The 576,716-nt window shown below is 42.8% G+C and overlaps 23 protein-coding genes, 2 long non-coding RNA genes and 2 other non-coding genes across 37 annotated transcripts; 21 read left to right on the top strand and 6 right to left on the bottom strand.

The window, feature by feature from the left end:
- Positions 1-826: 826 nt before the first annotated feature.
- On the bottom strand, positions 827-9,173 carry smpdl3a (sphingomyelin phosphodiesterase acid like 3A). Its single transcript, XM_015947771.3, has 8 exons — positions 8,979-9,173; positions 8,185-8,398; positions 5,959-6,103; positions 5,780-5,876; positions 5,013-5,176; positions 4,765-4,945; positions 3,261-3,385; positions 827-2,170 (listed from the first exon to the last, which is right to left on the bottom strand). Exons 1-8 carry the CDS (start codon positions 9,067-9,069, stop codon positions 1,865-1,867), a joined length of 1,323 nt encoding a protein of 440 aa, XP_015803257.3. The 5' UTR covers positions 9,070-9,173; the 3' UTR covers positions 827-1,864.
- A 1,903-nt stretch (positions 9,174-11,076) lies between these two features.
- LOC107377864 (fatty acid-binding protein, brain) lies at positions 11,077-12,555 on the bottom strand. The gene is made up of 4 exons (XM_015947772.3): positions 12,393-12,555; positions 12,058-12,230; positions 11,690-11,791; positions 11,077-11,326 (listed from the first exon to the last, which is right to left on the bottom strand). The coding sequence occupies exons 1-4, from the start codon at positions 12,463-12,465 to the stop codon at positions 11,276-11,278; spliced, it is 399 nt and encodes a 132-aa protein (XP_015803258.1). The 5' UTR covers positions 12,466-12,555; the 3' UTR covers positions 11,077-11,275.
- Positions 12,556-23,255: 10,700 nt separating this feature from the next.
- On the top strand, positions 23,256-31,227 carry LOC107377865 (cysteine-rich protein 2). Its single transcript, XM_054748172.2, has 8 exons — positions 23,256-23,460; positions 27,600-27,694; positions 27,883-27,940; positions 28,157-28,285; positions 28,504-28,572; positions 28,692-28,786; positions 30,294-30,351; positions 30,719-31,227. The coding sequence occupies exons 1-8, from the start codon at positions 23,418-23,420 to the stop codon at positions 30,781-30,783; spliced, it is 612 nt and encodes a 203-aa protein (XP_054604147.1). The 5' UTR covers positions 23,256-23,417; the 3' UTR covers positions 30,784-31,227.
- Positions 31,228-31,370: 143 nt separating this feature from the next.
- pnrc1 (proline-rich nuclear receptor coactivator 1) lies at positions 31,371-38,869 on the top strand. The gene is made up of 2 exons (XM_015947776.3): positions 31,371-32,961; positions 36,204-38,869. The coding sequence occupies exons 1-2, from the start codon at positions 32,674-32,676 to the stop codon at positions 36,663-36,665; spliced, it is 750 nt and encodes a 249-aa protein (XP_015803262.3). The 5' UTR covers positions 31,371-32,673; the 3' UTR covers positions 36,666-38,869.
- Positions 38,870-45,665: 6,796 nt separating this feature from the next.
- On the top strand, positions 45,666-46,391 carry LOC107377867 (uncharacterized). Its single transcript, XR_001571988.3, has 3 exons — positions 45,666-45,828; positions 46,000-46,059; positions 46,134-46,391. It is a non-coding gene; the product is annotated as an uncharacterized lncRNA (long non-coding RNA).
- Positions 46,392-51,393: 5,002 nt separating this feature from the next.
- LOC107377972 (uncharacterized) lies at positions 51,394-55,711 on the top strand. Of its 2 annotated transcripts, XM_070544379.1 has the most exons (9): positions 51,394-51,507; positions 51,654-51,977; positions 52,065-52,334; positions 52,429-52,521; positions 52,633-52,719; positions 54,843-54,871; positions 55,067-55,120; positions 55,292-55,351; positions 55,426-55,711. In XM_070544379.1, exons 1-9 carry the CDS (start codon positions 51,447-51,449, stop codon positions 55,516-55,518), a joined length of 1,071 nt encoding a protein of 356 aa, XP_070400480.1. In that variant the 5' UTR covers positions 51,394-51,446; the 3' UTR covers positions 55,519-55,711. The 2 variants fall into 2 exon arrangements, with proteins under 2 accessions (XP_070400480.1, XP_070400483.1); XM_070544382.1 differs by lacking the exon at positions 52,633-52,719.
- A 3,628-nt stretch (positions 55,712-59,339) lies between these two features.
- On the top strand, positions 59,340-60,475 carry LOC139062732 (uncharacterized). Its single transcript, XR_011516294.1, has 3 exons — positions 59,340-59,603; positions 59,721-59,975; positions 60,059-60,475. It is a non-coding gene; the product is annotated as an uncharacterized lncRNA (long non-coding RNA).
- A 4,847-nt stretch (positions 60,476-65,322) lies between these two features.
- LOC107393497 (tubulin beta-1 chain) lies at positions 65,323-69,752 on the top strand. Its single transcript, XM_070544388.1, has 4 exons — positions 65,323-65,630; positions 68,311-68,419; positions 68,492-68,602; positions 68,677-69,752. The coding sequence occupies exons 1-4, from the start codon at positions 65,574-65,576 to the stop codon at positions 69,735-69,737; spliced, it is 1,338 nt and encodes a 445-aa protein (XP_070400489.1). The 5' UTR covers positions 65,323-65,573; the 3' UTR covers positions 69,738-69,752.
- A 20,725-nt stretch (positions 69,753-90,477) lies between these two features.
- LOC107377869 (uncharacterized) lies at positions 90,478-93,512 on the top strand. Its single transcript, XM_070548729.1, has 7 exons — positions 90,478-90,584; positions 90,731-91,054; positions 91,142-91,411; positions 91,529-91,597; positions 91,697-91,783; positions 91,867-91,895; positions 92,410-93,512. The coding sequence occupies exons 1-7, from the start codon at positions 90,524-90,526 to the stop codon at positions 92,470-92,472; spliced, it is 903 nt and encodes a 300-aa protein (XP_070404830.1). The 5' UTR covers positions 90,478-90,523; the 3' UTR covers positions 92,473-93,512.
- A 3,636-nt stretch (positions 93,513-97,148) lies between these two features.
- Positions 97,149-101,574, top strand: LOC129165306 (tubulin beta-1 chain-like). Its single transcript, XM_054748173.2, has 4 exons — positions 97,149-97,456; positions 100,133-100,241; positions 100,314-100,424; positions 100,499-101,574. The coding sequence occupies exons 1-4, from the start codon at positions 97,400-97,402 to the stop codon at positions 101,557-101,559; spliced, it is 1,338 nt and encodes a 445-aa protein (XP_054604148.2). The 5' UTR covers positions 97,149-97,399; the 3' UTR covers positions 101,560-101,574.
- Positions 101,575-149,395: 47,821 nt separating this feature from the next.
- Positions 149,396-151,511, top strand: LOC139061908 (uncharacterized). Its single transcript, XM_070541851.1, has 8 exons — positions 149,396-149,409; positions 149,464-149,568; positions 149,686-149,872; positions 149,943-150,390; positions 150,508-150,576; positions 150,676-150,762; positions 150,845-150,873; positions 151,388-151,511. The coding sequence occupies exons 1-8, from the start codon at positions 149,396-149,398 to the stop codon at positions 151,448-151,450; spliced, it is 1,002 nt and encodes a 333-aa protein (XP_070397952.1). The 3' UTR covers positions 151,451-151,511.
- Positions 151,512-156,862: 5,351 nt separating this feature from the next.
- On the top strand, positions 156,863-160,563 carry LOC107377868 (uncharacterized). 2 transcript variants are annotated; one of them, XM_015947777.3, is made up of 9 exons: positions 156,863-157,344; positions 157,504-157,827; positions 157,915-158,184; positions 158,304-158,357; positions 158,987-159,073; positions 159,164-159,198; positions 159,493-159,543; positions 159,724-159,795; positions 159,875-160,563. In XM_015947777.3, exons 1-9 carry the CDS (start codon positions 157,239-157,241, stop codon positions 159,968-159,970), a joined length of 1,095 nt encoding a protein of 364 aa, XP_015803263.3. In that variant the 5' UTR covers positions 156,863-157,238; the 3' UTR covers positions 159,971-160,563. The 2 variants fall into 2 exon arrangements, with proteins under 2 accessions (XP_015803263.3, XP_070404896.1); XM_070548795.1 differs by lacking the exon at positions 157,504-157,827.
- Positions 160,564-161,241: 678 nt separating this feature from the next.
- Positions 161,242-173,078, top strand: btbd9 (BTB (POZ) domain containing 9). Its single transcript, XM_015947780.3, has 11 exons — positions 161,242-161,382; positions 161,704-161,912; positions 167,025-167,388; positions 167,465-167,732; positions 167,848-168,067; positions 169,334-169,453; positions 169,783-169,892; positions 170,094-170,283; positions 170,461-170,568; positions 172,556-172,634; positions 172,709-173,078. Exons 2-11 carry the CDS (start codon positions 161,719-161,721, stop codon positions 172,898-172,900), a joined length of 1,845 nt encoding a protein of 614 aa, XP_015803266.1. The 5' UTR covers positions 161,242-161,382; positions 161,704-161,718; the 3' UTR covers positions 172,901-173,078.
- A 2,362-nt stretch (positions 173,079-175,440) lies between these two features.
- Positions 175,441-183,651, top strand: zfand3 (zinc finger, AN1-type domain 3). The gene is made up of 6 exons (XM_015947782.3): positions 175,441-175,673; positions 179,869-179,909; positions 181,824-182,006; positions 183,017-183,082; positions 183,167-183,337; positions 183,423-183,651. The coding sequence occupies exons 1-6, from the start codon at positions 175,606-175,608 to the stop codon at positions 183,575-183,577; spliced, it is 684 nt and encodes a 227-aa protein (XP_015803268.1). The 5' UTR covers positions 175,441-175,605; the 3' UTR covers positions 183,578-183,651.
- Positions 183,652-191,425: 7,774 nt separating this feature from the next.
- galnt14 (UDP-N-acetyl-alpha-D-galactosamine:polypeptide N-acetylgalactosaminyltransferase 14 (GalNAc-T14)) lies at positions 191,426-389,715 on the top strand. The gene is made up of 15 exons (XM_015947783.3): positions 191,426-192,021; positions 239,626-239,795; positions 309,044-309,142; positions 336,147-336,214; positions 341,965-342,030; positions 349,651-349,772; positions 352,727-352,814; positions 356,198-356,282; positions 362,134-362,237; positions 366,376-366,502; positions 371,447-371,539; positions 372,086-372,169; positions 374,699-374,843; positions 377,528-377,647; positions 386,545-389,715. Exons 1-15 carry the CDS (start codon positions 191,866-191,868, stop codon positions 386,701-386,703), a joined length of 1,686 nt encoding a protein of 561 aa, XP_015803269.1. The 5' UTR covers positions 191,426-191,865; the 3' UTR covers positions 386,704-389,715.
- A 352-nt stretch (positions 389,716-390,067) lies between these two features.
- On the top strand, positions 390,068-397,690 carry angel2 (angel homolog 2 (Drosophila)). 5 transcript variants are annotated; one of them, XM_015947786.3, is made up of 9 exons: positions 390,068-390,265; positions 392,241-393,031; positions 393,310-393,527; positions 395,288-395,357; positions 395,464-395,894; positions 395,974-396,109; positions 396,194-396,263; positions 396,602-396,732; positions 396,891-397,690. In XM_015947786.3, exons 2-9 carry the CDS (start codon positions 392,248-392,250, stop codon positions 397,037-397,039), a joined length of 1,989 nt encoding a protein of 662 aa, XP_015803272.3. In that variant the 5' UTR covers positions 390,068-390,265; positions 392,241-392,247; the 3' UTR covers positions 397,040-397,690. The 5 variants fall into 5 exon arrangements, with proteins under 5 accessions (XP_015803272.3, XP_054604157.2, XP_015803270.3 ...); XM_054748182.2 differs by lacking the exon at positions 390,068-390,265 and adding an exon at positions 390,600-390,747; XM_015947784.3 differs by lacking the exon at positions 390,068-390,265 and adding an exon at positions 390,781-391,268.
- Positions 393,750-393,822, bottom strand: trnat-ugu (transfer RNA threonine (anticodon UGU)). Its single transcript has one exon. It is a non-coding gene; the product is annotated as a tRNA-Thr (tRNA).
- An 8,752-nt stretch (positions 397,691-406,442) lies between the features above and the next one.
- vash2 (vasohibin 2) lies at positions 406,443-426,636 on the bottom strand. Of its 3 annotated transcripts, none has more exons than XM_054748185.2 (9): positions 426,475-426,636; positions 425,090-425,531; positions 417,716-417,804; positions 417,579-417,635; positions 416,952-417,026; positions 411,530-411,767; positions 411,318-411,461; positions 409,077-409,195; positions 406,443-406,721 (listed from the first exon to the last, which is right to left on the bottom strand). In XM_054748185.2, the coding sequence occupies exons 2-9, from the start codon at positions 425,402-425,404 to the stop codon at positions 406,652-406,654; spliced, it is 1,107 nt and encodes a 368-aa protein (XP_054604160.1). In that variant the 5' UTR covers positions 425,405-425,531; positions 426,475-426,636; the 3' UTR covers positions 406,443-406,651. The 3 variants fall into 3 exon arrangements, with proteins under 3 accessions (XP_054604160.1, XP_015803274.1, XP_054604161.1); XM_015947788.3 differs by lacking the exon at positions 426,475-426,636 and adding an exon at positions 425,948-426,177; XM_054748186.2 differs by lacking the exons at positions 425,090-425,531; positions 426,475-426,636 and adding an exon at positions 418,688-418,839.
- On the top strand, positions 415,348-415,420 carry trnat-ugu (transfer RNA threonine (anticodon UGU)). Its single transcript has one exon. It is a non-coding gene; the product is annotated as a tRNA-Thr (tRNA).
- Positions 426,637-428,538: 1,902 nt separating the features above from the next.
- LOC107377877 (cytochrome P450 2K1) lies at positions 428,539-435,748 on the top strand. Its single transcript, XM_015947790.3, has 9 exons — positions 428,539-428,908; positions 430,571-430,733; positions 430,799-430,948; positions 431,450-431,610; positions 431,688-431,864; positions 432,352-432,493; positions 432,583-432,767; positions 434,142-434,283; positions 435,321-435,748. Exons 1-9 carry the CDS (start codon positions 428,705-428,707, stop codon positions 435,506-435,508), a joined length of 1,512 nt encoding a protein of 503 aa, XP_015803276.3. The 5' UTR covers positions 428,539-428,704; the 3' UTR covers positions 435,509-435,748.
- Positions 435,749-450,073: 14,325 nt separating this feature from the next.
- LOC107377476 (cytochrome P450 2K1) lies at positions 450,074-461,062 on the top strand. Its single transcript, XM_070544439.1, has 9 exons — positions 450,074-450,538; positions 452,307-452,469; positions 452,550-452,699; positions 453,744-453,904; positions 453,983-454,162; positions 454,343-454,484; positions 454,802-454,986; positions 460,527-460,668; positions 460,746-461,062. Exons 1-9 carry the CDS (start codon positions 450,335-450,337, stop codon positions 460,931-460,933), a joined length of 1,515 nt encoding a protein of 504 aa, XP_070400540.1. The 5' UTR covers positions 450,074-450,334; the 3' UTR covers positions 460,934-461,062.
- Positions 461,063-470,070: 9,008 nt separating this feature from the next.
- On the top strand, positions 470,071-476,209 carry LOC139062751 (cytochrome P450 2K1-like). The gene is made up of 9 exons (XM_070544435.1): positions 470,071-470,277; positions 470,466-470,628; positions 470,709-470,858; positions 470,933-471,093; positions 471,170-471,352; positions 474,699-474,840; positions 475,366-475,550; positions 475,689-475,830; positions 475,897-476,209. Exons 1-9 carry the CDS (start codon positions 470,071-470,073, stop codon positions 476,082-476,084), a joined length of 1,521 nt encoding a protein of 506 aa, XP_070400536.1. The 3' UTR covers positions 476,085-476,209.
- A 24,979-nt stretch (positions 476,210-501,188) lies between these two features.
- Positions 501,189-514,652, bottom strand: flvcr1 (FLVCR choline and heme transporter 1). Of its 2 annotated transcripts, XM_070544446.1 has the most exons (11): positions 513,425-514,644; positions 513,273-513,345; positions 511,602-511,673; positions 509,257-509,397; positions 506,967-507,034; positions 506,275-506,384; positions 505,471-505,581; positions 504,877-504,982; positions 504,595-504,706; positions 504,448-504,515; positions 501,189-503,408 (listed from the first exon to the last, which is right to left on the bottom strand). In XM_070544446.1, exons 1-11 carry the CDS (start codon positions 514,103-514,105, stop codon positions 503,310-503,312), a joined length of 1,641 nt encoding a protein of 546 aa, XP_070400547.1. In that variant the 5' UTR covers positions 514,106-514,644; the 3' UTR covers positions 501,189-503,309. The 2 variants fall into 2 exon arrangements, 1 of the variants encoding a protein (XP_070400547.1); XR_011516303.1 differs by lacking the exons at positions 501,189-503,408; positions 504,448-504,515 and having other exon boundaries at positions 506,190-506,384; positions 513,425-514,652.
- Positions 514,653-515,245: 593 nt separating this feature from the next.
- Positions 515,246-518,304, top strand: spata45 (spermatogenesis associated 45). Its single transcript, XM_070544457.1, has 2 exons — positions 515,246-515,582; positions 516,019-518,304. Exons 1-2 carry the CDS (start codon positions 515,342-515,344, stop codon positions 516,036-516,038), a joined length of 261 nt encoding a protein of 86 aa, XP_070400558.1. The 5' UTR covers positions 515,246-515,341; the 3' UTR covers positions 516,039-518,304.
- Positions 518,305-524,843: 6,539 nt separating this feature from the next.
- Positions 524,844-531,890, top strand: nsl1 (NSL1 component of MIS12 kinetochore complex). Of its 2 annotated transcripts, none has more exons than XM_070544452.1 (6): positions 524,844-526,449; positions 528,591-528,663; positions 528,766-528,899; positions 529,200-529,251; positions 531,390-531,457; positions 531,532-531,890. In XM_070544452.1, the coding sequence occupies exons 1-6, from the start codon at positions 526,261-526,263 to the stop codon at positions 531,784-531,786; spliced, it is 771 nt and encodes a 256-aa protein (XP_070400553.1). In that variant the 5' UTR covers positions 524,844-526,260; the 3' UTR covers positions 531,787-531,890. The 2 variants fall into 2 exon arrangements, with proteins under 2 accessions (XP_070400553.1, XP_070400554.1); XM_070544453.1 differs by having other exon boundaries at positions 528,769-528,899.
- Positions 531,891-532,099: 209 nt separating this feature from the next.
- Positions 532,100-538,104, top strand: batf3 (basic leucine zipper transcription factor, ATF-like 3). Its single transcript, XM_070544455.1, has 4 exons — positions 532,100-532,362; positions 532,443-532,547; positions 533,976-534,020; positions 534,119-538,104. The coding sequence occupies exons 1-4, from the start codon at positions 532,306-532,308 to the stop codon at positions 534,419-534,421; spliced, it is 510 nt and encodes a 169-aa protein (XP_070400556.1). The 5' UTR covers positions 532,100-532,305; the 3' UTR covers positions 534,422-538,104.
- Positions 538,105-542,756: 4,652 nt separating this feature from the next.
- On the bottom strand, positions 542,757-545,045 carry atf3 (activating transcription factor 3). Its single transcript, XM_070548796.1, has 4 exons — positions 544,942-545,045; positions 544,014-544,260; positions 543,818-543,925; positions 542,757-543,733 (listed from the first exon to the last, which is right to left on the bottom strand). Exons 2-4 carry the CDS (start codon positions 544,257-544,259, stop codon positions 543,434-543,436), a joined length of 654 nt encoding a protein of 217 aa, XP_070404897.1. The 5' UTR covers position 544,260; positions 544,942-545,045; the 3' UTR covers positions 542,757-543,433.
- Positions 545,046-576,716: the final 31,671 nt, after the last annotated feature.

Below are 576,716 nucleotides of genomic sequence, written 5' to 3' on the forward strand. Positions count from 1 at the left end.
GCACCTCCCTATCTGTGTGAACTCCTCCATTACTACCACCCTCCTCGTGCTCTTAGGTCTGAAGATCAGCTCCTCCTAACTGTCCCTACGGCACGTTTGAAAACCCACGACTTCTCCCTGGCCTTCAACTCCCAAACCAAAAAGCATGAACTCATCCTTAGTTTTCCACCTTGTTTGTTCGATTTTAAATTTGTTTTTATATTCTGGTTTTACTTGTTCTGTTGGTTTTAGTTTGTTCTTGTAACTCTTTTATCTTTTTTACTTCATATGATATACACGACTATCTTAGCTTGTGTTTTTTATTATTTGTTTTTATGTGCAGCGCTTTGGTCGCTTGTAATGCCGTGTTAAAAGTGCTCTGCAAATAAGGCGGTATGGTAATCTGAGACAAAAGCAGGGAAGATGCATATAAATCAGCACCGCTGTTGAAGATTATGGGTTAGGTCAGAATAATCGGTGGTCAGAGTTTGTGCTTTATTACTTTATTACCTACAAAAATAAAAACAGAGGAAAGCTTAAAGAGAAGTCCACAGGGATGGGGGGGGGGTCAAAACAGAAGAGAGACGAGGGTGAATTCTTCAGTCGCTGGCTGGGAAACGAGAGGATTTTCTACAAAGTTTAAACAAAAGAATGAGTGTGTGTGTGTGTGTGTGTGTGTGTGTGTGTGTGTGTGTGAGTGTGTGTGTGTGTGGCTATTTCTCTGCTTGTCCTGCAGAAGTCATCTAGTCTGCAGAGAAGATTCATTTTATAAAGGAACAAGAATAAAATCACAATGTTTAAATTAAATTCCTTATTCAGTAAACAAACATGAAGACAAATAAAAACATTTTCATTCTGATGTTTTCATAAAGTTTTCCATTTTTAATCAGCAGCAGGTTTTTAACGACACATTTCATGTGTTCATTCGACCTTTTTAATGACCACAAACTCAACGAGTTTAATATGATAGAACACACATCTCACTCACACTCACAGTGGTTGTTTGTTGGTCCTGTCCTTGTGTGACCTGAAGCACCTTTAGTTGGAACTCGCTCTAATCTGTGAATCCTGCAGGGCTTAAATCTGATTTAGATTATTTTCATTAACTTTGAAACAATCCTGAACATTTTCATGATCACATCACTGCGTTTAACTGTAAAAACCTTTAAAACAAAGAAATGCCGCAGAATCACCAGAAGCTTCGATACCCAAAAACTCACAGAGCTTTTCTTATTTGATGCTCTAAGAATGAAAACACGGTCAAAGTAAAGTGCATCGATTGCTGCAGGAAGAAACAAACGTGCGGCGTGGATATTTTATTCATGTCCTGACAATTAATCCAACCCCTTTAACAGTAAAAAGTTACATGACAGTTTCCTGCTTTTCCTCCATTTTTCTTCCAGCCATTTTCATGTTTTTAGTCTGGATTTTGCTTTTAATGAAGCTAAATCTGAGCCTCAGAGATTATCTGCTCACTTTGTTTGGTTAGGACTCTGAACTATTACAGAACACGACTCTGAGCTTTAATTTAATGTCAAAAAGGGAATTTTATTCATAATAATAAATAACAGTAATAATGTTTCACTTAGTAATAAAACTTCTTCAGATTTCTAAGAATTTTTTTGTTTAATTAATTACTTTTTTCCCCCCAGTTTAGATCCCTCAGATATCCGGATTTCAGCTCAGATTAATAAGGACCTGCTTTCCTGAGCTGGGAGGCTGAGCTGTGTTTGGTTCATCACTGATCGATCCATATGTGGTTCTTAAATTTTTTTTAAATCAGTTAGAAATAAAACATTCTCATATTTTATCACCTAAAACCATCAAATACAACATAATGTCCCTTTAGTGTGATTCTCTTAGAATTAAAGACAAATAAAGACCTCTACGGGTTTCTACCCGCCACACATCTGGAGTAGGACCGTTGGTCCAGGTGGAGAACCGCACACACCTGCCTGGTCTTACAGTCCCCATCACAGGTGATGCTGCGGTCGTAGCTCACCATGAAGTGGGTGAAGTATTCCTCAAAGCTCTTGGCCTGAGGCAGCATGAAGCTCAGGCCCAGCTGGAGGAGACTTGATGGCTTCAGGTCGGTCAGTCCAAAAGCTTCAGTCATGATGTATTCAAGCTTCCAGTCGGACCTTTGTTTCTCGTTGGCTTCCGTCAGGTTCAAGTAGTACTGCCAGATGTCCTTCAGAGGGCGAGGACAGAAAAGAGAAAAAGCTTTAGTCTCAGTTTAAAAGCCACAAGCGGGTTTTTGTGAGCGGACTGGCGTCGTGATTAATCATCTAAACACTTCTGTTCTTCAGAAGTCAGAGACGTTTAGGAGCAGATGTTTGATTTTATTTGAAAATGCCTGATCTGTGATGTTTTCTTTAGTTTTTAATGCAAAAAACACAAAGAAACTATAACGATCCCTTGGTTTGCTACTCAAGTCCCAGTCTGTGAAATCTCCAGGTTTCAGCGTGGAACTGCAGAAATGTGCTTTTGCACTTTGAGCTGTTGCTGCTAGATCAGAGCTGGAGTGTTCTGGTTTGGTGGAAACTGGTTATAATCATCAGAATACGTAACACCAAAACGCTGCAGAGCTAAACACGATCATGAGAACTCAGCCTTGGGTCCAGCTGAAAGCTGATTTCCTCTGGCGCTTTGCTAATGGATGCTAATAGATGCTAACAGATGTAGCCGTGGGCGATATGGTAAAAAAACATCACGACTGTTTTTGAGGTGAAATCACAACAACTGGTGTTGAACAGCAAAGCAACACTTTCTCTGATAAAACAGCTGTAACTCATACCTAGCTCCCTGATGCTAACATCAAGGACAGCAGTAGCTCAACAGGTTGAGCGAGTAGTCCAGTAATCGGAAGGTTGCAGGTTCGATCCCGGCTCCAGACAGAGAATTCTGCTGTTGTGTCCTTGGGCAAGACACTTAACCCACCTTGCCTGCTGGTGGTGGTCGGAGGGACCGGTGGCGCCTGTGCTCGGCAGCCTCGCCTCTGTCAGTGCACCCCAGGGCAGCTGTGGCTACATCGTAGCTCATCACCATCAGTGTGTGAATGGATGAATGATACACTGTAGTGTAAAGTGCTTTGGAGTCCTTACTCTGAGAGGTGCTATACAAGTGCGGGTCATTTATCATTTATCATTTACTAATGCTAATGTTTAGCTACAGCTGGTAACTATACTAATATTGTTTCTCTCCTAATAAATCAGCTGCATTCTGACTCAGATGAAAGCCTAAAACCTAAAAACGGATCCGAGTTCATCGTGACTCCTCACCGAGACGCTGTAGTCGTTGCTGTTGTACAGGTACGCCCGGAATCCCGGATTGTTGGAATATTCCTCCCGGACGTCTCTGATTGGTGTGACAGCCGGAGACACGAAGAGGGAATTCACAGGTTTACCTGCAACAAACAGGATGGAGAACGGGTCTAGACTGGGGCTGCACAATATATCGCAAATATATCGTTATCGCGATATCAGCATGCAAAATATGCATATCGCAAAGAAAAGATAAATATCGTAATGAATGTTCAGGTCAAATGTTAGCTACACATAATGCGTTCTGTCAATCAAACGGAAGTATGATTTTTTTTAACAAATCAAATGGAGCTCTTCACCCATTTGGCCAATCGGGTGGGTTCTCATAGGTTAGAGTCCCGCCCCCGAGGCGGACAGCACTTAATTTAGATGGTTAGCAAACACCTCAGTTAGCTTTGTTCTGCTCTTTCTGCTAATTCTGCGTTCCCTGGGATCCACTGATTGCCTTTTCTTGTTCTTTTTCTTTTTCCCTTTCCTCACATCTTTTGTTTTTCTCATTTTTATGAATTTTTTTTGTAATTTTTTTATTTTTGATTATTTTTGTTCCTGAGTAAATTTTTTATTTATCGCAAGTAACATCGTCATCGCATTATTAATCACTGTTATCGCATATCGCAGGTTGTCCTAATATCGTGCAGCTCTAGTCTAGACTAAACCAAACAGAGCTGCTGTTAGGACAGGTGTGGTGGGCGTGGCTTGGATACGTTCTTTCAGACAGGTGAGGCAGGATTAATGTTTGAATCTGTCTGAACATTTTTGGTTTTATAACTGGAGGCAAAAGCTGATCATTGTTTTAATAACCTTCAAGTTTAGCATAATTAACCAACGGTTGTGTGAATGTAACCAGCTGGTTAGGATGTAACCATGGTTCACATCAGGGTATCTGCAGGTTTAAGGGAGCCAAATTTAAGACTTTTTAAGACCTTTTTAAGGCCACTTTGACCAAATTTAAGCTATTTTAAAATTAAATTTAAGCCATAATTTCTAGCTATTGCCTGGAACCGGTGCTAACCACGTCACGAACGTGGGAATAGCCATCCAGTTACCATTAAACTTCCCCATGGCGCAAGCTCTCACTAGCTTAACCAGCTAATGCGCTCATCTAAAAATAGCCCCCTTTCACAACCAACTGAATGTGTATGTTCCGCTTATGCCAGTATCATACACAAAAAATCCTGAACACTAAGTAGAAATTCACGAACTTTGTATTGAAATGAAAGAATCTTGTTTAGTGGGCCTTTGGTAATTTAAGACCTTTGGAAACTGTATTTAAGGATTATTTGTCATTTTTAAGGATTTTTAAGGCCTTAAATTTTGAAAAGCAAATTTAAGACTTTTTAAGACTTTTTAAGGACCCGCAGATACCCTGTCACATAGAACATGCATGGATTTGCTGTTATATGCGAGTTTGTCACACAAGTTCCAGCAAAACCAAATCAGCAACTAAAGAAGACGAGTTTACCGTGCTGGTCCAGCAGCACCATGATGCTGTCTCTGTGGGTGTGGCCATAAAATTGTCCCGCTACAACGCGACTGAACTTCCTGAAGATGGAGACCAGCCTCTCGTTGTGGGCTTTCCTCATAGCGGTGGTGTTTCCGAAAAAAGGCAGGAATCCCACCGGAACGTGAGCGATGACGTACACCTGGATAAACGCGGAGGTTAGAGGGACCGGACGACCGTCATGAAGCAGATCGGATGTGTTTCTTTACTTTTTCCAGATTCAGAGCAGCTTTCTCCAGAGTCTTCTCCAGCCACTGGAACTGTCCGGCCGGGTCGGTCATGTTGAGCGTGACTTCATCAGGACCGTAGTAAAGGATGGTGTTGAGACTCACCAGGCGTAAACCGGGTTTAACCAGCTGGGAGTAAAAGCCACCTGTGGAGAAAAACACGTAAATGACCCGACGGGCTTCAGACCCAAATCTGAGCGTGTTCCTGTTAAAGCAGAGTGTTTCACTAGCGCGCTGCTGTTATTTCACAAAGGAGAGGAGCTCTTTCACTAACATAACTCAGCTATTCAATAAATCTACAAAAAACGCGGACGTTAGAATAAAATTACACACAACCATTTGGTTTTATTACCTTAATATTATCACTATTTTATTTGTCATCTACATTATGAAAAAAGTTGCGTTTTTTTGGTAATGAAATAAAGTTAAAGATGAATTTCAGCCCTTTAATTCTGTTTATTTGACATTTCTCTTCTTTCTGTCACTTAAACTGTTCTAATAAAACTTTTGTGTGAGAATTTAATTTTGTTCAAACATCTAGTCGAGTTTTTTTTAAAGAAGAAATCTGAATTTTTGGTTCAATTAAGATAAAATAATTTTATATTTAGATAAATAAAATAATAAATGGGAAACCAGGTCCTGGTCCCAACAAAACTCCTATTTTAATAATATTGAAGGGATTAAAAAATGTTTACCAGGTGAAGGGGGCTGAGAAAAGCTATGTAGAGCTATTGTGAACACATTAGTACCTTGTGACAGGGTGAGCAGAGCGTCTGCGTCCAGCCAGGGTTTCCAGAGAGCTGCAGCAGCTTTGTAGATCTCATTAGTGGCTGCAGGCATCTGGTCCTAAAATACGTTGGATTTAGAAACTCAAGATTCATAAAATCTCACATGAAAGTGAATAAAAAGCAGAAACCTCTGGAGTCACCTGTGGCCAGTAGTCGTGGTTCCCCAGAGCCGGGTAGACCGTCAGGTTGGGGAAGTGCTGTCTGATGGTCTGCGTCATGTTACCGATCACCTGGATCACCAGGTCTGTGGACAGCTCCTCAGGAGGGACATGAGGTGGACTGTCCCTGTGCGACAAAACATTAAGTCCAGAAATAATGATGCAAGTTCAACAAACTACAAATAAACATGTTTTCTGACAAACCGCAGAGGCAATCCTGAAGAGTTACTTTTGGATTTTAATCATCTATAAGGAAGTGAGGAAGTGAAGCTTTGTAAACAGAGTTCTGATAAACCAGGGGTGTCACACTCAAATCCACACTGGGCCCAAATGAAACTCTGGGACGGAGTTGAGGGCCAAACTTAATATTTTTTGAAAAAGTGACGGCAAATTTGCACATTTTCTTTATCAACATATATGCAATTTTGAACCTTTTAATTTGGAAACACTTATTTCTGCATTAACACTGAATGTAGAATAACCAAATTACACACGAGCAAGTCCGATTTAAATGAAACGCATCAGTGGTATTCATTACTTGTGGTATATTCAGCATTTTTTAAATCTATTCAGGATTTATGTTTTCTTGTTTATTAATTTTTCTTATTTTTTATTCTCCTTTTTTCTCCTGTAATAAGTGTCATCGCTGCTGTGACATCTAGCTTTCCCCACTGAGGAACAATAAAGGGATTTTCTATTCTATTCATCTATCTGCAGCCTTTCCACTTCCTGTTTACTGTAGGTTAAATCTTTTCTCACGGGCCAACAACAAAATAAAAATATCATTTTATCTTAGATGAAAATGCAACATCTCACCTGTTAACTTTCATGTTTTGGAGCAGAAAAAGAGCATAAAACCAACATATTTAAAGCTCAGTTTTCTCCACTGGTTTACTGTGATGCTCACCTGTTCCAGCCAGATACCTGCATCATGGGGTTGATCTGAGCTGAGGAGGAGACTCCTGTTGTTTTGTTCATCTTCATCATAATAATGACAACATTAGATGACAACAGGTGCTCACATAGGTTTGTGCTGATGAACATGTCTGAGCAGCTTGACCACGTTGTTGTGTGTCGGGGAGGAAAAACAACGACTACAGCAGCCACAGAGTCATGCTGGTTTGAGCGCGTCGCTGCTCTCTGGAGTTATATCAGCTCTGTCTGGAAGTTAGTTGTACAACTTTCTCTTTCAGTCGTGAAAACATTACTGAGCGGTTAAAATCTCCATTTCTGGGCTTCAACGTCGGCAAATAGCTGAGTGAACTCGGCGCTGAGTGAGAGGAGTGTTTAGTTTGTCCGAGACAGCGGAGCTGCAGACACCAGCAGCAGACGCTGGAAAAAACACAAAAGAGGGGGCGCTTCGGCTCCACGCTAACGCCACAAAACATCATGGGAGTTGTAGTCTTTGCGGTAAAATCAGCCAGCGGGTCAGTTTTAATATAATTTTGATATTTATCTTGCGGGCCACACAAAAATGCTCCCTTGTGTCTGACATGTGTGTGATAAAATAACAGCAAACATCTTCTGAAGGAAGAAAACAGTCTAAATGAAAATAGAAAAAACAGTCAGATGGGAGCTTTCATGATTTAAGATGACAGCAGGAAAGAATCCAAATGATTCATTAGGAGGTTAAAGGTTAACAGGAAATGTTTTAAATATTCTAAAAAAAATAAATATGAGCTGAGTTTGGTTGCTTTAGATTTAAAAAAATATCCAATTTCTTAACCTAACAGAAAGTTTTCATTCATAAAATCATCCATAAGTCAAGTTCTTTGGTTTATAAAAGTCCATATTAACTCTCATTTTGTTATTTTATGATCTACTTTTGACGAATAAGGTTCTGGAGAGGCCCAGACAGGAACCCAAATATTCTGTAAATGTTTCTTTTGCGGTTTGAGTTCCTAGAAGTCAGATTAAAAACCAGAAAGTGAGATTTCTGCTTGGTCATGAACGCAGAGTTTCCTGAATTCCAGAAACCTCGTGACCTGCTTTCAAATGCCATCAGGGAGATTTTCTAGAAGCCCTATCTATGCTAAATAAACAACAACAACAACAATAAACAACAAAAATCACCTGTTTTAAATGACCTAACCAGTCTCTAACAAACACATCAAGTAAACACGGCACAGACACACTGGTGGAGTTAGAACTAGTTACTTCTGATGCCGATGAACATGACAGCAGGTGCTGCAATGAGTGAGTACTGACCCGGTCCATATGATGAAGTCCTGCTGCTGTGTGAGCGGCGCCATGCTACTGAAGGCTGATTGGATGAGGCTGTAGGGAGAGTCACACAGGAAGTCCCCAAACACACCGGCGTGGGTGGCGGGGGCCCCTTTAGAGGAGAAGCAGACCTTGGTGGGGTCCTGGTTCAGGTGGTAGGAGGGGTCCAGGTGGAGGTCAGTGATGTGCCAAAACCTACCTGGAAAAATAGAGATTTTATTCATCATAATGTAAAACTTGCATATCCACGGGTCTTTAAATACACCATAAATACGTGTTTTTCATTTACAAAAACGGTTTCATTAAACAGCTTAAATTGGGTTATTTGCAGATAAACTTTTGGGCTGATTATGAGTTTATTCATGATAATAACAGCCAATTAGATTTGTTCTAAAGGAAAAAAAAGTGTAAGACTTATTTTTAGTTATAAATATGAAAGCTGATATTCTATAAACTATCAGAATCACAAGTACTAAACAGCTGGATGTTCTCCAGCCGAACTTCATTAAAAAAAACTAACAATATTTAGATTTCAGTCATCAGCCTAAAATAAAACGGCGCTACAACAGTTTTAAACATTTTCCATAAATCAGTAAGATCTTTCTCACAATTCGGCTTAAGTTTGATGACCCAGCAAGGCCAAAGTTATAAAGATATCCATTATTTCTTCGAGAACTAGTGGTTCGTGCTGTAACTCAAAGCCTTTAGATCCAACAAACTCATTCACTAAGAACATTGAAGTGAGTGCTTTTAGACGAGAAGAGAACATTTGGGTTTACCTGTTCCGGACAGGTAGCTACTTCCGGTCGGAGCCGCTGCGATCAGAACCGAGCTGCACAGCAGTAGCAAGAAGCCATGAGTTAGCTCCATTAGGAGGTTCAAGTTGGGAACTAATGTGACCCGCAGCCTTTATCATGTTAAGTAGAACATCCCTTCCCTTAAGTAAACAGGAAGTATGTCTGTAAACACGGCGTCACGTGACCAGCTCTGTCTGTCAGCTAACCACTGCGTTTAGGAGCGGGGGGGGGGGGGGGGGGGGGCTTAAAAAGACTGTTTCAAGGTGCTTTTAAGCAGCACTTTTATTTAAACTACTTTTTAAAATGAATTTGAAATTAATATAAAAAAAATCAGATTACTATAATATTCATTTAAAATGTTTGAATTTGATGAACTTTCAAGGCTTTGAAAGTGGTTGAATGTCTTCAGTGGCGGATTTAACAATTTGGGTGGGTGGGGGTGGGGGGGCAAGGCGAACACAGACATGGGCCCCCTTACACCAAATTTTCGACACTCTTTTCTTTAGCTGGATTTGCGAAACTCTCCCCTCCTCTGACACCAGTTATTTTCCCCTTTTATTGGTCCTCCTCTTTTTTCCTGTATTTCTCTCCCCTTGAGTGATTTCTTCTTCCTGTCAGTTTTAGCCTTTCTTTTTTTTTCTTCTATTTTGCATTTGGTCTGTTTTCCTCCCTTTGAACATTTTCCATTGTCTTTCCTTTTCTGCTTCCTTTTGATGTTTACATTGAAAAACGACGTCACTTTTGAAAGTGAAGATTAAAGTTTTTTTGAAGTAAGCAGCTTCTTTTTCTTATTGGAGCCACTAGGGTAACTCCATTTCACGCTTAATGCTTTGACTACCACTTAGAGTGCGGCCTTGTTCGAGTTGAGCAGCGCCCCGCCTGGAAAACAGATGAGAGCAGACAGACGCAGCAGGGGGAGTGGTTGAAAGACGGCGTTTAAGTCAACAGATTTTTGTACATGCGTAGCTCGCGGGTGACGATGGATGAAGAAGATATCGCGTTAGCGTTCATACTTGTTTAATTTTTTATTTTAATTCTGGTGCCTGTTAGCAGCTGAAACACACCCTCACGTGCTTGTGGATATCATATATTGTATATGAAAACATGACTGTAATAATAAGTAAAGGTTATCAGCTGTAGGTTTAGTGTGCTCGTAGGAAACGTGACAAAAGAACACAAAACACATTCCTCTTTATGGCCTTCATAGTTGTCATCATCAACGTTACATGATTTACAGAATACATGTGACCAACTAACATTTCATGTTCTACCACCGGATGTTCGGATCAAAATGTGAACCAATCAGATCTTAGATCAGGTGAGAGCCAGGCTTTTCCCGTCATGCCCTAGGTTTTGCAGCCGGTGGAGAGCAACTGCAGCGCCTTGCTCCAAAATCTGCGACCACCTTGATCTCACGAGGTTATCGTTGCCTACGCAGGCTTGACGTCAGAGCAAGTCGGCGTCAAGTCGGACACAAATATAACCGGCAAGCACTGTGCGCCGATCACCGGTGATCTAATCTGTGCAGCAGTGGCTCATCTCGAACACGGCCTTTGTTATAAACGCTCCCGCCTCTCTTCTTCTTCTGCTTTTTCTTCTTCTTTGTGGTCTTATGGCACTTGGCAAACAACAATTTGGTGCATTACTGCCACCAACTGGATTGGAGTGGAATTACTACCAATCACTTCCTGTTTGTGCATCAGCATCTAAAAAGGAATACTCCATTGTGGCATTAACAGAGGGGTGCCAGCAGTCAGGGCTATGCCTAATGGTAAAACCGCCACTGATGTCTTCTAACATGCTTGAAACAGGTTAAGGCACATTGATTATTTTCATTACACAAGGAAGAGAAATAACTGCATTGAGGCTAAAAGTAACCACGCAGAAATCTTTTACAGTTCTTGAAAACGTTTTCTTTGCCAAAGTTTAGGAACCGTGTCTTTAGTGTACCGCCACACTAAAAAGCTAAATCTACAAATGCCATCTAAAATTCATTCATCATTTATAGTCTGACTCAGACTTAATGCTTTATTATGCAACATCCTGAACATGTGTTTATTTTAGGGCAACAGAGACAAACTAGTTCCATTATTTTATTTCATGTTTTTCACAGGTTTGCAAAGGATGACAGAAATGTATTCATATAAAAAACATCTTAAAAACATGTGCAGCTTGCAGGCCTTGTACATGTGGAAGAGGATGAAGTGCAAAGAGAAGCAAACGGTCCACAAGAATTGGAAACCAACACGGATCGGCCGGTTGGGCTGCTGTCGGAGACCTCATGCCTTCTCATAGGTACGCACTGCATGGATGTCTTCAAAGGTCAGATTCTGCAGGAAACAAAAACCGTTACCATGGTGATACTGTCAGAATAAAGTAAAGCTGAATTAAAGTTCTCTATAACAGATTCATGAGTATTTTTCATTCAAGAGATTTAAACTCAGATGAATGGCTTTATATAGTGTGTTGTTTTGTTATTTCTTTGTCTTTAATTAAGAAAAGAGTTCACTAATATTATTTTTTTACTCTGTTTTGCAGATGATAGCCCTAAAATTTTTATTCCCTCATCGTCATTGTGTTTTTCTTTACTCTTGATTTCACCGGGAAGATCCAGGGAAGTAAAACGGGGTTTTGAACAATGAAACAGTTTAAGTTAAACATAACAAATTCAAAGGTGCACATGTTGATCTCACCATGATCAGCTTGCCATCCTTGATCTCTCTGACAAACTTCGTCTCTTTGCCGTCCCACTTCTGGACATGGACCAGCTTGTCCTCCTCCAGGGTCACCGTGGACTGAAAAGAACAATAAAGAAGATTTTTGGCAAGTTCCTGATCTTTTTCCAGAGGCATCACAATCTCAACTCTTAAATAGAAAACAAATCCAGAATTTTAGACAATTTTCACCCAAAAAATGTGACTATAGAAAAGTTCCTAGTAAAATGCTTGATGAAGCCTCTAACATCTACAACCACTCAGTAGTTATTAAAACTCTGATGTTTGTAAATCCTGTTTCCATGAATTCCCCAAAACAAATGAGTCTTTTATGTCGCAGGTCCTACTTTGCAGTTCCTGTCATCAGCAGTGGCCTCGTCAAACTCCTCTCCCAGTTTAAAAGCGATCTCCGTGTTTTTGAAGGTGCTCTGGGTGCGGATCACCACCTTGTCCCCCTCCTGGCTGATGATCACGGTCGGTTTGGTCACGTTCCCAACCTGCCTGGTGGCAAATCCCACACCTGAGAGAGAACCCAGAGAAAAAAGGTTCAAAGATCCACTCGTGGCTCTTTTCTAAACATTTATGTCCTTTTGCATCAAAACAAAGATCTAGAAGTTTCATGATCATGTTTTCTGCATTGATTTTTTTGAGTGAATGATCAGACTAAGTGAAGAAGACTCACCAAGTGCTTTCATGTACTCATCAAAGTTCTCGCTGTCAACCAGCTTCCAGGTGGCACAGAAGGCATCGACCATGGTGAAGGTTTGCAGAAGGACCACGTTATCTCCAAAGCTCACTGAGCAAGCTGCAGCTCCAGCAGGTTGACTCCCTGCACTTATTCTGCTCCTCACTATTATGCACACAGGCAGGCGGTACTCTGCAATCTGATTGGCTCAGGAGATTTTTACTAAGCTGTGATTGGCTGTTAAACTGGGTCAAATTCTTTAACAGGAGACTAAATTGAATTGTCCCATTTGTTTGTTAAATGATGTAATTATGGTGTTTTAATGAGTGATGGATGGGCGTGGTGAGAAGATGTCTGTCTCCAGAAAAAGACTTGAGTGTAGCTACTTTACAGATTATTATGTTCAGAAAACAGATTATTGTTCTTTTAGTGCACAGGAGTGCAAATATGTGGACGTGTGTGTACTTTGGGCTAAACTACATCTAGGTTTTAGTTATTTTCTAAATCAGGATTATTTAATTTCTTTGTGGTCATTTGGAGACGAACCTTCATGTGAGTGGAATGTGTCCTGATGGGAATATCACTCAAGCAGAATCAGTCTGTTGGACAGCCTTTTGTCCTCCACAACATTAACACACACACACACACACACACACACACACACACACACACACACACACACACACACACACACACACACACACATGCGTGCGTGCACACGCACGCACACACACACACACACACACACACACACACACACACACACACACACACACACACAAAACCTGAGTGTCTTTATGCCCTACACACTCATTAATTACTACGAGTAAATGTATCTGAATAAAAACTGCATTTGTGCACAAAGTTTGAGACAATTATTATTTTCTAATTTGATCAAATTAATTTTTTTTATGTTTGAAGGAGCCAAATGTTGATGTTTTATAAAGAGTTAAATTCACTGACATCCTCATTTATTCTGTTTATTTAGATTTCCTTTATGTAGAAAAATCTTCATGATGAGTATCTGTGTTTTTTATATAATAAACAAATATTAAAGTGCTTGATTTTATATTTTTCTCTCAGGAATGTTTTAAAATGACCTGCAAAAATATGATAAGTTAGTAAAATATGTTATTTAAGCACTTTCTTAGCTATGCATCTTCACAAATTTGCACATTTATGCATTTTTTAGAAAAAAGTAAACATATTTAGTTAATGCAGTTAAATGCATGCCGTAATTCTAGTTTTGATTTATCTAACTCTTTAATTCAGCGTCACTCCTGCTTTTGTTTACCTTTTTTTCTTAGTTTTCTTCTTCTTTTGGCTGTTTTCCATGGTCAAATATTTTATTTGTCTTCATCTACAGATTTAGTTGACATTCTCTCTTTCTCATGATCTGAGTAGAAAATAAAAATGTTTTCTCTCCAAATACAAAATTCAAACTAAAGAACAAACTGTGATTATTCCCATCATTCTGCATGTTTCTAGCAGAATACATCAAGTCTTACATTGAAACACCCAGTTTTACTCTCATCTCTTGTCTCTGATGTCACTGGCTCGACTGTAAAGATTTCTTTAGAAAACAGAAAAGCTGATAAATAAATCTGGGTCTTTGTGCATCTTGAGTCCAACAACATAAACAGTAAAAAATGAGATTTTAGGACAAACAGAACTGGGTTTTGGAGAAAGATGAAGAGGTGTGGCTGAAGCATGCAGAAGGCTCTTTGGCGCCACCTTCTGGTTACAAGCAGAATAAACCAATAAAGGGTTTATCTGTTTTATTTTATTTGTTCTTTATTTAACCAGGAAGGTCCCAGTTGTAGGTAAGCCAACATTCTCTATGAATGTTTGCCTGCATCTTAAAATTTAAAGCTTGTTTGTTGTTTTCTGATGTAGACAAATCATCAGATTCCATCTAAACAGGAATATTTATCATGTTTACAGACATGGTGCGGATTTATGACTCATAACACATGTCTCACCTTATTTATTATGTGTGACGTTCACATCTCATTTTACTCACTTGTTCATAGTTTCATTTTCTTTGGTTTTGTTTTCTTATTTTAATATATTTGTTTCTGTTTTAGTTGATCTTAATAGATTTAAGCTGATAATGGTTGTTGTTTCATTAGATTATTATATCAGACGTGTGGTTTAATGGTGGTTTTATAAAACTAACATTTTTCTAAAAACAGAATGAACTTTTATTGGGTTTTAGTTTGAGCTTTGGGTTTGATGTCATGGAAACAAAGCGTCTAACCGCAGCATCTTCTGGTGTTTATTATTGAAACTTATGGTGGACACAGACTCTGCAAAAGCATAAAACAGATTAAAGAAAATGTCTCTGACATATCAAAATGGATGAAATCCCACCATCTCCAACTCAACCTCTCTAAAACTGAACTGCTTGTCATCCCAGCAAAACCATCCATACAGCACAATATCTCAATCCAAAATGACTTCCTATCTCTGGCTCCTTCAAAGGCAGTTCGAAATCTGGGTGTTGTGATTGATGAACACCTGACCTTTAAAGATCATGTTGCCTCTGTTACTCGTTCATGCTGCTTTGCGCTGCATAACATATGAAAGATCAGACCATACCTAACACAACATGCCACCCAGCTCCTGGTGCAATCTACTGTCATCTCCCGCCTCGATTACTGCAATGCCCTTCTAACTGGTCTTCCAGCCTGTACTGTGAGACCTCTTCAAATGGTCCAGAAAGCAGCGGCGCATCTGGTATTCAATCAGCCAAAAAGAGCACATCACCCCTCTGTTCATTGAGCTCCACTGGCTACCGCTAGCAGCACGCATCAAATTCAAATTGCTAACACTAGCATACAAAGTCCGAGATGGTACGGCTCCCATCTACCTGAATCCTCTTGCAAAGGCTTACGTCTCGGCCCGGCCGCTCCGGTCATCACAGGATCGTCGGCTAGCAGTGCCTACACCACGCTCAGGACAATCCAGACTCTTCTCATGCATCGTTCCACAAATGTGGAATGAACTTCCAAGCTCTACCAGAACAGGAGCTTCCTTTTCAATTTTCAAGAAACTCCTGAAGACCCTGCTCTTCAGAGAGCATCTTCTAAACTAGCACCCTCCCTGCACCCGTCCCCCCTCTCTACTGTCCACTCCTTGTTCCCTCCTCTCCATGTTGTTGTTGTTATTGTTGTTAGCCTCAAGGGCAACATCACTTGTAAGTCACTTTGGACAAAAGTGTCTGCTAAATACATAAACATAAACATGAACAGCTGTTAAACAATTACTGGTTGGGAGGAGAAAGAGGTGAGATATGAACTCAAGAGCTAAATATCCAGAAGTTTACGGTACCTTTGTGTGGTAATTTGTTGTTTGTGGAGGAATTAGAATTTTGTTTGTTTGATTCAGCTGGTTCTGCTGTTGTTGCTTTAGTCATCATGAATTTAATCATCAGTTTACTCATCGTTGGTTTAGTTGTCTGTTTAGTCTTCGTTTTGGTCAACGTTGGTTTAGCCGTCAGTTTAGTTGCTGGTTTACCTGAGAAAACAAAACAGGAAGAAAAAAACTTTATCCAACAAAATCTACAATTCAAATCTTGCTCTAACAGGAAAGTTTGAGATAACAACATATTTTAGAAATACTCACTGTTAGTAATAGTTAAACGGTAAAATCAGGTTTATGTCTTCGTCCTGATGAGTCAAACTGTATGCAGGTGTACTGACCAGCATCCTGACCTTTGACCTCCTTTATAACCAGAGAACATCTCTCTGGAACACTCAGTCTGTCTGTCTTTGTGAACCTGCTGATGCTCAAACAATGTTTCTGCTCTGTTGTTAAGGATGAACATCCAGGTTGGTCCATCACAGTTTCTCTGCTCATCAATCAGATTTCCACAAGATAAAGTGACGTCATCACCAGCTCTCACAGAGGTGAATGAAACCCGTCCAGCTGCTGCTGTTGAAGGAGAGTCACACATTTAGTTTGTGATTTTAAAATGTCCATAAGTCACAAGTTTGTGTCTAACATGAGGATGATTTTAGAAACAAGAGTTCTGTTTATATTCTAGAGTCACAAAGTTGATGTAGCAAAGACATAACTGTCTTAGTAAACAAATAAATATTCAGTAATGATGCAGCATCGCATTGATGTTTACCAACCTGTAAAGTGAATCATCAACAGGAAGACTGAAGACATCCAAGCCTGTCTGACAGCAGACATCGTTCTCTTCTGTCTCTGTTGGCGTCTGCTTCACTAATGTCTCCGTCTCCAGCGTGGTTTCCGCTTTCGAGATGAAAATATCCAGAGCTTCGTGTGGTTGGTGAGGTGTTATGTTTAGATAATGACTTCACTCTCAGGCTTTACCCACGTTCGTTTTATTCTCTCACATCAAGTAAAGAAATCAAACATTTCTACCAGTTAACGTTGGCTAAATGATTTTATGCCTCAGAGTTCATGGTTTAGTCGTGTTTGTGTTTTATTGCCCGCTGTCTAAAGGTACAGAGTGAGTGATTTTTCATCAGTTATATCTCATGTAGTACTGAAGGTTTTTCAGTGAAACCCAGAAAGTTTCACAGGATATAAAACAAGAGCCAGAAGATCAAGAACAAAACATCTAATTATAGAAACAGATTAATAAAGACAACGTAGTTTTCAGCCTGCTGTGAGAGGACAAAAGGACGTTAGACTTTTTCTATTTATGATTGATGTCATGAGAAACAAGGCGGAAAAAGATCAGTGGGCTTGGAAGATGTTAGTTTCTGTTAACAGCTAAATGAGGATGACCAGCGGCTCTGGTTCGTGTTTTCTGGTGTCATTTCTACATCTAAAGGTGTCAAACCTGAAGATTTTAGTGACCTTGTGGTTGACATCCAAGAAGTGCAGAATGCTTCATAGACATATAAATCAGATTATTGTAATGAACAGAAGGGGTGACAGGGCTGGCCTGGTTGAATCCAACCCTCGCTCACAGATCTGACTTCCACCAACACGGACCAGACTCCTCATCTCTTGGTACGGGGACTGAAGGACATGGAGCCTTTGTCCCTGAAAGACTCGAGGAGCCGGTCATCCTGTCAGTGTTCACCTCAGGTCATGGAAACGCTGACACTTCACCCAGGACCCCATGATGCTTCTACGATGGTTCGGTGTGCTCTGGATATCATAGACACCATTTTTATTTATTTCTAACTGGTTGAGACATTCCGGTTTTGAGGGAGGAGGATGTTGTGATGCTTTTGTGATTAGAGAGGTGTTAGTTTTTGTTACCAGATAAACTTTTATATGAATAGAAACAGCAGTGGGGGTCTGGTGGTTCTATTTCTTTTCTAATTTGATCTTTAGTGATTAAAAAATAAAAAGTTTGACAGAAACAAAAATTACATTAATGAAAGGGAAAACATTAAATATATATATTTTTTAAAAAGGCTAAATATTTTATCTGAAACATTAAATTAATCTTAATTTTTCATCCCTCCTTTTCTTTACCTGCAGCAGAAAAATCAGCTGCTACCAGCTAAAAGCTGTTGTTTGGTTTTTATTTTATTTTCTCTAATCTGACCTAAATGAAACAAAGCCACGTACATATGTAACCTTTACTGGAGACTTGCCAGGTTGCTGCCCTTTTTAGTACCTGTGGAGGTGGAGTCACTGGTTGCTCCAGAGTTTTCCACCTCGCTGCCTGCAGCCTTTTTCAGGTCTCTTCTTGTTGGAGTATGACAAAAAGTCTCAGAATATCCAGCATCCCTTCAATGACATACATTGTTGGATTGTGTTGTTTTTGTGTTGTGTGGCTGACCTCATGCTGCCTCCTCTTCCCCGGAGCCATTTCTCAGTTGTAACTGAAAACAATCTGAACCTCGTAGGCTGAGCTGAGTTAGGAGGTAAAAGAGAACCAAACGTGTTCTCTCACAAACAGTGGAACGCTGTCCGTGGTGCTGAACTCTGAAAAGTGGAGCGCTGTCCGTGGTGCTGAACTCTTTAATCTAATAGGAGCTTCAAAAGTCTGATTTGTATTCTGTATCAGTTTTCCTGGAGGAGACAGAAGGCTGGTCGTCTGTAAGGAGTCAAACTGCTAGCCTCAGACCTTTTAATCACTTCACTAAAACAGAAAATATGCAACTTGTGTCTGAATTTGTAAATTACTCCAGTTGATGGTGTGTTTATGTTACTTTAATCGCCATGTTGTGGTTCTGCCTGTAATTCTAGATCAGTGAAACCTCGGAAAGATAACCCGCCAAACAAAATCCCATCAGGGATGTTTGTGATGTTTTATCATGCAGATGTATCTATTTCAGCAGGTACTTTACTATTAAGGATTACCTAGCATCCGTCCTTTTACTCTTCTCTTTTAGCTTTTTATGATTTGTGTATTTTATTAGTTTTTGATTCTGAGGTTTTTATGTTCTATCTTTTATCGCAATCTCAAATTTTATGCTGTATGGTCTTATTTTGATACGCAAAGCCCTTTGGTCACCTTCCAAGGTTGCTGAAAGCCCTACACAAATAAACTTGATTGATTGATTGATTGATTGATTGATTGATTGATTGATTGATTGGTTGATAATAATAATAATAGTAATAATAATAATAATAATAATAATAATAATAATAATAATAATAATAATAATAACAATACATCAAACTTATATAGAGCTTGTTTAGGACACAAAGACGCTTTCATGCACTCTCACATTCACACACTGCTCGTGATGGTAAGCTACTTTGTAGCCACAGCCGCCCATTTGGCGCCGTCGGCCCCTTTGACCACCACCAACACAGCAAGTTGGGTGAAGTGTCTTGCCCAAGGACAACAGCAGAATACCCCTGGCGGGAGTTGGAATTGAGCCCATGACCCTCCGATCATGAGGCAACCCGCTCTATCTCCTGAGATACTACTGCCCCATGATTGATTGATTGATTGATTGATTGATTGATTGAGCAGCACAGGAAAGGTTAGAGAACTGGGGGGGGGGGGGGGGGGGAGAAAACAGGAAGTTGTGCGTTTGTACTAAAGTGATGTGAAGATTGACTAAAGAATAACGAAACATGACTTGATGTTTTTTTTTATACAGAAAATGTTTACACAAAATAAAATATTTGACCCAGATTCCTTAACTTCTCAGTTTAATGAGCACTGCCTCTCCATTCTGGACAGTATCTGTCCTGTCAGAACCAGATCAGTTCCTGCAGTGAACCCTACTCCCTGGTTTAATGACAGCCTTGGCAGCCTAAAGCACCAATGCAGAAAAATTGAGTGCTTGTGGAAGAAAACCCATCTCCACGTCCATCTGCTGCACCTAAAGGATCTTCTGACATCCTTTAACTCTGCAGTCAGAGACGCCAGGGTTTCCTATTTTTCCAACCTGGTGTCCCAGAGCAAAGGGAACCCCAAGGTGCTCTTTAACACCATCAGCAGCATTGTCTCTCCTGCCTCTCCTACAGCCTCTATCCACTCTGTTACAGACTGTGAGAACTTTCTGTCTTTCTTTGTGGACAAAGTCAATAAAGTTAGATCTAGCATCTCTCCTTCAGCCTTATCGCTGCCTCTCCCGACTCCAACAGGCCCATCATCCTAGATAGCTTTGCTCCTGTTTCTTTGCCTGAGTTAACCAAACTAGTTAACTCTATGAAGATCTCTGCATGCCCCCTCGACATCTTACCTTCATCTTTGTTTAAAAGTGCTTTTCAGTCCATCGGTCCCAGCGTGCTCTCTATAATTAATGCTTCTCTGGTTTCTGGTCAGGTCCCTGCTTACTTTAAGAACGCTGTAATCCACCCGCTTCTTAAAAACCGAGTCTTGACGCCTCTCTCCATAGCAGCTTCAGACCTATCTCTAAACTTCCGTTCATCTCCAAGATCTTGGAAAAGGCTGTGGCTAAACAACTCACAGCTGCTCTTGATGAACATAACATCTATGATAGCTTCCAGTCAGGTTTTCGTAGAGCTCATTCTACTGAAACAGCTCTTCTTAGGGTCTCTAATGACCTTCTGACTCACAGTGATGCAGGGGACTGTTCTGTTCTGGTCCTTCTGGACCTGACTGCAGCCTTTGACACTGTTGACCATCACCTGCTACTGGAGAGGCTGAGAGACTGGGTAGGCCTATCAGGAACTGCTCTGGAGTGGTTCTCCTCTCATCTTTCTGAGCGTTCCTTTTCTGTGGCCGTCTCCAAGTTTAGGTCCTCCACCACCTCCCTTACCCATGGTGTCCCACAAGGTTATGTGCTGGGGCCTCTGCTCTTACTCCTCTATCTGCTTCCTCTTCAGCACATCCTGAGCTCCTTCAAAGGAATCTCCTACCATCTTTATGCAGATGACATCCAACTGTACATCTCCTTTAAGCCCCATGAGATGTCTAAGCTGCAGCTGTTACACACCTGCTTAGACTCTATCAAAACTTGGATGGCTGGGAGCTTTCTACAGCTGAATGAAGATAAGACTGAGATCCTCATCTGTGCCCCAGACAAGCTGGTTCCCAAAGTCAGAGACTCTCTTGGTCAGCTTGCTTCTCACACCAAATCTTCTGTCAGGAATCTTGGCGTGACCTTTGACCCAGCTCTCACCCTGGATTCTCATGTCAGCTCTCTTGTTCGCTCTTCCTTCTTCCATCTCAGGAACATTGCTAAGCTGAGTCCCATTCTGTCCCGCTCTGAACTTGAGACAGTTCTCCTCACCTTCATCTCCTCACGCTTAGACTACTGTAACTCTCTTTTCACGTGTCTGAGCAAAATCTCCTTGAACCGTCTGCAGGTGGTTCAGAATGCCTGTGCTCGGCTTCTGACCAAGTCCTCCAAACACACCCACATCACCCCGCTTCTCCTCCAGTTTCTCTGGCTGCCAGTCAACTTCAGGGTTCATTTCAAGATCCTGGTTCTTGTCTATAGGGCCTTACCTGGACAAGCACCATCTTACATTGGCGATCTTCTTAGTCCCTACACCCCCTTTGATGGAAAACAGACGGTGAAACTCTAGGACTAGAAAATCCTGACAGATCTATGTCACATTGTCACTTAAGATTCATGGACTCACCCATCTTAACTCACAACGGGGAAGGCTGTTGTTGGTTTAGCGTCCAGGAAACAACAGAGAACGTCTCAGCTAGTAGACGCTAACAGTTAGCATTAGCAACTCCACCACACAGCAGAAATCCTCCAGACTTGTGTTGTTTGTGGAGATAAAACATCAACGTTGCAGAGCAAACAGAGTCAGCGGTAGAGTTGTATTGCTGTTAGCCAATCAGAGGAGAGATGTCCAGCTATCAGGAAATAAGACTCTAAAACCTGTCGGCTGAAGCTCAGGGCAACTCTTAGGTCTGAGAAATGGTGCAGCTGTATGTCTTTTCCCCCTGAAAACAACTTATAAGGCATTCATTCCTACTAGAGACCACTGTAAATGCAATGATTAACCAATTAATCATTTCCTTTAATTAAATAATTAAGCCAGATTGTACCGACAAACACGATCTGGGCTTATTTTTAGAACGCTGCACCCCGGGTCCACAAACTATCAGGAGTTCACTGTTTGTGTGAAACAGAATCAACACCTGTTGGTTCCTGATGAGGTGCATTCTGGTCATTTCTGTGCTTACAGGCCGTCAGCTCCCTGGTATCTCAGACGCAGGAACATGGCCCGTTTTATTCCCGGCTGCTGCGCTGCATCACTTAACATTCCCCATGAGGAGCTGAGCTGTCCATTCCAGGCGGGGTGGGGTGGGGGGGGGCACAAGTGGCTGCAGGGTGACATGGCTCCTGTAGAACAGTTCCGGTTTCATCTGATTTACCAGACACACCTGGAGTATTAATGTTTGAGTTAATTAACTAGGGGAGGAATTAGGTTACGTATACGAACGAGGTTACATTTAGTTTGAATGTGATCATCAGTAGCTCAGGAGGTAGAGCGGGTTGTTGGTTCAATCCCAGCTCCAGCCAGAGAATTCTGCTGTTGTGTCCTTGGGCAAGACCCTTCATCCACCTCACCTGCGGGTGGTGGTCGGAGGGACCGATGGCACCTGTGCTCAGCAGCCTCGCCTCTGTCAGTGCGCCCCGGGGCAGCTGTGGCTACATCGTAGCTCATCATCATGTGAATGTGTGTGCATGGATGAATGACAGATTGCGTTATAAAGTGCCTTGGGGGGTTCTAGGACTCTAGAAGGTGAAATATCAAAAACAGGCCATTCACCATAAAAACTAAAATGACTCATTTCAGGTCTTTTTTCATTCTGAGAGTCTGTGAACACATGAACTTGTTTTTATTCCTGTTTACTTTCAGTTTGACAAAGTTGTATTTAAAAAGTATTTTACCCCATCATGTATTAGAACTTTAAATAAAAATGCATTATAATACTTTATTGTATAATATACTCTCGTATACCCCTAACCTTCAGATAATTTAATGCATACGGTTTCAGCTTATTAAATAATGCTCGCCTTTTATGATTTTTATTAGTGATGAAATAAATGCCTGATGGTGTAGCTGCCATGTTGTGTCTTATTTCACTTAATGAGACCATTTATACTATTTAATATGAGGAAAACATAGTTTTTCTTACTTTATATATACTTTACTTAATATATTTATAAATATTAAAGATCGTTTACAAAAACAGCTAAAAAATTTATTAATCTTTTTATTTATTTCAGGTGACATGAGTCAACATAACGTTTACAGAGTAAGATGGAAAATTAATTATCTGCTTTTTCAAATATACACTTCATAACACACACACACACACATACACATACACACACACACACACACACACACACACACACACACACACACACTGCTATCACACGGAATTTTTAAAAACACATTTCATTCATTCATCTGTGGACTGCTTAGATCCAATCTCCCCTCTTCCTGGATCAGCTGAACATGGGTGTGACGTCAGTGGGGCGGGGTTATGTAGGTGCAGCAGAGCGGAGAGCAGAGAGGTGGATGAGTCTCCTCACCGCTCCTGGATCAGCAGCATCCTGAGACAGAGGCGTGTCTGACCCGCAGACAGACAGACAGACAGACAGGCCGGAGAGACAGACACCGATCATGGCGTCCAAATGTCCCAAATGCGACAAGACAGTTTATTTCGGTGAGTGTTTGTCCCGCAGCCGCTGCAGAGGCCGCTGCTAGCCCGGCGTCGTGATCGTTTCCGGAGGCTTCTGCTGGCTCGCGTGTGTGTGTGTGTGTGTGTGTGTGTGTGTGTGTGTGTGTGTGTGTGTGTGTGTGTGTGTGTGTGTGTGTGTGTGTGTGTGTGTGTGTGTGTGTGTGTGTGTGTGTGTGTGTGGTGGTGGTGGGGGGGCGGTGGCTGACCAGACCAGTCTTTATTCATTGGGAGTGAAAACTAGAGCTTTATGTAGCAATAAAATAAAAAAAATACTCTAGGATTTAAAAATCCTGCTAATCACTTTTTTCAAAAAAATTTTTAAATTTATTTTGCTTTTTAAAGAAGAATTAAAATTAAAGTAGAGCAGAAGATGGGCTAGAGGGATCTTTCTAGTCTGCTCTGGTCTGTTAACCATTAACCTTAATTCGTTTTTAATTAAGATTTAATTTTATTTATTGCATTTTTTCACTCTTGAGAGGTTTCAATGGGTTGTACTTTAATAAAAATATTAACTGTCTAATATAAAGAATATTATTAATTAGGTACTAATGGATTCTTTTTAAGTTTAACTTTTGACCAAGCATCCATATTTTTTATTTTAGTTGTTTTTGGGTATTTTTGTTTTTGAAGCTGAGTTGAATGCATGATTCATTATAAAATGGTAACTAAAATCTGCTTTAACAAGGACAAAGATGTCATTGGTCCCTAAAGTGGTCCATCTTACCTGCTGTAGAACAGCTGATCCTTATAAGAAAAGCTGCTTTATTCATGTTAAATTTAATATTTTAATATTATTTATTCAGAATTAATGTAAGGAGAAGAAACAAGCTGGAAATATTTCAAACATTTCTGCATCAAATAACCACTAAACTCTGTGTACATCTTCATGAAATATGAGATGTGGTGCTTTTATCTCATTTAAGGATTAAAGGTGGCAGAAACACTTTGAGACTGATCCTTCACAGTACAGCTGTCTGCGTTTACAAATGTTTTCAAAGTTGTAAGATCTTAATTGTTCATCTTTTTTACATAAATGTTTTCTAAAGAATCTGACGTGTTTTAAGACGACATTTAACAACAGGATCAATGCTTTTGTCATGTTAAAAATAACCGATCGGTCCGACTTAGTTACACTCAGCTGTCATTTTAGCGATATTGAAATCATTAAAATGCTTGTTTTGCTCTAATTACTCACAATTCATGATAGATTCTTGTTAGAATGAACTTTCTGTGATTTAAAGTTTATTTTTCCATTTTAACTGCATCAGATTTGACTCACATGAAAACAGATCAGCTGTGGCGAGACTGTTTTCCTCCCAGACTGATCAGAGCCAGCTCAGACTCCATGGTTACTTCTGCAGCTCAGATCAGTCATATGTGATTTCACCGTCTCTGGATTAGATTACACAGAGCCGTTAACGAGCCTGTTTGCTGCTGGACATCAGAGATAAAATCCCTTATTCTGCATTAGATTAAGATAAAGTGCTACTTTTGAAGCAGAATGGAGGTTTTTCTTTTTCACAATTTTGCTCCGAGTTTATCCACTTATCTTAATTTTACTTTAGAGCCACGCGGACCTGATGGTTAATAAATAATTGATTGTTTTATGGATTTACTGTCTTCCTCCTTCGTTTCCCAGGAGAACAGCAGCTAAACCAAACCCTGCAGCCTGAAACCATCACTCTGCTTTTATTTACTGATTTAGCAGCGAATCTGATGCTTTTGCTGCTTCGTGCACCTGCTGAGAAAATCCCTCTGAGCTCTAACCCTAACCCATCATCTCAGTGTTTGGATTTAGTTGCTTTTCATGAGTAAAAGTTACTTATTTGAGCTTTTTCTTTTAACATAAACTAAAACAACTGACTGGTTGCCACAGCTTGGTGCCTCGCTCCCCCTCAGTGTGACAGCGGCTGTCACGGATCAGGCTGATGGGCCGAACGGCCTCTTGAGTCCAAACAGGAAGTGTCATGTCGTATCAGGCTCAGTTTATCTGCTGGGATATTTTAGGAGGAGAAACAAACAGATAAAAGATTGTTGGTGAACTTCTCGCTCCCTCTGTCCATCCATCTGTGTGTCAGACCAAAGTCTCTGCTACCGTGGTGACAGAGCCCGGCTGGGCCCAACAAAGAGGCTTTTATGTGTTAGTTTGCTTTAAGGGGGGTTAAGGAAAAGGCCAGGTTGTGTAATGTTACAGGAACACGCTGAGGCCTTTTGTAGAGAAAATAGTGAAAAAAAAACTCCAATGAGAAGATGAAAGGTGTTCCGATTTGAAGTTTCCATCACTCTGATTCCAGCCAGGAGCAAAAAACTAAAGTTCTGGACTTTTTAAACATTTTACCCGTCTCTCTCTAAAAGCTGAGACCTGCAAACCAAAGTGAGTTTAGCACACAGAGAACTAGTTCACCTGTCCAACCCATTCATCTCTTCGCCCCACTTCTGGGGACTGGTAACATGGGGTCAATGACGGTTGCCTGGCAACTGGTTCTGACCAGAAAATGGGCCGGTCCTCTACAACAGAAAAATGTCTGTCGGAGGTTTCGAATAAAGTTGGTGAGAAATTACCGTTTGAATCCGAAACGGGTCAAACTTTAACCCTTTAATATGTTTTAGTCCTTTTATTTTATTAAATCGAGCTCTGAGGTCATGCAGAAAAAAAAAACATATGGAGTGTTATTGTTCATTATTAACATCCCAATGTTTTTAATAGTGGTTTAAGTTATTATCATTTTTTACATTAACTTCACCCTCTTTGCCCAAAAAACGGAAAAAAGTTCATAATTCACTCTTTCATATTGCTGTGAAATTTAAGGGTTAAATAATTCTGAAGGTTTTCATCTTAAGTGACAGAAAAAGGAGCCGGAAGTTGTTGTTCCAGGACCAGGTTTGAGATAAGTCAGCTAAGAGCCGTCACTAACGCTGTGTCTCAGTAAAGCTGATGGATGGAAGAGCCGACTGAAGCTTCATGAAGTAGATTGAATGTTATAAAATAGAAGCGTGGGAGTCACGGCCTGACCTTTAAAACGCTGTGGAAAGAATTTGCTTTTGGCTGATACGAACCCTTAAGTAGCCGTTAAGTGTTTTCTATCACGTGTGCTGCAGCCGACACTGGGACACGGCTGCACTTTTATTAATCACAACAGATTCCTATTCATGCTGGTTTACATTTTAAATCACTGCTGCAAAGATTTCTTTGATTAAATGTGTTCATAAGAATAAGTCGTTTCTAATTGAAAGAAAAAGGAGGAGGAGTCAGGCACTACTTACCTGGAAGCAGAAAGGATGAACAGGTGTGTAAAAAAGGATCTGGATCTGTTCTCCTAATTATTAAAAACTCAGAATAAAACTCTTCTTTTTCATATGAACCAGAACCTGCTGCTAGCTGGGTTAGATGTACAAATGCAATTTCCTTTAGAAAAATACTTCATCTTTATCTGTTTACCCCACATCTCTGCATAGTTACAGTTTTCTTCTGTTTTAACTCTAAAAAAGACAACCTTGGATTTGATTTCATGTTTATATAATAATAATAATAATAATAATTATAATAATAATAATAATAATAATAAATGACAAATGGCCAGCACTTGTATAGCGCCTCTCAGAGTAAGGACTCCAAAGCGCTTTACACTACAGTGTATCATTAATCCATTCACACACACATTCACACACTGATGGTGATGAGCTACGATGTAGCCACAGCTGCCCTGGGGTGCACTGACAGAGGCGAGGCTGCTGAGCACTGGTGCCACCGGTCCCTCCGACCACCACCAGCAGGCAATGTGGGGTAAATGTCTTGCCCAAGGACACAACAGCAGAATTCTCTGTCTGGAGCCGGGATCGAACCCGCAACCTTCCGATTACTGGACAATCCGCTCAACCTGTTTAGTTACTGCTGCTACTGCTAATAATAATACAATTCAATTCAAAGATACATTATTAATCCCAGGGGGAAATTAGAGTTAATGACTATAATAATAATAATAATAATAATATTGATGATGATGATGATACTAATTATAATGATGATAATAATAACAATAATAATAGTAATAATTATTATTATAATGATGATGATAATAACAATAATAATAATAATAATAATGTGTCATTTTCTTTCCCCGCAGCGGAGAAGGTGTCCTCTTTAGGGAAAGACTGGCACAAGTTCTGTCTGAAATGTGAACGCTGCAGCAAGACGCTGAACCCGGGTGGTCACGCCGAGGTAAGATCAACAGAAACAGGACGAGCTTTTAAGTTTGTTAACAGCTTTGTTATTTTACAAATCTGAGCAGGGTTTTTTATTTTATTGAGCCAGAAACGGATGAGAAGACGACCGCATGAATCTAAAAGTCCAAGATTAAAGAAACCTTGTGTTTGTGATAAATCTGTTCCTCTTGCTTCATCCTGCAGCACGATGGGAAGCCGTACTGCCACAAGCCCTGCTACGCCACCATGTTTGGACCTAAAGGTTCTGCTTCACCTCGTCTTCCATAAATCACACACCTGGTATAAAGAAAGCATCAGTTTCAGGTGTGTGTGTGTGTGTGTGTGTGTGTGTGTGTGTGTGTGTGTGTGTGTGTGTGTGTGTGTGTGTGTGTGTGTGTGTGTGTGTGTGTGTGTGTGTGTGTGTGTGTGTGTGTGTGTGTGTGTGTGTGTGTGTGTGTGTGTGTGTGTGTGTTCGTAGGTGTGAACATCGGCGGAGCTGGTTCCTACATGTACGACTCTCCTGTCAATGAAGCTCCTGCTGCGGTTTCCATGGAAACCCTTGCCAAGCCAGAGGAGGAGAGAAGAGCCCCACGGGGACCAGTGAAGGGTGAGAAAGATGTGGAGCAGAAATAGAAAAACTGTCGTGTTGGAATTCAAACATGCAGGAAAAATCTCTGGTTTGGTTTAGGTTCACTTGAAGCTCAGATCCTTTAACTTCCTCCTTTTAAATGTGCTTTTAGACTAGTCAGTTCCATAACTGACCAAACAAAAGCTGCATTATTTAATCCCAAAGTTAAAAAATGTAAATATTTGCTGTAATTCCAGCTGCCAGCTTCTCGTCCTTCTCTGGAGGACCCAACATCTGCCCCAGGTGCAACAAGACAGTCTACTTTGGTGAGCTCACTGCCTCACATCCCTTCATGTCCGTGTCTGAGTGTGTCTCGGTGACTCAGTCGTCTGGTTGCCGTGGTGACCGTCTCCATGGCGGCCTCTCTGTGTGCGTTTCTGTGCAGCTGAGAAGGTGTCGTCTCTGGGGAAGAACTGGCACCGGCCCTGCCTCCGCTGTGAGCGCTGCAGCAAGACTCTGGCTCCAGGCAGCCATGCAGAGGTGAGAACATCTGCCTGGTGACAAGCAGCTGTGGTGGAATTCATCAGAGGAAGGTTACACACACACACACACACACACACACACACACACACACACACACACACACACACACACACACACACACACACACACACACACACACACACACACACACAAACGACATTATGACATCATATGGTACCAGCTAACGTTCTAGGGTACCTCTTAGCCAATAGCCATGGCAGATTTAAATTCAAATGCAGTGCAGAGTTTTTACCTGACAACGGCACAACACTGACAGTTTTAGGCAGAAAATTTAAATTTTAACTAAAATGCACTAAAGTGCAAAACTATTGACTACACGTGTCTGCAGCACGATTAGACACACATTTATATAGTTTATCAGGAAAAATGAGTTGATTTAGGGGTGCCTTGCTTTTTTAAATAAAAACATACTTTAATCTGTGTTCTTTATTTTATTATTATTTGCTTTTTACAAAAACTGTGAACCTAAAACATCTGAAAGCTTTGGGGTCTCATTTATCAAACATTGCGTAGAATCCTTACTAAAACCCTACTTACGCTCAGCAAAAAAAATGTACTTACGCCTAGTAGGTTTGTGATCTATCAAACATGGAGTACGCACAGCTGAACGCAATCTCCACTTCATCAATCAGAAACTATCTAGAAAGGTTCTCAGCTGCTTTTTAGTCACACCCCGCCCTCACCACGCCCACTTTCTGCCATAAATGGTCAATGCAAAGTGCCTTGTGGATCTCATGCATATACATAAGCCGGCCTGTTGCAGCCTTTCAATCACGACCGCAGATCAGGGAAGTACTATTTCACAAGCAGAAGTTGAGGTACCTGTGGGTGAGGTGGAGAAATGAAAGGAAGTGCTTTTAAAAAACAAATAAGAGAAAATCCACGGAGTGGCACAGCGTTGCTGAAGCCGTCAATGCTGAGTTCTTCAGAGAGATCTGTGGTGGATATTAAAAAAAATGGTCCGATTGGGATTCGATCCCCAGACTCCTGGATGAAAGTCGCGCACGCTAACCAGTCAGCCAAACAGAGATCTCCCCTGTACAAGTAACCAGGGCGCATGATCAATCAGGTCACAGTGACAGGACACACACTGTCACTGACGCATGACATTCTGTCTCAGTCTGTCCCCCTGCTGATATTCTGCACTCCATATTCTGCGCTTCAGGCTGTGTGTGCGCGCATGTGTGTGTGCGTGTGGGGGGTCTTGTTCTGTGTGAAAACGAAGCAGTACAAGTGATAATGCTGCAGGAGTTCATAATTTTATCCTTCTCAGCAGCAGCACTGCAGGTGCTCTCTGTGTCCAAAATGTCCATAAGCCAGGTCCTTAGTCAACTTAAAGTTGCACACATTTTTCTGCTAAGTTTTCTTTCATAAATCCCAAAGTTTGCATGGAAAGTTGCTTACGCAGTTTTCCGACCCGTTTTGTGCGTAAGCAAGCTTGATAAATGAGGCCCCTGATCTCTCGTTTTTGTTCCTGGTGCAGCACGATGGACAGCCTTACTGCCACAAGCCCTGCTACGCTGTGCTGTTTGGGCCCAAAGGTGAGAAACGTAAAAACCTCACACCTACATGACTTTATTCTAGCTGAACCTAATGACATTTCTTGCTTTAGCACGTGAGCAACTAGTGTGTTTCTGCAGCAATTCATTTAGTAAAATGAAAAATAAAGAATTTTCTGAATATTATTCAAAATTGTGTGTGAAATGATAAATGACCCGCACTTGTATAGCGCCTCTCAGAGTCAGGACTCCAAAGCGCTTTACACTACAGTGTGTCATTCATCCTTTCACACACTGATGTCAACAAAAAGCATGTTTAGAAAAAAATCAAAGGTATAAAACCCATAAACAGTTTCCGTGCAGGAATCTGAATGTTTGTGTCGTTTAACTTTTTTCTTGATCGTCTCAGGTGTGAACACCGGGGGGGTCGGCAGCTACATCTACGACGACCCTGACGCCGAGGCGGAGTCTTAAAGCCGAGCAGCTCCAGGACTCGGCGTCGTTCTTCTGCCTTCAGTAGTTGTTGTGATGAAATAATCGGTACTAGACTCACGGGAAGGAACGGCTACACATTTATGTTGTATTTGTACGTTTATATTATCTATTTTTTGTACTGAAACAAGCCTTTAATAAGTCCTCCAGATTTACCTTTAGGTTTATCAGTTCTACAGCCAAATATCTATCAGTATTATTTATTGGAGGAGATCAAAGCTCGTGTGTTTTCATCTTCATCAGTAGGTTTTTAGACAGACGTGCACTTACAAACATGTACTGTATGACAATGAAATGTAACGACTCACCTTTTATTGTCGGTGTTTTTCAACCTGTTTCTCCAGGTTTTATTAGGAAAGTTACTGCAGTAAAGACACGTAGATTTAACTCGATGACATGTTTTATACAATAAATCTGTGGGAAGCAGGTCTGTGTTTGTTTACTAACATGAAAGCAGAAACATCTGAGCTGTATTTTAGTTTATGGTATGAAGACTCACGGTGGCAGCAGCATTACTCTGATTTACCGGCATGGAGTACTCTAAAGCGTCCCTTTCCTTACCTGGGAGACCCCAACAGGAGCTGATGTCCCACCGCTGCCAGGAACGTGGAGGTCCTCAAACCCTTCCACCATGATAAGGTGGAAGTTCTGCAGAAAGGATTTTTATTTTTATTTTAGGTTTGTTTGGAGGGTGGGCGGGGTATTGCTTTCTGTTTCTCATTAGTTTTTTTGTATTTTAGGCTTTTTGATTTGATCAAATTTTTGTTTTATTAGCAACTCTTTGTTCTAATTGCTTCTGGTTCTCAAAAGCCTTTCACCTCAGTTTCAGCTTCACTTTAGTGCTTCAACAGCTTCAGCTATCATTTTCCCACTTCCTATGGAACACTGTAGTCATGGTAACCAAGTGGGCCCAAAGTCAACATGTGGAAAACATGTACATTTAGTTTTTGTGTTGAAATTTTTTCAGAAGTTACTGAAATTTAGACTTGATTTTCTTCTTAAACATCGACCACTTCAGCCAGATTCCTTTTAGGGTTTTTCCAGATGTGACAGATGTGTTACTGCCACGTGTATGTGAGGACTCTGACCCAGTCTCCCTGCCAGGAAGCAGAGTATTCAACGTTGTAGCTCTTCCTTTATTCCCTCCTGAGTTCTCTGCAGTCGCTGATGTTTGATCTCTAATCATGCATCCATCCTTGTTCTCCTGCTGATGCCAGGCTGGGTCCTGAGGGTGGTCCCAGGTCCTGGAGGACAAGCTTAGAGGAGCATCCTCCTCACCCAAACGTTTCTTTGAAACCAGAGAAGATTTTGCGTCTCTTTCTTCTGGCTCTGTAAATCTGTTTGCTAAAGCCCACAACAATCTATTTTTCTTTTTATCTAACTGATATAAACCTACAACTTCCTCTTCTAGGTCCGACTAGTTTATGTTAGCTTCTTCTGAAGCTGAAGAAACTTCATCTTTATCTTCACCCAGCTCCTTGTTGACACTTGACCTGCAATGATCATACCAAGGAACTCAGTTGTAGAAAGGAATACAAACTCTTATTTTGAAGCTCAAGTCGGAAGTGACGTTAGTTCACGCTAACTAGTTAGCGGGATTCTTCTGCCTTCCTAGCGCAAACAAGCACCGACTTGCAGTTCGGAAGAAGTTGTCCAGCGAGCTCTACTTGATTAGGAACCCGAGCACTTTCTGGCGGGTTTCTTCCGAGACGAAGATAAAAACATTTGTTTAGTTAATTTCCGTTTCCTGCGATTGGAAAGGTCTAAAAGAAGCTAGCTAAGTAGCTACCTGTTAGCTTGAGACGTTGTTACTGAAACAACAGTTTTGCGGTGTAATTTACAGCCTGTGTATGTTTTCACCACCGAGAAGAGATGTTGAGCGGAACTATCATGAACGGTAACGAAGCCAATAATAATAACAGTCATGGTAACGTGGAGAACAACAGTCTGGGCAGCAAAGCGAAGCAGGCGCTGCTGAAGAAAGGTGGGAGGAAGCCGCTGCTGCATCACCAGAAAGCCCCGAGATGCCCGAACGTCCGCCTGTCTGACCTCAACAACAAGCTGACGGGCTCGGCGGTCCACAGAACCGCGGCTCCGTCCGGAACCGGTAATCAGACGGTCCTGAGCCTCCATCATGTCAAACACGGAACCAAGAAGGAGGCAAGTCTTAATGAAGGCGAGAGTTAATGTAGTTAGTCTCAGCGATGATCAGAGTAGCTCAGACAAACTTTTATTATTCTGTTAAAATCGTCAAACTATGAACGTTCCGCGTGTTTAAACCCTGAAACCTCATATTGTTGGTCGTTTCTAACGTATTTAACTTTGTGGACTTTTACTAAAGTGATTAAAAGCTCAATAATTGTATTTTTATTTAAATCAAATTCGTGTCGAAACTGTAAACTGTGGAAAGCAGTGACGCAGTTACAGCTTCCTGGTTTCAGATCAGAGCTGAAGACTAAAGTTAGAAGCTTCATTTTAGATTAAGTTTATTAATCAGTACTATTATTATCATGTTTTGAAATCTCTTTCATACAAAATTGTTTGTTTGTGAAGCGCCTCGTTTTTTATCTTCAGAGGCTCTTTTATAAAATATCGTTTTCTTTCTTTTTTACTTGTCTAAATAAAGTAAATCACAAATAATGAAAAGTATAAAATGTTCTTTAAAAGCATTTTAGTTCTTATAAACAAAAACAGTTGATTCACTAGAAGTAAAACAAATATATCTGCAGGTTTTATGATCATGACTCAGAAGATCTGAACAGGAATACCAAACTAAAAGGCCAGCTCTTTATGATCAGGCTTGTTTATTTCGATCCAATATTTATAGGTTATCAGTATCAGTATTGTCCTTAATGCTTAAAATAGTGATGCACCGATGTGAAATCTTTGGGCCGATACCGATATCACTTTTATGGCCGATGACTAGGGCTGAACGATCTATCGTTTTTGGACTGAAATTGCGATTTCAAACAGCACGATCATGTGACCATCAAAGCTGCAGTTTTGACTGATCCAGGATCAGTTGTGTAACTTTTTTTGTACATCTGGGGTCCCCCCCCCCCCCCCCCTGTGTTATGGTGACAGCAAAAGCCAGCGCCGGGGGAGGGGGATGGATTGTACCGTCCAGAGCTGAGCCCAACTCCACCGCTGTCAAGCTGCTTGTTCAGGTTGATTTCCCTGTTTTATGTTCCCACACACAGCGCTGCTAGAGCCGATAATAATGGCACCGTAGGTGAGCCCGGGACAGAGAGCGAGCGTAGTTGAGGAAGAGAGACTGCTCCCACATCAGCAGGTTCAGGTTATTTTCTAAAGCGTGGTTTACGCTTCATCTGCGAGAGTGAGGAGTCACACACTTTAGTTAACTTGAAAGCTCAGCTTCTCTTTTAAAAACGGTTTGAATGTTTCTGACGGCACACGTTAGTTCAAACCATCGACATATAAATATTGGACAATGGGTTTCCATAGACTCCAATAACACATTTTTGAAGATAAATGGGAGGTGGCCACCACCGCCATTTTGACCGTGTCACAGGTTCCGTCAAGCCCAGACAATTCCACAAAAGGGAAGAGAGGTGGGGCTGAGGGTGGGGCTTTAAGGCTGGGATCAACTGACGACACCCGGTCGAACTAGCTACAAGCTAACCCAAAGCTAACACGGAGGTGGGAGCTAAGCTAACGGAGGTAGCAACCTAGCTACAACCGGAGTTAACTGTGCACAACACCAGAGCTTCTGAGTCAGAGATACGCCGGGCTGACCGCTGGGTAAAACCGGGTGGAACACAGAGGTCTCCCGAAAGCTGCTGAAAGCCGGCAGCCGCACAGCAGACAAGCGCAACTGCGATCTGAGATGCGCAGAGCTGCCGCTGGGGAGAACCGGGTGGAAAGGTTTCCATCCCAGAGCTCCACAAGCTGACAGCCCGTGCAGCAGACAGAAGCCGCGATCAGACAGAGAGGCGCCGAGCTGCGGGGAGGGGAGAACCGGATGGAAAACAGAGGTCTCCCGAGAACTCCACAAGCCGATAGTCGGAACACAGAACCACCAACATGTTATATTTCAACCCATTTTCTAAAGTGCAGCATTATGTTAAATGCACTGGGTTTTACCCTATTACATTTAAATTTCATGGTTAAACAGTACATGTTTAAATCTAAGCTCAGCTCGGCAGTGACCTAAAATACATAAATATAATGAGTGAGAAAAAAATTCACCCCCCTCAGAGTTGTCATGAGTGTAAACTAGATAATTTAAACAAAAAACATGTTTTGGTACCAGGCTGTAAACATGTTTATTTCTGCTGTGAAATTGGTATTTTTAACATGGGAGTCAATGAGGATTTGCTCGCTTCTGACACCAGCCCCTAGTGGATGAGGGTGGAACTGCAATTTTTGTGACTTCCGCGTTGTCCTCAATTTTTCACCCGCATTGTGGGGGCTTGTTGGAATGCGTGCGTCTCTAACGGAGCTGACGTTTTAGTCGGGAAAAACTATCAGCCGGCTTCAGCCTGCCACCGTAATGCAGGAAAACTGCACATTTAGTTATTTAATACATTTAGAAGCTGTTTCTACCTACAGATTTCCTTCATGCATTTTTGGAGTAGAACATGTGTTTATAAAGCTCCTCTCTAGATAAACATCACAAGTTGTTTCACAAACGCATTAAAAAACGATAATAATGGGAGAAAATATGAATAGCTTTAACTGTTTTTATTGTATGATTAAATAGTAGATATTAATGTGAATGATGTGTTGCACTAGATTATAATCTAGAGCATCTTTAATCTGCAGGATGGCTTGGCAGGCTGGTGTTGGACCTTTGTTTGCAGAAAATCGTGAATTGAACCGAAATCTTCATTTCTGCTAGAAAAACTGCAATTCAGTCTTTTCCTGAAATCGTTCAGCCCTACCGATAACCGATGTTTACCGATACCGATCTGCTGACATTAATGCTAAATCTACAGATTGTGTGTAGAATGAAAACGATTAAAGCTCTATTTAAGTTGTACACACACCACACACATTTACACTTCTGAGATGAGTACCATGTCTGTCACATGACTAAACAAATCCACATTGCCTTCCCCCTCGGGAAGCAAGATAGAAAAACCACTGGTTTTTCATATCGGCCCAGTTTTCTTTATCAGACCGACGCGTTAAAAGATGACTAACGTCGGCCGATATCGATGCGTCCGTAGTTTAAAATGAGAAACACGCTGCTGTGTTTTGCAAACTTTGTAACGTTTATTTTTTACTCTTTTTCATTTAACATCTTTAAATGAATCTTTTTCCTGCGAGACTTAGATCTTTATTCTTCAGGGTCTGGTCTGTTAAACGCTAATTAGCATTTAGCTTTGTGAACCCAAACCAAGGCTGGTGCAGCTGGATAAACATCTGTCTTTGTTTAGGGTCTGAAAGCCAAAGGCGGGAGGTCGGAGCGAGGAGCCGTCCTGCCTGCCCGCCACCTCCCAAGACACGATCAGATCCCCCACAACGAGAACGTCCGAAGCCACAAACCCAAACCGAGCCAAACCCCGACGAAGTGTCCCGCTGCTACGAGGAACGACAATCACACTCCAAAGAAACCGTCGTCTTCCCGCCTACCTCCGCCCCGGGAGCAGAAGAAACCCCTCCATGCTTCAAACAATGTGAAGATCCTAAACAGCCCCCCCGCTGAACCCGAAACCGAACCCGAGTATTGTAAAGATGGAGAGAAGGTCTATGCTGGGGCCAAGTTCAGCGAGCCCCCCTCGCCCAGCGTGCTACCCAGACCCCCCCGGCACTGGGTGGGAGAGGACGAGCCTCAGCAGAGCAGCAACAGGGAGCTGATGACCATTCACCTCAAGTCTCTGCTGAAGGTCCAGGAATGACCCGCCGTCTGCGGCGGACCTGCGTGACCTGGTTCACGTTCAAACAAGACCAGGATGTAACGCTGCCATAAAATGTTGGGAGGTGTTTTCACTGTAATGCAGTTTTCCACGGAACGACCTGCTGCCTGCATTAGTGAACATTAGTGACCACCACGTGTTGCTGTGTGTGTCGGGATTGACTCGGATCCGTTTGCTTTGCTGAATAAGAGGAAAAGTCCGATTTCTTTGCCAGCGGCAGCCGTGGCTCCATGTTTACATGATGCAGAGTGACAACAGCCATGTTTGACTTTTTACCGAGTTTCCATTAATGTACTTAATATATTTGTGTATATTGTTATTTTAACTGAGATTCTAGTTTTGTTACTCGGACTTTTGTATGAAACAGAAAACCCTTCCCCTGCAGACTCGAGCACTTTGTCGTCCAGCTCCAGATTCCACGAATCTAAGAGACTTTCCTCGTGGATTTGCACTAAAAACTCCAAAGAGGAGATTCCCGCGTTTGACATTCCAAATCTGGACCAGCCAACTTCCACATCCTGACTGGTCGTGGCCGGGACGCATCGACGCTCCACAGCCAAGATGGAAGCTTTTCCTAACGCGGGTCCAAATAACAGGAAGTGGAATCGGGAGCAGACGAGGCCGCTAACGCCTCCGGGATCTGGGATAGCGTCTCCTGAAGCTGCTGCAGAGAAACCGATGGCCGGTTCTGTTCTGATATAGGGTTCGTCTACACGAGGCTGGGTTCATCCTGTGTTTCCACCCAGCAGATTATTTATTCTTCAGTCACACAATCAGAAGTTATTTACTAAATTTGCCCGTTAATAAACGTTTTACCTTCGACTAAAAGGATGTTTTAATGCAGAAGCATGAAAGACTGATGACGTTTAGATCTCTGCAGCTCGGTAGGTCTCGTTTTTCTTTACATTCAGCTTCACGTAGATCCATCCGGAACGGGGACTCCATTTCACAGGAAGGTTCATTTCACTTCCTGTTTCTCCCACGCTCATTAATGTGACTGTTGTTTTTAAACGCATCGCCCTGTCACCTAGTGATGCACCGAGAGTTTTCTGCCTCCTGACGACGGGTGCAGGACGCTGCCGGGTCTGGGCTTTGTCTCCTGTCGCTTCAGTCAAGAGGAAAATTGTATTAATGTTGCACGTTTTACATTTTATTGCAGTGTTTCACAATCCTTCACTCCAATTATGAAAAATGCTTCATGTCGACATGTGGAAAATAAATAAAAGTTTAAATTAAGAAAAAAGATTGGTTCCACCGATGAACTGGTGCTTGTCCTCTTTGGTGAGTCGACCTCCAGGTGAAATATTTCATGTTAGATGGTCTTGTCAGGCCTCAGGAGCTCCCGTCCTTCTGTTTGAGCTGCTTCCTTCCTCTTAACACACTGATACAGTCACCGAATCACCCTGTTAACCAGCTATTAATCAAACCAGGTGTGTCGATGCAGGAAAACATGGAGTTAGAGGCCCTCTAGAGCCAGAACCATGCTCAAACACACGATTCAGAGGTTAATCACCCTGGTTCTCCAGAGACACCATCCTGCATATTTTAGAGGTTTCTGGCTCTGACACCTGAACTTGACCTCTGGGCTTCTACCTGCTCAGGTGATTCAACCATGTGCAGGAAAACAACTAAAACAAGCTTGCAGGTGGCCCTTCAGGACCAGTGTTGGACTTCACTCGCTAAGAGATCACAAGTCGAGCACAGGTTCGATTTTATGGTTCTCTTTAATCTGGGCTGTTTTATGACATTTTGCACTTTCAGCATTAAAACAGAAAATTATCAGGAAAAAAACTATTTTAGTCTGAAAGATTTGGTTTCATTAAAGTAAATCTGGTGATAATTATAGTTTTCATTTCTTTTTAGTTTAATTTACAGAAACTGTTGATCGTGTTTTGTCGCCATCTAGTGGTCAGGATGTTGAGCAACACCAGCTGGACTCAGCTGCAGGTGTTTAGTCTAAACAGGTTAAAGGCTAAAGTTTTTTTGAGCTTTATTTTGGTAAATGACTTCCTGCATCTGAACAAATGTCTTTATGGTCGTGGAATTGACGCCCTCTGGTGGCCACATACTGGAACTACACTCAAACTATTTGGAAGAGAACTTTTTAGCTCAACGCAAACTGGGAAAGGATGCTAATCTTTGTTTTTTGTCCTATTGGGAATAATTTGATGAGAAGAGAACAGGAAACTGTTGTGAAACAGTTTAGAAAGGGTTGCAGGAGCAGATCCTGTACCAACACCGGATGGATATAACCGAGCCTCCAGGTGATCACTCGTCGTCAGCCATGTTGTTGGTGTGACACTCAGAGCTGTCAGCAACAGGTTCTACCATTAACTCCCATGGCTCAAAATCAGCATTTGTCCGATAAACTGTGACTCTCTGCGGATAACAAACTCGACAGTGAGTCGGAGGAACCGTCCAGAAGCCGAGGAAGGTCATTTCTGTTGGAAGTTCGGAAGTTGGGGGCGGCAAGATGGCGCTCTGAGCAGCATGTCCGTCTAGGAGCTCTTACTGTTTCCTTCGAAGTTGCAAAGTAAATGGTCTTTTTACTCTCATTCAGTTGGCTAAAACCTTGTCGCTCATGGATTGAAGTCGTCTTATGCATTTATGAGTTTAAAGGATCACGCTTACTGTGTCGAAATGTCGAGTGAAAAGTCTGTGAGTGGGAGCAAACGTGCTGCGCCACCGACTACTCCTAACAAGCCTCAGTTACAGACTAGGAAGAAAAATAGGGCAGAGGAGGAAAAAAAGCAGAAGATGGGGACTCTACACTGACGAAGATTCTGAATGCGGTAACCAATCTGTCTGACAGATTTGATATGCAAGAAAACAAAATGGAAAGTTTAGTCGCCAAGTTGGAGGAACAGCATAGGATGTTAACGGAGCTAAAGAAAGAAGTCTCCGAGAATCAGAATAAAACAAAGTTGCTGGAAAGTCAACTGGTTAAACTACAAGAGGAGTTGCTTGCAACAAAAGAAAAGTGTAAGGAACAAGAGAGATACAAGAGGAGGTGGAATCTGCGACTTAAGGGAATGAGTGAAAAAGACATAAAAGACACCGTAACTGCTATTCTGACCAAAATCGCCCCGGGAGTCCCGTGGAGCTTCCAGGATATGGTGCATCGTATCGGGGGGAAAAGATGCTCTCCATACAAGGCAAGTAATTATCCAGTTCGTGAAGAGAGAGTGCAGAGACCTCATCTGGAAGCTTTCCAAGAACTGTGAAGTTTGCAAGAAAAATGATTTAAGATTTGCAGAAGATCTGATTCAGGAAGATGGGGAAGCGAGGAGGCTGCTGTGGCCGAAGGTGAAGGAGAGCATACTTCAGAGGACCGTTTGCATTTATTGAAAACACCCAGATTTTCCCCTGAAGAAGGAGGTGGTGGCTTTCTGAATGAGTTGCAAAGACGTTTAGAGGGACAGTTCTTCTATTATTCACTAAGCTAGTCTTTGGTGAAGCCTTACATTCCTGTTATATCTCATTTAGATGGGTTTTTTGTGTGTGTTTAGGTCGTTTTTTGAATTCAAGGTTATCATTTATTTCATTAAACGCAAGAGGACTGAAGGACATTACCAAAAGAAAGGCATTATTTCTATTTTGAAAGGAACAAAAAGCACAAGTTATATTTCTTCAAGAGACTCATTCATGTGAAGACGACAAGCGTTCTGGAAGATGCAATGGGGGGGGGGGGGGGGGGGGGGGGACGACACTGTTCTTTTTAGTCATGGATCCAGCAGATCTGTAGGTTGGCGATCTGTTTTAACAGCTGTCCGGGTAAGCTTACGGAATATAAAGCAGACCCAAAGGGACATTTGATACAGTTGTGATCAGAAGTTTACATACACTTGTAAAAAATATAATATAATGGCTCTACTGAGTGTCCCGTTATTTCTAAAACTCTGATTTTTCTCTGATAGAGTGATTGGAACAGATACTTCTTTGTCACAAAAAACATTCATGAAGTTCGGTTCTTTAAAGTCTTTATTATGGGTTAACAGAGAAAAGTGATCACATTTGCTGGGTCACAAATATACATACAGCAACATGAACTAGCAATTTTGGTGACTTAGAAACGTGTCCGTGAACTGAGCTTCATAGCATGGCCTCTTAACTTCTTGTGAGTGATTATGAGTGACTACAGCTGGTGACTTCTCTTAGGCCAGGTAAATAGGGCTCATTGGATACAAATGCCCACAAACGCTACAATGGGAAAGTCAAAGGAGCTCAGCATGGATCTGAAAAAGTGAATTATTGACTTGAACAAGTCAGGAAAGTCACTTGGGGCCATTTCAAAGCAGCTGCAGGTCCCAAGAGCAACAGTGCAAACAATTGTTTGTAAGTATAAGGTGCATGGCACTGTTTCATCACTGCCAAGATCAGGAAGAAAACGCAAGCTATCACCTGCTGCTGAGAGAAAATTGGTCAGGAGGGTAAAGAGTGAACCAAGAATCACCAAAAAGCAGATCTGCCAAGAATTAGAAGCTGCTGGAACACAGGTGTCATTGTCCACAGTCAAACGTGTTTTGCATCTCCATGGACTGAGAGGCTGCCGTGCAAGAAGGAAGCCCTTGCTCCAAAAGCAGCACCTTAAGGCTCGACCGAAGTTTGCTGCTGATCACATGGACAAAGATAAGACCTTCTGGAGGAAAGTTCTGTGGTCAGACGAAACAAAAATCGAGCTTTTTGGCCACAATGCCCAGCAATATGTTTGGAGGAGAAAAGGTGAGGCCTTTAACCCCAAGAACACCATGCCTACAGTCAAGCATGGTGGTGGGAATATTATGCTGTGGGGCTGTTTTGCTGCCAATGGAACTGGTGCTTTACAGAGAGTAAATGGGATAATGAAGAAGGAGGATTACCTTCACATTCTTCAACATAACCTAAAATCATCAGCACGAAGGTTGGGTCTTGGGCGCAGTTGGGTGTTCCAACAGGACAATGACCCCAAACACACATCAAAAGTGGTAAAGGAATGGCTAAATCAGGCTAGAATAAGGGTTTTAGAATGGCCTTCCCAAAGTCCTGACTTAAACCCCATTGAAAACATGTGGACAGTGCTGAAGAAACAAGTCCATGTCAGAAAGCCATCAAATTTAACTGAACTTCACCAATTCTGTCAAAAGGAGTGGTTCAACCAGAAGCTTGCCAGAAGCTTGTGGATGGCTACCAAAAGCGCCTAATTGAAGTGAAAATGGCTAAGGCACATGTAACCAAATATTAGCACTGCTGTATGTATATTTGTGACCAAGCAAATGTGATCACTTTTCTCTGTTAACCCATAATAAAGACATTAAAGAACCAAACTTCATGAATGTTTTTTGTGACAAAGAAGTATCTGTTCCAATCACTCTATCAGAGAAAAATCAGAGTTTTAGAAATAACGGGACACTCAGTAGAGCCATTATATTATATTTTTTACAAGTGTATGTAAACTTCTGACCACAACTGTAATTGCGATTTTGAATTTTGATGGTGTTTTTTTCATTGTTTGTAATGTATATGGATTTAATTCGGTCACAGAAAACAAAATATTCTTAAATGAAATTACAAAAATCATTGGAGATTCTAAACTTAAATACCCAACAGATAATACACTGGTTGGGGGGGGCTATAACTGCGTACCCGATGAATGGATAGATAGATATCCCACTAAATTCTCTACACATTTTTATAATCAAACATTGGGTAGTTTTTGTGCAAACAACTCTTGTCAGATGCTTGGAGACATATTTACCCGTATATTAGACAATTTTCATGGATACGTACAAATGGTAATAAGTCAAGAATTGATTTATGGCTAGTATCTCAAAATATTTTAGGTCTTATCTCTCGCTGAAATATCGGCAGCCCCTGTTATGGTTCATTGTGTTGTTTCTATAAAATTAATTCCTAAGACAGTAAATATAGGTAGAAACGGGTACTGGAAGTTTAATGCGTTATTTTTGAATGATGAGGAATACTGTAAAATGATTAAGAAACTCCTATTGTCTGTCACAGAAAATCCTCATCTTGATTCTGCGGGGAAGAAATGGGAATACTTCGAATACGAAGTCAGAAAATATTCTGTTAATTATGGTAAAGAAAGAGGAAAAAATTAAGAAAGAGAAAGACAACTATTGAGGGACTTGAATAAACTTTGCGGAGTTTGTACACTTTCAGATACGAATAGAGAAGAGTTTTTAAAATTACAATCAAAATTAGACGAGCTTTATTTAAAAAAGGCTCAAGGAGCCTTCATTCATTCAAGGGCAAAATGGATAGAAGGAGAGAGAAATGTTCATACTTCAGTAAATTAGAGAAAAATAGACGGACAAAAGTGACAGATTCATTAAATATTAATGGTAAGTTAATTAAAGATCAAAGAGAAATTTCAGTTAGTATTTATAAATTTTACCATCAATATTCTTCTCACTTTAAAGAATTAGAATCTGAAAAATTCTAACTGCATTGAAAGGTTTATTCTCCAAATTAATTTAGAATTTAAAGAAGAATGTGATAGGGATTTGAATATTTCTGAACTTGACAAGGTGATTCATAAAGTAGCACTGGGTAAGTCTCCTGGCCAGGACGGTCTAACCACAAACTTTTATCAATTCTTCTGGACGGATATTAGAGAGCTTCTATTTGAAGTTTTACAAGAATGTATTTGGAATAATTCACTCTTAACTACGATGAAACAAGGAATAATAATATTGATACCTAAACCCAACAAAGACAACTCTATTATTGTTAATTAAGACCTATTACATTACTGAATGTGGACTGTAAGTTATTCACTCACGCATTGGCCAATAGGCTAAAATATGGCATAAATGATTTCATTAGTGAAACTCAATCAGGGTTTCTCCCAAATAGGATTATTCATAACAATATTTGTCTGATTCTTGATTTATTAGATTATGAAAATTTAGTAGAAGAGGATGGTGCTATACTGTTCTTAGATTCTTTTAAAGCCTTTGATAGTCTTGAACATCAATTTATTATAAAGTCACTTCAGCACTTTGGTAAAATATTCATTGATATTATTACATTCCTATACAAAGATTTATCGAGTGCAGTTCTTCTTTATTCAGGTACAACAACCAGGTTTCCAGTTAATAGAGGAATTAGACAAGGAGATCCTATTAGTCCACTTCTTTTTATTATAGCAACAGAAATGCTGACTTTGCTAATTCAAAATGATCAATCAATTAAACCGTTAACATTGGCAGGACACTCGCTTAAAATAATTTAACTAGCAGATGATACTGCATTGTTGTTGAATAGTACCAAGGAAGTTCCTAATGCCATGAAAACGCTGTCTCACAAGCCTCAGGGTTAAGGTTGAACACGAACAAATGTGAAATATTAACAATTCATGATACTGAGGATTCTTAAGAATGAAATTAAGTATTTGGGTATGAAGATAAATAAAAACTTTAAGGAGAGAGTTGATAACAATATCCAACCGATAATTGATAAAAAAAAATCAAAAGATTCTAAACAGTTGGCTCCAAAGAAATATATCAATTTTTGGTAGAATACTCTTAACAAAAATGGAGAGTATTTCTAGATTAATCTATCCTGCTTTTTAAGTAGCTATCCCTGACCAATATGTTAAGAAAATAAAACATAATATGACTTTATTTGAAATAATAAACATTTGATTAGGAAAAATGATCTAGTAAAACCTATTGAAGAAGGAGGTCTGAATGTCATTGACTTTGAAGTAATGAATGGGGTCATTAAATTACAATGGCTTAAAAATGTTCTAATTAAGAAATTCAATCTGGTTCAGAATTCCTTCATTTCTGTATGAGAAGATTGGAGGTATAGACTTTCTGTTAAAATGTGATTTTGATCCTCTTAAATTACCTATCAAACTTTCTAATATTAAACAAGTCTTAACTTACTGGAAAATGATCTACTCGCATAACTTTAGCCCACATTCCTCCTCTATATGGAATAACAGATTTGTTCTGTATAAACGGAAATCGATGTATTATAAAAGTTGGGTGGACAAAGGGGTATGAGCCATAATGCAGCTGATGGACAGTAATGGTAAGTTTCTGGAGCATAATGAGTTCAAATTGAAGTATAATCTAGACTGTTCGGTAACAGAATACTCTAGAGTTATAAAGGCTATTTCTCCAGCGTTTGGTCAGATGATCAGTCAAAGTATTCAACATGGAGCAAGTACACCTAAGCTTCCTAAATTATCTATAGGTGATTTGTGTTTTACAGATCCTAAATGTAATAACTCTTACCTAAGAGCAGTCTTGTCAGACAAGTTGTTCCCTATTCCTGTCAGAAGGAAAATTCTTTCTCCGATTCTCTCAAAAATAAAGATACCAAAGTCATAAGAACAGATTTTCTTTCTTATCCTCTTCTCCCCAAAATGAAGGAAGTCCACCTTAAAACGAGTAATAATAGATATCCATGTAAAGAATTCTTAAATAACAGATTTAATATACAAGATAATTTATGTGTCTTATGTAATAATGATATTGAAATTCAGAAACACCTTTTCTATGTTTGCAACTCGGTAAATACCTTTTGGTCAGATTTCTACAATTTGCTATTATCCAAAAAGAGTTACAATATCCCCTTATTCACATATAATATTATTCAGTTTGGTTGTATAGAAAAAAAATAAACAGATTCAATTCGTTGTTAACAATTTGATAATTTTTGGAAAATTCTTTATTCACAAATGCCGTTTTATGAAAGTGAAACCAAGCCTGGCTTTTTTCAAAAATGATTTTATTCATTTTTGCAAATCCCTTAAAAAGGTAAATAATATACAGGCTGTTGAACTTTCAGTTTTATTGAAGATCTTTTGAACTAAAGTCCTCGTGTATTTTTGTGTTCATTTTCTCATTTTAGGGAAGCAAATGCAGCAAAACTCTAACTACGTGAGTTTGGAAATTTTCCCTTAAATTCTGTTTCAGGCCATTGTGTGCTGCTACAGCTGAGAAAAAATGAGGCCCACATGATTTTTTCTTTGCTTTTGAAGCAAACTTTTGATCACAAATGAAAACAATTTGACCACGTTATGAAAAATCTTCTGCTTTAACCGAATAAATCCTAATCTGACTGATTGTGTCTCCAGAACATGACCTCTGACCCTGCAGCTCCGCCTCCTGCAGAAACCAGACAAAAAAAGGTAAAAATGCAACATCCTTTCTTCACACGAAGCCCGCTTTAGAGTTCTGTAGAAGACGAGTCAGGTGTTGCATCAGACTAAAGAAGGAAGCCTGAGCTGAAAAACGGGAAGTCAGAGCTGAAACACCCTGAGACGTAAAACCAGCTGGTTGCAGAATCTGTTTGTGTTCAGGGTGAAGCTGAGGAGGGGCTTTCCTACGCCTCCATCAGCTACACCCAGAAACCCACCAGGGTGAGCTAATCCACTGGTTAGAAATGACCTGACGGTTTCTGTGGAGGTCACGCATGATCTTCTGTTTGCTGCAGGTTAAAGGTGAATATGATGGATCCACCGTGACCTACAGCACGCTGAAAGCTGCACCTGCTGATCCCCACAGCCTCTACACCTCCATCGAGTGACCAACGACACCAGAGAGAGGGTCACGGCTCATGCATGCACTGTAAAAAACACGCATGATGGCTGTTCATGCACACTTTCATAAACTAACTTTAATAAGAGAGTGGAAAAGTTTTAATTTAGCACAAATTGTAGGAAAGTGTTTATTTGTGTACTGTAACCACGCTTCCGGGTAATAAAACTCGTTATTGCAAAGCCTGATGTGTCATTTTTTACTCTGAGGTCCAACTTGTGAGGATCGTGCACCAGCACGAGGCTCACACGTGTTGGTCTTTACACAAGTCTCCTGTTTTCTCTTGTGCTGTGGCTCTAGAGCTGCCAGGTGTGTTCCAGGTGTGCAGCTGACACCTGAGTCACAGCTGGTGGGGATGAGCTACACTGTTAGACTTTGCTGGCATTTGCTAGTATATTACTGTAAAATCAACAGTAAAATACCTCTAAAAGTGTTTGCAGTGTAGTACTGTAATTTCCATGCACTGTTAGACTGTGCTGTCATTCCTATAGTATATTACTGTAAAATCAAAAGGAAAATACAGCTAAAATCTTAGCAGTGTAGTACTGTATTTGGCATGTAATGGTGAGTAAATTCAACAACATCACATATTTTTCATGGTATGTCACTGTTTTAAAGAAAACAGGTAAAGTACAGCAAATATAAAAATTTGGTATACCTCTGACATTTTTCTGTCTCTGGTTTTTCAGTGGACATTTTAAAACACCTTGCTCAAATCTTCGTTCAGAGTGCATTACCAAAACAATTCTTTGTGAGATCACCAATGAAAAAACACTATGCCCCATAGTAAAGAGAAAATGCTCCAAGAATAAATGTTTTAATTGAGCTATTATAAAAGCATACAGTATGTAAACACTCACTAAAATCTCTTTAAAAATATTTTAATTATAATATAAAACAAAAGATTGGATACTTTAACCAAGCCTACATTGTAAATAAAAAAATCATCTCAGATTGATAAAATCATATTTAAGCTAATCTATTAGTCCTACTGCCTAAATGACAGTAATTGACATCTGCCTGGTGGGCGATTTAAACTGATAAATGTTTACAGAATTTTATCAAAAAACTGACATGATACCAGTTTACGACTTTATAATTGTAAGAAATTTAATGTAAAATATTCCATAAAATATTGATCATTTCAAAATTCCATCAGTTGTTTGTTTTTTTTGCATGTTTTCATAGCAATATTATAGGATAATTACAGCCACCAAAATTATGCTGTTGTCTATCTATTGTGTTCACTATAGATGTAACAAAAAATTCAGACAGCTATAGATGGAATCTTAAGGAAATGGGCCAAGGAAGAACTCATCAAAGGTATTTTCCACCCCTAGGTATGTTTTATGTTGTTGGGTTTCCCAGAATTAGATAAGTGAAAAATAATTCATCACTTTCACCTGATACAACCTGGATATTTGCTTTCAAAACAACAACATTGGAAACACAATATATGATCGTTGTCTTGCACTTTTAGGAAAAGAAGAAATAAAAACATTTTCCAAACGCGTATCTCGAATGCGACCCATTACAGGGGAGTTGGTCAGTCTGGTAAGTATTTTACTGCATGTTTTGGCTTTTAAACTAGCTATAGCTGTGATCTTCATGCAAATTCTGCAAAACGGTCCCTGTCCATAAATGTGTAAACACCTTATTGAAGTTACCTGAATGTTTTAAAAACTGACAAACAAGGTGATTAATTTTCAGCTGCTACCCATGCAAAGTAATGTGATGCTTAAAACCAAATTTGTTAAGATCTACAAACAATGCATAATCTATTTTTCAATTGTCAGCATGTGATTGTATTTTGGACTGACAGCCAAAGCTAGATTTTACTTAAAATATCTGATGTTTTCTTTTTGTAAATATTCTATGTAAATACTTTATTTATTCATGTAATTGGAAAAACAGTTCTCTGTTTATCCTTTTCTTGAATAACTTTTCCTTATATTTTTAGTCACTCAAGCACATCTCAGATATGAACAAGAAAACTGCTTGTGCCAAAATGTTTCTGCTACTTATTGTTTTGCTCTTGATCATTTTTTCTTTTTCTTTTTTTTCTTTTCAAAGGTAAAAGGATTTGCTTCACATTTTCTGTAATGGAGACTGCTATCAAAGTCAGTTTGTTTCCTTGACTTCTCTTGTGTATGACATTTGTTTTCAATAAAGTTAGGAGCAAAAAAAAAACAAATGCTAATTTGGCAGTAAGTGTTTGCAGGTGAAGGCTGCTGCCAGTGCATGCTGTGATATGCAGAACAGGTTGAAGAGGTTTAACTCCGATATTGAGGTCAAATAATTTTCCTTTTTGTGGCCAGTGTGAAAGCTATACTACTTTCCGTTTTTTGAGGGGATGTTACATTTTAGGCATATTTGAGCCTTTTATGACTATTTAGCCTACTGTTAAGGTACTGTTTAGTTTTCTATGCATTTTTGTTGTATTGCTTAAAATATCCCTGGAAAAGAAACTATTGAAGATATAGGGTACTTAAAATGTTTCTCTGTAAATATTATAGATTCCGTGCACACACATTTATATTGTTCAGTTCACATGTTAGAAGCCATAAACACAATGCAAATTATATGTTTTCTTGTGGAATTGAGAATTGTAAAGCCACTTTTAAAACATTCACTGCCTTTCGTTCCCATATGCACAGAAATCATAGATGAGGGGAGAACACTGAGGAGGAGAGCTGGAAGTTCACTGGAAATCTTAGCTGACAAGTTCCTGGATGTGGGTATGTTGGACAAAATATTAAAACTCTTTGTGTCCATCTGAGGATCCATATTAAAGATGGAAAAAAAGTTTTATGCCAGGGCAAATATTTCCACCTACAATTCAAATCATTGGAGAAGTGAATGATTATAGGCATCATCTTTACAACTCTGCCACTCAGGATGCTGTGACAAAAGCAGATGTCTCTAATCATAACATGCTAGATGTGTCAGCAGTTGTCCACAAAGGTACCAAATATGTCAAAGGTCATGTTGTTGTAGTAGATCACACTAATGAGAGCACTGACTTTGGGAAGATAGTTTTGATACTTGTTAATGATTCTAAATTGTACTTTGTGCTAGAATTGCATCAGTCAGTACGCCTTATTGACCTTGGACTTTATTGCCTGCACTGCCCTAGAGACAGAGGTTTGTGTGTAAATGCTGACAGTCTGATGGATTATTACCCAATACCCCTTTATAACATGGCAGATCTTTTTGTTGTTTCCCTGCACCATTCAGTTTCTTCACGATTTTTTCCCCTTATATTTCAGTGATGGAAATTGAGGATGAAATCACATGCATCCTGCCGGAATTGGAGAGACAGAAAGTACTGTCCTTTGCAGACCACCTGAAAGATGTCATTGGTGTCCAACAAAAAAGTGACCTTCTGTTAGTAGAGGCAGATGATCGCAAACATTTTCTTACACCAATTCAAATACGTAAACTACTACTTGCATTTAAGAAAGGTTTGTAGACATTTTGTATACATCTGACTATTTATCAGCTGTAGGTCACACAGGTCACTGATTCATTTCTTTTTTACATTATGACCATCAGTTGCCAATTTCTTCTCACTATACCATTCTGGATGTTTAACTAAAAAGCATTTTATTGAAGAGACTTTTACCGGCTATTGGTATGTTTTTCTGTTTTAATGGAAGCAATCAAATAAAAAAAGATAATCCAGTGCATTTTGTTTACATCTTGATCTTAAATATATCCAACTATTACACAAACAAGTGTGTGTGTGTGTGTGTGTGTGTGTGTGTGTGTGTGTGTGTGTGTGTGTGCGCGCGCACGCACGCACAAGTATAAACCTTTTATTTTGGGAGCCTTTACTGTATTACAGTATGTTACCGTTTACTCGTATCTTAGTAAAATATGACATGAAAAAGGTAAATTACTGCCCACAAAAACACAGTAACCTCTGACAGCGTTGACTATTTTCAGTAGCAAAAGTGTATGTTTACGGTAAATCACTGGAAAAGGTATTGCAGCATACCTTGAAATGAGCTTACGGTAACATACCATAAACATACAGCACAACACATATTTATTAATCACGGTATAATGTTGCGTTATTGATGTAATTTTCTTGTGAAATATATTACGGTATTTTACTGGCAACACTGCATGCCGGTGAGATACTGGCAACAGCGTTGCCAGTATCTCACCGGCATGCAGTCAGAGGGTTTTTTACAGCAATAAAATATACGGTATAATTCTGGGATCAACACTAAGTGGTAAGTTACCGTTAACCATGCATCACGGTATCATGCTGGCAACAGTGTTGCCAGTTTATTACCGTAAAGTGGATAGGTAAAGTCTAACAGTGTACGATGTAGCCAGAGCTGCCCTGGGGCGCACTGACAGAGTCGAGGCTGCTGAGCACTGGCGCCACTGGTCCCTCCGACCACCACCAGCAGGCGAGGTGGTTTAAGTCTCTTGCCCAAGGACACAACAGCAGCGACAGAATGAGCGGGGCTCGAACCTGCAACCTTCCGATTGCGAGGCGAGCACCTAACTCCTGTGCCACCGTCGCCCCACAGTTACTAAAGAATAAAATGGTTTTCATTCTACTCTAAAATCAGGGAATCAGTTAGCTCAGGACAAAGCGGATCACTTCACATGCTGAGCTGCTCAGAACCGGGTCAGTTCTATTAAAACAGCTCAGAACGGTTCGTGTGGTTATTAAAGGTTTACATCAGATTTCTGTTAGATCATCATTAGAGATGATGTAACAGAAAGTTCCCACAGGAAGTGGGAACATAAAATATGACCAGTTTATGCATGAACTATGGTTTCCTTATGGTGGTGGTGCTTGCTCTACATAACCTCTCTAAGTACCTGTAGGTACCTCATGAGTACCCAACTGTACTACATACTACTACTATACTACCTTTGATGTTTAATCATTTCTTTTTGGTGTGCTGAATAAAACAAACTCAGGAAGACAGAATTTCTGAGAAAATTATAAACAATTGTCTTCATTAACTTCGTCATTTCACACCTTCTGGGTTTAAAAGGAACCAAAGATAGAAACGTAATCATGCCTCAATGTTTGTTTCACATGCACGCCAGCGACGAGAAGCATGAGTCATGATGAAGGAACCGTACAAGTTACAGGATGTAGATTCAGCTGCTGGGTGAAATCTGACGCGTTTCAGAGTTAAACAGGAAGTGAAGAGAGACGACGGAGCAGAGAGGAGCCATGGAGGAACCTGGATGGATTCAGATGTTTCTGCTCCTCACGATGCTGCTGCAGCTTCCAGGTGAGGAGTTCAGATGTTAGAGGTGATTAGTGTTCATGGAGATGGTGGCTGTTGTTTCACTGGCAGCAAACATGATGTTGGGTTAGGAAATAAACATTTTTTATCAATTTTCTGAAGGAAGGTCCAAATGTCTCTGATTCTCTCAGGAGTCGTTAGTGGAGATCTTTTCTACACCATCAGAGCTGGAGATGACATCGCTTTGTCTTGTGAAAATGTGATTAAAGATCACAGAAACTGTAACACCACCACCTGGGGCTACGGTAAACGAGGAAGAACAACACAAGAGCTGGTTGCTCTCGGCCAGGTTAAATACAGCAGATCAGACCCACTGAGTCTAGCAGGAAACTGTTCTCTGGTTCTGAGGAACATCTCAGCTGAGGATGCTGGTTCATACTTCTGCAGTCAGTATGAAAGAGAAGGAGGACATCAATTACATCCTGATGCTCCTGTTTACCTCTCTGTTGTTACCCGTGAGTGTTCACACACATTTATCACAACAAAATGATCACAAATATAAATATAATCATGTTTACTTTTCTCTCTCCATCCGTCCTCAGTGAGAGAACAAACAGAGCAGAACAAGGTGACGTTCACCTGCTCTGTGTCGCCGTACGATGAATGCAGACATAAAGTGAAGTGGTTGTTTACGGGTAACGATGTGGAGAAAGATCATCCTGGTATAAAGACATCATCTCCATCTTACTGCTCTGCTGCTGTGACCTTTCACACCTCCACCTACGTTTACTCATCAAGGTTTAAGTTATTCAAATGTGAAGTAGAGACAGAAAACAAACAGCAGTTTTTTACCTTCAGCTCTGGTCCAACAGGTGAGAAACCACAACAACCTGGTTTCAGAGATCTAGAAGTCAAATGTTTCACTGATGGTAAAAAAAACAACTTATGATTTATTTTTCTCCTCAGGCAACAATCCTCCAACAAAAACATCAATGGTTACATCAGGACGGAAAACCAACACGACGGACTCTGCAGGTGGAAGCGGAGCTGCAGACCGAGGTAGAAAATCATTTTAGTGTTTTACTCTCAGAATTTTATGCACAGAAAGTTTATTATTTATTTAATTACACGCAGCCTATATTCACATCCATGATGTTGATATCTTGGCAGATTTATTGTGGTTGTACATCTTTGTGGCTCTGGTCCTGCTGGCGCTGATAATTACTGCTGTAGCGTTGTTCGTCAAGAGAAGAAAAGGTGAGGGACTAAACTTGTTCATCCTCCACGTCTCCCAGAGAGGAAGTGAAGTCTGAGACTTTGGAGCTCAAGTCACTGAGAGGGTCAGGAAACTTCTGGGCTGCTCTGCAATATTGCGTGGACATCAGGGGCAGTCCCACTGGATTGGCAGACCGGGTTGGTGGTCCCCCTGTATAAAAAGAGGGACCCCCAGGGTGTTTTCTAACTGGAGGGGGATCACACTCCTGCACCTGCCTGGTAAGGTCTATTCAGGGGTTCTGGAGAGGAGGGTCTGTCGGATTGTCAACCGTGGATTCAGTAGAAGCAATGTGGTTCCCGTCAGCAGCTGGAATGAGAATCAACTCCTCTAAATCTGAGACCATGGTCTTGAGTCGGAAAAGGGTACAATGCCTTCCCCGGGTCAGGGATGAGGCTCTGCCTCAAGTGGAGGAGTTAAAGTATCTCTGGGTCTTGTTCACGAGTGAGGGAAAAATGGATTGGTGTTGTGCAGAGGTGGAAAGAGTACTAAAAATTCCTACTTAAGTACGAGTACCAATACTTTGATAATTCTTTACTCAAGTACAAGTAAAAGTACTTGCCTAAATTTTTACTCAAGTAAAAGTAAAAAGTATCGTAAACAAAATGTACTCAAAGTAAAAGTTACTTTGTTACATTTTTCTCAGCGTAAGGATGGCTACATCTAACTAGTGCTAAATCACAATGCCAGTTCACAATTCGCTCGTGTGTGCGTGCACACACACACACACACACGCACGCATGCACACACACACTGCAGCATGTTAGAGTCATTTGAATGACTAATTTAACTACACTGAACTGCTTTTGTAATAATTTAATCTCTTATTCTGGAGTAAAATAAAGAAACAAGCTAAATCATCACATATCTGTGGCATCAAGGAGCATCTTCTGAGTTCAAACACAGGGATGGAGCACAATGTTTACACCTGAACAGTATCAGGATGTTTTATCTCACAGAGGCCTGCAGGTCTTATGATTTATGAGCAAAGTGCTGAGAATCCACTTGTTATGAGCGCTAAACGTTATTTAGTCGCTGCCGTGTGGAGCGGTAGGGAAACACAATTCAAACACGGAACCGAGTCCGGCTACCGAACCGAGCAGAATTCTGATGATGTCACACCGGTGCGTGAAGGTGCTGGTTCCAACCCACAGGAGAGGAGGTAAACAGCGAGTTGAGGGACTGAACTGATGTCTTTGAGCAAAAGTGTACACCCACACCCCCACGGTTTAGACGCGGAGCTCATGCAGGTGTCTCTTTCCGTTCCGACACTGCTACACGTAATATTTGTAATTTATTAAGCCTACAATTTATTTTTACTCCGTAACGGATATGATTTAAAATGTAGCGAATTACAATTCTTTTTTAAAAACTTACTCAAGTAAAAGTATAAGTACAGCTTTTAAAAACGACTTAAAAGTATAAATATACAAAAAAGCTACTCAATTACAGTAACGTGAGTAAATGTAATTTGTTACTTTCCACCTCTGGTGCTGCATCTGCAGTGATGTGGGCGTTGTACCGGTCTGCCGTGGTGGAGAGAGAGCTGAGTCAGAAGGCGAAGCTCTCGATTTACCGGTCGATCTACGTTCCTACCCTCACCTATGGTCATGAGCTTTGGGTAGTGACCGAAAGAACGAGATCACGGATACAAGCTTAGAGATAGGGTGAGAAGCTCGGTCATCCGGGAGGGGCTCGGAGTAGATCTGCTGCTCCTCCACATCAAGAGAAGCCAGTGGAGGTGGCTCGGCCATCTGGTCAGGAAGCCTCCTGGACGCCTCCCTGGTGAGGTTTTCTGGGCACGTCCAACCAGGAGGAGACCTAAAGGAAGACCCAGGACACTCTGGAGGGACTATGTGTCTCACCTGGCCAGGGAACGCCTTGGGATTCCCCCGTAGGAGCTGGTCCAAGTGGCTGGGGAGAGGGAAGTCTGGACCTCTCTGCTTAGGCTGCTTCCCCTGCGACTCAACCCCGGATAAGTGGAGGAAAATGGATGGATAGATGGATTAAACTTTAATTATAATTCACAGTATAATAAATCTGTGCTTTCCTTCTGCAGAAGCTTCTGTCACCAACGTGTATTTTTGTGTTCATTTTCTCATTTTAGGGACGCAAATGCAGCAAAATTCCAACTACGTGAGTTTGGACATTTTCCCTTAAATTCGGTTTCAGACCATTGTGTGCTGCTAAAGCGGAGAAAAAATGAGGCCCAGATAATTTTTTCTTGGCTTTTGAAGCAAACTTGATCGCAAATGAAAATAATTTGACCACGTTCTGAAAAATCTTCTGCTTTAACTGAATAAATCCTAATCTGACTGAATGTGTCTCCAGAACATGACCTCTGACCCTGCAGCTCCGCCTCCTGCAGAAACCAGACAAAAAAAGGTAAAAATGCAACATCTTTTCTTCACACGAAGCCCACTTTAGAATTCTGTAGAAGACGAGTCAGGTGTTGCATCAGACTAAAGAAGGAAGCCTGAGCTGAAAAACGGGAAGTCAGAGCTGAAACACCCTGAGACGTAAAACCAGCTGGTTGCAGAATCTGTTTGTGTTCAGGGTGAAGCTGAGGAGGGGCTTTCCTACGCCTCCATCAGCTACACCCAGAAACCCACCAGGGTGAGCTAATCCACTGGTTAGAAATGACCTGACGGTTTCTGTGGAGGTCACGCATGATCTTCTGTTTGCTGCAGGTTAAAGGTGAATATGATGGATCCACCGTGACCTACAGCACGCTGAAAGCTGCACCTGCTGATCCCCACAGCCTCTACACCTCCATCGAGTGACCAACGACACCAGAGAGAGGGTCACGGCTTATGCATGCACTGTAAAAAACACGCATGATGGCTGTTCATGCACACTTTCATAAACTAACTTTAATAAGAGAGTGGAAAAGTTTTAATTTAGCACAAATTGTAGGAAAGTGTTTATTTGTGTACTGTAACCACGCTTCTGGGTAATAAAACTCGTTATTGCAAAGCCTGATGTGTCATTTTTTACTCTGAGGTCCAACTTGTGAGGATCGTGCATCAGCACGAGGCTCACACGTGTTGGTCTTTACACAAGTCTCCTGTTTTCTCTTGTGCTGTGGCTCTAGAGCTGCCAGGTGTGTTCCAGGTGTGCAGCTGACACCTGAGTCACAGCTCATGGACAGCTGGGCTGGGCTGGAAATGAAACGGCAACATTTCTAACTAAAAAAAAAAAAGCTTTGTTGTCGGGAAAGAGTTTATTCCACCAACACAAGTAAAAAGACAAACATCTGAGTGTTTATTCCTCGGTGAATGAAAGTAAAGCTTCTGACCCAAACAGGACATCAGGACCACTAACTACACGGCAGCACTGTTCATGCAGCACGTTTCACACACACACAGGTGATTCAGTGAGCTTTCCAACAGCGCGGGCGTGAAAATCAGTGTGACAGCACAATTAAAACACATTAGTTTCAGATTTAAGAATCAAAAAGGCGAAGCTGAAGGGTGAGCAGTTACAGAGCAGAAGGTGCAGCATGAGAAATATCCATTCAAAGGCTGATGAATACATGAATGTTTTCAGTGTTGATGTAAAAGTTTCTAGAGTAGAGGCACATCTGAGGTCATGAGGAAATGGCCTGTATTTGATACAGCGCCTTCTAGAGTCCTGGAACCCCCCAAGGCGCTTTACAACACAATCAGTCATTCATCCATTCACACACACAGTCACACACTGGTGGGGATGAGCTACGATGTAGCCACAGCTGCCCTGGGGCGCACTGACAGAGGCGAGGCTGCCGAGCACTGGCACCACCGGTCCCTCCGACCACCACCAGCAGGCGAGGTGGGTTAAGTGTCTTGCCCAAGGACACAACAGCAGCGACTGAGCGGGGCTCGAACCTGCAACCTTCCGATTACGGGGCGAGCACTTAACTCCTGTGCCACCGTCACCCAAGGAAGCTGATTCCATCTGTAAGTAGCATAGTAGCTAAAAGCAGCTTCACCCTGTTAGTTTCTGACCCGGTGTCGGTACAGGATCTGCTCGGGTGCAAAATCGGCTCGGGGTCCGTCGACTGCCGATGACGTCTAAGTTGTTGATTGGCTGAACATGAACCTTACGGAATTATGTAATCACGTTACGTTGTTATCACGTTACGTTGGTCCAGGCAAATTTTTCTGTTGGAAAGATGGACAACTTTTCCAAAGAATTCCATCATTACCTCTTTGAAAATACACTTTTAGCATAGAGCTGCATGTATATTAGGGCTGAACGATAAACTGCTTGTGCAATTAAATTGCGATGTGACTAAAGGAAATTTTCTAATCGCAAAGGCTGCAATTTGGCAGCGAGTGGTGAGCGCAATGCTAATATACATGGAAAAACCTATAGGAATGCTAATGCTAATATCACAGATTACATTCTTACAAATTATGAATTAGCAATGTTTCAAATGATTACATTTGGAGTCAAATAGAAAGTAAAACTACCATCAATCAAATAAATACAGACAGGTATTTTAGTAAAGCCAGAAAACGTTTAACTCCAGAGTTTTGGCTAGCAGCTATGAGCGTAACTGAACTACGCATGGACAAGACGTCAAAAACTCTAAACACAAACTACTTCTATAAACGGGACACACTTCTTTCCTGCAAATACAATTTCACAGGTGTTGTAATACCTATGATTCTTCAAGGGATGTGCTCAAAGAGGAGTTCAACATTATGAATACAATATAGTGTTTTATTTTACAAATACCATTATAAACACAAACTTACGTCTTAAGAAACATTATTTTAATAACGAAACTGCTAAATTCTTTCCAACAGTATAGATGTGTAGTGTATTTTGGCCGAGTGGGTTTGCCGTACTTTGACGTCATCGGCAGTCGAAGGACCCCGAGCCGATCTTGCACCCAAGCAGATCTTGTACCGACACCGGTTCTACCAGCCGACCACTTCCTAAGGACCTCAGAGCCCTGCTGGGTGTAGATACCTGAAGGAGACCCGATGTGTATTCTGGCCCCATGCCACTGAGTGATTTATAAACTAGGAGAAGTAGTTTGAAATGGATTCTGTAGTTTACTGGTAACCAGTGTGAGGATCTAAAAACAGGAGTGATGTGTTCGGTCCTCTGGGTTCTTGCTGAGACTCTAGCAGCAGCGTTCTGGAGGAGCTGCGGTTGCTTCACAGATCTTTTGGGAGCATTACTGCTGACCCGCCTGTACAGATAAAAGTAAAACATGAAACTGGCTTTTCAATAATATCAGTTTTATTAACCAGAAGCGATCACGCTGTAGATGTGTGACATAATGTAATTAACAGTTACTAAAGAATAAAATGGTTTTCATTCTACTCTAAAATCAGGGAATCGGTTAGCTCAGGACAAAGCGGATCACTTTACATGCTGAGCTGCTCAGAACCGGGTCAGTTCTATTAAAACAGCTCAGAACGGTTCATGTGGTTATTAAAGGTTTACATCAGATTTCTGTTAAATCATCATTAGAGATGATGTAACACAAAGTTCCCACAGGAAGTGGGAACATAAAATATGACCAGTTTATGCATGAACTATGGTTTCCTTATGGTGGTGGTGCTTGCTCTACATAACCTCTCTAAGTACCTGTAGGTACCTCATGAGTACCCAACTGTACTACATACTACTACTATACTACCTTTGATGTTTAATCATTTCTTTTTGGTGTGTTGAATAAAACAAACTCAGGAAGACAGAATTTCTGAGAAAATTATAAATAATTGTCTTTATTAACGTCGTCATTTCACACCTTCTGGGTTTAAAAGGAACCAAAGATAGAATCGTAATCATGCCTCAATGTTTCCGTTTCACATGAACGCCAGCGACGAGAAGCATGAGTCATGATGAAGGAACCGTACAAGTTATAGGATGTAGATTCAGCTGCTGGAGACAATCTGACGCGTTTCAGAGTTAAACAGGAAGTGGAGAGAGACGACGGAGCAGAGGAGCCATGGAGGAACCTGGATGGATTCAGATGTTTCTGCTCCTCACGATGCTGCTGCAGCTTCCAGGTGAGGAGTTCAGATGTTAGAGATGATTAGTGTTCATGGAGATGGTGGCTGTTCTTTCACTGGCAGCAAACATGATGTTGGGTTAGGAAATAAACATTTTTTATCAATTTTCTGAAGGAAGGTCCAAATGTCTCTGATTCTCTCAGGAGTCGTTAGTGGAGATCTTTTCTACACCACCAGAGCTGGAGATGACGTCACTTTGTCTTGTGAAAATGTGATTAAAGATCACAGAAACTGTGACACCACCACCTGGGGCTACGGTAAACCAGGAAGAACAACACAAGAGCTGGTTACTCTTGGCCAGGTTACATACAGCAGATCAGACCCACTGAGTCTAGCAGGAAACTGTTCTCTGGTTCTGAGGAACATCTCAGCTGAGGATGCTGGTTCATACTTCTGCAGTCAGTATGATGCTGGTTTATACTTCTGCAGTCAGTATGAAAGAGAAGGAGGTGGTGCATCACGTCGTGATGCTCCTGTTTACCGCTCTGTTGTTACCCGTGAGTGTTCACACACACGTTTCACAACAAAACGATCACAAATATAAATTTAATCATGTTTACTTTTCTCTCTCCATCCGTCCTCAGTGAGAGAACAAACAGAGCAGAACAAGGTGACGTTCACCTGCTCTGTGTCGCCGTACGATGAATGCAGACATGAAGTGAAGTGGTTGTTTAGGGGTAACGATGTGGAGAAAGATCATCCTGATGTAAATACATCATCTCCATCTTCCTGCTCTGCTGCTGTGACCTTTCCGACCTCCAACTACGTTTACTCATCAAGGTTTAAGTTATTCAAATGTGAAGTAGAGACAGAAAACAAACAGCAGCTTTTTACCTTCAGCTCTGGTCCAACAGGTGAGAAACCACAACAACCTGGTTTCAGAGATCTAGAAGTCAAATGTTTCACTGATGATAAAAAACAACTTATGATTTATTTTTGTCCTCCAACAACAACATCAATGGTTACATCAGGAGGGAAAACCGACACGACGGAGTCTGCAGGTGGATCTCCACCAACACCTGGACCCAGCTGCACAGCAGGTGAACCCACGACACGGTCCAGGATGCTGCAGGAGGACGCTGATCCGTTTGACACGTTTTCTGACGGTTTCTCCTGTTTAACATCACAAATCTGATCAGTCTGGCTCAGGTTCCTGATTGGTTCTGTGGGTTTAGCCGCGCTGACAGCAGGTGTCGTCGTCACCAGCAGACGGACCAGAGCTAAAGGTGAGATGTTCTCGTCTAAACATGAACGTCTACTGAGAGGAGAGGAATTACATCAGCACTCAAGGTTTCTTTTTGTTTTTTAGGGAGGAAAACGCAGACGCACTCAGGCATGGTGAGTCTAGATTTATCATCAAAGTGTTAAAAAAAATATGATCATAAAAGTCAAAACTCTGCTGCTTTCTTTACCGTCAGACCTTTAGATCCTGCTGAGAAATAATAAAGTTTACCTGTTTTGGTCAAATCTAGAAAATAGCATTCTCTCCTGGAGCATGTGAGCTTTTTCCTCCTCCATGATCTCTTGAACTATGATTATCAATGACTCTCAGCATCCGTTTTACTCAAAATCTGTAGAATTTTTCATGTTTTAGACTTTTTGTGTTTGATGGTTGGTCAGCCATGGCAGCCATCTTGAATTTTGACTCCAAAGGTGATTTAATTGTAAACATAATTAATGTTTTTGTATAATTTCATCATAATCCATCTAGTGGTTGAAAAGACAACAGGCAGATTTTATATCATACAAAAATAGACATGGGAAAAAACATTATAGTGTCCTCAGACTGGGATCCAGCTGTTGGTGACGTGTCTGATTGAACTCATCAGTGTGATTGTGTTGTGATGTTCAGGTGTGTGATGATGGGGCCGATGGTGCAGCTGACTATGAAAACATCAGAACATCCAGCGTTTGACCCTCCTGCCTCCAGCTGACTCCACACATCGGTCATCAGATTTTAGCTCAACTTCATTTATTCCATCTTTGAGCTAATCTGCAGAATTTAGCTGGAATATTCATCTTTATCATTGACGTCATTGGCCATCACTTTTAGCTCTGGTTTGTTTTTGTCTGCATTTCATTTTCCAAAGTTGATATCAAGCCACCCTCAAACAACACGATCACGAGAATAAAATGCGGTCAAGCAGCAGCAGTGATAATGATGGTGGTGTTAGCCTTTCAGTCCTCATTGCTTACATTTTATTTTGAAAGTCACATCTTTGTGGGTTTCCTCTCAGTCCTCATGAACCTGGACTGAGTGCCCGTGTCACACAGGGGGTGGACGCTACTACAGACCAACTCAGATCTAAATCCGGGATCCTAATCCATAAACTGGATTTTCCTAAACCAGGAGGAACACGTCAGACTAGTGAGGAGCCTCACAGCGGGGTTGGGGATTCTACAGACACGCCACCTCAGGAGGGACATGGGGTCAATGCGGGTCATGTATCGTTTATCAAAAATCAAGCCCACACAGCTAGGGTCGCAGGCTGCTGCTGGGATTTGAACCTGCAACCAGTTGCAGGTCGTGTTTGACAGGGGTTACAGCAATGAATAGGAAAACCATAATTATAGTAAATACTTGTCTTTAAATATTATTTATTAAATATTATTGTATTTAAATATGGTACAGATTTACATTTGTCCTCAGGTGAACTGTACATCTTATTTACAAGTCGTGACTCGGTCTGGAGGATGGAGAACAGAAGCAGGACGTGTTGGTGGGGGTCAGGAAGCAGATCGCCTACAGCAGTACCAGGTGACTGGAGCAACAGCTTAGTATTAAGGCAGCCCTGTCACTCATGACTTTAAAAATGACACAACTGGTGTCACTGGGAGCTCTGGTTCACCAGTCCTCACTGGTTGTTAACTGAATTGGGATGGCTTCATCACTACTCCTAAACTACTCAGCCTCTGTGCTCCATACCTGGCCCAGTCAGCTGGGGTTGCAGACTCTGCCAGTATCACCCCAACCCCCCCCCCCCCCCCCCCCCCACAAGGCACGTCGTAAAGCTAGCACAGCTAAAGCTAACACACATCCCTACACAGACACGGGGAGAGAGGGCCGAGTGCAAAAACCTGCTGCTTCCTGAAGCGTTCGCCCGTCTCTGGAAGTCTACAGCAGACGGGCCAAGAGCATAACTTTAACATCTCGTACTCGAAGAACATTCGCATGGAACAACTTTACAAAAATATATCTGGTCACATGACCATCCTCTGTCATGCTGAGCTCTTATTTTTCGATCTGCTCCTTAGCTTTGTGTATTTCAGCCTGACACACACACACACACACACACACACACACACACAGATATAATCTAAAAGATGATCTCTATATTTCAACATTAGAACCTCCATGACATCCTGGATTAGTGCAAACAACGAGTTGAGCTAAGGAGTTACTCCAGCATCAGGAAGATTTATTCTGGTAAATTGTCGGTTAAATATTTTCCAGAGTTATCAATAAATACACACAGCAGGAAAACTGTAGATTCCTGAACTATAGTGGGACACATGATGGAGCTAAGACCAGCTGAGAACTCGTCAGCTTAGAGCTCCCAGTGGAGCACAGAAATGAAATATTTAAGAAAAGTAAACAAACTGTACCGATTTTGGTTCTGAAGATGAACAGAATCCTCCTCTATGTCCAAATCGGGTCGCAGGTCTTCTGAGTCAAACGGTCTAAAACATGTCTGCACCTCTGGTAGTGATATCCAGCTGGCGGGGTCGGAGTTCGGTTGAACTTCTCCGGTAATCCAATATCCGTCCTCGTCGCCGTTTCCCAGAGAAAAAACAAATCTGACCGACTAGTAGAGGCTTCAGAAGCTACATCTGATTGATGACACATTGTTTTCTGCTATAACGCTAACGCAGAAACACCGGAGTCAGGCGTTGTTTACTGCAGCTGTTTCAGCAGAGCTCCATGTGAAACGTCACCAGCTGCCCAGGGCTTAGACCGGAAGTTAGTTTCTGTTTTTCCCTCGCCAGTAAAAAAACATCAGATTTTCTTACAATTCCAGACGTCAAAATCTAAAAAATCTTTTTCATCTGAGATTTTAATACACATTTGCACATGCTGTTCAAACAAATTTTGCCTCTGGCCGATATCTTTAAATGAGTGAGTGAACCCACTACCAAGGATGAACTCTGCTAACTTTAAAAATCAGCTGCTCTAAATAAGCATGAAGGTCAGAGAGGAGCTCTAGGATGGACACAAATAAAGGAACTGTAAGGAACTGTAATGTAGAGGTAAAGTAGGGCAGGGCCAACGTTAGCAGCTGTCATACGGTCCATCTGAAATGTTTGACTTTCATTTAGCTTGTTATGTGACAGGTTAGAGCACAGTCTCATGTTAGAGTTTTGTCATGAAAACATTGAGATACCTTACATACTGATGGCATCTAAAAATTAACTTTTTTGTTTCAAAATAAAGAATCATTTTAATCACAGTTGAAACGTACAATCCTAGAAAAACCTTGTCCAATCAATGTGCACGTCCTGTTCTCACTGATTGGATAGAAATCCTTCCATCAAACTGTGTGTGTGTCCGTGTGTGTGCATGCACCCAGGAGCGTGTTGTGAACTGGTGCTGAGGTTTTGCACAGATGTAACCATCTTTACGCTGACAAAAATGTAACTAAGTAACTTTTACTTTGAGTACATTTTATTTATGATTCTTTTTACTTTTACTTGTGTAAAAATTTAGGCAAGTACTTTTACCTGTACTTGAGTAAAAAATTATCAAAGTACTGGCACTCGTACTTAAGTAGGAAATTTTAGTACTCTTTCCACCTCTGCTGGTACATAATAATGCCAACGCAATATTCAGTATGTGTTCAATATTTGTGCAATACCGGATTTACATGATATGTCTGTGTCCCTTACAGCATGCTGCATAGTTCTGGAACCCAAGGTTTTCATTTTTATTTGTAGTTTTTAGTGGTCGAAGGTTACAATAATAGCTTACTGCCTATTTGTTATTATTTCTCTTCAAATTATTCTGGTGAGTGCTGGTGCTGCTGTAACAGGTGAATTTCCCCACTGTGGGATCAATAAAGTCTCTTCTATTCTATTCTATTCTATTCTATTCTAACAATCGCTTTCTGCTATGATTAATAATGTTTCGTTCTTCAGTGCATGTAACAATTCTGGGGTGGTTTTTCATTAAAAAAATTCATAAACAAGTTGAATCATGAGTCAAGTAGTTTTCATACCTCCGGATTTTAGCTAAAGTTAAGCTCAGCTTTCAGCCGATGAGTCCAACAAGTTCCAGCTGAGAGCTGTTTTTATGTTTTGGTAACATTAACCAGCACAAATCATCACTTTGGAAAAGTCACACCAGGTAATCTAGAAATCTGATGGAGGACATGCAAGTGAAACTGGAAAAATGTAAATATTTTGTAAAAGTCCATCTATTTCAGTAATTCAACTTAGACTGAGAGACCAAAAGCGAGCGACCCCAATTATTTTGCCATGACATGTCGAGATGTGCAGCAAAACATGAAGTTACGCGTCACGCTGACGTCACTCAGAAGACTCAGAAGATTAAAAAGAAAGTAAGTAAATAAATAAATAAAATGAATAAATAATGAATTCAATCAAAATAGCCCCCACCCACCCACTATCTCTCTCCCATGCTTATTTCTCAGTGTGGTCTCAGGGAGCTGCTACAGAACTCCATCAGTCAGTCTATCACGGGGACACGGGGACAGTCTAAGATCTTCTAGTCGTGGGCTGGTGTTGAAACTCCCACACCCGTTTTTCACACAACAGGAGATGTTTTAGAGCACTGGTCCCAGGTGGATGAATAGAATAGAACATTAATGTCAGTGGGGAAATTCATTTGCTAGAACAGCACAAACACTTACAGAAAAGAAAAAGGAAAATGAATAAGATTAGAGGTCAACACACAAAGGCAGTAAGCTATTATAGTAACCTTCAACCACTAAAAACAGTGAATAAAAAAAACTGGGTTTCCAGAACTATGCAGCAGGGACACAAACATACTACTACATATTAATAAAACCATCTCTATAATTTTTTAACAGCAGCTGATTCATGTATAATGGTTTTAACTAGATTTTGGCTGTATGACTTTATGTTTTATCTATTTTATTTTTGCTTTTATGTCCTTAATTTAATCTATGGTGCCTTAAGATTTATTGTGAAGCACTGTCAGTTTTTTAAATCCTGTACAAAGAAATTGTAACACACGTGTCTCGTTCCATACTGCACGTGCTTGCGTCTGACTGGGCGCCATTAATGAGCAGTGAAAATGCAGACAGCGCCTCACTGACCAGTGCGAGCCAGGGATAGGAAATGTCAGAGCTGGTTTTTACAACAGCGTGATGAAGATGTTAGTTGCATGAGTGTAATTTTAATTAGATCAAAACTGGTTTTATTACAGTTGTTTTGTTTTCTTTGAGAACAATTAGAATAATGTCAATATTTTAGGTGTAGTACCACCAAACAGGCACAAGAGGTCCAACAGACGGTTTACATTTACTTGTAACACCGGTTAAGACAACTGAATTCATCTGCCTGATTTCATGTTCCTAATATTTTCTAATTAAAGTTGATCTGTTTGGTCAGTCTTGTTTTCTCTACTTCCTGGATTCAGCGCCAGAGACGATTTTCCACTCCTTTTACGTAACGTAGAAGCAAGCCCTTGTTGCCACGGTGCATGGTGACCTGCCGCATGCTAAATAAGTTAACGACCAAGAGGCGGGGCCACAAGATATATAAAAGGCGGTTGAGCCGCCGGAACGCGAACAACGAGAAAGCCGAAACCAGACCTTGACGTCTCGAAACGAACATCTATCAAAATGAGGGAGATTGTGCATCTTCAGGCCGGCCAGTGCGGAAACCAGATTGGTGCCAAGGTAAGTATCTCAAGTATACCTGCTTATATATGTATTTGTTAAAATTCTTACAGAGAAACATCGAGTTTTCCTTCTACAAGGCACAGCTGTGTGCTCAGTCGGTGCGCCCAACCACACCCCTGGAAAATCATGGTGTCCTACTTAATGGAAAAACTAATTTCTTTAACTTAAACCAAATCAAAATCCTATTTATGTCAGGCATCGTGAGAGATTAATCTTATTTTACACAAATAACATATTTTAAATCGAGTTTATTGTGTAAACCAGGTTTTAGTCCTTCAGATAACTACTTGTCAGAACTTTTTTTTTATCCATAATCTAAAACGTTAGTCCCAGGTGGATTAACGGTTATATTAGTCACTAACACCATTGTTCTTCGGTGAATTTCGCTGATTAACGGGCGGGAAAAATGGGAAGTAGCGTCTTATAACGTAAGAAAAAATCAAAGCAGCACATCGTCTTGTACAGCATCGTAGTAAATGCTCTATCGATGGGCTTTTATTGGTTTTTATTTTAATATCTCGTTTCTAGGTGATGAGGCCGGCGGAGGCCTGCTGGTAGGCAAGGGCGTCAGTTTGTTTTCAGAATCACTGGGGACAATAACCATACACTTGAGTGGGGTTTAAAAATTGCTGGGGATAATAAAGTAGGCTATCACAGGGGTCGGCAATCCACGGCTCTGGAGCCGCATGCGGCTCTTCCATCCATCTGATGCGGCTCTCTGTGCTTGTAAAATAATGAATGGATATTTAAATAAAATGCTTTATATTTTACTGCATTAATTTTACACCTGTATGCCAATTCTAAATGTAAAGATTGTCTGCGTAAACCTGAACAGGTCCAACCCGGTCTTACTGTGAGACCGGGTTGACGGGTCTCGCTTGTGCGGAATCATAGGCGCTTTATGAGCTGAAGACAATGTGAGATTCTGGGATTCTCCTCAGCTCCTGGATGTCGCCACATTGGAGACAGGAACAAGCACTATTCAGCCAAAGTTTCATAATCGGGGAACATTTTCTAAGTGACAAGTCTCTCTGAGAGACAGAGTTTGGAAAACACTCGCTTCAGTGGGAGGAATCTTCCCACATGCGCTCTGGTTCTCTGCGTGGCTCTGGGGTTAATCAAGTTTAATTGTTTCTCTTTGCAACAATCTTCAGAGGAAGGCAAAACAGTTAAATGGCAGGTTACAGACATTTCCATTTGACTGTTTATTTTGACAGATGAACTCAAGGATGTTGCTTGGTTTGAAAGAATTACCCAGACGCACACTGATGCGCATGGATGAGCTGACATTTTAATCGTTAACGCAAATCGCGGAGGTAAAATATTCCCATCAGAACATCAGAGCTTTATACTGGACTCTGTGTTCAGCGCGGCTTGGAGCGCCCACGGTGGACAGTGAGCTGAAGATCTGGGGTTCGCAGCGCAGTGCAGAACCACGGCGCATGCGATAAGATTTCCTCCCACTGAAACAGTCTGGAAACCCGGTCTCTCTGAGGGATTTGTCACTTGGAAAAATGTTCTTTTTATGAAATTATGAAACTTTGGCTGAACAGCGCTTGTTCCCGTCTCTAATATGGAGACGCATGACGCGTAGAGACATTTGATCACGCACAAAGTTTATGTGGAGCAGAAGCGGTCGGGCCACGGCAGGTGATATGTTCCTAGCCTACATGAAGTGAAACTGTTTAATTGTAACATTAATATGTTACTGGACACGCTGGTCTGGTTGGTTAGACCAGTGTTTGAAGTGGAAAACACACACACACACACACACACACACACACACACACACACACACACACACACACACAGAGAGAGAGAGAGAGAGACCAATTAAAATAATGCTGATAGCATGGACTAGAAGACAGGTGATGGTTTACGTATTTAAATGATGATCAGGCTGCTGTAAAATGTAATCTCCATCTACATCCAGACACAATTATACTCTATTCTTTCTCTATTTGCTCTGCTCTTGTCTGGGCTGATCAGCTGATGGTGCGCGCGGCGCGCCTAACTAGCGGCTGATCCACATTTTACGCATTTGGAGAGGTGGGCTGGATGCTTTGCTTTTACTGGAACATGGTCCACTTAACGCACGGGTGTAGACTACATATTAATGACAAATGAATGAAAATTAAATTGTGAGTTTTTACTTCATATGTTATAAATAAAAAAGACGGGGGAACACATTTATGACGTCTTTTTAAACGAAAATTTCTAGCGCGACCTGCCTGCTTCACTTAAGTCACTGCTTATTAAGGCCCATCCAAAATTACTGTGGGAAATGGGTAATAATGGCTCTTTGACGGGAACAGGTTGCCGACCCCTGGTATAAGATCTGAGCTGGTAAAACAAAAATCCTCATCAGCAGGCGTTTTTGAAAGTGGGGGGGACACAGCTGCCAATCACAAATTTTGCCGGGGACATGTCTCCGGCGTCCCCGGTTAAAATGACACCTATGCTGGTAGGTTTAAGCGGCGCCCGGCTTTTGCCTACAGAGGGTGGTTAGTGACGAAGCAGCAGACGGTTCAAATTCATCAGCTCTTAGCCAATAGAGCGCGAGGCCGCGCGCACCGGGCTCTCCCAGCGGGAGACTACCCAGTTAAAAAAAAACGGTCAATTCTCTCTGTTTGGGTGCATTTATTTGTATTAAAACGTTTATTATTTCCCCCTTTATTTCTGGGAGGTGATCAGTGACGAACATGGCATTGACCCAACTGGAACATACCACGGAGACCGCGACCTGCAGCTTGACAGGATTAATGTCTACTACCATGAAGCTTCAGGTTTGTGAAAATGAAAAGTTTAACATCAAGTGTGTGTGTATGAGTGTATTGACGTTTCTGTCTGCAGTGGAGGTGGCAAATATGTTCCTCGTGCTGTTCTTGTTGATCTGGAGCCAGGGACCATGGACTCCGTCAGGTCCGGACCTTTCGGACAAGTCTTCAGGCCTGACAACTTTGTTTTTGGTGGGTAATTGACTTTTGGTATATTTTAATCACAAAGACTGTGCGGGAATTGAATCTGCTTTTTGGGTTTTCAGGTCAGAGTGGTGCTGGTAACAACTGGGCTAAAGGCCACTACACTGAAGGTGCAGAGCTGGTTGACTCTGTTCTGGATGTGGTCAGGAAAGAGGCTGAAAGCTGCGACTGCCTGCAGGGTTTCCAGCTCACCCATTCCCTCGGTGGTGGTACAGGCTCCGGTATGGGAACCCTGCTGATCAGTAAGATCCGTGAAGAATACCCAGATCGCATCATGAACACATTCAGCGTGGTGCCTTCTCCCAAAGTCTCTGGCACAGTAGTTGAGCCCTACAATGCCACACTGTCAGTTCATCAGCTTGTAGAAAACACCGATGAGACCTACTGCATTGACAATGAAGCCCTCTACGACATCTGCTTCCGCACACTTAAGCTCACAACTCCCACCTACGGTGACCTAAACCACCTGGTCTCTGCAACCATGAGTGGTGTGACCACCTGCCTGCGGTTTCCCGGACAGCTCAACGCTGACCTGCGGAAGCTGGCCGTCAACATGGTGCCATTTCCCCGTCTGCATTTCTTCATGCCTGGCTTTGCTCCCCTCACAAGCAGAGGCAGTCAGCAGTACCGGTCCCTCACTGTGCCAGAGCTCACCCAGCAGATGTTTGATGCCAAGAACGTGATGGCGGCTTGTGACCCACGCCATGGGCGCTACCTGACGGTGGCTGCCATCTTCCGTGGCCGCATGTCCATGAAGGAGGTAGATGAGAAGATGCTGAACATGAAGAACAAGAACAGCAGCTATTTTGTTGACTGGATCCCAAACAACGTCAAGAACGGCGTCTGCGACATCCCTCCCAGAGGTCTAAAGATGGCCGCCACATTCATCAGCAACTTCACCGCCATTCAAGAGCTGTTCAAGCGCATCTCCGAGCAGTTCACTGCCATGTTCAGGCGCAAGGCTTTCCTCCATTGGTACACAGGAGAAGGTATGGATGAGATGGAGTTCACAGAGGCTGAGAGCAACATGAATGATCTGGTGTCCGAGTACCAGCAGTACCAGGATTCTACTGCTGAAGAGGAGGGAGAGTTTGAAGAGGAGGGTGAGGAGGACCTGGCCTAAATTTGCTGTTTTGAAGTTTAAATGTTTGTGTTGTACAATTCTGTTTTTCCCAGTTCTGATGTACGTGTTCCAGTTATTTACTTTTCTATGGCGATGCCTCGGTAACGAAGCATACTGCTCAAATGTTCATCGCTGTTTATCTTTAAAGCAATGTCATGTTCTGAGGGCGGAATAAAGTTCTTAAGGTGCTTTGTTTGATCTTTAATGCTCACGTGCATTTACACCAGGGAAATATTTGGTTTTATGCTACACTGTAGATGGTCAACCTCTAAGCTACAGCTAAATCTGGTTTATCAGGAACACATTAAAGTCAGCCAAGTCTCTAAAAGCAGGACAGCTAATAAAACATTTCAGGTTCTTGACTATTTGAGTGACAAATTAAGCTTTTTAAATGAGCAGACTGATCAATGCCTGTTTTCTAGGGGAATTCAGCCCTGCATAAAACCCCAGAGGAGCGTTCTGGTAGATGAAGTATTCCTGGTGCCTACAGGGTCAAGTCTGAACTGGCACGTGACCGCTGAGGGCTGTAGGGGAGCTTCACAGCACTTGAGAGGGAAATTATTTTAGTGTATCTCAGAATCTTCCAGAGGGTGGGCCATTTAAATGACCCTATCCAAATGCATCCTCTGCCTACAAACACAGACTTGTCTTCTAAAGCAACTTTCCAGTTTAAGTTTCATCTGGATCTCCTGTTATACAACAGTTTATAAATGTAGTTTAATTGGAATTTTTTTTTGCTTTTTCAGACTCAAATCAAACCACTTAGTGGGTTTCACAAAAAAAAAAATCTGTGGTTTAAACCAGTCAAACCTACAGCGATGTGCATGTTTCACCACATGGGGCCACTAAAGCGTCTGGATCTGATCTCTGGTAGAATTGAGACCATAGAGCAGGATGCTGTCGTGAGATGGATGAATAACTTAAATCCCAGATTTCTGCTGCTCTAGAGATTTAAATGAAACATCCTTTGAGGAGCACATGTCTGGATTTGTCCTCTGGGCTGGAGCATTCCTGTTCAGGTGGGTCTGGCCAAAACTGACTAACACAGGGGTTAGGAGCTTTCCTGTAATTGGTGGGTTGCTGGTTTGAACCCAGGCTCAGCCAGAACAGAAAAGGGTTCTGCAGGATTTAAACAGATTGTTTTTGGACCAGAAATACAAATTAATTTCCTGTTGAAGTAAACACCTTTGATAAATTGACTTTGGTGTTAGCCTTGAGCCCAGGGCTGCCTACTTCTATCTGTGTGATTAAAATCTGGAGTGTTTAGACCAGAAACAACCCTGAAAACCGGGTTCATGTCTGTAAAGGTCCTCGAACCCCAGGGTCTGACTTAAGCCTCGCTGATCTTGAACGCGTTCAGAACACAGGTGTGTTTATGTCTGTCTACAGTGACCGTTTCTAGGTTCATTAGTTAGATTTTTATTTCATGCATTCTGAATCATGTCTAGCAGACTGTCATTTCCAGTTGGTCCACTAGTTGGTGCTCAGCATGCAGAACAACAGCAGGCTGGGGCCTCCAGAGAAGAAGCTTCTTTACCCTCTAGGTCCACTCAGTCCTTGTTGGTGTTGAGCGGGTCATGGTCCAGGGTTTGAAGTGCTGGTGTTTCCAGAAAGATGATGTTGTCTATGCCCTTGGGCCAGGGCCGCTGAAACCAGGACCTGTTGATGCACAATTAGGTTACGTGTATTTATTCACCTATTTTCTGTCCCTGAATCAAACACCTGGATGTACTCGTGTGTCAGGTCAGAGGAAGGTGATGACCTCACACCCAGTGTGTGTGTGTGTGTGTGTGTGTGTGTGTGTGTGTGTGTGTGTGTGTGTGTGTGTGTGTGTGTGTGTGTGTGTGTGTGTCCCTGACACAGCAGCGAAAGAGGTGATATTTCTAGACTGGACTATTAAGTAGATATTTAGTGTAGGAGCTAAAAGCAGTGTTTTGTGTACGTGCATGTTGACATGTTGCTTATCAATACCAGCCGTTTATCAGGCAGCCCAGCTGCTGAGTACATGCTCCAAAACATGTTGATCTCAACTACTTTTGACCATATTAGGAGGTGGAAATAGCACCCCATCATTTCTCAGAGGTGGGGGTTGAAGAGTATATGATGCTGCGTGGTGTAGGAGAACGTGGGCTTTGCGGAAGGATCTCCAGCCGAGGTGCTAGATCGAAGCTGGACGCTGTCCCCTATGAAGTGTTGGTGATGTATGGATGAGTTGTGTAAATAAATGCCCCGCGCTGAGTTTGGACAAAACCTGTCTCTCTCTTGTTTTTGATAAGGAAAAAGAACCACATTTGGTGACCACGAAGGGGGAGAAGAGGCGTGCTCTTCGGATCGTTTCGCAGTCCACGGAATTTAAACTTCTGGGCCCTTTAGGTAAGAACAGTTTTTGTTCAATTTTGGAGTTATTCCGTGGATTGAGAACTGGTCTGAGAGAAAAAACATGCCCTTCTCATAAATTAGAAGTTATAATAAAAAGAAGAGGCATTTGTCCAGAACAGCGGTGATAAATATTCACACATGTGTGAAGTCAGCTGAGTCATTTTGATGACGGACAAAGTTTAAGTGACAAATTAAAAGCTGGGACAGCGAGAATTGGAATAGAATTTGACAGCTGATAAAAAGTCCAGGGAGGACAAGTGAAAAAGGTCGACAAATGAGATCCAGTAGGGTGCCTCGGTGAAGCCGGGCTAAGACTGGGATCTGAGAAAAAGCGCTGAAGTTGTGACAGATAAGCTTGCCAGTAATTCGGTTGAATCCTCGGGGATTGGTAAATTTCATGAGTTTTTGGCAAAGGCATGTTTGACGTCATATTTTGCAGCAAAGTGGCTGTAAACAATTCTGGAGCTCAAGTTCTGCGTGTGCTGGAGAAATTGTTTGTGTGTGTGTGTGTGAGAGAAGTTTTGTGTGTGGGACAGGCGTGTGAGATAAGCGTGTGTGTGTGTGTGTGGAGGAGATAAGCGTGTGTGCGAGTTGAGAAGTGGGTGTGTGAGATGAACGAGGTGTGTCAGGCGCCAGAGAATTAGAGGGGGGAAAAAGAAAAACAAAGGAGTAATACAAATCAATATTATTCACTGCAGTGCTAAATTTTGATGTTTAATGTTATACAAATTTCAAAGTCTGTGATCTTGGTCTGATTAGTCTTTAAACAGAAAACCAGAAGTTAAAATAATTAGTTTTAGAGTGACATATATATAAATAAAAATATATGCTGAAGTGCACAAGCATGATAACTATTTTTACCAGCTGGGTAATGTGAAATATGAGAAATATAGATTATGATTAATAAATAAATAATAATGTTTATGCATGTTGAGTGTGTGGCATAAAATGTTGCTTTGGTGTCAAATTGCTTTGAAGTGTGTTTTTCTTATCTCTATGCAAGTGTGTAAGCTTTGCTGTGTGTGGTTGTTTTACTCGTGAAAGTTCAAATACTCTGATCTTGTTTAAACTGTTGCTTGGATAAATTAGAGAGAAACTGATTCTTCTTCTGCTGATTCGGTCTCTATTGTGGTTGACTTTTTCCTGTGTTGTAATGTTATAAAGCTGTATGAGAGTTGCTAAAATCTGAAGGCCGAATGCTCTTGGGTGTCGTCAGCGTGTTCGTTTCTCCGTAGACACCCTGAGCTGTCAGACCCAAGTTTAGACTGAACAGAGGGGCCAGTCCAGAAGTGCAAAGCTCCACCTACAAGCTGTCCTCTCCATACACACGCACAGACACAGAAGTACAGAGGCGATCCCGCCTCTGACTCCACCTCTGTGTGTGGATAGGTTGGTGAGCCAGAGGGCGCAGAGAAACCCCACCCTGTGGGCTGAGTTTTGCTCACACACAAGCTTGAGATTCAGCATAAGGCTATTTTTAGCCTGCCACTGCAGCACAGCTGCTAAGGACAAATAAATGCATATTCAATCCAGATTTAAACGGTTCACCTATAAAAACCTTCAGGCATTAAGTTTTTCTTTCAACAATAACTAAAGCTTTTTTGAACTAACTTTACTTTAGTGTTACATCAGAAGAGATTTGATTTTAAGGCATTTACAATAAGAAGATAAATTGTTCAACATTTGTGTAAACAGAGCAACAACAGATTACTCAAGACCACAGCATCATATGTCACCAGTATCTATTTCAACTTTCAATTCTTGTTTTATTTTCAGGAGATTATAAATAATTAGTTTACTAATCAGAGGAATAATAAGTGTCACTGAAAATTCAAAATGTCGGTCACGCCAGCAGGAATTTTGGGAGCAAAGAATCCTGCTTTAGCAAAAGAGATAAAGCACATGTCAGAGAAGTGGTCAAAACGGACGAGAAAACTATGCAATCCGTGGCCATCTGAAGGCACTTTCGACGTAGTAGCGTGCGATAATTTGGAATTGAGAATTCAGGATCATAAAGCAGATGGGTCCAAGAAAAGACAGCAGAAAAGAGAAAAGGAAATTCAGATCCTGGATTTATTCAGGAATGAAGGAAAGATTTACAGACAGAACTTTAAACAGGCCATCCTTAAAATGAAAGACAAATTGGACAAACCCCAGAAGGAAGTGAAGGCCCCAGCAGAAGAGGGCCTGTATCCCCTTTTGGGAACCGTTACAATTACGGGAGATTTTGATTTGCGCGACACATTCGACAAAGGTCCTAAGGGTTTAGATGTTGACAATGCAATTTTAAAATTAACAACATCACAGCAATCAGATGAAGCACCTGGCAAAGAAAAGCATGCAAAAGGAAGTGAGGAAAGAGAATTCGAACAAACAACTCCACCTCGAGGAACGCATCCAAAATATTGCAGTACAGAACGTCGAGCGGTAAGTGAAGAAGGACGAAGGGAGATTGATTGTTTTGCAGAACATAAGGATTTTTTGAAAGGGCAACCGAAGGCTAACTCATACTGGATTGACCTTGAGAACAAGGATGAGGATGTACATGATGAGCTAAACGATGTTGACCAAATTATACAGGACATATCTGAAGGCCTGCGGAAATCCTTAAATCACATCACAGGCACACATTCAGATGAGGTTAGTGAGAACACCACTAGCACAAACAAGGAGAAAAATTTCAAGCCTTTTTACAAACCAGGCATTCACTCACCAGAGCGTGGTGACCCAAATACAGGTCTGACTCAGGAGAAGGAAAAACCAGGTCCTAGCAGTGACAACCGTGATCTGAGACCCAGACATGACTTAAAACCACCTATTCGATACACTAATAATGGTCAGTACCCAATTTTAATTAAGGGCACAAGAGCTAATTATATTCCCTGGCAGAGCCTCGACCTCACTGGTTTGGTTTCGCGGCTGCCCCACATTCAAGATGGCGCTGGAAGGTGGATTGGGGCCTTCGAACAGGAGACAACTGGGCTAATGCTTGCCCTTGGAGATCTCAAAGCTATTTTGGCTCGAGTTGTTGGGACATCAGCTATGGGAACATTGCTCGCATCCAATGGAGTCCAATGGATGCTGGACCCAATGGCTGACGGCACGGAGTTTAACACATACAGAAATGCACTCTGGAACATACTAAGAGCAGCATATCCCAACAAGATTGATCCCAAAGCTCTGAAAGGTGAGCCACTTTCAGAGACTGAGAGTCCTGCGTCATTCGTTGACAGGCAGCTCAGACGGTGGAAGCTGGAGACGGAGGAGGGTCCTGAGGGGACGCCAATAATGACTTCTCTGTTCCGAACATCCCTGATTTCTGCTCTCCCGACTCCTGTGCGAGACAAACTGGAGGATGTTGTGGGACTGGACTCAATGCCACATGTGCAGTTCAGAGACCATGTAGTCCACGCAGTGGACCGCTATCGGAAAGACAATAACAAAATGATTGAGCAAGAAAAGTGCGCTCAAAGAAAACTCACGCAGTTGCACATAAATGATCTCCAGCACAAGGCGAAGACCCAGGCGGCAGTGGAGAAAAGTGACAGCAAGAGTGACAGTCAAACCCAAGCATTGCAGACAGCTGTGGCCCCGCCTCAAACTCCATCTCAACCGGTTATCAATGTCTACCCAAACCAGTATGGTAGACAGCAGCCTGGACCACAGAGACGATTTCCAAATCGTTTCCCCAATCGCTACCCAACCCGACAAGGCTGGGTGCAGCAGAACCGACCCCCACTTCCAGGTTCATGTTGGGGGTGTGGCCAGATGGGTCACCTGTATCGAGACTGTCCGAATCCAATTCCAAACCCTGAATGGTCTGGGCGTGGTCGTGGAACACGACCAAACCGGGGAAGAGGAGGTCCAGTTAATCCATGGGCAGCACAACAAGGATTCTAAGGATGCCCGGAGGGCCCTGGGGGGGAGGAGCAACTACCAATTTTAATAGCTAACGCCAATAAAGAACCAGTGATCAATGTTAAAATAGAAGGCAAATCGGTCCCAATGTTAGTTGATACTGGGGCAACCTACTCATGCATAAAATCAAATTATGCAACTCATCTCCCCATGTCTGAGAAAAGCGTAAAGACAACAGGGTTCTCGGGAACAAAACAAATAAACCCCTTAACAGCTGCAGTAAGACTAGCAGTTGATGACAGTGAAATCGTAATCCCAATTCTGATTTCAGACCAAACTCCAGTTAATCTACTAGGAAGAGATGCATTGTGTAAACTAAAAACAAAAATCTGGTGCACACCAGAAGGAATTTATGTAGATAGCTCTGGAATAAACTTTCAAATGACTGCTCAGACAGAATACGCTAAGGTCTATTGGCTTGGTGACATTAACAAGCCAGTCTCAGAGATGTTTCAACAATGGAAAAAAGTTATTGAAGCTCAAATTCCAGAAGCTACTGTACCGTTCAGTGACTATCACTGCACAATGACTTATGATCCATCATGCAGTAGAATCTTTGAAGAAAAATGGGACAAAGAAACAAAAGACTTGCACGTTAGGCTAGTGTCACAATACATCGTGACAGGACAGCAAGGTGCAGCTGTGAATGTGGAAGAAAACCCATTTATTGAAAAATGGCACACTGTGCCAGAATCAGCACCACACATTACCTTAATGGTAAACAAAGGCTTTGAGTCAAGAGATCTTGGACCAATGATGTTAACAGCAACTAAAACAGAGTGGCAGAAAACAGACAACCCGCTAATCTATACTACAAAAAATGCAGAAATGATTAAAATTCTCTGCGGCACCACCATGAAGTCAAAACCACAGGTTGTAACAGTCGCAAACAAAAAACACATGCAAGGTGTAGCAGAATCAGAAACAGTTCAAAACAAGTTGAAAGCCGACATGCTAAAACAGGTTCCAGACCAGCTATGGTCTAAACATGACACGGATGTTGGACTGGTAACATCGGCAACTCCAGTTCAAGTGGAACTGAAGCCAAATGCAAGACTGCCTTATCGACCCCAATACCCACTAAAGCCAGAAGCAGAAGAGGGTATAAATGCAACTATTGAAGGTCTAATTCAAGCAGGAGTACTAAAAGAAACCTATAGCACATGTAACACTCCAATTCTGCCAGTGCTAAAAGCAGACAAGCTCAAGTACAGACTGGTACATGATTTAAGAGCTGTAAATGAAGTGATCACTGACTTTGACGCAGACGTGCCAAATCCAAGCACATTACTGAGTAACATCGATGGGGAAGCTAAATACTTCACGGTAATTGATCTGTGTTCAGCATTTTTTAGCATCCCATTGGCCAAAGAATCACAATATCTTTTTGCTTTCACGTTTCGTGGGAGACAGCTCACGTACAGAAGGCTACCACAAGGGCTAAAACACAGTCCACACATCTTTAACCAAATTTTGAAACAGAGCCTCGAAGGCATCGAGGTGAACAGCACTGTGATTCAGTATGTTGATGACCTACTGATTTGCGCATGAACAATCGATGATTGTCATCGTGACTCCATTAAAGTCCTCCAGAAGTTAGGTCGGGGAGGACACAAAGCCTCTCTGACAAAGCTTCAGTACTGCCAACCACAGGTAGAGTACCTAGGGAGAGTAATCTCCCATGGGACTGTCGCCATCTCACCAGAACACGTGGAAGGTGTGAGCAAAGCTCCACAACCACAAACTGTTGGACAAATGATGACATTTCTGGGAATGACTGGTTTCATCTCCGAGTGGATTGAAAACTATGCTGAAAAAACCGCGCCACTTAGGGTACTGATTAAAGATGCTGGAAGTGAGTCTTTAAAATCGACTCTAAAATGGACAAATGAAGCTAAGATAGCTTTTGAAACCATCAAACAAGACATGCAAACTGCGCCAAGTTTAGCAACACCTGACTACACAAAACCATTTTTGCTGTACGTCGCAAACAGACATGACATGTATGCCTCTGCAGTGTTAATGCAGGACACATGCAGTGGACGTCGGAAACAACCTATTGCGTACTACAGTGCAAAACTTGACAATGTGGCACAGGGATGGCCCCCTTGTTATCAAGGATTGGCTGCTTTGCATTATGCTTATGAGAAAGCCTCAGTGATAACAATGGGATATCCTGTCACCATCTACACACATCACAAAATATCTGAACTAATCAACCGAGGGAAGTTTGTGTTAAACCAAGCAAGATGCCTGCAGTATATGCCACTACTGACATATCCTGACGTTGCCATAAAGAAGTGTACCACAACAAACCCTGCTAACAGTGTTCCCTTTGAGTTTGAAGGAGAACCACATTGCTGCATAGCCGAGGTATCTAGATACACTAAGCTAAGGCCTGATTTGGAATCTACCCCTTTCGACCAATCTGATGTCACCTATTTTGGTGATGGTTCATGTTTTAGAGACTGTTAGGAAACCATGCAGCGTTTGCTGTTGTGGAAAAAGTAGATGACAGATTTGAAACAGTAAAAGCTGAAAAGTGTAACCAACCCTGTTCTGCATAGCTAGTGGAACTCAAAGCCCTGACCGAAGCTTGCAAGTTGGCAAGTGGCCAGGTAGCAACTATCTACACTGACTCTGCCTTCGCACATGGTGTTTGCCACCTGTTTGGAAGTGTGTGGAGACAAAGAGGTTTTAAGAAGACGGACGGTACACCCATCCTTCATGGAAAGCAGATCAACGAGCTGATCTCAGCAATGATGCTTCCATCAAAACTGGCCATTGTAAAGTGCCCTGCGCACCGCAAGGGTAACTGTGATGTCATCAGAGGCAACAATGCAGCAGATGAGGCGGCAAAATCTGCCTCCAGGTGTGAAGAAGCCATTTTGACACCTGTAATATCATTAGAGCCTGTAATAACACCAGAAGACATCATTCTGATTCAGGAAAAGGCAGAGAAAAGCGAGCAGCAGTGTTGGAGAAGAAGAGGTGCAACAATGGACTCAAGCGGCTTGTGGAGGTCTCATGAGGGCTTGATCGTTGCACCTGTCTCCTTGCTGACGATGCTAATCTCGGAAAGCCACGGTCCTGATCATTGTGGTCGTGCAGAGGTGCTGAAAAGACTTACCAAACAAGGTTACTGTTCACCATACCTAAAAGCCATGGTTGAGGAAGTAATAGATCAGTGTGACATTTGTGCTGAGAACAATGTAAAAAAGGGCATCACAGTCCCAGCGGGACACATTCCAGTGCCCAAAGGTCCTTTCAAACATTTGGTCATTGACTATGTTGACATGATTAAGTCTGTGCATGGGAAACGGTACATGCTGGTGATCATTGACAGATTCAGTCGGTGGATCGAAGCCGTTCCCTCTAAAGATCTAGGTTCAGAAACAGTGGTAAAGATTCTAGTCAGAGAACTGATTCCTCGCTTTGGTATCCCGTCGGAAATAAGCTCGGACAATGGTCCTGCTTTTGTTGAAAAAGTCCTTAAAGGTGTGTTGCAACAACTAAGGATAAAGCAACGATTAGGATCAGTTTATCACCCCCAGAGCCCTCCTCCTTGAACCGTCACCTTATCGTGGTGGAGGAGTTTGAGTGCCCTAATGATCCTAGGAGCTATGTTGTCTGGGGCACTTAGTGCCCCTGGTAGGGTCTCCCATGACAAATTGGTCTTAGGTGAAGGGTGAGACAAAGAACGGTTCGAAGGATCTTTCATGGCGGTTAAAATGAAGAGTCGGAGTACCCGGCCCGGAGGGTTACCGGGGTCCCACCCTGGAGCCAGGCCTGGGGTTGGGGCCCGTGAGCGAGCGCCTGGTGGCCGGGCTTTCGCCCATGGGGCCCGGCCGGGCCCAGCCCGAACCGGATACATGGGCTCGTCCAACTGTGGACCCACCACCCGCAGGAGGAACATGAAGGGTCCGGTGCAATGCGAATCGGGTGGCAGACCAAGGCGGGAGCCTTGGCGGTCCAATCCCCGGACAAGAAAACTAGTTTTTGGGACATGGAACGTCACCTCGCTGGCGGGGAAGGAGCCGGAGCTTGTGGCAGAGGTTGAGCGGTACCGGCTAGATATAGTCGGACTCACCTCGACACATTGCATTGGCTCTGGAACCCGAGACCTGGAGAGGGGTTGGACACTCTACTTTGCTGGAGTTGCTCCGGGTGAGAGGCGGAGGGCTGGGGTTGGCTTTTTGTTAGCTCCGAGACTCTCTGCCTGTGTGTTGGGGTTTACCCCGGGGGACAAGAGGGTAGCTTCCTTGCGCCTTCGGGTCGGGGAACGGGTCCTGACTGTTGTTTGTGCTTATGGGCCAAATATCAGTTCAGAGTACCCACCCTTTTTGGTTTGGTTTGAGTTTGAGTTTGGTCCGCATAGCCGGTAGTAAGTCGGACCTGTTCCCAGTGAGGGTTGGACTCCGCCAGGGCTGCCCTTTGTCACCGGTTCTGTTCATCACTTTTATGGACAGAATTTCTAGACGCAGCCGTGGTGTGGAGTGTGTCGAGTTTGGTGGCAGGAGAATCTCGTCTCTGCTTTTTGCGGATGATGTGGTCCTCCTAGCTTCATCCAGCTCTGACCTTCAGCTCTTGCTGGGTAGGTTCGCGGCCGAATGTGAAGCGGCTGGGATGAGGATCAGCACCTCCAAATCTGAGACCATGGTTCTCGACCGGAAAAGGGTGGCTTGCCACCTCCGGGTCGGGGGAGAGGTCCTACCTCAAGTGGAGGAGTTTAAGTATCTCGGGGTCTTGTTCACGAGTGAGGGTAGGAGGGATCGGGAGATCGACAGGCGGATTGGTTCGGCGTCTGCAGTGATGCGGACGCTGAGCCGATCTGTCGTGGGGAAGAGGGAGCTGAGCCAGAAAGCCAGGCTCTCGATTTACCGGTCGATCTACGTCCCAATCCTCACCTATGGTCATGAGCTTTGGGTAATGACCGAAAGAACGAGATCGCGGATACAAGCGGCCGAAATGAGTTTCCTCCGTAGGGTGGCCGGGCTCAACCTTAGAGATAGGGTGAGGAGCTCGGACATTCGGGAGGGACTCGGAGTAGAACTGCTGCTCCTCCGGATCGAAAGGAGCCAGTTGAGGTGGTTTGGGCATCTGGTCAGGATGCCTCCTGGACGCCTCCCCGGGGAGGTGTTTCGGGCATGTCCTGCCGGCACAAGGCCCCCGGGTCGACCCAGGACACGTTGGAGAGGTTACATCTCCAATCTGGTCCGGGAACGCCTTGGGGTCCTGCCGAAGGAGCTGGTGGACAAGGCCGGGGAGAGGACGGCCTGGAGCTCCCTAGTTGGGATGCTGCCCCCGCGACCCGGACCCGGATAAGCGGAGGAAGACGAGACGAGACGAGACCCCCAGAGCCAAGGGATGGTCGAGCGAGCGAATCTGACGTTGAAGTCTAAAATCTGCAAAATCTGTGCTTGTACTAACCTTAACTGGGTTGATGCATTGCCGCTTGCCTTAATGAGCTATCGCATGCAAACTAACAGAAGCACGCATCTTTCACCTCATGAGGTCCTAACAGGCAGGCCAATGCCAGCTCCTCAGCTTAGAGGACCCCACAAGGGGCCTTCGCTGGAACAGCTAGAGCTTGAATTCAAAAGCTATATCAAGCAACTAACCAGCATCCATAAAGCCATCTATTTGCAGGAAAAGAGAAAGGAGCTCGTCTCTAGCGCAGGCGCAGACGGGCCGGTAGTTCCTGGAGACCAGGTGTACATCAAAGTTTTCAGGAGGAAGTGGCACGAACCGCGACAAGAGGGTCCCTACAAAGTGGTTCGAGCAACGCCAACAGCAGTCCAGGTCGAAGGAGGATCGACGTGGCATCATCTGACGCACTGCACGAAAGTCAAAGACAAAACTCAGGGCAGTATCGTGTCTGACGTAACAAACCGGCATGATGGCCGGAGGAAGGAAGGGCGTGCTAAGCCTGATGACAGTTCTGTTTTGGATAACACTAGGGGGTCTGATGATGGTGCTGGAGGAGGTGAAGATGGAGACGATGGCCGAGGAGCAACTCGTCGACCCATCACAAGAGCATACGCCAGACGACTTGGTCAACGACGAGGCAGCACACCGTGATCAAGTTAAGTACAATTCAGCAGGGCGGATGCAACATAGGTCGGCATCCCTGCCTGCATTCGACGTAGCAATTGTTAAAACTGGTGTAACAACCACAGTTCCAAGTAATGTTTTGACTACTGGCGCTACTGCTACTGTGATCCCTGATGTTTTGACTACCACAGCCCCTGTCGGAGAGGTGAGGGCCGACTGGAGCTCTTCCTCTCTTTTACAGCTAGTGACTCCACTGATTTCAAGATCTAAAACAACGCCAATTAGCAAGCTGAGAAGCGTAACCGCTAAGCCACCTGTCAGTACTACAACTCCCACAGGAGGTGTGGCTGTGAAATCTGGCTTTCCCACGGCAACCTCTGGTGGTAACCATGTTCGTAATCTCACTCAGAAAGGACAAAATGAACAAGAAGTGACCAATCGCAAAGCTGTACCTAAGCCACTATTTGGGCCAATTAGACCTAGGTCCGGCGGTAACACAGGGCCTATCTCCCCTAGAGCGAGCAGACAATTGGCTATAGAGGATAGGCTTTGGGATGCCGCCATGCAAAATAGTTGGCATAAATGGGCTTTGTATACGACAAGAGAAATGACTCCTAATGACTGCATAGTGTGCGCTCAAGCACCCGGAATGTTACCTGAGGTTGTTCCGGAAAAGTATACTTCTAGTGAATGTGCCATTACACAACGACGCACATGTAAGACTAGAAAGGAAATAGAGATAAATAAAAAGATTCCACCTCTTCTTAAGATGCCATTGTGTGGATTCCAATGCAGATTGCTCCATGGTACACGAGATAAGTACAAATATGTTGAAAAATAAGCAGAATATAACATCTTAGAGGAATGTGCTATATTTGCGATCCAAACAGACCAAAATGGTCCTCCAACGGACTACAAAATTGATTATAGTGCTGATTATGAATGTTTTGCAAGTGGAGGTTTCGCTGACGATGGAGGAGTGGACGTAGGTAATACATCTGTCAATTGTAACGTCACTTGGGTATTGTCCTGGTTCCCGCATGCAAATGTGACACCGCTTCTCATTGACACCCCTGTTTGGTATGAAAACCCTGTAACTCTTAGTCAGGATTGTGATGACATATCGATGACGATTCCCACTCTGGATCTCATAGGTGAGCAAGACATTCCAGTGGCCGACAGCTACTGGATGTGTGGTGGTGTTGTTCTAATGAATGTTTTGCCAAGTTTTTGGGTTGGGTTGTGTACGCTAGTACGTATGAAAGTTCCAGTGACTATCTTGCATGAAGGTGTGAGTGAATTACTTCAGTTGGAGGCTACCAATAGACGTAGGACAAAGAGGTATGATGTGTTTGATCATAAAGTGCATTTAAACGCCATAGGACTGCCAACAGGAATTCCCATAGAGTTTCAAGCCAGAGATGAGGTAGTAGCAGGTTTAGAGTCAATTCTTCCTTGGATAACAATAAATAAGAATGTGAAATGGATCAACTATGTTTATTTTAATCAGCAAAGAATCTTAAATTACACAGTAAATAACCTTGGCCTCTTGGGTGAACAACTTCATGCCACCGTCAAAATGACTTTGCAGCACGACCAGGCTTTGGACTGGTTGCTGGCCGAGAAAGGTGGACTCTGTAAGTTTCTGAACTCCAGTGGGCAAGAATGTTGCACCTACATTCCAAGTAATACGGCCCCTGATGGTGCATTTACTGAAGGAATGAGGAAATTGAAAGATTTAAAGATAGAGCTGAGGGAGAATGCAGGCAGGGAAAGCTGGTCCTTAGACTCCTTAGCCCTCAAATTGGGTCAGTGGGGAGCTATTTTGGTAAAAGCAGGAATTAGTGCAGTAGTAGTACTAATTCTGATTTCTCTATTGGCATGTTGCATCCTACCTGTTGTGAGGAGACTGTGGGAGCGAACTCTGGCTGCCCAAATGAACCTTGCTGCGTCGTCTCAATATGTGCAAATGGAAATGGCCGCAATGGACTCAGCACGACACCCAATGTGCCTGGAGAACGGGACGGCTGATGGGACAACGGTGGAGTAATCTTTGCGTCTCATCAGAGATGTTGCTGTTGTGGTTACATGCACTCGACTAAGGAATCGGCCTCAAAGTCCTCTTCCAGCGACAAGACCCCTGCAGCAGTCATCAATAAAACTGCACCTGACTTTTGTGTTTTCTTCACTCCATTTCTTTTTTTTCAGCTCTGCAACTGGGACTCTGACTCCGTTCTCTATTTCAGTTGAGCAGTTGTGTTGTTAAATTAAGTATATTCATTACACCTCCTGTTGTGTTTAACTTTTATAGGTTTAGTCACAGCGACATCATCTAGTCGTTCATTCGTATCCACGTCAATCATTTATTTCACATGAGTTTGTATTTTTGATTGCATATTCACGTACAGTTACTGGTTGCAATATTGCTAAGGGTAATTAATGCTCGATCATGCTTATGATTTTTGTTCTCTGTTGGAAGGTTTCATCAGTTTGTTTTCTCTTACGTGTGTTCTTTTGTTAATTCACTGTTACCTAATGTCTGCCATATACTTAGGCTAGGCTTGCATGCTCACTCTGTGCTTTATGTGATCGTCCTGTTTGGGGCCAGGAGGTCAAGGGGGAATTTTTCCTGTTAAGAACAGCGGACAGGTTTTCGCCCCCTTACAGTTTGCGCATGCATTTTGATGTGTTACTGTGATGGTTAAAGACGTCACATTTCATATTGTGTTTTGAAGCTGATACTTACTTTGTGTACTCATCCAAGTGTTGGTTTGCAGTTACTTTGTCGTTACATATATACCTATATAGTTTGGTTGAAGTTTGTGGTGTATTTGTCATTTTGCCATTCAACACCCATTTACTGGTTTATGTTAACATTCACTTATGTGTTATGTTATATGTTATGTAGCCAGCTTATTAATGGGGGTGAACACCCCCATGGGGGGGATCTGTAGGAGCTAAAAGCAGTGTTTTGTGTACGTGCATGTTGACATGTTGCTTATCAATACCAGCCGTTTATCAGGCAGCCCAGCTGCTGAGTACATGCTCCAAAACATGTTGATCTCAACTACTTTTGACCATATTAGGAGGTGGAAATAGCACCCCATCATTTCTCAGAGGTGGGGGTTGAAGAGTATATGATGCTGCGTGGTGTAGGAGAACGTGGGCTTTGCGGAAGGATCTCCAGCCGAGGTGCTAGATCGAAGCTGGACGCTGTCCCCTATGAAGTGTTGGTGATGTATGGATGAGTTGTGTAAATAAATGCCCCGCGCTGAGTTTGGACAAAACCTGTCTCTCTCTTGTTTTTGATAAGGAAAAAGAACCACATTTAGATGCTCCTGCTAGGCTCTCCATTTCAGTTTCTCGTAAATGTTCTTCCCAGTGTTGTGTCCTTTCTGTTGCTAAGATCAGGTTACAACGAGATAGTCGCAGAAGCAGCCAGTCACATGATTGTGTCTACATTTAGAGGGACCATTTTATGGAAAATGGATGGAGGTTCGTTTCTGGAGACCCACATGACAGCACTAAAAGATGTAAATCGTAAGATTTGAATAATATGTCCCCTTTAATGCGGAACTGTTAGAGGCCTCAACAGAGTGTAGGAGAGCAGTTAGGCCCCTCCTCCTCATGCTGGTCACCAGCTTGCCCCGCCTCCAAGATGATATCAGAGGGGGTTTGAGGTCCAAAACTTATCTAAAATTTTCTTTTCTATGGTTTTCCCATCCATCGTACTTTTTAATCAGAAGTTTTTGATTATATAAAAATGTCTGAGACTGTTTTACCCATAAAAAGGATCAATCTCTCATTGCTCAGGATGATCTATTAGGTGAGTCAAATGTGTGAAGCAGCTGTCAGGACCTCATATATAATAGCTGTCAGAATGCTGTGCTTCTTATCTGTCATAGTTTATCATCTATGGCCAGAACCAGAACCCTGGCTGGATCTGATCAGAACTTCTTCGTTAGGGAGCATTTCCACTTGCTTTATAATATTAGCATTTGCAATTTTGTTATTAAGTAAGGAATGACAAGAAATAAGAATTAGCAATAACACAACTATCAATAAATAAATGTCAAAGAGTAACTAAAACAAAAATCTTATGTAACCATTAAAGGTTAAACTGTGTTGTGTGTCCATCTTCTTGTTTTCATAGTGGCTGAGCGGAGAGCTGACCAGGAACAACGGTGGTGGCAAATCCCAGTTGGGTCTGTGATGGAGTGATGCTCGCCTGGAGTGATTGCCATCTCATCCACAGTAAGCACACTCTCTCTTTCCATCTCTGTCAGATTTTTAACCTTCAAACTGAGCATGTCAGAAACCTCTCCTAACACACCTGGTTCCAGTTAATGGGCTGCATTTGTCTTTGCAGGGTTCTAAGAAGAAGAAGAAGAAAATATCATTTCTATAGCGCCCCTCAAGATAAAAATCACGAGGCGCTTCACAAAAACAAAAAAATGTAAAAATATAAAAAACATCAGACAGAGGGATACTCATGTCCTGAAGAAACCTGTAGACTGTTGAACCCACTGAAAAACGGAGTTGTACGACCTTTTTGGTTGTCTGTTTACTCCATTTAATGCCTTTTGCGTTTTTCATGCCTTTTTGACTTTCTATTTCCTCCCTTAGGTTTTCCAGCTGGGTTCCCTGGTTGCATAGCCTGTTCCTTTATCCTCCTGGCCCTGACGCCGGCTCCTCATGGCTTCCTGGGATGTCCCTCTCTCCTGATACCATCTCATGTCCCCTCTCACTTTCCCTCATCTCATTTGCCTCACTGCTGCTGCTGCTTTCCTCTTTCTCTGAAATTATAATGGCGCTGTTAGAATAAAGAGTAATTTTTAAATCAAATAAATACCAATGTCTAATATTTCAAAAGATTTGTACCACCCTTTACTTGAGTACAATATGTGTGGTCACTGGTCAGTGGATCAACATGCAGTGGTTCTGCTGTACTTCTCACTGCGGGGTCCTTCCTCCTCCTTGGTTCAGGGCGATGAACAAACACAGCATCAGCCCTGAGTCTCACCTTGCCTTGCCTAGTCTTAGTAAACTGTCCCTCCTCAAAATGTGCCTGTAGAGTGGTGTATTAGTTTATTTCCTGCCACATTTAACAGTTTAATTGCAGCCTTGTGCAGTTGAGAGCAGAACATGTAGAGCCTTGATAGAAAACATTGGAGAGTGCACATTAAACTCACTGCACACAGCTTTTTGTTATTGTGATCTCTGGTCCTGGTGAGGTTTCTCCTGCTGACTTGAGCCAACCATTTTCTTCTTCTCTCTGCATCTTTGGGTAAGCTGTAATTCTGATTCCTCCCTCAGACCGATTGCTATATGCAACGCAGCCAACCATGTAAGATAACCAACCTATAAAGGTATTCAAATATAGAAATATTGAACTAAACCAAAAATAAAGAGATGTAAAATTATAAAATTGTATCCAACCCTAAAATTAGTCTTTTCAAATTTTAACCCACTGACAAGTTTTATTTTAATATTCAAAATAAAGTTATTCAAAAGAGTTTCATTAGGTCTTGAGTACATTACTCATAATTAATGATTCAGCTTATTTGTGCATTGTCATGTTCCTGGGAAGGTGTTTAACCCACGACGATGAAGAATCACAGGACAAAGGCAGAAAGTTCAAACAAGGATTTATTTAACCTTACTAAAAGTGTCCTGGAGATGTCCAAAGTAGTCGGCAAGAGTCCAGAAGCCAGCAGGGAGGGCAGATGGTGTGACGGGGTGTGTCCAGGAGAGGGAGCCAGATGATGGCGGCAGAGGACAAGTGGAACAGGAGGAGAGGCGAACCGTGAGAGTTGTAATCCAGGCGGGTTATGGTGACTTCCAGGTAGGTACATCCGTCAGTGGTTCAGCGTTTCCAAGTATCCTGAAGATGAAACAAACTTGAGTCCAAACACCAGAATCCAAGCAAAAAAAAAATCCAAATATATCCAACAACTGCGACAGCACAAATGTCTGAGCAGAGACCAAGCATAACCTAATACTTGAGTGGCAAGATACTACAGTGAGTAGTTAATCATCCAGCGATGTGAAGTGGTTCCCTCTCCTCTTAAATAGAGCTCTGCTGCGGTTGATTTGAGGATCTGCCGCTGATCGGTAATGCTTCGCAGCTGGTGAGTGCCCTCTCCTGGAATGAAGATCTCACAAAGATGTTGTAGAGAAGAAGGAGTACTCACCCCGTCACACAACTTGCATATGTAATGACTAAACATAATGTTCGTAAAATGCTTTATTAAAAATGCTATTATACATGTTGTACAAGTTTGGTGTTCATTTTTCACAATTACCACTACTGTGTTGACCGTACAGTTTAATAGAAATTTTTCTGTTTAATTAGTTGCTATTAGTCAGGCTATAGAAGCCAGATAAACTGGGTTATAGATGCATGTACTGTCTTCACATAAAAATATAAAGTAATGACTGTAAAATGTATTCTACTGAACATAATAGATCAACATTCAAAGCATTTTCTTCAAGGTAAGCTGGAGCAGAATTCTGGCTTTCATTGAACCACTTTAAATTGGATATTACGACTCGAGTTTAGGGCTTCTTGTAGGACTAAAAGGGCAAGCCACCCCCAAACCAGCTTTTTTTTTTTTTTTGCTGATAAACAACATGAACGAGTGTCTAATCATGCTGCAGACATGTGTAGTCAATGATTTGGAACTTCAGTGCATTTTAGTTAAATTTTAAATATTCTGCCTAAAACTGTCAGTGTTGTGCTGTTGTCAGGTAAAAACTCTGCACTGTATTTGAATTTAAATCTGCCACCGCTATTGGCTAAGAGGTATGCTGTGATGTAAACTGGTACATTATGATGTCACAATGCCATTGTAAGCCTGTGTGTGTGTGTATTTGTTAGTAGCTCTGCCCTCTCGGTCTGTCAGGCAACAGCATTTGTTGCATTTTTCAAACATGAAATAGGAGTGAAGTAAGTCTCTTGTAGGAGGTGACTTGCTCTTTAGAGTTATTAAATATGCTTATATTAATGCAGTGGGTTGCATTACTACATCAGATTTATTGCTATAATATATTATAGTAATGTATGTGGTCTAAATGTATTCTACAATGTGTTGGGACTGTCGTATTCCTGTAATGTAGAACAGTCACGGGTGTCACACACACACACGTACAAACACTCAAACGTAGAGGAAATGAGCTGAGAAAAGGCAGAGAGGAAATGGAGGACACCAAGTGGTTAAAAGAAAAACTACAGCTGAGCCGAGGCGCGCCTCGACTGGGGCGCGTCTGATCTGAACTGAGGAGCGGCGAGCAGCGGCCGAATTTCGTGAGCGATTCGCTTCTCGGTGCTTCGCGAAGCTTCCGCGGCCGGTGTGTCCCGGGCGTCACCCTGTTAGTTTCTGACCCGGTTCTACCAGCCGACCACTTCCTAAGGACCTCAGAGCCCTGCTGGGCGTAGATACCTGAAGGAGACCCGATGTGTATTCTAGCCCCATGCCACTGAGTGATTTATAAACTAGGAGAAGTGGTTTGAAATGGATTCTGTAGTTTACTGGTAACCAGTGTGCGGATCTAAAAACAGGAGTGATGTGTTCGGTCCTCTGGGTTCTTGCTGAGACTCTAGCAGCAGCGTTCTGGAGGAGCTGCGGTTGCTTCACAGATCTTTTGGGAGCATTACTGCTGACCCGCCTGTACAGATAAAAGTAAAACATGAAACTGGCTTTTGAATAATATCAGTTTTATTAACCAGAAGCGATCATGCTGTAGATGTGTGACATAATGTAATTAACAGTTACTAAAGAATAAAATGGTTTTCATTCTACTCTAAAATCAGGGAATCGGTTAGCTCAGGACAAAGCGGATCACTTCACATGCTGAGCTGCTCAGAACCGGGTCAGTTCTATTAAAACAGCTCAGAACGGTTCATGTGGTTATTAAAGGTTTACATCAGATTTCTGTGAAATCATCATTAGAGATGATGTAACACAAAGTTCCCACAGGAAGTGGGAACATAAAATATGACCAGTTTATGCATGAACTATGGTTTCCTTATGGTGGTGGTGCTTGCTCTACATAACCTCTCTAAGTACCTGTAGGTACCTCATGAGTACCCAACTGTACTACATACTACTACTATACTACCTTTGATGTTTAATCATTTCTTTTTGGTGTGTTGAATAAAACAAACTCAGGAAGACAGAATTCCTGAGAAAATTATAAATAATTGTCTTTATTAACGTCGTCATTTCACATCTTCTGGGTTTAAAAGGAACCAAAGATAGAATCGTAATCATGCCTCAATGTTTCCGTTTCACATGAACGCCAGCGACGAGAAGCATGAGTCATGATGAAGGAACCGTACAAGTTACAGGATGTAGATTCAGCTGCTGGAGACAATCTGACGCGTTTCAGAGTTAAACAGGAAGTGAAGCGAGACGACGGAGCAGAGAGGAGCCATGGAGGAACCTGGATGGATTCAGATGTTTCTGCTCGTCACGATGCTGCTGCAGCTTCCAGGTGAGGAGTTCAGATGTTAGAGATGATTAGTGTTCATGGAGATGGTGGCTGTTCTTTCACTGGCAGCAAACATGATGTTGGGTTAGGAAATAAACATTTTTTATCAATTTTCTGAAGGAAGGTCCAAATGTCTCTGATTCTCTCAGGAGTCGTTAGTGGAGATCTTTTCTACACCATCAGAGCTGGAGATGACGTCACTTTGTCTTGTGAAAATGTGATTGAAGGTCACAGAAACTGTGACACCACCTTCTGGGGCTACGGTAAACGAGGAAGAACAACACAAGAGCTGGTTACTCTCGGCCAGGTTAAATACAGCAGATCAGACCCACTGAGTCTAGCAGGAAACTGTTCTCTGGTTCTGAGGAACATCTCAGCTGAGGATGCTGGTATATACTTCTGCAGTCAGTATGAAAGAGAAGGAGGACATCAATTACATCCTGATGCTCCTGTTTACCTCTCCGTTGTTACCCGTGAGTGTGCACACACATTTATCACAACAAAATGATCACAAATATAAATATAATCATGTTTACTTTTCTCTCTCTATCCGTCCTCAGTGAGAGAACAAACAGAGCAGAACAAGGTGACGTTCATCTGCTCTGTGTCGCCGTACGATAAATGCAGACATAAAGTGAAGTGGTTGCTTAAGGGTAACGATGTGGAGAAAGATCATCCTGATATAAATACATCATCTCCATCTTCCTGCTCTGCTGCTGTGACCTTTCACACCTCCACCTACGTTTACTCATCAAGGTTTAAGTTATTCATATGTGAAGTAGAGACAGAAAACAAACAGCAGCTTTTTACCTTCAGCTCTGGTCCAACAGGTGAGAAACCACAACAACCTGGTTTCAGAGATCTAGAAGTCAAATGTTTCACTGATGGTAAAAAACAACTTATGATTTATTTTTGTCCTCCAACAACAACATCAATGGTTACATCAGGAGGGAAAACCGACACGACGGACTCTGCAGGTGGATCTCCACCAACACCTGGACCCAGCTGCACAGCAGGTGAACCCACGACACGGTCCAGGATGCTGCAGGAGGACGCTGATCCGTTTGACACGTTTTCTGACGGTTTCTCCTGTTTAACATCACAAATCTGATCAGTCTGGCTCAGGTTCCTGATTGGTTCTGTGGGTTTAGCCGCGCTGACAGCAGGTGTCGTCGTCACCAGCAGACGGACCAGAGCTAAAGGTGAGATGTTCTCGTCTAAACATGAATGTCTGCTGAGAGGAGAGGAATTACATCAGCACTCAAGGTTTCTTTTTGTTTTTTAGGGAGGAAAACGCAGACGCACTCAGGCATGGTGAGTCTAGATTTATCATCAAAGTGTTAAAAAAAATATGATCATAAAAGTCAAAACTCTGCTGCTTTCTTTACCGTCAGACCTTTAGATCCTGCTGAGAAATAATAAAGTTTACCTGTTTTGGTCAAATCTAGAAAATAGCATTCTCTCCTGGAGCATGTGAGCTTTTTCCTCCTCCATGATCTCTTGAACTATGATTATCAATGACTCTCAGCATCCGTTTTACTCAAAATCTGTAGAATTTTTCATGTTTTAGACTTTTTGTGTTTGATGGTTGGTCAGCCATGGCAGCCATCTTGAATTTTGACTCCAAAGGTGATTTAATTGTAAACATAATTAATGTTTTTGTATAATTTCATCATAATCCATCTAGTGGTTGAAAAGACAACAGGCAGATTTTATATCATACAAAAATAGACATGGGAAAAAACATTATAGTGTCCTCAGACTGGGATCCAGCTGTTGGTGACGTGTCTGATTGAACTCATCAGTGTGATTGTGTTGTGCTGTTCAGGTGTGTGATGATGGGGCCGATGGTGCAGCTGACTATGAAAACATCAGAACATCCAGCGTTTGACCCTCCTGCCTCCAGCTGACTCCACACATCGGTCATCAGATTTTAGCTCAACTTCATTTATTCCATCTTTGAGCTAATCTGCAGAATTTAGCTGGAATATTCATCTTTATCATTGACGTCATCGGCCATCACTTTTAGCTCTGGTTTGTTTTTGTCTGCATTTCATTTTCCAAAGTTGATATCAAGCCACCCTCAAACAACACGATCACGAGAATAAAATGCGGTCAAGCAGCAGAAGTGATAATGAAGGTGGTGTTAGCCTTTCAGTCCTCATATTGCTTACATTTTATTTTGAAAGTCACATCTTTGTGGGTTTCCTCTCAGTCCTCATGAACCTGGACTGAGTGCTTGTGTCACACAGGGGGTGGACGCTACTACAGACCAACTCAGATCTAAATCCGGGATCCTAATCCATAAACTGGATTTTCCTAAACCAGGAGGAACACGTCAGACTAGTGAGGAGCCTCACAGCGGGGTTGGGGATTCTACAGACACGCCACCTCAGGAGGGACATGGGGTCAATGCGGGTCATGTATCGTTTATCAAAAATCAAGCCCACACAGCTAGGGTCGCAGGCTGCAGCTGGGATTTGAACCTGCAACCAGTTGCAGGTCGTGTTTGACAGGTGTTACAGCAATGAATAGGAAAACCATAATTATAGTAAATACTTGTCTTTAAATATTATTTATTAAATATTATTGTATTTAAATATGGTACAGATTTACATTTGTCCTCAGGTGAACTGTACATCTTATTTACAAGTCGTGACTCGGTCTGGAGGATGGAGAACAGAAGCAGGACGTCAGGAAGCAGATCGCCTACAGCAGTACCAGGTGACTGGAGCAACAGCTTAGTATTAAGGCAGCCCTGTCACTCATGACTTTAAAAATGACACAACTGATGTCACTGGGAGCTCTGGTTCACCAGTCCTTACTGGTTGTTAACTGAATTGGGATGGCTTCATCACTACTCCTAAACTACTCAGCCTCTGTGCTCCATACCTGGCCCAAACAGCTGGGGTTGCAGACTCTGCCAGTATCACCCCAACCCAACCCCCCCCCCCCCCCCCCCCCCCCATACAAGGCACGTCCTAAAGCTAGCACAGCTAAAGCTAACACACATCCCTACACAGACACGGGGAGAGAGGGCCGAGTGCAAAAACCTGTTGCTTCCTGAAGCGTTCGCCCGTCTCTAGAAGTCTACAGCAGACGGGCCAAGAACATAACTAACATCTCGTACTCGAAGAACATTCGCATGGAACATCTTTACAAAAATATATCTGGTCACATGACCATCCTCTGTCATGCTGAGCTCTTATTTTTCGATCTGCTCCTTAGCTTTGTGTATTTCAGGCTGACACACACACACACACACACACACACACACACACACACACACACAGATATATAATCTAAAAGATGATCTCTATATTTCAACATTAGAACCTCCATGACATCCTGGATTAGTGCAGACAACGAGTTGAGCTATGGAGTTACTCCAGCATCAGGAAGATTTATTCTGGTAAATTGTCGGTTAAATATTTTCCAGAGTTATCAATAAATACACACAGCAGGAAAACTGTAGATTCCTGAACTATAGTGGGACACATGATGGAGCTAAGACCAGCTGAGAACTCGTCAGCTTAGAGCTCCCAGTGGAGCACAGAAATGAAATATTTAAGAAAAGTAAACAAACTGTACCGATTTTGGTTCTGAAGATGAACAGAATCCTCCTCTATGTCCAAATTGGGTCGCAGGTCTTCTGAGTCAAACGGTCTAAAACATGTCTGCACCTCTGGTAGTGATATCCAGCTGGCGGGGTCGGAGTTCGGTTGAACTTCTCCGGTAATCCAATATCCGTCCTCGTCGCCGTATCCCAGAGAAAAAACAAATCTGACCGACTAGTAGAGGCTTCAGAAGCTACATCTGATTGATGACACATTGTTTTCTGCTATAACGCTAACGCAGAAACAGTGGAGTCAGGCGTTGTTTACTGCAGCTGTTTCAGCAGAGCTCCTTGTGAAACGTCACCAGCTGCCCAGGGCTTAGACCGGAAGTTAGTTTCTGTTTTTCCCTCGCCAGTAAAAAAAAAAACATCAGATTTTCTTACAATTCCAGACGTCAAAATCCAAAAAACCTTTTTCATCTGAGATTTTAATACACATTTGCACATGCTGTTCAAACAAATTTTGCCTCTGGCCGATATCTTTAAATGAGTGAGTGAACCCACTACCAAGGATGAACTCTGCTAACTTTAAAAATCAGCTGCTCTAAATAAGCATGAAGGTCAGAGAGGAGCTCTAGGATGGACACAAATAAAGGAACTGTAAGGAACTGTAATGTAGAGGTAAAGTAGGGCAGGGCCAACGTTAGCAGCTGTCATACGGTCCATCTGAAATGTTTGACTTTCATTTAGCTTGTTATGTGACAGGTTAGAGCACAGTCTCATGTTAGAGTTTTGTCATGAAAACATTGAGATACCTTACACACTGATGGCATCTAAAAATTAACTTTTTTGTTTCAAAATAAAGAATCATTTTAATCACAGTTGAAACGTACAATCCTAGAAAAACCTTGTCCAATCAATGTGCATGTCCTGTTCTCACTGATTGGATAGAAATCCTTCCATCAAACTGTGTGTGTGTCCGTGTGTGTGCATGCACCCAGGAGCGTGTTGTGAACTGGTGCTGAGGTTTTGCACAGATGTAACCATCTTTACGCTGACAAAAATGTAACTAAGTAACTTTTACTTTGAGTACATTTTATTTATGATTCTTTTTACTTTTACTTGTGTAAAAATTTAGGCAAGTACTTTTACCTGTACTTGAGTAAAAAATTATCAAAGTACTGGCACTCGTACTTAAGTAGGAAATTTTAGTACTCTTTCCACCTCTGCTGGTACATAATAATGCCAACGCAATATTCAGTATGTGTTCAATATTTGTGCAATACCGGATTTACATGATATGTCCTTGTCCCTTACAGCATGCTGCATAGTTCTGGAACCCAAGGTTTTCATTTTTATTTGTAGTTTTTAGTGGTCGAAGGTTACAATAATAGCTTACTGCCTATTTGTTATTATTTCTCTTCAAATTATTCTGGTGAGTGCTGGTGCTGCTGTAACAGGTGAATTTCCCCACTGTGGGATCAATAAAGTCTCTTCTATTCTATTCTATTCTATTCTATTCTATTCTAACAATCGCTTTCTGCTATGATTAATAATGTTTCGTTCTTCAGTGCATGTAACAATTCTGGGGTGGTTTTTCATTAAAAAAATTCATAAACAAGTTGAATCATGAGTCAAGTAGTTTTCATACCTCCGGATTTTAGCTAAAGTTAAGCTCAGCTTTCAGCCGATGAGTCCAACAAGTTCCAGCTGAGAGCTGTTTTTATGTTTTGGTAACATTAACCAGCACAAATCATCACTTTGGAAAAGTCACACCAGGTAATCTAGAAATCTGATGGAGGACATGCAAGTGAAACTGGAAAAATGTAAATATTTTGTAAAAGTCCATCTATTTCAGTAATTCAACTTAGACTGAGAGACCAAAAGCGAGCGACCCCAATTATTTTGCCATGACATGTCGAGATGTGCAGCAAAACATGAAGTTACGCGTCACGCTGACGTCACTCAGAAGACTCAGAAGATTAAAAAGAAAGTAAGTAAATAAATAAATAAAATGAATAAATAATGAATTCAATCAAAATAGCCCCCACCCACCCACTATCTCTCTCCCATGCTTATTTCTCAGTGTGGTCTCAGGGAGCTGCTACAGAACTCCATCAGTCAGTCTATCACGGGGACACGGGGACAGTCTAAGATCTTCTAGTCGTGGGCTGGTGTTGAAACTCCCACACCCGTTTTTCACACAACAGGAGATGTTTTAGAGCACTGGTCCCAGGTGGATGAATAGAATAGAACATTAATGTCAGTGGGGAAATTCATTTGCTAGAACAGCACAAACACTTACAGAAAAGAAAAAGGAAAATGAATAAGATTAGAGGTCAACACACAAAGGCAGTAAGCTATTATAGTAACCTTCAACCACTAAAAACAGTGAATAAAAAAAACTGGGTTTCCAGAACTATGCAGCAGGGACACAAACATACTACTACATATTAATAAAACCATCTCTATAATTTTTTAACAGCAGCTGATTCATGTATAATGGTTTTAACTAGATTTTGGCTGTATGACTTTATGTTTTATCTATTTTATTTTTGCTTTTATGTCCTTAATTTAATCTATGGTGCCTTAAGATTTATTGTGAAGCACTGTCAGTTTTTTAAATCCTGTACAAAGAAATTGTAACACACGTGTCTCGTTCCATACTGCACGTGCTTGCGTCTGACTGGGCGCCATTAATGAGCAGTGAAAATGCAGACAGCGCCTCACTGACCAGTGCGAGCCAGGGATAGGAAATGTCAGAGCTGGTTTTTACAACAGCGTGATGAAGATGTTAGTTGCATGAGTGTAATTTTAATTAGATCAAAACTGGTTTTATTACAGTTGTTTTGTTTTCTTTGAGAACAATTAGAATAATGTCAATATTTTAGGTGTAGTACCACCAAACAGGCACAAGAGGTCCAACAGACGGTTTACATTTACTTGTAACACCGGTTAAGACAACTGAATTCATCTGCCTGATTTCATGTTCCTAATATTTTCTAATTAAAGTTGATCTGTTTGGTCAGTCTTGTTTTCTCTACTTCCTGGATTCAGCGCCAGAGACGATTTTCCACTCCTTTTACGTAACGTAGAAGCAAGCCCTTGTTGCCACGGTGCATGGTGACCTGCCGCATGCTAAATAAGTTAACGACCAAGAGGCGGGGCCACAAGATATATAAAAGGCGGTTGAGCCGCCGGAACGCGAACAACGAGAAAGCCGAAACCAGACCTTGACGTCTCGAAACGAACATCTATCAAAATGAGGGAGATTGTGCATCTTCAGGCCGGCCAGTGCGGAAACCAGATTGGTGCCAAGGTAAGTATCTCAAGTATACCTGCTTATATATGTATTTGTTAAAATTCTTACGGAGAAACATCGAGTTTTCCTTCTACAAGGCACAGCTGTGTGCTCAGTCGGTGCGCCCAACCACACCCCTGGAAAATCATGGTGTCCTACTTAATGGAAAAACTAATTTCTTTAACTTAAACCAAATCAAAATCCTATTTATGTCAGGCATCGTGAGAGATTAATCTTATTTTACACAAATAACATATTTTAAATCGAGTTTATTGTGTAAACCAGGTTTTAGTCCTTCAGATAACTACTTGTCAGAACTTTTTTTTTATCCATAATCTAAAACGTTAGTCCCAGGTGGATTAACGGTTATATTAGTCACTAACACCATTGTTCTTCGGTGAATTTCGCTGATTAACGGGCGGGAAAAATGGGAAGTAGCGTCTTATAACGTAAGAAAAAATCAAAGCAGCACATCGTCTTGTACAGCATCGTAGTAAATGCTCTATCGATGGGCTTTTATTGGTTTTTATTTTAATATCTCGTTTCTAGGTGATGAGGCCGGCGGAGGCCTGCTGGTAGGCAAGGGCGTCAGTTTGTTTTCAGAATTACTGGGGACAATAACCATACACTTGAGTGGGGTTTAAAAATTGCTGGGGATAATAAAGTAGGCTATCACAGGGGTCGGCAATCCACGGCTCTGGAGCCGCATGCGGCTCTTCCATCCATCTGATGCGGCTCTCTGTGCTTGTAAAATAATGAATGGATATTTAAATAAAATGCTTTATATTTTACTGCATTAATTTTACACCTGTATGCCAATTCTAAATGTAAAGATTGTCTGCGTAAACCTGAACAGGTCCAACCCGGTCTTACTGTGAGACCGGGTTGACGGGTCTCGCTTGTGCGGAATCATAGGCGCTTTATGAGCTGAAGACAATGTGAGATTCTGGGATTCTCCTCAGCTCCTGGATGTCGCCACATTGGAGACAGGAACAAGCACTATTCAGCCAAAGTTTCATAATCGGGGAACATTTTCTAAGTGACAAGTCTCTCTGAGAGACAGAGTTTGGAAAACACTCGCTTCAGTGGGAGGAATCTTCCCACATGCGCTCTGGTTCTCTGCGTGGCTCTGGGGTTAATCAAGTTTAATTGTTTCTCTTTGCAACAATCTTCAGAGGAAGGCAAAACAGTTAAATGGCAGGTTACAGACATTTCCATTTGACTGTTTATTTTGACAGATGAACTCAAGGATGTTGCTTGGTTTGAAAGAATTACCCAGACGCACACTGATGCGCATGGATGAGCTGACATTTTAATCGTTAACGCAAATCGCGGAGGTAAAATATTCCCATCAGAACATCAGAGCTTTATACTGGACTCTGTGTTCAGCGCGGCTTGGAGCGCCCACGGTGGACAGTGAGCTGAAGATCTGGGGTTCGCAGCGCAGTGCAGAACCACGGCGCATGCGATAAGATTTCCTCCCACTGAAACAGTCTGGAAACCCGGTCTCTCTGAGGGATTTGTCACTTGGAAAAATGTTCTTTTTATGAAATTATGAAACTTTGGCTGAACAGCGCTTGTTCCCGTCTCTAATATGGAGACGCATGACGCGTAGAGACATTTGATCACGCACAAAGTTTATGTGGAGCAGAAGCGGTCGGGCCACGGCAGGTGATATGTTCCTAGCCTACATGAAGTGAAACTGTTTAATTGTAACATTAATATGTTACTGGACACGCTGGTCTGGTTGGTTAGACCAGTGTTTGAAGTGGAAAACACACACACACACACACACACACACACACACACACACACACACACACACACACAGAGAGAGAGAGAGAGACCAATTAAAATAATGCTGATAGCATGGACTAGAAGACAGGTGATGGTTTACGTATTTAAATGATGATCAGGCTGCTGTAAAATGTAATCTCCATCTACATCCAGACACAATTATACTCTATTCTTTCTCTATTTGCTCTGCTCTTGTCTGGGCTGATCAGCTGATGGTGCGCGCGGCGCGCCTAACTAGCGGCTGATCCACATTTTACGCATTTGGAGAGGTGGGCTGGATGCTTTGCTTTTACTGGAACATGGTCCACTTAACGCACGGGTGTAGACTACATATTAATGACAAATGAATGAAAATTAAATTGTGAGTTTTTACTTCATATGTTATAAATAAAAAAGACGGGGGAACACATTTATGACGTCTTTTTAAACGAAAATTTCTAGCGCGACCTGCCTGCTTCACTTAAGTCACTGCTTATTAAGGCCCATCCAAAATTACTGTGGGAAATGGGTAATAATGGCTCTTTGACGGGAACAGGTTGCCGACCCCTGGTATAAGATCTGAGCTGGTAAAACAAAAATCCTCATCAGCAGGCGTTTTTGAAAGTGGGGGGGACACAGCTGCCAATCACAAATTTTGCCGGGGACATGTCTCCGGCGTCCCCGGTTAAAATGACACCTATGCTGGTAGGTTTAAGCGGCGCCCGGCTTTTGCCTACAGAGGGTGGTTAGTGACGAAGCAGCAGACGGTTCAAATTCATCAGCTCTTAGCCAATAGAGCGCGAGGCCGCGCGCACCGGGCTCTCCCAGCGGGAGACTACCCAGTTAAAAAAAAACGGTCAATTCTCTCTGTTTGGGTGCATTTATTTGTATTAAAACGTTTATTATTTCCCCCTTTATTTCTGGGAGGTGATCAGTGACGAACATGGCATTGACCCAACTGGAACATACCACGGAGACCGCGACCTGCAGCTTGACAGGATTAATGTCTACTACCATGAAGCTTCAGGTTTGTGAAAATGAAAAGTTTAACATCAAGTGTGTGTGTATGAGTGTATTGACGTTTCTGTCTGCAGTGGAGGTGGCAAATATGTTCCTCGTGCTGTTCTTGTTGATCTGGAGCCAGGGACCATGGACTCCGTCAGGTCCGGACCTTTCGGACAAGTCTTCAGGCCTGACAACTTTGTTTTTGGTGGGTAATTGACTTTTGGTATATTTTAATCACAAAGACTGTGCGGGAATTGAATCTGCTTTTTGGGTTTTCAGGTCAGAGTGGTGCTGGTAACAACTGGGCTAAAGGCCACTACACTGAAGGTGCAGAGCTGGTTGACTCTGTTCTGGATGTGGTCAGGAAAGAGGCTGAAAGCTGCGACTGCCTGCAGGGTTTCCAGCTCACCCATTCCCTCGGTGGTGGTACAGGCTCCGGTATGGGAACCCTGCTGATCAGTAAGATCCGTGAAGAATACCCAGATCGCATCATGAACACATTCAGCGTGGTGCCTTCTCCCAAAGTCTCTGGCACAGTAGTTGAGCCCTACAATGCCACACTGTCAGTTCATCAGCTTGTAGAAAACACCGATGAGACCTACTGCATTGACAATGAAGCCCTCTACGACATCTGCTTCCGCACACTTAAGCTCACAACTCCCACCTACGGTGACCTAAACCACCTGGTCTCTGCAACCATGAGTGGTGTGACCACCTGCCTGCGGTTTCCCGGACAGCTCAACGCTGACCTGCGGAAGCTGGCCGTCAACATGGTGCCATTTCCCCGTCTGCATTTCTTCATGCCTGGCTTTGCTCCCCTCACAAGCAGAGGCAGTCAGCAGTACCGGTCCCTCACTGTGCCAGAGCTCACCCAGCAGATGTTTGATGCCAAGAACGTGATGGCGGCTTGTGACCCACGCCATGGGCGCTACCTGACGGTGGCTGCCATCTTCCGTGGCCGCATGTCCATGAAGGAGGTAGATGAGAAGATGCTGAACATGAAGAACAAGAACAGCAGCTATTTTGTTGACTGGATCCCAAACAACGTCAAGAACGGCGTCTGCGACATCCCTCCCAGAGGTCTAAAGATGGCCGCCACATTCATCAGCAACTTCACCGCCATTCAAGAGCTGTTCAAGCGCATCTCCGAGCAGTTCACTGCCATGTTCAGGCGCAAGGCTTTCCTCCATTGGTACACAGGAGAAGGTATGGATGAGATGGAGTTCACAGAGGCTGAGAGCAACATGAATGATCTGGTGTCCGAGTACCAGCAGTACCAGGATTCTACTGCTGAAGAGGAGGGAGAGTTTGAAGAGGAGGGTGAGGAGGACCTGGCCTAAATTTGCTGTTTTGAAGTTTAAATGTTTGTGTTGTACAATTCTGTTTTTCCCAGTTCTGATGTACGTGTTCCAGTTATTTACTTTTCTATGGCGATGCCTCGGTAACGAAGCATACTGCTCAAATGTTCATCGCTGTTTATCTTTAAAGCAATGTCATGTTCTGAGGGCGGAATAAAGTTCTTAAGGTGCTTTGTTTGATCTTTAATGCTCACGTGCATTTACACCAGGGAAATATTTGGTTTTATGCTACACTGTAGATGGTCAACCTCTCAGCTACAGCTAAATCTGGTTTATCAGGAACACATTAAAGTCAGCCAAGTCTCTAAAAGCAGGACAGCTAATAAAACATTTCAGGTTCTTGACTATTTGAGTGACAAATTAAGCTTTTTAAATGAGCAGACTGATCAATGCCTGTTTTCTAGGGGAATTCAGCCCTGCATAAAACCCCAGAGGAGCGTTCTGGTAGATGAAGTATTCCTGGTGCCTACAGGGTCAAGTCTGAACTGGCACGTGACCGCTGAGGGCTGTAGGGGAGCTTCACAGCACTTGAGAGGGAAATTATTTTAGTGTATCTCAGAATCTTCCAGAGGGTGGGCCATTTAAATGACCCTATCCAAATGCATCCTCTGCCTACAAACACAGACTTGTCTTCTAAAGCAACTTTCCAGTTTAAGTTTCATCTGGATCTCCTGTTATACAACAGTTTATAAATGTAGTTTAATTGGAATTTTTTTTTGCTTTTTCAGACTCAAATCAAACCACTTAGTGGGTTTCACAAAAAAAAAAATCTGTGGTTTAAACCAGTCAAACCTACAGCGATGTGCATGTTTCACCACATGGGGCCACTAAAGCGTCTGGATCTGATCTCTGGTAGAATTGAGACCATAGAGCAGGATGCTGTCGTGAGATGGATGAATAACTTAAATCCCAGATTTCTGCTGCTCTAGAGATTTAAATGAAACATCCTTTGAGGAGCACATGTCTGGATTTGTCCTCTGGGCTGGAGCATTCCTGTTCAGGTGGGTCTGGCCAAAACTGACTAACACAGGGGTTAGGAGCTTTCCTGTAATTGGTGGGTTGCTGGTTTGAACCCAGGCTCAGCCAGAACAGAAAAGGGTTCTGCAGGATTTAAACAGATTGTTTTTGGACCAGAAATACAAATTAATTTCCTGTTGAAGTAAACACCTTTGATAAATTGACTTTGGTGTTAGCCTTGAGCCCAGGGCTGCCTACTTCTATCTGTGTGATTAAAATCTGGAGTGTTTAGACCAGAAACAACCCTGAAAACCGGGTTCATGTCTGTAAAGGTCCTCGAACCCCAGGGTCTGACTTAAGCCTCGCTGATCTTGAACGCGTTCAGAACACAGGTGTGTTTATGTCTGTCTACAGTGACCGTTTCTAGGTTCATTAGTTAGATTTTTATTTCATGCATTCTGAATCATGTCTAGCAGACTGTCATTTCCAGTTGGTCCACTAGTTGGTGCTCAGCATGCAGAACAACAGCAGGCTGGGGCCTCCAGAGAAGAAGCTTCTTTACCCTCTAGGTCCACTCAGTCCTTGTTGGTGTTGAGCGGGTCATGGTCCAGGGTTTGAAGTGCTGGTGTTTCCAGAAAGATGATGTTGTCTATGCCCTTGGGCCAGGGCCGCTGAAACCAGGACCTGTTGATGCACAATTAGGTTACGTGTATTTATTCACCTATTTTCTGTCCCTGAATCAAACACCTGGATGTACTCGTGTGTCAGGTCAGAGGAAGGTGATGACCTCACACCCAGTGTGTGTGTGTGTGTGTGTGTGTGTGTGTGTGTGTGTGTGTGTGTATCCCTGACACAGCAGGGAAAGAGGTGATATTTCTAGACTGGACTATTAAGTAGATATTTAGTGTAGGAGCTAAAAGCAGTGTTTTGTGTACGTGCATGTTGACATGTTGCTTATCAATACCAGCCGTTTATCAGGCAGCCCAGCTGCTGAGTACATGCTCCAAAACATGTTGATCTCAACTACTTTTGACCATATTAGGAGGTGGAAATAGCACCCCATCATTTCACAGAAACATGCCCTTCTCATAAATTAGAAGTTATAATAAAAAGAAGAGGCATTTGTCCAGAACAGCGGTGATAAATATTCACACATGTGTGAAGTCAGCTGAGTCATTTTGATGACGGACAAAGTTTAAGTGACAAATTAAAAGCTGGGACAGCGAGAATTGGAATAGAATTTGACAGCTGATAAAAAGTCCAGGGAGGACAAGTGAAAAAGGTCGACAAATGAGATCCAGTAGGGTGCCTCGGTGAAGCCGGGCTAAGACTGGGATCTGAGAAAAAGCGCTGAAGTTGTGACAGATAAGCTTGCCAGTAATTCGGTTGAATCCTCGGGGATTGGTAAATTTCATGAGTTTTTGGCAAAGGCATGTTTGACGTCATATTTTGCAGCAAAGTGGCTGTAAACAATTCTGGAGCTCAAGTTCTGCGTGTGCTGGAGAAATTGTTTGTGTGTGTGTGTGTTTGTGAGAGAAGTTTTGTGTGTGGGACAGGCGTGTGAGATAAGCGTGTGTGTGTGTGTGGAGGAGATAAGCGTGTGTGCGAGTTGAGAAGTGGGTGTGTGAGATGAACGAGGTGTGTCAGGCGCCAGAGAATTAGAGGGGGGAAAAAGAAAAACAAAGGAGTAAAACAAATCAATATTATTCACTGCAGTGCTAAATTTTGATGTTTAATGTTATACAAATTTCAAAGTCTGTGATCTTGGTCTGATTAGTCTTTAAACAGAAAACCAGAAGTTAAAATAATTAGTTTTAGAGTGACATATATATAAATAAAAATATATGCTGAAGTGCACAAGCATGATAACTATTTTTACCAGCTGGGTAATGTGAAATATGAGAAATATAGATTATGATTAATAAATAAATAATAATGTTTATGCGTGTTGAGTGTGTGGCATAAAATGTTGCTTTGGTGTCAAATTGCTTTGAAGTGTGTTTTTCTTATCTCTATGCAAGTGTGTAAGCTTTGCTGTGTGTGGTTGTTTTACTCGTGAAAGTTCAAATACTCTGATCTTGTTTAAACTGTTGCTTGGATAAATTAGAGAGAAACTGATTCTTCTTCTGCTGATTCGGTCTCTATTGTGCTTGACTTTTTCCTGTGTTGTAATGTTATAAAGCTGTATGAGAGTTGCTAAAATCTGAAGGCCGAATGCTCTTGGGTGTCGTCAGCGTGTTCGTTTCTCCGTAGACACCCTGAGCTGTCAGACCCAAGTTTAGACTGAACAGAGGGGCCAGTCCAGAAGTGCAAAGCTCCACCTACAAGCTGTCCTCTCCATACACACGCACAGACACAGAAGTACAGAGGCGATCCCGCCTCTGACTCCACCTCTGTGTGTGGATAGGTTGGTGAGCCAGAGGGCGCAGAGAAACCCCACCCTGTGGGCTGAGTTTTGCTCACACACAAGCTTGAGATTCAGCATAAGGCTATTTTTAGCCTGCCACTGCAGCACAGCTGCTAAGGACAAATAAATGCATATTCAATCCAGATTTAAACGGTTCACCTATAAAAACCTTCAGGCATTAAGTTTTTCTTTCAACAATAACTAAAGCTTTTTTGAACTAACTTTACTTTAGTGTTACATCAGAAGAGATTTGATTTTAAGGCATTTACAATAAGAAGATAAATTGTTCAACATTTGTGTAAACAGAGCAACAACAGATTACTCAAGACCACAGCATCATATGTCACCAGTATCTATTTCAACTTTCAATTCTTGTTTTATTTTCAGGAGATTATAAATAATTAGTTTACTAATCAGAGGAATAATAAGTGTCACTGAAAATTCAAAATGTCGGTCACGCCAGCAGGAATTTTGGGAGCAAAGAATCCTGCTTTAGCAAAAGAGATAAAGCACATGTCAGAGAAGTGGTCAAAACGGACGAGAAAACTATGCAATCCGTGGCCATCTGAAGGCACTTTCGACGTAGTAGCGTGCGATAATTTGGAATTGAGAATTCAGGATCATAAAGCAGATGGGTCCAAGAAAAGACAGCAGAAAAGAGTAAAGGAAATTCAGATCCTGGATTTATTCAGGAATGAAGGAAAGATTTACAGACAGAACTTTAAACAGGCCATCCTTAAAATGAAATACAAATTGGACAAACCCCAGAAGGAAGTGAAGGCCCCAGCAGAAGAGGGCCTGTATCCCCTTTTGGGAACCGTTACAATTACGGGAGATTTTGATTTGCGCGACACATTCGACAAAGGTCCTAAGGGTTTAGATGTTGACAATGCAATTTTAAAATTAACAACATCACAGCAATCAGATGAAGCACCTGGCAAAGAAAAGCATGCAAAAGGAAGTGAGGAAAGAGAATTCGAACAAACAACTCCACCTCGAGGAACGCATCCAAAATATTGCAGTACAGAACGTCGAGCGGTAAGTGAAGAAGGACGAAGGGAGATTGATTGTTTTGCAGAACATAAGGATTTTTTGAAAGGGCAACCGAAGGCTAACTCATACTGGATTGACCTTGAGAACAAGGATGAGGATGTACATGATGAGCTAAACGATGTTGACCAAATTATACAGGACATATCTGAAGGCCTGCGGAAATCCTTAAATCACATCACAGGCACACATTCAGATGAGGTTAGTGAGAACACCACTAGCACAAACAAGGAGAAAAATTTCAAGCCTTTTTACAAACCAGGCATTCACTCACCAGAGCGTGGTGACCCAAATACAGGTCTGACTCAGGAGAAGGAAAAACCAGGTCCTAGCAGTGACAACCGTGATCTGAGACCCAGACATGACTTAAAACCACCTATTCGATACACTAATAATGGTCAGTACCCAATTTTAATTAAGGGCACAAGAGCTAATTATATTCCCTGGCAGAGCCTCGACCTCACTGGTTTGGTTTCGCGGCTGCCCCACATTCAAGATGGCGCTGGAAGGTGGATTGGGGCCTTCGAACAGGAGACAACTGGGCTAATGCTTGCCCTTGGAGATCTCAAAGCTATTTTGGCTCGAGTTGTTGGGACATCAGCTATGGGAACATTGCTCGCATCCAATGGAGTCCAATGGATGCTGGACCCAATGGCTGACGGCACGGAGTTTATGTAGCGTTATGGATTTATGCTCTTTTATGAAAGAGAAACCATGCTACGTATTAATTCGGAATATTAATTTTAATAAATCAATAACCAAATTTTATATTGTTCAGAAGACTCAAAGGTTGTTTTCATCCATAAACTGCCGATAATATCTGAGTGTCTGTGTTTCAGTTCAATGAGGAAACAAGTTTGAAGGATTAAAAGTTTTAATTCTTCAAATTAAACTAATGATTTTGAAAATTGACAAACAGGAAATAACAATCACATTGGCAACTTTGTGGGACAATCTTTTAACAGTTTATATGCTGTTCTTGCTCAAATAGACCTTCTGGTGAATTTATGAAGATTGAGAATGTTGTGACATGAATGCGTGTGTGAGTCTGATTTTGCTTCAAGAAGAAACAGGTGTCCGAGTGAAGTGATGGTTTGGATAAACTTAGGTCTTATCAGAGAACTGCATCAAACGCTAAAACCGTGCTCTGTCTCACCGAACTCTTGTGGACCCTCTTTCGGATCCGGGCCGTGGAGGATGTTGTGGTTCATCCAGATGACACCGGCGGCTGACAGGAGACATAGGTGTCGAACGGAACCGGTCCAGAGTTGCCCTCGGTACACGTGGATGGTAGAGCGTTTTATCGATGCGCTTTCTTAAGTTAATTCACTCAGAAATCAAAAGACTCGGTAATGAGTCTTCGTTAGAAGTCGCGATTCAGCTATTCTGCCTGGCTTGGCAGAAACAGCGTGAAAGGGGGGAAGAACGAGCCAACAGGCTCTGCCCCCCCTTTGGTTTTCAGGTCTGTTCTCTCTCGTTGTCCAACACGAACTGCATCAAAAGACTGAAAACTTACCAAAAACCTTTCTCTTCTCAAAGCAAACGTGCGTCATCAAATGTGTCTGGAGTTTACTGTGAGCAGGTGTGTGTGGATGTGTGTGAATGTTTGTGCTTGAGTGTGTGTGAAGGTCAGTAACAAACATTCTCAACATTATTTAAGAATGGATTCATTAAACCATTATAATTACCCCAAAGCTAAATAGTAATTCATTTGATTAATCACATTTATAATGAGCAAAATGATAATGGTTACTTTAACATTAAAATCAAGAAAAAGAAGTTTAAACTTTATGTTTTGACTTGGTCTGGGTACAACTCATGTAAACACATCTTCTGGTAGACTGCAGGTGGCAGATGTTATGGTTTCCTCCCAGACTCGCTGGCGTTCAGGTCTTAATCTGTGGGTGAAAGTTCTCAGCGACCCAGCTTTGACACAGCTGAGTCCAACACCACCATTGTGACAGAAAACCCATATTTCCTCACGTTACATTCCCCCCTTTTGTGACGACATGGAGGTCAAGCAGAGGCCACCTGACGTCACAACCACAATAACGTGATGTACTCGTAAAGGTAGACATCCCAGATGAAGGCAGGAACGATGAAGCGTCACCACAGGTCTCGTGTAGAAGGGAGACTATCCTGATCAGATGATTAAGGCCAAAACTGTTGCAATCATTGTAAAGTAATCCACTTAGGAATCTTGAAAGCAGAGCTATTTCAATAGCAGTTAATTTTCATCAGCAATAATGCAAAGGTATGCAAAGGATAAGCAGCTCGTGTGCCACACGGAGCTGGGCAGGTGATGTATTCCCCAGGCGTAGTCCAGGCGAAGTCCAGCGCAGACCTCGACCCATCTCGAACCACGACCGAAGCCCCATGCGACAGGAAACCAGTTGAAGGATGGTGAAGACGACCCCTCTGATGGGATGTAGTCCATACGAGCTCGGAGAAGGAGACAAAGTGAGACAGCCCACACGATAGATAGCATTTGATGCAAAACAAAGAAATCAATCAAAACCTATCTATGGGTGCCTCTGGGAAAATGTGGGTGCCTTTTGTGAATTATCTAAAGAAGAAATGTACTGCACCCTGTTCTACGTGTCATGTAAAAACGTGATGCAGGGAAAACACAAATAAAAGAAAGTAAATCCTAACTGATATGTGAAACTCAGCAGGCTGCATTAATTAAAGGCATATATAAGAGAGAGAATTATAAGACACCTTTCGTCAAACTTTTTGACAGGTCTATTGTTCTTTGACCTTTTTGACCTTTCAGTCCTATTGTTCATTTGACCCTTGACCTTGCCCCCCTTTCCTATCATTAATCAAATGGACAGGTGTATTGTTCAATCTTTGCCCCCCCTTCCGTATCATTAATCAAATGGACATGTGTATTGTTGATCGTCCAGATGGCCTAGACCCCCCACGCCGCATCATCAATGGCGTATTGTTGAACGTGTCCAGATGTCCATGATCCCCACGTCATAGGCTAATGTGTGTAATGGCGTGTGAAGTTTCTTTTTGTGATAGCCCATCGGTTCCCACAGCCCCCTCCCTTCTGAGTGTAATCCTATTGTGTATAACTCTTTAAAAGCTCAGATCTGTCCGAATGGTGAAAAGCCGAGCTCTAAGAAAAAATGATGAACCACGAGGAGCTGAATGAAGCACCAAGCCGCGCTGAAGAAGTGTCTACTACATCCGACGCTTCAACTTCAACTCAAAAAGTGAAAGAAGAGAGCGTGGATACGCCGCTGTCAAAAACCATGCTTTGTGAAAAATCCATCGCTATACATCAGATGCCGGCTGGAATTGGTGCCCCCCGCAAATCTACATTTTACATATGCAGAGTGCAGGTTCCTCCTTTCGGCGGTAAAGAGATCTTGGAGCAAATATGGCAGTTGGAACCTTACGGCTATACCGGTAGTTTTGGGTACCGGTTCAGCTACGACACTAAGGAACTGTGTTTAATCCAAGATGTGGCTGAGGGCGAACCTCTTAAATCCTATTTATCAAACTCACCAGCGGTTCTCTCCTACAACGATTGGGCTGTGCTCAGGCTGGCTGTTCCACGCAAGGTGCACAGAGATGATCCTGAGAGACCTCGTCCGCCTGTCAATCGCAGTGGGCCGCAAGCTCTTCCAACGTTGGATGAAATCCAGAACGCTGTGACAGCATTCAGCGCTTCATGGGAGGGGGAAGAGGATGCTGATGGAGAGTGGATGTTCAAGGCCTCGGTCCGTGTGAGAGGATTTGAGCTCTTTTTTGTGCTGGAGAATGTGCATTCTGTATGCGGAATTTACCGCCTTCTACAGGTTGTACCTTTCGAAGCCTGATGTGAAAAAATAAATGAAGTGGAGGATCGTATTACTTCATTTTTTCGTACCAGCCGCTGTTGGAACGACATTCTGACAGTGCGAAAAAAGCTGGAGTTCTAAGACCTGCCTTAGGAGGAGGAGGAGGAGGTTGCATCATCATACCACGCCCCCCACCCAGCACTAGTTATAAAGAGCTTACAGTTAGAAACCATTTCATCCAGACGATCTAGGCATCAGCATGACGGGGTTCTACAATCAGACGACCCTTAAAGACCTTTGGAGCCCACCACCGAGCTGGGTACTAACGGATTCATCACCACCGAGATACAACACCAGTCCGAGGTCCAGATCGCTACCATCACCACCACCGCCGAGATACAACGGCAGTCCGAGGCCCGCATCGGCACCATCGTGTTTTCCAGAGGATAACCTACCACGACTCCCCACCATCATGGAGGTTCCGGAGAACGTACCATTCAGGCCCTGGGTCGATGGGGCTGATCCACCTTTGGTGACATCAAACCCTGAGCCGCCGCCAGGTCATGAGGAGGATGAGGATGTGCAACCCCTCGACATCCAGAGCACCGATGAGGAGCCTCACCGTCTGCCTGACTGGGTGTTTTCAGAAGACAAAGTAGACCGTGTGAAAATGGGTCTTCTTCACTTGGTCAACATGGCGATCAAAGCTCACTTACCAACCATCTGCCACGGATGCAAGATCGATCACCCCAGTCAACGGCAACACGAATGTCTTTACGTAGCTGAAAATGAATTATTTTACGATTTTCACTTTACGGACATTATTCGCAGGGTTTTAACACCTAAACTGATTCCGGCTCTTCAAAGTTTTCTCAGTCTGCACGGCTTCCAGCCTCTGGACACTGAGATTCTGTTCACCATGGCTGTGACGCACTCAGAAAGCACAAGTTTGTTTAAAAATAAAATAGCACAGCCCCACCAAAAATATTTTTCACCAGCCGCCACTGCTCCATACCATTGCAGGGACACACACAGACAACCAATCACAAACCCACTCACACCAATGTAAGGCATAGTCCACCTTTTGGAGCTTCTGGTCATGCGCTGAAATGAATAATCAATCTGATTCTTGTTCACACAGCGCGTCTCAACGTGCTTTGACGGGCGTTTGGGTGAGTGTAGAGTTCAATTACGCTTTGGATTCAGGTTACAGTCTGGTGAAAATGATTGAAGTCTGGGATTTTGAGAAAAGCAGTAAAGATGTGTTCGCAGGTTACATTAACACGTTTTTGAAGCAGAAACAACAAGCGTCTGGTTTTCCTGAAGGATTGATTGACGATGACTCGAAAAGAAAATACATTCAGGACTACCAACTTCGTCAGGGAATACTATTAGATGCGTCTAAGATTCAGCACAATCCTGCTAAGCGTGCCATTTCAAAATTATGTCTCAATTCACTCTGGGGAAAGTTTTGTCAAAGAGATGATCTTGTACAAACCACATTTGTTCAAAAACCTGATGAATTTTTTGACATTCTGTTTTCAGGGAGATACAATGTTAAATTCTTCAGTTTTCTCACTTCAGGAGCCGTTCTGGTGCAACACAGTTTGGCAGAAAAATGCCTAACGACTCCTGGCAGAAGCAACAACATTTTTATCGCTGCATTCACCACAACTTATGCCAGATTGAAATTATTAAATGCGTTGAACAAACTGGGAAATCGCGTCATTTATTACGATACAGAATCTATAATTTATTCTGTCAAAGAGAATGAGTGTGTTTTACCAACAGGACCGCTGCTGGGGGATTTAACCGATGAACTGCACGGCGATTCCATCACGGAATTTGTTTCATCCGGTCCAAAAACGTATGCTTACAAAACCCGGGACCGCCAGCAGGTGGTGCTAAAGGCTAAGGGTATCACACAGTCATTCATTTCATCTGATCACATCAATTTTGACAGCTTAGCGCTGCTGGTTGAGGGGTACGTGTCTGGAGAAAGGGGAAGATTTTTGCAAACTCGGCAGGAGATCGTCAAGAGAGATAAAAAAGGTCTCACTCTCTCAAACGTTTCATTTGTGAAAAGGTTTCGTGTGATTTTTGATAAGCGGAGGTTATTTGCTGACGGCAGTACAGAACCATTTGGGTATTAAAAATGGAAACTGATTTTGACGCTAGACTAAAATTTCCATTCAGTGCACAAATTGCTGGTCCGTCAGGCTGTGGAAAAACCTTTTTTGTAAAAAGTATTTTGGAAAATTGTATGCAATGTTTAACTGAAATGCCAAAAAACATCGTGTGGTTTTTTACATCTTATCAACCTATGTATGATGATCTTTGTAATAAAAGTATTCGATTCTGAAAATATATGTAACTCTCATATAAGCTCTTTTATTATTCATTCTTACATGCTACTCTTTTTATTATGGGATCATGTTATACTGTTAAAGGCCTCTCTGTGTTTCTCTCCTGCACAAGCTCTTAGAACAGCTGCAGGAACTCCAAAAGGGAGATGTTTCTGCTCATCTTCTAATTACAAGTTCTTGTGACATGTTAGATCCTGCCTAACAAGGCAATATATATATATATTTACTTTAAATGCTCATTTTATTATTCTATGCTATGGAAACTCGCTCAGATACTCAAGGCCTCCACACAAAGATTAATAGCTGTGTATCTTCTCCTGCACAAGAGAAGGGAGTGTGCACATTCCATCTACACTCAGCGCCTCTCCGCACCGTGAATGTATCTTCTCCTGTCATAAATGTATCACGATGTTCCTGGTACTTTCAAGGATGAATGTTCTAGACTGTCCGCTAACAAGGCTGTTATTTTCACCTGTCATAATCATTGACGTATGTACATGGCAAACTGCGTATGTAACATTCCTGTAATCTTCAATAAAAATCAGCCGTTTCAGCAGAACGGCGAGAGTCTGTCCGAAGCATCTGGCAAGAGCAGGTCGCGGGACTTGCTGCAGAGACTCTCCCCCTCATGAGCGGCGAAACAGTGAATGGACTTCTGATCATTTGTCTCCTCGTTCTGTCAACTTAAAAGGTGTTTAACTCCATCTACTCCGTACCCGTGCTTGGTCTAACGAAGAGAGACCAACAAATTTGGCGTCACGAACAGGATTTTTTCTTTTTGAAGGAAAAGGAGTTTTTGGAGGACGATTCGACCCACTGACCCAGCGAACAGATCTTGGCACAGAACACCGCGGTGGAAAACAAGGTGAGCAGAGCCTATTATCTAAAATCTGCTCATTGGATTTATCCAAAGCCTTTGTGTCCAGAATCATAGTAGCTGTGGTCCTAAAATAATAGTTGGAGAAGAAAGTGGAGACAAGTGCAGAAAGAATAAGAGATTTTTTGTAATGGTTTAATGGTGAAATGAAATGAGGATTTTTCTAATGGTTTAATGAGTAAATGAGAAAAGGAAATAGTACAGATGAAGGGATGGTGACCCAGGGCTAATAGAGTAGCCCTAAAGTTCCATTTCCAGGTCGTGGCTGACCACACTATTTGCTGACGAGCGGATAGAATATATAACGAGGTTATATAAAGCTTGGCTGGATCCATAGGTGTGGGAACCCTAAAAGTCCACAGGTCGAGGACCTGGTTTTTGTGTTAAGGGAAGGGGAGGCTAAAGAGAGCTCCCTGGATTTAAAGGTCAAGGACCTGGTTTTTATGTTAAGGGAAGGGGAGGCTAAAGAGAGCTCCCTGGATTTTTAAGGTCAAGGACCTTTTGCATGAGATGAGAAAAATGTTCTGAGGTAATTGTTTTTGCATAAGATGATAAATGTTTTGACTGCTTCTGTGTGAAGAGAGCAGTGCTTTTGGCTATTTCTGCATGCTTTTGGCTGTTTTTGCATAAAATGAGCAATGTTTAAATATGACAAGCAGCCCAGTTGAAGCCACGAGAAATAAGGTTTTATTGAGAAAGTCAGCGGAAGAGGCGATGAAGAAAAAAGGGGTAGATGTTAACAGTAGAGGTAACTGGAGAAAGATTTGGGAAGTGAAGGCTGCAGAATCGAGAGAAAAAAGGCACAGCTGTAGACAAGCTTCCTGTGTGTGTAAGCTGAGTTCAGCCTGTGTGTGTGAGGCGCAGCAAGAGGCTGCTTACGGCTCTGGATTGAAAGTGCAGCACTAGGAGAGTGCAGAATGCAGAGCAGAGTTTTGGGAGCTCCGTGTGTGTGTGTGTGTACAGCGCTGGGTGTGTGTGTGAAGGCCTGATGCGGTACCAGAAAATAAATAAATAAGATAATACAGGTGCTGGCCAGTAAATTAGAATATCATCAAAAGGTTGAAAATATTTCAGTAATTCCATTCAAAACGTGAAACTTGTACATTATATTCATGCAATGCACACAGACCAATGTATTTCCGATGTTTATTACGTTTAATTTTGATATTTATAGGTGACAACCAATGAAAACATCAAATCTGGTATCTCAGAAAATTAGAATATTCTAAAGGCCAATGAAAAAATGTTTGTTTCTCTAATGTTGGCCAACTGAAAAGAATGAACATGAAAAGAATGTGCATGTATAGCACTCAATACTTAGTCGGGGCTCCTTTTGCCTCAATAACTGCAGTAATGCGGCGTGGCATGGACTCGATCAGTCTGTGGCACTGCTCAGGTGTTATGAGAGCCCAGGTTGCTCTGATAGTCGTCTTCAGCTCCTCTGCATTGTTGGGTCTAGCGTATTGCATCCTCCGCTTCACAATACCCCATAGATTTTCTATGGGGTTAAGGTCAGGCGAGTTTGCTGGCCAATCAAGGACAGGGATACCATGGTCCTTGAACCAGGTGCTGGTGGTTTTGGCACTGTGTGCAGGTGCCAAGTCCTGTTGAAAGGTGAAGTCTGCATCCCCATAAAGTTGGTCAGCAGCAGGAAGCATGAAGTGCTCTAAAACTTCCTGGTAGACGGCTGCATTGACCCTGGACCTCAGGAAACAGAGTGGGCCAACACCGGCAGATGACATGGCACCCCAAACCATCACTGACGGTGGAAACTTTACACTGGACCTTATGCAACGTGGATTCTGTGCTTCTCCGCTCTTCCTCCAGACTCTGGGTCCTTGATTTCCAAAGGAAATGCAGAACTTGCTTTCATCAGAAAACATAACTTTGGACCACTCAGCATCAGTCCAGTCCTTTTTGTCCTTGGCCCAGGCGAGACGCTTCTTGCGCTGTTTCTTGTTCAAGAGTGGCTTGACACACGGAATGCAACACCTGAATCCCATGTCTTTCATGAGTCTCCTCGTGGTGGTTCTTGAAGCGCTGACTCCAGCTGCAGTCCACTCTTTGTGGATCTCCCCCACATTTTTGAATGGGTTTGTCGTCACAATTCTCTGCAGGGTGCGGTTATCCCTAGAGCTTGTACACTTTTTTCTACCACATTTTTTCCGTCCCTTCGCCTGTCTGTTAATGTGCTTGGACACAGAGCTCTGCGAACAGCCAGCTTCTTTAGCAATCACCTTTTGTGTCTTGCCCTCCTTGTGCAAGGTGTCAATGATTGTCTTTTGGACAGCTGTTAAGTCAGAAGTCTTCCCCATGATTGTGGGGCCTTCAAAACAAGACTGAGGGACCTTTTAAAGGCCTTTGCAGGTGTTTTGAGTAAATCAGCTGATTAGAGTGGCAGCAGGTGTCTTCTATATTCAGCCTTTTCAGAATATTCTAATTTTTTGGGATACCAAATTTGGAGTTTTCATTAGTTGTCACTTATGAATATCAAATTTAAATGTAATGAACATTGGAAATACATTGGTCTGTGTGCATTGCATGAATATAATGTACAAGTTTCACGTTTTGAATGGAATTACTGAAATATTTTCAACCTTTTGATGATATTCTAATTTACTGGCCAGCACCTGTAAGAGCTTTAAAAAGTTGCAACTCGTATATGTAAATTACACTGCAGTGCTAAAATTAATGTTTGGAGCTACGCAAAATTCAAATTCTGCAACCCTGTTCTGATCAGTCTTTGAACAGAACACCATAAGTTAATAAATAAAAGGTTTTTAAAGTAACATATGCATATGTATGTGTGTATGTATGTATATGTGTATACATATATACATATGTAGTGTAGAAGCGTGATAATCATTTGTGTGTGGGGCAGCATGTGAGTGACCCCGATCTGGGGGTTAAGTGACCTGGAGATGAAAAAAGGGAAAAAACCACCAAGAAACGCAAGTAAGGATGTAAATGACAGCTTTATTTTAGAAATATAGTCATATAGCTGCTAAACAGTAAAATCAAAACAGATCTGCAGAAAATAAATATATAAACTATTCCTCAGAGCGCTCTCAAAAAAAATTGCAATTGGATTTGCTCTAATGTTACATAAGGCCTGCTTAAAAGCATAGTAAGCATTAAATTCTGAAAATAACCAGTGCAGTGTTAAATAAATTCTGTGCTTAAAATATTATATATATAGAGAGAGAGAATAAATAAGTGACGAACTGACTTACCTTAAAAAAATAATAATAATAAAAAGAGACTGTGACAAACAAAGAATGTCTCTGTGCCTTGTGAATGAGTGAATGTGTGTCTTCTTGCATGAGCTGCTTTCGCTGGATCTTCTGAATGATTCAGTTTTTAATAGAGGGAGCAGCTGCTTGAGAAACAGGGTGCGTTCCATGTTTTTACTAGACGGTTATTTAGTTCGAGAGACTGTGGAAACAATAGAAAAAGAATTTATCGTTAGTGTGAGGACAAGAAAATCCTTTAAAATACAAAAGTTGTATGGTTGTGGTTATAAAGGAAGTATTTTGTCTGGTTATGGGCCGTGGAGTCAGCTGGACTCCCTCGCTCTCACAGTTTTTCTGTGTAACATGCAGTTTTAAGCCATTTGTGACTTTAGAAAGGATATTTTTCGGTGTTTTGGACGTACCTTAAGGCTTCTGGTTAGGGTACTCAGGAGATCCTTCCTCTCGGGCAGATCTAGTGAGAATGACTGGAGTTTCAGCCTGGGGACCTGACTCCACCCACTTTTACACACAGGAGTTCCGCAGTCTAAAAATAGCACAGGGTGCTGCTAAAAGCAGCTCTGAACCTCTCAGGATCATCTTTATGAAAACCATAAAATTAACAAATAATCAGTAAGGAAATAAAATATTTGTTAAATCTTGCTATAAAACAAAATCCAATAATTGTCTTGCCTCAACTTTAAGAACCATTAACGTTAATGGCTGGATTTTGGGACGCTGAATAATGAAAAAACAGATAAACTAAGTATTATTTCCTGTAACCTGGCTAGAAACTGTACTAGGCTGTTTTGAGTTAAAAACTGGTAGTTATTTTCCCAAAATAAAATAGATAAATAAAAAATGAAAGGAGGGATCTTGCATTTGGGATAGATTGTGCCTAAAGTTTAAAACCTGTGTAGAACCGATTTGACGATTCAGAAAAATTGTGCATAGGAAGTAGTCTAGATTTACCTTTGAGTCAATAAAGTCGACTAAATATTAGAAACCATCGTTGATTTTGATTTGTAAAAGAGAAAGTTCTGTCATTTTAACTCAATCAACATATTTAAGGAAAACGTTTACTGTGCATTGTGGCAGGCATGAACTTTACTGGGTGGGCCTGTCACAACCAGCTGCAAAGAATGTTTGGCTCTGACTTCTATACAAAGAGAACCTGGAAGCCCTCACCAAAAGCTGTGACTCATAACATAAAGACGGGGAGCACTACAAGATGGACAAAGAGGCAGAAACTTATTTGCCCTGCTGCTGATGAAACAAAGTACAAAAGGGGGAGCATGTGTGCTAACATGTGAACTTCAATCAATGACGGTGGTCATCCTGGACTTACAAAGAGAGGCTCAAAAGAGACTGTTTCCTATGGTTACACCCAGTAAAAGAGTGCTTGCTGCAGTCAGGTAATGAACAAGGCTTTTTGGCAACAACCAGTTGAATTGATGAAATGTCAGAACTGTGGAAAATTTACTAAACTACTGTAGAACATAGTTAACTGAGAAAGTTAGCCTAAAAAAAGATACTAATAATATCAATAAATAAATAAATAATAGGATTAGTAACCTGGATTTCAGCCCAACTCACCATTGGACGTCAATATAATCTTTATTGTCTTAGGATTCTCAGCTGCAGCGGACATGCAGTAAAGCCTTATTTTCTTTTCAAAAAGTCATTCATCGGCGTCATCACTTATCTTCATTAGTTAAGGAAACGGTGTCTATTTATAAGTCTAGGAGAACGCTTTAGGCTTCAACAGTTTTCTCCTTCGAGCAAACATGCGCAAATTTCCGGACAGTTTATAGTAACGTTCCATCCCATTCCATTCATTGCATAAAAATAAACATTAAATGAATAATTTGGCATTCAGCTGACTAAATAATTCATGGAACATCTCATCCGAGACAATAGTGAGGTAGAAAATAGTGTTACAAAAATATTGAATAATGGTACCCCTCATTCGATAAAAATTATGTTCACATTTTTATCTTGTGAAATCTTTAACATAATATTTTAATTGGCCTTTTTGACGACAATTGGCTAAAAAGTCTTTAAGATTATCATCACAGGATGGCATGATAAATAAGTAAATAACATAAATAAATAAATAGACAAAAATAAGAGAGAAAAAGCAAAATTAATTAAATGAAACGTAATAGTGATAAAAAGTTAAATTGATCTAAAATCTGTCATTCAGTGCCACTGGAAAAAGGAAGAGGATAGGGGAGTATTTCTTAGCACAAATCATGTTATTGATTTAGCAATGCAGCTTAATTTCAGATGCTTTAAGGATGATACTAACTTGTGTTATAGATGGAGGAGTAGCACAGAAACACTTCTAGATGAGGAGATAAGGAAAAAAAACTGCTGATTACCAATACTATGCACAAACAAACCTGTAACTGCAGTTTCGTTATTTATGAATTAACCTTAAGTAGTGAATTAATTCTTAGGATTTCTTGTGCGAGTAGTGTTCCTAAAAAAGAAAGAAAGAAAGAAAGAAAGAAGGTAAGAAAGACAGGTAGTTTAGGTAAGGGACAACCTGAAACTATTTGGTTGAATTGATAGTAAAGTGATTGTCCTAATTTCTAATTGGAGAGATCACATCGCAACGTGAGTTTAGAACAGCAGTTATGGGAAGTTTTGTTGGATTAATTTGATTACACGCTTTAGGTCTTATTTTTTCTTTCCACTGATTTAGCGTTAGGTTAAGTATTTCACACTTTCGCTTCAGTCTGACATTTGCTTGGTGTGTGAGGGCACAGAGACGTGTATGGACCGTGTGTTTGACTGTGTTTGTCTTGTTTGTTTGTTTATTTATCTATATGGGCGTGGCTGAGCCTTGAGAAACATCAACAAAGCCATTGGGCTATTCTGAGTAAATTGACCAATTCAAATTCAGGATCCTGAAACAATTTGGCTATAACCTCTAATTGATGAAGGACATCTTAAGAATTCATTATACAAGGCTTCCTCTCCAGTGTTGCCGGAACTGTTATAAAACCCATGCATGGTTGTATGTTTTAGTTTGATCATTTATACTCATTGAATTATTGTTGTTTGCTTTGTGTTTTAATTTCTTTGTAATTTTTCTCTGTGACACAGGTGGAGATGCTGGTGGCGAAGTGGATCCCACTCATTTCTTTCTCCCACACACATTCTTACTCTCTCCCTCTCTCTCTGTGTATGTGCATGTGTATGTGTTTGTGTGTCTGTGTGTCCATGTCGTGATGTCACTGTACCTTTAATTGCGCTTGCTGTTCGTAACTGTATGTGTCTGATGTTGAAGGTATCAGAGGCTAGGGTCAGTAAGAGCTAGGACATTTTTGTGCATAACCTCTAATCCCTAGGCGATCGGTCCGGGGAACTTCTGGTCCGGCCGGAGTGTGAATCTTCCTACCAACTATCTGCCGAGATCAAGGACTGCACAAGCCGAGAAAGCCTTCATTGGACCAAAACTACACACACGAAGAGGCTTCGTCTTCGGTGCCAGGCGTCTGGGTCCTGCTAAAAGTCACCAAAAGGAAGTGGACGGAACCAAGGTGGACCGGGCCATACAGGATCACGGAGAGGACGTCACACGCTGTCCGGCTGGACGGGAGGAGCCTAACCTGGAAGAGAAGCAGCTGACATCTGCCTAACCAGAGAAAGGATCCAAAAAACCAGGAAGAGAAGTAGCTGACTACAGTAGCATGCCAAGCTGCCACCACATCCTGCAGGACGAGAATCTTGACATCATCACCCCCTGCAGCTGCCTGGAGCCAGTGAAAGGACCTCAACAGGGGGAAGAAGTAACCACCCTATGAACATTCTACAAGGGTTCTATTTAACACCCTCATTTATTTTACAAGGGTTATATTTTATACCCACTACTCATTTTATATTATTATTCATTTACCTGTTTAGTATTAGATATATGTTTACACTCATTGCATTCCCAAACTCAATTCTGAATGCACATATTGATCACCACTGCCATCTCTCCTCCACCTGCTGACCCAATTATCCAGATGCCCTTGTTACTAGCCAATCCTAACATCTATTTGGGAGGGGAACCCTCTGATGAAAGTGATGACTCTCATGATGAAGAAGATGTTGTTAGAGTGTGAGAATATTGAGTGATTTCTGTAACAATCCCTTAAACTGTTTATTTCTATGAGTTTTTTGTTTTTATTGTTTTTGTTTCTTTTGATCATTGATGTCCTAGGCATGCACACTCTATGCCAACAGGTGTTCGCCCCAAAATTGAGATATGACAAATGGGGGGACATGGGGGAATTTTCCCTATAAACATATGATAATTAGGGTTTTTCGCCCTCATATGGAGTTGCATGCGATCCATACATGTTGTAACATGTCCAGTTGAAAGTATGATCATGTTTTTTGTATTAGTTTACTGCTAGAAAGATGAGTAAATGTAATCTGATTGGTTGTTTGTATTGGTATTTTAAAAAAAACTTTGCTTATTGGATTCTTTTTGATGGAATTTGGTGTTATTGTTTTGATTTCTTATATCTTTATTGAACTCTTAAAAGAGTTCAAAAGGGGGATTGAAAATATATGTAACTCTCATATAAGCTCTTTTATTATTCATTCTTACATGCTACTCTTTTTATTATGGGATCATGTTATACTGTTAAAGGCCTCTCTGTGTTTCTCTCCTGCACAAGCTCTTAGAACAGCTGCAGGAACTCCAAAAGGGAGATGTTTCTGCTCATCTTCTAATTACAAGTTCTTGTGACATGTTAGATCCTGCCTAACAAGGCAATATATATATATATTTACTTTAAATGCTCATTTTATTATTCTATGCTATGGAAACTCGCTCAGATACTCAAGGCCTCCACACAAAGATTAATAGCTGTGTATCTTCTCCTGCACAAGAGAAGGGAGTGTGCACATTCCATCTACACTCAGCGCCTCTCCGCACCGTGAATGTATCTTCTCCTGTCATAAATGTATCACGATGTTCCTGGTACTTTCAAGGATGAATGTTCTAGACTGTCCGCTAACAAGGCTGTTATTTTCACCTGTCATAATCATTGACGTATGTACATGGCAAACTGCGTATGTAACATTCCTGTAATCTTCAATAAAAATCAGCCGTTTCAGCAGAACGGCGAGAGTCTGTCCGAAGCATCTGGCAAGAGCAGGTCGCGGGACTTGCTGCAGAGACTCTCCCCCTCATGAGCGGCGAAACAGTGAATGGACTTCTGATCATTTGTCTCCTCGTTCTGTCAACTTAAAAGGTGTTTAACTCCATCTACTCCGTACCCGTGCTTGGTCTAACGAAGAGAGACCAACAATTCGTTCAAGGTCTCCCGCTTTCATTCGAGGATGATGATTTATTTCCATCGGGTCATAATCACTTGGTGATCTTGGATGACATGATGTCTCAAACGTCCAGCCATCCTGGAGTGCTAAAATTATTTACGCAGCTGAGACATCACAGAAATATGAGCGTCATTTTAATCACTCAAAATGTTTTTCATCAAGGAAAACATAGTCGTTCCATCAGCTTAAACACCAATTATTTGATTTTGTTTAAAAACCCTCGAGACAAATTGCAAATCAATGTTTTAGCAAATCAAATATATCCTACCCAAAAAAGATATTTCATGGAGAGTTTTCAAGACGCTACGTCAGAACCGTACGGTTATTTAATTGTGGATTTAAAAGCGGAAACGCCAGAATCTTTCCGTCTCCGTACGGGTTTACTTCCGGATCAACTCACCGCGGTGTATTTGTCTAAAACAGAGCCATGTCAGCCCGGATAAAACGCAACGCCAAGATTCTACGTGCTTTGTCACGTATGAAGCCTAGCCAACGTCGGGAGTTTTTAAAAGGGTGCTCCGAGGACGTTCTGAAGGCTTTGTGCGAGATAGCTTTAAACGTGATCAAAGGAAATATACGTCTGTCGACGCGTCAATTTCGAAAGTTGTCTAAAAGCAGAAAGGTGCTCATACAGTTGACTCATAACAAAACTAGCCTTTTAAAAAAAAGAAGCTTTTAGTCGGTCAGAAAGGCGGATTTCTACCCATACTCTTAGCAGCCGCTGCGCCTCTGATCGGCGAACTGATAGGTGGGTTAATAAGGAAATAAACGATGGCTTCTCAAAAAATGTTTATGGTGACCCCCCAACAATTACGTCAGCTTGTTAAACCTACAATACGGGACGTGGCTGAAGAGAATCTTGACTCTGAAATGAAATTAATTATGCAGGAGACGGGATTAACGCCGTATGAGAAAATTAAAAAATACAATGCGCTGCTACAGCGTTATCTGAAGTTGATGAAAAGCGGACTACACGAAAGTGCAACTCCCACTGAACCGCCCACTGTGACGGCTGAGCCTACGTCAGCTGTAGAAACAGCGGCTGACACGCTCATTAATGAAACGCTACAGAATCTTCCTGTGCGCGGAAGAAAAAACGCCGAGTACCTGCTGAAAATGACACGATTAAACTGGACTCCGACGGGGGAATTTAAATATAAAGGCGATGTGCAGAAAGGATCGCACATCCTTGACTTGATTAAAAGCATCAGCAACCCGTTAAAAAAACATCCGCAATCAGAACCGACGGGTTGGACTCCTTTCCTAAAAACTCTAGTAGAAAAAAATGTACCCTTATCTATCGTGTCCAATCCGCTAGCGAAACGTCAGATTACGCAACTCAGGAACGGAGGGATTGTGCTTCCGGATTCTGAAGACAGTGTTTTGAAGAAGAAAAAGAAAAAACCGAGGAGAAATATCATTTTATCACCAAGCTGTAGCGATGTCCCCACTTTGAAGAAATGGATCAGCTTTACACCTTAACTCTCTTGTTTGTTCAATAAAACTTTATTCAAAACAAATTTCACAGTCCGTGACATTCTTTAAACATTTCAAGAGTACAATTCACCTGTGTGAAGTATACATCATGACGTTTGATGCAATTTGAAAATTTTTTTAACAAAATGATAAACCATAGCATCATTTTTATCTACATTTTTATGATATTTAGACAGAATTTGTTTCAGAGAAAGTCCACAAGCCTTATGACACAGGAAAAAAACACAATGCTGGCCACAACGGTCGGATGCAAAACTCTGTAGCTGACGATCCTGATATTGTATTCTTGAACAACGTTCTGTTAGAAAATTCAGGATGTTTTCAGGGTAATATTTAAATTCAGGCGATAGACCGTAAGAGTCAAAAAATGTCCCGAGGCCATTTTGTTCCACAGCTAGCGCCAACCAGTGTTCACCGGGTAAATGGACAGGATGAGTGTTTACCACAAAGTAGGCCGGTAGTCGAATGTTTTTTGGGACGGTAGACAGCTGATCAGACGCGTACACGCCACCAAAATAATCTCCCAGCAGGTTCGATAATATGCCGTCCAATTCGTGATTATCCATTAATAATAATCCACCAATACCTCTCTCTTTGAGTTTATCTCCAGAATGGAGTCGTAACACGCATACACAATGAGTGTAGCCGTGGCTCTCAGAGGTTCTCCAAAGCGCATCTCCATCCTCAGGTTGCCGGTGGAAACGGTTGAAAGCGCCTCCGAGTCATCCGCTGTGTTCAGATTAAAGGCAAAGAGTGTATACCCCTGTTGATATTCCAACCTATTAATCGATAGAGGCAAATCTTTCAATTGTCTTGAAGTGGCTGTAAACAGATTATAAAATTCTCTGACCGATGTTCCCTGGTAAAAAGTAGGTTGGAAGGCTTTCGATGGAATCTGTTTTCCGTCTCTGGACAACGCCAGATATTCCACATTCATGTGGCGAAAATTAAAAGGCGAAAGATCTCGACGTCCTGTGTAAGCTTCGTGATCCACTAATCCTAAGACGATATATTTAGGAATGGCGCCGAGAAAGAGGTTCTCCAGATTACATATCCTCGAATTTTGTGGAATGGAATAAGTTTTGACGGTCACGCGTGAGAGCGGGTACATGGCGTTTGCTTTTAGTAAAGCAGACTCGTGACCCAAACGTACGGCGGGTGAAATATTAACTTTCTTCACAAAAAGCGATGCACCTAGCAGTTTCAGCTTGTAGGTGGAATCACGCGCCCCCATCAGGCAAAAAGCATCACACGCGCGTGTCAGTTTAATTCTGAGATCGACGGAATTTAAAAGAAGTCTTTCACAGAAAAATATATCAGAATGCAGGGGTCCTATCAGATCCACTTCTCTGGAGTTTTCTGTAAAAGTCGCTCGTTGATTAAGGCCTAAATTGCGTCCGTTAATTACAACGGTGGAATCGTGCGCGCCAGCGGTGTCTTTGAAGAACAATCCCGCACTGAATTGAGAATTCAAACTCGCTTCAGAAAAGTTCAGCAGGGTTTCGATGATCGCTCTGTAGGGGTGCGTGGCGCTGGACTGTGAAATCAGACGATCGCCGAGAACCACGTCACATTGTGAGAAAATCGTGTTTAACGGGTAATTAATCAGACCGGTGGCAGCACCATCATCTAGCGGGCTGCCGTCATCGTTTGTAATTTTCACCCGCAAAAATAGAAGAGTGTCGTTTAAATCCAAATATTTTTCTCCATCTCCGGGGACAAAAAATTCTACAGGCCCGCCGTCCGTCAGGGCCGCTATGGGTAAAATTTCGCTGTAGATCTTATCTTCGATAGACAACTGCGTCATGGGTACGGTGAAGAGATCCAGTTCACTCAGCGTACATTCTGACGATTTGCTGTGGAGCAGTGACATGATTAAAAAATATCAGAGCCTGTCTGACGAGACTTCTTCCTCTTTTGCTTGCGTTTTGTAACTGGAGCTTTGATGCGTCGGTCGCTTCGTGATGTAGATGTCTTTAAACGCCTGCCGGGGGGTCTTTTGCGAACACGCCTCGACAGAACCATGAGGCCTGACCCCTCTTGGGCATTAGGGTCATTGATTTTACCGACGGCTCTCGTCAACACATCTGACACGATTCCTGTAGCGGCCTTTTTGAGATGCGGTTTAGCCAGAGCAAATCCTTTTTTAACAAAAGGTGATATGAATCGAAACAGTCTTGAAAATATCGATCCAAAGCCACGTCCGTACATATAAGGAACACCGCTAAAACCTGGTAAACCATGACCGGCCTGAGTGACGTAATAATTGATAAAACGGTTGGGATCGTTTCTCTGCAGGTGATAAATCATGTCTGCAAGATGTACGAGCGTAACTGACTCTCTCACCCTGTTTCACGAGCGTTATATTATTGTATTTCTCTGATGTGCGGGCCTGAAATGAAGCCTCACCGTTGTTTTTCCGTATAAGAAGTGAATCGGCTCATTCTGATCAGATTTTATTTCGATATGAATGCTTTCTATATGATTCGTAGAAACGCTGATGTAATCCACAGGATTAAACACATGAGTGACCGTGTGACCGAAGGTCCCTTCAACTTTCACCGTACGTAATAAAGGCGCAAAGACGTCCCCGACCAACTGCTCGGTCACGACATCCGTGTAGCAGTAAAACTGATATAGACCGCCTGTTAAATCGGGTGGGTGAGGCGCCGATTTGATCGGTTCATCGAGGCCTGAAGTACCTTCAGGCGTCAACCACTCACCCGCGTTGAAACCTAACAGATAGGCCAGAGGCGCTAAAAATCTAAATTCTATTTCATCACCGATCTGATATTTGAGAATGGGGTCGGGGAATCTGTGAATGAGATAGAAATCAGGATCAATCTTTCTCATAGCAGTCTCACATTCCATTCTAAGTGTTTGGATAGCTTTATAATATCCGGGAGTAATCGGAGCTCTGTTGATTTTCTTAGGTTCTTTCACTCGTCGCCATTCAACAAACGCACGATCGTTCGGTAAATTAAACCACGAGTGTACGTAATTGATTTCAGACAGTCCCACTTGCCACCTGCCATTGAGATTGATGTGACGGGCTAGATCGGTTCTGTAACTGGCAATCGTGTTATTTTTAAACACCTCGTTACTGGCGTTAGAGGGCAATGTGATATAAAAACCCTCCTCTTGTCTCAGATCCATTTTTTTATTGTATCTGTTTTTTAAACGTCGTGCAGGTCTGAGGCTTTAATCCAACTGGAAAATTTTTGAGGCCATCCAAGCCATTTAACAAACACTTGCTTCTGGCCTCTGTAAGTTCTGCGCTTTAAAATTTTTTCAACGTGGAAGGATCGTTCGGTCGATAAGTTTACTTTCTGCAATTCGGGTTCATAAAATGACCCTTCAATTTTTTCCCCATCAAAATCTTTGAGTTTATAAACCGGCGGTGCTCGATGAAGACACTGGTCTACTGTGAACAGCTCGTGCGTGAAACTCTGCTCATATTTTTTATCAAAAACACCTCTGAGTTTGGAAATTCTCACAACGTCACCCCTGTTAAACTTCATTTTCTTTGCAGGCTTCGGTGCGGTGGTCCCGTAAAGGTTGCGAAACACTTGCCATTGATTTTCCGTGTTAACTTCAAAGGGGGCCATTTTGATAGAAGTGTGGTAGCTATGATTATAACCTTTCACCAAATCTTGAATTACATCTATGTAGCGATGGGTGTTTTTGGCTGTGAAATATCTCCACATTCTACCTTTTAGAGTCCTGTTAAATCTCTCCACAACGCTGGCCTTTACGCTGCTGGCTGTGGCAAAATGCACAATTTCGTGTTTCTTCATGAGGGCTTCAAATTTCTTATTAAAAAATTCTTTACCGGAATCCGTTTGCAATTTTTTAGGGACACCGCTGTCTTTCAAAACTGAAGCAAAAGCTTCTGTAACATCTTTCCCCGATTTGTTTTTCAGGGCTCGTACATAGGCTTTCTTTGAAAATACATCTATGACGGTTAATAGGTAATTAAAGCCGTCGTTTGATTTTGACAAGGCCTGCATGTCGCATAAGTCAGCTTGAAACTGTTTTAGCGGCCCTGAGACAAAAACCTTATTTCTCGGAAAATGAACTCTTGCAGGTTTGTGAAGTGTATAGGCGTCTTGTTCTGAGAGAAAATCGCGAGCCTTATCCGATGAAACTTTCTCCCCAATATCTTGTTGTAAACCGGTTCTAAACCTTTCCACACCACCGTAACTACCCTGATGTTCTGGTGTAAAATAAACCTTTTTCATTACCTCCTCCATCTCTGATGAATGGTTGGCAAAAATGATGCACATTTGTTTTCATTAGTTCTTTTTATTTCATAAATTGTACACACAATCTAATCATACTGTAAAAAACAGCAGTCATCAAATATAATCACACAGTCTAATCATACTGTAAAAAACAGCCGTCAAATATAATGAATAAAATCACACAGTCTACAAATATAATCTAAACACTAGTCAGAACTAAAATCTAATCATACTGTCGTCAAATATAATAATAAAGTTGTAGAAGAGACCCTCCGCAGCTCGCTCACTCCATCACCACCCCGGACAGCGCGTCCAGGTCAGCTTTGGACAGGCGATCGTACACCGGAAAAATGTCTTTGTGAATGGGCATCACAGCCCTGAATCCGTGCAGCTGCGTCACAGCCATGGTGAACAGAATCTCAGTGTCCAGAGGCTGGAAGCCGTGCAGACTGAGAAAACTTTGAAGAGCCGGAATCAGTTTAGGTGTTAAAACCCTGCGAATAATGTCCGTAAAGTGAAAATCGTAAAATAATTCATTTTCAGCTACGTAAAGACATTCGTGTTGCCGTTGACTGGGGTGATCGATCTTGCATCCGTGGCAGATGGTTGGTAAGTGAGCTTTGATCGCCATGTTGACCAAGTGAAGAAGACCCATTTTCACACGGTCTACTTTGTCTTCTGAAAACACCCAGTCAGGCAGACGGTGAGGCTCCTCATCGGTGCTCTGGATGTCGAGGGGTTGCACATCCTCATCCTCCTCATGACCTGGCGGCGGCTCAGGGTTTGATGTCACCAAAGGTGGATCAGCCCCATCGACCCAGGGCCTGAATGGTACGTTCTCCGGAACCTCCATGATGGTGGGGAGTCGTGGTAGGTTATCCTCTGGAAAACACGATGGTGCCGATGCGGGCCTCGGACTGCCGTTGTATCTCGGCGGTGGTGGTGATGGTAGCGATCTGGACCTCGGACTGGTGTTGTATCTCGGTGGTGATGAATCCGTTAGTACCCAGCTCGGTGGTGGGCTCCAAAGGTCTTTAAGGGTCGTCTGATTGTAGAACCCCGTCATGCTGATGCCTAGATCGTCTGGATGAAATGGTTTCTAACTGTAAGCTCTTTATAACTAGTGCTGGGTGGGGGGCGTGGTATGATGATGCAACCTCCTCCTCCTCCTCCTAAGGCAGGTCTTAGAACTCCAGCTTTTTTCGCACTGTCAGAATGTCGTTCCAACAGCGGCTGGTACGAAAAAATGAAGTAATACGATCCTCCACTTCATTTATTTTTTCACATCAGGCTTCGAAAGGTACAACCTGTAGAAGGCGGTAAATTCCGCATACAGAATGCACATTCTCCAGCACAAAAAAGAGCTCAAATCCTCTCACACGGACCGAGGCCTTGAACATCCACTCTCCATCAGCATCCTCTTCCCCCTCCCATGAAGCGCTGAATGCTGTCACAGCGTTCTGGATTTCATCCAACGTTGGAAGAGCTTGCGGCCCACTGCGATTGACAGGCGGACGAGGTCTCTCAGGATCATCTCTGTGCACCTTGCGTGGAACAGCCAGCCTGAGCACAGCCCAATCGTTGTAGGAGAGAACCGCTGGTGAGTTTGATAAATAGGATTTAAGAGGTTCGCCCTCAGCCACATCTTGGATTAAACACAGTTCCTTAGTGTCGTAGCTGAACCGGTACCCAAAACTACCGGTATAGCCGTAAGGTTCCAACTGCCATATTTGCTCCAAGATCTCTTTACCGCCGAAAGGAGGAACCTGCACTCTGCATATGTAAAATGTAGATTTGCGGGGGGGCACCAATTCCAGCCGGCATCTGATGTATAGCGATGGATTTTTCACAAAGCATGGTTTTTGACAGCGGCGTATCCACGCTCTCTTCTTTCACTTTTTGAGTTGAAGTTGAAGCGTCGGATGTAGTAGACACTTCTTCAGCGCGGCTTGGTGCTTCATTCAGCTCCTCGTGGTTCATCATTTTTTCTTAGAGCTCGGCTTTTCACCATTCGGACAGATCTGAGCTTTTAAAGAGTTATACACAATAGGATTACACTCAGAAGGGAGGGGGGCTGTGGGAACCGATGGGCTATCACAAAAAGAAACTTCACACGCCATTACACACATTAGCCTATGACGTGGGGATCATGGACATCTGGACACGTTCAACAATACGCCATTGATGATGCGGCGTGGGGGGTCTAGGCCATCTGGACGATCAACAATACACATGTCCATTTGATTAATGATACGGAAGGGGGGGCAAAGATTGAACAATACACCTGTCCATTTGATTAATGATAGGAAAGGGGGGCAAGGTCAAGGGTCAAATGAACAATAGGACTGAAAGGTCAAAAAGGTCAAAGAACAATAGACCTGTCAAAAAGTTTGACGAAAGGTGTCTTATAATTCTCTCTTATATATAAAGGAACTAATCATGAAAATGAAGGGCAAATTGGCTTGTGGCCCTTTAAGGGAAATAGTAACAAAATAAAATTAACTTTGTAATCAAATATAATCATGCTACACAAAGCACTAATAAAAAGATAGAGATGTAAATCAGTTCTAAAAATGTAAATCAGTAGGTTAGTAATCCCTAAAGATGTGAGTTAGTAACAGGACCCTGGCTGGAGGCAGGTAACCTGAAAAAAAATACCCAAAGGATATCACATTTGTTAAAAATTCATCCCACAAACGAGAGAATTTGTAACGGTCCACCAGTCAGTGGAAAAGAATCCGGTCAGAATAGTCGGTCAGAATAGAGTTTTGAATCTGGTATTGCGGACCCACAGAGACACGAGTTTGGACGTATCTGTGGGAGCAGGCTCATAAGCGATTTGGTTATCAAACTGTTTGTATCTGGTGTTACGAACCCACAGGGAAACTTGTTTGAATTTACCTGAGGGTCCCGTTTGGAACTGGAGCGAAGCTGATGGTTTAGCTGTTAAATCAGAACCTGATTTTACCTGCTCAAAGTTGGGTTGCAGCTTAACGGAGGCGACTTTGTTGTGATCAGAAATAGTAGTGAACTGGAAATGCGAAAATGATGCTCGCAAAGCAGGAGGAGGCTCCCCACCCCCCTTTTGTTTCTCAAACTTATGCCGTGTCTGTGAGACAGGAGAAGCATAACAAAGAACAGTTCTTAAGCTCTTAAAAGCCCTAATACCAAGAAGATGCACATTGTCACCTGAATCGTGCTGAAAGAGTAGGTGTTCAGATGTCCAAAGACCTGGAGGTGTTGGACTTGGAGGTTCTGAAAAGGAGTGATCCAAGGATGGTTGTGTCACGGGTGTCAAAGCAAACCTAGCTATGTTTAGAATCAGATACAGACATGACACTAGCTGTAGGAACATGGTCTGTCCTGAAAACTGAAGCCAAGAATACTTTATTCCCAAGAATGATGGAGGTTCCCACACAGAATCAGAAAAACCCGGTTTAACCAGAGTATTTACAGACTGACTAGAACTCCGCCCCGTAGAAGGTGCAGCACCTAACTCCGGGTCGGAGGTCAATGTTGTCAGCTGAATTGGTGGAAGGTCAGTGTCGATTTCTGCAATGACCCGCCCGCTCGGAGGAGGCGTTCCCCCGAACCGGCTGAAGTCCGCAACGGAAAACTCAGAGCCACTCAGCACCCCCCCTTTGTCAGGAGGGGCCCCGAGCAGAGCATCACTGCACGCACCTACACCTCCCGGGCCGGGTTGCCTTCCCGAGCCCGTGAGAGAGGTGTGCGCAGCAACCACCGAGCCACCTTCAATATCGCCACTGACCACAGGACTGCTGGAAACCGCAGGGTTTTCTGCGTCGTCGTGGTCACCTGTAAGAGAAATCACAGGAAAGAGAGCACAGAGGCCCGAGACTAAGTCACACCCCCTGTGAAAGGAGAAAAGAATTGGCCACCGTATTAGCAGAGGTCACAAACTGAAAAGTGACAAGGTCACTCACATAAAGGTCAAGATGTCCGGGCACAAACCCCCTAAATGGCATGGTAGCTCCGTCCGGAGACCACAAGTGTTTCACGGTGGCTGATGTTTCCATCACGCCCCGATAAAGAAGCTGGTTTGTGCATGAAGCGGACTGACGAGTAAAACAGACCTCTGACTGAAGCGGTGGATCACAGCCTGAAGATTTCACACCCATGCTGGAGGGATGTTCAGCCTTTAACATGGATGACAGAGGAGAAGCATTAGGAACCAAAGGATTAAGCACAACCTGTTTGTCAGAGAGGTTAACCATAGGCTCAAGAGATTTATTCAGCTTAAAAGCAGCAGAGAAAGTGTTGTTTATTTCAAACCTTGATGTTGATGGTGGGTTTTTGACCCCCTGGAAGAAATAAAAGTAAAGAAAAAGCGTTATGACTGTAAACAGCATGCTGCTCGAATTCACGACATGAAGTGCAGACCAGAACCACCTCCGACCCAGTGCAGCTGGCACCGAACCGCAGCCACTAGTCCCCACTGTTCCCGACCGGCGGCACCCGCCTAAAACGGGCCCGTTCGGGCGGGCGGAGGGACCAGCGATGCCCGGCCGGTGAATTTCCTGCGTCTTGGCATGTTCTGGAAGCAGAACGTCAGAGAACCTTACACCAGGTGTAACAGTGCAAGAAAGATTTTGTCGTGTCTCGTCCATCTCCCATTAAGTTCAGAGCAACTCGCGTTTTTACCTTCTGAGCCGACGTAAAACTCCGGGCAGATTCCTTAATATGTCTCACACAAACAAGGACTGTCCGTAGCCTACTTAACTTTATGACACAGGGTAAAACAAGGAATTGTTGATAGAGAAATGAATACACACAACTTCACAAGATGGAAGAAAAAGGCATGGAACCGAGCAACGGAGGCTGTGAAAGCCGACCCGATCACCGGTCCAAAATAAAAATAATAAAAAAAATAATAAACCCTACGCTGCCGAGATGCTATCAGACGGACAAACGTAGCAAAATGTAGATTCTACACACCGTAGCGATTTACAAGAACCACCGCCAATGCGGGTTTTGTGAGGACACAGACTGACTGTGTCAGAAATGGTATGACAATCTAACGGGACGCGTTCCCTTTTTGTCTAACTGTGGTGCTAGCTTAGCCCTCCGGCCAGGTCTAGCGTTCTTTGTCTGTAGCAACCAGACTTAAATTTTCCCGATTAACAAGTAGGCATCTCGCCCCGCTTGTAATACGGACTTCAAAAAACGTACGCAATCTGAATGCAGTAACGCGTGACGGCCATAACCCGGCTTACGACGTTTACCGTGCAATCAAGCAACAGTAGGTGCCTACGGGCATTCCGTTCAGATTGTTTCTATAAGTCGCCCATGCAATGGAGATATTTTCCACAATAGCTCGCCCACAGTGTCAACACACTGAGACGAAAGGTGTCCGAGAATTTAGTCTCGGTTCTGAGGTTCGGAGAATTTAGTGAGCGGAACAATTTCCGGTTAAGTTCAAAATAAGACATCAAAGTGAAACACAGAGAAAAGCGTTGTTTGTAGCTTTTAGATGTAAGAAATCAGACATATCGCAGATATAGAAGACTGGATACGCTCGCCATTAAATGTAGCGTTATGGATTTATGCTCTTTTATGAAAGAGAAACCATGCTACGTATTAATTCGGAATATTAATTTTAATAAATCAATAACCAAATTTTATATTGTTCAGAAGACTCAAAGGTTGTTTTCATCCATAAACTGCCGATAATATCTGAGTGTCTGTGTTTCAGTTCAATGAGGAAACAAGTTTGAAGGATTAAAAGTTTTAATTCTTCAAATTAAACTAATGATTTTGAAAATTGACAAACAGGAAATAACAATCACATTGGCAACTTTGTGGGACAATCTTTTAACAGTTTATATGCTGTTCTTGCTCAAAAAGACCTTCTGGTGAATTTATGAAGATTGAGAATGTTGTGACATGAATGCGTGTGTGAGTCTGATTTTGCTTCAAGAAGAAACAGGTGTCTGAGTGAAGTGATGGTTTGGATAAACTTAGGTCTTATCAGAGAACTGCATCAAACGCTAAAACCGTGCTCTGTCTCACCGAACTCTTGTGGACCCTCTTTCGGATCCGGGCCGTGGAGGATGTTGTGGTTCATCCAGATGACACCGGCGGCTGACAGGAGACATAGGTGTCGAACGGAACCGGTCCAGAGTTGCCCTCGGTACACGTGGATGGTAGAGCGTTTTATCGATGCGCTTTCTTAAGTTAATTCACTCAGAAATCAAAAGACTCGGTAATGAGTCTTCGTTAGAAGTCGCGATTCAGCTATTCTGCCTGGCTTGGCAGAAACAGCGTGAAAGGGGGGAAGAACGAGCCAACAGGCTCTGCCCCCCCTTTGGTTTTCAGGTCTGTTCTCTCTCGTTGTCCAACACGAACTGCATCAAAAGACTGAAAACTTACCAAAAACCTTTCTCTTCTCAAAGCAAACGTGCGTCATCAAATGTGTCTGGAGTTTACTGTGAGCAGGTGTGTGTGGATGTATGTGAATGTTTGTGCTTGAGTGTGTGTGAAGGTCAGTAACAAACATTCTCAACATTATTTAAGAATGGATTCATTAAACCATTATAATTACCCCAAAGCTAAATAGTCATTCATTTGATTAATCACATTTATAATGAGCAAAATGATAATGGTTACTTTAACATTAAAATCAAGAAAAAGAAGTTTAAACTTTATGTTTTGACTTGGTCTGGGTACAACTCATGTAAACACATCTTCTGGTAGACTGCAGGTGGCAGATGTTATGGTTTCCTCCCAGACTCGCTGGCGTTCAGGTCTTAATCTGTGGGTGAAAGTTCTCAGCGACCCAGCTTTGACACAGCTGAGTCCAACACCACCACTGTGACAGAAAACCCATATTTCCTCACGTTACATTTAACACATACAGAAATGCACTCTGGAACATACTAAGAGCAGCATATCCCAACAAGATTGATCCCAAAGCTCTGAAAGGTGAGCCACTTTCAGAGACTGAGAGTCCTGCGTCATTCGTTGACAGGCAGCTCAGACGGTGGAAGCTGGAGACGGAGGAGGGTCCTGAGGGGACGCCAATAATGACTTCTCTGTTCCGAACATCCCTGATTTCTGCTCTCCCGACTCCTGTGCGAGACAAACTGGAGGATGTTGTGGGACTGGACTCAATGCCACATGTGCAGTTCAGAGACCATGTAGTCCACGCAGTGGACCGCTATCGGAAAGACAATAACAAAATGATTGAGCAAGAAAAGTGCGCTCAAAGAAAACTCACGCAGTTGCACATAAATGATCTCCAGCACAAGGCGAAGACCCAGGCGGCAGTGGAGAAAAGTGACAGCAAGAGTGACAGTCAAACCCAAGCATTGCAGACAGCTGTGGCCCCGCCTCAAACTCCATCTCAACCGGTTATCAATGTCTACCCAAACCAGTATGGTAGACAGCAGCCTGGACCACAGAGACGATTTCCAAATTGTTTCCCCAATCGCTACCCAACCCGACAAGGCTGGGTGCAGCAGAACCGACCCCCACTTCCAGGTTCATGTTGGGGGTGTGGCCAGATGGGTCACCTGTATCGAGACTGTCCGAATCCAATTCCAAACCCTGAATGGTCTGGGCGTGGTCGTGGAACACGACCAAACCGGGGAAGAGGAGGTCCAGTTAATCCATGGGCAGCACAACAAGGATTCTAAGGATGCCCGGAGGGCCCTGGGGGGGAGGAGCAACTACCAATTTTAATAGCTAACGCCAATAAAGAACCAGTGATCAATGTTAAAATAGAAGGCAAATCGGTCCCAATGTTAGTTGATACTGGGGCAACCTACTCATGCATAAAATCAAATTATGCAACTCATCTCCCCATGTCTGAGAAAAGCGTAAAGACAACAGGGTTCTCGGGAACAAAACAAATAAACCCCTTAACAGCTGCAGTAAGACTAGCAGTTGATGACAGTGAAATCGTAATCCCAATTCTGATTTCAGACCAAACTCCAGTTAATCTACTAGGAAGAGATGCATTGTGTAAACTAAAAACAAAAATCTGGTGCACACCAGAAGGAATTTATGTAGATAGCTCTGGAATAAACTTTCAAATGACTGCTCAGACAGAATACGCTAAGGTCTATTGGCTTGGTGACATTAACAAGCCAGTCTCAGAGATGTTTCAACAATGGAAAAAAGTTATTGAAGCTCAAATTCCAGAAGCTACTGTACCGTTCAGTGACTATCACTGCACAATGACTTATGATCCATCATGCAGTAGAATCTTTGAAGAAAAATGGGACAAAGAAACAAAAGACTTGCACGTTAGGCTAGTGTCACAATACATCGTGACAGGACAGCAAGGTGCAGCTGTGAATGTGGAAGAAAACCCATTTATTGAAAAATGGCACACTGTGCCAGAATCAGCACCACACATTACCTTAATGGTAAACAAAGGCTTTGAGTCAAGAGATCTTGGACCAATGATGTTAACAGCAACTAAAACAGAGTGGCAGAAAACAGACAACCCGCTAATCTATACTACAAAAAATGCAGAAATGATTAAAATTCTCTGCGGCACCACCATGATGTCAAAACCACAGGTTGTAACAGTCGCAAACAAAAAACACATGCAAGGTGTAGCAGAATCAGAAACAGTTCAAAACAAGTTGAAAGCCGACATGCTAAAACAGGTTCCAGACCAGCTATGGTCTAAACATGACACGGATGTTGGACTGGTAACATCGGCAACTCCAGTTCAAGTGGAACTGAAGCCAAATGCAAGACTGCCTTATCGACCCCAATACCCACTAAAGCCAGAAGCAGAAGAGGGTATAAATGCAACTATTGAAGGTCTAATTCAAGCAGGAGTACTAAAAGAAACCTATAGCACATGTAACACTCCAATTCTGCCAGTGCTAAAAGCAGACAAGCTCAAGTACAGACTGGTACATGATTTAAGAGCTGTAAATGAAGTGATCACTGACTTTGATGCAGACGTGCCAAATCCAAGCACATTACTGAGTAACATCGATGGGGAAGCTAAATACTTCACGGTAATTGATCTGTGTTCAGCATTTTTTAGCATCCCATTGGCCAAAGAATCACAATATCTTTTTGCTTTCACGTTTCGTGGGAGACAGCTCACGTACAGAAGGCTACCACAAGGGCTAAAACACAGTCCACACATCTTTAACCAAATTTTGAAACAGAGCCTCGAAGGCATCGAGGTGAACAGCACTGTGATTCAGTATGTTGATGACCTACTGATTTGCGCACGAACAATCGATGATTGTCATCGTGACTCCATTAAAGTCCTCCAGAAGTTAGGTCGGGGAGGACACAAAGCCTCTCTGACAAAGCTTCAGTACTGCCAACCACAGGTAGAGTACCTAGGGAGAGTAATCTCCCATGGGACTGTCGCCATCTCACCAGAACACGTGGAAGGTGTGAGCAAAGCTCCACAACCACAAACTGTTGGACAAATGATGACATTTCTGGGAATGACTGGTTTCAACTCCGAGTGGATTGAAAACTATGCTGAAAAAACCGCGCCACTTAGGGTACTGATTAAAGATGCTGGAAGTGAGTCTTTAAAATCGACTCTAAAATGGACAAATGAAGCTAAGATAGCTTTTGAAACCATCAAACAAGACATGCAAACTGCGCCAAGTTTAGCAACACCTGACTACACAAAACCATTTTTGCTGTACGTCGCAAACAGACATGACATGTATGCCTCTGCAGTGTTAATGCAGGACACATGCAGTGGACGTCGGAAACAACCTATTGCGTACTACAGTGCAAAACTTGACAATGTGGCACAGGGATGGCCCCCTTGTTATCAAGGATTGGCTGCTTTGCATTATGCTTATGAGAAAGCCTCAGTGATAACAATGGGATATCCTGTCACCATCTACACACATCACAAAATATCTGAACTAATCAACCGAGGGAAGTTTGTGTTAAACCAAGCAAGATGCCTGCAGTATATGCCACTACTGACATATCCTGACGTTGCCATAAAGAAGTGTACCACAACAAACCCTGCTAACAGTGTTCCCTTTGAGTTTGAAGGAGAACCACATTGCTGCATAGCCGAGGTATCTAGATACACTAAGCTAAGGCCTGATTTGGAATCTACCCCTTTCGACCAATCTGATGTCACCTATTTTGGTGATGGTTCATGTTTTAGAGACTGTTAGGAAACCATGCAGCGTTTGCTGTTGTGGAAAAAGTAGATGACAGATTTGAAACAGTAAAAGCTGAAAAGTGTAACCAACCCTGTTCTGCATAGCTAGTGGAACTCAAAGCCCTGACCGAAGCTTGCAAGTTGGCAAGTGGCCAGGTAGCAACTATCTACACTGACTCTGCCTTCGCACATGGTGTTTGCCACCTGTTTGGAAGTGTGTGGAGACAAAGAGGTTTTAAGAAGACGGACGGTACACCCATCCTTCATGGAAAGCAGATCAACGAGCTGATCTCAGCAATGATGCTTCCATCAAAACTGGCCATTGTAAAGTGCCCTGCGCATCGCAAGGGTAACTGTGATGTCATCAGAGGCAACAATGCAGCAGATGAGGCGGCAAAATCTGCCTCCAGGTGTGAAGAAGCCATTTTGACACCTGTAATATCATTAGAGCCTGTAATAACACCAGAAGACATCATTCTGATTCAGGAAAAGGCAGAGAAAAGCGAGCAGCAGTGTTGGAGAAGAAGAGGTGCAACAATGGACTCAAGCGGCTTGTGGAGGTCTCATGAGGGCTTGATCGTTGCACCTGTCTCCTTGCTGACGATGCTAATCTCGGAAAGCCACGGTCCTGATCATTGTGGTCGTGCAGAGGTGCTGAAAAGACTTACCAAACAAGGTTACTGTTCACCATACCTAAAAGCCATGGTTGAGGAAGTAATAGATCAGTGTGACATTTGTGCTGAGAACAATGTAAAAAAGGGCATCACAGTCCCAGCGGGACACATTCCAGTGCCCAAAGGTCCTTTCAAACATTTGGTCATTGACTATGTTGACATGATTAAGTCTGTGCATGGGAAACGGTACATGCTGGTGATCATTGACAGATTCAGTCGGTGGATCGAAGCCGTTCCCTCTAAAGATCTAGGTTCAGAAACAGTGGTAAAGATTCTAGTCAGAGAACTGATTCCTCGCTTTGGTATCCCGTCGGAAATAAGCTCGGACAATGGTCCTGCTTTTGTTGAAAAAGTCCTTAAAGGTGTGTTGCAACAACTAAGGATAAAGCAACGATTAGGATCAGTTTATCACCCCCAGAGCCCTCCTCCTTGAACCGTCACCTTATCGTGGTGGAGGAGTTTGAGTGCCCTAATGATCCTAGGAGCTATGTTGTCTGGGGCACTTAGTGCCCCTGGTAGGGTCTCCCATGACAAATTGGTCTTAGGTGAAGGGTGAGACAAAGAACGGTTCGAAGGATCTTTCATGGCGGTTAAAATGAAGAGTCGGAGTACCCGGCCCGGAGGGTTACCGGGGTCCCACCCTGGAGCCAGGCCTGGGGTTGGGGCCCGTGAGCGAGCGCCTGGTGGCCGGGCTTTCGCCCATGGGGCCCGGCCGGGCCCAGCCCGAACCGGATACATGGGCTCGTCCAACTGTGGACCCACCACCCGCAGGAGGAACATGAAGGGTCCGGTGCAATGCGAATCGGGTGGCAGACCAAGGCGGGAGCCTTGGCGGTCCAATCTCCGGACAAGAAAACTAGTTTTTGGGACATGGAACGTCACCTCGCTGGCGGGGAAGGAGCCGGAGCTTGTGGCAGAGGTTGAGCGGTACCGGCTAGATATAGTCGGACTCACCTCGACACATTGCATTGGCTCTGGAACCCGAGACCTGGAGAGGGGTTGGACACTCTACTTTGCTGGAGTTGCTCCGGGTGAGAGGCGGAGGGCTGGGGTTGGCTTTTTGTTAGCTCCGAGACTCTCTGCCTGTGTGTTGGGGTTTACCCCGGGGGACAAGAGGGTAGCTTCCTTGCGCCTTCGGGTCGGGGAACGGGTCCTGACTGTTGTTTGTGCTTATGGGCCAAATATCAGTTCAGAGTACCCACCCTTTTTGGTTTGGTTTGAGTTTGAGTTTGGTCCGCATAGCCGGTAGTAAGTCGGACCTGTTCCCAGTGAGGGTTGGACTCCGCCAGGGCTGCCCTTTGTCACCGGTTCTGTTCATCACTTTTATGGACAGAATTTCTAGACGCAGCCGTGGTGTGGAGTGTGTCGAGTTTGGTGGCAGGAGAATCTCGTCTCTGCTTTTTGCGGATGATGTGGTCCTCCTAGCTTCATCCAGCTCTGACCTTCAGCTCTTGCTGGGTAGGTTCGCGGCCGAATGTGAAGCGGCTGGGATGAGGATCAGCACCTCCAAATCTGAGACCATGGTTCTCGACCGGAAAAGGGTGGCTTGCCACCTCCGGGTCGGGGGAGAGGTCCTACCTCAAGTGGAGGAGTTTAAGTATCTCGGGGTCTTGTTCACGAGTGAGGGTAGGAGGGATCGGGAGATCGACAGGCGGATTGGTTCGGCGTCTGCAGTGATGCGGACGCTGAGCCGATCTGTCGTGGGGAAGAGGGAGCTGAGCCAGAAAGCCAGGCTCTCGATTTACCGGTCGATCTACGTCCCAATCCTCACCTATGGTCATGAGCTTTGGGTAATGACCGAAAGAACGAGATCGCGGATACAAGCGACCGAAATGAGTTTCCTCCGTAGGGTGGCCGGGCTCAACCTTAGAGATAGGGTGAGGAGCTCGGACATTCGGGAGGGACTCGGAGTAGAACCGCTGCTCCTCCGGATCGAAAGGAGCCAGTTGAGGTGGTTTGGGCATCTGGTCAGGATGCCTCCTGGACGCCTCCCCGGGGAGGTGTTTCGGGCATGTCCTGCCGGCAGAAGGCCCCCGGGTCGACCCAGGACACGTTGGAGAGGTTACATCTCCAATCTGGTCCGGGAACGCCTTGGGGTCCTGCCGAAGGAGCTGGTGGACAAGGCCGGGGAGAGGACGGCCTGGAGCTCCCTAGTTGGGATGCTGCCCCCGCGACCCGGACCCGGATAAGCGGAGGAAGACGAGACGAGACGAGACGAGACCCCCAGAGCCAAGGGATGGTCGAGCGAGCGAATCTGACGTTGAAGTCTAAAATCTGCAAAATCTGTGCTTGTACTAACCTTAACTGGGTTGATGCATTGCCGCTTGCCTTAATGAGCTATCGCATGCAAACTAACAGAAGCACGCATCTTTCACCTCATGAGGTCCTAACAGGCAGGCCAATGCCAGCTCCTCAGCTTAGAGGAGCCCACAAGGGGCCTTCGCTGGAACAGCTAGAGCTTGAATTCAAAAGCTATATCAAGCAACTAACCAGCATCCATAAAGCCATCTATTTGCAGGAAAAGAGAAAGGAGCTCGTCTCTAGCGCAGGCGCAGACGGGCCGGTAGTTCCTGGAGACCAGGTGTACATCAAAGTTTTCAGGAGGAAGTGGCACGAACCGCGACGAGAGGGTCCCTACAAAGTGGTTCGAGCAACGCCAACAGCAGTCCAGGTCGAAGGAGGATCGACGTGGCATCATCTGACGCACTGCACGAAAGTCAAAGACAAAACTCAGGGCAGTATCGTGTCTGACGTAACAAACCGGCATGATGGCCGGAGGAAGGAAGGGCGTGCTAAGCCTGATGACAGTTCTGTTTTGGATAACACTAGGGGGTCTGATGATGGTGCTGGAGGAGGTGAAGATGGAGACGATGGCCGAGGAGCAACTCGTCGACCCATCACAAGAGCATACGCCAGACGACTTGGTCAACGACGAGGCAGCACACCGTGATCAAGTTAAGTACAATTCAGCAGGGCGGATGCAACATAGGTCGGCATCCCTGCCTGCATTCGACGTAGCAATTGTTAAAACTGGTGTAACAACCACAGTTCCAAGTAATGTTTTGACTACTGGCGCTACTGCTACTGTGATCCCTGATGTTTTGACTACCACAGCCCCTGTCGGAGAGGTGAGGGCCGACTGGAGCTCTTCCTCTCTTACAGCTAGTGACTCCACTGATTTCAAGATCTAAAACAACGCCAATTAGCAAGCTGAGAAGCGTAACCGCTAAGCCACCTGTCAGTACTACAACTCCCACAGGAGGTGTGGCTGTGAAATCTGGCTTTCCCACGGCAACCTCTGGTGGTAACCATGTTCGTAATCTCACTCAGAAAGGACAAAATGAACAAGAAGTGACCAATCGCAAAGCTGTACCTAAGCCACTATTTGGGCCAATTAGACCTAGGTCCGGCGGTAACACAGGGCCTATCTCCCCTAGAGCGAGCAGACAATTGGCTATAGAGGATAGGCTTTGGGATGCCGCCATGCAAAATAGTTGGCATAAATGGGCTTTGTATACAACAAGAGAAATGACTCCTAATGACTGCATAGTGTGCGCTCAAGCACCCGGAATGTTACCTGAGGTTGTTCCGGAAAAGTATACTTCTAGTGAATGTGCCATTACACAACGACGCACATGTAAGACTAGAAAGGAAATAGAGATAAATAAAAAGATTCCACCTCTTCTTAAGATGCCATTGTGTGGATTCCAATGCAGATTGCTCCATGGTACACGAGATAAGTACAAATATGTTGAAAAATAAGCAGAATATAACATCTTAGAGGAATGTGCTATATTTGCGATCCAAACAGACCAAAATGGTCCTCCAACGGACTACAAAATTGATTAGAGTGCTGATTATGAATGTTTTGCAAGTGGAGGTTTCGCTGACGATGGAGGAGTGGACGTAGGTAATACATCTGTCAATTGTAACGTCACTTGGGTATTGTCCTGGTTCCCGCATGCAAATGTGACACCGCTTCTCATTGACACCCCTGTTTGGTATGAAAACCCTGTAACTCTTAGTCAGGATTGTGATGACATATCGATGACGATTCCCACTCTGGATCTCATAGGTGAGCAAGACATTCCAGTGGCCGACAGCTACTGGATGTGTGGTGGTGTTGTTCTAATGAATGTTTTGCCAAGTTTTTGGGTTGGGTTGTGTACGCTAGTACGTATGAAAGTTCCAGTGACTATCTTGCATGAAGGTGTGAGTGAATTACTTCAGTTGGAGGCTACCAATAGACGTAGGACAAAGAGGTATGATGTGTTTGATCATAAAGTGCATTTAAACGCCATAGGACTGCCAACAGGAATTCCCATAGAGTTTCAAGCCAGAGATGAGGTAGTAGCAGGTTTAGAGTCAATTCTTCCTTGGATAACAATAAATAAGAATGTGAAATGGATCAACTATGTTTATTTTAATCAGCAAATAATCTTAAATTACACAGTAAATAACCTTGGCCTCTTGGGTGAACAACTTCATGCCACCGTCAAAATGACTTTGCAGCACGACCAGGCTTTGGACTGGTTGCTGGCCGAGAAAGGTGGACTCTGTAAGTTTCTGAACTCCAGTGGGCAAGAATGTTGCACCTACATTCCAAGTAATACGGCCCCTGATGGTGCATTTACTGAAGGAATGAGGAAATTGAAAGATTTAAAGATAGAGCTGAGGGAGAATGCAGGCAGGGAAAGCTGGTCCTTAGACTCGTTAGCCCTCAAATTGGGTCAGTGGGGAGCTATTTTGGTAAAAGCAGGAATTAGTGCAGTAGTAGTACTAATTCTGATTTCTCTATTGGCATGTTGCATCCTACCTGTTGTGAGGAGACTGTGGGAGCGAACTCTGGCTGCCCAAATGAACCTTGCTGCGTCGTCTCAATATGTGCAAATGGAAATGGCCGCAATGGACTCAGCACGACACCCAATGTGCCTGGAGAACGGGACGGCTGATGGGACAACGGTGGAGTAATCTTTGCGTCTCATCAGAGATGTTGCTGTTGTGGTTACATGCACTCGACTAAGGAATCGGCCTCAAAGTCCTCTTCCAGCGACAAGACCCCTGCAGCAGTCATCAATAAAACTGCACCTGACTTTTGTGTTTTCTTCACTCCATTTCTTTTTTTTCAGCTCTGCAACTGGGACTCTGACTCCGTTCTCTATTTCAGTTGAGCAGTTGTGTTGTTACATTAAGTATATTCATTACACCTCCTGTTGTGTTTAACTTTTATAGGTTTAGTCACAGCGACATCATCTAGTCGTTCATTCGTATCCACGTCAATCATTTATTTCACATGAGTTTGTATTTTTGATTGCATATTCACGTACAGTTACTGGTTGCAATATTGCTAAGGGTAATTAATGCTCGATCATGCTTATGATTTTTGTTCTCTGTTGGAAGGTTTCATCAGTTTGTTTTCTCTTACGTGTGTTCTTTTGTTAATTCACTGTTACCTAATGTCTGCCATATACTTAGGCTAGGCTTGCATGCTCACTCTGTGCTTTATGTGATCGTCCTGTTTGGGGCCAGGAGGTCAAGGGGGAATTTTTCCTGTTAAGAACAGCGGACAGGTTTTCGCCCCCTTACAGTTTGCGCATGCATTTTGATGTGTTACTGTGATGGTTAAAGACGTCACATTTCATATTGTGTTTTGAAGCTGATACTTACTTTGTGTACTCATCCAAGTGTTGGTTTGCAGTTACTTTGTCGTTACATATATACCTATATAGTTTGGTTGAAGTTTGTGGTGTATTTGTCATTTTGCCATTCAACACCCATTTACTGGTTTATGTTAACATTCACTTATGTGTTATGTTATATGTTATGTAGCCAGCTTATTAATGGGGGTGAACACCCCCATGGGGGGGGATCTGTAGGAGCTAAAAGCAGTGTTTTGTGTACGTGCATGTTGACATGTTGCTTATCAATACCAGCCGTTTATCAGGCAGCCCAGCTGCTGAGTACATGCTCCAAAACATGTTGATCTCAACTACTTTTGACCATATTAGGAGGTGGAAATAGCACCCCATCATTTCTCAGAGGTGGGGGTTGAAGAGTATATGATGCTGCGTGGTGTAGGAGAACGTGGGCTTTGCGGAAGGATCTCCAGCCGAGGTGCTAGATCGAAGCTGGACGCTGTCCCCTATGAAGTGTTGGTGATGTATGGATGAGTTGTGTAAATAAATGCCCCGCGCTGAGTTTGGACAAAACCTGTCTCTCTCTTGTTTTTGATAAGGAAAAAGAACCACATTTAGATGCTCCTGCTAGGCTCTCCATTTCAGTTTCTCGTAAATGTTCTTCCCAGTGTTGTGTCCTTTCTGTTGCTAAGATCAGGTTACAACGAGATAGTCGCAGAAGCAGCCAGTCACATGATTGTGTCTACATTTAGAGGGACCATTTTATGGAAAACGGACGGAGGTTCGTTTCTGGAGACCCACATGACAGCACTAAAAGATGTAAATCGTAAGATTTGAATAATATGTCCCCTTTAATGCGGAACTGTTAGAGGCCTCAACAGAGTGTAGGAGAGCAGTTAGGCCCCTCCTCCTCATGCTGGTCACCAGCTTGCCCCGCCTCCAAGATGATATCAGAGGGGGTTTGAGGTCCAAAACTTATCTAAAATTTTCTTTTCTATGGTTTTCCCATCCATCGTACTTTTTAATCAGAAGTTTTTGATTATATAAAAATGTCTGAGACTGTTTTACCCATAAAAAGGATCAATCTCTCATTGCTCAGGATGATCTATTAGGTGAGTCAAATGTGTGAAGCAGCTGTCAGGACCTCATATATAATAGCTGTCAGAATGCTGTGCTTCTTATCTGTCATAGTTTATCATCTATGGCCAGAACCAGAACCCTGGCTGGATCTGATCAGAACTTCTTCGTTAGGGAGCATTTCCACTTGCTTTATAATATTAGCATTTGCAATTTTGTTATTAAGTAAGGAATGACAAGAAATAAGAATTAGCAATAACACAACTATCAATAAATAAATGTCAAAGAGTAACTAAAACAAAAATCTTATGTAACCATTAAAGGTTAAACTGTGTTGTGTGTCCATCTTCTTGTTTTCATAGTGGCTGAGCGGAGAGCTGACCAGGAACAACGGTGGTGGCAAATCCCAGTTGGGTCTGTGATGGAGTGATGCTCGCCTGGAGTGATTGCCATCTCATCCACAGTAAGCACACTCTCTCTTTCCATCTCTGTCAGATTTTTAACCTTCAAACTGAGCATGTCAGAAACCTCTCCTAACACACCTGGTTCCAGTTAATGGGCTGCATTTGTCTTTGCAGGGTTCTAAGAAGAAGAAGAAGAAAATATCATTTCTATAGCGCCCCTCAAGATAAAAATCACGAGGCGCTTCACAAAAACAAAAAAATGTAAAAATATAAAAAACATCAGACAGAGGGATACTCATGTCCTGAAGAAACCTGTAGACTGTTGAACCCACTGAAAAACGGAGTTGTACGACCTTTTTGGTTGTCTGTTTACTCCATTTAATGCCTTTTGCGTTTTTCATGCCTTTTTGACTTTCTATTTCCTCCCTTAAGTTTTCCAGCTGGGTTCCCTGGTTGCATAGCCTGTTCCTTTATCCTCCTGGCCCTGACGCCGGCTCCTCATGGCTTCCTGGGATGTCCCTCTCTCCTGATACCATCTCATGTCCCCTCTCACTTTCCCTCATCTCATTTGCCTCACTGCTGCTGCTGCTTTCCTCTTTCTCTGAAATTATAATGGCGCTGTTAGAATAAAGAGTAATTTTTAAATCAAATAAATACCAATGTCTAATATTTCAAAAGATTTGTACCACCCTTTACTTGAGTACAATATGTGTGGTCACTGGTCAGTGGATCAACATGCAGTGGTTCTGCTGTACTTCTCACTGCGGGGTCCTTCCTCCTCCTTGGTTCAGGGCGATGAACAAACACAGCATCAGCCCTGAGTCTCACCTTGCCTTGCCTAGTCTTAGTAAACTGTCCCTCCTCAAAATGTGCCTGTAGAGTGGTGTATTAGTTTATTTCCTGCCACATTTAACAGTTTAATTGCAGCCTTGTGCAGTTGAGAGCAGAACATGTAGAGCCTTGATAGAAAACATTGGAGAGTGCACATTAAACTCACTGCACACAGCTTTTTGTTATTGTGATCTCTGGTCCTGGTGAGGTTGCTCCTGCTGACTTGAGCCAACCATTTTCTTCTTCTCTCTGCATCTTTGGGTAAGCTGTAATTCTGATTCCTCCCTCAGACCGATTGCTATATGCAGCGCAGCCAACCATGTAAGATAACCAACCTATAAAGGTATTCAAATATAGAAATATTGAACTAAACCAAAAATAAAGAGATGTAAAATTATAAAATTGTATCCAACCCTAAAATTAGTCTTTTCAAATTTTAACCCACTGACAAGTTTTATTTTAATATTCAAAATAAAGTTATTCAAAAGAGTTTCATTAGGTCTTGAGTACATTACTCATAATTAATGATTCAGCTTATTTGTGCATTGTCATGTTCCTGGGAAGGTGTTTAACCCACGACGATGAAGAATCACAGGACAAAGGCAGAAAGTTCAAACAAGGATTTATTTAACCTAACTAAAAGTGTCCTGGAGATGTCCAAAGTAGTCGGCAAGAGTCCAGAAGCCAGCAGGGAGGGCAGATGGTGTGACGGGGTGTGTCCAGGAGAGGGAGCCAGATGATGGCGGCAGAGGACAAGTGGAACAGGAGGAGAGGCGAACCGTGAGAGTTGTAATCCAGGCGGGTTATGGTGACTTCCAGGTAGGTACATCCGTCAGTGGTTCAGCGTTTCCAAGTATCCTGAAGATGAAACAAACTTGAGTCCAAACACCAGAATCCAAGCAAAAAAAAAAATCCAAATATATCCAACAACTGCGACAGCACAAATGTCTGAGCAGAGACCAAGCATAACCTAATACTTGAGTGGCAAGATACTACAGTGAGTAGTTAATCATCCAGCGATGTGAAGTGGTTCCCTCTCCTCTTAAATAGAGCTCTGCTGCGGTTGATTTGAGGATCTGCCGCTGATCGGTAATGCTTCGCAGCTGGTGAGTGCCCTCTCCTGGAATGAAGATCTCACAAAGATGTTGTAGAGAAGAAGGAGTACTCACCCCGTCACACAACTTGCATATGTAATGACTAAACATAATGTTCGTAAAATGCTTTATTAAAAATGCTATTATACATGTTGTACAAGTTTGGTGTTCATTTTTCACAATTACCACTACTGTGTTGACCGTACAGTTTAATAGAAATTTTTCTGTTTAATTAGTTGCTATTAGTCAGGCTATAGAAGCCAGATAAACTGGGTTATAGATGCATGTACTGTCTTCACATAAAAATATAAAGTAATGACTGTAAAATGTATTCTACTGAACATAATAGATCAACATTCAAAGCATTTTCTTCAAGGTAAGCTGGAGCAGAATTCTGGCTTTCATTGAACCACTTTAAATTGGATATTACGACTCGAGTTTAGGGCTTCTTGTAGGACTAAAAGGGCAAGCCACCCCCAAACCAGCTTTTTTTTTTTTTTTGCTGATAAACAACATGAACGAGTGTCTAATCATGCTGCAGACATGTGTAGTCAATGATTTGGAACTTCAGTGCATTTTAGTTAAATTTTAAATATTCTGCCTAAAACTGTCAGTGTTGTGCTGTTGTCAGGTAAAAACTCTGCACTGTATTTGAATTTAAATCTGCCACCGCTATTGGCTAAGAGGTATGCTGTGATGTAAACTGGTACATTATGATGTCACAATGCCATTGTAAGCCTGTGTGTGTGTGTATTTGTTAGTAGCTCTGCCCTCTCGGTCTGTCAGGCAACAGCATTTGTTGCATTTTTCAAACATGAAATAGGAGTGAAGTAAGTCTCTTGTAGGAGGTGACTTGCTCTTTAGAGTTATTAAATATGCTTATATTAATGCAGTGGGTTGCATTACTACATCAGATTTATTGCTATAATATATTATAGTAATGTATGTGGTCTAAATGTATTCTACAATGTGTTGGGACTGTCGTATTCCTGTAATGTAGAACAGTCACGGGTGTCACACACACACACGTACAAACACTCAAACGTAGAGGAAATGAGCTGAGAAAAGGCAGAGAGGAAATGGAGGACACCAAGTGGTTAAGAGAAAAACTACAGCTGAGCCGAGGCGCGCCTCGACTGGGGCGCGTCTGATCTGAACTGAGGAGCGGCGAGCAGCGGCCGAATTTCGTGAGCGATTCGCTTCTCGGCGCTTCGCGAAGCTTCCGCGGCCGGTGTGTCCCGGGCGTCACCCTGTTAGTTTCTGACCCGGTTCTACCAGCCGACCACTTCCTAAGGACCTCAGAGCCCTGCTGGGCGTAGATACCTGAAGGAGACCCGATGTGTATTCTGGCCCCATGCCACTGAGTGATTTATAAACTAAGAGAAGTAGTTTGAAATGGATTCTGTAGTTTACTGGTAACCAGTGTGCGGATCTAAAAACAGGAGTGATGTGTTCGGTCCTCTGGGTTCTTGCTGAGACTAGCAGCAGTGTTCTGGATGAGCTGTGGTTGCTTCACAGATCTTTTGGGAGCATTACTGCTGACCCGCCTGTACAGATAAAAGTAAAACATGAAACTGGCTTTTCAATAGTATCAGTTTTATTAACCAGAAGCGATCATGCTGTAGATGTGTGACATAATGTAATTAACAGTTACTAAAGAATAAAATGGTTTTCATTCTACTCTAAAATCAGGGAATCGGTTAGCTCAGGACAAAGCGGATCACTTCACATGCTGAGCTGCTCAGAACCGGGTAAGTTCTATTAAAACAGCTCAGAACGGTTCGTGTGGTTATTAAAGGTTTACATCAGATTTCTGTTAGATCATCATTAGAGATGATGTAACACAAAGTTCCCACAGGAAGTGGGAACATAAAATATGACCAGTTTATGCATGAACTATGGTTTCCTTATGGTGGTGGTGCTTGCTCTACATAACCTCTCTAAGTACCTGTAGGTACCTCATGAGTACCCAACTGTACTACATACTACTACTATACTACCTTTGATGTTTAATCATTTCTTTTTGGTGTGTTGAATAAAACAAACTCGGGAAGACAGAATTTCTGAGAAAATTATAAATATTTTTCTTTATTAACGTCGTCATTTCACATCTTCTGGGTTTAAAAGGAACCAAAGATAGAATCGTAACCATGTCTCAATGTTTCCGTTTCACATGAACGCCAGCGACGAGAAGCATGAGTCATGATGAAGGAACCGTACAAGTTATAGGATGTAGATTCAGCTGCTGGAGAAAATCTGTCGCGTTTCAGAGTTAAACATGAAGTGAAGAGAGACGACGGAGCAGAGAGGAGCCATGGAGGAACCTGGATGGATTCAGATGTTTCTGCTCCTCACGATGCTGCTGCAGCTTCCAGGTGAGGAGTTCAGATGTTAGAGATGATTAGTGTTCATGGAGATGGTGGCTGTTGTTTCACTGGCAGCAAACATGATGTTGGGTTAGGAAATAAACATTTTTTATCAATTTTCTGAAGGAAGGTCCAAATGTCTCTGATTCTCTTAGGAGTCGTTAGTGGAGATCTTTTCTACACCATCAGAGCTGGAGATGACGTCGCTTTGTCTTGTGAAAATGTGATTAAAGTTCACAGAAACTGTAACACCACCTTCTGGAGCTACATTAAACTAGGAGGAGAAGCACAAGAGCTGGTTGGTCATGGCCAGGTTAAATACAACAGATCAAACGCACTTAGTCTAGCAGGAAACTGTTCTCTGGTTCTGAGGAACATCTCAGCTGAGGATGCTGGTTTATACTTTTGCCTACTGTATGAAAGAGGATATCGATTACATCCTGACGCTCCTGTTTACATCTTTGTTGTTACCCGTGAGTGTTCACACACATTTATCACAACAAAACGATCACAAATATAAATATAATCATGTTTACTTTTTCTCTCTCCATCCGTCCTCAGTGAGAGAACAAACAGAGCAGAACAAGGTGACGTTCATCTGCTCTGTGTCGCCGTACGATAAATGCAGACATGAAGTGAAGTGGTTGTTTAAGGGTAACGATGTGGAGAAAGATCATCCTGATGTAAAGACATCATCTCCATCTTCCTGCTCTGCTGCTGTGACCTTTCACACATCCACCTACGTTTACTCATCAAGGTTTAAGTTATTCAAATGTGAAGTAGAGACAGAAAACAAACAGCAGCTTTTTACCTTCAGCTCTGGTCCAACAGGTGAGAAACCACAACAACCTGGTTTCAGAGATCTAGAAGTCAAATGTTTCACTGATGGTAAAAAACAACTTATGATTTATTTTTGTCCTCCAACAACAACATCAATGGTTACATCAGGAGGGAAAACCGACACGACGGACTCTGCAGGTGGATCTCCACCAACACCTGGACCCAGCTGCACAGCAGGTGAACCCACGACACGGTCCAGGATGCAGCAGGAGGACGCTGATCCGTTTGACACGTTTTCTGACGGTTTCTCCTGTTTAACATCACAAATCTGATCAGTCTGGCTCAGGTTCCTGATTGGTTCTGTGGGTTTAGCCGCGCTGACAGCAGGTGTCGTCGTCACCAGCAGACGGACCAGAGCTAAAGGTGAGATGTTCTCGTCTAAACATGAACGTCTACTGAGAGGAGAGGAATTACATCAGCACTCAAGGTTTCTTTTTGTTTTTAGGGAGGAAAACGCAGACGCACTCAGGCATGGTGAGGCTAGATTTATCGTCAAAGTGTTAAAAAAAATCTTATCATAAAAGTCAAAACTCGGCTGCTTTCTTTACCGTCAGACCTTTAGATCCTGCTGAGAAATAATAAAGTTTACCTGTTTTGGTCAAATCTAGAAAATAGCATTCTCTCCTGGAGCATGTGAGCTTTTTCCTCCTCTATGATCTCTTGAACTATGATTATCAATGACTCTCAGCATCTGTTTTACTCAAAATCTGTAGAATTTTTCATGTTTTAGACTTTTTGTGTTTGATGGTTGGTCAGCCATGGCAGCCATCTTGAATTTTGACTCCAAAGGTGATTTAATTGTAAATATAATTAATGTTTTTGTATAATTTCATCATAATCCATCTAGTGGTTGAAAAGACAACAGGCAGATTTTATATCATACAAAAGTAGACATGGGAAAAAACATTATAGTGTCCTCAGACTGGGATCCAGCTGTTGGTGACGTGTCTGATTGAACTCATCAGTGTGATTGTGTTGTGATGTTCAGGTGTGTGATGATGGGGCCGATGGTGCAGCTGACTATGAAAACATCAGAACATCCAGCGTTTGACCCTCCTGCCTCCAGCTGACTCCACACATCGGTCATCAGATTTTAGCTCAGCTTCATTTATTCCATCTTTGAGCTAATCTGCAGAATTTAGCTGGAATATTCGTTCATTTGGGCTTCAGACAGTGGCAGAATTTTTATGTTTTCTTTGTTTAAACCATTAAAGAGTCGCTGATGGGGGAAAATTTCAGATGTAAAGAAACGAAGCTGTTTACAGGCACTGCCATGTTGCTGGTTTTCGGGGATAATGAATCCGAGCCTTTAGGAAATTGGGATAAATTTCCAACAAACTCACTTGAACACTTTTCAAGCATCAATTTACATCCAAACATATTGGGGCAAAATATTTCAACACGCAGCAGCTACTGTATGAATGCCTAGGTTTCAGAGGCAGGAAAGTGCCTCATTGGTTTACACAAAGGGGCAGGACTTCTTTACAAAAGGGGTGGGACTTAAATATTGTTCTGGAATCAGCCATTGGGGGTGTTTGTTTTATGACACAATTATTTTCCTGTTTCTCCTTGTAACTTATGGTGATGATGTTTAGACATGTTGATCATTTTATATTTATTGCGCCGATTTTGAACCTAAAGACAAAGAAAGGAACAGGAACAAGGGCTGCATTCCACTTCTACAGAGGAACATACTAGCTGTTAGGGGACTAGCATGACTTCTAAATGGAATGGAATGATCTGTGTGTTTTTGTGTATCATTGGGTGGCTTCACATGATCTCGCTCGCCTCTCGTATGCGGGGGTTTTCAAGGATTGGTGCTGGGTTGTTCTCCCTTAATTTGCTACCTCTGGGTTCCATTTTTATGAAACATGGATGTTCTTTTCATCTATATGCAGACAACGCCCAGGTTTATATTCCCATTAAACCTGACCTACCTGCAGAGGTCACCACTGGCCACTAGGGTGTGCTGCGATCAAGCCTCGAGGGAAAAAGGTGTACAGTGATCCCTCGCTACGTCGCGGTTCGTTTATCGCGGATTCACGACTTCGCAGATTTTTTCTTTGGAGCCTTATTCAAGGGAAATTCGCCGATTCGCGTTATTTTTCACCGATTTGCGGTATTTTTCTATGCGAAATATCAAGAAATTCCTGGGTTTTTTTTTTCATCAATTGCATCATAAAATGTATATTTAAGGGTGGTTTGTTAACAGTACTATGTAAAGGGAGGGTTTTAAAAGTCTGAATAGTGTACGTACCTCTTAAATAAATACTGTAAATATGGTGTGCCTACTTCGCGGATTTCCACCTATCGCGGCCAGGTCTGGAACGCATCTACCGCGATAAACGAGGGATCACTGTATTCAGGTATGTGTCTGAAGTCACATACAGGTGGATATCCCCTGCAGGGATGTGCCTGAAGTCACGTACATGTGACTATCCCTCACTGTACATACTGCTGCTTCTCATTTGGATTGCTGCTGCTCAACCATCACACTGCTGTCTATCCATGCTTCTGTTTGACTTGTATCTGTAAGTCTTCACCTGCTTGTTAAGCTAATGTAATGGTCACATTGTCAGTATGCATGCTAAGCCGCGCTGCATTTATTTACCTATTTTATCGCACTGCTTAGCTTTGGTCTTCAGCCCATGCTGCTGCTTCACGCTGCCGTTAGCTTCTGCTCACTCAGCTTTGTATGTCGTCGCAGGGCTCCTTCATCCTTGTCAATGAAGCCATTTGACATTGAGGAGTGTATTTCTTCCCTACCCAATTCATTAGATCCTCTTCTAAACTGCCTCGATGAGGTTAAAACCTGGATGTCTGCAAATTTTTTACGCTTTAATAATGACAAGACTGAGGTCATGCTTTTAGTACCAGTGTGTCCAGTGGGCCGTGTTCAGCTGGCCATGGTCCACTGGCCCTATTTTTGGAGCCTACAGCGACCAATCTGGGAGTCCGGCTTGACAGTGATTTGCTTCTGGAAAAGCAAATCAGTGCCATAACCAAAGCTAGTTTTTATCAGTTAAGGAGGATAGCCAAGGTTAAGCATCTGCTCTCAATCCATGACTTTGAGACGGTGATTCACGCATTTATTACATCACGCCTTGACTATTACAACTCACTGTACCTTGGTCTCCCTCAGTCTCACCTCTCCCGTCTTCAAATGGTGCAAAATGCAGCAGCACGTCTATTGACGGGTTCAAGAAAGAGGGAGCACATCACCCCAATTTTAGCTTCGCTGCACTGGCTGCCTGTTGGTTTTAGGGTCCAGTACAAGGTTCTTTGATTGGCGTTTAAAGCTGTACATGGCCTTGCTCCGCAGTATCTGTGTGAACTTTTAGTTGCTCACCCCCCGTCTCGGTCAATGAGGTCAGTTGACCAGTTTCTCCTGAAGGTACTGAGAACGAAGAGAATGTCAGGGGTGATAGAGCTTTCTCAGTAGCAGCTCCAAGGTTGTGGAATACACTCCCAATCCAGATTAGGACGGTTTCTTCACTGTCAGGTTTTAAATCACTTTTAAAGACTCATCTGTTCTAAGCTGCTTTTCATTCAGTTTGAGAATGCATCTGTTTTAGAAGCTTTTATGTCAGTTTGATTTGTTTGGGTTTTTTTTTTTTGCTCATGTTTTTACTTTTTGATTAACTTTTATCTTATTTTTAGCATTATAGGAAACTTCTGTTTGTTTTGGCTTGTCAGCACTTTGGTCAGCTTTTGTGCTGTTGTAAAGTGCTACATAAATAAAGTTGACTTGACTAAATGGAATGTAGACTTTTAAAGTGAAAAATCGACTATGGAACAGGTGTACTTGTTTTTAAATCCTGCTGTGGGTTTATCGAACCAAGTACACCTCACCTGTTTCTTTTTCTTTGTGAGAGACGCAACCAGTGAAGGATTCAAATCCCGGACAAGCCCCCAAAAATGTTGTGGTCAATGCATCAAAACAGACTCCAAGGACACACAACGGTTGAGTTTTTTGGTTTTTAAAGCCTTTGTTCTCTTTGTTGTAAAAATTTGTGTATTAGTAGTTTCTCTGCTCCAACACACTTGATTCATCAGTCCAATCACCTGTGCAGCAGTTTATCGGCTCTGCAGAAGCCTGCGGATTGAAAACAGGTGTGATGAAACAGAGTTAAGACTAAAACTTGCTAGATACCTGCTCTCTGGGCCCGGAATTGAATACCCCTGATTTATAATCTGCAAATAAAGCAACTTTATCTTCAGTTTTATTGTGATTACTGTGACCATCAGGTTAAAACCTCCAGAGTTGTGCTGCTGCTGTCGTCACAATCTCACTAAAATAATTCCACTTTTATAAAATATTCCTCAGAGGTAAGTAATCAACCAGCAGCTTTTTGGAAAATATGTTGGAAGTCTGACTGTTTATTAGTTATTTTCTTATTAGCCCTTTCTAAAACAGAAGACAGACACATTACTTCCCACTTTTATCTGAACCGACACCTGTTGTACATTTAACTTGTTAAAGAAAATAAATATCATCACAAACACCCAACTGTCTCTTTGGGTCTCTAAACAACGTTTATCCTAAAGCACCAATGCACTGATATTAAAGTCAGCTTAGTGAAATATTTCTGTTTTGTTGGAATTTTCACTGAAAATAATTTAGTTAACAAGTTTTAATCTCAATATGATCAAAAGTGGAAGGATTTTTATGAATTATTATGATGTTAAATAACACCTGACCAACAACTGATGGTTAAATAATAATAAGTCCAGTTTAACAAAAGACTTCTGACTGGTATGACTGGTATTTTTAACCCCCTCCAGTGGTGGATCTAGAATTTTCTGACAATGGGGCCATCAAGGGGCCACAATATTTAGGGGGTCCCAGTTTTAGTGTACCATCCTCACACGCATCCCTGATTTTGGTAAGGCAGATACATTTCAGCACCCACACCATGTTGAAACACCTTAATGTAATTTTATTACATCTTTAGGTCACACAGACCAAATACAAACACAGCTTCTGAGATATTTTAGCGTTGTATTAATTTTTATGGCTACAAATGGGATCGGATTAAAGTTGATGGGTGAATAAACACCCAGTTTGTTCTTTAGCTCAATAGGGCCACTCATGTTTGAATTTGGGATTGCATCCACCTATAATCTGATCATCTCCAAAGGACAGATGAGTGACGGGACAGGTGCACTTCACCCCGGGTTTCCACGGGAGCCGTCAGCAGCACGTTACTGCAGCAGCACGTCTTGCTCGCGTAAGCTGCTGCTTGGCCCTTCCCACGAGACGCGAAGCAGCAGGGGAGCAGCTGTCACCGACCGAGCACGAAGTCACACGAGTGACTTCGTCAGTAAACACAATAACAAGCAGGAGAAAATTACAACATGGTTTGTGTTTTATGTTCTGTCCGTTTTATAATCGCCAATACGGACCTGAAAAACAAAGGAGACCGCTAGCTAGGTGATAACTTCTCACGGGGACGCACAGTTAGTAACCTTTTTTAAAAGTAAAGCAACCGGAAGGCAGCACATTCTTTATTCTGAAAATCTCTGTAGCTTCTCTCCATTTCCGCGTCCGATTTCCTGTCTTTCCTTCCCCAAAAATGTCGAACTTGACCCGTTTCAGAGGCGTCGCGCGTAGAAAATAGAACCGGCGCGTAAAGGCCGCGACATGCTGCTCCTGAGACGCGGCCGACTCGCGCTGCTGACGGCTGCCGACGGCTCCAGTGGAAAAGGTTCTGTTGACCACAGCGGTTCCTATCGGCAGCTATGACGTGCTGCTGCAGTAACGTGCTGCTGACGGCTCCCGTGGAAAGCCGGGGTCAGGAACCAATCAGATTTCAGCAGGGGCCATTGCATACCAGCAGCTGCAATGAGGAGCTCCATCGTATAGAAGCTCAGAGTCAGCTCAGGTGGTTCAACCCTCTGGTTTGGATGCCTACTGGTCTCCTTCCTCTGGAGGACATTCAGACACTGGACTGAGACACATACCCCCTGGAAATATGATGTATCCGCTCTGACCTGAGAACACCTGGAGATCTCCCGGGATGAGTTGGAGAGGGTCGATGGGGAGAGGAAGGTCTTGTCTGGACCCTCAGGACTCAACCATGGAGGGATGGAAACAATGTGTCCAAATGTGATAAATATATATGTATGTTTTTACAACAATGACATGATCAGGTTCTAACATAGAGCTCTAATTGTGTTTTACGTGGGTGACAGCTCTATGTTACCATACGCAGACCATTCATACAGAATTTATGCATCAGCATCTGGAAATAATCTGTTTTGTCAGAAGCTCTTTTAGCTTGTTTTCATATTTGCTTCTATATTTCTTTACTATTTATTTTTTAATCTTTGCTCTTTCTGTTCTTTTCTTGTAGTTTATCAAACACCTTTCCTCTAAGTGAACACCAGGGGGCGCAGGAGGACACTGATGCTCTTTTTACCTAAACAGCAGCTGTTCGGTCTTCTTCTGTGGTGGTTTCTTACCATGCACAATCCCATTATTTACTTTTGTAGTAAATTTTAAAGAAACATTCTTTAATACATTTGTTAGATTTTCTGCAAATGAAGTTTTAGAGTGTAGATGCTGAGTGACAGCAGTGGGAGATTAAAGTCACATAATCCAGCATTAAAAGTAGCCCCATAGAGGCTGACTGAGCTGTTTCAGTAACAGAAACACTAAAGTCTGCATCAGTTCTAGCTTTTGACACATCTGGGTGTGAAATGGTCTCCAGCTCAACGTGACTCAAAAGCAGAAGAAGTGCTCAACAGTTCCTTAGAGAAAAGAAAGACTTTGACAAGACTGATGCAAATCAGGAAGTGGTTTGCCCACTAATTACAGGAAGTAGAAACGCCAGTAAATGCTCAAGTTTAGAAGGATGGGAAGTAAAGGGGCGATGAAGGGAAGAGGAGCGACGGGCGACTCGAAGTGGATCCGGATGTTCTTACTGGTCATGATGTCTACAGGTAAGGTTTAAAACTCGCTGTTTGTTGTTGGTGAACCTAAATCAGAATCTGAGCTGAGAAAATTCCTGACAGCCAGAGCATCAGGTGCTTCTGTAGGGTTAGGGTTTAATAACGTTTTAAATCTCTATAAACACCTCTGGTTCTCCATCATTCTCTCAGGAGTCATTTGTGGAGATCTTCTCTACACCATCAGAGCTGGAGATGATGTCACTTTGTCTTGTGAAAATGTGATTAACGGTCACAGAAACTGTAACACCACCACCTGGAACTACAATAAACCAGGAGGAGCAGCACAAGAGCTGGTTGGTCATGGCCAGGTTAAATGCAACAGATCAGACTCACTGAGTCTAGCAGGAAACTGTTCTCTGGTTCTGAGGAACATCTCAGCTGAAGATGCTGGTTTATACACCTGCAGACAGTATGAAAGAGAAGGAGATAGTACATCACGTAGTGATGCTCCTGTTTACCTCTCCGTTGTTACCCGTGAGTGTTCACACACATTTATCACAACAAAACGATCACAAATATAAATATAATCATGTTTACTTTTCTCTCTCCATCCGTCCTCAGTGAGAGAACAAACAGAGCAGAACAAGGTGACGTTCACCTGCTCTGTGTCGCCGTACGATGAATGCAGACGTAAAGTGAAGTGGTTGTTTAAGGTTAACGATGTGGAGAAAGATCATCCTGATATAAAGACATCATCTCCATCTTCCTGCTCTGCTGCTGTGACCTTTCAGACCTCCACCTACGTTTACTCATCAAGGTTTAAGTTATTCAAATGTGAAGTAGAGACAGAAAACAAACAGCAGCTTTTTACCTTCAGCTCTGGTCCAACAGGTGAGAAACCACAACAACCTGGTTTCAGAGATCTAGAAGTCAAATGTTTCATTGATGGTAAAAAAAACAACTTATGATTTATTTTTCTCCAACAACAACAACATCAATGGTTACATCAGGAGGGAAAACCAACACGACCGACTCTGCAGGTGGAAGCGGAGCTGCAGACCGAGGTAGAAAATAATTTTTGAGTTTTACTGTCAGGATTTCATGAACAGAAAGTTTATTATTTATTTAATTACACACAGCCTATATTCACATCCATGATGTTGAGATCTTGGCAGATTTATTGTGGTTGTACATCTTTGTGGCTCTGGTCCTGCTGGCGCTGATAATTACTGCTGTAGCGTAGCACAGAAACATGACAATGTGCTGCTTAGAAGCACTCTAAATAAAACACAAAGATTAAAACTTGAAGATAAGAAGAGGTTTCATCTCAGATGAAACAACATCCTCTCCACCTAAGGTGAGAAATCAGCGTTATTTTTGATGTATATTTCGGTTTCTGTTCTTGAACCAAATTCAGGAGGAAATCCAGAAAATTCAAACTCCGGTACAAAGAGAACAAAACAATCTTGTGACAGTTTTATTCTTTTGTCTTATCTGGAGCTTTTATTCATGCTTTACACTCGAGTTTAACGCTTGAAACATTTGTTTGAAACTTTTTATTATCAAATAAAAGTTAAAATTGCATGTTCTAAGCATATTATATATAACTACGTTGCTTTTTAATCATTAAAACTATTATTACCTCCTAGAAGAACCCTACAGACTCTAAAGTTGGTTGATTTTATTTTTCCAGGGTGGACCTGGGTGTACGTCGGGGTGGGCGTGGCCACCGTGGCCTTAATCATAGGCCTCGCACTCGTCATACTCAAGAGAAATCAAGGTGAGAAATAAAACTATTTACCTGTGAAAAATAATGTAAAACTTCAGTTTTAACCTGCTGTTTTTAACAATCTGATCAATTTTAATTCAGTTTTACAGCAGAAAGGCCCAAAACATTCCAGTGGGGTGAGTTCAGCATTCAGCTCATAAGATAAAAGTGTTGAACTGTTATAAATAAGCATTTACATGAACTAATCCTCTCACCCTAACCCTCACACATGAGTTACAGGAAGCTCGGCTTCCTGACTCTCAGATGCAGTTTTAAGGTGGAATTGTTCTGTTTGATTTAAAAATTTCCCTCCAATTTTAACTGATGCAGCAAACTTTATAACTTATTATTATGAAAGCTGCATAAATATTTTCTTTTGAACCGTTTCCCGACGAAGCTGAAAGAATTTAGCAGAACTGCATCCTTTTCAGGGCACGACCTCCGACCCTGACGTGGCTCCGTGTGCCTCAGAACAAGAACAGGTAGTCTAAACTCACCTGAAGCATCATTAACATTAACACGAAGGCGGTCAGAGAAGAAAGTTTAAGTTTCAGCAAACACAGCCGAGAGAAACAGGAAGGTCCAAAATAAGACTGCTTGAGAAACTAACACTTAGCAGAAGTGTCGTCAGCGGTTAACTGAGCGGGTCGTGTGTTGGGCAGGTTGAAGCTGAAGGTGAAGCTGCCTACGCCTCCATCAGCTACACCAAGAAACCCAACAGGAGCAGCAGGGAGGTGAGCTCTCTCAGAAATTCATGGTTGTTTTGGGAGGTCACAGGAGGTCATCTTTCCTCTCATTTTTGTTTTTTTGCAGATTAATGTTGACGTTGATGTCACTTACAGCGTGGTGAAAGCTCCGCCCACTGATCCCAACAGCCTCTATGCTTCAGTCGTAGAAAAACCTAAATAATAAATAATAAAACTCTGCTGGTCTGATAGCAAAGCCTCATCAGTTAATGGAAGATGTTTTTCATGGTTTTTGTTTATTTTAAAGCTTTGTTTTCTTTTAGCGTCATCTTTAAAGTAACTCATCAGTATTTAACCCGGACTGTATTATGTAACAGTTTGATATTTAATTAGACTTTTTACTTTAAGCGATGGGCGTGACAGGAACATGTTCAGATGTCATGAAGGATGTGATTCAGCAGAGCAGCTGTGAGATGTAAAAATCCAACTCATGAAGAAACTTGTTGTCACGGAGACGCAGGATGAGTGACAGCTCTAAAGATGCTTTTTACAGTCATGCATGTTTTCTTTTCACCTCTTCTTACACACATACACATGTATTTATGCATGTAATGTTTTAGACTTATTTTGTATTTTTAACAGATTCAGATGCAATATTTTGACATTTTCTTTTATTTTTTTTTTGTTTTGTTTAAATGCTCATTTTCTTGTAAAAGTCTTAATGCTTCAGATGGTTCAGTTATTGATATGATGACACCTGCTGGTAAAATGGCATCCATAATAAAGACACATCAGTTTGTTTCACATAAATCTTAATTATTTTCTGTCAGATTTTTTACTTTGCATATTTATCTAACTAATTATGTACAATATAATATATATTTAATAAACACAGTTGTATAGTATTTGTTTTTTATGTTTCCTTTTTAAGTTCCTTCTGATAAATTTGCTACATTTTCATTTTTTTATCAAACATCTTTGCACACGGATATTTTTAAGAGTAGCGGAAAGACAATATAAGCCTTTGTGAATTATTTTAATGACAAATTTGATCATGTTGGTCAGAAATCAAGGAAACTTTTTTTTCAGTGGTTTCCAAAGTAGGGGTCAGGACCCACTGAGGGATACTAAATGCTAGACTGTTGGTGTCATTGAATGATCAACTAAAATAAAACTAAAGAGTCAGCAAAAAACTGTTAATTTTCATAATAACAGTCAATAATATATGATAATAAAAATGATAACCAAGTTTAGCAACCATTTGACATGAGATATTCAGCTAAAATACAGTGTAGCAAAATATGTAATATATGTAAAGGTTCTGTGAAGCTAAACATTATTTCAATTTAATTTAATTTAATTTAATTTAATTTAATTTAATTTAATTTAATTTAATTTAATTTAATTAACAATGACCTTCCGATCCAGACAGTGGCGCTGTTGCTGCTATGTAGCAACATTTTACTAATCGGAAGTTGTTTGCTGACGTTTCCGCGTCACTCCGTTTCCAAGCTGCTGTTATGGTGGAAGGGTCGGGAATTTGGTGCATTTCTTTCTCCATATTGGAAAACTTAGCCCCAGCTGTATTTTTGTACTAACTTTGATCAAAAGACAGGAGTGAATGGTATCTGTTCGGTAAGTAGGAGACGCAGAATGACGTTAGACAGAGATGCTAAAGGGTAATTAGCTGTTTGCTAAATGTCGGCGACGACACCGGCATCGGCTAGCTTCCAAACAACTTCTCTATTATTATTTTTTATGTTTAAATACTTCAAATGCAGCGGTGAGCATGTGTACTTTAGTCTGTTGTTTTAACCTAACCGCTATGTTTTTGGCGCTGCGGTTAGCATCTAGCATGAGCTAACTGTGAGAGCGACGCCTTCGCGGGTTGTTTCTCTTTGACTTGTTTACTGTTTGTGACGCCGGTTTGAGGTTGCTGTGCTTTTTATGTGACAGCTGTAACTCTGTTGGATGTCGACCATGAGCAACAGTCATCCCCTGCGGCCGCTGGCCTCCATTTCGGAGATCGATCACATCCACCTGCTGTCAGAGCAGCTGGGAGCGCTGGTGCTGGGAGAGGAGTACAGCGATGTCACCTTCATCGTGGAGGGGAAGCGGTTCCCGGCTCACCGGGTCATCCTTGCTGCTCGCTGCCACTACTTCAGGTGAGTCTACGTGTTTGCATTCCTGGATTAGTCATCACACGTGGTTTTGGTCACTCTTCCGGCTGCTGAGGTTAAAGCTCAAAGCAAAACAAACACAACAGTTTACCACTTAAAATTAGTTCAGGCTGTTGTGAATTTATGAACTGAGTTAAATAGAGAATTTCTTTTTCTCAGATTGGCAGCATGTTAAGCTAAGAAAGTAAAGATCTGATGTTTGAGTTTCACCAACCATGTTGAATCTGATTATCTTTTCTGTTCTACTCATCCTTTTTTCAAACTTTATGTAAAAGTTAACTAATAAATATTAGGGTTTGATTTGTTTTCAAATGTTAAGCAAAAAAATTGTTTCACAGATAAACTGTATTCATCCTGATTTGTTTTCAGGTTTTATAATATAAACATTTACCTGATGCAATGCAATTCAAGTTTATTTATACAGCACAGCATCAAATCACGACAGGAGTCGTCTCAAGGACTTTCACACAGTAAACATCCCAATACAGGTCAGTTCATTAATCCAGTCAGTAAAAAGTTTCCTGTAAGGAAACCAGCAAATTGCATCGAGTCACTGACTAGTGTCAAGAGTCTTTACAGCAATCCTCATCCTAAGCACGCATGTGGCTACAGTGGAGAGGAAAACTTCCTTTTAACAGGAAGAAACCTCCAGAGGATCCTGGCTCAGTATAAGCTAGGGTTGTAGCGAAGCTTCAATGACGTCGACGGCTCGATTCTAAAAATTCGTCGACATCAGATTCGGTAGTCGACGCACCGCGCCCACTTGTTGCATCCACAGGAGTTTGTAAATAGAGGAGAAATCTGCCTGTTTTCCCTCTAGTTCGCCCTCTTCTCCGCCTTCACTAACATCTCCACCAAATACCGAAGACCCGGCAAAATGTCCGTCCGCTACTAGATTCCTTTCCTGTTTTGTCCGCCTTCGTCTCTCGGCAACGGACACCAACTTCCGGGGTCAGATGCGCTGCATCGTCTCTACCGCAGATGTGGAAAATCACTGGTAGAGTTTCTCCCTTCATTAAGGAGCTTCTTTCAGACATCAGGAGAGCTGTTTTGGTGGTAGCAGTCTCTCCTCCGTGCTGGTCTGTTTGCTGCTGGGTATTTTTGGTTTATTTAAACTTGGTAACTTGAACTTAACGTTGGTAAAGCTACTGTTAGCATTTTCGCTAACAGCTTCTTGCGTTGGGATAAGCTGTTACGTTTTGGTTTAGAGTTCATCTTTTTTGTGGTGCAGATCTCCCTTTTATTACATTTAGAGTGTTGTGGGTTTTCGGTTTAGTTTAAAACATCACCTTGAGTTTGGTTTAACCGCCCAGTTTAGAGTTTGGACCTTTGGAGATGCTTATTTTTTTTCCAGAACCCTGTAATCTTTGCCCAGTGGGACATCCCTACTTATTTGTACTTTTGTTTTAATTCCCCACAGGCAGAATTAGTTTTATTATTCCCAACCTGTGGATGGAAAGATTTATGTTTTGTAGTTGTAAATAAACCTGATCATCATTTTAACTTTTAAATCCTGCGTTATTGTCCCTTCCTTTTTGCACACGAGCCAAACTCCCCAGGAAGAGTCGTAACACCACTCGCCTCACGCACATAAGTGACCAAAACAAAGCAGCATGGAGACACTCCGTCTCCAACCACCTCTCAGGCAGCAGCCTGCACTCCCAAGTTCTACACGTCACCAGAACATAACCAACCACAACACAATAAAAGCAGTGTTGTACAAAATGGAAGGCCTGTAGTGTTTATTTTCTTACAGTAACAATTTATCAATTTTTTGAGGAATTTATTAGAGATTTTTTTGTTTTTATTAACTGTGCAATAGAAAAATAATCATTTGAATAATTGTCTAAATAGTTGTTAGAATAGTCGATTATTCGATAAAATAATCGTCAGAATAATGGTTTACCCCCAGCCCTAGTATAAGCAGCTGTCCACCACGACTCACTGAGGGTTGAGAAGACAGAACATACACACACACACACACACTGAGGATTGAGAAGACAGAGCAGAAACACACACCTGATGTGAGCTGTTTTATGTCACATCATCAGAAAGCATACATGGTCCAAATTAGATAACATTACCTCATAAATTAGAGCCAGCATTAGTTCAGGAGGTTGAGTGGGTTGTCCAGTAATTGGAAGGTTGCAGGTTCAATCTCAGAGAATGCCACTGTTGTGTCCTTGGGCAAGACACTTACAGTTGTGGTCAGAAGTTTACATACACTTGTAAAAAATATAATATAATGGCTCTACTGAGTGTCCCGTTATTTCTAAAACTCTGATTTTTCTCTGATAGAGTGATTGGAACAGATACTTCTTTGTCACAAAAAACATTCATGAAGTTTGGTTCTTTAATGTCTTTATTATGGGTTAACAGAGAAAAGTGATCACATTTGCTGGGTCACAAGTATACATACAGCAACATGATCTAGCAATTTTGGTGACTTAGAAACGTGTCAGTGAACTGAGCTTCATAGCATGGCCTCTTAACTTCTTGTGAGTGATTATGAGTGACTACAGCTGGTGACTTCTCTTAGGCCAGGTAAATAGGGCTCATTGGATACAAACGCCCACAAACGCTACAATGGGAAAGTCAAAGGAGCTCAGCATGGATCTGAAAAAGCGAATTATTGACTTGAACAAGTCAGGAAAGTCACTTGGGGCCATTTCAAAGCAGCTGCAGGTCCCAAGAGTAGGGCTGTAGCGAAGCCTCGACGAAGTCGACAGCTCGATTCTAAAAATTTGTCGACGTCAGATCCGGAAGTCGACGCACCGCGCCCACTTGTTGCATCCCCAGGAGTTTGTAAATAGAGGAGGAATCTGCCCGTTTTTCCTCTAGTTCGCCCTCTTCTCCGCCTTCACTAAAATCTCCGCCAAATACCGAAGACGCGGAACAATGTCCGTCCACTACTAGATTATTTTCCTGTTTTGCCCCTTCGTCTCCCGGCAACGGACAACAACTTCCGGGGTCAGATGCGCTGCTTCGTGTCTATCGCAGATGTAGAAAATCACCGGGAGCGCTTCTCCCTTCATTAAGGAGCTTCTTTCAGACATGAGGAGAGCTGTTTTGGTGGTAGCAGTCTCTCCTCCGTGCTGGTCTGTTTGCTGCTGGGTGTTTTTGGTTTATTTAAACTTGGTAACTTGAACTTAACGTTGGTAAAGCTACTGTTAGCATCTTCGCTAACAGCTTCTTGCGTTTGGATAAGCTGTTACGTTTTGGTTTAGAGTTCATCTTTTTTGTGGTGTAGATCTCCCTTTTATTACATTTAGAGTGTTGTGGGTTTTCGGTTTAGTGTAAAATATCACCTGAGTTTGGTTTAACCCGTAAGACCACTCGCCTCACGCACATAAGTGACCAAAACAAAGCAGCATGGAGACACTCAATCTTCTACCACCTCTCAGGCAGCAGCCTGCACTCCCAAGTTCTACACATCACCAGAACATAACCAACCGCAACACAATAAAAGCAGTGTTATACAAAATGGAAGGCCTGTAGTGTTTATTCTCTTACAGTAAGAATTTATCTATTTTTTTGAGGAATTTATTTGAGATTTTCTGGTTTTTGTTAATTGTGCAATAGAAAAATAATCATTAGATTAATTGTATAAATAGTCATTAGAATAGTCGACTATTCGATAAAATAATCGTCAGAATAATCGTTTTAAAAATAATCGTTTACCCCCAGCCCTACCCAAGAGCAACAGTGCAAACAATTGTTTGTAAGTATAAGGTGCATGGCACTTTTTCATCACTGCCAAGATCAGGAAGAAAACGCAAGCTATCACCTGCTGCTGAGAGAAAATTGGTCAGGAGGGTAAAGAGTGAACCAAGAATCACCAAAAAGCAGATCTGCCAAGAATTAGAAGCTGCTGGAACACAGGTGTCATTGTCCACAGTCAAACGTGTTTTGCATCTCCATGGACTGAGAGGCTGCCGTGCAAGAAGGAAGCCCTTGCTCCAAAAGCGGCACCTTAAGGCTCGACTGAAGTTTGCTGCTGATCACAAGGACAAAGATAAGACCTTCTGGAGGAAAGTTCTGTGGTCAGACGAAACAAAAATCGAGCTTTTTGGCCACAATGCCCAGCAATATGTTTGGAGGAGAAAAGGTGAGGCCTTTAACCCCAAGAACACCATGCCTACAGTCAAGCATGGTGGTGGGAATATTATGCTGTGGGGCTGTTTTGCTGCCAATGGAACTGGTACTTTACAGAGAGTAAATGGGATAATGAAGAAGGAGGATTACCTTCACATTCTTCAACATAACCTAAAATCATCAGCACGAAGGTTGGGTCTTGGGCGCAGTTGGGTGTTCCAACAGGACAAAGACCCCAAACACACATCAAAAGTGGTAAAGGAATGGCTAAATCAGGCTAGAATAAGGGTTTTAGAATGGCCTTCCCAAAGTCCTGACTTAAACCCCATTGAAAACATGTGGACAGTGCTGAAGAAACAAGTCCATGTCAGAAAGCCATCACATTTAACTGAACTTCACCAATTCTGTCAAGAGGAGTGGTCAAAGATTCAACCAGAAGCTTGCCAGAAGCTTGTGGATGGCTACCAAAAGCGCCTACTTGAAGTGAAAATGGCTAAGGGGCATGTAACCAAATATTAGCACTGCTGTATGTATATTTGTGACCCAGCAAATGTGATCACTTTTCTCTGTTAACCCATAATAAAGACATTAAAGAACCAAACTTCATGAATGTTTTTTGTGACAAAAAAGTATCTGTTCCAATCACTCTATCAGAGAAAAATCAGTTTTAGAAATAACGGGACACTCAGTAGAGCCATTATATTATATTTTTTACAAGTGTATGTAAACTTCTGACCACAACTGTAAGCCGTCTTGCCTGCTGGTGGTGGTCGGAGGGGTCGGTGGTACCTGTGTTCAGCAGGCCTCACCTCTGTCAGTGCGCCCCAGGGCCGCTGTGGCTACATCGTAGCTCATGCCCACCAGCGTGTGAATGGGTAAATGACTGATTGTGTTGTAAAGCGCCTTGGGGGGTTGTAGAACCCTAAGAAGGCGCTATACACATACAGGCTGTTTACCATTTAAATCAAATGTACAATCTCCTCACTTGTCTGGCTCCTCCAGGGCCCTGCTGTATGGTGGGATGAAGGAGTCCCAACCCCAAGCAGAGGTGTGTTTGGAGGAAACTCGGGCTGAAGCCTTCTCCATGCTGCTAAACTACCTGTACACGGGCCGGGCCAGCCTTAGTTCTGCACGAGAAGAGGTGCTGCTGGATTTTCTGGGCTTGGCTCACCGCTACGGCCTCCAACCTCTAGAGGACTCCACCTGTGAGTTCCTCCGCACCGTCCTGCACGTCAGCAACGTCTGCCTGGTTTTTGACGTGGCCAGTCTTTACTCTCTGAGCACGCTCAGTGAAGCTTGCTGCGCCTACATGGACAAAAATGCTCCAGAGGTGTTGAATTCAGACGGTTTTCTCACCCTGTCAAAGGTAGGAGGACAGCATTGAACCGTTTTAGTTTTCTTCTTTAGGCTACCGTAGGTTAGTCAAACCATTTGTGTTTCAGACGGCTCTGCTAACGGTGGTGATGCGGAACTCGTTTGCTGCCAGTGAGAAGGAGATCTTCCAGGCTTTGTGTCGTTGGTGCCAGCAGCACGAGGACGGGGCCGAAACCCAGGAAGTGATGTCAGCCGTCCGCCTGCCACTTATGACTTTGACGGAGATGCTGAACGTGGTGCGACCGTCAGGACTCGTGAGTCCCGACGACCTTCTGGATGCCATCAAGATCCGCTCAGAAAGCCGCAACATGGACCTGAACTACCGCGGAATGCTCAGTGAGTGAAAGGATTCACATTAAGCACGTGATGTTTTCATGTTTAGGGTTTCTGGTGTACAATGTTCTTTTTAAATGTATTTATTCTGGTGGTCGTCTTTTTTTATGCCTTTCAGTCCCAGAAGAGAACATCGCCACCATGAAATATGGAGCTCAGGTGGTTAAAGGAGAGCTGAAGTCGGCACTGCTGGATGGAGACACCCAGAACTACGACCTGGACCACGGCTTCTCCAGACATCCCATCGAAGAGGACGGTCGGTCCGGAATCCAGGTGAAACTGGGCCAGTCGTCCATCATCAACCACATCCGCCTGCTGCTGTGGGACAGAGACAGCCGGTAAGTTTGTGTCCAGTCATGAAACCGCAGCTGACGCATGACTGACTGCTGTTTATAAAACTCAGGAGCTGATTTCTCAGACTAATATTTTTAAATGCAGACTAGGGTTGTCACGGTAACCGGTGTAACGGTAAACCCCGGTAAAAAAGTTGACAATAATAATAACTGTCTTGTTTTTAAAAATAAATTATCTCGGATTACCGTGGCACCGGTGTAGGCGCGGTGACCCTTACCAGCCACCGTATCATCTGCTGAAGTTGCCGGCAGCACATGCGCACTTTGTTGTTTACAACCAAAACTTTCTTGAAGCTAAAGCTGAAATAATGGCCAAAGGAGGAGACGGCAGCACTCAGGACATTTATCATCCCTCAAAGAAGACAAAGTGGGAAGTACGGGCATCTTTTGGATATCTGAAGAATGCCGAGGGACAGCTGATAGAAGACGGCTATCCTGTTTGCAGCACGTGCAGAAAAAGTGTCTGTGAAAGGCAGCAACGCTTCAAATCTCATGACACATCTGCGTGACCATCACCCACAACTCTACAGTCAACGCAAGGCAAGCTAACGTTAGCATTTTAGCTAAAATGCGTGATCCGAGGATTTGGGTTGAGGGAGAATGCAACGAGTCGCTATATAAAGCAGCCGCAGCGTCGCTACCTGCATATAAACCGTGTCGCGGACACCCCCATGTTGAAATGACGCTATGCATTACGGGGCTCCCAGGGGCAGATAAGAGTTGGTCTCTCTCCGAGAATAATTATGAATTTAACAAAGATTACTGCCTGATGACATTTTCCCACATCTGCAAAGCTCACTGGAACACAAACCGAGGACAATATTTTCCTGATATAGGGTTTATTACTCAAGTAAGGGTAAAAAAATATCTGATTAGAAGGCTACTTGAGTACTGAGTGTCATCTGGTCTAATATTTTTTTAAATGATGACATCAAACAGACAAAAAATAAGAAGTTATGGGCAAATATTGGTATTTTAAAGACTAAAGGGGGAAAATGTAAACAAATAAACAACATAATTACAAAATAACACATTTTAGGCAAAATTTAGACACAAACTGAGGACAATATTTCCTGACATACAGGGTTTATTTATTTGTCTGAAAATGTAACACGTTTAAAAAAATGCCGCGATAATACCGAAAACTGTGATAATTTTGGTCACAATTACCGTGAGGTTAAATTTCACACCGTGACAACCCTAATACAGATTGAATGTGACCGTGGTAAACCTGAGGTCTGTGTGTTTTAGGTCTTACTCCTACTACATCGAGGTGTCCATGGACGAGCTGGACTGGGTGCGCGTTATTGACCACTCCAAGTTTCTCTGCCGCTCGTGGCAGAATCTTTACTTCACACCGCGAGTTTGCAGGTAAAAAGCCCTCTTCGGTTATCCTTCAGGTGGGTTTTGGAGGAATCTGTTGAAACAAACAACCCATTATTTAGATTTTCTATTTGTTTCTCTGCAGTCAAACAATTTAGTGTATTTTAAAGCTGCTGCTTGTCATCTTTGATCACCAGAGTTTATAAACGGCACTGGTGTTAATCAGAAACCTTGTTTACACCTTAGATCACCGTAAACATCTAAACGATTCTAATGTCTCGTAGTTTTCTGACTTTCACTGCCTTCCGGGCTTCACCACCATCAGATTAATTAAATTTTCCTGGTTTCTGAGGCTCGTTTGTGTCTTTGTTTCTCAGGTATGTTCGTATTGTTGGAACTCACAACACAGTCAACAAGGTCTTTCACCTCGTGGCTTTTGAATGCATGTTCACCAACCGTCCGTTCACCCTGGAGGACGGACTCGTGGGTACGTATTTAAAAAGTGCACCGTCTGTCTAGCTTCAGCCCTTTTGAAACTTGTTTCTGTGTAAAATGTGAATAATTTCTATTTAATTTCCTCTCCAGTGAAATCCACACAACCCTGCTAGGAATTATTAACCGCATCGATGTGAGAAACTCTTCTGATTTAACACTAACCTGAAAACAAAAACACTTCTTCCATCACCAGTACCCAGCGAGAATGTGGCCACTGTTGCCTCCTGTGCCAGCGTCATTGAGGGTGTGAGTAGAAGCAGAAATTCCTTGCTCAACGGCGACACGCGTAACTACGACTGGGACTGCGGGTACACGTGTCACCAGCTGGGCTCGGGAGCCATCGTCGTCCAGCTCGCTCAGCCCTACTCCATCGGGTCTTTGAGGTAAGTTCTGAGGCTGGGAAGCCGCGTCCTCCACCACAACCGTAAAAACATCCCTTCTGTTACGTTTTTGTTAAACGTGTTTTCAGTCTGAGGACTTGCACAAATGTTCTTCAGGGTTGTCTGTTCTGAAAACTCCAGTTTTATTACCATGATGAAGGTTTTATGCTCCTCATTCAGGCTGCTGCTGTGGGACTGCGACCAACGCTCCTACAGTTACTACATCGAAGTTTCCACCAACCAGCAGCAGTGGACGAGGGTGGTGGATCGCAGCAGGGTGGCATGTCGGTGAGAAGCGCCACGCTTTAGATCTCCCCTATTGTTACTGATTTAGCTGCATCATGCTAAGAAAAACTCATTTCTGCCGCTTGTATCCGCGATCTCGTTCTTTCGGTCATTACCCAAAGCTAGGTGAGGGTAGGAACGTAGATCCACCGGTAAATCGAGAGCTTCGCCTTCTGACTCAGCTCTCTCTTCACCACGACAGACCGGTACAACGCCCACATCACTGCAGATGCAGCACCAATCCACCTGTTGATCTCATGGTTTTCCCTCACTCGTGAACAAGACCCCAAGTTACATAAACTCCTCCACTTGGGGCAGGACCTCACCCCTGACCCAGAGAAGGCATTCTACCCTTTTCCGAATCAAGACCATGGTCTCATCTTCATCTTTCCCTCACTCAGCAAGAACAAGATCACGGATACTAGCGATCGAAGTGAGGTTTCTGCACTTGAGTTGAGGTGGTTTAAGCATTTGGTCAGGATGCATCCTGGATGCCTTTTTTGGGCACGTCCAACCAGGAGGAGACCTAAAGGAAGACCCAAGACATGAGATGTCTCTCCACTGGTCAGGGGTAGGGGTTGTATGAACTAGTCGACTGGTCGACTTCACTGCTCTGTAGAGACTTTTTATGCCTTTCATAAGCTAGTCGCTGTCACGTGATAATGACCGACCAGATGGAGTCCTCGGAAAAGACAGCAGGTGACGAGCCCCTGCGTGTTGGGAGGTGACGCGCTGTGCCAGAGCGTTGGTATCTGACGCCCGCCGTAAAACGGGCATTTGACCGAATCGTGACCTTTACCCTCTTGCAATTGAACCTTCCCCTCACCCCCATCCTAACCTTAACCAGCTTGCGCATGCAAAGCTCTGATTGTTGACGCGCTCCAGACATCTGCTTCCTGAGCACGGCCACGGTAACATTATCACATCAGGTGTCGCCACCTCAAAAACAAATTTTAACACGCGATCGTTCATGTAGGTTCATTTCCTTTTATGTTTTCTGTCTTTTATTTGTGCCTGATGCGTTTCGCTGCTGTGGAGCGGAGCGCATCACCTGTTTTGTCCTCCGGTGACGCACCTCACTGATGTGGCCGGCGAGCACTCTGCTGTTTTTGCGGTCGGTAGATCTTTTAGAACTGCAGTTCAAAGGTGACTCATGAGGTGAATATATATGAACCCAGGTAGCAGCTTGTCTTTAGGATGGAGAGGAGATGCAGGAAGATAATAAACAGACAGGACAGAAAAATAGTCAAATAAAAACAAGTTAGTTGTTGTACCTGGTGGTTGCAACAAACAACAAACTCTTTACACCACACATTGCATCGTCTTCCTGTTTGCTGCAGTTAGCAAACCAGGAAGTGATGTTGCTAGTCTGGATGCACCCCAGTAAAAGCTGCTAGGGAGATGGCCTCATTCTCCTGAAAAGGGGAATTTGCTGTTTGTCTCGAAATAGTTGCAGAGACATTGTCGGCAACGCCGAGCTTTGCAGTTCAGTTTTCAGCAGTAAAAATAGGAAACAAGGCTTTTGGGAGGGGTTTTCTAATAAACAGGGTTCCTGCGGGGTCTTAAAAGCGTTGAATTAGAAAATAATACCTTAAAAAGACTTGAATTTAACTGGATGAAACCTGCAGATCCCTGATAAAACAAAGATGAGTTACTAACAAACTGAGGCTTAACTTACTCGCGAGGTGCATTTAACATCAAATTCAAGACTCAGACATTTTCTTTTTATTTAAGCAAACCTTAAAACTAGAGTTCTGCTTCTCTATTTTGGTGTTTTAAAAGGACAGAATCACTAATATTTACACAAATAATTCCCCACACGAGTCAGCCGTTTAGAAGACTTACTGCAAGTGTTTAACTCACCAGGTCAGTGTGGAAGTGTGTTTTCCTGCTATGTTGTCTCCAGCAGCAGTAGAGCCGCTTTCCTTCCTCCTGAGACTCAAACCTGGTGACAGAATCTTCCCTCATGTTGTTTTTACTTCTTTTGCAGATCGTGGCAGACGCTGAAGTTTGAAAATCAGCCAGCTTCGTTCGTTCGTGTCGTTGGAACTCATAACACCGCTAATGAGGTACGTTAGCATTAGCATGTGTAGCGTATCTGTCGTAAAGTGTGTTGAGTTCAACTGCATCTACCCGTCTGCAGGTGTTCCACTGCGTTCACTTCGAGTGTCCAGCCCAGGTGGACACGGAGGTCACAGAGGGCAGTCCCGGGGTAGACTCGTCTGATTCAGGCGCCGCCAGCCAGCAGCAGCGACCGCAGCGACCTTCACGCACACACAGCCTGCAGCCCAGCCAGCCCTCCTCTTCATCCTTCTCCTCCCAGTCCCAACATTAGGAGCTCTCTGAGACCTCACTGCCCTTTTGCACAGCTTTCATCACCCAGACCACACTGCTCCAACGCTGCTACGGCTGTGGCCTCGTCTTTGTCGGTGGTCCTTCTGTCACTCGTGCAACAGTAGAAACTGGTTTTTCTGTAGCAGCAGCATTTCTAGCTCCTGTCTTCCCTGTTTTATGAAGGTACTTTTTAGCCATGAGACTCTCCAGAGGCGAGTCTCACACTGACTTAAAGATTCACAGAGGAGCAGGTGGATGGGGCGGAGCTTACGCATATGATGCATTCATAGTAATAATTTTAAAGAAACATTTGTTTAATCCTCGTCGAGCTATTTTTTTAAGATTCGACTCACTTTTCATACCATCAGATTAACAGAGTAGTATTTTTTCTAAATTTTCAAAGTTGATTCTTTAATGGTTCATCAAACCTGTGAAGCTGATAAATCTTGATGTTTTTTGGATGAAAGTAGAATTGAATCCAATTGTGCAGCTGCTTGTAAAGTAACAGCTACGGGGGGTTGAATTTCAGGCTCTCCTACTCAAAAACCAAATGTTTTCTGGTATTTGGTGTGACCTTTTGATACTTAATACCTCAAGAAAACAAAAAAACATCAGGTTTACCTGTCAGATGAATATTTGAAGCTAAATAATTAGGAATAAGAGTGATGTTGTCAAAAGTAAGGGTTCAGAGGCTCGGACCAAATGTTTCTGCACTAGAGCTGCTGGTTGTGTACCAGAGCAAGGTGTGCAGCTACCACTGGCACTTTCCTTTAGTTTACACACCGATAAAGGCTGCAGCGTGTGTTTTCTGACTGAAGTACAGTATTTTAATGCTGAATTAGGCTTGTTTATGCTAATTTAAACTCCTGGAAACTAGCTACTGATGTTTTTGCTTCAGGAATAAGCTCTCAGCACTGGTTTTATTTGTTTGGATGTTGCACTTTTCTGGTTATTAGAATTGTGTTGCAGGCTGGTGAACTAACCTGGGTGAGCAGCTTTTAAGCATCGAATCAGAAGTTTAGAAGATGAAGTTGGTCTTCCTTAAAGCTAAACAACACTAGGGCTCTGTTGTAAAGACGTGTCCTCTGTAAGTTCATGTACATCCATAGTTTGGTTTAATATATTTGTAGTTTATGTTTATTGACGTTTTTTGTTCTTCACACTGCCGGTCCATGATGAGTTTTATGTTTCAGGACTGGCTCTAGTTGGTTTTATTTTTGTGAGGGGTCACACTCGTCCACTCGCTGCTGTTTTAAGGAAGAGGTCGTTCATCTAAGCTGCACAGTGACCTCTGTGTTTTGTTAAGGCTTGTTACAGAACAATACTGATTTATCACTTATCACATGTTCATTCTGCTCAAGGCACTGCTGCCCTCTTGGCTCAACAGGAAGTGTTTGTGCTACACAATGAGAATTTGTGCTATTAAACTTTTAAATATGTCTTATTTTGAAACTCAAATAAATATGTCTTGTTTGTGGTTCTGAGACTGTCAGCTTGTCCCATTTGACGTTTTAGAGGATTTTTCCAGCAACTGGTGCAAAGTCTCAGCAAGTTTGCATATTTGTCATTTGCACGACAGAAATTTGTTCCCATAAAGAGAAAAACCATGTAATACCGATATGGTAAGAGAAGTGATTCATTTTTATTATTTAAAAAGGGTATTTAACTTTTCTTACATATTGTAACTTTTACAGTGGTTAAATCTGCTTTTAAACTAGCTGGGATGAGCAGCAAATTAACTATAAATATTGAATAAAAAACATTTAAACCTGCTTATTTTTCTGCTGGAAATCAAAAGGTGTGAGCAATAGTGTTCTACTGTGGATTAAACACTTTTATTCCGTTTTATTTTGATGTTTACAGTTCTGTTTAACTAGTCTATCAGTGCTTTGACGTTAAAGTAGGATTCTATTCATGTTGATTGTATTTTCTTTAAAGTTTTTTTCTTATTTTCAATCTAATCAGACAAGGAAAAGGGATTAACCAGAAGCAGTGATCAAAGGCAGGCCAACCTTAAAGCATGTATGCATTAAACAATCACATTAACTCGTTTATTTCCTCTTTTAAGTTTAGTGGGGTTTTCTACTGAAACTTGGTACTTTTATGGTTGTTTTGTTAAATTATTTAGCCTTTCTGTCGTTGGCTGATATTGACATTTCTGGTTTGACGGACGCGTTTCCGGTCCAACGTCCTCCGTACCAGCGACGTGTGAATAGGGGTGGTCCTGATCTGTAACGGAGGGGAAGGCCTTCATCTATTTATTTTTTTCTTTTATCGCACCCTCCCACGTTTTTAACGTCGCCATAGTTGTGTGTTATCCGTTTCACCGGAAGGCTGGGGTCGTCTTAAGCCATTTTGGGGCCGAGTGGAGCAGCCGGACGCCCCCCGCTTTTCGGTGTTCGGTCGGAACTTCCGAATGTCCAGCTGATCGCTTTGAGCTCTGTTCAGTTATTCCTGTTCCTGTTCAAACTCAGCCGTTTTGTTCCGCCTCACGGGACGGGCTTCGTCGCCGAAACGGCTCGGCTTCGCCTCCGTTCCTCTTCGGCTAGTGGACTTTAACGGAAGCGGACGTTTTTGTTTTGTTGACTCGGTTTTTGGACCGTGTTCCTCGCAGAAGGAGCAGGCCCCGGACTCATCCCCAGCCTCGCGTTTCCATATTAGGCTTCTGCTTTTTTTTTCTTCTTTTTTTTTTTTGTTTGGGAAGTCATGGGAGACACAAGTGAACGAAGCAAAGCCTCGACTCTACCTCCCCGGTGTCCCTGTGGATTTTGGGGGTAAGTGTTTAACCCGATCTCAACTCGATTTAAACCCGCTATCTTTAACCGAAACGTAAATCCGGATGAAATCTTCTCAACGGGTTCAAACCTATTGTTGTTGTTCTGTCGTGCAGGCCGAGGGTGGGGGGTTGGGAAGTTCGCTAATAAACGAACCTCCTCGTTGTATAAATCACTAAATTTCATCAAATATATAGTTTATAAACCCCGAAACGTCCTCTGAACGCGGAGGGTTGGTTGTAACCGGCCTCAGCCGTGTTTTAGAGCGGTTTGTAGACCCAGGAGATGTTGTACCCGAGACAGAGAATGATTTATTACCAGCAGGTTCCTTTTAAACGTGCCGTGTTTGTGACACCCTATCGAAAAAAGCACGTATTTGTTACTAAAACGCGTTTTTCCACCAGAGCCGTTCAGTTCGATCTGCGTTTAAACTTAATCCTGAATTATTTTATCTCCTTTTTACATTCGGGCTTGTCAAGAGTGGTGGATGTGTGCTGCATACCGGATGTGATTCACTCTTCTGTTACCCCATAGGAACAATGACTAAACCTAACCAGTAATCTATAGAACACACACACACACCACACGTGACTGTTTCCAACAGTCGTGTACATTATAAACAAACACGATAAAGCTTATCTGTGTTTTATCACCAGCGGAGAGACTTTTAGTCCTGATCTGGGTTTGATTTCAGGGTGACACAACCAGGAAGAGAACACCCTGTTGTTTCCAGGTATTACCGTTATTGTCATATGACCTGTTTGATAATCAGCCAGCCTTCGTTTTAGTTTTGCCCCATCTGGTTTTATCATGTGGTGTCCAGTGCACAAACCCGAACCCACCTGTCAGTGTCAGCTGACCCAAATGGCGAACTTGTGTGCTAATGACTCTGAGAGTCTAAACCTAAACTCAGCTGCTGGCCTTCCTGTCTCTCACACAGCCTTCAGAACGAGTCAGTGAAATTCAAAACCCCCTTCAGGATTGTTCCTTTTTAAAGGATTGTCTGCCTTAAATAAATGGATCGTGACTTCTCCCTTTAGCAGACGTTAATGGTACGCCACCGAACCCATAAAACCATGAGGAGCACAACATTTGGCCAAAACAGATAAATAATGGATATCTGTTTTTGCCCGGACCGTTTTAGACGTGACACACTGAGCCTGATCACTTAAGTCACCCCCAAATCAACTAGTTACTAGTTACAGGATTTAAAGTGTTCTTCAGAAACAACTAGTTTTAAATCCACTGCTTGAAATCCAACTATAGAGCTAAAATCATGGTCACGATTTTACTGTGGAGTCACGTTTGTGCTACATCTTCCACTCCTCCATAATACTCCACATCATATTTTAAATATTAAGAAATTTCAGCTGACAAATACTACAATTAATGTATGCATTTGACAGATTTCCTATTTCTGCACAGCTCTAGCTTGTCGATACAGATGTTTGTTGACTATGAAAAGATTTGATTAATGCAAATTTTGATTCTGGAAGAGCTTTTTATAGTGAAAATGTCACGTTTTTTGTTTTGCAGATGATATGTGAGAATCAGATTCTTGAGCTTCAGATTAGCCGATTATTAATCCTGTTTCCAACAGATTATTTTAATGCATCTCCTTATGAGTGTTAATAACCACACAGTTCTACATGAACAAGCTAACATGTGAAGCTGACAACAGTTAATTTGGTTTATGAAGTAATTTCTAGGAAATCGTTGGGAAATTTAAGAGCCTGTGGCTATTTTATGGTTACTGCAAACATAGAAGGGAGTCTGTAGACGCACCATTGGGCAGTGGAGTGCGTTATGGTATCACAGAGTAAACGCAGAGCGGTCAACTATACCTGTTTTTTGTGCAGCCTACGTTTGCATTACCATATATCTGATTTTGCGAAAAAGCCAAATAAAATGTGTTTTGTTTTTTTAGTTGAGTGAGCACCTTCCTCAGTAGAAATAAATGCACTGGGGCAAATGGAGACCCATCCAAGATGGTGGCCCGCTGCTACGCCAGCTCCAATAGAGCTTGTGATTGCACGTTATTATGCATAGCTTTCTGGGACGTGCGCAGACATGTTGGCAGCCTTGCAAGTGTAAACAAACTGTGAAAACAAACACGTCGCAGAGAAGAAGCAGATTTGGGTGAAAGAAAATGTTAAACAACGCGTTAAAATCCCACAAAGCATGTGGGATATACAGGGATCTGTTAAATAAAGACGTCTGGGACCGGTATGTGGACAAAACCAGCATTATAAACTGTTTGTATCCAAATGAAAGACCCAAGACTAGAGCACAGACAACAGCTGTAGCCCATGTGTGTGTGTGTGTGTGTGCGTGTGCGTGTGCGTGTCGTGGTTGAGGGAAAGAAACGATGTATAAAAACGTGCACCACCTTTAACTTGCCAGATTGAAAACACTCCAGAAGGAGAGGTTTGGTCGCCTCACAGCTGCGATCCAAGCGAGCCGACGAGACTTTGTTGTAGATTCTTGCCTCCAAGCAGGAAAACGATGAAAAGTTGGCTCTTTTTCCGTCTTTATTTCTCTGGCGATCACGTGTGTCACCCCACAGCACGGCGACGAGTACCATAGCTGTGTAATCTCACAGATCAGAGTAATTTTAGATGAATTTAAGCCGCAAGACCGAGACTGAGCATGCTGTTGTCAGTAGTAACAAGTAAGGACTGGCAATTGTGTTGAAGTCACAGACATCATGTAGACGCCTATGAACTGGCGTTGCCTGTAGGGCTCGTAATGGAGATGTCGTCACCGACACGGCGGACCTGCTGTTGGCTCTGAGCACAGGCCATTCTAACTTTTTTCTGTCAGGTGGTAATAATTCATAAGTTTTGCACAAGTGGCTCCATGCTAAAACCCTGATGTTACACGCCTGCATGTGTGAGCTTCATCTTTTTACTTTGCGTGTTTTACGGGAAATAAAACCGCCTCAGCGTAAACTCTTCATTACGTGCGTGTTATTACTGTTTACTGGAATATTAAAAAATTCAAGTGTAGATTTTGGAGGATGGAACAAGTCATAATTTTGTATTAAAATAATCTTCTAATAAAACAGCTTAAAGAGCAAGTCACCCCCTACCAGAGTATTACTCAACTCCCACTTCCTGTTTGAAAAATGCAGCAAATGCTGTTGCCTTGCAGATGGAGAGGGAGGAGCCGCTAACATACACACACACACAGGCTCACAATGACATTGTGACATCATATGGTACCAGCTAACATTCTAGGGTACCTCTTAGCCAATAGCGATGACAGATTTAAAATTCAAATGCAGTGCAGAGTTTTACCTGACAACGGCACAACACTGACAGTTTTAGGCAGAAAATTAAAATTTTAATTAAGATGCACTAAAGTGCAAAACTAATGACTACACGTGTCTGCAGCACGATTAGACACACATTTATATAGCTTATCAGAAAAAATAAGTTGATTTGGGGTGACTTGCTCTTTAAAGCAATTATATGTGGTTCCTTTCCTGACTAGTTACAATCAACCCACAAGGTGTTTTATAGCTTTTGTGTGTGTGTCTGTGTGTGTGTGTGTGTGTGTGTTTTTAAGATCAGTCACCCCTAAAGGGTTAACTCCTGACTCCGGTAATAAAACAGTCGAAACCTTTTCTGAAAGTTTAAAAGCAAAAGAACAAAAAGGTCTTTTCAGGCTGGCTCTGCTGCTTTAGTCACAGCGTTCCTGTCGGAACAAAGATCAGAAAACCCCACAAAGTTCCAGTTTGGGGACTACGGGGGGGGAGAGACAGGTCCAGAGAAACACCTGAAGCCGACGTTAAAATCTTCAGTTTCCTCTGCTGTCAGGAATAAAAACCGGTTTTATTTCCTAAAACAACCTGATAGAAGTGAGCTTTACACCTTAAACCAGACACAACATTGGCTGATGAAGCTGCAGCTGATAATAACTAACATTAATAATAGTTTTGGGTGTCCTAAACCCAAACCTAATCTCTGTAACGGAGAATAATAGCAGCAGCGTTTAAAGTTTAGATAAGACGTCAGGATGTGATGTAAGCGTTATCTGAGGGTCGTGGTTTTATAGATGTTTTATAACCGTTCTGTCCCGACACGTTTATTAGATAATAGCCATTTATTTACTGCATCGTGTTTTCTAACCTTGTATTTGGACGTTTAGATGAACTGAATGGCTGATTAACTCGAGTTTCTCCTGTTTTCAGGTCAAGTAAAACCATGAATCTTTGCTCCAAATGTTTTGCTGGTGAGTCGATTTTCTTCCTTTATGATTTAGAAAATGAAACGCTTGTTTTATTTCATGTCCATGTTCTTACACAGCATAAAGGTTAGAAAACAGCAACCCGGTGATGGATTAGTCACGTTTGAGTCTATATTATGATCTTCTGCGGGTGTTCAGTGAGGATAAGGGGGTGTTACTGGTGAAGTTTTCCTCGGACCAGTCAGGCTGGTTTCTGCTCAAGTGAAAACTCCAGCTGATGGTTTTGACCGCGTTTCTATTTTCAGACGTTTGCAGCGTTTTTGTCTGCAGTGACTCACCTGCTCAGCTTGTTGCTCGACTCCAGCCAGGTTTTACGACCGAAGCTGTTGTGGTCACGTGCACCAACGCTGTCAGAGTTCACGTGTTTCACAGTTAACACGTTCACACCCGCAGGTCTGAGATCACCTCCGTTAAGTACGGATCAACAAAAACAAAAGCGACTCTTAGTTCTGACCCAAAACCGCTGAAAGTTCTGGTGGGTGGGCTGAAGATGTGCTGCAGCTCTGTCTGCGTCCACGGCAACAGCTGAGCTCTGCAGACGGAGCGGACCCCGAGGCCCGGCTCTGGAGTCCGTCATCAGAGACAACAGCGATGCTCAGAATAGACGCGGTACTCCCGGGTCTGGATGCTGAGCAGAAGTAGATTATTCCAGACCAGGACATGTTGTTATAAAACATCTTCATGAATAACCATGTTATAAACGTCTACCTGGTTTGTTACAGCTCAGGTGAAAGAAGTTAGAGGGGTTCCCAAAGGCGGTGCCGGGACCCCGCTGTGGTCATAAAACACTGAGTGTAGGGTCTTCAGATGATCTGTAGAGAAACGAGGATAAGAGTTCCTGATGTTTTTATTCTGCTACACTTTTATTTAACTTTTTAAAAACTGCATCATTAACCACAGTAATGTTTTGGGTCAGAGGTTAAAGGTCAGGAGCCACTGATGTCATTAATCCTGAGTTGTGGTTTTATTGTGGAGTTTTTGGAAATCTGCAGAAGTCTTTCTAAATCACCTTTATCACAACTCCACCTTTTAGACGTCGAAGTGGTCGGATTAAACGGCAGCCCTGTTCAGGGTGACTCAGCCTTTCATGGACCAAACGGCAAACCTCATGACTCCCGCTGGAGCTGCAGTCAGAGGTGTTAACTCCACTGCATCCAGACTAATAATGAATCATGCACGTGACTCTACCCGCCAATTAGAGGCTCCTCTGTAGGTAGGCGTGAACTTTAGCCAGCCAGTCGGTGGGTAGTGGGTGTGTCGGGTCGGCTTTGCATCAAGCTGACTGCCGTGAGCAGGTCCAAAGAAAAGTTCGGCTGAGCCCAGAAAACACACAGATTACCCAGATGTGAACGCGATAACCTGCCATGGCCGACCCAGATGTGAACGCGATAACCTGCCATGGCCGACCCAGATGTGAACGCGATAACCTGCCATGGCCGACCCAGATGTGAACGCGATAACCTGCCATGGCCGACCCAGATGTGAACGCTCCATTAGATGCCTGACAGATGCAGTATGTTCAGTAAACTGTTTTGTTTTTTTAAATGAAAGGTATTTAATCAGCCGTAGGTCAGAGTTCAGAATAAAGAACGACTTGTTAGTAAATCAGACGTTAATGACCCCGGACAGAGTCATCTAAAACGGATGGTTTTGGTTTGTTTACTCCCTAAAGCAGCTCATCATAATAACAATAATAATAATAATAATAAGTAAAGAGCAGACTCTTGGACCGCTCCTCTTGTCCATAATCAGTAACAACTGAAAAGGAACAAATGGGCTGATTTTATTTTTTGTTTCTTAGGGAAAATGTTTTACTTTCTTAGTATTTTTTTACTTTATAAACATAAAACGAAAAAACTTTTCTGTCCTCGTCTCGTCTCTTCCTGTCCCTGTCCTCAGACGTCCAGAAGAAGCCGCCAGAGGAGGACTGTCCCTCCAAGCCAATCCAAAGCAGCGGTAGCCAATCGCCCGTCTTCAGTAGCGAGTCGAGCAGTAGCTCGTCGCTATCGTTGTCGCTGCCCTCCAGCTCCGAGCCGCCGTCGGCCCAGGACCCCTCGCCCATGTTCGCCACCAGGAGAGAAGGTGCGTTGTTGCTGGACAGGAGCGACTGTCGCTGGGGTCGGTTAGCGCTCACATTTCAGTGTTTCTGTCTGCAGCAACGGGCTTCTGTTCTTTGTCTTGTATCCAAGCACAGAGGTGAAAAACATGGCTGACCCTTAAAGCTTTGACTGGAAACAAGATGGTGGCACTGAGACTATGAGGCTGTCACTCAGATTAATGTAAACAACACAGCAGAGCTCAGCTAGTTCACACAGTAACCATTACCACCAGAATCAGGGACAGGGACCGTTAGCAGCTGGTTAGGAGGTAACTGATGCAGCAGCCTGTCAGGGTTTGAGTGACGGCTGCAGTTTTAACAGTCGAGTCGCCACCAGACTCCAGACCTGCCAAGGTAACGACTTCCTTTCATAACATTACTGATGTTTGACTTGCTGCATGATCCGAACACGTTGTGGTTTCTGTGGTTTTGGGCCCTTTTGAAGTTTTTTTTTTTTTTAAGATGATGTCCTGAACAGCCTCTGTGTAGAGAAATGGTTATGGTTGTTCAGCACTGATGAGCTAACAGCTAGGCTAAGCTTGTTTAATGAACCTTTATGTTACACCGCTTCACTAAAGGTATTTTCTGTTGTCTCTGTGGTTTAAGCTCACTAGAGCCCCCTAGTGGAGAATGTAGCTCATACACATCAGTCCCAGAAAAGACCAGGCTGACTAGCTGATCACTGATACATAGGATGCAATTCTCCTGTCTAAAATGATAAACACAAAAAACTGTAAAATTTCAACATTAATTTAACTGTGTGTCTTTTTTTCTGGCTCATAAAACAAAATTTTACAGGATTTGCTGTGAAATTTAGAAAATTAGAACCATGTAAAGTTGGCAGCAGTTTTCTAGCTGTTTGCTTTTGATGCAGGCAGCAATCTAAAACACGATTACACAGAAACACGGCTGCCTCCCCACAGGCAGGGTTTCTGTCCTAGAAAGCGGTTGTTTCACCGCATGCATCACTCATTCTGTAATTCTCCATCTGCAGGCGTGACGTCCACAGAAACGGCCCAAGGCACACTCTGCACACCCACAAAGCGTCCACGTGAGTCAGGTACGGCCTCGCCACCCTGCCAGCAGCATCTCGCTGGGATCCGGCCCACTTTCAGTGGTAACCCTGCTGCTTTCTGCTTTCCAGCCTCGGGCTCGGAGAGCGAGGCCACGCCGGAGAAACGACCGCGAGCCGACGAGAAGGAGGGCAGCAGCGACGAGGCCCGTGGGACGCCCAAGCAGAAGAATCGCCGGCGCTGCTTTCGCTGCCAAACCAAACTAGAGCTGGTGCAGCAGGAGCTGGGCTCGTGTCGCTGCGGTGAGTGCTGCAGTAGATCAGTCTGCAGAAATTTTCCTTTAATTAGTCCCAAATGTTCACTCTTCCCTCGATGTTTGACCTCCAGGCTACGTCTTCTGCATGCTGCACCGTCTACCTGAGCAGCACGACTGCCTGTTCGACCATCTGGGCCGCGGACGCGAGGAGGCCGTCCTCAAGATGGTGAAGCTGGACCGCAAGGTGGGCCGCTCGTGCCAACGCATCGGGGAGGAGTGCTCCTGATCAGCCACACGGCGACCCGCCATCCTGGAAGAAATGAGGCACTTAAAGAGGAGGAGGAAGTGGAAAAATGGGTGGGGGGGTGATGGGTGGGAGGAAGAGGGAGGGAGGGGTGGGTGGGTGGAGTCAAACAAGGATTAAGGGAGGGGGGGAGGGGGGTTCTGGTTGTCAAATCCTGCATCTGACCCAATGATTCCGGATCTGAGCTCGTCGCCACTCTGAAGTCCTGGTTTCTTTCCCGGAGCATCTGTTGGGACTCTGCCACTAGGGGGCGCAATGGCTGTCCCCTGGGGTTGCAGTCAGTATCGCATGTACACACACACAGCCTTAACCCGGCCCCCTTCAGAGGAAGAGTCGGATCCGGTCACAGCGCCCATCACGATCCGTGTCTTTGTCCGTCACAGGAGGAATCCGGACTTTTTTCCCTACACCTTTTGCTTATTCTTCCTTTCTCCATCATCTGGCGGTCGTGGGGCGGAGTCCAGCTCCACCCCTCAGCTGCTGCTCAGGAACTCCATCAGGAGAGGGTTTGGAGGATCAAACCCGTAACCCCGCCCTCCTCTTCCTCTCGGTTAGTTTTTGTTCCGCTGACGTCTACTCCCACCGCAGCGTTCCTGGTCTGGAACACGGATGCAGTCGTGGTTCTTTTGGTTTCCTTGTGACCCTGATGATCAGCTCCGCTGTTCTGTTGGACCACGACGCCGTGGACGACGATCCAGCCGATCCCCACCAACCGGTGACTCCACGACAAAAACACTACTGAGCCCCTCAGACCCATCCTCTCTCGCAGATCCTCTCCCACGTTCGTTTACCGGGAGCGTCCGTGGTTCCTCACGCTTTGTTCCTGTGTTACAGCAAGTGGCCTTCACTAAAACGTTCAGCTTGGATCCTGAAGACACAAATTCAACAAACGGCTGATTGAAATCTGTGGTGTTGGTTAGGAGTTTAAAACGAAGCCAAAAGCTGGTAAATGTGGAACCGTTTTCATTTTTGTGACTTTAGCGAGGTAAGAATTCATAGTTTTATTATATTTGGGCGAACGTTCCGACCTTTCCCTGCCTCTACAGTCTGTTCCTGTTTGAACATCCCAGATCCGGATCACCTCCCCCCTCCCTGTAGCGGTCCTGACCTCTGACCTCCATTGGCCTACGCAGTCTGACTGCTCGGACTCTGTGCATATTGTTCAGTTTCTTGCATCTAGGGTTTTTTTTTTTTGTGACACAGCTAAAGTCTTCTTCCTGATTGGTTTGGATGCTCAGCGGCGGCGTGACGCTGCGACCCGTTCAGAACGGGTCTGGGGTTCAGCTCTACGTTGTTGTTTTCCCGTCTGGAGAAAAAGAGTAACTCCATAAAGCACCACTTTACTATGCTAATCCTCATGCACACGTTCCGGTTCCTCCTCCTGGAGACGCAGCAGAGTGGAGGAGTGCTGTGGTTTCTTCTTCTGTTGTTTTTTCTGAGTGCTAATGAGAAACAAACTGAATACCTTTCTGTCCCTTTTTGAAGGAAACTTTATTTAACCTTATATCAGTTTGAGTTACTTACACCCTAGCGTAGCGTGACATATTTAGTTCAGTGTATAAAGCAAGAACATAATTCTGTCTTTTTTCCCTTCTTTTAATTTTATCGTGTTCCATTTTCTGCCGAGGAAATTAAACTGGATTAGAGGATGTTGGACGTGTGTCTGTCTCAGTTTATTTCTGTAACGTTTGGGTTTAGGTGTTTAATGTTAAATATTAGTAACGACAACAGATAATCCCAGATTAGAGGTTATTTTATAAGATTATTGACTTTAAAACAAGTTCTTTACTGTAAAGAATCAGAGTAATGCCTGTGAAATATATTCTGAGGTGAACAAAGACATTAAGATTAGTTCATGTGCATCGTATACATTTCTGTCAGTTATATTCATTCATTCATTTATTTACAAAGCTGATAAAGTTTTAATATCTTAGATTTTCTGTCTGAATTGTTTTGTGACGCTGAAACACGTGTGTGGATAATCCAGACCAGGAACACGTTTTTGGATCTGGGTCGTCGGCCGCCAAAAACAGATTAATGTTGACATAATTTTTACCTTCTTCTAAATTTTAATTAATCTTTCTAAATGTAATCAAATATCTAGAGTTGATTTTAAACATTAATAATATAATCTGTGTTTGGGGTTGATGGTGAACTTCCGAGTCACCATTAAACTGTTTACAGCGCCACCCAGTGGCTGTGGTGAAGTCAATGTCAAGTTTACTTCTAAAGCACATGCAATACAAAGATTGCCCAAAGTGTACATCAGCAAACAAACAAAAACCGCAACAACACAACAAAAAGAGGAAAATACATAAAAATCTATTAAAAGCGAGAGTAAAAAAGTGTGTTTAAAATTTAGAGATTTTAAAACTACAAACAGAAGGATCATCAGTGGTAAGCTATTCCAGTGTTGGGGCGGCTGTAGAAAACGCTCTATCCCCTCTAGACTTCAGCCTTGATAGCAGAACTCGCAGGAGACGTTTAGATGAGGATCTCAAGGGAGTGTGAACAATAAGCTCAGCCAAATAAGAAGGCACCAAACCATTTAAGGCTTTAAAATATAACATTTAAAATGTTATCCTGTATACTTGGAGCCAGAGGAGGACCAGAGTAATATGCTCTCTGCGTTTCCTCCCTGACAGACAAGCAGATGCCTTCTGTGCAACCTGTAGGTGAAGACTTGGCAAGACCATAATAGAGAGTTGCAGTAATCTAATATAGACATAATGGGCAAATGAATAATTCTCAAAGTCTTTCTTTGGCAAGTATACACTTTAACCTTGCTAAGCAATTTCAAATGAAAAACACATTTTGAATAACTACTAATTTGTTTCTCAAATTTAAAACAGCTGTCAAGGATAAAACCCAAATTTCTTGAGTCAAAGAAATAATCTAGATGGATTCAGGCATTTAATCTGGCCATTTGTTTTTGAGATCTTCTAGACGGTAAATGGTCTGTATTTGTATAGCGCCTTTTTAGGGTTCTATATCCCCCCAAGGCGCTTCACAACATAGTCACTCACGCCTTCACACACTACTGGTTGACTAATCCTGGAGTAATCAGTAACTGAATTCATGGTTGGAACAGTTAGCATTGCTTTGGGAACTTACTGGTCTGACCAGAGTATGACCCTTTTAGACATAGAATTTTTATTCTGTCAATTTATGTATTTGAATTTTTACAACTTAAAATACATCAGCAAAAATGTCATTAGAGTTTGACAACTGCTTTGGCTTGGGTCACCAGGAGGTCACCTCATTTGTTGTAATTTTACAGAGAAATAGTTTTACTGTGTATTTTAAATTTTAAAAAGTTCCATACTAGAGCTGCACGATCTTAGGAAAACCTGCAATATTCGATAAAGTGGTTAGTACTGTGATGACGATATTACTTGCGATAAATAAAAACTTAATTCAGGAACAAAAATAATGAAAAACAAAAAAATTTAAAAATGAGAAAAGCTAAAGATGTGAGGAAAGGGAAAAAGAAAATGAACAAGAAAAGGCAATCAGTGGATCCCGGGAAAAGCAGAATCAGCAAAAAGAGCAGAACTAAGCTAGCTCAGGTGTTTGCTAACCATCTAAATGTGCCGTCCGCCTCGGGGGCGTGACTCCAACCTATGAGAACCCACCCAATTGGCCAAATGGGTGAAGAGCTCTATTTGATTTGTTAAAAAACATCATGCTTCTGTTTGATTGAGAGAATGCATCATGTGTAGCAAACATTTGAGCTGACCATTTATTGTGATATGCATATTGTGCATGCTGTAGCATAAGCAAATCGATGATTTTTATTTGTTATGACCAGGAATATGTAATATTCTATATAAATATAAAATATTAACCTGCTAGGTCTTTATTGTAATTATTCAAAATATTCTAGGATTTAATTCAGAAGATCTAGGTTCTTTGCCTTTTCAGTGATCAACCACACTCGTTACTTCAAGAAAGAGTCAGGTTTATAAAAGAAAATTTATTTTACAAACAATTTAAAACATGACTAATTAGTTTCGGTAAAAAGAATTTGGTTTGCTCTAAGCTATAAAGTTGTTATCATCAGAAGAACATCAGACGCAATCTGTCATGTCTACTTCACCCGTTTTGGAGAGACCGTCTTGGTGGATCCGAAAGTCGCAGGGGTCGGTTAACCTTCATATACTTATAAGGTAAGAAATGAACTCTTGGAATTTAATTCTAGGAGAAACAAACAGCGTGTGCTGTTTTTGAAGGAATGGAGTGGGAAAGTGTGTTCACATCATCGACATAAGGTTCACATGGGCGACCACACCCACGGCCTTTTCCTGCTTGGATTATTGGATTTTCTTTTGGAACAAAAATGACACACTTTGGTCATAAAGAGTGTGTTTGTTTGGATGTTTACATCATGGAGATTGGCGATAGAGAAGATCAGGTGACTGGATCATTGGAAGTTGAAGGAACTGGAAAAGGACACAGAAGGCCCGCGGACCATGAGCAAATGCAAAACTTAGTTGGGATGAGAAGATACGGTGAGTCGGAATATTAAAAGATGATGAGTTGATCCCAAACAATGCTTCTAGGGACGCTTTTGGTGTAAATTCTCCCAAAGCACTGGAAGCTTTCAGACTTACCGTGATGGTGGTGGGCCTAGCTGGGCTAACGTGTCATGGATGGGTTGTTAGTGGTCCCCTCCGTCAAGGTGGTGAAGAGGACAGGTAAGTGGTATCCAAGTAAACAATCTCTAGAAGAAAGGCTGGTTGTTCATCATCAAGAATTTGTTGAGCAACAGGTAGAAATCTCTGGAAGATGGAGATTGCTTGCCCAGCTTGGGCCGACACTACTCCACTCCAATAAGGTTAGATCTAGCATCTCTCCTTCAGCCTTATCGCTGCCTATCCCGACTCCAACAGGCCCATTATCCTAGATAGCTTTGCTCCTGTTTCTTTGCCTGAGTTAACCAAACTAGTTAACTCTATGAAGACCTCTGCATGCCCCCTCCACATCTTACCCTCATCTTTGTTTAAAAGTGCTTTTCAGTCCATCGGCCCAGCGTGCTCTCTATAATTAATGCTTCTCTGGTCTCTGGTCAGGTCCCTGCTTACTTTAAGAATGCTGTAATCCACCCGCTTCTTAAAAAACCGAGTCTTGACCCCTCTCTCCATAGCAGCTTCAGACCCATCTCTAAACTTCCGTTCATCTCCAAGATCTTGGAAAAGGTTGTGGCTAAACAACTCACAGCTGCTCTTGATGAACATAACATCTATGATAGCTTCCAGTCAGGGTTTCGTAGAGCTCATTCTACTGAAACAGCTCTTCTTAGGGTCTCTAATGACCTTCTGACTCACAGGGATGCAGGGTTCTGGTTCTGGTCCTGTTGGACCTGACGGCAGCCTTTGACACTGTTGACCATCACCTGCTACTGGAGAGGCTGAGAGACTAGGTAGGCCTATCAGGAACTGCTCTGGAGTGGTTCTCCTCTTATCTTTCTGAGCGCTCCTTTTCTGTGGCCGTCTCCAAGTTTAGGTCCTCCACCACCTCCTTTACCCATGGTGTCCCACAAGGTTCTGTGCTGGGGCCTCTGCTCTTCCTCCTCTATCTGCTTCCTCTTGAGCACATCCTGAGCTCCTTCAAAGGAATCTCCTACCATCTTTATGCAGATGACATCCAACTGTACATCTCCTTTAAGCCCCATGAGATGTCTAAGCTGCAGCTGTTACACACCTGCTTAGACTCTATCAAAGCCTGGATGGACTCCTTTAAAAAGCAGCTGAAGACTCACTTGTTCAAGCTGGCTTTTGTATGACCTTCTTCACCACTCTATTCTGCTCTCCCCACCTATTCCAACTTCCTCAGGATCCACTGATTTCCCTCTTTCCTGTTCACGCTCTCTCTTTCTTAACATTTTTTTAAATCACAATTGCCTATTTTTGCTCATTTTAAATATATTTTTAAAAATTTTCTAAATGTTTTTTTATTTTTACATTTTTTGCTTTTGTGAAGCGCCTCGTGATTTTTATCTTGAGAGGTGCTATAGAAATGATACTTTCTTCTTCTTCTTCCATAGTAGGTGATCTGCAGAACGTTAGCTACATGGTAACCTGAAGCTAACAGAGTTTTTCCAGGCGTTTTTAGCAAGAAAAATGCGGTAGAGCGATGACGTAGGAGTTGTTTTACCGTGTTAGCATGTAGCTAATGTCCCGCTGATCTCTGCCCGTGGAGAATGAGCTGATCTAGAAGGCCAGGGCTCCCGGTCGCAGCGGTCTGGCCCTGCTTGTAATTTAACAGCCCCAGTCCATATTAGATCTCACATTTGGTATAGAGATGAGTCCACGGGCGGCAACACCCCCACTGCTCTCCCAATGGGGAGGGCCGACGATTCGTAAAAATGCCACGGCCAAATTTTGGTCCCAGTCCACCCCTGGATGGAGCTAACGTCAAAGTCAACGGTGCATAAAGGTGGCCATTGTGACCTGAAATGACCTTTTCGTCAACCTGAAGTAAACAATACCCAACAACAAGCAGAAGGCAAATGTGCATTGTCTGTTGTTAGTGACGTTTAGCACGCAAACGAGTTGAAAAACAAAGTCATGAATGTTGGGCCCAAAACCATCAGCAGCACCTGTAGGCTGATCGTGACCGCATGTTGGAGACGGTATCGACAAACTAAAACCCACATCTGTCTCTGGACTACTTCATCGTGGAGTCTGTGCTTGTTTGTGCTTCAACGATTGCTGAACCTAATCTGACAGATTATGTTTTCTTTAAGCTGAATGATCTCAGATTAATTTAACAGAACCATCTGACAGTTTGGTTTTTACCAACAATGGGAACAAAATAACCTATTTGGAGTTATTTATGATAATAAAATAGATGCAAACATGTTGTTTCCACTTTAGTTTCTTTTATTTTCATCATAAACCAAAAATATTCCCACAAACTCTTCTTTTATCAGCTTTAGTTGGATTAAAATGATCTCGTGTCCAAAACGTTTTAGAGGTTATTTTTGTTGCTTATAGTAGCAGTGCCCGTGCTGTTACCGGCTGTTACTCGTGATGAACACTAGATGGCGAAGCAAGACAACAAGTTTAATTATTTGCTACGTGTTTTCTTCACAATCTCAGACACAGATGTGCTCTCAGTGGGATCATTTATCAAAACAAAATGTGGAAAAGCTGCTTTTCTTTTTGTTTCTGCTGTAAAATGAAAACCTTTTTTTCTCCGTTGATCTCTTTTGTCTCAGATGTTTTCCCACCTCGTCTGTTGTTGGAGAATCGTTTCTCTAGATTTTGGTTCTCATTCTTATTCTGGCCCTGTGAGAATAAGATCCCACCTGTCCGATACACCTGCGGTGGCTCAGGTAAGCATCTTGATCCTGAAGGTAAAAGGAATTCTGAATGTTGGGAAAACCTGCTGATGTTCTTCCGTTAGAAAACAAACGAGCTGTCATAAAAGAACAACTAAATAAAAGATGAACACAGTCATCTGAACAGCAGAGACAGTGAAATCTTAATAAGTTGTTTTAAATATCAAACTCATTCCTGCAGGAAAACAGTTTATTCCCAGTTTTACTGGATATGGATGTAGGAATGACTTCCCTGATCCTGATCTGGATCACGACTGAAGGCATTTTCCTCTCTGAGGTGGACAGGTTTATCCTCACAGGTGAGGAGGAGCGTCATCATCATCCTCATCATCAGGAGTAGAGCCACTGCTCCTCCTCATCAAAAAGATTCAGCTGAGGTTTTCCGAGAACAGGCAGGGAATGTCATCCTCCAGCCCACTTCCAGAACCTTCTGGCTCGGGAATGCTTTAGGATTTGTCAGCTAGATAAAAGAGGAAGTGGGAATTATTTGACTTGTGTGATTTTTCAAAGGTGGTTCCATTTTTATATTCAGCAGAGGTTTCTCCAGTTAAAGTTGTGGTTTTATTTATGTTCAAATCCTGCAAGCGTGGGACCCTAAACTTAGACCACGTGCACCGGAAGTGACTCTCTCTCCTCCTGACCTGTCCCGGTCCGGACCCAGAACCCAGCAGGTGGAGCTGCACCATCCAAGAGTGTCCTGGACTACCTCAGCCAGCGACAACACTCTGCGCACGTGCGCTGCGCCGTCAGGCGTGTCTGAGGCGCGCGAGATCACCAAGTTCTGAGGCAGCGCGCGCTTGGAGGAACCTGGCAGCTCGCGCACCTTCTTTTATTTGGGTTTTTGTTTCCGGTAAAAAGGACAAATGGGTTTCTGACAGCAGCAGCAGCCGGGCTGCGGGCGCCGCCGGCTCCTCCGGACCGGAAAATGAAGCGTCTCTGTCGGAAGCTGGCGGTGGCCGTGGCGGTGCTGGTGTGGCTGGGAGCGCTGGTTTACCTGCTGGTGCTGAGTCGGAGGAAGTTACCGGAGCTCGGTACCGGAGCGGGAGGAGCAGCGGGAGGCGGAGAGGCTCTGTACAACCAGGTGGAGTAGAGATAAACGCTAAAGTTCGCTCATTAAGGCAAAATTAGGACTGCAAATGTTTCTTTTTGACTGTTTTCTCACATTATCTCCTTATATTTGAACTTCAGCTGTTTGCGTTTGGTCCAGAATCTAAATACTAATAAAAACAACAGTAAAATCACATTTAATGAACGTTTCTCCTGATTAAAATGTAAGAAATGAGCATAAAATGAACTTAGAACAGAACAATTTGATCCTTTTATCTTGTTTTGACAAAACAGTTAATCTGTAAATTAATTTGGACATTCAGCTTAAACAGTCTCATAAGGATTAAATGTTGAGACACATCCTTATAAAACTTGTTTCCTGTTTATTAAGAATATTTTTACCCTCTAATAGGTTACTTTATCTTCTTTAATTTGAGTTTCCTATCAAACCCAGAGCCTGATGATCAGGTGATCTTTTCATGCTAAACAATCACATCCCCTCCTGTTCTGGTTATATAAACTATTGATCCTACCTCTCCTCACCTGCAGCTGTGTAGGTGTTCTGGATGTGTCTGGATGTCAGGAGCTTCCTCAGATGCTGAGGAGTTGACTTCTGCTTAGGAGGAATGCTTCTTCTATCGTGAGACAGAAATAATCAGTTTGAGGAATTCTGGGAAGCTTTTATTTGGTTTATTCAAGACCGATGAAAGTTTCCTCTGTTAATTTAAAGTATGAAAATATATTTTCTGATTCCTCGTAGAACAAAACCCAGAAAATGTCCATTTCTTTGGCTTAGCTCCTTCAGAAACAGCTGTTTTTGTCCAGAAGCGGAGCAGAAAGCTGCATGTCGTCGTCGTCTTCCTCCGCTTATCCGGGTCCAGGTCACAGGGGCAGCATCCCAACTAGGGAGCTCCAGACCGTCCTCTCCCCGGCCACCTCCACCAGCTCCTCCCGCAGGACCCCAAGGCGTTCCCGGACCAGATTGGAGATGTAACCTCTCCAACGTGTCCTGGGTCGACCCGGGGGCCTCCTGCCGGAAGATCATGCCTGAAACACCTCCCCAGGGAGTTGTCCAGGAGGCAGTTTGCCAGAACCTCTTTGGAGCCGATCGATAGTCTTTCTCCATGGCCTCACCAAACTCCTCCCACGCCCGAGATTTTGCCTCGGCAACTGCCACTGCTGCACCCCACTTGGCTATCTGGTGCGTGTCTGCTGCCTCCAGAGACCCACAGACCAGCCACGCCCTGTAGGCCTCCTTCTTCAGCCTGATGGCTCCCCGAACCTCTGGTGTCCACCAGTGGGTACGGGGGTTGCCACCATGACTGGCACCAGCCACCTTGCGACCACAGCTAGCAACAGCCGCCTCAACAATCGCAGAGTGGAACAAGGCCCACTCGGAGTAAATGTCCCCCACTGCTCTCGGGACGTGGTCAAAGCTCTGCCGGAGTTGGGAGTTGAAGACCGTCTTGACAGGTTCTTCTGCCAGACGTTCCCAGCAGACCCTCACTATGCATTTGGGTCTGCCAGGTCTACGCGGCATCGTCCCCTGCCATCTGATCCAACTCACCACCAGGTGGTGATCAGTTGACAGCTCCGCTCCTCTCTTCACTCGGGTGTCCAAAACATACGGCTGCAGGTCAGATGATACGACTACAAAGTCTATCATCGACCTGTGACCTAGGCTGCCCTGGTACCAAGTGTACCGATGGGCGTCCTTATGTTCGAACATGGTGTTCGTTGTGGCCAAACTGCGGCTTGCACAGAAGTCCAATAACTGCACGTATCATTCTTAAACATGGGTTTAATATTCTGCGCATGTTGACCTCTGACCTCCTCAGGTCTAAGACCTGGCTGTGAGTTTTCTGACTGAGCTGTGAAAGCACACCGGGTACTAAGTGGAAGCCTTCAGACAGGCTGTGTTATATTTCCGTGGATTCCTGTGATATAACATGTTATCAGGCGGTTTTGGAGGGAGGTTATGAAACGAGACGCAGGAAGTCAGTTTTTATGTTTTATGGACCAAAGGGTCGAGTTTCACTCCGGCCCTCTGCAGGACGTGGCTGGTTGTGAGTTTTGCATCACGATGTTGGACTTCAATGTAAACTCAGTATTCAAATTTATTGAGATGAAAGTTTTCACCATTTTTTTTTTTGCACCGATTTGTAGTTTGTCATTTGATTTATTTTTTCTCTGCATCTACCCAACAGAATTTAGAGTAATCAGATTTCCTTCAGATTAATTTTTATTATAACTTTTTACTTCTGGTCAGAGAAGTCAAACCCATTTTACATGTGGTTGGTTGTACTTTCATGTGTGACCAAGACCAGGTCACACCCGCGGAGGAGGAGAGGAAGCCGGCTGCATTCATGGATTAAATCTCTTACAATCATAATCTGCTCTTTTTAAGAAAGCATCCATGAGTGCGGAGTCACGCACTTTAGTTGACTTGAAAGTAGGGATGCACCAATACCGATTCCACTATCGGTAAAAGTTAACCGATACCAGGAACCGACTGATACCATGAATGGCTTCACTGCAACTTGTCATTTCTGTTCACCTAATAATTGAGTTTTGTGATGATCTCTATTCATATATTTTACTTTTTATCTACCTCACAGTCTTTTCCTGTTGAAAGCAGAGAAGAAAATAAAATCTGTGTTCTAAATCATTGCATTTTTTGTGTGTGGTAGAAGTATCGGCAATCGTTATCGGTGAGTACTCAGATCCAAGTATCTGTATGCATCCTTACTGGAAAGTTCAACTTCTCTTAAAAATGGTTAGAAAAGTGCAGCCAGCCTGCCTTGGTGCTGCAGGGGAAACTGCATTAATACACATGAAAGCTGTTTCTACCTTCAGATGTCCTCTTTGCATTTCCGGAGTAGAACAAGAACATGTTTTTTTTAAAGCACCTCTCTAGATAAAAAACACAAGCACATAAAAATAGATAATAATGGGAGAAAACATTAACAGCTTTAACTGTTTTTATTGTATTAGTAGATAGTAAATATTAATGTGAATGATTTGTTGTGCTAGGTTACAGGATAGCTTGGCAGGCTAGTGTTGGACCTTTGTTTGAAGAAAATCGTGAATTGAACTGAAATCGCAATTCAATCTTTTCCTAAAATCGTTCAGCCCTAATATATGTGCCAAAAATTATGCTTCTCACTTACAAATCCTTGAACCATCAAGCTCCTCCATATCTGTGTGAACTTGTCCATTACTACAACCCGCCGCGTGCTCTCAGGTCTGAAGATAAGCTCCTCCTAGCTGTTCCCAATGCACGTTTAAAAAGCCGTGGAGAGAGGGCTTTCTCTGTCTGTGCACCGAAGCTGTGGAACGCATTACCACTGCTAGTGAGGCAAGCACCAACAGCTAGCATTTTTAAATCACGCCTGAAAACTCACTACTTCAACCTAGCTTATACAACATAATTATGAACCTCACTGACATCTGCATTGTTTAAAAACTGACTCCACAATTATCGACTTCCGTATTATTGAGGTTCTTTGTAAAATGTTTTTTCCTATTTTTACTTCACCCTGTGTCTTAATGATTTTTAGCTGTTATTTTTGGGAATTTTCTTGTATTTCCTTTTTATCTTTTATCTGTGTTCGACATGTTTATATAACGCCTGTTTAATTAACCAACATTTTTAGTGTACAGCGCCTTGTTTGGTTGTAATGCCTTGTGAATGCGCTTTATAAATAAAATTGGATTGGATTGGATTGGATATCGATATTTTCTTACATCCCTAGCTGCTGTTGTGTCCTTGGGCAAGACACTGAACCCACCCTGCCTGCTGGTGGTGGTCCGGGGCACCGGTGGTGCCTGCATTCGGCCACCTTGCCTCTGTCAGCGCGCCCCAGGGCAGCTGTGGCTGCATCACCACCAGCGTGTGAATGACTGACTGTGTTGTGAAGCGCCTTGGGGGGTTGTTGAACCCTAAGAAGGCGCTAAATAAATACACGCCATTTACCATTTACTTGTTAATATTCATGATATGCAAAAGTATGGCCCCTGATTTGCTGATTTCTTTTTTATTTTATATTTTTGCATTGTTGGACCCTGGTCTGCTTTCTAGAGTGTTATGTGGACTAGTTACCATGCCACCGTATCAAGCTCATTTTTTTATTCTTTAGGATTTTTCATTTTTATCTGGTATATTCTTTTATCAATCTTATTTATTGAGAGTTTTATCTGTTGTAACATTCGGTCGTATTTTTGCCCGTGTCCAGCACTTTGAACCATTGTGACCCGTGGTGGTAAAGCGCTTTATGAACAAAAAGAAACAGAGTGTTTACCCTAGAAATGTTTCCATCCGTGGCGGGGAAGGGGGTTAATCCATGGACCGTTTTGCTACCATGCTACTCCCGTGACAGCTGGGGGGTGGGGGGCGTCACAGCCATGACGCAGCGCCACACCTGAGCCCACGTAGAGGAGATGCTGGCAATGTAACTCTTCTGCTGCCTTCGTTTGTTCTCCCTCCTTGCGTAAAAATGCAATGGTGATGATTTATCTTAGTGTTGCTAACGGTTAGCTTCTGTTAGCCAAGGCGTGCTCTGCTCTCCCCTTCCTGTGGGCGGTCCCAAGCTGAGGTGGGTGGGGCTATGAATAATAGTTTTCTGAATAATGACGTGATTGGAGTTGAATAAAATTTTGGTGCTACACATAGTGTTTCTTAGTGAACCAGACCTGTAAAAATGGCAGATTTACACAGTTTAGTGAGAGATTGCACTTGACTGAAAATAAACTTTCGTAATTTGAGAATCTTGGTGTTGATTTAATTTAGTGTGAACAGGATGTGGTTTCAGATGTCAGATATCTAATGTTCTCCCTGAAAGTCGACCTGAATCTCAGTTTGTCGTCTTCAGTATGAAACCTGGAATGTATTGAAACTAGTTTGGAGGTGAGAAACAGATGAAACCACTACAGACCTAATCCTGAACCTGTATAGACTTGTTCTGCTAGCTCTGCACTAATGAGGGAACCTTTGTTCTGCAGGATGGTTTGTTCGTAGAACGTCTCTGTGTGTGTGACCTAAAGTCTTATTTCAAGTCACGATACTCCTGCCCATGGCTTTACACTACGTGTAAAGCCATGGGCTTTAAGGCGTCAGGTAAAGGTAGGCTTGTACGATCGTTAGCGCGCTCACAGGCTGCGTCTGTTGCAGCAATAGGAGAATACACGAGGCTGCTTCTGATGTGGAGGCTCATTATTCAGACAAGTTCAAACCACTGCAGCGAGGAAGACCTTCTCACACACAAAAGATGTTTGAGCAGAACAAAAACCAGAAAAATCAAACATTTTCTGTTTGAATCCGTCATTCAGACCAAACCTTTGTGTGGAAAATTTTCTTTGGTTAATCACAGGGACGTATTATGTAAATCTCACTTTTGGCGTCCTCTTGTGCTGCCATGCGAGTCCCTACTGCCTCTAAACTCTCCATATGTGAGTAAATACCCATCCACCAGTGTTTGGCTATAGGAGTTATGGAGACACAGACATGAATTCATAGATGCGTCATTGGGCACCGGAGAGCGTAAAAGCATCATCGCCATATTGGATGGGTTCCTCACTTTCCAAACCCAACTGGAGTCAACGCAGAGTGAGCCACTTTGCCCGTTTTTTGTGCTGCCTGCGGTTGCAACAACCAGTGTACTATTGAAGACAGATCAGGTGGGATTACTATAGTCTTTTCTAGCCGACCTGTTGGATTTTAGTCTGGTAAACATTTTCTTCAGTAGAAAAAAAGCACTGGGGGTGAATGGGAACCCAACCAAGATGGTGGCCCGCTTCTATGTTAGCTCCAATTTAGAGTGCCAGTCTATGTATATGATGTCTGTGGAAGAAGCAAGCCCCTCCTGTATATCAGAGCTCTTCACCTCATACCAGCCAATCAGGGGAAAGGAGGTGTGGCCAGCAACAGCTTGTTTTCTTAAAGTGATAGAGCCCTAAAGCCGCTCATTCTGGAAGGTGCTGAAACTGTCAGGAATAAAACTGCTTCATGTGAGAGGCATTTAGTGCAAATTACTTCATAAACCTGTTTTGTATCAACAATAGGACTATTATTATTATTATTATTATTATTATTATTATTTACACTGAGATATCCATTCAGTCTGGACTCCATGTGTTGGAGACTGTTGAACATTTGATCTGCACTGTTTGAAAATGGGAGTTATCATTTAGGTTCCTAAACTTTGCCATCATGTGTAATGAGAGCAAACAACACATTTAAATAATTGCTTTGCACTTATTTTGCAATGATATGGACAAAACTTCTATCCCAATAGCGATAAAAATCACAATATAAAGCAAATAACAATTTTTGTCAATCTTTAGTGTTCTCAGGGAGTTTTAAGTTATATTTTAAGATATCAGAAGTTTATTTCTGAGCAAGGCGCACAACTAACCAGATCAGGTGTTTCCTCTGTGGAGCCCTCTGCCTCGGGACTGGTGGTCGGTGGCAGCGGCTGGGGCGCTCCTTGGGTAGTACCCAGGTATTGGTGGGGTTGCTACCCTCCCTCCCAGGGCGCCCTGGATTGGTGTCTTGGCTGCTGCCGTGGATCTGCTGCTGTCGAGGCAGATGGCTCCCTTGATGGCATGTCTTTCATTACCTGTCCAATCTGAGCTCAGCCTAGTGTTTACTGTGGTCTTTTAATGTGTTATGTGTGTGTGTGTGTGTGTGTGTGTGTGCCTGGGAATGGTTTGTGGATTGGGGGGTAAAACTGTCATAATTGTTTTAAGTGTGGGAAAGGGAGGGACTGTGGGTTATATGGGTCATTTTAATCTGTTAAGCACTTTGTGCTGCTTGTGTTTCATGAAAAGTGCTTTATAAATAAAGTTTGATTGATTGATTAACCAACAACCTGCTGGTTGGTTCTGGATATGCAACTGAAGGCCACAAATGGCCCATGGGCCACAATTTGGATATCCCACATGTACCATTTTAGGCTCATGGGTGTACTGGTGCTCATCTCCAGGGCTCAGTGAGCCACGACGACCTGTGGCCAAAGTTCAGTTCAGCTTTATTTCATCCTGCTGAACGGTATAAAAAATCCTAATTACGAAATGGTTTCCATCATAGTCGGCCCTGGACCTAGTTTAGTGTTTTTCATGTATGCAGCTTGCAGAAACTCGTGCGTCCTTGTTTTGTTTACAAATGAATGTTTCTGCAGATCAGTCTCAAAGTTCTTCGTGTTTTTATCGTCTCTGTTCAGTTTCACCAACCTGCTGCAGCGAATCCAGCAATCAGAGCAGCTCGGGTCACGCTTGTGCTGAAAGAGGCTGCACAGTCTGACCTGCAGGCTTCACCCTGATTGTTTCTGGGTTGTGGAGACTTTCACTCCTCAGGCTTGAGGTTTAGGGGTCTAAGAACTTTGACCAGAGACAAATCAAAACCAAGACATCGTCCAGAGCTCAAATTCAGATTTGAGAAAATCCCTTTTTGGGTTTTCGGAACAGAAACGATAGAGACTGGCTGAATTCATTCTCATTTTTGTGCATCAGGTGTTTACATAGCCCCTTACCCAGATCATTGACCTAATGAAATGGTAATGACATTATTAATTTGCATGTAAATGCAGCCCTTGTTAGTGCTGGATTCACAGGTGGAAACCTGCAGATGAGTGTAAACACGAGGCAGGTCAGAAGCCTCCTGTGGTTAAACAAGCAGCAGGTTGATTCTTTAAACGATGCATTCAACAAGGCTGCTGATTGTTGGTTTTAAATATCTGGGATTATTTAAAATTCACCACATCAGGGGAATGTGTGCTGGGTTTTTACCCGCCATTTCTTCTTTTGCAGGGAGAGGCGCTCCTGCAGAGTTTGCACAGATACACTGGCTCCCGCCTGCACGATCACATCCTCGTCTGCATGTGCTCACAAAGAAAAAAACAGCATTTCCCACACAAAGGGAGGATGTCACACACACTCTTTGAGCTGGTGTTTGGAGAGCTTTTTAAGCTGCTTGGCTGGAGTGTGGCTTGTGTCCTCCAGGGGGTTGGCGTGGGGCCTGTATGGAGTTCCATCTTTAGAAGTCCCAACACGAGAGGGAAAAATCTGGTGAAATACTGTAGGGCTCTGTCTCTGCACACATTTATGGAGAAGACCTTTGTTTTTATGATGGCATCGCTACTTCTAAAACATCCATGCTTGTTGGCTTTGGTGCTTCTTTATGTGACAGGACAGATTACAGGCGCCCCTCAGTGACGCGAGGGGTTGTGATTGGTCCACACAGCAGCTGACGGGCAGAGCGCTCTTCCATCACCTGCTGTACAAAAACAAATGTAGGCGCTAGTTAACTGTTTTGTTTCTCTTTGGGTTTGTGCAGCTAAGTGGGGTAAAACATGTAGTTTAACAATGTCAGATTTGTTAAATTATGTCCAGGAAATGGCCCCTATATTAGGATAAAGCTCCTCAGTTTGTTTTGGTCCTGTTTGGAGCTGACGGTGTTGTGTTGAGGTTTGTTCTCCTGTTCAAGTGTCTCATGTCTCTGCTCTGCCTTGTGCTGTGGTAGCTACTAACGTCAAAGTACAACTACTCCCAGTATTGTGTATAACTGTAATTCAGTCATCCTTGATATTTCACCTTATTGTAAACCAATATTTAAAGGAACAGTCCGAAAGAATTATACAGTCAAATAATCACAAAACAGTCTCATTTATGTTGGAAGGAAGTTCACATGGAAACAGATTTTACTGTCAGCCCACTGGAGGGTTGTGAGGTTTTCTCCTTTCAAAAAGGCCAAAGAGGGACGTAGTCTTTGTTTATAGTCTGCCGAGTCAGCGCTGGCATTTGTGATTCGACACCAACCGGCCAAAAGCAGCGTTTAGTGAAGTTCCTGAGCCAGTAAACAGGAGCGACCTAGAAGTTACTTATTGTACCCCCTAGACATCTTTTTGTTTTACTGTATTGGGCAAAGAAGGCTAGAGGCTAGGGCTGGGCGATATATTGAAAATTCATTGTTATCAAAATTTGTGACTCTTATTCGGATAATTTTTCCCATGCCAATAAATATGATAATAAAAAAATGAAAAGATGTGTGTAGCTTGGCAACGTTCATGTCCCTTTAAGAAGCTGTACCACCTTGAGTCACATACGAATGTGACTCAACGTAATACACGAGACAGCCCCATCTAGTGGACAACTGTTGTGTCTTCGCATACCTGTAGTTATCGTCCATTTATCGTTATCAAGGTGAACTCCTCAATATATTGTGATATTGATTTTAGGCCATATCGTCCAGCCCTACTAAAGGCTAACTTTGAGCTAACAATGCTAAAGGTGAATTAGCAGCAAATAGAAAATACTAGCATACGCCTCACACTTCAAATGCAATATTACAGTGAAATGTTTTTATTTACTTATGAACTTACTGTGTATGACTCATCTTCACTCATCATCTAGAATCTCCTGGTGCTGATCCGTAACCAGCAACCGCCTCGAAACTCACGGAGCGGGAGGAAGAGAGTCTCTCCGAGAGAGCCCGGTTGTTATGAAACATGGGCTGCAGTACCCAAATCTGACCACAGGGTGTCATTCTTACATCATGCACCTTTAACTCCACTTGACAAGATGTAGCGTGCTTTCAGACTCCGCTTTACAAATAAATCAAATTACAAAGAAACTATTTTCAGATGAAAATCCCACTGAATTGGTTACCGATGACATTTGTATTTGCTCATCTTCCGCTGCTTACCTGTGTTCGGGTCACTGGGCTAGCAGTCCCAGCAGTGCGACCTCCTGTTGTTGACTGGTCAGACATAACCTCCCACCTGACTGGTACCAGTAGAACACACCCAGACGATCTGGCTGGGCTTAACCAAGCTACTCCTGGACCTCAAAGGTAGTTTCGACATTTTCATTAATACAAGCATTTCCAGTTTGACCTGGCACGCTTCTCTGCCTAAATCTTCTCCCTCCTCTCTAAAACAGAAACGGTAAAAACTTTAATCTGTTGAATTTCATTAAGATTCTCTCTGCAAACAGAATGTTTTCCGTCTCTGACTCGTGTCTTCGTTTCTCTCGTTGGTTTCACAAGAAAAAACAAGATTGATGCTCTAGTCGCCGCGCTCGCCTTGTGTGTCACGACGCCCAGTCGCTTCACAAAAGGACAAGACGCATCCACAATACCACACACTGCACTAAACAGCACAATTACACACACACACACACACTGTTGAAATTATTCATTTCCCCATACGAAATGCGGTTATTGTTCCTTTCTCCATCCCTCTCCCTATCAGGATGTATTCACATGGAAAAGAGGAGAGGGAAATGAGTTTTCAGAGCAGCTATAAGCAGTTCCCAGGGAGGGAATAATAGTAATAATGTTTTCTATGAGGCTCAGAGTGCAGCGGGACCCACAGGTTAGCTAAGCAGACTGGCCTCTGGCATCGAGGGCCTCATTTGTGTCAGGCTGTTATCACAGAGGGAAACAAACCCTGCTGTTGTTCAGCAGCGATAAATCACAAAGTCACCCGACAGTTTGGCTTTTTACACAATCCCAGAGTGTAGAAACCCTTTTGTTTTTGGAGTTTGAGTTTTAAATCTACGGTTTTGTTCTACGTCCCTTCATTTTGCGTATGAGCAGACTGGCTCAGTCCAGTCTTTGCACCGGGGAGATTTCTCTCCTCACATTGTCGTTTAGTTGAGGTTGTAAAGGGACTGTATGGTGGTAAAAGCTCTGTTAGCCTGGATAGGATCTTGTTTGTAACGCACGTCACCCACCTGCATCCGGCACAAAGGGTGGTGGTCCATAAACCTCATTTACATCAAGTTCTACCTCATTTCAGTAAAAATAACCAGAAATCATGAATGGACCATAGCTACTTTATGAAGATTACGTCCGTGCCCGTAAGCCAGAATTGTTTGTTTGCATAAAAAATGCTTCAAAATTTGATTTTATCTTCTACTAGAGCCATGCGTTGGGACGGGGATCCAGCGGTAATCTCACAGGAATCAGTTACCAAAAAAGTAAATGAAATCTTTGACAGGATGGAGTCTGAGGTCGGTGGTAAGACTGTAGAGCAGTGGTTCTCCATCCTGGTCCCCGAGGGCCATTATCCAGCATGTTTTACTGTTTCCTGCTTCGGCACACCGATGAGCTGCTGAGCAGGTGAATCAAGTGTGTTGGGGTAGGGAAACAACTAAAACATGCTGGAGACCGGGCCTCGGGGAATGGAGTTGGGATCACTGCTGTAGACAACGGAAGGATGGAGAATGTGATACGGAAAAGCTTGTTCTTCTGAAATAAAACATTATGTAGCAATCAATACAAATTATAATTATGACCAATAAGATGTGATGATTCCATATAAATATGGAATATCAACCTGATTGATCTTTGAATGTTTATTCAGAAGAGTTTAGGATTCTTTGCTTGTTCAGGGACCATAAACACACTTCGTATTCATTCAGGCAGAGTCAAGTATATAGTTAGAAGGAATTTTATTCTTTTCTAAACTAATGATAATACATGACAAGCTATGAATAATGAGATGTGATAGAGCGTATATGCGGTGATGGAATGTGTGTTGTAGGTGGTGTGGTGTAAAGTAGATGTGTATCAGAACCTTTGTATCTGAAAGAGATTGTGAATTCTGGGTGTAAAAGAATTTGTTGTCTGCTATAAACTAGAGAGTTGTTTATTAATTAAACAACATCAGACGAAATCTGTTGTGTCTACAATCCCTGACCGGAGACCCCCGGTCACATCCGGAATGTCAGGAAGTCGGGTGGACCTCAAGGCACCGAAGTTCGTAGAATAACCGCAGTGCGACCAGTCCGGTCTAGAGATGTCTCCAGGTCACAACAGGCAGGTTCGTTGCGTCTAACACGGATGTTCTCTTAAGGAGTCGTGCGGCTGTGTCAGCTGGCAGTGTGCCAACAGGTCTGACTATGTGTCAAAGAGAGAGAGGTGTCTCAAGGAGGCTGGTTCCGAATTGGTCACTTCGGAGTTCCGCTCAAAACTGAATAACTCGGGAAGTCACTCTAGTTTTAATAATCTAGAGTTAATGATTTCTGCGAGTCAGAATTTGACATGTTTGTAGGCTTTTAGCAAACATCCCTCAGAAAACCACACCTTCCAGATACAAGATGTTCTTGTTCTGTGGATAAAGAGTCTTTAACTTCATGTGAGATGGCTTTAACCTTGATTAGCATCTAATGAACATTGTGTTTGAGTGTAGGTAATGATTAACTCGTTAAATCAAACAGTACTGATCATAAGATATAAATGGATCATTGTAATAATAATATTCATTTCAACTTCACTAAAAAGGCACAGATTATTCAAACATTTCATGTAACATCTGGTTCATTCAACCATATGATTATTTAACTTATGAGTTGTAAAAGTTTACTTTTCATTCAGTGTGGGATCCAGCAGTCTGAGATGAGAGGACAGCCTTGTTTGGAGACCTAGTTTGACAATCTCGTCTTCATGGACTGTCAACAAGCACTGCAGAATCTTCTGGGTGTTAGAAGCTAGAATAGGAAGTCCACCTAGATAGTGGAATTAGTTCTGTAGATGACCGGTCACTACGTAGTTCAATATATAGGTCAAAACTGACCCTTTTCTGGACGTTACAATTCTGTGCATCCTTTTCCTACATGAGGTTTATTGTTTCCTTGTTTTTAATCTGTAGCTTCTGCGTTAAAGCTTGGAGGTCATGTGATTATAGGATATACAGGGTTTTTCAAAAATGGCATCCTAGACTGCTAAAAGCTCTTAAACCTGGATCTCTGCCATGTACAAATGAGGGTTTTATTCAAACGTCAACTTTACTCAAATTGTTAATACGTTAGCAGATGTATCTTGTTCATGTGTGGAAAGTGTGCTTCCTGTAAACTCTTCTTCTCCTATCGTTCCCTCTGTAGCTACCTGGTGTTCAGGAAGTGGATTTCAGTGTAGACATTAGCTCTGCCATGCTGATGGCACCACTCATTCTTTTCACCGTCGATTTGCAACCAGTTTATTTAAATATAGAATAATCTGATAAAAATGACTCAATGGCTTTCCTGACTTAACTTATGAATGTAAAAGCATTGGGCTGCTGTTTGCTCCTGTTGGATCAGGCACAATGTGCAGTGGAAGTAGCACCACCACTTCCTGCAGGACCTTTCCTAAACAGTAGGTGTCACCAAATAGAAGATGGGGTGGTGCCGGTTACATGGACCTGGTTTGAGTTTAAGAAGATCGTAAGCTAGTAGCTCATTAATACCCTAACTCATTCGCTGCCAGCGTTTCTCACCGTTTTTGCTGTTTTTAAGAGTCCCAGAACGTTGCGCGCTAGGATGATGTCGACGCCAAAGCGACCAAAACAAAGCGGAGACTCACCTCTTACATCTGGAAGAATCCGTACGTTTTGAGCGTTATCCATTCTTTCATAATCCGTTGTTGAATTGTGATCAGCAGACGCTTTTCCGGTTCACGCCTCACCTTTTTTTACAGCAGCGGCCCAAAACGATCTCCTAACACACGGATGTTCTGCTTCCTGATCACTTGACGTACGTGGATGGAGATCGGCTTTAGAGCTGAGATGTTTGTTCTCACGGTGCGGGGGCCCGTTCCGATGCCCACACAGTAAAAACATGCAAATGGCGGCTTTAGTCGTCAATGGCAGTGAATGAGTTAAATATGACAAACCTCTAAACTTATCTTACTGTTGTTGACACAAAAAAAACGCGGCAAAGTGTAATTTTCCAGGCCGAAGCAACACTTAACCTTTCTAAAGCGAATGAAAATCACTGAGAACGGACTCCTTTGTTTCGATACAGGGACTGCAGTACTCTAATGTGACCACAAGGATGCCATTTCTACTTAATGCACCTTTAAAGATGATTTTTAAAGCCACTTTGCTTTTGGTCACACAGTAAACTTTCTTTTTACCACCCAATCCTGCCACAAAGTAATTTAGCAGATTAGTCGTTCTTTTATAGTTTTGGAAATGATTTTGACCATCAGAAATGGAGTTTTTGCTCCCCAAACATTTTCGTCTTCTGTGCTTAGCAATACTTTGGCTTTTAAACAACAGTAGAACAAAGAAAAGGATGAAAGGACTGAATGCATCAGATCAGGAGCAAATAAAACAATTTCATAAATTTCTGGTCTTTTTGCAGCTTTTACGTCTGCCGAATGCATGAAAACAAAACCATCTGAGGATGGAGTGATCAAAGACTCCTAGGCTTTGTGCTGACAGAGGAAAGTTCCCGTCGACTAAATGACAGGAGGTGTGTTTTTACAAGTGATTTCTTGTTTTGCCCCTGTAGGTTTCAGCTAAATGAACAGTCACTCCTATTATTCAGAGACAGTTAATTTGCAATCACTGTATCGCTGCCGCATGAGCGGACGCGTTTCTCATGGAGGCACGAGAAAAGGCATTTTGCATTTTTAGCTTCCTTGCTTCTTCTTCCTTTATAAATGATTCAGTCGATTCAGAAAAAAAGGAAGAATCTGCATAAATGGGATTTTTCAAAGTTGGGGAGGCGGCACAATCAAACATCTTTGAGTGCAGAATTATCCGAGTCCACAGCGAGCGAGCGAGAGTGTTTGTGTGATGCTTCCAGATAAACGCAGACAGGAGAGAATTGGAGTCGCTGATATTCTACATCGGGCTTCATAACGCACCACAATTACATCTATTACGCTCATCTTTCTTGTGTTTTACTGCGTTTGGTTATCAGACTCTAGCTGCTTTTTAAAAACATCACCTGATCATCAGACAAAAAACGCTTTTCTTTGTTTTATGACGACAAAAAGCATCAAAAGCCCAACAATGGATGAACTTCTGTTTGTTTCTGCAGGAATCAGCTAGACGTCGACCCTTGCTGGTCCTCCTATTGCCGATGGCCGATATGTACGCCCTTTTCCACCTTATCTCCATGCCAAAACGTCACTAAAACATCAGTGGATGCACCAAATTTCTGAAGCTGAATCAGTTTTTGAACACCAAATTTAACAAACTGCTAAATCTTAATTTTGTTCAAGTCGGACATCTAAATAAAATCATTAAAACAAATCAACAAACTGACCAAGGATTAAAAATGTAAAACTGGTATATAAAAAAAAGTTGTTGAAATAAATTTTGGAGTATTTATTATGCAGAAACATAAACATACATTAAAATTCACTTCCACAACAGCACCGGGCTGCCCGAGAATGTGCCTGACTTTATCAGCTCATAAAGATTCATTTAAAAAACAGTAAAAATCAGCCCGATATATCAGTCTACCCCTAGAATTAACTCACTTAATACAACAAAACAAGTAATAACAAATCTAAACACGGCAAGGATGTTTGATGGTTAAAAAGCCTTTTTCTTTGTTTTGGACGTTCGGGGGTTAAAGGCAAAGCCTCTTTCAGATCGGTTAGTTTTGTCTCTGAAGGACAAATCTCATCTTGTAGCTCTATTTCTGCCTTTATTTGTCGTCTCCCTCCACTTGAATTGCTTTCCTTCAGGTGCACACTCCTTACTATCAGCAGAGCTTTGTGCAGTTTGCAGCGAAAACCTCTTTATGGATTTCTTTTTGACGCTTTTTTCCATTTTCACACTTTAGTATTTTGTATTTTTGTGGATGAAAGTATCATTTTGCAACATGCTGATGATATAAAAACTCTGCAGAAGCACTTGTACACATAGCGATTATTAACCTGCGACATCATCAGCAGCACAGCTCGAGTCTGACTCACTGCAAGGATCTCTCTAACAAGTAGTATTTAACGCCAGCCACCAGTAGATTAACAGAAAATCACAAAGTAGATTTTTATTATTTTCATCCCGTACTGGATCCTTTTATTTATTTATTTCCTCCTGTCATTTTCTGTTTTAAATAAATTGGGGTTTGGTGGGTTGTATAGATTCTTATTCAAATGGCTGCCTTGCTCGATAAGTTGCAGGAAACTGAGACCGTTTGAAACAGAACCATAACTTATAAAGTTATGCAATCAATATTCAGTTTTGCAAACATTTATTTTGCAAATGATGCTCACTTCCACCTCTTGGGAAGGCTTCAGAAGCAAAGATGTCAGATTGAGAGCAACACACACTGGCGATGTATGATGATTAGATGCCTGCCTCCACTTATCTACAGTCAGGATCCTAGCATACAGCTTCAGTTACATTTTTATTCCCAAGCATTAATACTCTTATAAAAAACTGTCTTGTGCGATGATTTCCTGTTTGGACCATCGACATACATACGTTTGGACCTAAAGGCTCCCATAGACTCTCTTCTCTGCTTTTATAGCTGGGCTGTTTTTTATGTTAGCTGCATTTAATTGATGGATGAAGTGTTACTTGCATGTTTAAACAACGTGAAGGTTGTTAGATATTTGTTTGACTTTACATCTCAAATATACCTCATGTTTTATGATCATTTATAGTAATTCTAGAGTTATAAAATCAATATTGGCTTCCTAATTTGTACTTTGTAGTCCTATTCTTTTAGCTGTTGGCATAAAGCAGGTGTGGTAGGGCTGGGCAACATATCAAATATTTATCAGTATCCACATTTCTGGCTCTAACCCACAGTTGTCCTATGGGAATATATTCAATAATAAAAAATAAAAAAGTATTTAGGTTGGCGACCCTCATGTCCCTTTAAGAAACTGTACCACCTTAAGTCACATGACAGCTTACCACCTTAAGACCCATATACATGTGACAGCCGCATCTTGTGGACAATGTTGTTTCTCTGGCTTAAATGTAGTTTTCGTCCATTTATCATATATATATATGTATATAAATAAAACATACACATGAATGTTTGGAAAACTTTGGTACAATAAAGAATAACTAAGTCATAATTTAGAGTATGGTTTACATTATGCTTTTATTTTGACGAGCCACACTGACGTTCAGGAGAAGAGGAGAAATAATTACAGTCTGTTTCTCAACTCGGATGAAGAATCGTGATTTGAAATTTGGCAAAAACAATCCCGATGATGTTTTCGTTCCATAATCAGGCAGCCGTAGTTAGAACTATACTGGAAGCAGTCCACTAAGACTCGATGGTAATGTTTAATTCATACCAACCTAAAAGGAAATTAGGTGCAAAACAACTGTAAATATAAAGCAAAACCACAGTAAACACATAAAAAATAAACAAAAGTAGGTTTTTATTATTTAGAACAAAAATCGGTGTTCAGTGACACGTTTACTGGTTAAAAAGTGAAAACTATTAAGTAGGAAATTAACATTTTATCATATTAAAATTGGTCTAGTTGAGCTATGTAAACTAATGATTAAATTATAACTTTATTTTGAATGTTTACCAAGATTTAATCAATAAATGAAAAATAAATATTAAGGTGTAGAGATGATTTAAACCTTAAAATCTTATACGCCTTACTGAACAAGTTTAGAGTTACGTGACATTTAAAACAGGTCGATATGTGGAAAATGGCCTGATTTCCTGCTAGAAACTTGAATTTTATCACTTTTGTAAATGTCAGAATGGTCTGAGAGGAGAAAGTGTGTGTGTGTGTGTGTGTGTGTGTGTGTGTGTGTGTGTGTGTGTGTGTGTGTGTGTGTGTGTGTGTGTGTGTGTGTGTGTGTGTGTGTGTGTGAAGTAAAAGGCAAGGGTGTGTGAACAGGGCTGTAATTGTCTGCTGACATTTGTGTGTGCTGGTGCGAAAATTGTAATTCTCACCTTGATGGATGTAGGATTGAGCCATCCATCTAGTTTATGGGGAGCGGAGAGGAAAATGAGGATAAAGAGTTGGGAAGAACGATAACCGAGAGAGGAGAGTCTTTAGAGGAAAAGGGGTTTTTGTTATGGTGAAGGAACAAAAATGAAGAAGAAGTGACTCTGAAAGGACGCTGTAATAGATGAGAGGGGTTTTTCTGGTGAAAGGTGGAGACAGTAAGTAGAAGATGTAGAAACTGGAGAAGGAAATGTGCTCACAGACATGAAGCTGGTCGAACAACGGCGAGCTGACGGGGAGGAAATGAAGTGGTTGGAAGCAGACGGAGTACAAGCTGTTTTCGCTGTCGCCGGTCATTTGTGCTCCGTGTGTTGTTTCTCCTTCCTCTGCCACTCTCAGCCTGAGTCTCCTGTTCACCATCAGCTGGTAGCAGAACCTCCAGAACCTCTGCAGCATCTGCAGGTCACACAGTATTAAAAGGTAAAAACAAAATGTCAAAAATGAAAGCATCTTCTAACTTTTATCCATGATATGCATCAACAGGATTAAAAGCCCCGCCCTTCACAGCTGTAGCTCAGGTCAACTTCATAGTCGTAGTTTAGGTTTGAATGTTGCTGAGGATGCTGATGCACGTTTTTCATTAAAGTTTTTACCGATATGAGTCTTAGAAAACTCTCGATGTACCGGTCGATCTACGTTTCTGCCCTCACCTATGGTCACGAGCTTTGGGTAGTGACCGAAAGAACGAGATTGCGGATCCAGACGGCCAAAATTAGTTTTCTCCACTGGGTGGCTGGGCTCTCCCTGGGAGGGGCTCAGAGTAGATCCGCTGCTCCTCCACATCAAGAGGAGCCAGTTGAGGTGGCTCGGGCATCTGGTCAGGATGCCTTCTGGACGCCTCCCTGGTGAGGTTTTCCGGGCAAGTCCAACCGGGAGGAGACTTAGAGGAAGACCCATGGCACGCTGAAGGGACGATGTCTCTCACTTGGTCAGGGAATGCCTTGGGATTCCCCTGGAGGAGCCGGGAAGAGGGAACTCTGGGCCTCCCTGCTGCTGCTGCCCTGTGACCTGACCTTGGATAAGCAGAGGAGACTGGATGGATGAAGGAGAGGTTTTCTCCCAACACAAACTAACAATGATGGACGTTTCTGAGGTCTTTAGAGTCAAAGACTCGAGGTTCTGACTCAGAAGTTGAGTTCAATCATCATCTGATGCCCATTCTGTTTATTGAAGGGAAAAAATATAAAACTACCAACATTGAATGTGATTTTTAATACTTAAATGTGGGTTTTAGTTGCTGAAGTAGTTAAGGTTCTAGTTGTTCTTTTGAGTGACTGTCACGTCGAGCTTGTGTGGAGCAGTAGGGACCATCAGGCTGGGGCCAACATGGTAGCCCCTCGCCACTCTGGGACTATAAAAGTGAAGGACAGCAGTGTGTGGGTGTGTCAGCAGCTGCTCTAAAACATTTCTATTCAGTTTATGAACAGGACACGTGCCAGAGAGGCAGTCAGAACGATAATCATAATAGATCACGGATGCTGCTTCTGCGGGGTGTTTGTGTCACTGAGCTGACCACCTGGGAGGGCGTGGCCCAAACGGTTCTCCGAGCGCTGCTGTTTGATGCTTGGTGTATAAATGATGGTTTACTGGGCCTATTTTAACTCTGGTTATTTATGCTTCGTTTGGGTTGTTTATTGTTTTCACTCTTAACTCATTCGTTGCCAGCGTTTCTCGCCGTTTTTACAGTTTTTTTAAGAGTCACAGAACATTGCGCGCTAGGATGATGTCGACGCCAAAACAACCGAAACAAAGCAGAGACTCACCTCTTACATCAGGAAAAATCAGCGCGTTTCGAGCTTTATCTGTTCTTTCATAATCCGTTGTTGAATTGTGATCGCCAGAAGCTTTTCCGGTTCGCGCCTCACTTTGTTTTTTACAGCAGCGGCCCAAAACGATCTCCTAACACATGGATTTTCTGCTTCCTGATCACGTGACGTGTGACGTATGCAGATGGGCTAAGATCGGCTTCAGAGCTGAGATGTTTGTTCTCTCGGCGCGGGGGCTCGTCCGACGCCCACACAGTAAAAATATGCAAATAACGACTTTAGTTGTCAATGGCAGTGAACGATTAAAGATTTTGAGGCTAAAATTGTCTTAAAGCCAAAATAAACAACAAGTTTCCCCCAAACCAAAAAGGATCCTGATCCTGGTCCAGATCATCCTTGGAAGGACGCATCCTCTGAATTTGGAGCTGAGGAGAGAGGTCTGCTGCAGCATCCTAAATATTTTACACCATGCCCAAGTAGCAGAAAACCATCTAAACAAATGGACGTTTTCTCGGTGCACGATTGTTTAATCTAGATCCTGATTGTTGGCTGACTTTCCCAAATAAAAACATCTGCAATCATAGGATACGGATGACTTCCATTGGAATGTTGGAGTTTTCTCACCTCTCACAACTCTGTTCAGAAATAAACGGCAGCTTCTGGGGTCAACAGGATTCAAGATGGCTGCCACAGCTAACCAAAACAAAAACAAAAATGGCCACAGCTCAACTTTTCACCACCGCTGGATTAAAACCCGTGAGATCAACGCGGCTCATGTGCAAAGTGCTGATTAATGAGAGCTGCAGCTCCTCTCTGAAAGGAGTTGAGGGTGAAATGTGCCTGCAGCAGCAGACAGGAAGCGCTGCTGATTGTGGATCCAAAAATATTCACATGGCATGAACAACAACCTTCAGAGCGGCTGTAGAAGTTTCCCAGTTAAACCTCACGGTGACGTCAGCCATCAGACCTGGGTGTGATAATACTCCATAACCCTCTAATGAGACGGAGTTGTGATTTGTCTCTCACTCCAGCGCTAAACCTGTTGTCTGACAACATGAGGTGTTTTTCACGAGCTGAAGTTTTTCTGCTGAAGCGGTTTTTATGAGCGTGAAAAGTAAAGCGAGCATCTGCACACGGTAACGTTTAAATCACTTCCCATCTGGCTCCTCATCCATATGCATGCAGACAGAAAATCAGCCCTGCTTGTTTTTATCAGTCCTGAACTCGACTGAAAACCTCGCCGTGCTGCAGGGAGAAAAGTGTTTTAAATTCAAGGCAAATTTTCCATGTAAACACCTCCAAACACACTCTGGCTGTTTATCTGGCCCGCTCTCTGCCGCGGCGGTGGTGGATGCTTTTATCCCTCCTCTTTACTGGACCATGAATATGCAATGTGATCCTCTGCTGATCCCTGTGGGGACACGCTGCTTCATCTCCTCTCTGCTGCCTACACCGGGAGGTCAGAGGTCAGAGGTTAGCTACACAACCTGAAGCTTTTACAGATCCACTTCCTCACTCTGCTGGGCTCAGACTGTTGGTTGGACAGGTCTGTGTGATTTAAATTGTTAAAAACTTTTTGCATAAAGACGGAGGTTCTGGTGTCTTCCAGGTATTTATCACACGTCCGTACTAAATGAGAGGAAAAGTGTTTGAGTGAAAAATGATGTGACATCTGAAGTGTGATATTGTTGCACCATAGTTTGTTTTAGTGGTCATGATTAGGACGGTTAGCTTGGGTCGTAGTTTTGGTCTGATGTTTTTAACTCATTCGCTGCCAGCCGTTTCCTGATCGGTAAAGCTCTTCACTGCCAGCGTTTCTCACTATTTTTACTGTTTTTTTAAGAGTCAGAGAACGTTGTGCGCTAGGATGATGTTGATGCCAAAACAACCCAAACAAAGTGGAGACGCACCTCTTACATCAGGAAGAATCCGCGTGTTTCGAGCGTTATCCGTTCTTTCATAATCCGTTGTTGAATTGTGATCGGCAGAAGCTTTTCTAGTTCGCACCTCACTTTTTTTTATAGCAACGGCCCAAAACGATCTCCTAACACATGGATTTTCTGCTTCCTGATCACGTGACGTATGCGGATAAAGATCGGCTTCAGAGCTGAGATGTTTGTTCTCACGGTGCGGGGGCTCGTTCCGATGCCCACACAGTAAAAACATGCAAATGACGACTTTAGTTGTCATTGACAGTGAATGAGTTAATGATTAATTAAGAAAAAGGAACTAAAAAGGTCTGTTGTAGCCAGAGAAAACAGTCTAATGCAGTTTTTTGTGTATTCTTTCTGTGTGTTTCTGCTGATTTCATTTTTAGGTTATTTCTAACACACTGTCGGGTAAAGGAGGCTAGAGGCTAATGTTGAGCTAATATGTCTAATGGTGAATGCTAACAAAAGACTGCTCTAAAAATATCTCAGGCTATGTTTCCAATAACCAAAAATTCAGTATTACAGTGAATTGTATTTATTTACTTATTAACTTATTGTATATGAGTCGTGTTCACTCGTCATCTAGAATCTTCTTACGCTGATCCGTAGCTAGCAACAGCCATGAAACTGTCAGAACGGGAGTGAGAAAGTGACCAGTGTGTTTGGAAAATCGACTGCAGTACCCAAAATGACCACTGGATGCCATTCTTACTTCATTCTTACATAATGCACCTTTAAAGATGGAAAATTTTATAGATTTTCTTTTCCGACTTGAAACAGGTCTTGTGGGTTCTTTGTGCTGAAAATGCAGAAGAACAGTTTAAACAAACCTGCTGATTTTTTCATCACTGTAATAAAAAAACTATAATTTTCTCCTTTTACCTTGTCTTCATGAGCAGTGCGAAGTCACATGGTTGAGACGGAAGCTTTAAATCTTAAGATTTTTGGCTCAAGGACTTGTTGTAATTAAGTGATATGAGTCAGTCAGTGAGTCATTTCAGCCCTAGTGATGCATTTCTGTGTGTTTTAGTGAGCAGTAGTGAGAGTCGGTGCCAGCATGTGTGTGATGGGGTTGTAGCTTAGCTTGCATGCTCATGGACAGGATGGAAAATGTAGCATCATGAGTAAATCTTCAGATCTTTGATGCAGACGTGTTCATGCTCAAAACCACCGAGGACCTGACCCAAGGAACCCACTGCAGTTAATTAGCACCTGAAGTTTGTAATCAGATCCTGCAGGGACCGTTAAAATACCAGCGTGGTAAAAGCTGAGGGACATGAGCACCACAAGCAGTGATCAGGCTTGGTCTGCAGACGTTCCTTCTAGAATATTTTGGGGCTTTAAAAACTGAATCCAGCTTCATTTACTGGTTAAAGAGAGTAAATCCCTATGAAGCAGTTTAGAGACGCGGCAGGGCTGTGTGTGTGTGTGTGTGTGTGTGTGTGTGTGTGTGTGTGTGTGTGTGTGTGTGTCAGGGTCATGGACAGAAATGTATGGCTTGCAACAGAAAACAATGTTGAAATCAAACAAGCACTGCTGCTGCAGGGGGAGATCCATACACACCCTTAAATTGATGATCCAGCTAGTTGTGTGTGTGTGTGTGTGAGTGCGTGCGTGCGTGCCTGTGTGTGTGTGTGCATGCATTTAGCCCTGTTCTGGCTAAAACCGTGCTGAAGGAAGAAGCGAGGAGTTGTTTGTCTCAGAGTGAATGTATTCAGTGTGTGTAGTATTGATGCAGTGGTATTCTCTCCAGACCTGAGCTCAATAAGCCTCGACTTCAAACAAACAGCAGCCACTTCACCCGGAGAGGAGAGGAGGAAAATGAGGGGGTGAAAAATAAATGAAGACAAAAAAGAAGAGTCTGGATGTGTGGAATAACAAGGAGGGGGTTTAGGGAGAAGTGTGAGGCGAGAGGGTGAAGATCAGCAGATAGGAGAGATGTTTGGGGAAACATGAACATGATAAAAGGCTTTATTCCACGAAGCTGACGAGCCTACAGCGTTACGTTTTACTCTCGTAAAAATCTTTGGGTCGCAGCTAATTTCAGTGAGCCTGAAACAAAAATATCTTGTCTAATTTGATGGAGACACAGTTCAGGTACACCCGAGCATCATTTAATCAGCATATTATGGGCTGAAGGTAATGTTCTGGAAGTTAGCAAGTTTTTCTCCAAAATCTGTCTGGAACAGCAGCAGATGTTTTATTTTACAGGTTGAGTCGTGTTAATGTTAATTTTTCTCAGATTTTGTATCCAGATTGCTTTTTTAATCCAGTTCATCACAAAATGGTTGCATCTCAATGTGGTCTCCAACTCCTCTCAAAGCCATCTCATTTTCCTCCTGATGGGTTCCAGAAACTAAAGTTTCCCAGAAACGATTCTGGGATTATTTTTGAGAACATTTATCTTCAGAACTTTTGAGCCTCTTTTATAAGACAGACCATTGCGTCATTACAGAGTGATAAATCCAAATTTGTGGGTTTTGTAAATGCGGCAAGGAGCAAACGGGAAAGGTGATAAAACTCGATGCTGATGCGCTTAGCCTCGTAGTAATATTGCCGCATGAGTCCCTCGCCTCTGACAGCTAAACGCTTGTCAGCCCCCCCCCCCCCCCCCCCCCCCCCCCCCGCAAAAGAGGGTGGTCGCGTTAGTGACGTATACTGGGTGCCGAGTGCCGGCCGGAAGGGATATAAACACAGATAAACATGGCCTCTCACTAGGATCTTTCAACCACCTACAACATGGCAAACTGGACGGACGCAGAGACCATGGAGCTTTTGGCCGTGCGAGCGGACGAACAGATTAGTCGCCTTTTTACGGGGACGGTGAGAGACAGCCAGCTGTTCGACAGAGTGGTGAAAACACTGGCTGAGTGGGGCGTCAAGCGGGACAAAAAGCAGGTCACATCAAAGCTAAAGGTCCTGAAAAAACCATTTCATCAATCTGACGCTGAACGCGCGACCCTGTACGTCACATGCGTGGGAGCCGCCCAGCAACCTCCCTTTATCCCGTCTTGGTTTGAGAGGTGCCTGATGGCTGTTTATTCTAGCTTCAGCTTTGCTACTATAAATGCCAAAATCCTCCCCAGGGAGCCGCGGCAAATCCCATTTTGCAAACGCTATGGTCCTGTAAAAACAGCTTAAGAAGCAGAGCCGCTTCTCCTCCACATTAAGAGGAGCCAGCTGAGGTGCTTCTGGCATTTAGTCAGGATGCCTCCTGCTGGGAGGAGGCCACCAAGTCGACCCAGGACACGTTGAAGGGATTATATCTTCAGGCTGGTCAGGGAACACTTTACCCCGGCTCTCCACCGGATGTGTAACATCAGTGTAGCGAACAGCTGCCATTATGGTGGATGGGCTTGTTTAAACTGGACCTACAGTGCCCTGTGTCAGATGCATGACTGAAGTGTGGGGTCGCAGCGCGATGCTGACTTTACGTGTTCACAAAGAAGTTTCCAAAATGTCTCTAAATATTCTTGAGTGTCATGGGTTTCTCTGCTGGACTCACAGGGCCTCGTGTCCCAGGAAAAGTCTCTCATCTCCATCTGTTGTTGGAACCGTTCTCCGTGGGTCAGAAGGGTCGGAAATAGGAGATATCTCTGGGAGGTCTTTGAGACCAAACTGTGAACAAAATAAAAATTTAAAAGCCTTTGTGACTGAATTGCAAATAGGGCTGCACAATATGTTGTAAATATATCGTTATCGCATTATCAGCATGCATAATATGCATATCACAAAGAACAGATAAATATCCCAATAAATGGTCAGCTCTAATGTTTGCTACACATAACACATTCTGTCAATCAAACGGAAGCATGATGTTTTTTTAACAAATCAAATGGAGCTCTTCACCCATTTGGCCAATTGGGTGGGTTCTCATGGGTTTAGAGTCCCGCCCCCGAGGCGGACAGCACTTAATTTAGATGGTTAGCAAACACCTGAGTTCGCTTTGGTCTGCTCTTTCTGCTGATTCTGCTTTTCCCGGGATCCACTGATTGCCTTTTCTTGTTCATTTTCTTTTTCCCTTTCCTCACATCTTTTGCTTTTCTCATTTTTATGATTTTTTAATTTCTTTGTTTTGGATTATTTTTATTCTTGAGTTAAGATTTTATTTATCACAAGTAATATCGTCATCGCAATATTAATCACTGTTATTGAATATCGCAGGTTTTCCTAATATCGTGCAGCCCTAATTGCAAACATAAAAACATTGCATGCCTTTTGTACAAATATTTAAATATCACACGAATGACGTGACCCATCCGGTCAGAAATCCTCCCTCAGACACGGTCAGTGTGTTTTCAACTGGATATTTACACGTTTCTGGCTTTTTGAACTCTATTTTTAGCAGAATCTTTAATGTTGGAACTCATTTCAAAGCAGATTTGTCAAAATGAGCATAAAATTTAGCTGTGAGACTTTTTTAACAAAGAGTTGGTTAAAGGAGGATTTTTGAATCAAAGGATGTGAACTCAGCCAGACAGCAACTAAAAATAAGTGTTTTAGCAAACAAAAGCCGTGATCTGAATGTTTCTGACTACAACTCTCTAACCTGTAATGGTGTCCTGCTTTAGAAATGTCCATTGAATCAATGTTTTCAGCCATAACTGAGTGGGAAACACATTTTCGACAGATTCTGGAACCAAAACAACTAAAGAAATTCTCCCAAAACCGTCTTAATAAACATTGGCAGCATTTTGGTCAAATGGAGGCAAAACAAATGTGGTTGGATCGATTCAGGCGGTTGCACGTTTGGCATATTTCTTCAAAACAGATAAATGAACCAGCCTCAAAAATCTGGCCAGGAAGTAATTTTTATTCACATTTTAGCTTCTCTTCAAAAACAGTATTTCTGTTTTAAAATGGCAGGTATTAAACCCATCTGTTAACGTCGTTGAGCATCGTCCAAAGAAGATCAGATGTTTTATCATTATTCATTTTATTTTAATAGAAATATTCACTTGGTGGTTGTGCCTAACTCACACCAGGAGCAGGTAAAGCTTTTATAGATTTATGATAAAATTCACTTGAGTCTGTTCATCGCCGAATGAGAATGTACTTTTGTGTGTGTGTGTGTGTGTGTGTGTGTGTGTGTGTGTGTGTGTGTGTGTGTGAGTGAGTGAGTGAGTAAGTGGCACGGGAGATAACGTTATATTTTATATGTATTAGTTTCCAATATATAACGAGCCTTTTACTTTTTAAATTGTGTATATGTTTATTAAATTAAAAATATAAGTGAGTTACTACCCGCTAGCCACCGAAGCTGCAACTACTAAGCAACTAACCAACCATAGATAATTTCTTTGGATCTAAAAAAAAACATTTTAAATTAGCTGACTTACTTTTAAACTTGTAAATTGTCCCCGAAGTAGCTGCCGGCTTCTGATCCGCCGTCCTTTTGAAAACACTGCGGTGTATTCTGGGTAATTTTTGACCAAGGCTAGGCTACAAGACACCTCCCGTGTATCCTTGCTTAGCTAGCTAAACGGCTATCAAACCTTCGGGGTAAGTTTTCCAGAGCTACAGGGACTCGGAATGGCCCGGTAGAGTCGCGGAGTGGAACGTCTGGATCCTCGTTTGGATTGGTTGTAACTCAGAAGGACTTCGGCAGACTTCACTAAAACAACCGTTTGTGAAACTGGAAAAGTTGCTGGTGAAGCGGAATGGGAGGAAAAGGAAATAAGCAGCAATCGTTCTGCTCAAAATCACAGTTTTTAAATTTCCAATGAAGAAAAACGCAGCAAAACTCTTCCTAAATGAGTAATTGATGGTCTCACAGAGCACTGTAAAATCCGTTGCTTCTTCTGGTCATTTAACGCCACATCTTACATCTCCCTGTCCCCCAACTCCATTCAGTTACACCGCACAGAATAAAACGTGATGCCATCAACGTCTGTGGACGCCTTGTGGTGCTGGTCAGTGACATCACTCACTGCCAAAGCAGTCATGATATGCCAACGTCGTAGAAAAGTCCTAAACGGGCTGAGGGGACCGGACCATCCTATGTCCTGGTCAGGAATATCCGGGAACTCCTAAAGTGGAAACACGGCTAATGTGTTCACTCCAGCTCCAAAAACTGGAACTGAGGAGGGAAACGAACTGGTTGAATTTAAAGAGCAAGTCACCCCCAAATCAACTTTTTATTTCTGATAAACTATATAAATGCGTGTCTAATCGTGCTGCAGACACGTGTAGTCAGTAGTTTTGCACTTTAGTGCATTTTAGTTAAAATTTTAATTTCCTGCCTAAAGCTGTCAGTGTTGTGCCGTTGTCAGGTAAAAACTCTGCACTGCATTTGAATTTAAATCTGCCATCGCTATTGACTAAGAGGTACCCTAGAACGTTAGCTGGTACCATATGATGTCACAATGTTGTTGTGAGCCTGTGTGTGTGTGTATTTGTTAGCGGCTCCGCCCTCTCGGTCTGCTAGGCAACAGCATTTGTTGCATTTTTCAAACAGGAAGTGGGAGTGGAGTAATACTCTGTAGGGGGTGACTTGCCCTTTAAATGGAATAAATGTGTGGAAACGGTTTATTTATTCAATAGTTTAAGGTCATTTGGCTTCTCCCACTTTAATCTTGACCCCCCAGTGTTCCTTCTGTAAATTCTCCATCTTTACGTTTTTATTGTCTTTGAAACCAGGAGAAGATTTCACCGATCTGAAACTTCAGTCTCTAAGATGAATAATCTTTTTTTCTCCAAACAGCAAAGTGGAAAATGTTCATTTTGAACAGCTGAGTTTTCTGCCTCCTCCAACTTGATTAAAGCGGGCCATGAAGCAGCGATCCATCTTTCCCATCGACTGCTACTTCGGCTTTCCTTCAGTGAGCCGAGCTGAAAAGAGCGATGGCACCCGCTAGTCGTTGTGAAGCTGATCTGAAGATCTGAAATCACAGCGGTTTGCCGTTTCCTGGGATAACAAGATAACTGCAATCTAAAGAGAACAAAAGGTAGATATCTTGTTTCAGCGTGGAAACTAATTGGAGAGCTTCAGATAACGGCTTTAGAGCAAAAACGTGCAAATGATCGTGCCGAGCGGTGTCAGGCTGGGCTGATTTGTGCAGCATGTGACCTGGCGCTGCTCGTTTCTTTAGTTTTATGTCTTTTTTCTTCTATAATCCATCTTCTATGTGTTTATCTCTGAGGTTTTTTAATTAAACATTTTACATCCAGCTCGTGCCACGAAATACTTAATCTGCATCTGAAAATCTATAACTCCACGTTTTTATCTCATTTCTGCCTTTTTATTTATGACTGAAGCTTCTGAATGTATTGCATGTTTGTTTCTGTATTGCATTTATGATTTTTATTCAGAATAACCCCTAAAGGTTGGTTTAAAAGGACCTGATGATCCCACGATTGAAACACAAATGGTTTCAGGTGCAGATTTAACTAGGGATGCAACGATTTTTCCAAACCGATACGATACTGATACTTGGATCTGAGTACTCGCTGATACCGATTACCAAAAAAAATGCAATGATTTGGAATACAGATTTTATTTTCTTCTCTGCTTTCAACAGGAAAAGACTGTGAGGTAGATAAAAAGTAAAATATATGAATAGAAATCATCACAAAACTCAAATATTAGGAGAACAGAAATGACAATTTACAGTGAAGCCATTTTCAAGCAACTGTATTGGTATTGGTTCCTGGTATCGGTTAACTTTTACCAATACTGGTATCGTATCAGATTTAACTGAATCAGGTCTTTTTTAATTAATCAGATGAAGAAGATTTTCTCCTCTGTTAAACCAGCGATGACCTGCAGCCCTATGAATCCCTATAAAGCAGTTTAGAGACTCAGCAGGGCTGTGTGTGTGTGTGTGTGTGTGTGTGTGTGTGTGTGTGTGTGTGTGTGTGTGTGTTAGCAGGACATAGTAAAGACAGCAGACACACAGGATTTATGTATCCGAACATAATCCATCATCTACCTGCTGCACATTTACAAGTTTTGTTTGAAATAGTCCTTTAAGATTGATGGGCTAACGGCGAGTTTGAATGCATCCAGGACTCTGGTGCTCATGCAGGTGTTTAAATATTTACATCACTGTCTGTTTCACACTATAAGGATTATTTAAAAACAACATCTTTAGTTGTCTGGCTGGGATTTCCCAACATTCCTGCTTAACCTAGCAGAACAGGTATGTCCGATGTGTGGCCCCGGGGCAGTTTAAGTTTAGTGGAGTTTGTGCAAAATGCATTGTGTGATTAAAAATATAAAATTCAAGTAGGTAATTTACCTTGTGGGAAAGGTCAAATGAGGCTAATGCTAGCTCCGTCCTCCTATAGTCTAAAAAAAGGAATTCCAATGTTTTTATGGTAAATCACGAACAGCTTGAGCTGTTGTTTTTGCTCTCTAAAGTGGTCAGTGTTGCATTTGTAACTATCTGCAGAACAGCTAAAATTCCCCAGATATGTTCATTTACATCCACAAATCAACAAATTTTGGAACGCTGTTGATTAGGAACAAGCTGAGCAACCCGGTGTTGTGTAGAGATGTGTTTCCCAGGGTTTTACTGTATGCTGCCAGCGCTCTCTGTAATAATCTGTGTAATATGGGGCCATAATGGAGTATAATTTCAAAACCATGGACAATTCTCTATTTCTTTGAACAGAAGCAGTTCACGAAGCTCTCTCTAAAGGCCGGGATCTAAATTATCTATAACCTCTTGTCCGAAACACCTCAGGATGGCTGCCGGATCAGCTGAAATGTTACTTTATGTCTTTTATTAAAACTTCACAGCTCCCTCCGTTTCCACACAAACGCGCATCTTCAAAGTTCCTCATTAGCAGCGCTCCTCTTTCTTCTCTAATTCTGCAGCTCCTCATTGCTGCTGTGTGTGAATTGCTCTGACAAGCTTGTGACACGGCGGCGCGCTGGAAATATTCACGCTAAGACGGCTGATGCTGTCAGCAGAACAAGAGACACCAGCTTGTAATTCTTAAAGAAACTCAGACTTTGAAATGGGAACAAACATATCCGTCTACCAGACAAGAGGAATTAGGAGATGAGTTGAGACAGCTAAACACATCTCAGCCATTTTTATTTCAGCAAATTAAACTAACAGAATAAAATCTGCATCTGGAGTTTCTAAACAACATAAAATCTCCTCCCTCCTCTCTACTTGAGTCCGCAGTAACATCAGGATGTTTAATTTGCTAATTCGGTTTAAATTTACTTTAAACTTAAAAGAAATGTGGTTCTAAGAAGCAGGTAGTCAGTAGTTTACCTGCAGCAGATGGCAGTGTGGTTTCAGTTTGGAGAATAACCCGTTCTTTCCACCCGACATAAACACGATGCGAAACGTAATAGACCCACCAGCCCATTCCCGACGGGGAGCGTTTCGTGCGAAATGGGAGCGAAAGCGTTCTACGTCGCTGCATCCACAAAGTCACAAAATCACGGGAGAATTGCAACACCACGCGTGATTTCAGAAGCCCATATGACAGTGACGCAGGAGTTAAATGCTCACCCTGTAATTGGAAGGTTGCAGGTTAGAGCCCCGCTCGGTTTGTTGCTGTCGTGTCTTTGGGCAAGACACTTAAACCCCCTTTACTGGTGGTGGTCGGAGGGACCGGTGGCATCTGTGTACGGCAGACTGTCAGTGTGCCCCAGGGCAGCTGTGGCTACAGTGTAGCTTATCACCACCAGGGTGTAAATAACTGATTGTGTTGTAAAGCACCTTGGGGGTTCTGGGACTCTAGAAGGCGCTACATCAAATACAGACCATTTACCACACAAAAACGAGCAAGGAGAAAGATGGATGCCATCCATCCATCCATTTTCATCTGCTTATCCGGAGTCGGGTCGCGGGGGCAGTAGCCTAAGGCGAGAGGCCCAGACTTCCCTCTCCCCAGCCTCTTGGGCCAGCTCCTCCGGGGGAATCCCAAGGCGTTCCCTGGCCAGGTGAGAGACATAGAACCTCCACCGTGTCCTGGTTGGACGTGCCCGGAAAACCCCACCAGGGAGACGTCCAGGAGGCATCCTGACCAGATGCCCGAGCCAGCTCAACTGGCTCCTCTCGATGTGGAGGAGCAGCGGCTCTACTCCGAGCCCCTCCTGGATGACCAAACTTCTCACCCTATCTCTAAGGGAGAGCCCAGCCACTCTTTGGAGAAAACTCATTTCGGCCGCTTGTACCCGCGATCTCATTCTTTCGGTCACTACCCAAAGCTCGTGACCATAGGTGAGGGTAGGAACGTAGATCGACCGGTAAATCGAGAGCTTTGCCTTATGACTTGGCTCTCTCTTCACCACGATAGACCGGTACAACACCCGCATACCTGCAGATGCAGTACATATACGCCTATCGATCTCATGCTCCAGTTTTCCCTCACTCATGAACAAGACCCAAGTTACTTAATCTCCTCCACTTGGGGCAGGACCTCATCCCTGACCCAGAGAAGGCATTCTACCTTTTTCCAAATCAAGACCATGGTCTCAGATTTAGAGGAGCTGATTCTCATCCCAGCTGCTTCACACTCGGCTGCGAACCGCTCCAGCGAAAACTGAAGGTCGCGTTCTGATGAAGCCAACAGGACCACATCATCTGCAAAAAAGCAGAGACCTGATCCTCAGGCCACCAAAACGGGTGCCCTCCACACCTTGGCTGCGCCTAGAAATCCTGTCCATAAAGGTTATGAACAGAATCAGTGACAAAGGGCAGCCTTGGCGGAGTCCAACTCTCACTGGGATAGAGCCCAACTTACTGCCGGCAATGCGGACCAAGCTCTGGCACCGATCATACAGGGACCTAACAGCCCATATCAGAGGGCCTGGTACCCCATACTCCTGGAGTACCCCCCACAGGGCCCCCCGAGGGACACGGTCAAACACTTTCTCCAAATCCACAAAACACATGTAGACTGGTTGGGTAAATTCCCACGCACCCTCCAGGATCCCCCTAAGGGTATAGAGCTGGTCCAGTGTTCCACGGCCAGGACAAAAACCACATTGCTCCTCCTGAATCTGAGGTTCAACAATCTGACGGACCCTCCTCTCCAGAGCCCCTGAATAGAACTTACCGGAAGGCTCAGGAGAGTGATCCCCCTGTAGTTGGAACACACCCTGTGGTCCCCCTTTTTAAATAAGGGGACCGCCACCCCGGTCTGCCAGTCCAGTGGGACTGCACCCAATGTCCACGAGATATTGCAGAGCCACGTCAGCCAACACAGCCCCACAACATCCAGAGCCTTAAGGAACTCCGGGCAGATCTCATCCACCCTTGGAGCCTTGCCACAGAGGAGCTTTTTAACCACCTCAGTGACCTCAGCACCAGAGATTTTAGATGCCAACTCAAAGTCCGCAGACTCTGCTTCCTCACTGGACGACGTGTTGGTGGGATTGAGGAGGTCTTCGAAGTATTCTGACCACCGATCCACAACGTCCTGAGTAGAGGTCAGCAGCACACCGTCCCCAACATTAGATAGTGTTGGTAGCACACTGCTTTCCCCCCAAGGTGCCTGATGGTGGACCAGATTTTCCTCGAAGCCGTACGGAAGTCTTGCTCCATGGTCTCACCAAACTTCTCCCATGCCCGGGTTTCTGCCTTGGCGACCACCCCAGCCGCGTTCCGCTTGGACTGCCGTACCCTTCAGCTGCCTCTGGAGTCCCACAGGCCAAAAAGACCTGATAGAACTCTTTCTTCAGCTTGACAGCATCCCTAACCGCCGGTGTCCACCAGCAGGTTCGGGGGTTGCCATCACGACAGGCACTGACGATCCTGTGACCACAGCTCCGGTTGGCTGCCTCAACAATGGAGGCACGGAACAGGGACCATTCGGACTCAATGCCCCCCGCCTCCACCAGAACATTTTGAAAGTTCTGTCGGAGGTGGGAATTGAAGCTCCTTCTGACAGGAGACTCTGTCAGACATTCCCAGCAGACCCTCGCACTACGTTTGGGCCTGCCTGCTCTGACCGGCATCCTCCCCCACCATCTGAGCCAACTCATCACCAGGTAGTGGTCAGTTGACAGCTCCGCCCCTCTCTTCACCCGAGTGTCCAAGACATGCGGCTGCAGTTCAGATTAAACAACAACAAAGTCGACCATCGAGCTGCAGCCTAAGGTATCCTGGTGCCAAGAGCACATATGGACACCTTTTATGTCTGAACATGGTGTTCATTATGGACAATCCATGACTGGCACAGAAGTCCAAAAACAAAACACCACTCGAATTCAGATCAGGGGGGGCCGTTCCTCCCAACCACACCTCTCCAGGTCTCACTGTCATTGCCCACGTGAGCGTTAAAGTCCCCCAGCAGAATGAGGGAGTCACCGGAAGGAGCACTCTCCAGCACCCCCTCCAAGGTCTCCAAAAAGGGTGGGTAATCTGAACTGTAGATTGGTGCATGAGCACAGACCACAGTCAGAACCCGTCCCCCCACACGTAGGCGGAGGGAGGCTACCCTCTCATTCACCGGGGTAAACCCCAACACACAGGCACCAATATGGGGGCAACTAGTTTGCCCACCCCTGCTGGGTGCCTTTCAGTGAGAGCAACTCCAGAGTGGTAGAAAGTCCATACCCTCTCAAGGAAACTGGTTCTAGAGCCAGAGCCATGCGTTGAGGTGAGTCTGACTATATCTAGTCGGAACCTCTCAACCTCACACACCAACTCAGGCTCCTTCCCCACCAGAGAGGTGACATTCCATGTGCCAGGAGCCAGCTTCTGTAGCTGAGGATCAGACCTCCAAGGTCTCCGCCCTCGACTACCACCCGTCACACACTGCACCTGACCCCTTTGGCCCCTCCCTCGAGCGGTGAGCCCATGGGAAGGGGGACCCACGTTTCCTCTTCAGGCTGTGCCCGGCCGGGCTCCATGGGTGAAAGCCCGGTCACCAGGCGCTCGCCAATGTGCCCCACCTCCAGGCCTGGCTCCAGACGGAGGCCCCGGTGACCCATGTCCGGGCGAGGGAACACGGTTTCCATTTATATAATTAATCATAAGAGGTCTTCGGGCCGTTCTTTGTCTGATCCCTCACCTAGGACCTGTTTGCCATGGGTGACCCTACCAGAGGCATAAATCCTCAGACAACTTGGCTCCTAGGATCATTGAGACACTCAAACCCCTCCACCACGGTAAGGTGGCAGCCCAGGGAGAGGATGGATGCATGCATCCAAAAAGACCTGTGGCTCAATATCGGCTATGGGGTTTGACAGGACATGACATGTTTACCTACACATGACTTTTATTTTGAAAATTTTGGATGTTTTACTCTGCTTTTGAGCTTGACTTCCTGTCTGGGCTGATCTAAACTGCGGAGCTTGATGTGTTTTGGAAGCCTAGCGTGTAAAAGATAGACTTGATACTTAATGACAACGCCCGCTCGCTTCTGGGGCGTGTCCAAAACTATGCTGCCGGTGGAAAGGAACTTGTTCACAATTTAGCCATAAATTGTTAAAAAGGCGTCTTATGATGCTTGAAATCCTTAAAAAAATGCTTAAATTTCTGTGTTTTAGCAAAGTTTTGTAAGTTTTCAAGACTCCACTGATACGTATGAAACAAGGAAGGGAAACATGTTTTGGACACTTGAATAAAAAACATCATGGTGCAAAATTCCATTTTTAAGAGAGTTTTTAATTTTCGTGAATTGTTTGTCTTGAATCAAACCCAAATCCCGGAACCTCACAGTGATTGTCCATGTTTGGCAAAGATGTAAGAACCCTAACATGAATTTTAGAGCGTAGCACCAAACATCCCATCACTAATCAGCCGAGCGAGCCGACTCGTCTCCCTCTGTGTTAACAGACGAGAGATGAACAAAGAGATGCCTCATCGTTGTAATCACGGATTATTAACATCTAGATCCTGATGTGAAGCATGCTGAAACAGAAACTGTTTGATGTTTGGGTGGATAAATATCTCCTGAAACGACGACAAACCATTAAAAAGATGTAATTGATCCTAAATGTTGAAACGAGATTGAGTTAGAACAAGTTTAGATGACAGAAGGTCACTTTGTTGTTTTCTGCAGGTGAGATACTGACCAAACGTCTACCCATGTGTGCAAAGCTTCCTGAACAGCCTCAGTTCAGGGAAATAGTTTACATCCTTCAGGACTCATGAGCTAATGGCTAGTCAGCTAAAATGCTACATTCTTAAAGGTGGAGTTCACTGAGTGAAAATTGTCTCCTACACCTATCTCCCGCTTTAGCTTCTGATAGGAAACAGACGGTGAAACTCTAGGATTAGAAAATCCTGACAGATCTACGTCACGCTGTCACTTAACATTCATGGACTCACCCATCTGGACTGACGACGGGGAAGGCTGTTGTTGGTTTAGCGTCCAGAAAACATCAGAGAACGTATCCGCTAGTAGAAGCTAACCATTAGCATTAGCAACTCCACCACACAGCAGAACTCCTCCAGGCTTGTGTTATTTATGGAGATAAAACATCAACAATGCAGATCAAAGTCCGTGGTAGAGTTGTGTTGCTGTTAGCCAGTCAGAGGAGAGATGTTAGAATACCAGGGATAATAATGAGTACAAGTTTTTTACAGAAAGAAATTTTTACAGATTTTTGACCTGATCCTCCTCTTCTGATAAACTTCACCCCCTGATTACCATAAGAGCTGTGAAGATAATCTTACCAGATATTCCTGCCATGTGTGGTGTGTTCAGACCTCTCTGGTCTGCTTGGAAGCACATCTAGACCCCTCAGATCCCATTTCAGTGATATCAAACATGTTTGATTATATCGGTCAGATTTCAAGGACAAAAGAGCGTGCTGCCTTTTGAATGTGAAGTATAGCCAATCAGAGAGTGAGGTGATGAAAGCCTGCTGCATGCTGTCCCTTTGTCTTACCCCCAAATTCCACTACCTCCGCTCCGCTCTGCTCCTCTCCGGTCTGCCCCCGCCTTCCGCAGCCGCTCGCTTCCGAACTCAATTTTTACTGGTACCCGCTCTACAACGGCTCTGCTCCGGTGCGGAGACCTGAGGGGGGCAAATAAGCATGCGCAGGATTTTCGAGATCTTACGATACAGTCTGAGCAATAAACGCGGAAGTTAGATCCAAACACCCGTTGTGTGGGAGAAGCATCGGCATGAACTGTTTAATCTGCCGATCATTTGTGTTGAGAGGTCAGCAGTGTTTGGATCAACAAAGTGTGACTACTTTGATAGTAGAAACTTTATTTATGGCTTACTTTTGTGCATTTAAACTTCAGCCGCCATGGATAGTTGTTAAAAGTTGTTAAACCTGTGCATATGAAACAAAAAACGCCTTTTGTTTATCGATTTATTGTGAAAAACGGAAGTTGTGCTCGCTCCCTTTCCTGTTGGGCCGTTGTGATTTCTGTCCATTTACTGCGGAGGTGTTCCGGCGTCCGGCGAAAATAGGATCGATTCTATTTTTGCCGGACGGCGGAACAGAGGGCGGCGCACGGCGCCGCACTGCCGGAGCACGGCCGCAGTAGTGGAATTTCTCTGATTGACTAGAACGGGACCGATTTTGCTCCGGCGTTCGTGTCGGAGCGGAGCGGAGGTAGTGGAATTTGGGGGTTAGTCGTTTATCCTGAAATCATGTTTGATTTTGAAAGGTTTATGAAGATTTTCTGTGTGCCTGGAGAATGTTTGTGTGACATCAGTTTGTGGTTAGTGTGTAGTTTCTACCATGTGGCCACACGCCACACACAGTAGGACCAACACTGGTACATCTGTGATTTTTTTTAATCAACAATGCCACAATCCTGCCGTGTGAACTGTGCCCATAAGGTGATGATGATGAGATCATCTGTTCATGTTGGTTATTTTATCTTCGAAACTTAAAGAGCAAGTCACCCCCAAATCAACTTTAGTTTTTCTGATAAACTATATAAATGTGTGTCTAATCGTGCTGCAGACACGTGTAGTCAATAGTTTTGCACTTTATTGCATTTTAGTTCAAATTTAAATTTTCTGCCTAAAACTGTCAGTGTTGTGCCGTTGTCGGGTAAAAACTCTGCACTGCAGTTGAATTTAAATCTGCCATAGCTATTGGCTAAGAGGCAGGGGCGTAGCACCAAATTCTGGGCCCTAGGTACAAGTCTTCTAGGTGGGCCCCATGCTCAACTGTGTAATATCTCTCTTACACATTTTATGTCATGCTATAAGACAAGATAATAAATATGATCTCAGTTTAACCTCTATATTGAGCAAATACAAATGCCAGCATAATAAAAGTGAAATGCCCAGACTTCACATATAATTATTTTTATTTGCCAACAATGTGTTCAAACATTAATCCTGGAATTTATTTTCCAGTAAATGCCCACTGACGGGTCTTCATGTTAGCAAAATCCCTTATGAGATCTTTAAAGTCCAATCCTTTGGCTAATTGGCTTTCAATAGAAAGAAGAGCTAGGCTGTTCAGTCTATCCTGGGACATTGTTGATCTCAAATAATTTTTCACCAGTTTCAGTTTGCTAAAAGCCCGTTCACCCCCAGCAACAGTCACTGGTAGTGTGCAAAAAATCCTCAGTCCAATACAAACTTCTCCAAAAATGCTCTGTAATTGCATCCTGTAGATGGAATTAAGCAGCTCAAGAGGAGACATGGGATGCAGTACAGAGCCTTTGCACTTTCACTGTAAATAAGCCAGTCTCTTCTTATCTTCTCATGCCCATTGGCTGACTTAGCATATTGAAGATAATTTGGAAATGGCTTGCCCTCCATATCTTTGGGTGTTATTTTGTCGATTCCTGGTGTTTGATCACTTTTATTCGCCAGTCTTCTGACAACTGTATCTCCTTGTTGACCAGTGAGCTTCTCTGGCCATAGTCCTGGATCCTCTGGCAGACGCTCATCTGTGTTGCTCAGCCTCTCACTTTCTTCTTCTTCTGGCCTCTCCTCATCATCCTCACTACCTTCAGAGCAACCATCCCCTTCCCTATCTTCACTTACATCATCCTCTTTCACATATTCTATCTCTTTCTCTGCTGCAAGGGGGACAGACACCACACAAGCAAAATGGATCATGAATTAGGTCAGCAAAATATAACCTAACATGTCCTTTCAGATAAATCTGTTGCTAATGATTGCTTGTAAATTGAATAACTTAATTGTATCGTGAGCTCAGGGGCGGATTTAGGACTGAAGAAGATCCGGGGCTTAACACACAAACACGCGCGCACACACACGTGACACGCACTAGTCAACATCATATATATTTGTCTTGTACCACATAATTTTTTAATCTAAAGCTACATATTAAGCATATTCAGGGCAGAATATTGTTCCTGTTAGTGTTTAGTGTGAGATGAAAGTAAATATTCACTTTCCAGCAACTTTACCTGAGAAGCTAACTTTAGGCAAACCAGCAACACAACAAATATTTTCAAATAAGACTCACAAACCTGAGTCAACACCAGTCTCATCAAAGCTGGGGTTCTGTCATTGTACTTTTTGTCTAAAAAAAAGTCCTTATGTCCATCTTCACTCATGCATTTCAGGCAGAGACTGCAGAAGAAGCTGGCTGCTGAAGGGCTTCTTCTTCAGTGGTGGAGGCTCAGGCAGGCTGTATACAAACTACTGCCAGCTGCTCCCTCTCTGTTGGACTTTGTTACTGCATGTTACTTCCACGTTTCAGATCCGGGGCTTTTCATAAAACATCCGGGGCTTCAGCCCAAGTAGCTGGGCCTAACGCCGCCCCTGAGTGAGCTCACCTTGTCTCATCTTCTCAGTGCTTTCTGGAGACAATGAGGGCCCTGCTGCTGCTGCTACTGCGTCTAAAGGGCCATGTGGTTCATGATGTTAAGCTTTGCTAATACTGATATATATTGATATATTAAATACATATGACATGAAATAAACCAGGTTCTCTCTGTGAATGTAATGTACTCTAAATTTTATAATCCCTGCATTATCAGCCAAATTATAAGGTTGTCCGTTTTCAAGATCAAATATAAAGAAATTTAAAATAGGCTTAAAATATCTAACCAAGTCAATAACAATCCTCTAACACCAGTGTCATCATGCTATACGAAAAACAGTGGCGCTTCCCATTCCTGAGATTACCACGAATCCATCGATACCAAGTTTGTCCTGGTCCATGACTGGGAAGGAGCTGAAATATCCACACAGAGTGAACCTGTTTTTACTGTGAGGTCCGCAAATTAATTGGCGGCAGCCGCCCGCGATAATAATTCTGATTAATATATATATAAATTAATTAGTGTTATCACTGATAACACTAATTAATTTATATTTGATCTTGATGGTGAAACTAAAGGCGTTTAACACTTTCTTTCTTCTTTCTTTCGGTTTTTATTTTGGTTTATAGCATTAACATAAAATTTTTCTTTTCAAACAAAACAATATTAACAATTTGAATTTAAACCAAAGAAGGAATAGGCAGAAGCAATGCTTATTTTAGCCTACCCTATTTTCCACCTAATATACATAACCAATATACATTTCTTTTATTTTCCCCAATATAAATATCCACAATGAAAATTCATTAATGTCTATACATACTTTTCGTACCCTGTAAATATGTGACACTTTACACCTGCTTTAAACTTTAGTAAAGAAGTACATTTCTTCAAATCATCATCTAACTCATTCCACAATTTCACACCAACAACAGAAACACATCTTGATTTCACATTAGTTCTGGCTTTTACACATTCAAACATAAATACACCTCTGAGATTATAATGATCATCTCTTGGTTTGAAATAAACTTTTATGCAATTTGGGATATTATCATTAACTACTTTATGAAGAATCTCTAAGATTTTTACTTTAATAATGTCTCCTAATTTTAGCGTTTTCGTTTGACTAAATAGATAATGGGTTGGTTCGAGGTATCCCAATTTATTAACTATTTTAATCACCTTTTTTTGTAATTTAAATACAGTCTCAACACACGTTTTACCTGCATTTCCCCAAACCTCTGCACAGTAAGACAAATAAGGCATAACTAAAGAGCTATAAATCAAAAACAAGGCTTTTTTATTTAGTATATCAATAGTTTTATAAAGTATAGCAATAGATTTAGACACTTGCTGTTTGATATATTCAATGTGTGGTTTCCAACTGAGTTTACTATCAATAGTCACACCTAGGAATTTAGTTTCATGTACTTGTTCAATTGGGACTCCATTTAAATACAGCTTAGCACCGTCATTGTCCCTTTTCCCTGAAAATATCATAAATTTGGTTTTATTTTCATTTAGTGATAGCTTGTTGTAATCAAACCATTTTTTAACCCTTTGATACATAATGGTCACTACAGTGGACAGGTACTCAAAATTGTTATTTCTTTATTTTTGCTATTAAGCACAGCTGTTGAAGACTTTATTGCATTTGAGCCCCTCCATTTGGACTTCAGTAAGTCAAGCCAACATATTCCATGTTCAGAATGCACGCTGTCCACTGAGATGGACATGTAATAAATTATTTGTAAATTAACAAAATGTTACAAAAAATATTTGTTGAAATTTGTTTCATTCACACCTAAAGATGAATGAAAAAAATTGTTTAAAAAATCTTGGTTGAAGATTTCATAATCCATGCATCAGAGGGTTAATTGAATCCAATTCGTTTTCAACCTCTTGTAATAATTTACTCATATCTTTTCCCATACAAATGAAATTTGTATCATCTGCAAACATAATAAATTTTAACCGAGACGATACAGAAAAGATGTCGTTCAGGTATAGGTTGAATAATTTCGGTCCTAGCACCGAGCCTTGCGGTACACCACATATTACTCTTTCAAGCTGTGAATCTATATCATTAACATTTACATATTGAAATCTACTGCTTAAATAACTTTCAAGCCATTGATTGGTTTTACCACGAAGACCATAGTATTCACATTTCTTGAGCAGGTATATGTGATCAATTGTATCAAATGCCTTACTCAAGTCAATCAAGACAGCCACTACATGAAGTTTTTGATCCACTGCTGTTGCAATCTGCTCTACCAAATCCATAACTGCTAATGAGGTTGAACGATTCTTCCTAAACCCATACTGATGGTCATTTAAAAGATCAAACTTGTTGGTAAATGCTTCAAATCTAATTACAAAAAGTTTCTCAAGTATATTTGAAAACTGTGGCAGTAAAGAGATAGGTCTATAGTTACAAGCTAATAATTTATCACCACTTTAATAAATAGGAATAACTCTGGCTATTTTCATTTTTTCAGGGACTGTGCCACTTGAAAATGATTTATTACAAATATAAGTAAAAGGTTCAATAATGCAATGGATAACCTCCTTCATGAGAGACATATCTATCCCATGAAAATCTAAGGACTTTTTACTTTTGAAACTATGTACCGCTTGGATCACATCACTTTGGCTTACACTGCTCAAAAACATTGTATTATTATTTTTATTTATTTCATGGTTAATGTCAACTTCTGGCAGCTTTTTAGCTAGATTAGGGCCAACATTCACAAAATATTTATTAAACTCATTTGCAATGTTCTTTCCATTTTTATTGTGAATATCTATATCTGCTTCTTTTGTATTTCTTATTAATTTATTTAACACATTCCATGTACCTTTAATATTATTTTTGTGTTTTAGGAAAAGCTGATCATAATATTCCTTTTTTTGCTTCCTTATTATTGTAGTTAATTTGTTTTTATATTCCTTATACCTTTTTTCTTTTTCCTTTGTTGGATTTTTTATAAAATCCAGATACAGTGATTTCTTTTTCTGGCAAGCCCTTTCCAATCCCCTAACAATCCAGGGTGGGGACCTTTTTTTTAAAGTTTTGCTTATGATATTTTAGAGGACAATGTCTATCATAAGCTCCCAAAATGAACACTGAACACCTAACATGAATGCAGCTTCTGAGAGCTAGCTAATATCAGCTAAAACTGTGTTCTGCTGCTCACCTTCCTTCTTGAAGAATCTAGTCAATACTTGCTTCTGTTCGATTAACTTTTTCTCCTTCTCCTTCTTTTCTTTTCTGGAAGCCAGATTTCCCTTTCTTGGGAAAAGACATGACTGACTCTCCTGCCTCCAGCTCTGGCTGTCGGCATCTGCGATGTCTCACTAGCACATGCGGCAGTGCAGCCCCTGGCCGCTGGTGTGGACTAAACCACTTTGCACATTTTTAAGGGGTGATAGATGCCTCAGAGATTATTCAGTTATTATTTTTAAGGCGAAATTCTGTTTCTTAACCTCTTTATCCAGGTAAAGGGAAGTTTATTAAGACATTAAGTAAGTTGGGGGGAAAAAACAACAACAATAAAACATTTTTATTCAAAGCTGTCTCAGGGCCCCTCCCTGCAGTGGGCCCTGGGTAAACGGTACCCTTTCCCCCCCCAGTCCGACGCCCCTGCTAAGAGGTACCCAAGAACATTAGCTGGTACCATATGATGTCACAATGTCGTTGTGACCCTGTGTGTGTGTGTATATGTTAGCGGCTCCGCCCCCTCGGTCTGCTAGGCAACAGCATTTGTTGCATTTTTCAAACCGGAAGTGGGAGTGGAGTAATCCTCTGCTAGGGAGTGACTTGCTCTTTAAGAATCCACAGGTTTCCTTCAGCTCTGCAGAACTCAGCCCTTTATATGAACCGCATGTGTGTGTGTGTGTGTGTGTGTATGTGTGTGTGTGTGCGTGCGTGTGTGCATGTGTGTGGGATCCTATTAATTCATCTAGACCAGACAGGAGAATACTTTTAGAATGATAATGAGAAAGTTAGAGACTCCTCTCTCTCTCTCTCTCTCTCTCTCTCTCTCTCTCTCTCTCTCTCTCTCTCTCTCTCTCTCTCTCTCTCTCTCTCTCTCTCTCTGTCTCTCTCTCTCTCTCTCTCTGTCTCTCTCTCTCTCTGTCTCTCTCTCTCTCTCTCTCTCTCTCTCTGTCTGTCTCTCTCTCTCTCTCTCTCTCTCTCTCTCTCTCTCTCTATCTCTCTATCTCTCTCTCTCTCTCTCTCTCTCTCTCTCTCTCTCTCTCTCTCTCTCTCTCTCAGCGTTTGTCCGGTGGTCCGTGCTCCGGGTTTGTTAATTGAATGTCTGTGTGCATGTAAGCGGCCCGGAGAGGCATTGAGAGGATGCCACGGTGCATTAAGGAGACAAGCTGTGTGTGTGTCTTCGGGTAAATAGGATTGAATTCAGAGGACCTTGAAAGCAGATTCTCCTGAGCTCCCAGCGAGACACAAACAAATCACACGGAGGCCGCAGGTGTTTGTGGTTTTCTGTTAAGTTGAGGAGCTTAATCATCTCCTTTTCTTCTTCTCCTTTCATCTGTTCTCACCTTTCTGCTTCTCCCAACTCCTGTCGTTCCGTCCCGGCCTTTGCTTTAATCCTAATCTGTGGAGATGCATCAGATGGTGATCAGAATCAGCACAATCCACTCTATCTTTGATCAGCTGATGAGAAACGCAGTAACACCTGATGTTTTTCCAGCTCTGTGAACTTGAGCTTCTTTTGTTTTGTTCTTGTCACGTTTTTCTGATTAAAACCAGAAGTTTTCTAATAATTTGAGTTCTTTGAGAAGAATCCGACGATGTAAAATAACCACAAACCTTCTGATTTCTAAATGTTTTCTTCCAACATCCTTCTGTTTCTTCTCCTTTATTGTTTTAATTCACTTTAGTTTCATCTGGTCTTTATCTCCCTGACTTTTCTTCTGTTTCTCTGTATTTTCTTCCTTCAGTCCTTTCCTCTTCCTAGTCGTCTCCACCCTCCATCTCGACCCGTAATCCTGGCAGGTCGCTTCTCTAAATCAAGATTATAAACTTTTACTAATTCATCCTCCCTGGTTTTGTTTTTGTTCTTTTTCTTATCATAAATCCTATTTTTCTCTCATCCTCCGTTTCCTTAACGCTCCTGATTATTCCTCTTTATCCCAGTCCAGTGCTCTGACTTTGCTCATTCCCTCCTTAAATCCACACCCGCCTCTTTCACCTTTCCTCCTCCCCTCTCTCATTAGGCTCACTCTCCTCTTGTGTCCCCCCATCTCGTTCTTCATGCTTTGTTGTTACAGCCACCAGGGGAAGAGCTCAACACACACACACACACACACACACACACACACACACACCCTCTAATGGCCCCATTTAGACAATGTGTCGCATCAGCAAGTCGTACGGCTGAATAATGAGGAGAAGGAGCAAAAAGGAGGAGCAGAGTTAGGAGGAGGAAACTGCTGCATCCCTCCATCCAGACAGCTGCTTCACCGTAAATGTTGTTCTGTTACACACACCGGTGATGCTTTGACCCTGTGTGTGTGTGTATGTGTCCCCATTCATCTCCTTTACATGCCAGTGTGTGATCATTGGGGAGAAATATGGCCTCTGGGGGTTTAGCTGAAGCTCCTGTGTTGTGTTTATGATGCGGAAAGAGCAGCAGAGAACACATTCTTTATACGTCTCACCCTCAAAGAAACATCTTCTCTCTTATGTATCACTCCCTTAAACACGCACAGGAACACACACGAACACACTGGAACACACACACTGGAACACACACGCGCACTGGAACACATAGGAACGCACACACACGCACACACACACACACACACACACACACACACACACACACACACACACACACACACACACACACACACACACACACACACACACACACAGGAACTCTCCATCCAGAGCAACTGTACTTTTAATAGTTCCCATCTTCACAATCAGCTGTTTAATTCAAAACCACGTTTATATTTTATGTGTTTTCTGAAGATGTTTTTTTTTCCTGCTGCATCTTTTTTTTGCTTCTTCTGCAGAAAAACGGACTTTTAGTGTTTTTACTCTGGAGACTTTTCTCTGATTAGCATTTTAAACGACCGTAGCGCTGCTGAAGCAGCCTCTTAACTCCTAACTGCTCGTGTTTGCTTTGTAGCGTTCTGCAGGTTTTAGGTTGATTCTGAGCCTTCAGGGCTTCAGTTAAAGGAGCATCAGCGTTTCAGAGGAGTCGTTTAAAAACCTCAGCTCTGCTCAGTTAGACCTGAAAGGAACAAGAGGCGAGGCAAAGCTTTATTTCCCATTCATGGTTAAAAACGTCTGACTTCAGACGTCAGGGTGAAATAAATATAATTAAATCAGATAATTCCCCTTCTGAATCTGAAGCATCTTCATCACTTTGTGTTTTTATGAGACATGGATTTAAAACCCGATTTTAGTTTCAAACCTGTAGATTTTACAGGTTTTTATTTCCACCCAAAAAACCACAATTTTATTTATTTATTTATTTATTATAGGTTTGGGTGCAATAAGTTTCAAATATAAATACATTTAATATTATTTTTATTAACTAATAATAGCAGAAGGTTTTGTTTGACTTTTATTTGAACATATTTGTTTCTAGATTTGTTTTTATGTACTGTTGTTTATTTTAAATTAAAGTTCGGAGACTCTGGAGGCTTGGACCCGTAGAACCATCTTAACCACTGTCATGTTGGGGTTTCAGTGCTTGACCCAAACATGCCAAATCAACCCAAGAGACAAATATAAAATTAAACGGTGCACAACTAAGGATGTCCCAAACTGGGAGATGCAGGGTAGAGGGGGAGAACTGGACCTGCAAGTAGAGTCTGGATTAGTAGGAGGTTTTGAAGGTGGAGGAGGAGCGGAGGTCTTATACTGTGCTGCTGGGGAGATGGTTCGTGGGGAGGTCTGTTAGGTCTGAGGTGGCAGGATCCAAGTGTCCAGTGGGGTCGAGGTAAGGGTTCCAGAAGGGGGTGGATGAGCGTTGGTGAACGGGACTGAGGGTAGGAAGAGCTGAAGAGAGGTCCAGGAGCTTGGCTGAAGGGGTGTAGTTGAGCAGGATCTGAGAAAAACAAGGAGCAACGTCAGGTAGAGTAATCAAAAATGTAACTAGAGTTTCCTAGAGACTGAGTGGCAGGAGAGTTTCCAACTGGGTATACCCGTGTGGAGTAATCAACCGGCGTTGAGCAGTGGTCTTCCTCCTCCTTTTAAGCCAGCAGTGGCTGATGATGGATCTGCTGCAGCTGGTCCCATTCAGACACCGCTCACCTGGAATGAAAGCTGAAGCTGATTAGAGGATGAGCTCGCCTCAGACCATGACAACCAGTGATTCTGGTCAGAAAGTGAATAAGAAAGTCCATCTTCTGATGAATGGAGGATAAACTCAAGTCCATCTTTCATCTTGTTGATCAAAAGAGCTGAAGCGCAGACCTCCTCCTGGATGGTGTCAGCAGCTCCTGGTTCTGACTCTCAGAACCAGACTTTTATGACTAGATCTCATCCTCCATCATCACATTAAACACCATTCTAGATAATTCAACCAAAAATATGAATCCTCTAATGTAAAGTTGCTTTTAATAATTAGTTTGTGATTTATTTAAAGGTGCACTTTGTAAGAATGACGTCCTGTTGTCTAATGAGGTCCCTGCACAGTATTCTGCAGAGAAACAACGCTCTCTCACTGCCTTTCTGTTGGTTTCATGGTTGCTACCAGTTACAGATCAGCACCAGAAGATTCTGGATGACGAGTCATACACAATAAGTAGATAAATACATTTTCAAATCTAACTCCATAGGGAGTTTATGGTAGGGAGCACTTACTACACTTATTACGGTACGATGCCTCTGATATTAGAGGATGTGTGGTTGTTTGCACAGTGAATGAACGTTGTTCAGCTGCTTAGCAAAACAAAAACACAACATGGAGACTACTCGTTGATGCCACACTGTCCCATCTCTGTTCGGTAGCTTCACGGGCTCACAGCTTGTAAACATTAACCACGTCCCTCTTTTGTCTTTGGAAAGGAGAAAAAGTGACAACCTCTCAGCCGGCTGAGAATGAAATTGTTTCAGTGTAACCTTTCTAACACGACTGAGACATTAGACTGTTCTGGGATTATTTTACTGTAAAATCTTTACAAATTGCACCTTTAAATGTCGATTTTCTGAATTTATATCCGGTTCAATCTGGACTTAACAGGTTTGAGGGATCAGGTTATTATAGTAATCTACATAAATAACTAAAGCTTGTGTGTCGTTTTTGTATAAAAGTGAAGCCATGTCATATTTTACCCTGCTCACGTCAGTGTTGAAAGTCCTGCCCACTCACCTGCACATCCGCTAGGTGTTTATTTCTGCAACAAAATATGAAATAACAGTAAATCAGTTAGAAAAATAAAGATTTTCAACAAGCATCAGCAAGGTGAGAACATGTTTTAGTCAGATCTGTCAGATCAATGTACCACGAAGGGGGCGGAGCTTAATCCTCCTACTGGTTTTCACATCACACCTTAATTACCTGCTGAGCCCGTGTCTGGGTCACGTGTAACGGTTTATTCTCATTTATCAGCTCTCTGATGCGGAGTGGGAGGACATGTTGGAGGGTTTCGACGAGCGGAGCTACCTGAACGCGCGGCGCTGGAAGCCCGGCGACGACCCGTACACACTGTACGCCTTCAACCAGAGGGAGAGCGAACGCATCCCCAGCGACCGAGCTCTGAAAGACACGCGGCACTTCAGGTAGGAGCAGAGCAGAAATACGCTGACTCACAAAATAATCCTAAACATGAAGCATCATCAGACAGGAAGTGGTGAAGCGAAGCAGCACACACCTGAGGTGCCGCAACCTGACCTCTGAACTGATGTGAGTTTGTCACGGATGCACCAAGAGGAGAGCAGATCGGTAAAAAGCATCAGCCTCTCCTGCAGCTCCTGGCCAGAAAACTACGTTTAATTATCAAAGCAAACATGTTTTCAGACCGAAAGCAGCTAATCATAATCTGTCTGTCTGCCTGAGAGTGAAGTAAACCCTCCGATCCGTCTGGAACACGTGCAGGAAGCAGGAATAGATGGACTGCATCCGCCCACCCGCGTTTCAGGAGCTAAAATACTTCCAGGCGCTGGCGGAGAGCGTTCAGAGGTCCAGTCGTGTTCATTTTTAGACTCAAACACAACTTTTCTGCTGAGACGGTCCTTAAAAATAAACTAAAAAGCCAAAGTTTGGAGGAAAAAGTTCTGAAAGTTGAGAAAAAAGTCACAGGAAACATTTACATTTAAAGCAATTAGTAAAAGTCATGAATAAAGTTGTTTTTATGGAAAAATGTAAAGTAAACGTTTCAGTTGGAAAAAACGGTAAAGGAAAAAGCGATCTTTCCAGAATAATCTCACACTTGTTCACTAGTTCTAAAGACTCGGGAGGCGGAGCTCCGGGATTTAACGGATCCGTAAATCCAGACGAGAGGTTAATAAACACGTCATGCCTGTTATTCATGAACATAAACAAGAAATCCATGATAGGTGTTGTGACCCAGAAATGTTTACACACACACACACACACACACACACACACACACACACACACACACACACACACACACACACACACACACACACACACACACACACACACACACAGCCGATGACACTCTGACCAATCAGAGCTCTAGAACAGTCCCATGAGTGTGTGTTGGTATCCGGTATCTCCTTTGGCGGCAGGTCGTTGTTTTTAACGAGACTTTTTGTTTTGAGAGGAATATTTTTAATGTTTTTGTTCCTAACGCTCAGTTACTGATTAGTGCCCATCTCAATATTTAGACGTGTCCAAACACACGTCAAAGCGCCGCCGCCGGATTGGTGACTTATTTTTGTTTCACTGCAGATATCACTTTGGGAATGATGAAATTGGGATGTTGGTCTCTGTTCTGATCAAACCACCACCTGTTTTCAGTTCAGGCTAAAGGAGGTCAGAAGCTGCAGATTAAATGTTGAAAATTCTGTAAAATAAGAAAAATATCACTGCACAGCTGGATCCACATGTGTCAGTCTGATAAGAACCGTGTGTGTGTGTATGCGTGTGTGCTGTACGTGATTATCTGTTAACTCCGTTAGTGTGTAGCGGGACTCTCAAGGGCACTTGGCAGGGGAAATGATAGCACCTCATGCTCTGTTGGGATTAGGGAAAAGAGCAGCTGCAGAGGAATTCTGGAGTGAAACTGCTGTGGTTCTTTATTCTTAGAAACACCTTCATCTTCATCGCAGACTCTCCACGCCGCTGCCTACGCTCTGGCGCGGCTCCTAGAAGAAGCTGGCCTGAATTCAAGCGGGTTGTGACAGAAATTAGAGGAAGGGAAGGCAGAGCAAATGTTGAAAGACTGATAAGTCACGAGAGGTTTGAAATTTGTAAGTGTCATAAATATTCTTATCAGTTTATAGATGTCCTTAATGCCTTTTAAGTGCTCCTATCGCCGTTTCCGTCCCAGACTCCCCCTCTTTCAGCTCTCCACTAGAAAACCAGCATTCCCGCTCCAAGCTTGTTATTCCCATAATCCTGCATTACTCAACCTTCTCTCTTTATGTTGTTAGTGGTGTCCTGTCCTGGTTCTGGAGAGCTACCATCCAGCCTATTTTAGTTGTTTCCCTGCTCCAACACACCTGATTCAAGAGCTGAATCACCTGCTCAGCATCTCATTGAGCTCTGCAGAAGCCTGTTGGCCACCTGCTGACTAAAACCAGGTGTGTTGGAGCAGAGAGACCTGTGAATAATGCAGGTGGCCCAGGAGAACCAGGAATGAAGACCATTGACCTAAAAAATACAAACCAGCCTTAACTTAGCCAAACAATGGAATTTCAGACCTTGGATCCCCAAAGAGAGGATGCATGATGGCTGCCGCCCTTCGTCGGTCTTAAAGTAAAATCCTGTTTTTAAACCGAAGCAGCAGCAGCGAGCGAGTTCAGAGAATCGGCTTCAGGTCTGTTATTTTTCAGCGAGGCAACAATAAACCAGAGATAAGAAAAGCCTGTTTTTACTCTGAGTGTGGTTGGCCTCTCTAAAAGCCTCCAAGCAGCAGGAACGCTGCATTTGTCCACCTGTAACCCCATGTCTGGACTTGATTAAGGCCGTTCAGGTGCATTTTCCTTTGCTGTTGGGTTTGGGACGCCTTTTTATACACTTTAAGCTTACCTCGGATTTCCTGGACCATAAAAATCAGATTTTTAATGAAATGCAAACTATTTAAAACACTTAAAACTCATCTGCTCACCAGCCATCAACACATGTAAGAGTGGAACATGAAGTGGGAGTTGAAGCCAGAAAGACCTGAAACGAGGTGCATGCGCACGCTGGATGTGAACCCCCGTCACCCGCAGCAGCAGAAAGGAAATAAACAGGAAAAATGCAGTCATGAAGATCAGCCTCTGCTACGTTACAGGTGAAATAGCATTCATGGCCCCGCCCACAAGGCAAGCAGACCACGTCTTGCTAGCAGAAGCTAACCGTTAGCTTTAGCAGCTGTATAACATGGCAGACCTCACACAGGCTTGTTTTTTTGGAGATAAAACATCAACGTTACATTTTCCATCCTTTCCCATTTCCAAGAACGAAGAGCGAGCGACGGCAGCGGAAGAGTCATGCCACCGCTAGCTAATCAGAGGACAGATGGTTGCATATGATAAGTGCTACTCTGAGTTTGTTCTCACTGTTAACCCGGGAAATTGGGTTTGGTTATGTCTTTTTGTCCTAATCTTAAATGAGCTTTTAAATCTTGTGATTTTTAGACATTTCCATTAGTTTGGTTCTCTTTCTTATGTCTGACCTGGACTGCATCAAGCACATGTCCAGCCACCTGCAAAAGGTGGCACCAAAGACCCGACAGACAAGAGAGACTGAAGGTACGACCAGAACCAGAACTGGTCTTGTTGTGAGCAGATGCAGCCTTTTCACATTGGTGCACTTTATCGCCCCGACGCTGCAAGAGCAGAGAAAGCATCGACTTCCTGGTGAGACATCACTCACATGTCGTCTCTTTTGAATAGACGGTTGACAAGAGCGTTCCATTTCCCGTTGGACTGAAGTCTGCAGATCAGTGAGATGAAGGATGAGCTGCAGCTGAAACAGAAACTGCAGCCAAAACCACGGATTTTCTTCCTCCTGTCAGTGTTCGTATCACCATCCTGGTGGTCTCTTTTGTTCACCACCCGTCAGAGTTCACCTGACACCATCTCTAGCTGCTCTGCATGCTTCTGTCGCTCTCGCCAAGCCGTGGCTTTTAAATGTTTGCTTTGTCTTTACTTTAGATTTCCTCACTGCTGCAGCTTGATTTCACCTCTAAATGAAAATGTCTCTCTGCTTTGGTCCTCTTCCTGCTGCAAATATTAAAAAGATGTTTTTCTTACTCTGAAGGAACCGATAGAGAAGATGAAAAATGCAGCAGGAGCACAGATTATGATAAAAAAAAACTTTACGGGAAAACGTTTCAGGCGAAGCCCAACGCGGGTCGACTAAAGTCGAGGTTATTTTTCATGTTTTCACTGGGGGGTGCAGATAGAGAAGCGTGTTGCTGGAATGTGAGAAGATCTCCATCACTTCCTTATGTTTGAAGGAGAAACAACAAAGATGAGAGGAATGATGAAGGAATGGAAAAGAGGAGGAGAGAGAAACGGGAGAGAAGTTAGGATGAGATTAATAAAACCAGAGGAGATGCCACAAGCTGCTGAGAGGAGAGATAATTGCCACATGCAGAGCTGAAGTGTGTGTGTGTGTGTGTGTGTGTGTGTGTGTGTGTGTGTGTGTGTGTGTGTGTGTGTGTGTGACTACTCCACTTCAGTGCTCTGCTATTATCTCAGTGAACAGGGGAACCTCCCTCCGTCTGCTTTATGGATGTCTATAAATCCAGCAGTCGCTCCTCTACAGGGATTAGATCCAGGCTGGGAGACAAAAGGCTGACGGAGAACAGGGAAGCATGTCCGCCAGTTCCCTGCTGGTTGAAATGGAAGCTCGTGGAGTATTTAGACAAAGGAAATGCAACATCATGTTGGTGGTCAGTCAGAAACAAGATGAAATGTCCTGACATCAGGAGAGCCAGATGAGATGTTATATTCACACCCAAGAGCTAATGTTGACCTTTTAAATGTGGTCATGAGCTAGCATGAAGCCTGAGGTCATCTGATCCAGTGAAGGAACACGATTGTTCCTCATCTGACTGGACATTACGTCATCTTAGCATTTTGATCCATGGAGCAAATCAAGGAGAAGACGAGGAGGAGGAGGGAGTTTCCAGCCCTCAAAATCCTCAGAAAACCCTTTGAACGGTTCCGTTTACTTCTCCGTCACACTCGGAGCATGAATGAGTCGCTTTTTTATGGCATGGTGATGTCTGGGTCCCCACTGACCTTCTGGCTGGTGGCCTGCATGTCCTCTGCCTCCCTGCAGGCTGAATTCACCTCGTTGTTTGTGAGTGAGGAGCGTCGCTGGCTCTGCGATCGGCCGGTGACAGATCCAGGGTGAACGCCGCCTCCAGGCCTGATGCCAGCCAGGACCGTCCTCTCCATCCTGGGAGCAGGACGTGTCCTCCTACAGGACAACTCGGTCCAAGGCTGATGGACGAATGGTCATTAAAATCAGCTCCACACGGATTTTCTCAGGATGTTTTTCCTCCATGTTGGAACGATTTCAGGAAAGATTAGGGGGCGATTTTTCTGGCAAAAATTGTGAATTCATGATTTTTGTTTAAATCAACGTTCAATAACGTTTATGAGCCCCGACCCATTTTTCAGAGCCGTTACTAATGGAGAAGAACGTACACTAAAGTTTTCCCGGTCCTTTCTCCTCCACAGAACTCCACACCTTTTCCAAACTTAGACGGATTCGTCATAACTCTGCAACGTCGGAGAAATTCAAGCAGTTTTTCAAACAAGAGAATTTGCTAACTTGGGAAACTTCAGACATAAATAACAGTGACAGTAGCAGCACCACGAGAAGAACAACAAAACCCCAAATGCACCGCTTCGTTAGCTCTAGGCTACAGCGACATGCCCCCAACCCCCCGCTACTGCCGCAGCACTTTTAAAACTTTGGGAAACCCAAACATGTAGAATAATTAGTCCAGACCTACTCCGTATCCTGGTTCGCAGGGGTGTGTCCAGGGGGTGGCCTGGGGTAGCACATGCCACCCTTGGAATCTGATTGGCCACCCCACTGAATTTACTTTAAATAGACTTGTCCACGAAAAGCTTGGGGTAAAAAAGAAAAAGCATAACCATTGGTGCCACCCATGCACAAAGAAGGACACTACCTGGGCCACCCCATTTTAAAAGATATGTCTACGCCACTGCTGGTTCACCAGAAGATTAGCCTAGCTTCACCATTGTATGACCTTTGACTTTCCTTAAAAAGGTTCTCACATGCTGGAAAACCCGCACCGGGTCCAGTTTTGCCGTCCAAAGGTGTTCCAGCCTGTTAACGTTTAGGGGGTTATTCCTCTTTCCACACAGGTTTGAATCCGACCCGAAACTCTGAGTGAGACAGAAACAAACCAGCGTTTAATTAAACTTCCTGGGTTGCTTTAGCTGTTGGAGATTTAAAAACCGAACTCTTGACTAGAGCTCGACACCAGACGTTACGTTTCAGAGGCTCAAGCAGGATCTGGTTATGAGGTAAAAGTTGCCTCTTTGATGTTCGAGTCTAATATTATCGTCCTTCTGCTCCTTTGACGCAAAGCGGAAGAAACACGGCATGCTGCACACATTTGTCATCCTCTTTGTCTTGCTGGGTGGGAGATGTGATAACGCGCCAGTGTTTTGTTGTCGCTGCTCCAAAATGGAGTCATCCTTCTTGGAAACATCAGCTCCTACTAAAAAAATCCTGCAATAGTTCAGTCGGTTAGAAAAGATTTAATTCCATTTTGAGCCAGTGATCCTTGAACATTTAACACTAACTGTATCATGCAGTCGTTCAGTAACCGTGTGTGTGTGTGTGTGTGTGTGTGTGTGTGTGTGTGTGTGTGTGTGTGTTGCACTCGCTAGCGTCAGAGTTCTTTCACACTCAGTCACCCATTTACTCATATTTCCATGAATCACAACACAGAGCTAAACATTAATCACCGTGTTTGCTTCAGCGTCCCCCCCCCCCCCCCCCAAAAAAAAAGACACAAAGCTCTGACGTCTCTGAAGGATTTTATCTGTCCTCTTCGAGTCCTGTTGAGTCCAAGGAAGCAGAAAACGACCCTAAAAGTCGCGTCCTCGACTTTATTTAGTCACATTTTGAGCTCAGAGAGAAGAAATAAACACTTAAAAAAAGAGACGAACATGGAAACATAAAATTTAAACAAAAATATCATAAAAATGGTCCAAAAATACAATAAATACATACATTTTAAGAAATTTGATACGCAGAAAAATCACAATATTTTATGATACTGAATCTATATTTAAATGCCTTTTGAGTCGATTTCTGTGAGGAAAAACAGGCTGGAGCTCAGATCTTACTTCCTGATATTTATCTCTCCTCTGATTGGCTAGCAGCAGCACAACTACCACTGACTCTGGTTGCTCTGCAACGTTGATGTTTTATCTCCACAAATAACACAAGCCTGGAGGAGTTCTGCTGTGTGGTGGAGTTGCTAATGCTAACTGTTAGCTTCTACTAGCCGAGACGTTCTCTGCTGTTTCCTGGACGCTAAACCAACAGCAGCCTTCCCCGTCGTCAGTCCAGGTGGGTGAGCCCATGAATGTTAGCGACAGTGTGATGTAGATCTGTCAGGATTTTCTAATCCTAGAGTTTCACCGTCTGTTTTCTAGCAGAAGCTACTGCAGGAGATAGGTGTAGGAGACTGTTTCATGTTCAGCCTCGTCGTTAAACTGACCGATCGAGATTTTTAAAGTAAACTTAGCTTTTAAAAGCAGTAAATCAATATTTAATGAGAATTTACATTCAACCGTTAACATGCAATTCAAACTCTTACTGCTAGGTGGCAGCAGTTTTCACCGCCCTCATTCTGACGAGATCCTGCTACTGGAAGTGTCTGGGCTGAGTTATTTTATTAAATGAAGTTTTGAAGATGGCTTTTGTATGGTAACATATCGTAGCGTCTCCGCTGCATTATGAGACTTGTTGTATTCCCAGATTCCTGCCAGTAGACACTCCCGATGCAAACGCTGTTTTAAAATGTTTTATGTTGCAACAAAACCAAAGGAGATGCCTCCTGACTCAAATCTGAGGTGACAGAAAGGTCACAAAATGGGTTATAAGGTAAACAAAACCTTTCTCTAAGCACAAATTAACTAAAGCATCCCTAACACCAGCTTTTATTCTCTAACCTATTCACTAGTGTATTAAATGAATAAATAAAAACGTCACTTCTCACCTACAATACTGGAAAAGTCCACCAGAGTTTGGAAGACATGCATCACATTCAATCCAGGACTTTGAGAAACGTACTAAAGCTGTTAAACAGGTAGAGGCTTTAAAACGTAGAGCACAATGCATCAGATCTGGTTTTATTTGTGTTTTTGGGAATTTATCAACAAAGTGATGCAGAATTTCAGTCATAAGATAAAAACACATGAAAATAAATGTAAATGAACAAATTAGTAGATTATCTTGTCCATTTCACTGGTGGCAGGTGCTCCCAGTGGGGAAAAATCCCATTTATTCCTGAAAATACAAGAATTTTTAAACCAGACTTCATCTTGATCCCTGATTTATCTTTTGTCAAAAGCACATGACTCGTGTTACTCCTGTTAGCGCTCTTGTAACAAACGGCGCTGCAGACAGCTCTCTGTGAGGCGAGGAAATCCCTCTGGTGTATTGTGGGTAATCTGCTGATGTGGAACCTGAGCTCCAAAGCGCCCGGTGCTCCTGCAGCAGCGAGGAGTGACAGTGATGCTAAGCAGCTTTACCGTTGCTAGCACCTCGGCTAACAGCGGCGTGTCGAAACAATCATCCAGCAGAAGATGTTCCTGCTCCCGTACCCGATCAGATCCACATCCCTGGATCCTGCCTCTTCCTTTCATCCTTTTAGCTTCAGTTTTCCGCTCCATATTTTGTGTTGTTTACTGTGTGGAGGAGAATCTCTGAGTTATGCAGGATGTTTGAAACATGAGGCAGAGCTGCTTCCTGAAACAGCCCGAGACTGTGATGTCTCATTGATTTCACCTCTTTAATCCAGAAGAAGAAGAGGTGGATTAAAGAACAGGTTGTTAATGATTTGTCTTTTCAGGCATGGCTGGAGAAACTCATAGAAACACGTCAGCCTGGAGCGCTTCAGCAGATATCCCTGTTGGGTTCAGCACCGCTGCATCTGTTTGTCCCCAGTAGTGTCTCCAGTAGTGTCCTCAGTAGTGTCCCCAGTAGTGTCCCCAGTAGTGTCCTCAGTAGTGTCCTTAGTAGTGTCCCCAGTAGTGTCTCCAGTAGTGTCCCCAGTAGTGTCTCCAGTAGTGTCTCCAGTAGTGTCCCCAGTAGTGTCCCCAGTAGTGTCCCCTGTAGTGTCTCCAGTAGTGTCTCCAGTAGTGTCTCCAGTAGTGTCCCCAGTAGTGTCCCCTGTAGTGTCCCCTGTAGTGTCTCTTGTAGTGTCCTCAGTAGTATCTCCAATAGTGTCTCCAGTAGCATCTCCAGTAATGGCCCCTGTAGTTTTCTGGAGCAAGTAGGTGTCTAATAATATTGTTAGCAGTTATGCTAGCAGTTAGCATTTTCAGTTTGCCGATCATCAATAAAAGCACAAGAAGAAGAAAAAGAAGAAGTTTGCTTTTCTATTGGCATCATGGTGGAGCCTGTAAGTAGAGCTAACACCAGAGTAAACATCGGCATGGCTTACGCTAGTCTGAGGGAGCTAAAGGTGGCCAAAACAATCACAGACTGATGGTGACCTGGCTTTGTTGCTACTGGACTTGTAAGTAATATTTTTTGTCCAACAGTGTGGATCTTTTTACTTGGTATTTTATTGTAGTTTAGTAAGTACCAACATTTAGTAGTTGGCTCATGTTAGTGTTAGCTTGTTGTTAGCATTGCAGCAGGGTTGTTTAGGACAGTTGTAATTCCACTTTCAACCAGTTGGGCGGAGGAGCAGGAAACTGCTCTGTGTTACTTTAAAGGTGAGTTTGGTGATCAGGGCTCAGATGATTGACAGACTTGATGAATAGACAGGATTTCATGGTGTTTGGAGACAAAGACGACATTCACATTTATTTACATACATCTACAATAAATGTTCATTCTTAATGTCTGATTAGGAGCTTAATAAAGTCTGAAGTAACATAAAACATCTGCATTGTAATCTGTGAACTCTTACCCTGGTTTTTACTTTCTGATGGGATATCTTACCCATTTAAACCGAGCAATGGTAGACAATTGTGCGTGCGTGCGTGCGTGTGTGTGTGTGTGTGTGTGTGTGTGTGTGTGTGTGTGTGGCCTACAGAGGTTACAGCGGCCATCGATTGGTCTGGTCTTGTATCGATTGGTCTTCATTGATTGGCTGGTGTAAGTGCCTGTCAACCATCCTGTCACCACTGCTCTTCACTAGAAAGATCCTCATTACATCTTGTTGTTTTCTCTGTGTGTGTGTGTGTGTGTGTGCGTGCGTGCGTGCGTGCGTGTGTGTGTGTGTGTGTGTGTGTGTGTGCGTGCGTGCGTGCGTGTGTGTGTGTGTGTGTGTCACCACCGCTCATATGATTACCATCTCTTCCCTCCACTCTTCTTCCATCTTCTCGCCCCGTTTCTCCTTCTCCTACAATCTGTCTCGGTTCTGCTTTGGGCAACATTTAAGCTGAGCTGGACCCATAAAACGGTCGATACCCGCAGGTGTGCGTTCTGTTTTGTGTGTCGGGAATCTATTGTTTTTTATGTGTAGAAGAAAGGAAGTGGGGGAAAAAAGAAATGGATAAATGCTGAGAGTGACAGCTCAGCACTGATACAAATCAGCTGATTGTACGAATCACAAACCTGCTGATGTGTCAGAAAAGATCTGGAGGAAAACACATTCATTTTAGGTCTAACGTGATGTTAGCTCATATTTTTTAAAATATCAAACAACAATAATGTAAACAGTTTGTCAATTGTGTTTTTGCAGTTTTTGTCACAAAAGCAGAATTATTAACTCTCCTCTTAATCTGTGAACTTAATCTCCTGCAGCAGAAAAGTGACGGACGAGTTTCTGTCGGCCTTATAAGTAAATTACGTCATGAACCACTTTAAGGGTTTTATTGAAACAACAGGAAGTAATTGCCTGCTAGTGACTACCTTTTAGAATCAGCCCGATCCAAGACGTCTGCCGAAGCTAGAGAGCTTAAGCAAGCCCAGAATATCCCATTCAGTTTTACATGTATGGAGCTAACATTATATTCTATTAGTTAAGAGTAATCTACAACACACTCCCAAGTGCTTCCTGTACCTTTCTGCCCTTGACTCACTTGCATGGTAGTGGCATCCGGCCAGCCAGCTGTGGCGTCACCATAAAGCCCAAGTAGTGTCACGGTGAGCCGGTGTAGGAACTAGATGTACTCAGGGCGCTGCATATGCCGATGATGTCACACTAAGGCAACGCCACTCAGAAAAAACTAGTACCCCAGTTTTTTACCAGGTAATCATAAAAGTCAATAAAGGGCATTCAAACAAAGGCAACTGGACTTTGTTTTTTTTGAAGATGTTTCTCCTCATCCAAGGAGCTTTGTCTGTAGTAAAATGGTTCCAACGACCTGTGAAAATCACAACCCTAAGCAGAAACCGATAATTGCTAAAGTAACTGTTGCTTAATCGCCCGTGGCAGCCCTACCATCACAACAGATCCAACCTAGTTTGATATGAAAATATCTCACGAATTTACAGATTTTGAGCCTAAAAACGACCCGTTGGTAGGTGAGAATCAGTCATAACTTCTGAGTGTTAGAAAACTATTGTAAGTATTGGACCAACCGCTATAACTAACTATTACTAATTATGACTATTATTAATTATAACTAACTATTAATAACTAACTATTACTAATTATAACTAACTATAACTAATTATAACTAGTACTAATTATAACTAGTACTAATTATAACTAACTATTACTAATTATAGCTATTACTAACTATAACTAACTCTTACTAATTGTAACTTTTACTAACTTTAACTATTACTAACTATAACTATCTAATAGATTTCCTCAACATTGGATCAGTTATGTGCAGAGATCTGAAATGTGACATTTGTTGTTTTTGCACTTGTTTGATTTGTTGCTGAAAATGATTAAAGTCATATCTTTATATATCATTAGTTTTATGACGATTATATAATTTTGTACTTCACTTACACTTAACTCTAATTTAAAGATAAACATTTCTTATTATGTAATACATTCGTTATTTCTCCACCAGAAACATTAAAAACAATTTTTTTTCCCTGTCATTTTCCACAGATTTAACCTCGTTTTCGTCACATCTAGCTAGATTTTGGTGTTTCAGTTTTTCTGGGCTTGTGCAGCTCAGGGTTACGACTGATGACACAGAAAACCGCTGGATGCAACTTCCTGCTGAAACATCTTCATTGTGCACGAGCACACAAACACACAACATGCAAACCTCGAACCCGATCGCACACGCAAGCATCACGTTCCTGCTGAGCAGCTTATAATTACAAGTAAAACACTGCAGTAAACACCTACACACACACACGCACGCACACACACACACTTACGTTGAGATGGAGTTTTATTGCAGTTTGGAGCTTCTGGGCGTCTGTTCTGGAAGCTGCATGCAGAGTTCACTAATTATCTTCAGGAGAAGAGAAAGAACGGAGCTGATCAGCTGATGGGCAGATTAAACCCACGTATGAAATACATGCATAAACAAATGATTGAGTTAGAGATTGGAGAGGGAAATAATTACACACACTGATTAACAGGATCAGGAAGCAAACAGGAGAGATAATAAACACAGGTGAGAGAGGACGCCACCGTGCTGAAAACAATAAAACAAATTAAATTCTCACCGCGTTCCACAGGAGGCAAATCACGTTTCAGCCTTCAGAATAAAAGTTCATCCGATTAGGATCATCTGAGGTTCACGGCAGACACAAATTAATTTTTCTTTTCAAACTTTTTTCTTTCAGCATTTCCTTCCAAGATTCAAGGCAAGGCAGCTTTATTTATAAAGGAAGTATCACACACAGAAGCAATTCAACGTGCTTTCCAGGAATCAAGATCAGCTGCTAGCAAACGGGAAAATTTAGGTTAAATAAAAGTGCTGTAAGTGATTTTTTCAGGTTTAAAGTGGAAACAGATCAACTCCTCTGCATCCTATAAAATAAGTATTTAGATTTCAATCTCATTAATCCTGAGATCAAGTTAGTTAAGACTCCGTTCACCTCCAACTGATCCGTTGTGAGACTAAAAACTCATAACTGACAGGAACGGGAGCTCTGCGCTGCAGAAGGTGTAATAATAAACATTTCATCCAGCAAAGTGAGCGGTGTCTCTGTCAGACCCAGCAGCATCTCGGCCTTTATCAGGATCTGAGCTCATCTGACCATCAATGAAATTGCATCTGAGGAAGATTCCAGGTATAATTTCACCCCTGCAGGAATATTCAGACGTAAACGAGATTTCTGACTCCAGTGACAGATGTGTTCTGTGTGCACAATTACATCAGTGATGTTTCTACGTAACACTAATCCAGTTCACGCTCCACGGTGGTGCAGCTCAATCCCATTTAGTTTGGGATGCTGATGAACACAACTGCTTTACTTCCTCTGGATTAAATAAGGAAAAAACAAGACTGGTGTCGTGCTCTCGGCTCACTTTTCTGTTTTAATTTAATGCAAATTGTATAACAGAGGAAAAATTATTCTAATAAAAATTTATGATTTAATTGCATTTTTATTGGATCGTAGATCTTTGACCAGGAGATTAAACAGCAGGAACGACATCGTTTCTGGTCTGTGAGTAAAAGGTTGATGTTCGTCATCCAGAGAGAGATTCCAGTGTGAAAAGTGATAAAATAACCTCACCGGAGGGGATTAAACCCCTCTCTGTTACCTTAACAGCTTGCTGTTTGCAGAACTGGGCTGAAAGGAAACGAAGCAGAGAGCCAGGGATAAATAATAAAAATGTAATGGTGAGAAAGACGAGAGATGGATCAGCTGGGATCCCAACATGACATTTCTGTGGGAAGAGGTAGAAAAATGTGACAGGAATGAATAACTTTCTGGGTTTTTGCTGTTGAGTCGTTTTCCTGCAGAACTCCAGGTTTCTGTCTCCTTTTTCCTTGCGTCCCATCGGCTCTGCTGTCCGCACGGCTAACGGTAGCGTCCATGCAAAAAGCTGCGGTTAATAGAGAGAAGGACAACAGACAACGTGGTTTTGTTCCAAGCTCCTTCCTTTTCCTGCCAAGTTTCTCCCTCGTCAAAGTGGATTTATTTTACAGATAATTGTCTCATGTTGTATTTAATGAACATTGCCTGGTGCCTAAAGCTTGTTTCAGTCCGTCAGGGCGCCGCTGGCAGGTGGTGGACCCACAGAGTGGGGTAACCCCATGGGTAAAGGGGACTCCGGACTCCACATCCAGCTGTAGTATTCCCGACAGTACCTGTCCTCGCTGGTCCACATTGGTTTTTTTCATATTTTTGACGAAAGATCTTAGTATTTGGACAGCCTCGGCTCTTCGCTATGATGTGCTCTACCTTAAAATACGTACCCGGAAGGATGCAGGCCCTGGATTTGGACACGGCTATAAACCTATTTCTTGGAATAACGCCTGTTGAAGCAAAGTGCCCTGGACAAAATAGCATCTCTGAGGCTTAGAGTTCTCCAAACTGGCCACGATGAGAGGGAAGTTCACTGAGAAGCTCGTAGACACTGGTGCTCCTACTATTAGATCTTTCTGCAGCATTTGATTCCGTTGACCACGATATTTTGCTGGGTAGACTTGAGTCATGGGTGGGGCTAAGGGGTACCTCACTTCAGTGGTTCTGCTCATACCTGTCAAACAGAGTTTTCAAGGTCCAGTTGGGTAATAGTTCCTCTGCATTCCTCCCACTTCCATGGGGAGTCCTGCAGGGATCTGTGCTTGGGCCTCTCCTGTTTTCAATTTACATCCTTCCCCTGGGTTTCATCCTGAGGAAATATGGCCTGGGCTATCATATTTATGTAGATGATTGCCAGATCTACCTGGCTTTGAAAAAACCAGACTCCATCTCTCTTCTGGACCAATGTTTGGCTGAAGTGAGGGTTTGGCTTGCTAATAATTTCCTTAAGCTAAATGATTCTAAGTCTGAGGCACTCCTGATGACCCCTAACCAAACAACTCAAATATCTTCTGATTTGGCCACTCTCCCTTTTGACCTCAAGCAGTGTGTTACCAACCTTGGGGTGAAATTTGATACACAGTTTTCCATGGGCCCTCAGATTAATGCAGTGGTCAGATCGTGTTTTTATCAGCTGTGCAGACTAGGCCGCTTAAAACGGATCCTGAAACGAGCACACCTGGAATCCGTAATCCATGCTTTTATCATCTCTCGACTGGATTATGCAAATTCCATTTTAATTGGTTTACCTGCCTCCGCTCTTAACAGGCTTCAGGTTGTACAAAACGCGGCAGCCAGGTTTTTAACAAACACTCCTAGGAGAGAACATATCACACCTGTACTGGCGCGGCTCCACTGGCTACCCGTAAACATTAGGGTCAAGTTTAAAATCCTGATTTTTGTTTTTAAGGCCCTGAACGGTCTGGCACCGGATTACCTGTCAGATCTTGTCACTAGATATGTGCCAAACCGGGCATTGAGGTCTGCTGATTGCCTGCTGCTTCGTGTTCCATTAATGAAATACAAAACGCGGGGGCAGCGTGCTTTTGTCTATCCTGCTCCGACACTATGGAATGCACTTCCTCTTTCGGTGAGGCTGGCACCATCCCTCCTCCGGTTCAAATCGCTGCTGAAGGCTCACTTTTACGACCAGGCATTTTTAAATCCCTGACTTTTATTATTTTATTATGTGTCTTTTTATTGACTGTAATTATCTGCCTTGTTGTGCATTTTATTGTTGACCGTGTATTGTTTTATATTGTGTTTTTACTTTTTATTCTGTACAGCACTTTGGTCGGCTGCCATGCCGTTTTTAAATGTGCTTTATAAATAAAGATGGTATGGTATGGTATGGTAAAAGGAGATGGTTGAAGTATCTGTTGAACGGGGCTGAGGAAGTACCGGGACTTGTGCGATGGACCGGGCAGTAAAGGACCATCGGGCACAGGTTAAGGTCCAGAGATTATTTTTTCATTAACCCAAACAGCAAACTTGGGAAAACACAACATACCTTTAACATAGCTAATCCCATTAGCCCCGCCCCCCCAAAAGTTGATTGAACTAAAAATTAGCTACCTTATGCTAGCAGGCTAATGTGTTGCTACACGTGTTGGACATCAAAAGCTAGCTTACGTTGACTCAGGTTAAAAGACTGTAGATTAAAATCATCAGTAAACACTCTTTCCTCGATATGCAGACTAAAGCGATCAGACTCGGAGTGTGTCACGTCTAAAACGGTCTGGGTGGAAACTGCTCTGTTGTCCATCTTTCTGTTAGACCACCACGCGTGAGATGGACAGACATGTATCCAAAAGGTGTGTGGTTTGTTTACTGTTCTGTTTACATCAGCTACGGGTTTTAACAGGAAATTGCGTACTTTTTTTGAAAGTTTCTCGATGTTTTACACAGATTTCCTGTTTGACTTCCTGTCTGGCCCGATCCAAACTACAGAGTTTGATGTGGTTTGGAAGCATAGCGTGCAAAAAATAGATGGCTTCCCCTTACTTCTGAAGACGCGTCCAAAACGTCAGGCTTTGCTGCCGTGGAAAGGACCCTGTCCTCTACAACGGCGGCTAGTTTCCACGTACGTGTCGTGGCCTTTTCACATCCAGTAGATAAAATTGGTGAGTCTAGATAAAAATATCTTAAGACCACTAAAAGATAAGTTTTTCTTGCATTTCCAGCAAATCAAGAGTGTAATACTAAGATCTTTCTCCTCCTTCCAGGCGTCTGATCCATCACCTTTTATCTGATGTTTCATGAGCCGCCCATGGGGCACATCTATGACATAATAAGGAGTTTTACTCTGATGTCCTCACAGTCTGGGAGTCATTTATCACACCCTGCCAGGCCTACATTAAGAAGTGGGTCTCCCAAAATTAGCCTCAGCTGAATAACTCCAAATCAGAAATAATTATAACGACACCCTGTGGGCCCGTTATTACAGCATAACAATCTCCTCTAATCCGACCAGAGGCCTGTAACCTTGGTTTGAGCGCGTTCCAGCTGAGACCAGGAACTTTTATTTATGCTTTTCAGGTGTAACCTGACAGTCTTGAGGAGTACTTTCATTTCAGACCTCCATGTGGGCCGGCGCCTGTTCTGATGGTTCTGGACCGTGGGCCCCATCTCCGTTAAACTGCTCCTACCATGTTTAGTTATGACCGTAACGGCTGATTCTCCATTAGAGAGTGATGAAAGGCTGCTGTGCAGTAAATACACATCACCAGACAAGCCAATCATCGCATCATTCAGCACCGTTCTTGATGCGGTCCGACACCAATGATCTCCCTGACCTTTTATTGCGTTGGAGCTCTGAATGATTGATGCTCTCCTCTTCGTCTTCGTCTGAGGACCTCAGCATCCTGTTAGGTGTATATTCTCTTCATGTGACAAATAACTCCCCCGCTGGTGACCCTTGACCTTTAAACGGCCCTTCAGAGCGGCGTATATCTTTTTAGCGGAGCAGAGGAGGAGTTAACAAGCCGCGCCGACAGTAGCTAACAGCTGATCGATCCGTGTGACAGAGGCTTCACCCGCCGCTGGCGGAGGGCGCCACGCCTCTAATTCCTCCTAATCAAGTTTGCTGCTGTAATACGGTCGCTCTGATGAGGACAGACGTAATGGAGATGAAAATTACTCTGCATCTGTGGCCTTTTAGGGGCTTGTGGAAATTATTTTTCAGTCAATTATCTTTTTTTTTTTAAAGTGGATGTCTCACCGTCCACGGCAAAGCAAATAACTGTGACATTTGTGCAAAACATCACTTGATTGCTGTATTTTTCTCCAAAATCATCTAGCCTCTATATTCAAATGTAACATGGAGTGGAGCTTTTAGAAAGCTCTTGATAATGTAAAATATTAATCACTGAGAACAAACTGTTGGTCTTCTGAAAGCTGCTGTGCACGCTTGTGATGGAGGACGGGTAATGGGGGGGCAGCAGTAGCTCAACAGGTTGAGCGGGTTGTCCAGTAATCGGAAGGTTGCAGGTTTGATCCCGGCTCCGGACAGAGAATTCTGCTGTTGTGTCCTTGGGCAAGACACTTAACCCACCTTGCCTGCTGGTGTTGGTCGGAGGGACTGGTGGCGCCTGTGCTCGGCAGCCTCGCCTCTGTCAGTGCGCCCCAGGGCAGCTGTGGCTACATCGTAGCTCATCACCATCAATGTGTGAATGTGTGTGTGAATGGATGAATGATACACTGTAGTGTAAAGAGCTTTGGAGTCCTTACTCTTAGAGGCGCTATACAAGTGCGGGTCATTTATCATTATCAATGAGCCAATGGCTCAAATGCTCCAGTGGTGCTGGTCAGAAAAGTCAAATGAAGATGTTTTACTAAAAACAGTTTTCCTGCTGAAATCCAACCTTTAAAAATAATTTTTACAATAGAGGAAGTGTACTGGGGTCAAAGGCCGCAGTTCTGATGGTACTTTAGCTAAAACGCCACAGGGACGGTGTTCTTGACTAAGAACTAGAGGTGCGTCTTTCTAGTGCCGATGGCGCCAGATATTCCGGCTAATTTCTCCCCTGGAATGTGCTTATTTTTTCCTAAATTAAAAACAGGACCAGTCACATTTTGGTTCATGTCGCGATTCCTGGATTGGACAAAAGTCAGGGATGGGATCAGCGAGAGATGTAAGTAGTTCCTCGTTACACAGGGTGCTAATTGCAGCTCGTCTCGCCCGTTCTCTCCTTCTTTGGGGCTCTGGATCCAGATAATTACACATTTCGTGCTGCTGGATCCCTTCAGGTGAAATTCTGTTGTTTTCCTAAAAGCGTGGACTCCTAAAAGCACTCGTGGACCCCCACACGTGGCTGTCGGGGCAGAGAAAACGGCACTTCCTGTGTTAACGATGCTCACTTCCTGCATTGGGCTCGACCTTCTGAAGCTGGAACAGGAAATGAGGAGCTGAGCTCTGATTGTCGCTTTGGTTCTCCGCGACATCGTCTTTTCATCCCGGCTGCTCTCCCAGACCCGGTATTGTTTCTCCTCCACATTTGCATCTTCGTACTTCCTGATGTCCTGCTCCGTCTCCCTGTGAGCAGATAAAGGACGTAACCGCGGAGCGCCAGTGCCGACGGCTGGGCAGATGACCCGATAGGCCGAGTGGCTGCTGCAGCTCAGATAAAACGCACTTCGATGCGGGAACATCCAACTTTCTGGATTATTATATTTATCTCTCCATCAAGACCCCCCCCCCAACAAATAACCTCGGATGGGAGAGGCTCGGAATGACCGGCTGGAATGGATGCAAGTGATTCCGTCAGTGCACGTGCACATGCACGTGTGGCAGCAGAATAAATGGGAGCAGCTTAATACGCCTCAGGATGTCCTTCAGTGTGATCATGGGTGGTTTGGTGCTGCAGAGTGGTGCTGTGTGTGTGTGTGTGCGTGCGTGCATGTGAGAGCGTGTGTGCGTGCATGTGAGTGTGTGTGTGTGTGTGCATGTGAGAGAGTGTGTGTGTGTGTTCAGGTGTTGCTGTGGGACTTTTTACCTGCAAGCAAACATAAACCACTGAAGTGGAAATACACTCACTGGCTACTTAAACAGGTGCAACAACTGGTCCCAACAACCACTTCAGAAACGTGTCTTCATGTCTAAATGCTGATTGGCTGATTGGAAATTGTGGTTGTGGCAGGTGAGTGCGCGTACCTTTACCACTCTGTTCATAGCCATGCAGCATCTGGTGTTTAAACAAAATTCTCCTGGAATGATCGGAAAAGGTTTTAAAACCAGAACTTTTGGAAACGGCCTCTAGAGGACCGTGTTTAAGGTGACTCGGTGGTGCGGTGATGGTGGTTGGATCATTGGTAACGGAGCAGCAGCTTGTTTAATCCCGTTCCCCGCACGTCTAATCCAAATGGTTCAGAAGCTAATCACCTCCCAGGAGCTCCTGGCAGCAGATTAATACCGGCTCTATTCCTGGAGGTTTCCAGCTGTGATCCTGTGGGTGTTGGCAACATCTTCTTTTGGTGTGTTCAGCTACCTCATCAAGTGGATCTGTTATTTATAAACAACAAACCAGCCAGGAGGACTTCTTTTAGATGAAGACGCCATGTTTTAACCTGAGGCTGTCCCAGGAAAGCTTTTCTATCTAAAATCTGTTTAGCGTACAAGTTAGAATTAATAAAATGTTTTTCTTTCATTTTCTTCAAAACATCCTGTTTTTTTAGGGTGAAATAAATTTTGTAGCTGAAGCAAAATTCAGTTTGTTGGTGAGGAAATAAAAATGGTTTAAGAGCCTCAACCTCCAAGTAAAGTGCGCACACACACACACACACAAAACACACATGCACACACACAACACACACACTCGCACGCACACACACACACACACACACACACACACACACACACACACACACACACACACACATTCTCACACATTTGTGTTCCTGGCTTTTTATCAATAAGAATCCTTTGAGCTGCGTTGTTTGTGCAGCTTCTGCAGAAATCTCTCCATATCGTCTGTCAGTTGCTCTTTCATGAAGACGTTTCCCTCCAAATCAGGAGAATAAAACCACGAGTCAGCTCCCACACACACTCACCTGTAACCAGCGAAGAGCAGAACACTGAAAGCAGCAGCCCACACATGACCCTCGTCCTTCACGCCAGATTTGACTCTGCAGCTTCCTGCATACGTGAATCTGCTACTCAGTGAGGAGATGAGGATGAGGACAACAAAACAAACTCATTGTATTATTATTATTATTTTAGGTATTCCACATTTTTCCTCTGCTGCTTCACTCATCCACGCTTCCTGTTGGGCCGTTTACGCTCTAAGTTATGAGCGTTTTTTCGTTACCGACAGCCAAATGGCCGACACGGCTGCCGTCAAACCCTAAATGTGTAAATCGAAACTCTTTGCTTGGTGCGCCACAATCAATACCTCACCCTCCGGGCAGGAAGATATTATTTCTCCACTCCCAGTGCATTATTGCATGCACGTGTGTGTGTGTGTGTGTTGGGGCTAACATTATGCCTAGTCCTGGGGGGCATGTTGCATTCTGTCGAGACGACTGCAGTCTCTATGTGTGCCATTTATCTGGTGAGGAGATCGATTTCAGTCATGGTTTCAGGCCAGAGTTTCAGAGAGATGGAGCACGTGGATCCTCGCTTCCTGGGTGAAAAAAGTGTGAACTTTATTTAGTACTTTGCGTTATGTATTATCACAATGGATGTTCAGTCAGCTCGAAAAATGTAAAATCTGATCCGTAAATTTTCTCTCCTCACATTTATGACTAGTTAGTGAAAGATCAGGGTATCCGCGGGTCCTTAAAAAGTCTTAAATTTGCTTTTCCAAATTTAAGGCCCTGAAAAGCCTTAAAAATGACAAATAATCCAGTTTCCAAAGGTCTTAAATTACCAAAGACCCAATAAACAAGAATATTTTATTTCTATAAAATTTTTGTGAATGTCTAGTTAGTGTTCCACATTTGTTGTGTGTGATGTTGCGTAAGTGGAACCGTACACATTCAGTTGGTTGTGAAAGGGGGCTATTTTTAGATGAGCACATTAGCTGGTTAAGCTAGTGGGAGCTTGCGCCATGGGGAAGTGCAAGCTTAATGGTAACTGGATGGCTAATCCCACGTTCGCGACGTGGTTAGCACCGGTTCCAGGCAATAGCTGGAAATTATAGCTTAAATTTAATTTTAAAAATAGCTTAAATTTGGTCAAAGTGGCCTTAAAAAGTCTTAGATTTGGCTCCCTTAAACCTGCAGATACCCTGAAGTTGCCGTTTGGATCGCATCAGGTGTGATTATCCCAGAACGTAGGAGTCAGGAGGTTTGACTGAACAACGTGAAGCAATAAATGAAAAACCAAGAAGTTTCCCGTCAAACAGCAAACATGAAGCTTTCAAGAGGTCCTTCATGGAGAAAACATGTTTTACTGATTATTTCCGATTCTAACGGGTCACTCTGAGTGTTTCACGCAGGCTGAACATGAAAATAGTCTCCTACACCTATCTCCTGCATTAGCTTCTGATAGAAAACAGAGACGTGGTAAATATGGCAAGCACAGAATACACGACACGGAGGAGATTCGCAGTAGAACACAATGAGCGTTGTAGCAGCTCTGGATTAAAAGGCCGCCGAACGTGAAGGAGTTCCTGTTGAGTTTATTTTTTCTGCTGACTGCAGCGAAACCGCTCTGGCTGACGAAGCGTACAATAGACTGATAATCATCAACCTGCTCCAACCTAGAAGACAACTCCAGATACTCCAGGACCAGCCTCTCTTCTCTTCACCTCTCAGGGATTTGTGTCAGATTTAAGGAAAACTTAGGGATCACGCCTCCCAAACACCGCTCTGCTCTCCAGTAAATCTTCCATGAATCGGTTTCAGATCTGTTCTCTTTCCTCTCCTTCCTCTGGGTCCAGAATAATCCGGGCTGCAGTGTAAATTATTAATGAGGACGGGAAGGCTCGTCGAGCCTCGCAGCGTTGTGGTCGCTGCATTTTTGCTGCAACTAGATATTGTTTGAATCAGAATTTCAAATTGGACTAAATTACTGAGTATTTGTTCAGAATTTTAAAAATAAACCCGAAAAACACAAAAAAGTGTGAAGCTTTTGTTTGAGTCTGTCCTTCAGCCTCAGATCTTTGCTGAGGGGAGATTTTTGTACCGTTTCCTTTATAGAAATAGATTTTTTTATTTTAGTCGAGCTGCACGCTGGATGAGTTGGTCTGCTTTATTATCCTCCCAAATGTGAATCTCAACATTTCTGTTTTTATTTTTGCTCTTTTTTTATCCAAAATGTTGCAGAAAAACGAGTGAAGACCCAAATGAACCAATTTAAGATCATTATTTCATTAGAATTAGCAACACGGACGCAGACATAGCGTTCATCAGGTCCTGGTGTGTCTTCTCTAATGAGACCTTTTAGATGCTTCCTGTCTTCACCCAGGGATCATTATGGGAAAATCCAGTTTTCCCTACAGCTGAGGAAGCCTTGAGAATATTAACGAGCAGCTACCTAGCAGACTGTGTCTGACGCTGATGTATGGTGGGTGTTTCATTAAAGAGCAGCACTTTTTTCTGCTGCTCTGTAAAAAGAAGCTGTCTCCTGCTCGGCGTGTTTCCCTGCAGGTATTCTTATACATCATTAACTCTGACAGACACAACAACACCGACCGTTTTCATATCGCTTAATGAAAGATTACAGCAAGAGTCAGTGAAAGCTGCTGTTCACTTTTTGTGTCTGACTTATTTTTATGAGATAACTCAGAATGCTTTGTTAGCATGGTTTAATCAAAGTTTCACATGGGTGTCACAAACACCCAGACGCGTACGCAGCACGTAACTGGTTAGACCTTCAACATATATACCGGACAATTCGTGTCCATAGACTCCAATTATAAGTTTTTCAGCCAAAATGGGAGATGGCCACCACCGCCATTTTGACCGTGTCACAGGTTCTGTCAAGCCCAGGTAATTCCACAAAAGGGAAGAGAGGTGGAGCTGAGGGTACGGCTGTAAGGCTGGGATCAAATGACGACACCCGACGAACTGAAACGATGTAGCTAAAAGCTAACCCAAAGCTAATGTGGTGGTAGGAGCTAAGGTGACGCTTGTGCTCGGCAGCCTCGCCTCTGTCAGTGACCGCCAGGGCAGCTGTGGCCGCAACGTAGCTCATCACCACCAAGGTGTGAATGGGTGAATGACTGATTGTGTTGTAGCGCCTTGAGGGGTTCCTTGACGCTAGAAGGTGCTATATCAAATACAGGCCATTTACTTTTATCAGAACTGATAAAATACCAGTGTTTGTTAAATAGAGAACAAAAGTTTTTTGTATGACAACAGCTATACGTATAAGGCAACACAGCTTTTATTTTGATAGGGTGTTAGCTTGTTAGCATGGTGAGGCATTGTGAAGAGTTTGAATTACGACCAAATGCACAGCAAATTTTTCGGGTTACACAAAATAAATAAAATAACAGAAAACTGTATTTATTTAGTTAGACTGATATAAAACACTGCAGTAATGAGCTTCCTCTTCTGCCGTTCGGACTATAACCGTTTGTGACACAGTGCATTATGGGATACCGGCCCAAATCAAATCAAACTTTATTTATATAGCACTTAATGCATGCAACTCAAAGTGCTTAACAGATTAAAAAGGCCCTGCATACCCATATTCCCTCCCGTCCCCAGAATTTTAAAGACAGTCTGACAATAAAAATCCCTTCACAACACTCATCCACACACACACACACACAAACACATGCAAGCACACACGCACACACACACGCAAAGATACACATGCCCCCCCCCCCCCCCCCCCCCCCATGGAAAAAAACACAATGGACTGAGATCAGATGACCCAGACCAGCTCAGATAAGGAAACGCCACCAGGGGGGCCATCCGCCCCGATAGCAGCAGATCCACAGCAGGCCCAGGTCCGCAGAAGGATGCATGGATACATCGATACGATGGGCGGAGCAAGAGCACATCCTGGAATCGTAACAGCACTTGGGCCAACGTTGATGCGGTCTCAAGGATGTGAGTACTCAAGTTCAGACGAGTACGCGTGTTGAGAGCCAGCCAAAGCTTTAGGTATGTATTAAGGGTGCTCTGCTGATTCCTACGGAGGTTTGGGATGTTGCTGGAAGTGTGAAATTCCAAAGGCAACAATGCATACACTGCTGCCATGCAGCTCTTTTTGATGTATACTAGGGTTGTCACGGTAACCGGTGTAGCAGTAAACCCCAGTAAAAAGGTTGACAATAATAATAACCGTCTTGTTTTTTAAAAAAAATATTATCTCTGTGGATTACTGTGGCTGCGGTGTAGGTGCGGTGACCCTTGCCAGCCACTGTATCATCTGCTGAAGTTGCCGGCGGCACATGCGCACTTTGTTGTTTACAACCAAAACTTTCTTGAAGCTAAAGCTGAAATAATGGCCAAAGGAGGAGACGGCAGCACTCAGGACATTTATCATCCCTCAAAGAAGACAAAGTCTGAAGTACGGGCATCTTTTGGATATTTGAAGAATGTCGAGGGACAGTTAATTGGAAGACTGCTATCCTGTTTGCGGCACGTGCAGAAAAAGTGTCTGTGAAAGGCAGCAACGCTTCAAATCTCATGACACATCTGCGTGACCATCACCCACATCTCTACAGTCAACGCAAGGCAAGCTAACGTTAGCGTTTTAGCTAAAATGCGTGATCTGAGGATTTGGGTTGAGGGAGAATGAAACGTGTCGCTATATGAAGCAGCCACAGCGTCGCTACCTGCATATAAACCGTGTCGCGGACACCCCCATGTTGAAATGACGCCATGCATTACGGGGCTCCCAGGGGCAGATAAGAGTTGGTCTCTCTCCGAGAATAATTATGAATTTAACAAAGATTACTGCCTGATGACATTTTCCCACATCTGCAAAGCTCACTGGAACACAAACCGAGGACAATATTTTCCTGATATAGGGTTTATTACTCAAGTAAGGGTAAAAAAGTATCTGATTAGAAGGCTACTTGAGTACTGAGTATCATCTGATCTAATATTTTTAAAATGATCACATCAAACAGACATGAAATAAGAAGTTATGGGCAAATATTGGTATTTTAAAGACTAAAGGGGAAAAATGTAAACAAATAAACAACATAATAACAAAATAACACATTTTAGACAAAATTTAGACACTAACTGAGGACAATATTTCCTGATATACAGGGTTTATTTAGTTGTCTGAAAATGTAACACGTTTAAAAAAAATACCGCAATAATACCGAAAACCGTGATAGTTTTGGTCACAATAACCGTGAGGTTAAATTTTCACACCGTGACAACCCTAATGTATACATGACGTGGCTTTAGCCTTTCATTCATGCCACTGTAGAGCTGAGTATCGTCATGTGCCGCCTGAGAAACAATAACATAAACAGAGAAATCAGGACACATTAGTTTGTAGTTTTATTGGCTGTTTCCACACAGTCATTATCTGTAAATGATAGATTTAGTATTTATGCAATTATAATATTATTATCTATGACAGTTTGTTATGTAATCCCACAGCACACCATGTCTCAGAGTTTCACACAAAAGCAGCTAAGACCCTGCAGATGTGACACTCAAAGCCCACAGTGGCACTTCTTCATCAGCTGCTTCTCCCAGTGTCCCATCACGGGTTAATACGCAGGTTAAAACAGAGGACGTCGTTAGCAATGCTAATTAGGCGAATCAGAAGGAAATGACAGTCAGTGCTGCTGCTGTGAAGCTGAATCTGTGATCTTTAGCTCACAGAGAGTCGAGAAGATGGGAGATAATTTAAATGTTCAGAGGCCTGAGGCTTCAGAAGCTGGTTTCATGTCATGTTAGGGGAGGCGAGAAGAGGAAATGTGATCTCTGTGAGAGCTGGTGTGTGTGTGTGTGTGTGTGAGTGTGTGTGTGGAGGCAGAGGGATGCTGTAGTCACTCTCTCTGAGTCATAGACAGCCAATTATAAAAACCCAAAGGCCTCCTCTTCCTCTCTCTCCTCATCTGCCTAGCTCATGCCCTGCCTCTCTCGCCCTTTTCCTGTCTCACTCTTCATCGCTCTCGCACTTGTTCTGTTTTTTATCTGCGTCTCTGCTTCTCCATCTCTGTCTGTTCACAACCCTCCACCTCATTAGTAAGCCCCGGTGGAGGTGATACTGGGAAGGAACGGGAGGAAGCAAAGGAGGAGAGTGGAGATGAAAGCAGAGGAGAGAGGTGAAGAGTTTAGGGGAGATAAGAAGTGGAGGATATGAGAAGACATTCGGGGAAGTGGGGAAACGGGTAGATTTAGATGAGTTGTGATTCTGCTGAAATAGAAATGAGATGATTAGATTTTGGATGGGAGGTGCGTTAGAGCGATATCACACCCCAGTTCGGCTGTTTTCTTCTGTTCCTGTTAACTGCATCAGTTTAATCAGGTTGTCTGTTGGATTTACGTTGAAGTAAGTGGCTGGTTTGATCTCGATGTTAATGAGCGGGTAAATAGAGAAATGCCTCTGCTGCAGAATCAGCTCGAGGGTCTTAAAACCTTTTTCCTTTGGTTTTGTCTCCTAAAAGCCTAAACATTTCCGTGGATCATCTGTACTAACGGTATTTGTGTGTTCACCTGTAGCTGCTTCACGCATGTCTGTGTGTTCGTTAGCAACTGATTCACCTTTACAGTCAATCTGATGAGCTCCTTGAGGACTATTTCTCTGGCCTAAAGCCTCCAGATGGAGCATCAGGATTGGTACTAGGGTTGTCACGTTGTGAAAATTTAACCTCACGGTTATTGTGACCAAAATTATCACGGTCTTCGGTATTATCGCTGTATTTTTTTTAACGTGTGACATTTCCAGACAACTAAATAAACCCTATATCAAGAAAATATCGTCCTCGGTTTGTGTCCTTCCAGTGAGCTTTACAGATGTGGGAAAATGTCATCAGGCAGTAATCATTGTTAAATTCATAATTATTCTCGGAGAGAGACCAACTCTTATCTGCCCCTGGGAGCCCCGTAATGCATAGCGTCATTTCAACATGGGGGTGTCCGTGACACGGTTTATATGCAGGTAGCGGCGCTGCGGCTGCTTTATATAGCGACTCGTTGCATTCTCCCTCAACCCAAATCCTCGGATCACGCATTTTAGCTAAAACGCTAACGTTAGCTTGCCTTGCGTTGACTGTAGAGATGTGGGTGATGGTCACGCAGATGTGTCATGAGGTTTGAAGCGTTGCTGCCTTTCACAGACACTTTTTCTGCACGTGCTGCAAACAGGATAGCCGTCTTCTATCAACTGTCACTCGGCATTCTTCAAATATCCAAAAAATACCCATACTTCAGACTTTATCTTCTTTGAGGGATAATAAATGTCCTCCTGAGCGCTGCCGCCTCCTCCTTTGGCCATTATTTCAGCTTTAGCTTCAAGAAAGTTTTGGTTGTAAACAACAAAGTGCGCATGTGCTGCCGGCAACTTCAGCAGATGACACCGTGGCTGGTAAGGGTCACCGCGCCTACACCGAATATTTACTAAGAAATCACAATGTAGCGATAGAAAAACTACTTGGTGTGTGTGTGTGTGTGTGTGTGTGTGTGTGTGTGTGTGTGTGTGTGTGTGTGTGTGTGCGCGCGCGCGCGCGCGTGCTCTGTCTTCTCCATCCCCAGTGAGTCATGGAGGATGGCTGCTTATACTGAGCCAGGATCCTCTGGAGGTTTCTTCCCGTTAAAAGGGAGTTTTCCTCTCCACTGTTGCTAAATGCTTGCTTAGTATGAGGATTGCTGTAAAGACTCTGACACTAGTCAGTGACTTGATGCAACCTGCTGGGTTCCATCCATCCATCCATCCATTGTTTGAACCCGCTTTGTCCACATAGGGTCGCTGGGGGGCTGATGCCTATCTCCAGCGGTCAATGGGCAATCAGGCAGGGTATTCCTTATATACGAAACTTTTACTGACTGGCTTAATGAACTGACCTGTATTGGAATGTTTACTATATATAGACACACATATATACTGTATATATGTGTGTGTACTAGGGCTGCAACAACGAATCGATAAATTTGATGAAAATCGATTACTAAAAGCGTTGGCAACAAATTGCGTCATCGATTCGTTGTGTCGCACAACTCTTCCAAAAGCGCCCCCCCCCTTCCCGCCCGCCGTTGCGCGCAGGCCAGAGCAAGTCAGATCAGCGCGAGGGAGAGCCGCAGATCAGCGCGAGGGAGAGCCGGCAGATCAGCGCGAGGGAGAGCCGGTACCGGCAGATTAGCGTGACGGAGAGCCTGCAGACTTGCGCTGCTGCGAACCGGTTCCGCATTGCTGTGCAGCGATCCAGGCAGCTGCTTCCAGCGCACGGTCCATTCTCAAAGTGGCGCAACCAAAAAACTATAATTAGCACACGATCATTCTTGTCTGCACATGTTCTCTATTTTCTGTCTTATTTGTGCCTGAAGCGCGCTACTGCGGAGCTCATCACCTGTGCTGTGGTGATGTCACCTCACGCAGCATCGAAAACGCGCTCTCCGCTTTGCGGTCAGGAGATCCCTTCGATCTGCTCAAAAGTAACTGATGAGGTGAAAAGGTAAGAATCCAGGCAACAGATTTTCTGGAGGATTATGAGGAGATGCAGGAAGATGAGAGACAGACAGGACAGGAAAATAGTTAAATAAAAACAAGAAAACAAAACAAAGTGTGGAAAAGTAAAATGTAGGTAGATTTATCTCCACTACACGTTTTTACCAGTAAAAACAATAAGTTATACACATGTCATATTTATACATCTGATACAATTCAGATCACCTTCAAAACTCAGTCACACACCCAGGGCCGTTTAAAGACATTTTGGGGGCCAAGGCAAAATGCCCCCCCCCCCCCCCCCCCCCCATAACTGGGCTCCCCAGAAGCCTCTGTGTAATTCATACCCTCTCCAGGAGTGTTAGTTATATGGTGTTTATAAAAGCCCCTCAGACATTACTGACATGTTCTAATATTATCAGATGAAAAACTAAATTATCAGACATGCTGTCTCATCTGCTGCTTTTCTAAACTTGCAAAAAGTAACAAAACCATTTGAAAGCCACTATTTGTGGATTCTCTGAAAGTTTCCATGGAGTGTGTGACAACTTATTTTTTCATTGATCCTATCGTCTAATCTCACAGCTGAAACAAGCATCCTTAATAATCTGCACAGGAAGCTTACCAATGCTGTAGTAAAACAAAAGGTATAATAATTTATTATTAATAAAACCTTGTTGCAGCACTAAAGCATAAAAATGAGATTTTGCATTAAATATGCAAAATATTTACATATGAATTGTTTTAGAGCCCTTTTATTGGCAGAATCTGATATTAATTTAGTTCTTACAAAAAATGGGTCCCAACATGGTTTGTGTGGCGTTGCCATAGTGTGACGTCATAGGCACAGATCCCCTGTCCTCTTGTTTGGAAATGGAAATATGATCACCCTACATTAAACAAACTGTCCACCTGGGCTTTTGCGCTGCACAGAGACGCTTCGCTGCCTATGACTGAACGTCAGTTGAGAGTCAGTCTCATGCAGACTGACCAATGAAGAGAGGGCCTCAAGTTAAGACCCTCTCCTCATTGGTCAGTCCACACGAGGTGGGTCAAAGGTTACCCTGAGCGGGTTACGTGTTGTCAGGCATTCAAGTACTGAGTATATTTACTGCATATTACAGTAAAATATTCTGTATGTGACCACATTATGGTGATCCTCGGGTCGTGATGATGGAGCCCTTGAATATTGTTGCCCAGAGTGTTAATCTGGCCCTGGTTCCGCCATCACATTCCCGCAGAAACTGGTTGATCACACCGGGGCCAGACTACTAGCATGTGGTTTTACAACCACAATGTCCTCGGAAGCAAAAACGCTTTTAAAAGGGAGGGAGGAGTCCTAACTGTTGCTGCAGGCGTGTTGTGTGAGAGTGCAGTTATATACTGGTTAATATATTTTGGGGTTCAGTTGCTCTCATGTGGCCTAATGTGAGTCTATTTGGGATCATTGGAATGATCAGCAGCATTTCTTGATGTGACTTTATGGCAGTTGCCCAGGGCATCATCACAAGGAGGATGGCATTCATTTACTTTTGTTTTATTTGGTATTTTTTCAGTCATTTTTGGAAATAGTGATCAATTTTGATTAATTCACAGCCTGTGTTTAATTACATTTAAAATAAATGTCAACAGATGAGATCAAACAAAACAGATGAGAATTGCCCTTAAGCTGTTTAACTTGGACCAAGCATTTTAGGTCACAGATAGATGTAGCTTAGGGTATCTGTCTATACACCTTATAAGACAATTTAGGTGATGGCATGTTGTTTTTCTACTATTGAAGTGTTTTCTAATAATGTTGTGTTAAATAAAGTGAAGGAAGGAGAGAAATAACGTTTCCCTAGCAGTTTTTAAAAATTTCCCCATTTAATCCGATTAATCGTGTCGAGACCCCATCCGATTAATCGATTATCCAAATAATCGTTTGTTGCAGCCCTAGTGTGTACATATGTATATATATATATGTATATATATATATATATATATATATATATATATGTATATATACAACTGCGCTGCTCTGGGCGGCTGCATGTTGGAGTAGCTCTGTTGACTACATGTAAGTTTTGCCTTTTCTTGGGCATTTTTTCTTCTAGTTTCTCAAGAAAAACTGTATTTTTTGGACACTTTACTTTTCTGTTTCTGGTGCTGTGAAGCTTGGAGGATTTTTACTCTTATTTTTTAGCTTTTTTCACTTTTTGAGCATGTGTTATGATGCGTAACCATGGCAACAGTCTGGTTTACAATCGGGAGCAGCTTATTAACATTGGAAAGGCTGAAATAATACCTCAACTGAAGCCACAAATCCCAAATGAACTAAAACGCAAGAAGCGTGGGTGCAGAGCGGGAGCAAAACGGAGACAGAGAAAGAAGAAATTCAAACCATCTCTTCCATCGATCATAATGGGTGATGTGAGATCACTGGCCAACAAGATGGAGGAACTCCAAGCCCTTTTAAGGACTCAGCCAGAGTTTCGTCAGTTTCGGAACCGCTGGAGGAGATCATGCAAAGAAGGATTCTCCAGAGAATCAAGAAAATGATGGACAACCCTGAGCATTCTCTTCACAAGACTGTCCGACAACGGAAGAGTGTCTTCAGTCAGAGGCTTCTTCAGTTTGGCTGCAACACTGACCGCTACTGGAGATCCTTCCTGCCAACAGCCATTGTAATATACAATAACTCTTTGATGACTTGGTTATTATTATTATTATTCTGAGCTACTACAGCAATCAGTTTTCCTCTGGGATTAATAAAGTATTTTTGAATTGAATTGAATTGAATTGAATATACATATATATATATATATATATATATATATATATATATATATATATATATATATATATATATATATATATATATATATATATATATGTATATATATATATATGCACATATAAATATATGCGTGTATATATTTGTACATATACACACATATATTTATATTTTAATATATATATATATATATATACGTATATATATATATATATATATATATATATATATATATACATATATGTATATATGTACATATACGTATATATATATATATATATATATATATATATATATATATATATATATATATACGTATATATATATGTATATATGTACATATACGTATATATATATATATATATATATATATATATATATATATATATATATATACATAAGTTAAGTGAATGAAACAGTATTTTAATGTGACTAAAACAGTTTCTAGGCGTATCAAATACATTTATTTGTTTAAAGTGATTTAAAAGTTATTCTGGATCCACATTACACTGAACAAGGTTGTTTATTATGTTACATTTAGTGTATTAGTCATGTATGAAGTGTTTAATGTGCTCATGAGTTGGTGTGTTTGGAGCCGTTTCCTTCTCCTGCTTGTTCAACATGTCTGTTATTTACTCTGGGAGTGAATGATCCCACCTAATAGCGTTAGCAGCGTTTGCATCTCAGCCCATCAGATGAATTCAGGCTCTGGCGGATGTTGGATCAGCGTATCTGTCAAACACGGGTCTTATAAATATCTGAGGAGGTGTTTATGCACACAGCGATCAGCCATGTGTTCTAGATGAGAACGTTTTCTCTCAGTCTGGCTTCAGTGTTCTCTCACCTAAGAAGCTGTCTGTTAATCTGTTCCAAGTAAGCTTAAAGGGATCATTTGGATTTGGCTTAAAAACATCACACAGAAGATTTTTACTGTGGTCTTGCTACAAAACAGAGAAGCTTCATTGTTATTAAAACATAACTGTGTGCTTGCTGATATATAAAAGGTGTTTCAATGGAAAATTACAGGTGAACATGAGAATTATTTAGTAGCAGCAGAGCTTCAGACGATAAATTATAAAAGTATTTGATTCTTATTACCAGACTGCAAAGTCGTGATATGACGAATCCTCCAAATACTCGTTTATTTAGACGCAACGTCTGAAAATTCAATTATTAAAGGTCTGAAGTGTGTTTACATTCTCACTTTGACTGTGTGTACGGGTCGTAATCTACCTTGATGAAGAGGTGTGTGTCCAGTATTGCCTCCGACAGCTGTGCTGCCGAGAGCAATACAGTCATCACGCACCATCTGCCGTGCACACATGCCCAGGCAAACACACACACACACACACGCGCGAAGTGAGTGAGAGAGAGTTCGCGAATGCATCAACATGTTGTGATTTAAGCAAACAGGCACATCCACCACCTGCCGTGGCTCTCAGCCACCTTCTACTGCCTTCCTCCGATCACCCCTCTCCCTCTCTCTCTCTCTCTCTCGCACACACACACACACACACGCACGCACGCACGCACGCACGCACACACACACACACACACACACACACACCATGCAGGAAATGTCAATCTTTGTTTGGATCCTGCAGCTTCCCACCGTCTTAGTGTCCGATAACAAGTGCACTGGAGTGTGTGTGTGTGTGTGTGTGTGTGTGTGTGTGTGTGTGTGTGTGTGTGTGTGTGTGTGTGTGCATGTGTGCATGCGTGTGTGTGTGTGTGATGGAAGGAGTTAGTCTTTATGTTTCTGTAACAGTTGCTTCTGCAGAGCAGCATCGCTCCCCAGAGCCACTAAAAGATGCTGTTGTGTCTTTTGTGTGTGTGTGTGTGTGTGTGTGTGTCACAAACAATGGAGAATTTGGGCTCAGATAGATGGCACAAAGCTACAGCCATAAATCCGCAGGTAGAGCAGCTCCTCTTTGTAAGTGTGTGTGTGGTTGAAGCCCAGCGAGGATCCCGGTAACGGAGCGACGGTGAATCTGCAGAGCTGGTCGACACGTGACAGCTTCTTTACTCACTGCCTGCTTCATCTTCTTTTATAGTATTTTAAATAACCTCCATTGGACAATTACCCTTCTTATTCAAAGCTGTAGGTTTATTTTGTAGGTAAAGTCACACCTGAAGCACTAATAGGTTCTTGTCACTATTCACATTAAACCACATCTGGCCCTAAAGACCAAGGTCACATCTTCAGTGGTCTCCAGTATAAACGAATGCCTTGTGAGTCGATCCCTAGTGCTCCTGTTTCAGGAAGTAGAAGTTAGCCTGAGGAGAGAGGAGCCGAGCGCGGCAGGATTTAGGGTCTTGCTCATTAATATTCAGGATATTCGGACTTCTCTCCTCTGATTGGCTAACAGCAACACGACTCTACCACTGACTCTGCTTTACAACGCTGATGTTTTATTTCACAAATAACACAAGCAGGGCCGGATTATCATTGCAGGGGCCCCTGGGCACAATGTGCCTAGACCCCCCCCCCCCCCCCCCCCCCGCATTACTGTCACCCAGTAGCACTTTTTAGACATTTCATAACATTGTCAATATTAAAAATTGCTTACTTATGTTGATACAAAAGCATTTATCTCCAGGTCAAAATAGTTTTATAACCTAGTCACAAACACTCATACCTGATGTTTTTCCTGTTGTGCCTCACTCATATGTCTTTCTTCCTCTGTCCTCTCTCTTTTCTCCTCTTTTTCTGTCTCTCTCTTCCTCACAGTGCTCCTGTCTTCTCTTCTGTCTGTACTAACAAAAATGTTGTCAATCTGTGGGACAGTGGGGGCAAGAGCCTGCTGTAAAAGAGATCCCACTGTCAAAGTACAACAGAAAGTAAAGCAGGATTATTTAAAAGATTATACAGTTATTGAAAAGTTTGCAAAGATGAAATATCTGCATGTTTTTTGTTTGTCTCCTGTCTCCTTCCTCCTCTTGTCTCCTCAGGGCTGCATGACTTAATTTTTTTTAAAGTCGACCGTCAAGTAATGAAAATCGAATGTATGTGTGACTAGTTGATACAACCCCTAGCGCAGAGCTCTGATCGTTGACGTGCTCAGACAGCTGCATCCTGAGCACGGCCTCAGTGACATTCTCAAAGTGTCGCCACCTCAAAAACAAAGTTAACAAGCGATCGTTCATGTCGGCTCATAGCCTTTCATGCTTTCTGTCTTTTATTTGTGCCTGATGCATTTCGCTGCTGTGGAGCAGGGCGCATCACCTGTTTTGTCCTCTGGTGAATTCACCTCACCAGTGCGGCCCGCGCGCGGCGCGCACTCCTGCTGTTTTTGCGGTCAGTAGATCATTTTTAACTGCAGTTCAAAGGTAACTCATGAGGTGAAAAAATATGAAGCCAGGTAGCAGTTTTTCTTTAGGACTGAGAGGAGATGCAGGAAGATAATAAAAGACAGGACAGAAAAATTGTCAAATAAAAATCAAACTCGTTTTTGTACCTGGTGGTTGCAAGAAACAGACATGTGAAAATAATCAGAAGTGAGGAACAGAAAATGAAATGATTCTTTCGATGTTTAGATCAGCACTCAGCAGGTACGCTGAGAGGCTGCAGGCGCATCAGTGAGTTTGCAGCCGCTGCGCAGGGGGAGGGGGGAGAGGGCTGAAGCAGCTGGGGAACAGTAAAGATGCAGAAACTACTGTTGTTAAAAGAAATGTGTGTTAACTTAGAAAATGTGGGCGCATTTTTAATTACTTTCTCCAACGTTAAGACTGCTGCACAAAAAAATAAAAGACTGCTGCTCGCGTTGTCCCCCTTGTGGCTGTGTGCCCCTGGGCCTGTACCCAGTTTGCCCATATTATAATCCGGCCTTGAACACAAGCCATAAGGAGTTGCTAATGGTTAGCTTCTACTAGCCTCCAGGCTGGATGCTAAACCAAATAGTTTTAAAGTGACGGCGCTGTTTTGTTTTTGTCTCGTTAGCATCGCAGAATGGTGGAACTAAGCCTTATTTCCTGTTAGTGATCGATCAGGTTTAATGACTGATTTAATCACCGATGGACGGATTTCTAAATGAACGGCTGCACAGCCCTACCACCGGAGCTCCTTCTACACTTTATTCTCATAAAAGAGGCAAGAAGCCTTGAGGCTGCAAGCGTTCATTATTTTACAGGAAAGAGGCATTCATCAGCAAGATTAACAACACATGGAGCCATTTGCATAATAAGAAAAAAATACATTTTTGGGCTCAATAAATCATTTGTAGCTGCAGGTTGGGAATTGCTGCTCTATTGATCTTCATAATAAAAGTTTCTCTCCATTCACCGGCTGATTGTTACTTTATATGTGGGACTAAACCGCTTTATGTTGTGTTTTTATGTCCAACTCAGCCAACGGCTTTAAAACTCTAACTGGATTTGATCAGATTTTTTATTTATAGGAAGATAATTTCAGCTCAAACCTGGGAGGAAAAACCTCGTTTGTTTGTTGTTTTTGAGAAGACAACATACTTTTGTGGCGTCTGTCTTTGTACCAACCATTCATGTCGTGTGTAGCTGTGTGTTTGGAGAGGCCATATCAGAGTGACGTGTGTGTTTGTGTGTGTGTGTGTCTGTGTCTGTGTCTGTGTGTGTGTGTGTGTGTGTGTGTGTGTGTGTGTGTGTCTGCTGTGTCACTCGCTGAGTTTGTGTGTGACTGAGTCTGGGAAGTGCTCCAAAACAGGACGAATGCCCTCCAATCACCAGCTGTTTACTTCTGATAGCTCACACTAAATACAGAGCAGAACACACATACACACACACACACACACACACACACACGTGCAACTCCACCTTGGTGTAACCAAAGATCATCTAATCGAATCTGACAGGGAGAGAAAGTGATTGACAGTGTGTGACGGAATGGTGTGTGTGTGTGTGTGTGTGTGTGTGTGTGTGTGTGTGTGTGTGTGTGTGTGTGTGTGTGTGTGTGTGTGTGTGTGTGTGTGTGTGTTATTCAGCGTTATTATGACTGGGCCCATTTAAAGCCCAAGCAGAGAGCAGTGACTGACTAACAAACCAAAAGTGTGAGTTTGCTGTAACGGCATGTTTCGCTCTATAAAACGAGGGCCAGATGGTCATTCACTTCCTGGAAACGTCCCGATTCTTCAAGGTGAATCGGTGATTCCTTATTTGTTCTGGCACAACAGCCCTGATCACACTGCTCATCTCTCCATCCTTATTCTGTCCCTGTTTGGTCCTGTTCAGAACCGTCAGGAGCCTGGGTCTTCCTCTAGAGGAAGAGAGGCGGGGCTACAACTGGGCAGGTTGCTGCTCCTTCACACACACACACACACCTGGAGAGGCTTTAGAGCAGCCAGGTAAAGTGAGTCCATACAAAGGTTGTGAAACATTAACATTAACCTCACTTACTAGATACAGGTTAGTTTGAGTAACCTAAAACTGATCTTTTAAACGGACATTTAACTTTTTAAAGTTATATTTCCATGGTTGATAGAAAACATGTTCTAAATCTCTCTCCAGTAAAAAAAAAAAACTACAGCAGCTTTATGCTCAACAGTTTCAGTACCTTCCAGAATGAGCCATTACAGGAAATTAGCTGTTGCGGGCCACATCCACCAACCCTTTGGTTTGCTGCTTTAACATGAGGAACTCCGTTATCCAGGAGGGGCTCAGAGTAGATCTGCTGCTCCTCCACATCGAGAGGAGCCAGTTGAGGTGGCCCAAGCGTCTAGGTAGGATCTCCTGGACACCTCCCTGGTGAGGTTTTCCAGGAACGTCCAACCAGGAGGAGACCCAAGAGGAGGAGAATGGATTGATGGATGCTGTGTTGGTAAAAGTAAACTTTGTGTTCCTTTAGCAGTAAATTTCCATCAGTAGTATTAATATTAGAGTAATATTTTCTGTAGGATTTCATTTTGGTCTTTATATAAATTTTAAGGTATTCAGTTATAAAAAACCAAAGAGGAACAGAAAACGGTGAAGCAAGTGATGAAAGAAGAAGAGAGGCGATGATGGGTTCTTCTGTTGTTTCATAGCAGCAGCTCGTCTGAGAACGCTGCTGGGGAGGGCTTCAGAGTGAAGGAGCGTGTGTGTGTGTGTGTGTGTGTGTGCATGTGCGTGTGTGTGTGTGTGTGCGTGCGTATGTGTGTGTGTCTGCAATAAAGTACAATGACCACAGTGGTCTCCAGACAACACACAAACGTCCAGCACACACACACACACTGTGACTTCAGAGTCCTTCAGCCTCTCAGCTGATTGGGTCAAACCTGCACCTGAAAGCACCAGAACCAAACTAAACTGGGCTAAGATGTCCAGAACTGCTCCGACCATAACGTTTTTTTTATCAGATTTGTTTTGTGGTTCCGTCTGCAGCGCTACGATTGCATCTGGTTCTGCTGACAAAATAAAGCATGAAAACACTGAGAGCAGGAAGAAGAAGAAGAGGAACAAAAATCGATCTTGTTGTTTTCATGGAGTCAGACATGATTAGAAAACAAGGAAGAATTTACCGAATCCATCTTGAGTTTTGAGGACATTCTTAAAGACTCGAAGCCGGTTGGAGGCAAAACTTGTAGAAAATTATCAGTATTTTTTTTAGAATTGTGCATGTGAGTTTTCTGTCAAAAATACTAATAGTAGAAATTCTTATGCTAATATTTTAATCTTCTAATCGGTTTGAAGTGTTTTCATATTCAGTCTCCAACCCCCCAACTCAGACAAACCGAATCGAGACGCTATCCAGACGCGACAGGATTTCTCTAATTGGTGCGATGCGATTGTGACTGTGTACGAAACACTAAAGGGACTTGAGAACCCGCTCTGAAAAGCTGTTTGCTGTTGTTTGTCGGCCGCGGTTGCGCTGAGATTAGCTTAGATGTTCAGGGTGGGCCTTTTCCATGGAAACACCTTTATAAAATGGAATGGTTGGTGATATTAACGTCCTGTTTGTGGCACATTAATATATGTGAGGGGGCAAACTTTTGAAGATGGGTGGTGACCATGGTGGCCATTTTGAAGTCGGCCATCTTGGATCCAACTTTTGTTTTTTCAATAGGAAGAGGGTCACGTGACACATCAAACTTATTGGTAATTTCACAAGAACAACAATGGCGTGCTTGGTTTGAACAAGGCTGCACAATATATCTTAAATATATCGTTATCACGATATCAGCATGCACAATATGCATATTGCAAAGAACAGATAAATATCACAATGGTCAGCTCAAAAGTTTCCTACACATAACACATTCTGTCAGTCAAACAGAAGCGTGATGTTCAATCAATCAATCAAATAGAGCTCTTCACCCATTTGGCCAATTGGGTGGGTTCTCATAGGTTAGAGTCCCGCCCCCGAGGCGGACGGCACTTAATTTTGATAGTTAGTAAACACCTGAGTTAGCTTTGTTCTGCTCTTTCTGCTGATTCTACTTTTGCCGGGATCCACTGATTTCCTTTTCTTGTTCATTTTCTTTTTCCCTTTCCTCACATCTTTTGCTTTTTTTCATTTTTATGATATTTTTATTTCTTTGTTTTTGATTATTATTGTTCCTGAGTTAAGATTTTATTCATCGCAAGTAATGTCGTCATCGCAATATTAATCACTGTTATTGAATATCGCAGGTTTTCCTAATATCGTGCAGCCCTAATTTGAACGTAATTTTATTCTTTCATGAGTTATTTATAAGTTTCTCTTTGTTCACAGCCATTGACATGTCGAAGAGGTTAACACGTGAGGAGCGGATCAAAATTGTGTTGATATCTGGTGAACGCAGCTCTGGGTCATTACTTTTGTAAGCCATACGTTCAACCAGTCATTTAGTGTGACACCATCGACTGGCGCAAACATGGCGTCTAAAATGGCGTCTCCCAAAGACGCTAGACCAGTGCCCTCTTTACGTTAGACCCTATTTTTATGGTTATATGTTACAAAGCCTCCAATAATTTTCAAATACTGCACATCATTTTATTCTTTTTCAACTTTTTGATGGGTTTTCCCAGATATTAACTATAAGAACTGTCTCTTTAACTTCAGCCAAAAGGCGATCAGCTGTTTCCTAAAGGCCATATTCACCTGCTGCTAAGACGGCTGTTAAGGATTCCAGGTGAAGGATAATAAGGCCTCAGTGTGACCATGATGAATTTAAAATGCTGGATCAGGTTTTTTTACATTAATCAAAACAAAAGTTGCCTCTGAGGCCAGAAGAGAAACTTGAAGAACCAGGTTAAAGGCTTCAAACATGATTAACTTTTATTAGAACCACAGTTTTCCCCTGGAATCAGCCACAGAGTTAACCATAGATCATTGTCAGAGATGTTCCACTTTTAGCTCCGTGGTCAGCTTTTTATTAGAACACGTCTGTGTGTGTGTCTGTTGCTTCATGACCTTTAACCATGTCAAATTATTTATTCGTATAAAAATACCTGATTGTTGGATTAGGATTATTAATCCTTGTGTCACATATCTGTGACTCCTGGAGCATCCGGAGGAGTGTGAGTGCCGTCAACACACAGGTTTAAGCTGTTTGTGTGTGTAGGAAACAGATTAAAGGATGGGATGGCCAGAGGGAGAAACACGACTCTTTTCAGCATCGCTTCCTGCAACATTCAGCCTCCAGGCATCACAAGACGAGACCTGAATCACTGATGGGAGATCCAAGAAACCTTAGAAAGCACAGCTCCACTCTACTCTATACTCCTGTTCTAAAAAGTACTCCTCAGGGTTAAAATAATTTTAGTTTAGGAAAGCTGGTGTTGCTTCATTTAAAGGGATTTATTTAATACGTGAGTTTCTCTTTAAAACATTTAAACACCTACCAGCTGTAGGTAGATCCGATTTCAAACTAGCAACACACGTTGGTGTTATCTGCGCTCAGACTAGCCACTTCACACCTTATAGCAGGGGTGTCAAACTCAAACTCACAAGGGGCCGAAATGAAACTCTGGGATGGAGTCGAGGGCCAAACATAATATTTATGAAAAAGTGACGGCAAATTTGCACATTTTCTTTATCAACATATATGCAATTTTGAACCTTTAAATTTGGAAACAAACTTATTTCTGCATTAACACTGAATGTGGAATAAACAAATGACACACGAGCAAGTCAGTTTTAAATAAAACACATCAGTGGTATTCATTACTTGTGGTATAATCATCATTTTTAAAATCTATTCAGGATTTATGTTTTCTTGTTTATTCATTTTTCTTATTTTTTATTCTCCTTTTTTCTCCTGTAATAAGTGTCATCGCTGCTGTGACATCTAGCTTTCCCCACTGAGGAACAATAAAGGGATTTTATATTCTATTCATCTATCTGCAGCCTTTCCACTTCCTGTTTACTGTAGGTTAAATCTTTTCTCACGGGCCAACAACAAAATAAAAATATCATTTTATCTTAAATGAAAATGCAACATCTCACCTGTTAACTTTCATGTTTTGGAGCAGAAAAAGAGCATAAAACCAACATATTTAAAGCTCAGTTTTCTCCACTGGTTTACTGTGATGCTCACCTGTTCCAGCCAGATACCTGCATCATGGGGTTGATCTGAGCTGAGGAGGAGACTCCTGTTGTTTTGTTCATCTTCATCATAATAATGACAACATTAGATGACAACAGGTGCTCACATAGGTTTGTGCTGATGAACATGTCTGAGCAGCTTGACCACGTTGTTGTGTGTCGGGGAGGAAACACAACCACAGCAGCCACAGAGCTGTGCTGGTCTGAGCGTGTCACTGCTCGCTGGAGTTATATCAGCTCTGTCTGGAAGTTAGTTGGAAAACTTTCTCTTTCAGTCGTGAACACATTACTGAGCGGCTAGAATCTCCGTTTCTGGGCTTCAACGTCAGAAAACAGCTGAGTGAACTCGGCGCTGAGTGAGAGGAGTGTAGTTTGTCCGAGACAGCGGAGCTGCAGAGACCGGCAGCAGGCGCTGAAAAAACACAAAGGAGGGGGCTTCGTCGGCTCCGCGCTGACGCCGCAAAGCATCATGGGAGTTGAAGTCTTTGCGGTAAAATCGGCCAGCGGGCCAGTTTTAATATATTTTTGATATTTATCTCGCGGGCCACATAAAAATGCTCCGCGGGCCGCATCTGGCCCGCGGGCCTTGACTCTGACATATGTGCCTTATAGGATAGTGTGTGTTCATAGTTAAAGCAGCTTTCCGGAGTTTTCTCCTTCCAGAAATTATGTACGATTTTCAGAAATCCATAAAAGTGATTGTCTCATCATGTACTGTGATATAATGTCAACAGATATTTTTATTGCTATGCACACCCCTGCCCCGCAGAGCTCTGTGCAATAGGAAACCGAGCACCGACCAGAACTAACCAATAGCGTTAGACTACCGCTTACACGCTTCAAATTTAAGGAATATCTCGGCTGATGCAGAGTTGATGAACTTTTCACTGACAAGTCTCTAAAATATAAATATACGAGAACACAACATGACATGAGAATAATAGAATAATACTCGTGCAACTACGTGTTTTAGCTGTTTGTTGCTACAGAAGCACATAAATAAACTAGAAAAGTGAAGTTGCCATCTTAAAAAAAAAACGGAAGGAGAAACTGTTTGTGTAATATGCTTGTCAGCCACTAGATGGTGCCATCGGATAAGAGAAATACTCCGGAAAGAGACTTTAAGGCTGTGTCAATGCTAGGATCACTAGCACTTATTAGCAATACCTAGCTATTGCTAGGTTTGTAACAAAACATAATTAGTTTGAGTTACACTTCATTATTTACACTGTTGTTTTTAAATCTTTAAGGATTTTTATAGCACATAGTTGGTTTTATGTTCAATAAATAAAAAAAAATAGGTTTTAAATAAATATACTTTAAAAATCATGATTTCTGTCCACTTTCACATTGTTGCTTTGAAAAGTCTAAAGAGAAATTCAAACTGAAATGTTTTTATTTGTATATAAACTTCACACACTAGTGAAGTTATTTTTTTCTTGCCTGCTTTGAATTTCAATGGTTTTATATTGAATAACCTTAATTAAATCAGCTTTGTTACCAGATTTTAATGCTGATATAATCAGCAGGAATCAGAAATATGTTGGACACATCAGAAACGCTCCGACATTGTTTACGGGAGACTCTGCGGGTTAGTCAGAGATATTAATGTTATCAGGAGCAGCTCTCCGGAGTCGAAGTGCAAGAATAAATGATTATTTTAAATGGAGGACATGCTTCAGTGAACGCCTCCTGAACACATTAAAGTTGAATATTATTTCTTAATGATTGCTATGTGACACCCAGGAGTATTTCAGATAAAAACTGGGTTTATTTAAGGCTTTTAAATCAGTTTTCACCAGGTGTCATCGCTCGCTGGCACGTTTCCAGTAAACTGGGTCAGATTAACTTGCATGTCCCAGGAGATTAAATTATTCTGACTTCAAACATCAAGCAGTTTGTGGATTTTCTGTTCGTAATGTATCATCAGCAGAAGCTCTCAGGTAGCTCAGACCTTCCTCTCAGGAATGATTTCTCAGGTTTTTTCTCAAACTCAGCTTACAGCTCTTTTTTTATAAAGATACCCTCTGATTTATTACAGAAGGAAAGGTAGAAAGGGAAAATAAACAGCAGCGACCTTGCTCCTGGTCTGCTGAAACCTGGGGAAAGACTCAATAAGCATCAAAAATGGATTCATTCTCTGAAGGTTTTACATGCAGAAGTAGTAAAAGCAGTCAGTTAACTAGAGCTCACAACTTTATGTGTGCATACTCGGTATTTTACATAGTGGAAAAGACAGAGCTGCGTTCAGCACCACAAATCTGATACAACACCCTCAAAACCAACACCCCTCTGCCTGAGTTCACTGCAGCAACTCAGACAAAAACACAGTCAGCTGACACTGAAAGATGTTGAAACACAGAGAAAAACATCTAATCAACACACCAACAAAACCATACATGACCGTCAGAAAAGGATTGGTACACCCAAAAGACAAGAGGTGTTTCTCAATGCCAAGGAACCTCACCTTGATGTCTTGGCCCCGCCCCGGTTGCCTAGGAGATACGTCATCGGGAGCCACCAAGACGTGTTCCAATGTTCATGTTCTACCGAGGCGTGTGTTCTTCGTTTGTTAGCCGTTTAGCTAGCTGAGCAAGGATAAATGGGAGGTGTCTTGTAGCCTAGCCTTGGTCACAAATTACCCAGAATACACCGCGGTATTTTCTAAAAGTACGGCAGATCAGAAGCCGGCAGCTACATCAAGCGCAAATTTAAAGTTTAAAAGTAAGTCAACTAATTTAAAATCATTTTTTAGATCCAAAGAAGTTATCTATGGTTGGTTAGTTGCTTAGTAGTTGCAACTTTGGTGGCTAGCAGGTAGTAACTCGCTTATATATTTAATTTAATAAACATATACACAATTTAAAAAGTAAAAGCTCGTTATATGTTTATATTGAAACTAATATGTATAAAATATAAAGTTATCTCCCGTGTCACGTGACGTTACGCGACCGCCGTGTAAGCCGCGGTCATGTGATGCAAGTCTGTTCCATTTAACTGTTTTCTTTGACCAAGGAAGGACAGTGTCCTCGTAAGCAAGGCGCCTTGACATTGAGAAACACCGTCGATGTCAGCAGGTAAAAAATGTAAAAGCAGTCTCCTGGAGCCGTGGTGTGAAAGTTCATATCGCACTTTTCTAGCTGAATAAAACAGAGCTAAAGCACATTGTTGTGCAGTTATTATGCTCGTGTTTTGTTTTCATATATTTGTATTTTATAGACTTACTTGTTTGTGACTAAGAGTGCTAACTGTGCAAGAACCGAGGTACGTCCGTAAGCACTCGAGCACGCTCTGTGATGGATGTCTGTGCGTAAGCAGAAGCCTGACGCTATTGGTCAGCGCTGTCTGGTTCTCGGTTCATATTGCATCGGATACAGCTCAACGTTTGACTACAGCTAAAAATCTACAGCGTTGCGCGGTACTGTCGGCATTTTCGCCTTTTGTCTGATTGATTATTTTGAGCTGCTAGCCCCACCCCTCATGCGCCTCTCTGCCTGTGAGTAACCAGACTCGTTCTCTGTGTAGAGGACGAGTCTGGCAGGCCAGGCTGGAATCCGACACCCTCGCACTAGAGGGTCGGCCATCTTTGTGGAGTGCTGCCGTTTGAGCCGAAAGGCTAGACTTGGTCCCTCTGTCTGTGCCAAAGCTCCTGCCACTGTTCCAGTCTGATATGAGAGCGGAGCTCGGATAAATGATCTACACATGGATCGGAAGTTGGTTCATCAGCACAAAGAGTTTGTTCCTCTTTAGGTGGAACGAGTTATCCGGAACGTCCTGCTACAGAGTTCAGTTAGATCATTTGTTAGTTCTGCTGCTCGTTAAAAACGAGTCACTCTGATTTTGTTTTGCAAAAACATTTTTTATGAATTTCTGTTTAGAGGGAATGCTGGCGCTGGTTCAGGGTGCTTGTGTGCAGAGTGAGTGGTCTGGATGGGAAACAAGTAGGACAGCAGAGATCCAGACCTGCAGGCAACCTGGCATCACACCACCTGCTAACTGTGTGTGTGTGTGTGTGTGTGTGTGTGTGTGTGTGTGTGTGTGTGTGTGTGTGTGTGTGTGTGTGTGTGTGTGTGTGTGTGTGTGTGTGTGAGAGAGAGATAGGACAGGTCATTTTTGTGTGCTGCAGACCCTGCCTCCCTCTGACAGATAGCTTTAGACATTTCGTGTAAGTGTAAAAGAGACTGTGTGTGTGTGTGTGTGTGTGCGTGCGTGTGTGCGTGTGTGTGTGTGTGTGTGTGATGTTTAAGCATTCCTATACCACCATCTGTGGTGGGACGCTGGTTTAAACTGAAATATTGCTTCATTTATCACCTAGCTGAATCCACACACAGTGTCATCTTTCTGTGTGCGTGTGTGTGTGTGCGTACGCTCGTGCATTTTATGTGTAAAGTGTGTGTGATAGTGACCACAGATGCATTGTACAGAACCCTTCATGTGGAAAACCGCTCCCTCTGCCTGCCACCGCACATTCATCTACCAGTGTGTGTGTGTGTGTGTGTGTGTGTGTGTGTGTGTGTGTGTGTGTGTGTGTGTGTGTGTGTGTGTGTGTGTGTGTGTGTGTGTGTGTAATACCCTAGTGAGTGATGGTTTCCTGCTGGGATCTGTAGCTACTGTACATTAAATCTCTGCACAGGAAGACAGTGAGATGGAGCCTCACACATTCCAAACCAAGATCTCTTGTGTCAAAGTTCTGGTAAGTTTGGTCCTGATCCAAACCTCATGACCTCCTGTGAGGTTTGGGATGTACATAGACCATCACAACACATCCAAGCTTCACCACCATTACTGCAGATAAAGCTCCATCACCCGCTCCATCCTCCAAAACGATACCTCAGCCGTCCATCAGAGGAAAAATCTCACTCCCAACCTGGACAGAAAGTCTGTTTTCCTCATTAAAATAGATTTCCTCAAACATGGAGGAGTTTAAACACATGGAGCATCGAAGGTTCTTAGGTCCCGGACCAATTCCACTCGTGTATTTGTCTGTCAGCTACTTTAGTTTTGTTAAAATGACACAAATCTGAGGATGACTCATAAAAAAAAACAGAGACTCGAGCTTCTTACTGAACTGGGGTCGGTTAGATGCAAGTTCAGATGGACGGTCTGATTTTAGATGAGATGAAAAGTTCTTAAGCACATAATTACCTAAAATTACTGTCAAAATAATAATAATCTGTTGGCAGCGAGAACATTAGTGCCCTCATGTTGACAAATTAACTTCACGCAAACTTTTAAATGATAAATGCAACAGCCAGAGATCTATCCTGCTCACATTAAACGATAAAGCATTTATTGTTTGGTGCTTTTGGTTTTCATCTCTGTGGCTGCCGCTGTCAGAGGCAACTGAACTCACCAGGTTTTGATTCGGTGTTGAGGCTACCTGAAACACAGTCAGGCCAAGTGGACTGTGAGCGGCTGGGTTTTGGGATGAAATGTTAAATTTTTTTTTCAGTTCCGTTGGCTTTTTCCAACAAAATACTGGGCCACGATTGGGTCGAGCTAATCAGATGAGAATAGGGGCAGCGCTTTTAACTTTTCAGCCAGTAGTTGAAGTTTTTGACCCAGCGAGAGGGCGGGGGGTAAGCCTTCAACAGATGGATCAGGTAAGGCGTCATCAGAGTCGGCGCTGTAAAAGCCTGAAGCTAATATGAAGAAGCTAACGGAAGTTCTGATGAAAGCCTTATAATAGAAAGGTTTCAGTGGTATGCTATGATGGGTTGTGGGCTTGTTAACTATTTGACTGGAGGACATTCATTTGACCCGTGTGGATGTAAAAAGGCTGTTTCATACGAGACGGCTCAGCCTCGCCAGCGATGTGATCGGTGAGGTTTTTCACATCTCTGAGTGGTTTGACTAAAGCGTTTACTTTGTCTACAGTTATGATTTATCATGTTGTAAAAACATAAAACAAAGCTGTAATTAAGCTCCCGAGGTACATAAAATACCTGTGATCCATTAGCAGCCCAATAGCACGAGTCTGGCATAACCTAAAGTACTACGCTAGTCATCGGGAATTTCCTGAATGCTTTTGATATCGCGATATCAATCACAGGGTTGGAAATATTCTCTATTAGAATTTTTCCCAATATCGTGCAGCCCTTATTTAAAAGTCCTTTTTCCCATCCGTGTTTCCTTTCCTGGCTTGTATTTTCTCTAATTCTCTTGTCTACCGTTTGCTGTCATCCTCGCCCTTCACCCACTCTCCATCGCCGCTCGTTCCGAGGCTCATTCAGTGGATAGAAGCAAAAATAGATGGGCTTTGAAACCGAGTCAGAACAGAGACCTACTCCCCCTTCCTGTCGTTCTCAGTGACAGATCTTTGATTTGCTTTATTGTTCAACGCCTTGTTTGACTTCACATCCTGGTTTCTCCGTACTCCTACATGATGGGACAAAAGCAGAGCCGTGGACGGACAGACAGACGAGGAGGAAGGATGCAGGGAAAGAGGCGAGGACATTTTTATGACCTTTCTGTTTTCATTGATCACCTTCAAACACATAAGGGAACAAAACAAACAACAAAAAGCAATAAACTATTATGTTTTATTGATATCATGAAAAATGAGATCATGAACTCTGGAGGTTTCTAATTACATTTGTTCCAGTGATCCATGGAAACACGTTGCCTGAACCTTTCCATATCTCTTTAAAATGATTTTAACAGCAATAGAGATGGTTTGATACAGCAGGGAACATCCTAGCGATTAGCTAAAGCAGCAGCGGTTCCTGTAGCGAGGACGCGCACCAGAGCATCATGTCCACTTCTGGGCCTCCATTCATAAACCGTACTTACGCACAGATCTGTGCGTATTTTGTTGTAGGTATTCACCATTGTGTACTTGTACGTAGAAGTATTCCTAAATGTAAGAACAGCTCCGACCATGCGTGGTAGTTAAAGTCCCATTAGTCTCCACGTTTGACCCCCGTGACCAAATTTGGATAAAGGACACGAGCACCTGGGTATGCACAGGTGGGATTTATCAACACGTGATTACAGACGTGCATACGAGTGTCCACCACGTGTTTCAGAAAGCAGGATCTTGGTTTGTACAAACATTCTAAGTGTCATTCAGCTGACGGAACAGAGGACAGTTTCTACGGACGTTTAAAAAAGAGTGCCCAGGTCTTTGGGTGCAACTATCCTACATGTTTCGGTCAAAAACGCCTGATTCAATAATAGAATCACATCTTCTGTTTGTGAACGGCTCTTCCTGTTCCACTCTTCCTCCGGCGGCATTCCGGCTGTTTAGCTATGCTTATTTTCTCTTTAGTGCTTAGAGTTTAAAGTGACAGTGTGTATTTTCCCTGGCGATAGGGGGCAGTACATACCTAAATCACTGGAAGCACGCATGATTTTTGTGTTCAAGTAAGACCTTACCAACGGAAGCCCATTAGGGTCAAAAATCCTTGGGAGTGCACCCTCCAGCAAAATAACAAGAACCCCTTTCATCACTTGCAATGAGTGAAGAGGTAAATGTGTAAAATAACAATGTTCATTAATGTTGAAAGTTTTGTAACCAATAGTTAAAAATCAGTAAATGCATCTTGTCCTCACGGGCTTCCGTATAAGGAAACGTGGCATCCAATGTGGAGTTGCCCAGAGACTTAGGGTGTTTCTCAATGTCAAGGCGCCTTGCCTAGCGAGGCGATGTCTTGCGAGGCTTGGTGCCTTGCTTACGAGGACACTGTCCTTCCTTGGTCAAAGAAAACTGTTAAATAGAACAGACTTGCATCACGTGGCCACGGCTTCCACGGCAGTCGCTTAACGTCACGTGACACTGGAGACAACGTTATATTTCATATGCATTAGTTTCAATATAAATATATAACAAGTCTTTTACTTTTTAAATTGTGTATATGTTTATTAAATTAAAGCTATAAGTGAGTTACTACCCGCTAGCCACCGAAGTTGCAACTACTAAGTAACTAACCAACAATAGATAACTTCTTTGGATCTAAAAAAACATTTTAAATTAGTTGACTTACTTTTAAACTTGAAAATTGTCCCCGAAGTAGCTGCCAGCTTCTGATCCGCCGTCTTTTAGAAAATGCACTGACACTGAGAAACACCCATAGACCCGCTCCCATGTATTTTAGAGCCATTTTTTATGGTTATATGCTATGAAATGTTTTTCAACAATTGGGAATCTTTTCATTCATTTACAACAATATTTCAATGGATTTTTCTAGAACTTAATGATAAAAACCACACATTGTCACTTTAAGAAGAGAAAATCACAAATTCTGAAGCTGTTTTTCCTCCTGATTATGTAGATAAACTAATTTTCCAATCAAAAATATTTGTAGTATTTTCTATATAATACATATTTTTGTTTAAGCTAAATGGTAAATGGCCTGTATTTGATATAGCACCTTCTAGAGTCCTGGAACCCCCCAAGGCGCTTTACAACACAATCAGTCATTCACCCATTCACACACACATTCACACACTGGTGGGGATGAGCTACAATGTAGCCACAGCTGCCCTGGGGCGCACTGACAGAGGCGAGGCTGCCGAGCACTGGCGCCACCGGTCCCTCCGACCACCACCAGCAGGCAACGTGGGTTAAGTGTCTTGCCCAAGGACACAACGACAGCGACAGACTGAGCGGGGCTCGAACCTGCAACCTTCCGATTACGGGGCGAGCACTTAACTCCTGTGCCACTGTCGCCCCCATAAGCTGATAAATTTAAATGTATCCCAGCTGATACAATCCTAAATCATGATCTGTTAACGGGTTTTCAGTTTTAATTTGTATTAAGTATTAATTTAACAAATAGAAATAGAATTGTTTATTAGCTTTTTTAAAAATAAAAACATATTTTGACATGTTTGCAATGCAACAAACTGCACAAGTGTATAGGTGTAAGGGTTAAATGAATAGCCATTCTGTCATTTGCATTTTTGCACACTCTAATCCTTTTTTTGAAACAGAGCTGTAAAATTATTCAAATACATTTCCATTTTAATAAATCTGAATTTTCTCGAGTCAAGCGGCTCGGCTCGGCTTTGCAGCGAAGTGGTTGCATCTTTGTTCCCTCCCAGCGAAGAAAATCCTGGTGGGGTTTCTTCTGCCATGACACAGATACCCACTCATGTGTGCTGTCAGCCTGCAAAGTTTCTTCAAAGAGATTTTCCTTCATAACGTTGAAACAGAAGAAAAGAGACGGATAACTAGATCCCAGCCTCCCACAAGAGGAGATCACAGTGAGACCAGTTTAATGTTGGTTTGTTTTCATGCATGGCTCGTTTGTGTAACGAATCATTCCAGAAGAATCCTTGTTTTCCCACGTCTGTCATTTACAACATGGATCAAATATTAGTAATGAGGGTTCAAACCTTTCCATCTTAACTGTGATATGAGAGGGGAGGCTTTCATAGCCCTTCAGACAGTCTTCTCTGGGTCAGCACGACATGTAGAGTATATTCACTCAGGTCAAAATAAGACTCTGAATGTTCCAGATGAGCTCTAAACATCTGGTTTTATCACAGCCACTGAACATTTTGGCAAAACTGTTGGTCTATATGAATCAGTGCAGGGTTTCCCCCAGCGCTTCATAAGCCTGGCGGCCCGCCAAGCTAAGCGTCATGCCCCGCCCCCTGACCCTATGTAACAGCCCTAAGTGTGTGGTCTCTTTAAGACAGTCGAAGTTGCTTTGTTGATGATGTCACAGTATGCTCCGGTACCTGCCTGCGCTGGCTGAACGTGGGAGAAGCGTGCTGATGATGGACCTGGACTGAACTTTCTCTCCCTCACTCCAGTAACGTTACAGTTGTATGAACTCTGCTTGTTTCATGTATGACTAGAATAGCAGCCGTTCAACCAGGCATTAAATGGTTGTTGAAGAGAGTGGGTTTCCCCAGAACCGGAGTGGTTGCGAGTTATTCCCTGTCCGGTCGTGCACTACCGCTCCCTCTCGGCCATTGAACGCAGCCCAGACGTTACACCTACCGTGTCCGCTGACACGAACGGCGCAACGAAATTAGAGCCCTCCATCAGCTGATACTGGTGAGAAACAGCAACGGAACATGTGCAAACCATGGTGCAACTAGGTAGCTACCTCCGTTAGCTTAGCTTCCCATCTCCGCGTTAGCTTGTAGCTACATCGCTTCAGTTCGACGGGTATTGTTATTTGACATCCGAGCCTTACAGCTCCGATTTTCACATTTGTGGAATTGTCTGGGCTTGACGGAACCTGTGACACGTTCAAAATGGTGGTGGTGTCCACCTCCCACCTCATATTTTGGCACAAAAACTTATAATTGGAGTCTATGGAAACACATTGTCCAGTATATATGTTGATGGATGATGGACGGAGCGCGTGGTACCCCCCCAACTTAACTCATCTTCTAGGAGAACCCTGCACTGTGAGTCTGCATTAGATACATCACTTTTATTGGGATGTTCATCCAGGATTTACTCATTTTTGGTTTATTCCTCTAAAAACCACAAGCAAACGCATATTCTTAAGCTGTTTTACACAAAAACTAATTTAAAAAGCAACACAAAAGGAAAAAATAAACATTACAATAAGGTAAGTTTGTTTTTCTGTTTGTAAAAATATGAATGACCAAATGCTGAGTGCAGCATGTTTTCATCCTGCAGACCGTAATCAGTCACAGGTTTGTTCTTCTCCTAACTAAAGCTGCCCTGCAGAGATGAAATATATGACTTAATAAAATATGGTACATTCCTGCCACTAACAGTAAAACACACATAAAAATAACAATGACTTTTTCTGCACAGAAGGTCAGTAAAAGTGGAGGAGACATGGAGTTAACAGCTGTGGTTGTGCAAACTGAAGCAAAAGTGTTTCGTCAGAAGTCGGCATCAGCTCCGACGGTTGCAGACTGAAGAGAAGCATGAATATGTGAGCAGCGCCCCGCCCGGGTGAAGCCGCTCTCCCAGCAGCTCCTGCTTCATGTTTATCAAACACTCAGAAAACTCTGGAAAACAGGAGTCTGCACTCCGCCGGGAGACCGCTGCAGCTCTAACGAGGAACCGCAGGAGCACAGTTGTTAAAATAATCCTGTCTCCTTTCGTTTCCCATCGCCACTCCGAGAAACTAGTTCTCACCTGCTGCTTCCTGCTTGCATCTTTTTGTTTTTGTCTTTTTGGCCCGGGTCTCATCCTGTTTTGGAAACCATATTCACCAACGTCCTCCCATCGTGTAGGTGATAAAGTTAGCGTGTTAGTCCTATTAACTCTCGCCAGCATTTGCCACGTGTGTGACAACTTCGCCTCCTCTTCCTCTAAATTTAGTGCTCAGATGGCAGATTTTCAAAGCACCAAAACTCTCAGAAGGACGGTATGCTAATAATCTTCATTCCTTTTAGGTAATCAGTAATTAAACAAAATCAAATGGTGATCATTTCTTGGAAGGAGTCTTTTGGGGAATTTTGTATAAACGGATGGGATCAGAGTGTGTTTACTTGGCCCAGTTTCACAGAGATGAGAGGGAATGTTAATGCCAACCAAAGAGGGAAAGGTTCTGATATCAGAGCAAAACTCAAGTTTCATTTCTCCCAACGACACGCCTGACATTAAAGCTCACACCAGCTCCGCCTCACTGGTTCACCTCTTGTTTTGCTTTTTACTGGACAATAAATAAACTTGAGATAAAAACTGGAGAAACTCGTTCATTTGCTGTCATGTCCGCGATTTGCAGCAGTTAGCAGTCAGCGCTGTTCCCGGGCGCTTACCCGGGACAGAAACACAGATCGTGTCTTGAACTAAATTGATTTTCCGTGGAAGAAACGCGTTTAGGTGACAGCAGGGTTGTGTATCAAGTGTTCTTTGTTTTACACACGACAGGAGTCAGACCTCTCCTAAACATCTCTTTGTTCTATCAAAAAAAGACACAAATGGTTGGTTTTAAAATATGCAATGAAGTGGCAGTCTGACTGTGTCTCACCACGGTGAACGCTGAACCGGAGGGAATGAAGATAAAATCCTCTATTCTTGTTTTGGCTGAAAGTAAACTTTGCTTTAAGTTGAAAGACGTTAAAACGGACCTACAGTATCACTAAGGTGGGTGATTGGGCAAATGAATCGACTGTCAGCCTAAGCAGAGAGGCCCAGACTTCCCTCTCCCCAGCCACTTGGGCCAGCTCCTCCGGGGGAATCCTGAGGCGTTCCCTGGCCAGCCATGAGACATATCCCTCCAGCGTGTCCTGGGTCATCCTTTGGGCCTTCTCCCGGTTGGAAGTTCCCAGAAAATCTCACCAGGGAGGCGTCCAGGAGGCATCCTAACTAGATGCCCGAGCCACCTCAACTGGCTCCCCTCAACGTGGAGGAGCAGTGGGTCTACTCTGAGCCCCTCCCGGATGATTGAGCTTCTCACCCTGCGGAGCAAAGTCATTTTGGCCACTTGTACCCGTGATCTCACTGCCCAAAGCTCGTGACCATGGGTGAGGGTAGGAACGTAGATCAACCGGTAAAGACATATTTTATCACTGAAAACATGAAAAATGTCCTCCACGCTTCATTTCCGTCATAACCTCTGTTATGTAGGTGAATGGTTACCCCTCCCCCCTCTGCTGAAACAGCACATGTTACTAGAGGCAATTGCAGGGCAGTATATTGTTGATTGATGCAACATATAACCAATGAATCCAATGGAACCTTTGTGTCCTGCTTCCACTAATGATTCTCTTGGGAAAATTTGAAATACCGCCCAAACTTAATGAGCACTAATGCATTACGAGACCATATGTATGCCTAACGAGGGATTAGATTAGTTTCCTGTTCAGTGTTGCTGTGAAGGTCATCATGTTGCCACTTTTAGTTGGGTTGGTAACAGATCTGACCTCCCAGACGAGGCCTACCCAGTTCCATAACCATGCTTTTTAACTTGGCATGTTTTCTTTTATTAGAGATGATAAATGTGGTCATGTCCACAGATTTCAGACAGGAAACAGAATGTCCAGGTGAGCCTTCACTTCTTTTGGAGCTAGCTAGAAGCTTTTCAGAAGTTTGTGGGGCTTCCTGCATCCCATAATGCAGCACAGACCTGCAGAAGGTCATTTGGAATAAAATAGCATCACTCGGGTTGTCGCGTCACGTTCACGCTATAAACAAACTGAGACCACCTCCTCCTGTGGGTCTCGGTGCGCGTAATTTGGAATTCTAGGATGTCCAAGGAAGGTCCCGCCTTTCTCGCCTCTGATTGGTTGTAAGGGCTCTACTATGATTGGCTATTTCGGGTAAGAGGAAACAGTTTTCACTCGCTGCAGGTTTTCATGTTTACAGCCAGATCTTGAGGAGTTTTTTGAAGAAAATGTGAACTCATCGCTATAATAAACATCCTTTCCTGTTAAGCAACAAACCAGGTTCAGTTTCTTTCATAAAAGAGCCTGAAAAACATCAAATGTGAACTTGTAATAATTTGTGTAGCATTTTATCACACTGTAGACTGACTTTATATCTGTTGGCTCTATTGGGGTGATCTTATTACTTCATTATTAGGCTATCCTGCTTTAATAGGTTAAGGCTGTTTACACGTTAGAGCACATCTCTCATCATCAGATTAAATGTGTGTCATTTAATCAAAAATTAAATCAAAGCTGATTATGATTTAGACCTATTTTTCACCGGTTTTCATTATTCTAGAGAAGAAACAGACCTGATACGCACAGCTTGGCAGAATAGGGCAGTTTTATTAAACGTCATACCTAGGTCAGGCACATATGTTTATCTTATGTACTCTAGTGCTTCATATCCAAGAGATATAAAGTTAGTCCAATAGTTTGATAAGTGCAACAAGATTTAAAATTCACATTTTACGTTTTTCAGTTTTTTTAATGAAACCTAAAATATTTTGCAAACCAGGACAGAATGTTTAATATAACGCTAAGTTCACATTTTCTTTACTAAACTCCCCAAAACCGCTTTCTGCTGGTGGAGAAAGACACAGTCAGCACTTAGCGAGGACAGCCTGTTTGCTGCTAAATGAAATAGCCAATCATAGTAGAGCCTTTCTAGCCAATCAGAGATGAGAAAGGCGGGATCTTCCTTGGACATCCTAGAATTCCAAATTATGCTGGATCCAGGTGAGATTAACACCGATCCCTGCAGGTGTTGGTGTTGCGTTCACTGTTGCTCAGACATCTGATTCACCCTCTTTTATAGCTTTAGTCACCATTTGTTCTTTAACTGAACCTTTTTGTCCACTTTACTTTGTGTGTTGTGAATAACTTTGAAGTGTTAGAAAAGTATACATTAGTGACGTTTTTTTCACTTCCTGTCTGGTTTTCCTGGTTTTCCCCCTTTTCCCTTCATCCTTTTTCCATTTGTGGAGTTCCTAAAGCCCTGAAAGCTTTTCAGGGATTTAACCTGCTTCAATTAAAACTGTTGAATCCGCAGAAACTATTCATTTAAACTATTCATTCATTGGAGTCATTGACTCGGAAATTTTCCTAATGGAATTTTCCAGTAACAGAAGAAATGAGGCATTATCACTGTTCCTCCTTTCTCTCCCTCTCTTCTCTCCTTTAGGAGAATAAAAGCCCCCCTCCATGCCTACGTGTGCGTTCGTGTGTCTGATTATATAAATATGTAAATGCATTTTGTCTTACCAACCAAAACTGGGCCATCCTCTCCTCTGTGAACACCTGAACAAAAGTGAGAGATGAAGGAGAGAAAGGAGGCCAGAGGTGATGAGCTTAAACAATATCTCACTTCAGAGGGTTTGCTGCTGCTTCACTGGGATTAAAACTGATCCTTATTTTACTGCCCAAGTAGAAAAAAAGAATCAAAGACATCCGTTTATTCATTAGAGAAACACTATTTCTTCCAACGACATTTTTTTGAGTGTATAATAAATAACGAGCGGCTCGTCAGTCTGAAGCATTTGCATCCGGTTACCAAACTTTTCCAATTTGCTCTGTGAAGTTTGTGGCTGCAGAGCTGTTTGCGACGCTCACGCAGGAACGTTTGACAGGTTCTTTTAGCTTATTGGGTCCAGTCCAACTCAGAGTTTTGTTGTCGTTTCAAGTGGAAGCTCATGAATAAGTAATTTCCTCCATGTGGAGTTTCAAAGTCACTTATTCAGTTCTGGGTCCAAACCAAAGTTGGGTCATGGAAACGCATCAGGATTTTTAAGGTGGTTGCATCACAGTGAAAATTGGCAAGAAATTTAAGGAGGAATTTAAATGTGATGTATAAATTATATACATGTGGACTTCTTAAACATATTTTTAGTCGCGGTTAGTTTCTGATGTTTGATGGCTAAAAGAGCGAACAAAAGAAATAAAACTTAAAGGTGCAATAAAGGTTTTACAGTGAGATCATCTCAAAAATGTCTCCTTCACGTTGGAAGGAAGGTTACGTAGAAAAGATTTCTCCTTTTTTAAATAGCCAAAGAGGGATATAGCTAGGGTTGTCACGGTATGAAAATTTAACCTCACAGTTATTGTGACCAAAATTATCACGGTTTTCGGTATTATCGCGGTATTTTTTAAACGGTGTTGCATATGTTCAGAAAGCATTGATAGTCCTGTTCTACACAAACTGAAATAGTTCTGAAAAGGTTTAACAGTGTTTATTAAACCTAAAATAACACAAAGCCTTAGCAAAAGTGCAACTTTTCACAAGTAAAGGAACAAATAGCTTATTTTTCTGGAACATGTTACAGTAGTCAGTGCAGGTTTAAATTATACAAATCCAAACATTCGAAACATAAACAATATGTAAACAAATCAAAGAAACACCACTTGTTTTCTCATATACTTGTTTTCTTCATTATCAAAATGAAAATCTAAAACTCCAGTCCACACTTGACTTGAGCACTGTACAAGTCAACCTTAAAAAAATATGTATTTAAAATAAATAGCCACTTTAAACAAATTACTAAAATAACTACTACACTATGTAATCAAATCCAAATGTTCAAGTATAAATGGCATTGAATAAGTAAACAAATCAATGACAAGGAACTAATTGTGTATTTCTCTTCATCAACAAATAAGATGCTTCATCCAGCAACAGGGTGTCCGTGACACGGTTTAAATGCTGGCAGAGGACGCTGCGGCTGCAGTATATAGTGACTCGTTGCATTCTCCCTCAGCCAAAAGTCCTCGCGTCATGCATTTAAGCTAAAATGCTAATGTTATCTTACCTTGCACTGGCTGTAGAGACGTGGGTGATGGTCACGCAGATGTGCCATTAGATTCGAAGTGTTGCTGCCTTTTGCAGACACTTGTTTCCTGCACGTTCTGCAAACGGGATAGCCTTCTTCTATTAACTGTCCCTCAGCGTTTTTCAGAAATCCAAAATATGCCCATACTTCCGATTTAGTCTTCTTTGAGGGCTGATGGATGTCCTGGGCGCTGCCGTCTCCTCCTTCGGCCATTATTTCAGCTTCAAAGTTTTGGTGCCATTTCAAACTAAAAAGTGCGTGTGCGCGCCGCGGGAACTTCAGCTGAAGCGACGGTGGCTGGTAAGGGTCACCGCGCCGAAACCGCGGCCACGGTAAACCCACCGAGATAATTTAGTTTTTTTAAAACTGGACGGTTATTTTTATTGTCAACTTTTTTTACCGGGGTTTACCCCTATACCGGATACCGTGACAACCCTAGATATAGCCATTGTTTACACTCTGTGATCCTGTCAAATCAAAACAAACTTTATTTATAAAGCACTTTTCATGCACAGGAAGCAACACAAAGTGCTTAACAGATTAAAATGACCCATATAACCCACATTCCCTCCCTTTCCCACACTTAAAACAATTATGACAATTTCACCCCCAATCCACAAACCATTCCCAGGCACGCGCGCGCACACACACACACACACACACACTGCATGGTGGCGCAGTGGTTAGCACTGTTGCCTCGCAGCAAGAAGGTTGCAGGTTCGAAACTCGGCTGCGGCCTTTCTGCGTGGAGTTGCGTGTTCTCCCCATGCATGCGTGGGTTTCCTCCGGGTACTCCGGTTTCCCCCACAGATCACAACATGCCCTATAGGTTATAAATTGTAAGTCGCTTTGGATAAAAGCGACTGCCAAATAAATAAACATAAACACACACTCTTACACACAACACATTAAAAGACCACAGTAAACACTAGGCTGAGCTCAGGTTGGACAGGTAATGAAAGACACGCCATCAAGGGAGCCATCTGCCTCGACAGCAGCAGATCAACAGCAGTAGTCAACATACCAATCCAGGGCGCCCTGGGAGGCACTACCCAAGGAGCACCCCAGCCACCGCCACTGACCACCGGTCCCAAGGCAGAGGGCTCCACAGAAGATGCTCTCTGAAGAGCAGGGTCTTCAGGAGTTTCTTGAAGATTGAGAAGGAAGCCCCTGTTCTGGTAGTGCTTGGAAGGTCATTCCACATTTGTGGAACGATGCATGAGAAGAGTCTGGATTGTCCTGAGCGTGGTGTAGGCACTGCTAGCCGACGATCCTGTGATGACCGGAGCGGCCGGGCCGAGACGTAAGCCTTTGCAAGAGGATTCAGGTAGATGGGAGCCGTACCATCTCGGACTTTGTATGCAAGTGTTAGCAATTTGAATTTGATGCGTGCTGCTAGCGGTAGCCAGTGGAGCTCAATGAACAGAGGGGTGACATGTGCTCTTTTTGGCTGATTGAAGACCACACGCGCCGCTGCGTTCTGGACCATTTGAAGAGGTCTCACAGTACAGGCTGGAATACCAGTTAGAAGGGCATTGCAGTAATCGAGGCAAGAGATAACAGTAGATTGCACCAGGAGCTGGGTGGCATGTTGTGTTAGGTATGGTCGGATCTTTCGTATGTTATGCAGCGCAAAGCAGCATGAACGAGCAACAGAGGCAACACGATCTTTTAAGGTCAGGTGTTCATCAATCACAACACCCAGATTTCGAACTGCCTTTGAAGGAGCCAGATCATCGTGGATTAAAATAAAACATCTGAGTTTTTACAATAAAACAAAAATGTACACAGTTTAAACTCTACAAGGATGATAAAGAGCCGAACACAGCAGGTGTTGTTTTGTTTAAAATGCAGCCTAACACAAAATAACAAAGCAGTTTTAGTTTAGAAGTTTTGTTTTAATTCAAAACAAACTTTATGTAAAACTGTTGAAGGTTTACAGAAAGGAGAATGACGAGTTTGGAAAAAAGAAACTAGGTCAAATATCACTTATGTATAAAGATTAATAAATATGAATGCATTATTAAATAATAAAGTTTTAAACAAAATGGAACTAAAACTCTTAACATTTCTTACAGGAAGCTCTTTTAAAAATAAGTTTGTTTTAGTATAAGGAGATTAAAAAAATCTGTTTGTATAAATTGTGTTTATCCAAGAGACGTTTTAGTAGAGTTCTTCTTGCATCACGTCATCCATCATAAATGTGTGCAGAAGGTCCAAACCTAAGTTTGATCTGAAATGGAACACGGCCCGTGGAGTCTTAGCTGAGGAGACGTGCACATTCAAACATTTCTGTCAGTAAATAAAGAGAAATCCTGCAGCGCCACTTGTCTCAGGCAGGTGTGTTAGATATCCTAATTACTGCGGTGGAACTGCTGAGTCATGATATACGGTGTGTGTGTTACTGCGAGTCAAAACATAGATCCTGTTATGGTGCAACTCCACAGAAACAATGCAGCTAAGCTCGTGTTCTGCTGCTGAAGTCTGACTGTTTGGGAAAGGGTGACGACAGCTAGAGTAAACAAAAAGTGCTGAGAGACAGGACAGTGTGTGTGTGTGTATGTGTGTGTGTGTGTGTCTGAGAGAGAGAGAGAAAATCCTGCAAAAATGGAAAAAAGAAGGCTGAGAGGCAGAACAAGTGAAGGACGAAGAGACAATGTGTTAGAGGTTTTAATCAGAGGCTGCAGGTAGCGTGTTTGTGTGTGTGCATGCGTGCATGTGTGTGTGTGTGTGTGACAGTTTCTCAGGGCTACATCAGTGGCCATTAGTACTTTTTAGCACAAACACACACAGGTCAGCTGCACCAGCCTGCAGAGAGAGACTGTGTTAGAGGTTTTAATCAGAGGCTGCAGGTAGCGTGTGTGTGTGTGTGTGTGTGTGTGTGTGTGTGTGTGTTTGTGTGGCTTTGACCTCTCCTTTCATCTGTCCCTCTCACCTTCAGCTGAACTTTGATGAACCAGTCTGCAGACTCACACCAGCATCGTCTCTTCATGTTTGAAGGATTTTCACATCTGGACAAAAAGCACAAAACCCTTCAAATCACTTCCTGTTTTTCCTCGACACACGCCTCACTTCTCTTTTTTTTCCTTATGTAGTTGTTATCTCTGGGTTGCTGCTTCATTTGGCCAGATGTGGGATGTTCTGAGCCCTAGACACACAACCCATGGCTTTACTAGAGTTTTAATGCGTTTGTTTTTATGTAACGGATTTGGGCTGAGATCGATGTTGATGCCGATATGTCGTTCGTCCCTCTTCTGTGCACCTGAGGGTTCTTCCTGGTGATTCTAACATCAGCCCAACATGATGGAGCCATGCCAGTGGTCCTCCAGAACCACCGCTTCCTCTGCTTCAGCACACCTGATTCAACCAGCAGGTGCAGAGCTCCATGAGCTGCAGAACAGGTGTGCATGAGGCTAAGAAGACATTAACACCTGTGTTTGATTATATACCTGTTATACTCATCTTATTTAACTGTTATTGCCCCAAATGTAAAAGAAAATGTAAAAATAAATGTTTCATCATTTTTTCCCCTTGATGTAGAGTTTATAAGGTTAATAGCCTCCAATAACAGAACTGTTCATCTTCCTGTTTTTTTGCTTTTATGGTCATTTATTTATTTCTGTTTTTATTTTTTATACTCCCATCTTCACTCTAACATTCATCTTTTACTTTCCTGTTTTATTCCCTCCTTTACTCACGTTTATCTCAGGTCCCACGCAGGTCGTCTATTCACATGTTTCCCTTACTGTGTGTTTATGTGCAGGTATGAAAACACACACACACACACACACACACACACACACACACACACACACACACACACACACACACACACACACACACACTGGGAATGAGGAGGCTTGTTCTTATCAACTCCAACATCAGTCATCTGTCAGCACAACTTTTATCTGTACATCTCTGCCTGTCTGTCTGCCCTTCTGTCTCTCTGCCTGTCTGTCACCACATCTCTGAGCCACATTCGTCCTCCATCACTTTCTCCCTGCCACACACAACACACACTCACACTCACACATTCAAAGAGAAGCAGCTTGTCTCTTCCTTCTTATTGTTCCTCTCTGGTTGAGCTGCTGAATAAATCAACTACAGGGAGAAAAAATAGATGAAGACAAGGAGATACGGGGATGGAGGATGCAGAGAGGAGGCATGATGGGATATGATATGACAAATATATGTGCTGCATCTTTTTTATGCTCATCCAGAGAGTAGGACGGGCTGCAAAGTAGCACGAGGAGCAACTAACAGATTATTTAGTACAAATTAGATCAGAAGCTACTCTAAGATGGAGTTTTTTAGTTCCAGATCTTCTTTATTCTTTATTTTGTTCCCATTTTCTTTATTCTTGTGAATTCTTTTGAATAGTTTTCCCACCAGCGTGATCTGTGATGCGCCACACGCAGCTAGCTGGTGTCGGGGAACATTCCTCTTCAGGTTTTCATCCTCAGCCGTGAAACTTTGTTCAGAGCAGTTGAAAAAATCCTGAAGGTTGACTGCTTCAGTGGAGCTTTTACACATCTGCGTTTTCATTTAAATCTCTGGTTTCATAGAAACCGTGTAACACCTGTTCTTTCTTATACACGACGAGTCACTCCTGAGTTTCCACTCATGCTGAAGGTGAACATTTTCTCCAACCCCATCTCCAGCACTAGCTGCAGAAAAAGATACAGAATGGAAACTAGCAGGTCAGAAAAGGCCAGTCTCTTCAGCCTCATGGGGAAAATGAGTATTCATGGTCCCGCCTACCTTAGCTTAGTACCGCCCACAAAAGGGAGAGAGCAGAGCACGTCTCAGCAAGTAGAAGCTAACCGTTAGCAACTCCACAACATGGTGGAACACGTTCAGGTTTGTGTTGTTTGTAGAGACAAATCATCATCGTTACATTTTTACCCAAGTGTGAACGAAGGCAGCGGAAGAGTCACGTTGCTGTTAGCCAGTCAGAGGCGAGATGTTTGCGTATCATCAAAATTGATGGACTCACATTCCTGTCGTTTACAGCCACCATCCCCCACCCCTACACACACACACACACACACACACCACTAACAAACTTCAGGAGCACAAGATCTTTTTTCCCACTCACAAGGCATTCATTCACACTAAAGACCACGGAATGAGAGCTTCAGGCTATGAAACAAACTCAGTATAGCGTTATCATCATTATTAGCATCGGTAGTAGTTTAACAAAAAATAAACACAACCAGGCTTACCGTTTGGCATGAAATGCTGTACGGAGGCGGTAAGGTGTCCGTACGGCTTCCAGATGGACTGCCACTGACTGCGGTTCTCCCACAAGGGCACCAAATGATTAGAAATTTGACATAATATGTTTAAGAATATACTTGCAAAAGTGATGTGAACTGTCATACACCGTACACGGATTTCATTTAGAAATATACCGGCTGTTCCTCACTGGAACACGTCTCACTTCCTGTCTGGCTCGTGTCATGTCTTTGCTTCATGATGATCTGGCATCAGAAAGATTTCTGAACCACAGCCAGTGTGAATGCTCTGACTGGACCCTGTGATTTTTGATCCATGCAGAAACTGGACCGCATTCGGTGTGAATGAGGGCTAATGCTAACATATAAGGCTAACGTTTGTGTCATCGGCCCATCTCCTGCAGAAATGTCCTTCTCCCTCCTGACATTAAGGACAAAGCGTCTCCCGTCCCTTTGCTCTAAAGCAGGGATTTCCAAAGTGTGGTGCTGCGCGAGCTGCCGCTAGGGGGTGCGCGAGCTGCCGCTAGGGCAGGGGTGGGCAATTATTTTTTCCATGGGGCCACATGAGAAATAGAAAATATTGTGGAGGGCCAGGCCAAAAGGCTGAAGTCAATTATGCATAATATTAATGGTATTTCTTTATAAAAAGCAGTAAATACCATTGTTTCTTCAAGCTGGTAAGAGTGGACTATATGTTATAAATGAGCAAAAAGGAAAAAGTGAGGTTGTCTTACAAAAATGTGATTTATTCAAATTTCCCAAGGCAATGGTAAACAAAGTGTGCACATTTGGTTTTTGTTAAACATTTGTGACTTATATTAGTTAGCAGTTTCAGTCACATTCACTCCAAAACACATTCTGAGTTTCAAATATTGTTGGAAAGAGGTTCTTAGCATTCTACAGACACACAGTATTGTCTGTAAAATAAAATCACTGAACTGTGATCTTGAGAAAGAGGTTTAAAAAAAGTGTCGCAGTTCACTGCTAGTTGCCTACATTTGTGGTCCAAACACCTTATTTTGTGTTTTTAAGCAATTTTTTTCTTATTCAGTGAGAGAAATCTAGTCTCTGCTGGGCTTTAGCGAGCGCATCAAAGTCAGGTTGAATGTCTGAGGTGGAGAAGCGAAGCACAGCTGACAAATGATCATCAGTGAGAGAGGATCTATACCTGGATTTTGTAAACTTCATCATTGAAAATGTTTGTTCACAAATGTAGGTAGAGCCGAAGAGAACCAACATCTTCTGAGCATGTCTCCTCAGGTTTGGAAAGTCCTCCTTAAGAGAAGAGTAGAAATCCAGCAGAGATCCTGAATCTCTGCTTTCAAGTCCCAAACCCTCTTCAGCACTTTCCCCAGGCTGAGCCAGCTGACAGCTGTGTGGAGTCCTCCAAAAGAGCCACAAACTGTCTGTGATTCATCGCCCGCGCCCTGATGAAGTTTATTATTTTAGTAACAACATCAGTAACATGGTTGATTTTTAGCACTGACTTGCACAACACATGTTGGTGTATAATTCAATGCAAAAACACCTATTTTTGATCTGCATCGATTTCTGTCACTTTATCTTGCATGCGTTTCAAAAGTCCTACATTTTTCCATGTAAAGCCGGGCGTACACTGTGCAACTTTTTCACTCGCAGCACTCAGCTTCAGCTCAAAGTGTACCAGAGCAGATCTCACGAGTCATGTGCTCACACTGTACGACCCAGTTCTCGGATGCGACCTGACTGCTCACACTGTACGTCTGGTAGCAACACGTCGGCCCTAAAAATGTGCTAAAAATAGCAGTTTTTACTCAACACGTCAGAGTTTTTTGTCTTGTCTTGCCTGTTGTCCTTCGGGAGAGCTGCAGGAGGACACACAGGGATTTATAGGGGTTGGATGAGGAAAACGAAATAAAGAAAGTAAATCTGTGTTTTGTGATCAGTTTAATTTGACATGAACACGACAAACACGCTTTCTTGACAATCTTTGTGAGTAAAAAAAACGTGTAGAAACAAACGAACAGCGTGTGTTATTAGGGAAATAGCGAGCGACCGGCGTTGATGCAGGATTGCGCGCGCATGCGCCGTGAGCGGTTCTGATACTTTTTGGGGCGCAGCTGCTCGCAGCGCCGCTTCAACAGTGCGATACCCTCACGAGGGACGAGCGAAATATTAAACACACCAGAAGTCACTGCGACCTCACGACTGCTGATCGGCGGCTGGTCACGTGGTGTTAATCGCCTCTCGTAACCCCCGGTACACTACACGACCGCTCGGCGCAAAACTCGCCCCGATGTCGTGGCTTCTCGCACGACTGGAAAATCGGCTCAAAAAAGTGAAAAAGTCGCACAGTGTAAGCCCGGCTTAAGATTTGGACAACCGTCTGTTGTGACACCTGACAGTCTCTCCCATTTCAATCCCAGAGTGTCCGTGCACGCATTTACCTCTGTAAAAAGATCACTCCCTGTCGTTGTCCCTTTCATCCACCGCATTGCTGCCCGCTCCTCTGTGAGCTTGAAGTCCGTTATCCCCGGACAAATACGAGCAGCTGGGCTGTGTCGCGGACATCACAGCTCCCGTCTAATGAGAAAAAGTCAAAACTTGCCACTTCACGTTGCAGCTGAAGCTCCAGGTTCCCCGCAATGTCCTCGATCCTCCTGGTCACGGTTCGCCTGGACAGCGGGATTTGCTCAAATGCGCCTTTTTTTTCAGGGCATATTAGTGCGGCAGAGTCCACCATGCACTCTTTGACAAACTCTCCCTCCGAAAACGGCTTGCTGTTTTTAGCTATTTTGTGGGATATCACAAAGCTGGTCCTGGCTGCTGCATCCCTGGATGTGTGAAGCTTAGTAAAACAGCCTTGCTGCTTTTGCAACTTTGCAAGCAAAGCTTCGGATGTCCGTGCCCTCTCAGCTCTCAGCATCAGACAAGTTCTTGTATTTTTCCGAGTGTTTCTTGTCGTAATGCCGACTCAAATTGTAGTCCTTAAACACGGCAATCTCCTCCCCGCAAACCAAACACACGGCTTTACCTCCGACTTCAGTAAAAAAAATACTTAGCAGTCCAATTTTTGTTGAAAATCCTGCATTCGGCATCTTTCTTTCTTTTTTTTTTTTTTTTTTTTTTTTTTTGCATGAGCGGACATTTCTCAGGCTACAATCACCATGTCAACCGCGGGCACTTGTTGCTATACGTATTGCGTCATTGTGCACGTAAAAAACAACTTCAAAATAAAAGCAATGCAGCCTTAGCCCATGCATGAGGTAAAATGAGAAAATACATTTATTTTGTAATTTCCAATTAACCTTACGCGGGCCGGTCAAAGTCAACCAAAGGGCCGGATGTGGCCCGCGGGCCGTAAAATGCCCAGGTCTGCGCTAGGGGGTGCGCGAGCTGCCGCTAGGGGGTGCGCGAGCTGCCGCTAGGGGGTGCGCAAGCTGCCGCTAGGGGGTGCGCGAGGTGAAAAGTGTAATGGCTGCGGAGCTCAGAGAAGTCTGTCATATGTCACCATTAGCGTAGCCAGAAACTCATTTGTGGGTGGGCCTAAGAAAAAGTAAGTGGGCACAATAAATGTAATTGAAAGCAAGTATATTTTTGCGCGCGTGTCCTCCACATGTGCCCTAGCTTCATAATAACAATGCGCCGAGCTTCAGCACTCTGGCCTGCGCACGCCGATATGTTCCGTATTTGATCATTTTTAACGGTGTTGGAGGAATCTGAAGGTGGCGAGTCATTCTGGCAGATTGTAATTAACACCTGTCTCATGCAGGTGTTCTGACATTATAAACCTCACACACAGAACATTGTGGATGTAGCAAAATAAATCAAGACATGATTCCCATTCAGGCGCTGAAGATCTGAAGTTCAGAGTGTGTATGTCAGAGGTCAGATGCGTTCCAGCGGAACCACGGCTCACAGGTGCACAAGTGAGCACATCTGGGCTGGGCAGAAGTAATTTTACAACATTGGTTTAAATAGCGCCAAAAACGAGACGCGGTGACTGGAGCGGCTCATGGAGCTGTGCCGCGCACGCACACACACACACACACACACACACACACACACACACACACACACCCAGATTCAATAAGCGGGCACGCTGCACAAACTCCGGCACGCCATCAGACTGAAGGCAGAAATGAGCGCTGCCTCCTCCGTGATAAAAACTTTTAAGAGGTTTTATAACAACATTTTTCATTCCAGGTCAAATTAAGATATTAGCTTCTATTTTGGGATGACGTATTAAAGTCGAGTCCGCTCCAGCCAGTGACTCCAAACCTGACTACAACTCCTGTTACTGCAGCATTTGTTATTCCAGTCCGCGTGGCAGCGGATCGCAGATTCAGCCACACCATAAAACAGCAATAAGTCGGTCTGAGGCAAAAGTGAACATCATGGCTATATCTTTTCCATCTTTTCCCCTATAGACATTTGATTACGCACAAGTAGGTGACCAGCTCAGGTTTACGCAGAGCAGAAGGAAGAAGAGAGCTCTGGCCACAGGTTAAACGTTCCTACTTTAAGAAAACCGTTAAATTGCATTATGTGCTACCTGGGCACTCTAAATATTTATTTAAAATTAATTCAAAGGAAATTGTAATGTATCGAATGTTTATTAATTACTATTTAAAAAATGATATATAGCCATGCCATGATATGGGGGCTGGGGGGTGCGTCGACATGGTCGGGACATAGAAGGGGGTGTGCGGCTAAATAAGTTTGGGAACCACTGATCTAAAGCAGCACAGGGATGTCTTGTCGGTGCATTTTAGGAAACAGAAGTCTGAGTATTTACTGGAAGTCCTGCATAACCCAGAACTGATGATTACATTTTCTTTCCCTGGCCAAGATGGCTTCGAGCGTGTTTTAGACGCAGTGATGATCATAAAAACGGTGATAAAATGCACGTTTAAACCGTTTCCTCTGAACTAGCATGTCCAACTCCCCGAGGGCCTCTATCCAGCATGTTCTATTTGTTTCTCTTCAACACACCTGGTTAAATAATTAAATCACCTGTTCAGCATCATCAGGCTCCGCTGAATCCTGTTAATCATCTACTGATTAAAATCAGGTGTGTTGGAGCATATCTTAAATATAGAAAAATACAACCCATAACATTGTTCTAGAACTTTTGTAATCCATTTAGTTTTATTGTTTAATCGTTTCTCCTTCAACTAAAGAAAAAATCAGATTTTGAGTTAATGAGGTGCTGATGGTTTTATTTCACAGCCGGGTTCTCATGGGCGCCGCGCTTCGACCCGTTAATACAACAAATTATAAGTTCAGCTGCTGCTGTTCTCCAGTGTTTGGCTCAAGGGCACGTTGGTGTTTCCTAGTCTTCAGCTGCTGATTCTGATGGTGAACAGAGCAGACGTGAATCAGAAACCAAAGCCTTCCTCTTACATAGATGCATATCATCTTTCCTCAGAACAAAATCATCTTAAATCTTTCTGTTCTTATCTTTTTGAGTTCAGAGTTGATCCACAGAGCCGAGCTTCTGTGTTTGATTTGAGATCAATCTGGATTATTTCCATGTTTTTGGATAAAAGCAGAATTTTCACATTAAACCTTAATTATTGATGCAAAGATCAGAGCACAGGCCACATCTTTATGTTAGTGGTGTAAGTTTTGTACCACACGTCTGGGACTGACGCAGAAATCTCACTCGGCTGTTTAGCTTTATTGTTTTGTTATGGATTAAATATTCCAAACTCTGGACTTTCGTATGTAAATAATAGAATATTTGACAGAAGCGGGTAAAGTGAGCAGCTAAAAATCATGTCACGTTGGCTTGTTATGCAGGCGTGTGAGAAAGGTGAGTCTTTTAGAGAAACATGAAGCCATGAGAGCGAGCAGACGGCTTCTGTTTGAAAATGTCACCAATCCATCAGTCTGATAGGTAAAGGCCAGTCGTCTCATTATACAGTGTGTGTGTGCGTGTGTGTGTGTGTGTGTGTGTGTGTGTGTGTGTGTGTGTGTGTCTTGAAGAAGAAAAGGCTGCTGGCCTAGCAAACACACACACGAGTTATGTGGTGCTTTTAATGAGTGTCTTGGGGATCATTCATAATTCATTTACAACAGGTTTGCTCTGAGTGTGTGTGTGTGTTTTTTCTCGTCTATACATCAAAGTGAGGACCAACGACAAGCTTTTAACCTGCAAACTGAGGACATTTTGCTTTGGTACATGTTAGAGCTCTACCCGTTAGTTTTAGAGGTCTGGTGTGAATTATGTTTTAGTTAAGGTTAGGGTTAGGATAAGACTGGTTATGGTCAGAGTTAGGGTTAGGTACAATCCAGTCACTGAAATAAATGGAAGTCAATGATGGTCCTCACAACGAATGCTAGACGTGTGTGTGTGTGTGTGTGTGTGTGTGTGTGTGTGTGTGTGTGTGTGTGTGTGTGTGTGTGTGTGTGTGTGTGTGTGTGTGTGTGTGTGTGTGTGTGTGTGTGTGTGTGTGTGTGTGTGTGTAAGTAACCCAGTAAAATAAATCGATCTGGATTCATTTAAAACATGTGAAACTGCTCAGTTTCTGCAAACCTTTACCAAAGCTAGCGACCAGTTTTCTAATGTTTAAAAATCATGTTTAATGTTTATTTCTGAAATATTGTGTGTGCAGTCGTAGTTTTCACGCCTCCTCTTTTGTTGGACTCCAACCAGCTTTATCCTCTCACTGCTCACTCAGCTCACATCGTAGGGAAATGTCGTCTTCCCTCGACGGTGCAGACTTACGGCTGTCATCATCACGGTTCACCATCCAGCAAACGTTTTTTTCATCTATGAAACTAAAGCTTCTACTGTCAGGCTTTTCAGGTCGTAAACACCCATCAACGTCTGTCTGGAGACGGTCATTTGAATATTGAACCTTGGAAATTGAACTTAATATTATGGAAATAGAACTTTTCTTCTCTACTGTCTCTCATATTGAATGTTGCAGAGTGACTGAGTGTGTTTTTATCTCTACATCTCCTCGGATTTTAGATTAATTAATCCCGCCTCTTACATCGGACTTTTGCTCTCGCTGCTTTTCCCTGGATCAATAAATCAGATTTCACGTTAATAATCCTCTCCTCTGGCAGGTGCACGACTCTTCACTACGACTCTGACCTTCCTCCAACGTCCATCATCATCACCTTCCACAATGAGGCCAGATCCACGCTGCTTCGCACCATTAAAAGGTAAAACCTGTGGGTTGTTAATAGCTCAGTTGCAATAACAGAAACTGTGGTTCTGCTGGTTTTATACGTTTGTGCCTTTTGCTTCGGACTCATTTTGTTTTGAAATAATTCAGGTTTTTCTCCTAAATATTCTGGCTGTGAAGCAAGCAGAACTGATGTCTGAATGCTGGTAACAAGCCTTACAGATTTACTCTCAGGTGGAGCATCAAAGCGTCTGCTTTTAATGTCACTAAGACTATGGTGGGCACTTAATGCACTGTGATTTATTATTGTGATTCTTCAGTTAAGCAATGTTGATTATATATTTCTTCATCAAGTTGACGCAGTGATAGCTTGATCTTGTTGTATTGTTGTTGTGTCCCTTTTTTTTTTGCCCTTTTGCTTTTTTTTGTCTTTTTCTGCAGGTCTAGAAGCAGACTCTTGTTCATTATTGTTTATTTTTGTGGAATACTGAATATGTTTCTTTGCTGTTTGTCTTAAAGTGTTATTACTCCAGAGGCCCCCTCTCTCTATGCCTCATGCATATTTCAGGGCTTTGAACGGACTTTTTATTTTTGCTAGGTCTCATGCAGCAAAACAAAGTCAAAAGCTTGTAGTGATGACAGACCATCACGCTCTACCTCTTCATGCTGCGCCGGTGTTTTGGTAAAGATTAAATCCAACGGTCAGCGAGGACGTACGACGCATCGGTATTGAGAGTTGGGTCGTCGTTGGTCTGGTTCTGGGTTTCTAGGCTCAAAGGTGCATAAGAATTTACAGTTAGACATAACTTAAGCTTCTCATTAATGTATTACTGAGTATTTTCACCGAACAGCTAATCAGAGTAACACTACCCATCAAACATTGGTCCGACGACGACGTCGTGTCCACGGCCAAAAATAGTCATGGTAGGACGGTCCAAATAAAAAAAATTTAACATAACATTTCCTAAAGATCCACTCAAATTTGTAGTTACATATATAATTGTTACGTGTAATTCACGTTCAAAAAAGACGTCGGTTCAACTTTCATTTTGGAACAATTTTTCAACCATGACGGGACGTGTCGGCCCGACGACTTTTCAACGTTGATTAAACGTCCGGATGTTTGCTGGGTAGCTACGTTTGCATGGGCATGAGTAATCTGAATAAATGCCCTATAAGTTCAGAAATTCTTCATGTAAACATATCAGTCGGAATATTCTGATCGGATCCTGCTCAATCGGAATTAAATTCCATTCCGATTGAGAGAGGTGGTTTTGTCCGATCATCATTCCGATTGACGTCCTTGTACACCCTCGTTCGGATTCTTGGATTATAATATTGCCCACTGCACACGTGTGCTACTTGGGCGGGACATCTTTCCGCCTTTGCTGGTGTTCAGGACAAGTGGAAACGTTTGCAGGAGGTAAACAGACATTATCCTGCTCTCATCTCCTGTGGCAGTGGAGCGGTAGCGTTATGTACCGCTGAGCCTGTAGCTCAGTAAAAAAAAAAAAGGCGAACGGGTCAAAATGTGAAGAAGGTCAATAATGGGGGGCGTAAGTAAACAGGCAAAGCTAGAGAATAAGAAATAAAATGAGAAGAGAAAGACGTGCAGGCAGGATGATGTTTGTTTACAATTTGTTTTCCGGTAAAGAACTCATGCACATGCTCACCCGGTTTAATCTGACTGAATACCTGGTGCATGAATACTCACAGGAGGATTGGATCATTTCAGTTAGTGTCCATGTAAACAGAGATTTGGGATTTCCAATCAACCAAGATTTCAATCGGATATGGGAAATTTGGCCCACGTATATATAGCTAATGACGTGACGAGTGACTCTGGACAGAAAATCTAGAAGGTTCAAACAACTCAACAAAAACAGGAGAGGAACGACTGTGGTGCTGCAGGTTCTCAGCGGATTCTGATTTACCGGTTTCATGTTGGCTGAACTGACGTTGGACTTCTGATGAGAAAAAAAAGAAACGATAAAAATCTAGAACTAATCTAGGAAAGTAAAATATTAAATAATGTGATTAAACCTCCTCTGGTGTCGGGTTACATGTACCGTATTTTCCGGACTATAAGCCGCTACTTTTTTCCCACGCTTTGAACCATGCGGCTTATAATGAGGTGCGGCTTTACTGAAGATTTTCCTTCACCTGCAGGGGGCGCTCTAGCAGAAAGTGAAACAGGTGGAAGTCAAAAGTGGAAATCGAAGAAAGTGCTCATTTTAATTTAGCACATGCAAGCAGCCGGCACCACGAAGAATTTTTTTCAAATCCACGCCCCCTCATCATGGTAACTACACGTATGAGTTCATATGTTGCCGCATTTAAGTTGAAGGCCATCGATCTGGCAGTAAAGGAGGGAAACAGTGCTGCCGCACGTGAGCTTCGCATGAATGAATCCATGGTTCGGCGCTGGAGACGGCAGCGGGAAGAACTCATTCAAGCCAGCTTCACCCGGGGATGATGACAGCAACACGGACAGCGACACAGACATCACCACAGAAAAGGTATGTGACTAAGCTCTTCTGAGGCTGTTCAACTCCGACACTGAAGAAGAGGACTTTAATGGCTTTAGTGCGCAAGAGGAAGATGAGAGCGAATGACTTTTTCTGGTAGGCAGGTGTGTTTTATTTACTAACCAGGCATGTTTTGTGTGCAGTTTTTAATTTCTAATCATCCAGGGCTTATTAATGCTGTGGCAGCGCTGTTCTTTTCTTCTAAACATGCATGCAAGTTACCGGTAATAACGTGTCAGTTCTGTTTTTATTTTATAACCATCCAGAAATATGAATGCTATCAGTGCTGTTTTCTTTTCTAAACTTGCAGGCACGTTCACCCGTGTTTAAAATTTGTTTTGTTGAATTAAAACAACAACGAAAAACCTCCGTGTAGCGTCTTTCTGTCTAATTATCTTATGTTATGGCCATACATGCGCTGTGCGCCGGAGACCTGCATGTGGCTGCTGCACCGCGGCTTGTATTTGAGTGCGGTGTGTGTGTGTGGAAAACCTTTTTTTTTTTTTGTTGTGCGCTTATATTGAGGTGCGCTCTATAGTCCAGAAATTACGGTATCTGGATTTGGTAATGATGCAGCACAACTAAAAACAAACACACACATACACATACACACACACATACACATACGCACACACACATACGCACACTTACAAGAATGGACCTGACCCTGAGTCTTTGTTGTGTCTTTTATTTTGATGGTATCAGCAGGTTACCAACCAACAGTCAGCTCAAGGCACACACTGAGGAGAACACACACACACACACACACACACACACATGCACACACACAGAGGAACACACTTTCTGTGTTGGCTCAGGTTCAGCTCATTATACCAGTCCGTCAGCAGGGACCGGCTACGTCTCCGTACTATCACAGAGGACAGCATGCGTGTGTGTGTGCGTGTGCGTGCGTGTGTGTGTGTGTGCGTGTGCGTGCGTGTGTGTGTGTGTGTGTGTGTGTGTGTGTGTGTGTGTGTGTGTGTGTGTGTGTGTGTGTGTGTGTGTTCTCCCCTTCAGTTCTTCTCAAAGCTCTGCAGTTTTCAACCAATTAAAAGACAATCTGTCTCTCTGGGCCACCAGTCTCCCTTTGGCTCTGTGTGTGTGTGTGTGTGTGTGTGTGTGTGTGTGTGTGTGTGTGTGTGTGTGTGTGTGTGTGTGTGTGTGTGTGTGTGTGTGTGAGCTGGGAGTAGTTTAGCGTTTGCTTATTTTTATTTTGTGATTTGGAACATTTTCTCTCACCGGGGCGCTCTGGGCCTCGGAGACTTCAACTCGACATGAAAACGTTTGAAGATGAGCAGAAAGACTTCTCTAAAAGATTAAATTTGTCCTGTAATTCTGTGACATTTTTATTTAGCTTCTTAACTTTAACCAGTTGGTTTATTATAACTTGTTTGCATCTAAATTTAAAATCAAATACAGTTTGTACTGAAACCGCCTTTATGGGTCTGTGGCTTAGCGTCCTCATTTGTTCGTGTCACGAATTTAAAAACAGAAAAAAACATTTTAGCTCTTCTGGTGACAGAGCTCAGAATAATTTTTTTTTTCAGAAAAGTGTATAAAAATATAAAACCTTATGCGTGTCACTGAGCTGTGTTGGTTGGAGACCAGTTTCAGACACAAAGATGAAAGAAATTACAACTGTTTAAAATGTCTATTGTGTTTGTGTGATGTTACTGCAAACAGATTTGGACAGTATAGAGCTAAACAATCCTGTATAAAGTCTGCTTTTTAACCTGTTAACAATTCCTGCAGTAAAGCAGTAAGTTGAACTTTATGGGATCTTTCAGTGTTGCCTGTTTGGTGATTTATTTAACTTTTATTACTTTTTTACTATGGCGATACCACTAGTGTGTTTATGAGCATGGCATTTACACACACAGGCACGCAGATAGCGTGGGGGACGGGGGGGATCTGTCCCACCCAGATTCAGGTCGACCCCGATCCGTCCCCCCCAACTAAGGCCAGAAAGAAAACAAAATCGGAGGTTAAGCGCTTGAAGCTCCTTTTTCCAATTACACTGAATGCAGCATGACGTAAACAAACACGGACTCCAGAGCATCGACATATATACCGAAGAGGCACAAAAGTGGTTGCTGCTAGGATGCAGGATGAAGCGAAAAAGGCAAGCAATGATTACTGCGTATTTAAAAAAGACCAACAGTGTACGTAGGCGGGACCGATCTGTCCGTTTATGGGTGTTGGTTATAGTTTCAGTAAGTTGTTGTCAGTGTTGGGACTTACTCGTTATAAGCGCCAAAGCCTCTTTGCTGACTTTAACAAGTCTCATCTACAAATATGATGCTCATGAAGTTACTATTTTACACCAGAAGATAGTGGAGATGTGGAACCTTCAGGCTGAGCAAAGTTTGGGAGATTTTAGAGTTTGAAAAACGCCTCCCACCTTGAGACTCCCAGTCGGGGAGAGGAGGAGATGTGCGCAACTTGAAGGGCGCAAATATTAGATAAAACGTAGACCAGCAGGTCTGGTCTTTGTTGACCGATCACTTTGTCTGGTAATGACTGACTCTGATTATGAAGCAGAATATTGACTCTGATGAAGAAATTCACTCATCCAGCCAGGAAGATTGAGCTGCTGCAGCATCAGACAGCTGGTGCTGCACGAGAGGTGTGTGGAGTTTACAAGCTCCAAATGTTGGGTTTGATGTTTGTTTAACCTTCTTTGGGACGTGATGGATGTAGAAACGATGGTAAAACACCAAAAAGAAGGAATGCACCGGTGAGCTCAGCAACACCAAAAGACCCGGAAGACCACGGAAAACAACTGTGGTGGATGACCGAAGAATCCTTTCCCTGGTGACGAAAACACCCTTCACAACAGTTGGCCAGATCAAGAACACTCTCCAGGAGATAAGTGTATCTGTGTCAAAGTCAACAATCAAAATAAGACTCCACCAGTGTGAATACAGACGGTTCACCACAAGATGTAAACCATTGGTGAGCCCCAAAAACAGAAAGGCCAGATTAGAGTTTGCCAAACAACATCTAAAAAAGCCTTCACAGATCTGGAACAACATCCTATGGACAGATGAGACCAAGATCAACTTGTACCAGAGTGATGGGAAGAGAAGAGTATGGAGACAGAAAGGAACTGCTCATGATCCTAAGCATAACACCTCATCAGTGAAGCGTGGTGCTGGAAGTGTCATGGCGTGGGCATGTATGGCTGCCAGTGGAACTGGTTCTCTTGTATTTATTGATGATGTGACTGCTGACAAAAGCAGCACGATGAATTCTGAAGTGTTTCGGGCAATATTATCTGCTCATATTCAGCCAAATGCCTCAGAACTCATTGGACGGCGCTTCACAGTGCAGTTGGGCAATGACCGAAAGCATACTGCAAAAGCAACCAAAGAGTTTTTGAAGGGAAAGAAGTGGACAGTTTTGCAATGGCCAAGTCAATCACCTGACCTGAATCCGATTGAGCATGCATTTCACTTGCTGAAGACAAAACTGAAGGGAAAATGTCCCAGGAACAAGCACGAACTGAAGACTGTTGCAGTAGAGGCCTAGCAGAGCATCACCAGGGATGAAGCCCAACGTCTGGTGATGTCTATGTGTTTCAGACATCAGGCTGTAATTGAATGCAAAGAATTTGCAACCAAGTATTGAAATGTATAAGTTTGATTTAGAAGAAGAAAAGATCATTTCTATAGCGCCTCTCAAGATAAAAATCACGAGGCGCTTCACAAAAACAAAAAAATGTAAAAATACAAAAAAGAATTTAGAAAATGGTTAATAATATATTTAAAATGAGCAAAAAATAGACAATTGTGATTTAAAAATTTTAAGAAAGAGAGAGCGTGAATAGGAAAGGGGGAAATCAGTGGATCCTGAGGAAGTTGGAATAGGTGGGGAGAGCAGAATAAAGAGAGAGTGGTGAAGAAGGTCATACAAACGTCAGCTTGAACAAGTGAGTCTTCAGCTGCTTTTTAAAGGAGTCCACCGAGTCCACTGATCTCGGGTTCAGGGGGAGAGAGTTCCAGAGTCTGGGGGCCACAGCAGCAAATGATCTGTCACCTTTGGTCTTTAGCCTGGTGCGCTGCACAACCAGTAGACTTTGACCACTGGACCTCAGGGACCTGCTGGGGGTGTAGGGACTAAGAAGATCACCAATGTAAGATGGTGCTTATCCATGTAAGGCCCTATAGACCAGAACCAGGATCTTGAAATGAGCGCTGAAGTTGACTCACAGCCAATGAAGCTAGAGGAGAAGTGGGGTGATGTGGGTGTGTTTGGAGGACTTGGTCAGAAGCCGAGCACAGGCATTCTGAACCACCTGTAGACGGTTCAGGGAGGTTCTGCTCAGACACGTGAAAAGAGAGTTGCAGTAGTCTAAGCGTGAGGAGATGAAGGTGTGGAGAACTGTCTCAAGTTCAGAGTGGGACAGAATGGGACTCAGCTTAGCAATGTTCCTGAGGTGGAAGAAGGAAGAGCGAACAGGAGAACTGATATGAGAATCCAGGGTGAGAGCTGGGTCAAAGGTCACGCCAAGATTCCTGATGGAAGGTTTGGTGTGAGAAGCAAGCTGTTTGGTGTGAGAAGCAAGCTGACCAACAGAGTCTCTGGCTTTGGGAACCAGCTTGTCTGGGGCACAGATGAGGATCTCAGTCTTATCTTCATTCAGCTGTAGAAAGTTCCCACCATCCAGGTTTTGATAGAGTCTAATCAGGTGTGTAACAGCTGCAGCTTAGACATCTCATGAGGCTTAAAGGAGATGTACAGTTGGATGTCATCTGCATAAAGATGGTAGGAGATTCCTTTGAAGGAGCTCAGGATGTGCTGAAGAGGAAGCAGATAGAGGAGGAAGAGCAGAGGCCCCAGCACAGAACCTTGTGGGACACCATGGGTAAAGGAGGTGGTGGAGGACCTAAACTTGGAGACGGCCACAGAAAAGGAGCACTCAGAAAGATAAGAGGACAACCACTCCAAAGCAGTTCCTGATAGGCCTACCCAGTCTCTCAGCCTCTCCAGAAGCAGGTGATGGTCAACAGTGTGAAAGGCTGCAGTCAGGTCCAGCAGGACCAGAGCAGAACAGTCCCCTGCGTCACTGTGAGTCAGAAGGTCATTGGAGACCCTAAGAAGAGCTGTTTCAGTAGAATGAGCTCTACGAAAACCTGACTGGAAGCTATCATAGATGTTATGTTCATCAAGAGCAGCTGTGAGTTGTTTAGCCACAACCTTTTCCAAGATCTTGGAGATGAACGGAAGTAATAAATAAATAATTCACGTCATGAATTGCAGACCAGAACCACCTCCGACCCAGTGCAGCTGGCACCGAACCGCAGCCACTAGTCCCCACTGCTCCCGACCGGCGGCACCCGCCTAAAACGGGCCCGTTCGGGCGGGCGGAGGGACCAGCGATGCTCGGCCGGTGAACAGTCTCCTGCGTCATGGCATGTTCTGGAAGCAGAACGTCAGAGAACCTTACACCAGGTGTAACAGTGCAAGAAAGATTTTGTCGTGTCTCGTCCATCTCCCATTAAGTTCAGAGCAACTCGCGTTTTTACCTTCTGAGCCGACGTAAAACTCCGGGCAGATTCCTTAATATGTCTCACACAAACAAGGACTGTCCGTAGCCTACTTAACTTTATGACACAGGGTAAAACAAGGAATTGTTGATATAGAAATGAATACACACAACTTCACAAGATGGAAGAAAAAGGCATGGATCCGAGCGATGGAGGCTGTGAAAGCCGACCCGATCACCGGTCCAAAATAAAATAAAAAAAATAATTAACCCTACGCTGCCGTGTTGTTATCAGACGGACAACCGTAGCAAACTGTAGATTCTACACACCGTAGCGATTTACAAGAACCACCGCCAATGCGGGTTTTGTGAGGACACAGACTGACTGTGTCAGAAATGGTTTAACAATCTAACGGGACTTTAAAAAACGCACGCAATCTGAATGCAGTAACGCGGGACGGCCATGCTTCGCTTTACGACGTTTACCTAGCAATCAAGATACGGTAGGAGTCACCGAGCATTCCGTTTAAAAAGCGCACGCAATCTGAATGCAGTAACGCGTGACGGCCATGCTTCGCTTTACGACGTTTACCTAGCAATCAAGCTACGGTAGGAGTCACCGAGCATTCCGTTCAGATTCGGTTTCTATAAGTCGCCCATGCAATGGAGATATTTTCCACAATAGCTCGCCCACAGTGTCAACACACTGAGACGAAAGGTGTCCGAGAATTTAGTCTCGGTTCGGAGAATTTAGTGATAATTTTAGGAACTGAGGATAAGCTGCTCACGGTAGCTCACCCAGCAATGGTCAGAGCGGAAACGTAGCTTTCCGACCTGAGGTTAGACTAGAGACGCGGCGGCGCGTCAAAATGGACAGAATTGAGTCAAAAGCACAACTCACACGTTCGCTCCGAAGGCGAAGATGGGATAAATCAAAGTTAGGTCTGTAATTTGCGGTCAATTTGAGATCGGAGATCTTCCCGGTCAAGTTTCCACCAGGACGCCTCCCGGAAGAGTGACTTCAGCGGAACAATTTCCGGTTAATTTCAAAATAAGACATCAAAGTGAAACACAGAGAAAAGCGTTGTTTGTAGCTTTTAGATGTAAGAAAGCAGACATATCGCAGATATAGAAGACTGGATACGCTCGCCATTAAATGTAGCGTTATGGATTTATGCTCTTTTATGAAAGAGAAACCATGCTACGTATTAATTCGGAATATTAATTTTAATAAATCAATAACCAAATTTTATATTGTTCAGAAGACTCAAAGGTTGTTTTCATCCATAAACTGCCGATAATATCTGAGTGTCTGTGTTTCAGTTCAATGAGGAAACAAGTTTGAAGGATTAACAGTTTTAATTCTTCAAATTAAACTAATGATTTTGAAAATTGACAAACAGGAAATAACAATCACATTGGCAACTTTGTGGGACAATCTTTTAACAGTTTATATGCTGTTCTTGCTCAAATAGACCTTCTGGTGAATTTATGAAGATTGCGAATGTTGTGACATGAATGCGTGTGTGAGTCTGATTTTGCTTCAGGAAGAAACAGGTGTCTGAGTGAAGTGATGGTTTGGATAAACTTAGGTCTTATCAGAGAACTGCATCAAACGCTAAAACCGTGCTCTGTCTCACCGAACTCTTGTGGACCCTCTTTCGGATCCGGGCCGTGGAGGATGTTGTGGTTCATCCAGATGACACCGGCGGCTGACAGGAGACGTAGGTGTCGAACGGAACCGGTCCAGAGTTGCCCTCGGTACACGTGGATGGTAGAGCGTTTTATCGATGCGCTTTCTTAAGTTAATTCACTCAGAAATCAAAAGACTCGGTAATGAGTCTTCGTTAGAAGTCGCGCTTCAGCTATTCTGCCTGGCTTGGCAGAAACAGCGTGAAAGGGGGGAAGAACGAGCCAACAGGCTCTGCCCCCCCTTTGGTTTTCAGGTCTGTTCTCTCCCCTTGTCCAACACGAACTGAATCATAAAACTGAAAACTTACCAAAAACCTCTCTTCTCAAAGCAAAACATGTGCGTCATCAAATGTGTCTGGAGTTTACTGTGGGCAGATGTGTGTGGGTGTGTGTGAATGTTTGTGTGCTTGAGTGTGAAGGTCAGTACCACACATTCAACATTATCTACTTAAGTGTGGATTCATTAATCCATTATAATTACCCCAAAGCATACTAGTCATTCATTTGATTAAACACATTTATAATGAGCAAAATGATAATGGTTATTTTAACATTAAAATCACGAAAAAGAAGTTTAAACTTTATGTTTTGACTTGGTCTGGGTACAACTCATGTAAACACATCTTCTGGTAGACTGCAGGTGGCAGATGTTATGGTTTCCTCCCAGACTCGCTGGCGTTCAGGTCTTAATCTGTGGGTGAAAGTTCTCAGCGACCCAGCTATGACCCAGCTGCGTCCAACACCACCATTGTGACAGAAAACCCATATTTCCTCACGTTACAGTTGCAAGCAACATAAGCGACTGTTTTATTGCCTTTTATGTTGCCGTATTTCTTTATTTTTGACTGGAGAGGTAGGACATAGAGCAGCCACTTGATGGAAGTGGTTTAGCATTTTTGAGGATGGTGAAGTGGTCTGCTTAGGATGAGAGAAGTCAAGAGACCTCCTTAAATTTCTTAAGTTTTTGTGATGTTTTAACAGTTTAGCAGGTTAGTAACCAGCCTCAGAGTCCTCCCGGCTCAGCTGGTTACTTGCTTCTGAACATTTAATGGACCGTCACATTGATTTGCATATTTTGGGCCATTAAACGCAAATTGTGTGTAATTTACATCACAGCTAACCCAAAGCAAAGCTGTCAGTGTTTTAAATGTGTGATCTCTCGTGTTGCCACAAACTCATCAGACTTTTTATTCCTGTTTTAGGGATTTCAGCTTGTTGATGCACAGGATATTTTAGAAGACGGTGAATTCATTAAGTGTTTAAAAAGTTGCTCAATAGTTGCATATTTAACAAACATTGGAACATCCTGGAATAGTGACAGACAAATGTAGCTAAATATGTATTATGTAAAAATGCTGTAAAAATGACTAATTTGGTTACTGCTGTCTACACTTACACTTTATAATAAGCAGTGGGTGTTTATAATGCCGTGATAGTTTTTAGTTTAGTCTCTTTCCCACCCTTAATGAATAATAAATACTCATTAATGATTTATAAAGTGGTACAGATGAATTAAAAACACACATTTAAACCATTTATTAACCATTTATAATGGAGCCTAATCTTAAAGTGGCAGCAAAATATTTTAGCATTAAAGGGTAAACGGCCTGTTTTTGGAAAACGCCTTTTTATGGTTCTGCAACCCCCCAAGGTGCTTCACTACGCAGTCATTCACCCATTTACACACATTCACACGCTGGTGATGGTGAGTTGTAGCTACAGCTGCCTCGGGGCGTAGTGACAGTCTGCCGGGCACAGGCGCCACCGGTCCCACTGACCACCACCAGCAGCCCAACAGACATTGATCCCACGCCAACGTGGTGTCCACGTCCAAAAATGGTTGTGGTAGGACGGCCCGAATTTGTAAAAAAAAAAAAAAAAAAAAAAAAGTATAACAGATCATGTCTTAAAAATCCATTCAGATACATTTGGACTACTGCAACGCTCTGTATGCTGGTCTGGCCCAGTGCACGGTTGCACGGCTCCAGTTTGCGCAGAACTCTGTGGCTAGGTTCCTGACAGGCACTAGATGTCGAGAGCACATTACCCCAGTGCTGGCTACTCTGCACTGGCTCCCGGTAAAATATCGAGCTATGTTTAAAATCTTAACTCTCGTTTATAAGGCCCTCCAGGGCAGTGCACCCTCGTACATTACTGCGCTTTTGAACAGGTATGCTCCATCTCGGTCTCTTCGCTCAGCCGAGCAGGAACTTCTGGTGGTCCCCCGGTTGAAATATCGATCGAGGGGTTGTCGTGCTTTTTCTATTTTGTCTCCAACTCTGTGGAACGAATTGCCACTGAGCATTAGGCAGGCACCATCCCTTCAAGTCTTTAAGTCTCGTTTAAAGACTCGTTTTTATTTGATTGCGTTTTAGCGCTAGGGTCATTTGAATTGCCCTGACATTATGGTTTTAACTATTCTTCTTTTTAACCCAGATGCTTGATTTTTTTTGTCCAGCATTTGTTTTTTATAGACTAGTCTTACTCCGATATCTCTCTTTATCTGTAATAGTGTTTGCTTGATATTTTATGATTTTATGTTTTTATCCTGCTTTTATGCCCATGTACTGGTAATGTTTTTCCTTTAATGATGTTGTTCAGCACCTTGGGCTTCCGATAATGTTGTAGAAGGTGCTATACAAATAAAATTTGATTGATTGATTGATTGATTTGTACATGCCTACAGTTATATGTATAATTGGTATTTTGACAATTAGTTACGTGTAGTTCAACATAGAATCCCAGCAAACATTGGTCCGGCGGCGACGTGGTGTCCACGGTCAAAAATGGTCGTGGTAGGACGGTCCAAATAAAAAAAATTTAACATAACATTTCCTAAAACTCCACTCAGATTTGTAGTTACATGTTTAATTGTTACGTGTAATTCACGTCCAGAAAAGACGTCGGCTCAGCTTTCATTTTGGAACTATTTTTCAACCATGACGGGACGTGTCGGCCCGACGACTTCTCAACGTTGATTAAACATCCGAATGTTTGCTGGGAGGCAGGGCGGGTAAAGTGTCTTGCGCAATGACACAACAGCAGCATTCTCTGGTGGGAGGATCGAACCCACAGCCCTCTGACACCTGACACCTGCTCTTTTTTTTTAGGAATGTTGAGGCTAATGCTTACACTCTATCACCAGATAAACAAGGCACCAAGGAGTTTCTTGAGTTCCAGTTTTTACCAGTTTAACCGACTGTGAGATGTTTATGCGCTTTGAAAAAGATATATTTTGGAAGTTAACAGAAAAGCTGCTGTTTGCAGTAAAAAACTCTAATGCTTACTGATTCGCCTTCTAAAGTTTAGCACATATTGTAAATAAAACTTTGTTTTCTAAAAGCATTTAAAAGTTTTACATCCAAAACACAAAAATAAAATGATTAAACTGCTATTTAAACTTCAAGTGTCAATCTAACAAAGGAAAACCTTCACGGAAAACAAAGGAGATTTTCCTTCTGCAGCGCTCCTCGCTAAAAACTCCTGAATACACCGAGGACGGCTACAATTACATTAAAAGGGGGTGTAATTTTGGAGTTTTGTGCTAAACTTAAAGAGGTTTGATTTCTGAGACAATACGGGCCCTCTGAAATCTTTTCATCTCCCACAATCAAAGAGTTGCATTCTGAAGGTGAGGCGCTCGTGTCGATATTTAATCAAGTTCCGATCCAAGAATTGATTTCTGTCTCTGCTAAGTGAGAGATGAGCAGACTCAAAGATGGTCGGGATGTGGAGCCCATGAGGTTCTTCTTCCTCTGTTTCCTAAATAAATGTGCAAAACTACGTGTTTATAAAAGTATTTACCTTAATTATCTGAACCATTTAAAGAAATGCTTAGTGTATTTTAGCTCACAGTATCTTTTTTTATTCCTAGAGTTCAAGCAACACTAAATAATTCCTACTGGTTGAAAGCTGTCCTAAACACCCCTTTATAGCCTGCTATAGCTAGCGCTAACAACAAGCTAAAGCTAGCATGAGCCAATTGATACCAAATAAGCCATGAAGTAAAACACAAATATCTTACAAGTCCAATAGTTGTAGGGTAAGAAGCTCGGTCATTCGGGAGGGGCTCGGAGTAGACCCGCTGCTCCTCCACATCAAGAGGAGCCAGTTGAGGTGGCTCGGGCATCTGGTCAGGATGCCTCCTGGACGCCTCCCTGGTGATGTTTCCCGGGCACGTCCAACAGGGAGGAGACCTAAAGGTAGACCCAGGACATGGTGGAGGGACTATGTCTCTCACCTGGCCAGGGAACACCTTGGGATTCCCCCGGAGGAGCTGGCCCAAGTGGTTGGAGAGAGGGAAGTCTGGGCCTCTCGACTTAGGCTACTGCCCCCATGACACGACTCCGGATAAGCAGATGAAAATGGATGGATGGATGGTCCGGTAGCAACAAAGTCAGGTCACTATCAGTCCGTTATGTCATAGCCGCCTTTAGCTCCCTTAAACTAGTGTAGGCCGTGTTGATGTTCATTCTGGTTTTAGCTCTTTGCTTCACCCTTTTACTTCCAGGCTTCCCCTTGATGTCAACAAAAAAGCTCTTCTTCCTTATTGACGGTCGGCAAAGTGAAAAGGCTCCTATCCTTCATAGGAGCTACCGGCACAGTAAACGTCTATTGCTCTAAGGCAGAGACCTCCCACTAGTGTTCCCACCACAGACCGTATATACAAGCTGGAGGAAGACTCCACGCCCTCACCTGTAGGTTTCTGAAGAGCTGAATTTAAGCTCAGTGAGGAGGTCTCACCACCGCCATTTTTGCCACGTCACGCATTTCGTCACCGCTAGAAAATGTTATAAAAAAAGAGCTGAGAGTAGGGGCTGCAAGCTAACTGAGTTGACTTGGAGCTAATGGAGGTTAGTGGGAACTTTCAGCCAGAAAACCATGGTTGAGCGACTCTGCTACCCTCTGCCTTCTAGGCCGTAACACTGTAGCAAGCAGGGGGCATTTAAAGATTGACAGGAATGAAAGAAAATATCTAAGAAAAAAAAAGTATAATTGCTGTCAGTGTTTATTCTAATTCTTTATGTAGAAGAGGAGTTGACAGCCAAAAAATTTCTACAAGAAGGATTTGAATTTAAAAGATGGTGACAGCACAAGATGTTCCAGATAAAGCAGAATATAAAAGTGATCCAGTTTAATGCTTCCCTGCGCTGATTATCTTGTTTTAAACTGATTTTCCATGCCAATCCGGTGCAGACGTGCAGCAGCCATGAATGCTAACGGACCGCTGAAAAGCTATAATTAAACATGTGAATCTGATGTTTGTTTTGATATCCAGACAGCGCTAATCCTTGTCTCTGTGTACGTGCATTCATTAGCAGCTGAATGGGATGTTTTTGCTCTTTGTGAGGGGAACTCTCAGCAAAATGGCACCTTTACCACAATATCTCCAACACACACACACACACACACACACACATAAAATAGGGAATTTGAATGGGATCTTATCATTTCAATAACACTCCTCAACTCTTGTTGACTGTGCTCTGTACTCTTGTTAGCCGGCTTTTCTCTTTCTGGCGTGCGTCACACTCTGCTGAGCACATCCTGGTGGTTTTGGGATTCTAAATGTCTTGCCAAAGGACACGTGGGCAACTTGTTCCACCATCTGAGCCACATTAACCTCAGAACAAAAGGAGGTTAATAGCTAAAGAGTCCTGCAAATGGTCCAGTGGTTGAATTGTTGGACACAAAGAACAAATTCTAAGGACCATAATGGATGCAAAATTGTGAGAAAATGCTAATTTTCACTTGAATTCTCACCGACTTATTTTGTTTTTGTCAAAAGGGCAAATAAATGGTGATGTTGATGCAAAATTGCAAATGTCATATAAATCTTGCAGTTTGGTCTCTAGCTTTTTATTTGCTTGCAGTTTATACACTTTATAGAGTTTGATTAAGGAAAGAGAATAAGTAGACATATTTAGGTCATTATTTATTATTTAGCATGAATTAGGAAAGTACTGGTGTTTATTTCACCTCTCCACAAAATCACATCCTGCTGCAGAGCTTATAAAAATAAAAGCATGAAGCGTTTCTCAAAGCACTAGATTTTTGTTGTGATCTGTGCTCACTTTTCCAGTTTTTACCTCACAACACTTATAAACAGCTGACTGAAATCCCTAAAACAATACATGAAAGCATGTTGATAAAAATGTGTCTTGAGCTTACTCTTAACAGATTAGATATTAGTTAGTATAATTGTACTCACTTTAGGAGATGGGAACTAATGAGGACTAAGGATGAATAAGCATTTAGGATGTTTAGGGTGATATCTTTGGACCAAATCAGCACACTAATAAATTGTAGGCCAGAATAACTTAAAAATGAAAATTCAACAACTGCTTTAAAAACTTGAGTCATGTCAACTTAAATTAACACTTTCTTTCAACTCTATATGTCAAGTTGTACAAATATCATAAATAATAACTATGCTTTATTTGAATATTATATTGTGAGTCGAAACAAATTTTGGAAAAATAATTTTGTCTTGTTAAACACACACACACTTCTACATTATGATAACTTATACATTTGAGTTAGACATGTATGGTTGTCCATTCAAATTAAAAGTTTTTGTTAACTGAACAAATGGATTAATTGTTTGAACTTGGGTTATCAAAACGGCAGCTGTCATGCCAGTACAGGCAAACGGTGAAGCAGGAAGCTAACAACAACACAGAAAAATGCTGGCTGACTCACGCCTCATACACAACACAAGGAGCTGAGTCCTGAGCATTTAGCAAGAACTATAACTTTAAGTGCAGAGTAGTGAAACAGCACAACGTTCTTATTCCTACGACCGCCCTCCTCACTTGTGGTGCCAACATGACAACAACAAATAACTCCACCTTTGGAACACAAAAGCAAAGCAAAAACTAAGAACAACACAACCGCCCACAATAAATGTGCCTAAATACCTCAAATTAGAACAAAATAACTAAGAACATGACTACCCACAATGCACCTCACCCACTGCAGCTTTCACAGTGGGTGGGGTCATTTTTAATCTATAAATTACAGTTTTAAGTTGAGTGAATGCACGAGAATGAGGAAAATATAATCATTTGTTGAAATAACAAGCACTTTTAAGTTTTCAATATCAAAACACAAAATTGAGTTTAACAATTTTTTTTACCGTGTCCTGTCTGGCTGTGAAGCAAACAGAATTGATGTCTGAATGCTGGTAACAAGCCTTACAGATTTACTCTCAGGTGGAGCATCAAAGCGTCTGCTTTTAATGTCACATCTGATACTTAAAACTTTATTGTTATTGTTGTTGAATGCTTTATAATTCCGACCAGACACGGAGACAGAGGTGAAAGAGAAAGGAAAAGACAAAAGGTGGGGAGAGTGGGGGGAAGGGGGTGGGGGGGTTCCACAAAAATAAACAATAATGAACAAGAGTCTGCTTCTAGACCTGCAGAAAGAGAAAGAATAGAAAAAAATGGGACACACAACAATACAACAGGAGCAAGCTATCACTGCGTCAGCCTGATGATGAAATATAAAATCAACATTGTTTAACTGAACAATCGCACAATAACAAATCACAGTGCATTAAGTGACAATGACAGCCTTAAGACATGTGTTGAACGTGCCCAAGCCCATACTTTTGAGAGCACCATGTGAGCACCTGTGTGTGTACACGCGCTTGTTTATGTAAGGTTCCTCTATAGGAGCATCCAATAGAGAGTGTGAGGGGCCACAGATCTGCCCCCCAAAGATGCGCAGGAGATGAGGGGAGCTCCAAGTCCCAGAGATCCAGGAGCTGCCCCAGAACACAGAAACCCCAAGGAGACTGCAACCAGAAAGGCCCCCGCCCCCCTCGAGAGGCACAGAGGATCGCCCCGGGGGGCCACAACCAGCGGCCGGCAGAGTCCCGGGAGATATAAACAATTGCCCCTCAGGGATGATTAAAGTTTTTTTTTTTTTTTTTTTTTTTGAATATCAGCGGCAAGCCCACAGGCCCGCTCGCAGCCTCCCACCCCCTAGCCGGCCGAGCCCGGGACCCAGCGACCCGGGACCCAGGGGCGACCAGCCCCGCCGTGGACCCAGCAGAGCCCAGGGACCCAGACCCCACCAGGCAGCCACCGGGATTGATCAGACAGACGCCAAAAATCTTAAACCCCCTGACCCGGTTGCCACGAACACTCAGGCAGACCAAGGCACCGCACTCCACACCAGGTGTGGCAGGGGGAGGTGAGACGAAGATCTATATCATCAAAAGAAGTTCTAGGAGAAGAGAGGAGTCAAAGGCCCCACCTGACATATACAGTCATACACAAACATTCACACACTCCCTCCCTCATGCTCACACATTCACATACAACCAAAGACTTACAAAAATGCACGCCGGACACCCACTCATGTTCCTCATACACACCCTATTCACTCTGGCCCCGGTACTGCTGCACTGTTTAACAATTAAAACTTAACAGGGAGACTTTGTCACGGTGTAGGAGGTGGAGATGATGGACCATGTGTGGTTGAGCTGAGCAGGAGGAAAAATGCAGGCTTCAGTAAAAGTAAAAATGGTTTAATGGTAGGATGGGATGAACAGGAACACCAACAACAGCAACAACAATGAACTGACAAAGGACAGGGGCAAAACAGGTGGCTTAAATACAGAGGGCTAATTAGGGAAACATGGGCAGGTAAACGAGGGACAGGTGAGAACAATAAGGGTAATCGTGGCAGGAGAGGAACACAGTCAGGCGGGCAGGGGCAGATCGTGACAGACTTAGGTGAAATAGGAAAAATAAATTGAAACTACTTTTTGAAGCTATCTTTCTTTACAGTGTAGAAACCACTTCTCTAAAACAGAAGCATCCCAGAGTTTGGTCCCTGCAGCAGAAAATCGATCCGGATTTGTGGTTTTTCTTATCTTTGTGGCTGAAGTCAGACCTTTAAATGGCTAGAACATAAAGCTGGACATTTAATCACCCATTTGGTCCATCAGACAGTTTAGCGTCCAGCCAAGCAGCCATCCTGCTCCGCTCAGCAGCCTGCAGGAGGGCGGGGAGGCGGCATAGAAATACCACATCCAGATCAGCACCAGCTCAGCACTTTCTGAATCACTGGACCTAAAAAACGCACACTAAAGAGTTCAGATCACTTCCTCCACAGCTGATCACTGAGAATTTATTGGAGGGGGTGGGGGCTGATTTATAATCGCTGCCATTTACTGTTGGATAAAAGCCGACTGCCCACTTTTTATCTAATTATAAACATTAACCTTGATCCCTTTATTTGTGGCTCAGATTAGAAATTAGATTTAGTATCTTTAAACCAACAACTTTCTTTTCTTTTTTTATACAACTTCAATCAATCAGATTTTATTTTTAAAGCACTTTTCAAGCAAAGTGCGATTCAAAGTGCTTTACAGAATTAAAATGACCCCAAATTTCCATAACAGTTTGAAAACATTAGCAGACATATGCACACACACACACACACACACACACACACACACACACACACACACACACACACACACACACCAGTAAAAATTTATATTCAGCTGAGTCCAGATGAGCCAAGTAAGTTAAGGCAAGGTAACGCCATCAGAGGAGCCGTCTGCCCCAGCAGCATCAGGTCCTCCACACTAAGTCAGGGCGCTCCACCTCCACTTAAACACTGCCTGTAGATCGCCCAGGAAGGAACAGTCGACCACCGTCCCCAGGTCAGAGGGCCTCTACAGAGAAAACACTGGATTAAAGTGAGTAAATATATGAAAATAAATGAGCTAATATAAATGACAAAAGTAAGAAAATAATAAATAAAATCATATGGACAGTAAAATAATAATATTGTTAAATAATGAAATTATGCTAAAATATAATATAAAACATGCAAAGCCAGTAATAAAATATAATCATGTAAAACAAGAAATAAAACTAGTAAATAGTTTGGTCACATTCATCTAAACACACGCTCATGAAGAACAATCACAGGAAAACGTGGTACAGATTAGCAGGGACTAGGTTTTATTTAGAGAGGGCGAACTGGTCCTTTAGTCAGACGAGCACGGCTGGTTTTGATGCATCGCTGAAGGTTTGACAGAACAGGATGGGTTGAGCGGCTGAATCAGGATTTTTCTTCCAAGAGCCATCGCTGCAGAGAGGGGCTTTCGATCAGAGGATTTAAGATGCAGCCAAAAGGGCAAAATCCGCCAATTAAAAGACAAAACAGATCATTTTAATGCATCCTGTTGAGCAGAAAGACCCTCCTTTCTGTCTGATTTTCATAAAGAATAAAGTTGAAGGATGTGGATGAGTGGAGAGGGTTGTAGATGCAAAGGTGATGACTTACTCCAGTGAGAGTGGGAGAAGCAGCTGTCAGCCAGAGAGGAGGAGGAGGAGGAAGCAGAGCTGAAAACATCAGAACGGACCTCAATCTAACGCAGTAGAAACATATGTGACTCCTTACATAAATACTGTTAAGAGAAACCAAAAGCAGAAAAAAGCCAGAAGTTCCAGGTGAAGCAATCTGGAACCTGTAATCCAGGTTTTCAGATAAAACATCCGGAAGTCACTCCCATCTACTTCTGGACCATGGGAAGAACGAAAAAATGCATCAAGTCAACGGGGCTAAAAACGCATTTCTCTAATTCCGCTTGTTACGCGTCATGGATCTCACATGTGATGTCTGTGAATTTTAAGAAGCAAACCAAGAACTCACTGTTTTTTTTTAACGGGGGAAACGTTGTTTTAGGTTTGTGTGAAAATAAGTCCAGGACTACAATTGTGCAACACCAAAACGACGTCATCGAACCAGACACGAAGTGAAACAGAGAAAAGGGCTGAAAGTTCAGTGAACTTCAAATCCGCCTTCAAAACTTTATCTTTTGACTTTTCCTTTCAGGCGTCGCTTTGGAAAATCATTTACTTTTAATCGGCTGCCTAATCATAAAAACAATGATAATAATTATAATAATAATAATATTTTCATAAAGTGTTTCCAAACAAAGCACTGAACGGCAAAAAGATAAAAGCATTACATAATAAAACAAAACGCAAATATAAAACCTAAAATAACTAATATAAGTAACAGTAAAATTCTGTAAACGACGTGAGTCGTAGCTTTAAAAGCCTCCACAGAATGGGCCGGCCTAATTTAATGGCCTAGATCAGGGGTGTCAAACTCATTTTAACTCAGGGGCCACATTGAGGGAAATCTAGTCCCAAGTGGGCCGGACCGGTAAATTAAAAACAACTTCAGATTGTTTTCTTTGTTTTAATACAATCAATATAAAACAAGGCTGGAGCCTGAGGACAGTGTATCCAAAATGGTACAAGTACAACACCTGAAGTGTACTTGAAAATTTGAAAAAAAAAAATAATAATAATAATAATCAATAAATTAAAAAAACATTCCTTAGTGATTCAAAGAGCTTACAGATCACATGGCAAGATCAGTTTCATGCAGCACTTAAAGTATATTTGACTCATTTTACTTTACATCTTTTAGCTTTCACCAGCACATCAATATCAGAAGTCACATCCTGAGTGGCGGCCAACTTCAGGATGTAATTCAAGTTCTTGTGTGAGCCTTGAGCGCAGCTTTGTTTTATTTATACTCATTACAGAGGAAACTTGCTCACAAAGATAAGTTTATTTTCACTCTACATTGTGAAGCATGAAAATAAAGTTTACACAACCATCTCGCGGGCCGAATCCGGCCCGCAAGCGGGTTAAATTCGGCCCGCGGGCCGCATTTTTGACACCCCTGGCCTAGATTGTTCCACGGTGAAAATGCACTCTCCGCAGTAGTATTTCATTTGTCTTTTGGACCCGTTAACAGGTCCGTGCCCTGAGATCTTACAGCACATGTTTGGGAATGCATGAAGAGGCCAGAACATTTTAAACCTTTAGTGACTGCTCTGCAGCAAACGTTGGCTTGTGCAGTCTGCTGGAGCCCGGTATGAGTTTCAGTCTCATCACTATCTCACACACGCAGCGCACCGGTGTTGTGCCAAGAAAAGCGAGCCTGCCGGCCATGATGTGCATGCACTGGGATTTCTTTTCTTTATGTCCAAAACTTTTGTGTAACTCTTATTATGGAAAGGTTTAATAATGTGAGACCTCTTTGAGAGGGTTTGGTGAGCAATGAAACTTTTTGACTGATTAAAGAGACCAAAGAGTAGCTTTGATGATTTAAATAATTTGGACATTTAATGATAAATTTGGAATTGAGAAAATTTAACAACTAATGTGCAACTTTTGTCCTTAATCCACAGATTTGAGCAACAGCCTCACAAAATCCAGCCTGATGTCATTTGTAACAATTAGCTAATTTTGGTAACACTTTGGTTTAGGGAACGCAAATGAACTATTATTAGCTGCCAATTAATTTGCATATTTGTGGACTACTAAGTCTGAATTAGTCATTATTAAGCTATTATTAAGTGCTTATTACCAATGCTGTAATTCTAATATTAGCAGGCCATATATTAAGAGTTTTATCAAAATAAGCCGTTCATAGCGGTTTGTTAACTGAAAATAAATTATTTGTTGCTGATTAACGCACACACTAATTCAACATGTGGCTTTTAATGAAGTAATTCAAGGGGAATGAGTTATTCTGCATTAATAACCAAAAATATTATGTTCTGGTATTATGTAAATAAACACCAAACTGCACATGTTAATAGAGCCTAAACAACAATCAATTAACCACTTGTAAGCAAGAGTATGTTCCCCATTCTAAAGTCAGATTTTGTTCATACCTAATTACTACTAGTTTAGTATTAATTAACCACTTAAAGGCAAGAATATGTTCCCCTTGAATCACTACTTTAAAAGCCACATATTGATTTGAGCTACTTAATGTCTGCGTTAATCAGCAACAAACCATTATGAATGGCTTATTTTGATAAAACTTTTAATTTATGGCCTGTTAATGTTAGATTTACGGCATTAGTAATAAGCTGTTAATAAGTGCTTAATAATGACTAGTTCAGACTTAGTAGTCCACTAATATTCATTGTCATGCTGACTTGGCAGAGGTCGCCCTGTCAACTGTCTCCTCCTCATGCTGACTCTTCTGCACAGTATCAACACGAGCTCTGCATGCAGTCTTCTCACTGGCCAGAGGGGGCTTGTGAACCCTGGCGTGTGTCCTCCTCCAGGTGAGCCAAATTAAGCACAACCAGTGGCTTCCTAATGCATGCAGCAGGCACTCAACCAGGGTGTGACAAACTGAGCTGGCAGAAGTAAGCAAACAATTCAACTGTGAGGAGAACTTTTGATCTTGACAGGCTATCGGTAAGCTTAATATTTAAATGGTAACCCAAGATTCTTTGTTTACATCCTGAAAGTAGTATATATGTCCGGTTAGAATGTAAATAAAATTCTTTGTAAAAATCCTTAGTTACAGCCTTGATTAAAATGTTTAAAACACACAGGTTAAAGACTGAAAAGGTAACTGTGAAAGTAAAGATTTATATGGTAGTAAAAGCCAGGTAATAAACCTTTGATGATCAATTTAAAGGCTAGAATTTGGTTTGTTTTGTTGTGAAATTGCCCACTTTATACTTTAACCACATGGTTAAAGTATAAAGTAAATGACAGATGTTGGCTTAAATGCTTTTTAATTTGTTATCTGTTGATTTAATTTGGTGTCTGTGTGATTGTTAAAACATTCTATTTTTGTATTTAAAGGTTTTCACCTGATATTGATGCTGACTTTTATGATGATCCTAAAACTGGTCAAATAAAGACATCTGAGCGAAGCCAAAAGTCTGGTCTTTTCAAGTGTAGACGCCTCACAGCAAAAGAAGCACTTGACATTCATATTAACTGGCAGCTAACTAATGGTTAATTTGTGTTCCCTAAACTAAAGTGTTACCCTAATTTTCTATAAATGTTATGTTTTATCCAGTCACAGCCCATCACAGCCCAGTGACATACGGTTTAGTGGATGATGCGTCTCTGTTGCTCTATTTTCTTTCCTTTTGTCCTCTTCTTGTCCGTCGTCCTCTCTTTAGGTGTTTTTCTTTTAGTGGAGCATATTTTGATAGCAGCTTTTATCACCTTCATCCAAAACGCTTCACTTCACTGCGAGTGCACGCACGCTGAGCCCAAGTGGCTCTTGTGGGATTTGATCCCGTCACCCTGACAGATAACAGCAGCACCCATTTAGCGTCTCTCGCTGCCACCGAGTGGGGCTAAAATCCCACCAGGGCCGCCCGCACGTGCACCTCTGAAAACGCTTGCTCTCCAGACACACTGGATGAAAGCTCTCTCTCCAAATTGCTGCTGTAGGTAATAAAAATCTTTCATAAAATGCTTCCACCCCTCTAAAATTGATATATAGAATGTTGGAAATGAGCGGCGCAGATATAGAGCTGCCTTCCTGTGACAGCCGACTGCGGTATTGTTGGTGGTGATAATATTTTCTGTGAGCTGCAGATTGCTTCTCCCTCAGCACTCCTGGAGGAGGTTAAGCCTCATAGCCTGCAGTCTGTGAACCAGAGAGTAGGAACTCCGGTGAGTGTGGAGGTGTGTGCATCACAGGGACGGGGAGGGGAGGGTGTGGTCGGGACAAAAACTCTACAGAAGAAAGACAAGTGACCATTTATTCATCCGCTTTGCTATAGAAACATAAATAACACGTGAATAAAAACGATTAAGAACAAGATTTTATGCATAAAAGTTAGCTTATGGATAACTTCTTTACATATTGTGAAACTTCCTAGGCGGCCGTTGTTCTGAGCGATAAAGTTTACGTACGGGACTGATGAGCTAACGGCTAGTCCGAGCACAGGAACTTTAAAGAACTTTAACTCATTCGCTGCCAGCGTTTCTCACAGTTTTTACAAGAGTGACAGAACGTTGCGCGCTAGGATGATGTCGACGTCAAAGCAACCAAAACAAAGCGGAGACTCACCTCTTACATCAGGAAGAATCTACGTGTTTCAGCGTTATCCGCTCTTTCATAATCCATTGTTGAATTGTGATCGGCGAATTCCGGTTCGCTCCTCACTTCTTTTTTTTTTACAGCAGCGGCCCAAAACGATCTCCTAACACATGGATTTTCTGCTTCCTGGTCACGTGACGTGTGACGTACGCGGATGAAGATCGGCTTTAGAGCTGAGATGTTTGTTCTCACAGTCCGGGGGCTCGTCCGACGCCCACACAGTAAAAAAAATGTAAATGACGACTTTAGTCATCAATGGCAGGGAACGAGTTAATCTCCTAAATTTCACAACAGTTTTTGTGACATTAACAACTTTAATTTCCCATTATGTGATTATTTACATAGACTTTCATAGCTTAACAAGGTGTAAATTATCTTTTGGCTCATTGATCTGACCCCAGCTGCTCTGAGTTAAACGGGTCTCAGGCTGTGTCTAAATCCAGGGTCCGCCTCCTTCCAAGACTGCATTTTAGGGCCGATTACGTTTGGTGAAACTGGTGAAATTCAAAGGAAATGACAGGTCTGGTGTGTTCTTCCTGGACCACCCTATCCCAGGATTCATTGCAGGCTGAGACTTTTGTTCCTGTAAACCTGGTGAATGAAGTGGATGAGTGTTACGGTTTTAAACATTAAGGCAGGGGTAGGGAACCCTGGTCCTGGAGAGCCACTATCCAGCACGTTTTAGAGGTCGCCCTGCTTCAACAAAGTTGAATCACCTGTTCAACTGCTCATCAGGCTCTGCAGAAGCCTTTTAATCACCTGCTGATTAAAATCAGGTGTTTTAAGTTAGGGCAACCTCTAAAATGTGCTGGATAGTGGCTCTCCAGGATCAGGGTTCCCTACCTGTGCATTAAGGTATAAATAACTGCCACTACAAAATTAAAAGCTTCATGCGTTGATGTTAGACTTCATGTTTTTTTTTAAGTCTTTTGTCAAAAATAAGAAATATCGTAAACGAGCTCATGCCATGGGTCCCGCATTGCTGCCAAGGTTAGTTTTAACTTCTGTTTAGAGTCAATGGTTGCTAGGCAACAGGACAAACGCTGAGGTAAGGGCGGGAATAAATCTGAAGACTGGCACATCCTAATTCAAACACTCACTTCCTGTTGTGGACAAGGATGGACTTGTCCTACGTGGATTGGATAGGATGAGTCCTTCCAAGGATGCTTCTTTAATCTATTTAAGGAATGCTGTCTAGAAAGGGCGTTCCTGCTCCTAAAGTTCTCTAAAGCTGGTATTTTCTGACCTCATGAGAACTCTTACTGAGTTTAACTTCCTCTTAAGTTTTAAGTCATGAAAAACGAGGTTTATTTGAAGATTTTTGATTGGTAACAACTTCATTTCTCATTTATTTTCTTGCCCCTCACCTCCCAACCTCTCTCCTCCGTCTCTCCTGATCAGCTCCATGGAGTCGGGCTTATTTGTCTCTCTTACTGGCCTCCTGCCTCTCCTTTACAAACCCTCCGTCTTTAATCTCACCTCCACCTCTCCTGCCCTCTCCATCCATCCTTCCTCTCATCCTTCACTTTCCTCCTGATGCGGTCTTGCCTTCCATCTGCAGCAAACCCGGTCTGGTTTTTAAAGACTCTTGTTTTACTTCCTGTTTTATTTAGTAAAACTTATTTTCTGAGGCAGTTTGCTTTAAAATGTGATGTTTTTGTTTGTTTTATTGGTCTAATGGCTGTTTTCCTCAGACAATCATGCATGAGACTGGAGGAAAACGCAGCCAGAGGATCACTTTCTTCATACCTGGCGTTTGTTTGTCTAACGTACTTTTTCCAGACGTCTGAAGACGTTTTTCCTGAGCCCTAATGCACCGGATCATTTCTCTATATGCTGAATCACATTTATTCTAATATTTCCATCATCGTTCTCCTCTCCTGCTTTCTGCTCCTTCCTGCAAACTCCCCCATCTCTCCATCTTCACCCCTTCCAGCCGTCCTTTTACCTGCTCTGTTTTATTATTTTCCCTTTCTCATACATTATTATAATCACCCCCACCCCACCCGTTCATCCTATCCAGGGGGATAATGAACAAAGGTTATTGAACAGCAGAAATGATGAAATAAAGTGGAGCAGAAACCAACCCAGAACAAAACACATTTTCTCATTTTCCTCCTGTAAAAGTTATGAATTTTTTATGTTTCAATCTCTCGCTTTAATGAAATTGTTTCTTTCTTTTTTTTTTTGCTGCAACACATTATACATTTTCATAACAGGAATTTGGGCTGACATTTTCAATACGTTGTTTCATAGTGTGTGTGTGTGTGTGTGTGTGTGTGTGTGTGTGTGTGTGTGTGTGTGTGTGTGTGTGTGTTGGCCTTTACTTGTAAGCTTTCTTTAATTTGTGCATTTCTAGTTCAGGTTGTTTGGCTGCAAATTAGAATCACTTCTTTTTTCTTCTTCTGCAGCGTTTTAAACCGAACCCCGGTTCACCTGATCCACGAGATCATTCTGGTGGATGACTTCAGTAACGAAGGTGAGACGCGGCTGCGCACACACGCACACACACACACACACACACACACACACACACATACACACACACACACACACACACACACGTTTCTTCCAGGTCAAAGATAACAGAGATGAGACAGGTCGGAGGAGCAGACGTGTCCCCAGCAGCTGGCTCCCTGGTTTCAGGATTAACGTGTCTATGGACCAAAAAAGTTGATCCATTATGGGTCAGAGAGTTTAAAGCTTTCTGAGTTTTATGTTTTATCTGCAGCTGCGTTCTGCTCATCTGTAGAAAAACACTCAATCCTGGTGAAAGGTACCAGAAACTTAAAAAATAACAAACGTTGCACAAGGAAGTCATTAGAATCCAATAAATGCAATTGTTTTTCTTACCTTGGTGAATTTCTATTCACATATCAAGTCTAAACCAATCCTACCTATGTTTGATGCTTTTTGTCCGACATGATATGATGCAGCTACAGTAACTTAATGAATAAAAATGTTAAACCAACTCTTATTTTGGTCCTGTTTGTGTTGGTTTAGATTCTCAAACATCCAGGAAGCAGATTGTAAGTTTATTTTTTTATTTGTGGCTGCTTCTCTTTTTGTTTCAGTCTTTTTTTAAATTTTAAAACAAGGTTAGAAATGAAAAGTCTTGAAAGTAACACAGAGCAGTTTCCTGCTCCTCCGCCCTACTGGTTCAAAGTGGAATTACAACTGTCGTAAACAACCCTGCTGCAGCCTGCTGTAGCTAGCGAGCTAACACTAACATGAGCCGACTTATACAAAAATAAGCCACAAAGTAAAAAGATCCACACTGTTGGACAAAAATATTATTTCTTACAAGCCCAGTAGCAACAAAGCCAGGTCACCATCGGTCTGTGGTTGTGTAGCCTCCGTTAGCTCCCTCAAACTAGCGTAGGCCGCGCCGATGTTCACTCTGTTTTAGCTCTTTGCTTCACCTCCAAAGACATTTCTCTCTTACTTTTACTTCCAGGCTCCGCCATGATACTGACTGAAAATCACATTTATTTTTCTTCTTGTGTTTTTTATTGACAATTGGTGAACAGAAAATGCTAACTATTAGCATTACAGCTAACCATATAGCAGGTCAATAGCGCCCTCTATGGAGCACTTAATCGCTCCACACAAATATAAAGTGCAGTTTTAGGTGTTGGATATGAAACTGGGCATTTCTAACTCAACAATCACTGAGATCAACGTTGAGCTCTAGCTTAACGTTTAACAAGCTATTTAGTGATACTTTAAAAACCTTTTTATGAGTTCCCATCATTAAGGTTCCTTCGGGGTTCATTTAGGAATTTAAATGTAGGTTGTAAAATCATTAATAGAACCACAATAATGCCAGGAATCTTTAATAAATCATCACAATAAATCTGAATTAGCTTTAATAATGCAGAGTTTGGAAACTTGATCATCTGCTGGTTTATAAAATCCAACTGGATCATTTACTACGTTGAGGGTTGGATTTGACACAGATGACAGCCAGAAAGTAACATATGAACACCACACATCCCAACAGGAAATTAAAAATCCAGCAACCCGCATGGCCCTGAGCAGCTGCTGGTTGGTTCCTATCAGCTGAGGATTTCACACCGTCATTTCTCACATCTCCCATCTCCGCCATCAGCGAGCTGACAGCGAGTCAGGATGGATGGAGCCAGGAGTGCAGCTCCAGAAGTGATGGAGGTTAAATAGTGCCACATTTTGACTGTGGAGGACAGATGAGTCAACATGAGGAGCGCAATCAGCTCTGGAGATGGATGTGTGCACGTAAACAACTAAAGCAGAAGGACGTTTGAGAGCCACGGCATCAGGAGGATTTCATGTGAACTTCAAACACTAAAGTTTCTGCTCTTCATTTCAGATCAGTAAATCCGGCTGATTTCTTTAGTGTTTTGGGTTTTTTTTTTACAGTGGAAACAAGCATCTGAGTTCATGAGAGCATTATTCTGTAAGCTTTGTGTTTGATTTATCTCCAAACACACCACCAGCCTTCTGCGACGTGTGGGACCACGTTCTCATCAGATACAGGTTTTATCAGCTGGCATGGTCGCACACCGCATTTACTCCCTTACCCCGGTTTCACACTGCAAGCATCAGCGGAACGGCAGCCGAGCGGCTCACTCGCGAACTTCAAAGTGGTCCTTTTAACACTGGAAGAGTCTTGGCCGCGGCACGGCTTCCTCGCTGTACTCGCGAGATTCTGAAATCCCTCGAGACCTTCCGACACCTTCCTCACGAGACAATAAATTCCCTCGAGATTTCCGCCATCCTTCCTCATCAAGAGATCACAACCCCCGCGACTTGCCATCCGAGAGGAAACAAAGAGGAGATCACGTTTTTTACAACTTGCTGAGAATCACACCGTTGCACTTCTCAAAAGAAACCGGTGGTAAACAAAGCTGTTCGGTCACACGTACTGATGTAAGTTATATATAACATCACAACGTTGAATTTTATTTTGAAAATAACCAGGGATTTTACACTGAAACCATGTGGTTTCCTGTCTCTCACTATGCGAACTGCGGAAATTGACATGTCCCAGAAGCGGCTCGTATGAAAAAATAGAGCTCGATCCTATCTTTAGCGGATCGGTATGCCGCTTCTGGGACGCACCTGGAAATTGCCACATCGCGGCTGGTTTGAAACACTCCATAGACTCTAATTGGATTCTATTTGAAGCGGTGCCGCTTCGCTGCCGTTCCGTTCCGCTGATGCTTGCAGTGTGAAACCGGGGTTAAGTGTTACAGAAATGGAAGGCTGACATAAACAGCTGAAGTATTGGTTCATTAATAATGTTTCTGTCTAATCAAAACCATCAACACGTATAATAACTAATCAGAGGGACGAGGAAGACCAAGCCCTGAACCACCGCTAAGTGGTTGGTTGCAGTAATTGCTTTATAGGCCAGGTTTACTGACAAGTTTAGTGCATCAGGGTCTTTCCTTGAAACCGTAGAAATAACTGATAGAATTTCAGATTTACACTCTATCAAAGTGCACACACGCAAACACACACACACACACACACACACACACACACACACGACACATATATGTCTTGTACCACATAATTTTTAATCTGAAGCTACATATTCAGCATATTCAGGGCAGAGTATTGTTCCTGTTAGTGTTTAGTGTGAGATGATAGTAAATATTCCCGTTCTTTCTCCAACAACTTTACCTGAAAGTAAGCTAACTTTAGGCAAACCAGCAGCACAACAAATATTTTCAAATAAGACTCACAAACCTGAGTCAACACCAGTCTCATCAAAGCTGGGGTTCTGTCGCGGTACTTTTTGTCTAAAAACGTCCTTATGTCCATCTTCACTCATGCGTTTCAGGCAGAGACTGCAGAAGAAGCCGGCTGCTGAAGGGCTTCTTCTTCAGTGGTGGAGGTTCAGGCAGGCTGTATACAAACTACTGCTAGCTGCTCCCTCTCTGCTGGACTTTGGTACTGCATGTTACTTCCACGTTTTAGATCTGGGGCTTTTCATAAAACATTCGGGGCTTGAGCCCAAGTAGCCGGGCCTAACCCCGCCCCTGGGTTCCCGTCAGGAAAAAATGAGAGAATTAAACTGATAAATCGTGGAGTAACGGGTTGTTCTGTTTGGAGGTAGTTTTATTTGAAAATGTTGTCTGACGCATTACATTACAGCCTCTTCTGAGCTGTCATGCAGTCTGGTTACCTTGGCAACACGGCGTGTTTGATCCAGAGGAGGTTCTGGAGGGTTCTTGTAGTTGTAAAATAAAAATGAACTGGAATCAGATCCGTGAGGTTAGTGTGTCGCACCACAAAGGGTCCCCAATCCCAGCACAGCAGAAGTGCGCACCCTGTTAAATCCTCCAATATCACAGATTAGTCAATTTAATGTCAGATTCCTGTCGGTCACAGGCATCTTTTATTGGTTTTAGCACCAATTATGTAAAAACTGACATAATTATTTAATGGGTAAAACAGGAACATGTGTGGATGACTGACTGTATTTCCCTCATTCTACCACTAGATGCTGCTCATGGTCAGAGGTGGTCTGATATTTAGGAACATTTCTACTCACAAGTACAAACTGGTAATTACCACAGAATGCGTAAAATCGTTCCTACGCACAGATCTGTTCGTAAGTATGGTTGATAAGTGAGGACCCTGTACCTTAACTCATTCGCTGCCAGCCGTTTCCTGATCGGTAAAGCCCTTCGCTGCCAGTGTTTCTCGCCGTTTTAACTGATTTTTTAAGAGTCACACAACATTGTGCGCTAGGATGACGTCGACACCAAAACAAAGCGGAGACTCACCTCTTACATAAGGAAGAATATGTGCGTTTCGAGCTTTAGCCGTTCTTTCATAATCCGTTGTTGAATTGTGATCGGCAGAAGCTTTTCCGGTTCGCGCCTCACTATTTTTTACAGCAGCGTCCCAAAACGATCTCCTAACACATGGATTTTCTGCTTCCTGGTCACGTGACGTGTGATGTACGCGGATGAAGATCGGCTTTAGAGCTGAGATGTTTGTTCTCATGGTGCGGGGGCTCGTTCCGACACCCACACAGTAAAAACATTTAGTCGTAATTGGCAGTGAATAAGTTAATCAGACCCCGCCTGTAGAGCTGGTAGTTGGTCTTAAAGTGACAATGTGTAGTTTTTATCATTAATCTCTGGAAATATTCATCAAAATGTTGTTGAAAATGAATGAAATGATGCCCAGTTGTTGAAATATATCGGTGCCTTCGTAACATATAACCATAAAAATCTGGCCTAAAATACATGGGAGCAGGTCTAAGTCTCTGGGCGACACCATATTGGATGCCATGTTTCCTTCTACAGTAGCCCATGAGGACAAAACGCATTTACTGATTTGCAACAAATGGTTACAAAACTTTCACCATTAATAAACATTGTTGTTTTACACATTTACCTCTTTAGTCATTGCCACTGATGAAAAAGAGTCTCATGTGCTTGCCATTTTGCTGAAGTTTGCATTGGCCTTTATGACCCTAATGGGCATCCATTGGTAAGGTCTTACTCCAACACAAAAATACAGCTAGCTTGCAGCGATTTATGGATCTACTGCCCCCTATCGCCAGGAAAAATACACACTGTGACTTTAATGAAAATCATAGCTTGTGCTTATATTTTATACACTTATTTATTTAAACCATTTTTTTATTTTGGACAATTTATACTTTATGTTTATTTGTTTCCTGCTACCTAAAGGGTTAATATTCCATGCTAAGGCAATTATTTTCACATATAAACATCCTTTTGTTGCAGTAGCAGAAATAAATGATAAAGCATGAAAGTAGTTTATAAACCTGTTGAAACGGATAAATCCAGAGAATGTTTTAAGTGAACACATCTGTAATCCATCTATTATTTAACCACATCTATTTAGAATCTATTTCCACTCCTTTGAAAGTCTTCTATCCTGCAGATTCGGATGCTTTTCTTCTGCATTGCTATTTTCTAAACATCTTTTCCAGCAGGCAGTCAGATTTGAATCATTATATTAAAAGGACTCTTAAAATCCAGCGGGGAGCTCACCGCCCGCTCGTGTCACCAGTCAAACGTCTGATTCATCAAACTGAAAGCTCTGAATTGTTGTCCTGCTGCTGAAGAGCTTTTTTCACCAAACCACAAACATCCCCGCTGACTTTCTGGGAAATTATCAAGACACATATTTCACGGCGCACGCCGCACAATATTCGATATTTACATGCTTCTCATGGTGTTTCTTTCATTTCCTTTTCAGAGAGCGACTGTCAGCTTCTCACCAAGCTGCCCAAAGTGAAATGTCTCCGTAACAACAAGAGAGAAGGTACGGCAACATGCTAGTGAGCAGAGATGGTGCTTTACCTGCTGTAAATACACAGGTTAATTAGTGCACGCTGCCTTTTGAGATGTTGGTTTACTGTGTTTCTGCTTGTTTCTGTTATTTGACTTCCTCCTGGCTATTATTATGGTTTCACACAGAAACAGCGGCTTTTAACACAAGGCTGAGCAGGAAAAATAAAACATACTATTTAAAATGACTGAAATCTTAACATTTAAGGGCAACCCTGTGACTTTTATTCTCATTATTTGGTTAAATTTACCAAAGAAGCAGCAGAACTCATGAATAAATATGGCAAAAAATGACAACCAGTGTTGATTTAATGCAGTCAGTAAATAAGGATGTGGCTCATCGTTGTAATATTTCACGTTTATTGGTTATACTTGTCGTTTTTTAAAATAAAATCCATTTAGAGCTGCTGTCATGCACTTAAACAAAGTGGAGCACAAATGAAGATGACGTTATTACAATTTTTTGGGTTCATGAGCTCTCTGACTTCTTTGAACAGTTAAAAATGTGAATTTAATACAACTGCTGATGAATTAAAAGGTTTGAAGCTACTGGGATTAACAGATGGGCTTAAAACGGATGTTTTCTGTTTTTAAGAACAACGGTGGAGGCAAAATTTTAATTATAAATGTATGATATGTGAACTTTTGGGAAAAATTAAGTAAATAAATATTTTTACTAGCATGTTGGTCACCTTAGCTTGAATAATAGTTTATGTCAAACACACAAAAATGTCTGAAGTCTATTTTCTTATGTAATTCAAACAATCCTTAAAATCAGTTATTTATTTTTTAAAGTTCTCTCAGAAACAACTTTTTGTTGAATTCATTTACAGTATCCCCTTTTACCTGAACTGTCTTGATTTGGTTTTAGCTGAAAATGTCATTTGTGTTAGATGCCGTCAAAGACGGTGGTCGTCAAACCCCGGTTCTCACAGAAATAATAACTGTGTTCATTCACAGTGCTTACATAGAAAAATGACCGAATTCTCTATTTCAACTGTCTATGACTGACTCTTTACGGAAGTCTTGGTCACATGATGCTACAAATAAACCCACAAGCTAGCTAAATGAGCCTTATGAGGGACCATCTTGTTACAGGGCTCCTGTTGATTTGGTGTTATGTTGTTTTTTCAATCACTTTATATATGTTTTCATAGTAAAAAGTATGTTTAAACGTTACCTTAAGCCTCTTTTCCATCGCCAGGTCTGGAACGGTGGTTATTCTTAGACCGGTATGTTCCGGTATGGGTCTGGAATTTTCAGACGAGCGTTCCGATCGCAGTTTGGGCCATCACGTCGGCAGGCGGGGTTAAACAAACCATCATGCACGATTTTAAAAGTTGTGAAACTATTCATTATGTCTGTGTTGCAATAACTGGTCTATAGAGCTAAAGACAAAAACAAAATACTTACCACAGCCTCCACATGTGACTCCAGAGTGCAGTCGCTACGTCCAGAAGCCTGCCTCAGCTCTAAATAGCATCCAACGCGTCGTAGCAACTCGTGTATTTCTCCCATCTGAAAAAAGAAATCCACTCTGGCTGTTTCTGTCCTTAACTATTAGCTATATTGGGCTTTAATTTCTTCATCTTGGCCCGACACTGAGCCGACGTCCGCTCTGATCCTTCGGCTGCCATCCGCTGAGAAAAAAAACTACAGATCCGTCTAGCTCCTCCTGTGGACTCATGTGATGAAGGTGAGAAATGTATGGAACTCTGAAGGTGAACACTTGCTGCTACTTGCTGCAATGTTTTCACTTTTATGTTCAGCTAACGAAAATACAAACAACGGAACTCCGTTAGTTCTCCTGTTTGGTTGACAGAAATACGTCACTTCTTGCAATCAGTGGACTGTGTTGTTGCTCCACCCTAACCGTACCGTATTGGGGAACAGAGAAGATGTTACTTGCGTTATGTAATTGGCGCAATGTTGCGAGGACACTGTAAATACACATTAAATCTATATTTTATACTTACCATATTTTCCGGACTATAAGTCCACTTTTTTTCATAGTCTGGCTGGTCCTGCAACTTCCAAATTATGTATACCCCTCTGCTGCGGACCGGCTCCAGACAGGGAATAAGCTCCTCTGCCCCACCATCACCTGCTGGAGACCGTGGCGCGCTGCTGCGGGCCGGGCGGCTCCGACGCAGGAATGAGCTCCCTTGTCCTGCTGGTTTCAAACACCGTGATCACCTGCTGCAGCCTGTGGCGGGGTGCTGCGGGCCGACTCCGGCCCAGGAATGCGCTCGCCCCGCCCGGTGGGAGGGTTTGAAACATCGCCATCCTCTGCTGGAGACCGTGGCGCGCTGCTGCGCCCTGATTGTTTATTCTGTTATTGTTACCGATACTTGTCTTGCAATGTGAAATGCTTGGTCTCAGATTTTGTAAGAAAAATAATAAAATTTCCCCCTAAAATGCGACTTATAGTCCAGTGCAACTTACATATGTTTTTTTTTCTTCTTCATTATACATTTTATGGCTGGTGCGACTTATACTCCGGAGCGACTTAGACTCCGGAAAATATGGTTTTTTGTATTAATTTCATTTTGATATATTTATCCGCCACACTCTAAAGGCCAGTCTGTGAAAATATGGTCTGGTACGAAACTTGTCCCTGGCGCAATGAAAGGTCGGAGACAGCTGATATAGTTTACCGTCAACTCGAAGCCTAAATGTTTTGGTTTTCAGAGCAGCTGGATCAAGGAAGTGAGAGGATAAAAGGACATTAGTTTGTTTAAAACTCAATCCACAGTGGTAACATGTGAAATGACAACGGGACAGGACCGAGGATGGAGCCTTGAGGAACTCCACTCATACTCAAAGCTGTGCCTGGAGAGTTTATTGTTGTTTATCTTGGTCGAGAAATTTCTGTTTACCAAATTTGACTCAAAACCTTATAACAGATTATTTGATCCTTGTTTACTGTTCAAGTCAGACTAACATTATGTTTTACTCCACTATGTAAAGAGCAGCACTTGGCTCTGAAAGCATGTTTCTGTTAAGAATAGTATTAGTCAAAAATCCCCATAGAGCCGTATGATTACTGTGCATTTGTGTAACACCAGCCTAACAGTGTAGCCCACGCTACATTTGTTTGTAAGCTTTTCTAACATAGGTCAGAAAGCTTTATTTTTGGAGGGAAAACCAAAAGCAGAAAACACTTAAAAGCCACTTCTAACAGGCTTGTTGTAGCTCGGTGAGAGCGGTGCCATTTGAACTCAAGTGCTGCTCCGAAATAATAGTCTTCACTCCACTGAAGTGTTTCTTCTCCGTTCTCTTCTGAACCTCCCTCCTTGTCCTTTTGTTCTTTATTTTTCACATTTATATTCCATCGTTGTGTCCAGCTGTCTTTTGTCTCATCATGTTGTTGTTGAGTCTAGCTCTCCCACTCTGTAGCTCTGGTTTTACATGCTGAAGGTCTCCATTAAAGCACAGCAGACACAGACAAGCAGGGTTCATCAGTTTGTCTTGTTAATAGTTCATGGCTTGAGGCTCTCTGACTCAATGATTTTTTTAATGGTCATAAAAGCAAACCAGTCTGGTGTTTCATGTATTTGTGCTTGTGAAGATGCCCAGTGACCAGTTGCATCTCTTATCTTTTTGTCTTTACAAGAACCCGTCTAAAGGTGGTTTCATATTAGACGATCTAAAATTAACTAAGATGTATATCATGTAACGGGACATGTATACCTTTTTAAAACAATTCTAAAACACGTTCATGGAGTTATTTGTATAAAATCTATCACATAAAGCATTTTCAGCATCTTTATTCTTTACTGTTTCAGTACCTTCCAGAACGAGCCATTTCAGGGCTTTGTCACTTTAAAACGAGCTGTTGCTGGCCACGCCCACTCATCCCCTGGTTTGCTGCTGTGAGGTGAGGAGCTCAGATGTCTGGTAGGGGCTTGGAGTAGAGTCGCTGCTCCTCGGGCATCGACAGGTGGAAGCAGATGATTCCTGAAACCAACCAGCAGAAAATGAATGGATGTTTTTATTTAGGTTTGGAGTGTTTATAGAGGCAGTCGAGACACATGACAACACAAAAGGATGCAAAACATAAGATTAGTGGAAATTGTCCAATTTTATGCCCTTGAAGGGTCTTGGTGACATCTTTAGGAGTGTTTTTCAGTACCCAAAGACCCCTCACCTCTCATGATAACTTCAGAATGGTTGTGAGCAAAAACAAAGCTTCCTTGTTGGGGTGGCTAAAGCCTCTTTTATTAGACAGACCATTGCGTCATTACAGAGTGATAAATCCGAATTCGTGGGTCTCGTAAATGCGGTAAAGGGGAAAGGAGATAAAACTCAATTCTGATGTGCTTAGCCTCGTAGTAATATTGCCGCATGAGCCCCTCGCCTCTGACGGCTAAACCCGTGTCAGCCCCGCTAATCCCTTGGGAGCGACTGGGAGGCCCCCTCGAGAGAAGGTGGTCGCGTTAGTGACGTATACTGCGCGCCGAGTGCCGGCTGGAAGGGATATAAACACAGATAAACATGGCCTCTCACTAGTATCTTTCAACCACCTACAACATGGCAAACTGGACGGACGCAGAGACCATGGAGCTTTTGGCCGTGCGAGCGGACGAACAGATTAGTTGCCTTTTTACGGGGACGGTGAGAGACAGCCAGCTGTTCGACAGAGTGGTGAAAACACTGGCTGAGTGGGGCGTCAAGCGGGACAAAAAGCAGGTCACATCAAAGCTAAAGGTCCTGAAAAATCAATTTCATCAGTTTGACGCTGAACGCACGACCCTGTACGTCACATGCGTGGGGGCCGCCCAGCAACCTCCCTTTTATCCCGTTTTGGTTTGAGAGGTGCTCTTTATTCTAGCTTCAGCCTTGCTACTATAAATGCCAAAATCCTCCCCAGGGAGCCGTGGCAAATCCCGTTTTGTAAACGCTATGGTCCTGTAAAAACAGCTTAAGAGAACTAGTCTGTAAGACTTCAACAGTTTAGATTAGTTTCCTTAGTTTAGCTCTGGGTTGGTGAGTGGTTGCTTGATTTGTTAATTGTTGGTTGGATGGTAACAAAGTTTGGTAGAAATCAGTGTAAGCCAGGCGTAATGTAATCTTATTCAGTTACGGTCTTTTTCTTAGTTTTTTTTTTTTCATTTATAAAATCAAAATTTAATTTAATTACAGCCCGGTTCAGTGCAGAGATTCAATAAAACTACCAGTTTTTAGGGTTTTGGGACCGCATCTGATGTCGAGTTTACACTAGGCTGGGCGATAAATAAAAAATGTATCGTTATCAAAATTTCGGACTCTTATCAAGATAATTTTTCCCATGTTAATAAATTTGATAATAAAAAATTAAAATATGTGTAGGTTGGTAACGTTCATGTCCGTTTAAGAAGCGGTAGCACCTTGAGTCAGTAAACGTGTGACTCAATGTAAAACACGTGACAGCACCATCTAGTGGACAACTTTTGTTTCTGCGCATACCTGTAGTTATCGTCCATTTATTGTTATCGAGGTGAAATCCTCAATATATCCTGATTTTGACTTTAGACCATATCGCCCAGCACTAGTTTACACCCAAAAATATATACGCTGGTTTTTCATACATGAACAGAATCCTAATCCCAACCTTTCAGACAAGAATCCCTACCAAACTTTATCACCTGAACGTTTCTTAAATGAAGACGTGAATGGCGGAACGCACACGCAGCCGGCAGAAGAGGCGACTGTTACGGGTTATTGACGAGGCTTGAAACTCTCCTCGTGTTTAATGTGCCTGTGCGTTTGTGAGTAAATGACCGCCCACTGCGGTCGCTTCACTCTTCCATCTGTGTTTGTGCCGGCCGGTGTGCGGCTCCAGTTTGTGTGTGGCTCCATCCATCCAGAAAATAAAGCCTTATTGAGGATGAAATGGGATTTTTAATTGGCTGAGCCTCGGCCCAGCGGCGCCACGTGGAACTTCGTGGCCTCTTGTACAATGTCACGGACACACACGTGCACAATGAACCCTCAGTAATGAGCACAGCCGCCGCTGCACAGCCGCACACAATCGCTGGAAGTGTCGCACGTTCACACGAGGTGGGTCTGCATGTCGGGGAGTATTGATTAGACCGTTTACACTGAGCAGAAGAGAACAGTGGCCCCCATCAGGGAGTCCTCCCTAACAGGCTGATTTACACACACACACACACACACACACACACTTGCGTCTCCTCGTCCCTTTTCTGTCTGTCCATAGGACAGAACAGACAAACCTTTCCTGTTAGACGCTGTCTGACATACATATGCCGAGTGATGCGCCTGTTAAAATGTTGTCTCCATGTCTGACAGCGCCTCTAAGAGCCCGCCATCGATTTTCTTCTCCGCTGACTGACTCTGAGAACAAGGAGGCAGGCAGCAGAGAGAGAGAGAGAGAGCAAGAGATCGGATGTCAATAAATACACCCAGGCACTAATTCCACCGAGGCTGATGGTCCTATTCCCACTTCTGTGCAGACTTTACTCGTTTAAGCTTCTGCGGTTTTGAATTGAATGTTTGTTTGGAGGAGGATGCAGGAGGTCCCTGGTGGTCCAGGTGTGAGCGTGAATCCTGGCTTATCCACTCAGAAGAAGAGTCAATTTCTGCAGACAAAGTGGAAGATTTGAGTTTAGCAGAAAGTCTGATGTTCTGGAGATGAAAATCAAACCGAGTGGAATAAAAACATTTAGATTAGAGTAAAAATCAACCTCAGAGGGAAGCAGTGAACCAAACAAGGATAAAAACCACAAGTTAAATGAAGGTTTTGAACTTATTTTTCCAGTCTGGCTCCAACAAAGTTATTTAGATGTCAATAAAACAACCAAAGGGATGATGGGTAACAGACGTTTTCACTGAAGTTTATTAGCTTTCTTATAAAACCTGACTTTTTTGTTTCAATGTCCCTAAACCTCTTTCATTTCTAAAATGTGAATTTGTATAAAAATATTTGTTTCTTAATCATTTTCTCATTTATTGTGTTTATTGTGTTTATTCGCTTAGCAGACGCTTTTATCCAAAGCGACTTACAATTTATAACCTATAGGGCATGTTGTGATCTGTGGGGAAAACCGGAGTACCCGGAGGAAACCCACGCATGCATGGGGAGAACACGCAACTCCACGCAGAAAGGCCGCAGCCGAGTTTTGAACCTGTGACCTTCGTGCTGCGAGGCAACAGTGCTAACCACTGCGCCACCATGCAGCCCATTTATGAAGGTTGCAGGCTGGCATCTCTCTAAGTGACAGTCTGCTGAGAAACACTATATTAATTTTACTTTTTGTTATGTTTTGGGTTTAAATGATGCATTGAGCAGGAGCTTTTATTTTGAAACTCTTAGCTTTTCCAGTAACTAAGCACAATTCAGATTTTAGCAGAAAAAGTTTTATTTAAATTTTGACTCATTTTCAACCAAAACTGAAGCGTTACTCATACAGACCTGCAGCCTCGGTCCTAAAGTCTCCACCGAGTTTTCTCTGGTTTTTGTTATAAAATCTAAGGAACTCCTGCTTTAGCGGATAATTATCAGATTAAAATGGATAATTCTGGTTTTAGATTAAAACGATTTAATCATTAAATAATTTAGAAAGCTTTCTTTTTCCTGTTTGGGTGTCAGGTCTGATCCGGTCCCGGGTCCGGGGGGCGGATGCTTCCAGAGCCAAGGTCCTGACCTTCCTGGACAGCCACTGTGAGGTGAACAAGGACTGGCTGCCCCCCCTCCTCCAGAGGATAAAACAGGTAGATTTTAAACCCTGAAAGTTTTAATGATGTCAGATTCAGAGTCGCTCTGAAAACATGAATCTGTTCCCGGCATAAAAACAAAACTCATCCAGTTCGGAGGGAACCCGAACATCTGTTTGCCTCTCTTAATGAATCAGTGCTGCTTTGTGTCCTTTGTGTCTCCTCTTGTCTTCTTTCATCACCTCGTTCACTTTGTCCTCCTTCAGTTACCCTCTGTAACTTTTCTTTTATTTCTTCCTCTTTCCTGACTTTAACCAACTTTTCCCTCCTCTCTCACGCAGCTCCATCATCCCTCTTCGCGCCCTTCCACCCTCCCATCCTTCATTCCTCCTCTCACTGGTGTTGTTTCTACAACTCTTTGTCTCCTCTCATTTCACCATCTCTCCATTTCTTTTCTACTTGAGTTTGCCTCTTATTCCACAGATCCATCAAGCAACTCATCTTTTCTTTCTGTGGTGTTGAAGCCATTTGATCCGCAGGGCTCAGATCGATGAGTGAACCCACCAGAGGGTCTGATTTGCTCCAGCTGCAGAGCCAGCATCATCTATATTCATAGCTGCAGTGTGTGTGTGTGTGTGTGTGTTTTATGCTCAACAGTCATCAGTCACTGTCTGTCCACTCACTTTCTAATCATATATTTAGATTTAAATGTATGAGGTATCGATCCGGGTTAAAACACACGCAGCACAACTCCCTAAAATCTCGCCACCTGCTAAATAATGATCCGTCTTTTAGATGCAGAGAACCGATGTCCTGCCAGAATTTTATCTTTCCTTCATTTTGTTTACTTTTTAAAAGTTTTTCTTCCTCCAACTTTTTTTCCTTTAGAGATAAAAAAGCTGAAAAAAAGCATTTTCTCTGATGTCAGAATCTAAAAGATAAATTAAAGTATTCCGATTATTTCTTTACTCATTAATTGTAATATTTTTATTTAGTTTTACAATTATGTCTTGAATAAACAAGATTAATATTTGGTTTGACTGAACATTAATATGATTTTTTTAACACTGGCTTTTCCTGGGGGGGCCAGCAATTTTCTAGGGGTGGCCATGGCCACCCCTTGGGGGCACCCTTGCCTGAGGAGCCCGTCATACTGTCAGGCTCCCCCGAGCTCCCGCTTAATTTGAACCCTGTTCGCAGTGTTCTCCCCACCCCTCCTAGGCTTTGCTCTTTGTGACTCAGAAACTTTTCTGAAAGTCACATAAAGGAGGATGATGATGCAGATCGTTCTGAGGTCGTTCTCAACTCGGCCACCAAATGTCCTCATTTCAAATTAGGTGGGACAAAGAGGAAAAAATGGCTAAAATTAAGGAAGTGCTCTGGAGTGATTTGAAAATAACAGTCATCCAATTACATCGGTAATGGGGAATGCTTCTCCCCGAGCGCTGCGCAGTGTCATTACCCTAACAGCTTTTACCGCGGCCACGGAGCTCGGAGACATGGCTGGAGCTGGCGTCCCCTTGCTCTGACCCTGCAGCTAATGGTCCAGAACCGCTCCACCTGTTCTGTAAAATCACCAGCCGAAGGCGCATCCAGCCGTTCCACCACACTAATAGAGACACATCATATGAATGAGCATGTGTGTAAATATGTTTGTGTATGAATATATATGTGAGTTATTGGGCTTCGGGGATAATTAGCATTTATTGATGCTTAATTTAGATTAAAAACCAGGAAGCTTGCAGCTTGTTTATTGTGTAAACATGGAAGAAACTTTATAATAATGTCAAAATATCTCAGAAAAGTGCATAAAAATGACATTTTCAAAAGTTTTACGCTTTCCTAGAGGTATTTCTTTATTCCTCACAGATGACACTAAAACATTGATACTGTTGGTATAATTTCAGCTTTAAGAGCGTTTGGTAGACAGGGGCGCCTCCAGAAAATTTTGATGGGGGTGGCCAGATGGGGCCAAAGAAATTTTTGGAGTGACACACCAAATTGGTTCTTGGGGTAACTCTGGTTGAATTTAGTCTGTGGCGATGTGCTGCATTGCACCTTTATTTGTTTTTGTTAAAATAACTGGTATTCAAAACATTTAACTTAAATTTTACAAACACAAACAAACATTTTAGAAAAATACATTTGTTATTTAAAATGTTATGCCAAATTTTATTAAAAAAATGTTTTTGGTTAATTCACCTGTTGCTGTGTTAAAAAACTATGGAGATAAAAACTTTTTTTAAATGTTGAGCAGCAAAAACGTGTATTTTTTTAATTCCGATAATTTCTTTACTCCTTAATTGTAATATTTTTATTTTGTTTTACAATTTTGTCTTGAATTAACAAGATCAATATAGGGTTTGACTGAACATTAATATGATTTGTTAACCCTGGCTTTTCCTGGGGGGGGGGGGCAGCAATTTTCTAGGGGTGCCCATGGCCACCCCTGGCCACCCCTTGGGGGCGCCCTTGTTGGTAGGGTGTGTTTTTTACATTTTTGTTGATAGCAGAAAGCAGAGCATCTTCTGGGTGTGTTTGCCAGCCGTTGCCCAAACGCTGATGACATTTAGCAGCAAATAACCTGAATTTACTCCTTCCATGTTTATCTCAGTGAGTCTGTGATCATTTCATTCTGTTCCTTTTCCATCATTTTTTTTCGTCGTCTGAACTTATTGCCAGTAAAGTGAATAAAATGGGGCGGAATTGAAGCGAACAGAAATAGCGGTCACTCTCACCTCGGTGTGCATGATTGGTGCTGAATGACTGAATTCTTTTCAGCACAGAGTATCATAATGACCTTGGAGCATGCAGCCAGTTTCACACAAAAAAATGAGCACACACTGAAATGAAAATGTCATTTATTGGAACTAAATTACAGAACATTTTCTCCTTTTAGTCTTCTCCTGTGAGTCGTTCTATCCCTCTCTAGTTTTGTCTGTTTTCAAACTGATTTCTTAAACATTTTGCTCATGAATATTTGTTTTTTTATTTTACGTTTTTGTGTCCAGGACCCAACTCGCGTGGTCAGCCCCGTCATTGATATCATCAACATGGACTCTTTCGCCTACGTGGCAGCCTCTGCTGATCTCCGCGGAGGTACAGAAACACTTTCTTCCACCTCCAGTCGGAGAAATCAAAATGGCTTTGAGGTGCCTTCAGGGTACCTTTTGATGGCAAAGAACACACCCCCCCCCCCCCCCCCCCCCCCCCCCGAGGGTTTCTGAATTATGACGAGGCCCTTCGTGATGAGCTCTCCCAGCTCTGTTGCTCAAATGCCTTTGAAATATTTTCTCATGCTTTCTGACACTCTGGATGTTCTCACTGCCTCTTTCTGGAGCCCAACGGGACTTGGGATGCTTTGTTTCCTTGGATATGAGGTTAAATCAGAAATGTACAGCACCATTTGAAGGTTTAACACACCAGCTCGTGCACAGCATCGTTCTTAGTGCGACTGTTATCTTTAATAATTTCAAACATATAAGAATGATAAAATACAGTAGATGTAGGCATGTAAACAAATGTTTTGATGAATTTTTTGTTTTGATTTGATGGCAGCTTTTATATTTCCTGTTTTGTGAATTTTTTTCAATTTTTGCTTTAACTTTTACCCTAATAAGTTATGATACAAAATGATGTCCTGTAATAAAAGAAGCAGTGGTATGGCATGATATGTATGGTACATTACAACAAGGTATCATACGATGTAAGATAATGTAAAGTACGATTCATTGAGTTATGATATAATAACATGATGAGGTACGATGTGTTTAGGTACGATGTAACAGGCTATGATACAATAAGGTACAATGTGACAGGCTACAATTAAATAAGAATAATCACAAGGAGCAACTACAGAGATCCGCCCAATCCATTATTTATTAAATTAAAAACACTAAAATTCTATGATCTGGTGGACTACAATATTTTAAAATTTATGTATAATGCAAACAAAAGGAACGTACCTGCAGGATTAATTAAACGATTTTCAAAAAGACATAGCAAATATGATTTAAAGGGACATGAATTATTTAACATACCTAGACATCGGATACTCGTAAAGGAACATTGTGTCTCCATATATGGAGTTAAATTGTGGAATAAATTGAATACTGAACTCAAGAATGCAAAAACAATATTGACTTTAAAAAAAGAGATAAAAAATAAAACGATTAACTTATATAGATCCGTTACATAAATGTGTGAGGGGGAGGGGGGTGGGGGGGATTAAAGGAACAAAATATTAACCTAGTATGTGCTTGTGTATATATGTATGTATATAGATCTGTAACTTAATGCTTCTTTCTGTGTAAACTGTTTTCTTTTTCTATTTTTTTCTCAAATTCATGGGTTGAGATTTTGTCGGCCAACAGGTCCAGGAACTATATTGTTCAATTTCCTTAAGAATCATATGATTATTTCATTTGTATTAATGCTATTTTAGTTAAAAGGGGCAGACAACATAAGTTTTTCTTCTTTCTGTCCCCTTTTTCATTTTGGCTTGCAGCAATTTAGTTCTGATGGTATTTTTATTTTAATGTCAATAAATGAAAATAAAAGATTTAAATAAATAAATAAGGTACTATGCGATAGGCTATGATACAATAAGGTACAATGTGACAGGCTACGTTACAATAAGGTACAATGTGTTAAGGTACGATGTAACAGGCTATGATACAATAAGGTACGATGTGACAGGCTACAATACAATAAGGTACTATGTGACAGGCTACAATTAAATAAGGTACTATGCGATAGGCTATGATACAATAAGGTACTATGTGACAGGCTACGTTACAATAAGGTACGATGTGACAGGCTACGATACAATAAGGTACGATGTGACAGGCTACGTTACAATAAGGTACGATGTGACAGGCTACGATACAATAAGGTACGATGTGACAGGCTACGTTACAATAAGGTACGATGTGACAGGCTATGATACAATAAGGTACAATGTGACAGGCTACAATTAAATAAGGTACTATGCGATAGGCTATGATACAGTAAGGTACTATGCGACAGGCTACGTTACAATAAGGTACTATGTGACAGGCTACGTTACAATAAGGTACGATGTGACAGGCTACGTTACAATAAGGTACGATGTGACAGGCTATGATACAATAAGGTACAATGTGACAGGCTGCAATACAATAAGGTACGATGTGACAGGCTACAATTAAATAAGGTACTACAGTATGCGATAGGCTATGATACAATAAGGTACTATGTGACCGGCTACGTTACAATAAGGTACTATGTGACAGGCTACGTTACAATAAGGTACGATGTGACAGGCTACGTTACAATAAGGTACGATGTGACAGGCTATGATACAATAAAGTACAATGTGACAGGCTGCAATACAATAAGGTACGATGTGACAGGCTACAATTAAATAAGGTACTATGCGATAGGCTATGATACAATAAGGTACTATGTGACAGGCTACGTTACAATAAGGTACTATGTGACAGGCTACGTTACAATAAGGTACTATGTGACAGGCTACGTTACAATAAGGTACGATGTGACAGGCTACGTTACAATAAGGTACGATGTGACAGGCTACAATTAAATAAGGTACTATGCGATAGGCTATGATACAATAAGGTACTATGTGACAGGCTACGTTACAATAAGGTACTATGTGACAGGCTACGTTACAATAAGGTACGATGTGACAGGCTACGTTACAATAAGGTACGATGTGACAGGCTATGATACAATAAGGTACGATGTGACAGGCTAAGATTTGATGTACAGGCTTGTTGTCACGGTGTGACACTTGTCTTGCGATTGAAGAACTCTAAGAACAGACTTGTGCGGATGCTGGTTGATCCCCATTTTAGTGCAGCTCGTCACCAGTCATCCATGTGGATACACTGGTATGCATGTCTTTTATAATCTTTTGTATCATTTTTATGTATCTTTTTTATTGTGGACCTTGAGTCCGATAATATAGTTGAATTGAATTCCATACAATAAGGTACGATGTGGGTGCCCTCCTGAAACAGGAGCACCGGAGCTTTTGTTCCTAGAGACCACAAGTGTTCAGCGCCTTTACGTCGTTTTCTTATACGTGCATCCTTTAGCTGTAGTTTTTGTCTCGTATCTCTGATTTTAAATACATAAATCTGAGCTAATTTAGAAAAAAACACAGTTTGATTACTTAAAAAGATTAGTTAATTCAGATCAGACCATACGATACCCAACATTTAAACGTTTATAGGTTTTAGAGAAAATCATGGTTATTTATGATCTTTTCGTCACAGCAAATATGATCTATAATAATTTGCACATCCATTATACAACTGTTGCATACCATGTATCTGATGAAAACAAAATGGAACATTTTCAGCGAAATCAGGATATTTATTGTTTAGAGTTTTGATGAGTTTATCCTGAGCTTTTGAAATCTAAAGTGATGCTCTGTTAAATCTATAGTGATGCTCTGTTATGTTTCTTCTGTCCAGGGTTTGATTGGAGTCTTCATTTTAAGTGGGAGCAGTTGTCCCCTGACCAGAAGGCCCGCCGGCTCGACCCGACTCAGCCAATCAAGTAATACGCTTTCAAAACCTTCCAACTTTATGCAACATCTGTTAAAACAAGTTGCAGTGAACTGGTTTATGCCTGTGAGCTTTGAGGTAGTTGTGGATCCAACTTTTTCTGCAGATTCGATTTTTAGTTCAGCACCAACTTTCTCCATCAAGAACATTAACTCATTCACAGAATTCAAAAAACAACTCAAAACTCACCTCTTCATAACCACATATCAGCTTTGAATTTTAGAGTGCCTTGTTTGTTCATGTTTACATATGTTTACTTACTGAATGATTTGTGTTTTTATTCTGTACAGTGTCCTTGAGTGACCAGAAAGGCGCTTTTAAATAAAATGTATTATTATTATTATTATTATTATTTCGTGTTGCTCAAACTACTCTTGAGAAATGCAACAGTAGCCCTTGCTGGCTAACTAGTTCCCATAATTCAATTCAAGTTTATTTATAAAGCGCCAAATCACGACAAGAGTCGTCTCAAGGCACTTTACATTATAAACATTCCAATACAGGTCAGGTCATTAAGCCAATCAGAAAAAAGTTTCCTATTTAAGGAGCCCAGCAGGTTGCATCGAGTCACTGACTATTGTCAGAGTCTTACAGCAATCCTCATACTAAGCAAGCATGCAGCGACAGTGGAGAGGAAAAAACAGGAAGAAACCTCCAGAGGATCCTGGCTCTGTATAAGCAGCCATCCTCCACGACTCACTGGGGATGGAGAAGACAGAGCACACACACACATACACAAACACACACACACACATGCACATACATGCACATACACACACACACGCATGAACACAACACGCACGTACACACGCACGTGCACACATGCACACGCATGCACAAACACACACACGCACGTACACACGCACACAGACACGCACTCACACACGCGCGCACACAAGTGCACAGACACACACACACACACACACACACACAAAATGCACCCTGGTACATGGATCGGATCATTTACAGATCTGGATTACTTCCAGCAAGCTCGTTTTATAGTGATGCTTGTACCCAGGCCCCGCCCCTTTTCTATTTCCAGCTCATGAATGTCCAACGTGTCCTACCCAGTGCCAGATCCTGCTGAAACCATCACCATTACCGTTTTAGTTATGGTGGCTCCAGAGGAAATGAGAATCAGAGAAGCTAAAATTAAACGGAACGTGTCGGCGGGGAAGAGTAAAAGCAGCAGGTGTCTTTTCATTTTTAACTGCTCTTGTTAAATAAACTGGAAGAAAAACAGCTACTCTTTAATAATCTCACACTCAAGTCGGTTTTTCTCGTTTTTACTGAAGAAAGGAGGAAATTTTACACTAAATAAATAAATAAATCTGAATGTGTTTGTTGTGGGCGTTTAACCCCAGTCTGCTGTTCCCAGTCCCAAACTTCAGCTGAAAGTTTTAATTAGTTCTAAATGTAAACTGTGTGTGTGTGTGTGTGTGTGTGTGTGTGTGTGTGTGTGTGTGTGTGTAGACACACGTTGCTCTCAGTTGTCTCTGGAGTGAATAAACAAATATTCTTTATACAAGATGAAGAAAAGAAGTTCTGGTTAGAAAATAAAATTTAAATTGAACCTAACTTGTGAAACTAATCAATCATTGTGAATTTTAAAGTTTTTATTCTTATTTATGCTCCCAAACAGACGCTTTATTCTGTTTAAATGAATGTTTTTACCATGATCATGTATTTTATCCTCCAGGAGGTTTTTCTCTAATGCTATGATAAAAAGGACTCTTATTTTGAAATGCCTAAAATCTAACAAAAGCACCCAGAAAATGTGATTTCCTTCGGCAGAGTTTGTTAATTGGACTGCCGAGGGGTCTGACTGCTGTTCAGATGACAAATGATGCCCGTCCTTTCTTCAGCAATCAGAACCCAAACCCAGCACCGCCCCGTTTTGACCCATTATCACCGCAGTGACCTCTGCAGGGTGGAGGAAAACTTAATCTGCTGAAAAATTGCATGAGTCAAGTCAGTAATGGGAAAGACACACACACACACACACACACACACACACACAGTTATGAGCTGAAAAAAGTGCTCAAATTTATAATAAATTAAATAAACTTCAGCGCTTTTCCCCTTTTCATCAGTCAGCTTGGTGACTGGAGTCCAGACTCACTGCTGGGCCAACTTTTGCTGCTGACTCTTTCCCTTTGTGCATGATTCATTTTTCATTTGGGAGACAGATCTTTCCCATGCACTGGTGCGTGTGTGTGTGTGTGTGCGCGTGTGTGTGTGTGTGTATCGGACAGCGGTACTTTGCTGGAGTGTAACTTGTTTATTGTGACAGTTTGTCTCCACCTGGGTGTTGAATTGATGCTTCAGTTTGCATCTCGTCAGCCTGCAGGCCGACCTGAGTCATCGGGTCCATCTGGGAACACACACACACACACACACACACACTTGTAAAGACTGTGATGTGTACATGAGGCCTCTAACCGTATCTGACACAAGAAAGGGCCGTCATGTTGTTTTTATCTTGTCCAGGTCGGACTGCTGCTCTTTGATTCTGGCATTAAAGACCCTAAAGAAGGTGTTGTTGTGTTAAAGTTAAACCATGTGTTACTTGATGTAGAGAGCTTCCCATTTATGTGCTCGGCTTCTGACCAAGTCTTCCAAACACACCCACATCACCCCTCTTCTCCTCCAGCTTCACTGGCTACCAGTCACCTTCAGGGTTCATCTCAAGATCCTGGTTCTGGGGTCTCATATATCAAACATTGCGAAGAATCCGTACTAAAACCATACTTAAGCTCAGCAAAAAAAAAGTACTTACGCCAAACAGGTTTTGTGATCTATCAAACATGGAGAGCTGCACGCAATCTCAGCTTCATAAATCAGAGGCTAACGAGAAAGGTTCTCAGCTGCTTTTTAGTCACATCCCGCCCTCACCACGCCCACTTACTGCCATAAATAGTCAATGCTAAGTGCCTTTTGGATCTCATGTATATACATAAGCCGGCTGTTGCAGCGCTCCGCCAATGACATGGCGACCGTAGATCAAGGCAGATCAAGGAAGCGCAATTTCACAGAAGCAGAAATTCAGGTACTTGTGGGTGAGGTGGAGAAATGAAAGGAAGTGCTTTTGCAAAACAAGAGAAAATCCACAGAGTGGCACAGCGTTGCTGAAGCCGTCAATGTTGTGAATTCTTCAGAAAGATCTGTGGCGGATATAAAAAAATGGTCCAATCTGGATTTGATCCCCAGACTCCCGGGTGAAAGTCACGCGCACTAACCAGTCAGCCAAATGGAGATCTCCCCTGTCCAAGTAGCCAGGGCGCATGATCAATCATGTCACAGTGACAGGACACACACTGTCACAGACGCATGACATTCTGTCTCAATCTGCCCCCCTGCTGATATTCTGCATTTCGTATTCTGCGCTTCAGGTGTGTGTGTGCGCGCATTTGTGTGTGTGAGTGTGCGCGCATGTGTGTGTACGCGCACATGTGTGTGCGTGTGGGGGCTTGTTCTGTGTGAAGTTGAAGCAGTACAAGTGATAATGCTGCAGGATTTCATAATTGTATCCTTCTCAGCAGCAGCACTGCAGGTGCTCTCCATGTCCAAAATATGCGTAAGGAAGGTCCTTAGTCAACTTAAAGTCACGCACATTTTTCAGATAAGTTTTCTTTCATAAATCACAAAGTTTGCGTGGAAAGTTGCTTACACATCTGTTCATTGTAAAACGACGTGTTTAGCTTTCTGTTGGCTAGAGGAGCGCGTTCATCAACAAGAGGTGTTCCTTTTGGCCGTAAATACAGAACATAAACTAACGTCTTGTGTGATATGCCTGTCAGCCACTAGATGGTGCCATCAGTTAAAAGAAACAATCCAGACATTTCCTTTAATCTCAAACACTTTTATTTTGAACATGAAAGCTCATGAGCACGTATTTAAAGTGTTTACAGCATTTCTGATGGCTGCAGCACATGGGTGTTGGCTGCACTTAAACTAGCAGTTAGCCTATCAGTCCTGAAGGACTCAAACCCTATTTCTCCAGACAGAGGCTGTTTAGGAACCTTCAGGTAGGATCGTCATTATCAATCAATCAATCAATCAACTTTATTTATATAGCATTTAATCCTTCAGGACATGCAACTCAAATTGCTTAACAGATTAAAAAGGCCCCGCATACCCACATTCCCTCCCACCCCCAGAATTTTAAAAACAGTCTGACAATAACCCCTTCACAACACTCGTCCTCCAGCGCACACACACACACACACACAGCCCCCCCCCCCCCCCCGGAAAAAACACGATGGAATGAGATCAGATGTGCCAGACCAGCTAAGATAAGGATAAGGAAACACCATCAGGGGAGCCATCCGCCCCAGCAGCAGCAGATCCACAGTAGCAGCCGAGGCACCGACACAGGGCACCCAGGGCAGGGAGGGCGGAGACCCCCACCTCCACCTAGGCACACCCGGAAAGCACCCAGGCCGCCACAGCCGTCTGCCGCCCCCGGGGCAGAGGGCTCCCACAGAGGAAACACTGGAAAAAGGTTAAATTAAGGTTAAAATATAAAATCATAAGAGCTAAAATGAGAATTGTAATATAAAAAGTTATATAGATATTAAAATGTCGATCATAAATCTATGGTAAAAAAACTGTTTAAAAATAGCACGTATAAAGAAAGAATACATAAATAAATAGCCTAATTAATTAAATTATTTATTTAAAAAGTGATAGTAATCAGTTATGACTAAGTCACTGATTGCTTTTCTTAACTTTATTTATTGATCAAAATAAGTTGTAAAACATTAATTGAACAAAATGTTTTTCGTTCCTGCTGAACTCGCCTGGTTTGTTTTCCTCCCAGCGACCCTGAAGCACCTTAACGTCACATCCCAACTGCTCTGCAGTGGTACGCTGTCTGATCAGCCTTGGAACTCAACATAATTACATCAGTCCTCATGAAGCCTGAACACACGCACACAAATATGTACTAACCTTGTGTTATCTATTTGCCAAGTTATCTCCTGCTATTTAATCTTCTACCTGCAAATTCATGCATTCACACAAAGTCACGTTCCTCCGAGCACACAAGGACAAAACGAGCTTGTAAAAGGCTTTGGTGTTATTCTGCCCACACACACACGCGCTCTGCCTGCTTTCACAGGCAGGATAATTGGTAATAAACAGAGTGTATTTGATGACGTGTTTTGGCCTTCAGCTATTCACTCTGTCCAGATTGTGATTCAGGCTGTTTTTGTGGGATTGTTTGTGTTTTTAAACTATAAACAAACGAGTTCATTTCCATTCTGGAAACCACAAAGAGGAGCTTCTCTCTGGTGGAAAATGGGAACTGGATTCATGTTTGAATCACAAACATGGTGAGTTTTAGTGTTCGTGGTGGGGGGGCAGACTGGGCCGGTGAAAACGTTGGGGTGTCCCACGGAATTGGTTCCTGTGGTAAGCCTGGAGCCGTGCAGTGCACCTGTCCCTGTAACAATAGGCCTGTGAATCCCATATATTTACCTCGAACATTTCAGAAAAAAAACAAATTTTCAAACAATAATTTCATTTATTGTTTCAAGTTTTGTTATTTTAGTGTTTTGTAACAGTTTAATGTGCCTGTTGCTGGCAAATCTGTGTGATTCGTTTATTAAAATGTTTTATCCTTTATTTCTTGATTAAAGATGATTGTATGGTTTGTGTGAACGTGAATGTGATTTATTGAGAGGGTGATCTTTCCGGGGGGGGGGGGGGGGGCATTGGCCCCCTCAGCCACCCCTTCAGGGGTGCCACTGGTGAGTTTAGATGGAAGTTTGTTTCTCATCGGCCTGAGATCTACATCAGTCAGTAAGTCCGTTATTATTTCCCTTCTCTTGCTCCGACAGGACCCCCATCATCGCAGGTGGGCTCTTTGTGATCGACAGGTCGTGGTTCAATCACCTCGGTAAATACGACACGGCCATGGACATCTGGGGCGGGGAGAACTTTGGTGAGATGACATGCCCTTATTTTCCTTTTATCTTTTATGTCTCGTGTTGTTTTCAAATGAAATTTGTTTATGATGACATCACATCCCGAGCAGGTCTGATGCCAGCCTCGGTGAGACTTGATGCAACAGTAACGCCGGTTAAAACCGACTCATCCTGTCAGATTAACAATCTCATCATCGTCCTAATGAGGTTCATGTTTGCATCAGGAGAACAGAGAAGAAGACAGAACAGGAAGTATCAGATGATAATGAGAGTTTGATAAATTTAGGGACTCCAGTTTGGGCTTCAGCACCCTCTAGTGTCATAAAACGAACCGCCTCCCCCTCGCTGTGCGTCTGTGTTTCCAAACCAGCTGACCTCATAGTAGAGTGATACTTACAAACACAGCAGCATGATCGCGAGGTCTGCATCCATTTTGAATCCTTTGATCTGAGCTTTCGCTTCCTGAAGTGAACTCGCTTGACTCGTTTTGGCCGGAAGTTTTTTTTTCTGCTTCACCAGATAAACGTTTTCTCCGCCGTTATGAACGAGGCACAATAAACGCTAACTGTCTACAGCGCGGATGTTCTGAACACACCTGTCTGGTTCAGGATTATAGGTGACTTTCCCGCCCCCACAGTAGACTCTCTGGCTCTGAGGTGTAAACATGGGTTTCCTGTCATGCGTGACTCCGAGAGACTTGGGTTCACCGATTCAGGCAGACTCAAGTCTGTGAGGAGTCATTGTAGCTCTGACTGGATCAAGAAAAGGATTTAAAAATACGATCGAGTTACTTAGTGCACCTTTAAATCACAAAGATGAATTAAAACCACAATTTCCTTTGCGTGAGAGACAATGTCAATAAATGGGAAAATAATTACTATTGTTGTTGTTTTTATTATTACTTTCACTTCCAGCTTCTCCTTGTGTTCTAAGCTGTTCGCGAGCCCATATAGTCAGGACAGGTGATGTGTTTTTAAGCAGGACAGTAGATGAGAGAGAGACGAGTCATTAGGTGCTCGGCTGCCTCTGAAGGTCCTTCAGGATCAGATGGATGAAGGTGAACTTCTCCCTCAGCTGATAAAAGTCAGGAAATTGACGTTCAGCCAGCAGCAACATCTGGCTCTCCTGCTGTGTGTGTGTGTGTGTGTGTGTGTGTGTGTGTGTGTGTGTGTGTGTGTGTGTGTGTGTGTGTGTGTGTGTGTGTGTGTGTGTGTGTGTGTGTGTTGCTGACTGCTGTGCTGCTGCTTCTCTCAGATCAGTGAAACACTATAGGCTGCACACTCTCTTTCTCTCTCTCGCTCTCTCTCGCACACACACACACACACACACACACACACACACTTGCTTTCTGTCAGTCTCTGAGGCTCCATGTTGGTATCTCCCTATCTTGCTGACTCCTCTTGTTCTCATTTGTTCTGTCTTGTGTTTCATTCCCCACCCCCTCATCAGACCATCTCCCCGCTCTAATTTCCCTTCCTCTCCAGCATTCTTAGAGTAAAACTTTCTGAAGTTTCCAGCTTTTGTTCTTTTGGGGAAACGGCTCTCTTTCTCCTGATCGGAGCTCCGACAGCTGCTGTGAGCGGGTGTTGCGTCAGGTTTTTCTGTGCTCGCGACTGAGAGCTAACAAAGTTTAATGAAAACGCACGCACACACACACACACACACACACCCACAGTGATGACAGAGACCAAACAAATCTGAGTCTGTCAGCTGATCATCAATAACACAGAGAGGTTTGTCCCAATTAGGTAAAATGTGCTTGGATGGAAAACAAACAAAAACAGCTGAGATCAAATAAACAAGTAACTGGTTTGGGGTTAAATGAACATCAATGCTGCTTTAAAGTGAGTAAAAGTGTGTTAGTTCTCTGAATTATCTTCTTAAAAAGATATTTTCTGTCACTAAAATGTTTATTTACATATTTTAACCCTTTGATGCATGAATTATGAAATCTTCAACCATGATTTTTTAAACTATTTATTTCATTCATCTTTAGGTGTGAATGAAACAAATTTCAACAAATATTTTTTGTAACATTTTGTTAATTTACAAATAATTTATTACATGTCCATCTCAGTGGACAGTGTGCATTCTGAACATGAAATATGTTGGCTTGACTTGCTGAAGCCCAAATGGAGGGGCTCACTTGCAATAAAGTCTTCAACGGCTGTGCTCAATAGCAAAAATAAATAAATAACAATTTTGAGTACCTGTCCACTGTAGTGACCATTATGCATCAAAGGGTTAAATGTTTTCCTGATTTTATAATTAAGTTAGATCCCTTCAGTATCTCCTCAGGTTCTGCAGAGATCCTTTAATCACTCAGTTTAAAGTAGGTGTGTTTAACACTGTAAAAAATAATAGCTTGATTTAATCACATTTATCATCAAATGATCATGTTAGAAATGCATATTTAGGTTAAATATGTATGTAAAAATATAGTTAAGCATTTAAAATCCAGTATAAAGATACATCTTTGTTGTGTGTTTTTTTCCAACTAAGATACAAACCTAGCTAAACTCACAGCCATTGTTCTATAAATTTGGCTGGACGCGCAGCTGGAGTCCTCTACGTCTTTTCACAAAAATAAACATTTGCCGAGTGTCGCAAAAAAAGTGCTTTGCTGGCATCAAAATGTGTCGTTAGTTTCACGTACATCAAATGTTTAAGAAGAAACAAAACAATCTTTTAATAGTGCCTCTCAAGTTAAAAATCATGGGGCGCGTCACAAGAACCAAAAAAACACAACAAATTAAAAATAAAAATATTCATCCATCCATTTTTGGCCGCATATCTGGGGTCGGGTCTCGGGGTCAGCCGCCTAAGCAGAGAGGGCAAGGCTTCCCTCTCCCCAGCCACTTGAGCCAGCTCCTCCGGAGGAATCCCAAGACGTTCCCTGGCCAGGTGAGAGACGTAGTCCCTCCAATGTGTCCTGGGTCTTCCTATAGGTCTCCTCCTGGTTGGACGTGTCCAGAAAATCTTACCATGGAGGCATTCTGACCAGATGCCTGAGCCAACTCAACTGGCTTCTCTCGATGTGGAGGAGCAGCGGGTCTACTCCGAGCCCCTCCCGAATGACCGAGCTTCTCACCCTGTCTCTAAGGGAGAGCCCAGCCACTCTTTGGTTAAAACTCATTTACCTTACCCAAACCTCGTGACCATAGGCGAGGGTGTATATCGCCTGCTATACCAAGAGCTCTACCTTCTAGCTCAGCTCTCTTCACCACGACAGGCCGGTACAACGCCCGCCTCACTGCAGACGCAGCGCCAATCCACCTGTCGAGCTCACACTCCAGCTTTCCCTCACTCGTGAACTCCACTAGAGGACCTCATCCCTGAACTGGAGAAGGTATCCTACTCTTTTCTGACTCAGCGTGGATGGATGGAAAATATCATAAAACATAGGAAAAGAAAAAATTATGATTAAAAAAGAAAATGTGAGGAAAGGGGGAAAAAAATGAAAGAGGGAATCAGTGGATCCCCGGAAAGGCAGGATTGATGGAAAGAGCAGATTGAGGAGAAGGCAGTGATGAAGAGTCAACCGAAGGTCACGCTAAGTCCATGGCACGTATCAAACGGGGTCAGAAAATAACTTTTTAACTCTTTGTTGTAGAAAAGCCCAAGTCTAAATAGTCCAAAGTTGATGTCATAGCTGTTTCAAACACGCCGCCACCATCTTAGTTCCGCTCAGCCGCACTAAAGTCCCACCCACCGAACAGAGCACTGTGATTGGAGCGACACCAGACTGTCCGGGGCTGCGGATGTTCCAATGGGCCGTGGCTAGACCGACATGCAGAGCAAACGGTCTAGATTGTAGGCTAGCGGTCTGCAGCGTCATCCAGTAACTTCTCTGAACTCCAAATTCAGACTTTTTCACTAAATGCAGCGTTCTGCTCATCAGCAACAAAAACCCTGGTGAGTTTACATGTTACTATGAAGATAACTTTTATTGTTCAAGTACAAACAGTTTCGTAGACCAGTGATGTGTGATATATCAGTATCAACATCGATATTGTCCGATCGGTAAGGCCAGGCTGATTTGACCACCTTTCCCTTTGGTGCATCCCTCTGACTGAGCCATGAGGGCATTCCTCTGTATCCAAACATCCTGAATGACATGATAGGTGTGTGTTTGTGTGTTTCTGCTCTGTGTAGAGATCTCGTTCCGGGTTTGGCAGTGTGGCGGCAGCCTGGAGATCCTCCCCTGCAGCAGAGTGGGTCACGTGTTCAGGAAGAAACATCCGTACATCTTTCCAGATGGAAACGCAAATACGTACATCAAGTAAGACTTTTACACACAGCAGAGTCGAGTGGCTTTAGATAAAGGCACAGAGTGGAAGTGCTTGTTTTTCATCACCTCAAAGCAAGCACACGTAGTTTATACCTTCTAGTTTCCTTTATTAGCAGAGAGGCAGATGGAGTTTCTGCACCAGGTGTTTAAAAGGTACAACGGAAATAAAGACTATCGTTTCATTGGTTGTTTCAGAACCAAGGTTGTTTGTTATGCATTTTAATGAAAATTATCCATAGGATAAATAAAATACTTAAAGACAATTAAGTATTAGAACCAAAAGCAGAATACAGATTTTACTTCCTCAGATATTAATAGCTGGAACAGAGTTGGAGCAGAAAACCTAATAAAATAATCCCCCAGTGTGCTCGCCCACCTGTTGACCGGATTCTCTCACATCAGGTGGTCGGCGTTGCCTCTCTGATGTCTCGCAGCCATCAAACTGCTCACATCATTGTTAAAGTGGATTTACGGCTGCCTAGGAGCCTTTGGGCTGCGACTACAATGTAATGCTATTAGCATAAGCTGTATTCTGCTCTCTGCTCCTATCAAAGTGCTCCAACAGAGTCATGTTTACAGGCAGCCCAGTAATCCATTAACAGCTCTAATGTGCTCAGAACACTTCCTGTATAAACAAATCAATCACGAATGTAATAAGATTACTTGTCCCTTTCAGATTAGAGAATCAAAACCAATCCATGCGTGGTATGCAGGAAAGAAAAACACTGTACAACAAAACTAGAAATATTCCAAAGAAAATGTAACGGTTGAGTCTTTGAGGCATTTGGGATTTATTTTTATGAGTTTAGAGTGAGACAGATGACCTGTATTTGATCTGTAACCTGTAAAAGAATCGTAACAACATAAACAGAAATGTTAAAGACTCAGTGGCTCACCAGGGTCACCATGGTAACCATCAATATCTCATCAGTCACTATAGTAAACATCAGTGGCTCATTCTTCACCGTGGTTACCACACACCTTTTCATTCCCCAACAGTACTGAGAGGTCGACAGAAAGTCAAACTAAAGCTCAAACCAAAACCAATGAATGGTGTTAAAATCCTTTTTACTGAATGATGGATGGATGGATGAATGATGGATGGATGGATGGATGGATGGATGGATGGATAATAGATGGATGGATGGATGGATGGATAATAGATGGATGGATGGATGACTTATAGATGGATGAATGTTGGATGGATGGGTGAATGATTGGTGGATGGATGTTTGATGAATTTTGGATGGATGGATGTTTGATAAATGGATGTTGGATGGATGGATCGATGGATGGATGTTTGATGGATGGTTGGATGAATAATAGATGGATGAATGTTGGATGGATGGGTGAATGATGGACGGATGTTTGATAAATGGATGTTGGATGGATAGATGTTGGATGGATGGATGGATGGGTGAATGATGGATGGATAGATGGATTTTTATGAATGGATGAATGATGGATGGATAGATGGATTTTTATGAATGGATGAATGATGGATGGATGGATGGATGTTGGATGGAACGATTTAAACCTAAACTAAATTCTTCAAAAATCATCAAACTTAGACTGATTGCATAAATAGATCAAACTTCCAGCTCAGTGCTTTTTAAAAACAGAAGACCAGAGTGCTGTAACACATTACAAAATAAACGCTTCTATCATGTGCACAAATGAACTTCTACCTGACTCATTGAGGGGCGGGGCTTTCTTAATGGTTTCTTTGCATGTTTATGCTAATTTGGTCTACTGTATAATTCACTGCAGTCAAAGTTCATAACTGACCTTTCAGCCGCATTATTTATGTTTTACAGCGAAGCTGCAGGATGTAGCAGAGAAAAAGCCTTAAAATAAACCATTGACTGATTTTGCCTGCAGCCTTAAAGTAAACATAGAAAAGCAAACTATAAAAATTTTATAATCATCTCAGTTCTTGTTCTGCTTGATTTGAGCGCATCTATGGAAACACTACATGACAAAGTAGAAGCAATGAAGAGCAACAGCTTAATTGCAGCACTCCATCAGATCGTTACTTACGGGACTCGCTAAACGCTGCTGACCAATGATTTATCTGGCAGATTATTCCTTTAACGCTTGAGTCATTTACTAACCTCCGTGTGTGAGCAAAGCATTAAGACTACAAAGTGCAAGAGCCCTTTTTTGGTTTAATTGCCAGAGCGGAGCGCTAAAGTTCCCAGGATTGAGGGTTCCCTTCCCAAAACGAGCTCTCCGACTCAGGAATGACACTTTGGAGCAAAGCTTCGTCCAAACGGCTCGTAAAAACTTATTGTTTTGTGTCAACTGGCTAATTCGCTCCAACACCAAGACGTTTTCATTTGTGTTTTTTTAAGCCTCTGTAGTTCTTCATTTGGCTCCCTGTTGGCCGTTACCGAGGCAACATCTGTTCTGCACAGAGGATGATGACTTTTAGTCTGTTTGTGATCAACAGCCCTCTCGGAAACAAGGCCGCTGCTGTCTGATGGTGTGTTCCTCTGCTGGTTAATTAGCTGGATTCTTTTGTGTTGGCAGTCAAGATTATGAATCAACAAAAAGTGCTGTTGGATTATTTAATTACACAGATTGTTTCCTTTTGTGTTGCTGCCATGGACTTGTGTGTGTGTGTGTGTGTGTGTGTGTGTGTGTGTGTGTGTGTGTGTGTGTGTGTGTGTGTGTGTGCGCGTGTGTGTGTGTCTGCATGCGCGCGTGTGTGTGTCTGCATGCGCGCGTGTGCGTGTGCATGCGTGCGTGCATGTGTATGCGTGCGCGCGTGCGTGTGTGTGTGTGTGTGTGTGCAGTGAGAGGCGCTAATTTAGAGGCAACATCTGACACATATTTATGTTTGAACGCCCACGAGCATCGCGTGTCCTCTCTCTGTTCCCCTTTCATTAAGCCGCCACGGCCGGCGCGGGTAATGCTCATAATGGAGGGTTTCTGTCAATTCAATGAGATTGTTCACAGCTCACAGAAACTCTGCTAATAGCTAATTACTGCAGAGAGGAAAACAAAAATGAGACAAAAGGGGTAAATGGGGATGAGAGGCAGGGAAAATGTGCTTCTCTGTTGGCGCAGTGTGGGTGAATAAAGGGCACTGGGTTGAATAGAAATGAGCTGATGCAGAAACACGATTCACAGCAGGTGGAAATGTGGTTTAATACCTGAAAGTTTCCTTTGGACGAGAAAAAGCTCCAAGAGTGTTCTCAAAATGTCAGTCAGCGAGGAAACAAGTGAACTTATGACCTCATTTAGACCTGATGACAACAGTAGCTCCACTCACTTCCTGTTCTCCAGTCACACCAGACCTAAATTCTGTGACCTCGACTAAATGGAAAGTGTTGAAGCCTTGATTTAAAGTAATTATGCTTTTATTTTGAAATGGTTTTTATGGAGTAGTTATTATGATCAGTCAGTATCTTACCTGAAGTCTTGAGACTTTTGTAAAACATTTAAGGAAGATCCCAAAGTTCTGAACATTTATAAAAAAATACCATTTTTTTCATTTATATTTATTTATTTTATTTGTTTCTATTCTAATTGATCCCACTTTATTTTCATGTTTATTTTAATTTTTATGATTTATAATTTTTTTATTTTTTTTTACTTGATTTCATTTGTTTGTTTGTTAGCCTAAGTCACGCCCACTTCTGAACCATGGGTCCCTACTGCCAATAAAAATGAATGGGAGTATATGAGTGGATAAAAGTTTTTTCTGATTTACTTACTTAACAATGGATGGACGGATGGACGGACGGACGGACGGATGGATGGATGGATGGATGGATGGATGGATGGATGGATGGATGGATGGATGGGTACATGGATAGATGGATGGACCATTGGATAATGGATGGATGGATGGACTGGTGAATGATGGATGGATGGATGGATGGATGGATGGATGGATGGGTACATGGATAGATGGATGGACCATTGGATAATTTATGGATGGATGGACTGGTGAATGATGGATGGATGGATGGATGGATCAATGGATGGATGGATCAATGGATGGATGGGTACATTGATGGATGGATGGATGGATCGGTGGATGGATGGATGGATGGATGGATGGGTACATGGATGGATGGCTAGATGGATGGACAGATGGATGGATGGGTACATGGATGAATGGATGGACTGGTGGATGGATGGATGGGTACATGGATGGATGGATGGACCGATGGATGGATGGGTGAATGGATGGGTACATGAATGGATAGATGGACCGGTGGATGATGGTTGGATGTATGGATGGGTACATGAATGGATGGATGGTTGGTTACATGAATGGATAGATGGACTGGTGGATGATGGATGGACAGACGGATGGATGGATCCTGTTTGAAACGAGCCATGGATCTCACATTCTGATGCCAGGAAAGTGCTCATTTTTGACCGCGGGCAAAAGTTATTTTTGGTTTTGTTTGAAAAGACGTGGAGGACTCCTGCTGCTCGTCTCACCAAAGCGGAGGAGAAAACAATGGCTTAATTTAGCGAGCTTCACACCCTCCTTCCAGTGAAAAAGAAGGAGCATTAAATGTAAATCCACAAATCTGGTTGTATGGAAATCTATGCTGGGGGTGGGGGGGTCTGCTGTGATGTCATATGTGTGACGTCTGATTTTTTAAATTATGTATTTTTAATAGCAAATATTTAAAGCTAGTAAATCTCCAATTAGGTGGCAGACTTAGTCAAAACTCACATAATTATTAACATTTACATGAAGTTCCACATATGTGTGGTTTAGGGTGAAAGGTCATGACCCGTGAGCCAATCAGGAGGGGAGGAGTCTTCGGATCTCCATATATTTTATTTTGTAATACTTCTCCAGCTTCGCTGTTTTCTTTTTCTCCTGCATGAAATTCCTGGATCAGAGAGACCGAAAAAACGGCCCAAAGCTGAATAGGATGAATTTGGTTTTGTGTGTGTTAACAGGAACACGCGTCGTACAGCCGAGGTGTGGATGGACGACTTCCGTCTCTTCTACTACTCCGCTCGCCCGGCAGCACGAGGAAAATCCTACGGAGAGTAAGAACGACCAAAACCGACACGTCACAGATTCACCGTTACAACCTGACTTTCGGGACCACAAATACTTGATTTAATCAACATAAAAACACTTTACAGCTGCCGACTCTTAGCGGAGTTTTAAAACGACATCGGCAGGGTGTTCGTCAATAGTGAATATTTCCATTTAGTGGCCATTTGTTGGTCTGCTCACTGGATTAATGCGATCATCTCCCTAAGAGGTGATTCACCTGATTTGTAGCCTGTTTTCTCTTGTTTTCTTCAGCAGTTAAACCAAAGAGGGTGATAAACCACTGCTCTGAGCGCTGGACGTTACTTTTAAAGCCCAAATTAAATGGTCTACCTCATGCTTGTGTCTTCTTTCCAGTCGGGAGTGACAGGGTGGTTTGTGCACAAACACAACAGTTGTCTTTAAATGTCAGTTTATCTGTCGGGAACATGTGAGATCTGAAGTTCCTCACAGCGTTCCTCCAGCTGTGCATGAGGATTTTCCTGTCCGTTTCCAAGTGGTGACTTATTTTTTCTGTTTGTTTTGTGTCTCGCCAGCATTCGAGGCAGAGTGGAACTACGCAAGAAACTCAAGTGCAAATCCTTCAAGTGGTACTTGGACAACGTGTACCCCGAGCTAAAGTAAGGACGCCTGTGTGTGTTGTTTGACTTATTTGTGGCTGGAAAGCTTCTGCTGAGGATGCAAACTTAAAGGAGAATTTCTAAGGCTGAAGCCAAAACGGGCTTTATTACCATCTGGGTCATTGTTGGAGACAGATTATGTTTTCGATGGTTTTGTACTTTTCGCCGTCTGTGGTAGGCTGTTACTGGGTTCGCTCATAAGGCTCTGCTGACTCATCTGGGCACAGATGCAGAACTCTGGAGGTTTTAGTTCAGAGGTGATTAAATCAGCAGGTGAAGAGAGACGGAGTTCAGACAAAACACAAATCTGGTAGGTAAAATCCAAGGGTCAGACTTCAACATCAGCTAGTCCAAAAACCTTTTCTATATTTTATTAAAACGCTCTTGATTCAGTATAAAATTATAAAAATGCTGTAAATATTTCCTGAAAGACTCCATAACTTCATCCCTTTGCATCAGATTGGATTGAATCCTAAAAATACGCCTGGATGTACCGATGGATGGATGGATGTACCGATGGATGTATGGATGTACGGATGGATGGATGGATGGACGGATGGATGTATGGATGGACGGATGGATGGATGCATTGACAGTCGGGACACTTTTAAAAAACAGCTAAAGACCCTTTATTTAAAGCTGCTTTTACCTAAATCTTTTATATCCTTATTTTTAACTCAAGTTTTTAATCTTTCATCTGTTTATGAAATTAGATAATTTTATGACTTTGTTTTTTCTGATTTTAATCTATTTCTGTTTTGAGATTATGACTTTGTTTTGATCTATGTGATTCTATGTGATAAGTGCTATATAAATAAAATTTACTTACTCACCGATGGATGGATGGATGGATGGATGGATGGATGGATGGATGGATGGATGGATGGATGGATGGATGGATGGATGGATGGATGGATGGATGGATGGATGGTTTTCAGTGAATTTGCTCCTTACTTACGGTAACTGGATACTTTTCACCACCTGATGACTCTCTCTCTCTCTCTCTCTCTCTCTCTCTCTCTCTCTCTCTCTCTCATTTTTGTTTTTCATTTACTTAAATTAAAATATCTTATCTCCTAATTTCTAAACTCAGCCTGACGGTCAGGATGAACCTTTAAGAGTTTCATCACAGTTTAATGAAATTTGAATCTGAAAATACACACAAAAAAACTCAGTTCCTTATAAAACTATTTTGAGAAGCTAGTGACTCGTCAGCTTTACGTGGAACGATGTGTGTTGTTACTATTATGGTTTAAACCAAATATTAAAATTCCTCTCCATGTTGAGCTGAGGCCACTTTTCTGCCTCACGCTGCTCATTTTGGTGTCTTTGATCTCCTCATTCTCAGCCTTAGTGAGTTTTCCACACTGATCCGATCAGACTCCTCAGATCCACTGTCCTAAACACACACACACACACACACATGCACGCACGCTCACACACACACACACAGACAATACAAACCCTTCCTGAAATCCCTTCTCACGGCTTTACACACACGCTTTAAATTCCCATTTATTCACCGGAGGCCAGTTTTAATCCCTCAGAATGGAATTAACAGGCTTCCTCTCCGGGGACAACAGACCTGACCCTTAAAACCCAGAATAACCTTTATTTATTAAAGTCAGAGATAGCAGATTGAATTAAAGCCGCTCGGCTTAAGCTGGAGAAATTAACAAGAAAGAGTTTAACAAAGGAAACTTTTGGAAGTTTAGAGTCTCGTTGCCTCCGGAAGATTTGTTAAAGGTGCCTCCTGGATGCCTCTGTGGTGAGGTTTCCCGGGCACGTTGAACCAGTAGGGGACCTGGAAGACCCAGGACACGTTGGAGGGACTATGTCTGTCGCCTGGTCAGGGAACGCTTTGGGATTCCCCCGGAAGAGCTGGTCCAAGTGGCTGGGGAGAGGGAAGTCTGGGCCTCTTGATTTAAGCTGCTGCCCCGCTATCCGACTCCAGATAAGCAAAAGAGAGTGGATGGATGGACGGACGGATGGATGGATCCGACCTCAGTAGGAGTCAAACAAGAGTCAGCATGGGTAGTTTCCTGAATCGCCAGATCTCAGACACGTTTCCTGCACGTTTCAGATCAGGAACACAGCTGATTGGTTTGATTTAGTGATGAATCACTCCTGTAGACACCATTGAAGGATGGGAGACATCAGCTGTTAGATTAAGATGTTAGAAAGACAAATGCACAGCGAGGAGATATGTTTCATTTAGGTTCTACTAACGGACACTAGGGGGTGCTAAAAGCAAGCCAAATTCAAAGTTTCCTTTTAAATGATCTCTTTACGTAGCATCATTGGATGTGTTGTTTTTGCATTCTTTGTAACTAATTGCTAGTATTTTTATAATGTTCCGAGTTGCGTGTTATATTTTTGTTTGTGTTTTTAGTTTTTTGTCATTTCTGCAGATTATGTCTGCGGATTAGGATTGGATTTTACATAAAACCTTAATCTAAGGACGACAGATTTAAGCTGCTGTTAAAAAGTTTTTCAGCTGTTTAACGGAAGCCTCCTGGTCTCCATCAGGGTACCGGATGACTCGGACTCGCGCTCCGGTGTGATCCGTCAGAGGCAGAACTGTCTGGAGTCTCAGAAGGTAGACGGTCAGGAGACACCCATCCTGACTTTGGCTCCCTGCGCGAGGATAGAAGGCGTCCCCACCACCAGTCAGGTCAGCTGTAAAAAAAGTTTTTAAAAATCCATTTTTTTTCCTCTTGCTTCCCAGGCCTCCTGTTTTTCTAATTAATTCTAATATACAGTACCGTAGTACACATATTATACTGAGAACGTTTTAATCCAACTTAAATTTGTTTCAAGCATGTTTTATTATAAAATGCACATTTGTGCTGTGAGACCTGCTCCAAAAATCCAACGTTATCATTTAAAATCAGTAATTCTAACTTTATTGTTCACGTCTGTAAGGACACTAGCAGGGTAAACGTGACTGCGGTTTTTACAGTCGGACACGTTGAAAACAAATGAAGCAACAGGTGACACTGGGGTGCACGTGCAAGGAACGTGCACACGGGGGAACATCTCGTTTGTTTTCATTTTTTGTGTAACTGAGTCAGAGCTAATCTGACTGTGTTCATTTTCAACTAACCAGGCCAGCAGCGCACCAAAGTAGCTGTGTGTGTGTGTGTGTGTGTGTGCGTGTGTGTGTGTGTGTGTGCGTGTGCGTGTGCGTGCGTGCGTGCGTGTGTGTGTGTGTGTGTGTGTGTGTGTGTGTGTGTTCACTCCCGTCTCTGTTATAGTTAATACCCACAGGATTCTCATTATTCGGTGTTTAGAGCGAGTTCGGAGGCTGTGATTGGAGCAAACAGGCACGGCGTGCAGCGGGCCGACACACCAGCAGCAGAAAAGCCCAAAGGCTGGGTGACCTAAAGGTTGCTGGTTGAAATCCCAAAGCTAACAATAAAAATCACTGGGCCCCGAGCGTCTCTCTTCCAACAATATTAAGAATAAAATAAACAAATGAAACCCTGAAGGAGTTTTTTACTCCTGTTAATCTGGTTTGGTGTCTGAACTTTACTAGCTTCACTAATGTCTTTGTTTAAAAGGTGATAAATACCCATTTCTGTAGAAACGAGCTTTTATCACATGACAGGAAAAGTGAATATTTTAGGTTCTGATCAGAAAACAAGCCGTTCTGGAACAATCTGCTCCTCCTTTTATTTTCTTATTTGGTTTTAACAAACTTGACAGAGTTGCAGAAACAACGTTTTAGACGCTCTTAATGACTCTGGTCAGAACTTCTGACGTGTAATAAATCCTCAGCAGAGGTTCAGCTTCACTCACCACATTTATTTTACTTTAGCTTTAATAAGACGACAAATGTAAAACCCAACAAGATAATAAAACGGCTCCGACCCTGCAGGTGTGACCAGGTCTTATGTGAACGTGTGAATTAAAAAGTAGATCAGGTGTCGTTAAAGAGCTCCTCGCTCCGTGCACGCTGAGCTTCAGATGTTTTATCGTTACTCTGAGCCGTACACTTTGCTTTAACCTTGAATTCACTTCTTTTTGGTCTCCCTTACAAACTCGTTCATAAACTTCAACTGGTCCAGAACTGAGCAGCCCGTATTATCACCAGAACCCCTTTCTTTCACCACATCACCCCGGTTCTTCAGCAGCTTCGCTGGCTTCCAGTTAAATTCAGGTCCATCTTCAAGATTCTCCTCCGTGCCTTCAAAGGCATCCACAACCTCTCTTTAAACCCTTATGTTTCAGACCTTATTTGTATTACCACCCCCTCCCGTTCCCCCAGATCATCTTCCTCCCTCCATCTTGCTGTTCCTTCTGCCCGTCTCACTACCATGGGGAGCAGAGTTTTCAGCCGCTCTGCTCCCCGTCTCTGGAACTCACTCCCCCTAGACATCAGAAATATTGACAGTTTCACCCTCTTCAAATCCAGACTCAGGACCCACCTGTTCAAATCTGCCCATGACCTCTGATTTTATTTGAATTCTCTTTTTTCTTTCTTTATATATATTTTTTTTATGTTCTTTTCTTCGTTGTGTTTTATTGAATGTATTTTCCTGTCAAGTGACCTTGGGTGTCCTGGAAGGCGCTTTTAAATAAAATGTATTATTATTATTATTATTATTAACCTATTATTTATTCTGAGAGGGGTTAGCTGAGCTCCACGCTGACTTGGTTCTTATTTCTATAATAACTTTGTTTCACCTGCAAACCGCTCAGGTAGAGCCGTAAGGCTCCGAAATCTGTTTTCTCCAAACAAAGCTAAGGGGAGGACGATGATGAGCGCCGCCATCTGTGCGTTTCCCTCGCTCACGCTGACACAGGTGGAGGAGGGGCTTATGTACACACATATAATCAGGTGGTCTTGATCACGACAAGTGTTGAGGTGCCTGAATCTCTCCAGCTGTGAGAAGAGCCCTCCATGCCACTGGACCAGTTAGCCTCTGATGTCATTCTGTTCACAGCAGTTCAATAAATCAGTCAATCGGTGAAATCAAGCCTGCAGCGCCGGGATGCTCCAGACTAAATGTTTTACATCACAGAGCTGCTGCAGAAGACCTCCATCTGTCCTGCTGACTGCTGCCCAGCCTCCACGTGGGCACACCAGCAGGACCACGGGGTTCCCTTCCCGTCAAACGAAATGTAGATGATTTTAGGTCCATTTATTGTTTTTATTTATCAATAATAAACTGGAGCTCCAATGCTTCCTCCTGCCTGGAAACGGAGGAGAAAAGAGGAATAAAGCTACAAAAACAGGAACAATAAATACTAAATAAAGTCTCTCTCTCTCGCTCTCTCTCTCTCTCTCTCTCTCTCTCTCTCTCTCTCTCTCTCTCTCTCTCTCTCTCTCTCTCTCTCTCTCTCTCTCTCTAGGAGTGGGTTTACACTCATGGACAGCAGATCCGTCAGAAGCAGCACTGTTTGTCTGTATCCACCACCTTCCCCGCCTCACAGGTTCTGATGCTGCCCTGCAACATGGCGGACGGCAAACAGGTCTGAACACACATACACACACCCAGGTGGTGTGTATCTGCAGGCGAGACACCAGCGTTTATCACATGGCTGATAAATAAATCAAAATGTTAATAAATCTAAAGATAAATTTAGCTGAAAATAACTGCTGCATGGCTCTGCAAATCGCGTGGACATCAGGGGCAGTCCCACTGGACTGGCAGACCGGGGTGGTGGTCCCCTTATTTAAAAAGGGGGACCACAGGGTGTGTTCCAACTACAGGGGATCGGAGTAGATCCGCTGCTCCTCCACATCGAGAGGAGCCAGTTGAGGTGGCTCGGGCATCTGGTCAGGACGCCTCCCTGGTGAGGTTTTCCAGGCACGTCCAACTGGGAGGAGACCTAAAGGTAGACCCAGGACACGGTGGAGGGACTATGTCGCGACCCGACTCCGGATAAGCGGATGAAAATGGATGGATGGATAATTGCTACACACACACACACACACACACTCCCAGATGCTTGACACGTTTCCGAGTGTGTAGTTTTGAATAATCTCAACACACCTGCAGACACACACGTTCACACTTGTCATTACCCGACCACTGGGCACCTTGACGGCTTCCCAGAAGCCCCTGCAGCAGAGAACAACCTGACAACCAATAAATCACCTGAGAAGGAAGGAGAGAAGGAACACGAGGAGAGACTGAGGGAGACAAAAGAAGAGGAGGAGACGAAGAGAGGAAACGAGGGATTAGAGGAAGATTTTCTCATTACACCTCACCAGCTGTTCAGCGTGCATGACAGAAAAATCTGCTCAAGTGGGTTTTTCTTAATCACTTCTGGGTTTTCGCAATCTAAAACAAATCCAGTGGAAATCTGGATTTACTCACGATGAATCACACAGGTAGAAAAACGTTTGTGCCAGGAAAAGAAGGAAAACTGAAAATTAAAGTAAATTTTAAGGAAATGGAAACAAAAGCTGTAGGAAAACAAAGTCCAGGAAGTTGCTCAGCTGTGCATCACATGCATTCACACTACAGCGTGTCGACAGGAGCTTAAAGCACAATAAGGAACAATAAATCACAGGAATCCAGCCTCTCTATGCAGGTGACTGTGCATTATTTCCTTTTTGCTTCCAGCTTCGTAATAAGGCTGCAGGGTTCCAGAGGTCTGAATATTTTTACACCTCGGTAAGCTCCCTCGTGGCAGCAGCCTGACAGGAAGTAGATGTGTCAGCCGAGGTAGGGAATCTGAGAAAAAGTTGTTGTTTTCTGTGAAGGAAAGTGGGATTGAAGGTGTGAAACCCGAAGTCGTAAATGAGGAAAATCTCTGTTTTCTGTCTCGGTGCATGTGGAGACACTCGTGATGCTCTTCGGCAGGTTTGGGGAGTTTAAGGGGAAGAATCAAGCGGCTAGGTTTTAACAAAGGGAAAGAGAACGGCTTAAATAAGAACGGAGGGTTGGAAAAGGGGTGATGAACGGAAAGAAAGGGGAGGGAAATTAAGATTAGAGAAGAAGATGAGCAGTAAAAGATGGATTAAAGTAAATAAACAACGGAAGAAAGAGAATAACACAGAGAAAGCAAGGAGAAGAGCGAAGATATCTGAAAAAGGCAAAAGACGAGGAAAATCAAAGAAAAGTAAAACCAATGTGCTTCGTTATAAAATAAGTCAAAGTTCTCATTTCTAAAGCTGCAATAGTGAATTTACAGAACAAGCTAGCTTTTAAACGCAAACGCAATCACCCCTCCCGTCAGGCTACGTCTGCCAGAACCGGAAACCCGCCATGCCGGAGGAAACGATATGGTGCTTAACACCAGTCACTGTTTCCTAGGTCCAAACGTGTTTTGTTGTCCGTGACTTCAGATTGTGTTTTTCTTTTTAAAACTCATTTTTACTGTAAAAATCTAATTATAGCTCTACTAACCAGCTCAGTGTCCTAGTGGTAGAGCCTCCGCCCTGGGACTAGGAGATCAGGTTCAAGTCTGGTCGGGTCAGAAGACCTTAACAGTGGGATCCAACTGCTTTAAGGGGTTGGGTTGGAAGGTTAAATCACCAAACGGTTCCTGAGCGCGGCCCTGTCTGCAGCTCACCTCTTGCCCAGGGGATGGGTCAGATGGGGAGAACACATTTCACACACACTAGTGTGTGACAACTGATGGGACTTTAACTATGTTAGAATGTTGTAAAGAGGCCAGAAGAAATGTTTTAAGGTAGCTGGTTTTGGAGATTTGTTATAGCAGCTTTGATCCTGGACAAAGCCGATCAAGTGAGCTACAGTTTGATAAAACACTACTCAAAGGCTCTGCCTCTTAGGCCACACCCCTCAGAAGATCACAGGAGATTGTCGGATGCAACAGATACTTTCAAACGTCCATAAAAACGTAACAGAATCAAATCCTTTCAACCTGTTGTTCCTGACACAGTTCCTTATGCAACGCACCGATGTAGCCGCCCGCCACAGAGCCTCCAGGCTTACGACGGACTCGTACGCCGGAGTTCGGTCCGCTCTCTGTCCACGCGAAAGGTCTTGGAGAGAGACGCCATTGGGACATATGGGTTAGCAGGGAGAACTGTGCTTGTTACGCTGGGATCCTCCTCTGCTACATAACTGTGAAACATTTTAGCATGCTAGCTAATATAGCTAACCTGACTCTGGCTTTACTTCCTGTTCAGCTGCTCCAAGCTGATTGGTGCACATAGAGGGGTGTTTGCAGAGGGGGAGGGATGGTCAGAGGGCACTTGGATGGATGGACCTGGATCCGGTCACCAAGAACAGGACGTTCACCATGATTGGATGAGCCTTTGTCCAGAACTGTATGTTTCAGATGAGATTACAGTTATTTCTCTTTGTGAAAAATATTTAATATACTGGTTGTCATCAGTATGTAAAAGCAAGTAATTCTCTAGAAAAAGACCAAAATCAAGAAGAGAAAACGAAGTTGAAAATAAACTCGTCTGACCATAACTGAGACAGAAAAATGAGCTGTTGTTCTTTATTTGACCTGTGACTTATCAGCTGATCGCACAGAACATCTACTCTGAAAACACAAATTAATCCAACATATTTAAACTAATGCATCTTTTAAAACACCTTAGATACTTTCAAGTTTTTTCACTTGGTTGGAAAATCAGAAACGTTCCTGTGCAAAAATAAATCTTAGGAGAAAAACGCGGGAGAAGAAACAAGCGAAATGCTCTGAAGTCTGTGATAGAAGTTGTAACACATTCAGCTCAAACAGGCAGGTGTTACACACCTGAGGGAGATCCAGCTCAGGCCTCAGGTAACACACTTAAAGGATTAAACACACACACCAGCATGTGTGTGTTTGTAGCAGAGCTGCTGAAGCGCATCTCTGTCATGTAAATGAAAAGGTGTAAATCCGTGTGCGTGCGTGCGTGTGTGTGTGTGTGTGTGTGTGTGTGTGTGTGTGTGTGTGTGTGTGTGTGTGTGTGTGTGTGTGTGTGTGTGTGTGTGTGTGTGTGTGTGTCAGAAGGCAGGAAGTAGAGCGATGATAGCTAATTAGAACGAGGATCCACCAGAGAAGCAGCCCAGAGCTGACAGGTAGATGCAGAAACACGGCGAGGGAGAGAGAAAAATGCAGCGTTAGGCTGAAATAAGGAGAGATACAGAAATACTCAGAGAAGCAGCACCGGAGACGCAGCTAGACTAAGAAAATGGTGAAAACGGAGTAAAACCAGCTGTTTCTGCTGGTTAAGTAGAGTTCCCTCTGAGCCAGGGGCGGATTTAGGACTGAAGAAGATCCGGGGCTTAACATGCACACACGCACATGCGCACGCGCGCACACGCACTAGTCAACATCATATATATACAGTATATGTCTTGTACCACATAATTTTTAATCTGAAGCTACATATTCAGCATATTCAGGGCAGAGTATTGTTCCTGTTAGTGTTTAGTGTGAGATGATAGTAAATATTCCCGTTCTTTCTCCATCAACTTTACCTGATAGTAAGCTAACTTTAGGCAAACCTGCAGCACAACAAATATTTTCAAATAAGACTCACAAACCTGAGTCAACACCAGTATCATCAAAGCTGGGGTTCTGTCATTGTACTTTTGGTCCAAAAAACGTCCTTATGTCCATCTTCACTCATGCGTTTCAGACAAGAGACTGTAGAAGAAGCCGGCTGCTGAAGGGCTTCTTCTTCAGTGGTGGAGGCTCAGGCAGGCTGTATACAAACTACTGCCAGCTGCGCCCTCTCTGTTGGACTTTGGTACTGCATGTTACTTCCGCGATTTAGATCCGGGGCTTATCATGAAAGATCCGGGGCTTCAGCCCAAGTAGCCGGGCCTAACGCCGCCCCTGCTCTGAGCACCAGAGTTTTACCGTTCAAACACGTATTTAATAACCAGCCCCAACACTCGCAGGAGGCTTTAGCTAAGAGCTATTGTAATAACTAAAGAAGCTAGATTAGCTCTTAGTTCTGAGTCAAGTTTATTTTTGCCTCTCGTGTCTCAGAAAAGACGTAAACACACCAAATCCTTCACTTTCACCGTTTAGGTTCACTGATGGATAACTTGTTGTCCAGCCATTTTCATCGTTATTGATTCTTTATGGTTCCTTTAATCCTGAGTGAAAAAGGTCATCGACTGTACACAATAATCAAAAAGCAAAGAATGTAAGTAATTTTAAACAACACGAGTCCCCGTATTGAGCCCTGAGGAACACCTGAGGTTCTGGTGGTAGTTTGTAATTCTTCACTATTGACTTTTACCTGTTAGTTAAATTACTTTTAAACTAGCGGAGGAATGAATGATCACTTTAACCAAAGGCTTTCACTAACTGTGTAAAATCTTAGCGACACGTCAGGGAAATGATTTTCTCACATTTTTGTGTTTCCAGCTGACGCCGTCCAACTTTCGTTAACCATCCCACTGTCTTTATGGGTGACCCCGCGAGGAAAGTTGACCATTGAGCAGGATTGAAGAGTGAGCACCACCTCACCCCTGCCACGTGGACCCAACTTTATAATCTGGTTAAAATTTGGGATCTTTACTGATTTGTTCTGTTTCGGTGTTTTTAGTGTTGATCAGATACAATCAGCAGCCTGAGTGCGCGCACGCACACACACACACACACACACACACACACACACACACAAAATTCAATTCAAAAATACTTTATTAATCCCAGAGGGAAATTAGAGTTTCAGTAAACACAGTTCTGAGATCAGACACACATACATAGACACATGACAAGAAATGGTGACTGTGGTCATTCGCAACCTGAGTCGCACTACCGTAATAGATCAAGAGGGTTTATATGAGGATAGAGTCAGGGGGCAGGAAAAAAAGGCACTTCAGAGTTAAGGTTGGTTTATGCTAGACACGTCCGCGAGGTCCACACGGCTCCGCACGGAAAAGTTGCGTCATTTTAACAACCACGCACCTCCGCACGGCCCAGAATTTCCGCAATGCGCACCTCGGAAAATGTCTAACCACGCGGACGGACGGACGCGGAAAAACATGGTGGATCGGCAAGAACTAGTACGGCAGAGGTTCGTAAATACAGACATTTGTATGATTCAGCTCTCAGAGATCACCGTGATCAACATGTTGTTAATAAATCTTGGAGAGAAATAGCTCGCACCGTCTGAAAAGACGAGAACGCTGTTAAAAATGCTGAAATGCCGTGTTGTAAACAGTAATTTCTACTTCTACTATGGTGTAGTGTTGGATGTTTGCCGTAGAGCTCCATGCTGCCCCGTTCAGTTTGGGAGAATATTGGCTCACCGCAGGGACGAGCCGCACGAACCATAAACACTGCGAGTTGTGAAGCGCGTTCCATCCGCGAGCCGCATCACCGCGCGGAAAGTGAATGCGTCAAGCATAAACTAAGCTTTACCCTCAACAGAGAGGGCAGCTTTGCTATGCAAAAAACACCTCAGACAGAAATGCACACAGACTTCAGACATTACACAACATAAGTGTCCACTAGGTGGGGAGGTAGGGTTGGAACTCTCCTCACTTCAGTGCGTGCAGCTGCATGGGGCAGCGCTCATCACCTCCGTTTGGACAGGGGAAGGAGATAATGGGTTAGAGGGCACAGTGACTTGTAGATACGGTTCCACGGCCTTCACCGGTCACAGTCCCGCCCAGGCTGGGATAGGGAGAAAGAGAGTTTCCATAGCGAGGGTTTCTCCTAACGGAGACCCTCTGACTGACTCCTGTTGCAGGTAAAGCACTCATGACTCATAACAACTTTTATTAGCTATCCGTTACAGCCTCGTTTGGTAACATCTTCACTCCAACTCAGAGTTATTGCTGCGACTTTCAACTCCACAGAGTCTGAAATTCAAACCCAGAGTATCTCCCGAGAGCTGATCTGTGCTCATAACAATCTGAACTTGGCTGAAATCCCAGAGGAGGAAGTTTCAGGTCCGTGTGCCTTTCACCCTGTGATGACCTGAGAATGATGAGATACGCCCTCCTCTTCCCGCAGTCAGGAGCTAAAGTCTTCTGAACTTTGGTACAGTGTTTAACGGAGAGCAGCGGTAATGAGGTGAATACTAATTGATTTACTTTTAATTATCCTTTTTTCTCTTTCAATTAAAAACTCTGCGGCGTTGCTTCTCTGTGACGAGCGTCATCCTGCCAGCGTTGCAGGAGACCGTAACGTCGTTTTAAAGAACAAAGGCTGCATGCGTGCACGTGTGCGTGTGCACGTCAGGAGACGAGGATATATGATAGAGATGAGCTTCAAAGGCTCCACGAATGGGTCTAAATAGGTGCATTGCACTCAACACAGACTAAAATATAAATGGATACACAAAATAAAATAAAATGATAAATAATTAAAAGTAAGTAAATAATACAAATTAAAAAATATCAAAAACTATTTTTTATTAATAAATACAAATAAATAACAAATGTGTAAATAAAATACAAACAAAATTATTTTAAAATAAATTAAATATTTGATTGAATTAACAAATTATACAAAAGTTAGAAATACCTTTAATTTTAATAAATACTAATAAATATTAAGAAATATATGAATACATAAAATACAAATATTTAATCTCCTCTCTGACCGAGTTTCAAGGCTGAAATGAAAACTTTTCTCCACATCTGCTGCATTTTCGGTATCCAGCGGTTAACGATGCGTTTACGCTGTTATTGATCCTCCGATAACCCGCACTGACCTTATTTTGTTATTTCAGTCGAAACGAGTCTTCAGGAAAACAAACAAGCACAAATTTGGTCTTGTCTCATCTTCTTCCGCCTATCCGGGTCCGGGCAGCATCCCAACTCGGGAGTTCCAGACCGTCCTCTCCCCGGCCACCTCCACCAGCTCCTGCGGCAGGACTCCAGGGCGTTCCTGGGCCAGTTTGGAGATGTACTTTCTCCATCGTGTCCTGGGTCGACCGGGGGCCTCCTGCCAGCAGGACATTTCTGAGACACCTCCCTGGGGAGGCGTCCAGGAGGCATCTTAACAAGATGCCTAAACCACCTCAACTGGCTCCTCTCGATATGGAGGAGCAGCGGCTCTACTCAGAGTCTCTCCCGAATGTCCAAGCTCTGCACCCTAACCCTACTGCTGAGCCCAGCCACCCCGTGGAGAAAACTCATTTCGGCCGCTTGTACCCGCGATCTTGTTCTTTCGGTCATTACCCAAAGCTCACGACCATAGGTGAGGACTGGGCGGTAGATCGAATCAAATTTGGTCTGATGACAGAATTCTCGACTGGAGGAAGGTGGGATGTTCCTCCCTGGAGAGGGGTTCTAGCACCTCTGTCTCGTTCCTGACCCAAGATGGGCTGGAGAAGAGATGGCTCATCTGCAGGGATGAGGGAGGGATCCAGTATGAAGCCATCTATCTACTGGTTCATCTAAATGTTCTCACGTGGTTTGGATCTGGACTAGAATAAAGAGAATTTATACACATGCTGCTAAAGTTTTCCTCAGCAGCAGCAGCGTAAGGGAGCAGGTGAGGATCTCAGTCACCTGAGGTGGTTCAAGCTTCTGATAACGATGCTTCCTGATTTTCTCCCTCTGGAGTTTCATGAAGAGGCTCTGCAACAGATCCAGAACTCCCTGAAAGGGTAGGGTTATTATGGAAAACCTGGAAAACCTCCAGAAGGATGCATGGAGTCTTGACATAAAGCACTGAAACACTATAGTTTCATCTGCAGGATCAAAGAAAAAGAGACAAGTGCTCTATCTGGTGGCCATTTGGAGGCATTACGGGATTTTTCATTTAAAGCTGCAGCAAAAACACATTTTTATGTGAACTAACTTTAGATAAGTGATTCATTTTTCCAAATTCAAAATCTTCTGTCATTTTTGACAAAGGTTAATATTGAAAACTCTTTATGAAATGACTCTTTTGATGTATTTGTGTCAGGATCAGCCATTGTTCTGATCATATCATCTCTCCGTTTCCATAGGAAACTCACAGATGGTTGTAATCAAGCCTCTTCTTCATTCACCTCTGCTGTGTATTTAAACCTGTTGTTTTCACTCATGTTTGTTCGTTGATGCGTACTCCTGATGTTTGCGTTGAGTTAAACCAGACCGCCTGCCTCCTGGAGGTTTCTCACCTGCATCTGCGACCTGCTCTTGATTTTATGTCAGACTTTGTGTTTCTTTCTCCCGCAGGCTCTGACTCGGGTTTGTCCTTTAAAGCTCTGAGAACATTTTCATGTTATGCTAAAGACTGATAGCAGCTTTGTCTCGGTCAGATTCCCGTTTCTCTGCTCATCAGCACTCAGTCGGTGATGTACACCTGCTGTGCAGATGGTGGCTTCACACCTTTTCACACAAGCAGGTTTCTGCATCAGAAACATCTTTTCACTGCTGAATAAGAATAAAACAACTATTACACTGATTTAGAGAATGATTGTGTTACTACTCAAATAAAGAAGGAAAAATGGGAATTTTCATTAAAGTTCTGTTTTTCTGTTCCTACAGCGTTGGCAGAAATCAGGGACTCACCTGGAGCACCTGGTGTCTCGGTTCTGCCTGGATTCAGAGATGGCTCTGGATGGCATGGACTCATCCCGGATGCTGGTCATCAGCCCGTGTGAACTCAGCGCTTACACACAGAGATGGGAAGTCCCCTTTTCCTGACCAGGTGACATTACTCCTGAAGTCCCTCAGCAGAGCTGACCGCCTGTTGCACAAGCTGCAGACGTGAAAGGAATCGGGTCACGGCACCACACTGAAGACAGCTCTGTCAAAGATCTGCGGGGATGAAAACATGGCTGCCAAAATGGATACATGAACAGTTTGTAGGATGAGTGAAAACAAGGATCCGAGTGAAACTAAGTGCACCTTAAAACCCCGAACCGTAGAAAACACTTTTTCTGTGATGTTTTATGTTTTAATCTGAAATTTAAATCTAAGCACAACTCATGATTTTACTGGCTTTTCGTCTCCATCTTCACAGCTGCAGAAGCATCTCAGTGAGCTTTTACTCAAATGTGACCAGAAACCATCAGGTTAGAGATAATAATCGTCAGGTCTTCGTAAAGTAAAACTCTTCTGAAACCTCAAAACTAAAGAAGCAAAGAACAGCAAACAAAGATCCAGTTTTTATTGCCTCATCAACATACTTGGTAAAGTTTACATGTCTGTGTTGCTCTAAAGCTACACAATAAAATAACCGATGTTTTGACCAGATTTAGTTTTTCTACCACAGCCAGGTCGGTTTCCTACATAACTTATTATGACGGTTTTCCCTCTAGAGCAGGGGTGTCAAACTCATTTTAGCTCAGGGGCCACATTGAGGGAAATCTAGTCCTAAGTGGGCCGGACCGGTAAATTAAAAAAAAACTTCAGATTGTTTTCTTTGTTTTAATACAATCAATATAAAACAAGGCTGGAGCTTGAGGACAATGTAGTACAAGTACAACACCTGAAGTTGAAAATTTGAAAAAAAAAAATCAACAAATAAAAAAAAAACATTCCTTAGTGATTCAAAGAGCTTACAGGTCACATGGCAAGATCAGTTTCATGCAGCACTTTAAGTATATTTGACTCATTTTACTTTACATCTTTTAGCTTTCACCAGCACATCAACATCAGAAGTCACATCCTGAGTGGCAGCCAACTTCAGGATGGGATTAATACTCATTACAGAGAAAACTTGCTCACAATGATAAGTTTATTTTCACTCTACATTGTAAAGTATGAAAATAAAGTTTACACAACCATCTCGCTGGCCGGATTTAAACTGCTTGCGGGCCGGATCCAGCCTGCGGGCCGCATGTTTGACACCCCTGCTCTAGATGGAAGACAGATGCTTAAAACCTGTTTCTTCATGATGAATGTTTTCAGGTACCTGGCCCAGAAGGTTCAATGATACACAACAGCTTATTTCACAAACCATAATATTTTATGTTTTTATTTTAAATATTATTTAAGTTTTTATACTTAAGTTTTATTACCATATAATTTAAATATAAATATACTATGCATCATATAGTATATTATATAATTTAGATATTTTATTAGGTCTTTTGTAAGACCCTTGAATATTATCAGATTGTTATGTTTTTCTTTTAAATACGAGTTAAAACTACATTTTATTTCCCTCAGGGATAAAAATAATGTTGGAATTGAACAGAATTTGTGGGTTTTGTCGTTGTGTTAAGGATTTTTTTTTACCTTCTGGGCCACCGTAGATACAGTATATTTCGTAACATATTTCCACAACATACATTTGAACGAAACACAGGAGTTTAAACAAATTACGCCACACGCCCCCAAGTGGCTGGTTCCAGTACATGTTTTAACCTCTTCATGTAAACAAATGGGACATTTTTCTGACTAAAATGTAGAAGTTCAGCTCGGATATTGATTGTTTAATGTTTTTGTCTGTTGCTTCTCACATGTTTAAATGATTTTGATGCTTTAAAACATTATAGTTGTGTTTGAGGTGAGTGGGCCTGGCTTTCAGTCGTTGGGCTCTACCTGTAAATGGAAAATGTAGGCTTTACTTTAAAAAATGTAAGAAAGTAGAGACACAGTTTTTAGATGAACCCAAACTTAACTTTTGTTTTTATTTATAATCTGAAGAAAAGCGTCTTTAAATTTCAGATGAGTTTATTTTTTATTACTGCATTGCGTTGCATTCACTGACCAAAGTTTTCAGACTTGATTTGTGTTTAGAATTGTTTTAAAGACAGAATCATGAACTTTGAAATCTTATTTAGCTTTTTCTGAAAGAAAATGTTTGGTTTTTAACAAAAATTTCATTGAAGATATTCTTGATAAATAAGTCCATCTTTATTTTGAAGGATTGCACAGTTTCCCCTACTACTTCATCTCTTCTCACATGGATCAGATTCAGTGTCACTGACCTGATAACACTGATTGTATTTAACTGGGAAATGTTTCTGCTATCAGATGGTTTATAGTTATTGCAATGATTTTTTTCCAGTCAAATTTTAGTTAGAATCCTAGAAAATCCTCAACAGGAAATGCAGAACCTGATTTGTTAGCATGAGTTTTGTGGAGATGAATAATTTTATAAATAACTTCGGGACGCAGCAGAAACGGAAAGATACAAGACGAGAGATGTGCAACAAAATAAATTCTGAAGGATTTCTGTTGTTTTATCTCTGGAGGATGATCTGGGCTGTTTCTGCTGCAGCTGTTTCACGTTGCTCGCCCGTAGTGAGCTGCAGCCGTTTAAGAAACCCTGATTCAGTCTCTAAGTCTCCGTTTCTTTTATGTTGTTCAAACCAAACCTTCTGTCCAGCACAAATCTGAGTTTTTATCGTTGTGCACCAAAAGGGCGGATGAGCTCAACACTGTTAAAAATCCAACTTGCAATTTGTTTGGAGAGTTTAAAGTTTTAAGTCAGTTGAACGTTTTAACTTGCAAAATGTTAAGTTAATACAGAAAAGCAAGCACCTAAAAAGTTGACTGAACTTAAAATTGTATTGCAACTGGTTGCTTTACTTTTTTAAGTTCACGGGACTTTTTTTTTTTTTACAGTGAAGCTACTGTGGGCATCTGACATTTGACCTCTGGGTCATGTGACTGACCATTTCTCACACCAACAGCAGATTTCTGATATCATTGTTTGACATCATTTTGATATTGTCTGATTCCTCAATAAAATTTTATAACGCCTCTTCCTATGTTATTGAAGTGACTGGGCTGTATGGATGCAAACCACGCACACACACACACACACACACACACACACACACACACACACACACACACACCTTCAGTAACACAGCTCGATAGCTTTATGGCTCGTAACAACTTAAATCTGGAATATTTTCAGCTCTTAATTAAATATTTGAAACAAAAGAAAATCTAATTTTGTGTTTTGTTCTCACTTTTTGTTAGGATAAAAGTCCCAGGGATGCTCGTGTTTTTGCACCAGGAAAAATTCCCCGTAGTTCAGTAACAGCACGTTTATTCTGAAAAAGATTAAAGGTGATGAAGTGAGCGGAATGCTTTCACACAGGACAGAGTACACTTAGTGCAGACCCCTCTCTTCTTCCAGTCCGGCGGTTCTCTTCGCCAGCGAACCGTTAATTCACGACTGACGGTCTCAGTTCACGTTTAAACGCTGCATATAGTAGCAGAGGTCACACGGTAAACGTTGATATTTCATCTTTACTGAAAGCGTCCAACTGCATCGCTGTTTTCAACAGGAGTCGCTTTTAACGTAAGTAGAGTGACCTTTCATCTTTCTCCCGACAGAAACTTTAAAATCTGTGTAACCGCTCATGTTTTGGTGATTAGCCTGAGAGGCAACATTATTGATTTGTCGTTCATTGTTTAGAATTAAAAAAAGACATTTGAGCCCATGGAGTCGAGAAGGATGTGAACGTGTTTTCATCGGGGTCTTTTCCATTGCCGTACCGAGGACTTTGTAGTTCGCTATCGTACGGAAATAACGGAAGTTTAAGCTAAGGAGCGGCGAGAAGGACTACAACTACCAGCACGGTGTTTGATAAATAGCCCGCTCTAGTATATCGCCTTTCAGAGTCAGGACTCCAAAGCGCTTTACACTACAGTGTATCATTCATTCATTTACACACGCACATTCACACTCTGGTGGTGATGAGCTATGATGTAGCCGCACAGCTGTCCTGGGGCGCGCTGACAGAGGCGGAAGCACACATCAGAAGGCAGACCCGTGAGACAGTTGAGTACCATTTGAAAAACCCGAATTGTCGGAATAGCACAACCAGAGTTTAACCTCTGAAAAGAATTGGCAGAACATTTATTTTTAAATTAAGATAAAATAAAGTTTGTTAACATATCTGAACGTTCTTGTGTGCATCTGCTAAATATACAAAGGGAAATTGGGGTAAAAAGTGGTCTCACTCAAGATTTTTCTATAATTTGTTTTTAAAAATAGTTATTAATATTATGATAAAATTCTGTAAATATTGAGCACTGTTCTATGAATTCCCTGTTTTTACCAATATACCGCGAGTAAAGAAGTGTAATGTGAATTTTAACGTTAGCGTAAAAAAAACAGACTTCTTTGTAGTATGTGAATGCAGCACCCTAAACCGCGCTTGAATTTGACGTCATCTTTAAAGGACTGGGACCATATGTTCTTGGATTTTGTTTAGGAGATGAAAGAATTCATCTGTGTGATCTATGAAAATGCAGTTAAACTCAAACATGAATTATGACGGTTCTATCGACGAAGAGCGGTGAGTTAGCACTAGCTAGCGTTAGCTAGCTAGTCGGAGTTCACTGAAAGTTTCCGTTTCTGCGCACATGTTGTCTCAGCTGTTGTTTACGTCTCAGCTTCCCAGCAGAAACACATTTATCTCACTAAAGATTTTTCTATAATTTGTTTTTGTTTTTAAAAATAGTTTATTAATATTATAGTAAAATTTGTAAATATTGAGTACTGTTCTATGAATTCCCTGTTTTACCAAAATACCGCGAGTAAAGAAGTGTAATGTGAATTTTAACGTTAGCGTTAAAAAAAGAGTTTTGTTTAGTAGATGAAAGCATTAATCTGTGTGACATATCTAAGTGCAGTTAAACTCAAACATGAATTATAACGGTTCTGTCGACGAAGAGCGGTGAGTTGGCACTAGCTAGCATTTGCTAGCTAGTCGGAGTTCACTGAAAGTTTCCGTTTCTGCTCAAACATTTTGTCTCAGCAGTCGTTTACGTCTCAACTTCCCAGCAGAAACACATTTATATCTGTTTTAATCTAAACTGTGTTTCAATGTGATGGTTTCAGTAAAAGTGTTACACAAATCAAAGGCTCTCTAAAATCTAGAGAAGAAAAATAAACTTTTAGTCTCTTCTTCTACGTTATCCATGAATAATTGTCTTCAGCCAAGAATAATTTGTCTTTAAAAAATTTTTTAAAACTAGTTTATTTTCGTATTTCTTTATGTGACTATATGTTTTGTTGTTTCTGGTTAAATGTTGAGACGTAATTTCCCTGACAGGGATAAACTGAGGTTTGTGTTGCTAAATAATTACTTTATAATCTGACATTTGTTGTAAACATCTATACCATTGTTATGACGTCACACAGCACAGCTGAATGGTGCTTTTTGCCTTGAGGAGAGAATAAAACAGCTTTAGAAATAAAAGATGAAACCACATTTGATTGAAATATATAGTTTACTTGTACTCGGGTGTTTCCTCTCTCTCCCCAGCTCGCCCATGTTCCTTCGCTGGCTGAACTCCTTCAGACCCTCTTTCCGTCCTCGAGGCCAGTCAGCGCTTCGTTGGCCCCGCACCAGGAGCAGCGCTGCCTTTTCCTCCTGCAACCTCCCACAGTTCATCCCTGGTCCTCAACCATGGTGGTCTGTACAGAGGTTTCCACCCTGCCCCCCTCGACTCCCCCGCCCCCACCCATTTGCCCATCAGGTCGGCTGTAGCAGGACTTTAGGCCCTTTTAACCTGAGGGCTGCTAGTTTTAGTTCATTTCACACCACTGCAGCTCAAATGATGGAGCATCCTGACCAAGAGCCCCCAAATAAACGGAGGAAAAATGGAGGACATGAAGGAGGAGCAGCACCCAGAGAAAAAAGAAGCAAGCCAAAGAAGGGAGTTTCCAAGAGGGAGCAGCATCAGCTGGAGCTGGGAAAGGACAGCAGCGTCCGAACGAAGGTCTGTTTTAAAGTCGGGAGTCAGGGAGCAAAGAACAAAAATGCAAACACTTTCAGCAAAAAGAAGGATGTAAAGAGGGCTAGAAATAAGAATAAAAACAAAAAAAGAAAAAGCAGCAGATACAGGAATCTAATCCCCAAATCCGGACCAGAGCGGGACCCAGTTTCAGAACCGAAACCGACGACAGCAGAGGAGGGAGGCCTTGAGAGGAAAAACACTGGACCGAACGAGCAGCCGAAGCAGGCAGGTGGGATGTTGGAACGTTCCCAATCCGACGCCCCAAACCAGAGGCAGACAGGCCAAGCCACTCCCAGAATCCCGCGGGCCCCTGAACGTGAGTCACAATGATTTTATTAAGGATCTTTAAGGATTATTTTTGTGAAATGACGTTACGTAGACAGAAGTTTTCTGTTTATACATTTCTCTGCTGTAGACATTATTTTGACCCTAGCTCGTTGGTTTAGGACCGTTCTTATTTGGTTTGAAGTCTGAAAACGTTTTAGTTTGTAACAGAAAGAATCAGAGACATCAGCTCTGTGGCTCAGAGGCTTGTAAATCACCTCCTGTTTGTTTAAAAGTTAAAACTTTCATATTCTCCTTATGAACCCGCAGCAGCAGCTCTTCAGAGGCGATGGGAGACCTGCAGTACTCTGCCACATCCACCAGGGGGCAGCACAGCGTTTGACTTCTCAGTGATGTCCTACAACGTCCTGTCTCAGGAGCTGCTGCACGAGAATTCCTACTTGTACCAGCACTGCCACCCCTGCTTCCTGCCCTGGGAATACCGGCTTCCCAACCTGCTGGCCGAGATCCGGCATCATGACGCTGATGTGAGTGAAGCTCGAGGTTCTGATGCAGCCTGTTACTGACCGCCATGATGGACAGAATCCCAGCATGTTTACAATATCGGTTAAAACCAGAGAAACATCCAACAGATCCGGTGTCGTCCTGCTGATTAACTTTACATCAGCTGTTCAGCAGCAGACGTGGAACAAGCGTCCAATTCTGACCGTTTAAAGATTTTCTGTTTATATCAGTAGGAAAAAGCAGGCAGGCCCCAACGAGACTTGAACTCGTGACCCCTGGTTTACAAGACCAGTGCTCTAACCACTGAGCTATGGGGCCTCACCTGTGTGTGTGTAGGTGGAGTGGCTGACATGTACGTGTCCCTTCAGCGCGCGGCACACCCTCTACTGTGTGTGTGTGTGTGTGTGTGTGTGATGACTCAGCTGGGAAGATCACTTCTCCAACACACGTTCTTACAATCTGATTCTCGTACCGAGTCCGTTTTGGATCCGAACCTGCGACCCGACACTATTACCTGGAAGGGGTTGGGCATCGAGCATCGATTGGAACCGGTTCCAACTGTTCATTTTTCCTGGAATCGCTCAACGTTTTTTATTTCGATTCCTAGAATGCTGACGGAAGAGGAATCCGCGGCCGATCTCCATGAAAAATTAACGTGATCTGCAAATTGTGATCAGAGCTAATCACACCAGCTGTCTGTCTGCAGCACCAGTCCCCCCCCCCACCCCACCCCCACCCGACGTGCAGCGGCCAGATATAAACAAACGTGTCTGCCGAACGTTTACTCCATGATGTAAACTTTAACTCCTGCAGCGTGGAGGAAACTTGTTAAAATACGTCGACACGGTCGATTTAATAGAAGCTTAAAGAACAAACTCTGGACGGTGTGAGGTGAGTTTGTCTCACTGCAGAAATAAAAACACACACGGAGCGTCAGCAGTCAGACGCAGCCGCTCACCAACACTCGTGTGTGTGTGTGTGTGTGTGTGTGTGTGTGTGTGTGTGTGTGTGTGTGTGTGTGTGTGTGTGTGTGTGTGTGTGTGTGTGTGTGTGTGTGTGTGTGTGTGTGTGTGTGTGTGTGAGAGAGTCAGAAGGCTGAACAATAACCTGTAGAATAATTAAAGCCATCATGCAAGAGCAGCTTTCTCTGTGGTGGACCACACCAGCTTCTGCCACAATAAATAATAATATTTATAATAATAATAATAATAATAAATCACACACAAAGCTGTAAACATTTTAATTTCCTTGCTGAACTATTTCTGTTGAGAGTTTTAATGTTTAAAATCTGTTAGGTTGTTACTGACAGCAGCTACGTTTAAGTTTCTGTTCTGACTGAACGCTGCTGCAGCATGGAGGTGTAGTTCTCAGTCATCCTGGACATGATCACCCTGAGAGTTTTAGCTGAAAACAGCTGCACGTTTCTGGATATGTTGGAGACATTTAGCCTCTCATCCCAGAGGCTGCTTCCACACTTTGGTTGTGGTCAGAAACAAACAACTGGTTGTGCTGCAAGTCTTTTTCTTTTTTTCTCCAAAACATGTTTTTGTCTAAATGAAGGTGATGTTGTTGTTCATAGAATTAAAATTCATGTTGAAGTTAAGATTATTTCATCAAGTAGGACCTGTGGTTAGCTGGTTCATGTAAAACATGTCATGTCTTCAAAGAATCGGAATCGATAGGAACAGGAATTGGAATCGGAATCGTTCAAAATCAACCGATGCCCAACCCTAGGAGCGTCTGGTTCTGACTCATTAGTGATCACATGTTTGTGTCCCGTTAGATCCTGTGTCTGCAGGAGGTCCAGGAGGACCACTTCCAGAACCAGATCAAACCGGCTCTGCAGGCTTCAGGTGCTTTTGGTTTGTTATGTTTGAGACTAAAACGTCTCTGTGTGTGTGCGTGTGTGTGTGTTATTGAGTGTACGTGTTAATGAGGGGGTGTGTGTGTGTGTTTTAGGTTATCAGTGTGAGTTTAAGAAGCGGACCGGACTGAAACCGGACGGTTGTGCCGTGATCTTTAAATCCTCCCGCTTCTCCCTCCTCTCCTCGACTCCCGTGGAGTTCTTCCGACCAGGCGACTCGCTGCTGGACCGGGACAACGTGGGTCTGGTCGTGCTCCTGCAGCCCAACAACGGCGGCGCCCAGCCCGATCCTACCTCGTCAATCTGTGTCGCCAACACGCACCTCCTCTACAACCCGCGCCGCGGCGACATCAAGCTGGCCCAGCTGGCCATCCTATTGGCTGAGATCGAACAGATGTCCCGCCTCCCTGACGGGTCCACCTGCCCGGTTCTGCTCTGTGGGGATTTTAACTCGGTACCGTGGAGTCCGCTGTACCAGTTCCTGACCACCGGCTGCCTGAAATACCGAGGGATGCAGATCGGCTCGGTGAGGCGGCTGCAGAATTTACTGATGTGTGTTTTTGCATCTGGGTCTTTAGATGAAGAAGCTGTTGTTGTTTGTGCAGGTGTCGGGTCAGGAGGCCACTCCCAAAGGGCAGCGCCTCCTCACGTCTCCAATCTGGTCCCAAAGTTTAGGAATCACTCATCAGTGTCGATACGAGAGCCGGCAGAGCGAGGAGTCCTGCGCCGCCAGCCCCACAGGTGAGCCTCACCTGCAGCCTGTCTCCCACTTCAGACATTGCTGTGTTTGACTCTCGCCTGTCTGTCTGTCTGTCTGTCTGTCAGCCGTGGAGGGAGGGATCTCTAATCTGACCGTGGAAGACCCCGCTAACAAAGCTGCAGCTGCTTTTAACAGGTAACGTCTAAAAACACAGAAACCCACTTCCTGAGTTCTGGTCCTGAATCTTATCTGATCAGGAACGTTTTAATCAACTTTAAACTTCATCACAAAATACCGACATATGTTTATTTGTGACTTGGGTTTGATATTTTTGTAGGAATGTCTTGAAAAGGTGTTTAAATTTACCTTCAGATCCATTCATGTGCCACGTTGCAGCAAAAAGGATAAAACAACCCCGGTTTTTGTGTTTTAACACATGAAAAACCCTCAGTCTTTAGCTGTTAACCAGTCCTCTCTCACACGCATACACACACACATACACACACACACACACACACAACTGTTTTTTGCAGCTTGAGGATTGAACACAGCCTGAACCTTCAGTCGTCCCATCTGCACCGCCTGATGCCCGACGGCCGACTGGAGATCACCACGTGTCACTCCCGCACCGCCCTGACGGTGGATTACATCTTCTACAGCCCAGGTACACACACACACACACACACACACACACACACACACACACGTCATAAAGGATTTAAACCATCCCTCTGAGAGATTTAATCATTTCCTGCAATGGTTTTTATTTCTGTCACAGTTTCGGTCTCGTTTTCTGCTCTCTGAAACATTTCACTGCACCAGGTTCACTTCCTCATGGGCGGGGCCTCCAGCTGCTGGGAAGGCTGTCACTGGTTGGCCATTCGGAGCTGAAGCAGGTCAACTTTCTGCCCAATCAGCACCACTCATCTGATCATCTTCCCCTCCTCGCCAGCTTCTGCCTCCACAGTTAGCCGTGATGCTAACGGCCGAGCAACAGGTGGATTCGGTGAACTCTCTCTCTCTTTCTCTCTCTCTCTTGCTCACTTGCTCACATTAAACACCGACTGGGCATAAAAGTTTGTTTTAGCTTTAATAACCATCTGGGCTGGATCTGAATCGGTTTGAGATCCAATCAAAGAAAAGCGAAAAGCTTGAATGTGCTCCAACTAAACCAGCATAAAATTTAACCAAATGTTGGAAAAAGTTGTTTTAAATAGATTTTACTAAACTTTCTTGTTTTCACTTTTAAACAGAAACAAATGTGCAGACATGATTCTCAGAGGGTTTTATGCAGCGAAACGTTTTTCTGTCACTTCACAGAAGTTCTGTTTATCATAAAAACAAAAGCAAATCCGACTCGTTTTGGTTATTTTTCATCTTTAGGCATCATAAATAACAAGTTAGCCGTTTATTGGTTAAAGTCTCTCCTGCTGTTTTCTTCACCCATCAGTCATGGAGCTGAAACTAAGAAGATTTATCTGAATTAAACTCTTGTACACAAGAAATAATTTACAAAATAAAATCATTTGTACAAAACAAAGCTTTGCAGAGATGTTTAGTTTCTACGCTCTGGAACCGGTCAGTTGTTTGTTTAGTTTTTTAATAAAATTTTTTTTAATAAATTTTGTTTGTGTCTTTTCTAAAGTCGATTGAGGAGCATAAAAATAGTGAGTGAGTGACAAAGCCTTTATTAACACCTTAAGACTTCAAAATCTTACATTTATTGAGGGTTTGAGTGATAGTTATTGCCGCCTGATGGAAAAGAGTAAAACCTACAATTTCAGTCTGACTGATGTAAAGCCCCAGAATAGAATATTAAAAAATAAATGTATGCTAATATTTAGCATTATTAGAAAAATCTAGCTTACACGAGAGTCAGTTGCACTAAAATATGTTGAAGGAGGAAGGTGTTATTCACTGATCATCATATTAAATGAAGTAAGAGAAACATCTTTTTTTGAAAAGCTGAAAAAAATGAAATCACACTACATTAGCACAACCAAAGTGACAAAAACACACTTGCCTAAAGAAATAAATAGAAAATATGTGAGGTTTGTTGAGGTTAAATATAAGAAAATTTCCACACATATATATAGATATATATATGTATGTAGATATATATGTATATATATATGTATATATATGTATGTAGATATATATATATATATATATATATATATATATATATACATATATATATATATATATAGATATATATATATTAGAGATTGCTCTGGTGCTTGGCGCAGTGGGCTAGGGGTCAGGGAGATTGAGAGGAGGTTACGGTTGGGCCCTACCCGTCTACCACCGGGTTTGATTCCCGACCAGGGCGTGCTATTTTTAGCTCTTTTTACCTTGCTTTTATCTCAGTTTAAATGTGCCCAGCTGGAAAAATGCATTTTCTATTACTTTTTATTACAATATTTTAAATCTATATGCCTTCTTGGGAAGGTACTGGCTGTGAAAATCAGGCTGTAAAGGACTGTTTATACGTTACGACAACAGCAACTTTATCTTAGTTTATGTCACATACATATGAATGTGCTTCTTTATGTTGTGGTAAGATCGTTCTACTTCACTCGTATTTGTTAATGAAGGTATTGATAAATCTTTAAACGTGTTTTAACACTAGAACTACCTCGGCTCTACCGGAGTAGCCAAATAGCTCCTTGGTTTGAAAATCACAACTTGTCACTGCCAGTTAGCTGCCTTTCATTTGTAAATGAATGTGGAGGTTGGCCTCATTTTGTTTGCCTCTTTAGCCCTGGTAGAAAATGACCCACAAGCCCTTTTTACAAGAGACTGTGCCGGCAAATCTGCGTAACATTACCACTACAGTGTGTTTTATAAACACAGCGTTGTGCGAATTTTGCTGCATTAGTTGCGCCTCGCTTGGTAGTAATATTGCAGTAATTGTCTGTCCTATAAACAGCGATTGTGCCCTGGCACAACAGAGGAAGATGTCAAATAACGTAGCAAATGTGCGGTGACCCCCGACCGGAAAGAATAAATAAACTACGTAAACATGGGAAAGTTGGTAAACAACCAGCGGACATGGCTAGTTGGAGTGACAACGAGATCTGTGAACTTCTGTCTTCACGAGCAGAGGCAGAAGTAGCCAGACCATTCTCAGGAACTGTGACGGACAGTCACCTCTTTAAGGTGTTTTCAGACTTTATGTGGATTCTTCACATTAAATACTCTAAAATACATCTTGTATGTGTCTGCTAGAGTAGCTCAGGGGGTAAAACACTGGGCAGGTGTGCAGAAGGATCAGGGTTCAGTTCCAAGACAAACAGTTTCCATCTTTTAAACTTAAACTTGGATTCTTCACAACATGAAATGTTTGAAAATGCATCATGTCAGAGCCTGCTAGAATAGCTCAGTCTGTTAAAGCATCAGGCTGATGAGCAGGAGGTGCAGGGTTCAACCACAGGAGTCTGTAAGATGTGTAACTCACACTGCAGAAACTGGTAATTTGAACTACAGACACAGTAAGGAAATAGTTACCATGAGTAGAAATATGTAGGTAGAAAGTTAAGGAGATTAGATAGTTAGTGGAGTAAGTATGAAGATAGGTCCAGCTAGATATGTAGGTAGTGAAGTAGGTCAATAGATAAGTAGGTAGGTGGATCTTAGTGAGTGAAGTTCTGTGACAAAGAGAAGAGGCCTCCAAAAGGTGGAGCATTGAATACATCTAAGAATTTTATTTTACTTACTGATTGAGATGTTATTCTGCTGCACTATCTTCCAAGGCTCCCCCTAAAACGTAATGGTGGTGATGTATCTTCACTGCTTTATCTTTAGGAGGTCTTCCTCTCAGCTGTAGCTTTAGGGTCCCATCTCTGCTCACCTGTCTGAGCCTCAGTCACTGTGCTTTTATAGTGATCTACCTACCAACCTGTTGTTCTACTTTACTACAGTTTGACTTATCTAGTTATCTACCTACCTAATCTCCATATCTCTCCTTATCTTTCTAACTACATATTTCTACTGTGTAGTTTTAATTACTAATTTCTGCAGTGTGAGTTACACATCTTGCATACTCCTGTGGTTGAACCCTGCACCTCCTGCTCATCAGCCTGATGCTTTAACAGACTGAGCTATTCTAGCAGACTCTGACATGATGCATTTGCAAACATTTCATGTTGTGAAGAATCCAAGTGTAAGTTTAAAAGACGGAGACTCTTGGGATTGAAACCCGATCCTTGACCATACCAACCCAGTGTTTTATCCTTTGAGCTACTCTAGCAAACACATACAAGATGTATTTTAGAGTATTTGATGCGAATAATTCACATGAAGCCTGAAAACTAAACCGCATTGCCAAGAATTGAACCCAGAACTTTCAGGTCATCAGCCTAACTCTTCACAGACTGAGCTCTTGCAGCAGTCTCTGATAATTTGTGTTTTACAGCATTTAATGTTGTGAAGAATTCTCATGTAGTCTAAGAGTTAAAGTGACTCCTGGGATTGATGCTTGCTCCTTCGACACAGACCCCCCCAAGACTTTAACCACTGAGCTACTCCAGAAGACGCTGCTGTTGAAAGAAATCATTTCAATCCTGGAAAACCCTCCTTTAATCACCATGAATGCCTCATTCTTAATGACTGGATCCCAATCCACCCATCACAATTTACAAATGTGCTTCATGTCAGGTGTTATGGCAGAACAGATGCCAACAAGGGGTTAATGTGGGTGGCACTGCATGTTCCTGTATTCTAGAAGCCTGATGAAAGCAGGCTGGACCTTTAATTTGTGTATTTTTAACAAGTAGCTTGCTTAAATGACAAGAAAAACATCTACTTCACATTTAAGTGCCACACGCACACACACACACACACCGTCTGTAGGGAGCCTAAATCACGCCCATCTACTTCCAGACCAGTGGTACATGGCTACATTTCCTCTACCTACTGCACTAAAGGGGTGGAGTCAGGCTTTCACCAGGTGTCAGATTGGCCAATCATGTTGGTTATTGATTTTGTTTATTAGAAAGCACAGAGTTTTTTAATTTTTTGGTTAAGTTAAATTTAGCTGCAGAGGAGCCACTGCTGAAGGAGAACCGTCGCTTTGTTATCCATCCCATCCAGTACCAGGACCTCTGGCAGATGTACAAGCAGGCAGAAGCTTCGTTCTGGACGGCAGAGGTGGTGAGTAGGAGCTCAGGTGTTACGTGCAAAGAGTTTTTGCTGGCAGTTTTTATAGCTGTTTTCTTTTCCAGGTTCAAGTTGCCTGATACACTGAGGTGAACCTTCCCTTTTTGTCGGTGATTGGCTGCTGTGTACCTGGTTGCCCAATCAGCTGTGGAGCTTTAAATAGCCTACACCTGGTAGACACGGTGGCCATTTTGTTCTGATCCTGCCTTTGAGCTCAGAGTTTTTTTGTCCCTGCTGTCTAGTTGTGAAGTTGAAGCTGAAGTCCTTTTAAAGCTGATTGCCAGGTATGTGGTGGGAAGGTTGTGGACCAGGTAAGATGGGGTACCCTGTACATCTGCACACGTAGTATCTGGATGTCGAAAAACACTAGGTAAGCGTGGGTAGTACCTCTCTTGTACTGGTTTTAGAACACCATTTTTGTAGATAAGTAAGTTAGGGTTTTCTTTCTCTTTTTTTTCTCGGGATTAAGAGTTCAGTTAGGGTGTGTTTTGTTTTATTTATTTCATTTATTTGGTCAACCCACAGGTCCATACTTTTCCCCCACATTTGTTTTTTATTATCTTCAGCAAATAAACTTTTTTTGCTCTTTAGCAGAACGGCCTCCTCCATTATTGTGACTGTCATGTTGCTTCCCCCACACCCTAGACTGGGGGGGAACGTAACATCAGGTCTTCAAGCTAATTTAAGGGGTCTGAAAGTTTTGTAGTTGTCTACTCAGATGTGATTAATAAGAAAAACCAGATATAATAACACAACTTTGACAAACTCAGACCGATGCGTCTTTGTGATCCAAGTATATGAGGTATGACGCAGCATTTGTGAGTGGCGTGACAAAAGCATTTACTGGGTTTGGTTATTGTTGGAGCCTTTAGATGGTCTCTCAGTGTCGTGTCCCATTAGTTGTCCCCGTCTCAGGGTGGACACCCACTAGGCCACTGAGCTGCATTACTGACATAGAAGGACTTTTGCACCAGATTCTAGTTTTTACTGTTTCAGCTGTAGTCCAGCTACATTTCTGTCAGTCTTACGCTACAGTAACCAATCAGCTGACAGATGTGGTTGTGTTACATTATGAAGTGTTGTAGTCAGGTATGTCCTGCAAAAATGACCTTTCATGAAAACCGACAAACGACCACTACTCTTTTTCTTGTTAAAGCCGTCTTGCTACCCATCCATCCATTTTCATCCGCTTATCGAAAGTCGGGTCATGGGGGCAGTAGCCTAAGTCGAGAGGCACAGACTTTCACCTCTCCAGCCACTTGGGCCAGCTCCTCCGGGGAAATCCCAAGGCATTGCCTGGCCAGGTGAGAGACATAGTCCCTCCACCGTGTCCTGGTTAGACGTGCCCGGAAAACCTCACAAGGGAAGCGTCCAGGTGGCATCCTGACCAGACGCCCGAGCCACCTCAACTGGCTCCTCTCGATGTGGAGGAGCAGCGGGTCTACTTCGAACCCCTCCCGGATAACCGAGCTTCTCACCCTATCTCTAAGAGAGAGCCTAGCCACTCTTCAGAGAAAACTCATTTCGGCCGCTAGTATCCGCGATCTCGTTCTTTCGGTCACTACCCAAAGCTCATGACCATAGGTGAGGGTAGGAACGTAGATCGACTGGTAAATCGAGAGCTTCGCCTTCTGACTCAGCTCTCTCTTCACCACGACAGACCGGTACAACACCCGCATCACTGCAGTTGCAACACCAATCCGCCTATCGATCTCACGCTCCAGTTTTCCCTCACTCATGAATAAGACCCCGAGATACTTAAACTCCTCCACTTGGAGCAGGACCTCATCCCTGACCCGGAGAAGGCATTCTACCCTTTTCCGAATCAAGACCATGGTCTCGGATTTAGAGGAGCTGATTCTCATCCCAGCTGCTTCACACTCTGCTGCAAACTGCTCCAGCAAAAGCTGAAGATCATGTTCTGATGAAGCCAACAGGACCACATCATCTGCAAAAAGCAGAGACCTGATCCTCAGGCCACCAAAACGGATGCCCTCCACACCTTGGCTGCACCTAGAAATCCTGTCCATAAAGGTTATGAACAGAATCGGTGACAAAGGGCAGCCTTGGCAGAGTCCAACTCTCACTGGGAATGAGCCCGACTTACTATCGGCAATGCGGACCAAGCTCTGACACCGATCATACGGGAACCTAACAGCCCGTATCAGAGGGCCTGGTACCCCATACTCCAGGAGTACCCCCACAGGGCCCCCCGAGGGACGCGGTCAAACGCCTTCTCCAAATCCACAAAACACATGTAGACTGGTTGGGCAAATTCCCACGCACCCTCCAGGATCCCCCTAAGGGTATAGAGCTGGTCCAGTGTTCCACGGCCAGGACGAAAACCACATTGTTCCTCCTGAATCTGCAGTTCTACAATCCGACGGACCCTCCTCTCCAGAACGCCTGAATAGACCTTACCAGGAAGGTTCAGGAGTGTGATCCCCCTGTAGTTGGAACAAACCCTGCGGTACCCCTTTTTAAATAAGGGGACCACCACCCCGGTCTGCCAGTCCAGTGAGACTGTCCCCGATGTCCACGCAATATTGCAGAGCCGCGTCAGCCAACACAGCCCCACAACATCCAGAGCCTTAAGGAACTCTGGGCAGATCTCATCCACCCCTGGAGCCTTGCCACAGAGGAGCTTTTTAACCACCTCTGTGACCTCAGCACCAGAGATTTGAGAGGCCAACCCAAAGTCCCCAGACTCTGCTTCCTCACTGGAAGACATGTCGGTGGGTTTGAGGAGGTCTTCGATGTATTCTGCCCACCGATCCGTCATGGTAGCACCGTCTTGCTACCATTTGTGACAAAAAAAATAAATAAACCCCAAGGTGAAAAACATAAATTTCTTTAATATTTAAGAGCACATGCTGCTACGGTTGATAGAAACAGCCGTTATCAGACAGTTGCAACAGTAGCCCTGTAACAGCAGGAGGGGAATCACGACAGGAACCGCAAACAGACTCGGTAAAACTACTCAAACAGGTTCCTTCGGATTTCTACACACATGCAAACGTTTGCTCATCAAACTGAAAGATTAGGAAAATTTGCTCTGTGTTTTGCAGCACTGTTTTCAAAAGCACACTAAAAAAGCATATCAGAGCAAAGATATGGAAACAACCAAAAAGACGCACTTCCGTTGAGTAAAACAGTCACATGTGAAGGAACAGGCTCTAAGGCTCCGCTCTGGTTGGCTGAAACTTTCACTCTGTCTTTATGTTTACTGATGTTATTATTAGGTGCTTTTTTTGGTCTTAAAGGGTCTTTTTCAGTTGTTTTTGGGTAGAAGCTCTAAATAATGACACTTTTACCTGCCATAGCACTTTTAATTTCACTGATTAAATTTTTCTTGCATCTTAGTTGATTCATGGCTTCATCTTGTCCCCTAACCCAACCATTGCAGTAAAAGGAAATGAAATTATTTCCAGGAAGTTTGAGGAAAAAACGTTGGGTCCTTTAGGACAGATAAGCTAACGGCTAATTGGCTCCAACGGGTATAACGGTCATTATTCGTCGCTTCCACACAGAAACACTAACTTAGCCAGATTATCCCTTTAGGTTTTACAACAAATTAACAGAAACTATGGGACTAGTGGAGGCTTTAAAGAAAAAGCCAAGATCTGGAACATAAAACAGTGCCTCAGACATGCGTGACCTTCAGGGTTTCCTTGGAAAGCACATCAGAACAAACCTCAGAGAAACAAACTCATTACAATCATAAAGCACTAAACTTCAGCCAAACCAAAGAAACATTCAGTGAAGAAAAAACTGTCGAGCACAAAGCATCTGCTACTGTTATCATCCTAATTTGTGAATCATGAAAAGTAAAGCAGATGCATGAAAAATGCACCGTTTCTTTGTGTCGTACAAACGGCGAGCAGCTTTGTGCTTTTGCTCACAGACATCTGGATCTGGTTGATGATACCTGTTGAGTATCAGTCAACAGAACTCCGGTTGGACCTAAACACGGTTGGGAGGACTTCTGCTGAATGGGCGGTGGTGTCCATCCAAGGAAGACGAGGATTTTAGCTCAGTTTGCTTCAGCCGTCATCGGCTCTGTCCACGCGTGTGCATAGCTCGTTGTTGAAGCTAGAAAAGGTTTCTGTTGGCGACCAAACGCACGTCGCCTGACGGAGACGAGGCGAGTCACCCAAAGAAAAGAGATGAAACAATCAGACGATGCTGAGGGGGAAAGATCAGGGTAGGAAATAAAAAATGGTGCTTTGATCCAGCTGCTGTAAAGGTTTACATTAGATTTACTCATTGGGCCCAAAATAAAATAACATCAGCTCGTCCAAAAACAGCTGATTGGGGTCAGAGTACCGGGTTGGTTTGACCCGCTTCATCTCAGAATCGTTCTCTACCAGGTCTGTTTGACCATCTCGGTCTAGATCATCGACGATCGCCTGGTGGTGTACTCCAGATCTACATCCGATCACACGTAAAGACGGTGGGGACAGAAAACTTTTGAACTGCCAATCTGGGCCCTTGAGATACAGACTTGTAAATAAACTTTTAGTTTTACAAAAACCAAAATAACGTTCTTCTGCAGGCCTCAAACACATACAAATCTTAACATTTTGGCAAAATCGATCCTGTTGACTGTGTTCGAAAACACCATTTTCAGGTAAACCATACAAGTCCGTTTTTATTCCGAGTGTAGAACATCCTCAGCAGCGTGGCCCAGAGCTGGTCTGGGCTCAGCGACCGACTCGTACAGCTAGCTGAATCCACGAACACGTAAAACTCAACCTTTAGCATGTTTGTTGGCTAAACTCATCCATGAAGAAATGAATTCAGGCTTCTTAGCTGTGATTCATCAAAGGCCTCAAACAGGGAGAATCCAAACATCCGGTCCGACGTAGGCGAGGCGGGACGGGACGGTTTGGACGATCCTTCTGATGAAGTCCCACGTACGAGTGTGGGACAGTTCTACAGTGCTGAGCGAACTCTTTCAGGTGATTCTTACCTGTGTAGTTACGTAATTCTCACTGAAACCACCAAGATTCTTCCGGAATGGAGGAAACCGTTAAACCCTTCTGTGTCGTCTGTATCACTCCACCTTCTTCTGCCTCATCCTTAACCAGCATGTTGGAAAACGGACATGAATGAGTGAAAACTGCTGGTTCTTTGCTGCTGTTGCTCTTAGAATATTAAGAGATTGTATATTCAGTAAAATTTTGTAAACAATCCAATATTTTTGTTCTTCCTGCCTCAACACACTCCACCTTAAACCTCCTGCTGCCCAGTCGTGTTCACACACTCACACCCCGGATTCACAGATACAGGATCAGCAGAGGGAAAGTCACTCTTCCTGTGGCCCACTTGAGTCAGAGCCACGTTTGGGGGTCCGTGTGTGTGTGTGTGTGTCCGTGTGTGTGTGTGTGTGTGTCCGTGTGTGTGTGTGTGTGTGTGTGACATCAGATGCGGATCTGGTAGCCATCGCTGAGGGTGCTGAGCTCTGGAGGCTTCCTCTCCACGGGGGCCGGCCTGAAACAAAGCAGACAGATGCTGAACAATGATGCATGCTGGGAAACGTAGTAGCAGCTACTTGTGTTCTACTGCAGAACTGAACAGTCTCCAAGCAGAGCTCCTGAAGACATTCAGGACTTTTTAAATGCTTAACAGCAAATTAGTTCCTTCTTTAATCAACATGAGTCTTTGACCTCTGACCTCTTGCAGCTCCTCACTTCTGTCTGGTCTGCAGACATCAGCACTCTAAGGGGGACATAAATCAAAAATCCAACCCCAAGTGCCGGGATGAATCTCTGATTTGTGCCTCTAAAGTCTCGGTTTCAGATGCCGTTGTGGTGTTGGCGACGCCTCGGAGGTCGGCTGCAGCAGCAGATTACCGTCTCTGCTGGAGTCGCTGCTCTGATGTGGTGACATATTGTTGAGTGGGTAAGTGCTCTGTTGATGGCAGTAATAGCTTTCTAAGCATCACCCTTAAGTGCTGATGTGCTGCTCTGAAACAGTTGGAGTTAACTCAGCAAACCCAATTCAAAACAAGATCTTCTCCATTTTTCTCTTAATGACGAGGCTCCTGGAGATCGCCAAAAAATACAGGAAGTCACAAACGACGTGTTTCCACTGTCTGGAATTCAGGGTGAATTCTGGGAGGGGAGACACGATGTCCCTGTCCTCTCAGCTGCGTCTCCCCGCAGCTCTTTCAGAACTTTGCACAGACATCAGCGTTACGACTGCTTTGGCAGTGATGTCACTGATCAGCGGCAAAAAGCCAGTATCATACGGCCACCTGGTAAAAGAGGAAACGCCCCCTTCTTCTTATTCGTTTATTCGAGATGTTACTTCACCTCCGATGTTTCAAAATAAAATATTTTCTCCACTCATCTATCTGTCGTTTCAATACAGCTATTGACCATCTGTGCTCTCCCTGCCCTTTCATTTTGTGGTGCTGGTTTGACGTTAGTGCGCTCCACGCTCTCCGAACTTGAACCTGCGTTTAAGTCCCGCCTCCTGAAGTATCCGCAGTTTGTACAAATATCTGTCAATAAGGCGGGACACAGACTTTTCTCCTCTACTTCGGACTATTTCTCATGAGAAGCTCAACCGAAGCACCGCAGCTAAACAGGAAGGAGCCAGTGGCGTTTCAAAATAAAGTAAATATTAAACATTTCATGATATTTAAATTAATTTCATACTTCAATTAGGGCTAGTATAAGTTCACAAATACAGGCTATACGTTTCATGCTTTACATTGTTTGACAATAGTGTAACGGGTTACGATTTGTTATGGCTGGACTTTTATGTTCTCGGCCGGTTGTGTGGAGAATTCCTGATCGGTTGTTTAGAAAGAGAAAGTGAGCTAGCTTGAACGGAGATCTTTAACTTAGTTTTTCCTGGAGTTAAGGTGTGGGCTGTGGCCAACAGTAGCCCAGAATAAAGATACGAAACAGAAAGAACAAGTATATATATATATATGTGTGTGTGTGTGTGTGTGTGTGTGTGTGTGTGTGTGTGTGTGTGTGTGTGTGTGTGTATAGATATTAGGATTAGCATTGTCACCGTTAAGGACGTTCAAGGGTTTTCCTAACAATAAAGTGGGGAAACTGCATCTAAAAGACAAGGTCAGCTGTCAGCTGTTGTCCCAGTCAGGTTGTGTTACATCCCATCACACAGCTGACACACACACACACACACACACACACACGCGCTGATTCATCTCTTCAGCTAATCCTGAACTGGAAATGAACGCTGCTGCAGATCTAAAGGCTTCATATTCAAATCGAGTTAAGCTGCACCAGAACATAGCAGCAGACTCCTGATTACTTCGGTTTGGGTGTTTGTTCTCACATCAGACACAAACGCTGCAGCTCTGCGTGTGGCCGGTGTCCACCGACAGAGACAGTAACGCTCAGAGACAGTTGGACATGAGGACGACTCGTCTGCTTGGCGATAACGCTGAGCAGTCTGCGGAGTCAGTGTCGCCTCGTTTCAGATTAGTGTTCTTGAGTCTTTGTGCTGCTTCAGCTCTCTACTGAACACACACACACACACACACACACACACACACACACACACACACACACACACACACACACACACACACACACACACACACACACACCTGTCATCACAAGTCAGATCAGTGTTTTTTTAGAGACACACACATCAGATGAAGCCTGAACTCTCTCTGACTGGAGCGCAGGCGTGCGTGCATGTGTGTGCGTGTGTGTGCGTGTGTGTGTGTGTGTGTGTGTGTGTGTGTGTGTGTGTGCGTGCGTGCGTGCGTGCGTGTGTGCTGATCATCACCAGCAGCTGGTTAGAAAACGTCTGGAGCAGAAATATAAAACCCAAAAGTCGGCCGAGTTTCACAGCACTCACGATTTGTCTCTGCGGATTGGGATCCGTCGCTGTGGACTGCCCTGCCGTCGCCGTGGCGACAGGGATTTTCCTCGGCTGCGCTCTTTGATTGGCGATTGAGCGCTGGATGATTTTAGGATCTAAAAGAAGACAAAAGTCAATATCACAGGTTTCTATTCAGTTAAATTGACACAGTCATGTATTTAATATTAGAATGAGGCTAGATTAGCATTAGCATTAAATATTAATGTAGAAAATCAATAATCATTCAATTCAGTTTCTTTTTGTTGCAACAAATCACGACAAGATTGATCAAAATAAAACATTCAGACTAAATGTTGGCATGAATCCAATGCTAATGCTAATCTTTTTTCTGTTTCTAAAAGCTTTGATTTATCATCAAATGTGAAAACGGAAGAGTTTCAGCCTCGTTTTAGTTTTATTTAGTGGAACTGGATTTTAGTCCCGAGCCTCTGAGGAACCCTGGTGTTCTTCTGGACCAGGATCAGGTCTGTAACTCAGAGAAACATGTGACCAGGACCTCTTTCCTTCCGTATGATGATGCTGAAACCAGGAGCATCCTGAGCCAAGACCTGGTTATTTTAGTTCTGCATGATCAGGATGTTCTGAAGGTTCTCTTAGAGCCTCAAGCTGATCCAGAAAGCTGAGATCAGGTTTCTCCAGTTTTAGCATCACGTCTTTTTGCTGAAAGATCCAGAAATGAATTTAAAACTTCTGAAGGACCAAGATCGTTCTTCTCAGATGTTCCCAGCAGAGCTCCTGGCTCAGACCAAGGTTTGGTTCCAAAGGTTCTGAAAGCAGAGCGTGAGGTGGAGCTCCAGTTGTCTGGATGTCTCCAGCAGCAGAAATGAGACCTCACAATAAAGCAAACTGAAACTGGAGATCAAACCAGATAAATATTCAGAAGGAAAAGAACGTCATCATGGTTCTGTTGACCTCTTTAGTCCTGCTGGACAAAAATAACTTTAAAATAAATATAAAGTATTATTAACCAGCAGCAAAAACCTGAGGAGGAACGGGTCTCCATTCTGAAAAGCTTTAATGATTAGAAGTAATAAAACTAGAAATCCTGACCTTTAATGACCTTTTGGCAACAGAACTGAAACTTCTGTGGAAGGAGAATAAGAGCCAGGAGGAATGAAGCAGCGGGAAGACGACCGTTTAACACTGTGTGTGTGTGTGTGTGTGTGTGTGTGTGTGTGTTAAATAACAACAGAAGCGCTTTAAAACTAGGAAGCTCTTCTCTCCTGCTGAAACTCACATAATCTGATTATTTCACACACAGATGAAGCCAAACTCCAGTCCTTCAGTGATGATAATAAATATGTTTGATCAGTTTTGGTTTTTCTAAAGATTAAATACAGACTCTTGAGATCACTAAAGCTTCACTAATGACACCAGAGAAGTGTGTGTGTGTGTGTTCATATTTGTGTAAGACAGCTGCAAACTCCACAACCTACATTTGCTGCAGACATGAAGGACGGTCCTGTACAGCGCGCACGCATGCGCACACACACACACACACACACACACACAGGACTGCACCACATAAAGGCCAAAGGAACTTGTTTGGCCTCACATGATCCAGTTCCTTGTTTTCTTTCCTCACATGTTCTTCATCACGCCTGAATCATTTCTGACCGTTTAGATCCCTTCAGTCTGATCTCAGGGAAACATCCGTTAATTATTATAGTGTTATTATTAATTTATGTCTGGATTATTATCACCGCTATTACTATTACTATTAATTTTGTTAGTAATAGCAGTTGTAGTAATATAGTAATAGTAGTAATAGTAGCAGTAGTAATTGTAATAGTAGTAGTAGTAGTAGTAGTGGTAGTAGCAGTAGTAATAGTAATAGCAGTAGTAGTAATGATAGTAGTAGTAGCAGTAGTAACAGTAATAGTAGTAGTAATATTAGTAGTAATAGTAATGATAGTAGTAGTAGTAGTAACAGTAATAGTAGTAGTAGTAATAGCAATAGTAGTGGTAGTAATAGTAGTAGTGTTAGTAGCAGTAGTAATAGTAATAGTAGGGGACCATGTGTGAACAGGTCCTCAGAGTTAGAAGAAAATGTTGATCTGAAAAATAAACGTCCACTAGACAATCACTGCCAACATTTAAATCCAGGGTAAAACAGTCCAGAGTAAGTCTCTTGGTGTGTGTGAGCCCAGATGCATGCTGGGTAAACGTGAGGCTGGAAAAGCTCCCGTCTCATCGTATCTGCACCGAGAGACAAACCTTCATCCTCATGTCTCGCCCGTGTTTCTCCAGCTCCTTCCTCATCTCCTGAGCTCCGAGTCGGGCTGCATTCAGCACCAAATGCTTCCACTCGATTGGCTGGAAGACATGGGGGTCGTGAGGCACGTACAAGCCAATCTTCACCTGAGAAGAGAAGTTTAAACGTTTATTCTCAGACGTTTACCCCGTCTGCGCCATCCGTTCATCCCCACCTTCTTTAAAGTGTGCTGGTATCTCTTGTAGGAACGCTCAAACTCGGCCACCAGTTCTCCCAGCGTTCGGTAGGTCGGCGGCTTATCCATCAGATCCTGGCGCCGGCTCATGCCCAATGATCCATAACGACCGTTGGAGTAGACGCCAAGAACCACGTGGTGAAAGCAGTGTCCCGAAAACTGGGTCTTAAAGCTGATGGGGAAGCGCTCGAGAGATGTGAGTCCATTGGTCAGGTAGCTGGTTGGGACCAGTTAAGGGAGGATTACCTGCTGCTGTGTCATTTGTTGCCTGTGTGAAAGAGTTTTCTGGTTTTATTGGCTATGATTTAACACGTTAAACCTGGTTAGATGTGTCAGAGGAGGAAGCAGCAGCTCGAGTTGTGTGATGAGATTCAGTCTGATCCTGAGAACGCCATCGGGTCGACAGTCCGAGCATCGAACTGTCACAGAGTTTATGTTGGATTTGTTTCTGATACAGTCACCTTCTTGTTGTTACCTGGATGTTTTTACCAGAACATGTCCCAAAAATAAAGAAGATATTGTGATGAAACTCAAGGTCTTCATTTGATATTCGACTACGACTAACTAACATTTATAGTCAGCCTAAATCTGGGAATGGGAACTCTGGTCCTGGAGAGCCTCCCCACTTCAACACACCTGATTTTAAACAGCAGGTGATTAACAGGCTTCTACAGAGCCGGATGAGCTGCTGCACAGGTGACTCAACTGTGTTGGAGCAGGGAAACCTCTAAAACGGCGGATAGCGGCGCTCCCTACCCCCAGCCTAAATGCAGATGGCCACAGCCACTCCGTCAGTTTTAGCGTTGCTGGGATAAAATTAGGTGTGGTTGTAGGTAAGAGTCTTTATCAGCCACAGAAATTAAACGGATAAAAACCCATGGAGTCAGAAAAAGCCAGTTGCTTCTACATCACCGGAATAATTTGCATTATTGGCCCCACCCACCCTAGCTTGGGACCACCCACAGGAAGCAGAGAGCAGAGCGTGTCTCGGCTAGCGATATGGCTTGAAAACACGTCAGTGTTGCCTTTTTCACCCAAGAAGAGTGAGTGAAGGCAGCAGAAGAGTAGAGATACTGTTGGCCAATCAGAGATTAGGTGTTAATGAGTCTTAATTATTAATTAGTTTTAGTTATTCTTCAGGCTATCACGCTCATTACTGACCTCGGCTTTATGGAAGCTGCAAGAATAAACAAATGAACAAAACTCCAATGTTTGTCTGGAAAAAGAAGAAATGAGGAAACAGCTCTGATTATCTAGGCTGTCAGTAGGGTTGTCACGGTATGAAAATTTAACCTCAAGGTTATTGTGACCAAAATTATCACGGTTTTCGGTATTATCGCGGTATTTTTTAAACGGTGTTGCATATGTTCAGAAAGAATTGATAGTCCTGTTCTACACAAACTGAAATAGTTCTGAAAAGGTTTAACAGTGTTTATTAAACCTAAAATAACACAAAGCCTTAGCAAAAGTGCAACTTTTCACAAGTAAAGGAACAAATAGCTTCTTTTTCTGGAACATGTTACAGTAGTCAGTGCAGGTTTAAATTATACAAATCCAAACATTCAAAACATAAACAATATGTAAACAAATCAAAGAAACACCACTTGTTTTCTCATATACTTGTTTTCTTCATTATCAAAATGAAAATCTAAAACTCCAGTCCACACTTGACTTGAGCACTGTACAAGTCAACCTTAAAAAATATGTATTTAAAATAAATAGCCACTTTAAACAAATTACTAAAATAACTACTACACTATGTAATCAAATCCAAATGTTCAAGTATAAATGGCATTGAATAAGTAAACAAATCAATGACAAGGAACTAATTGTATATTTCTCTTCATCATCAACAAATAAGATGCTTCATCCAGCAACAGGGTGTCCGTGACACGGTTTAAATGCTGGCAGAGGACGCTGCGGCTGCAGTATATAGTGACTCGTTGCATTCTCCCTCAACCAAAAGTCCTCACGTCATGCATTTAAGCTAAAATGCTCATGTTAACTTACCTTGCACTGGCTGTAGAGACGTGGGTGATGGTCACGCAGATGTGCCATTAGATTCAAAGTGTTGCTGCCTTTTGCAGACACTTGTTTCCTGCACGTTCTGCAAACGGGATAGCAGTCTTCTATTAACTGTCCCTCAGCGTTTTTCAGAAATCCAAAATATGCCCATACTTCCGATTTAGTCTTCTTTGAGGGCTGATGGATGTCCTGGGCGCTGCCGTCTCCTCCTTCGGCCATTATTTCAGCTTCAAAGTTTTGGTGCCGTTGCAAACTAAAAAGTGCGTGTGCGCGCAGCGGGAACTTCAGCTGAAGCGACGGTGGCTGGTAAGGGTCACCGCGCCGAAACCGCGGCCACGGTAAACCCACCGAGATAATATAGTTTTTTAAAAACTGGACGGTTATTTTTATTGTCAACTTTTTTACCGGGGTTTACCGCTATACCGGTTACCGTGACAACCCTAGCTGTCAGCATCACGCGTCTAACGGTTTTAACCAACTAAAGTAACTAGATTACACATTTAAAGCATCTCTGTATCAGTGTGGTCTATGAAGCAGCACAAGAACAAATGTTCAGCAAGTGGGATGTTGTACAGAACACCAGATAAATATTCTGGACAGACCTTCTCCAGACGAGCTTCACGTGTGCGGAGATGAGCAGAACAACCTTGTTCCCGACTAACCGACGGTTAGTTTAACAAGCTTGTTTATGTGACGGACGACATGTGACGCTGCCAGCAGCTCAGCCCCAACAGTCTGGAACATTTTCCACCCTCTCACAAGCGATCCATCACTTAGAAAGCAACAACAGGCTGAAGCGCTCCGAGTCAGTTCAGCTGAGGTCACGTCCTCCCAACACGCTCCTCTGCCACATCCCATCACTCCAACCCCACGTTTAAAAGTAAACAAGTAACCTTTAGAGAACAATGCAAGGTTCTGTTCCTCTGAAACTCTGTCATGTGCTTCTGCCATCACCGTTATCGCCTCTGGAACTTTCCTGTATCAGTTTGGAGGAAGAATGTAAAATATGGCTGCGGTTTACAACGAGTCTTTTCACATTCAGCGAGAGCCGAGCCCCGAAGCCTCGTCACACTCGCTTTATTTTAACATTCACTTTGTTTATCTGTTTATAAAACGTACAAAAATCACAATAATGTAACAAAACACACACACACCAGCTGGACTTCCTTTTATACAAAGCTCTCTGGAGTTTAGATTCCCTGGATCTGTTCAGGAAGCCGGGATCACATTCCCAACCTCCTGACTGGAAGAACGTCTACAGCAGGGCTCCATCCTGGTCCAGGTGGGCCGGTATCCTGCATGTTTTAGCTGTTTCTCTGCTCCAACACACCTGTTCAGCAGCTCTGCAGAAGCCTGTTACCCACCTGCTGATTGACATCAGGTGTGTAGAAGCAGGGAAACAACTAAAACATGCTGGATACCGGCCCGCCAGGACCAGGTGGGAGGACCCCTGGCCTACAGCTTTTGGAATCTAGCTCGTTCAATATGGCCGCCACAGTAAATGCACCTGAGCCAACACTAAGCGGCTGAGTAGCTGCGTCATCTACAGAATGGTCAGCAAATAAAACAAGACAACACACAAGCTCCAATCACTCCTCATCAGGTGGTTTTAGGATGAAACTTGGGGGTGAAGGATGGGAATGCTGGGATTACACTGCTCTGAGGACCAGTTTAAGCTTCCTACAGAGCTGACTGGTTGGACTGGTATGACATCATCACAGCAGCAGGTGTGTCACAGCTTTAAGAGTAACCTGTCTGACCTGCATGACAGAGGCTCCATAGCTCAGTGGCTAGAGCACTGGTCTTGTAAACCAGGGGTCACGAGTTCGAACCTCGTTGGGGCCTGCCTGCTTTTTTCTCTTCATGACCAGATGTTTAATGTTGGCGTAAAACCAAATCTTCCTGAACAGTCAGACATCTTTCATCAACATGAAACGAACGTTAAAACAGAATCATGTTTGTGAGCGTCTGAAGTCAGCGCTGGAGAAAACCAGCACAAGCTAATCTGGATCGTCTCCTCTGTTGGCACATAAACCTGCATCATTACCCCCTTCAGCATATTTAGTCTGAGTCCGTAGTAGACCGGGAGCACGAGTCCAGCCTGCATGTCTGAAAAACTTCACTTCCTGTTCTTTAAAGAGCAAGTCACCCCAAATCTACTTGTTTTTGCTGATAAACTCTATAAAACAAGTGTCTAATCGTGCTGTAGACACGTGTCGTCAATAATTTGGCACTTCGATGCATCTTAGTTAAAATTTTTATATTCTGCCTAAAATTGTCAGTGTTGCGCCGTTGTCAGGTAAAAACTCAACACTGTATTTGAATTTAAATCTGCTAAGAGGTATGCGATGATGTTAACTGGTACATTATGATGTCACAATGCCGTTATGAGCCTGTGTGTGTATTTGTTAGCGGCTCTGCCCTCTTGGTCTGCCAGACAACAGCATTTGTTGCATTTTTCAAACATGAAGTGGGAGTGGAGTTAGACTCTGGTAGTGGGTGACTTGCTATTTAAATGCATAAGCCCTAATGAGAAGAAGAAATTAGCCATAACCATTATTATCTAGTCTGTTGCCCTGGAGATGACATCATCATAAAAACACCATGTTGTACTGTTGCTGCTCATCTGGAACATGTCCTGGAGGCAGAAACACAAGAGCCTACTCTGGTCGTGCTCCAGACCTCCACATGTGGACTCAGACCAACAATGTCAGACTGAACCGTGTCAGTTGGGAGGAGGGGGGTTTCAAGATTGAAACTGGAAATGTGTTGTATTTGTACAACCCCCCATGGCGCTTTACAACACTGTCATCCACACATTGACACACTGGCGGGCATGAGCCACAGCTGCACTGACAGAGGCGAGGCTGCAGAACACAGGCGCTACCGGTCCCTCCGAACACCACCAGCATGTAAGTGACTTGTCCAAGGACACAACGGCAGCATTCCCTGGTCAGAGCCGGGATCTAACCTGTAACCTTCTGATTACTGGACAACAATAGAGCTTAAAAAAATAGATGAAACCAGCAACTAAAAATCAGGATTAAATCACAACAAAAGTCATGAAAAGCTCCTGAGACCAGAACAGCTGCTGCAGAACCTGAAGCTCTGCTGGATGACACTAAGATGGGGGGGGGCTGGCTTGGAGAGGGCCTGTTGCCAAGCAACAAAATAGAACACTACAGATCGGTGATGGGGGCATTAGACGTTTAGAGCAGTGTGTTTTATTAATTTTTATACACAGATGATAAACCTTACAGTGCTGTGTGTGTGTGTGTGTGTGTGTGTGTGTGTGTGTGTGTGTGTGTGTGCATATGTGTGTGTGTGTGTGTGTGTGTGTGTGTGTGTGTGCATATGTGTGTGTGTGTAAGGATACATTCCCAGGATAACTGCTTCCAGGCATTTGATTGGCAGAGACTCCCTGATCATCTCTCTGGCGGTTTCCATTAACCTGGAGGGGAGGAAGAGGAGAAGAGGAGGTAGATGAAGAGGAAGTTGCATTTTGGGAAGAATATGAGGAGGATGAAGATGAGAGGTGAAACAGAAACAAAATGTTGTTTAGGACTCGTTAAGCCAAGTCACTTTACAGAATAACGAGCAGAAAAAGTGAAGAACATGTGAGAACGGTCAACAGCATGAACAATGTTATTGTGAATAAGGCTGGGCCCAGTATCGACCCTTGAGGAACGCCTATACATATATAGGTATATGCATAAACTGATGTAGAGGGGTCTAAACCAAGCCACAGATGCCTGAGAAGGTCCTATATGTTTGAGCTTGCTAAGTAAGATGTTAAGTAAAGTCAGTTAAGAAAAGTTTTTGTATGTTTTTTTTTTAATTTTTCATCTATGATTCAAGTGTAAACCAGAGCTTGGAGCATTAATTCTCTTCAACACCGAGTTCTGACCACAGAAACATAATTCATATTTTGTCCTTCAGTAATAAAAGTGGTGAAATGTAAAAACGTTGCTTTTCTACAGGAACGTATTTTAAAGCTACTCACCCACACAGAGGACGGCTCTTCTTGATTTCAAAGAACTGGGTTCCTGTGTGGTTGTACCTGACACAGAGGTTAAGGACAACACGAATCCTGTCCACAGCTGCTAGGAGACGTAGAAATGTGGTCCCAGCAAAGGATACTGCAGAGTCTTCATGAAGTTCTGGATGGCCACCAGCCAGTCAGCCACAGACATGGAGGGTTTAAAGGTTGGAATGGAGGGAACAGGAGGCTGAAGATGAGAACGTTCCAGATTAAACATCTAGTCAACATGTGAGACCATTTAGATCTCCTACAACTCCTCTCATCTTTAAAACTATACCAGGCGTTCAATGTTTCCCACAAGTCTGTAAATCCAGCAGCAACACGTTAAAGATGTCGGTCACTCGTTTAATTATGAATGCTGTGTAAATCGTACTCTGGTGAAACAAAGCTCAGGTGCACCTGGTTCAGGATGTAGAAGTCAGCTGGGGGAGAAATTGGCTTCAGACGACTGCCACGGACTCTGTTTGCTCTGCAGTGTTGATGTTTTATCTCCACAAATAACACAAGCCTGGAGGAGTTCTGCTGTGTGGTGGAGTTGCTAATGCTAACAGTTAGCTTCTACTAGCCGAGACGTTCTCTGTTGTTTCCTGGATGCTAAACCAACAACAGCCTTCCCCGTCGTGAGTCCAGATGGGTGAGTCCATGAATGTTAGTGACAGTGTGACGTAGATCTGTCAGGATTTTCTAATCCTAGAGTTTCATCAGAAGCTATTGCAGAAGATTGGTGTATGAGACTATTTTCATGTCCAGCCTGCATGAAGCACTCAAAGTGAGCCGTTAGAATCAGAAATAACCATAAAAACATGGTTTTTCAGTGCTCCAAACCTTTATCCTCACCAGGTTTTATTAAAACTTCTTCTGAAAGCAGAGGCTGTGGTGGCCGTGACTCATGGCTGCAACCAGAACTTCACTTTCATGAATAAACCAGAAAATAGCTGGTGAAGCTCATCTGTGATCCGTGTTTCTAATCCCGTAACCGATACTGCTAGACATCTAACCAGTCAGCGTTTACGTTCAGGTTAACCTAAATCAGAAATTAATGTCAATTTCCAGACAAATGTTTATCTTACGGAAGCAGAAAGGAGGAAACAGTGGTCATCCCAGAAAAACCCAGCAGAGCTGCAGGAAATTACTTCCTCTGACACACTGGCTCAAACCCGGAATGTTGGAGGGAATAATCAGGATCGGCCAGCGTTAGACCACAACATCATCAGAAACCAGACTGGAGAGATAAACAAAAACAGCTGGTTTTACAGCGGCTTCACCTCAACAGGAATGTTCCTCAGAGGTCAGCGGTGAGGGCGCACACACACACACACATACACACACACAGGAAGGGGGAACCGTAACACTTCCTGTGGGTTTAGAAACAAAAAGAGTCAGAGTTTTAAACACATTTGGTCAAATCTACATAAATAAGAGAGCAGGAGCTCATGCTAGCTGCTAGCATCAAGGCTCAAATGTGTTGGGCTCAATCCCAACACTCGCACTTCCACATTTGCACCTTTTAATTGCGCGAACCCAACCGGGGGTGCGAGTGCGTAGGGTGTCCCGATTCTCTAATGCGGAAGCTGATCACGCCCCTTTAGCGCCCTTGATCCGCACTTCACCCAAGTCAGCATCAATGCGGACATGGGTGAAGGGTTTACCCACAATCCATTGCTGCAGGAGAAAAGGCTCAAGCTCCTTTTCTGAAAATATGTATTTTCTTATTAAATTAGTTCGTTTTAGGATGATTAGTTGATGCTGTAAAACTTTTAGGCAAAGCAGCAACAAATGTAAGATTATTTCTAATAATTGTTTGTTTGAAAGTTGTTAATAAAGTTTTTTAAGGCATCACAGCAACCAGCATCCCGGTATGCGTTGCGATCCATGAAGCTATGCTCCCTGTCTCAATTCAACAATTATTTGCACAATTGTGAACCACGCACTCGAAGTGCACTTAGCTGAAGGTCGCAGGGCGAGTGCTGGGATTGGGCCTTGGTCTCAGCCAATCTGCTGTAGCTCACAGTAAACGAACAATCTGCCAGCTGGCCGGTCCTGCTGGTGTCCAGCCAGCCCATAAACCAGTATGCCAGCCGACACCAGTATGAGCTTGTTTTACAGCATCATAATGTGAGTAACTCCTCTCAATGATGCTGTACATCAGCTGCTCAAAAGGGCCGCAGCTGCTTCTGCTCCAGGAACTTTAATCCTCAACTTTCTTATGGGAAAATGGTTGGACGGCCATCCCACCGCTGCTGCGTCCCACCCCTGCTGCTGCGTCCTACTCCTGCTGTTGCGTCCCACCCCTGCTGTTGCGTCCCACCCCTGCTGTTGCATCCCACCGCTGCTGCTGTGTCCAACTCCTGCGTCCCACTCCTGCTGCTGCATCCCACCACTGCAGCTGCATCCCACTCCTGCTGTGTCCCACCACTGCTGCTGTGTCCCACCGCTACTGCTGCATCCCACTGCTGCAGCTGCTTCCCACTCCTGTTGTGTCCCACCCCTGCAGCTGCGTCCCACTCCTGCTGTGTCCCACCACTGCAGCTGCGTCCCACTCCTGCTGTGCCCCACCGCTGCAGCTGCGTCCCACTCCTGCTGTGCCCCACCGCTGCAGCTGCGTCCCACTCCTGCTGAGTCCCATCCCTGCAGCCGTGTCCCACTTCTGCTGTGCCCCACCGCTGCAGCTGTGCCACACCATTGCAGCTGCATCCCACTCCTGCTGTGTCCCACCGCTGCAGCTGCGTCCCACCGCCACTTCGTCCCACCCCTGCAGCAGTGTCCCACTCCTGCTGTGTCCCACCGCTGCAGCTGCGTCCCACCGCCACTTCGTCCTACCCCTCCAGCTGTGTCCCACCACCGCTGCAGCTGCATCCCACTCCTGCTGTGTCCCACCGCTGCAGCTGCGTCCCACTCCTGCTGTGTCCCACCCCTGCTGCTGTGTCTCACCGCTGCTGTGTCCCACTCCTGCTGTGTCCCACCGCTGCAGCTGCGTCCCACTCCTGCTGTGTCCCACCGATGCAGCTGCGTCCCACTCCTGCTGTGTCCCACCGCTGCTACAGCTGTGTCTCACCGCTGCAGCTGCGTCCCACTCCTGCTGTGTCCTACCCCTGTTGCTGTGTCCCACTCCTGCTGTGTCCCACCCCTGTTACTGCGTCCCACCGCTACTTCGTCCCACTCCTGCTGTGTCCCACCGCTGCAGCTGCATCCCACCGCTGCAGCTGCGTCCCACTCCTGCTGTGTCCCACCGCTGCTACAGCTGTGTCTCACCGCTGCAGCTGCGTCCCACTCCTGCGGTGTCCTACCCCTGTTGCTGCGTCCCACTCCTGCTGTGTCCCACCCCTGTTACTGCGTCCCACCGCTACTTCGTCCCACTCCTGCTGTGTCCCACCGCTGCAGTTGCATCCCACCGCTGCAGCTGCATCCCACTCCTGCTGTGTCCCACCGCCGCTGCTGCGTCCCACCGCTGCTTCGTCCCACTCCTGCTGTGTCTCACCGCTGCAGCTGTGTCCCACTCCTGCTGTGTCCCACCGCTGCAGCTGCGTCCCACTCCTGCTGTGTCCCACCGCTGCAGCTGCGTCCCACTCCTGCTGTGTCCTACCCCTGTTGCTGCGTCCCACTCCTGCTGTGTCCCACCCCTGTTACTGCGTCCCACCGCTACTTCGTCCCACTCCTGCTGTGTCCCACCCCTGTTACTGCGTCCCACCGCTACTTCGTCCCACTCCTGCTGTGTCCCACTGCTGCAGCTGCATCCCACTCCTGCTGTGTCCCACCGCCGCTGCTGCGTCCCACCGCTGCTTCGTCCCACCCCTGCAGCTGTGACCCACCACCGCTGCAGCTGCATCCCACCCCTGCTGTGTCCCACCACTGCTACCATCCCTTCAGATGGAGGTCCACAGTCTCTTTATGCTTTTGCAATAATCACCAGATTTTTCTATCACGCATAAATTTACAAGGTGTTTCCATGCATTTATATGAAATACTCTGCTGTGGTGTGGTGGTCCGACCTCATCTCCAGTAAGAAAGCATTAATTAAGCCCAGTTTAGACCAGCAATTAATCTGTCTCATCCACACACGCTTCCTCTGTAATCTAGTCCTGACTTCCTGTTTCCTGTCCGCCCTTCCTACTGACGTCTCTATTATTACTTCAACCACCGTTTTCATTCCTTCTTTTGTCTAGCTTTCTGCTCCTCTGACTTTTCTCCACCCACATGGCTGCACCGTGATGGTGCAGCCATGTGTGCGGAGAGCAAACACGTCATTTAAACTTCCTGAAGAGTGAAACCTTCTTGCTGTTGCAGCTGAAGGCAGCTGGAAAAAAGGTCCGACTGAAAACTGAAATTACTAAATTAAGTAAATAAATAATAATAATCTATCAATTTAAAATTTAAGTTTCTACCAACTTAGAATAAAATCCATGAATAAAACTCAACTGAACCTTAAATCAGACTAAAGTGGCATCAAGGTCCATCCAAGTCTCACTGACCCAACAGCAGGACATAAGACAACCGGGACAGAAACAGGAGACAGATGGACGGACACGTCTCTTTCATGACCTTCCTGTTGTATTGTCTGATGGGAAAGTGGGCGGGGCCAACAGCAGAGAGAAATAAAATGAAAGTACTGGAGCAGGAAGACGTGGTGGTGCAGGAGTGTGATCCAGTCAGGATTAGCCGTCACCTCTACATTTCATAATGATGAATCATAAATCACCCACACCTGCATCGCGTCTTTCAGAGTCAGAGGACCCCAGAGCTTCACACTAGAGTCGATAATGTGTACGTTTGATCTGAGAGCAGTCAGGATTAAAGGGCAGCTGTGCTGAACCGAGACAGGAGATCATATTTCTGATGCTGGGATATCTTTGGAGTGGGACATCCCGGGAATGCTCTGAGTGAGTGAGTGAGTGAGTGAGTGAGTGAGTGAGTGAGTGAGTGAGTGAGTGTGTGTGTGTGTGTGTGTGTGTGTGTGTGTGTGTGTGTGTGTGTGTGCGTGCGTGCGTGCGTGTTCTTTTATCAGGTTTAATAATGGCTGATGAATCTTTCTGCTGCACGCTGTCAGGACTGGACCTGTAATCTGAATTACACACCAGCAGAGGTCAGATCTGAAATGTCCAGCATCCATAATTTGGGTCATCTGACATGATTTTTTATCTCTTTTCCGGTGTTTCTGGATGACCTGGTTAGGTCAGACCTACTGATTACACCACGCTCTCCACCTGTAGTCACGGACAAAAAAAAGATTCAGCATTCCTGCCTTTGTTTACGGAAAAAGGACCAGCAACGGGATTCCAACAGGAGATAAAATCTGTTTGAGTTTAGATGTAATAAATTATAATTCAGCTTTAATGATGCGTTTAAGGAAAAGCTGTTGGGATATTTGACTCCCCTCCCTCTTTTTGGTTCTGGCTCCTATGACGTAATCCAGAGATTATCTACTACCCAGATTGAGGGATTATTTGGTTGCTGTGCCGAGACTAATGAGGTCGTGGAGTCTGACAGGAGGGACGGTGAGAAAGATTGTGTGTGGGCTGGATTAACATTCCACAGATATCTCCTCACCGACATTGTGATTTATCATCCTTCTCATGATTTCTCTGAGTTATAAAACAGTTTAAAATCACATTTCACGACTGATTTCTCAGTAAAACTGCAATCCTTAAACAATCCAAATGATTAAAAGTGGTCGGAGTCTCAAAGCCACTCCTGTCTTCTTTCTGTGGCCTAAAGGTGAAGTTGGAGCATAGAGTCAGCGGCTGGCTCTGCTCCAACAAACTGTTTCTATACTACACAGAGTCAGGTTGCACGTTAACAATACGGCTAAAATAAACCAACGGACACTCGGGTTCCTACTGCAGCAGTCAGACTAAAGCTTTACTGTTCAGATAAAAACTACTGTCCACTCCTTGTTCCCTCCTCTCCATGACTGATGTCAATGTTGTTGTTGTTACTGTTGTTGTTAGCCTCAAGGGCAAAATGCCGATTATCACTTGTAAGTCGCTTTGGACAAAAGTGTCTGCTAAATACATAAACATAAACATAAAAACATCACAGATCATGAGAGAAGGACACACTCCTGTACTGAAGATGAGATTTCTGTGATTTTCCAGGTAGACAGGAACTAAAAGACCTAAAGGTTGTGAAATGTCTGTGTTCACATTCCTGCAGCTCATGTTTATCAGAAACACAAAAAGTGGAGTTTGGTTCTGCCAGCCAACCGGGTCACCAGCGACCACATCGGTATGGCAACAAGTGGGTTCCCCCTCCGCTTCTGGAAAAAATAAACAAGCATTCATGATAATTACTGGAGTGTGTGTGTGTGTGTGTGTGTGTGTGTGTGTGTGTGTGTGTGTGTGTGTGTGTGTGTTCCTCCGAAATCAGCTCGTACTTTAATTAGATTCATCCTAAACAAGCCTTTAGTTGTGTTCGGGTCAGCATGTACCTGTGTTCATGTTAACACCATCTGACAGCAATGACGCCCTATTTTAGCATGATTGTTGTCATGGTGACACAATGCATCATGGTGTGTGAGTGTGTTTATGGGCTCAGGCACCCAACTGAACACAAGAACATGCTTCCGCTGAGACTCGACATGTATGATAAGGATGAATTTGTCACTAGAAGAGTCTTCAACAAACAAACGCAGCTCGCTGCATCAGCCGCAGATCTGCACAAGATTATCTACAAACCAACTTCCACATTTAAACACCTACTTACAGAAAATCCATCATTTCAAGAGGGAGAGGGATGAAGAAAAATGTGATAACACTTCTGTAAAATAATAAAAAATTCCTACAGTAAACAAATACCAGAAAGTCTGACATTTCAGTCAATATCACCTCATATTTACTGTGCTGAATGTTTCCTCTGTGGAACGATATGGACGGAGGAAATGTAACAGTAAAACCTAAAGCCATTAGATTGATATGGATTATTTAAAAGAAGCTAAACTAAAAAAAATAAAGAGCAATAAAAGCCTGCTCAGTGTCTCTGTTTTATATGTTTATAAACAAACTAATGACTTCAGGTGGATATAAGAAACTCACAGGAACATATTTAACTTGCAGAGCTGCATTTCTGTCACATCTGGTCCCATCAGAGCTCAGCTGTGCTGGTTTTAATGGTTTCAGGAGAGTCCAAGACCTTTAGATTACTTCAGAAGACAAGCAGCCACAGCTAAGCCCAGAGGGCTGCAGGAATACAGCATTCATAAAAAGCCATTTACCAGCAAACACACATCTCTGGATGCCCAACATCTTGCTGCTGTCATGTGAACACACACCGTGTCAAACTGTGTTGGTGCTTCTGAGATGTTTAAATGCCAGAAATCATGACCCTTTAGAAAACAGCCAGAGTGAAGCAGCACTTCATCATGAGTCGCGTCACCAAGACAACAGGCAGGAATCAAAAACTGCAGCTACTCATCAAAAGGTCAGAGAGGTCAGAAGCGTCGTAAAGACACATCTCAGGTTTCCAACCCCTTTACTCACTTTTGGATGATATGCTGCGTTTCGTATCTTATTCACCATCTCCTGGCCGTCAGGATGCACAGCAGCCACGTGGGACCACATCCTCTCCCAGGTGACGCTCTCGATGGGAAAACCGGTTCTGTTCACGTAGAACAGGACCCCTCCATCCTTCTCCTCCTCCTCCTCCTCAGGAGAGTGGTTGGGAGAGGATGCAGAGGACTCCTCACGAGCGCTGCATCGCAGGAGGCAGTGTGAGCTGGTGCTCTTGGACCGGCCGTGTCTGCTCAGCTTTGCCGGGGAGGTGCCGGTCCGGCTGGGGGAGTTGGGTCCAGTCATTGGGTCCAAGGAGGAGGAGGGCGAATTAAGCTGAGCGATCCTCCTCCGGCTACAAGACCATCATCATGTGGTTTCACTGTAAACAGTCCATGTTGTTGGTGTGAAGCATCGACATGTGAAGGCAGACCTGGAAACAAGAATCAGAACCTCTAAACTCACATTGATACTTCACTATAAAGTTATGTATAATTAAAAAAACCAGGATGAAAGTAAAACAATTGTGCTGCAACGACATCATCACTCAAAGATATGGCTGCGTTTTTGTTGGCTCCTGGAAAAAGCCTGATCACTTCCCGTTTAGACAGAAAAAGATGCGGAATATTTCACTAACACTTTGATTTTCCACACCAGCCAGGGCTACTGTCTGATGACATAAAGTCAGGGGGGAAATGAACACATATAAAATAATTTGGGGAAAATAATATTTATAATAATATTTTAAAAAAGAGTTTCTGTGAAATTAAAACTGCGTTCAACGCCACCAGCACCGGCTAATTCTTTTTCGGTGCAACCGTTTTGATACCGTTAATAATCCAACCCTACCGTGCTCTCCAGCGGGGCTCGGGTTTCACACAAACGACGAACCCTCTGGATTAAAAGGCATTTCTCTTGAGAAACACTCGTTGAGGCGAGAGAAGTTCCATTCATAAAGAGGCGACGCTGTCCACTGCAGGCTGTGAAGTCTTGTTTTGGGTTGAGGCTTTGTAACTTCACCTTTTCTTGTATGTGTCAAGTTGATAAAAGTCAAGAGGCCGTTAGGTTGCACTTCCTCTAAAGTCGGTGTCACAATAAGAGTCGTGCGTTTTTATATCTCCTACATCTAAATAAAAAAACGTTGCATTGCATTCACGCTTACAAGGGGGTAATTGTATGTTTGTAAAAACACCAACTGAAGATTCCACTTCAAACACTTTAGTAAATCAAACCCTCCTCTCATAGCGCAGTCTTATTCTGAAAGTCTCCTCCGGAAGTTTCTATGTTTTGCTAGCTAGCCAACACTGCTCCTCTATCTTTGGTCTGAGAACACCGCAGGGCTGTAGCCTCCCACCACCAAAGTCGAGAGTATTTACCTGCTCTATGCATCCCCCTCGACTTAAGGCGCATCGGTATCAGCTACCGATACAGGAAATGTCACTTCATCACGAATAAAAAGGCTAAAGTATTTCGTTACATGATTAAATAATTGAAGATAATGTGGACGCCTCGCGCTTCCCTCTATCCGTCCCCAAGCCAGTCCCCAAACCTCTGCGGCTTCTCATTGGTCACGCCAACAAAGAGGGTCGGGGCTAAGAGTATTTTCTACCATATTTGGAACAGAAGGTGCTTTCTGATTGGTTCATTTTGAGAGACGAAGCAGCTAACAAGTGATACATTTGCAACAAATGGGGCTTTCAGCCACTCGGTGTAACTGTTGATTTTTTTCTAATTCTATCAGCTTTATCTCAGAATACATCATTTTACCAAACAATTGCTTTAAAATACATTGCCACAAATGGTCGATTTATTAGAATTATTTAATGTTTATTATAACTTGTCCCAACTGTGTGTCAGATTTTTTATTTCTATGATTATCTCTCACCCCTAAAGTCAGATGGAAAGCAACTGAGAAAATTGTGCATCCATTTAAGAACAATAACGATGAGACTTTTTTGTTGCAATCAGATTAAAAATGTTGAATTACTACCTTATCTCTCTCTCACTCACACTCACACACACACACACACACACACACACACACACACACACACACACACACACACACACACACACACACACACACACACACACACACACACACACACACACACACACACACACACACACACACACGTTGGTTACTACATTTGCAGGAGAAATTTAACTTACCACTCCCTCTAGTGAATGAAAAGTAAAGCAGCACAGAAGAACTAATCATTTGGCCCAGTTCTACTATTTAATATTCCTCAGATGGGGAGAAACTGAACATCAAGGAAATTGAGCAAAAACATGTTCTGCTATCATATCAGGGTGAACTTGGTGTGTTCTGTGGGTTCAGAATGTCTGTACTCGGCTTCTGACCAAGTCCTCCAAACACACCCACATCACCCCGCTTCTCCTCCAGCTTCACTGGCTGCCAGTCAACTTCAGGGTTCATTTCAATGTCCTGGTTCTGGTCTATAGGGCCTTACATGGACAAGCACCATCTTACATTGGTGATCTTCTTAGTCCCTACACCCCCAGCAGGTCCCTGAAGTCCAGTGACCAAAGCCTACTGGTTGTGCAGCACCAGGCTAAAGGTCAAAGGTGACAGATCATCTGCTGCTGTGGCCCCCAGACTCTGGACCTCTCTCCCCCTGAACCCGAGATCACTGGACTCAGTGGTCTCCTTTAAACTCACCTGTTCAGGCTTTGGTGAGACCTTCATCACCTCCCTCTCCTTGTTCTGCTCTTATTCCGCCTTTCCCGGGATCCACTGATTTCCCTCTTTCCTTTTCATTTTCTCTCTTCCTCTCCTTACATTTTTTTTACATTTTAAACATATTTTGTAAATAATAAAAAAACATGTTTATATTTTAAATTTTTTTGTTTTTGTGAAGCGCCTTGGGATTTTCATCTTGAGAGGCGCTATATAAAAAGATTGTTTTCTTTCTCTATTTCTATAGTCATGAAAAGATGTCTGTTCTGGGTTGATCCCATCACTAAACTCAGTTCTTGAAATAAAATCATTGGGTTTCAAGCTGCACAAGAATCTAATGTTCAGAAGAATGCTGTTGGTGTTTAGAATGGATTCCTCACAAGTATTATTTTTACCAGTTCTGAAAGTTTTTGCGTAGTAAATTCCTTTTATTTTAAACACAACATCTAGTTTATTTCTACACCCTCAGCCTTGTTATGGTGGGTGCTTCAGAGCTGAGTTTATTGTTTTAGCTTCAGCATGAATGTGTAAACATTAACATTCATGTTTGCTCAAGTTCAGGTTTTTTTGTATGAGGTTCTGACGCTGTTGAGCAATTTCTGCAACATGCACTCTGAACAAATTAAAATATGTCCGTGCAGCCGTCTGTAAATCTGGGAGTTTATTGAACTGTTCAGTTCAACGCAGTAAAAGTACAACTTCAACAAGATAAAAGAATCGAGTCAAAGGAAGGAGCAGCGATGCCACAGACCAAAGTTCCCGCTGGTGAAACAATCATTCACTGTTTTATAGATTAACCTTTCTGCTATACATCCAGACGACCTGAGGAGCGCTTCAGTTCTGGTTTCTCTCTAAGCTTCAGATTCTTCTGACCTCCAGTCAGCTGGACTGAAGCTGTTAAAGTCATGGCTGTTTTAGACCTTCTGCTCCAGTCCTACTCGGCCTCCCTGCTGGTGGTTCTGGTGGTTCTCCTGCTGACATATCTCCTGATTTCCCCCAGCTTCAGTGTCACCCAAACTAGGAAGGAGCCACCAGGACCGACACCACTCCCGATTCTCGGGAACCTTCTGCAGATCGACCTGAAGAGGCCATACCACACGCTGCTGGAGGTGAGGAGGTTAAAGGAGAGGTTTGTCTCAAAGATGACTCCTAAAATGCTTTTGCTGTGTACAAGTCACAGCTCTCTAAAGGAAGTTTTATTTCTCTACAAACAAAGTCTAGTTTCAAGCTTCTTTTAACGGCTTAGTGATGATTTACTGTGATTCAAATGTTAAGAAAAACTACAGCAGTGATGCGTTCAGGGCATCTTTTCTTTTGTGTTTTACAACTTGGTCTAAAAATGTAATATCACCAAAGAGAAATGTGTGTGTTATTGACTCGCCCTAAAAGGTTTGATGGGAAACTGCATACAAACATTAAAGTTGTGTGTTTCTGGAAGTTTTATGAACAAAACTTTTGTCATGAAAAACAAAATTAAGTTTTTTTTTCTATTTGAATTTAAAAAGGAGTCATCTGGGGTCAGACTGGAGATGAGGAAGAAACAAAAGCTTTGTTTTTAGTTTCAATGCATGTCCACAAGAGGGCAAAAACGAACAGATAAATTAAAGTTTTGCTGCGCCAGTTTGGGGTTTTATCATCGTTTCTCGCTGCTTTTGATGAATTGAGAATTTCTTTTAAAAAAAAACAATCGATTCAATTATTTTAAATGTACAAGGAAAGATTATGATAACTGTTTTGATTACTTGTACATGTTGTAAATGAGAACAGTCTTTGTTTTTATCTTATATTATGCATCATCAGTATTATTATTATTATTATTTTATTAATCTTGTATGTTTTATCTCATCTGTTTTCCTTAAAGCTAACTGTGTGTCTGTTGCTGCTGCCTCTGGGCCAGATCGTCGTACATGAGAATGAGTTCTCAATCGACTCATCCAGTTAAATAAAGGTTAAAATAATAATAATATAACATAGACACGAATACATAGATGTTCTATTGGGCGCTGGAGAGCGTAACAGCATCACTGCCATATTGGATTGGTTCCTTAATCTCCAACCAAAGTGGAGTCAACACAGGGTGGGTTATTTTTTCAACCAACGTTCTATTGAGAACAGATCATGTGGGATTAATATTCACTTTTCTAGCCTAAGTTTTCAGATTTAACATCTTAATTTATTTAATGATATTTATATTTTAACACCATACCATATGTCTGATTTTGCAAAAATCATAATGAAATGTTTTTTTTAGTTTGGTAAACACCTTCCTCAGTAGAAATAAATGCCCTGATGGTGAATGGAGACCCATCCATGATGGCGGCCAGACTCCACGGCAGCGCCAGCCCACGCCGCATCTACGTATATGATGTCTGTCCTGCTCCTTCTAATGGCCCCACCCCTTTTAGTTCAGGGTGGCTTGCCAGAAAAGGTTCTGCTGCAGCTGAACTAACAATTTTAGTAAAAATAAAGTATTTGTTTACTTCCATGAAAAAGAGAGGTGGTTCCCATTACAATAAATGGGATTAAATAACGGTCTCAGACATCGGAGACATTGCAAGTCAGAACGTAGTCTCAGTAAGACTAGGTCGCTGAACTCCAATTATTTAACACATTACACTGGTTGTTTGTCAGAAGTTGTGTCTAATCTGTTTTTATTATAAAACCATCCCTGTCCAAGCACCTGTTGGGACGTCCTTCTGAGAGACTGTCTGATGTTCCATGTGATTCTGTTATTTGATGTGCAGAAATCTGCTCTACGTTCCTGTTTTCAGCTTTCTAAGAAGTATGGATCAGTCTTCACCGTCTACTTCGGACCCAACAAAGTGGTGGTTCTGGCGGGATACAGGACGGTGAAGGAGGCTCTAGTTGGCCATGATGAGGAGTTTGGAGACAGAGACTCCCCTCCAATTCTGAGAGATTTTAACAAAGGACACGGTACGCTACTGGAGAATGTGCTAAACATTTCTAGTCTCCACCAGTGTTAAAGTCTTTGGTTTCAGGGGTTTTGTGGTCCAACGGAGACTCGTGGAGAGAGATGAGACGTTTTGCTTTAACCAACCTCAGAGACTTTGGGATGGGGAAGAAGGCGTGTGAAGACAAGATCGTTGAGGAATGTCAGCACCTCACTGAAGTTTTTAGGAATTTCAAAGGTACAAACAATCAGTTTGATTAATGAAGTTCAGCTTTCTGCGTCGTACTACCCTAACTAACTCACAGAAACAAGTAGGAAGGTTTTACTGACTCCCATGTTTGAGATGTTCCATCTAGTATGAACTGTTTGCTGTCCAATGTTACCATAAGAACTCCATAATAATCGGTTTCATTTGCTTATTCAACAATTTAACAGTAATAAAGAAAAAAACAGGTCCTTACCAGCTGTAGGTCCTCCACCAGAAGGCAGTAGACATGGCAGATTTCTGAAAGATTAAGTAAAAAAAAGCTTCTTCAATGCAACTATTTAACAAACATACCTGAATTAACTCAAAATACGGATATTATACAGTTTCTGATGAGCAAAGAGGCAGTTTTACCCACAAAACCAAACTCCTGTAGCCCACTAATGACATTGTTTGTGAAATAACACTTTCCTCTGATGACAAATCTGAATGTTTTAAGACCAACAAGCAACATTTTTGATTTTTCTGCTCCAGGAGAAGCTTTTGATTCTCTGAACTCGATAAACTGTTCGGTGTCTAACATCATCTGCTCCATGGTCTACGGCAGCAGGTTCGAGTACGATGATCCAGCCTTTAAGTCCGTGGTGGCTCGAACCAACGCCCTCATCCAGCTCACGGGATCTCCATCTATTGTGGTATCGTGACCTCCCGTCATCAATCGAAGAAATGATTAACGCTTGTAAAATAACTACAGCCTCTGTTATCTTGCAAGATTTACAACATGTTTCCGTGGCTCAAATGGATGGCCAGAAGAAGGGAATTCCATGAAATGGTCGAGGCCAACAAGAACCAGAACTTAGCCCTGTTCCGTCGCATAAAGGAGACACTGAACCCGGAGATGTGCAGAGGGTTTGTGGACGCTTTTCTAGTCCGCAAACAGAAACTGGAGGTTTGTGCTTTTCTGATGAAAGGAACTGAAATTTGATAATTTTGGCCTTTAGCGGGTCCATTCTTCTCATCATGATGTTGAGATAAAAATCACCTGACTTTTTGCATCCATTTTTGTTGCCATAAGGTGTCTATGAAGACTCCAAACGACTCATTGGTTACACGTCGGCCTAGTTTATACTTCTCCGTCTTCGGGACAGAGATACAGAATGTGAGACGTGCACAATGTATTAACCCTCCCACTGTCTTTATGAGGTCCACGTGGCAGGGGGTGAGGTGGTGCTCACTCCTCACCCATGCCACGTGGACCCAAGGGATAAACCATCAAACCCTGCTCAATGGCCAACTTTCCTCACTGGGTCACACCCGTTAGGACAGTGGGAGGGTTAAACTGTGCATTGAAAGCTTCCTAGAGCACGCCTGTGATTGGTCAGGATGACCTTCATATTTGTCTCATTGTGACGTGGCAATGATCGCCATATTTGTAGGAATCTGGAAATAAAAACAGTCACTTCCACGATACAAACCTCATAATGACGGTCACGAACCTGTTCAACGCTGGAACGGAAACAACGTCCACCACGCTGAGATGGGGACTTCTCTTCATGGCTAAATATCCAAAGATACAAGGTAAAACAACCAACAACCCTAATGTATCCGACAGGAATGTGATCCAGTTTAAAATGTTTAAAAAATAACTCACCCTGTTTGTGATGAAGACCAGGTCCAGGAGGAGTTGAAGAGGGTCATAGGAGATCGGCAGGTGCAGGTGGCCGACAGGAAGTTCCTGCCATTCACCGACGCCGTCATACATGAGACACAACGACTGGCCAGCATCGTGCCACTGTCACTTCCTCACAAAACCAGTAAAGACATCAACTTTCAAGGTTATTTCATCAAGAAGGTGAGACCTACAGGGCAAAAAGATGAATACCTTCTGTCCCTATGCAGTTCAATTTAGAGGTGTTAGCCCTTATTTAGCTAGGGGGTGGGTGGGCCTGGCCAGCAACAGCCCTGAAACAACTCCTCTTCTCTTTGCCATATACACCACCTCACTGGGTGAGATCATTCGATCACATGGCTTCTCCAAACCACTGCTATGCAGACGACACCCAGCTCTATCTGTCATTTCCACCGGACGACCACACTGTCTCTGCACGAATATCAAACTGTCTCTCTGACATATCAAAATGGATGAAATCCCACCATCTCCAACTCAACCTCTCTAAAACTGAACTACTTGTCATCCCAGCAAAACCATCCATACAGCACAATATCTCAATCCAAAATGACTTCCTATCTCTGGCTCCTTCAAAGACAGTACGAAATCTGGGTGTTGTGATTGATGAACACCTGACCTTTAAAGATCATGTTGCCTCTGTTGCTCGTTCATGCCGCTTTGCGCTGTATAACATATGAAAGATCAGACCATACCTAACACAACATGCCACCCAGCTCCTGGTGCAATCTACTGTCATCTCCCGCCTCGATTACTGCAATGCCCTTCTAACTGGTCTTCCAGCCTGGACTGTGAGACCTCTTCAAATGGTCCAGAATGCAGCGGCGCGTGTGGTCTTCAATCAGCCAAAAAGAGCACACATCACCCCTCTGTTCATTGAGCTCCACTGGCTACCGCTAGCAGCACGCATCAAATTCAAATTGCTAACACTAGCATACAAAGTCCGAGATGGTACGGCTCCCATCTACCTGAATCCTCTTGCAAAGGCTTACGTCTCGGCCCGGCCGCTCCGGTCATCACAGGATTGTCGGCTAGCAGTGCCTACACCACGCTCAGGACAATCCAGACTCTTCTCATGCATCGTTCCACAAATGTGGAATGAACTTCCAAGCACTACCAGAACAGGGGCTTCCTTTTCAATTTTCAAGAAACTCCTGAAGACCCTGCTCTTCAGAGAGCATCTTCTAAACTAGCACCCTCCCTACACCCGTCCCCCCTCTCTACTGTCCACTCCTTGTTCCCACCTCTCCATGATTGATGTCAAGTTGTTGTTATTGTTGTTGTTAGCCTCAAGGGCAACATGCCGATTATCGCTTGTAAGTCGCTTTGGACAAAAGCGTCTGCTGAATACATAAACATAAACATAAACTCATTCTGGAAGGTACTGAAACTGTCTGAACTGCTGAGATGGCTGCATGTGAGAAGGGTTTAGTGCAAAACACATCAGCATGTCTTATATCGACCGTAGAACTATTATAACTAGTTTAAGAGGTATACTCTGCTCCCTTTAAGTTCGTTTGTGATTTATGTTTTTTACAGGGAACCACCGTTTATCCTCTCCTGACTTCCGTCCTGCACGATCCCACTGAGTGGGAGAAACCACACACCTTCCATCCTGCTCACTTCCTGGACAAAGAGGGAAAATTTGTCAAGCGAGACGCCTTCATGCCCTTTTCTGCTGGTTTGTATCGCGTCTCTGTTTGAGCTAAATTTAACTAACGAGGTGTCCAAACCTTTCCCAGCAAGAGTTGGACTCTGCCAAGGCTGCCCTTTGTCATCGATTGTAACATTTCTAGGTGCAGCCGAGGTGTTGAGGGGATCCGTTTTGGTGGCTTAAGGATCGAGTCTCTGCTTTTTGCAGATGATGTGGTCCTGTTGGCTTCATCAGAACATGATCTCCAGCTCTCGCTGGAGCTGTTCGTAGCCAAGTGTGAAGCAGCTGGGATGAGAATCATCTCCTCCAAATCCGAAAGGGTAGAATGCCTTCTCCGGGTCAGAGATGAGGTCCTGCCCCAAGTGGAGGAGTTTAAGTAACTTGGGGTCTTGTTCACAAGTGAGGGAAAGATGAAGCACGAGATCGGTTGTACCGGTCTTTTGTGGTAAAGAGAAAGCTGAGCCAGAAGGTGAAGCTCTCGATTTACCGGTCAATCTACGTTCCTACCCTCACCTATGGTCATGAGCTTTGGGTAGCGACCAAAAGAACGAGATCGCAGATACAAGCGGCCGAAATGAGTTTTCTCCGCAGGGTGTCTGGGATCTCCCCTTAGAGATAGGGTGAGAAGCTCAGTCATGCAGGAGGAGCTCGGAGTAGTCCCGTTGCTCCTCCACATTGAGAGGAGCCAGTTGAGGTGGCTCGGAGATCTGGTCAGGATGCCCTCTGGACGCCTCCCTGGTGAGGTTTTTCAGACACGTCCAACCGGAAGGAGGCCTAAAGGAAGACCCAGGACACGGCGGAGGGACTATGTCTCTCACCTAACATCCAATTACTGCACTGTGTTAAATAAGAAAAAAGAAGATGATTGTAAATCAACGCACAGAACTAATATACAGAAGGGACTATGTCTCTCAACTGGCCAGGGAATGCCTCAGGGTTCCCCCGGATGAGCTGGCCAAGTGGCTGGGGAGAGGGAAGGCTGGGCCCGCGACCCGACTCCAGAAAAGCAGAAGAGGATGGATGGATGGATAGGTGTCCTAACTATTCATCGTTTCCTCCTGCAGGTCGTAGGATTTGTCTGGGAGAGAGTCTGGCCAGGATGGAGCTCTTCATCTTCTTCATCACCCTCCTGCAGCGTTTCCGGTTCACTCCTCCTCCTGGAGTTTCAGAGGAGGACCTGGATCTGAGTCCGTGTGGCGGGATCACTCTCGGCCCTTCACCTCACAAACTGTGTGCCGTTTCTCGTATGTGAGGAAGAGGAGGCAACCTTTGAAAAGCTGTGTGGATCATAGCAGAACATAATATTTCAGCCACAGAACTTTTTAAAAAAATCATGTTTTCACCCATAATGATCTTTAGTCGGTAAAATGCTGACAGTACCTAGTGCCATACACCAGTTTAATGGACCATCTCTAACTATTTGACAATAAGACTCCATCTGTGAGGTTAACTCATCTCCATTACCAGGTACAAATAAAGACATAAAACCCAACTGGTGTGTTGAACCCAAACATACCTAAATGAATGAATGAGGTGAGTGATGAATGAATGAGGTGAGGACCTCTAGTGGGTGAAGGGGAGAATGAACAGAAGGGTCACAAAGTAATCAGTTAGAATGTAAGATCATATAAAAGTTTCCATTTAACAGTTTAGATATTTACAGCAAAGGTATTCTGGAAATCTTTAGCTGAGCTGAGCGCTGAAGCACGGCTGCAGGGAGGCTGAAACCCCACAAACACTCCAGACTCTGCTACGATCTCGTCAACCGTCAGCAGGTTTAAAAGTGTGGGAAACTAGTTTAAGCAATGCATTTGCAGCGGTCTCTGGTAGGAATAATGTCTTGCAAATCGTACTCGGGCCAACATAAACCCAGAAACACCCGGATGAGCACGGACAAGCCTGCCACATCAGAGGAGAACTTAAAACGGCAGATTTTGGAGTTTTATTTCCTGATGTTTGGACATCTCTCCTCTGATTAGCTAACAGCAACACGACGTTGCCACTGACTCTGGTTGCTCTGCAACATTGATGTTTTTTCTCCACTAATAACACAAGCCTGGAGGAATTCTGCTGTGTTGTGGAGTTGCTTATGCTAACAATTAGCTTCTGCTAGCTGAGACGTTCTCTGATGTTTCCTGGTCGCTAAAACAACAACAGCCTTCCCCGTCGTGAATGAAGATGGGTGAGTCCATGCAGGCACGCAGATAGGGTGGGGGACGGGGACGGGGGGGGGGGGGGTCCCCCCAGATTCTGATCGACCCCGATCCGTCCCCCCCAACTAAGGCCAGAAAGAAAACAAAATCGGAGGTTAAGAGCTTGAAGCTCCTTTTACCAATTACTTTGAATGCAGCATGACAACGGTCGGAGCATATGCCATGGGAAAGTGTTCAGGGGACTGATTTCACTGTTGCACACTAACACCACAGCTTGTGTGAAAAGAAAAGTGGGATAGTGGTGGAGTGTTTGCCCTGGGACTGGGAGATCAGTGTCACTCATCTGTAAGGGGTTGGGAGGTTAAACCACCAAATAGTTCCCGAGCGCAGCCACTGCTGCAGCTCACCGTTCCCCATGGGGATGGATCCCATGCAGAGATGTAATTTCACCAGTGTGTGATGAGGACTAATGGGACTTTAACTTTAAACATTTAGCATGCTGACTGCGAAGCAAGCAGAGGTAACTGGGCCAAAAATTCATCATCATATGTGTCTATCATATCACACGGTAACTGTGCGTAGTTAACACGGTAACTGTGCGTAGTTAACACGGTAACTGTGCGTAGTTAACACGGTAACTGTGCGTAGTTAACATGGTAACTGTGCGTAGTTAACACTGTAACTGTGCGTAGTTAACACGGTAACTGTGCGTAGTTAACACGGTAACTGTGCGTAGTTAACACTGTAACTGTGCGTAGTTAACACGGTAACTGTGCGTGGTTAACACGGTAACTGCGATTGACATGTTGGGAAACGGTGACTTCTCACGAGAGAATAATTCACAGCTACACCAGACAACAGAGGAGTTATCCACCTAAAAAGATAACAAGGTCTATAATTGTTATCACAGGTACGGTAAATGTCCTGGATGCCTTCTAGGGTTCTAAACCCCCCAAACCACCCATGCCCACACACATTCATACGCTGGTGGTGAGGAGCTACAATGTGGCCCCAGCTGCCCTGGTGGCTCATTGAGAGGTGAGGCTACCACCGGTCTCTCTGACCACCACCAACAGACAAGAAGAGGAAGTGTCTGGCCAAAGGACACAACGACTGCGACAGACTGAACGGGGCGCAAACCTGTAACCTTGTTTGAGGGGCAGGCACCCAACTCCTCTACCACTGTTGCCCATAAACCTGAAAACATAGATGTGTCATTGGGTGCTGGGAAGTGTAACAGCATCGCTGCCATTTTGGGTGGGTTCCTCCATCTCCAAGCCCCCAGGGCAGGCAAATAACGGTTGCAACAACTGGCACATTGAAAACAGATCTCGTGGGATTATTATTCAATATTAAAACCGAATGATATTATTATTCACTTTTTTATTTACTTTTTTGTTCTTTAATTATATTTATGCTTTACTTAACATGCCATGCCATTTGTCTGATTTCGTTAAAAATCATAATAAAATGTGTTATCTGGTTGGGTGAACAGCACCTGGACAGGTCAGTGAACACTGTAATATTCAAACCAACCACCTGCAGATAGTTAACCTTCCTGTTAGGCGGCGGGTCAAGCTGATCTCATTTTAAAGATTAAGAAAACGATCATTAACCCAGGAGACTGTAATGTTTAAAGTGATGTCCCCACCCACCCACCCCCACCCCTTCCGTGCCGAGCAGCAGCAGACGACAATAACAGTGCTTAAACAAAGCTTGACTTCATTATAAAACTCATATGTCTGGACTTCCGCCCTCTTCAGGAAACTAACTTAAACACGAAACTTTAAACCCTGGAGTGTTTGGACTTTGGGCAGCATATGCAGCAAAGATGTGCAATAAATGATCTGGGTGGTACAGTTTGGGTAAATCAGATTTCTGGTGCAGTAGTCTGCATATTGTTATTTTTTTATTCTTCTTGGGGTGGGGGTGGGGGGGGGGGATCGCAGATCCCAGAGGGAAGAGGCTCAATTAGGATGTGTTTACAGTGAGAGGGGTCAGCCTTAAGGGTCTTGAGGTATACAGGTCATGTAGGGAGGGCAGGTGCAGCCAATAACCGTCTCTGCAGAATGAGTGATGCACTCAGTGACTCCTCTGAGATCCTGTCTGCACCGTTGTCCAACCTCAACTTCAAACAGGACACTGAGTGTTAGTGTGGGCCATTAAAAGCTTTCAAACCTAATTTTCCTTTTGTTTTTCTCTTTAAGTAATTCAGGTTAAAGCTGCAAATTTAGACTTAAAGGGATCAAAACCGGTCCGTCTAGTTACGTCCACTTATCTGGGTCTAGGTCATGGGGGCAGCAACTCCAGAAGAGAGGCCCAAATACTCATCTCCCCAGCAACCTCCACCAGCCTTAACCAGGGGATCGGCATTCCTCTGCTAGTTTGGAGATGCAATCCCTCCAGCGTGTTCTGGGTCAACCTGGGAGCCTCCTGCCTGCATTACATGTGTAACACCTCCTCTGGGAGGCGGCCTGGAGGAATTTTTACAAAATTCCTGAACCACCTTAGCTGACTCCTCTTGATGCCGAGGAGCAGCCTCTCTCCTGGATATATATATATATATATATATATATATATATATATATATATATATATATATATATATATATATATATATATATATATATCAGATGTCAAGCTAAACAGACAGGGTTAAAAAAATTCCCCATCACTTTCATTTTTTAAATAGTAATTAATAAACATTCGATACCATTACAATTTCCTTTGATTTCATTTTAAATAAATATTTAGAGTGCCCAGGTAGCACATAAACAATGCAATTTAACGGTTTTCTTAAAGCAGGAACGTTTAACCAGAGCTCTCTCCTTCCTTCTGCTCTGCGTAAACCTGAGCTGATCACCTACTTGTGCGTAATCAAATGTCAATAGGGGACAAGATATAGCCATGATGTTCACTTTTACCTCAGACCGACTTATTGCTGTTTTATGGTGAGGCTGAATCTGCGATCCGCTGCCACGCTGACTGGGATAACAAATGCTGCAGTAACAGGACTTGTGGTCAGGTTCATGAGGAGTCACTGGCTGGAGCGACCCGACTTTAATACGTCATCCCAAAATAGAAGCTAATATCTTAATTTGACCTTGAATGAAAAATAACCTCTTAAAAGTTTTTATCACGGTGGAGGCAGCGTTCATTTCTGCCTTCAGTCTGATGGCGCGCCGGAGTTAAAGCAGCGTGTGCGCTTATTGAATCTGTGTGCGTGTGTGTGCGTGTGCACGCGCGCGCGGCACAGCCGCTCAAGTCACCGCCTCTCGTTATTTGGCGCTATTTAAACCAATGTTGTAAAATAACTTCTGCCCAGGCCAGATGTGCTCACGTGTGCACCCGTGAGCCGTGGTTCCGCTGGAACGCGTCTGACCTCTGACAGACGCACTCTGAACTTCAGATCTTCAGCGCGCTGTCAATAGCCTGAATGGGAATCATTTCTTGATTTACTTTGTTACATCCACAATGTTCTGTGTGTGAGGTTTACAATGTCAGAACACCTGCATGAGACAGGTGTTAATTACAATCTGCCAGAATGACTCACCACCTTCAGATTCCTCCAACACCGTTAAAAATGATCAAATACGGAACATATCAGCGTGCGCAGGCCAGCGTGCTGAAGCTCGGCGCATTGTTATTATGAAGCTAGGGCACATGCGGAGGACACGCGCGTGCAAAAATATGCTTGTTTTCAATTACATTTATTGGGCCCACTTACTTTTTCTTTGGCCCACCCACAAATGAGTTTCTACGCTAATGGTGACATATGACAGACTTCTCTGAGCTCCGCAGCCATTACACTTTTCACCTCGCGCACCCCGTAGCGGCAGCTCGCGCACCCCCAGGGGTGCGCGCACCACACTTTGGAAATCCCTGAAACCTCCCAGAGTGCACCAGTTTAATTTTAGTTATTTTCCCAAACAATGTAAAACAAATGTTCTCAAAAATTAGTAAAGCTGAAGATGATTTAAATAAAATACATGCTAAATGTCATGAAAACACTATAGTTTGAAATGAAGTAAAAATGTAAAAACAAAAATAACATTTCTTCCCGCTTTGCTGATTTTTTGAATCCTTTTTGTGGGTTTTTTGCTCATGAAAGTTAAGTTTTGCTTCACTAGTGATTAACTGCAGCAAATGATGCTTTGCTGCATTTATTGCTGCCAATATTAAAGTTAGAGGTTTACCACTTTTATCTTAAGAAGCGCGTCTTTATACCCACTCCAGCTGCTGAGATCAACGTTGACAGAAACGGGGATCCGTGCTGCAACCCGAGCAATCAATCTGCGTATTTCCACTAGAACACGTTTGCCGAAGGATTCAAAAGGATCTGGCTGAATCACACTTTCATTTTCCTCATACTCGACTCACGTGACCAGGCGCAAATGTTCACGTAAACAACGCAATTGCGTCATATGCAAATTAGAACGTTGCGACCTCTAGTAACCTCTGGGCCAGCGGCAGATCAGAACACTTCATAGAAGCACGTGATCATAAGCTTTGATACGTCATACACAGAACGTCACTTCACACTACAAGTCATTGTTAGTCAGAGCACTCGACCGATCAGACGCGATTTTAAAATGCAACACGATATGGATGAATACAACCGGGAGTTGAGAAACAAAAGTCAAAATGAGAGAGAAATCCAGAAATTGGAAGATGAAAATTCAGCATTTGGAGAAAAATCTGCTTTTGAGCATAAAAAACGAGAAGCCGGGCATGCAGAAAACTCAGAACTCAAGCACATCAGAAGGCTGCAGAAAATTGAGGATGATTTAAAACAAGAAAGGGATGAAGCTTTTGTGTTAAGATCTTTAAATCCAGAGACGAGAAGAATAATGAATTTATTTCCCAGGGTGGAACCGATCTCTCAACCAAAAGATGCTGCTGTAAAGAAAAAGGTTAGAGATCCAATGAGTTGGTTACGGGAATAAGAGGGTTAATCCCATGGTGGGGGGTATCATTTTTAAACACAGATGAGGGGAAATTGTCGAAGGGGCATGCTAGCTCAGGCAAATAAACACGAACTAAACTTTCTAGAGTCACGGGTCGGGTTGGGGTTGGGATGGATAAGGCTGAAAGAGAGATGCTAGATCTACAGGATAAAATATGAATGGATTATTTAGTTAGATTAAGTCCTTGGGAAACAGTTTTAGGAAGGCGAAGAGTAAAGGGTGACAGCACCGTGTCAAACTTAGAGGTTGCTTTGTGTTGTAGTGAACCAAACCAGAAATGCTTTAGCCACTGTGAGGTGAATATTCACCTCACAGTGGCTAAAGCTTATTTGGCTGCAAACCGATCCAGAGAAAGCTGGAGATCACGGTCTGATGAAGTCAACAGAACAAGGTCATCTGCAAAAAGCAAAAGCTTAATCCTTAGGACATTTCTTAATTCAACAAACAAAATAAGCCAAACTGAGAGAGAAATCCAGAAATTGGAAGAAGAAATTTCAGCGTTTAGAGAAAAATCTGCTTTTGGGTATAAAAAACGAGAAGCCGAGCATGCAGAAAATATGCGACAGAGAGGCTTGAAACATGATGCAAATATGAAAACCCTCCATCAAAAGATTTCTGCTCAAAATAAACTCATTTTAGAGAATGACAGTTGAATAGCAGCGCTCAGATGGGAAAATGAAAACCTGAGTATTTACAGAAGATTAAATGGAAAACTCGATTTTGACACAAAAAATCTTGAGCGACATCTGAGCAGAGCTGAGATTGATAGACAAATGAAGATCAGCCAGTTACATAAAATGAATCAGCTAGCTTTGAAGGGCGCCCCAGCACAAAGTAATGATGAAAACGGTCTGCATTGGAAAAAGATAATGCCGGATGTAATATTTTAATTCAAGAAAAGATGCGTTTCTAACACCAGCTGAAAGCTCATTCAGAGAGTAACGTTTTAGGTTTTCCCTTAGTTCATAAACCTTGTGACCCAATTGTGGAGGTCTTGAAGTGAAGAGGTAACTTGCAGGTAGACGACACAGTAACCTCCGGTGAACTGCATCAAGCTGATCAGCAATCCGGGAGTCACGGCACCAGTGTAACCGTCTCTTCTTGTCCGTCCAGGGTAACTGGAGTTTTTCTTTTTGTTGCCTCAAATCACCGCACACATACAATCAGGCCACAGACACAGGACTGCTCTTCAAAGCTTTTTACTGGCAGGGTCTGAAATAAAAACAAGCACACAATAATAGTTCATCAGTGTGTGTGCAGTTATGCCTAATCACCAGTAGGCGGCTCTAAAAACACAAACAATCACTGCACATCACTTTCTGGAGTCTGGAGACAAATCCTGACAAGGATTGTCAGACGGACACGGACGTTTGTCAGACTGAAATCATTCAGGAAACGCTGGAGTTAAGCCAAAGTCTCCACAGTAACGAGTCTCCATCTGAAGAAGCCGTTCCACAAACAGTCAAACCGCAGCAAAACATTTCTAAGTGGAGACGCTTCAAAAAGTTTGACTCCAGCGTGTCTGCGGAAACACAAGAACAAGTTATAAACTAATTACCTGCCCTCACACACACCACCCTCACACACACACACACACCTTCACAAACCACCGTCCATTATTCACACGCCTTTACAAAAAACGGGGCTGTATGTTAGAGAAGATGGTCGTGCTTTCGTCTTGCAGAGGTTGCTGGTTTACATGCCAGCTGTGACCCCTCTGTGTGACAGAGCACGTTCTCTCTCATGCACGCGTTGGTTTTCTCCGGGCGCTCCGGTTCCCCCCACAAACATGTGTTTAGGTTAATTAGTGACTCTAAAATGTCTGGGTGAGTGAGTGAGTGAGTGAGTGAGTGAGTGAGTGAGTGAGTGAGTGAGTGAGTGAGTGAGTGAGTGAGAAACTAGTGTGACTGGCCACAATAGAAAAATGATAAATCTCCAGAGTCTGACTCAATCTGGAACAGTCAGATCAACAGTCTCTTATCAAAAAGTATTTAGAGTGTGCTTCAAGTAGGCAAGGCAGCTTTATTTGTATAGCACCTTACAACAGCATCAAACCGACCAAAGTGCTTCACAGAAACTAAAAAATTAAAAAACAAAACACAACATAAAAATACATAAAAACTAAAGCTTAAGAACTAACACTAAAAAGACTAAAAGACTCTCATGCTGAGTTAAAAGCCAAATAATAAAAATAGGTTTTCAAAAGAGATTTAAAACCAGAGAGTGAAGAGGCACTTCTATACTTATATATACATACTTTATATACTTACATACAGATATACCTAAGTAGTAGTGTGTTATCAGTACATTTTATTTGACTCATTCTAGTAAGGGCAAGATGTAAATTTGCAAATCCTATCTGACAAGTTTTAAGCAATTGGCCAGCTTTAACATGAAAAGCTCAAGAGTGAATAATAGTGTAGGAGTTTATTTGGTAATAAATGGCAGCAAAGGGGGTTAGCCCCTATTTAAAACAACCAAAAATTAAATTTATCCCATCCGCTGAATCACCACCTTAACGTGGTGGGTGGGTTTGCGTACCCCCAGGATCCTGAAGGATGTTTAGTCAGGGTGTTGGCTCCAGGTGGGGTCTCCCGTGGCAGAATTTCCTCAGGTGAGGGGTCAGACTAAGAGTGATTCAAAGACTTATTTTATAGAAAGCCATGAAGAAACAGTCTCCATGTTGCAGAACTGACTGGTGGACACTAGACAATCCTCATGGACGAGAAGGTCACCTGTGCAGCTCCAAGCAGCAGAATAAACAAATCTGTTCAGAGTTTTTGGCTTCTTGAAGTTTCTTGATTCTGTTTTTGTAAAGTGATTAAAACATAATAAAAAGGTAAGTAGACTCCTCTGATTTACTGAACATGTCTCGTCTCTCATCTTGAACAAGAAGCCTGTTGGATGAGAGTCAAACGTCTTCAATAAACACAAGTCCAGCTGCCATTTTTAAAAGTTACTAAGAAGATCACGTCCCACATGCTGAGAATTAACACCAACCTAGATCGGTTGTTGGTTAACGACCCAGCAGTCCTGGCTTGGGGTAGTTAGATTAACCTCATCATGTAACCATGCTTCGAGTGTAGTCATGTCTTGTTCATGAGTTCATAAAATATATATTTAAGCCATTTTCCTGTCTAGCAGTGGATTTTCCCTGCAGCTAAGAAGGTTTTGATGTATCATTTCCATTATTGTGGTTTAATGCTCAGATCTTGTACTGCTCTTTCTCAAATCACCCTGTTCACACCCAGAAAGTGTTCGGATGTGTTTTACTTGTTCTTAGCTTTTTTATTTTCCTTTCCATAAAACAAGTCACTCTGTGACCTTTTAACTTTCAACCCCAAACAGTGCGTGACAAGTCTCGGAGTAAAACTAGATGCTGAACTCTCAATGGCCCCGCAGATTATCTCAGTAGTGAGGTCTTGCTTTTAACAGCTTTGCTATGGAGCTAGGATTAGGAAAATCTTCAATGTAACTTGTACCAAGTTTTGTAACTTGGAACATGTTTCATGACATGTAACTTTGGATTCGTGACTTGTAACTTTAGTCTTCTAACTTGTAATTCTCAATTTCTCCCAATGATTGGACAGGAATTCGAGAAATGTGATTGGTAGCTAAGACTCGTGCTCTCATTGGTTCCACCCAAGTTCCTCCCACCGAAGCTAGAATTGAGAAAATAATTTGTAACGCTGTAGATTTGAGGTTTGTACCTGTAGAATGAAATATGTGTTTTGAGTGTTTTGATTTCAAACATGTACATTGATTTTTTTTATTTTGGAGGTTGCTAGGTAAAAACCGAAAGGTTCATGTTTATGAATGTGTGATGTTACAAAATGAGTAGTAAATGTACAAAATAAAAGTTTGATTTTACATAATAAAAAATGCATGTATAAAATGAAAATTTCCTGTTACAAAACAAGAAATAGAAGTACAAATTGAGAATTACAAGTTAGAAAACTAAAGTTACAAGTCACAAATCCAAAGTTACATGTCATGAAACATGTTCCAAGTTACAAAACTAAGTGTTAGACGTAACTAGACGGACCGGTTTTGATCCCTTTAAGTCTAAATTCACAGCTTTAACCTGAATTACTTAATGAGAAAAACAAAAGGAAAATTAGGTGTTGGACTTTAACGCCTGAAACTCCAAACACACAGTCAGACCTGCAGGTCAAACATCTTAAAGTTGCTTGTTTAAATAAAGAAACATCACTTTAAACATTACAGTCTCCTGGGTTAATGATCGTTTTCTTAATCTTTAAAATGAGGTCAACTTGACCCGCCACCTAACAGGAAGGTTAACTATCTGCAGGTGGTTGGTTTGAATATTACAGTGTTCACTGACCTGTCCAGGTGCTGTTCACCCAACCAGATAACACATTTTATTATGATTTTTAACAAAATCGGACAAATGGCATGATAAGTAAAGCATAAATATAATTAAAGAACAAAAATGTAAGTAAAAAAGTGAATAATAATATCATTCGGTTTTAATATTGAATAATAATCCCACGAGATCTGTTTTCAATGTGCCAGTTGTTGCAACCGTTATTTGCCTGCCCTGGGGGCTTGGAGATTGAGGAACCCACCCAAAATGGCAGCGATGCTGTTACACTTCCCAGCACCCAATGACACATCTATGTTTTCAGGTTTATGGGCAACAATGGTAGAGGAGTTGGGTGCCTGCCCCTCAAACAAGGTTAAAGGTTTGCTCCCCGTTCAGTCTGTCGCAGTCGTTGTGTCTTTTGGCAAGACACTTCCTCTTCTTGTCTGTTGGTGGTGGTCGGAGAGACCGGTGGTAGCCTCACCTCTCAATGAGCCACCAGGGCAGCTGGGGCCGCATTGAAGCTCCTCACCACCAGCGTGAATGTGTGTGGGCATGGGTGGTTTGGGGGGTTTAGAACCCTAGAAGGCAACCAGGACATTTACCGTACCTGTGATGACAATTATAGACCTTGTTATCTTTTTAGGTGGATAACTCCTCTGTTGTCTGGTGTAGCTGTGAATTATTCTCTCGTGAGAAGTCACCGTTTCCCAACATGTCAATCGCAGTTACCGTGTTAACTACGCACAGTTACCGTGTTAACTACGCACAGTTACCGTGTTAACTACACACAGTTACCGTGTTAACTACGCACAGTTACAGTGTTAACTACGCACAGTTACAGTGTTAACTACGCACAGTTACCATGTTAACTACGCACAGTTACCGTGTTAACTACGCACAGTTACCGTGTTAACTACGCACAGTTACAGTGTTAACTACGCACAGTTACCGTGTTAACTACGCACAGTTACCATGTTAACTACGCACAGTTACAGTGTTAACTACGCACAGTTACAGTGTTAACTACGCACAGTTACAGTGTTAACTACGCACAGTTACCGTGTTAACTACGCACAGTTACAGTGTTAACTACGCACAGTTACAGTGTTAACTACGCACAGTTACCGTGTTAACTACGCACAGTTACCGTGTTAACTACGCACAGTTACCCTGTTAACTACGCACAGTTACCGTGTTAACTACGCACAGTTACAGTGTTAACTACGCACAGTTACCATGTTAACTACGCACAGTTACCGTGTTAACTACGCACAGTTACCGTGTTAACTACGCACAGTTACAGTGTTAACTACGCACAGTTACCATGTTAACTACGCACAGTTACCGTGTTAACTACGCACAGTTACCGTGTTAACTACGCACAGTTACCGTGTTAACTACGCACAGTTACCATGTTAACTACGCACAGTTACCGTGTTAACTACGCACAGTTACCGTGTTAACTACGCACAGTTACCGTGTGATATGATAGACACATATGATGATGCATTTTTGGCCCAGTTACCTCTGCTTGCTTCGCAGTCAGCATGCTAAATGTTTAAAGTTAAAGTCCCATTAGTCCTCATCACACACTGGTGAAATTACATCTCTGCATGGGATCCATCCCCATGGGGAACGGTGAGCTGCAGCAGTGGCTGCGCTCGGGAACTATTTGGTGGTTTAACCTCCCAACCCCTTACAGATGAGTGACACTGATCTCCCAGTCCCAGGGCAAACACTCCACCACTATCTCACTTTTCTTTTCACACAAGCTGTGGTGTTAGTGTGCAACAGTGAAATCAGTCCCTGCTGAACACTTTCCCACGGCATATGCTACGACCGTTGTCTAGGCTATCGACTAGTATAGTGGAATATGAAAAAATTCATAGTATAACGGAAATAAACACTGGTTTTAGGTACAAATTCGTATACCACACAGGCCTAGACCAAATACACTGCTCACAAGAATTAAAGGAATACTTTTTTTTTGGGCCTGGCATGAAATCAATTAAACCTGTCTGAAAATTTCCTGGTTGATTAAGCAGCTGAGGGCATTGTTAATCACTTTCAGCTGTATTGTGTTCATGGATTTAATGACAGGTGCACTAAAGTGGCAACAATTACAAAACCCTCAAAACAGGACTGGTTTAACATGTAGAGGTCATTTCAAGTTTCTCCCTCGTGAACTTTTTCGGCCGGTTTTCCACTCGTGCTAGTTTTGGCTCTCTACTGGCAGTATGAGGCGATTCCTTAACCCTACAGAAGTTGCACAGCTTGTCCAACTTCTCCGGGACAGCACATCCACACGTGCTGCAGCAAGAAGGTTTAATGTCTCTCCCAGCACAATCTCCAGAACATGGAGGAGATTTCAGGAGACTAGCGGTTATACTCTGAGAGCTGGACAGGGCTGCAGAAGGTCCCCAACCCGATACCTGCTCCTTTGTGCAAGGCGGAACAGGCTGAGCACTGCTCGTGCCCTACAGAATGACCTCCAGAGGGCCACTGGTGTGAACGTCTCTACCCAGACAATCAGGAACAGACGTCCCGACCATAGTCGGACAGGCAAGTGGTCAGCATCTGTGTATGAGCATAGTCAACATTCACAAAAGAACGTAACTCACTCACAGCGGAAGTTGTTTTACGCAAAATGTCGCTATGAGCGTTGAGTACCACCATAGTCTGTTGTTCAGATGTGCCCTGCTGTCTCAGGGCACGCCACTGCTGCAGTACCTGCTTACGCAGAGCCGGATATTCTCTGTTAAGCTCATCAACGTGTCGACGAACTGTGTTAGTCTCAATCGACTTGACTGAAGAGAATCCAAAATTTAAAAGATTGCCAATTGTATTAGCTACTGAGAAAAGTCCGTCAAGGAAACGCTTCGGCCTAATGCTGGTACCGGAAAGGTCACTGTTCGAAACCGTGAATTTAAGTGCCTGGACCAGTATGTGACGGATGTCAGCTTCTGCATGCTGTGTCAGGGTACTAGTCCAGGGAGCTCCCGTTTCCGAGAGGTTGCCGAAGGCATTCGTCATCTTATCAGTACACGCTATAGCGGGGTAGAATTTGACGAAAATCTTTTGTGTGAACAGACCTGGGCAGTCTCAGAACGTGATAACCGAAGAGGGCTCAGGTTCATACAGACACGTTGGAGGAGACTGAGAATGAATCACAGCCGCGGTCGATATCAGATCGATACACGCGACTAACAAAATGTAGTTTGTCAGACCTGAAAATGGAAATCAGGAACGTTTTAGACTGTAGACTGGTGCAGGCTTGCGAAAGTTCGGCGCAGGTGAGCGCTCTGGAGGGCCCTCGGTCGACACGCAGGTGCAGTCAGAGAGATCAGGGTCAGCCAGCAGTGGTACAGGGCGCCATCCAACCCCCCCTTTGGTAGGTGATCCATTCATCACACAGAGTGTTTAGAGTTAGTTAGCCTTGTTTTAAATTGTTTAGAAATAAATCTTCTTAAACTTTAAAACTTGTCTCTCTCTTTTTTGACTCTGGATTAATATGAAGTGTTACCTAATCCCTGCAATAAAAAGTTCTGATCTTCTGTTTAAAGTGATATTCAAAGATCCATCAAATTGATTTCATATTTCCTATGGAATCTCACATTTTATGGATCATTACTTAAGATGTAACTAGCAAATCGTTACAGGAGCATGTCCCGACGTTGTCAAGCATGAACACAAGCTTGTGGGGGCCACACAAGATACTGAAAAGCAATTAGAGTTGCAGAAATCAAGTTTTTGAAATAATGGACTAGCCTACCACATCTTTATTTCACTCCGATTTTAGGGTGTCTACACAACTGAGCCCTCTGTAGGCTGATAACTTTTATTTCCATTAAAAGACTTGGAATCCTTTTGTTCCTAAGACATTGCCCTGTCATTATTTGTATAGATATCCAACTTCATATTGAGATCTGATGTATCTAATGTGTTTCTTTAAAGTGTTCCTTTAATTTTTGTGAGCAGTGTACTTATTTTCTGCACCATGATGCAAATAACTTTAAAAAATCAAACACTGTGATTTTCAGGACTTCTGTTTTACATCTTCTCTCACAGTTGAAGGGATGAAAATTACAGATGTCTCATCTTTTTAAAAGACCACCTGCTCAATCTATGGCTGCCAAATCCTGTTTTAGCTCCACGGCAGATCATAATGAAAAGTTCGACATTATTCTAAGATTTGTTCCTGTTTTTGTGTGAAAGGACTAATAAAGCTAAATGTGATCTGTCTTAAACATAATTTAAAAAACAATTCTGCAGGTTTTCAAGTTAAACAGCACAGATAATATTTTAACAGAGATCTGACTGATGGGTTGGGTTTTATCGCCTTTTTTTACAGAATCAGTGAAAACCTTTAAATGATTAAATAAATTTGTGGTTTGATGAATTTTCTGAACCCAGTAAATGTACAGCTGAGGTGGAATAAATACGTTGTGTCTAATGAACAACCGGCGATGCCACAGACCAAAGTTCCCGCTGTTGAAACAATCATTCACTGTTTTATAGATTAACCTTTCTGCTATACGTCCAGACGACCTGATGAGCGCCTCAGTTCTGGTTTCTCTCTAAGCTTCAGATTCTTCTGAACTCCAGTCAGCTGGACTGAAGCTGTTAAAGTCATGGCTGTTTTAGGCCTTCTGCTCCAGTCCTACTCGGTCTCCCTGCTGGTGGTTCTGGTGGTTCTCCTGCTGACATATCTCCTGACTTCTCCCAGCTTCATTGTCACCAAACACAGGAAGGAGCCACCAGGACCGACACCACTCCCGATTCTCGGGAACCTTCTGCAGGTCGACCTGAAGAGGCCATACCACACGCTGCTGGAGGTGAGGAGGTTAAAGGAGAGGTTTGTCTCAAAGATGAAACTCATTTAATTTTCTTTCTTGGTGTCGGAAAAACTTTTAGTTTTTACAAATTCAAATTCTGAAATGATTAACACTACTAAAACGAATGAAACTAAATGATCCCATTTTAACCAACAGATGACTTTTTTTTTATTTCTGCATCTTTTTAAACATCTCGACTGTTTTTATGAATGAATAAATGAATGAATGAATGAATGAATGAATGAATAAATAAATAAATAAATAAATAAATAAATAAATAAATAAATAAATAAATCTGATCTATGAGGATAATTTGATCTGTTTCAGTTTCTGCTGAATCGCGTTACTGTCGAGCGGGTCGTCCGGTTAACGTTGTGTCTGCAACACTTCACACACCTTGAAGACTTGCTTTTGTTGCACATCAGGGCTTCTCAAATCCTGGTCTGAGGGCCGGTTCTGGTCCATGAACCATTACTTGCTGAGCACAACTGAAAAAGTAAAAACATCTGTATATAAATTGATCTGCAAGACATTTTACTTTGAAAAGTGACTAAAAATTTATGCTATATTATATAACGTGTAATATCTAACAGGATCATAAAAATGCATAAAACTTTAATTAAAATAAACCAAACTCCAAAGAAAATGTCAAAAAGGGGATTTTTGAATAAACAGATGAATTTATGATATTTCATATTATCAGCAACTTTCATTGGATTATAATGGTTTATTATCTGGATTAATAATGTAAAACGCAAACATTTTCATTGCTGTTTGTTGTTCAGTGTGGAAGTTAAATGGTTAGGGTTAGGGTCAGACCTGACCGCCGTCCGGCTCTGTAGCTTTTATTTTTATATTGGAACGCAGAATTAATACTTATTTACAGGGTCAACTTTAGCTAAATTGTAAATGTCACCTTTTAGAGTCCTAAACCCCCCAAGGTGCTTTACCACACAATCATTCCTTCATGCACACATGCATGTTGATGAGCTACATCATAGCCACAGCCGCCCGGAGTGTACTGACACAAGCCCCGTTGGTTCCTTTGGCCACCAGCAGGTAATGTGGGTTAAGTGACTTGCCCAAGGACACAACGGCTGTGACAGACTGAGCAGGGCTTGAACCTGCAATCTTCCAGTTACAGGGCAGACACTAATCCTCTGCCACCCAGTAGAAGAAGAAGCACTCAGGTAAAGCTTTGATCTGGTAAAGTGACTGGAAGTCTATTTTATTTTTGTCCATTAAAAACGTCACGAACAAAAACCAAAACTAAAGTTAGTTTTAATAAATTTGTTATTTTTCCTCACGAATGGGGCGACGGTAACAGAGGAGTTAAGTGCTCGCCCCATAACCGGAAGGTTGCAGGTTTGAGCCCCGCTCAGTCTGTTGCTGCCATTGTGTCCTTGGGCAAGACACTTAACCCCCCTTGTCTGCTGGTGTTGTTGGGAGGGATCGGTGGCGCCATGCGACAGCCTCGCCTCTGTCAGTGTGCCCCAGGGCTGCTGTGGCTACGATGTAGCTCACCACCGCCAGGGTGGGAATGTGTGGGTGTAAAGTGCGTTGGGGGGTTCCAGGACTCTATAAGGACAAATATAGGCCAATTCATCTAAATGTAGGAGGCTGGTTTTACCTAAAAGTAGGCGGAGCCTTGTGCATGGGCTATGTACCAAAAACGACATGAACTTTATTAGTTAAGTTAGCAAATATGTTCTTCAGGTGGGTTTACTTATTAATTAGTTTATTCATGTTAATGTTCCTCTGTTGTCAGTTTTCCAAGAAGTATGGATCCGTCTTCACCGTCTACCTCGGACTCAAGAAGGTGGTGGTTCTGGCAGGATACAAAACGGTGAAGGAGGCTCTCGTTGGCCGGGAGGAGGAGTTTGGAGACAGAGATTTCTTACAGATTGTTAAAGAATTTACCAACGGACATGGTCAGGAATAATAAAAACTATTTAAATATCAAACTGACCTTTTAAAGATTAAGATAGGAGTTAATGGTGTTTGGTTTCAGGAGTTCTGTGGGCCAACGGAGACTCGTGGAGAGAAATGAGACGTTTTACTTTGACCAACCTCCGAGACTTTGGGATGGGGAGGAAGACATGTGAAGACAAGATCATTGAGGAATGTCAGTTCCTCAGTGATGTGTTAAGTAAATATAAAGGTAAAAATTCATATTGTTACCAGAATGCATACATGCATACATGCATACATACATACATACATACATACATACATACATACATACATACATACAGCTACGCTAGGGGAGAGGAGATTATGTGGTGACGTACAAACTTTTACAAGCTGATAAATCTCAAAGTATGTGACTGGCATGGTCGAAACACCCATCATTACATACATACATACATACATACATACATACATACATACATACATACATACATGCATACATACAGTACGTACATACATACATGTACATACATACATATATATATATATATATATATATATATATATATATATATATATATATATATATATATACTTGACCAACGCCTACAATTATTTAAAAAACTTACAAATGAGGGAAAAAAACTAAATATACACATTTTATGTCTTAAATATAAAATTATTTTGTTGAGTTTTAAATATAAAGAATGATTTCATAGTCCTCCATATGTAAATCTATAGTCTGGTCACAACCCATTCAAACCACCCAGTCAACTATGGACAGCGCTAGGACCAATCAGAGCAACAAAAACGTGATGAGATCATCGCTACAGAAACCAGTCAACAGGGCAGTCCACCATACGCGTCAAAGACAAAGTAAACACATCATTTTTGTAAATGAGACTAAAGTCCATCTCCTCGAGTCTCAAAGAAAAGCTTCATTCAAAGTTGAAGCCAAAGCCGTTTTAAACAATCGCTGTTCCTGAGCAGACGCCATCTTTGTAGTTTTTCTCAGTTGTATAGTAGTGGTAAGCATGCCAATCAAATGTAGAGTGATGCGATTGGCTAGAAACAAAACGGTTCGGGCCAATGGTAGACCTGCTGAGGCTGCAATGGAGAATGGCTAGACCAATTAGGCTGGACTGGTATGGTTGGTCTCTAGGGAACAATTTTACACTTTAGGGGGGAATTACCTTAACTAACATTTAAAGCACAAAACTGTTGGTATGATTTTTGAAGCTATAATGTGAAAAATACTGACTAGAAGCTCTACTTCCTGATTTCTTTGCTCCAGGAGAAGCTTTAGACACAATGCTGCCTCTGAACTACGCCGTGTCCAACATCATCTGCTCCATGGCCTACGGCTGCAGGTTTGAATACGATGATCAAGAGTTTACGTCTTTGGTGGATCGAACCAACACACACATCCGTCTCACCGCATCTCCTTCCATCGTGGTCTCTCAGCCTACAATCAGAAACACGCTTTAGAAGTTGTGTCAATCATTCTAACCACTGATTGTTGTTGCTTTAAAGGTTTACAATTTGTACCCATGGCTTTTTAAATGGGTTTCCAAAAGGAAGGAAATCCTGGGGCTCGTTGCCGCCAACAAGCAGCAGAACTTTGCCATGTTCCGTCGGTTAAAGGAGACGCTGAACCCACAGATGTGCAGAGGGATCGTGGACGCTTTTCTGGTCCGCAAACAACATCTGGAGGTTTGTATAAAGTCATGAAGACTGTAAAAGTGAAAGCAATAAAAATGTTGAACCCACATCTGCCTCGTTGATCTTACAGTACCATCATAAAACCATCTCACAATGAATTCCTGCATCAGAGTGGTTTTGTTGTCCTGTTAGCCTAGAAGTCAGACCACCATGTTAGTCGTGTTTTTGCAGGAATCTGGGGTTAAAAACAGTCACTTCCACAATGAAAACCTGTTAATGACTATCACGAACCTGTTCACTGCTGGAACAGAAACAACATCCACCACACTGAGATGGGCACTTCTCCTCATGGCCAAGTATCCAAAGACACAAGGTAAACACAAAACATCTCTGGATGTGTTTCCAAAACCAAATATGGTTTTGTTTCATGACGCAACAGTCTATCCATGGCATATTTAGGTTGAAAAGAAGAAATGGTCATAAAAGTATAAAAATATAGGATGTTTGTTACATAACTTAATGCTTCTGCACCTTAACCAGCAGTAATCAGGATCACGAGTTTCTGAGACATAGTTTCACAAGTCAAAAGCTGAAAAGTTCTGAAACAGCTGGTTTAATTGTTCTAAAACTAAGCAGACAGGTGCCACTGAGACTCATTTACCTGTAGTGAGGTTCCGTTTCATCAATAAGACCAGATCCAGGAGGAGGTGAAGAGGGTTGTAGGAGACCGGCAGGTGCAGGTAGCTGACAGGAAGTTCTTGCCGTTCACTGAGGCCGTCATCCACGAGACACAAAGACTGGTCAGCATCCTCCCTGCTTCGCTTCCTCACAGAACCAACAAAGATTTCTACTTCCACGGTTACTTCATCAAGAAGGTGAGACCTAAAGGAAATTCAATTCAATTAATTTCAAAAATACTTTATTAATCCCAGAGGGAAATTGATTGCTGTAGTAGCTCAGAATAATAATAATAATAACCAAGTCATCAAAGAGTTGTTGTATATTACAATGGCTGTTGGCAGGAAGGATCTCCAGTAGCGGTCAGTGTTGCAGCGAAACTGAAGAAGCCTCTGACTGAAAACACTCTTCCGTTGTCGGACAGTCTTGTGAAGAGAATGCTCAGGGTTGTCCATAATTTTCTTGATTCTCTGGAGAATCCTTCTTTGCATGATCTCCTCCAGTGGTTCCACAGTCGTCCCCAGAACAGAACCAGCCTTTTTAATTAGGCTGTTGAGCCTTTTCAGGTCCCTGCTTCGGATGCTACTACCCCAACAGACGATGGCTGAAGAGATTACACTCTCAACAACAGACTTGTAGAAGATCTGCAGCATCTTGCAACAGACATTGAAGGACCTAAGCATCCTCAAGAAGTGCAGTCTGCTGTGCCCCTTCTTGTAAACGGCTTCACTGTTCTTTCTCCAGTCCAGTCTGTTGTCCAGGTAAACTCCAAGGTGTTTGCATTTCTCAACCACATCCACTTCTTCTCCCATGATGGAAACAGTGTTTGACTCCTCCCTGTTTCTTCTGAAGTCTAAAATCATCTCCTTTGTTTTGTTCACGTTCAAGGTCAGATGATTGTTTCCACACCATGCCACAAAGCGCTCCACCAGCTCTCTGTACTCAGCTTCCTGTCCATCTCTGATACACCCGACAACTGCAGAGTCATCTGAATATTTCTGTAGATGACAGGTCTCTGATTTGTACTGGAAGTCTGAGGTGTACAAGGTGAAAAGGAATGGTGAGAGTACAGTCCCCTGTGGTGCTCCAATGTTACTGATCGCCTGGTTTGATGTGCATTTCTTCAGCCTCACAAACTGTGGTATGTTTGTCAGGTAGTCTTTAATCCAGGCGATAGTTGAGGCCCCCACCTGTGTCTTCTGGAGTTTCTGGCAAAGCACATCAGGCTGGATTGTGTTAAATGCACTGGAGAAATCAAAGAACAAGACCCTCACAGTGCTGCCTGCTTTGTCCAGATGACAGTGGGTTGGTTGAAGCAGCTGGATGATGGCATGTTCAACTCCAACTCCATGGCGATAAGCAAACTGCAGTGGGTCCTGATATGTTCTAGTTTGCTTATTCAGGTGGACCAACAGGAGTCTCTCCAGGACCTTCATGATGTGGGATGTCATGGCAACCGGTCTGTAGTCGTCAATGACTGATGGGCGAGTTTTCTTTGGAACTGGAACAAGGCGGGATGTCTTCCACAGGACTGGAACCTTCTCCTGGGCCAGGCTGAGGTTGAAGAGGTGCTGCAGATTCCCACAGAGCTGCTCTGCACAGGCCTTCAGTACCCTGGGGTTGACACCATCTGGACCTGCAGCGTTGTTCCTGTTCAGTCTCTCCAGCTGCCTCTTCACCTGACTTCTAGAAACAGATAGGTGGGAGGGGGAGGTAAATGGGGCAGCAGCATCTCCTGACTTGGTTGAAGACAGATTTATAGAACCAGAAGAGTCCATGACTGCATTAGAGGACAAAAGAGCTGGCGTGTGACAGGACAATGTTGGATCAGAGGAGGATGGGATGTGTGATTGGCTGAGGACAGTCGAGGAGGATGCTGGGTTTGTTCCTGAACTGAACCTATTGAAGAACTTGTTCAGTTCATTGGCTGTGTCCAGGCTGCTATCTGTGCAATCATTCCTCTGCTTGAAGTCTGTGATCTTCTTCATCCCTGACCAGACATCTCTGATATTGTGCCTCTGTAGTTTGTTCTTCAGCTTCCTGTATGCCTGATGAAACAAGTGTTTCATCAAACTATTCTAGTCCAATTGGTTTCCACCAGTTGATGGCAGTGTTTACGGAACGTTCTCTGGGCTGCATGGTGGAGCGGTTGGTAGCATGTTTGCCAAGCAAGCTAGGTCACCAGTTCGAATCCGAATCCGAGCTGCAGCCTTTCAGTGAAGAGTTAACATTTTCTCCCCATACATGCTAGGAGCTATGTTCTCCTCCTGTACACATGGAGTTAGCATGCTCTCTTCACGCATGCGTGAAGATAATGTTCTCCCCATGTATGCGTGGAGTTAGCTCGTTCTCCTCATGCATGCTAGGAGTTACCATGTTCTCCTTTTGCATGTGTGGAGATAGCATGTTCTCCCCATACATGCTAGGAGTTAGTTTGTTCTCCTCATGCATGCTAGGAGTTACCATGTTCTCCTTCTGCATGAGTGGAGATAGCATGCCACATACATGCTAAGAGTTGGCATGTTCTCCTCACGTATCCATTGAGTTGCATTTTCTCCTTCTGCATGCATGGAGATAGCATGTTCTCCCCATACATGCTAGGAGTTAGCATGTTCTCCCCATACATGCTAGGAGTTAGCATGTTCTCCCCATACATGCTAGGAGATAGCATGTTCTCCACATACATGCTAGAAGTTAGCGTGTTCTCCCATTGCATGCTAGGATTTAGCTTGTTCTCCTCATGAATGCTAGGAGTTACCATGTTCTCTTTCAGCATGAATGGAGATAGCATGCTACATACATGCTAAGAGTTGGCATGTTCTTCTCATGTATCCATTGATTAGCATTTTCTCCTTCTGCATGCATGGAGATAGCATGTTCTCCATACATGCTAGGAGTTGGCATGTTCTCCCCATACATGCTAGAAGTTAGCTTGTTCTCCCATTGCATGCTAGGAGTTAGCTTGTTCTCCTCATGCATGCTAGGAGTTACCATGTTCTCCTTCAGCATGAATGGAGCATGCCACATACATGCTAAGAGTTAGCATGTTTCTCATGCATCCATTGCATTTGCATTTTCTCCTTCTGCATGCATGGAGATAGCATGTTCTCGCCATACATGCTGGGAGATAGCATGTTCTCCCCATACATGCTAGGAGATAGCATGTTCTCCTCATACATGCTAGGAGTTACCATGTTCTCCTTCAGCATGAATGGAGATAGCATGCCACATACATGCTAAGAGTTGGCATGTTCTCCTCATGTATCCATTGAGTTGCATTTTCTCCTTCTGCATGCATGGAGATAGCATGTTCTCCCCATACATGCTAGGAGTTAGCATGTTCTCCCCATACATGCTAGGAGTTAGCATGTTCTCCACATGCATGCGAGGAGTTACCATGTTCTCCTTCAGCATGAATGGAGATAGCATGGCACATACATGCTAAGAGTTGGCATGTTCTCCTCATGTATCCATTGAGTTGCATTTTCTCCTTCTGCATGCTAGGAGTTAGCATGTTCTCCCCATACATTCTAGGAGATAAAATGTTCTCCCCATACATGCTAGAAGTTAGCATGCTCTCCCATTGCATGCTAGGAGTTAGCTTGTTCTCCTCATGCATGCTAGGAGTCACCATGTTCTCCTTCAGCATGAATGGAGCAGGCCACATACATGCTAAGAGTTGGCATGTTCTCCTCATGTATCCATTGAGTTGCATTTTCTCCTTCTGCATGCATGGAGATAGCATGTTCTCCCCTTACATGCTAGGAGTTAGCATGTTCTCCCCATACATGCTAGGAGTTAGCATGTTCTCTCCATACATGCTAGGAGATAGCATGTTCTCCACATACATACTAGAAGTTAGCATGTTCTCCCATTGTATGCTAGGAGTTAGCTTGTTCTCCTCATGCATGCTATGTTCTCCTTCAGCATGAATGGAGATAGCATGCCACATACATGCTAAGAGTTAACATGTTCTCATGTATCCATTGCATTTGCATTTTCTCCTTCAGCATGAGCATGTTCTCACCATACATGCTAGGAGTTAGCATGTTCTCTCTGTGTATGTGTGGATTTTTTCCCTTTTTCCTCCCACAGACCAGAAACATGCCTTGTAGCTTAACTTAAAACTCTAAATTGTCCCTTGGTGTGAGTGAGTGACTGGTTGTGTGTCTCTGTGTCCCTGTGATGGACATGGAGACCTGTCCAGGTTGTCCCCACCTCTCACCAGAAGACTACTAGAAAAATGCACCGGGGCCTCATTTATCAAGCTTGCTTATGCACAAAACGGGTCGGAAAACTGCGTAAGCAACTTTCCACGCAAACTTTGGGATTTATGAAAGAAAACTTATCGGAAAAATGTGCGCGACTTTAAGTTGACTAAGGACCTGGCTTACGCACATTTTGGAGATGGAGAGCACCTGCAGTGCTGCTGCTGAGAAGGATAAAATTATGAAACCCTGCAGCATTATCACTTGTACTGCTTCATTTTCACACAGAACAAGACCCCCCACATGCACACACGTGCGCGCGCACGCACGCACACTCACACACAGTCTGAAGCACAGAATACGGAATGCAGAATATCAGCAGGGGGACAGATTGAGACAGAATGTCATGCGTCTGTGACAGTGTGTGTCTTGTCACTGTGACCCGATTGATCATGCGCCCTGGCTACTTGTACAGGGGAGATCTCTGTTTGGCTGACTGGTTAGCATGAATGACTCTCAGCTGGGAGTCTGGGGATCAAATCCTGATTGGACCATATTTTTTTTATATTCGCCACAGATCTCAGAAGAATTCACAGCATTGACGGCTTCAGCAACGCTGCGCCACTCCGTGGATTTTCTCTTATTTGTTTTGTAAAAGCACTTCCTTTCATTATTCCATCTCACCCACAAGTACCTCAACTTCTGCTTCTGTGAAATTGCGCTTCCTTGATCTGCCTTGATCAACGGTCGCCATTGTCATTGGCGGAGCGCTGCAACAGCCGGCTTATGTATATGCATGAGATCCTCAAGGCACTTTGCATTGACTATTTATGGCAGTAAGTGGGCGTGGTGAGGGCGGGATGTGACTAAAAAGCAGCTGAGAACATTTCTAGATAGTTTCTGATTTATGAAGCGGAGAGTGCGTGCAGCTGTGCGTACTCCATGTTTGATAGATGACAAACCTGCTTGGCGTAAGTACCTTTTTTTTTTTTTTTTTGCTGAGCTTAAGTACGGTTTTAGTAAGGATTCTACACAATGTTTGATAAATGAGACCCCAGCTCCCCAGACCTTACTGAGGATGAAGTGGTTAAGATGAGTGAGTGATGTTATACACTTTTGTGAAGAATTTGCCATTGAGTTACAAGCAGAACGTTGGGTCTATCAGATTTTAACTTTAAAATAAAACTTGTGAAGTGGGAAAATTAACAACCTGGAAAAAATTCACAAACTAGGAAAAGTCCAAACAATCAAAGCTCACTAATCTATTTAGAGGTTGTGACAGAAGACCTGAGGGCCTCTGGTGGTTAGAAATGGGAATACAAACAAGTCTGGCTTTAATAAGGAGACACACTTCACCACAGGGGTCAGCATGAGTAGCTAGCATCATCTCACTATTTAGGTTAATTATTAAACAAATCAAAGACTTTCATTCAAACAATAAAAAAGTTTGTTTTTTCCTTTAGAAAGTGACGTTCCACAGCTAAATTTGTCAGGTAAAAAAAAAACGTTTAGGATTTATGTTTTTACAGGGAACCACCGTTTATCCTCTCCTGACTTCCGTCCTGCACGATCCCACTGAGTGGGAGAAACCACACACCTTCCATCCCGCTCACTTCCTGGACAAAGAGGGAAAATTTGTCAAGCGAGACGCCTTCATGCCCTTTTCCGCTGGTTTGTATCGCGTCTCTATTTGAGCTAAATTTAACTAACAAGGTGTCCAAACCTTTATTCATCGTTTCCTCCTGCAGGTCGTAGGATTTGTCTGGGAGAGAGTCTGGCCAGGATGGAGCTCTTCATCTTCTTCACCACCCTCCTGCAGCGTTTCAGATTTACTCCTCCTCCTGGAGTTTCAGAAGAGGGCCTGGATCTGACTCCTTGTGGTGGGATTAATCTCAACCCTTCACCTCACAAACTGTGTGCCATTTCTCGTATGTGAGGAAGAGGAGGCGGTCTTTTAAAAGCTGTATAGAAAAAAGCTAAATCTTCAACTTTATTTACATCAAATCATTATAAAATTATTATTCCCTCAAGTATCAGCCAAATAAATCTACCAATAATAAAATTATTCACTTGTTTCTGCATGTTAACTGTTTTATAATGCTCCACTTTCATAATAAACTTATTTTACTAAATCACAGTTGTTGTAAAACACGATAAAACTTTGATGCTCCTACGATGAGGAACTCGTACCACATGAAGAAAAAAACAAAAATGTACTGAGATTAAACTCCCAATGTTCCAGAACTCACCTGATACTCCACTAACCAGTTAACCCTCCAGATTATGGGTGTCAAAGTAGAAAACATGCAGGATAGTGGTCCTCCAAAGCCACCTGGTCTTGGTCAAGAGCCTAGAATGCAACTCCAGTCCCTTCTTTAGGGAATGATATCCATTAAATCCAGCCAATCCCATCAGCAGCAAGTTAACAAAGGTGGATGTTAAAAACGATGAAACCAGGGTTAAAACAGACACCAGGAACCCAGAAACCAGCGTGGAATGGAGGGAAGCTACAGAAAATATGCCTTTTTCTTCAGGAGATTGATAATTCTTTGGTGCAACCTCTAATCCAGAAAACATGTTCCAAAAATAAGCCCTTTTGTCTAGGATTCTAAAGAACCAGCCTCTGCAGAGCCTGAGGTTGTCTCTTTCTGGTCTTGTGAGAAAATGTGTTATACAACTCTGGATTGTGGTCAGGAACAACAACAACAACAACAATAAATAAATAAATAAATAAATAAATAAATAAATAAATAAATAAATAAATAAATAAATAAAAACAATAAACGTGCATCACGATGCTTGTTTCAGACCAAAAATGTTGAATATCCTCAATTTATGACCAAAGCAGTCGCAACGGGCTTTCGCGCAGACCAGGGTGCTTTTCACACACCACACACAGCAGGAACCTCTGATAAGATTATCTTTAGAAAAACCTCCTGAAGAAAACTGGAAGAGGAGAATCAGGACAACACTGGGTGTATACAAATCTTTTTGTGTGAACTGGGCGCAAGCAACCGAACATTCGAAGATCTTCTGCCCTGTTTTTAAGGACACATGTCATTTGCACTGATAAAAGTGGGATTGTTTTACGGCGTACAACCCTGGAATGCTCAATGATTCGAACTTAAGACGCCCTTTGAATAAGAGGTGAAACACCTTCAAGTAACAGGAAAACAAGCCCAGTTGCTTCTTCATCAAGGTAGGAAATGAGGAAGGATAACATTGTTTCTGAACTTTGGTTCTAGATAGAAGCAAAACTGTTGCATCGGAGAAGATGGGGTGTCAATCCTGGTCCTGGATGACCAGTATCCAGCAGGTTTTGTGGTTTCTCTGCTCCAACACACTTGATTCAGTGGTTGAATCACCTGTGCAGCAGCTCATCAGGCTCTGCATATGCCTGTTAATCACCTGCAGCAGTGTTAAAACTAAAACCTGCTGGATGCCGGCCCTCCAGGACCAGGATTGGGCACCCAAGGAAATTGCTTCAGTTTGTAACAGCTTTAATTATGTGGTCTCTTTAAGACAGCCCAAGTCGTCTTGTTATGATGTCACCAGTATGCGCCACTACCTGCCCGCTTTGCTAAACTTGGGAGAAAAGTGCTACAGTTGGACACATGGACTGAACTTTCTCTCCCTCACTCAAGTAACATTACGAGTTGTGTGAACACTGCTTGTGGGATAGCAGCCATTCAACCGGGCATCAAATGGTTGTTGCAGAGTGTGTGCTGATTAAAGGACATACTTTGTGGGATTCCCCAGAACCTGAGTGGTTGTAAGTTATTCCCGTCCGGTAAAGTGTTTCTGCCGCTCCCTCTCAGCCATTGAACGCTACCAAGACATTACAAGTTTCCTTTGGACTTTCCAGACCAGGTCCAGGAGGAGCTGAACATTGTGGGAAGGTCGTCAGCTGCTGGCCAAATACCGACTCAGTTAAGCAAAATGCAAAATGGCTGAATCTATTTTATGTGTTTCGTAAATAAAAAGGCAATGTGATTAACCTAGAATGGATTCTCTTTTCCAAAGAACAACGGTTTTTCTTCTCTCGTGTTTCCATCCTGCAAGACGGGAGTGAATGGGAGAAGACAGACGTGTCTTATCCCACTCCCCTTCTGGACAAAATTGGAAAGTTCCTCAAGCGTGATGCCTTCCTCCCCTTTTTCAGCTGGTTTGTGGACTTCCTGAATATTTCTTCTAAATTCTACATATACAGACTGTTTCTCTCAGGTACCAGGATGAGTTCAGGAGAGAGTCTGGCCAAGATGGAGCTCCCCATCTTCTTCACCCTCCACACTGCCGTTTCACCCCTCCACCTGGAGGTCCGGAGGAGGAACTGGATCTGAATCCAGCAGTTGGTGGGACTCAGCCCTCAGCTTTATAAACTGTCGCTGAGGAAAAACAAAAATAGCACTGAAATGAGTGCTGAAAGCATAACAGAGCAAATATGAATTTAAAGTGTGTTAAAAATCACTGAATGTTAAAGTTTACATTTCATAAGGAAAACATGAAAACTACAGGGGCTACTGGTTAAGAGTGCATCTCCTATTTTATGTAAGATTCTTTTCCCTTGTTGGCAATGGTTGAAACTTTCGTCCAGAAAATTATTTTTTCTGTTTTCACACATTTTGATGGTTGAACTAGTCAAAGGTTAGATTTTATCTGTATGAATGCATTAATATAAATAAGGGCTGCAGTAGACTTTAGTTTTATCGGGGAGGGTATCGCTGCAGACCCGGAGACTGCAGATTCAGGCTTGTGCTGTTTTTGAGACAGCGCCGCCCACTGTTTGCTAGCATTCCAAGATGAAGTACGATCGGAGAGTAAGTATAGAACATGGAGAACAGTATTTGTTTAATTAGTAAGAAGGAAGAAAACCAAAAACATAATGGACCATCCAAAGGACCAATAATGCAGCTGGGTTTTAAATCAAGTTTTACTTTAATAAAACATATTCAGTTCATCACTGCTAAGTTCCACACAGCATTCTGCATTGAATTAATGAGCCATATGTGCTTTGGTCCATCAAGGTGTTACGAGGTGGTTGCTCTAAGGATGTCCAGAACCAGGAAAATTGGAAAAAGTTTTTTATTTGTTTTTGTTTCTACAAAGAACTTCAATTAAATCAATATGATCATAGGCGTCATTTTAACCGGGGACGCCGGGGACATGTCCCCGGCAAAATTTGTGATTGGCAGCAGTGTCCCCCGCACTTTCAAAAACACCTGCTGATGAGGATTTTTGTTTTACCAGCTCAGATCTTATACCGGGGTCGGCAACCTGTTCCCATCAAGGAGCCATTATTACCCATTTCCCACGGTAATTCTGGACAGACCTTAATAAGCAGTGACTTAAGTGAAGCAGGCAGGTCGCGCTAGAAAATTTCGTTTAAAAAGACGTCATAAATGTGTTCCCCGTCCTTTTTATTTATAAAATATGAAGTAAAAACTCACAATTTAATTTTCATTCATTTGTCATTAATATTTAGTCTACAACTGTGCGTTAAGTGGACCATCTTCCAGTAAACGCAAAGCATCCAGTCCACCTCTCCAAATGCGTAAAATGTGCATCAGCCGCTAGTTAGCCGCGCCGCGCGCACCATCAGCTGATCAGCCCAGACAAGAGCAGAGATGTGGATGGAGATTACATTCTACAGCAGCCTGATCATCGTTTAAATACGTAAACCATCACCTGTCTTCTAGTCCATGCTATCAGCATTATTTTAATTGGTGTGTGTGTGTGTGTGTGTGTGTGTGTGTGTGTGTGTGTGTGTGTGTGTGTTTTCCACTTCAAACACTGGTCTAACCAACCAGACCAGCGTGTCCAGTAACACATTAATGTTACAATTAAACAGTTTCACTTCATGTAGGCTAGGAACGTTTCACCTGCCGTGGCTCGACCGCTTCTGCTCCACATAAACTTTGTGCGTGATCAAATGTCTCTATGCGTCATGCGTCTCCATATTAGAGACGGGAACAAGCGCTGTTCAGCCAAAGTTTCATAATTTCATAAAAAGAACATTTTTCCAAGTGACACATCCCTCAGAGAGACCGGGTTTCCAGACTGTTTCAGTGGGAGGAAATCTTATCGTATGCGCCGTGGTTCTGCACTGCAAACCAGATCTTCAGCTCACTGTCCACCGTGGGCGCTCCGAGCCATGCTGAACACAGTGTCCAGTATAAAGCTCTGATGTTCTGATGGGAATATTTTACCTCCGCGATGTGCGTTAACGATTAAAATGTCAGCTCATCCATGCGCTTCAGTGTGCGTCAGGGTAATTCTTTCAAACCAAGCAACATCCTTGAGTTCTTCTGTCAAAATAAACAGTCAAATGGAAATATCTGTAACCTGCCGTTTAACTGTTTTGCCTTCCTGTGAAGATTGTTGCAAAGAGAAACAATTAAACTTGATTAACCCCAGAGCCACGCAGAGAACCATGCAGTGCGCATGCGGGAAGATTCCTCCCACTGAAGCGAGTGTTTTCCAAACCCTGTCTCTCAGAGAGACTTGTCACTTAGAAAATGTTCCCTGATTATGAAACTTTGGCTGAATAGCGCTTGTTCCTGTCTCCAATGTGGCGACACATCCAGGAGCTGAGGAGAATCCCAGAATCTCACATCCTCTTCAGCTCATAAAGTGCCTATATGATTACGCACAAGCGTGACCGGTCAACCACCGCAGACCGGGTTGGACCTGTTCAGGTTTACGCAGACAATCTTTACATTTAGAATTGGCATACAGGTGTAAAATTAATGCAGTAAAATATAAAGCATTTTATTTAAATATCCATTCATTATTTTACAAGCCCAGAGAGCCGCATCAGATGGATGGAAGAGCCGCATGCGGCTCCAGAGCCGCGGACTGCCGACCCCTGTGCTAGCCTACTTTATTGTCCCCAGCAATTTTTAAACCCCACTCAAGTGTATGGTTATTGTCCCCAGCAATTTTTAAACCCCACTCAAGTGTATGGTTATTGTCCCCAGCAATTCTGAAAACAAACTGACGCCCTTGAATATGATAAAAGCTTTTATTTTTAAAAGTTACTCAGGAGTTTTCAAATTTGTATTCTGAGAACTACTTCACTGAAGCTTTAACAACGAATAAAGTTTTTAATAAGCTTCACCAAAAATTACATACTTTTATATGTAAGTGTTAAACAGTAGAAGCTTGAATCTGCAGCAGGCGTGACTCTGCGGTGTCCGAGTCTGCAGCCTTGAACCTGCAGTTGCAGTTACACATTGGTCCTTTAGAGGTCGCCGTCTCAAAAACAGTACAAGCCTGACTCTGCAGTCGACCTGACTCTGCAGTCGACCTGAATCTGCGGTCTCCGGGTCTGGTCTGCAGCGATAACTATTGGTTTTATCACCTATGGGGATTTGGTGCCATCTGCTTGTCATAATTCACTAGATTTCACTGAACTGAAGAGCATTACGCATCAGTTGCCTCATATTTGATCTAATCTCATTTGTCACTCTGGCCTAAGGAAGCTGAAAGGCAGAATATAGTGCACAGGGCTTGTTTGGAGCTGCACCTCACTGGTTCTGGTGGGGAGGATGATGTCCTCACACAAGTTTCATCAGTCAGTCATGTTACTGATGTTCTCTCATCCAAGTCTGTAGCCTCAGAACATCCTTGCATAGTTTCTTCACCTCCTCAGTTCTGGTAACAGGTTGTTCTTTGGGGTTTCAGCACCAATCAGTAAGAGATCATCTGCTTTTCCAGTCGCCGGTCCTGCAGAGCAGCTAAACGCATGTTTGATGTTAGTAGTTTTAGTGGAGCAGGTTACAGTTTCTAAAAAGCCTTTTGTGTCTGTAGCTTTGCAGCAACTGTGCTGATGGCATCACCTGGAGAGTCAGCAGAACGCCCACTAGAACCAAAACACGGGTGAACACCCTTGGTAGGACAAAATCTCACAGCTTTCGGTTCAGTATCTGGGCTGCAGAGAGGATGTTTTACAGCAGCACGTTGTGGATTACGCCATCTGATGTCAGGGAGAGCCGCTAATCCACCTGTCCTGTTTCAGTGAGACACAATACAGCAGTTCCCACACTCTCGATGGGTTTCTGAAATTTAAATCAAGAAAATTCTTCATCATTCAAAAGTCTAATTTGTGTTTCTTGTAGTTTTTTATTGTTATGTCATCTAGCAAATAGGAAAACTGCAATAATAGACAATACTTCAAACAATGCATGTCCTACAGCAAAGATAAACTGCTAATAAAATGATCTGTTTACCTTGGCTTACCCGGGGTCAGGTTGTGGGGGCATCAGTCTAAGAACGGAGGCCCAGATTTTCCTCCCCAGCCACTTGGGCCAGCTCTTCGGGGGGAATCCTAAGACGTTCCCTGGCTAGCCAAGAAACATAGTCTCTTCAGCGTGTCCTCACCAGGGAGGTGTCTAGGAGGCATCCTGACCAGATGCCTGAGCCACCTCAACTGGCTCCTCTTGATGTGGAGGAGCAGCAAGTCTACTCCAAGCCCCTCCCGGCTGGCTACGCTTCTCACCCTATCTCTAAGGGAGAGCCCAGCCACCCTGTGGAGAAAACTCATACTGGCCACCTGTATTCGCCATCTCGTTCTTTTGGTCACTGCCCAAAGCTGGTGACCATAGGTGAGGGTAGGAACATAGATCGACCGGTAAATTCAAATTCAATTCAATTCAATTCAAATTTAAAAAAAAAACTTTAATCATCCCCGAGGGGCAATCGTTTCAGTACAGAAGAATTGGTACTGTGGTCATTCGCAACAAGAGTCGTGCTACCGTTAATTAGATGAAAAGGGGATTACATGAGGATAAATTGGGAAAAAAGGCATACCAGAGTTACTCCCAGCAGGGCGTAGCTTTACTATGCAAAAAAACAAAAACAAAAAAAAACTTCTCAATCATATAAGCACGAACATCAACTATTCACAACATGAGACACAGAGAGGAAGGTGGTGGTGGTGGTGGTGGGGGGGGGGGCTGGGATCCTGTTTCCCCAGCGAGAGCAGCCCTATGGCGCTCAGCCACTGTAGCCACAGGTGGGAGGGAGATCTTGGGAGGAGCGCAGAGCACATTGACACCTGCAGGTTGATGACCTCGCCAGGCTGAAGTCCACCAATCCGACGGCGGGGGGGTAGGTCGGGTTTTCACAGCATCTGTCTGCATTCCTACGTGGGGGTTTGTTGTTGGCATTCACAAGGCTACCATGGCGTCTGATTCGGATAACGACTTTGTTTGGGTCAGGCAGAGATAATTTTCCTCTCTGCCTTGAAGTCTGTAACTGATCATTCAAGTCCTCCAGTGAAGCCAATTTAGGTTTTAAACATCTCCACACCGTCCAGTGACCCTCTCCGAGATGACATCCATTTTGCGCACTAATACCGGTATCGCAGCTAGAACATTGTCCAGCTTACGATTCACCTCGAGTAACGTCCCAGTCTGTGAGGTCTCCACACGGACGGTACTTTCCGTGGGTGCGGGTCGCCCTCCAATCGCTCCCATCTTCCCAAATTTCCAGAAAACCAGATATCCTCCCACTCCAATCAGAAGAAATCCAGTGATCATCAGGCCAAATATCCATGCATCTTCGACATCCTCAATGGACAACTGAGAGAGGCATACGATCTTCCACTCCCTCCAGGAATCAAGCATATATCCCGCTGCGTGTGTCCCTTGCGGGCAAGTGGGAGCCCCCTCCTCTGTTCTCATCGTAGAAAAAATCTTGTCAATCGCGTTGAATGACCAATTAATTAAATCCATTCTAAAAAATAGGGTTTTTCAGAAGAAATGCAGAGAAGTGCTCTGTGGGCAGACAGGACAAAGAGCCTTGGGAAAAAAAGATAAGGGAGCAAAAGCAGAAGCGTCTGTACTCTGCGAGTGCCGGAAGAACTCTCCGAACAAATCGAGAGGTTTACCTTCTGGTTCAATTCTCTCTTCACCACGACAGACTGGTACAACGCCCGCATCACTGCAGATGCAGCACCAATCAGCCTATTAATCTCATGCTCCATCTTTCCCTCACTCGTGAACAAGACCCGGAGATACTTGAACTCCTCCACTCCTTCTAACGGGTCTTTCAGCCTGTACTGTGAGACCTCTTCAAATGGTCCAGAATGCATCTGCGCATCTTCAATCAACCTAAAAGAGCACATGTCACCCTTCTGTTCATTGAGCTCCACTGACTACCGCTAGCTGCACGCATCAAATTCAGATAGCTAACAGTAGCATACAGAGTCCTGGATGGCACGGCTCCCATCTACCTGAATCCTCTCGTAAAGGCTTACATTACAGCTCGGCCGCTTTGGTCATCAAAGGATCGTTGACTAGCAGTGCCTACACCACGCCCAGGACAATCCAGACTCTTTTCATGTGCCGTTCCACAAATGTGAAATGACCTTCCAAGAACTACCAGAACAGGGGCATCCTTGTCAATATTCAAGAAACTCATGAAGACCCTGCTCTTCAGAGAGCATCTTCTAAACCAGGACCCTCGCAGCACCCGCCCCCCACTCTACTGTCCACTCTATGTCCATGGAATTAACAAGAAAGTCTCACTAAGATCCTCAATACATTGAATCTTTAACTTTGCTGCTCCTACAAACTGAACCTTGGCTTAATTATTATTCAGAATGAGGAGAACGTATACATCAGTCAAACGATACAGCTCAGACACTTCTATACAATCTAAAGGTAGATTATAGTTTCAAAGGTCTGACAAAGTTCTTATGTTTATTATAACGTTCTCAAAAATTTAACGGTTATTTCCCCAATATCTCAGTAAAAACACCAACAATTTTAATGCCAGTTATTATAAATGTTGGGATAGAAAGCTTACTCACACAATAATAAAGTTTATTTTGTATAAAAACGAGAAAATATGTTTATTCATGAAAGCTACGTCTAAATCTTAAAGTCAGCCAACATGTGACTAACACGTAAATGATACTTGTTGTAATGAACTGAGGTACCTTTGGTTAAACTGCTTGTAGTTTTATTGTCAGCATGACACTCCTCCTCATCTTCGGACTTTGCCTTAAGAAGCAGCGGCTCAGGGATCCATCCCAGATCCATACCAGAGAAGATCTCCCATCTGTTAGTCATGGCAGCACTGGACCTTTTTCTCCAGACCTTCAGTCCCGCCTCACTTTTAACTTCTGTGCTGCTTTTGCTGCTCGTCTGTCTCTACGTTTTGCCCACATTCAGCTCTCAGAAACAGAAACCAGGACCTCCAGGACCAAAACCGCTCCCCATCGTGGGCAACCTGCTACAGCTGGATCTCAAGAGACCTGATAAAACCTTCCTGGAGGTGAGGAACTACCAGCTGTCAAATATTTACACAGCATAATAAAGAGGCCAGGAAATGTCTAGGTAACCGTTTATCACATGTGAGACACCAGCATTTACATCTGTGACATGTAACGTGATTGTTAGGGTGTTTTCATGCACAGCTTTGGTTTCCGTTTGTCGTAATCGTATACCCTGCTCCAATTTTAGTTTTCCAAGAAGTATGGATCTGTGTTTATGGTCTACATGGGACAAAGGAAAGTGGTGATTCTGTCAGGATACAAGACCGTTAAAGAGGCCCTGGTCAACTATGCTGAAGAGTTTGAAGAGCGGGAAGTACCAGCTTTGATTAAAGATGTTCATCTAAATCATGGTAGGGGGCTTTTGCCCTTTAAAGCCACCTAAGTTGGCTGAACAAAGCAGACATCTTAAATGCTGAGCTGTGTCACACAGGCATCGTTTTTGAAAACGGGGACTCCTGGAGAGAGATGCGCCGCTTTGCTTTGATGAACCTGAAAGACTTTGGGATGGGAAAGAAAGCGTGTGAGGACAAAATCACTGAGGAATGTCGGTTCCTTCTTCAGGAGATTCACAAGTTCCAAGGTAACAGTGGTAACACATGACCAAGTAGGAAAAGTGAGTAACTACTCAGACAAAAGAACGTTTTCTTATGACAGGTGAAGCATTTGATACGAACCAAGTCATAAACTACGCCGTCTCTAATATCATCAGCTCCATGGTTTATGGCAGTAGGTTCGACTACGACGACCCAGATTTTAGAACCATCGTCACTCAAACAAACAAAAGCATCACTCTTCTAGGGTCACAAGCAATAAAGGTAAGGTATTTTTATCACTAAAGGTATGAACACACACAAAAAGCAAAACTACATTTTTGTTTCCTACATTCAACAGCTGTACAACTTTTTTCCGAGGATCGGCATTTTCCTGCTCTCTGCAAGGAAGCAAATATGCAACATCTTCGCCGCCAACAACAAGCATCACTCAAAGCTCCTGAGACGTTTGAAAGAGACCATAAATCCACAGATGTGCAGAGGCGTGGCTGATGCCTTCCTGATCCGTCAGCAGCAGATCCAGGTTAGAAACCACTCTAGATAAATACTGCTTATACTAAAACTATCTGCTATATTTCACCATCTGGTTAAAAGACCCTCATCCACCGTTCTGCTCCCAGCTGAACCAGCCTTACAGCACAACACATTAACATCCAAACTGATTCTCTATCTCTGTTTTTGCAGTTTTTATTGTTTAACATAAGACAGATCAAGCCATACCAAACACAATATTTCCCCCAGTTCCTGGTGCAGTCTGTGGTCATCTCCAATCTTGACCTCTGCCAAGTCCGTCTAACTGGCCTCCCTGTGATATTGTGGTCCTGGAGATCAGTCTTGGTCTTGGCAAACTCGATAATTGCTGATAGGTTTTTTTTGTCCATGCCTTACTGATGAGGGAATACCAGCTTAAAACCTTTGGTAGTGTAACAATATTCCCCAGCTGCCATAGGTGTCGATATCCAGCATCGTGGGTGGGTCCAAGGGCACCGTCAAGAATTTTGGGCCTAATCACCACAAGCCACAAGCAAGGGCATTAGTTTCTTTTGAAGGTTGTTGGGGACAATAACATTAAACTTGAGTGTTGCTGGAAGAGTATTGGTGACAACTAATTATTCATTTATAAGTATTTATCCATTTGATGATTCTTTACAATATCCACTACAGTGTCTTCAGCAACAAGCTGTTTATGGGTTTACTGGTTCAGAATTTTGGAGGCTTGGATGTACTTGAGTTTTAGTTTAACTGTTCCTGTTAATTAATGATGTCATTTCTTGAAGGAAAGACAAATTTCCAAGAACATAATAAATAAAAATAGTAAATTTTTGTTTTATTATAATAATCCTTTGATTTATATGGTTTTGGTCTTGTCTCAGTTCTCTCTCAGTGATGTCTTGGTCTTGGGTGGTTTGGGCTCAACTAACACTATCCTGTGAAACCCCTACAGAAGGCCCTGAACGCAGCAATGCATCTCGTCTTCAAACTAAAAATGCTCACATCACCTTGCCCATAGTAAACGCTAAACAGAACGGCTCCCATCTTCTGTGAATTTTCTCTTGCAAAGCCATACATCTTTACCCAGTCACTGTGGTCATCTGAGAAATGTGCGCTAGCCGTGCTGACACCATCCTTTAGGTAATCCAGACTCTTCCGGAGTCATTCCATGATACATCCCTGTCTGTCGTTAGGAAACGCTTAAAGACTCTTCAGAAAGCCTCTCTTACCCTAGTCCCTACCCTTTCTCCAACTCTACTGCACTCTTCTCTGTACTTCTACTTCATTTCTACACCGTATCCTCTGACTAGGGTTCTTTTCTGTAAGTTAGCCTCAAGGGTAGATGCTCACATTGGGTAAAAACGTTTGCCACATACATAAACAGATACCAAAAGTGTTTGTTTAGAAGTGAATTTTAATCCCAAAAAGAAATCTTGTAATAGAATCTTTTTTTATGCCAAAGAACTTTTTTCCGTCTATTTTTTCTGTCTCAGAAAGAGAACGGAGCAACAAAACAGAAAAAAAAAACACTCATTCTGTCTTTGGGTGATACAACCTAAAATTAATATTGTGATAAATGGAGGCTTTCATTGCAATAAACAATGTGCATCTTAAGATCTTTAGCCATTTTTAAAAAACATTTTAAACCAAAGCATCTGTGACTTTCAGACAGGGGAACAGATTTTTCCACACATGCTCATCTCAAATAAAACATGGCACTAAATGGATATGGGACACTTTAGTTTTACTACTGAACACCATGTTCTTTTTGAACTCAGAAAACAAACAATGTGTTACACAGGTCACTCTTTATTACACCTGACTGTACTGTTGCTGTGTGCTGAGCCAGGTGTACGTCATTTCCAGGCACCACGCTGTGTTAGATGTCAATGGGAGATGTAGCTGGCAAAAAATTAGCTGCTAAATTTATTAACCCTTATATGTCCCAAGGGCATTTTTTGTGCAGACAGGTGTATTTTTATGGTTAATTTTGGTTATGCTACTGTAATGCATCTTTTTGGGGGGAGAATGAGTATTTTTGTGGGAAATATAAAAAATATTTTTAAAATTTCCCCTACGCCATTTCATGTCACACTGAAATCATTTTGTACCATTACTCCCATGTAAATAATTTTTTTCTAGTAAGCCTAAATATTAGCATATTATTTTTTTTATTATTATGTCTGGGTTCCCAGGGCAATTGCAGACTCAATTTAGAGTTTTTTATGTTTTCCACTAGATTGTACATTTTTTATACGTATATACCAGGGAAATAACTAACTCTGCATTCAAATAAAAATATTTAATGCAAATATTTTTATGACCATTTATGGCACATCAATGTGCTAAAACTTTGCCCATAAAACAAATAATCTCAACATAACACACAAAATATGTTTATATTTTTTCATTTGTTTACTTTTCTGGTTATGATCATGCACCTGACAATAAATGGGGAAATAAATGGGTAAAATCTCAGGAACGCACACATATTTTATTATATTTTGTGAGGACTGAAGCCAAGGACAAAATTCATGTAAAAAAAACTGGGAGTTATGAAATATTACATGAGGAAGTAATGTGTCTGCATTTTTTTGTGGACCAAGGTTAAAATTGTGACTTTAGAAAACATGAAATTACACAAAAACTATAAAGTGAGCAAAAAATATTTAAATGCCTATTTGTGACACTCCAAGGCTGTGACAGTTTAATCCCCAAAAAAGTCATCTGAACATAAAACACAAAAAATGTTTTTTTTTCTTCAAATTTTCACACAGTATTGATCATAAACCTGGCAATAAAGGGGTTAAATCTCAGAAACACACAAATTGTTTATTATCTTTTGTTAGGGCTGGGGATGAAATTCATGTAAAAAAAACTGGGACATGATAATTATATAATATTCCTATAGGACATTTTATATTTGCATTTTTTTTTGTGCTCTAACACCCAAAACATTAGAAAATGAAAAAGGGTTAAGAAAAAATTTCAACACGGTCAGTGAAATCAACACACGAGGAGCAAGGCTCGACATGTTGAGCGTGTTGGGTAAATCGCCCATGGTGAACCGTCCCACCTGCACTAGCAGTGTCATCCAAAAAAAGTCAGCTTTCTGATTAGAAGCTAAACAAAAACTAACTTTAGAGACTAAAATAATTTTGTTTAACCTCTTACTCTTACTATTCAAGACCAACCAACCAAAAGGAAGATGATGTAGAATCAGTAAATTCATCCTGATGAGTTAAACTGAGCTGCCGCATTAGCTTCACATTATGGGCCAACACTACAGAACGTGTAAGAACTCACCTGAGTCTCCATGACTCCTCTTTACCTCTGAGCTTCATGATGTCAGAATAACAGCTGATCCTCACCTGCAGGAATCTGGAAACACCAACAGTCACTTCCATGATGTAAACCTCCTGGTGACCATCCAGAACCTATTTTCTGCTGGAACGGACACAACAGCAACAACACTGAGATGGGCGCTTCTCCTGATGGCCAAATATCCCCAAATGCAAGGTGAGATGCTACCAGCAGTTTTATTGTTTAATATATTCTAAGCATCCAAATTTTATTTGTCTTTAAACTGCTGTCATCAAGAGTTTTCCGGGTTTTCGGAAAGTCTTTTTTCCTGCTTATTCAGCTGAAATCAAATATTTTACTTGACCATGTTCATACATGTGTTATGAAGTATTTTAAACCCCTTTTGTTTAAAATGTTACCACTTACCTAACTTTTAAGCACATGTTGAGTAACATGCACTTATTTACACTGCACCAACAAAAGAGGATTGATCTACTGCTTCCAAGCCTCTCAACTCATGATCCAAACTGATGCATTTTGGGTACGAGGTGAAAAACCTTCAGTAAAAAGAGTCCGGGTGCGTTTCCTGAAGTCTTAGGAAAAAGGATTGATAAATAACCTTTGACCTGGACTTTCTCTGAACTGATTTCCCAGAAAGAACAAAACTACGTGGAACACTGTTCAGTCTAAGCAGACCATCTAAAGTTCACTTTGGGTTTTTCATTCCTCTGAAATTTCTAGACCAGGTCCAAGAGGAGCTGAACAGAGTCTTGGGCGGTCGTCAGGTGTTGGTCAAAGACCGACTCAACCTGCCATTCACCAACGCCGTGGTCCATGAGACACAGAGATTCGCCAACATCGCTCCGCTGTCCGTTGCTCACAGAACGAGCAAAGACGTCACCTTCCAGGGTCATTTTATTAAAAAGGTCAGAGATCTGGATCACAAGTTCCCGCCTCCTCTCTGCCCCGACCAACCTGAGATTATTAAACTGCATGACTGAATTTATATTTTCTGTAAATACAACAGCCGGTGTGCTAAACCTATCATGGCTTTTCTTTTCCAGGGAACACCGGTGTTTCCTCTCTTGACATCCGTTCTGCAGGATGAGAGTGAATGGGAGAAGCCAGACATGTTTTATCCCGCTCACTTCCTGGACAAAGATGGAAAGTTCCTCAAGCGTGACGCGTTCCTACCATTTTCTGCAGGTTTGTGGAGCTCACTTCTCTGAAATCCTCTAGGAACAAACGTTATTCTAAATGCATCTGTCGCAGGTCGCAGGATGTGTCCAGGAGAAAGTCTGGCAAAGATGGAGCTCTTCATCTTCTTCTCCACCCTCCTGCAACACTTCCGCTTCACCCCTCCACCTGGAGTTCCAGAGGACAAACTGGACCTGAATCCCATAGTTGGTGGGACTCTCAGCCCTCAGCCTCATAAACTGTGTGCTGTCAGGCGGGTGTGAGAAGAATCACCTGCTGAGAAAAACATTTTACTGTAACTGAAAAAAATACATATATCCAGTAAAGAATTGAAACAGAAGACTTGAAATTAGAGTTATTGAAAATAAAGAAGAATGAAGAAAATGTTTTCAAATTGTTTTATCTGGTGTATCGTCCCCTCTTGCATCTAGGAGTGGTGAGGGGAGAAACACAGAAAAATTATGTAAAAAAAAAAAGAAATGAATCCTAGGGATGGTGCATCGATATTAATATATGGACAATGGGTTTCCATAGACTCCAATAACAAGTTTTTGTGCTGAAATGGGAAGTGGCCACCACCGCCATTTTGACCGTGTCACAGGTTCCATCCAGCCCAGAAAATTCCATAAAAGGGAAGAGAGGAGGAGCTGAGGCTGGGGCTGTAAGGCTGAGATCAAATGACGACACCCGGTCGAACTAGCTACAAGCTAACCTGAAGCTAACCCTGGCTAAACCAAAGCTAACGCGGAGGTGGGAGCCGAGCTAACGGATGTAACCACCTAGCTTCAACCCAACCGGAGCTAACTGTGGAACACCCATCGACCTGAACCTCACACGAAGTTTAGGTGGAGGTTTTCGGCGCTTTTCCGTGAAAAGTACCTTGATTAATAAAGTATTAAATCGGTAAGTTTATAATTTATTTCCGTAATGAAAACATATTTTGCTTTGAGCAAGTTTTCAGTACCGTATTTTCCGGGCTTTAAGTCGCTCCTGAGTCGCACCAGCCATTAATTGTATAATGAAGAAAAAAATATATATTTAAGTCGTATTTTGGGGGGACATTTTATTATTTTTCTTACAAAATCTGAGACCAAGCGTTTCACATTGCAAGACAACCATAACAGAATGAACAACGCGGGCGCAGCAGCGCGCCATGGTCTCCAGCAGAGGAGAGGATGGTGGTGTTTCAAACCCTCCCGGCGGGCGAGGAGAGCTCATTCCTGGGCTGGAGCCGGCCCTCAGCACCCCGCCACAGGCTACAGCAGATGCTGGCGGTGTTTGAAACCCTCCCAGCGGGACAGGGGAAGTCATTCTTGGGTCAGAGTCGGCTCGCAGCAGCGCGCCACGTTCTCCAGTAGAGGAAGGCGGTTTTTGAAACCCTCTCAGCGGGACAGGGGAAGTCATTCTTGGGCGGGACGGAGTCGGCCCGCAGCAGCGCGGTGTAGCCTACATGTTTTGTTATATAAGTTGCTCTGTAGTAGCAGGACCGGCCAGACTATGAAAAAAAGTGTGATTTATAGTCTGGAAAATGCGGTAGTTATTAGTATTTGAGATAAATTAGCAGGCTAAATACATTTCATATATTTCCAAAACGTAATCCTTGTTTGTTTCTTGTACAGCCAAGTAGCCTTTATTCTGGACTCTTCACCAAAAGTAAAGAGACATTATACAGATGAAGTAAGCACAAGATAACTTACTGGAAGAAACAGAATTATCATGAGAACCAGAACAAGACAGCCTGATAACAGTCATGTGAAAATAACAGTTAAAAAGTATGTATGTGTAATAGAAATAAAAATATATTAGTGTAGCGTTATGGTTTATGCTCTTTTATGAAAGAGGAACCATTCTACATTTTAATTTGTGATATTAATTTTATTAAATTAATAACCAAATTGTATAGTTTTAAGAAGACTCAAGGGTTGTTTTCATCGATAACCTATCGATAATATCCGTGGGTCTGTGTTTCAGTTCAATGAAGAAACAAGTTTGACAATTAAAAGTTTTAATTCTTCAAATTAAACTAATGATTTTGAAATTGACAAACAGGAAATAACAATCAACATTGGCAACTTTGTGGGACAATCTTTAACAGTTGATATGCTGTTCTTGCTCAAATAGACCTTGTGATGAGTGTGTGAAGATTGAATATGAGGTGAGCTGAGTGCGGGTGTGCATCTGATTTTGCTTCAGGAAGAAACAGGTGTCTGAGTGAAAAGTGATGGTTTGAATAAACTTAGGTTTAGTTGGAAAAGATGCATCAAAACGCTATCTGTCGTGTTCTGCCTCACCGAAAATCGGACTCCCTGTTGGACCCGGGACGTCACCTTAGGATGATGTTTCATCCAGGGCACCTTGGCTGGCAAAGAAGACAAAGATGCGCCACGAACCGGTCCAGAGTTGCCCTCGGTACACGTTGGTGGTAAAGCGTTTTGTCGATGTGTTTTGTTAAGTTTAGGTCACTCAGAAATCAAAAGACTCGGTATGAGTCTGCGTTAGAAGTTGCGATTCAGCTATTCTGTCTGGCTGACAGGAACAGCGTGAGGGGGGGGGGGAGAAACGAGCTGACCGGCTCTGTCCCCCCTTCGGTTTTTCAGGTCCTCTCTCTTTCGTTGTCAAGCACGAACTGAATCATAAGACTGAAACTTACCAAAAGCCTTTCTCTTCTCAAAGCAAAACGTGTACGTCAGCAAATGTGTTTTGGAGTTTACTGTGAGAATCTGTGTGTGGGTGTGTTTGAGCAGTGGCGGGTGGTGCATTCCACCCTTGGGCCTTCAGTGATTTCCTATTCAGTCCAATCTAAATTAACACACCTTAAAATACCATCAATAGGACATCACAGCTGGAGAAACCTCTCTCTCTCACACACACAGACACACAGACACACCCACACACACACACACCAGTGGCTGGGCAAGACGCCATTTCTGGAGCCTTTAAAATCAAACTCGCATTCCCAATTGAGAGTAGGAAACTAAGACCACGGATACTGTCAAATCTCAAAAATGAAAGACGGGTTTGAGAGATGAGACAATAAAATAAATTAATAAAGCAAACACATTATTTGCATTTGTTTTGGAGAAAATTGAACCGCGAAACAATTTAACATGTTGGCGCAGCTGCACACACCACGTTATACACAATATAAATTGCATAGAAACAGAACACATAGAATTATTTCATTTAGCCATTTTATTTCGTTACCATTTATTATTAACAAAATGAAATGACAAAACGTTAAAAAATACTAATAAAATGTTTCTACTCACCAACATAAATGTCCAGCATGGATCTCCTCCTCTCCTGCTCATTAGAAAATAAAATCCATCCTTCTTTCTTTCCTCAGGAAAACCTCAGTGGCTCTGTACAGTTTATCTGTGCGCTTCAGGTCCATGAGTGGATCCTTTTCTACGGACATGGAGGCTAATGCTGAAAGACGTGTCTGCCCGGTCGTGTTTCTGGCGTACGTTTTAACGCGCTTTAATGCTACCAAATCCATCTGATGCGAGCAACGGGCATTCCCAGCAGAATAACCTGCAGCGGTTCTCTGAAGCTGTTTGCCATGGGTACCGTTCATAGTTGCTTGCCTGAAAATGACGAACAAATCCTTTCCCCTGCTGGGACAAGCCAGCTCGCATTGGAGTCGGACGACCTGTTCTCACAAGATCCATTTTTTCTTGAAAAGTCCGTCTGGAAAATGGTGTGGCAAGTAAATCTGCAACCAAGTCTGTCCCTTCTCCTCTTTCAGCCATCATGTGTTCAAAAACACACCGATAGCTGCCTATAGATACAAATCTCTGTGTTTAGTTTTGATATTTTGCTTCATGCCGCTAGAAAAGTTCTAACTACTACTGCTTATCCAATCACAGGATGCGTTCATGTCAACTTTTGCGTGAGGCCAACTAGCTGGCCTGGGCCACGCTGACTCGTGAGCTGATTGGCTATCGCAACTAGATCGTCTCTGTTCACTTACAGCGGACAGCGGGCTTCTCGATTGATTTTGAAGGCCTAGAGCAGACTTAATCTGCCTGAAAACACAAGCTAGCTTAAATCTGATTGGATAACACCCAGCCTTGGTATTTTAACACTGGAAGCAGCGCAGCCAAGTGGGTATAACAGGATAAAAAGAAAATAGACCAGTGAACTTTTTTTTTATTTAAAAATATTTACCAAAGGAAAAAAAATACATTTACGTTTCTGAGTACGTTTAGGCCAGCAGAGAAGGCTTTGCTGGCCCTGACTGCCCACCACTGTGTTTGAGTGTGTGTGCTTGAGTGTGTGTGAAGGTCGATAACAAACATCCATTGAGATAGTCCTGGTAGATTGTAAGAATTTATAATTATAGAAATTAAAGATTCTTAAACGATCCCAACTTTCTCTCTTTCTTGTCTCTCAGTCAATACAAAGTTTTTAAGTAAACTCCCTGATGATAAAAACAACCTCTTCTGATTGATTACTTAGTTTGTATAAATATACCAAATCAGGTAATTAAATTATCTAATTACAGTATATAAATATACAACTTCAAATCATTACATTAGAATTAGTGTAACTCACTGTGATCCAAACAATAAATCAGCCATAGCTGATTAGTAAATATAAAATTAGGTCTGGGAGTTTTTAAGTTTCATTCTTTTATTACATTTTTTTCTTAGATCTGTTAAAAGGTCACCATGGCAGCCTGTGTGTCTCCAACACCAGCTACACAATGCAGGAAGTGTAAGTTCCAAATACCTGTCTTGACCACTTTATGTATGATTTTGTACTTTAAACAGCTAGGCCAAACCTGTTATTTTTTTCTCCATAGCCATTTGGATCATCGGTGACAGCTGAGTGAGGCGTGGTGCCCAGAGAGCTGCAGAGACCCTCAGACAACCTTGGCCTCCCTGACGTCCGTGTCTCCTGGTTCGGTTGGGGCGGACTGAGGTGGAAAGACCTTCTCCCCTTCTTTTTCAACTCCATGCATGGAAGAGCAGCTCCTGATCTGCAGTGTGAATCTGGTGAACATGAAGGAGGACCTGCACCGGCTTCACCTTCTACACCCTCATATCACACTGTTGAGAACTGTTCTTCCTTCACAACCCAATGTTCCACTCACTCTGCAGCTCTCTGGGCCCCTTTTATTATTTTAAGTATTTTTTAAATGTCCCGACACTTTGTGTCCTGTTATTTTATAAAATGTGACGTAAAAAAATTAATGTTTTTGATCAATTACTGGAATTTCTTTGGTTAAGACAAAAAAGGAAGAATCATTTATGCCAAGTTGTTTCTACAACAGGCCTGTTTTAAGTCCAACAGTTTCTTAGCAGCCAATAGAAATGTGTTCTTGACTAACTTTACTTGGTTTAAAAATCTTATTAAATAAACAGAGTGCTGTATTGCAAAACCAAATCATACTTGTTATGTAAATATTAGATTTGTAGATATTTTTTACAGAGATATTTGTGTGCTAAAAAAACACAAACTTAAATAATTTGTCATTCTTTATTGAAAAACAACAAAATACAGGTATACAGAAAGTGTGGGAAATGATAATGTGAAAGTATCGCTCTTTAAATGTAATACTATTTATCTTTAAAAAGAAAAACTCTAAAAATGTCCTGTACAGCAACATGACAGAAGAAAGGTGGTCTGTCTGTCAGAATGTGCTGAACAGATTTGCTCTATCAAGAGGAGCGTTTTGTGTAAGAGTTTATGTTATTGTAATATTGGTTTGGGTTATGTATCTGACACGATCCAGGTGGAATGGAAGGTGCCACTAATATTAAAATAATTAAAATAGGTTCTAAAAAAACAAGGCAATAAGTGCGACAGCCAAAGCAAATTAAAAAGGTACATTTATTACAAAACCCTGATGATGATGCCAAGGGAAAAAAGTGGTCAATCGAGTGTGCGTTCTGGATCCAATCCTCCTCGGCCCGGCCCCTGTGGCACACAACAACTCCGGCAGTAAATAGGTCCCCGGCACCAGACCACTCACAGAGAGAGAGCAACTCTACTTCCGCGCGGGGGCAGAGTAACTCTGCCCGCCTGCTGTGTTGCGCTCTGTGCCCTGGCGTCTCCGGCCGCGGATCTCTCTCCGCTGTTGCTGCTGCTTCTCCAGCCATCTTCTTCGCCATCACCTGCTGGGCACTCCTTCTCCTCCACCCCGCCATCACCTGCTGGGCACGGCTACTCCTCCTCCCCGCCTTCACCTGCTGGAGACTGCTGGTCCTCCACACCGCCATCAGCTGCCTGTGGCGCGCCACTGATGACCAGCCCAGGCCCAGGTCTCACCTCTCCCTGCCCGCCCTGGCTCCACCTCCACCCAGGCTTAAGGTTGGTTTATGCTTGACGCGTCCGTGAGGTCCGCACGGCTTCGCGCGGAAAAGTTGCGTCATTTTGCGTCATTTTAACAACCACGCCCCTCCACCGCGCCTCCGCACCGCCCAGAATTTCCACAACGCGCACCTCGGAAATTTCTAACCACGTGGACGGACGGACGTGGAAAAACATGGCGGACCGGCAAGAACTAGTATGGCAGAGGTTCGTAAATACAGACATTTGTATGATTCAGCTCTCAGAGATCACCGTGATCAACATGTTGTAAATAATTATTGGAGAGGAATAGCTTGCACTGTCGGAAAAGACGAGAACGCTGTTAAAAATGCTGGAATGCCATGTTGTAAACAGTAATTTCTACTTCTACTATGGTGTAGTGTTGGGTGCATGCCGTAGAGCTCCATGCTGCCCCGTTCAGTTTGGGAGAATATTGGCTCACCGCAGAGACGAGACGCACGAACCATAAACGCTGCGAGTTGTGAAGCGCGTTCCATCCGTGAGCCGCATCACCGCGCGGAAAGTGAAGGCGTCAAGCATAAACCAAGCTTTAAGCTTCCCCCTGCCCGCTGCACATCCAGCCGGCCTCTGCCCAGTCCCCTCTCTCACCTGCATCCCACCCAGGCTCATCAGGCTCCCCCATCCCTGCAGCCTTCTCCCACCCACACAGCCTCTCCAACGTCATCCACACCTCCAGGTAACCCCCCCTCAGCCCCCCCCCCCCCCCCCCAACACGCTCACCCTCACCTGGCTGCCACCTGGGACAGACATGTCATGAAATGAGAGATGTACAGACGTTATCAAAACTAACCTAAACATTTTTGGCCTATACCTTAGAAATCTGGCTAAATGATGAGCCAGACTTTCTGGAAGATGAATTTCCGTCATGGTCCCTGTGTCACCAGACACACAGCGGCTGGGAGCTCTAAACTGGGTGGCTATATAAAAAACAAAGAAGCAGCACATTTATAAATGTTTAAAAGAGCATAAAATCACGTGTAATAATAATCTGCAAAACAAATTAAAACTACAAGGTGATAATAAAATGTTTACATAGACGATTATAAAAAATAATTCACCTTTGCTACGGGTACGACTTCACGTCAGCCTGGACAAATGCATCCTTGCAGCTAATCAGTCTGACAGCCAATGTCTTGGATAGATTTAGCCTGAAAAAAAAATAGAAGCACATTGTTGTTGGAGTTTATAAAGTCAGATAATATACAAAAGAAACTGTCAGATATAGGCGCTTTATAACATTACTAGTGTGTGGTCGTTATTATACGTAAAAGTCAGTCACATATGATGTGGAGCGCCTGAAATGCAACCTCCTGAACAGAATTCCTTACAGAACCAGGTCACGCTGTGCTGGATTTCACGCTGTAATGATGTCTGTCAACTAGTGCTTCGTTAGTTAGTCACTGTTGCAGAATTACAACTGACACAAAAACAACCCGAATTTTCTCCGAGCCTGACAGTAATAGTCATGTGGACCGTTTCGTCGGCCAGGGGTTCGAGATATGTTCCGATTCGCCGCTGATTCTAAACTTACATCCCGTTCCACATTTTGTGAACTTGACAAATTAGCCCAAAGGAAGTGCAGACCTAAGTAAACCACGTCTCTCAAACTTTGCATTTAGGTAGGGAATTGAGCTGCAGTATATCTGCGGTCAGGTCTCTCTATGAGTCCGAGAGCTCCACAAGCGGTCAGCCCCGTCCGAGAGCTCCACGAGCGTTCAGCTCGCGCAGCAGCTAGTAGGCGCCGCATCGGTCAGACATGCACTGGGCTGACCGCCAGGGAGAACCGGGGGGAAGAATGGAGCACAGAAGTGTCCCTCCAAGAGCTCCGTCATATTTCAACCCATTTTTATGTTAAATGCACTGGGTTTTACCCTTGTACCCATCGACATATGCCCTATTAATTATTTTACTGTATTTTACATCTAAATTTCATGGTTAAACAGTACATGCTACATGTTAAAATGATAGTTAGCTAGCTACTTCGATAAACTCAGCTACTTTAAAGGCGGCAGTGACCTAAAATAAACTGTGCAGATATCATGCTAGGCTCGCCATCTTGGACAGGTCAAAAGACAATGTTATTTTTGGCATTATTGAACACTTTTGCCCAAAATATTCATTCACCAGCCAAGCTTCCCTGTAACTAATTTTTAATAAGTCTACAGGTAAGGTTGTTTCTACATAAACATCTAATTAGAAAACTAATCAAAGAGAAAGTTAGTAAATTAAGAAAACTAATTAATATCTTGGAAAATGGACTCAGAGGTAACGATGCAATTATCATCTCAGCTTCAGGCGATGCAAAACGCTTTCCTACCAATGATGACTAACATGATGAACATGATCTGCAATCTTCAGCAAGACGTCGAGGGCGTCAAACAATTTGTGCGTGATTCTCAGGCGATCCGGTCAGAGACTCCGTGTTTGCCTGAGAAGCCACAAAATGAGACTGAAATGCTGCAGGCTGATGTTTTCACAGGTTCTGATTCACAAGAAAACAACAACACCTCAAAGGAAAGCGACAACACCTCACCGGTCGTTCCATCCGTGGCGATGTTAGGCGATGAACCCGCAGATGACGACCCCAGTACCACTACTGCTACCGCCGTGACTGAAAAAATTTTGCTTGCACCTCTGGTCGTGAGAAAGGGATCTAATAGGCCCGCAGTCAGTGGCGGTTCTACATCGAATTACTCCCCGGGCGAGGCCCCCTTTGAGCGCCCCCCCCCAACCGCCCCCCCCACCACCACCACCACCACCACACCACCCCACCTGCATGAACACACGCATGTTTTCTACAAACAGGCATGTTTTATTAGAACGACTATTGAACATTCATTTTTCTAAGTTGCACATATTTACATTAATTACTATGAAGTTGTCAGAATGTAAATCACTATACATTATATACTGTATCAAAATATATAGAATCAAATATACAAAAACAAACAATAACTAAATATTAAGAATATATGAACATAATAGATAATAAATATTGTAAATAGCAAAAATATTTCACACATAACAAACTAAAGATAATCACTACAGCATTGCACTTAGAACAGAAAACACAAACTAAAATTAAAACCTAACCTTGATGCAACGTCATCAATAATGTCATCATATGAAATCTGCTCCCCTACTGAGTGATTGATACTAATCAGAGCCAGGTTAGTGAGCCGCCCCTGAAACATAGGTGACCTCAGGTATGACTTGATCAACTTTTGAAAAGCTCCTCTCAGCTTGAGCCACAGTGACTGGCAGAGCAGTCCAAAAGTTGGGGTAGATCTCCAATAGATCTCATGATCCATAATATTTTAGAATTGCCTCTGAAATTGTAATTTAAACTGACATAAAAAATTGTAGACTACCAAAAATGCCAACTTTTACAGAACAAACCATGTAAAAAATAATCAGTGCAGCCATCTGCAATAAATAAACAGTTAGTGGTGACTAGGGAGTTTCCTTCTGCTTGTAGAGTTGTTTTATTTATTATTATGTGAACATGATCAACATGTGTTTGTTGTTGTTCAGGCAGGCCACAGGCTGCAGTGAGCATTTAACAAATCCTAGTTTGAATCAGTAAAAAACGATTCAAGGACTTTTTTCGAACCATTTGAATATTCGTTTCAATATTTCAGCCCTATTAGCTCTGTTAGCAATTAGTTGACCGCATTTAACCGTTAAAATCCCAGTTAACTGGTTCAAAAAATTGAAAACATGCATCATGAGAGCTACATACCTTTATCTTTTTTTTCCCCCTGAATCGAACACCTGGTGGTTTTAGCCTTTTTATGTTCATCTCTTCTGTTTGGCTCTTAACTCAGTAAGTTTCCTTTAGTCAGGACTAAACAATTTGACCTTGATGGGGGGGTGACCACAAAATCGTTTTGTTTTTCCTTTTTTTATTCGGCCATTTCACACAATTCAGAGAAACCTGAAAGAATGATAGACCTGTGTTTATGATATTATGAATGAAATATGGAAGAAAGTTAAGATGTGATTGACTTTAGCCATGTTAATACAGTTGATTCAGCCCCTGCACGCTCATTTCATTTGGGAAAGACGCAGAGGTGAATTCCCCTGCCGCACCCCTCCCCTTCCTGTTCTTCATAGACACACGGTGCACGTGAACGTTCTCAGTCAGCATGAGCGCCTGCAGCTGCAGGGGGCGCCAACTTGCTGTTTCCAATCCAGACACTGTCATATGACAGATAATAGAAAACCTCGGTGCGGCGCAGATTTCCTTTTTTTTTTTTTTTTACTCAGCGCTTGTGCGCCCCTTTTGTGTCATGAAAAAATGCCGCCCCGGGCAACTGCCCTGTCTGCCCGTGCCTAAAACCGCTACTGCCCGCAGTGGAGGTTACTGTAAATCAGAGACATCGCTGTGTCGCATTATTAGACACAGGAGCGGACATCTCGCTCATCAGCGGAGCTCTTTACAGCAGCATGTGTGAAAAAAGGGGGGAGGACATCTCACCCCCCACACTCATTTCGGGCCCAAAGGATTTTGACGATTTCTATGGCGCTCCATCGTCCGCGGCTGCGACGACTGAGGTCAACATCTCGATAGGAGGCATGTCCTTTAAACACCTCGTGTACATCAGCGAGGAGATGCGGATGCCCATGCTCATAGGGTTGGACTGTCTCCAACGCCTTGACGCTAGAATCAGCTACGTGTCCGGACAACTGTTTGCACGTGTGAGAAAGCCAAGGCCGTACAAACCGCGGCCTGACACAGGCGGATGCCTTTCGGTGGCAAGTCTTTCGCGGGGGGACGCGATTTCGACCTCACCACCACTCTCGAAGCCACCGGGTAGACCCCCGGAACTTCTGTCACAGATTGAGAAGGTAGTAGACCAAGCAGATGCTCTCACAAACGAGGTTGAGCGAGACAAGCTACGACAACTTTTGCTAAAGTACCAGGATTTTCTTTCACTTGACTCCTTGGACTGTGGTCTGACCACTATCCATGAAGTCCGGATTCCTACCAGGCCAGATGCACCGCCGTTCTTTGTGCGGCAATACAAGATTCCCCTGGCGTCCATAGAACCGGTCCAGGAAATCATTGACAGCCTCTTGGCTAACGGGGTCATTCGACCCTGCAACAGCACCTACTCGGCTCCGTTGTGGCCGGTACTGAAGCCTAATGGTAAGTGGCGACTAACCATTTACTACCGGCAACTCAACAAACAGGTCCCCTTGTCTAGGTGGCCTATGGCACGCCTGGAGCAGGAGCTTCCAAAAGTGAAGGATGCTAAGTACTTTTCCACCCTTGACATTGCGTCTGGATTTTGGACGATTCCCGTCCACGAATCGGACCAACACAAACTTGCTTTCTCCTTTGCCAACCGGCAGTACACCTTCACCCGGTGTCCTTTTGGTTATTCCAACTCGCCAGCTGAGTTCAACATCTTCTTGAACAAGGCCTGCCCCGATGCTCGAGAGCGTGGGACCCTCATCTATATCGACGACATTCTTATTTGTCGGCGTACGTTGGATGACCACCTGTCCGAGCTGGACCATGTCATGGGTCAGCTCGCGGCGGTGGGTGCTAAGATCTCTCTTGCCAAGGGACAGTGGTGCAGGTCGCAAGTTCAGTACTTTGGCCTCCTTGTGGGACCACAGGGAGTGCAGCCTCGGCTTGGCAGGATTCAGGGTGTTGCCACCATCACACCTCCGACGAACGTCTCCGAACTTCGCAGCTTCTTGGGGGGTCTGCAACTACTCGCGTCAGTTCGTGGAACATTACTCTGAGTTGGCACGACCTCTGACTAATCTGTTGAAGAAGGATGTGGCGTTCGAGTGGGCAGAGCAGCTCCAGCAGGCCATGGATGACCTTAAGGCCGCGATGTGCTCGGCTCCGTGCTTGGCGCTCCCCGACTGTGACAAGGAGTTCCACCTTGAGGTTGGTTTCTCAGCTCACTGTTTGAGTGCTGGTCTCTACCAGGTTCATGACTGCGACAGGCGTGTCGTGGCCTATGCTAGTAAGCTCTTGACTGGACCTGAGTTGAAATACTCTGACTGTGAAAAGGCTTTGCTTTCCACCATGTGGGCAGTTAAGTACTTTGCGAACTACATTGGCGGACAGAAAATCATCATTGAGACACAGCACCAGCCGGTGACCTTCCTTAACAGTCAGCGCATCAGAGATGGTGTGGTGACCAATTCACGAATTTCTTCGTGGCTGCTGGCTCTTCAAAGCTTCGATGTCGAGGTGCGCTACGCCCAGAACCGACGTAGCCCTCTTGGCATGGGTTTGGCTGCGTGCCAACACTGCTCGGACGACGCCATCGCGTCAGTCCCGCCAGCCAGGCCCCCTCAGGCTCTTCTAAACCACAACCACCACTACTACGACCAGTCATACTGTGTGGGTTTACCGACCATATACGTGGATGGCAGTGCTTTTCGGCACGGTTCTGCGCCTAGTGCGGGCGTGGGTGTCGTCTGGGTAGACGGTGACCACAGGGAGTCCCGGTGTTACTCTCTGGGTGAAAAGACCTCACAGTATGCTGAAGTAGCGGGGATCGTGATAGCGCTACGTAGCGCTAGGGACCGTGGCTTCCGTGAACTGGTGATTTGCACTGACTCGGACTACGCGCATCTCAGTTTCTTATGTCATCTACCAACGTGGAAGAGTAACGGGTTCCAGACCGCTAGCCAGAAGCCCGTCAAAAATCAGGCCCTTTTCAGGGCGTGTGACATTCTGGTAACTGCACTTGACATGCACATTTACTGGCGTAAAGTCAAAGGTCACTCTCGCGCACCCGGTCCTGAAAAGGAGTTGAACGATCTCGCAGACTCTTTGGCCAAACAGGGCGTGACAGATGGCCCCCTGTGGGTTTTCGACCCCGGGTGGCTTGAGGGACTTGTGTGGTCTTTCCCTGATGAGAACCAGGTGTGTGTTGTTACTCGAGCTCGGGCTGCTGAAGCGTCCGCCTCGGAACCACCAAAAGGTGTGGTGGCCGTTCAACCTGCCTATTCGGATACCGATCTTGTCAGTCTTCAATCCCAGGACCCTGCTATCAGCAGGATGATCAAGTACATTTCTGATCCTAAAACCCAGCTACCAACTTCCGTCGAGCTTGATTCCGTTCCAGAGCTTCGCTCTCTCTTTCGTGTGCGGTCCACGCTGAGGGTCGTCGAAGGGCTGCTGATGCACGCCGCCAAGCCTCCTTCGCCGCCTGTCCTGGTTACTTCAAAACCGCTGAGGAGGGGCATGATCTCGCAGGCTCATGACTCTCCATCCGCCGGTCACAAAGGCGTCAAGGCCACGTTCGGTGCCCTGTGCCAGGTTGCTTATTGGCCGGGGATGCGTCGTGACATCTCGGACCACGTCGAGCGTTGCTTGGTTTGTTGTCAGTTTCAGCCGTCCAACCCTACGCACAGAGCTCCCCTACAAGAAAAAGGGCCGACCACTCCATGGTCGGACTTGCAATTCGATTGGGTGGGGCCTCTGACCAAATCCACCAGAGGGAGTAAGTACATACTGACTGTCACATGTGCATTCACCAAATGGGTTGAATGTTTGCCAGCACCTGATGACACGGCTAAGACTACAGCGATCCTCTTGCTGAATCACGTTTTTGCCCGCTTCGGTTTGCCCACAAGGGTCGACTCGGACAGGGGTACCCATTTCACCTCTGATGTGATGAAACATCTTTGGGAACTGTTGGGTGTCAAGGCTAAGTTCCACATTAGCCACCGGCCCCAGTCCTCTGGACAGGTCGAAAGGGTGAACCGCACGGTTATCAGCATGTTAAAAAAATACGTGAAAGCTAACCACCGAGATTGGGATGTGAAACTTCCGTTGGTCCTCATGGCCATACGGGCTACCCCCCATGAGTCTACAGGTGTCTCCCCGTTTGAAATGATGACGGGCCGACAAATGACTCTACCGCTTCACCTGCTGTATCAACGACCGGTTCGGTCCGACACAGCCCCGGCTTGTACGAGCGGCCAATACTTGCAGGACCTGAGAACTCACCTGCTTGCAGCATTCTCGTTCGCACAGGCATCTCTGGAAAAGTCAGCTGAAGGCAGAACAACTTATTACGATAAGAAAGCCTCACATTCCGAACTCGATGTAGGTGATCAGGCCTGGTACTACATTTTCGCTCCCAAAACGGGTAACAATAATGCGACCTCGGGGAAGCTGACTAAGAAACTTTTGCCCAAATGGTCGGGTCCATACCTGATTACAGATAAGATCTCTCCGGTCGTCTATCAGATCAAGATCGCCGACAAAAACAAGGCGCCCATCTACAAATGGGTACACTGGGACCATATCAATCTGCACAAGTGTCCCACAGATTTGGCCGATACCAACAACAACAATCCACCGACTTCGAAAGGGGGGTGATAAATACGTCCCGTTGGTTCCACAGATTTCTATCTCTGATTACACAAATTTGTTTGTTTGTGAGAGTGCATGGTTGTCTTCCATGTTATACGTCACGTGCAGACTTAAGGTGTGTTGAGACGGACGTGCTGTGGGCTCCTGGAGTCAGGTAAACGGCCAGGTAACAGTGGTTGGGTTAGGACACATAGTACTGTTGTCCAAAATTTTGTTTTTTTTAATCTGTTTTTTTAATCTTTACTAATTACAATTCCTTAGGGGTACATTAACATGAACATGATTACTAACCACTGATTTACATTTTAGTACTGATTTACATTTCTGTTTTTTATAGTACCTTTGACCAGTTGATTTTAACAGTGAATATTATGTTTGTGATTATCAATTCTTTGATTTATCCTATGGGGCTATAACCAATTTTGCCCCTGTCCTGACAGCATGTATTTACAGTGAGGATTCACTGATACCAGTTAGGGTTCTTTCATTTTTCTGCTTCTCGCATCATCCCTTTTTGCATCTACCACAGACAGGGCTGCATCCATTTCTTCACTTAATGGGTAATTACACATAAAAATTCATTCGTTGGGATTACTGTCAACTGCTCTACCCTTTTTGTGGATTACGATAAGTACTCTTTCAAAGTTCAATTTTCATTTGGAATATTACCCTGCCTGCGGATACAACAATCGATTTTTTATTGGAATACTACCCTGTTCGTGGATACGTTCAAGATTTGCTCCTGCTTTGCTTTATTGCCCGTGAGGATATAAAGTTGCTGTTGCTTCGTTTGTGGCTTCCATGGGGAATAATTAATAACCTGCTGACTTGTGTTCTTCCGTAGGAGTATGCGAGACTGTTCTCCGGCGTGGGGTTCGTACTTCACCACAGATGGCTGTTCCCTTGGGATCGCATCCGGTTCTGTTGTCAAGATTCTTCATAACTTGGGTTTGTTCAACGACCAAGTGGTCTCTTGAAGGACCACATTGACCTTGAAAAGGGGGGATATGTAAGGTTATGAAGTTCATTATTTTCAGCTCCACACAGCTGCCCCTGTGCACAGTAACACCCGTGTTGAAAACGCCAAGGTCGGGTGTTCCTCAGACTGTTTACATTCCAGGAGAAGAGTCCGAAGGAGAAGAAGAATGCTTTTACTTAATCAAAGTACTTTATTTGTGATAAAAAAATTAAGCAAAACATATGTTGATCAATAATTAATCAAGTGAATGATCTGTTTTTTTCAAAATAAGACACCAAAGTGAAACACAGAGAACAGCGTTGTTTGTAGCTTTTAGATGTTTGGAATCAGATATATCGCAGATATAGAAGTCTGGATACGCTCGCCATATTGTAGGAGAAACTGGTTTGGCTCAGTTATATTGTAGCGTTGTGGTTTTAGGCTCTTTTATGAAAGAGGAACCATGCTACGTATTAATTCGGAATATTAATTTTTAATAAATCAATAACCAAATTTTATATTGTTAAGAAGACTCAAAGGTTGTTTTCATCGATAAACTGACGATAATATCTGTGTGTCTGTGTTTCAGTTCAATGAGGAAACCAGTTTGACAATTAAAAGTTTTAATTCTTCAAATTAAACTAATGATTTTGAAATTGACAAACAGGAAGTAACAATCAACATTGGCAACTTGTGGGACAATCTTTAACAGTTGATATGATCAAATAGACCTTGTGGTGAATTTATGAAGATTGAGAATGTTGTGATATGGATGCGTGTGTGAGTCTGATTTTGCTTCAGGAAGAACAGGTGTCTGAGTGAAGTGATGGTTTGGATAAACTTAGGTCTTATCAGAGAACTGCATCAAACGCTAAACACCGTGCTCTGTCTCACCGAACTCTTGTGGACCCTCTTTCGGATCCGGGCCGTGGAGGATGGTGGTGGTTCATCCAGATGACACCAACGGCTGACAGGGGAGACGTAAGTGTCGAACGGAACCGGTCCAGAGTTGCCCTCGGTATACGTTGATGGTAAAGCGTTTTGTCGATGCGCTTTCTTAAGTTAATTCACTCAGAAATCAAAAGACTCGGTAATGAGTCTGCGTTAGAAGTTGCGATTCAGCTATTCTGCCTGGCTTGGCAGGAACAGCGTGAGAGGGGGGGGGGGAGAAACGAGCCATTCGGCTCCCCCCTTTAAGCGTTTATTCAGGTCCTCTCTCTTTCGTTGTCAAGCACGAACCGAAATCGTAAGACTGAAACTTACCAAAAGCCTTTCTCCTCTCAAAGCAAAACGTGTGCGTCAGCAAATGTGTTTTGGAGTTTACTGTGAGCAGATGTGCGTGGGCGTGTTTGGGTGTGTGAAGAAGCAGGAGTGTGAAGGTCGTTACCAAACATTCTCAACATTAACATTTAATTAAGAATGGATTAATTAAATCTCTTATAATTACCCAAAGCATAATAGTCATTCATTTGATTAAAACACATTTATAATGAGCAAATTGATGATTAAACTTTTAACATTAAAATCAAGAAACAAAGTTTTAAGACTTGTTATGTTATGACTACTTTTATGGGAACAACATCTTCTGTGGGAACAACATCTTCTGGCACGAAGCTGCAGGTGGCAGATGTTATGGTTTCCTCCCAGACTCGCTGGCGTTCAGGTCTTAATCTGTGGGTGAAAGTTCTCAACGACCCAGCTTTGACCCAGATGAGTCCAACACCACCTTTGTGACAGAAAACCCACACTTCCTCACGTTACACATACATTTAATTTAACTTACCGAAAAAAAATTAAGTGGAGACTCCTTGGAGCTCTATTAGTTCAAGTAATACCACAGCAAGTCATTTTGTCCAACAATTGCACCAATAATATCCAAAACAGAATTCACAAGCACAGAGACTCAAAATCCCGAAAGTTTCCAGGAGAGACAGAGGCTGTACTGAGGCCTTTCCACGGAGCTAGCTCTGTGGTCACGTGGGTCTGAGGCGGCGGTCACGTGTGTCGGATGCTCATTAATTATACAGAATTTTAGGCTTTCAATACACTTAAACAGAAGAGTGAGAAAAAAATTCACCCCCCTCAGAGTTGTCATGAGTGTAAACTAGATAATTAAAAAAAAAACATGTTTTGGTACCAGGCTGTAAACATGTTTATTTCTGCTGTGAAATTGGCATTTTTAACATGGGAGTCAATGAGGATTCGCTCGCTTCTGATACCAGCCCCCAGCGGATGAAGGTGGAACTGCAATTTTTCTTACTTCTGGGTTGGCTTCAATTTTAAAGCCGCATTGTGGGGGCTTGGTCACCACCTACTGGCGAAAGCCGAGATATGGTAAACCTGCGTCGTCAGCTCGCGCATCTGAAACTACAAAACTATTTGTTAGTTTACATGCGTGACGACCACAGCCCGCCGTGCTGGGTTGTTCCAATCGACCACAGAGGAGTAATGCTTGCATACGCCCACGACACTCCGGTTGGAGGTCACCGCGGAGCAAAAGCTACCCTCGCGTCACTGACAAAAGTAGCATATTGGCCGTCGATGTCCAAGGATGTACACAGCTATGTCCAAGGCTGCCTCATCTGTGCCCAGTTTCAACCCTCCCAGCCGCTCGCTAGAGCACCACTGCAACGCAGGGGAATAACCTTCCCTTGGTCCCACCTGCAGATCGACTGGGTTGGACCGGTTCCCAAATCAGCAAAAGGAAACAAATATATGCTAATTATAACTTGCAGTTTCACAAAGTGGGTGGAGTGCCTTCCAGCGCCAAACGACACAGCCGTCACAACCGCTGTTCTGCTGATTAACCACGTTTTCAGTCGATGGGGCCTTCCACTCTGCATCGACTCTGACCGGGGAACCCATTTCACATCCAGTGTAATGACATCCCTGTTTGACCTTCTGGGAGTGGAAGTGAAATTCCACCTCCCCTATCGCCCACAGTCATCTGGACAGGTCGAACGGATGAACCGCACGGTCGTCTCCATGCTCAAAAAGTACGTCTGCTCCACCGGGAAGGAATGGGATGTTAAGCTCCCTCTGGTCCTAATGGCCATACGGTCCACTCCCCAACAATCCACGGGGGTTACGCCCTTTGAGATGATGACCGGCAGACTGAAGACCCTACCACTGCACCTCCTGTATCACCCAGAAGATGTCAGTGTTGCCACTGCCTATACCGCTCATCAGTATGCGGCAGACTTGAAAACACACCTCAGAGCTATGTTTGCGCACGCTCAGAAGAAACTGGAGACCAACGTAGAAGGCGCTAAAGCCTACTACGACCAAAAGACAACCAGCCGCGAATACGAGGTGGGTGACAAAGTATTCTACTTCCGGTTCGCCCAACCGGCAGGCAAAGCTAAGAAGTTTCTGTCCTGCTGGGCAGGACCATTTGAAATCGTAGCAAATGTCTCTCCAGTTGCATACAGGTTACGCATCACCAAAGCAAGACAGGAGCCTGACTACAAATGGGTGCATGCGAACCAAATCAAACCCTACGTCAAACCATCCCCGTGGGTACAGAGACCAGACTCCCCGCAGGAGGTAGACGTAGTCTCCAAATAGTTCTATGCATGGAAATGGAATGGGGGGGAAGTGCACGTCTAACCCACTAACATGTACTAACCGACAAAGAACAAGGCCCCCCCGCCGTTCTTCTCACTAACCACGAGTCTCTCCATTACAGGATGGAGTTCCTCTGGATCTTCTGCATCCTCATTGGATCAACTGCAGCAACTCCATCAGCTATCATTCAACCAGGACCACCAACCGGGATGGTCCTCCAAGACAACCCGGATTGTTGATCACACACTGCCGCATACATACGCAACGTATCGTTGTCCGTTTGGACCCGTGGGACATCTATCACAAGCATGTGATACCGGTCCCCCCTCCTCACAAATCCATTATTGGTACTGTTCAACATGCCAAGCGCACCACTACTTACATGTTGGCACAACTTCAAAAATTCATAGTCACGGAGGACGACCTCAGCAGAAATAACCGCCCAAAAAGGTTTCTAGGTGGACTCATCGCTGCAGTGTCCGTGGTGGGATCCCTCTTTTCAGTTGGACTTTCGGCGGCTAACACAATTAGTATTGAGACTGTCCAACGACACATTGCCGAACTCCAGGACGAGATGCCAGAGATCCAGGGGAAACTCCTCCTCCTAGACCGCAAACAGGATGTACTTACTTAAACCTTACAGGGTACTCTTGTAACTGTTAACCTACACTCTGCTCTGATTAATGAATTTCTACGTGCAATCAAGGCTTTGTCTGAAACCATACAGCAGGATATTGTGTAAACACGAGTGGTGAGAGATTTGATGCAGGACCTGCTCAGGGAAATAAGTTCCACTCTGGACAGCCTGGTTGAAGGTCGCATTCCCACATACTTGGTACCACTGGATCTGCTCAAAGATATTTTGACAGCTGCTACTCTCTCTACTGTACACACTTCACAAATCCACCTAGCGTACAGCCTAGGCAGTGCAATTCCCATTCACGTTGATACAGAGAAATTAGAACTTGGTTTCCTGTTAAATGTTCCCATAATTGAGACACCTCACATCTATAGGCTTAAGTCTATGCTAAACGTTGGTTTTTGGAAAGACGGTAAGCATTTCCACCTTAACACTCCGAGCTTCCTAGCTTACCAAGATGCTGATAGCAAACTCTATCTAACTCCTAACTTAGATCTATGCACAAAAACCAAGGATATTCACTGGGTGTGTCTTGGTAACCCATTTGTCTGGGACGTTGCCAATTATCAGTGTGGCCTCAGGAGCGACGCGCCCCTGCAGCATTGCCAAGCAACGGTTACATTAAAAGATGTGGACATGGATACTAGAGTGGAACATGCAGGTGACAGATGGCTTATCAGCACCCCAGCAGACTCAGTCCTTGTAACTTATGACCAGCATAACGTTGCCACTGGGTTACAACTGCCGAACCAAACCATTTTCCTCTCAGTTCCGCCGGGTGCAATCGTACACTTGGGCAACCTGGCACTCCATCATCTCAACCTCGAACAGCATGACTCAGAGATTGAGATCATGGACGCATTCCAGGGTTATAACTTTACCATTGATTTAGAAATTGACCAACAACTGCTGACTGAAGGAACCAAACTTGTTAAGTTCATACAAACCCCACATGAACTTACTCTGACGCCCATGAATAGATACCCAAAATGCTCCATAGACACAGATTATACCACCTTAATCTGCACATTGGTCGCCCTGGGGCTGGGATGGCTCATCACGGCCGTGATAGCTTATTCCGCCTACAGGCGTGTTAATAAACTCCAGGATAAGATGCACCTGCTCACCTACGATGTGCCTCGTGACCGCGTTCGGAGAGAGTCCAAGCGTGAGTGTCCCACATCGGTCTAAAGGGGGTGAGCAACATTTTCTTTGTTATTCTGTAACCCTAAGAGTAGTTTCACTTTAGTCTACCTCACATTTTTATCTGAGTGTTGCATTATGTCACATTCTTTATAAGCTACACACTGAATGTATTACCTAAGATTGTATTTTATGATACCTCAGGGTTGCTATGAATTTTCTTGGATGTTATGATATGTTTTTTTTGGGGGGTTTCTATATTTTTATTTCTTACTTGGTCACATTTTAGCTAGTGGTTATGTGCCGGCCCAGCTCAGTCTGTCAGTGAATCTGTCAGCCGCCCAGCACAATGTAGTACCTCTTAGTTTATGGTCCTTGTTTAGCCCAAAGACTGTCCTAATCCACCCTTTGGACCAAAAAGGGGGGAATCTTGGGACCACATAGGCCAATGCGCGCTTGCGAACTATGGACTCTCGTACATGAACCGCGTGCCCATGAACTGAACTGTATGGCCGGCGGAGATAAGCCCTTTTATCCCCTCACGGGTGCCCTGTTAAGCCCATGGACTGTGGACTGCCTGATCCCTGTCCCCTTGTCCCCATGGACTGTGGACTGCCTGATCCTTGTCCCCTTTTGTCCCCATGGACTGTGGACTGCCTGATCCTTGTCCCCTTTTGTCCCCTCATGGAGTCAACCTCCCGCCGGCCTCCCTCCTTCCACACTACTACCTCTCGCATGGACAACGACACCCCTGGTAGAATTTGCGTACCACCTGCATGGGTGGCTCCTCCTCGTTATGCGCGTGGGGACTATCCCATTTCCTATCCCCTCTTGTTCTTTTGTCTGACCAGGATCCAAGACCAAGACAAAGACCAAAGGCGTCCAAGTCGACCAACGGTCATGAGGGACGAACCCATCTGTGCTTCCGACGATCAAGTCGACCAACGGTCATGAGGGACGAACCCATCTGTGCTTCCGACGATCGAGCTCTGGCACGATCCCCGAAACCAAAAGGGGGAATGTTGAGGGTCTGCCCTCATGAGGAAATTACTATGCAGTAATTTCTCCAAAAGACTGTGCCAAAAACGCCCTGGAGCGTGAATAAAAAGGCATATTAAAAATCAGCGCCAGCAACAACTTCATTTCCCATGATTCCCTGCAGCCCGAAGCAACGTGATGAAGTCACCGAAGTGACGCCGAACCCCGGAACCTAAACAAGTTCCTGCCCGCTAAAAGCTATAAATCCCAGCGAAGAACGAAACTTATCCCTCTTTTGTCCCAGTTTCAACTGGCATGAAGAAGAACCCATTCTTCTACCACTCCGGACAGCATGTGCACGAGGCCTAGCTGCTGAAGCGGACGGAACAGCGAGCTACTGGAAGCAACGGAGAACGCCGATTGAACACTGAGGGACGCCTCGCTGTTCGTTTGTTCAAAGTTTTTTCTCTCTCTCTCTTTCTCTTCCGCTTCTCTAATAAGTTCAGAACAAGCGATCAAACCGCGCGATTGCTTTAAGGTAAATACGGTCTCTCCTCCATACCAAAACACGCCATCGGATCATCTTAAGAGTAAGCCGTTTTGTTTTTGTCATTGTTTAATATCTCAAGAAGTTTTATGCTGTGGCCAGGCTGACAAACAGATATTTCATTTATGATTGATCTTTTGTTTTGTTTATCGATCTTTGTGAAGCGGTTTTGAAGTTTGTTAAGTTTTATTGTGATTGAACGTGCTTCAGAAGTTTAAAGTGAAAGTTGCCCACGCGCGCACACACACACACACACACACACACACACACACACACACACACACGCACACACACACACATTCTGGTTTTCCGTGTTTGGGGGGACAAGACACACACACTGTCATGGTCCGTGGTGAGCTGCCTGCCTGTAACCTGGTTTTTCTACCCTGAGCTTGTTTCCATAGGTGGGCGTGTCTGAGAGCTCCCAGCTGAAGCTGATCTCATCATCAAGGCCAGGGGATTTAAGGAGCAGTGGGACGCTTCACCACGCCGGATGATTTACTCAGTTTGGGTAGCTCTAGCCACTAACCAGACCTTGACATTTTTGTATTTTTTTACTCGTGATAACCTGTCGTCTGAAAACCCCTTTATGCCCTCTCCTGCTCTTTCCCAGGTTCCTCTTAAAGTCCTCAGCCTCTCCAGAACAAACCCGGATCACAACCTACCTGACACACTGCTCCATCCTCTGACCGCCCGCTCTCAGCCGCTCACCTACCACATCCATTTCGGCTCCTCTGGACAAACCAACCACCTTTCTTGGATATCCTCAGCTCACCCGGACCCGACAACCCTCCCGGTGCATTTAGTGCTGCCAAGAAACAGTAAGACCAGGCTCCAGTTAAGTTTCCGTCTGTTTCCTTTAGTTATTCACTCTGTCTCCCTCCTTAGAAACCTCCTCCTGGAGTCCTGCTGCCAGTCCTGCATCTCGTCGAGTCCCGAACCTCCGTTGCTCATTATTTCCAAAAATAAAACCTTTTACTTACCTTCCTGCTCTCCGTGTGTGATTCTGCATGTCGTGGGTCAAGAAACTGCCTCCCATCATGACACACACACATATTCTGGTTTTCAGTGTTTGGGAGGACACACACATCCCACATACACGGTCGGGTCCTTGCTCCCTCAGACAAAGGGACCAGCCATTTTGTTTCAACAACCTCCATTTTGTTACCCCACCTATCAGATTAGTATTTCACATTATCATTCCATTGTTTTTATTATTTGTTAGTCATTTGATAAAATAAGTTGGTGGATATTAATTAGCTAACACTTTGGAAGGAGCTGAAGTGAATATATTAGTTAATAAAGGTCATTGCCAATTAAGTTTGTCTCAGGTGATTTGTTTGTGTTGATAGAAAAATAACTGCAGCTCGTTAAGGATTTCACGGAAAGGATAGACTGATTGATAGAGGTGTGGATTCATTGTTCCCCTGTTAAAAGGGGTGGTGCCCCGAGGACATCCAAGGATTTCCTAATTACGTAATAAATCGGTAAATATTTCCATATTTACAAATTTATTGATGAATCCAAAAAAGTAAGTAAAGCTTACAAATTGTTCGTTGACTAATAATCACAACAAAGCAATGAAATATAAAATTTCCATAACAAAAACCATGATGGAGACACATTTGAAAATAGAAAAGGGAAAAGACTGAAGCTGAGTTGGTAAAAGCTATAAGTCTGACAACTGATGTGTGGACACCATTGACTATGGATGCCTATCTTGCCATCACATGCCACTGTATAAATGTAGAAATAAAGATGTCCGCTGTCCTGTCGGGAGCACAGAATTTCTCCAAAAGCAAAGGAAGTATGGCATTACCAGTGGACATTAGAAACTCTACTTCATATCATACATTCACACTCCGTCTTAAGAGCTGGCTTTTAAGCACACAAAAATGTGAACACCTCTCCTAATAATCATTGGATGTTTGTTTTGAGACTTTATTGTGTAACCTATTAGATGTATGAGAGATTGATGGATATATGGCTACTTTGGATTCTTTAATGAGTTGTATGGTTATATGAATATATGTTATGTTTTAATGGACTAAGTGTAATGGTACTGTGTTTTATTGTTGTATGTTAATTCTTGTTCTAATTATTATGTTCATTTAATATGTTCTTTCTTTTTAGCCGTCATGTGCTTCGTATAACATCTTGCCAATGGACTACAGTTGAAAATTAGCCTGCTGGCTAACACTGGCACCATTTACATAAATGTTGATTAATGTGCACTGTCCTTAAATAAATGGAAATGGAAAAAAAGAGTGGGGATAAGAGAAAAAGTGAGGGATGGTTCTGGCAACATGACTGCATCAGCAAACCTTCTCAGCCTGAGCCAGGTGGCCTGTTTCACACACATGCTAAACCTCTGAGCTGAACACAGCCAGGCCAACGCAATCACCTCACGGAGAGAAAAGCTCTGTTCCAGGAGCCTGCAGGAGGATATTTAATCATTTAGTCAAATTTAACAAATAACAACAACACTCATATTCTTTATTTGCCAATATAAAGTGAAAAGGAAAACTTTTAACCAACGTCTAAGTTTAAATCTTTTTATATAAAAAAAAGAAAGTCAAAAGGCTGGAAAATAGAAAAAACAAATTCAGGAAAATTTCAGTTTTCAACAAAAACCAAAACTTCTACCATGAAAACGTTAAAACTTTAGCTTTGACTGTAGTTTAAAAATAACATAATATATCAACGTTATATTTGTCTATGTTGAGTTTCACACTAGAAAATAAGAAGCAAAAAGCTTTTCTGTTAATATAAAATTAATGTCTAAAATACTGATATTGTTCACAGATTAAACAGTTTTAATCTGGTGCTTAAAACGTGCTTCAAGAGTCTGAGGTTGTTTTAATGTACAAAAACAGTACAATTCGTTTATACAGATGTTTGTGACAAGTAAAAATCATCTAAAACGGTACAAAGATGCAGAACCACTTTTGTTCAACACGTTGTGCTTTTCTTGCTTTATTTTACAACCTCGTGAATAGGATTCTGTTCAATAAACAACAAAAACACATAAAGGTTGATAACCGACAGCAGGTGACCATAAAAAATAATGTTCAAAACATGTTTGCAAAAGTGTGCGTTTGTTTGTTTTTGTGCATTAAACTCAGATTCTGTTTGGTCCAAAAAGATTCTGTTAGAAAACAGAGCAGCACAAAACCTTTTAGAAACTCTTCCGGTTTCTTTTATCTCACCAGACGTTGGATCAGAGCAAACCTAACAATAAATCAGATTTAATCAGCTCAGATCAAACAGCTTTCATCTTCTCTATGAGTGTTTTGGATGAGTCAACGGAAATGCTGTTTGAATGTTGAGCACTGAATTCTGCTAACAGCAGAATTATTTAGATGATTTGATAATTATGTTTCAGTGAATGAGCTAATTGGAACCTTAAGAACCAAATAAACTAAAGAACACAAAGTTTAAAGTCTTAAGTGAAGGTTAAAAACTGTAAAATATATCAGAATCTGAGTCATTCTGAGTCATACAGAAAAACATTAGTCTTGTGACTCATCCATCTATCCATTTTCATTCACTTATCCGGAGTCGGGTCGCGGGGGCAGTAGCCTAAGAAGAGAGGCCCAGACTTCCCTCTCCCCATCCACTTGGGCCAGCTACTCCGGGGGAATCCCAAAGCACTCCCTGGCCAGGTGAGAGACATAGTCCCTCCACCGTGTCCTAGATCTACCTTTAGGCCTCCTCCCGGTTGGACGTGCCCGGAAAACCTCACCAGGGAGGCGTCCAGGAGGCATCCTGACCAGATGCCCGAGCCACCTCAACTGGCTCCTCTTGATGTGGAGGAGCAGCGGGTCTACTCCGAGCCCCTCCCACATGACCGAGCTTCTCACACTATCTCAAAGGGAGAGCCCAGCCACTCTTTGGAGAAAACTCATTTCGGCTGCTTGTATCCGTGATCTTGTTCTTTCGGTCACTACCCAAAGCTCATGACCATAGGTGAAGGTAGGAATGTAGATCGACCGGTAAATTAAGAGCTTCGCCTTCTGACTCAGCTCTCTCTTCAACACGACAGACCGGTACAACGCCCGCATCACTGCAGATGCAGCACCAATCCACCTGTCGATCTCACGCTCCAGTTTTCCCTCACTCGTGAACAAGACCCAATGAGACCCCGGATGAGGTCCTGCCCCAAGTGGAGGAATGACTCATTCAAACGTCGAAAATTGTTTTCCTTCTGTTCCAAAGATCTGAACTATCCCCTTAAGGTCATGTTGTGATTGTTTCCTCTTATGGTGTTAAACAGAAGAAAAACTCCTAGTAGAATTAACGTTCTGCTCTTGTTCTCCATAAATGTCCTCCCGCGTGGTCGTGTGTGACCAGCAAATGAAAACCTCAGAAGGTTTCTGGATAGCTGTAAAAATAAATGAGTCATTTATTTTATTAATAAACCATCGTTAGTGTTCTTGATGAGAATAAGAGCTGCTTGGTGGATATTAAGACTCAAGTAAATGTGACCAAAATGTCCAAATCACCACGGAGACCCAGGAAGCTTCAGGTTTTACCTTCTAACTGCTTCCACATCCAGCTGAAGTAAAGTGCAGAGGATTATATTTTAATCTCCGTCTCAGTGCTTGCATACTACTAATCTGGCTCAGTTCTTTCTCTGTGGAAGAAGATGTGGAACCATGGATGGAGAACTGAGGCTGAACCAAACTGGAGCTACCCAGCTAGTTCCTGCTGATGTGGAACTCACACTTCGAAACTAAAGTCTGTCACTTTGCTTTAAAAAATAAATAGATAAAATAACGGTGGTGCCTCCCAGACCAGTTTCCTGGACAACAAACTGTCCAGGTGCCTTTTTCTGGTTCCATCACAGACAAGAACGCCAAGATGACGACCAGGTGGGAACGGCCTCCAGCAGCTATGGGAACTAGCTGGTCCCCGCTGTCCCGAGTACTGCTAGTCTGTGATTCAGTGACTTGGCAGGTCACAGCGAGGTTTCACGGGAGAAACTGAGAGAAGGTTCCAGTTTGACGTCGTTGGTTTTGTTTTCTGAAGAGCATTCCTCAGGACACTCAGTGGGAACCTGCAGGAGGGAAAGAAAATATAAAATATTATAAGAAAAAACAAGAAGAGCTGGTTTATTTATCTTTGTAATGATTAAAAACTAAATTCAGTGATCAAAATATTTCTGTATCATTCTCTATTTGACCACCAGATGGCAGCAGCCAAAACCCCAAACAGCTAAAGACGATTTATGTGTGGAGCTCATGTTGGTGTGAGAATTAAAGCAAGGATGAACGAATCTGGTCACCGCAGAAAAAAAGAGCAAACTGTCCTTTCTTCAGCCGTGACTCAGCAAAATGTTGGGCAGACAAAAGGATGAGGCAGATTTAGTAGCCAGGCTTCATTTGCAGCCGAGTTAAATCAGAGAAAGGTTTAAGTATCTGTCAGCATGTTTAACTGGGAACCTGGCAGCAGGACAGCGTTTAAAGGTTGTGCCGATAAAACCGGTAGAGAAACAAACCGGTTTGGTGAGACGTCATCTAAGAAACACGTTTGTCAGAATATTTTGGCTCCAGCTCAAAATGCAATCAGGTCAGAAAAAAAATAAAAACATGATGCAGCTGAATTAGAAAAAGTCAAAAAATGATGATGATGATGATGATGATGATGATGATGATGATGATGATGAGGAGGAGGAGGAGGAGGAGGAGGAGGAAGAGGAGGACAAGTCAGGAGAAGACAGACGAGGGGAAAAGAAAAAACTGAAGAAGAAAGGGGGAAAGGAAAAAGGAAGAGAAGTAATAACAAAAAGGAGAAGAAATAAAACAAAAGTAGGGAGGGGGAGAGAAGAAGAAGAAAACAAAGAAGGGGAGGATGAATTTTGAATAAAGAGGAAAATAAAATATGGAACAAAAGAAGGGAAAGAGGAGGAAAAAACAAAAGGACAATAAAGGAGAATGAAATAGAATAAAAAACATAAAATAAGCTTTTTGTTAAAACAAAAACCTCATTGCTAAGTCACACATCAGATCTGATCCACCTCTCGGGAATCTGTTTAGGAGTTAAGCGGTGACCTTTGACCTTTCCTACAGAAGAAAGCGTGAGTCTGAAATGCTTACGGCCTTCCGGTCACCACCCTCCGTCCTCATGTTTACGTTGTGTCGCTTCAGTTCGGACTTTATTAAGGCTGGAACACAGAACAAGAACATCACCGCTGGGATCTCGGGAAAGGTCGGGCTCGGAAGACCGCTGAAACGGGTGCGTACCTGTCAGGATCACTCCCAGGAGGATCCAGGAGGAGAGGAAGATATTCCCAACCAGCGGACCGAAATCTGTGGTCAGTCTGCCCTGGATCAGCGTGAAAATGATCCCAAAGATCTGAAAACACGTGACAGTTCAGACCTTTACCCAAATGTTGGAAGTCCATTTGGAGATTTTCCACCAGAGAGGAAAAAGCTGCCTCTGTGGTGGTTTAAAATAAAGAGTTTTCTCTACAGATAAAAGCATCGGGAGTATTTTGTTCTTGTACTTCAACGCCTCGGTGGTACCTGAGCAAAAGCGTTGAGGAGTCCTGAAGACGTTCCCTCGGACTCCGGGTACGTGATCTCCACCCCGAACTCAAAGCCCAGAGGCAGGTAGCCCGTCATGAAGAATCTGGAAACAGTTATGGGAACAAAGGTCGATTTACTGTTCAGACGCAAAATCTAAAGCGTAAAAATGACAGAAACACCTGGATCTTCGTACACATAACAGGTAAACAAACAGCAGGTGAGGTTAGACCCAGAAACAAAAACGTTTTTTACTCTGACACAAACCTAGAGTTCTCAGCCTAGCCTGCTTCCTAAATGTCCCACAACTTTCACTTTTTAGGACTAATTCAGGAAAAGTCTTCTGGCTGTAGCTGCATTTATGTTTCATCCAAACCGGTCCAAACCAGCTGACACCAAACAAGTCAGACAATTATCAATTTTTGTCCTAAATTAGAAATATTAGTTTATTTTTTCTAGTTAAGATCTAAAGAAATGAGGTAAACGTGAACTCCAACTGTTTATATTTAATCTGTTACGACACACACACACACACACACACACACACACACACACACACACACACACACACACACACACACAAGCTCCTCCTACCCGAGGACTCCAGCGGTGACGAAAACCACGTGGATGTTGTTGAGGTCCAGGGTGAAGGTGAAGGCTAGCATTCCCAGAAACGACAGGATGTAGACGATCAGAGTCGTGATCCTGAAAGCAGGAAAAGAGACGAGGCATCGATGATGAAGCCACCAGTCTACTGGTTACACTGGTTTGGATTCGTCTAATTTATCCTCCAGATTTACACATAATCATTTAGATTGATCTGATGGGTATTTTCACCTTGAGAAAACAAAACAAACTCTTGATATTGTAGAAGAAGAAGAAAATATCATTTCTATAGCACCTCTCAAGATAAAAATCACGAGGCGCTTCACAAAAACAAAAAATGTAAAAATATAAAAAAGAATTTAGAAAATTGTTAAAAATATATTTAAAATGAGCAGAAAAGTTACAGTTGTGATTAAAAATGTTAAGAAAGAGAGAGAGTGAATAGGAAAGAGGGAAATCAGTGGATCCTGAGGAAGGTGGAATAGGTGGGGAGAGCAGAACAAGGAGAGGGTGATGAAGGTCACAGCAAAGCCTGAACAAGTGAGTTTTCAGCTGCTTTCAAAGGAGACCACTGAGTCTACTGATCTCAGGCTCAGGGGGAGAGAGATCCAGAGTCAAGGCGCCACAGCAGCAAATGATCTGTCACCTTAATCATGTTAACATGATGAAAATATCTGTCGTCAGTCCTGTATATTTCACACATTAACCTGTAATTCTAGCAGGAATACCGATTTCCCACCAGGCATGAGGCAGAAGAAGCCCTTTTTCCTGAGACTAAGGCGCGTTTCATACTTGTACGTCTTCGTGCGGTCCAGCCACCAACCACACAGGATGGAACCAAACATTCCAGCAACCACCAGAGTCAAACCAATCCTCCCAGCGTTCAGCTCCTGGTTCTGGTTCTGCAGGAAAGAAAGGTCACCGTAAGGTTCAGACCTCCTGGGCACTTGTTAATCTAGTCGCATGTCCGTGTGTGTTTGGGTGACATGTCGGGGAGAGGTCATGGGTCCACCGTGTTCTGTGGGAGATATCATCTGAGAGCTAAACTGTGTGTGTGTGTGTGCGTGCGTGCGTTATGGTGGGCAGCAGGAATGCGTGAAAGCAGCTAATAAACTATGAACTCAGAGCTTCAGACAATAAGGTCTATGGAAGCTCATTCCCGCCACTCCGATAAAAACAAATCGTATCTCATAATTATGACATACAATATGTTAATTTTTTCATTGTGGAGGGATTATAGGCTTCCAAGTGTTCCAGTTTATTTAATAAACACATTTTTATAACTTATCAACAAGGATGGATTGTAAAAAATTTTGTAGAGAAAATTTTGTAAATACTTTTCATTTTTGACACAAGCGATTGTCATAAAAAGCAATTCAATGGAATTCCAAGTGAACCTTGGCACCGTTCTTCCCACTCTGTGTCTCTAACTTGTTGCCAACGGTTTTTGTGTCTGTGAGGTTTATGTTGACTGCTTTGTTTACCTTGAAACAATCCAGGATGATCTGGTTGAGGAGGGTAGAGACAGAGTAGAAGGATCCGGTTAGAATACCTGTAGAAAGGAAGAGAAAGGAGAGTGTAATCCCACGGTACCGGGATCAGCGGCTCTTCCGGGTACCAGGAGTAAAACAGACCCAGCGAACTGGGATAGGCTCGTTTCAATGATGGAAACAACATTTTCTACCACACCTTGACCCTAGTTCCAACACAACCTCTGCATCACCGGAAAAAAATGCACTAGCGAAGTTTGGTTTTATCCCGTCCAACTCCAGACGTTTCACCGCTCTCCGTGCTAAACCCGCTGATCAGCAGCAAGAGAGAAGAACAAAAAGAGTCTTCTTCATGAAGTCACAGCTGAGCCGAATCTTTGCTGTTTTAAAGTCGTAATCGGTGTAACAGGGTAACTTTCCACTTGGCTGCTGTAAGCCTTTGTCCCTGCATCACACTGACAGGATTCCTGACTGATGTCGGCTTGTGTGTCTCTTGGACAGACAGTCAGAGAGGCTTCGTGCACTCGTGAGCAGACACGTGCGTTTTCCTGCCTGGATTTGTTTTGGAAATCTGCATAAAATTTGGTTGAGCCAGCGCCCAGCCTCTGTACTGTGGGTCATGAGGTGTTTTGGGTTGCAACAGCATACTCCCAAAGGAATACTCGCGCTAAAATGTACATTTTTAGGTGAAAATGAATTGTTTCCGCTGTGTGCTACACTCTCACTCAGAAACATGAGAGGCGACTTTCACACCTCTGGAGTTCAGGGAGATTTAATCAGAGCTCTCAAAAGCTAATCCGAGCTCTCAAAAGCAGGTAAAGGGTTTGAGAGGATCGAGTGAATTTTAAACAGAGACACAAGTCCGTCATCGCAGCTCCATGTGTGCAAAACAAAAGATGCATCCATTTCTGTTGTGCTCAACAGAAATGATCCCGCCTGAGCCCCCCTCCCCACCTGAACAGGTGTCTTTAGCAGCCATTTTTAACCTGCACTCACACACCCAAAGAGGCACACCCTCATAAAAGGGTCAATGGAGAATATACACACCAAGGCTCACCAAACAGCACACAATCTTAATCCGTGTGGGATTATCTCTGTTGGACTAAAATGTGGTGACCTGAGCGACGACCCAAGATAGGATAAACAACCAGGTATCACTCCCGCCCCTTTGCAAGGCTGAACTCACAATCCTAGGGAACAAATAATACACCTCCACTGTTTTCACGTTTATGTTTGTTCGTTTATTAGATGCTTTTATGCAGAATCACTCAAAATTCACCTGATCTGATTGGTCAGTGAATGAAACCTCCGTTGATTGGTCCTCGTCCAAGCGACAGCGATGAAAAGTTGAAAATATTTCAACTTTCTGGGATTGCGTCAGTGGGTCACCTGTGCACGACACGTGCACGAGCGCAAAATTTCACACGCACGTTTTTCGCGTTTCGCTTAGTAGGAGGGAGACCCGCGATTATCGCTTTGTCGCGCATGTCTCATTGAAAATGAATGGAGGAGAGGCGATGTCGCCTCCCGTGTGTCGAGCCCATGAATGTTCCTGAAGGAATTTGTTCAAAATAAACATTTATTAACACAAGGCATTCAATCCTGGTCCTGGAGGGCCAGTGTCCAGCACGTTTTAGTGGTTTCTCTGCTCCAACACGCTTGATTCAGTGGTTCAGTCACCTGTGCAGCAGCTCAGCAGGCTCAGCGGATTGAAAGCAGGTGTGTTGAAGCAGAGTTAAGACTAAAACCGCCCTCCAGGCCCGGTGCGCTGAACAATCACTGATGCCCTTATTTTGAAGAGCTGCACCTCAGGAGAATAACTGCGTGTTCTGGATGAGTGTTTGTGCTAAATATCCACGACTTTTGACCTTGTTATTGACCTAAATAATCATGATTCCTGTCCACATTTGAGTGATCCTCAATACCAATAATATCCTAATACAAATCTGTAATAATTGATAAATTCCTCATCAATCCTGAATTTATTCTTATTATTAATAAAATATAAAAGCCAGTTATGAGCTTGTATTTGTAGTTTAAGCTTTTATCCAAGGAGACCTTCAAATGAGTCGAACACAAAGTTCATCTCTCCTCAGATCTGATTTGAAGGAAAAACAGTGAAAACTGATAAAACACAAATCCTTGACGGACAGAATTGTGACAGATAAGATTAGTTTTACTGTTTAATCATGAAAAGTTTATCTCTGGAGGTCGAAGTCAGCAAAGTGGAGAGAAAAGACAGACAAATGAGGTGTGAGAGGTCCATCGGGGGTTTAATGGTTACCGTAGCTGATGAGCAGCAGGACGAAGGCTCTGTTCTTTATCAGGTTGATGATTGACTGCTTGTATGAGTACGACTCCAGCGGGACGCCCGGCAGAGCCGCCTGGGCCGGGCTGGGAGGAAGAGGAGGTCTGTCTGTGATTACTGCAGGAGAAGAAGAAAACAAGGTCAACGAGCCTTCTGCTTCATAAAGACAGACGTGTAAAACGCACTAATGTCGCGTCACATGTCAGCTGAAACCTCCAGACTGCTGATTCACCTAAACTAACCAGGTAACTGGCAGGTCAGCAGCTTGGAACACGTTTCAGTCTCACGTTACGGAGAGCCGCATTTGATTACTATATATCATAACTGTCATCGCCCCAAACAAGTGCAATTTTTTTCCACAAATTTCATTTTTATGCTTTATTTTTGGTGTGGAAGATTAAACGTATGAGTGGTGTCGGACCGAGGTCAACGGGGTTAAAAAAGCCATTTTCTAATCCCGTTTGATGTGTTCCATGGATTTCACATGATGTCCGTGAATTTTTAAGACCCATTCAGAGGAATCGCCTATTTTTGAACGAGGGCAAAAGTGATGTTAGGTTTTATGCGAAAGGACGTAGCAAACTACAAATGTTCGTCTCGTCAAAATGACATCATCGAACCAAAAACGAAGAAGAAAAAAAGATTGGTTTAGCGAGCGTCGTACATGCGACGTCTGATTTGCAGTAATTTTATTAACCCCCCCACTGTCTTTATGGGTGACCCCGTGAGGAAAGTTGACCACTGAGCAGCGTCACGGCTACCAGCCTGGCCATTGGGATGCAGGAGCCAGGATCACCCAGCCCTGGTGATCAGCCCGACACCGCCCCTCCTCCTCCTCTCTTCCAGGCTGCTGAGGAGCACAGCTGATCCTCCTGATGACCCACACCTGGGATAAAAAGGCTGTGCCTTCAGCAGTCTGGGAGGCAGCAGTGCAGTGGTGACGCTGTCCTCCAGGCCTCAATTTGTTTTCAACCCCTTCGTTTGTGATGAGTTTTAACTTTTAAAGTTTTAACTCTGAGTTGAGGAGTTTTTAAGGGAAAAACTCTGAGTGACCCATAGGGATCTTTGGTTGATGTCAACTTAGTTGACTCTGTTTTAAGGTGAACTCTGCTTTAGTTTTTACACTTTTATCAACTTTGTTGTGTTTTTAAAACACCTTCAGTTTAGGTAAAACTTTATTAAAAGTTTTAACCAGGTGTTTTATATAGTTGATAAGCTGTCTTTTAACTGTTAACCTTATAGTGAATTTTTCCTTTTGCATTATTTTAAAAATGCTCACAATCTGTTTGCTCTTGTTTTTAGAACATTTTATAACAATTAAACCCATTTTAAATCCACTGTCGCAATTTTATGTTACCCCCTCCTTCACATTTTAACACCTCCTGTTGGGGAGGTAACAGCAGGGTTGATGGTTTATCCCTCGGGTCCACGTGGCAGGGGTGAGGTGGTGCTCACTCCTCACCCCTGCCACGTGGACCCAAGGGAGAAACCATCAACCCTGCTCAATGGTCAACTTTCCTCACAGGGTCACACTCGTTAGGACAGTGGGAGGGTTAAGAAGCTAATAAATCACGCGACAGTTGAAACTCATCAGAATTCTTAATGTAAACTGAAGAACAAATGTGTTATTCAGGGAGTGGGGCAAAGCGGATTGGAAAATAACGCTATAGCCCCGTTCAGGGACCCATGAGCCAACTGGAAACCTGCCCCTGCTGGCTGCCACTGGTACTGCAGTCTTACATATTTGCTCATTGGCTTCATATTTCAGTCTGGATGATTCTTTTCATCACTAACATAATAAAACTGTTCACCTCCCATCCAAATTTGCATTTGGCTCCTAATAACGAGGTATTTATTTACATATGAGACTAAAACCAAACAGAATGAACATGAGGAGCTGCTTTACTTCCTTGATGCTTTTGTGGATTTGTCATAACACCGAAGGCCTCTTGCTGACTCAGACTGCTTCTGCTGAACTGAAACGTATTCATCAGAATGGCAGATTCAAATTACAGCTGCAGCTTTAACGTGATGCATTTGCATACTGGTTTAAAGTCACGCACCATTAACACCACTCTCAAAGACTAGAGATGAAATCTTTAGTCCAAAGCTGCAGTCTTGCTGTTTAACTCCTGAACCTCAGGTGCTGTCTGCACGAGGACATCTGGGTCTCAGACGCAGAAACTCCCCTTATGCCCCTAAGTGGTCAGATAATGAGTTTGGGGCACCCCCCCCCCCCCCCCCCGGGGCACCCCCCCCCCCCCCCCCCCCCCGCTGCAGATGGACGCACATCAGGAATGACATAAGCTGTTTGTGATTACCTATGATGGTGAGGATGAAGAGTCCTGTGGAGACAGCAGCTGTGCCGTAGAACATGATGCGGATGTTGTGAGCTGCATGATAGAAAAATCCATTTTAATTCACTGATGATCTAATTAAACAGCTTCCATTATCAGTGATACCTGCAATGAGAACAGATGTTTAACGGAAGATGGAATAACCAGATCATTCAGGTAGTCAGCTGACCTCGTTCTTGGAGCACATCCTGTTGCTGAACCTACACCTGACAACCTGCATCAAGCCCAGATCATAGCACTGCCACCACAGGCTTGTAGAGTAGGCCTAGGCATGATGGGTGCACTTCACCTGCCTCTCTTCTTACCCTGATGCACCATCACTCTGGACCAGAGTCCATCTGGACTCATCAGACCAGTTTTAATAAAGCGTCGGACAGTTCTGAACCCAGTTTTTGTCTTTTCTGCATCTCCTTAGATGTTTTCTCTGCTTGAATACAATGATCTGACCCTTCTCACAGACTAACATCTTTTCCACTACCACCAGGTGTGTCTTTCCACCTGGTTGTTTAAAAAAATGAGAAGCAGCTCATTGCACCAGCTGGGTTAAATAAGTTGTTGCAGCTGAAAGATCATCACCCTGCAGTCATTATGCAATAGGAGGCAGGCGCCTACCTGTCTGCTTAGTTAAATCCAGCTGGAGGCTTTCTTGTCTGGCTAGTAGCTATAGGGCCAGGGGTGGGGAACTCTGGTCCTTGAGGGCCACCATCCAGCATTTTTTAGTTGTTTCCCTGATCCACCAAACTTGATTCACCTGCTTAGCAGCCGACCAAGCTCTGCAGGAACCGGTTAATTAGCTGCTGATTAAATCAGGTGCTGAAGTAGGGGAAACACGTCAAACATGCTGGATAGTTGCCCTCACCTTTAGGTGAGAATGCAACAAATTTCAGCTAATTTTCTTTCTTTAACATTTAATTTACAAATAATGTATTACATGTCCCCCATTTATGCAGTCCAGTGTCACGAGGACTGTCCAGATGTTTACATCGGGGAAACTAAACAACAATTACACAAGAGCATGGAACAACACAGGTGAGCCACCTCTTCAGGTCAGGACTCTGTAGTCCACCTACACCTGAAAGACAAGGGACACACCTTTGAACATGACAAAGTACACATTCTACACAGAGAAGATAGACGATTTGAGAGAGGAGTAAAAGAAGCTATCTATGTCAAACGAGAAAACCCCACTTTAAATAGAGGAGGGGCTTAGATTTCACCTTGATGCAGCTTTGAATCTCATTCCTACGCAGCTTCAGTCTAGGTCACATCTTCCTGCATCTGATCAGCACAATAACTCCCTCTCAGTAGAGGCCAACGACTCATCAGGGGGTAGGAAGGAGGGGTACTCGAGTAGTTTCTGCTCGTTAAATAGCAGAGAGCTACAGCTTATAAGCTTGACTTTCCCATATTCCAGTCAGAATTGACAAAGCTCATCTGATAAGAGAACTGTCTTCGAGAAACCAAAGATGTCCAGCTGCCTTCATCTGAACCCTTTTGGATCACCATGACCTGGATGACTGAGAACCTTCACATCGCTAAGGGTCAGGAGGGAGGTAAATTCTCTATTTAAAAGATTGAAACGTTGAGTTTTTCCTTGAAAAAAAAACATTTGAATAAAACGTGTAATTTTCAGACCTGTTAAATCCAGGTCATCCGGGGTATTTGGAACCAGAAGTGGAGGCAGGAGGAACCCGATGGCTGTCCCCAGCTAAAGACAAAAGCAGACGTTTTATAAATAAATGTGAAGTTTGGGGTTTGGGGATATAAGGGCCACCCCCCCTGCTGACCTGGTTCCCCAGCACGGCCGTGGCGCACGCGGTGGACACCCCGCGGGGACCGAACCACACCGAGGCGATGCGGGACGGCAGCCCGAGGATGAACACCTGCGCCACGGAGCAGATGATCTGCGCAGAGAGAGTGACTCCAAAGAGGTCTGGGTGCACGCTTGCGCACTTGAGCCACGCGCCTGCGCAGTTGAGTCCAGCTCCCAGCAGGGCCGTTAACCGGAGCCCCCTCCGGTCCAGCAGCCAGGTAGCGGGGAAGATGAGCGGCACGTAGGCGACCATGTAGACCACGGAGAGCCAGTCCACCTTGTCGTTGCTGACGCGGTAGAAGCGCGTGAACACGTTGGTGATGATGCTATAGTGAATCCACTGGAAGGCGTTCACCATGGAGTACAGGCTGAACACGGCCAGCACCGCGAACCGGCGCCGGTACAGTTTAGTTTCCAGCAGTTTCCCTTCCGCTGCTCCTCCTCCTCCTCCTCCGTTGGGCAGCATCGCCTCTCTTTCATCCGGCTGCACCTCCCGCTCCAGCTCACGGTTGGTTTCCGCCGCGCCCGCCAGTCCGATCCTCGGGTAGAACTCCGCCGCTCCGTCCAGATCGGGGCTCTTCCTGTCCACCGTGATGTCGTCAGGTGCGCCGGTGTCAACGCGCAGATGCTCCTGCACGAGCTCCCCCGCGACCATGATGACGGCGTCCGCGTTTTGTTCCTCACTTCAACCGAAAGATAATCAACCGACAACGAGACAGGAAGCGAGAGACCGGGAGAACAATCATCTCCTCACCGGGAACCAAAAGCCAGGGTGATGCGCCAGGTGGCCGGTGATCCAATCATAACCCACAGGAGAGGAGAGGGACTTCTTCCTGAAGTCAGCGGCTTCCTGAACAGTGCCACGCGCGTCTGCGCTCTTTTTGTGCGCCTGTCTGAGCCTTCCGATGCCGCTGAGCCAATAAGAGCGGCAGGAACTGGTGGTTCATCCTGCTGCCTGCTGTGACATGGCACTGATGACGCAACAGTCACACTCAGCATCACTCAAATCAGTTACGCGTGTTATATTTAACACGTTTAAAAGCACAATTTAAACATTTTATAATAATAATAAAGCAGTGAAATAAGAATCAAGCTGATTTAACAGCCAGGGTTATCTCATCAACCCTGAATGATTGGAATTCCATTTCTCTGAAAACATCCAGGAAATCATCTGGATAAGATCTCAAATATTTTAAACTTATCTACAGGAAACATTTAAAATGTCCCAAAGATCTTAATTCTAAACTTTCAAAGGGAAAGAAAAAAGGAGACGATTTAGAAACCATAAAAATCTCATAATGAGTTAAAGCAGCGCTGGCACAGAAAGCTGCAGCCATATGCTCAGCTCTTTATCTGCTCTAATCCAAATCACCTGACCCAGAGGGAGCTTCAGCGGTATACCTGGGAAATATGTTTTCATTAATCGCTCTGGTTAAAAGTTAGCAAAAGGAAGACAGAACTCACTATTATAATGGATTCATTTATCATCATATTTATTTATAAAATATTTTGGGATTTTTAACCGATGTGTGATAAAATCATTTGTTTTATGGATCAAACTGTCGCTTATTTTAATAGATAATGTCTTTAATTTCCTGCTCTAAGGACACTTTTTAGTAAATCAGTGTAAAGTTATTGAAAACTTTAAAATTAAGAAAAGATAAAAAGTAGAATCTAAAATAATGAAAAATGTAGAAATAAATGGAAAAAGGAAGTTACTGAAGAACCCTCATGTGCCACTCGTCTTAAAAAAAGATCTGTGGGACGCATGGGTAATCCCCACCCCCCTCCCCCCCCCTCCCCCCGCTAATGTAACCATGGTAACGTTGTAGCAACATGCTAACCGGATCGCTTGTTCACATAAAAAAAAAACCCGAAAACATCAATAAAAATGTCCGGATGTGAGGAGCGGGCTCTGCTGGAGCTGAACACCCGGAGGGAGACGTGGTGTCAGGTGGAGGCGAGCCCGCAGCAGTCCTGGGAGCGGTCCGAGAGGAGGCACTACCGGAGCCACCTCCAGACCAGCCCGGTGCTGCTCTCCGCTCTGACCGGCGGACCGCAGCGCTGGCCCGGCCGCGCCGAGAGACCGGCCCCGGCAAGACTCCCGCAGAGAAAACACTTTGATGAGAGCTGTAAGAAGTTTTATTTATAATATATATATATGTATGTATATATATATATATATATATATATATATATATATATATATATATATATATATATATATATGTATGTATATATATATATATATATATATATATATATATATATATATATATATATATATATATATATATACATTAGGTGTTTATTAAAATTATTTTCTACTAAACTCCTAACCGTTTCAGAAGTTTTGAGGTTTACTTCTCAGACCCTTATTGTGAAGGACCAAAGGAAGTTCTTGAGCACAATAAAATAACTGCGTTCAGGTTCTGCCGGATGTCCTCTGACTAACTAGAAAAAACCCACTTTTGATTTTCTTTATTTTGAAGCTAGTTTTGTTTTTCTATAAATCTGGACTCCTTGTCCCTTTTCTAAAGATGCTCCGTGTCTTTTCCTGTCTTCCAGACACGTCTCACCTGGTGTAGACACCTGAGAGGACCACAGAAGCTGGAGCACAAACACAAGACATTATGTATTTACAGGGATTTCGTTGTGCAGACGTTCATTAAACTCCTCAATTGTCTTGCTTTTGAAACCATTTTCTAACAGCTGATATTTTAGTTATCATTCCTGTGTGAAATTCCCAGAACCCATGGGGAATACTTTCTGTGCAGTGAAATTCTTACACTTGTGCCCATTCAATCGCTGAACCACGATTGGAGACAAAGTACTTATGGCTCTGAAACGTGATCTGTGAAGCAAAAACAAATGTAAACGTATAGATTTCCCATTCCCACTGAACACAGCATGATGTGCAGTTAGCTGCTGAGGTGTTTTCTAACCTAAAGAGGCTCAAAGTAATATCAGAGTTGTGTTTGAGGTAATTCTACCGTGTGTGTGTGTGTGTGTGTGTGTGTGTGTGTGTGTGTGTGTGTGTGTGTGTGTGTGTGTGTGTGTGTGTGTGTGTGTGTGTGTGTGTGTGTGTGTGTGCATGAATGAAGAGAAGATCTGTGGAGCAGAAAATGTCGTATCTCACCAGCTCCAAACCCGATCCCTAAACTAACAGTTGTGCCAACGGCAGCGTGGGATCGTAGCTTCAGCTCCGAGATTCCTGAATTCTGCTCTGACCAACACTCACTTTCCTCAGCCGGAAAACCATCAGCATCCGTGAGAATAAAGCAGAGCTGACAGAACAAGTGAAGCCTTCCTCAGAAGTCAGATTAGGAGAAAAGTCACATAACGTCTGGATTTGTTACACGGAATCAGAATTATGTGTGCAGCAAGCACTTAAAAGCAGCAGAGCCACTGAACCCTGGTGCTGAAATCCATGTTTTATAAGTTCCTCTGCTCCAGCAGCACACTTCATTTAATAAATAAATCACCTGTTCAGCAGATCATCAAGCCCTGCAGAAGCCTGTTAATCACTCACTGAATGAAACCAGGTGTGCTGGAGCAGAGAAACATAGAAAACATGCAGGTATACCCTCCAGGAGCAGGATCCAGAAGCCCAGACACGGAGTAAATGTTTTAATGAGAAGGTTTCATGTTTTTAGGTTTTCTTTGTTACAGGCTACAAGTAAAAATCCTCTTCAAGACCTAAAAATAAGAGTCTTAAACTCTGGTTTGTCCCTTAGGTTCAGATTCTGAATAAATCAGAGGTCAAGTTTAAAAAAGTTCAAGTAAAACAGAAGAAAAGTGGCTGAAATCTAAATAAAAACCCTCAGTACGTATGAAGGACAGCAGAACCAGGTTGTTCCAGGAGAGTACGGGCAGGGTAAACGGATCAGGAGCGTTGGCGACGAGGCGATCTCTGTGGGTGTAGATCCGAGACATCGCAGCTTCCAGATCGTGCTGCAGAAACACGATCAGCTGTGTAGAAGTTCAGCTTCTCTGAGAAATCTCAGATCTCAGATCTTCATCCGCGTTCTTTCAGCTTTTCAGGATTTTCAGGGCTGTTGTTAAACACTGATGTTCTGCATCAGTTGGAGTTAAGAACTCAAACATCTTCAAGGATTTCAAGCACCATTTATGACACCAATTCAACTAAACAGTTCAAAATATTAAATATTTACACAAACACCCATTTTTCTTTTCAAAATAAAAGTCCTCCAAGTGCTGGCTTGATTATCACCTGTAAGTCGCTTTGGGCAAAAGCGTCTGCTTAATACATAAACTCTCATTTCAGGTGATAAAAACACAAAACTGTACCCTGAAAATGTGCAGCCTCTAGAGAACTGTAGTAACGTTTGTCATCTTAAAGATTTAAAATATTTGTGTTTATTTTTAAATCACACACAGAGCTTTCCGTTTTGAAGAGAAGAGCCAACAGCAGGACTGAACTCCCTCCTGAGAGATCCTGATCCAGAAACTCTTCATGTTTCTCAGAATAAATAAAGTAAAATGAATTTAAAGAAGTACGCTGAGCAGATGGTTGTACTACCTGAGGCTTCACGCTGCGCTGATCTGGACCCCCGCTGGCCTGAAGCGGGTGGAGGCCAAAACACGGAGCCACGAGGTCCGGGAAGCTGTGAGAGAAGAATTTAACACGACAGAGATGAAGCAGCCAGCTGACAGCAGCCGCGTCTGCACTCGCTGAACTTCAGCAAGAACGACTACGGGAGAGTAGGGAGTACAGATCTTTAAAAATCTGTTAACAACTTTAAAGAATTCCTTTTATTCAAATCAAATGTCTTCTTTTATGACTCTACTGATTATGATTCTGTATTAAATAGACAACATCGAGCTTTTCATGAGTCTGACTCAGTTCAGTGTTCATCCTCCAGCTGACCTTTGCTCCAGCTGTAGAACTCCGGAAAACTCCCAAACTTCTTCTACAAAGGCCACCAGTCTCTACACCGGCCTAAACACACATGAATGGTTAAACTACGTTGTTCAAATGTTTTTACAGAAGCAAACACACGACTGTTTCTTTACACTGCTGAATAATGTGAATATCAATTCTTACAGTACTGAGAGAAGGCTTCAGCCAATGTTTTTCTCTTCCAGACACAATTTCTAATTAATTTGCTGTCTATTTTCCAGTTCTGTTACATTTTTAAGAATAATCTTCACTCCACCAATCAGTCGTTGAAAATCATCCTTTTAGTGCTAAAATGTCCTTTTATTGGTGCCCAAATGAAGCCTTTACACGCCCAACAAATTCATCTACACGAGTGTCTGATGAAGCCACGTTATAAATAAACCTGAAGCAGCTCAAACCATTTGCAGTTAGACCATGTTATTGTTTACATCCAGGTAACACGTTATTGTTTACATCCGGGTAACACTAACTGGAGGGCAAGAACCCGTCCATTACCCAGAGCTGTATCTGCGATTTAAGCAAACAAAATAAAACCTAAAGATTTAGTTCTTACTACTTTAGACTATCTAACACATTTTTGTACAGATGAACAAAAAATAAACATTCCAAAGCTAACGGTGGTTAGCACAATGCTTCCAGATGCGTGTGGAAAAAGCTAGCTAGCTGTGAGCAGCCAGTCTGGACCTCTCACAGCCGAACCAGAGCTCTTCTACGTTTGCTTGTTAATGCTGAACGACCGTCGTGTCACCGCTCGTCTTTGCATTGTGATGGATAGAAGACGGAAGCTGCCGGGCTCTGAGGGTGTGGTGATTGGACACCGGCTGGTCCTCGTTATGGATAACGAGGCCGGGGAGGATAAAAGGGTGACAGCTCTACAGAGATGTGTGCGTAGTCGACCTGTCATTGTGGCATTGGACTTTGGGGGGTGGGGTCGTTCGCAGTCGGTTGGGGCTGCCGGCGACGAGGACGGTTGGACAGGTGTTCAGCGTTCCAGCGCCAGGAGGGAGGGCTTGTCGCCTTCTTTGGATGGCGGGGGCTGGGCGTGGTGGGTGCCGGGACCGCGCCGATGTCTGCCGCCACGAACTCTGGCGGTTGGACTTATGCTGTGAACTTGCCCGCTGTCCTCGCGGGCTGCACCCCGGGGCGTTGGGGGGGGTCACAGCATCTGAGATGGCTAGGTACCGCTGCTTGTGTTACTCATGCTGGACAGCTGGTTTTATGATTGAGTGTGTAATAAAGAGTATCGTTTGATAGGTTGTTGCCTGCTGGTGGTGTTTTCGGGTTCTGTCTGGGGGGCAAGATATTCTGCCCGTGCGCCCACGGAAGCTTACATTACAGTATTAACCGCGGCTCCTCATATTCTGACGAGCAACGTAAACACAAACACGAACATTAGCGGCTGCACGTGTTGCCTCGATTTGATTCCCCCTGCTCGAGATCTGTTTCCGCTCTGAACCATCCACTCACAAAAAATGCGTCTCCTAACCCCTAACAATAACCATAAAACAAACATAAAAATCACACTAGAAAGATTAAGTTCGTACATTATAGTTAAACAAGGCATAGATTTTTGTGAGTGTGCGGTTATGGTTGGGTAAGGGCTATTTTTTGTCAGCGGATGGTTCCATCGCTCATCTAGGCGGAACAAAAACAGACCTCGAAGGGGGAATCAAATCAACGTAACACCAGCTCCAATTCCACAACACATAGCAATTATTGTAACAAGACGGTTACCGTGGGACACAGAACTATAACCAAACCCGCATTGTCACTTTCCCACACCTTTGTTTCTCAGGACTGATCGCCAGCACAGCACTGCGGTAAATATAGCAGGCCGATCAGTTCACCATCTTCGGTCGTAGTCAGATGACGTATCGGGTGCTGCAACGCGTTACATGATGGGATAGCCTAATGTATAAACAATAGAAGCATGGCGGCTTTGTGTGTTCTGAGCTTATAAAACTGCAGAAAATGGTACACTTGTGTTATGTAAAGGACTGCCATGCTAGCTCACACAATTACAAGAAGCAGAAACGTAATGACAATATTTTCTTTCAGTTGCTTGGATAAGAGGTTCTGGACAGGAAATAGGAGAACTATCAACTGGGTCGCAACTGTCGGAAGGAAGAGCAAATACATTTGAAACCGCGTCTCCCCACATGCTTGTTTGCTTGTAGCATTTTCATAAAGGCAAGTAAAACAGTTTGTGTCAGCGATCTTACTGAATGTCCGTTTTTGGGCTATTAAAATTGTTGTTTACGAAGCATGGAGGGCATTTGAAAGCAGAGGTAATTTCCTTAGAAAAGCATTTCTTCTGCTCAACACGTATTATGTTGTTTATTTGTATAATTTATTTTATTAGTCTTTAAAATAACATAATTTGTTCACAACTTTATATGTTTTTGTCTGAAAAATGGCAATTAGAAAAGTATGAGATCTGATGATACTCAGTACTGTTTCTACTAAATATTTTTATGCTGTTAGTGGAGTAATGTTTTTGGACAGCTACTTTTTACTTTTACTTGGTTGTAAATATGTAGAAGTAGTGCAATGCATACTCAAGTGATGTATTTTTGGCAGTAATGAAACGTCTGAACTCATTTTGTTTCCTTTGAGGTTGTAGGGATCTACAATGTTGACTGTAAACAATTTCTGGGAAAAAAAAGTGTCAGTTAGATTTGACCCAGTTCATGTAATTATTTCCTAACTTTGAATATAATGTAATATATAAAATGTGGAACATAAATTAATTAAGCAAAATATGTGCTAAATTTTACCTGTCTCAAAAAATCTTCCACACGTTGTCTCAAAAACTGCATGATCCTTTCTGAGAGAAATGTTCTTATGTTTGTATTTTCTTTTCTTTCTTTTCTGTGTGTGTGTGTGTGTGTGTGTGTGTGTGTGTGTGTGTGTGTGTGTGTGTGTGTGTGTGTGTGTGTGTGTGTGTGTGTGTGTGTGTGTGAATCTGAGGTCTCCTCTGCACCCATATATGATTGGGTGGAGGTGGGATTTGACTCAAATGAAGCGTTTCATTTCCGGGTACAAAGACAGGCTGATGAAAATAATTCAAATTTAAGATGAAATTACAACTTGATAGTGCCAGTGGTAATATTTTATCATGTATTGGGTTGGGCCTACCTTTGCTCTCAAAGGTTTAAAACAGCATGATCCTTTCTGAGAGAAATGTTCTTATGTTTGTCTTTTCTTTTCGTTTCTTTTCTTTTAAACAAAGCCTTTATTAACACCTTAAGACTTCAAAATCTTACATTAATTGAGGGTTTGAGTGATAGTTAGTTATCGCCACCTGGTGGAAAAGACTAAAACCTACAATTTCAGTCTGACTGATGTAAAACCCCAGAATAGAATATAAAAAAATAAATGGCGCTTCCCTTTTTGCTCCCTTGTCTTTTTTCCCAAGGCTCTTTGTCCCATCTGCCTACAGAGCGCTTCTCTGCATTTCCTCTGGAAATCACTATTTTTCAGAAATGGATTTAATTAATTGGTCATTCAACGCGATTGATAAGATTTTTTCTACGATGAGAACGGAGGAGGGGGCTCGCGCTTGCCCTCACGGGGCACACGCAGCGGGATATATGCTCGATTCCTTGAAGAAGTGGAATGTCATCTGTCTCTCTCAGCTGTCCATTGAGGACTTCGAAGATGTGTGGATATTTGGCCTGATGATCACTGGATTTCTTCTGATTGGAGTGGGAGGATATCTGGTTTTCCGAAAAATTGGGATGACGAGAGCGATTGGAGGGCGACCCGCACCCATGGACGGCACCGTCCGGGCGGAGACCTCACAGACTGGGACGTTATTCGAGGTGAATCGCAAGCTAGACAATGTCTTAGCTGTGTTACCGGTGTTAGTGCGCAAAATGGATGTCATCTCGGAGAGGGTCACCGGACGGTGTGGAGATGTTTAATCACCCAAATTGGCTTCACTGGAGGACTTGAATGATCAATACAGACTTTAAGGCAGAGAGGAAAATTATCTCTGCCTGACCCAAACAAAGTCCTGTTATCCAATCTGACGCCATAAGCAGCCTTGGAGTTGCGTGCAACAACCCCCACGATGGAAAGAATGCAGACAGATGCTGTGAAAACCCTACCTACCCCCCCCCGCCTTCAGATTGTGGTCTCTGCAGCGAGGTCATCAAAATGGAGGCACTCAATGTGCTCCGTGCTTTCCCATGACCTCCCACCCACCTGTGGATTCAGTTGGCCGAGCGCCACACGGGCTGCTCCCACTGAGGAAACCAGGATCCCAGCCCCCCCCGCCTCCCCCCTCCCCCCCCCCCCCTTACCGGGTCTCATGTTGTGAACTGTGACGTTCGTGCTTACATGTTGAGGTGGTTTTTTGCATAGTAGAGCTACTCCCTGCTGGGTGTAACTCTGCTCGGCCTTTTTTCCCCTCCCCCAATTCTCCTCATGTAATCCCCTCTACATCTATTATCTAACGGTAGAGCGACTCTTGTTGCGAATGACCACAGTACCAATTCTTCTGTACTGAAACAATTGCCTCTCGGGGATGATTAAAGTTTTTTGATTGATTGATTGATTATTAGAAAAATCTAGCTTACACGAGAGTCAGTTGCCCAAAAATATTTTGAAGGAGGAAGGTGTTATTCACTGATCACCATATTAAATGGAGTAAGAGAAACATCTTTTTTTGTAAATCTGAAAAAATAAAATAAAATCACACATACTACATTAGCACAGCCAAAGTGATTGACAAAAACACACTTGCCTAAAGAAATACATAGAAAATATGTGAGGTATATTAAGGTTAAATATTGTTTGTCTTTGTCAGAAGTTGCTCTTCTATCATCTTGATCAGTCGGCCCGTTCTCCTCTGACCTCCAGCATCAACAAGGCATTTTGGCCCACAGGACCATTGTTGTATGGAGTATAATCAGACTTGTTAATGTATGGAATTAAGTCTGGATTGTGTCTCTCATTATGTGAAATCAATGCTAGGCTCTACAAGGTGTATCCGTGGGTGTGTGTGTGAAACCAAGCCTGTTACCTTCTCTTATGTTTGTGTGTGTGTCTGTGTCCAGGCAGACTTCTAGCCGCCTGAACTGTGATGTCGTAAATTAGTGATGTGCCTTCACTCTGCTGATGTGGTCAAACGATTCATGTTGTGGATATAACCTGTTTTGACCCGAACAGATGTTGGGAGTAAGCATGAATGTTATCTTTTATCCTCTGTGGAGACATATTGTCCAGCTAATGCTGGAGATGACCATTTGATCCTGGGCAGAAGAAAAGGAAGGGGTAATCATGCCACGCCCCCCTCTACTGACCAATGGCTACGAGAGGAGATTATGTAATCCCAAAGGAGAAGAGAGGAAAGCCTGCAGGAGGCGCTGAGAAGAAGAAAAATGTGATCGGATGAAGACTGGGAGAAGAAAAGGTGACATCATGACATCCAAGATTTATGGTCTCTTCGGGCCGTTGGAGAAGTAACAAGAAGAGGAACATGTGACCAGGAAGTCTGAGGTCTGAAGCAGCAAACAAAGAAATGACTGTGAGGGAGGGGGGACAGAGTGAATAAAAGGAAGATATTGGGTCTGTTCAAGAGGAGCTTGATGGGATGAGTGAGAGTCAGTCAGTCATGGACTGAACTTTTTGGAGAAAAGCTTTTGAGAGTTTTTGGGAGGAGAGGGCCTTTGATAGGAAGAGTGTGTGAGGTACAGAGATGGAAAGGAGGAAGCTTTTGCTTAGAGATTTTTGTCTGATAATCTGACCTAGTGTCATTTTTGGAGAGCTTATTCAGCTCAACTTTGCTATAACTCGGTTTATTGGCAAAGAGTTGTTTTACTTTTTAACCCACGTTGTCGGGGTTTCATTTGGATTATTATTCTTTTTCATCTGTGTGAAATAAAACCTAGTTCCTCGGATTCGAGGAACGAAAAAAGGATTTACGAGTGGGGTCTTCTCCTGTCAGTAATCGAGCAAAGGTGAGATGCTGGTTGTAAATGCCATCCCAAGGTGTAATTGATATGAGTGTTTCCTCCATCCTAGGCTACAGGTAAAGTCAGTTGTCTCCTCAGCATAAAAGGAACAGCTGGCAAGGGTCTTAACCTGAAGTGTTCATAAGCTTCATGGACTGGACGTGTGTGTAGGTGTGTTTGCGCCTCCTCTTTGTCTGCTTGGTCAGAATTAGAAGTGTGATGTCTCGATTCTCAAGTGCGGAAGTTGATCACGCCCCTTTTGCACCCTTGATTCGCACTTCATCCAAGTCAGCATCAATGCGGACGTGGGTGAAGTGTATTACCCACAATCCATTGCTGCAGGTGAAAAGGCTCAAGTGATTGTTCTGAAAACATGTATTTTCTAATGAAAGTAGTTCATTTTGGGACAATTAGTTGATGCTCTGAAACTTTTAGATGAAGCAGCAATGAATGCAGATTTATTTCAAATAATTTTTGGGTTGTTTGTTTGAAAGTGAAAGTATCACAGCGACCAGAATCCCGACATGCGTTGCAATCGATGACGCAATGCTCTTTGTCTCAAATCGGCAATTACTTGCACACTATACCATGGACTCGAAGCCTTACTGTGTACTTTCTCCAAGTGCACTTTGCTGAAAACCGCAGGGCGAGTGTTGGGATTGGGCCACAGAGTCCAGGACCTGAGCTGGAACAGGCAGCTGGATGTTTTGGGAGATGTTTCCCTGCTGAAAGTCAGGATGATCTGAGTTTCAACCTCATTTCCCCTCAAGTAGAAATTCAAAAACTGAATGAAGAAATAGTTACTTGGCGTCAGTTGTGTCATCAAAAATGTCCATCAGCATTTGCTGGAGTAGTTCAGTGGTTAAAACATGGTGTAGTTCATGAAGATGAATTGAGGATCAATCCCAGAAAAAACACTTCTACTCTTTTGGACTACATGTGAATTCTTCACAACATTAAATGCTGTAAAACACAATTTCTCAGGGACTTCTACAAGAGCTCAGTCTGTGAAGTTAGGCTGATGAGCACAAGGTTATGATTTCAATCCTTGGCAAAGCAGTTTAGTTTTCAGGCTTCATGTGAATTCTTCACATCCATTACTCTAAAATACATCTTGTATGTGTCTGCTAGAGTAGCTCAGGGGGTAAAACACTGGGTGGGTGTGCACAAGGACCAGGGATCAGTTCCAAGACAAACAGTTTCCATCTTTTAAACTTTATGTGGATTATTCACTACATGAAATGTTTGAAAATAAATAATTTCAGAGTCTGCTAGAATAGCTCAGTCTGTTGAAGCATTAGGCTGATGAGCAGGAGGTGCAGGGTTGAACCCCAGGAATCTGTAAAATGTGTAACTCACACTGTCTGCAGCCAGATGCTTGAGACACGGGTCGTGAAACTTCTACATCCGGCTGGTGGCGGATATGCGCCTGAAACGGGAAGTAAAGGAAGTTAAAAAAGAGAGAAGAATATAAACAAAAAAAAGTAGGAAAATGGAAAAATATAAGAATGGATAGTAGAGATCAAAGAATAATATCAAGATTAAGAATGGGACATACTGGGCTTAATAATACGATGCATCTGATAGGGAAACATCCCACAGGTTTGTGTGGGGTGGGGGGAGAAACAGTGGAACATGTTTTATGTGACTGCATAAAATATGAGGAAAGTAGAGGACAACTCAGGGAGGAATAAAAAAAACATAGACGGTGGAGTGATAAATGTAAAAAAATTGTTAAATGGTGAAGAAAAGTAATATAAGTTGGTTATTGAGTATCTAAAACACAGTGGTTTGTTGAATAGTTTTTTTTTTACGCTCTGACTCATACTCCAGCACAGTAGGTGGCGGAAATGCACCTGGAAGTTAGATGCCACCCGCCAATAAACACGAAGAAGAAGAAGAATATAAACAAAGTTGGCGGTAAAGATGGCGTCGGAGCAGGGTGAAACTTCGTCTGGAAAAAAAGCGACGAAGGAGCACAGAGTTCATGTAACATCAAAGAAATACGTGTCAGAGCTGATTAACGGATATAAGGAGGTTTTAAGAGCCGCTCTGGACGGACAGACGGACGTTTTAGAGGAGACGAAGCGGAGTTTAGTGAACGAGCTGCTGGACGTGAGTGTTTACGCCCTGTTCGTCACGAGCTGGAGGTTTTATACGACTTAAAGACGATAATAAACATGGTTTTATATTCAAGTCATTTATGTTGGTGTATTTGAAAATTCAGCATAAAATCCCGTTTAATAAACATCGTATTTAACCTTTAAATTGTTTTTCTAACGCCACTCTGATTTGTAAACGTTAATTATACAAGAAGCCTGTCATGTCAGCTGATTTAGATTTACAAAAAGCGCAAGAGTCACCCAGCAAAATAAAAATCCTAGTTTCTAGGGTCCAGAAGACATTCCTGCTTATTCCGTTCTAAATGTTAAATAAAAAATCATGTTCGTAATCAAAGTAATTTTGATTTCTGATGGATCTTTTCACGTTTTTAAGATACATGTGAAATCTAGTGGGATGCACATGTCTGACGCATATTAAAGGGACCTTTCAGCCATTGTTTAGTGTGGAAATCGTCACTATTACTAGGGTCGTGATCACAGCATTTGGATTTTATTAGTGAGTATCTGGCCACACGTAGCTCCTAATATCTACTGTCGTGGCCAAAAGTTTTAAGAATGACGCAAATATTAGTTTTCACAAAGTTTGCTGCTGAACTGCTTTTAGATCTTTAAGTTGTTTCTGTGATGTACTGAAACATGATTACAAGCACTTCATATGTTTCAAAGGCTTTTGTCAACAATTACAACAATTTATGCAAAGAGTCAGTATTTTCAGTGTTGGCCCTTCTATAATTCGACTGGGCATGCTCTCAATCTGCTTTTGGACCAAATCCTGACTGACGGCAACCCATTCTTTCATAATCACTTCTTGGAGTTTGTCAGAATTAGTGGGTTTTGTTAATCCACCTGCCTCTTGAGGATTGACCACAAGTTCCCACTGGGAATAAGATCTGGGGTGTTTCCAGGCATGGACGCAGAATTTCAACCTTATGGTCCCCGAGCCACTGAGTTATGACTTTGCCTTATGGCATGGTGCTCCATCGTGCTGGAAGATGCATCGTTCTTCACCAAACTGTTGTTGGATTGTTGGAAGAAGTTGCTGTTGGAGGGTGTGTTGGTACCATTCTTGTTTTTGGGCTAGACTGCGAGTGAACCCACTCCCTTGGATGAGAAGCAACCCCACACATGAATGGCCTCAGGATGCTTTACTGTTACAATGGCACAGGACTGATGGTAGCGCTCACCTTTTCTTCTCCAGAAAAGCCTTTTTCCAGATGCTCCAAACAATCGGAAAGGGGCTTCATCGGAGAGTATGACTTTGCCCCAGTGCTCAGCAGTCCAGAAGATCAATCTTTCCCTGATGTTTTTTGGAGAGAAGTGGCTTCTATACTGCCCTTCTTGACACCAGGCCATCTTCCAAAAGTCTTCGTCTCACTGTGCTGCAGATGCGCTCACACATGCCTGCTGCCATTTCTGATGGCACTCCGATCCCGCAGATGAATCTTCCGTAGGAGACGATTCTGGCGCTCGCTGGACTTTCTTGGACACCCTGAAGCCTTCTTAACAAGAATTGAAGAATTGCACCTCTTTCTTTGAAGTTCTTGATGGTCCTATAAATAGTTGATTTAGGTGCAATCTTAGTAGCCATTTTTATGCAATGCAATGATGGCTGCACGCAGTCACCATGGTTACCAATGGAAGAACAATGATTTCAAGAATCACCCTCCTTTTAACAGGTCAAGTCTGCCATTCTAACCTAATCAGCCTGACATGATGATCTCCAGCCTTATGCTCGTCGACATTCTCACCTGAGTTAACAAAACTATTTCTGAGTCGATCTCAGCAGATCCTTTAATGGAAAGCAATAAAATGCAGTTGATAATAATAATAAAGTTCATTTCCATGGCAAAGAAGGACCATCCAATTCATCTGATCACTCTTCATACCATTCTGGAGTTTATGCAAACTGCTGTTATAGAAGCTTAAGCAGCAACTTTTCCAACTTCCCATATTTGTGTCATTCTCAAATCTTTTTGCCGCGCCTGTATTGTTAATTCACTTTCTGTAGTTTTCCATCAGCCTGTGTTTTCATCCAATAGCCTGCTTTGTTGAATAGTTCCATTGATCAGATTGCTCTCGCGTCCCGTGTGCGTTCTAGTCTAAAGGTTTGGGATCGTTTTGAAATCTGTGCAGAACTTTGAAGCGGCTGTTCAGCTCAACGTGTTGGTGAACGGGCAGACTTGGGAGGAGGCTCCTGATGCTGAAGGTAGCTTTTGTCTTTACTATGATTCACACTGATCACATAATATGTTTAAAACTTACCTCTAAGGGAGTTTTTAATGCAGCATAAAGTGTTTTCCTCCTTCAGCAGAGGATGAGGCTGTTGATCTGGAGAGCATCCTGGATGACACCATCGTAGAGACCACCAGGAAGCGCCGGACTTATCCCAAAAAGATCCTCCCCCATGTGGTCCAGGGCCTCAAGACTGAACGCAAAATCATGGTGGGTTTGGATTTACACATTAGATTTAATCAGCCTGGGTTGTGGGATGATAACGAGCATCCAAAACAAACTAATATCAATAAAAATAACAAAACCAGGTTTCAGTTTGGTGTCTACTCTGACCTAAAACAGTTGGAAGCCTGAATAAAGAGATAGGTCCAAATAAATCCAGTTATTTACCAATAATAGGATTTGTAGGCTTTTATATCATACATTTATAACTTATATTATTAGATCATGTTGTCTGACATCAAATGAAAGCAACAGATTGTGTTGAGAACATCTGTTTTTGTGTTTCAGGGTTTTTACGAGCTTCCCATCAAGCCTGCAGATATAAAATTTCCAGATCCAGGTCTGAATCTGTTTGTTTTCTGAACGCTTTTATCTCTGACTAAACTGCTTCATGGGTCACGTAAGTAGGGCGTGGATCTGTGACACGATAAAACCCACAAAAGCAAAAAAAAATCCACATATTTCTAATTAAGCCACACTGCTGTTTGATTTGATTCCAGTAGAGGGCGCACTTTATCTTTAAATCAGGGATTCCCTATGTGTGGAGCTGCCGCTAGGGGGTGCGCGAGGTGAAAATGTAATGGCTGCGGAGCTCAGAGAAGTCTGTCATATGTCACCATTAGCGTAGCCAGAAACTCATTTGTGGGTGGGCCAAAGAAAAAGTAAGTGGGCCCAATAAATGTAATTCAAAACAAGTATATTTTGCTTGTGTGTGTGTGTGTGTGTGTGTGTGTGTGTGTGTGTGTGTGTGTGTGTGTGTGTGTGTGTGTGTGTGTGTCCTCCGCATGTGCCCTAGCTTCATAATAATAATGCACTCCGAGCTTCAGCACTCTGACCTGCGCACGCTGTTAATAGCAAGATATGTTCCGCACAGCGCGCTGAAGATCTGAAGTTCAGAGTGCGTATGTCAGAGGTCAGACGCGTTCCAGCAGAACCACGGCTCACGGGTGCACATGTGAGCACATCTGGGCTGGGCGGAAGTAATTTTACAACATTGGTTTAAATAGCGCCAAGAACGAGACGCAGTGACTGAAGCGGCTCATGGAGCTGTGCCGCACACACACACACACACACACACACACACACACACACACACACACACACATACATACTGATTCTACAAAAAGTCCTAAATTTCGTCTCCAACATAGAAAACACACCGAATTTCAGACTTTTTACCCAAAATTAGAATTAAACAATTTGATCATAAATGTGTTTTTCACTCTGGCCGTTTAACAGGACCTTTTTTCCGACGCTAAACCAGCTCTCGCTCCTCCTCGGTGCTTCAGTCGCTCCTCCTGTAAAACTTGGCAGCTTTACCTTTTTATAAAAAGAAGAACTGTTTTTGAAGCCGACGTGTGGAAGTTTCACTGTCACTAAAGTTTCACCCTGAAACTCATCAGAACTTTTTGTTCGTCTTTTTCAGAAAACTGAACAGAAAAATGGAGCTGCCGCTCAGAGAGGCGTCAGTAAAGACACGGAGAGGCTCTTTACACCGCTGCCGTCGTGTTGAAATGATATTTTAGTCATTTTACCTTTTTAATCCTCGTTCATATCTTAAAATGATTTTAGTTATTTACATTTGGTCTTAGTTTAACAATAGTTCAAATGTGCTTAAAATGACTGTATTTTTAAAGTAGTTACAGTCCCCTAATTACTAAGTACTTACATGGTAATTACATAGTAAGTGTAATATTGTGTAATTCAAGAGTATAATTGTAATAAAGTGTAATTATTGTGTAAAGCAGTATTTACTGGGAAGCATTAATAAAAATAAAAACTAGAATTGAACCTGTGTTACATGGTAATAACTGTTTAAGAACTCAGAAACAATAATACACTTTAACTTACTATGTAATTACCATGTAAGTACTAAGTAATTAGGGGACTGTAAAAGGAAGCGTTACTAAAGTTCTTGTTTTTACAGAAGCAAACACTCTAGTTGATGTTTTAAGATGAGACTATTGATCCTACAGTAGGAACATTTTGGGGATCAATAAAGTTTCATCTTATCTTTTCAGCCTGAAGCTTCAGTTTTTTATCCAGGAGGATAAATTCGGTGCCGATCAGACTTAAACAATTACAAAGCACAGTTTAAAATAGCATGTCAGCTAACCAAAGTGCCGTACATAAAAAAGCCTCAAGCTCAAACACAACAACAGACAAATAGCAAACACTTGAGGGATAATTAAAGGCGAAGCATAAAAACATGATTAAAAGGACAAACGGAGATATGGCAGGGAAGGGAAAGACTGGATGAAACCCGTTCAAAACTGCATCAATAAAACCAGAAGTGCTAAAAAGTTTTCTTAGGTGCCACTAAAGGAGCAGATGAACCAGAGTTAAACTAAGCGGGGAAAGTAAAACAGCCCTAAGAGGTGCAGACGCGGCCTACTGGAGTAAATTTAGGTTAATTGTGTTTATTTAAACCCTTTAATGATCCAGTTGTTCTGAAAACAACTCATTTCCTGTTTTCAGAGAGCATCATGAGCGACCTGTCCGCCGCTGCTCCTGGGGTGGTCAAACAGGCCATCCAGGTGATAAAGGTAAAACTCTCCTCTGCTTATGTTTCTACGTTTGTCCTGCAGACGCTTCAGCGTCTCCCTGCTTTGTTCTCCAGTCCATCAAAGTTCTACAGAAGCAAACAGAAGGCCTCTGTGAGGTCCTGAGCTCCAAGCCCAGCCCCGCCTCCATGGAGATCCACAGAGAGGTGCTTGGTCCCAACAGCCAATCAAACGCTCCGCCTGCTGCAAACGGAATTGCAGGATTCATGCTTCCGGTTAAAAGGGCCGTAGAGGAAACTGCGTCTGCTGAGGGATACGTCCCTCCGGCCAAAAAACCCGGACGCCGCGTGGGAGACGACGAACCGGAGTGACACTTCCTTTCTCGCGTGGATGCAGAAATAAACTCTTCTTCAGGAACAAACTCATATTTGTACTAATTTACTAAACCTCTAATAAAGTCGTTAACCCAAGAGGAGCTTTTATTTTCCTGATGCGTGTTTATTCGTGACACGTCTGGCATCAAAGGTGTTTAAATCATCCAAGTGTTCAGGACTGAGGAGCTAACGGCTAGGCAGAGTGCACCACAAACTAAAGAGTTTCTTTAATTTCCTAAATATCAGCTATTTATTAATGTTGTTTTACTAATTCCCATAAAATCGTGCTTTTATTGTGAAGGAACATGCAAACCTGGTGTTTCATCTCAAGCTGCTGCAGGGCCACACAAGTTCAAGGTGAAGTTATTTCCTGAGTCATGTGACTTCTGTAAACTGCTGAGGCCACTTCTGTTAAAACGGCAGCGAAATTAAGAAGTGAGAGCACAGCAGATGCAAAACCTGCGCCGCTGCTTCTAGCATCACTGGATCTCCGGGTTTCTTCTCCCAAAGCCAGAGATGTCCCACTGTGATTCCTACCAGCCTGATCAGAAGCAGCTGTGTGGAAGATGGGCGGTAAGGCGGCTCTCAGCATCCTCCCGACTGAAGAGGAGAAAAGCTGCTCTCACCTCTCTGTTTGCTGTTTCTCTGTTTAGTGTTTAGAGGATGAAGGCAGGAGGATGAAGAGGAGGGAGAAGAACAGAGTCGCAGCTCAGAAGAGTCGGAAGAGACAAACTCAGAGAGCCGATCAGCTGCACCAGGTGTTTGTTTTCTCCCTTTAAAGCCTTTTTATCAGCTCAAACAGGAATATCTAAAATATTAGGAGGGTCTGGTTCCTGATCAAGCACGGGGCAACAGTGGAGAGGAACAACTTCCTTTTAACAGGAAGGAACCTCCAGCACAACCAGAACTGGGAGGGGCAGGAGGAGGCAAGCGGCCAGAGGACTCGTCTGATTTCCTGGCAGGAATTTTTACAGGAATATTAGGATTTGTGCGGTAAACCAGCATCTCGCTGTTCTGGGACTAAAGTTCACCAGGAAGTTTCCTAACAAAGGCTCTCCGTTCCCTCAGAGCTTCGCTCTTCAACACGTCCAACACATTACCTCTGGGAATATTCACAAAGTCATCCCAGACGTCTGGATTTCCCATCTTTACGAGGCAGAAATGTGAGAGAGCTTTAGGAGTGGTCGGTTGGGAACTAACTGGGAATAACTGATGGATAAAATGCAAACTGATCACAAACCTCAGATAACATCGACACTTCTGTCTGATTCCAGATGAGTTTTTACCTTTTCCCAGATTTTTGACTCCAGTTCTTCTCAGACCAATCAGACGGACCGGGGCTGCAAAAAGGAACACGTGTTGTCATGGCAACATCAGGGTGCCAAAACTAATGGGCCATTCCCATCTGTACCGGGTCGGCCCGGGCCGGGTAGCCCCAGCCTGGCCCGGTTGATTCCACACATCCTTGTCTTAAGCCCATGTGGGCTGATTCTACCCACCAATCAGAGGCTTGCTCTAATGGAAGGTGTGAGTTTGCTGTCAGCAGTGGGTGTGTTGGCCCTGGTCGGCCTGAAGCAGACCCCCTCGAGAAGAGGGCTGAGAATGAGCCTTGGTTGGCCCGGAAAAATACCAGGCCACCCAGATATGTAAACAACCTACGCTACCCGGCCCGGCCGACCCGGTACAGGTGGGAATGGCCCATAAGATGTCAGCTTAAAACACAACCAGTCCTTTCGTTTGTGCCACTTTGAGAGAAATAACATATTTTATGTGCAAATATTATGTAATTTTAACAAGAATTAAGTGTTTGTGAGTTTTTCACCAACCCGTCTCAAAGTTGTCTCAGATTTCTCCACAAAATAAGTCTTCCTCGTGAACGGCGTTTACAGCTCAGTGAGACGTCAGATCTGACCTGATGGACTCGTGCTGTCCTGCACGCCCACACCGTGTCGGACGGCAGCAGCTGAAATTCACGGGAAGTTTTTTATCTGCAATGACAGAAAAATACCAGTTTATCAGAAATCAGCAAAAATAATCCGGATGTTTTTCTGACATCAAGCAGAATTCTGATGTTCTGTAGTAACACACACACACACATGCACACAAACACGCACACACACATGTACACACACAGACACAGAGGGTAAAACTAAAGTCTTCTGTTCTCCGGGTTATATGTTCTTCAGGCCTGTGAGCTGCTGGAGCAAAGGAACAGGAAGTTGAGGAGAGAGGTGATGAACACACGTTTCTGTTTCTGACCCGTAACAAACATCAGGTGAACGCAGACATGAAGCAGAAGTGGATGGATGGATCCGTGTTCTGTCTCCAGGTGGATTCTCTGTCCGAGGAGCAACACCTGCTGACCGAAGCCCTCAGAGCCCACGAGCCCTTCTGTCCCATCATGCACTGCTCCCTCATCTCGTCCAACCCGCAGGTCGAAAACTCAGCAGCTCGCTCCCTTCGAGAGGAGGACCCAAGCCGTCACCATGGTGAGCAGATCACATCTGGATGTTCCAGCTGTGTGTTCATGACCTCACCTGTAGAGGACGCTGTTCACCAGGGGTCTTGTTCCGGTAGAGCAGGTTATTGTGATGGAGCACCTCCTTCCTGTAAATTAACTATAAAACATTAAATAAATGTTTGACACATTTTCTCAGAATGCTAAGATGATAAAAACTATGATGATGTTTGAATTAACAGCTGATATTTCCCCAAAAAGAATGAAAACATGCAAAAAAGTCTTTGTTACGTGATGTGGACATGAAAGGGTTAATACGTGTTTAATGGTTTATTTATTTAGTCTTTCAACAGCAAAATGTTCCAGAAAATCTCTTTATTCTCATTTACATAATCAGCTGAAAGAACGCGTCACTTCTGAGGGAAATATGGATTTCTGTTGCTCATTTAAGGGAAAATCACCAGAAACGGGCCTGATGGTGGTTTATAAAGACTAACGAGGCAAAATTGTGAATAATCATACAAATCAGTTTAGATAAAGTCACTCAAACGGCTGACTTGTGAAAACACAACTAAAAGTTTCAGTTCTACAAATAATGTTTTTCAATAAAATATATTGACTTCATTATTATATCTAAATAAAAACATCTCTATGTAAAACTACATTTTTCTGTTTATGAAAACTAATCATTTTATTTAAAAAAACTGCTAGTTTGAACAAAGGCACGTTATAAATAAAGAATAAAATCCCAGCAGAAACCAGAATTAACCCTTTGATGCATAATGGTCACTACAGTGGACAGGTACTCAAAATTCTTATTTATTTATTTTTGCTATTAAGCACAGCTGTTGAAGACTTTATTGCATTTGAGCCCCCCCATTTGGACTTCAGCAAGTCAAGCCAACATATTTCATGTTCAGAATGCACGCTGTCCACTGAGGTGGACATGTAATAAACTATTTGTAAATTAACAAAATGTTACAAAAAATATTTGTTGAAATTTGTTTCATTCACACCTAAAGATGAATGAAAAAAATGTTTAAAAATCATGGTTGAAGATTTCATAATTCATGCATCAAAGGGTTGACTACGCAGACGTGATCAAACGTCATTTTATACATTTTCATGAGAGAATCTAGAAGTCAGAACCACAAAGATGAGTAAAGAAACCCTGAAGCAGTGCTGCTTAGTTTGTAAATGAAACATTCCCGGAACTCAAATAGTGACGTCAAACCAAAGTTCACTCTCCGCTTCGCGCTCCGGGAGACCCATGGATCTCTACGGCTTGGAACTCCTCCATCCTCCACACGTCTATTGGGTCAGATCTGTGGCCCCTCACACTCCTATAGAGAAACCTCACATATACAAGCACACAGGTACTCACATGGTGCTCTCAAAAGGATGGACTTGGGCATTTGCAACACATCACCTGTGTGGAGGCTGTGGTCGGCACTAAACACACGAAGAATAATACTACTAATAATAATTATTACTTTATATATTCTCGTGTTGGTGCAGCGGTATTCTGGTCTTGTTGTATTTTTGTGTCTGTTCTCTCTCTCTCTCTCTCTCTCTCTCTCTCTCTCTCTTTCTCTCTCTCTCTTCTGCGGGTCTAGAAGCCGATTCTTGGTCATCATTTACTGATTATTTTTGTGAACCCCCTCCTCCACATCTTCCTTCTCTCTCACACACTTCCATCTCCGTGTCCGTTGGGATTTTAGACAACTGAACTATTTCTAATAAAGTTTGTGAATCAGACGTGGCATCACAGCAGAAGCTGTAACGCTCCACCTGCAAGGCTCGTCTTCAGCATTCAGACGTCTTGGTTCACAGCCAGACAAGACACGGTTCTGGTCACCGGAGAGAGCGGTGACTCAGAACCAACAAGTGACTCCGAACCAGAGTCCGATTCTTAGAAGTTATGAGACATTAGGGCGAAACTAAACTAAAAATCACAGAAAAGACAAATGATGACGGGAGAAGGAAGGAAATGTGTCGGATCAGCGGTACCGGGAACCCAGCGTTCATCATCCTGCATCATCTCTGGTTCTGGTTCTGACTCATTGATTTAAACCATCTGTAGTGTGATTTTGGGTCCGACAAGTCTGGTTCTACTTGCGGGCCTATACGGGTCAGAACCAAGAAGCTGTTTGTTGATGCAGCTTGGCTCTGGACTCACGTAAGCCTCATTTACTGGTTCCCAACCCGAGAGCCACAATTACTGCCCCTGAGTGCACACCGGGAGAGTCTCATCCGTTTCTGCGGGTCAGCCGGATCCCCACCCCAGCATCAGCATAAACGGGTCGTGCTGAGAAACAGGGAAGTTTTGTACTTTTCCTACTTAAAGCTGTGATGTAATCAGCTTGGATGTGATGCTCCAATTCCCAGATTCCAGAGAATTTCATGGAGGAGGGGACAGGGCAGCAGGAACGCTTCCTGGGAACAAGACAAAAGGAAGAAAATGTGGAAAATGTGTCCTTGATAAAATCATGATTGTTATTAAATGTATTTAAACATTTCCAGTTTCTTCTGAAGTTCTGTTCAGTTGGGAAAGTTCTTAGTTTGGAATTTCTTCTTATTCATTAAAACTATTTAAAAACTTGATTTTTTTTTCTAACTTTCTTTGTTACTTTTTCAAACCTATTTTTATCTTTATTTTTACTCTTTGTACAAACTTTTGAAACAGTTTTTACTAATTTCTAAATAAAATCTTTGCAGTTTTAATTTAATTCAGTTGATCTGATCAAACTCCAGCCAATGGCACAAATATAAGTCCTATTCAGGCTAATTAATCACAATAATTTAATTCAATTCAAGTTTATTTATAAAGCGCCACATCAGGACTCCAGTACAGGTCAGGTCGTTAAGCCAATCAGTAAAATGTTTCCTATATAAGGAACCCAGCAGGTTGCATCGAGTCACTGACTAGTGTCAGAGTCTTTACAGCAATCCTCATACTAAGCAAGCATGCAGCGACAGTGGAGAGGAAAACTCCCTTTTAACAAGAAGAAACCTCCAGAGGATCCTGGCTCAGTATAAGCAGCCATCCATCATGACTCACTGGGGATGGAGAAGAATAAATGCAACAGAATTTTAACTATAAAGTTATTATAAAGCGTCGGCCCAAGATGGGCAAGCGGCCCACCAGGACGGTGCCAGAAGGCCATCCCACCCCTGAGTGGAGCTACTGCAGCTTCTGGAGGAGCAGCAGCTCTACTTCAAGAAGAGTGTCTCAGCTTACAGCAGCCAATCAGGGGAAGGGTGGGCGTGGCCATCTCCAACTTGTTTACAAAATACAGACAGCCCTGAAACAGCTCATTCTGGATGGAACTGAAACTGTCAAGCATAAGACTGATGAGATTGCATCACGTGAGAGGGATTTAGTGCAAAGAACATGTTTTATAGACAATAGAAGTGTTATAGTTTAAGTTATGTCTGCTTTAAGTGAAATAAAGAACCAGAGAAACCAGACAGGTGGACAAAGGAATGAGCTTAAATATGATGAGGATCAGCTGGAGGAGCAAGAAGGAAATCATCAAAATGGTGTGAGACGAAGCAGCAAAAGTTTAGATTGCTGTGAAGTTTCGTCCTGAAGCAAAACATTCATCATCAGAGGGAGAAAGCCCTGCAGCACAAACGTTTGTGTGGTCACACCTGGACTTCTGTGGCTTTCCACTGAACGGAAAAGGAATTTCCTCAAGTTTTCCCAGGGAAGCGTTTAAAGGCTCCAGCTGCTGCTGAAGTACAGAGTTTTAAGTGTGTGTGTGTGTGAGCAGGTACCAGGATGTGTTATTTATTACCACCAGTAATAATATTAATAATGAAGGAATTCTCTAGTTGCCCTTGGAACGCTGATGACTGACAGAAACAACAGAAAATCTCCACCCCAGAAGCGTTTCAGCGATCAGCTGTGACCTTTGACCCCCCAAACAGGAAGTTACCACCACAGATTTCATCATCAGGAAGCTTGACTCCACTTGTGATCCAATGACATCAGTTTCCCCCTGAATCAGGTGAACGCCACGCTGTTTTCCACCCCCCCCCCCCCCCCCCCCCCCCCCCGCCCACAGTGGACTCTGACCCGTACGGTAGCACAGAGACCTGCCCTGATTGGCTCAGGCCACACAGGTTATTGATTTAAAGATGCAACAAACAAAATAACAAACTCAAATCAGGACAGGAAACTGGGATGACTTCCAGGAACGAGCTCATGACCCCGAGCTGATCCGCATTCAAGATGAAGAAACCTCCACTTCCTCTTCCTGTTTTCACCTAAATCTATTTCTGGGAAGAGCTTGTTAAACGGAAAAAAAACCCATTCAAAGACAAAACACACAAGCAGCATGTTTCATCAACATTATTAACACGTTCTTAACAAAAAGAGCATTTATTTCATCATTAGTGTTTTTAGTAACTTCACTGGTAGAACTAGCTTCTCTGGTATCGCTTCACTAGACCTAGTGGCTTAAGGTGGTATAACACTTGTCGGTATAAAGTGTTTTTTCTAAAATATCAGTAATCATTTATTGTTGCTACTCTTTCAAAATAAAGTACAGCTATGACAAAACGTATTTCTTCAAAAACAATCAAATTTGTAGAAATTGTTTTCACTTACAACAAACACGACCACAAACCAACAACAGAATTATCGCAAATAAAATGAACATTTTTAATTTTCACATTCAAACCACATTATTTGAGATGTACAGACAGAAAAACTTACACTAATGTGTGTTATATATTAACAATGTGTTTAATAGGGGTGTGCATTGGCGAGAATATGGCGATACGGTATTGATCACAATACACAGAAGACGATACGATATGTTGTGATACTAAAACCAGACGATATTTACAGCTATCAAGACTGAATTTAACTGAAGGACAACTCACAGACAACAGCCCAAACTGTCTCATGCTTAACATGATCTAGAGGGAAGGAAATTTCACTTAAGGAAACAATAAAGGAGCTAAGAATTGCTGTCAGCTAGTGGGCGGAGTTAGAATTGCACTACACAAACTACAGTAAAGGTTTGCATGTAAAGTCTCAATTAAAACAAATGCACTGCTTTTTAAGATGCATTATGTAAGAATGAAGTAAGAATGACATCCTGTGGTCAACTTTGGGTACTGCACTCCATTTTCAAAACACACATGTGACTCACAGTGTTTCTCAATTCCAAGGAACCTCGCCGTGATGTCTTGGCCCCGCCCCGGTTGCCTAAGAGATTTGTCATCGGGAGTCGCCAAGACGTGTTACAATGTTCATATTCTACCGAGACGTGTGTTCTCCGTTTATTAGCCGTTTAGCTAGCTACGCGAGGATACACAGTAGGTGTCTTGTTGCCTAGCCTTGGTCAAAAATTACCCACAATACAACGTGGTATTTTCAAAAGGACGGCGGATCAGAAGCCGGCAGCTACTTCGGGGACAATTTTCAAGTTTAAAAGTAAGTCAATTAATTTAAAATGTTTTTTTTAGAAGAAGAAGAAGTTATCTATTGTTTGTTAGTTGCTTAGTAGTTGCTGCTTTGGTGGCTAGCGGGTAGTAACTCGCTTATATTTTTAATTTAATAAACATATACACAATTTAAATGTAAAAGGCTCGAACGAATACGCATGAAATATAACGTTATCTCCCGTCACGTGACGTTACGTGACCGCCATGGAAGCCGAGGTCACGTGATGCAAGTCTGTTCTATTTAACCGTTTTCTTTGACCAAGGAAGGACAGTGTCCTCGTAAGCAAGGCGCCTGGCCTCACAAGACATCGCCTCGCAAGGCCAGGCGCCTTGACATTGAGAAACACCTGAAGCTTGTTGACGTGTTTCGTGGCTGTTGCTAGCTAGAGGCTGTTGCTAGCTAGAGGCTAATCCTAGAGGCTTCTAGATGACGAGTCTTACACAGGAAGTTGATAATTATATAAATGCAATATCACTGTAATATTAAGTTGTTGGTAACTGAAAAAGGAGCTTGAGGTATTTTTAGAGCAGACTCTTTGTTTCTAACTCACTGTTAACATTGTTAGCTTAACGTTAGCCTTAGAGCTCCGGACGTCACGTGACTCTCAGAGCGTAGGCCATGCTGGCAGGCATCAATGTAAACAAGATGAACGGGGCCGGCGTGGATTTTACTCCGTGGGAGTTTACTTCACATTTTAAAAACAAAGATATAGTTTTATGCACTCAGAAATTAAATAGACTAAACATCTCCGACCCTTACCGTGCCCTTGGGATACTTTTTAAACCTCCAGAAGCTTTCGGAGCTGACATTTTGCCGGATTTGAGATACCCTGACATTTAAAATTTCCTTATTAGTTTTCCTTCGTCCTACTGTGGAGCATGGCTAAGGACGTACAAAAGCCAGGAGGGATACAAATGGGTTACGTAAACAGCAGCACGCAGAAATCACAAATGATTAGGCAAAGTTTTGCGTGATATTTACTTATTGCTATGAGCAACAAGACAGAAAAAGTCACGTCAAAATAAGTTTAGGGAGCCCACTAAGAATCGTAATAAAAGCATTTAAAACGTTGGTTTAACTACCTGATATGAAGTGGTTGCACCCGGGATCCCACAGTTTCGTTTTAGCCTGGTCACTAGCGTGTTTATTGCGATGGTCCAATGTTTGCTGTGTTCCACATCTTGGGGATTTCGGCTCTTCCCTTATCTCGTCTGCATCTGTCATGGCATCCTTGGGCACAACAGGTATCTACCATATTTCCCATTTCTAGTTTGGGTTTTCTGCAAATAACATCAGCCTAACTGCGGGCAGCTGCCCGCCAAGATGGCGCCATTCGATTTGAACTGTTGCATGCCGGGAGAAGTAACGTCAACTCCCGGAGCTCCATAGCATGCATCACCCAATAATGCATAAATTAGAAAAAGATGCTGCGGCTTCCTAGGAGAGCAAGATTTAACTTCTGGGTCGCTCCTTTTTACTGACTTTGGAGCTTTACAAAACACTGCTACGTTTTGCCAGTCGGTGTTGAATTACAAGTGTTGGCGCTGCAGCGCTGACTCAGCAAACACACTACGCTAACAGACTGTAAACACAGATTATGTCCCTCTTCGTCTATTTTGTAAGAAAAAGTGAAGACCTAAGAAGTAAATCAGTTTCAGTACTACCTTCCTTCTAAGATGATCGTTTTGTGATGATTTATCTGTAAAGTTCTTATTTATTGTGCCTTTAAATATTGATTCAGTATCACAACAGAAATGTATCATGATATTTCAGTGTGGATATTTTCATTATTAGTGTAAAAAAGAATTTTATGTAAAAACGTGTAGCTAACACGCTAAATGTGACAAAATTGTGTTCGAAAAATAAAGTTTTGCCAGCAGCCGGCTTCCACAATAATACGTAAAAAGCAGATCTCCCAGATTACAACTCAATCTAGAACTATGGAAATAATAATTCTGAGTCATCAGGATGAATAGAAGCTGCAGGATGGAGCTGATCATTGGTCATGACCTCTACTAACCTCAGAGACAACAGGCTGCAGGCTGTCAGGTTTACAGAAACATGAAGAAACTTCAACGTTTCTGTTCGTTCCACAACAGGTGGAGACAAATGTAATCAGATTCTACATTTCAAGTGGGGACATGCCGTCCTCCACCCTCTGTTAGTCCTGTGGTGGAGTGGGCGGGGCCTTAATCCTACAGACAGCTGTGCAAATTAGGGAGTGTCAGCACAAGTGGGATGTTTTGTGATGGACCAGGGGAAAGAGCTTTATGGAGATGTTGTTTCGTGAGAGCAGGTGGATCCAAGTTCAGTTAAACCTCCGACGTGTCCAGAGTTGTTTCTGTTTCTCTGTGTCATAAAACTTTTCCCTCAGGAGAGAAACAAGCCGACTCATTTATCAGGAATGTGTCTCATCATTTATGCGGGATGATGCAACTTCTCAGCTGCACTTGTACAGCAGCAGCCACAGCTGATCACTCGTTTTAGAGACTTAGACTAAACGTTTCCTTCAGTGTGACCTTTTGTTTCCATCACAAACAAAACCACAGAAAGGTTGTTGGTGCTACGCCAGGTTTCACATGCAGATTAAAACTAGCCTTTTGTGCTATTTTACTTTTTTAATGAATTCTGTACTGGCTGCATTCCATTTTAAGAGAAAAAGTCAAACCATACAGTGTGACTGACAATACATGTTTTAATTATCAAAAGTATCAAAAACAAAGCTCAACAGGTGACAACAGGAAGTGCGCAGCAGCAGTGCAGTTGTTCCTGATATTTGACATTTTATTCATTTAGGCTGGGAGCAGCTACAAAAACAACTTTCAGTGACAAAATCAGGCACAATAAAGCACAAATGAGGTGTCTAACGAGCATCAGGATGCTAAACGACACACACACCACGACCAGACGCCTGCGTCTCTTTAACAAAGTGGCCTTTGGCTAAAATCACAAACTACAGACAACATAAACCATCCTCATCAGCAGAAACCTGCTAAACACAACAAATCCCATCCAAACCCCCAAAAGGACAAATGAGACGGCGCAGGATCACAGACTCAGCAGAGACATTTAATGTGATGTTTAATAAATATGCTTATTTAACTAATAATTGCGGTTTTGGTCTGAGAAGCTCAAAAAGGGAACAGAATTAAGTAGAAATAACACTTTAGCTTCTTTTCAACACAGATATAAAATGATGGATTAATAATACAATCAGTCCTGCAGGAGAACAGAACAGAAGTTCATCATCTGCATATACGATTATCCTGTCATGTTTACAGGCTGCAGCCATGGCTGCAGCACGGAATCATTCCCGTTATTACTAGAAACACTCCCGTTAGTTAAACATCTACGTCTGTGTCCTGAGGGGTTAGCAGCAGCAGCTTCAGAGGGTCGCTAACATCACATCCTACCTTAATAAATAGGTTTTCTACAGCAGGTTAAACTCAACCGGCCTGCAGCTACTCTTCTTTCCACAGAACGGTTTGTGTGCATCAGTCACCTTAAAATCACCCCGGGACAAAAATCAAACCACTAACTATTGAAAACATCAGTGAAGTTTGGGTTTTTGTTTGGTTTCAGTGCGTCGGCGTCTGTCCTCTGTCCAGGACGTCCCAGCAGCTGGGAGGTGAAGGACGGAGACGTGGCTTTGTACGCTGCTTCCAGCAGCTGATCCACGTCTCCTCGTTCTTGGCGCAGGTGGAGAAAGTCTCACAGCATCACCATCATAGACACTGGATGTCGTCAAGCGTCAGGACGCCTCCGTCCAGAGGTGCTACTGTGGCGGTAGATAACGAGGAGGAGGTGGAGGAGGAGGAGGTGAGGCTGTGGAGCTGTAAGGTGCTCTCCTGGATGTGCTGGATGAAAAGCTTCCTCTCGTCTTCGGGCGTTTGGCCGTTCTGGGCCCGGACGATGCAGGTGGGCCGGTGCAGGTTCAGCATGTAGACCAGCTGCTGCTTCTGCTGCTTCAGCTCCTCGATCTGAGCTTTAAGATCCGCGTTGACACTCTCCAGCTTCTCCGACTCCTGAGGAGGACAGGGACAATGGAGGAGTTAATGTTGTTCTTCATGAGCTGGGTTTCAGAGTGAAAGGGAACAAAAGTCTCTTACCTTCTGCAGACCTTCCGTCTTCTCTTTCTTCTTGTTGCGACACTTTGCTGCAGCAATCTTGTTTCTTTCTCTCCTCCTCTTCCTCCTCTCGTGTTCGTCATGAGTCAACTAAAAGCCAAAGAGACAGACGCCGTTACTTCTCCTGATCCCCGTCTGACAAACAGACCAGGTAACCTCAGAGTTCGCTCCGTCTCACCTCTCTCTTGAGCCTGGCGGAGGGCCGCTCGTAGGCCCGGTCCGAGCTGGAGCCGTCTGAGCTGACGTCGGCGCTCAGCCCGTTGGACAGACGCTTGGTCTGGATGGCCAGGCGCAGCTCCTCCTTCACGATGGGTGTGAAATTAGTGAAGTCGTCCAGGGTGAGCGTCCCCGGTGGGGACAGGCAGGGCACCAGAGCAGAGCAGCTGATGTCGGCCAGAGAAGGACCAGGATGCTGCAGCATCATTCTAATTAAAAATAAAAAACAATGACTAAATCAAATATGCAACAAGTTTCACATCAAATAATCCAAGAAGCTCCTAAAGCTGCTGAAGGAGCAGCTCCTGCTCTCTTTCGGCTGAGTAACTCCTCAGGAACAAACTCAACTAATGAGAAGATCAGCTGTTCCTGAACAGCTCTGCTGACAGCCAAACATCTAACCTAGAGGAGCCCTGAACTTAATAGAATAAAGCAGGAGTTACCGTTGACCCAAACACAGCAGAAGGATTTATGATCAGGTTTGAATCTCAGCAGGAGCAACATCGTGAAAGCTGCACGTGCAGCTCTATTTATTTATTAAGTTCGACTCTTTTGTGTTTTTCTCAACACTTAAATCTGAACCATTACATCAAGGAATTATTTCATCTTCATAAGAAAACGGCTCACGTTTACAGTTAATCTGCATTATAACATCTTAAAGTCATTTTATGCGTTTTGTTTACTATAAACTGTTTGAATCAACTTTAAAAGTTCAAACAAGTTCGGTCAAAGTTCAAATCTAATAAGTTGAATCAATAAAAACTTCCGTTTATTTCTTAAATAAATCAAATCCTGATGGTTTCATTCAGCCCACCGGGAAGCGCTCCGCTCCTCACCGGGACATCCCCGTTCCCCCGAAACACCCCCTCCCTCCGGAACCCCCCGCCTACCTGTTGGTTCTGGATCGGACGGTCCGGACGGGTTGAGGAAGTGAACGCCTGCAGGAGCCTCGCTCGTCGCCGCTGCTCTGAGTTGCGTTTGACCCGAATCGGTTGCATCACCGGCTTTTATGATCCGGGCTGGGGGCGGGGCCTGTGACGTGGCGGGAGGAGCCAAGAGGAGCAGCTCTGAGCTGGATGACGTAATTCTATTTATAAATGTGATTGTGTGATGATGCAACCAGGCAACCACGGGCTGATCTGCTACAACACAACCCCTCCTCCTCTTCCTCTCCTTCAGTTCATCTCTCCATCCTTCCTTTAGACCAAACACCCCCCCCCCCACCCCCCACCCCCCCCCACACACACACACTTCCTCTGAGTAAGTTCCTAGAAAGCAGCAGAAATCACAGATGATTAAAAGTTCTGAGCGCCGTGTCTTCCCGAGTGCTCTCACTGATCTGACACAGACACAGTTTCCCAATCCCAACATTCCACATTAGGACGTGAAGTGATTCGCTCTGGCTGAATGACACCGGATGGGTTTTATTTATTGAGGTTACACCTCCATCAGGGCCTGGAGAAGCTAATGGTGGGAGGAAGAAGGATCAGCTTATAGATAAGTTTTTTTGTGTGTCTCAGCTGTGTGTGTGTGTGTGTGTGTGTGTGTGTGTGTGTGTGTGTGTGTGTGTGTTTTTGTAGCTTAATTCTAACTAATCTGATCCTGTTTAGTCGCCCGTTGAGAGATTCCAAAGGTCAGAGGTCACCTGAAAACAGTGAAGTTCGAAATGATTCAGGGAATAATGGCCATGATGCTGTTTGTGCTTTTATTTTGAAACTTTAAATGTTTGATCCTGGTTGAAATGCTTTTTTCATTGAAACCTTTAATAAAACCATTAAGCAGCAGGCAAATAACATGGAAACCCATTGCCTTACAGGGAAAATTGCTCCGTTAGACCACAGGTTGCGTTGTTTTACCGGCAGGATTAAAGGGATTTAAGTCGGATCACTTCCTGAAAAACCTCACAGATCTGGTCTGATTGTACAAAATATGTTTATATTTGGAAAAAACTTCTAAATGTTTATCTCTGGATCTCTTAACCTTATTTACAGACCATTTATTTTGGTTATTTTAAGAGAACATTTCCTGTAAAAGATTTATAAGGATCTCAAAAATAACTACGAAAAATAAAATTAAACGGAATTAAAATCTGGGATATTTGGAGGCTTAATACTGCTAATTTTCAAAATAAAAGCTCCTGTGGACAACTGCATATAAACTAATATTTCTGGAATTTTTAAAAATATTTAATGGACCGGTACCGAGCCTCGGCCCAGTTGTAGAGGGCTGCTGCTCTAGGGACTGGACGTCAGTCATGTGATCAACATTGTTTTATTATTTTAGTAATTGTCTTGTGTTTATTATATTGTAATAACAATATAATAATAATAATATAACATTATATATTACAAATACATCAAAGTGAAACTTTTCTGTGACCCGTTTCATCACTTCTCGCCAGCTCCTCAATCGCCCCTCCCTCCCTTCCTGCTGAAACTTTCCCAGTAATAAAGAAACTTCCAGTTTCAGCTGCTGGTAAATAATTCAAAAAGAATAACTTTCACTTTCTGACAGCTTCTCTAGAAAAGATTTCTTTAGGGTGTTTGGAATTCTGCAACAGGAAACCCGACATGAAACCTGATCAGCATGGATCCTCCTCATCCAAACACCCTCCACAGGTTCCAAGGAATTCTGAGCTGGGACACAAAACAAGGCTTTCATGGTGCAAAAACACCCAGCTGTAAACACGATAAATGTGTGAATAATCAGACGAACAACGTTCCGGCTCCGAGGTCCAGCAGGTCCCATAAAGCTGCTGATCTGGAGTCTTATTGTGTTTAAAGGTCAGAGATAGGTGCAAACGTCGGCCGCTGCTACAGAAACAGACCAAAACAGCCTCAGGCTGCAGGAAAACTCATCCAAAGGTGTTTCAGACGATCAGAACCTTAGAGGTTTCAGCTGAAGCTGCACCTTCACCCGAAGCACCTGGAATTAGATCGTCACGTTCCCGATCAGCCAAGAGACGTTCCTACAGACGCTTCAGAAAGCAAAACAAAAGCTGCAGGAGAGACGAGTCAGAATGAAAGTGAAAAGGTCAGAGGTCACCTTCGGGGGGAGGGAGGGGGGTTCATTTTCTGTGTGTCATGATGAATACCAACAATAACCAGCAGCATGACTGTATCTGAATGAGACGTTCAGAGGACGGTTCTCATGCGTTCATCTGTAACTGATTCATGTTGGCAAACACAAAAACGGTCAAAGCTCAGTTCGTTTTACAGAAACGGAGAAAAAACACCCTGGAAAAGGAGCCGAGACTCAAAAACAACCTCAGACAGTCGGAATAACGTCGAATGTGTGATTAAAACAAAACATTTAATCTTTTCAGCTGCTTCTGAAGCAGAACTCAGCTTTAGTTTTTCAAAATAAAAGTCTGAAACAAACACAAACCCAAAAACATCTAAAGCCTTTTTCTGTTTGAGTTTCACCAGAAAACAGGATAAATATGAAACGGTTCATTGGCTTTATACATTCAGACATATGTTTGAGGCTCTTATTGTGAAGGTTTAGAGGAAGTTCTGGCTTCCCCAGTGGATGCTGCTACAGTTAGCACCTCGGTGTTTTGTTCCAACTTCATTCTTGTTTTGACGGGCAAAAATGTCAGCAGAACCACTAAATAAACTAATAAAATGATCAACGATTACATTTAAATGTTGATTAAAAGATTCAGACGGCTAGGGCAGGAATCCACCTGTTACCTGTAACTTTGTGTTCTCCATCATGAATGAAGCAGGAATGGAAACTTTACTTTCATCTGTGGAGACAAAAAACAAGCATCAACATCTGGAGAAAATGTGAAAAACTGGGATGGAGACGAGGAGAAAGGAGGCGCTGGGACTAGAACAGTTTAATAAAAATAAAACATAAAAATAGACTAATTAGGCTTTAACTAGAACCTCTGGATTTATTTCTCTACTTCCTGATTATTCCCAAACAAACTCATTCCTGAATCCCATCAGTGTGAGGCTGCATCCAATCAGGGCGGACATGTTAGTAGTTCTTTTATTCAAGGCGCTCCCAGCATCAGGAAAGTGTTTGACCCTGGAGGCAGGAATCCTCCACAGAGGCGCTGAAAGGTTTATGAGGTCAGAGCGGCGATTCGGGTGGATGTGAAGTCACTGCTGACACGAGCGTCTATTAATACCTCATGATGGGAGCGCCGCTCGGGAAGCAGCTAAATATTACAGCCTCTATTTGTGTGTTAGAAATCCACGGTGTGTGTAGCTCACACTGACGTCATGCATCTGAAACATTTACAATATTCCTGCTGGGATCTGCGTGGGTTTACTACAGCGGGATTATCACAACAAAGGGAAACAAGCTATGGAGGAACAAAAAATATGTTTGGATGAAAACGGTAATATGTAAATATAATCGTGTAACTCTTATTGGTTTAAATGAGATTTAAAAAGGAAGTCTGTCGTCATAAAACAATGAGCGAACGTTTCTCTCTCACCTGTCGGTTCCACGTCAGCTGCGGGTTCTATTGGGAACTATCGGAGCGGGTCGGAGACCCAGACTTCACCTGCTGTGGTTAAGAAGGAAAACAGACATCAGTTTCATTCCGACAGAAATCCACTTTCTCCTGCTGACTGAAGAGAAAGGTCTGAGTTGGATCTGAGCGGAACCCAAACTGCTTCATCCAACTAGGAACACCACAGGGAGCCGTTCTACACTCTATAACTTTTTAGAACCAAACTCCTGTCTGTTTGTTTGAATTCACAATAAAATAATAAAGTTAATAAACTCAACTTCACATGAATCTCATCTTAGATTAACTTAAAGGGGCATTTCAGATATTTTAATAATACATGTCTTACCAGCTAATCAGAACAGCCTCTGTTTAGAGAAACAGAGATTAAAGTTGGGACTTAAAGAGCAAGTCACCCCCAAACCAACTTGTTTTTGCTGATAAACGACAAACAAGTGTCTAATCGTGCTGCAGACATGTGTAGTCCATAATTTGGAACTTCAGTGCATTTTAGTTAAATTTTAAATATTCTGCCTAAAACTGTCAGTGTTGCGCCGTCATCAGGTAAAAACTCTGCACTGTATTTGAATTTAAATCTGCCATCGCTATTGACTAAGAGGTATGCTATGACATAAACTGGTACATTATGATGTCACAATGCCACTGTAAGCCTGTGTTTGTGTGTATTTGTTAGCAGCTCTGCCCTCTCGGTCTGCCAGACAACAGCATTTGTTGCATTTTTCAAACATTAAGTGGGAGTGAAGTAAGTCTCTTGTAGGGGAGCCAGGATTCTCTGGAGGTTTCTTCCTGTTAAAAGGGAGTTTTCCTCTCCACTGTCGCTTTATGCTTGCTTAGTATGAGGATTGCTGTATAGTCACTGACACGAGTCAGTGACTTGATGCAATTTGCTGGGTTCCTTATATAGGAAACATTAATTCTGATTGACTTAATGAACTGACCTGAATTGGAATGTTTATTATGTGAAGTGCCTTGAGACGACTCTTGTCGTGATTGGGCGCTATATAAATAAACTTGAATTGAACTGAATAGGGGGTGACTTGCTCTTTAAGTAGGTTATGATCGTTTTAACCCTTTAACTTCCACCAAGAAACAAGCTAAAGAATAAAATACAGGGCTTGATAGCAGCATTAAAAGTAAACTTGTAAAATAAAATATATAAACAAGGTCAAAATATTGTTAGTATTTTTTGATTCAGTTGTGTTTAGTGCACGTTTTAATACTTATTCGCTTAAAAAAGGTTAAAATTTTAACCTTTATAGAGTAAGTCACTCCAAATCAGCTTTTTTTTGCTAATAAACTATATAAACGCGCGTCTAATCGTGCTGCAGACACGTGTAGTCAATAGTTTTGCACTTTAGTGCATTTTAGTTAAAATTTAAATTTTCTGCCTAAAACTGTCAGTGTTGTGCCGTTGTCAGGTAAAAACTCTGCACCGCATTTGAATTTAAATCTGCCATCGCTATTGGCTAAGAGGTACCCTAGAATGTTAGCTGGTACCATATGATGTCACAATGTAGTTGTGAGCCTGTGTGTGTGTGTGTATGTGTGTGTGTGTGTGTGTGTGTGTGTGTGTGTGTGTGTGTGTGTGTGTGTGTGTGTGTGTGTGTGTGTGTGTGTTTGTTAGCGACTCTGCCCTCTCGGTCTGCTAGGCAACAGCATTTTTCAAACAGGAAGTAGGAGGGAAGGAATACTCTGGGGGTGACTTGCTCTTTAAGCCAAATTCATTTGAAAATGGTCCCCTTAACAGGATTAGTATATTCCTCAAACTTCTGCTCCACTGAAGTCTTCAGCCACCGAGTAGAAGAGCTAAGATAAGGGCCAATAAAGTGTTCGTTTTAACTGAGATTTAAATACACCAACATATCTGGGGAAGAAGTCAAATTCCTATAAAAACAAGTAATCATAATAATCCTGATTGTGGTCTTTTTGGTTTTAACAAGCATAAATCTAACAGCTACAATTATTTAAAAATGATTTTAATGATCTAAAAACAAATTTAAAGAATAAAACAGTTCATGGCTTTGTGTAAACCCTGAAGATCAGCAGTTTTAGAGATGAGAAGGAGAATAAAAATGTTCATGTTAGAAACCAGCTGATGAAATGCAAATGATGAAGATGATGATGATCTCCCGGTTCCCCCCTGGCTGCCCGGTAGCCACCAGGAGGATGAGAGGCGTTATTTCCCGGAAAGGACAAGGGTGACGTAATCCGCTCTGACGGTGAATAAAAGATGAGGAAGAGGAGGGTGGGGGTGGGGTGAAACAAAAGAAAATGACATTTTGCTCTTCAGAAACATAATTTATTTTTAATGTTGGATTTTTAAAATAAGAAAATCAACAGATTTGAACAAATAGTTAATATTTCTGAGGGGTTAGGGTACCTGTGGAGCTCTGAGGGACACCACAGAAACATTAGTTTGGTGAAAACCCTGAACATGTCAGCAGGCTGTAAAATTAACTCATCATTTTTAGATTAAGAATAAAATTATATTAATGTCCAGATTGTTTTTGAACAATAGTAATAAAGTTTTTTGAATGTATTTGTTCATACACCAAAAAAAAGCAAGAAAAACTTCTATGTTTTATTTACAATAGATTTAGATTTGAATAAAATAATTAAATTATTAAATACATTTTCAGTATGCTAAATTTTAATAATCAAAACTAAATGGCTGGTTTACTAAAACGATATAATTTAATACATATTAATTTCATGTTCTTTATTTTTGATCATTATTTTATTTTGCTCCTGCTCGCTTCATCCTTTCCGGGAAGCTGCTCCCGCTCCTCCATCACGGGTGATCCGGGAAATCCCGCTCCACTTCCTCCTCCTCCCATTAATGTGTTAAAAAGCCGCTTCGCGTTTACGGCAACCGGGTGGTTTCATTTACAGTTTTGATCCGAGTGATTCAGCTGGTTTCGGTGTTACCGGTAAACGCGAGCTGCGCTCAAACGGCACAACGAACCGAGCTGGGGTCGGCCGGTAAACCGGAGCTTTGGAGAGATAAAAGTTTCCAGAAAATACTTTAAAACACCGAATTCTGGGTTCTTTACCGGAGCTGGAGACGTTCCGCTGATCAACCGGAAACAGAAAACGGGTTTAAATGATATTTAGTAAATTAAAAGCCCCGCAAAACTCTTCGCTTTTAATGTTTTATTCCGTTTCATTTAGAGAAAATATTAGAGAGGGGGTTTATTCTAACGTTTAATAAATATTTTTTATTAATTTTTTTTTCGAACTTTATTTTCATTTATTGACATTAAAATAAAAATACAAAACTAAATTGCTAATAGCCAAAAGGAAAAAGGGGACAGAATGAAGAAAAACTTATGTTATCTGCCCCTTTTAACTAAAATATTATTAATACAAATGAAACAATCATATGATTCTTTAAAAATTTGAACAATATAGTTTCTGGACTGGTTGGCCGACACAACCTCAACCCATGAATTGAAAAAAAAAAGAGAAAACAAATTACACAGAAAGAAGAATAAAGTTATATACATATATGCAAACATACACTTGTTCCCTTTTTTTTCTTTCACCCCAACCCCCCTCCCCTCACTATGTAACAGATCTATATAAGTTCATCATTTCATATTTTCTCTTTTTTTGAAAGTCAATATTGTTTTTGCATTCTTGATTTCAGTATTTAATTAATTCCACATGTTAACTCCATATATGAACACACAATGTTCCTTTACGAGTATCCTATGTCTAGGTATGTTAAATAATTCATGTCCTTTTAAATCATATTTGCTATGTCTTTTTGTAAATCTTTTGATTAAACCTGCAGGTACGTACCTTTTGTTTGCAATATACATACATTTTAAAATATTGTAGTCCATCAGATCATAGACTTTTAGTGTTTTTAATTTTTATAAATAATGGATTAGACGGATCTCTGTAGTTGCTCCTTATGATTATTCTTATTGCTTTTTTCTGTGAGATGTAAATGGAATTTGTATAGGTTTTATGTTGTTCCCCAGATTTCGATGCAGTAGTTCAGGTACGGTATGATCAGTGAGTTATATAGGGAATCATTATCAAGTAACCATTTTGCTCTATGTAGTGCAATAATTTTAGATATTTTAGTTTTGACACTGTTTATATGTGGTTTCCAAGACATTTTTTCATCAATGATGACTCCCAGATACTTGACTTCTTTAATTCTTTTAATATTAATCTCATCTATATTTAATAAAATTTCATAATTTGAATATGTATTACTAAATATCATAAAACATGATTTATCAGTTTGTTCCCATCAAACTATAATTTTTCTTTCATCTCTGTATCACTTCTTTCATCTGCTCAACATTATCGCCTGAATAATAAAAAGTTGTGTCATCTGCAAATAAGGTGCATTTTAATATATTTGATATCTCAACAATATCATTTATATAAATGATAAATAGTTTAGGGCCCAATACCGACCTTTGTGGTACACCACAAGTAATGTTATTTATATTTGATTTTGTGTTGTTTATTTGAACATATTGCTGCCTATCAGTTAGATAACTTATTATCCATTTTATGGCCATCCCTGTGATGCCATATTCACTAGGTTTTTTAATAAGATTTTCATGATCCACTGAATGCTTTTTTTAAATGAATAAAGATACTTATGAGATGATTTTTTTGTCAATGCCTTTCGATATTTCTTCTGTTAATTCCATCAATGCCATGGATGTTGATTTGTTCTATAAAACCATACTGACTGTCATTTAATATCTCTTCTTTGATCAGGAATCGGTCCAGCCTAGCAATATATAATTTTTCTAATATTTTTTGAGAATTGTGACAAGATATTGGTCTATAGTTAGAAAAGATATGTTTGTCTCCACTTTTATGAAGTGGGGTGACTTTTGCAATTTTCATCCTGTTAGGAAATTTCCCTGCATCTGCATTAAAACAGCAAAATGAATAAAAACATTAATAAATTGAACAATAATAATGTCAATATTTTAAGATGATCTTAAGGAAACTTGAGTTTGAATCATGTTTTTTTTAGTTGACTTTAAACATTAAAAAGTAAATTTTTCTGGTTGGAGGATTTTACGGTTTCACAAGAAAACAAACTTTATTTTATTAACAGGTTCATCAACATCAATAGTGTTTATTTCATTTTAAGACACTTCTTTTTAAGATTACCGGTACTTTAAAAAAAAACCTAAGTTTTAAGTTGATGCTGCAAAGGAACTCAGTCCTGCAGAATTTGAGTTGTATATGACTGTACTGTAGTTTATGACCTTTTGAAACAGTGGATGGTGAATAAAAGAAGTTTGGGTCAGCTGGAGGACGGCAGACATGTTTGAACCAGTTCTGCGCCCAGACTGGTCCGACTGTTTAACAAACACACCCAGGTGTTCCCCAGCCTGTGAGCAGCCACAGACGACAGCTTAAATCCAGCGAATTGCATCATTTATATAACAGCTTTGGTGAGATATTTGCATAAATAAACCAGAAGCTGTTTTACGTAATGCGCGTCCCAACAGAGCGGTTTCAGATTAATAAAGATTTTATTCCTATATTTTGACAATAATGCAAAAATTTAATAAACTCTGTAGTTTAATAAATCTGAGATTATATTCCTGATCTGTTTCAAATGAAAATCAAAGACAAGTTTAAACAGACAGACAACAAACACCCAAAATATTTGTTGTTTTTCAAGCCCATTAGAGAGAAAGATAATGATAAATCATAATATTAATAAATAATGACATGGATGTTTTCATGACTGCCGTTTTTCCCGCCCAAACGTGTCCCAACAAGAAACCATTATGTGTGAAGGTGAAGAATTTCTAACCTTAAGGAAAAACTCCCTCCACTCTGCTCTACCGTATCAATTTTTATTCCCATCTTCTCCTTCATCCCTACCAGTTTTTCACCATGGCTCGTCATTATGAAACTCAGCTTTGGGGTCATAGTTCAGCCTTGTGGTTTTACAGCAAAACACAAGAACAGATTTCGGACACAATACTTATGTGGTTTGTGGAAAACTATGATGCAAGTATTATTTTGGCAGCTGGGCTGGTGTTTGTGTGTCAGAGTTTAAACTGGACGATGATGTAGGCTGATGGGAGCATGTGGGATGAAAGGAGTCCGGGGTCGATGACTGTTGCTGTTTTGACAGATGTGTGATAATGGAATCTTAATTTTTAGTTTCCCCAAAACTATTGGAGTTATATTTTATTTTTAGGCTAAAACTACATTTGTAACAAATGATTTGTTACTAGGTTTGTTAGCATTAGCCATAATAGCTATTCATCTCTTCAGTGGATTTTTATTCAATAAAGGTGACAATAATTATCTAGATCAGACCGATCAGACTCTAATTTTAGGTTTTAGTTCATTTAAAATAAAAAGGAAATATTTTTAAAGTGTGTGAATCTCTGAAAAGACCTCGTCACCATAAACTTGCTAAAAGCTAAAGCTGGTTTGTGCAAGCTAAAAACAGCAAGTAGGCTTGGTAGGCAACAAGCTAGGTGCTAATGCTAACCGGTTATTAGCTAATGTAGTTTCTGCTGTGGACTTCTCTTACAAACAAAACCCCTCATTTGCCTCTTTACCGAAGCAACTCAGGCAGTGATGTAACATTTGGTCAAATGGGTAAACGATAAGTTCCTAAAATACTCATTTTCAGCCTCAAAGAGCGAAGCTAAGTCGAAGTGACAAAAACTGTTTGGGTGTTTCTCAATGCCTAGGAACCTTGCCTTGATGTCTTGGCCCTGTCCAGATTGCCTAGGTGATACGTCATCGGGAGCCGCCAAGATGTGTTCCAATGTTCATGTTCTACTGTGGCGTGTGTTTCCCGTTTGTTAGCCATTTAGCTAACTGAGCAAGGATACACGAGAGGCGTCTTGTAGCCTAGCCTTGGTCAAAAATTACCCAGAATACACTGCTGTATTTTCAAAAAGATGGCGGATCAGAAGCCGGCAGCTACATCAGGGACAATTTTCAAGTTTAAAAGTAAGTCAACAATTTAAAATGTTTTTATTAGATACAACAAAGTTATCTATGGTTGGTTAGTTGCTTATTGCAGCTTCGGTGGCTAGCGGGTAGTAACTCATTTATTTAATTTAACAAATATATAAAAAATTAAAAAGTAAAAGGCTCGTTATATATTTATATTGAAACTAATACATGTAAAATATAATGTTATCTCCTGTGTCACGTGACCGCCGTGGAAGCTGCGGTCACGTGAAGCAAGTCTGTTCCATTTAACCGTTTTCTTTGACCAATAAGGACAGTGTCCTTGTAAGCAAGGCACCTGGCTTCGCAAGACATCGCCTCGCAAGGCCAGGCACCTTGACATTGAGAAACACCCTTCCTCCCTCATCTACTAGGGGCTGGCTTCACAGCAGGAATAAGCATGTTCAATTAAACATTTTAGGTTTAGATCAAGATTTCATGACAACTCTGAGGAGGTGAACTTCTTAGTAACTCTTCTATTTAGGTGTTAGAAATGATGAATAATTAGGTTTGACTGACAGGTAGCACAAACGTCAGAGCTTGTGCTTGCTTGCGGGAAGGTCTCGCTCCACGTTTAAAGTGTTCAGCCATTTTGAGTCTCTGAACTTGACCATTAGTTATGTTCTCTGTATGTGTTCAGATGTTAAAGGAGCTGTGATTTTAATTGCACTGACAGACCATCCAAAAAGTCACTGTTCCATTTATTTTGGTACTTTGATTCCCTGGTTGAAAATGGTAAAATGCAGTGCATTTAACACAACACTGCTTGGCCAAAAAAAGGGCTGAAATATGATGGGTTGGTAGGGCTGGTCATCCAAATTCGGTACCTTATTCCTCAACCAGAGCTGGACTGCTAGAGCACGCACCTGCGGCCGCTCCATCACAGCCAGAACTCTGTATAGCCGCTGATGCAGAACACAGTTTGGCGAGCTGATGAGTGCTTCATGTAGGCGTTGCTCAACTGCATTTTTCTGGGTAAAAGCGCCCACTAACATGCTTTAACTTGGTTAGCTCAGTTAGCTCGCAGCTGGAATTTGATGGATGTCATGGCTGCTCTCAGCTCCTCCTCTTTGCTTATTTTTGTATTATCTAGGAGTGAAGAGACGTCTCACATGGCCAAGATGGCGGTGATTCAGCAACTTACAGGTGACATCAAGGAGAGTTGGTCCAGTATTTTTAGTAATTGGTTACACTCCATAATATATTTTTATATTACTTATTCATGAAAAACAGTCACACTCATTTAGCCTAATCTTTTCTCAGAATTTGTTGTTTTCTGAGAGGTAATCACTTGTAAGGAAAATCTGTACGATCACACCAAAAATAACATAATAACTACATCAGCAGTTGTTTGCAGGAATGACGTTTCTGCAACATGGATTTGTCACTTCTCCTAAAGATTTATGATTGATTTTCTGTCTAGAGGCTCTCAGCTTGTCTAACCTCACATACACACGTGCAGCACGTTCAACATGTGCAACAGCGTGGAAACCACAAAACTCTTAACAGGAAGTTCACAGTGAGCGTACATTTTGTCAATTAAGTTCCCTTCATTCTTGCAAGCTGCAGGTTTCATGGAAGTCCAATCAAAACCAGCTGGTTTGTTTCTTGTCTGACTTGATTTTCTCTTCCTAGTAACAAAGGTTTGCTCAACAGGTGAAGTTAACAAGCAAGAGCCTGCCCAGGTGTTTTCTGCTCAGCCTCGTTTAGTCTCATGTTTCCTTGTTGAATTAAAAGGTCAGGTAATAGGACAAAACTCAGGACTATCTTCACTGCATAGTTATGGTGTTTATTTCACATTTTAATTAAAACGTGTGCAGAAAAGTTGCTTTATGACAAACTCCCTGATGCTTTTTGAGGATCTCCTGCTTCAACCCAACAAATCATCTCATTATAAACGAGCAATTGATATTCCTGGAGAGAAGATTGACTTCTATTTGAGTTTTTGCATGTAAATAAAACCCAGCAGAGTCTGCAAATTGTAGCAGAGCCTGATTACAAAAACAAAAATCCTGCACACCCAGTTATGCACCGGTGGTGTTTTTCATTCGTACTTGCAAGGTGGAATTTTCTACTTCCTCTTTGAAAAGTTCACACAAACACAAAGGCTGTGTCCAAATTCAGGGGTTGCATGCTGACGAGTACCCGTCCTCATTGGTCTAAGGAGAACGTGGTTAGACCAGATGTTAACAGCTGTGGATTTGGACAATCTAGCCTTAAAAAATGGTCCCGCCCCTACTTTGGCGGATGTCCTCCGTCACCTGCTACGGCACCAAGAAGAAGCTGCAGAAATGGAGCTCACACATGTTTGAAACATTTTCCTTGGCTTGTTACTGTTTGAAGGGCTACAGCAGATATACCGCCGGCGCCGGCACATTTTGTATGACAGGCTGAGACGCAATGACACACTGGTATAGAATGATTGCCTTTTTCATGTCAACATAAGCTAGCATCATGACATGAGTAATTTGGGGTTCTGTCAAACATGCAGTATTTCATTTCCATCTGTGTGATGTCCCGCAGTGCATCTTGGGATTTATAGAGGTGAGGAGACTACACCGCACCTGTACTCAAAATTGGGTAAAAGAAGAACGGACATTCTGAGCACTCTTTGAATTTGGATAGTCTTCGTCGCGGGACTCGCGGCGCTGTTACTGGTCTTAAAATCCGACCTCATGAGCACGCAACCCCTGAATTTGGACACAGTCAAAGTCCTTGTGTGTGAGAAGTGGAGCGTTTCAGGGCTGGAGCTGCCCTTGTGGTGGCTGAAGGTTACTGCAACCTACAGTAACATCACACAGACATTATTTTATTTAAATTAAGCCATTAGCTGTAGCATTGTTACAGTAAAAACTAAAATTAAAGAGCAAGTTACCTCCACATAAACTTTTTTTGCTGATAAATGATATAAAGGAGTGTCTAATCGGGCTGTTGACACGTGTAGTCAATTATTTGGCACTTTAGTGCATCTTAGTTCAAATTTAAATCTTCTGCCTAAAACTGTCAGTGCTGCTCTGTCGTCAGGTAAAAACTCTGCACTGTATTTGATTTTAAATCTTCCACCACTATTGGCTAAGAGGTACACTATGACATTAGCTGGTACATTATAATGTCACAATGTTGTTGTGAGCCTGTGTGTTTGTGTATGTGAGTGTGTGTGTGTGTGTGTGTGTGTGTGTATTTGTTAACGGCTCCGCCAGGGAACTGCATTTGCTGCATTTTTCAAACATGAAGTGGGAGTGGAGTAAGACTCTGGTAGGGGGTGACTTGCTCTTTAACTATGGGTGTTTCTCAATGCCAAGGAACCGTGCCTTGATGTCTTGGCTCCGCCCCAGTTGCCTAGGAGATACGTCATCAGGATCCGCCAAGGCATGTTCCAAAATTCATGTTCTACCAAGGCGTGTTTTCTCCATTTGTTAGTCGTTTTATCTAGCTGAGCGAGGATACACGAGATGTGTCTTGCAGTCTAGTCTTGGTCAAAAATTACCCAGAATACACTGCGGTATTTTCAAAAGGATGGTGGATCAGAAGCCGGCTGCTACTCCGGGGACAAATTTCAAGTTTAAAAGTAAGTCAGCTAATTTAAAATGTTATTATTTTTAGATCCAAAGAAGTTATCTATGGTTGGTTAGTTGCTTAGTAGTTGCGGCTTCGGTGGCTAGCAGGTAGTAACTCACTTTTATTTTTAATTTAATAAACATATACACAATTTAAAAAGTAAAAGGCTCATTATATATTTATACTGAAACTAATACATATAAAATGTAACGTTATCTCTCGTGTCACTTGACGTTACGTGACCGCTGTGGAAGCCGCGGTCACGTGATGCAAGTCCGTTCCATTTAACGGTTTTCTTTGACCAAGGAAGGACAGTGTCCTCGTAAGCAAGGCGCCTGGCCTCGCAAGACATCACCTCGCAAGGCCAGGCGCCTGACATTGAGAAACACCCTATATGTTTTTGTTAGCATACATGCTAGTGATAGCGTTTTAGCATTTTCCTGCTGCTACAGGAAGTCAGAAACATTTAAGACTCAATTAAATCACGATTTAAAACCGTGACTTGTGTGATTTTTTTTATTAAGTGTTGCTGATTTTAACTTTGTGACAACTCTTCGGACAGATATTCAAACATGATAGATTGGTGAATGGTTCTTTAATTGTAGACGATTAATGAGCCCACAGATTAATTCCATGGAATCAGAATAAAGTTCAACACCGACAACCCTCTGTGATTTGCACCAGAATGCTTCTCTGTAGGAGAAACTCCAGAGTCACGTGTCTTGTTGGCCTGCGAGGATTCTGCAGGGCGACAGCAGCGCAGCTCGAAGTTGTTCATCAGAATCCGCGGCCTAAGGACAGACTTTAACTATCTCCTGAGATGAAAGGAAACTCCAGATCCACTCCTGTTCTTGTTTTCATCATTGAAGCTAAATGTCACGTTTGATTTCACAACAGAGAGAACATCCAGATGAAACTTCACCCCCAAATTGTGCAATGCGGTAATTTAGTTTCAAAACAACATTGAGGTATGTTGCACTGTGTGTGTGTGTGTGTTCTACTCATGTCACGTTTGGGAAGAGTTCACCTCAAACAGCATCCATTCCAGGCAAAATTTCTTCTGCTTCCTGATTTTCACTTCTAATTTTTTTAAAAGGAACTTTCAGTTTTTCTTCTGGGACGATAACCTCTGATTGGGGGTATTTTCATCTACAGTTAGCATTAGGCATCTAAAATATATCAAAATTATTTAGGAGCTGATGGTTTCCCAAGGACTTCAGAGCCCTGCTGGGTTAGGAGGAGATCTGACATGTGTTCTGGCTCCATGCCACTGAGTGATTTATAAACTAGTAGAAACACTTTGAAATTGATTCTGTAGCTTTCTGGTAACCAGAGTAGAGACGTAAGACATTAATCTCCACATGTGACCCATCCCCATGGAGCGGTGGCTGCAGCGGTGGCTGCACTCGGGAACTATCGGGTGGTTTACCCCCAATCCAACCCCTTAAAGCTGAATGTCAAGCAGGGAGGCATTGGGTCCCATTTTTAGTCTTTGGTACGACCCAACCGGGAATCGAATCCCGATCTCACAGTCCAGGGCCGGACACTCCACCACTGAGCTGGTTGTGGCCTAGTGGTGATGTGCTCGGTTCTCTGGGATCTTGTTAAGACTAGCAGCAGCATTCTGAATAAGCTGCAGCTGCTTCACAGATTATTGGGTTAGACCAGCCAAAAGACCGTCGCAGTAGTCCAGCCTGCTGGATAAAACACAAACACTTTGCTGAGACACCGATCACTGATGCCTGCAGGATCAAATTTACTTTTTGAACATGACATGAAGGACATGAGAGAGGAAACGGAGGATGACCCATTAGCTGAGAAAAGAAGATTTAATGAAAAGGTTTTTGTTTCAGTTGTGTGAGGAAAAGAAGTTTTTGTTTCTGCAGCAGGTCTTTAAATTCCTGTCAAAACAAAAACACTCAAAGGGATTTTTGGGGCAATTTTGAGCCTGTTTGAGGAGAAATACCAAAAGTCCCTCAAAGCTGACGGAGTAACGAGCATAGCAAACATTTTGAATCAGCTCAGTTCTTTGGAGTTTCCCAGAGTTACCGCAGACACCAACTTATAAAACGTTAGTTTTATAAGTCGTAAAAACACATGAAACACCCTGCAGAATGTAACTTCTGGATGCTCAAGAAATCACACATTTATCTACATCTATCCATCCATCCATTTTTTTAACCCGCTTTTCCCTGCAGGGTCGCGCAGGGGGCTGGTGCACATCTCCAGCAGTCTCTGGGCATGCAGGCAGGGTACACCCTGGACGGGTAGCCAGTCAATCACAGGGCAACATTTAGCTACAGTTGGTGGTATTCAGGTCTGTGAGTAACAGAATCCCACACAACTATCCAGTAGAATATATATATATATATATATATATATATATATATATATATATATATATATATATATATGGAGAGAGAGAGATCTCTATATATGTCGATATAGAAATATATACATCGATATATACTGTATATAGAGAGATATATATCTATATATATATATAAATATCTATCTATCTATCTATCTATCTATCTATCTATCTATCTATATATATATATATATATATATATATATATATATATATATATATATATAAACCAACCCAAAAATATGTATTAAAAAAACAACCAATCAGCAAGCAGCTCATTAGCATATTCATGTCCTGGCCAAGTTGGGGGGGGGGGGGGGGGGGTCAACAGCCTGTATAAGGGCTCCTGCGACAGACAAAAGCCATAAGAACATTTCTTCTGCTACTTAGAGATTCAGAGTTTTAGATGATCATTAACTGCATTCTTTTTCCTCTTTAAACAAAATTCCAGGTAAAGGAAATACAAAATTCTGTAAAAAAAAATTCCATGTGAATGTACACAAATCTCCAGGCAAATATTCACATAATTCCATGTGAATACCTACAAAGCTTCATGCTAGAAACTGTTTAATGTTAAATGATGAGGCGAACAGCTCAAGTTAAAAACATGACTTCATCATAAATATACAAAAATGTTTAACTCTTTTTTTCCTAACTATTATATAGGGTTGCTGTGGAGACGGCGGCCACGCAGCTACAGCCTGTCTGACAAAAGCAGTCCTTAGAGAAACAAAACAATGAAATATTTCGACTTTGGATCCAACAATAAACCAAAAACTCTCAAAAATCTGTTCAAAGTGAAAAATTACTGCAATACATAAATAGTAGGGCTTTAACGCGTTAATTATGATGAACTTATTAGAAAAAAATGACCAATTAAAAAAATTCACGCATTTAATCACAGCTTGCATTTCGAGCATGCAGAACCTTTGTCATTGCACGACTTCCTCGTAGACTGAATATCACTGACGCACACAACAATGCACAGTGCTAATGTCTACTAAAACAGAATTAAACAGAAAGAAGTTGACTTGCTTGGACTGATGCAGGATTTAGGAAACACGTCCGCCTCTTTTCTTAACTTGAAAAAAGAAACTTCCAGACAACAACAGAGTCTGTGTCGCGGACATTTTTCAGAGATCGTCTCTGCTCCGGCTGCCCGGTGGCACCAGAAACTTTACAAAAGTTGCGGTAAGCTATATTTTTAACATTTACGTAACACCTGTGCAGCGCTGAAAGCACCAGACAGAATAATTATTTCCCCTAACAGCAGTTTATGAAAGTAGTCAGACAAACGAGAGACACCTGGCTGCCGTTGGGAGAACGCTCCGTGTTCTCACTACTCTGTAAACAATCACAAACAACGAGTCTTAAAGTTGAAAACAGAAGTTTAAGTTAAAACAGAAACACTCTAAAACTTTTCTAAAGTTTTAAACTGGTTTTCTAAACAATTCTGCCAGTGAATTATATGTTTCTGAGACGAGTCACTGTCTAAACATCACATGCATTACTATCGTTAAGCAGCGAGGTGTGTTGAAGCTGTCATCAGCTAAGGGGCGGATGCTTAAGTATATCAGGGGGCAGCGAGGAACGAGGAAGTTGTGATCAGGCTGGAGATCACACCAGATTCGCTGCTGCAGGCGTGAATCTGCGGGTCTGCAGCATCCCCTTCTTAACGTGACAGCAGGACTTCCCATGTAAGGACGGTCCGCTCACCTGTTCGTCAGATCATTATTTCCTCGCCATGATCTTTTATCTTCCCATCATCCTCCAGTCATCCAACTGGAACCAGTTAGTGTTCCTGATCATTCTCAGAATATGTCACGCCTGCTCTGGTGTTAAAAGTTAGTACATTTAAGCCCTAGGTCATATTTGTGCCTGTTCTACTGTTATTTTGAAGGATTATTTATATGTGTGTTTTTACTACATTATGAGTAGAAATGCTAATAAAAACTCCCAATCATACAAACAAGTGAAACTGGAAAAATTAGAATCTGGTGCAAAGTCAAATTTATTTCAGTCATTCAACTAGACAGAGAGACTATTTAAAGGCTCAGGAACCCTTTGCAGGTGTTTTCAATTTGTAATTGCAAATTTTAGTTGATTTGGGTTTTGTTTCATATCACACAGTGACATTTGAATAATTAAAATGCATTTTTTTATTAAAACCTTTGGTTTACAGCAATAACCATGTCTAATGTTTGATTCTCTGTCTCATAATTTTAATTAAAAGTTTTGCTTTGAGAGCACATTTTCCTGAACGATTAAAATGTGATTAATTCAGATTAATTAATTAAAAAGCCTGCAATTAATTAGATTACAATTTTTAATGAAGTCACAGCCCTAATAAATAGATTGTTATTTTACTGTTTAGATTTTATTTTATTACCGTTGGAGTCTAACTCCTACCTGCTGGGTAGGTTGATTTTTCTGAATCTATTTCTAATTGTTTCTATTAAACCATTGCAGGTGTGATGAAATCAGCTGATTTTAAATGTTTTCCTGTGGTTTTCTTCCTGCTTCGTACTTCTGCAGCACTCTTCTTCTGGTTCCATTCCCTTTTTTATTTGACAGCTTTTTTTTTCTCGTTTTGACTTTAGCCTCCTCGAACCCTCGGGGATTTCTGTCTCAGCTGCCCGACTTTTAAAACAAACGTATTAAAATAAGATTTAAAAGTGTTTGGATTATCTGATCTCTTTATTTTAAATGCAGCTAACTGAGCTGTGGTTTTAAACATGTTGCATAAGAAAACATTTTTAAAATATCTTTAGAACAAAATTATCATTAATATTTCACAGATTTAATGATTGGAATCACCAGACGTTACAGAAAGCGTTGAAGGAAAACTATTTCGGAAATCACAGTAACGTCCTCAGGTGTATCGGGTGACACTTTGATGTTTATTTCTGATCACCTATAATTAACTGATCACAGGAAAGTTTGTGATGACAGCGCCAAACGTCCCTCCGACTCTCCCGTGACTCGACATTTTGTGTAATTTCAGTACGACGAGGCTGAGAATGAGGACCAGCAGGTTTGCTTCTGAGGCATCACATAACATTAATTGTTTGTTTTTGCACAAATGAACACGTCTAGAATTGATAAGGATCACTAGACGAAAAGCTACGTCACACGTTCGAAGCATCTTCACATGAAGCAGGACGTATGACGCAGATTTTCACCAACAAAAACGGAAGGACTAGCATGCTATAATTAGCAAACTCATAATAAAACATACTTATGTTAAGGAACGTTGTGTGATTCTCAGCCAAGGGAGTGGACTCTCTCTCAGTTTAGCCCCAGAACAGCATAAAGGACAGAACCTAAACATCCTCCCAGAGGAACTCCCAACAACCTTCTCCAGCATGACGGATCCAGAAGGATAAAGTCAGACCTAAGTGGACCAGGAACAAAACATCAGAGTTTCTGGTCAATCCTCCTGTGGCAGGAGGACAAGCATGAGACTACGAACTCTGATAAATACCGATGAAGATGAGCTCCATCGATCTGGACCAGAAGCTGGCTGGCAGCAGGTCAGGCTGAACTACAGATGACCAGAGTGACCAAAACTGTTGGGATGAGCTTCATGTGATTACCAATAAAAGCCTTTGAAACAAGCATGTATTCCATGACCTGAACCTCACATTTACAGGAATAAAAATACATTAAAAATGAAACATTGGTTAAAACGTTGGTCCAACGACGTTTGGGACCAGAAACAGGAACTCTGCTGAGGAAACTTTACCAGACAGAATACGTTTCCTTCTACAAGAGACCTTTTTGGACTCTTCACTTGTAAAAACGTAAGGAAACGATTACTACCAGCGTTGAACTCCACCAGCTGACCCTCTCATTCATTATTAACTCCGTGTAACCGGATGCTCGACCTCTATTGCAATCTGCTCTTCCAGCTCCTCTGTTTATGTTTACCAGGCCGTTACCATGGAGACAACACCCCCTACACCCACCCCGGCACACAGACGGTCAGACAGATTAACCGACGAGCAGACATGAAGGAAACAAGGGGGAGGAAGAAGCGTCTGGGACACATTCCAATTCAGATTTCTTCCCTGTGATTTAAAGATTTTAAAGGTTTAATGTTTGTCTGAAATTTTAGTCTCAATTTTTTTCATTCCACCAAATTTTTAGTTTTACATAAAATTTTAACGCTAGTAATAAATAAATATAATTGGACCTCCCCACCTGCAGAGTCTCCACCAGGGGGCAGTAGACATGCATGGGACTGGATATGGCAGGTCTCTGATGAAGGTACTAATCCTGATGCTCCATCTAGAGGCTTTAAGGCAGGGCTATTCACTTCCAGGCCTTGAGGGCTGGTATCCAGCACATTTTAGTTGTAACCTGCTCCAACACACCTGATTTCAATCAGCAAGTGATTAACAGGCTTCTGCAGAGCCTGACGAGCTGCTGCACAGGTGATTAAACCACTGAATCTAGTGTGTTGGAGCAGAGAAACCACTAAAACATGCTGGATACCGGCCTTTGAGGTGTAAACTTTAGCCCTGCTTTAAGGGGTTCAGTGAGGATTAGAGACACTAATCTACAGGGATTAATCAGTCAGCATCTAACCTGCAGAGGTCTAACCAACAGCTATTGATAGCAGGAAGCATATAGAAGCTAACTATCAACCTCTGAAGCTAAAATCAAAACAATTTGAGCAAATAAGTTTTCAAACAAATGAGTTTTAAATAAGAACGCTGTAGTATTTTAAATATACATTTTTCTTAGAGGGTTTTTGAGCCTTGTGGCCATCAGTGGTATTACACCAAGACTCGCAGAGGCACGGATGCACAGGTATGAATGCGACGGAAATAATGTGAGTCACATTTTCTTCAGCTCTACGCCCCTTTGCATATCGACATTGTGTCGGTATGAGTCTCCCTGCACCCCCCAAGGCGGCTAACAAAGCACATGCTTGGTCCCGAACTTATGTGCAAAGTAAAACGTCACAAAGTTTCACTGAGGAAGAAGGAACCACGCGTGGGAACACCACTCTGGAACGGGACGTATGCCCAATCCATCCGGAGGCCTTGTTACTCCTCTGCTGGAGGCGGGAGCGCCGCATCATCAGAGCTGCTATAAAAAGATCATGTGTAAACAGGGTTGTTTGGCCTTTGTAACACACACACACACACACACACACACACGCTCTGTTAAAAGCGACAGTGACGTAGAAATGCAGCTCATGTCTGTGTGGAGGGACCTGGTGTCACTGACCTGGTATGAATGGTGTGTATGTGTGTGTGTGTGTGTGTGGGGGGGGGGATGAATTAGAACCTTTATGAGTTTTTTTATTAAATATTAAAATATCTTAAAGCTTAATTTAACCGTTTCATCCTTTCACAATGATTCTACAGGAATTAGCTTTATTTCTGTTAACGTCCGACTGCTTCCTGGTTCTTGTTTTCTCTCACTCACTCACTCACTCACTCACTCACTCACTCACTCACTCACTCACTCACTCACTCACGCCCGTGACCTCTCCCCTCACTCACGACTCAGCGTTTTGAGTGTACTTTTCCCCACCTGGATGCTTTTGTGGGAGATTCCCACCTTCCTTCTTCCCTGTTCGGCTGCAGCGAGGGACACCATGTGACCCGTCTGACAGCTGGTTTCATCAGAAAGTTTCACCTCAGTTGCTCTGAAGCAAACATGACTTGTTCCTTGTGATCAGGTCCTGTTTTGCTGAGTCACTGTACATCAACATGAGGCTGCTGTTTCATCGGGTCTTATGAAATCTTTCCAGAGCTCAGGTCACTTCGGGGTTGTCACTCATGTAGCGCCTCTCAAGATAAAAATCTCGAGGCGCTTCGCAAAAACAAACACAAAAAAGTCTAAAAAATATATGTTTTTTTAAATGTTTAAAATTAGAAAAAATATTGTGAAAATGTAGTTTAAATAAATGTAGCTGGGAGCTGTCGCTTATTTCTAAATCAAGGGTGTTCTAACTTTTCAAGATGAGGGCCAAAACAGTCATGTTATTGAGAAATTTCTTTTTTTAATGCAAAAAATATTTTGTGATCCTGTTTTCTTCTCTAAATTAGTCCAAGATGGTCACATTAGCATCCATTTGAACATGAAAATGTTAGAAAATGACCTGCTGGAGACAAAAGTCTTCACAATCACACAGAGGGGAGCACTCTGGACACGCCAGATCTAAAAGACTCAAACTTAGAGCTCAAAAAACACAAAAGCAGAACTCATGAAGGTCTAGATGCTCAGAATAAAAACACAGTCATCAGAGATGATTCAAAAGCCGTGCACAGGCTCTCCTCATCTTTCATCTGCCTCTGGACCAATGGGAGAGCTCAGGTGAGATGACATCACCCCTCCGATCAGCAGTGTGACATCATCATGAATTCCTAAAGAACCTCTCTCTCAGCATCCAATCAGCACAATCAGGTAATGAAGCCTGACTTCCTGCAGCCAATCAGAGTTCAGCACACAGATTACAGCCTGATGTTCAGGCAATCAATAATTCAGACACACACACACACACAACACCAACATGTCCGTAAATGATGAGGCTCTGAGGAAGAGAGCGTACTCGAGAAAGGGAAGCTTGTTCAGAAGTGATGAAGGAATAAATAAAAGTGAGAGATCAAAGATGATCTCAGCGTTTGTATCAAATTTGCTGAGTCATCACTTTAAACCATCTGTTGAGTCAGACCGATGCCCACAGTTACCATCACAGATCAGCTCCAGAGGTCGCAAACACCCAGATGTTATTCACTCGCCCAAACCAGTGTTCTACGGGGAATGGGTGGAGCTACACGTTCATCAAGACCGGTCCAACAGAGGTAAACACCACAGCTTGGGGTCTAACTTCCTGGTTGGGAGGGTTATTTTTAACTTTGGTTACTGACTTTTAACACTTCCTCCCTTCACATGTCTTTTATTTACCTTGTTTAAAGGCAAAGGGATTGTGACATCAGTGGGTCTGACCTCTGCCGTCAGTCCCGTTTCAGGAATAATTTCCCCGAGATGTCCATAACCCAACAATAACAGCTGAGTAATTATTCTAATCCAAGAACGTTTCAATTCCTGTTTTCCGTTTCACCACGGCGGCGTTGCTCTCTGATGACCCAGTGATGAAGGAAACCATCCGTTGGTTACATTCGACTTAAGAGATCAGACTCTGGTTGGGGACAGCGTGGACATGTCTCCTAGGGACACGAAGAGAGACATGTCTAGCATGTTGTTGGTCTGTGATAGAAAACCTGAGTTCCTGGAGAAAGCCCAAGCATGCATGGGAAGAACACCAGAACTCCATGCAGAAAGCAAAGGCGACCTGCAACCTTTTATCTGAGGCAACAGTGCTACCTACTGCGCCACCAGGAAGCCCAAATATGGGTCACGTGCCTTTAAGCTGCTAGTCACGGACGGCCGGTTCTTGTCCAACTTTATGCCTCCTGTATAAATATGTGATTGGTAATAACTCAGAACTTTTACACTGAAACATTTTGAAAACTTGAGCCAAAACCCGGGAAATATTTATGTTTGTTTATTTTTTGAAATACCGGAACATTCCACGTTGAACCGTTTTCCGTTCCGGTTCTGTGAGTGAATTTAAAAGGTGCTTCACCTCCGTGATTCCCTCATCGTCCCGAGTTTCAGCAGACACAGGAACGTCTTGCTGAAGACGGACTTCACCTTTGACAGTTAAAAAAGTTCGCCCACACATGTTCCACAAACAGACTTCGGCACTCCCTGTAAATAAAAGATTCCTTCCATATCACCGCCGTCACCAAACTGGAGTGGCTTCGGGAACTCACGGACTGATAAAAATCTGAGGGGGTGGAGAGGTTTCATTAAATACACACTAGAATAAAAGTGAACTTTGAGGAACACCCACAGACCAAACACATCTGGTCTTCATTCGTCATTAGTGCTTATGGTTCAAGGGTCAACCAACAAACCCACTGGATGGATACTTCAAAGTATTTATGGGATTCTGTACATAACTTTTATGGACAGCCAAGGTGTTCCCTTTCCCCAACGGGATCCATTTTGGTGGCCTGAGGATCGGGTCTCTGCTTTTTGCAGATGATGTGGTTCTGTTGGCTTCATCAGAACGTGATCTTCAGCTTTCACTGGAGCAGTTCACAGTCGAGTGTGAAGCAGCTGAGATGAGAATCAGCTCCTCTAAATCCGAGACCACAACATTGAGTCGGAAAAAGGGTAGAATGCCTTCTCCAGGTCAGGGGTGAGGTCCTGCCCGAAGTGGAGGAGTTTAAGTATCTCGGGGTCTTGTTCACAAGTGAGGGAAAGCTAGAGCGTAAGATCGATGGGCGGATTGGTGCTGCATCTGCAGTGATGCGGGCGTTGTACCGGTCTGTGGTGGTGAAGAGAGAGCTGAGCTCTCGATTTACCAGTCGATCTACGTTCAATTCAATTCAAGTTTATTTATACAGCGCCAAATCAGGACCAGAGTCGTCTCAAGGACCTTCACACAGGTGAGGTCATTAAGCCAATCAGTAAAAGGTCTCCTATAAAAGGAACCCAGCAGGTTGCATCGAGTCGAGTTAGGTTTGACAAAGATTGAAACAAACTTAAAACACACTGGGACACTCCACTCTGGGTTTCACAACAACGGCGTTGTCGGCTCAGGAACAGCAGCAAAAGCAAAGGGGTGGCAGTATTCATGCTCAAGAGCAGATTTCCCCAGCGTGGAGCAGATCAGGGAGTGCACGTATATCTGTTCCACACATTTTACCGGAGGGAATGATCCTACGACTGAGAATGGTGAGCAGATACTAGCAGTGTGGAGTTGTCCAGGAGACAAGGGTCCGGCTACACGACCAGCCCAAACAGCCGTAAAGGGATGATACGGTCAGCAACAATAATCAGGTAGGCTGCGGTGTTGCAACGAGGGGTACTTTAATCACCTTTCTTCCCCGTTCTGAAGCTCGGGTTGAACTGTAGCGCATCGTGTCGACCATGTCAACATGCCTACATGTGTTTAATTGCCACCATGTGATTGGCTGATTAGTGATTTGGGTTAACGAGCAGTTGGACAGGTGCACCCAATTAAGTTGTCGGTGAGTGTATGTATGTGTATACAAAAAAACGATCAATAGAAAATCTAATAATTATCATGACTTATGTAGTCATCTTATAGTTTGATAAATTAGCTGAGAAAACCACGAGTGACGAGTATTTCCCAGACCAGAACTCCACTTTTCCTCTGAGGGTCAGTGGTTCTCACTTGAAGACCCTTAATTACCCTCTGCTCAACCATGAGGGGATTTCCAGCCACAAAACGAGCAAAGCCCTTCTGTCAGACTGGAACCAGAACAAAAGCCACTCTGACACACAGTCATGTGGTTCGTCTGAGCTCAACCTGTTTGGCAGCTTTGAACGTGACCCTTTCCTCTCGTAGAAAACCTTGTAGTTACTCAGCAAATAATGGAGTTTCTCTGTCCACGGCCAGAACAAAGGTTCTCTTCTCTCATAATGCATGATTCTGGATGCCACAGACTATTACATCAGTGCGAGTGACGGTTTTGACGGCCGTGGAACCAATCAGAGGAGTTTTCAGCTGTTTGGATCACAAGGTCAAGACGCTGAGGATGACTCAGCAGAAACTCGTCTCAGAGTTCACGTAGGACAGAGATCCCCAACTCTCTTCCCGGAGGGTCGGCACCCAGCATGTTTTACCTCAATACACCTGGTTTCACTCAGCAGGTGATTCACAGGCTTCTGGAGAGCCTGAAGAACTGCTGAACAGGTGAATCAAGTGTGCCAGAGCAGGGAAAAAGCTAAAACATGCTGGATACCAGCCCTAGGGGAAGGGCGCTGGGGATCACGGATGTAGGGTCTCATTAGACATGCCCTTTTCAGAAAGTGGCTGCTTTCGTTTGAGCTTTTAGGATTTTAGACTATTTTCTTCGGAACCATATTTGAGGATGACGCTGAAGAAAAAAAATCAGAAATGTTTTAGTGACTAAGTCAGCCGCTTAGATTTCTATAAAAGCCTATTAATGCCACTCTTATTAAGATGATTACATTTGAGTCATAATGATTCCCATCTCATAATTATGACTCAACATCTTCGAAAGTATGGAAAATTCTCATAATTCTCTTCAAATTAAAAAGTGATATGCAATATACATGCACGCACGTACATGCAAATATACACGCACGTACATGCAAATATACACGCACGTACATGCAAATATACACGCACGTACATGCAAATATACACCCACGCACATGCAAATATACACGTACCTACATGCAAATATACACGCACGCACATGCAAATATACACGCACGTACATGCAAATATACACGCACGTACCTGCAAATATACACGCACGTACATGCAAATATACACGCACGTACATGCAAATATACACCCACACACATGCAAATATACACGCACCTACATGCAAATATACACGCACGCACATGCAAATATACACGCACGTACATGCAAATATACACGCACGTACCGGCAAATATACACGCACGTACCTGCAAATATACACGCACGTACATGCAAATATACACGCACGTACATGCAAATATACACGCACGTACATGCAAATATACCCGCACGTACATGCAAATATACACGCACGTACATGCAAATATACACGCACGTACCTGCAAATATACACGCACGTACATGCAAATATACACGCACGTACCTGCAAATATACACGCACGTACATGCAAATATACACGCACGTACATGCAAATATACACGCACGTACCTGCAAATATACACGCACGTACATGCAAATATACACGCACGTACATGCAAATATACACGCACGTACATGCAAATATACACGCACGTACCTGCAAATATACACGCACGTACATGCAAATATACACGCACGTACATGCAAATATACACGCACGTAGTACATGCAAATATACACGCATGCACATGCAAATATACACGCACGTACATGCAAATATACACGCACGTAGCACATGCAAATATACACGCACGTAGTACATGCAAATATTCACGCACGTAGTACATGCAAATATACACGCACGTACATGCAAATATACACGCACGTACATGCAAATATACACGCACGTACATGCAAATATACACGCACGTAGTACATGCAAATATACACGCACGTAGCACATGCAAATATACACGCACGTAGTACATGCAAATATACACGCACGTACATGCAAATATACACGCACGTACCTGCAAATATACACGCACGTACATGCAAATATACACGCACGTACCTGCAAATATACACGCACGTACATGCAAATATACACGCACGTACATGCAAATATACACGCACGTAGTACATGCAAATATACACGCATGCACATGCAAATATACACGCACGTACATGCAAATATACACGCACGTAGTACATGCAAATATACACGCACGTAGCACATGCAAATATACACGCACGTAGTACATGCAAATATACACGCACGTAGCACATGCAAATATACACGCACGTAGTACATGCAAATATACACGCACGTAGCACATGCAAATATACACGCACGTACATGCAAATATACACGCACGTACATGCAAATATACACGCACGTACATGCAAATATACACGCACGTACATGCAAATATACACGCACGTACCTGCAAATATACACGCACGTACCTGCAAATATACACGCACGTAGTACATGCAAATATACACGCACGTAGCACATGCAAATATACACGCACGTAGTACATGCAAATATACATGCACGTAGTACATGCAAATATACACGCACGTAGCACATGCAAATATACACGCACGTAGTACATGCAAATATACACGCACGTACATGCATATATACACGCACGTACATGCAAATATACAGGTGCTGGCCAGTAAATTAGAATATCATCAAAAGGTTGAAAATATTTCAGTAATTCCATTCAAAACGTGAAACTTGTACATTATATTCATGCAATGCACACAGACCAATGTATTTCCAATGTTCATTACATTTAAATTTGATATTCATAAGTGACAACTAATGAAAACTCCAAATTTGGTATCTCAAAAAATTTGAATATTCTGAAAAGGCTGAATATAGAAGATACCTGCTGCCACTCTAATCAGCTGATTTACTCAAAACACCTGCAAAGGCCTTTAAAAGGTCCCTCAGTCTTGTTTTGAAGGCACCACAATCATGGGGAAGACTTCTGACTTAACAGCTGTCCAAAAGACAATCATTGACACCTTGCACAAGGAGGGCAAGACACAAAAGGTGATTGCTAAAGAAGCTGGCTGTTCGCAGAGCTCTGTGTCCAAGCACATTAACAGACAGGCGAAGGGACGGAAAAAATGTGGTAGAAAAAAGTGTACAAGCTCTAGGGATAACCGCACCCTGCAGAGAATTGTGACGACAAACCCATTCAAAAATGTGGGGGAGATCCACAAAGAGTGGACTGCAGCTGGAGTCAGCGCTTCAAGAACCACCACGAGGAGACTCATGAAAGACATGGGATTCAGGTGTCGCATTCCGTGTGTCAAGCCACTCTTGAACATGAAACAGCGCAAGAAGCGTCTCGCCTGGGCCAAGGACAAAAAGGACTGGACTGATGCTGAGTGGTCCAAAGTTATGTTTTCTGATGAAAGCAAGTTCTGCATTTCCTTTGGAAATCAAGGACCCAGAGTCTGGAGGAAGAGCGGAGAAGCACAGAATCAACGTTGCATGAGGTCCAGTGTAAAGTTTCCACCGTCAGTTATGGTGTGGGGTGCCATGTCATCTGCCGGTGTTGGCCCACTCTGTTTCCTGAGGTCCAGGGTCAATGCAGCCGTCTACCAGGAAGTTTTAGAGCACTTCATGCTTCCTGCTGCTGACCAACTTTATGGGGATGCAGACTTCACCTTTCAACAGGACTTGGCACCTGCACACAGTGCCAAAACCACCAGCACCTGGTTCAAGGACCATGGTATCCCTGTCCTTGATTGGCCAGCAAACTCGCCTGACCTTAACCCCATAGAAAATCTATGGGGTATTGTGAAGCGGAGGATGCAATACGCTAGACCCAACAATGCAGAGGAGCTGAAGACGACTATCAGAGCAACCTGGGCTCTCATAACACCTGAGCAGTGCCACAGACTGATCGAGTCCATGCCACGCCGCATTACTGCAGTTATTGAGGCAAAAGGAGCCCCGACTAAGTATTGAGTGCTATACATGCACATTCTTTTCATGTTCATTCTTTTCAGTTGGCCAACATTAGAGAAACAAACATTTTTTCATTGGCCTTTAGAATATTCTAATTTTCTGAGATACCAGATTTGATGTTTTCATTGGTTGTCACCTATAAATATCAAAATTAAACGTAATAAACATCGGAAATACATTGGTCTGTGTGCATTGCATGAATATAATGTACAAGTTTCACGTTTTGAATGGAATTACTGAAATATTTTCAACCTTTTGATGATATTCTAATTTACTGGCCAGCACCTGTACACGCACGTACCTGCAAATATACATGCACGTACATGCGATATACATACATGTACATGCAATATAGTGTTGTTAAATATTGATTAAACTAAATGAATTAAAAATCCATAAATCCAGCTTTTCTCTTTATTTAATCAGTAATCGATCAAAAAAAATTATTTTATTCTTTTTCTCTTTCCTTACATTTGAATCACACATTTTTATTTTGCTTTTATGATCGTTTTTAATTTTTGTTCAGTGCACCCCAGAACAGCTGTAGCTACATCGTAGCTCATCACCACCGGCATGCGAATGTGTGTGAACGGCTGATTGTGTTGTAAAGTGCCTTGGGGTGTTCATGGACTCTAGAAGGCGCTATATCAAGTACAATTACATTAACCATTCTAAGTGCCTCGTGGTTTTTAGCGAGGCCCTTTATTAAATATCATTTCTTCATTTAGATTAAATGATTGTTTTGTTTCAATAGAAGCTTAAAGGAGAAACTCACAATAAAAATTACAATTCAGAGATGTTATTCAGCTGTTTTATATTCATTGCTCAGCAGGTGAAACAGCTGACTTGTCATGTGATCAGTCATGTGACCAGTTTCTTAATGTCAGAATTGATCTGCTTATTTAAAGGGATACTTTGCAAATTTGTCACATTTTTAAACCATTTTCTTGAGCCGGTTTGTGCTAAAATGACCCTTTCCAGGGTTACCGACAGTCCACCCAGCCCCTATCGCCCCCTGTGGCCAGAACGTTCCACTTCACAGACCCGGTACGGTGGAGCTGACATACCTGGTGCTGCAGTCCGGTTCCAGATCGTTTCTGCATGTTTTAGATCACGAACACAGCTGATTTTCTCTTTTGTCCGTTCATTCTGTGTTTATCTTCGTTATCATGACTGTGTGTGAAAGTGTGTGTGAATGGATGAATGATACACTGTAGTGTAAAGCGCTTTGGAGTCCTTACTCTGAGAGGTGCTATACAAGTGCGGGTCATTTATCATTTATCCATTTTTTGGTTATTTTTTAAACACAGTTTAGTAAAAAATAGTTTAGTTTACCTTTGTTGCAGCGAGTATATGTAGCAGTCATCAGAGATCACCAGTGTTGGTGGCGTCACTTCTTACCAAACTAAAAAGGACACAAAAGAGGGTGAAGATTAAAAAAGGTTGGGTTGACGGAGTTCAGTCATGAAATGTTCAAGAAACAGACAAATCTGATAAAAATGTTCATAAACATACTTCTGACTTCTTATATGAGCAAATTCTGAATCTATCGTTTTTAAAGTTTTTTTCTTGTAGAGAATTTTTTGGGAATAAATTCTAAAACAAAAAAGATTTTTTTTCGTATGTGTGTGTGTGTGTGTGTGTGTGTGTGTGTGTAGAGATAGACAACCACAGAATCAGAATCTATTATTCATTTTTGTTTGCTACAGTCTCATCTGTGAGGTACAATGTCACATTAAAGATGAAGTCATGCTGAGTCATCCTCAGCCGGGCGGGAGGAATAGGCTTAAGTTTCTCCCCCTGTCGTCTTTGTGTGAAAGTCTGTCCCGTGGGGAAAGTGAAACATTTCAGGTGTTTTCTCCTATGTGAGGTCACTGCTGCTTATTTTCCACCCTTCCTGCACTTTTCTCATGCCGTTTCACATCAGCGTGAACAGGTCGGGTCTCAGCGCTTCTGCACAAGTTTACTAAACATCTCCTCACATTCAGGTGGGGGTTAAACGCCCTTATTCATCACCAGGTAATCTGCCATGTTTGATCGACGATGCGCTACATCTAAGTGTCACCGTATCTGTCTGTTGATTTTGCCTGATTAAAAATAAA

Source organism: Nothobranchius furzeri, chromosome 2, assembly GCF_043380555.1.
Source record: "Nothobranchius furzeri strain GRZ-AD chromosome 2, NfurGRZ-RIMD1, whole genome shotgun sequence".
NCBI classification, from domain to species: Eukaryota; Metazoa; Chordata; class Actinopteri; order Cyprinodontiformes; family Nothobranchiidae; genus Nothobranchius; species Nothobranchius furzeri.

Excerpts from the sequence above, each read along its gene's own strand:
- LOC107377865 (XM_054748172.2), top strand. The coding sequence starts at position 23,418 with ATGGCGTCCAAATGTCCCAAATGCGACAAGACAGTTTATTTCG. Across the intron at positions 27,941-28,156 it reads CACCATGTTTGGACCTAAAG|GTGTGAACATCGGCGGAGCT; the intron begins GTTCTGCTTCAC and ends GTGTGTTCGTAG. Across the intron at positions 28,573-28,691 it reads CAACAAGACAGTCTACTTTG|CTGAGAAGGTGTCGTCTCTG; the intron begins GTGAGCTCACTG and ends GTTTCTGTGCAG.
- btbd9 (XM_015947780.3), top strand. The coding sequence starts at position 161,719 with ATGTCGACCATGAGCAACAGTCATCCCCTGCGGCCGCTGGCCTCCATT. Across the intron at positions 161,913-167,024 it reads GCTCGCTGCCACTACTTCAG|GGCCCTGCTGTATGGTGGGA; the intron begins GTGAGTCTACGT and ends TGGCTCCTCCAG. Across the intron at positions 170,569-172,555 it reads CGCAGCAGGGTGGCATGTCG|ATCGTGGCAGACGCTGAAGT; the intron begins GTGAGAAGCGCC and ends CTTCTTTTGCAG.
- LOC139062751 (XM_070544435.1), top strand. The coding sequence starts at position 470,071 with ATGGCAGCACTGGACCTTTTTCTCCAGACCTTCAGTCCCGCCTCACTT. Across the intron at positions 470,629-470,708 it reads AGATGTTCATCTAAATCATG|GCATCGTTTTTGAAAACGGG; the intron begins GTAGGGGGCTTT and ends TGTGTCACACAG. Across the intron at positions 475,831-475,896 it reads GTTCCTACCATTTTCTGCAG|GTCGCAGGATGTGTCCAGGA; the intron begins GTTTGTGGAGCT and ends CATCTGTCGCAG.
- spata45 (XM_070544457.1), top strand. The coding sequence starts at position 515,342 with ATGTCCGGATGTGAGGAGCGGGCTCTGCTGGAGCTGAACACCCGGAGG. Across the intron at positions 515,583-516,018 it reads AAAACACTTTGATGAGAGCT|ACACGTCTCACCTGGTGTAG; the intron begins GTAAGAAGTTTT and ends CCTGTCTTCCAG.
- nsl1 (XM_070544452.1), top strand. The coding sequence starts at position 526,261 with ATGGCGTCGGAGCAGGGTGAAACTTCGTCTGGAAAAAAAGCGACGAAG. Across the intron at positions 528,664-528,765 it reads GGAGGCTCCTGATGCTGAAG|CAGAGGATGAGGCTGTTGAT; the intron begins GTAGCTTTTGTC and ends TTCCTCCTTCAG. Across the intron at positions 529,252-531,389 it reads TATAAAATTTCCAGATCCAG|AGAGCATCATGAGCGACCTG; the intron begins GTCTGAATCTGT and ends TCCTGTTTTCAG.
- LOC107377877 (XM_015947790.3), top strand. The coding sequence starts at position 428,705 with ATGGCTGTTTTAGACCTTCTGCTCCAGTCCTACTCGGCCTCCCTGCTG. Across the intron at positions 432,494-432,582 it reads TAAATATCCAAAGATACAAG|ACCAGGTCCAGGAGGAGTTG; the intron begins GTAAAACAACCA and ends TTTGTGATGAAG. Across the intron at positions 434,284-435,320 it reads CTTCATGCCCTTTTCTGCTG|GTCGTAGGATTTGTCTGGGA; the intron begins GTTTGTATCGCG and ends TTCCTCCTGCAG.
- vash2 (XM_054748185.2), bottom strand. The coding sequence starts at position 425,404 with ATGACTGGACCCAACTCCCCCAGCCGGACCGGCACCTCCCCGGCAAAG. Across the intron at positions 411,768-416,951 it reads GAAGCAGTTATCCTGGGAAT|CTACCTGACCAATGGACTCA; the intron begins GTATCCTTACAC and ends GGTCCCAACCAG. Across the intron at positions 406,722-409,076 it reads CCAATCCGCAGAGACAAATC|GCCGGCCCCCGTGGAGAGGA; the intron begins GTGAGTGCTGTG and ends GCTTTGTTTCAG.
- LOC107377864 (XM_015947772.3), bottom strand. The coding sequence starts at position 12,465 with ATGGTCGATGCCTTCTGTGCCACCTGGAAGCTGGTTGACAGCGAGAAC. Across the intron at positions 12,231-12,392 it reads TGAGTACATGAAAGCACTTG|GTGTGGGATTTGCCACCAGG; the intron begins GTGAGTCTTCTT and ends GTTCTCTCTCAG. Across the intron at positions 11,327-11,689 it reads AGGATGGCAAGCTGATCATG|AATCTGACCTTTGAAGACAT; the intron begins GTGAGATCAACA and ends TGTTTCCTGCAG.
- flvcr1 (XM_070544446.1), bottom strand. The coding sequence starts at position 514,105 with ATGGTCGCGGGGGAGCTCGTGCAGGAGCATCTGCGCGTTGACACCGGC. Across the intron at positions 509,398-511,601 it reads CTTCATCCTCACCATCATAG|TAATCACAGACAGACCTCCT; the intron begins GTAATCACAAAC and ends CTTCTCCTGCAG. Across the intron at positions 506,385-506,966 it reads TCATCCTGGATTGTTTCAAG|AACCAGAACCAGGAGCTGAA; the intron begins GTAAACAAAGCA and ends TCTTTCCTGCAG.
- LOC107377869 (XM_070548729.1), top strand. The coding sequence starts at position 90,524 with ATGGAGGAACCTGGATGGATTCAGATGTTTCTGCTCGTCACGATGCTG. Across the intron at positions 91,598-91,696 it reads TGGACCCAGCTGCACAGCAG|TCTGGCTCAGGTTCCTGATT; the intron begins GTGAACCCACGA and ends AAATCTGATCAG. Across the intron at positions 91,896-92,409 it reads CGCAGACGCACTCAGGCATG|GTGTGTGATGATGGGGCCGA; the intron begins GTGAGTCTAGAT and ends TGTGCTGTTCAG.
- smpdl3a (XM_015947771.3), bottom strand. The coding sequence starts at position 9,069 with ATGGAGCTAACTCATGGCTTCTTGCTACTGCTGTGCAGCTCGGTTCTG. Across the intron at positions 5,877-5,958 it reads ACCACGACTACTGGCCACAG|GACCAGATGCCTGCAGCCAC; the intron begins GTGACTCCAGAG and ends AACGTATTTTAG. Across the intron at positions 3,386-4,764 it reads GGTGCTGCTGGACCAGCACG|GTAAACCTGTGAATTCCCTC; the intron begins GTAAACTCGTCT and ends TGTTTGTTGCAG.
- LOC107377972 (XM_070544379.1), top strand. The coding sequence starts at position 51,447 with ATGGAGGAACCTGGATGGATTCAGATGTTTCTGCTCCTCACGATGCTG. Across the intron at positions 52,720-54,842 it reads GTTCGTCAAGAGAAGAAAAG|GGACGCAAATGCAGCAAAAT; the intron begins GTGAGGGACTAA and ends TTCTCATTTTAG. Across the intron at positions 55,352-55,425 it reads ACACCCAGAAACCCACCAGG|GTTAAAGGTGAATATGATGG; the intron begins GTGAGCTAATCC and ends TGTTTGCTGCAG.
- batf3 (XM_070544455.1), top strand. The coding sequence starts at position 532,306 with ATGTCCCACTGTGATTCCTACCAGCCTGATCAGAAGCAGCTGTGTGGA. Across the intron at positions 532,363-532,442 it reads AGCTGTGTGGAAGATGGGCG|TGTTTAGAGGATGAAGGCAG; the intron begins GTAAGGCGGCTC and ends TTCTCTGTTTAG. Across the intron at positions 534,021-534,118 it reads ACAGGAAGTTGAGGAGAGAG|GTGGATTCTCTGTCCGAGGA; the intron begins GTGATGAACACA and ends TTCTGTCTCCAG.
- angel2 (XM_015947784.3), top strand. The coding sequence starts at position 391,213 with ATGAAAATGCAGTTAAACTCAAACATGAATTATGACGGTTCTATCGAC. Across the intron at positions 393,528-395,287 it reads TCCGGCATCATGACGCTGAT|ATCCTGTGTCTGCAGGAGGT; the intron begins GTGAGTGAAGCT and ends GTGTCCCGTTAG. Across the intron at positions 395,895-395,973 it reads GAGGGATGCAGATCGGCTCG|GTGTCGGGTCAGGAGGCCAC; the intron begins GTGAGGCGGCTG and ends TTGTTTGTGCAG.
- galnt14 (XM_015947783.3), top strand. The coding sequence starts at position 191,866 with ATGAAGCGTCTCTGTCGGAAGCTGGCGGTGGCCGTGGCGGTGCTGGTG. Across the intron at positions 309,143-336,146 it reads CTGCTTCGCACCATTAAAAG|CGTTTTAAACCGAACCCCGG; the intron begins GTAAAACCTGTG and ends CTTCTTCTGCAG. Across the intron at positions 349,773-352,726 it reads TCCTCCAGAGGATAAAACAG|GACCCAACTCGCGTGGTCAG; the intron begins GTAGATTTTAAA and ends TTTTGTGTCCAG.
- atf3 (XM_070548796.1), bottom strand. The coding sequence starts at position 544,259 with ATGATGCTGCAGCATCCTGGTCCTTCTCTGGCCGACATCAGCTGCTCT. Across the intron at positions 543,926-544,013 it reads CCGCCAGGCTCAAGAGAGAG|TTGACTCATGACGAACACGA; the intron begins GTGAGACGGAGC and ends TTTGGCTTTTAG. Across the intron at positions 543,734-543,817 it reads AGACGGAAGGTCTGCAGAAG|GAGTCGGAGAAGCTGGAGAG; the intron begins GTAAGAGACTTT and ends TGTCCTCCTCAG.
- LOC139061908 (XM_070541851.1), top strand. Across the intron at positions 150,391-150,507 it reads CTTCAGCTCTGGTCCAACAG|GAGGGAAAACCGACACGACG; the intron begins GTGAGAAACCAC and ends TGGTTACATCAG. Across the intron at positions 150,874-151,387 it reads CGCAGACGCACTCAGGCATG|GTGTGTGATGATGGGGCCGA; the intron begins GTGAGGCTAGAT and ends TGTGATGTTCAG.
- LOC107393497 (XM_070544388.1), top strand. The coding sequence starts at position 65,574 with ATGAGGGAGATTGTGCATCTTCAGGCCGGCCAGTGCGGAAACCAGATT. Across the intron at positions 65,631-68,310 it reads GAAACCAGATTGGTGCCAAG|TTCTGGGAGGTGATCAGTGA; the intron begins GTAAGTATCTCA and ends TTCCCCCTTTAT. Across the intron at positions 68,603-68,676 it reads GCCTGACAACTTTGTTTTTG|GTCAGAGTGGTGCTGGTAAC; the intron begins GTGGGTAATTGA and ends TTGGGTTTTCAG.
- LOC107377476 (XM_070544439.1), top strand. The coding sequence starts at position 450,335 with ATGGCTGTTTTAGGCCTTCTGCTCCAGTCCTACTCGGTCTCCCTGCTG. Across the intron at positions 452,470-452,549 it reads AGAATTTACCAACGGACATG|GAGTTCTGTGGGCCAACGGA; the intron begins GTCAGGAATAAT and ends GTTTGGTTTCAG. Across the intron at positions 453,905-453,982 it reads CCGCATCTCCTTCCATCGTG|GTTTACAATTTGTACCCATG; the intron begins GTCTCTCAGCCT and ends GTTGCTTTAAAG.
- LOC107377868 (XM_015947777.3), top strand. The coding sequence starts at position 157,239 with ATGCTCAAGTTTAGAAGGATGGGAAGTAAAGGGGCGATGAAGGGAAGA. Across the intron at positions 158,358-158,986 it reads AAGCGGAGCTGCAGACCGAG|GGTGGACCTGGGTGTACGTC; the intron begins GTAGAAAATAAT and ends TTATTTTTCCAG. Across the intron at positions 159,544-159,723 it reads GTGCCTCAGAACAAGAACAG|GTTGAAGCTGAAGGTGAAGC; the intron begins GTAGTCTAAACT and ends TGTGTTGGGCAG.
- zfand3 (XM_015947782.3), top strand. The coding sequence starts at position 175,606 with ATGGGAGACACAAGTGAACGAAGCAAAGCCTCGACTCTACCTCCCCGG. Across the intron at positions 179,910-181,823 it reads TTGCTCCAAATGTTTTGCTG|ACGTCCAGAAGAAGCCGCCA; the intron begins GTGAGTCGATTT and ends CCCTGTCCTCAG. Across the intron at positions 182,007-183,016 it reads GTTCGCCACCAGGAGAGAAG|GCGTGACGTCCACAGAAACG; the intron begins GTGCGTTGTTGC and ends CTCCATCTGCAG.
- pnrc1 (XM_015947776.3), top strand. The coding sequence starts at position 32,674 with ATGTTGAGCGGAACTATCATGAACGGTAACGAAGCCAATAATAATAAC. Across the intron at positions 32,962-36,203 it reads AACACGGAACCAAGAAGGAG|GGTCTGAAAGCCAAAGGCGG; the intron begins GCAAGTCTTAAT and ends GTCTTTGTTTAG.
- LOC129165306 (XM_054748173.2), top strand. The coding sequence starts at position 97,400 with ATGAGGGAGATTGTGCATCTTCAGGCCGGCCAGTGCGGAAACCAGATT. Across the intron at positions 97,457-100,132 it reads GAAACCAGATTGGTGCCAAG|TTCTGGGAGGTGATCAGTGA; the intron begins GTAAGTATCTCA and ends TTCCCCCTTTAT. Across the intron at positions 100,425-100,498 it reads GCCTGACAACTTTGTTTTTG|GTCAGAGTGGTGCTGGTAAC; the intron begins GTGGGTAATTGA and ends TTGGGTTTTCAG.